Consider the following 576716-nt stretch of genomic DNA (forward strand, 5'->3'; position numbering starts at 1 on the left):
GGACACAGTGAGAAGCCAGGAAGAGGGCTCTCACCAGAACCTAACCATTCTGGCACCCTCATCTCAGACTTCCAACTTCCAGAAGTGTGAGAAAACAAACTTCTGCTGGTTAAGCCACCCACTCCATGGTATTTTATGGCATACTGACATAAACAGACAGGAATGGCGTGGAGAGGACAAATGTCAGCAAGACACTATGAAAATGGAATCAACAGGATTTGACAACTAATCCACTTTGGGATATGAGAGACAAATTTCATCGGAGGCGCTGAGTCTAAGCCAGTGACTAGAAGGTGTTATGATGCTATTTACAGATACAGAGAACAGAGGAGGAAGAACAATTCTAAAGGGACTGAGCTTAATTTTTTGTTTCTGATAAGTTTGGTAATTGAATTCGGGGTGTTGGCAACATAGCCATGAAGAGGCTTCCAGCAGGTAAGTGGAATTGTGAGTTTGGTGGTTAAGAGAGATGACTAAATTAAAAGTCTAAATCATTTTAGCAGCCTGGCCGGCATGGCTTAGTAGAGAGGTTGATGTTAACCTATGAACCAGGAGGTCACGGTTCCATTCCTGGTCAGGGCACATGATGTTTCTATCTCTCACTCTCTCCCTCTCTGAAATCAATAAAAAATATTTTAAAAAATAAAAATTTAAAAAATTTTAAAAGTCTAAATCATTTTAGAGTCATCTAAGAGGAGTAACACCAAGGACTGCTCATAGACGAACAAAAACATTCACGCACCAAAAGATCTAAATGCCCCCTGAGTCTACCTAAAATGATACCTATCTCTATTTGCTAAGTGTGACCCGCTTACATGTGCTTTTACAAATTCTAGGACTTGTGCAGTAAAAAAGGTGAAAAAATGCAGAAAATTTACCTTTAAAATGGTAACTAAAATGTCGTTTAAATACTCCAAGTATCCCCTTCTGCTTTGATACATGTGTAATTTGTTTCTGTTGGCAAGGAAAAGAGCAAACAGAATTTACTAGACCACAGAGTTCAACAAAAGACACTATGACCGTGAGGCAGGGTAAAGGGTAAACTGTTCTTCAAATAAAGCACACATTAGCGCTAAGAGGACTGAACGCAAAAATGGAACATTCTATCCCACTGGGATGATGACTGACAAGAGAATTCTACACCTGGGAATCTTGGTTCTTGAATTTCACACGAGACAATGAAGTAACGAAATTGGAGAAAGAAAACAAGGAGCAAAAAAAGGAAGTTACTGATAGAACAAGATATTATAAAACACAGAAAAATTTCATAAACATTAAACTAAGTGGTACAATAAATGGAATCTTTATGAATAATACTCTGTAAAATGTGGCTACCTGTCCTAAGAATAGCTGATTTCTAAAATTTATAGAACCTGAAGATACAGGCTTGGGATGTCCCACCAGAGGTTTAACCCACTAAATAGGGGCTAGAAAATCTCAGCTATATGGTCCCCTGAACCCAGAAATAAAGGAAAGAGTTGTATGAAATGTGGAGATCCCTGTATCTGAGTACCTGCTATAGAAATTCATACTCCTCAGTTTAACAAAGTAATATGAGTATTGCGTTCCCATTTCCCAGATAGAACTACTTTCAATTATTTACGCTATTTATTTTGCTATTTAATGACATGTTTCTAAATAATATGTATGCTACTATTACTTGATCCTCCATTTCAGACATTTCTATTGATTTCCTGTTATGGAATATTCAGGATATGATGTTCTTATTCCATGCTTCCAAAACATAGACACAGAAACACAAGCAGATTCACACTCTTCTCTTTCTCTTTTTCTGCCCTATATAATCATACCACACTTCTGAATTGTACTGGTGTTTTGAGTGTTATGACCTCATAAATATTGCTTATGGCTAAGCCACATAGTGTTCTTTGATTTTATTTCTTTTCTAATTCAACCTTCTGTTTTCCCTGGAGTGGACTGTGCTATTTTCTTCAATTATCTAGTTTTCTCTGAAACTATCTTTTATTCATTTCCCAACCCTCTGCCAGAGGTGTAGTTTTCCACAATACAATCAAACGAATTACACAATTTATCAGTGCCTTTCTTTTTCCTGGGGGATGTCCTTCTGTATGCCTTTGATTTCCTGCTTCGGTTGGACCTTGATGATCTCTGAACCTGCTGAACAGCGATCCCAGACCTTTCACCATTATCCTAATTCCCTTAGCCTTTTTTAAGCATGCATCCCCCCATCCTTCTTTCTTTTCCCCTTCCTTCCACTTTTTTTACTCAATACTTATTGAGTGTCACTATGTTCTAGGCATTGTTCTAGGGACTGTGGATAGAGCAGAACTAGTAATAGAGAGTTGAACAGGGTAAACAGGGTGAGTCTCTTAGACATCTCAAGGCAGTTGAATATAAAAATACTAGAGGCCCAGTGCACGAATTCATGCACCTTGAAAGGAACTGTGGGCCACGAGGCTGCGGTAGGCACAGGGGCAGGTCTCGGCCCATCCTCCATGCCCCCGCCCGGCCCTTCCCTCTGCAGCCCCCAGTCCTCTGTCTGCTGGCAGTCCCGCTCCTGCCGCCACTCCCACACGCTGATGGGACAGAGCAATCGGGGTCAGTACCAGCAGCGGGTGCAAGTGGGGCCAGTGCTGTCAGCGGGTGCGAGCAGCGGCTGCTGCCCCAATTACCCCTCAGGAGCAGGGGGAGGTGGAGAAGCCCTCAGGGGCAATCAGGCCAGCAGCCACCGCTCACACTCGTTAATGGCGCCGATCAATTGGGACCAGCGCCAGGCACTGGCAGCGGGTCTGAGCAGTGGCTCCGGCGCTGGCTGCAGGTGCAAGCGGGGCCAGTGCCAGCAGCAGTTGCACGTGCTGGGCAGGACCACAGTGCACAGGAGCAAAGAATTTTCAGTAACCACCAGAGGCTCCACCCGATGACAGCAACAGGCGCCCTGCCTGGTTGTTTGGTTGTTCCACCATTCGGTCTATTTGCATATTAGCCTTTTATTATATAAGATTGAGTTCAACCCAGACAGCATGGCTCAACGGTTGAGTGTTGATCTATGAACTAGGAGGTCACGGTTCAATTCCTGGTCAGGGCATATGCCCGGTTTGTGGGCTTAATCACCCGTGTGGGCCATGCAGGAGGCAGCAAATCAATGATTCTCTCCCATCATTGATGTTTCTATCTCTCTCTCTCCCTCTCTTTTCCTCTCTGAAATAAATAAAAATAAATTTTTTAAGTATTGAGTTCAGAGGTAGATCTGGAGGTATAAATTTGAGAATCATTTATGTATTAATGTTTTTTAAAAGCACTGGACTTGATGTGCTTCAATATTTAGAGGTCAAGAGGATAAGACATTTTTACTATCCAGAAAAAAAAATTTTAAAAGATGTGGACAGGGAGGTAAGAGGAGAACCAAGAAAAAGTGGTGTCCTGGAAACAGCTCAAGTGCCACCAATCAGTAGATGACTGGATTAAAAAACTGTGGTGCATTTATATGATGGAATACTATGCAGCTGTAAAAAAGATGGATCTCTTACCCTTTGGGACAGCATGGAGGGACCTGGAGAGTATTATGCTAAGTGCAATAAGCCAGTCAGAGAAAGACAGGTATCACATGGATCTCACTTATATGTGGAATCTAATAACAAAATATAAGCTAATGAACAAAAAAGGTCCAGAGACATTGAAACATGGATCACACTGGCATATTTCAGAGGGAAGGGAGAGGGGAGCAGGAAGAGTTTAGGCAATGAATTTATATGCATATATGCAAAGCCCATGGATAGACAACGCAGGGAAGGCCTGAGGAGGGGAAGAGAGCAGGGTGGAGGAGGTTAGTGGGAAGGGGGCGGGGGGTTGCGGGGAAAGGGACATCTGTAATACTCTAAACAATACAGATAACTTTTTTAAAAAGTGATGTCCTGAAAACTAAGTGAAAAAGGCATTTCACATGGGCTTCCTCAACAGGGCTGCTTACTTCATAAGTCAGCAAGGAGACTTTTTCCCCTCAGGGAGGCTTGAAGAGTTTTCAGCTGATTAAGTCAAGCCCTGGATAGACTCATTTTGTATTAACTCAGAATAAATTGCTTTAGGACCTTAACCATCTGCAAAATATCTTCACTTTTGCCACATTTTATTGGCTAGAAGGAAGGAACAAGGACTACTTACACTCAGGGAGGAGATTCTACAAGCCCTGAATTCGAGGGGGCATGAGTCCGTGGTCCCCTAGAGTCTGTGTGCTACCGGGTGGTTCGGTTGAAAGGAAAACAGTGACAAAAGAAAGAGATGGCAAGTGCAGAGCAATTTCCCTGAGTAGGTCAGAGGGAACAGGGTAGAGCACAGGTAGACAGAACATGGACGTCCGAATTCACAGGCAGAAGTACAGGTATGTGAGCACAGGCACAAGTAAGCTGGTTGATATGTCAGTTCTCTTCTGCTTACTGGATCCTATATATTCCCATATATTTCTCAGTTTATTTCCTTGTTTTGATAACACGCAGATTCTTGAGAAAAGGTCATCGAAGTTTGTTTTATTTAAAATGACATATCTGAAACTATCTTTATTCCACCTTTATTTTGCTGGATACTAACTTAGCAGACTAGATTGCTGGAGAATTCTGGGTTGGAAGTAATTTTTCTTCCGCATTTTGAAGATATTGTTCCAATCTTCTAGCTTCTGGTGCTATTGCTAAGAAGTCTGATGATATTCAGACTTCTTAGCAATAGCACCAGACCTCCCCTGCCAGCCCAGTCACCCCCAACTGCCCTCCCCTACTGGCCTGGTCACCCCCAACTGCCCTCCCCTGCTGGCCAGGTCGCCTCTAACTGCCCTCCCCTGCCAGCCCAGTCGCCCCCAACTGCCCTCCCCTGTTGGCCTGGTCACCCCCAACTGCCCTCCCCTACTGGCCTGGTCACTCCTAACTGCCCTCCTCTGCAGGCCTGAGCTTTTATACTCTTCTGCTTACGTTAGTGTTCTGACATTTCAGTATTACAGTCTTGGTGAAGGTATATTTATTTATTGTTCCAAGGGCCTGTCCATGGGCCCCTCCAATCTAGAAATCCATATCCTTAAATTTTGGGGGAAAAATTCCTGTATGATTTTTTTTTTTAATTTTTCTCCATTTAACATTGTTTTTGTGTGTGTTTTTTCCTTGAACTTATATTGAGGGTGTTTTTTTTTTGGTTACTTTTTCTCTGCCATTTTCTAGATTTAGATTTTTAAATTCTATTTTCTGATAAATTTCCTCAGCTTTTATCTTGAACCCTTTTATAGATATTTATATAATCACTAGAAACCCGGTGCATGAAATTCGTGCACTGAGGGGGGGGGGTGTCCCTCAGCCCAGCCTGCACCCTTTCCAATCTGGGACCCCTCAGGGATGTCCAACTGCTGGTTTAGGTCCGATCCCCAGCAGTCCTCTCACAATCCGGGACTGCTGGCTCCCAACCGCTTGCCTGCCTGCCTGCCTGCCTGATTGCCCCTAACCGCTTCTGCCTGCCAACCTGATCACCCCCTAACCACTCCCCTGCCAGCCTGATCAACGCCTAACTGTTCCCCTGCTGGCCCGATTGCCCCCAACTGCCCTCCCCTGCTGGCCTGACCACCCCCAACTGCCCTCCCCTGCCAGCCCAGTCACCCCCAACTGCCCTCCCCTACTGGCCTGGTCCCCCCCAACTGCCCTCCCCTGCTGGCCAGGTCGCCTCTAACTGCCCTCCCCTGCCAGCCCAGTCGCCCCCAACTGCCCTCCCCTACTGGCCTGGACACCCCCAACTGCCCTCCCCTACTGGCCTGGTTACCCCCAACTGCCCTCCCCTACTGGCCTGGTCACCCCTAACTGCCCTCCCCTGCAGGCCTGATCGCCCACAACTGCCCTCTCCTGCCAGCCATCTTGTGGAGGCCATCTTGTGACCACATGGGGGCATCCATCTTGTGCAAGGGCATGACAGTCAATTTGCATATTACCTCTTTATTATATAGGATAGTTTAAATTTCTGTGTTATTTCTTATTACTTCCAAATATAGAATAGTGGCTATAGAGCCAAACTGCCTGAGATCCCACCCCAGTACTATTTGTGAGCTGTGTGATCTTAGATAAGTTATTTAACCTCTCTATGCCTTGGTTTATTAATATTTAGTGTAATAATATATATACATCACATAGGGTTCTTGTGAACATTAAATGAGGTAATAGATATAAAGTGCTCTGGACAGTATCTGATAAATAAATGTTAACCATTATTATTTTATTTTATTCTTGTATATCTGAGGATATTAAAGTGTTTTTTTTAATATATTTTTCCTGTTCACTGAGGTACTTTTGTTTTGGTTCATTTATTTTGGTCCCAGTCCTTCATACTAAAAGTTTTTACTGGACATCTGGTGATTCTTACCTGAATTCACGTTTATGAAGTTATGTGGAGGAGGTGGTAGTAGTTATTGACTGGTGAACTTCAAAATGGGGCGAAAAGACAGAAAGCTGGGTTTTTCAAACTCAAATATCAGCATCTGTACTTCTTGTCTCTTGGGCTGGTTAGTTCCCTAAAGAGGAATCCCTTGATTTTCTGCCTGGGAGAGTATAAATCTGGTTCTCAGAAATTTGGGAGTTCAGTGGAGGAGGAAGGCCACTGATACGTAGTTCACCAAATCAGAATCAATGCCCTTCTTTTTAGTACAGTACCTTATCCCCACAACCAGCTGCACAAACCTCTGCATAAAGTCAACTCCTCCATCTCCTGCTGGGAATGCAGGAAGCAGGTGCTGGTCTATGTAGGACAGCGAGGGGCCACAGGGTGGACAGACTTATCAGCCCCCTAATGAAATTAATAAACATTTCATTAATCCTCACTCCTTATCCACTTTCAGAGGCACCCAGTATCCCCAGTGTCTCCAGATGTTGTGCTCCTCACTCTGTGATGCAGATGTGATCTTGCATCTTGCTGGCTTCCTCTCACTGACCCCTCACCCAAGCTTAGGTTCCAGCATTCTCTAGTTTGCTAAGTTAGTTCCAAAATTGTAGTAGATAATACTTATCTGCTCTTGTCTCTTCTCCTATTCTTTTTCTTTTGTAATTAAAAAAAAAACTTTTAAATTTAAATTATGGAAAAATACATATAACAAAGTTTCCCATTATAATCAGTTTTAAGTCTATAGTTCAATGGTGTTAAGTATATTCACACTGTTTTGCAACAAACCTCAGGATTCTTTTATCTTGCAAAACTGAAACTCTTTACCCATTAAACAATTCTTCATTCCTCCCTCCCCTCAGCTCCTGGCAACCACCATTCAACTTTCTGTTTCTAAAAATTTTGACTACTCTAGATACCTCATATAAGTGGAATCATAGAGTATTTGTCTTTTTTTTTAAACTGGCTCATTTTACTTAGCATAATGTCCTTAAATTTTATCCATGTTATAGCATGTATCAGAATTTCCTTCCTTTATAAGGCTGAATAATTTAAAATTTTTATTATTTTTTTAAAATTTCATTATGGTTCTCTTGTTCTTTTGTCCTTATGAGCTTACAGTTTTATTTTCCCCATTCCTTTAGCCATTAGTTAAGTGTAATTTCAGGAAGCAGAGATAAGCTTGTGAGTCCAATCTAGTCCTTAATAGGAAACCCATATTCTATTTATGAAATATACCATTTAAGGTTATATTCTCTGTTGCTTTTGAGAACCTCTTTAACTTCGCAAGGCCCATTAAGGAAGAACAGAATAATGAAGCTGCACTTAGTTTTCATTTAGCCAAATAAGAATTATGCTTTGATGTTAAGCAAAAATGTTACTTCAAGCAGCTATTTTTTAGTTGATTATAAACTCTTCCTTGGGAAATCTAGTCTAGTGGATCTCAAAGTGTGGTCCCCAGACCCGCAGCATAAGCATCACCTGGGTGTTTTACAAAAACACAAATTCCCAGGCCCCACCTCAGAGCTACTGAATCTGGAAATCGGGGGGGGGGGGGGGGCGGGGGAACCAACAACTGGGTTTAAGCCAGGCAAGTGCTCCTCAGGCTTGCTAAAGTTTGAGAAGTGGGTCTGCCAGAGGCAACCTTTTGCAAAGCCGCCTCTAGAGATTAAACTTTCTATTTAGTCTTAGTCCAAATGTGTACTAGATTTTCAGGTTATGAGGTGACCATCTTCTAACAGGTAAGTTGTGAGGTGCCTGTACCACTTGCAATGCCCATGTTTTGCACTTCTCTCTCTGCTGAAGAGCCTGGCTTGTCATATACTAACTGACCACTTCCTTATCCTGCACCGCACTGCCCACACTGACCTAACCAGGAGAGAACTTCTCACTCAAGACCAGCCAATCCATTGGATGGTCAAGACCGACTAACCGGATTCTTTCTCTTGAAAACAGGAACAAGACCCAAAACTGTAGTCAATGCTAAACTGCTAAAGTACGTAAAACTGACAGTGATGGCCACAGTGGACTCTGTGCAAGCGCAGCTCCTGTGTCCTTTCAATTTGCCTATCTTTTTCCCTTGAGTGGGTATATATTTCTTCCATCAAAGACACTTGATCATGACATATCTTAAATATAGATAAGAGATGCTGTGTGATTGATTGGTCATAGTTATTATCATCCACTGTGAAACCTGCCCAAACTATTGACTTGTCCATACTATTATCCTGTTTTGGCAGCTGCATATAAACAAATTTATGTCTGTGTTCAATATTTTTTTTAATTTCCCAGGTGTAAAGACAAATTTGGTAGCACTCTTATTTTATTCCAATGCTGAACACTTGGAGTTTTTTTGCAATTGCTTCTGATTCCCCAAGAAACTAGTGCAAATTGCTTTGTAAATCAACAACCAAAGAATCAATACCAGTGATGTTCTTTTAAAGAATTCAAAGATAAATAGTCCCCATAAGCCACTGTCACTGTATTCTAAGGTTCAAAAGGAAATATTCTGAAAATGAAAGCAAAGGAAATCATACATTACCAAAATGTTTATGTGATAGTGAATAAAAGCCAGAATATGATTTGAAACGTGAACATTTGTTCTGAGAATAATATTAACATAATAGGAAGGTCATGATCGAGCTTTACTTTTCCAGGTCATGGTTACTGATTTAAGAATTGATGCAAATAAATATTGTTATAAGAGAGCTGTTTGCAAAGATGTTTTAAATCCAACATGTCTTCTTTTAATGTTATACAACTGTACAATATAACCGTATGAGAGAGACTACATAGGTCATCTAACCAATTGTGCACTTCATGCTTGACTCCCTTCCATCTCCCTAAAGAAATGACAGCCACATGACCTTGGCAGTAAATCCACAAAGAAGACTAAATGCATTTTGAAACACCAGGTAGGATGCTACTTTGAAATATGACTATTGTAAATGTTTGGGAAAAGGAGTGCTTTTTTTCCCTACCATTTCTGAGGGAAAGGGTATTAAGCATTGTGACAGACATTGATTATTATTCCCAGAGTCCATTTCCCTTAATCTCTAAATGTTTACTTGGCACACGACTACCCATAATGAAGATTACATTCTCAAGCTTTCCTTACAGCCAGGTGTTTCAGTTAATATTGCTGTGTAACAAATTACCCTGAAACTTGGAGGCTTAAAACAACCTTTTTATTATGCTCACAGATTCTGTGGGTCAGGATTTCAGCCAGGGAATGACAGGACTGTCTGTTCCTGTCACACTGGGAGAACTTCTGTCAAAGTAGTCACACTCCCATCCCAATTCAGAGGAGGGGAAATAAGACTTCAACTATTGATAGGGGAGTGGCAGTCACACTGTAGAAGAGCACATGGCACAGGAGATAGATATTTTTTGCTGCCATTTTTGGAAAATGCAATTTGTCGCACCCTAGATGTGCCCATCTTGACTAAGTTCTTTGGGGTGTGTGTGGGATCGAGGGCAAGTTCCCTTCTCTTTTCCAGTTTCCTCTTGGCTGAAATGTGGATGAGATGACTGAAAATGGAGCAGTAATTTTGGACCACAAACTGAGAATTACAGCGTAGGGGGCTGGAAAGAGCCTGGGTGCCTGTTGATCATGGAACCATAACATTCCTGAACAGCTCCCATTTTACATTATAGAGTAAGCTTCTCTCTTGTTTAAGCCACTGTACTTTGCGTTTTCTGCCATGTACAAACAATGCTAATCTTAATAAAAACATCATAAACACAGATAATGCAAATTTGTCTTAAATTACTACATGTATAAATAATGCTTATATGGTTAGAGTTTGATTAATATTGTAGGCCATGCAAGTGATGTCATGGTATTTAATAAAAGCTTGCCTCTTAAAATGCTTAACACTCACAAGTAAAAGTACGTTACCATATTTAAAAACATATGAGGTTGAAAAGAAATGAAAATAGAGAAAACATTCACTTATGGAGTGAATTCACGTTGGATTACTAAAAAAGGTTAGTGTCAAGATATATTTTTATAAAAGTGACTATTTTGTTACATCTCAATTTTTAGTCTCTGAATTTCCTGAGTCTTGTATTTAATCTTTTTTGTGGATAGGAAGATAACTCAGAATAACTAAGTGAGCTTGCCCTTGAAATACTTTATCCTATATAATAAAAGCCTAATATGCAAATTGACCAAATGATGGAACGACCAGTGGAACAACCGGTCACTATGATGCACACTGACCACCAGAGGACAGACGCTCAACGCAGGAGCTGCCCCCAGCCCACAGGCCCCAGGCCAGCCAAGGCGGGTGCCAGCAGCCACCTCCCCTCCCCCATCACCTCACTGGTCGCCCTACAGATCGGCCCTGATTGCCAGCCAGGTCTAGGGACCCTACCCATGCAGGAATTTCGTGCACGAGGCCTCTAGTTTACAATATGATGGTCATTGTGGAAAATGAACTATGTGTTTTTAAATAGCATTTAACTGGTAAAAGACAATTGTGTAATTCAACATTTGCAGAACTAGCCTCATTTCAAAATCAAGATTTCTACTTTGAAAACACACATCTCTAACTCTATTCTCCTTATATTGAAGCATTCTCATTTTGGGAGATACCATTCAAAATCAGTCAAGGCCTAAGGGAAAGTCTTAAAATGAGCAATAAGAGTCTAGTCAAGCAAAGTTTTCCTTGCTTTAGGACCATCTGTCCTAACTATGACATTTTATTCTAGTTTCTGCACCATCGTATTTGAAGGGTATGAACTAACTTTGATAAGTGCCTCACAATAAATGGTGCATTTGTTTCAATAAATAGTAGTAAATGAATAGGGTGGAAAATGGAATAGTATCATGAAAGCAAAACATAATAAGACAAAATGGATGGAGAAAGACTGAATAAAATGTGGTGGGGGGGAAAAAGAAGGTGTAACAAAGATGGGGGTGGGGGAAATATTTCTTTGTCCACCAGAGAACCAGTACCACTCTATGACTTTAAACAAAAGACATTACCAACACTTATCAATGCAACTAGATTCTCGGAAGAAAATAAAACGCCGCCACCGAGGCGGAGACTGAAGTTTCCGGGCAAACCGCGTAGCACCAGCTCTGCGTGGGCGCCCGCGGTGAGCTCCGCGTGGGAATTTGGCCCTGCGGCCCGCCCGCTCCGGGGCGCGCGGACAGGTGGACGGCGAGGCGCCGCTGGTTGGAGTGGGAGGGACGGGCACCACCCCGGGGAGCGCCGGGTGGGGGACCCACGCCTCGGCCGCGCGCCCAGAGCAGGGTTTCCAGCAAACCCGCCCGCGCCTGCCAGCGTCCGCAGCCCCGAAGCCGCCCGACTGGTGGACGCGCGGCGCCCGCCGGCGGGGTTGCCATGGTTTCCGGGGGTCACGTGGGCGCTCTCGGGAGCTCCCGGCTGCGCGCCGAGGAGGGCCGGGGGCGGGGCGGCCGGGGCGGGGGAGAGGAGCGGCGGCGGCGGGAGCGGGAGGAGCCGGAGATGCTGCCAGCCCTCCTCGGGCCGCGCTCGCTCAGCTGCCGCCGCTGCACCGAGGAGACGCGCGCCGGGCCAGCCGGGCCGCCGGGCCCACTGCGCCGCGCCTGCAGCCGGTAGCGCCTCCGGCACCGTCCGCGCTCGCTCGGCGGCCGCAGGGCCGGAGGCCTGTCCGGGGAGGGGGCGAGGGCGGCGCGCAGGCGCCCGCCGCCCGTCAGGCAGGATGAGCATCGAGATCCCGGCGGGGCTGACGGAGCTGCTGCAGGGCTTCACGGTGGAGGTGCTGAGGCACCAGCCCCCGGACCTGCTGGAGTTCGCGCTGCAGCACTTCACGCGCCTGCAGCAGGAGAACGAGCGCAAAGGCTCCGCGCGCTCCGGCCATGAGGGCAAAGCCTGGGCGGACGCGGGCGCCGCCGCCGGGGGCGGCACCCCCAGCAAGGGCGTCAACTTCGCCGAGGAGCCCATGCACACCGACTCCGAGAACGGGGAGCCGGAGGAGGAGGAGGAGGAGGCCGCCGCGGATACGGTGGCGTTCAACGGTGAGGACCGCGACCCCTGGCGCGCCCCCTCTCCCTCCCTCCCGCCTCCCTCCCCTGTGCTCCGACTCCGCAGCTTTCAGCACCCACCGCTGCCCGCCTTCTCCACCTTCCTTCCCATCTCGCCCACCCCCTCAGCATCCATTTCTGTCTTTCCCCTTCGCCCACCTTGCTACTCCGCTCTCCTGTCATGCCTTTCCCCTCCGTCCCCTCCTCCGGAGGTGGGGGCTGAAAGCTACGAATTCTCTGCCCGCCTGCCCCCCTCTGGTCCCGGGCTGAGAGACCGAGGACGGCCGGTTTGGGGTGGGCATCTATCTGCAAGGCAACTTTCACGGTGCTTGGAGGACGGGTACCCTTATGCATAAAGGAGACGGGTCCGCTCAGCGTCCTCTTTCAGCCCTTGTGTTCATTCATGGAGTGTGTCCAGAGCGAAAGGCGAGGGGTGTTCAATGGAATCGGCTTTATTGTCAGGGGAGCACATTCTCTGAAAGGAGCGTGAAATTGGAGAACAAAAATGTATGGTAATAGCTTTGACATTGTTGGAAACAGAGTAATCTATTATTTTCCAATTTGCCAATACCGAAGCGTTGTGTTAATATTGGACACACCACAAAGGATCCCTTTTTAGCCTGGGACACTCCGGGTCTGTGGAATGAGGAAACCGGCTAATAGGTTGGGTCTTTGTATAAAACAAATATTGAATGATTCGGTGCCTTAGGAAAAAAAAAAAGTGTGTGGAAACACGGTAGGAAGTTTTTGGGAGCTTGTTAAGTTGTCTTCAGAATGGAAAGCCAATGAGTAATTTGTAAGGACTGTGCCAGGCATTGAGTCTAGAAAGAATGAATGGGAAAGAAAAAGGAATTTTCTCAAGTAGCTGCTCCTGTCAAGTGCCACCCCTCCTGCTTACAACCCTCTTTTCCTAACACACACACACACACACACACACACATTTGCAATCTCCTGCCTGTGTTTACACAAACGCCTCATACCCACCTTCATGGCATCCCAAGCTGAAACAACATGGTGAGCACTGTGCAGGGGTTTCTCTTTGTGGTGGAAGGCAGACGTGCGTCCGGCATCGCACCAGCTTGTATTTATTTACGCTGCTTGTGGTGTGTGCCTGCAGCACATCTCAGGTAATGAAAACATGTTCAAGTGTAATTTTCTTGTGTCTGTACCTAGGAAGGTGTTTCTTGTCTTTGCAAAATTGTTGAAATATATTATAAAATGAATATATCTTGAGCTTGTTCAAAACAGTCACTGAAATCCCTGGAAATTAGTGCTTTGTGAAGATAAAGGGAAAGATTGTTACTTAAAAAAATTTTTTTTAATCAGTTTTAATTGTTCTTTTTGCACAAGAATTTAATCAAACGCTTTATTTACCAGGAACAAGAAAAGGATAAAAGAATACATATTATAAACAGATGCGAAGGAGAAGCCATTAGTGGGTGACACAAAGGGCAGAGAGGCATCTCATACTTTTTTTATGCTTCCAGCGCACACATGCACACATGTGTCCATACATATGCACATGCACACACACAAAGGAAAAAGGGTCTAGTTTCCAAGGTTGGAGGAAATTAGGAACCAAGGCATTTGTTAAAGAACCTGTATATGGCCAATACAGTATGTTGTTAATATAACTAAAATATTTTGTTTGTGTAATGCTTTTGAAGTACTTGGCATTGATGATTTCATTTTTTCCTTACAGTAATGTATGTTATACACAGAGCAGATTCCATTTCTATTTTGGAATGAAAAAAATTGCCTATTAACTTCTAAACAGCAGGAATCATTTTATATGGTTTTGTATTCTCCAATGAGCCTTTATTGTAAAAAGTACTCAGTGTGAGTTTTAATACATACTTGTTAACCAATTGCCCTTTTTAACCCCAGACCTAACCCTGAGGACTTAAAACCTTTGATTGCAACCAAATACAATTTGATCATTATCCAACACACACACACACACACACACACACACACACACACCATCAGAAACTTCAGCAATGGTACTTCCCTCTACTAGGTGCAGTAGAAAATATCTAATATTTTCTATTATACTCAGTTCTCTCTTTTTTTTTTTTAAAGTAAATTGTTTTGAGACCTGGAGTCTATAAACAATTACAGGTGCCCTGGCCAGGTGGCTTAGTTGATTAGAGTGTCATCCCATGCACCAAAAGGGTTGTGGGCTCGATTCCTGGTCAGGGCACATATCTAGGTTGTGGGTTTGATCCCCAGCCAGGGTGCGTACAGGAGGCAACCGATTGATGTTTCTCTTTCTCTCTCTCCCCCGTCCCCTTCCTCTCTCTCTAAAATCAATTTCTAAAAAAGCACACACACATATCCTTAGGTAATGATTTAAAAATAATAATAATTACAGGTTACTAAGGGACTGGCAAACTTTTTTGTAAAGGTTCAAGCAGTAAATACTTTAGACTTTGTGAGCAACATTTGGTCTCTATCACATTCTTCTTCTTTTCATGTTATTTTATTTCTGTGAATCCTCACCTGAGGATATTCTTTCCATTGCTTTTCAGAGAGTGAAAGGGAGAGGGCAGGGGAGAAAGAGACACACTTCGATTGGCCCACATGTGCCCCGGGGGTGGGGAGTGAACCCGCAACCCAGGTACATGCCCTTGACCAGGAATTGAACCCTTGACGTTCTAACCACTTAGAACACAGGCCAGGCATATTCTTTTTTTTTTTTTTAAACAACCCTTTGAACACATATTGCCTCTGGAGGTTGGTCACGGACCAAGGCCATAGTGTGCCAACTTCTGATCAGAGAGGGGGGAAAAAGTCAAAGTAGTGCCATTGGGAAACAAAGCGGAGTGAGCCTGTCAATTTCATGTCTAGGTCCAAAACAGTGCCAAAATATATATTTTTAAAAATACTGGATAATTCTACTAGCATGGTAAAGAATAAGTGCTAGAAGGTAAGTCTTAATTTACTATGACACACACACAAGACCAGCTGGATCAGTAATTCTTAAATTTTAGTATGCATCTCAAGGAAGTTTGATTCAGAAGTCAGTATTACCAGGTACCGTTCTTAGAGAGCTTTCTTGGGCTGGGACATGGGATCCCCCTGCCCCCCACAGACATGCCTGATCTTTCTGATATTCATAGTTCCCTGACCACACTTTGAGAAACATTGATCAGCAAACAGTGGTGATGATAATATCTTTCTCATATTAACAGTTAAAAAATAGCTGCCATTTATTGACATTCAGTGTGTAGTAGGCACTAGCTAAATGCTGCAACTCATTATCCCAGCCTTAGACGAAAGATAAGACTGTCACTTGCCCAGTATTTCACAGCTAGTATGCTGCAAAACCAGGATGGGAACACAGGTAGACTTGGCTCCATCCCTGTACTGTTAACTCAGCTTTTATCTCTGTAAGGGGGTGGGGCTGGCATCATCTGAGCTTTTTTTTTTTTTTTTTTTTTTTTAATGTCAAGCTCTACCTTAATGTGGTTTATCTTTAAAGCTCCGAAAAATTAACTCATCCATGGTCACACACAGAGGGCTAGTAAGTAGCAGAGCCTGGTTTCTTACATCTCTCTGATCCAAGCCTATTGGAGTTATTCCTAAATTAAATTTATACCATAGGTTAACTCACAGGTCAGGTTTTCCTGGTTATTTTTCCACTAATGGTGATAAAATTGCATTGATTGGTCCATCTCCATTCTCATGAATCGCTTTAGGAATGGGCAAATAGGCAAGTTCTTGACCGTGAAACTGGTACCCATTGACTCCCATAGGGCAGTGGTCGGCACACTCATTAGTCAACAGAGCCACATATCAACAGTACAACGATTGAAATTTCTTTTGAGAGCCACATTTTTTAAACTTAAACTTCTTCTAACGCCACTTCTTCAAAATAGACTCGCCCAGGCCGTGTTATTTTGTGGAAGAGCCACACTCAAGGGGCCAAAGAGCCGCATGTGGCTCGCGAGCCGCAGTTTGCCGACCACGGCCAAAGGGGATCAAGCATATGACAATGACCTCTCAGTGTGGAGGTTGACTCAAACAAGCCAGTGTGTCTGTTGGCATGGACATCGATGGCACCGGGTCAAACAGAGGGTGAAGGTGGTCTTTACTTTTCCGCTGGTCGCTTTCCCATACCGCTCCAATTTTGTTCTAATTTTATCACTTCTAATTTCTATTTTCAGTTTGCTATCAATTCTGTTTAAAAGGACAATTTTAGGTGTTAGAATAATAGCATATGGAGATCCCCCTTTTAGGGAACTGTTGGAGTCCTAAAAAAAAAGCTATAATGGAGACTCTGCCTCCCTCTGTCCCAGTGTAGAAAGTGAGTAGAGCTTGACCTGTCACTTCTGAAAGGGTAGTGTCCCCAGACTTAGAATTTATTAGAAGGGCTTTGAGCTTACAGGCCAAAGAGTTGGATTAGCATCAGTTTGTAGAGGAATCTATGGTAATTACAGGTTCCCCCCATCCGAAAGTAGAGTGTTCCTATGAAATCTTTTGAAAAGTGAAGAAGCAATTACAGTTGAGCCTGGAACAACAGGAAGGGGGGGCGGTTAGGGGTGCCAACCTCCCATGCAGTCGGAAATCCATGTATAATTTTTGAGTACCTCCCCAGAACTTAACTACGGATAGCCTTCTGTTGAAGGGGAGTGTTATAAATGTGTGTGTTATAAACTGGTAACATAAACAGTTTATAACACACACATTTTGTATTTTATGTGTGTTATATACTGTATCCTTACAATAAAATAAGCTACAGAAAAGAAATTTATTAAGGAAATCATAAGGAAGAGAAAATACTTTTACAGTACTTATGGGGGGGAAAATCTGCATAGAAGTAGACTCACGCAATTTAAACCTGTGGTGTTCAAGAGTTAACTGTACCATTAATTTATATGGAAAATGTGTTGACCCAAAAAATAACCTACCAAATCATGCCAAATAGCACATAAAACATAAAATAACACTAACATATAATGAAAGCAGTGCTACTCTTGCTACTCAGCGTGTGCACTACCTCTATAATGGCTTGCTGAACTGTTTTTGCTTTTTTTTCATAAAAACAAAAATCCTCTTTGTATTTTTTTCAGTTAGTGAAAACAGGTATGAACTAAATGCAGGTGTTTTGTAAAAGCAAAGTGGCGTTAACATGAACTTTTGAAAAGAAGAGAATACCTGTAGTGGTTTTATATAGGCATCATTGTAAGATATTGTGTTGCTCAATAATTTCTTTTTTTAAAAATATATTTTATTGATTTTTTACAGAGAGGAAGGGAGAGGGATAGAGAGTTAGAAACATCGATGAGAGAGAAATATCAATCAGCTGCCTCCTGTACACCTCCCACTGGGGATGTGCCCGCAACCAAGGTACATGTCCTTGACCGGAATCGAACCTGGAACCCTTCAGTCCGCAGGCCGACGCTCTATCCACTGAGCCAAACCGGTTAGGGCTGCTCAATAATTTCTTCAGTGAAATTGCTGAAATCATAAAAATTAAATAAAATTTGAAAATACTTTAATAAATTGACAAGTGGCCAGAACATAATGAATAATATATGGGTATATGAAAAGCAATCAACCTGGAAGAAAACTAAACAAATATAAGATATGGAAGTAATTTCCTATATCATGGAAGAAAAAGAGCTAGAATTCAAAGTGGATACACAAGCAAAAAAAATATAGAACCATACCTAAGAAGCAAAGTATATGAATAGAATTTTACCATGTAAAACCTATGACTCTGACCTATGTCAAATATTTGTTGGAGAATCTTATTTTTAATTTTTTATGGTTTAAGGGATCCTCAGAATCATGCAAAATATTGGAAAGTTGGAGCTTGTGGTGGTGGTGGTTGTGGAGGAGGGAGACTAAGAAAACATTTATTATGAGAAGTCATGGTTGAAGGCGAGTTGAGAAGAATGGTCATGTGTCCGAAAAAGTTTTCTTAGATGATTATGAGCAAATACCTGTTAGATACAGACTTAGAAGAACTAAAGCTTCGTTGTAACCTGAAGAATAAAAGCCAAATTCATCTGTTGAAATGGTTTATGTGGTCTTCTTAAAATGAGCTGATGGCAAAGCAGTAAGGACAGTAGACAGATTGACTTCCCAAGAATCTGCCGTGGAAATATTCTTAACCGTGCTCATACTAGGAGTAAGAAGCATGTTTATTTGTTGAGTTCATGGCCTAACTGGTAGCAGGAAATTGTAGAGAGCAATCATAGCTCTAAATAATTGTTGCTTTGGCTGATTTATTAGCTTCACTTCTCTGTGCCCTTATATAAGAACTTGCTCTCTCTGTGGTGACTAGAGATTATTAAAAGACAAAGCAACCAATCATCAGCTCTTGCCTCCTGCTACATGTAGCTGCCAACATACGACTAAAGAAATTTTAGTAGTTGTAGTTACCTTAAGCAACTAACTGAAAGTTAAAATATCTTACATCATCAACCTCTTAAATACATTTAACTGGTTTGAAAAATGTTCATGAAAGTCAGCTTTTTTGGATTAGCTTTCAATTCAGGCAACATTTATTTTCTTTTATGTATGAAGTGCTGTGCTAGGCATGTTGACATGTTATTTTACTAATAGTACTTACCTCATAAAGTTGTTACAAGGATAAATAGATTAATATTTGTAAGGCTCGTAAGGCTCATAGCAAACATTTCAGTTCACACAGCAAACATTGGTTGCATGTTAAACAAATTATCTCATTAACATGAAATCTTACAGAAGTGTAAGCTTTTCTTGCAGAACAGCAATTTGGTGGAAATTAATCTGGCATTTGCACTTTTTAGAAAGATGAAGAAGGAAATGAGTTTATGTGCAGTTCTACTTAGGATTTAATGTACAGTTATGTTGCACAGTTAAAAAACCCACATCCTTGCAACTCATAATTTGTAGCTAAGAGCCTGGGATTTTGTATGAATGAGACTTAATTGTCTTTGGCTGTTAGAAATTTATGTGGCAGTTTTAAATCCTTCTGAAATAGATTACATCATTCATGACAAATGGCTAAAATATTGAAGCCATTATTTTACTTATGAGCATAAAACAATAATATTAGAGATTTAAAAATATTTTTAGCTATAGATGGTAATTGTGATTTTCAGAGTAGATAGTTAAGACCATTTTCAATTGATTGTAGGGAGAGAAGGGGAGAGAGAGAAGAGAGAGAGAGAGAGAGAGAGAGAGAGAGAGAAGAAAAGAAAAAAAGAAACCTCAGTGTGAGAGAAAAACATTGATCAGCTGCCTCCTATACGCGCCCTGACCGGGATCAAACTCGCAACCTGGGTATGTGCCCTGACCAGGAATCAAACCCGCCACCTTTTGGTGTATGGAATGACACTCCAACCAACTGAGCCACACTGGCCAGGGCAAGAACATTATTAATCCTGCTATTAGTATTAAGTTAATTGCTTTAGTATTGATACTAGAAAATCAAAGGACTTAAAACTGCCCTTTCTCAAACTCTTATCCATCTTTTATTTTAGGCTTTAGGAAAAGGGAGGAGTGAGGTAAAGGGAGAAAGGCAAGGAGAGGGAGGGATGGAGGAACTAGAAGAGAGAGAGGGAAGAAGAGTGAGGAGTAAAATCAGTTAGGACTTGTGAAGGGTTCTTTGAGTGAATTATACTCTGTCTGAAGACAGGGCGTGGAATGAAAACACCTAAACAAAAATTGAAGCATTGGGTGCTGGCATGTGTCTACTTAAGAATCAAACTGTGTAGCCATTACTTAATGTGATAGTTACAAGCTTTCCATTTGAGGTTGCACATAAAGTAATGGACTATGTCTGGGTGGGACTGGAGTAAATATTTAATGATTATTTATTATTGCAAATCTCATTTCATAGATCTCAGTAAATTTCCAGCTTTCAAGATTTTGTTCATAATTGTGTCAAACAACAAATGTGTTTCTTTTTAAACTGTAAATACTAGCAAGAGACCGTGGAATTGATCAATGAGGAGTTTATTTGTATCCCATTAAATAATTTAATAAGAGTAGCAGCAATAGAGAAGGCCTGTGGTGGAAGGTGGGATTGATAAACTATTTGAGACTGAAGAGTTCAGTTAAGGAGATTGAGTAACTGACTGCAGGGTCTACTTTTTTAGTGTCTAGAGTCACATGATCCCAGAAAGGGGCTGAGACCTGAAGAAGGAATATGTGAAAGTTGGAAGGTAGGATGCCATGCTGATTCACTCATTGACTCACTGCAGAAATTTTTGAGAGTCAATGCCTCTTTTTTTTTTTAAGAAAAAAATTATTATTCTCTTAAGCTTTCCATCTTTAGACTTCTAAAGAATCAGAGTTTTTGTTAGAGACTGTCTCATAGATAGTATATGTAATCTATTTTATTTAACAGGTAGAGCAGCTGGGAGCCAGAGAAGTTTCTCATTCAAATTTAGTTGGTTTTGGGTTTCTTCTACATAGAACTGTCACTTATACTTTGACTGCTATTTATATTAACTTATATGTTTCAAATTATTTCTGCCTTCCATCAAGGTGATAAATAAGGTTTAAAAGACTAGGCCAGCGATTTTCAACCGGTGTGCCGTAAGAATTTTTAAAACATGCAATACCTGACTATTTAGTCAGGGGCACTGACCTCTTTTTCCTTAAATTGTCAAAAAAATAACAACATCCACACAATAGCCATCCAGTGTGAAAGAATCAAAATTTATACCCTTTTTTTTTTTTTCAGGTCGGCCAAAAATATGTTCTTTTGGTGTGCCATAGAATTTTAGTAATTAATTTTATGTGTGTCATGAGATGAAAAAGCTTGAAAATTACTGGGCGAGGCTAATAAGAAGTACTTTTGTACTTTTGCCTTCAGAATTAACTTTTTTCTCTCATTGATTTTTTAATTGCAGTGAAATCTCATATTAGGCTTTATTTTTGTATTGCTTAAGAAGAGACAATTGAAAAGAAAAAGAATGCAGAGATTTTTCTGAGTTGGATGAATTATTGTCATCGTGCTCTTGGCCCTGTTCTTATTGTCCTTCCACTCATCCATGCCATTAAGGTATGGTTGGGATAGTCCCACAACCCTATAGAAAAATCTCAGTATGATGCTAATCATTATCTTTATTTTATGGGGGGCTAGTTTTGTGTTTCAGAAATTCAAAATGACTCAAACTGTTCCATTATGTAATTATTTTGTGGAAAGAATTTGATATAAAATTTGTAGGTCATGGCTTACATGAAAACAAAACAATCTTTAAAAAAATCAGATATATAAACACAGTTGGTGTAACATTTATAAATGTTTTAGTGATAGCCTCTGCCATGTGTAGCTTAATATGTTTGGAAACTAAAATAAAATTCATTCCAGTTGCTGCTGTTTTAAAATGTTTCTGTGATTTTAAAAAAAGACAAAAGGTCAAAATATAAACACATGTTCCACATAAAAGTGGAGCCAAGAAGATATACTGTATACAGTTATTCCTGTATCCGTTTGGCTAGGGACTGACATTGTTTAGTTTACATTAGCTGTTCCAAGACAAAATAGTTCATGGCAGTGATATTGAGGGGATTTTTTTGGATTAAAAAGAAGGAAAAAAACTTGCATTTGTTTAAGTATATTTCAGACCCAAAAAGCATCATTCCAAAAGATTATCTAAATTAAAACATGACTCAGCTGTTTCATTTCAGTTACTATAGAAAGCTAAAGTTTGTTAAATGATATTTTTAAATTTAATAATTGCTAACATTTTGGCTGCTTAACTACCAGACATTGAAAAAAGCTGCTTATACATCTTTAGCCCTCCCCAAAGTAAGCGGTGGAGTCAGGATTTGAACCCGACAGTCTGAGTTCAGAGCCTCTCTCCTTAACCATGGTACATATACTTCATTTTCAGTAATTCTTACAGCAGTAACGTGGTTGAAAAGAACCACATATGAAAAATTAAGCTACCTACTTTTCCTTCTAGAAATGTGCAGTCTAGTCCAGCATTGATCTGTCCCATTTACAATTTTTCTGTCTATTCCATTCAAATTAGCACTTCGTATGCTTTAAAAACTCAATCAAAACTGATTATGTACCCTCATTAGCAAAATGCAAAGAACCTGGGTACATAGGCTTGTCTTGCTGGTAAGGAGTTCACCTTCTTGTGACCTACTTAAATTTCCCATGTTACTGCTTCTGCTTATATGAGCCTCATGCCAAATCCAAAACTGGTATGTTGCCATGAACCTGCTTCTACCACCGTGAGTGCAGGCTGCCTTCCTCCCTTTATTGTGTGAATCCTGCCCACCCCTCCAGGCTCACTGGCTCTTGGGAGCCCTCCCGTTTTCCTCTCGCTCCAGCACAGACCGCCCCTTTCTTTAAAATTCAGATGAACACATCTGCCTGCTTACCAACCACCTTTCCTATGTTCTTCGGGAGCCTAAGGACAATTTTGTCTTAAACTGAATGTGTTATCTTCTGCCGCAGTTGTAATTCATTCTTGTACACACATATCTCACCACCACCACCACCACCACCCCTGCCACAGTCCACTAATTTGATAAACATAATCAGTTAAAGCCTCTTTCCTCTGCCTCATACTTCTTAAACCTGTTGTTTAAGGAAAACAAACAAACATATTGCTTTTAGTTGCTGAAATTTTAGAGTAATGACAGCCCACCAGAAGGTCGAGGGTTCGGTTCCCAGTCAGGCACATACCTAGGTTGCCTGGGCATGTGTGGGAAGCAGCTGATCATTGTTTCTCTCTCTCTCTCTCTCTGTCTCTCTCGCTCGCTCTCGCTCTCATACACACACACTTCCTTCCTATCTAAAAAAGAAAAAGAAAGTGATGACAAAAAGTTAGAAACAGAGGAAACTTAAAAAAAATTGTCTTCACTTTGGCATGGACTCTGGGTTTGAATTCTGGCTCTGACGTTTATAACATGTGGAATCTTGAGCAAGTTACTTTACCATTTGTGCCTGAATTTCCTCATCTATGAAATGGGAATAATGATAATACCTACCTCAGGAGGTTGCCATAAGAATTGAATGAGTTAACACTGTCTGGCATATGCTCATTGTTATGAGTTTCATAAGGAAGGAAGAGAGGAAGGAAGGGAGGAAAAGGGGAAAGAAAAGGAAGAGTAAGTTTTAAATGTCAGTGAGAACATGACAGTGTTTAAAAACGAAGTTTGATTGGAAATATAAGAAACAAGAGGTTGCTTTCAAGGCAGTTGTAATAGTAACTTAAAAAACAACAACCATGCTCCTTTAAATCTCAAGCCCTCCTTTAATTGCACTTGAAATGCAGGGCAAATAGTCTGACTTCTTTTTTTAAAGCAATGGGGTAAAGTTTTGCTTCATTTGCACAACATCCCCTATCTTGAGAATCAGTGTTTAACTGATAGAATAAATAAACTTGTGTGTGCAAAATCTCCAAGTTTATGATTTTATTTAAGTTTTAACAAATTATCTTAAAGCACCTTGGGAAATGGTAAGTAGGGATATTCAAAATCGTCACTTTATTTAAATGAGGCAGATGTTTATAGCAAAAGCATTAATATGTGTCTGAAATAGAAATTAATTGGAAAAAATTAGTTGCATTAAATTGACTGCTTGTTACCATTTTCTCATGTCATAATATTTATGAAAGTAAGCTCAGGGTAGGACAAATTTATACTTAGGTTTTACATTAGAATGTAGTTTTATTTCAAAAACCCATAATTCTGTACTTGCTCCACTACAAATTGCTAGCTTAATAGAGTTTTAGAAGGGAAAAAAGGCAGTCCTTTTGAATAACTGTTTTTATGGAGTTATTCACAGGTCTTTAATTTATTTTTATTTTTTATTTATTGATTTTAAAGAGAGAGGTGGTGGGGGGATCAAACCTGTAATCTTGGCATATTGGAATTATGCTCTTGTCAACTGAGAGCTACCTGGCCAAGGCTTTGATTTCTTATTTTACTGTCATAAATAGCAGTTTAACAGCTAAATAATAATAGGACTTTTGATTCATAATAATTCCTTAATATAATTTCCTTAAAAATAATCCAAAGTATTTCAGTATTTGAATTTTAACATTCATTTGTAAAAAGGATATTTTGTAAAAAATATTTTAGCAACATATTTATAATTAAAAGGGTACAAAGTTTACCCTGGCCAATAGGGCCCAGTTGTTTGGGTCTTGTCCAGTCACCAAAAGGTTCCTGGTTTGAATCCCAGTCAGGGCACATGCCTGGGTTACAGGCTCGATCCCTGGTAAGGGGCATGCAGGAGGCAGCTGATAGATGTTTCATTATCACGTAGGTGTTTCTCTCTCCCTCTCCCTTCTTCTCTCCAGAAAAATCAAGAAAAAAAATCTTTTTTTTTTTTTTTAAAAAAAAGGTACAAAGTTTCAGCTAATGCAGATGAATGAGTTCTGTAGTTCTAATGTATACCTTGGAGATGAAAGTTACCAATACTGTATTATATACTAGAAATTTCCTAAGAGGATAGATCTTAAATTAAATCTTCTCTCTCTCTCTCTCTCTCTCTCTCTCTCTCTCTCTCTCTCTCTCTCTCTCTCTCACACACACACACACACACACAATGGTAGCTAAGTAGAGGTGATATATAAGTTATTTAACAAAGGAAACCATCAACAAAAATGAAAAGACAACCCACTGAATAGGAGAACATATTTGCCAATACATCTGATAAGGGCTTAATATCCAAAATTTATAAGGAACTTATAAAACTCAACACGAGAAAACCCAAACAACCTAATTAATAAATTGGCAAAGGATCCGAATGGACACTTCTCCAAAGAGGATATACAGATGGCCAATAGACATATGAAATGATGCTCAATGTCACTAATCATGAGAAATGCAAATTAAAACCACAATGAGGCATCACCTCGACCTGTCAGAATGGCTATCATCAATAAATCAACAAACAACAAGTGTTGGAGAGGATGTGGTGAAAAGGAAGCACTAGTTCATTGATAGTGGGAATGCAGATTGGTGCAGCCACTATGAAAAACAATATGGAATTTCCTCAAAAAATTAAAAATGGAACTGTTTTATGACCCAGTGACTCCATTTCTAGGAATATATCTGAAACACTAATTTGAAAGAATGTATGCACCCCTATGTTCATTACTGCGTTATTTGTAACAGCCAAGATTTCTTTCTTTTTAAATGTTCTGATTCCTAATCTTTTGTTGTAATATGCATTGAAAAATTTTTTCTCACAGTCTTAAACTTTTTTTGTTTTTGTGACTTTGAGTAGAATTTCTTAATTTTGAAGTAGCTAACATTTGTCCTTTTCCTTGCACTTACGCTTCTTCGGCCTTAAGGAATCCATCTATCCTCAATTTTTTAATGTCTTCATTTTTTAATAAATATTAAAGTCTTGAGTTCCAGACTCAAGGTTGTAGTCCATCTATAGCAGTGGTTCTCAAACTTTCTAATGCCACGACCCTTTAATACAGTTCCTCATGTTGTGGTGACCCCCAACCATAAAATTATTTTCATTGCTACTTCATAACTGTAATTTTGCTACTGTTAATGAATCATAATGTAAATATCTGTGTTTTCCGATGGTCTTAGGCAACCCTGCTAGCGGTTCTCAACCTGGGGGTCGCGACCCACAGGTTGAGAACCGCTGCTGTAGAGCCTAAGACCATCGGAAAACACATTATATATATATATATATATATATATATATTAAATTATATATATAATTTTTTTTTACAGAGGCTTTATTCAAAATAACCCAAACTAGAAACAACCCAAATGTCCATCAACAGGAGAATAGATAAGCAAATTGTGGTTTACTCATACAATGGAATACTATTTAACAATAAAAAAGAACAGATTATTGATCCTCTCAGTAGCAAGAATGAATCTGACATTTATATGAAAATCGAAGACAGGTAAAATTAAACTATGGTGGTAGAAATGCTAACAGTGATTGCCTATGGCATAGTGGGCATTGGCTGTATGGGGGCTCATGGAACCTTTCCAGAGTAACAAAAATGTTTTATATTTTGATTGGAGTGTTGGTTACATAGGTGTATATGTTTGTCAAAACTTACTGAGTTGTGCATTTCATTGTATGTCAATTTTTCACCTTGATTTTTAAAAATGGAAACATGGCTGTCCTTGAAATCCCCTTTTCCATATTTTAATATAAAAGTTTCATTGCTTTCTGCACTAATTATTTTTGTTGGACACTAACATCTGGGTTACATTTTCATAATTATGGGACATAAATGGGATTGCTTTTTGCTACTTGTACAAAAAGTCAAAGGCAAGTCAAGCTCTACTGCTTTTAATTTCATTTTATGTTTCCAGTCAGTACTGTGTTTTAATTTATGAGTTCTCACTCATTTTGTACCTGTATAAATATCACTTGCATTTGTCCACATAATCTTTAGATGTCAGAGTGAACAACCCCTGTTGTATTAATTTTTCATTAGCACTATTCATTTCAGCATTTGTCAAACCTAATATTTTATATCAAGTGGTGTTCTAGGCCCTGGAGATAGAATAGTGAAGCAGACAGACAAGGAAGGGCCCTGCCCTCACAGAGATTGCAGTCTAGTGTGGGAGGAAAATAAGGATAATAGCCTAGAGGACCGGTGCATGAAATTCATGCATTCAGGGGAGGGGGGGTTCCCTCAGCCCAGCCTGTGCCCTCTCACAGTCCAGGAGCCCCCGGGGGATGTCTGACTGACAGCTTAGGCCCGCTTCCCACGGGGAGCATCGGACATCCTTAGCACTGCCATGGAGGTGGGAGAGGCTGTGAGCCGGTCATTCTGTTGTTCAGTCGATTTGCATATTAGCCTTTTATTATATAGGATACCTTTAGATAGCACTGGTCAGTGTGAAGAAAATGAGACAGGTGGCTGCATGGACGCGGGCATGGAGGCAGGTTGGGACACCCCGAGGCATCCTCTGGCTTTGTGTATGAAAATTAGAGTAAACTGAACAGAGGGTGGTTATACATTATTTCATTTAGAAAATATATAAATTGGTTTTGTTTTGAAGGTAGGTGTTAAACTGGAATAGCTATTATACCCACAGAGAATGGGGCTGTTAACACCCTTCCCTTGATATTCCTTTGTTATTGAATGTTATAGAATCTTAATTTTTTTAATCCTGAGAGATTGAACATAGCCTTGTTAAGAACACAAAAATTAAACTGTAACAAAAATTTTAAAACAAAGTTTTAAAAAATTTTAAAAAAGCAATAAAATAAGTGGGGCAAGGAGCTTGCTCTGTTCGCTTCCCAGAGTGTGTTGATTCGTGGCACAGGTATTTACTCGGCCTCTGCTCTGCCAGGCACTGCCCAGGCCTTGGGCACAGAGAGGTGGGAAGATCAGCAGGTCCTCTGGCACCAGAGGAGTCACAGGTGTGGGAGGCTCTGGGAGTAGAGAGGCTCATTCAGTTTACCCCAAGTCATGGAGGGTTTTTCTTGTAAGGATGCCTCAGGGATAAAGAAGACTTGAATCAGTTACACTTCTGGGTCTCCTGGGAGCAAAGGACTTGAGACTAGTCCAGTGGAATATGGTTTGGGAGCTGAGGGGGTTTCTGGTTAGACAAGAGGGAAGATATTCATAGAAACACGGGACTCTCAGTATTCCACTGGATTGGCATTTGGGAGAAAGTCAAAACTATATGAATATTTCTGCATTTTTCCTCGAGGATTCACTAAGATTTTAGCTGTATCTCTTTAAACTGTTAGCAGTTTAGTTTATTCTTAAGTCATATTTCATGTTTCTCCAGGCAGATAATACGTTTTCTACTAGTACTGGTTTTTGTTTTCTGTTTTGTTGTTGTTGTGTGTGTTGGGGGTTTATGTGTATAAATACATTCACAGAATATTTATAGATAGGAAATACTCAAGGTGGAAATCAAGAGTCTGAGAAAACTTAATTTGACTTATCCCATTTTAAAACCATCTGTTGCCCTGGCCAGGTGGCTCAGTGGGTTGGAGCATTGTCATACACACCAAAATGTGGCGGGTTCAATTCCCAGTCAGGGCACATACCCAGGTTGCAGGTTCGATCCCCGGTTGGGGCATGTACAGGAGGCAACCCACCATTGTTTCTCATCTCACGTCAGTGTTTCTCTCTCCCTTTCACTCTCTCTGACGTCAATAAAAACATGTACTCGGGTGAGGATTTAAATAAACGACAACATCATCTGTTAACCTTTGTGAATTTGTACTGCTCTTTACTTTGTATATGTTAAAGTGGTAATATTAAAATTGGTAACATTAGCTCACAGTAAATAAACACCAATCTTTTACATTTGAATCGTTTACAGACACTTTCAGAGGTGTTTATATTTTTTCTTCATAAAATCCCCCTTGAAAGAAGGAAGGCAGATTTTAACTTCTCATGTTTTATAAGTTGAGAATTTAAGTCAAAGTGACATGATTCATCCAAGGTTTCACAGAAGGTAACAGGGCCATTAGTGGATGGAGCCTAAGCTACCCCTGGTAGCTAGACTAAAAAATCTAGAAAAATTGTGAAGGTTCCCATTAGTTTGCCAAAAGGTTTTGCAGGAAATGTGTGTTTCATCCTTGCAAGGTGGGTATTGAGGAATGTGGATGTGAGGGATTGGACTTTTGCTAATTGTCAAAATCCCGTGTTTACGTTGTCTACTGCATATCACTTGCCTGGTGCAACCATCTTCTTAACTGCCTGATCCTGTGTCCCATTTCCTATCGGGAAATGGAAATCATTCTTATAACCTGTCTACCCACAATTTAAAAATTGATATAATTTCTAGCAAAAATATAAAGGAAAGCAATTTGCAGTAAGTAAAATGTATTTTGGTAGGTGTGTGCATCAATATGTACATAGGAAGACATATTGTGGTTAGATTTTCCCACTTAACGTGGAAAATCACTAAGAGTATGAAGTAATCACTAAGAGTATGAAGTAGCATTTGAGCAGTGACATGATTTTTTGAAATGAACATCTTTTAGTAAAATTCCAAACAAAACAGAACACAACACCCCCACCCCAGATTCCTTTAATTTGTGTTGTAGTTGTGTTGTGGAAAATTTGATGTATATTAAAACTGTATAAAATAATCATGTCTACATAACACAGTGTTCAGATCTAGGCTCAGATGGTTATAAACAGACTTTTTGGCCAACATGAATGTCCAGTGAGATATTTGAAAGTAGAAAAGGACAACAGTTGTGGGATTCAGAACAGTTCTTTGTTGTACAAGTCTGTCCTGTATGTTGTCTTCCAAATGCCAAGGATGTTTTCTGTGTTACTGAGACAATGAAAAATTACCCCCACAAATAACTTCTAGGTGGCCGTGCCACTGTGTTGAAAATCTCCGCCTTAAACACTTCAGAAAGACACAGAAACCTAAGGGACCCAACATTTCAAACCAGAAGCTTATAGTGCTGTGATGTCATTGTCCAGAGAGGCTAGAGAGGCAGGAGGAAAAAGTCTACTCTATTTTCCCCCAAGGCTAAGATATGCTTTTTTGCCTTCCCTTTACCTTTATCAGCCTACGGTATTCCTGTCCTGCATTCCTGTGGTTGAAACTGTGTGCATCCCCTCAATCCCCTGTCCTTGTAGCTTTCTGGGGAGGCTTTCTTTAGACTAGGTTCTGAAGGAAATGTGAAAAATGGGTTTGAAAGTATGCAAGAAAACTGATGGAAGTGTAAATATACATAACATACAGTCTACCCAATGAAAGGATTTTATGTAAGTAAAGTGTGACTTTGTAAATATATGGCTAAATTATTTTGGTATGTAAATTATGAGACTATTATCTCCTGATTAATGTGGAGAATAAAATTTTGCTATAAGCTATAATATTTTTAAAATTGGGTTTGTGAATTATTTCACAAAGTTAATCTTTAATAACAGTGGAAATCAATATGGAAGGAAATACTTAACTGTTATTGTGATTTCAGAAGTCATTATTTTTGCTTTCTGTTTTTTGTGAGGCAGCATTTTTAATATTTTTTAATGTTGACATTATTACAGATGTCCCCCTTTCCCCCTCCCTTGCCCCCTTCTACCTAGTTCATGCCTCACCCAGGCTTTCACCACACTATTGTCTGTGTTCATGGGCTATGCATATATATACTAGAGGCCCGTTGCATGAAATTTGTGCACAGGTAGGGTTCCTAGGCCTGGCTGGCGATCAGAGCTGGCCAGGGCCTTCCTTTCTCTGGCTGCTGACTGCCGGCCGGGGCCTTCCTTCGTTCCGCGCTGCCCCCTCGTGGTCAGTGCATGTCATAGCGAGCAGTCGGAACTCCCAATTGGTCAAACTCCCAAGGGGACAATTTGCATATTAGCCTTTTATTATATAGGAGGATGTGCTCTTTGGTTAATCTCTTCCCGTCCTTCACCCCCATTCCTCCCTCGTGAGATCTGTCAGTCTATACCATGCATCCATGCCTCTGGACCTACTTTGTTTGTCAGTTTATTTTGTTGTTTGATTCCACATATAAGTGAGATCATGTGATATTTGTCTTCCTCTGACTGGCTTATTTTGCTTAGCATAATATTCTCCAGGTCCATCCATGCTGTCACAAAGCATAAGAGATCCTTCTTTTTTACAACTGTATAGTATTCCATTGTATAAATGTCACAGCGTTTTTATCCTTTCATCTACTGATGGGCACTTGGGCTGTTTCCAGATCTTATCTGTTGTAAATAATGCTGTTCTGAACAAAGGAGTGCATATATTCTTTCTGATTGGTGTTTTTGGATTCTTAGGATATATTCCCAGAAGTGGAATCACTGGGTCAAATGGCAGTTTCATTTTTAATTTTTGAGGAAACTCCATACTGTTTTCCATAGTGGCTGCACCAGTCTGCATTCCCACCTGCAGTGTGCTAGCATTCCCTTTTATCCACATCCTCGCCAACACTTGTTGAATGGTAGCCATTCTGGCAAGTGTGAGGGATACCTCATTGCAGTTTTTATTTGCATCTCTCTGATGGTTTGTGACATTGAGCATGTTTTCATATGTCTATTGGCCATTCATATGTCCTCTTAGAGAAGGGTCTATTCAGGTCCTATGCCCTTTTTTTAATTGGATTTTTTTTTGTCTTCCTTTTGTTGAGTTGTATGAGTTCTTCATATATTTTTGAAATTAACCTCTTATCAGATGTATCATTGGCAAATATGTTCTTCCATACAATAGGTTTCCCGTTTCAATATTGATGCTGGTTTCTTTTGCTGCGCAGAAACTTTTTCGTTCAATGTAGTCCCGTTTGTTTATTTTTCCTTTGTTTCTCTTATCCTGGGAGATGTATTTGTGAAAATGCTGCCAGAGATGTCTGAGATTTTGCTGTCCATGTTTTCTTCTAGGATTTGATGGTTTTGTGACTTACATTTAAGTCTTTTATCCATTTTGAATTTATTCTTGGGTATGGCATAAGTTGGAGGTCTAGTTTCATCTTTTTGCATGTACCTGTCCAATTTCCCAGCACCACTTATTTATTCCATTTTATGTTTTTGCCTCCTTTGTCAGATACTAATTGACCGTATGGCATGGGTCGATTTCTGGGGTCTCTGTTCTGTTCCATTGATCTATATGCCTGTTCTTGTGCCAGTACCAGGCTGTTTTGATTACCAAGGCTTTGTAGTATAGTTTGATATCCGATATTGTGACGCCTCCAACTTTGTTCTTCTTTCTCAGGATTGCTGCAGCTATTCGGGGTCTTTTTTGGTTCCATATAAATTTTTGGAATTTTTGTTTTAGGTCTGTGAAATATGCCTTTGATATTTAATAGGGATTGTGTTGAATCTATAGATTGCTTTGGGTAGTATGGACATTGTAATGATGTTAATGCTTCCAATCCATGAACACAGTATATGTTTCCACTTGTTTGTATCTTCCTCTATTTCTTTTTTTCAATGTCCTAGTTTTCCAAGTATAGGTCTTTTACTTCCTTGGTTAAGTTTATAGCTAGGTACCTTATTTTGTTGTTGTTATTGTTGCAATGGTAAATGGGATTTTTATTTGTTTGTTTGTTTCTTTTTCTGAGAGTTCATTATGAGGCAGCATTTTAGTACTAAATGACCTAGGTTCAAATTCTCCAGCTCTGTCATAGGGGGCTGTGTGATCTAAAGCAAATTAATCGATATCTCTGAGTCTCATCAGTAATATTGCATGGTTGCAAGGACTAATGTAAAACATCTGACACAGTTTTCTCCTCATACTTGTTCCTATGCATACAGATTTTTCATGCAGTATAACCATACGGCTGGTAAAATGTTTAAGTCTTACTTTTACTTGATATATTTCCATAATGTAAATAATTTTTATAATTACTGTTTTGAAAATATTGAAGTATTAAAAAGTAATAGGCCCATGACATTCTGCCACTAAATATACTGTGTACTGCATGATGTCCTGTATGTAAATAATATGGACAGTAAACTTATTGCTGCTTCTCTCAAGAAATAAAGTTTTTAAAAACCTCACTTCTTGAGAGAACTAAAATCAAAACCAAGAAGAAACAACAGAGCTGAGGTGAGTCGGGGAGTGGGCCCATACTAGGATTACTGGTTGAGTGGTACACTCCCATACACCAGCCTGAAATTGCAGCTCACAATATACAGATTTGTATGTCTTGGACCTTGGGGTTACACAAAAATTGTCAAAACCACATATCATACAATTGAGAATATCAAGGATATGTTGTCCTTTACCTACTAATGACTTCAGTATACATGGGCATTTTAAATTTCGTTTCCTAATTTTTTTTTCATTGTAAAAATTATGCTGCTGAAGTTATATTCATACATTGTTTTTTCTTTCTCTAGTGGTATTTCTTTAGGATAAATCTTTTAAAATAGAATTGCTCTATTAAAGGGCACAAACCTTTAATGGCACTTGATGTAATTGCCAACTTATTTATAAAAATATTCTATAGATTTACACTGTCTTCAGTTAAGTAGATTAAAATGTCTATTACTAGGGTTTTTTTTATTTAAAGTGTTTAAACTGATTGAACAGGTGAAATATTTTAATTTGTATTTCTTTGGCTACGAGTAAATTTAAACATTTAATTTTCATTAAATTTAAACGTTAAATTTTAATTTGTGGTATTTCCTCTTGATTATTTATTCACTTATTTTTTCATATTGAACTTAATAGGATCACTTAACAATTCAGTTTCTTTTCATGGCTGTGGCTAAAATTAGATTTTTATCTAATATTATTCTGCCTTTTTTTTTTCTTTTAGCTGCAGTAATAAACCGGTTCACGAGGCGTGCCTCAGGTAAGTCTGACTGAATTATGGATTTTGCTTTCTAATGGTGACATTTTTCAAATGATTGCAGTATTGGAGAAGGTATGAAAAGAATAGTTGCTATAGAGCAGCGATTTTCAACCAGTGTGCTGCAAGAATTTTAAACCATGCAATACCTGACTATTTAGTCAAGGGCACTGAGCCCTTTTCCCTTAGATTGTCAAATTTAAAAAATGACAGCAGCCAACACAACAAAGCCATCCAGTGTGAATGAATCAAATTATACCTATTTTTTTTGGTCAGATTGGCAAAAAATATTTAGTTTTTCTGTGCCGTGAGTTGAAAAAGGTTGAAAATTGCTGCTATAGTCCGGCTGGTGTAGCTCAGGAGGTTCAATTCCGGCCAGGGCACATGCCAGGCCAGCGGGCTCTATTCCCAGTGTGGCACGTGCAGGAGGCAGCTGATCAATGATTCTCTCTCATCATTGATGTTTCTCTCTCTCTCTCTCTCCACCCTCCCCCTTTCCCTTCCTCTCTGAAATCAACAAAAATATATTTAAAAAAGAAAATTCCTGCTATAAAGTAGTATTTTATTTGTCATTTGCCCAGAAAAACATAACCTGTGATATGCAATAACTAGGAAATCATTGGAAATATTCTCCGATTGGCTAAAACTTAAAATCGTACTGTGCACTGAGGCTAATGTACCTTTTTAAATGGAGACTCGCACCCTAATTTGTTTATTCCTGCTCTTGACCAGTGATTATCTGCATGGTTATCTGATTGAGGAGCCACAGTTTAGAAGCAGTGATTTAGAAGATTGGGTAAAGGACACTACAAATAGTGTTTGATGATAGTTTTTTTTTTTAATATTTTTATTGAGGTATTATATGTGTACATATCTTACTATTACCCCCCCACCCCACACCCACACATGCCCTCCCCCCCAAAGTTTTGCGTCCATTGTTTATGCTTATATGCATGCATACAAGTCCTTCGTTTGATTTCATAACTCCCCCACCTTTCCCAAACTTTCCCCCTGTAATTTGAAAGTCTGTTTGATGCTTTACTGTCTCTGTATCTATCTTTTTGTTCACCACTTTATAATGTTCTTTAGATGATAGTTTTTAATAAAGGACAGGAAAACTTAAAATGCAGTTACCGTAAGAACTTGTCATCATGGGCCATTTAGAATCAGAGCAAATTGTTTTACATTAGTTAATACCCCTGTGGTTATTGCTGTCTTAAAGATACCACAGTAACCTAATGCATATTCACAGTGATAGACCTTCACATATTAATGAGTGCTTAAATTAGGTTCACTACCTACACTGGTAGGGAGTACAGGATACAGTTGTGAGAGCATTTCTATCCAAAATGAAAAAGAAATATTCTACTTTTGTTCTTTTTAAACCCATTTCTACTCTTAGTAAAGACTTCTTCTCTATATGTATATCTTTTTCAATACACAGAAGTCATACACAATCTATTTTAGAATTTGTATGTAATTAACATTGAAAGTTTGGGGTTTAATTTTTCTTTAAGCTTATTGTAGGCTTTCTGTTTTGGAAGGTGATTCTTTTTGGTGGAAAAAATAGAACTATACCACTTACTGTTGTAATTATGAAAAATGAGCTGTGGTGGTAGATGTAGTCTCTCCATAAAACCCTGAGAGTAAAACCAAGCAAACAACAATCTTGTTTCATTGGTCATCTAGTATGCCGTGTGGGAAAGACCCTCGCCTTGTGAAGTTACACACACTTGAGTTCAAACCACCCATTTACTCTGTGAATTTGCATGTGCATTCTTTACCTCATTGAGTTTTACTTTCTTATTTTCATTTTCTTTCAGTTTGGGATCATACCAGCTACAACCATACTTGTTGTGATGGTTAAGTTAGATGGTTTTTATAAAGCAGAATGTCTAGGCTCTCAAATATGTTAGTGGTTCTCTAGAACATTGTTTAAAACAAAAGAAAACAGTAAAATCCTCAGCTCTGTGCCTTAGCCTGTTATTTAAAAAGCTTTAAAGAATTATATATTTGATAGTCATCCTTTAATATAGGCATCTCTTTTCACTATTTGTACTTCATTATTTTTAAGAATATTATAATGGTTTTTCTCTATGGTTCCCCCCCCCCCCCCCGAATTAAAAAAAAAAAATGTCTAGAAGTGTCCCATTAATCTTGAAACAGTGCCTTGCAGCATGAGGTCACACCTCTCTCTGAATTTTTTTAACCCCAGGGTTTTATTTTGAAAAAAAAGTCAAGTTTATAGGAAAGTATAAAGAATAATTCAGTGATCACCTTTATCTAAATTTCTCAGTTGTTAATATTTTGCCACATTTGCACACTCTTTTCCTTCCTTCCTTACACATGCATGTACCCACACTTGTTTTTTTACTGAACCTTTTAGGAATCCTAAATCCTTCATGGATATCTCCTAAGAACAAGGGCATTCTTCTACATAATATAACACAAGGAATTTAATCTTGATAAATGCTATTAACCAATATACAGTCTAGAGTTCCATTTTCTCAGTTGTCCTCTCTCTCTCTCTCCTCTCTCCTCTCTCTCTCTCTCTCTTTTTTTTTGTATTCAAGCTCATTCAAGGCTTTTATATTGCAACTCTGCATTTCTTATCTTTCATAAATTGACTCCCTGAGATATTTGCAGTCTGCTCTTTTAGAGTTCCGAAGGTTATCCCTAACAATGAAACAGTTCACGGTATCGCCTGTTATGAATTCTTAGATTGCGTGGGCATATCCACTGTCTGGTCATTATGCCCCATTGCTATTCATGAAATCTTTGTATTGACATTTAGTGTTGCTTTCATGAACTAGTGTTGAGCATTACTTGCTCTAATACATAATTACTTCTTATAATAGAAGTGAAAATCTAATTCCAAATTATGAATTTGCTGATTTTCTCTTCTCATGTGGATAATGAACCACATCTAGATTTTTAACCATAACATGAGCATTGAATTATACAGTATATTTTTGGCAGAGCTAAAATTTCATGTTTTTTCCTAAACGAGCATTTAGAATAATTCAGAGGTGAAATTAAGTTCTTAAGTCTCACAACCCACTGTGTAAAATGACATATTAAAAATTCCGTGAAATCACCCCAAACAGAAAACGATTTGTTTCAAAGAAAAGTGGTGAAATAGCAGAAGTTCAGATCTTGTCTTGAATCTGATTCAGGGAACATATGCTTCCTTTTGTTTTGTTTTGAAAATATGTTGTAGCCGTGGTGTTCATTGTTTTTATTCTGAAGTTATTTGATGAAATATTTAACCCCCCAATGATTTTTCCAGGGATCATACTCCAATTGTCAAACTATTTTCCTGATATGATTATATTGACATTTATATTATGTTTTTGAAATGAGCATTTTAGAAGTTTATTTCAAGCTTTGTAATCACCAACACTAGATGGATAATGCACATTGGGAGAATACCTCTTTAATTAATTGATTCATTCAGTAAACATTTACTGAGTCCCTACTATGTGCCAGATACAGTGGTAGGGATGCAAGAAGAGTCAGATACAGCCCTTGGGAAGTTCATAGTCGAGCAGGGAAGTGGACTGTGACTCAGTGTGGTAAATACCACAATATACACAAAGAGAAAAGGAGAAAACATATAGTTCTTTCAGGGTGTGGCTCACAGATAGGTGCCATTTGAGCTGATTTTTAAATTAAGGCTCATAAAATGGGTTTGAATAGGAAAGTAAAAGGAACGTTTGTGTTTTATTACTAACAACTAGCTATTTTATTATAAATAGTCTGTTTTCATAGAACTCTGCTCTGCACTCTCCTCTGCCATCAAGCACCTGTGGCATGGAGTCAGCAGATGCCCATGGCCATGGCCAGCAGGGGCTTAAGGCCAGGAGTTACTTCTGCCTTTAACTTACCGTTGTTTTAAAATGTGAGTGTCTCGCCCTAGCCAGTTTGGCTCAGTGGATGGAGTGTCGGACTGCAGACTGAAGGGTCCCAGGTTCAATTCTGGTCAAGGGCACATGCCCAGGTTGCGGGCTCGATCCCCAGTAGGGGGGCATGCAGGAGGTAGCCAATCACTGATTCTCTATCATCATTGATGTCTCTCTCTCTAACTCTCTCCCCCCCCAACCCCGCCTTCCTCTTTGAAATCAAGAAAAATATATTTAAAAAATAAAATGTAACTGTCTCTTACCAGAGTTGGCAGTCTGGGCTCTGGGTTCAGATAGACCTGGGTTGGAGTACTGCTTCTGCTACTCACATATCCCATGTCCACTTATTGTGTGTGTGTGTGTGTGTGTGTGTGTGTGTGCGCGCGCGCGCGCACGCGTGCACACTCTAGGGTGTGTGCAACTTTAGTCACCTTTCTGACACTCCATTTCTCCAAGTAGAAAATGGGGATAGTACTCAACTCACAAGATTATTGTAGTGTTTGAACAGTAGCTAATCCATGAAAAATGCTTAACACAGTATTGTCTCCAGTTTGGTTTCACAGTATCAGACTGTTCTCCAAATGTGTCCCTTGGATAGGCAGGGGCTTCCAGGGTCTCAGACTGGATGTTGAAGTGGGTCAGAAATAGCTTGTGGACGGCAAAGATTGACCTGAAGAATCTGTTAAAAGGATGATACCCAGGGTGAGGCTGAAATCAAGACTCAGTTCAACCGAGGCAACAGAATGAAAGCAGAGGTGCCAGCACTGGGCCTGGGAGGTACGAGGAGAGAGTGGAGGGGGGCCTAGAGAGGTTCTCTGAGATGCCAAAGCACAGTCTCCGGGGCTCTTTGTCCAGGCTTCTCCTTCAGATGTAGTGCAAGTAACTGAACCACGCCACGCTCCTGTCATCTGTCTGTGCCCAGGCTGATATGGGTACAGATAAAACCAAATGGACACTCATCCCTAGCCTCTTCCCTCTCTTCCTTCCTCTTCTAGCAGTGCTCATTTACTGCTGCTTTTTAAGCACACTGTGTTCTTGCAGGCCTTACCCTGCTCGGGAATTAGATTCCAGTGGAATCTATGGGAAGTGTTGAGTCTGGTTCTTTTTTGTTAGGCCCAGGAATGCTGATAAACTATCTTAAGGCCAGTGAGAAATTCAATTATCTCTTGAATTTAACTATATTTTCTCCAGAGTTGTCTTCAAGTCCTCTAGGGAAGAGAGAAAGAAATGCAACAGTAAAAACATGATAAACAGTTCAGGGCAAGGCAGGGTGGGGTGTCTCCTGCTCCTGTGTCCTCAGATTCTTCACACCAGCAGACTCAGGGGGATTTAGGTGACATGGGAAGCCTGTGTAGCTCCCTTAGCCCCTTGTGTGTCCTGGTTACTGGCACTGCCTATAAAACAGACAAGAGTAGATAGGATGGACATTGGAACTTATCATAACCACTAGAGGCCTGGTGCACAAATTTGTGCACCAGTGGGATCCCTCGGCCTGCAGGATTGGGCCGAAACCAGCTCTCTGACATCCCCCGAGGGGTCCTGGATTGCGAGAGGGTGCAGACCAGACCAAGGGACCCCACTGGTGCATGATCGGGGCCAGGGAGGGACCGCAGGAGGGTTCCGGGGCATGTCCAGCCCGTCTTGCTCAGTCCCAATCAGCCGGACCGCAGCAGCAAGCTAACCTACCAGTTGGAGCATCTCCCCCCTGGTGGTCAGTGCACGTCATAGTGACTGGTCGACTGTCTGCCCCTGGTGGTCAGTGCACATCATAGTGAGCAGTTAAACAGCCTTAGCATATCATTAGCATATTATGCTTTGATTGGTTGAATGGCCGACCGGACAACTGGACACTTAGCATATTAGGCTTTTATTATATAGGATTCTCTAATTATGATCAGAGTTTAGGTCACTGCTCCATAAATTTTTTGTATGAAGGGCCAGTTCCCCCCCCCCCCCCCCCCCCCCGCCCCAACCCATTGCTGACCAGTACTTTTGTAAAATGTAATAAAATTGCCATGGCAGAATCAAATCGCTATAATAGTTCCTGCACACTTGCACACTCTGTGCTTATATCATCATGGGCCATTGTAGTTTGGGCAACATGACCTTGGTATATGCTCTGTATGAGATACGAAAGTTCTCATAAAAAGCTTTTATAAGGGAAAATCGCTCATTTATCTAAAAGAACTGCTTAGTAAAACAAAAACAAAACTTTACCCCTTTGGCATTTTGTGAGGACAGACTGCAGTGTGAACATGCCCCACAGTGTGGTGCAAGGATGGAATGCAGCAACCCTGTTCCAGGCCCATGGTTCACAGATTGTTACTGCTGCTGCCTGGCATGTGCCTGTTCCTATTCGGAACATTCCACAGACTTTGCTTGTGTAGCCTTCCTGCAGTTCACACACAGCCCCAAGCAGGCTCCTTCCCCCTCACTGTTCTTTCTTTCTGGATGCCATCTGTATAGAGAGTACACCCTCCTGCTGCTGTTACTATTGCACATCCTTCGATATTGTAGTTTGTTGGTGTGTCTCTTTTCCTCTGCTAAACTGCGCATCATGACAAATATCTACATTTGTCAAAGAAAAACACAGAAGTGAGAGTCCTGGAAGGATGGGAAGATTTGGCCAGACGTGTAATGAGGTTTAAGATTATTAAAGTCAGGACCAGCATGTATGTAGTTACAGAGTGAGACTGCTAAAGCAGATGAAGTTTTTTATTGGTGTCAAGGAAGCAAACACAATTTGAGGTTGGGCTTGGACATTGAAGTCTTTTGTGATGATGGCAAAATTGAGGAGGGAAAAAATTGAGTCAGGTACCAATCAGGAGGGGTGCCTGAATGCTCTGAATCTCAGAGGAGCACAGGTGTTTGCATAGGAGGACCAAGTAGTGGTCTGGATGCCAGTGTGAGGAGCCATGAGAGTCCCTCACTACCTTTTGGACCCCACTGTGTGCAGAGAGTAGGTCTTTCTAAGAGAAGTGGTGTTCTTGGAAAAGAACCAGGTTCCAGCTAAGAGAGAGAAATGTTGGAAATGTTACATAAAAGCACTTGAGGGTGTGGGGAAAGTGTTGGGAAGGAGGGTAGTAATGTACATGAGGAATCCACAGGTCAGCAATTCAACCAGAAGATCATGGTTCGATTCCCGGTCAGGGCACATGCCTGGGTTGTGGGCTCGATACCTGGTCAGGGGGGCATGCAGGAGGCAGCTGATCGGTGATTCTGTCATCGTTGATGTTTCTATCTCTCCCTCTCCTTTCCTCTCTGAAATCAATAAAAATATATTTTTTAAAAGAAGGAAAAAATAATATTCTCATTTGATTATACTTATTAATATCTACATTTGTTCCATTAGAAACATTTTTAATATTTAGTAACTTAGTGTAATATGATAATTAGACTTTATTGTACTACTAGAGGCCCAGTGTATGAAATTTGTGCATGGGGGGGGAGTCCCTCAGCCCATCCTGCACTCTCTCCAATACGGAACCCCTTGACTGCCGGTTTAGATAAACCGGCAGTTGGACATCCCTCTCACAATCTGTGACTGCTGGATCCTAACTGCTCTCCTGCCTGCCTGATTGCCCCTAACTGCCCCCCCCCCATCCCCGCCAGCCTGAACATCCCTAACTGTTTCTGCCTGCTGGCCTGATTGCCCCCAACTGCTCCCCTGTCAGCCTGGTCGCCCCTCAGCTGGCCTGGTCACCCCTAACTGCCTCCCCCGCTGGCCTGGTCGCCCCCAACTGTCCCCCCCACCAGTCTTGTCACCCCTCACTGCCCCCTTCTGCTGGCCTGGTTGCCCCTCATGGCCCCCCTGCTGGCCTGGTCGCCCCTAAATGCCCCCACTGCTGGCCGGGCCAACCCTCATTGCCCCCCCCCCCCCCGCCAGCCTGGTTGCCCCTCACTGCCCCCTCTGCCGGCCTGGTTGCTGCCAACTGCCCCCCCCCCCCCCCAGCCGGCTTGGTCACCCCACGCAGCCTGCTGTTCAGTTGTTTGGTTGCCCCTCACTGCCTCCCCTGCTGGCCTGGTCGCCCCATGCAGCCTGCTGTTCGGTCATTACTGTGAGGGCATCCTGACCAATTTGCATATTACCCTTTTTTTTTTTTTTAGTATAGATTCCATAAGAACAACTATAAACCTACTTTTACCCTGTATTCTGTTACCCCTAACAAAATCCTTGCCATCCAATCAAGCTGTGGCTACCTACTGTATTCTGAACATTTTGTTGTTGTTGTTGTTAATCCTCACCTGAGGATATTTTTCCATTGATTTTTAGGGAAAATGGAAATGAGAGGGAAAGACAGAGAGAAACATCGATGTGAGAGAAACCCATCGATTGGTTGCCTCCTGCATAATCCCTGACCAGGGCCTGGGCCAGGGAGGAGCCTACAACCAAGATACGTGCCCTTGACTGGAATTGAACCCAGGACCCTTTGGTCCACAGGCCAATGCTCTATCCCCTGAGCAAAACCAGTTAGGGCTAAACATTCTTTAATTTCAAATATATCATGTAATAGAACAAAGTACTATTATTATCCCCATTTTATAGATAAAACTGAGGCACATAGAAGTTAAATAACTGGTCCAAGGTCCCTGAGCTTGTCAAAGTTTGTTTCCACCAGATGTGGGCTTTTTGCACAGCCTTTCTTTGGGGCTAAAGTCTTACTCAGGTGTCATCTTGAATGAGGATCTGTGGGGTGACTCAGTTCTTCAGTGAGTGACACATGATACCTACTATTTACTAGTACATGGCGGAGAATGCCTCTCCCAGAAACTCATGTTTCAGCCAAGATCTGGGAATAAGTGGGTGGCAGGGTTTCGGGTGGGGGCAGCATTCCAGGGGATTCTATGTGCAAAGGCCTGGTGCTTACTCTCATTCATGGGCAAGTATGAATGTGTGCTTATTCTACTTCATCATTATGTGTTTGAGCTTATGCCACAAATATCAATCTGTTTTTTAAGGTTTATTCCTCATGTGATTCCTATACAGCTGGCATCTATTTATTTAATCATAATAACTCAGTGAGGTAGTTCATAATAGCCACACTTTACATATGAAAAAATTGAGATTCATAATGCTTAGTAATGTACAAAGGTCACGCAGTTAATAAGTGGCAGGATAAAAAATGGCAGAGCTGAGATATGCCTCACTCTATCTGAATCCTGTGCTCTTTCCCCACACTGTATATCAGTCACTCTCTATTTAACCACAGATAATAATTTATACTACTGCCTGAACAGATGAATTAATCTCCCTAAGCAGCTTGTAAGTTAGCAGAGTGCAGAGACCCTATTTAGTGCCTAGTACTTGCATCTGTCATAACACCAAGCACAGTTTTACAAATAGTAAGAGTTGTTTCCATGTGTTGGTTTCACTAAAACTGGAGGCATTTTGCATATGATGAAATAAAGTTTTATTCCTTTACAAATGAGTTGTTTGCAGGGTGCATGTGTCATTTTTCATAAAAAACAGTAAAAGCTATTTTTTAAAATATCGGTCAGTAGTTCTGAAGTCCATGGAGCATAAAAACTAAGTTGAAGACCTAAGCTCATGATTATTGGTTCTGCAAGATAGCAAAATTTGGTGGCAGAGAATACTTTCAGTTTTGTTGACTACCTTTATCATTTACATTCCCTGGTATCATAGATGAACAACTGTGGGTACTGCTGTCAGAACCACACATGGTCCCTGAATTATATATCATCCACTTTTGCTGTTAGAATTTCATTGACTAGTCCCTAGAGTTTGCACTTATTATTTTGCAAATACCACTTCCTTGTCAATGACTGCTCTGTGGTTTTATTCTTAGTTATTTTTGGTAACTGAGTGAAACCTTTATTATATTGTTTTCCTTTTGGTCCTGATCTTTTTGAACCAGTGTTGCCCTTAATTTCTGATGTCTCCTTCCTTGTGAGCTACTGAAACATACTGAATTTAGTTAAATGAAAAATGTATTGAAATGTTGGGGGTGGAGGGCAGGAGTGCAGCTGGGCTTGGGCTCTGAAACACTGTTAGGGATCTCTCCATCTCTTGCCTCTACTTCTCTCTCTTGTGGGGGGCTGCTTTCTCCGTATGGTGGGGGACGTGGCCACCACAACTCCACACTTGACAGTAGCCACCAGAACGCGACTGACCTGACGTTCCCTCTAATTCAAGCCCCCCATAATCTCAGGAAATCCAGTCATCCTGGATTGACCTGGACGTTGTCTCCTTTGTCCATCTGGAGTCTGCTGTGACACAGGGCTCAGAAATCCGACCTCCTCTGGCACTAATTTTAATTGATCCGTTTTGGATGATTGGAGTCATGTCTGCTAGCTGATTCTTAGTTTAGGTCAGCTGCCCTGAAGAAGCCCTCTGTCTCTCTTTGTGGAAGGCAGCGTCTCTGTTGGGCCACTGAGTTTCCTTTCCGGCCCCCGGGGGGGCATCTGCAGTGTCCTCGGCACATTGGCAAATCAGAGACAGCTGACAAGCCCTGAGCTCTGTGCATGAGGGAAACTCGGGTAACTTGTTTTACCACCTGCCTGTGCCACTGCAGGTGACTCATTTGGATGAGTCTCTTTCTATTGAGGAAAAATTACTATTTTATGGTAGAATAATGCTTCACACGTAGAATGACAATAAATACCAGACAAATGTTGCTTCTCTTCAAAAGAATGAAACTATTACCTTGCATATCAATTCATCTAGCTACTAAAGGAAAAAGCCCCAAAGGGAAAGGATACTTTACATTCATCCCACAAATTTTTCAAAGAGATAAAGTGGAAGACTAAAGGTCACTGTAATTTTCTTCTTACAAACTCTTTTTTGTGTGTTATTTCTTCAGAACATTAAGAGCAGCCAACTGCCCTGAGCAGTGGTTGAACATCAACCTATGAACCAGCAGGTCATGGTTCGAATTCCCGGTCAGGGCACATACCTGGGTTTCGGGCTCAATCCCCAGTAGGGTGTGTGCAGGAGGCTGCTGATCAATGACTTATCATTGATGTTTCTCTCTCCCTCTTCCTTCCTCTCTGAAATCAATATATATATATATATATATATATATATATATATATGTACACATATATATATACACATATATATATATACACACACATATATATGTATATATATATATCTCCTCTCTAATAAAATGGTAATATGCAAATTAACCATCACTCCGCTACATAAGCCCACGCCCACCAGCCAATCAGGGTGAGTATGCAAATTAACCCCAATCCAAGATGGCTACAGCCACAGAGAGCAAGGTTTCCTAGGTAACAGAGGAAGCCAAGCTTTCCATAGCCGTTGCAGGCCTAAGCCTCCACTCAAGCTACAAAGTTTCAATTATAGAAGGTAAACAAATTCAAACAAATGGTGGCAGAATGGAGCTTGAGAGAGCAGGCCAGGGTTGCCGGCGGCAACAGGGGAAGCAAAGCTTTCCGCACACCATGGCCGGGCTCACCCGCTTAAGGCTACAAAGTTTCAATTGTAGAAGGTGAATTAACTGCCACAGAAATGGCTGCCACCCCAGAGGGAGCAGCAGGCTTGGTTCCGCCCCAGGCTACAAAATTTCAATTGTAGAAGGAAAATAAATTCCAGATACCAGGGCCTCCGCTTGGGTTGCCAGGGGGCGTGGCCGGCCTGCAAACCACCACAGGCCCCTCGCTCAGGCCGCCCCACACCCCAAGGGAACCCCCACCCTTATCTGTGACACCCTTCAGGGCAAACCAGCTGGCCCCCACCCGTGCACCAGGCCTCTATCCTATCTAATAAAAGAGTGATATACAGATTGATCATCACTGCAACACACAATATAGCTGCCCCCATGTGGTCAAAGATCCTGCCCCCATGTGGACACAAGATGGCCATCACAAGATGGCCAGCAGGAGAGGGCAGTTGGGAGGCACCCTGCCTGCAAGGGAGGGCAGTTGTGAGAGACCAGGCCTGCAAAGGAGGGCAGTTGAGAGGGACCAGGTTTGCAAGGGAGGGCAGTTGGAGGTGATCAACCCTGCAGGAGAGGGCAGTTAGAGGTGACCAGGCTGACAGAGGAGGGAAGTTGGGGGCAAACAGGCTGGCAGGGGAGCAGTTAAGCATCAACCAGGCTGGCAGCAGAGTGGTTAGGGGGTGATCAGGCTGGCAGGCAGAAGCGGTTAGGGGCAATCAGGAAGGCAGGCAGGCAAGCAGTTGGGAGCCAGCAGTCCTGGATTGTGAGAGGGATGTCCGACTGCCCGTTTAGGCCCGATCCTGGTGGGATCGGGCCTAAACGGGCAGTCGGACATCCCTCCAGGAGTCCCAGATTGGAGAGGGTACAGGCTGGGCTGAGGGACAACCCCCCGCCGTGCATGAATTTCGTGCACCGGGCTTCTAGTATACTGGGCTTCTAGTATGTGTGTGTGTATATATATATATATTTTTTTTTAAAGCAACCAACCACCTGGTTCTCTCTTACTATGCAAAATTACTGCATTTTAAAATCAGATTGGATGTTTTTTTCTAGACTTACAAGTGTTTTTAATTTGTAAGAGAACTTTTTTTGTGCAAAAATGTTGGTTTTAGGAATGCTTATTCTCTGATAACTGTAAAAGAGATGGCTTTATATCTGTTTGGTTATACTATCACTTCAGTTAAATTAAAGAAGATTTATCATTAACTCACTATTTGCAAGACTGTTCTGTGCATACTGTGAGATTGCTAAAGATGAGGAAGGTGTAGCTTGTGCCCAGGTCCCTGGAACAGCTGGCAGTACCCAGACAGTGGTAGGACAGCACCGCAGAGTTGGGTCATGGTCAGTGCCACCCCCTCTGGTTCCACAGTACACATTCTACAGAGAGCCTGAGTGCACAGGAGCAGAGAGACATTCCACTCAGCGAGTTTGTGCTCTCAGAGGGTGAGGCGGGGAGGTGAAGCTACCATTCCTGCTGGCCTGCTTGCAGTGCCTGCATGCCTCTCAGAGTATGAGCACTTCTCGAGTTTAAAGGTATCCATTTTCCACACATGTGGCTTCCAAAGGTAAGCCAGCATCTAGTTTCCACAGAAGAAAAATCAGTCATTCTTACTGCCGGAGGGAAAAACCATTGTTGTGGACTTATTGTGGGGCCTTAGGACCATGTTGAGCAACGGCTTCCTATGAGATTTTCAAGAATAGCATTGACTATTGGAGATTTTTGCCTCCTATATTGTATTTAGAATTTACCCCCACATAATATGTGATTATACTGAAGTAAAGGTACAAATGAGGTACATTCTGTGTTCCTACATAGAAGGAAGCTTTAAACTAACTTTTGTGCTTGGGGAAAGTGTCAGGGAGGGTGTGGCATTTGCGCAGAGCTTTGGGGGAAGAGTCAGATTTTGATAGCTGGGAAGGGGGAGCAGAAGGGATAAGTATCCCATTGAGCAAACCACATGAACTATTGTGTTGAGGGACTAGTGAGTAGTCTAATAAGTCTAGAATTGTATGGATTTTATTATAGTAGGAGGAATGTATCAAAAAACAGGTTTGAATCAGGTCATGAGAGACCCTTGAAAGTCTCGATATGAGTGTGGATTTTATTCTGTATGGTGTGGGAAGCATTAAAAATTTTTGCCAGACATGTACCATGACTAGGAATGGTCTGTATGGAATCCCTGTTATTCTCCACACCTCGTTCACCTTGATCACTACCCAGGAACAACCTGAGAAGAGGTGATCTCTTTCTGGGCATAGCTACATGTAACCATCCCGCCTTACTAACGTGTGTAGAGTTAGGAGGAATTGAGGGAGGTAGAGTTAGGCTGTCAGCCCACTGTGCTGTTACTAACATATGTATTATATGTGTTATACACCCAACAGTTTAGTGTTATAAGTATTGCTTTATGCCGTCTTGTCTTAAAGTTAAGAGAAAAGGTATGTGTTTATATAGTCTTATATTTACTCAAATATTTACCTTTTCCAGTGCTCTTCATTTCTTTCTGCCAGATTGAGTTAGCATCTAGTGGCATTTCCTGTTAGCCTGAAGAACTTCCTTTAGTATTGCTTATAGGGCACATCTGCTTGCAACAAATTCTCTCAGTCTTTGTTTATCTGAAAATAAATTCATTTCACTTTCATTTTCAAAGGGTCATTTTTGTTGGATATAGAATTCTTAAGAAACATTTTTCTTTTTCTTTCAGGAATTTTAATATGCCATTACTGATCTCTGTTGTTTCTTTTTCCTTTTTTTTCTTTTTTAATCTTCACCCGAGGATATTTTTCCATTGATTTTTAGAGAGAGCAGAAGAGAGAGGGAAAGACAGAGAGAAATATCCATGTGAGAGAAACACATCGATTGGTTGCCTCCTGCACGCGCCCTGACCAGGATGCAGGTGGGGGAGGAGCCTACAACCACGGTGTCCTTGATTGGAATAGAACCTGGGACCCTTTGGTCTGCAGGCCTGTGCCTAATGCACTGAGCCAAGCCAGCTAGGGCAGTTATTGTTTCTGACGAGACGTTAACCATTAATTGTTTTTTGTTCCCTTGTATAATCTTTTTCTTTTTGTTTTGATGATTTTCTTTGCTTTTGACTTTTAATAGTTTGACTAAAATGTACCTAAGTATTTCTTTGTGTTTATTCTAGGCTAAGCTTCATTGAGCTTCTTGGATCTGTAAATTGATGTTTTTCATAAAAATTTGTAATATTTTAACCATTATTTCTTCCCATTTCCCCAGTTCTTGGTACAGAGCTCCTGAAACCTTATAATTTTCTAAGTGAAAAGAGTACTAGTGTTATCATCATAATTAGCTAGTTAATATTAATAAAGGGAAGAAAGCAAAGGAAGGCCAGACATTATAAGCGTGGTCATCTGGGCAGCTTTACCCTCTTGGGAAGCTGTTAGTTTTTTGATCAAAGGATCAGACTTCCTTTTTTATTTCTCTTTGCTATTACTAATTTCTAAAAACCCATAACCATCAAACATAATGCTCAAAAATCTTTATTAGACCCTTTTCCGCAAAGCACGATATAATTTCTATTACATGTCCTCTAGTACAGGCAATCCACTTCCTGACTGCTACTTAATAGTTCTAGAGAATATCATTGAGGAATTGTAGTGATTAGTAGCAAACATACTTGGGGTTTAAAATATTAATAGTCGTTCAAATATATTATCAGAATTAGTCTTCAGGCTCTTTGATTTGTACCTACTTATCTTACTCTGGGTCATTTGTAAATTTTTATACTTTCTCTTAAAGAAAATTTACTTGAAAGAGTTTATTTGAAAAAATAGCCTACATGCTCTTGCCCTGTCTTAGGTCTGGCACATTGTTAATTTTCTTATATCCTTACTGATGAAAGGAACATTAGTAGCTATGGGAACCACTGTTCCATGTGAGAGAGGGTGAGGGCTCATGGTGCTTCTTCCAGTCTCTGAATCCCACAGGCTCCGCATAGTGTATGAACAGTAGAAGTATATAGAGTGTGTGAGCCTATCGAGTTCTGGGTTCATTCTCACAGGTACGTTCTGTATTGACATGATTCTTTTTATAAATCTGTTGAATGGTTTGTCCTCTAAATTGTGCCATACTTCTTATAAATGAATTAATTATTAAAAGAGGTGGTGGATGCCGAAACCGGTTTGGCTCAATGGATAGAGCGTCGGTCTGCAGACTGAAAGGTCCCAGGTTCGATTCCGGTCAAGGGCATGTACATTGGCTGCGGGCACATCCCTGGTAGGGGGTGTGCAGGAGGCAGCTGGTCGATGATTCTCTCTCATTGATGTTTCTAGCTCTCTATCCCTCTCCCTTCCTCTCTGTAAAACTCTGTAAAAAATCAATAAAATATATTTAAAAAAAAAAAAAAAAGAGGTGGTGGATATTTAAAGACTAAATGCGTATGTTGTCTTGTAGTGGAAAGAAAGTGAATTGGGGATAGATGCAATGATTGAGTCCACATGCTTCATAGCTAAAGTTTTTAAATACTTTGGATTCCAAGTATAGAAAACTAACATAGTTAGATGTGGGATCCCTTGTCACGTCCCGCGTGTTTCAGGGTTCCCGTTCAGGTCCGGTTTCTGGAGAAGGCCGCAATCAAAATGAAGAGAAGCTAGAAAAGAATCAATTTGGGTAAATGGGGGGCCAGGCAGGAGCCCACCTCTAGTGGGAGGACTACTCCTGCTCTGGCCTTTGCTATCCCTTTTATTGGGGTTCTGAGATACACCCATTGCCCTTAGGCAGGTAATTCCAGTAACAGACAGATTATCTTATCAATAAGGATTTACGTGATTATTTGGTGGGGAAGTTGCCTCAGTTACCATTGTCTCAATTAGATAGGGAGTGGTTTGCTCTGACCTTTAGCTTCAAGGTTGACCAGCCTTCCCGGGTTCCCTTTTCACATAACTACCAAGTGACAATGTTCAGTTTCCGGCAGTTAGGGCTTTCTCCCCCCCCCCCCCCCGTTTGGAGGAGGTTTTGAAGAAAAATTCACACATTTTTTGAAACAGATTAAATTGTTTTATTTTCTGTAGCTTTAATAATAGGAAAATAACAAATAAAGAAATTCTCATTTGTCTGAAGCCCTCTGTTGCTGCTTATTTATGTGTCTTGGGGACACTGATCCAAAGGTATCTTGAGCATGAGGGTTTATTTGTGAGGTATGAATGGTTCTTGATTATACAGTCACTTAAAGAGGAGTGGTAGACAGGTGGAAGAAACTTGTTTTTAGAAATATAAAAACACAGAAAGGAATTGGCAAATTATGCAGTCTTATTGAAAATACCTCTTTTGTTAAAGTACAACAAGAATAATGGTTTTGTAATGAATCAGGGCAGTTTAGTGAACTGTTTGATACAGTACATCTGAAATACTTATGAGACAATAGAATGTTTTATAAGGAAAGCAGCAGGAAAAAATTTATAGGTATTTTTTAGGATTGGTAATTATATGTCTGGGATGATTTAGGAACCTACCTGAATGAAATTTAAAACATAATTTTATATAACCAGAGGTGGTTTATGAAGAGCTGATTCTTAAAGCCCCATTGATAACCCTGGGGAGAGGTAGAACAAACTAGATTAAGTGGAAAAGGTGTTCCTATCATTTGACCAAGATAGGGTTATACAGTCTTAACTAAAATCCTTTTAATAAAATTCTGCTGCCATGAACATACTGATCGGGTCATTAAATATTCACTTAAGTACTGTTTAATGAAGTCTGCCAACATTTCTGCAAGATAAGTACAGGATGTGTGTGTATACACACACACACACACACACACATATACATATACTAGAGGCCCGGTGCACGAAATTCGTGTATGGGGTGTGTGTCCCTCAGCCCAGCCTGCACCCTCTCCAATCTGGGACCCCTCGAGGGATGTCTGACTGCCCGTTTAGGGATCGGGCCTAAACGGGCAGTCGGACATCCCTCTCACAATCCAGGACTGCTGGCTCCCAACTGCTCACCTGCCTGCCTTCCTGATTGCCCCTAACCGCTTCGCCTGCCAGCCTGATCACCCCCTAACCACTCCCCTGACAGCCTGATTGATGCCTAACTACTCCCCTGCCAGCCTGATTGCCCCTAACTGCCCTCCCCTGTAGGCCTGGTCACCCCCAACTGCCCTCCCCTGCAGGCCTGGTCCCCCCCCAACTACCCTCCCCTGCAGGTCCGGTCGCCCCCAACTTCCCTCCTCTGCCAGCTTGGTCACCCCTAACTGCCCTCCTCTTCAGGCTTGATCGCCCCCAACTGCCCTCCGTTGCAGGCCTGATCCCTCCCAACTGCCCTCCCCTACTGGCCATCTTGTGGTGGCCATCTTGTGTCCACATGGGGGCAGCAATCTTTGACCACATGGGGGCAGCCATCTTGTGTGTTGGAGTGATGGTCAATTTGCATATTACTCTTTTATTAGATAGGGTTGCTCTTTTTGTAGCTGCAATACATGCAGCAACATGGTGGGTCATCATATTGAATAGTTTGATGCAGAAATATATTAAGTTACATAGTTAATCATTAAATATTAAGTTGTTATTTGAAAAAAGTTTTAAGGAAATTGTAATGATTCTGTTCCGATTTTATATACCTTACTCTGTTAGATTTTTAATTTAAGGAACTTTTTTCTTTTTCTTTTAAGTAAGCTGTGAGGTTGATTTTAGTACCCCCTCTATTCCCCTTCTAGGCCTCAGAGAGAGGGAGAGGGGGGGAGAGGGAGAGAGAGAGGAAGAGAGAGAGACAGAGAGAGAGAGAGGAAATTTTGGGTTTAGGGCCATCAGATTGTCTCTTTGGTCATTAGGGCTCTTCACAATATCCTGGTTTTCTCTTCTCTTAGCACACAGTAAAATTATACTTCCCTGTCTCCTTGAAGTTAGGAATGGCCATGTCACTTGTCCTATGAAATTTTTATACATAAAAGGCTAAGTGACCAACTGTCCGACCATCCAACAGACCAACTGGCTGATACATATGACACGCACTGGCAATTTAAAAATAAACATTGACTCACACATGTGCGATACATATAAAGCTCTCACTGGCACCAATCGCACGCATGTTTCAATCTGTCGTTGTCGATCGTGTATTTGGTTGACACTTCTATTATAGAGAAAGGGCAAATAGTGATATTAAAATACTTCTTCTAATTAATTTCCTTTCAATGTGCACGAATTCGTGCACCGGGCCACTAGTGTGATATATATTCCTTCTTAGCAGAAGTGACATGTATCACTTCCAGGCGGAAGCTTTAGGAATGTAGGGGAGGAAAAATTCTCCCGTACCTTCTTTGGGTCTCTAGCTGGGCCTAAGTATTAAAGTGACATAAGATTAACAGGAGAAAAGCATACAGATTTTGTTGATTTTTTTTTTATATTTATATGGGAGCCTTCACAAGAAAGAACTGAAAGAAATTTCTTCTAGCAATATGTTTTTTCTGATATACCTCCTTGGGCAAGGGAAACAAAAGGAAAAATAAACAAATGGAAGTATATCAAACTAAAAAGTTTTGCACAGCAAAGGAAACCATCAACAAAATGAAAAGACAACCCACTGAATAGGAAAACATTCGCTTATACATCTAATTAGGGGTTAATATAAAAAATTTATAAAGAACTTGTAAAACTCAACACATAAAATACAAAAAAATCCAATTTTAAAAATGGGCAAAGGACCTAAATAGACACTTCTCCAAAGAGAATAATATACAGATGGCCAATAAACATGAAAAGATGTTCAGTGTCACTAATCATCAGAGAAATGCAAATTAAAACCATAATGAGATATCACCTCATACCTGTCACAATGGCTGAGCATTAATCAACAAACAACAGTGTTGGCGATGATGTGGAAAAAGGAAGACCCTGGTGCGTGTTGGTGGAAATGCAAATTGGTGCAGACACTGTGGAAAGCAATATAGATTTATCTCAAAAAAATAAAAATGGTTGTGGGTTCGATTTCTGGTCAAGGGTACTTATCTGGGTTGCAGGTCCCATCCCCACCCTCAGTAGGGGCCTGTATGGAAGGCAACCAATCAATGTGTCTCTCTCACATTGATGTTTCTCTCTCCTCTCTTTCTCTGTCCGCCTCCCTCCCTCCTCCCTTCCACTCTCTAAAAAAATCAATGGAAAAAATAACCTCACTCCTTGAGTGAGGAGTCAAAATAAAACAAAATTAAAAATGGAACTGCCTCATGACCCAATTCCACTTTTGGGAAATTATATGAAGAAACCTAAGACACAAATTCAAAAGAATATATGCACTCCTATGTTCATTGCAGCGTTAGTTAAAATAGTCAAGATTTGCAAGCAGCCCAAGTGTTCATCAATAGATGAGTGGATAAAACAGCTATGGTACATTTACACAATGGAATATTAGTTGACCATAAAATACAATAAAATTTTACCTTTTGCAACAACATGGATGAACCTGGATAACATTATGCTAAGTAAAATAAGTCAGTCAGAGAAAGATAAATACCATATGATTTCACTCATATGTGGAATCTCATGAACAAACTAAGCTAACAAGCAAACCCAAGACAGACTCATAGATAGAGAGTGGGCTGACAGCTCTCTGCTGAGTGGTGGGGCCAAGAGCAGGGAGGCAGGGGCCATGGAGGAAAAAAAGAGAGAAAGAACTCATGGACTAGGTCAACAGTGTGGTGACTGTGTGGGGCGGGGGGGGGGGGGGGGGTGAGTGAGGATATGGGGGGATAAATGGTGATGGAAAATTTTTCAATTTAATTTTTAAAAAATAATAACTCTGGCCTACATATATAGAGCAATGCCTAGAGAAAAGAAAGCTAATGTCAGGTTTTAGAATAATAATGGTAATAACAGTACTAATGATGATAATATTCTTGATGCCATTTGAGGCCCTTGGAAAGACATTTCTCAGCCTTTTACCTATTCTCTGTTCTTTAAATTTCTATATCTATGGCAGAATTAAGTTCATATGGGTTAAAGGTTAAATGTAAAGAGATCTACTTAAAAAAAAATAAACCTGAAAGAGAAGTAACAGACTTGTAAATAAAAAAGGAATTTCCAAGCTCAGAACCAATGGTATTTTGTGATGTTTAACATTTTAATTTAAATCATACTGGGGAATTTTCTTCCTTGGTTCAATACATTAAAAATAAATAAATGTGTAATCTGTAAAAACTTTAATTATAGTTAAAAGACAAACTGGATAAAGTGCTTGTGTTAAATATGACAAAGTGGTATTAAGAAAGTTGTACAAGTCAAAAAGAATACCAAATACGTACATAAATTTCTCATACATAAAGAGAAAGGGGAAAATATAGTCAGTTTATAAACATTTGAAAATTATTCAAATTCAATAATAATTTTCAAAAATTTAAATCCTTTTTTCAGCTAAGTTGCAAAGATTTTAAGCATCAATATCCAACTCTGTGGTACAGTTTAGAGGAGTCTTCTTACATATAAACTTTGTAGAACAGTAAATGGATGCAATCTCCCTGGAAAGAAATTGGTTGATAAGTATGTCTTAAAAATTCCCATATCTTTTAACAACACCCATCTCCCCAAATTACATTTGGGGAATAATTCCTACAGCATAATCTGAAATGTAGACAAATATTTCTGCATGAAGATATTTATTGCAAGGTTGTTTGAATAGAAGTCAGTTAAGTGTCTAGCATTAGGGGAGTGGTTAATTATAGCTCATGATGAATATCAGCAATATTTATAAAATGTATCTAATGGCATGTAAAATTATTAAAGAAGGTTTTAAAATTGCATATGCAGTATGAACTCAATCCAGAATAAAGACTGGATAAGAATATGCAAAATGTTATAGTATTTGTTCCTGGAAGATTGAGTTACTTCTAACTATATAATTAAATTGATCATTTCATAGCAGACTTAGACTTGTTTTGCTGTTTAGGTAATTTTTAAATTTTATGCATTACTATAGCTTAGAAATGAAGGTGAAAGAGGATAAGCTATGTTTCTCTGAAAAAGAGAAAACAAAAAGCAATTGTCAGGTTCTGGCCAGTCTGGCTATGTGGTTAGAACATCAGCCCATGCACCAAAGGGTCACGGCTTCAATTTCCAGTCAAGGGCCAGTACCTGGGTTGCAGTTTCCATCCCGCATGTGGGAAGCAATCAATCAATGTGTCTCTCTCCCCTCCCTCCCTCCCTCCCTCCCTCCCTCCCTCCCTCCCTCCTTTTCACTCTCAAAAAAATCAATGGAAAAAATATCCTCAACAACAACAAAGCAGTTGCCAGTGTCTTAAAGTGTAGCTCTGTTATTATATACATTTCATATATATTACAAGAGGAAACTGGTTTGGCATATACTGCTTGCCCTGGATGAGGTGAATTAATTAGACCACCATGGTACTCTTCCTGTTTATTAATTTTTTAAGAGTATTTATTCTAGTATGTTTCTTGATAAAGGAATCTTTAAAATGTCCATTTTTATTTGTTATAGTATGTGCAGAAGCTTATAATCCTGATGAAGAAGATGATGATACAGAGTCCAGGGTATGTAATTTACTGAATAAATTAATTTTAAATTACTCCTGTATTTGGGTAAGGAAAATAATAATAATAGGAAAGATGTTAACAAACATAATGGAATTATTTTGACTGTTTCTTTTCCTAGTCTTATCTCTATAGCTTACTTCTCATTCAACTTCTATAGAATTACTTTAATCCAAAGATTCTCTTTGGCTAAAGGAAAGGTGAATATAAAAAATCACTGCAGTTGTGGTTTTATTTCTTTTGTAAAAATACAACTTTTTCATAGTGATTCCTCCAACTTTTTTCTTCTTTCTCAAGATTGCTGTGGCTATGTGGGGTCTCCTGTGTTTTTATATAATGTTTTGGAATTTTTGTTCTAGTTCTGTGAAATACACCATTGGTATCTTGATAGAAATGTTGAATCTATATACTGCTTTGGGTTTACTGTGGGGTTTTTTGGTTTCAGAGTAAGCGTCTGTTATTATAAATTAGCAGGAATAGAAGTCTCATCCCAGTATTTTTCTTTACTAGAAATACTAAGAAAAAAAATTATCGCTGTGGAAGGAGTCTTGACTTGGGGTGGTGAACACATAATACAGTGTACAGATGATGTCTTGTGGAATTGTGCACCTGAAACCTGTATAATTTTTTAACCAGCATTACCCCAATAAATTCAACAAAAAGGAAATACAGGAAAATGATACAATAATTACTAAATAATAATACAAGAACAAAAAAATCAGAGTAAAATAACATCTAAAGTGTCAGTATAGCAGTTGTTATTCTTTTTAAGTCTATGAGTCTTTATAGTTTGCTCAGAAACTGATTTCTTGGAGGTCCTAATGTTTTTGTAAAAATTTGTTCATTTTGGTTTGAAGCAAATTTTTAAGCTGTGTTCTTTAGCTTTGTTTTTCTATTATTTATTTAGTAAAAAGTAAGCTAAATTAGAGATTACACTGCCTGGAAAATGGAAGTAATAATTTACCTTTTTGTGTGTGTGTGTCATGCTTTACAAAAGTCCTCCTTTTTAATTTGGCCTTTAAAAATATAAACAAAACTCTATTTCTGTAGCTCTCAAAAATACTTCAATAAGATTGAGTTTTAATATAGAAAAGCAGATACTGCATCCCTAAGTCATAGCATCAGTAAGCTTCCTGAAATATATGTAAAATCCAGTGGTAGCCAAGATAAGGAGACTTATGTGACCAGCAGATTTTCAAGGAACTCCCATTTCACTCCTTAATGTGGCAATTCCGGCACCAGGAGGGTTGGGGAGAAAGGTAGAGAATGAATAAGGAACAAGGACATTGATGTAGAGACCAGAGTTGGCTTAGCTTTCAGGGATTGGTGACTGGATATGTCACATTTCTGGTAAAGTAGAGCATTTACAAGTACACAAAAGTTATCCAAGTTTTGGTTTGCCAACATGGCGCCCAGCATGTTGGACCTAGAAAGTTAGTTCAACAATGGTCACATGGTATCCCCAACTTTTTCTCTCTGAGGATAGGAGTTTCTCATTGGCAAACATGTAAGATTGGTCTCAATGCATTTCATGAAGCACGAAATAACTTTTTAATTTGTGTTACTAGTTAACCTTCCTTAAAGTAGAGAGGAGTGAATTTTGGTTGGCATGATTTGGTTAATACCCACATTTTTAAAGTTTCTTGTATACAGTGAGTTAGTAGTCACCAAATCTGGGTGTATTTTTTTTTTCTGTGTTTATGTGTCACCTTAGAATGTAGTTTGAGATGAATATTAATTAGTGAACAAAAGTTTGCATATATTATATCCCTATAGGAAAAAATGCAGTGACTGCCTCTCTCACTGGCTAATAGTCTTTTGCGCACACAAATAGGATGTATATATATGTACACAAAAATAGGATATATATATATATATATATATATATATACTGTAAATTTCCTCAATTCTTATTGGGCCTATGATTTTCATTAATGTTTAGCCATCTGAGATGGGCTTGAAGTGCTGATTTTCATTTCCCATTGTAAGTTCTAATATGTCCATGTGCATAAAACACACCACTGCCTGAGTCTGAACTTGCTAACCTGGGGGACCACTCCTTTGAAAAACATTCAGGTGCTGTCCAAAACACTAATTTGAAAAGAGACATGCACCGCTGTGTTCATTACTTACAACAGCTAAGGGATGGAAGCAACCTAAGTGCCCATCAATAGACGATTGGATAAAGATGACGTGGAACATGCAGGGTGGGGCAAAAGTAGGCTAACATGTGTGAATGTGGGAAACAGTGTATTCCTGTATTATGATTTATTATGTTATTTTCCATATGAACAACTATTAACCTACTTTTGCCCCACCCTGTATGTACAACAGAATATTACTCGGCCATAAAAAGAATGAACTCTCGCCACTTGTGATAACATGGATGGACCTAGAGGATATTACACTAAATGAAATAAGTCAGAGAAAGACAAATGCCACTTGCTATTACTTATATGTGGACTCTAAAGAAGGAAGTAAATGAACAAAACAGAAAAAGACTCAGATACAGAAAACTAACGGATGGTTGCCAGATGGGAGAGGAGCTGGGGGACTTGGTGAAAAAGTGAAGGGATTAAGAAGTACAAAGTAGATTCAGAATAGACATGGAGATGTAAAGTACAGCATAGAGAATATAGTTAATAATATTGTAATAACTATTGTGTCAGATGGGTACTAGACTTAGAGGGGGGATCACTTCATAAATTATATAAATGTCTAACCACTGTATTGTACACCTGAAACTAATACAATATTGAATGTCAGCTGTAATTGAAAAATTAAAAAAAGAAAAACATTCAAGTGCATTAATCAATGTGCAACCCCTCCCTGAGACAAATTGTATTCTTTTCCCCTACTTAGTGGGCTGATAGGTGTCCAGTCACCGAAATAAACCTCAGCACTCACAAATCTTCCTTCTAACATCCTACTAGGAAATTTTGTTCCTCACAGGTAAGAAGAGGAGACTAATTGTTTGTTTATTTAATTTTTTTTTAGATTATATATCCAAAAACTGATGATCAAAGAAATAGATTGCAAGAGGCTTGTAAAGACATCCTGCTATTTAAGAACCTGGATCCGGTAAGATAAATCTCAGTAATAGAAACGGTTTTTTTCAGTATCTGTGTGAAGAACTGTGCAGCGTCTTGGATTTCACTGTCTTTACAAGCTAACACCACCCGGGCGAAGTAAAGGCCCCACCGTGGGTGCCTGCACACCAGTGGGTTGCATGAGGAACACTTGTGTTGAGCTTGGGAGGTCCACGCTGTTGGAACAGGGAGTAAGCAGACCTGCTGTTTGTCTGGGGGAAGACATTATCTCCTCCCTCAAAGTTACAAGCTATAAACAAAGCCCTGAGAAATGGCCCAGCTGAAGAGAAGTTAGGACCTTGCGTTCTTGGTACACCCAACTGGAACATGCAGGGATGTGCAGGGCCCAGCTGGTAATAGTAACTATATTCTAATCTATAACTTACACATGTTTTCAAAATAACATTTGACTTGGTCTTCAAGGTAGGGATATTTTTTAGTTCTTTGTAAGGAGTTTGAAATTTCTAGACTTTGGTTTTGGGTGTGTTCCTAGAATACCCTCTCTCAGTGTGAATGAGCATGCTGCTCAGATTTTGCCCTGTTTTACGTCCACCATCACAGAAGATGCTCATTCACTGCCATACAGTCATTTGGGAAAGAGTCGCTGCTGCCGTGTTCCAACGGTGAACAGAGTCAACTTTGATGACTTACCTCACCTTTTTTTTTTTTTTTTTTGGTCAAACATTGTCAGTGTCTTAGTTTTCAGATTGATGGCCTAGAGAAGAAGGCGTTACATCTAGACCCACTCTTTTTAAGGTGAGGTTTACTTTAAAAGGCCATTTTTATAAAGAGGAAGGTACTGCATTATGCCAAGTCTACACTGGGTCTTATTACAAACATATTTTTAAAAGCTCTTGTTTCTAATACCATTTATGTTTATATCATGCTCTTCAGGAACTTGGATTACATTTTGTGACTTTGGAGATCTTGTTTTGGGGCCACACATTATAATTTTTGACCAGTTTGACCCAGGTCCTCCAAAATTATCCCTTAGCTTGCAAAACTAGGAGCTAAAAAGTATGGGGTTGCTGGTTATTCTACCTAGTAATAGAAGACTAAAAAATGGAATTAAGATAGAAAATTTTAAGAATCTAGTGTAGCCCTTGTTGGGTGGTTGAGTATCTTTGCTTAAAGTGATTATTTTTATAAACATGGGAATTTTTTTAGACATTTTTTGCTACTTGGTTGAAAGTCTTCAATATATATATTTAAAGGTCTTCATTATACCAGTATATATTTTTTAGCATAGAAAAAGCTAGTTCATGAAACTACTAATTAATGAATTATCATTATTGAATGTTTTATAGGTAAAAAGCAAATATTATTTACATAGTTGTTTCCAAGAGATCTTTTATGGAGTGCGAGCTCAAACCATTTTGACTTATTTCCCCCAAATACCTCACTTTCCCTTCTAGGAAAGATACAGAATATAAATAAGTAAAAGTTAATTCTACTCAGCAAATTACCACCTATAATAAGAAACTTATCCTCAAACTTGGCAGATTGAAGGCTTTAAGTTAAGCTCTTATTTCAAGTAGCTTTCTAGTTTTTTATGGTATAATTTTTTTTACAATAACCCAGTGCATTTATTTGAATTACATGTTCAGTGTCTATAATCTGCTTATAATGCAGCAACTTCTTTCAGTTCAATTCCTTGACTACCCACTATGCCCCAAGGCCTGTCTAGAGTGTTGAAGGCCATAGAAATACTTAGACGTGGTATTGTCCTCTTGGAACGAAAATTGAAGAGGGATTCAAATACGCATACAGAGAAACTGGGGTAAAACATGATAAATGCTGTACTATGGTCAGGGCACTAAGAGAGGATGAGGGTCTCTTAGCCTCACCCGAGGACTCAGGAGGCTGGAGAAGCCACCTCAGAAAATGAGTAGGAGGCTGCCGGGTGAGAAAAGTACAGAGTGTCAGCACTAGAGCCTCAAGTGGAAGACATCCAGAGGTGGAGCTCAGACGTGTGTTCTGTGGCCATTCCTGAATGCCCCGCTGTCACATGGGACACGTACTGGACGCTGTGGGCAGGCACAACTGAACGTTTTAAGCAGAGGATGTGACAATCAGATGTGTCTAAGGTCATGGCTGGTGGCAGCCGAGAGGGTTGAGTTAAAGACAGGAGAGTGACAGGGCAAGGACACAGAAATGGAGCTCGGTGGGGAAACAGTGCCATGATCCAGGGAAAAGAAATGGGCCCAACGAGGGAAGGGGACAGGGAGGGTTTCACAGAATATTCAGGATTAGCAGGAGCTGGTACTTGCTGATGGAATAAATTGGGACCTGACTGGAAGAGTCTGGGATGACGCCCAGTGTCTAGCTGGAATGATGTGAAGAAAACTCCACGGAGGAACAGGAAGCCGTCATTATGGACTAGCAAGAACAACAATCTTGGCTTCGTGTCTACTATCTCATTTGAATTTCCTGAAGTCATTGTTTATCCTGAAAATCTTGCACCTCCTAGGCCTCAGAACATTCTTCCTTGGAGTGCTTTATATTCATACGCTAAGCACAGCATTTATAATTATTAGTCTCTTTGAAGATATTCTTTTCATGAATATTTTAAGGCTCAACTCAGTAGGCCATTTTTCTTCTGAAATATTTCTAATATGAGGCAAACTGAAACAATTTTCCTAAGCTATAGGATAGTCTCTTTCATTAATGGAGAGTAAATTGTTATTTTTAAAAATATATATTTTTATTAATATCAGAGAGGAAGGAGAGGGAGAGAGAGATAGAAACATCAGTGATGAGAGAGAACCATTGATCGGCTGCCTACTGCATGCCCCACACTGGGGATGGAGCCCGCAACCCAGGCATGTGCCCTGACTGGTAATTGAACCGTGACTTCCTGGTTCATAGGTCGATGCTCAACCACTGACTGAGCCATGTCAGCCGCGCTAAATTGTTATTTTTAAGTGAGTCGGAGCCCTTTTACTGAGCTCAGCCTTGAAATTGCATTCTGTTGGAGAATAATATGTGGATTTCCTACAGTAGTTGTCAGTCATTGTGATAAGCCTCTGCATATTAACTGTTTCCTACGTTCTTTCCAGTCTGTGCATAATTATGGGGAAATTATATTTTGATTGACTAGAACAGACACCTGTCACATAGAGAAGTTCTAGAATTCATTGTGCTGTATTTTTTCAGGAATTACTTTTTTATATATCCATATATGCATTCTTAAGCTTTATAATGTTTTAAAATGCAGCTAATTCAAAGATAGCAAAAATCCTTACTATAGCCGTGTTTTTCAGCTGTGTCTCCATTTGACATTTACAGCCAGAGCTAATCAATAAAAGTAATATTACCCCTCTATCTGCCCTAAAAGAGTTGAAATACAAACAGTAAGGGAAACAGAATATTAGTAAACCACTTAATCAAACTTCATAATTTTGATAGGCGGCCATATGTTGCCTGGCCCGTGAACGCACCTGGGTAAAAGGGCCCCTGTGGGGTCCATTAGCACCACAGTAAGGAAGCACCGTTTTACTGCCGTCTTGGCATCCTCTCAGCCCTGGCTGCTGTTTCACAAAGAGGTGCCAGCGCTCACACCGAGACCCAGGGCCGGGGAGGAAACCACTTCCTGTACCATCACCATGGTCCTCCCAACAGTTTTTCTTAGCTCACATGAAGATGCAATGTTACGTTCTCTGTTTAAATGGAGAATTTGGTTTTTTAAGGAATTAAAAATGTTAAATCAGTATACATATACAATTTACAAAGATTCAAAAAGAACAAAGGAGTAAAAATTCTAAAACAAAGAGTAGTCAGTGAAAGGAACTCTCCCAGCAGCCTGTCATCCCTGTCTCCCAGCAGCCCATTTTCAAAGGAGCCAAGTTCTTTTAGCTTTATCATATGTATTTTTCCAGGGTTGTGCTATGTATATGTAAGTATAACCTTTTAAACATATTGGTGGCAGCAAATTCTACACAGTGTTCTGCCCAGATCCTTTTTTTTTTTTTTACTTAGTAATATGTCTTAGTATTTGTAGAGATTCCATAATCTTTTTAAAAAGTATTTTATTAGCATTAATTTATTTATAAAAGCTAAAATTGGTAAGATGTGTTATGAAGCTAAATCATGAAAATATTAACATTTTGTTGTTGTCTAATGTATTAAAATTGTGTATATAACAAGAGGGCCTCAATGGCAAAATAATATTGAAAAAGAAGAACAGGTTAGAAGATACTCATTTTCTATTACTAAGTAAAAAAAAATACACATGAAACTTGCCAGTTTCAAAACTTTTATTACAAAGCTACAGTAATCAAAACAATGTGTTACTACTGCCCTAGTTCGTTTGGCTCAACGGATGGAGCATCAGCATGCGGACTGAAGGGTCCCAGGTTCACTTCCAGTCAAGGGCACATGCCCGGGTTGTGGGCCCGATCCCCAGTAGGGGGTGTGCAGGAGATAGCCGACCAATGATTCTCTCTCATCATTGATGTTTCTCTCTCTCTCTCTCCCTCCCTCTCCTTCCTCTTTGAAATCAATAAAAATATATTTAAAAAAACACACAAGAAAACATTAAAAAACAATGTGTTACTGGCATAGGGATAGACATATAGAACAATGGGATAATGGAGAGTCTAGAGATAAACCTTATACATCTATGACTATTTGATTTCAACAAGAATTTGAAGACCACTCAATAAGGGAAAAATAGTCTCTTCAACAAATGGATATCCACACATAAAAGAACAAAGCTTACCTCCTACTTCATTCCATATATAAAAATTATCTCAAAGTGGATCAAAGACCTAAATGTAAGCTCTAAAACTATAAAACTCTTAGACGAGAACACAGAGGTTTTCTTCATGACCTTGGATCTAGTAGTGGATTCTTAGATGCCAAAAAACAGGAGTAAGAAAAGAAAAAAAGATAAATTGGATTTCATTAAAAAAAAATTGTGTATCAAAGGACATTATTTTTAAAAAGTGAAAAGACAACTTACATAATGGGAGAAAATATTTGCAAATCATATGTATGATAAGGGCTTGGTATCCAGAATATATAAAGAACTCGTACAATTCAGCAACAAAAAGAGAAATAACTCCACTCAAAAATGGGCAAAATATAGGCATTGATATTTCTCCAAAGAATATACACTGAGTGGCCAGATTATTCTGATCTCTGAACGCATAATAATCTGGCCACTCTGTATATCCTATATAATAAAAGGCTTATATGCAAATTGTCCCCTCGACCAGGAGTTCCACCAGCAGGCAGGCCGGCCAACCGCCCATGTCCCCTCCCCCTGGCCAGGCTGGCTGAACCCCACCCATGCACGAATTCATGCACCGGGCCTCATACACACACACACACACACACACACACACACACACACACACACACACACACACTGAGTGGCCAGGTTATTATGTGTTCAGAGATCATAATAATCTGGCCACTCATTGTATACACAAATGACCAATAAGCACATGAAAAAATTTCAACATGGTTAGTCGTTAGGGAAATGCAAATCAAAACCAGTTCACCCATAATAAATGGCTACAACAAACAACAACAACAAAAAGGAAACTAGCTGGTTTGGCTCAGTGGATAGAGCATTGGCTGATCTTCCCCCTGGCCGGGATGTGTGCAACCATTCAATGTGTCTCTCTCACATTGATGTTTCTGTCTCTGTGTCTCTCCCCCTCCCTTCCTCTCTCTCTAAAAATCAATGGGGGGGAAAATAAATGGAAAAATATTCTCCAGTGAGGATTAACAAAACAAACAAACAAAAAAAGGAAATTAAGTGTTGGTGAATCAGTCCACTTGTTTTCAGCTGTGTCTCAGTCCCATCCTGACTGAGCCAGCTGTTTTCCAGCCTGATGGTGCCCTGAGAGTTGGTCGAACACTTCACGCTGCAGGCCCATCTGCCCTACTTTGGGCTGTGCCCTCTCTCTGCCACCTGCCATGTAGCTCACCTGTGCTATAGAAATCTCACCTCCATCAATTTCCCCTTCCCGTACTCTATATTGTGTGTATTCATACCTTCATATTGCCTATGAAATGTTCAAAAAGAAGGGAGTCTCATGTGGTCTATTCGTGTTTTTCATCCAGAGCATCTTGTTTCTTCAGTCTGTTTTCCACTTGTATCCCTCTCCCCGCCCCCAACCCAATCTTAACTTCAGCTCCTTAACTTATAATAATAACAAGCTGCCCGGTGCACAAATTCGTGCACCAGTGGGGTCCCTCAGCCTGGCCTGTGGGATTGAGCTGAAACTGGCTCTCCGACATCCCCCGAGGGGTCCTGGATTGCAAGAGGGCACAGGCCAGGCCAAGGGATACCACTGGTGCATGATCAGGGATGGGGAGGGATGTGGGAGGTTGGGAGGGCTCCAGGGTATGTCCAACCCACCTCGCTCAGTCTCGATTAGCTGGACCCCAGCAGCAAGCTAATCTGGTCGGAGGTCTGCCCCCTAGTGGTCAGTGCACGTCATAGCAAGCGGTTGAGCAGCCTTAGCATATCCTTCCTATATAATAAAGAACTAATATGCTAATTAGACCGAACAGCAGAACAACCATCCAGACAACCTTCCAGACGAAGCCAGGGCTGCGAGGGCCGGCCAGGGCAGCCGGGGCTGCAAGGGCCAAGCCCCTTGTAAGAATTTCGTGCGTCGGGCCTCTAGTCATTAGCATATTACCCTTTGATTGGTTGAATGGCCAACCGGTTGACCGGACACTTAGCATATTAGGCTCTTATTACATAGGATTGATTTTTGCCTGGTGGGCAAGTTAGTGTTGTACCCTTTTAATACCCATAGAGAGTTACTTGATCAAGTGTTCAAAGCTAATAAGTGATAAAACAAATAATCCTTTTAAGTCTTTTGACTTTTCTGTTACTGTGCATCATACTATGTTTCCATATCCATTTGTTTTGTCTATTTGAAGCCCTTTGAATGGTTTCTGTGTTTGTTCTAAGGATTTCTTTTACCTCTTACTATTCTCACTACCTGAAGTCTATCCTTAATCCTTGTTAAGGACAGCTTTTGGTTAATAGATTTGATGTTTCTGGCTTCAGTTTTAATAAGCCTTCTCTAGGGTGGTAAATGGTTGCTTCTTGAAGAGAATATTAGTGACAAAGAATAGTGATAGAATATTCACCACAATCATTTTTGGTTTTTGCTTTTGTTTTTTAATAAGTATATGTATTTTTAAATATATCTTTTTATTGATTTCAGAGAGGAAGGGAGAGTGAGAGAGAGAGAAACATCAATGATGAGAGAGAATCATTGATTGTCTGCCTTCTGCATATCCCCCACTGGGGATCGAGCCCACAAGCTGGGTATGTTCTCTGATCAGAAATTGAACTGTGGCCGAAACCGGTTTGGCTCAGTGGATAGAGCGTCGGCCTGCGGACTCAAGGGTCCCGGGTTCGATTCCGGTCAAGGGCATGTGCCTTGGTTGCAGGCGCATCCCCAGTGGGGTGTGTGTGCAGGAGGCAGCTGATCAAAGTTTCTCTCTCATCGATGTTTCTAACTCTCTATCCCTCTCTCTTCTTCTCTGTAAAAAATCAATAAAATGTATTTAAAAAAAAAAAAAGAAAAAAAGAAATTGAACTGTGACCTCCCAGTTCATAGGTTGACACTCAACCACTGAGCCATACCGGCTGGGCTGTTTTTCTTTTTCTTTTCTTTTTTTTTTTTTTCTTTTTCTTTTCAGTTTTTGATGCTAGACCAAAAAGGACTGGAGTCAGGATTTAAATTTACTAAGTAATTGCACTTATATGCATAACCCATGGACACAGGCAATAGGGTAGTGAAGACCTGGGGTGTGGGTGGGAGAAGGACTGGGAAGGGGGTGGGGAAAGTGAGGAATAGGAGATATCTGTAATACTATTAACAATAAAAAATATATAAAAAATAAAAAAGATGTAATTGAAAGAAATTACAAATGTAAATTCACTAAGTATTTAGGTAATCTTCATATAAATTCTAGTGATGACTAATATAGGGAAGTTTTAAAAACAGATTTTTTAAAAGATATTTGCAGTAGTTCTTTGCTTAACCTGGTCATTTTAGTTGCTAAAAGTTTATGTGGTTTGGTGGTTGATTTTTCGTGTTAAAGTGGTGATAATTGCAAATATTCTGAAATAGACTAATTATAATTACTTTCATTTAGATATTGAATATGAGAGTAAATATTTAATCATATTTGTATGTGATCAGAAAAACTGCTGTGTTTCTTTTTTGACATGACTTAATAGCAGTGGTGATATTTCCAATTCTTTGCACTTGTTCACAGAAATGTAAAGCTAATTATGATTACTTAAGAAAACCTGTTCTAGATAAACATAAAGATTATATCTTTTCTTTTTTAAAAAATAGGAGCAGATGTCTCAAGTATTAGATGCCATGTTTGAGAAATTGGTCAAAGAAGGGGAACATGTAATTGATCAAGGTGATGATGGTGACAACTTCTACGTAATCGATAGGTAAGTTTTGCGTAACTTCCCTACTGAAATGTAACGAACCTTTCGTGTAAAATTTCAATTGTTATAATGATAGCAAACTAATACATAGTTGCTTTTGCCTCTTTACTCTTATTATTACCTAATAGCACCGTAAGCCCGCTCTGAATGCTTTTAGGGGTAATTAGGTAAGAGTTCTAAAATGTAATAGAGAGCAGTCTGAACTGAGTCTTTATTTCTTCACTTTTGTAAAGTGATGATGACGTAGTTATGAGACCGTTGGTGTCCCCAGCCCTTCTCGCTTTGTGTGGGACACAGATCGTCTCCAGCCTGATTTATTGCATCACGTTTGCTTCTCTGGGTACAACTGTGTTCAACTGAGAAGTCTTAAGGAAAATTATTCACCATCTATCAGCTTAGTCCTTATTCCTTGATCTTGACTCTGGGTGCTTCCTTTCATGGGTGGGTTCCAGCCAGCCTGGCCAGGGGGAGGGTACATGGGTGGTTGGCCGGTCTGCCTGCTGGTCGAACTCCTGGTCAAGGGGACAATTTGCATATTAGCCTTTTATTGTATAGGATATACACTGAGTGGCCAGATTATTACGCGTTCAGAGATCACAATAATCTGGCCACTCAGTGTGTGTATATACACTAGTATATACATATATATAGTTACTTGCTTCTGATCTCAAAAGTAATACATGTTCACTTTAGAAACAGAAACTTTTAATTAGATAGTTAATGTCCCCGGAATCTTTCACTATTCCTATGCTTACAGATAACTATAGTCAGCATTTTCATATACATTCTTATAGCAGTCTGTGCATATACTGCTTGGTTGCTCTTAGTTATATTTTTATCATTTATTTCATTACCTCAAATTTGTATTGTTTTGCCTCATTTTCCCCAGCAGGCACAAGTATGGTCCTCACCCTCGTCTAGTTGAGGGTTCCTTCATGCTTGTCTGGACCAGATGGTGTCCCTGGCATATGTTAATAACCTTTTACTGCTTGTTGCCATCAGAGGGGAAAGGGAGGCTGGGAATGAGATTTTATTGCACAGGGCTTTTCTCTCAAATCAGGTTTTATTGGAATGAGGTTTTACCTGAATTACTTTTGCCTCTTATTTTCCCTATGTCCACAGAGGAACATTCGATATTTATGTGAAATGTGATGGTGTTGGAAGATGTGTTGGTAACTATGATAATCGTGGGAGCTTTGGAGAACTGGCCTTAATGTACAACACACCCAGAGCAGCTACAATCACTGCTACCTCTCCTGGCGCTCTGTGGGGTTTGGTGAGTGACATATTTCTTTGAGCTCAGTGTTATTTGTAAAAAGCATTATGACAACAACCAGGTAGAGACAGTATTTTATTTAACATGTTACGTGCCCAGCCTATTTTGTCTTCCGATGGAAAGTATAGTGTCATTCACCGGTGACTGACTGGGCGCTTAACGTGTTAAATAGGTGGATTTATTTGAGATCACCAGGCACCAGGGGATTTTACTAAGCAGCTACTGGATGCTGAAATGTTGGGCACTAAGACCGGGCTGAGTGAAATCTTCATGTCCTTTTCCCCCGTCAAGTCAGGTGCTCAGTGTACTCGTCCTGGAAAAAGACACTCAGATCCAAAATGATCCTCCTTTATTCCCTTCTAACCAGCCAGCCACACAAGAAACAACCAAAGCCTTCCGTGCTGTTTCTTGACATAGCGTTCTGTGTAAGTACAATGGAACCTCAGTTCTCAAACTTAATTTGCTCAGACGGCCGTTCGAGAAGTGCTTTGTTTGAAAACCGAATCATTTTTTTCTCATTAGAGAAACAATGTAAATTGAAATAATCCATTCCAGACCCCCAAATGATTCCCTGTTTTAACCTTTCTTATATGCAGTACATGTCTAATGTACTGTTTAATCTACAAATAAAAACTTCTTAAGTATAAAGAACCATCCCCTGCTAGCCTTAAACAAATTTTTAATATATCACTGCCTCCGAAATGCTGTCACTGGTTAACTGCTTTTCATTTATCCAAACAACAGATTTTCTACCTATCCAATTGCCTGTGATTATTGTTTTGTGAGCACTTTCACACCCTTAGCAACATGATGTTTTAAAATTGTGCTAATCATTGATATCGCCAGCAAAAAAAGCATCTCTCCTTGATTGCCTGAGAGATGCTTTTTGTGATGCTGAGGTATCAGCCTGAAAAGGTTGTCAGGTCAAAAACTGTAAGTTTTGGTCGACAACTGAGACATTTTTGTGAACCTCTTAGTCGAGAACCAAATTGTTCTAGGTGGGAGACATTCGAGAAACAAGGTTTGACTGTATTGTAATCTGTGGGCAGAACATAGGCAGTAGCTGACCTTGGCCTGCACTTCCCCGGAGGCCCCAGAGCCAGTGCACCCAGAGGACATCAGAGCACCACCCAACCACCTCTACAAGTGGCACACTCAGGGGGCAGACTCAGCAGGCACCAGAACCCCACTGAATTAAGTCCTGCTCTGTGAGGTAGGCGCCCGCACAGCTGATCCTCCATGGTGGTCAGTCGTCAGTGGTCGTAGTCAGTCCTGGCAGCCAATAAGCCTGGGGGTAAATCCCTCCCATTGACATGCCAATAGCAATCAAGGCTCAACTACAATAGGAAGGTATACACAGCCCACCCACATGGGGACAGGAGGGTGCACCCGGAGTGCCCAGCTTGGGTGATTGAGGAAAGCTGTGCCACTGGACCCTATGGAACTTCTACCACATTAGGCCACCAAGCCTGAGAGACGTAGCAGCTCTACCTAATTGATAGAAACAAACACAAGGAAGCTGCCAAAATGAGAATACAAAGAAACACCTCCCAAATGAAGGAAGAAAACAAAGCTCCTTAAAAAAAGAACCGAACAAAAGAGAGACAAACAATCTACTAGATGCAGAGTTAAAAACGCTGTTTATAAGGATGCTCAGTGAACTTAGTGAGTACTTCATCAGCATAAAAGAGGACATGCAAACCATAAAAAAAAAAAAAAAGTCAGAAATGAAGGATACCCTAACTGAAATGAAGAATAATTTACAGGTAATCAACAGTAGAGTAGTTGAAGCCGAGCATCAAATCAGTAATTTGGAATATAAGGAGGCAAAAAACACTCAATCAGAACAGCAAACGGAGCAGGGGTGGGGGGTGGGAATGTGCATAGGGTAAGGAACCTCTCTGACAACTTCAAGCATACCAATATTCGCATCATGGGGAGTACTGGAAGGAGAACAGAGAGGGCAAGAAACTGAAAATCTGTTTGAAAAAATAGTGACAGAAAACTTCCCTAACCTAGTGAAGGAAGTAGACATACAATTCCAGGAAGTGCAGAAAGTCCCAAATAAGATGAACCCAAAGAGGCACAACATAATTAAAATGCAAAATGTTAAAGACAGAGAATCTTAAAAGCAGTAAGAGAAAAGCAGTTAGTTACCTACAAGAGAGTTCCCATAAGACTGTCAGGTGATTTCTCAAATGAAACTTTACAGGCCAGAAGGGAATGGCAAGAAATATTCAAGGTAATGAAAAACAAGGACCTACAACCAAGATTACTCTACCTACCAAAGTTATCATTTAGAATCAAAGGTAATACAAAGAGCTTTCCAGACAAGAAAAAGCTAAAGGAATTCATCACTACCAAAGCAGTATTACATGAAATGTTAAAGGGTCTTCTTCAAGATGGAGGGGGCGGGATATATATGAACAGCCCTGGCTGGTGTGTCTCAGTTGGTGGGGCATCGTCTTGTGGACCAAAAGGTTGCCAGTTCGATTCCCAGTCAGGGCACATGCCCAGGTTGCATGCTCGATCCCCCATAAGGGGTGTGCAGGAGGCAGCCAATCGATGTTATGTTCTCATATCGATGTTTCTCTCCCTCTTCCTCTCTCTAAAAAAAAAAAAAAAAAAAATCAACATCTTTTTTAATGTTTAAAAAATGTGAATAAAATGGCAATTAAGGCAATACATATATATCTATCAACAACTGAATCTAAAAAACAAAGTAAGCAAACAAGCAGAGCAGAAACAGACTCATAAATAGAGAACATTTGACAGTTGCCATATGGGAGGGGTACTGGAGGACAGGAGAAAAAGACGAAGGGATTAAGAAAATTGGTTGTTACAGAATAGTCATGGGGATGTAAAGTGTGGCAAAGAGAATATAATATTCTAGTCAATAATATTCTAGTAACTATGTATGGTGTTAGATGGGTACCAGATTTATCGGGATGATCACTTAGTAAATTATATAATGCAGCGGTCGCCAAGCTTTCAGACCTCACAGACCTCCGAGGACCACTGGTTGGTGACTACTGATTATAATGTCTAATGAGAAAAATAAAAAATTATTTAAAATTTTATTTAAAATAATAAAAGAAGAAAGTTGCTACAGGAGTAGATTTTTGAAGTTCTCATCACAAAGAAAAAGGTTTTTTTTTAACTATGTAAAGTGACGGATATTAACTAAGCTTATTGTGGTGATCATTTTGCAATATATACAAATATTGAATCATTATGTTTTACACCTGAAACTCATGTTATATGTCAATTATACCTCAATAAAAATATGCTGTCATGCTGGACAGTGTTGCTAAGTGGTTAGAAGTGTTGGCCAGTGCACTGAAGTGTTGTGGATTTGATTCCTGGTCAAGGGCACATACCTGGGTTTCAGGTTCAATCCCCAGCCCTGGTCTGGACACCGTGGGGGCAACCAAGGGATGTCTCTCTCACATCCATGTTTCTCTCTATCCTTCTCCCTCTCCTTCCCTCCCTTCTACTCTCTCTAAAAATCAATGGAGAAAATATCCTCAGGTGCGGATTAATAAATGGAAAAAAAATGCTGGTCGTGTCTTCTTGAATTGATTGTGTAATGCTGTAGGCTATTACCTATGGTAAAAGAACTGAGTGCTAGTGCAAACTCATAGAAACTGAGTGCAGTGGTGGTTGCCAGGGGCTGAGGGTGGGGAAAATGGGGAGATATTGGTCAAAGGGTACAAAATTCCAATTATCAGATTAATAAATTCTGGGATCTAATATACAGCATGATGATTTATAGTTAACAGTATTGTATTATATATTTGAAAGTTGCTAAAAGTGAATCTTAAATGTTCTTACTACAAAGGAGAAATGTTAATTATGTGAGGTGATAAAGGCTTTTAACTAACTCTACTGCGGTAGTCATGTCAGTGTATAAGTGTATCAAATCAATACTTTGTATACTTTTAAGTTAATTATATCTCAAAGTTGAGGTGGGAAAAAGAACACGGTGCTTGAATCTAGTTTTGTAAATGGTGCAACAGTGCCACCTTGTGGGGTTAGCCTAATTACATGATGGTAAATCTCTGAATAAAATAAACTGATACTTCGTTAAAAAACTGAAAATAATATTTTATATGGCTTTATATTTTATGCTTAAAGAAATAAAAATCTTAACATTAAAAGTATAATAATATTTTATATTCTGCCTTTAGGACAGGGTAACCTTCAGGAGAATAATTGTAAAAAATAATGCCAAAAAGAGAAAAATGTATGAAAATTTTATCGAGTCACTGCCATTCCTTAAATCTTTGGAAGTAAGTATATGTTTTTATTTTGTTTTAAAAGCTTTTGTTTCCTTAGGAATGTTTATTTCTATACAAAAGTTTCTTTGAATAAAAATCCGTATTTTCATTGAAAGATTAAATTATGGTTTTTGTATAGCTCAGTATTTCTTTTACTATCTATAACTGCATTTGTCTTATTGTTTATAAGTAATAGATTCCTGCGAGCATCTATAGCAGAGGTATAGGTGGTCCCTTTCTAGAAGCAGACTTAAAATAACCATGTAAATGTCAGCAGTAGCTACTAGTAATACCTTTATAGGGAGAGGTGATCTAAATACACAGTGCCAATATTAACTCAATGTAGTGAATATCTATTATAAACATATCAGGGAAAAGAAACAAAAAATAGAACAAAATTCTCTCCCTCACCAAAAAATAAATCCTTCCAGTTAAAAAAAAAAAGCCCTCATGTCCTCACTGGCCTCTTCTCAGTCATCTTTGCTACTTTATTCAGGCTACTCTTACTCACTTGGTGAACTTGTCAGATCCCCTGGCTTTAAACACTGTGTGTTCATGTCTTTTAAAATTGACATCATCGGACAAGGTCCCTCCCTAGAATGCCAGACTTACTTACCTAATTGGGTATTTAACGTTTCCTCTCAGACACCTAATAGACATCTCAGATCTCACATCCTAAATCTACTCTGCCCCTCTCCCGTCTTGGCGGCTGGCAACGTCATCCTTCCAGCATCTGGGCCAAATACTTTGTAGTTAGTACTGACTCATCTACTGAAGTATCTTTGTTGTATTGTCAGTATATGCCTGGCAGAAATTTTGGCCACGTTACAGAATGCATAATAGGCAGCTGATCTTCTCTAGCAGCATCTCTTTAAATAAAAATACATCAGGGTTTGGAAATCCAAATGCACTCAGAGCTAGGCAAGTAACATAAAAAAGAAAAACCAAGCCACGAGGATGGGATTTTGGTAAACTGGAAAACATGTGCTCCATCTAAAGAAACAGCTGCTATTTCACCGTAGTTTATTGTTGCCAGGTGAAAATGCAGGCTGAATGTTGCTGGCTCTCCTGATTTTTCAAGAGCAGCTGGAAATTCAAATTTTTGTGAGAAATTTATTTTAAAATACTGGCTATTAATATAATACACACAAACCCACATGCTGCTCGGTTTATTTGGCTTTTAGGCTACCAATTTTTAAACCTCTGAAATAGGTAAGATTTCCCAGTTAATCTATTTAATAGTCTTCTTTTTTCCTTGGTAGGTTTCTGAACGCCTGAAAGTGGTAGATGTGATAGGCACCAAAGTATACAACGATGGAGAACAAATCATTGCTCAGGTATAATCCTTTTTACAATATAGTTTAAGGTTCTATCCCAAAAGGTTCTTATATGTTGTATATCTTGATGAATTTTAGCATGTAGTGATGGGTAAAATGTATAATATTTTTACCAATGACCAGTTAAAAATGGTCTAATTTATAGCCATTAAGCTCTTTGAATACTTTTATTTATATAACTAGGGGCCCAGTGCACGAATTCGTGCACCTTGAAAGGACTGTGGGCTGCGAAGCTGCAGTGGGCACGGGGTGGGTCTCAGCCCATCCTCGGCGCCCCTGCCCGGTGCCCTCTCTGCCGGCAGCCCTGCTCCCGCTTCCGCCGCTCCCACGCGCTGACAGTGCCAACCCTGCTTGCACCCGCTGACGGCGCGGAGCGATTGGGACCGGCGCCAGCAGTGGGTGTGAGTGGAGCCGGCGCCATCAGTGGGTGCTGTGGCAGCTGCTGCCCAGATCGCCCCTCAGGAGCACGGGGAGGTGGAAAAGCCCTCAGGAGCGATCAGGGCTGGCAGCCATTGCTCGCACCCGCTGATGGCGCCAAGCAATGGGGACCGGCGCCGGGTGCCGGCAGTGGGTGTGAGTGGGGCCAGCGCCGGCAGCAGGTGAAAGCGCCAAGCGGGACTGCAGCACGCAGGAGCAAAGACTTTTCAGTAACCACCAGAGGCTCACCCCAATGACAGTGACTGGCGCCCTGTCTTGGTCTGGCACCCCCACTCACCTGCTCCACCATCCCACCGCGGCCAATGCCCACCATGTTCCACGCACTCCCCCTGGTGGTCAGCGCACGTCATAGCGACCGGTTGTTCGGTTGTTCCAGTTGTTCCGCCATTCAGTCTATTTGCATATTAGCCTTTTATTGTATAGGATTAACTCCTAATGAATATATCTTAAATCATCAAATGCATTTCTGCATAATTTTATATTTGTACACAACGTGCATATAAAGAATAATAAGATGCCATTTATAAGAGGAAAAAAACAGGTGAAATTAATAAGGACTCAGAAGGTACATTGGAAGATAATAGAATTTGTATGATCAATTCACAATGACACCTGAGGCTGCTCCCTGAAAAAATTAACCGAGAAGGGAACACACTGTGCTGTATACTGTGTTGGCTTCCAGATACTAAATAAGGGCTAACATGCTATTTAACCAACAAATCTTTTCTAAGATCCAGTTGGAGTCAGTAGTAGTAATACATGCCTTGGTTAGAATAGGGCTGCTAAGAAGTAGGATTTATGAAGACAGTTGAAGTTCAGAAATAAAGCTTGTGGATAGTACCTTATTCCTAGTTATATTTTTGGAGTATTGAGCAAATGATTTAAACAGATTTTTAATAGATTCTGTAATTTTTTAAAATATACTTTCATTGATTTCAGAGAGGAAGAGAGAAGGGGAGAGAGATAGAAACATAAATGATGAGAGAGAATCATTGATTAGCTGCCTCCTGCAGGCCTCCCACTAGGGACTGAGCCCACAACCCAGGCATGTGCCCTTGACCGGAATCAAACCTTGGACCCTTCAGTCTGCAGGCTAACACTCCATCCACTGAGCCAAACTGGCTAGGGCTAGATTCTGTAATTTTTATCATATATTATGTTGTGTTGTACTATTTATCTAAAATATTCTTTATTGCCCTGGCTGTTTTTTCTCAGTGGTTAGAGGACGGGTCCTCAAACTTTTTAAACAGGGGGCCAGTTCACTGTACCTCAGACCGTTGGAGGGCCATACTATAGTTTAAAAAAAACTATGAACAAATTCCTATGCACACTGCACATATCTTATTTTGAAGTAAAAAAACAAAACGGCAAAAACACCGCATGTGGCCTGCGGGCTGTAGTTTGAGGACGCCTGGGTTAGAGCATTGCCCACTGACTGAAGGGTCATGGGCTGAAGTCCCAGTCAAAAGGGCACATACCTTGGTTGCAGGTTCCATCCCCGGCCCATCTGGGCTTATTTGAGAGCCAACCAAATCGGTCTCCCTTCCTCTCTCTTTCTTTCTCTCTCCCCCCCACCCCCCCATCACTCCCTTCTACTCTGTCTAAAAATCAATGGAAAAAATATCCTCAGGTGAGGATTAAAAAAAATTAAATATTGTGTCTTCTTTGGGTATATGTGAAAAAAGATTCAAAGTCTGTGAGACAGAGGAAGGAATAATTGTTTTAGAAGGCAAATAAGTAAATCAGTTTCTGTCCCTCCACCCCACACACTTACAGATTAGAGCAGTGACGGGTTGGGAAAAAGTAGAATCAAATTAGAAAACAGGGCTAAGATTCTACTATATAAATTGATTAAAAAAAAAAAACTATAGAGCTCTTTTGAAATGATTTTATTGAAGCCTTTTGCTTTGACACTAGAGGCCTGATGCACGAAATTCATGCAAGGGACTCGGCCCTCGCAGCCATGGTGGCTTGCTTGGCCCGATGCAAGCTCGGCAGCTGCCTGGGCCCTCCCAGCCCCAGCTTCATCCAGAAGGATGGCCAGAAGGACGGCCAGAAGGATGTCTGGTCCAAATTAGCATACTACACTTAGATTATTATAGATAATTATAGCTTCACAGGAAGTTGCAAATATAGTACAGAGAAGTCCCATGCACTCTTCACCCAGTTTCTCCCAGTGCATCTTGCATCAATGTAGCACAGCATCAAAACTAGGAAACTGAGCCCTGACCGGTTTGGCTCAGTGGATAGAGCGTCGGCCTGCGGACTCAGGGGTCCCAGGTTCGATTCCAGTCAAGGGCATGTACCTTGGTTGCGGGCACATCCCCAGTGGGGGGTGTGCAGGAGGCAGCTGATCGATGTTTCTCTCTCATCGATGTTTCTGGCTCTATCCCTCTCCCTTCCTCTCTGTAAAAAAAAAGAAAAAAAAAAGAAAAAAAAAAAACTAGGAAACTGACATTGGTCATAGACCTTACTCAGATTTCACCAGTTTTACATGGACTTAGAGCATGTTTTGAAAACTAAATTACACAGCAGTTGATAGACCTACTATGATTCAAAACACTTGAAAAGTTAACATGAAGTGCTTATGAAAACCTGATGTAAAGATAAGGGAAAGGAGATATGTACACTTTACTTGGAGTTTATTAAAGATATTTTGAGGTATTAGTTGTCTATTAAGCATTTATAAGCATACATATCTATACTATCTATACTAATAAAAGGGTAATATGCTAATTAGACCGGGTCGACCGGACATCTTCTGGATGTCCGACTTCCTTCCGGACAAAGCCACGGTGGCGGGGGCCAAGGCAGAGATAATTAGGGGTGATCAGGCCAGCAGGGGAGCAAGCAGTTAGGGGCAAAATCAGGCCAGCAGGGGAAAGCAGTTAGGGGGTGATCAGGCCAGCAGGGGAGGGCAGTTGGGAGTGATCAGGCCAGCAGGGGAGGGCAGTTGGGGGCGATCAGGCTGGCAGGGGCGCAATTAGGGGGCGATCAGGTCAACAGACAGAGGCGGTTAGGGGCAATCAGGCAGGCAGGCAGGCAAGCAAGCAGTTAGGAGCCAGTGGTCCCAGATTGTGAGAGGGATGTCCGAGGGGTCCCAGATTAGACAGGGTGCAGGCTGGGCTGAGGGACACACACACCCCTGCACAAATTTTGTGAACTGGGCCTCTAGTATAATATAAATCTTGACTCAATATTTTGTGATATAATCTGATAATGTATTTCTAGAATTGTAGTACTAAAGAGTTTTGAAGTATCTAAATTTCTTCAAAATCACTTTGAGAGGCTCAGTCAGTATCTACTGTCTTCTATATTATACTATTTAATTCAGAAGGCAGCATTGGAAATCAGAGTTTATTCAAAAACACCACCAAGCCCCGCTGGCGTGGCTCAGTGGTTGAGCATTGACCTTCCAACCAGGAGGTCATGGTTTGATTCCTGGTCAGGGTACATGCCTGGGTTGAGGGCTCAATCCCCAGTGTGGGACATGCAGGAAGCAGCCAATCAATGATTCTCTCTCATCATTGATGTTTCTCTCTCTCTCTCTCTCTCTCTCTCTCTCTCTCTCTCTCTCTCTCTCTCTCCCTCTCCTTCTCCCTCTCCCTCCCTCTCCCTTCCTCTCTGAAATAAAAAAAATATATTTAACAAAAAAATAAACCACCACCAAGAAAAAATGGATATGCAGTTAGAAATGACACTTTCTCTCTCTCTTTTTTAAGGGTTTTATTTTTTTTGTTTGTTCTTTTCGCTTAATCCCTTCACCTTTTTCACCCAGCTCCCAAAGCCCCCAGTGTTTTTGAGGCCTGGAGGTGGATTGTCAGTAAACTGGCATCTTTCGTCCCTAACTGCAGTCAAAACATCAGGACCCATATCTACAGTTTCCAAATAAGTCTCTTTGTGTATTCTCTTTGAAAGTCGATGGCTTATCTTGGGCTGCCATGCTAATACTTGTTACATTAGGACAACACAGCATGCACAGCACCTACTGCCATTCCTGCTGACTGAGCAGGTGCTGCTGGGAATGGTGCTGCCTTTTCCAACATCTGTGCCGTTATCCAGGCTGATATTTGGGTGGAATTCTTACCCACCGTTATTTGCCATATTTTCTTGACTCAGAAATGCTATGGTAGAGAGTATATTATTTCAGATAATTTTACAAATGAAATCATTACCATGTGATTGTCTATTGTAACCTCTATTTAGGAAGATAAATAAAGCCTGTTCCCCATGGGGATTCACTTTTCCAGGCAAATCATCTGTACATTGGGGTTGGATTGACTTCAGGGTTTTGAAAGGCAAGAGGATTTTTGTCAACTAAATTTGCATTTTCACTCTCTGTTTTTGTTTTATTCTTATAGGGAGATTTGGCTGATTCTTTTTTCATTGTAGAATCCGGAGAAGTGAAAATTACTATGAAAAGGAAGGTGAGTTTTTAAAAATCCATATATTAGCTAGGAACATAATCAATTTTCTTTTTGATGTTTAGACTAAGGTTAACTTTTGTTTTTTCAACATGCAGAGTCAAAGCTGATGCTTTTAATTCCCTTGTCAGGGTAAAGCCGAAGTGGAAGAGAACGGTGCGGTGGAAATCGCTCGGTGTTCTCGGGGACAGTACTTTGGAGAACTTGCTCTGGTAACCAACAAACCTCGAGCAGCCTCTGCACACGCCATTGGGACCGTCAAATGTTTAGGTAGGACTCACCGCGGTGGGCATGCTTCTCCCGGTTGATGTTGTGTCTGCATTTTATGTATCCATGTTGTACAGATTATTGTATAGGGTCCACAGGTTTTATGGTCCCCAACATAACAAAGGAAGCATTCATTGCTTTATAAAATCAGTGTGTGGAAGCCATTTTTTTAAAAAAACAATTTCACATAACCCAGCCGGAGTGGCTCAGTGATTGAGCATCAACCTATGAACCAGGTTACGGTTCGATTCCCAGTCAGGGCACATGCCAGGGTTGTGGGCTCAGTCCCTGGTGGGAGGTGTGCAGGAGGCGGCCAATCTAGGATTCTCTCTCATCATTGATGTTTCTATCTCTCCCTCTCCCTTCCTCTCTGAAATCAATAATAATAATAATAATAATAATAATAATTTCACGTACATATATATTGTATCCTTTTTTCTAGGCATGAGATAACATTTTAATACTAGAGGCCTGGTGCATGAGAAATCGTGCACTCGGGGGGGGGGGGGTCCCTCAGCTTAGCCTGCACCCTCTCGCAGTCTGGGAGCCCTTGGGGGATGTCCAACTGATGGCTTAGGCTCTCCCAAGCCAGCAGTCGGACATCCTTAGCCCTGCCGCGGAGGTGAGAAAGCCTCCCGCCACCGCCGCTGCGCTCGCCAGCCGTGAGCAGCTCTTTTCATTCATTATAACTTAGGCATATTCTCACTTTATTACATCAAATTGTAACATTCTGTTAGGGTAATATGCACATTATAAACTATTCAGTGTCCCGCCCAGTGTCCCCTCCTCCCCCACCCCCTCCCCTACACACACACTGGTAAATATTTTGAGGGTTTTGGCTCCATTTGGAGGGAGGGCCTCTTTTTGGTGTGTATAGACTACTTTTCCATACATAGGATTTTCCCTTAGAAATTGTTTTAGAAGTGGGTTTTCTTTTTGTAGCTTTTGATATATTGTATATTGCCAAGTCACTTTTATTTGTACCAATTTACATGCTACCAGCAGTGCAAGAATGGCCATTCTATTTTTGTAAGCCTTGCCTTTTTACCTTTTTGAAAGGCAAAAAAAAAGTGAATTCTAATTTGTGGTTAGTTTGTGTTTAGTTCTGTGGTGAAGACTGATCATATTTTCCATGTGTGTATATAAATTTAGTTTTTAGAAATGCATGAGACAGGCAGGTAAAGTGACTTATATAGTTATAGAAGTGGACAAAAGCATTATTTTGGTTGCCATTTTTAAGTGATTAGACAATGGTATGAGTGTAAAAATTATAGAAGGTAACATTTGGTCTTCCAAACATGGCATTGTACACCCTGAGAGGAACAGAACACACTCCTTGCCATATCTGAGGATTCTATATGTACCCAGGTGTTGACATCACTAATTTTTTTTTATTTCAAGGCCTTGCCTTTAACAGTCCCTCATTCTTTTCCCAACCTGGATCAGGAACCTCCCACCAACCTTGCATTACACATCATATTGCCCAGGGACTCTACTTCCTTTGGAAGTCGAACATTTTTATCTTTACGCCTTTTTCTTGTATGTTTATCTAATAATTGCATTATTGACATAGGCAGAATATCATAAATGACTCAGAAATTCTGTCGATTTTCAAAGAATGTTATTCATGTTTCTTTTATTCTCCCCTTTTCTTAGCCATGGATGTGCAAGCATTTGAAAGGCTTTTGGGACCTTGCATGGAAATTATGAAAAGGAACATCACCACCTATGAAGAACAATTAGTTGCCCTGTTTGGAACAAACATGGATATTGTTGAACCCACTGCATGAAGCAAACGTATGGAGCAAGAAGACCTATAGTGACAAAATTACACAGTAGTGGTTAGTCCACTGAGAATGTGTTTGTGTAGATGCCAAGCATTTTCTGTGATTTCCAGTTTTTTCCTTTTTTTACATTTACAATGTATCAGTAAACAGAGTAGTGATTTAATAGGCAATAGGCTTTAACATCACTTTCTAAAGAATAGATCATAAAAAATATCGACATACTGATAAAATGATTTTCTACTCCACAAAATAGACTGAAAGGTTTATTCAAATGATTGTAATATACTGCAAGTATCTGTTTAAGAAGATAATTAAAGGATGTTATCACAGGCGATCTGTGTTTGTTTTGACTTACTCAGAATGATATGTCAGTGACTGTGCCCATGTAAGAGGGAACTCGGCAATGAATCATGCTATACAGCATGGCATCACATTCTTTTTACAACTCGTTATATATATATATAGTAAGTACCATTTTAATCATTTTTCTTTTAAAGTTTTTCTGGCTTGAAAAGTTATATGCTGGCCTTGGCCTATTGGTGAAATGGTATAAAACAGCATATGCAATTTAAAAACCTTTTATATTTTTGCAATAAAGTACATTTTGACTTCTTTGGCATAATGTCAGTAACCAATGGTTTTAAGGACAGGCAATTGAGTCACTGTAATAGGGAAGAATCTTTTTTAAGTGAGAGATCATTAACACTTTTTCCCTCTGCTTCCTTTTTCATTTGCAATTCTCTGTGTTCTTTATCTTTAAAAATTTGAGTTTGACATATAATGTCACAAAGTTTTTTTGGAAAGCTATTTAAATTTACTTGTTGTCTTCTAAAAGTCTAAGATCTTATATATATACTACAAAAAAAAAATCTTTACTAAAAATAATTTGGGGTCCTTAACATGCCCACAGAATATTTTTGTGCTTCATTTGTATCCATAGTAGCTTTCTTTCAGACATCTGCTCCCATAGGGTTCCTCCAAGGTGGTAATACATTTTTAGAAACAAAATCATATGCAAAGATAAAAGGAATTTCTGCCCAAGCCAAATGTACCATTAGGCTTTGCCAGTTGCTGTAGTGCAGAATGAACTCAACCAGAACAGATTTTCATCGATAATTTATAGACTTACTTTTGGCTGCGTAAGATGAATTATAGTCAACCAAAGCAATATAGCCTTACATTTCTAGCCTACATGACCCCAGTGTCTAGAGAGATTAATTCTAACCACTTGACTTTTAACCAATCAATTCCATTTGAGAAACATGTTTTAAAGAAATATACACACAAGTAAAATTATTCTGTGGCTAGTGTGGTCTTATTAGAGAATGTTTATGGTCTTACTGGTATAATGAAAATGTGGTTTAAAATGTGAACCAGATAATATATATATATATACACATGAAGTTGTAAAGCATAACTTCAGCCACATTTTAGAACACTTGAACAATTTTGCAAACTTTTTTGTAGGAAGAGAACTTACTACATGAAGATGACTTGTTTTTTTTTTTTTTTTTCTTTTCTTTTTTTGTAGACTGGGAGGTAAATGAATAGAGCAATGTTTTCTATGAGTTCATCTCCCCTAGCCTATATTGCAATGTCCCAAAGTTTAATTAACAGAACAGGGAAGCTGCCCTGAAATTAGTTCAATACTTTGGATAACATGACTTGTTTTCTGTTTGATTTTATTTTAAAAGCCATGTTAATAAAAACACACAGAACTCCAGATTTCTGGTTTATCATTCTGTATTCTTTATTCACTATTTTGTTACATAAGCTCATTGCTAACTATTCATGGAATAGCAAAAAATGCCTGTTTAATAAAGAACTCTGAGGCTGTAAGTGCCAGTTACATTATTTTCAGTATTGGTTATATTTAAATTTTCCTTATTAATAAAGCACACTTTTATAATATACTATGTTAATTGTGTTTAATGAAATTTTTTTTGGCCTTTTAAAAATATTCTCTCCTGACAGTATTTTTTTTTTAATTGATTTGAGAGAGGGAGGAAGGGAAAGAGAGAGAGAGAAACATGAATGTGAAACATAGGTTGCTTCCCATACATGCCCAGACCAGGGATTGAACCCACAATTTAGGTATGTTCCCTGACCTGGAATCGAACCTGCAACCTACCAGTGCACAGAACAATGCTCCAAGTCACACCGGCCAGGGCCTGAGGATATGTTTTCATTGACTTTTTTTTTTTTAGAGAGGAAGAGGATAATAAATAGACATCAATTTGAGAGAGCTACATCAATTGGTTGCCTCCCATATACACTGCAACCAGGAATCGAACTCACAACCTAGATATGTGCCCTGACCAGAAATCAAACCCACCACCTTTTGGTGCATGGGACGACACTCTAACAGAGCCATCCGGCCAGGGCTGGCTTGTTTTCTAATATGACTTCCATAGTGCATACTGCACCATGTGGAAAGCCTGAGAGAGAGAGCATATGTGAAAACTTAACAACCTGAGCATAATGTGGCAAGAAAGTGTGGTTTTGCCGAAGCCGGTTTGGCTCAGTGGATAGAGCGTTGGTCTGCGGACTGAAGGGTCCCAGGTTCGATTCCGGTCAAGGGCATGTACATTGGTTGCGGGCACATCCCCGGTAGGGGGTGTGCAGGAGGCAGCTGGTTGATGTTTCTAGCTCTCTATCCCTCTCCCTTCCTCTCTGTAAAAAATCAATAAAATATATTAAAAAAAAAAAAAGAAAGTGTGGTTCTGAATGGCAATAGTTTTTTTGTGTGTTTTTTTTTAAATATATTTTATTGATTTTTTACAGAGAGGAAGGGAGAGGGATAGAGAGTCAGAAACATCGATGAGAGAGAAACATCGATCAGCTGCCTCTTGCACACCTCCCACTGGGGATGTGCCCGCAACCAAGGTACATGCCCTTGACCGGAATCGAACCTGGGACCCTTCAGTCCCCAGGCCGACGCTCTATCCACTGAGCCAAACCGGTTAGGGCTGAATGGCAATAGAGTTTTTAAAAATTTATTCATATAATTGTGATATGTTTATATAATTATATTAGATTACCAAATAATCTGGCTAAGGAATTTATGTAAAAGTATCTAAAATGCCTCATTTGACTTGTGGATGTTATTAATCACTAAGAATCCTTACCACTATCTGGAAATTCTCTGTTGAAGTTTCATTCAAGGATGTATTATGTGTGGCTAAGAATTCTCAGAGGCTGTGGCCAGGTAGCTCATTTAGTAAGTCGCCCCAAAACACCAAGGTTGCGGGTTTGATCCCGTCAGGGGACATACAATAATCAACCAATGAATGCATGAAACAAATCCATGTTTCTCTTTCTTCCTTCCTGCCTCTAAAATCAATTTTTGAAAAAAAAAAGAATGATTCAGAGAACGCTCTTTTAACATAAAGGTTTTCCCCCTTTATTATTATTATCATTATTATTATTTTGTTGTTAATCCTCACCCAAGGATATTTTTCCCATTGACTTTTTTTTTTTTTTTATTTTTTTAGAGAGCATGGAAGAGAGGGGGAGGAGTAAAGAAAGAGGGAGAGAGAGAAAAACATCAATGTGAGAGAGAGACATCGATTGGTTGCCTCCCGCATGTGCTCTAACTGGGGCAGGGGATTGAACCTGCAACCCAGGTATGTGCCCTTGACCAGGATTCGAACCTGCGACCCTTTGGTGGGTGGGCCAACGCTCTAACCACTGAGCACACTAGGCAGGTCACCACTTAATTATTTTAAATAACTATAAAGAGTGTGTATATGCTTCCTGCATATCCATATGAACTAGGGCTTGGTGCATATATTTTAACGCAAATAAATACAACCTGTGACATAAGTTGTATTTGATTTACTGTTACACATTTATAGGTAGCAGACCATTTACTATGCTCAAAAATGCTGCCAGTGAAACATGGTGCATGAAACAAGGGACTATGCATTTTACTGAAATATGTAAGATTAAGTGCTGAGTCCTTTTCCTTTCTAAAGCATCTTTAAAATAGTGATATAATTTTCCCTACTTTTCTCAAGAAATGTTATGTCTCTGGCAAGGATTAGATGACCTTTGGCATTCTTAAAGAAAATTAATAATGTGTAAGCCTAGAGGAGTAAGTAATACATCTGGATAAGCCAAGGCTTTGTTAAATAACTGAAGAATGGATTCTGATATTTGTCTATGTTAATGCCTACAATGATTAATACATGATGGAGAAATAGAATTATGGATTTCAAGATGGTGGTGAAGTCGGTGGAAGCTATACTCACCTCCCAAGACCAAACTGGATTACAACTAAATTAAAGAACAATTATCCTGAATAACTAGCTGACGACTAGCTGAAGAAAGTCCTATAACCAAGGATTTACAGAAGCCACCTCGAGACTGGTAGAAAGGGTGGAGATGTGAAAAGGGCTGGCCCTGTTCCCAAGGACAGGAGTTGAGATTCTGGAGGGATATCTTAACTGTGTGCGTGGTTCCCCCTAAGAAGTGTGGGGTCTCAACCACATACTCCGCAGTCCAGAGCACCACAGCCAGGAAGAGATGCCCACATAATATCTGGTGTGAAGAGAAGCAGGGTTTCTGTCCATGGGGGAGAGACAGTCCACTGGAGACACAGGCATCTCTTAAAGTGCCAACACAAAATTTCATTCACAGTCACCCAGGGCTCTAGCAGAGGGAGGACAGAGTGCACTAGAGTCGTCTGAGGAGTCGGGGGTTTGTGGCGCTAGGGCAGGAGCTAAGGTGACATTGGCCAGGATCCCTGTGCTGAGTCATTCACCCATATCATGGATTCCATCTTTTTTGGGTGGGGCACTCTAGTCCCTGTGGCATCTGCCAGGGGAAAGCAATAGCTCCTCACTCTGGAAGCCCACTTGCCCCACCCTGGGGAGTTTAGGCCCTGCTGAGGAGTCAGCAGCATTGGCCAGTGGGTAGAGTTCTGGGCAGACTTAGGGGGTGTCAGTGACAGCTATGTGGCTTTGAGGTGGGGGCCATTCCACCCACTTTTCCTTGAACCTGACTGACACTTCTCCTTCAAGGGAGATCCATTCGTGCCCTCATCCCAACTCTGCCAGAGGCTCTTTCAGTGACTGAGCCTAACAGCCAGCCAGCAGGTGGAGGCGAGCAAAGACAGATCTTGTCGGGGTGCCTGGGGACTTTCGCTGAACTGCCCCCAGCGGGTAAAAGCTGACCTTATTGCTCAGCTTGGTCCTTCCTGCCTGCATCCAAGCCTAGCTATCAGTGGCCCCACTCTCTTGACTCTTGGTGGCTCCACCCTACTGAAGTCTAGGCAGAATCTAGGACAGTCTGAGTTGTGTGGCTCTGGGGTAGGGGCCACACACCCCAACTTCCCCCAAACCTGACAGGTACCTCCCACTCTCTTGACTCCAAGTAGCCCCTCCCTGCTGAGATCAGGCTACTGATAGAATCTGGAACAGGGATTGAGCTGCTTGGCTCTCAGATGGGAAATTTTCCTGTCACATGCCCGACCGGTACAAAGCTTTCCCTTCACAAGGTCAAATCTTGGTCTCCTTAGGCCTGATAAACTCTGTTAGCCGCACCTTGATGACTCCCTGAGATCCTGCCATACCACACAGGGGTGTGAGCACCTAGCAGGAGGCAGCTAGACTTGGTATATACCCTGGGACATTTGGGCCTTAGACCCCGCCCTGGAACCAAGACTGAACCCATATATTTCTGGAGAATACCTCTCACCCTACTTAGTCATTCACTGAGAACCTATTGCATGCAACGTGAGTACTGCCAGAGGCTCTTTCAGTGACTGACCTAACAGGCAGCTGGCAGGCAGAGAGAGGGGGAGGCAGGCCTCAGGGTTCCTAGGGACCTTTGCTGACCTGCCCCCAGGTACAGTGCTGCTAAAAGCAAACCTGGATGCGCAGCTGGATCCTTCTTGCGCACACCAAGGCCCATCAGAAGCCGCCACAAACTGGATTGCTTTGTAGCTCCAAACAAGTTTCCCCAGGGCCAGTCACAGGCAGTGTCTGACGCTAACCTGCACCAGAGATGGCCCTCCCAATACGCCCCCAAACCAGCACACCCAGTGGACAGCGTCAGACACTATCAGAGCAGCATCCAATGAGCTTCACAAGCAGCAAATCTAAATAGAGACCTTGGCAGGCACCAGACACTTCTTTTATGAGTAGACTAAAGTGTAATTCTATAGAAATAAAGCTTTCTACTGTATCTCATCCTCCTGAGGGGGCCTCTAGAAATGCTTATTTCAGCGGTACCCCAAGGACCCCACTTCCACAAGCAACGAGGGGAGACACAAGCCCCTCTCCAATAACAGTCCTAATAGTACAGCGGTTGCCAACCCTGGAATACTTTTTCCCATTGATTTTTAGAGAAAAATGGAAGTGGGTGGGGGGAGAGAGAGAGAGAGGAGAGAAACATAGTCCAGTTGTTACCAGAAAGGGGACCTGGCCCGTGGTGGGTCTGCCTAGGGCCAGCTTTTGTGTGTGGGTTCTTGACTTTGTGCAGGAAAAATTTCACAACAGGAGTCCAGGTGAATTTTATTTTATTTTTTAAATATTTTTATTGATTTCAGAGAGAAAGGGAGAGGGAGAGAGAGATAGAAACATCAACGATGAGAGAAGCATAGATCGGCTGCCTCCTGATGCCCCCCCACTGGGGATCGAGCCTGCAACCCAGGCATGTGCCCGGACCGGGAATCGAACCTGTGACCTCCTGGTTCATAGGTCGACGCTCAATCACTGAGCCACGCCGGCCGGGCCAGGTGAATTTTAGAGGACGTTTCTTAAAGCTGGGGACAGAGAAACAAGGAAGGGCTGGGAAATGAGCCCACGCTGGTCTGCTTTGGCTCGCTAAGAAGTCAGAGAAAAGGGGGCCATGGAAACAGGTTCAGAGGGTTTGTCTGGGACCAACTGCTCCCATTGCTGCCCTGGTTGCCAGCCTCATGGGGTTCTTTGGAGTTTAGGAGATGCATGCCTACCGGGGAAGACAGGGGTGGAGGAGGTGTGGTGCGCTGGGTTCTTCGTCTTGAGGTTCTTTACCCTAGAATATTTTTCCCCATTGATTTTTAGAGAAAAATGGAAGGGGGAGGGGAGAGAGAGAGAGGAGAGATACACTGATGTGAAAGACACACATTGATTGGTTGTCTCCCACACACGCCCCAACCAGGGATTAAATCTCAAATCTGCAACCCAGGTACATGCCCTTGATCCTGCAACCCAGGTACATGCCCTTGACCCTGCAACCTAGGTATGTGCCCTTGACCAGGAATTGAAACCGGGACCCCCTGCCAACGCTCAAATGACTGAGCCATGCCGGCCTGGCCTGGCTCAGAGAGAATTCTAATGCTGATATTTAATCAGTTGTGTCTGAACTATCAGAATTTTGCTCTTATATTCAATGACTTGGAAAAAAATGAAAGTATGTGAAAACACCTTTGTATCCTTATCAATTAGCAAAGTGGTCAACAAATAATGGGAACTAAATAAATATTTTTGAATGAATGAATAGGAACTTTATAGTGCTATTGAAATATAAACTATTACTTATAATAATATATAATATCTTGATCTGAGGTTAAAGTTATGCTTCCTAAGACAGGCCAGTAAGCCAGGACAAGTAGAATAGGGAAACTGAGACAAATAGCTGCACAAACTGGTCACCTCCCTAGAGATAACATCTAGGCCTCAGCTGCATTTCAGCTCCAGACCCAGAAAAGCAACAAAACCATGTGGGCTACCCCAGGACCAGCTGCAATGACCATGACCCTCTGCCCTGACAGTGAGCAATCAGGGAAGACCACGGCCCTGGAGAAGCACACTTAGAAAACAGATGACTATTCGGCTAACCCTTCCCTGAGACCTCCCCCAGGATTCCCGCTACAAGAGAGAAATCAAAGCCTCAAGACAAAGGACCCAGTGGGTGCTCTCCCTCTGGGAAGCAGTCCCTGCCATTCCCTTTCCCCCCTTCCCCCCACAGGCATGCACCTCCTAAACGCTAAGGGACCCCACGAGACATGCAACCTGGGGAGCAATGGGCAGCAGCAGCTGGTCACAGGCGAGTCCCCTGAACCTGTTCCCAAGGCCCACTTTTCTGTGACTTCTTGGAGAGCGAGGGCAGCCCAGCTTAGGCTGTCCTGTTGTTTCTTCTATGCTCAGCGCTTTTGTGTTTTACATCCCCAGCTTTAATAAATGTTCCCTCATAGTCGTCAGGACTCATTGTGAAATTTTTCCTGCACGAATTCAAGAACTCACACACTACAGGCTGGCCCTTGCAGACCAGCCAAAGGTCCCCTTTCCAGTGACATTCCCATCACAGTACCTATCAATAAGAATATCTCCATTAAGGCTGCTACAGGCTCTCGGTTTGTGTGCCCCGTGCTTCTAAGATAAGGCCAATATTCAATACATCAGAATCTGGAGTAAGGGAGCTCAAGAAGATGGGAGAACCAATACTCAAATCCATCTTAAGAGAGCTCAAAATTCAGGCTTCTTATATATCAAGGGAAGAGTGGATATCTATAGCTGGAGCTTTTAGCCTGAAGGCCACACACAGAGAGAGGAAGTACTTCACCCTCTTACAAAGCTTTCAGTAAAACTTACAAGTAGAAAAAACTTTTAAAGTAAGGTTTAGTCAAAAGCAGACCTCACAGTTTATGCCCAGAAGAGGGGAAAGGAGTGGCTCAAGCTATTTTGAGAACTCATTTTTGGGGGGAGGGGAAGGTTTTTAATTTCATGGAGGGAGTTAGACATAAATATCTCAGGTTTTAATTTTAAATGGTGAGGTGAATTATATGGGTTTTTCTTTTTATCAAGAAATTTAACATTGGAGTTTATATTTTCTTTTTTAAAATATGTTTTTATTGATTTCAGAGAGGAAGGGAGAGGGAGAGATAGAAACATCAATGATGACAGAGAATCACTGATTGGTTGCCTCCTGCACGCCCCCTATTGGGGATTGAGCCGGTAACCCAGGCATGTGCCCTTGATGGGAATCGAACCTGGGACACTTCAGTCCTCAGGCCAACACTCTAACCATTGAGCCAAACCAGCTAGGGCTGGAGTTTATATTTTCAATTCTAAAGCACAATGAACTTCTACTGAAAAAACTAGAAGAGGAAGAAAATAAGGATATACAGAATTGCATGGTCGAGTTCTTTTTTTGGTTCACTCTTATTAATCTCTGAATGATGATACATTTGAATCCTGTCCTTTTTCCTCAGGGAAAAAGTCTGGCATTTTGTTGGCCATCTGGATTATTTTCAGAAAAATATATGTTTGACTACTATTTGTGAATACAGAAAATAAACCTTTGATCACATGGTAGGAAGGACTATTTTATAAATAATTCACTTTAAGAATTCAAACAGGTGTCAATGTAAAATAAGTCCAAACCTTTAAGAATTTTCATGTGTTTATTTGTGCCAAACTGATGACAACTGCTGGGAAGCAAAATCTCAAGGGACTGAGAAAATGCTCCAGAGAATGAACCTTATTTTACATACTATAATCACAGGAGGAGGCGAGAGGGGGGGTCACAAGAAATTACTAGTAATTGGTGATAGATGAGGGTGGTGGGAGAAAACAAAGGAGATGGGTGTGTAGGGGAATCTCTGAAATTGGATAAAAGGTAAAAAAAATAACCCGGCTGGCATGGATCTATGGTTGAGCATTGCCCTATGAAGCAGGAGGTCACAGTTCGATTCCCGGTCAGGGCACATGCCAGGGTTGCTGGCTTGATCCCCAGTGGGGGGCATGCAGGAGGCAGCCCATCAATGGTTCTCTGTCATCATTGATGTTTTCTATCTCTCTCTCCCTCCCTCTCCCTTCCTCTCTGAAATCGAGAAAAAAAAATATTTTTTTTAAAAAAAAAGGTAAAACGAATAGACATCTTCTTTTAGATGGGTGGATATAAAATAGCTAACAGTCAACAATCACCATGAAGAGATTTGTGGTCTCTGCTCTGGTGGTTGTGCCCTGAGGGGTAGGGGCTGGGGGTGGGGTGGAGAGAGGAAATTACTCAGTCTTTCCAAAGGTATATTTTCTTAGATGTGAGAAGACAATAGAGAGGTTTAGATAATGTAAAGATTGACCTTTATCAGTTAAGATGAGGGTCTAGGACGTGCCTACCTTCCAAGACCTGCTTTTTGCCAGAAAGTTTTCATTTCAGCCCATCCTATGTGGTCACTTTAGATCTCGGAGTTGGTAAGGCCTGCCATGCTGGCCTCCCCTGAGCTTGTCAGGTTTAGTATGTGGCCTTTTTGGTCCACACCAGGAATCCCTAAAAGAATTTGAAAACTCTTTTCAACATATGAGTGTAATTTTGGATTTCTTGATTTGTTATGTGGCTTTCAGGCAGATCTAAAATTTCAAGAAATGTAATTAATTAATAAAGAAATAATTAGCTATGATTTCAGGTTTTTTTCCAAAGTTTGACTTTACTGATTTCTTACTGTTAAATTTTCCTCCTCTTAAACTTTAGGCATACATACAATGATCTAAAGATATAAAACCTATACTTACCTGGCAGGGGAGATACCATGATCACGAAGGTGGTTTTCCCAGGGCGAGGCTTATCCATTGCACTCCGGATGTGCTGACCCCTGCGATTTCCCCAAATGTGGGAAACTCGACTGCATAATTTGTGGTAGTGGGGTAAATACAAATATTATAAAAAAAAATAAAATAAAGATATAAAACCTAAAGCACAGCTTAAACGATTAAACACTAAAGGTTCAGAGGGAAAAGGCTTTATAGTGGCTTTATAATGTGAATGGTAAACAACATCAATTATATACTAGATGGGCTGTGATGGATAGCCATGTTTGAAGTGAAGGTTACTGTAAAGCAGAGAAGCCATCCTCTGGTGAGTCAGACAGAGCATTAGTAATTTAAGGAGGAATTCCTAGTGGAAAGACATTCTTTCAACAATGGGAAGCCATAGAAAGGGGGGGGGGGGAGAATGGTTACCAAAAACTCACCAGAGAAACTTAGATAATGATTTACAAATTATATCAGTGTAAGTCACATTATACCCCTCTGCGTTATCGTAACCAATGAGCAAGCTGGTCAATATGGAAAACGCCGATTTGACTTCCCTCAATTTCAAAGCAAATAGTAATCGCCCTCACCCCCCACCCCTTTTACAGCTTTGTAAATTCTCTAGACCCTAAGCTTCTCTCTCAACCGCCCATTCTCAAGTCTCTCAGTGCCTGGCATATAGCCGCAACAAACCTTGGGTGTACTACTACTGAGTTGGCAAAGAAATCTTAAGTTACTGTCTTGGGAGTGATGAAGAAAGGCTCAGAATAAAGAAAATCTAGTTTGTTTGTTTTATTCCACGGGAGCCTAGCACCACCTTTATAGTCCTCATTATGACTGGGACCGAGATTTGTGGGTGACTAGGTCCTCCCTGAGGCTGCACTGCTTCCGCTGGTGTGTAGTCATCTCCTTCCCCTAGCACTGAAACAATACCTTGGCCAGCTGCCAAACTCTGAGCAAGGAGACGCTTTGGCTGTTTACGGCCGGGAACGGGTGCTGCGAGAGGCTAGAGCCCTTCAGAGTGCTAGGACGGGACCCGAGAAAGAGAAGGGGCCAAACCTTTAAAACACTCCCTTCCTCCGCCTCCTCCCTTTTGTCCCAGACACCAAAACAAACCAGCTGATACACGTGTCCCTATGACTCTTGTTTACTATCAAGACTGCGCTGTACACGCACCTCTGGGATATGTAGTCCAACCGGTTCCTCCGGCGTGCTGTTTCCCAGAGGTACGAAGCCAAGGCTGAGACTACAAACCCAAAATCCATTTCGGGTGCAAAGTTTGGCGTTGGTCCCCGGAGTCTCAGCAGCAATCCAATCCGAAGCGCTCATTCTAGTGACTGACATGCCGTTTCCTCCAGTAAACACAACACAAAAGTCAATACAAGCCCGCCCCCCGAGGCAGGCCAAGGTATCACCCAATGGGAAAGGGGAAAGATTGAACGGCAGTTCTGCAGACCAGTAAGAGGGCGAAAGAGCTGGGCGGAGGCTCAACCCCCAGGGGGTTGAGGGGAGGGGGAAGACGAAGCTTGAAAGACTTGGTAATGGCGACGGGTTTGGTAAGTAGGAAAGTTTCGGTTGAGGAGTAAGAGCGGTGGCGGGAGCAGTCATGTACGCCGGGAGGCAGGCGTCAGTTGGAGAGGGGTTACGCGAGCTGCTGGTGGTGTTGTCGCGGCCAGGAGCGCCCTGCCCGGGCTGCCCGCACTCCGCGGCGGGTTTGTTGTCTTTCACTTCGGGAAAGGGTGGGGGTGGGGAAGGGAGGGGCAGGATCCCGAGGGGAACGGCCGGCCGGGAGAGCTCGGGTCCGCGTTCCTTGACTTCGAGAGGCTGCCCTCACGGAGGAGACGATTAACCATCCAGTTAACTGCCCGTTAAAAACCCACGGGACCCGCGTCCCCCGCGAGCTCACCTGGGCTTCGCGGCAGCGCGGCTCGGGGGGTCTCGGGGGCGGGGGCGGGGGCGGGGAAGAGTCGGTGAGGACTTTGCTCCGAGCCAGGGTAGCGCTGTGGGTGGCCCGACCTGGTGCGGAGATGGGGCGGACCTGGGCCGGTGAACCGGCCGACGGCGGCGCAGGGGCTGCTCAGGAAAGTTTGACTTCAACTCCCCGAGTGTGGGCGGAGGGGTCGGGGGTTGGCCCGTGGTGGGGACCGGCCGGGGATGGGGGACCCCAGTGAGGCGCAGCCTCCTTCGGGTGCGAGGGCGGCGCGATCCGAGCTGGGGAGCTCGCGGAGCCGCGGGGCCCCCGGGCTCATTGTTACGCAGTTCGAATGAATGGGCTCCGAGGCGCCTGCGCGTTGGGGCTGAGCGGAGGGGAAAAACAAGCCTCTCGTCCTGGCTGCGGTCACATGATGGGGGAGGGGAGGGGAACGCGATGAATGGCGAAAGAGGGTGGGGGATGGACTTGGCGTGAACCTGCGGGCGCTGCCTCTGTGTGACCGAGTACCGAGACTTGGCAGGCGACTCCAGTCTCCGCCTTCCAACCTATGCTGCTGCCCCGGGCCGATTAAAACAACAAAAAAGAATCCTGGCGAAGTCGGCCGTGGGGGCCCGGTTTTTGTAACTTGTTTGAACGCTGCATTGCTGTCTGACTCGAGGGGATTTCACTCGCTTCTGTGCATTATATAATGCGTGTTTAGAATTCATTCTTAGGAAGTTTTCAGGAAGAATCGTTTTTAAAAGGAGCACTGACAGCAGGGCAGTACTCAAAGAGTTTTTAGCTGAGGGTGCCACCGATGGGTAAAAAAACAGGGGGGGGGGGGGAAGCTGTGTATACTAGGAGTAATTGTTGGAGTCCTGCCAGTAATGCCAACGAAGTGCCATCTGAGTAAGCTGTAACAGTTGACTCCAAACTGGTTTTGAAATTAAAGTTAACTTCTGAGAATAAGGATAATTTTAACATTGTGAATACATTTCTATTCTTTATTAATCATTTACATTTGTAATGTATTCCTAGAACTTTTGGTCTTTGCCTTTTTTTCTTCTTCTTCTTCCTATTTTGTTTTACTTCTCTAACCAAGAGTGGTGAAGGGATTAGCCAAAGGACATATGGCCAGAGGGAAGGGGGGTGCCGGGGCTAGGGGTGGAGGAGGGCAAGTGAGGGGAGGATGGGGACACAGTAATAGTGCCAACAATAGAAATAAGGTTAAAAAAATAAATAAAATGTTGATGCTCAAAAAAAAAAAAAGTGTTAGGATCTTCTGTTCAGTTTCCTTGAGTAAACTACCCAGTTATTGCTGGGTTGGCAATATTTGGCACGTTTTAAGGAAATTTGAGTTATATTCAAAAGAATTAAATCCACTCAAGTTTTGAGGTACTTTATACTTTTGAGGAAGCCACTTCACAGCAAAATATTGCTGTTTATTCTAACTTGACTAATACATTTTATAGAATGAAAATTTGATTTCACTTTCTAGTCCATGCCCATTACCTTTTCTTTCTGCCTGGAAAATCCTTCTTCCCCTTTGTTCACTTCTCAGACTTTGTTCATTTCTACATACATTAAAAGGTTACCTTCTGCTGGGATTTCCCTGCACATGTCTCCATAATCTTCCATGCTTCACAGTTGCCTACCTCTCAGACTTCAAACATGGTACTTTCACTTTAAAGAATGGTCTCCTCCACTGTATTTTCATTTCTTTGGACTCTTGTCACTGACCAAGTGCTCAGTAGAGGAGGCAGATATAGCTTGGGCTTAATGAATGAATAAACTGCTAGGCACTGAAGATTTCCTGGAGGGGAGAATTGCAAGCTGGTGTCTTATATTTATTTCTGTTTGAAATGAAGATATCAGTATGTTTTTTTCCTGTCATAAATTATAAGATACTACCATGATAATGAGATGTATTTTGCATGTATTTTAAGTATGAAAGTAAATATTTATGTAGAATGAAAATATAAATCACAATAAATTTAAAAATTTTAAAGCTGACAGATACCTTATATATTACAAAGTTCAGGAAAAATGATATTCTTGTTAACTGTCTGACACATTAGTAATATTCCTTTCGTATTTTGCTATGCATGTACTTTGGTGGTTCATATCATAATTTATACTATCATTTTCCATAGAAAGTAGAAAAATAATTTCCTAATGTAGTTGTAAATTTTTTAGTTATTGATAGTTGCTTAGAAAATATTCTTTCACAAGTTGTTACAGGTAATGTAAAATGTTTTAAGGTTACAATCAAGTTTAGGAAAACAAGTTTCAAATATGAAATTTTTATTTCAATTGACAGTCCTCTTTTAAACAGGTTTGTGTGTGGCTTCTTGTAGTGGTGTATTATGGTTTTCTGTTATCTTCACCAATATCAGCATTTCATGTCAGATCAGCTCAGAATTCATAAGAATTTGTATAGATGTCATTTGGTACTGTCCAGCAAAGGGCAGGAGTCAGTCTGGATATCAGTGACTGATGAGGTACAAGAGTGCATATGGGATGCAGTATCTTTTATACCTACAGTAATTATAATAGGCAGACAGGTACTGGTCCCATCTATCTACTATATATATAAAAGCCCAGTGACCCAATGGTGGAACTACCAGAACGACCGGTCGACCAGTCACTATGACGCACACTGACCACCAGGGGGCAGACGCTCAAAGCAGGAGCTGCCCCTGGTGGTCAGTGTGCTCCCACAGTGGGAGTGCCGCTCGGCTGACTGGGATGAGCGCTGCTCCTGCAGCGGGAGCAGCCGCTAGCAGGCCCAGGGTGAGGCTGAGTCTCTGCACCTGTCACATACCGGAGACAATCCAGACTCTGGCCTGAACCCACCAGCTGATGCAGGCCCTCTAAGGTGTGTTCTAGAACAGTGGTCGCCAACCTTTTGGACCTCACGGACCACCAGTGGTCTGCGGACCACTGGTTGGCAACCGCTGCTCCTAGAAAGAGCGCGGGGAACTGGCATAAGTGGGTGGCAAGAGGGGATGTGACTGTGGACCCCCTGGGAGGCTGTCCTGATGGCTGAGGATCCTGGAGCACAGCTGCCCTGAACATCCCCAATGGTGTCACCAACCTGGCATCACATATCAAGGACATTCACCAAGTGCCTTTGGGGTGCAAAGCTCTCGGCCAGGTTCCTCCAGGCAGAGAACACACCTTTACCTAAGACGTTACCCCGAAATATCAGCTCAGACTAATTTCCTCGTTCAGCAGCTGCTCAGAGGGCGGGTCTACAGTTACTTGGCTGAGCAGCGCTCCCACAGCAGCCGGTCCCCACAGGCCACGCCCCCCACCAGTGCATGAATCCGTGCACCGGGCCTCTAGTTTACAAATAAGAAAACTGAGGCATAGGTTCAATTCTTCAGTCATATAGGTAGTAAGTGATACTCTGTAGTAGTAATTTTACCCACTGTTGGGTTATGGTCCCTCCTTTTTTTCCTTAGCACAATGGCAAACAAGTTGTAGAAACATTTCTTTGAAATCTTTTGTTTAAAGTTTCATGGAAGATATTCTAGAAGAACTGCATTAAGGCCTCCAACTACTTTTGGTGTGGAAAGTTGCACTTAATATAGTTTGTTATGGAGGCTCATTTTATTTATTTATTTTTGTACCTCAAAATATAGTTTGTTATGGAGGCTCGTTTTATTTATATTTTTATTGATTTCAGAGAGAGGAAGGGAAAGAAACATCAATGGAGAGAGGATCATTGATGGGCTGCCTCCTTCATGCTCCCTAGTGGGGATTGAGGCTGGAACCTATGCATGTGCCCTGACGAGGTATCAAACCCTGACCTCAAGCACTGAGCCACACCTGCAGGGTTGGAGGATCATTTTAGCTTGAAATTATGCAATTCACTTCAAATACCTCAGTTCTCATGTTAGTGATATAAATTCATTGCAAATTATCTTCTCTTCATCCTTTGCTCCAAACAATTTGAGTTTGGTATAGAGTTCTTCAGGATTAAGGGAGGGCATATAGGAGCTCCTTTCTGTGAAATCCATAGTAAGGATGGAAAGGTAAGGATTCAGGGAAGAATAGGCGCTTGAAAGTAGCAGTCCAACTTGTGTTGGTCTATATCTTTTGTCATTTTTCTCATATCTTTTAAAAAAGAATATGGTCTCATTTAGTCAGTCTATATTAGATCAGATAAATTGTGGAAATGCTCTGCAGGGAGTAGGTAGGCATTTGGTAAAACTTATTTCCTTCTTTTTCATTTACTGAGACTTAGTTATTTCATTTTTTAAAAATTGATTTCAAAGAGGAAGGGAGAGGGAGAGAGATAAAAACATCAATGATGAAAGAATCCTTGATGAGAAGGCAGCCTCCTGCATGCCCTCTACTGGGGATCGAGCCTGCAACCTGGGCATATGCCCTGACCGGGAATTGAACCATAACCTGGTTCGTAGATCAACACTCAGCCACTGAGCCACGCCAGGTGAGCTAGACTTGATTATCTAGTCCTCCTTTCCTTGCCTCTTATCTAAGTTTTTGTGGATATGTACTTCTGAAAACAAAAACAGTAGGGTCTTCCCAGTCCCACCCAGTAAAAATTTGTAATACTGAAAATGACATTTCAAAGTACAGCTGCTGGAGAGCTTTACTCTTCCCTTTTGAGAATCAGTGATCTAATGAAGAGATGACATGTGAATCCTGTAATACTAAAGAGTATGCAAAAGTATGAATGAACAATAGGACTAGCTCTACCAGGAAGTATTTGAAAGAGGAGCTTGTTAATCAGAATGAATGTCTAATTGGTACAATGTATGTGAGGGAGTATTTTTGAGTATGGACTCTGGATATTCCTTTACTGTTTCAAGGGCCTTGTTTTTCCCAAATAGTTTGACAAAAATAATGAAAGCCAAAAACTTACATTTGCGTTCATGTATTTAATTATCACACTAGGCCTGTGAGAGAAGTAGAGGTACTGCAAATCCAAGGTTAAGTGACCTACCTAAGGTGACAAAGCCTAAAAGAGTGAAACTCAAGTCTATTGATTAAGTCTAGGCTCCCAGTTACTATACAGGAGGTTTACAGTAGCAAAACCTCCATTATTCAAGATCAACTTTTCATAGCCAGTAACCATGAGGCACAAACACATAGAACTCAAGTTCCACAAGTATTTATTTGGTCCCTTTTATTATTTGTAGGTAGCTCTGTTTTGAAATTAAATTTTTTTTTTCAACTTCAAAGAATATTGTGATGGGATATTGGTAGATAACTAAGGCTGGGTGCTGAAGAAATGATAGTTGCAAGGAGGTAGTATTGATGTATTGTATGTACATGGTGAATGGTGGACACTGCAGGACCTGCAGATAGGAGAAAATCTAGCTGGGAAGAATGAGAAAATCAGCTCTGCAGAGCGAGGGGGAAGGCAGACAAACTGCAACACTGCTTCTGTGGACTCCAAGAACAGCACTGTTTCCTACAGTTAAGGATAGCTCTAAGGAGATATATATGTGTAGGACAACATCCGAATTTCATTTACAGGTAAAAAGAGAAAAATTTCAAGTTTAAGATTAAAGGTAGGGCTGACTGTATGTATGTAAAGAACTCTTAGAATGATTAGTTCCTCTCAGGCCTTAGGCATTACTAATTACCAATTACCTTTTTAAAAAATATTTTTATTGATATCAGAAAAGAAGGGAGAGGGAGAGAGAGAGAGAAACATCAATAATGAGAGAGAATCACTGATCGGCTGCCTCCTGCATGCCCCTCACTGGGGATTGAGCCCACAACCCCGGCGTGTGCCCTTGACTGGAATCGAACCCGGGAGCCTTCAGTCCTCAGGCTGACACTATCCACTGAGCCAAACCAGCTAGGGCTAAAACAAGATTTTTAAAGAAGGAAGTCATTTCACTTTATTTTCACTCGATTTGTTTCAGTTCATTCTTACAAATACTTTAAGGGGAAAGATGGGCAGGTCTCATTAACCCTATTTTACATTGAGTTATTGAGAAGCTCACTTAGGTCATATTTAGTAAGTGCTCAAGCTGGAATCAAAACCCGTGTTTTCTTACACCTAACCCAGTGCCCTTTTCACTACTCCATAGTACATCAGACAGTTGGTATTGAGTAAGGCTCTAAAGCAATGCCCAGGATATGGGTCATTTGTGAGGCATGCAGGCAGAAAGCATCCAAAATAGCATATTAGAAAATAAAGGCAATATGAAGTTTGGTTATATATGTCAATAACCTTAGGAAGATTTTTAGTTGCCAGCCACCAATATAGGAATCTAAAGAAATAAGCAGATATAAGCAAAAACTTAAAAAAAAAAAGAATGTAAATACAATGTTATTTAGAAGAGTGAAGAAATTGGGAACAACATGTTCAGTAATAGGAGGAATAAGTTAATTTTGGTACATGGTGAATGATGTATGTTATTGTTTTTAAAATAGGTGTTTGAAAAAAGTAGATGACACAGGAAAATGCTTATGAACTTGTGTTAAGGAAAAGGTATATGAAGAAATATTTGATCTTGGGTCTCTGCTTGTAAAAGATATGTCAGATAATACACCAACATTTTAACAGTATCTAAGTCTGGTTTGTAGAATTGGAACTAATTATTTTACTTTTTTAAAAAAATGCTTTTAAATTTTTGTATATAGTCAGAAAAACATATTTCATAATTTAAAAGATTGTGAAAAAGTCTTTGTAGAAAATATTTGTCAGTATTGCCAGTGATTTTTGGTGAGTATGTCATGACTTAGAAAACTCTGATCTAAATGTTAAACATTTAACATCTTTTCACTGCATTTTTTGATTAGCTGACCTGGGGTACTTTTATTGACTTTTAACAGCAATTTTTTAAAATTTATTTTGAGGAAAAATTTTTTTTTGCGTATTTCTTATTAGCTCAGAACTTTTTTAAAGAAATGATTTGGAGTAGAGCCTGAGAAATCAGGAAATCTTCCTGCTACTGTCACTCATCTTAACTAATTTGATCATGTCTAAAGGTTACTTTCATAACAAAATGTAGTTGGTGGACTTCCTTGAGAAATTATTTAGGTGTGTTATCCTATATTATTTTCTTCCTTGTAATAACTTTGTGGCCTTGAGATAAAGGTAGATTTACTATGAATTTACCTAAATCTGACATGATTAGCATTCATTTTTTTTAGAAATAATAGCCTATTCAGAAGGATAGGTATCTTTTATTATGGCTAGGTCCCAAATTCACATTAAGAAGACGTAAGAACTTTTTGTTTGTTTAATTCTCACTGAGGATATTTTTTTCATTCATTTTTAAAGAGAGTGGAAGGGACGGGGAGAGACAGAGAAATACTGATGTGAGAGACAGACATTGATTGGTTGCCTCTCCTGTACATGCCCTTGACCGGAATAGAACCTGGGGACCCTTCAGTCCAAGGGTGAGAACCTGGGGACCCTTCAGTCCAAGGGTGAGAACATTTTTTATGAGACTTAAAATATATGGCCATTTTAAGAAATACACCTTAAATGCTCTTTAGACAATATAATTTTATGTTAAACTTATTTACTTTTAGAAGATGTGAAAAAATAATGAATACGGTAAATAGAGAAATTAAAATAGAATCTTTAAAATAAAAGTTCTTTTAGTCTTTTTGAATTTAACAGAGGAAAGTGTGTTAATTTTATTTTACATTTGAAGATACAAGTTTATAAAGGCTTTGTTGGTCTCAATATTGGTGTCTGAAAGAGATACTTGATATAAAAACTGCTTTTATTCTTTGGAAGAAAGGACTTTTATATATTTAATATGTTATTAATCCTTTGGGATTTGGGTATAATTTAGTGCTAACTATATGGATGTATGGCAAGATATGGAGTCATGTTGGTCTAAAGGATTTGATAGTGATACAAATAGCAATGTATAGATTAAGTTAAAGATACAACATGTCATGTCTCTGATTTTCTACTATGTAATTTCCATATCACATGATTTGACATTTTTTCCTTGCATTATTTTTATTTTGAAGTCGGAGCACCATAACATGGTGTGGGAAGTGAAGACAAATCAGATGCCTAATGCAGTACAGAAACTCCTGTTGGTAATGGATAAGAGAGCTTCAGGAATGAATGACTCATTGGAGTTGCTGCAGTGTAAAGAAAATTTGCCATCCTCACCCGGCTATAACTCCTGTGATGAGCACATGGAGCTTGGTAAACAAAATTAAAAAGTTTTTTAGGGATATCACTGAAATTTAGATTAATTTTCATGTTTTAATCTACCTGGAACTGCTAAAAAGTATGTGAAATTTTGTACATTAGTTTTCAGTGTTCTCTTGTTATTGAAAGAGTGATCTACCTAAGTCACTCTTAAGTCATTTTTAAGTAATATTGCTTAAAAATATTACTTAAAATGAACATAAATTTGAGCTATTTATGGTTATCATAGAGACTAATTTACAAATTACTATACTATCCTGCCTTGCTTTGTGGATAAAGATTGGGCTATTAAACACCTTAGGAAAACTCTGCTCTGTGGCTTTTCAAAAGGTATTTTAAAACATCCCAATGAGCTCAGTAAATTATGCTTGGCCACTCTTCATGGCTGGATTATTAGTATGATGAGGACATCACAGAGGATCCTTGAAGCTTGAGGGTCTGACATTTGTGGTTTTCAGTACTGCTGAGCTATTGAAATGTATGTGACCTGTAGAAATGTGTAGGTTTGTTGAGGTATGATTTTGAATTACATTGTTTTGAAGTGTTGAAGAGTAAACAGTTAATGAGTAACCTTGGCTTGCTGCCCAGCTTTTCAGCTTGGCTTTGTCCCCATTTAATATGTAGTTTTCCTTAATATTCACAAAAACCGCAAGAAGATGTGATTATTCTCATTTTACAAAAGATGAAATAGAGGAGATTATATGCTGGAATGCTGTGTGGGAATTTGGAGATTCTGAAGGACTTGGGACATAACCAGTTTGAATACCAAGAATTTGCTAATATTATTTGAGTAGTGGTTACTGTTGAGCAAAGACTATTATAATCAGGTAATTGAATTCTCCACCATCACATTTTATTTATTATTTAAAGACTTTAAATTTATTTTTAGAGAGAGAGAAAGGAGAGTGAGAGAGACAGAAAAATCGATGTGAAAGGAAACATCAATCAGCTGCCTCCTGCATACCCCCTACTGGGGATTGAGCCTGCAATCTGGGCATGTGCCCTGCCCAGGAATAATACCTGCGACCCTTCAGTGTGTGGACCGATGCTCTAACCACTGAGAAACACTGTCCAGGGCAGAAATTAACTCTTATATAGTGAGAAGTGATGGTCAAAGAAGGATGTTGGCAATGAGGGAAGGGAAGTGGCTATACCAGAATGAGAATTATAGGGTGGGGTTATCTCAAATTGATATGATATTTTGGCTGCTTCTAAAGTTATTTCCGTTTTAGTAGACTATCTGGGGTATTTGCCTGGATAGGAGCTATGTGTAGAAACATTTATAGTGACAGTTTAGGAAAACTTCCAAGACTAGAAGAGTTTCATGACATATATTGAAGGGAACCAATAGATCTATGTAGTGTGTAGGTGTGTATTTAATAGAGACTTTTTAAGGCCTGCATGGTGCTTTTTCTCCATATTATACATTTTTTACTGAATATTTTAGAATTACATCTTTTTAGAATTTCTTATAATGTTCATAGCCTTGGTGTGTACATGAATATTACTTAGGTAGTATTTCTAGTCTTCTTTCTTAGGGAGTGAAAATATCATGAAGTACCTTTGGGGAACACAGTTACAGGAAAAATAAATAAATATTACTGAGTTCAGAATTGCTCAGTAAAAAAAAAAATAATAATTTGGCCTATATAAAATTAAGTAAGTAGTACCTAAAAATTTATATGATTTTTGTCTTTAAAAATTATTTTCACTATTGCAGTAATCTTGTATAACAGGTTAATAAAAGTATGTGAACAGTAAGTACATATATACACACATAAAATGCCTTTTTCCTCAATGTGTTCATATGAAAGTGTGTCAATAGAATATAGATTACTCCTCAGTGAAGTATAAAAAATTGAGGGGAAAAATCAGGATTTCCGCATAAACCTTATTTTTCCAGTCTATGAACAGTTATAATTACATGGTTCAGGTAGTGAAGTTATTACATTGGCATTCACTTTGGATTCACTTTTCTATTAAGCTCTGTTAACCCTTAATGTACTTGGTGTCATTTTTAAAAATTGAAACTTGTTTTATACAAAAAAAACACATTTTGAACTTATACTTTTCTTCACAAAATTAATAAGTTAAATTGAGGACTTCTCTTCCAACTGTAACTATAGTATTGCCCGGTATTAGTAATTTCCTTTTTATAATTTTGATTGTGTGTTTGCAGATGACCTTCCTGAACTTCAGGCTGTTCAAAGTGATCCTACCCAATCTGCCATATACCAGCTAAATTCAGATGTTTCACATCAAGAATATCCAAGACCATCTTGGAACCAAAATACCTCAGACATATCAGAAAGTACTTACCGTGAAAATGAGGTGGATTGGCTAACAGAATTAGCAAATATCGCCACCAGTCCACAAAGTCCACTTATGCAGTGCTCATTTTACAACAGGTAAGAATGCTGTATTTGTATTGAAAACTTCTATCATTACAAATGTGGCTATTAATTATTTTTTTCTAGTTTTAAAAGTAATGCTATTAATCATTTAATGAATGGTTTGCTTAAATTAGGATTTAGGTAAAGTCATTAGAATTAAGCTTCTTGTCTTATAAAGATCAAAGAGCTATTTTACTCAATAATATTTTACATTCTGAGAATTAGATAAAAGTGATGAAAACAGCAGAGTGAAGAATATTTGCAAGTATTTTAAAGTCACTAGAAAATAAATCAGACCAAGAAGTACTTTTATTATGCTATATTTCTACTTATTGGAATGAAAATTGTAGTTGTCCAAAGAACCATAATTATAATAAATACTAGAGGCCCGGTGCATGAATTCTTGCATGGGTGGGGTCTAGCCGGCCCACCCTGATGGGGGCCAGCTGAGGGGAGGGGCTGCAGGCGGTTGGCCAGCCAGCCCTGCCTCCTGGTTGAACTCCCAGTCGAGGGGACAATTTGCATATTAGGCTTTTATTATATAGGATTATATTTTAAAGCTTTTATCAACTTTGAGGTCAGTTCCTTTTTTGTTGACGTTTATTTTCTTCCAGGGTATGTAGCCTTATGTGATTTATCTGTTTTCTAATAATAAAACTAGCTAATCTTAAAATCTTCAACTTATAAAAGTGGGCTCCCAATTGGTGAAAACCACTGTTTCATATACCCAGACTAGGATTTAAGAAAATGAGTTGTGCTATGAAATTATGGAAGCTTTTAAGCAATATTCCTTGTTCTAGAGGCCTAAGTGGATAATATTTTATTATCCCTAAAATCGTAAATTATCTATGTAAAAAGACACAGAAAATAAGATAGATTATAGAGGGGAGAAATGCCCAAATTTGCACTCATGTGGGTGGATAGACTGCAGTTCATATTAGGTGATGTTGAAATAACTCAATTTTGGTAAGTGCTCTTAAGTTAGTATAATTATTGCTAAAGAATAAACTTTATAGGTGTGAAACCTGTTTTATTTTACAACCCATTAAATTATGCTGCTTTTCTTCTATGTCAGGATGCTAGTCTTGATTAGAGTAAATTCATTTTAACTTTGGTTTAACTCCATGAAAATTTCCATAAGAAAGAAAACTTGCCTTTTAGAGTATTCTTTTATAGTCTCAGTTTTCATTATAATTTTAATAGTCAAAAAGCAAAAAATTATTTTACATTTAAAAAACAAACCCTGACTTAGCATTTGACTTTCTTTTTCCTCTATTGTTTAAAGCTAATACTTTTCATTTTTCGCCACAAATTCATGAAGATTAATAATATAGTTCATTCAAAGTTGAGTAAACCCTTCAGAAGGAAATCAATATAAATAAAAGCATAAGTAAAGGAGTATCTCCCTGAAGATGTAAATTTATTCTCTGCATCATTTTCTATGCCTCCTTTCTTCCTAGGGAACAAGACGCAACAGTTGTGCTCTGCTGTCTTGCCTGCCTTCTAACAGATAGTGGCAACTTCTTGTAGAGTGTTAAACTATGTTAGTTATTGAGCTTTTGATGTCTAAAGTCGTAACTGTACAGTATCAAGGGGTTGAGGACAGGTAAAATTTATATTATTCCTGATAGAAAGAGGGATGAAGGGACCAATGGTATTAGAATTTTAGACATTTTTAGCCTGTTAATTTTTACAGAACATCCAGGCCATTATACATTTTAGAACACTGCATTATTACTTAAGTGGTTAAACAAAAGAATTGACTAAACTTATATTTTATTAGTGATGAAGACAGGAATGGGCTGAAGGAATTTTTAGCAGTTTGGTCATTCTATAATATTTTGTAAAGTTCTAAATGTATAATAAAAGGAAGGAATGTATAATAAAAGGAAGAAATTTCAAAGATGAAACTTTTAGTGTTTGTATTTTGAAGTAGAAAGTTGATTGGAGAATATGATAAAATGCATAGAAATTGGTGGGTTTTTTATTTAATAAGTGATACCAACATGAAAGCAAAGTATAGTTTCATAGATCCTTATTTTAAAACTAGAAGTCTGGAATGGGGGAGGGTGGAAAAGCAAAGTATAGTTTCATAGATCCTTATTTTAAAGGGAAAGCAAAGTATATTTTAAAGGGAAAGCAAAGTATAGTTTCATAGATCCTTATTTTAAAACTAGAAGTCCGGGGAGGGAGGAGGGTGGGTCCCTCAGCCCGGCCTGCACCCTCTCCAATCTGGGATCCCTCTCACAATCCAGGACCACTGGCTCCTAACCGCTTACCTGCCTGCCTGCCTGATCACCCCTAACCGCCTCGGCCTGCCTACTTAATTGCCCCTAACCCCTCTGCCTGCCTGCCTGCCTGATTGCCTCTAACCCCTCTGCCTGCCTGTATGATGCTCCTAACTGCTTTCCCCTGCCTGCCTGATTGTCCCTAACCACTCTCCCCTGCTAGCCTGATCACCCCTAACCGCCTCTGCCTCGGCCCCCGCCACCGTGGCTTTGCCCAGAAGGACATCCGGAAGATGTCTGGTCTATCTGGTCTAATTAGCATATTGCCTTTTTATTAGTATAGACTAGAGGCCCAGTGCATGAAATTCGTGCACAGGGGCGGGGGTGTCCCTCAGCCCAGCCTGCACCCTCTCCAATCTGGGATCCCTCTCACAATCCAGGACTGCTGGCTCCCAACTGCTCGCCTGCCTGCCTTCCTGATTGCCTCTGACCGCTTCTGCCTGCCAGCCTGATCACCCCCTAACCACTCCCCTGCCAGCCTGATTGATGCCTAACTGCTCCCCTGCCAGCCTGTTTTCCCCTAACAGCCCTCCCCTGCAGGCCTGGTTCCCCCCAACTGCTCTCCCCTGCAGGCCTGGGTCCCTTCCAACTGCCCTTCCCTGCAGGCCTGGTCGCCCTCAACTTCCCTCCTCTGCCGGCTTGGTCACCCCTAACTGCCCTCCCCTGCAGGCTTGATCGCCCCCAACTGCCCTCCCTTGCAGGCCTGGTCCCTCCACTGCTGACCTGATCGCCCACAACTGCCCTCCCTTGCAGGTCTGCTCCCTCCCAACTGCCCTCCCCTGCTGGCCCTCTTGTGGTGGCCACCTTGTGTCCACATGGGGGCAGCCATCTTGTGTGTTGGAGTGATGGTCAATTTGCATGTTACTCTTTTATTAGATAGGATAGAGGCCTGGTGCATGGGTGGGGGCCAGTTGGTTTGCCCTGAAGGGTGTCCCGGATCAGGGTGGGGGTTCCCTTGGGGCGTGGGGTGGCTTGGGCGAGGGGCCTGTGGTGGTTTGCAGGCTGGCCACGCCCCCCCGGCGACCCAAGCAGAGGCCCTGGTATCTGGGGTTTATTTATCTTCTACAATTGAAACTTGGTAGCCTGGAGCGGAGCCAAGCCTTCTGCTTGCTCTGTGGCGGCAGCCATTTCTGTTGGGGTTTATGTATCTTCTATAATTACAACTTTGTAGCCTTAAGCGGAGGCCTGGGCTGGCCAGGGTGTGCAGAAAGCTTGGCTTCCTCTATCGCCAGGGGCAACCCTAGCCTCCTGCTCTTTCTAGCTCCGTGGCTGCCGCCATTTCTCTTTGGATTTATGTAACTTCTATCATTGAAACTTTGTAGCCTTGAGTGGAGGCCTAGGCCAGCAAGGGCAGGCGGAAAGCTTGGCTTCCTCCATTGCCAGGGAAACCCAAGCCTCCCTTCTGCTCTCTGTGGCCGTAGTCATCTTGGTTTGGGTTTATTTGCATATTCACTCCTGATTGGCTGGTGGGCATGGCTTGTGGGTGTAGCGGAGTGATGGTTAATTTGCATATTACTCTTTTATTAGGATAATTTCAGCAAAGGTAAAATGAAAAAAGGTTAATGAGGATAAAATTAAAATGGAGGGCTAATAAAATTTCTCAGGGAAAGGGACAAATTGGAAACTAAGATGTCCCTTCTCCCCTTTTTGAAAAGGGGTTTAGTATAGATATGCATTAATTTTTTTCTGTTAAGGACCAAATCCCTATTTGGCATCTTAGAGAATTGTTCTGATTTGGGAGTTTCAGACAGATCTACTCCCTTGTCTTCCTCTCTACTGCTTTCCAAACTCCTGTGTTAGTATGTACACATTACTGGTCATCCTTTATGGGTTTGCTTCTTACTGTCACCCTTCCTGTGAATAGTTGATCTGTTTGTGGGGAAAGGATTTTAGTATGTTCTTGTGAGCGCAAGTACTCTAAAAGGAGCAGTGCCTGTTAAAGAGACTTTTGAGGGGAAAACTGGGGAAGGGGTTGTTTTTTAAAACGTGATCCTGTGGGAAAATAATTAGCCCTTATACGTAGATGCTCTTTAACAAATTTGTATTAGAAAACAAAAAATAGTGTCCACGTACAAGAAGTTGCAAATAGGCTGCTTTCTGCTACAAGAAGTTTAAACATTTAGGGTAAGGTGGTTCATTGTATCTGCCCAGTGATAGGTGATTGGTAAAGAGTTCAGTGTTAAGCATAGATTCACTCACTTTAAGACTTACTATATCAAAGTAGAAGAAAGAAATGGATAAGGCGCCCTGCACAGGGGTTATTATTCATGAATGAAAATGTTCACATTTATATGTACTTGTTGATACAAAATTAATGAAATGGCAATTTGGAACTTAAAATACATTGTCAAATATAAAAAAAAAAAACCTGTTTAAAATGTGTGAGGAGGGCTTGGGTAAGCAAGTTAAAGGACAATCTACACTAATAAAAGAGAAAGATGCAAATTGACTGTACCTCCGTGACGCCCACCAGCCAATCAGGAGTGAGTATGCAAATTAACCTAACAAAGATGGCGGGTTAATTTGCATACGCAGGCACTGAGCGAAGACTGAAGGCTCCACTGTGGCCGGAGCCAAGCCTGAAGGCTGAAGGTTTGGCTCTGCTGCGGCCCGGGTCCCGAGTGCTGGAGGAAAACCGGTGTCGGCAGCCAGGGGAAGGAAGGCCTGTTGCACGAATCTTCATGCAACAGGCCTCTAGTTTACTATAAATGTAATCTTGATGTCTCTACTAGTGTTTTGTGTATATACTAATGTTGGCAATTTGAATATAAAATTTTTTCATCAAAAGGAAAGATTGACTTTAAGGACCTATGCTTTATGGTTAAAACTGCTTCTTTATTTTAGATCATCTCCTGTACACATCATAGCTACTAGCAAAAGTTTACATTCCTATGCACGCCCTCCACCAGTGTCCTCTTCTTCTAAGAGCGAGCCAGCCTTCCCTCACCACTGGAAGGAGGAAACACCAGTCAGACATGAAAGGGTGAGTTTATTCATGAGATTAAACTTTTACAAAGTTTGCACAACAGTTATAATATATTAACTTTCCCTCTCTAAAAAAGTCTTTTGAAGCACATACAGATGGAAAATAGCATGTCTCATTGTTCTAGTGATCTGGGTTTGATTTTATGTACAGCTCTATTAATTGGTAGGAAAGTTTGTTGCAAGTGGGAATATATATTTAACTAAAACTTTCAAAAACTTCAGTTTTCAAAGGTATATTTTTGCCCCAAGCTTAGAATGATTAAGTTATCCCCTAGTCAGGAGAGAACCTGAACTCTTGAGCTAGAGACAGATGGTAATAAGGTACATTTAAAAATAAACAGTTTATAATGTTTTTCTTCACAGGCAAATAGTGAGTCAGAATCTGGCATTTTCTGCATGTCCTCCCTCTCAGATGATGATGATTTGGGATGGTGCAATTCCTGGCCTTCAACTGCTTGGCACTGTTTTTTGAAAGGTAAAAAAAAAAAAAATACTTGAATTTGTTTACAGCTTACTTGTGTAGCATACTATCATATCACATAACTAATACTTGTTTTTACTTAAACTTTAGGCACACGACTATGCTTTCATAAGGGAAGCAATAAGGAATGGCAGGATGTTGAAGATTTTGCTAGAGCTGAAAGCTGTGATAATGAGGAAGATCTCCAAATGGGCACTCACAAGGTTGATTTAAAATTCCTAAAAAAAAAAAAAGAACTTTCAAAATGAAACATAATGTTTATTCTTGTTCTACAGGCGTATCCTTCATTTACTTTCATATTTAAGTGATCTTAAATTGTAGGTAGTGGTTTTGTGACTACTTATTGTTGCTTAGCTTGATGGAGAGGCTTTAGGTTTACCTTTGTAATTATGTTTTCTTAGATGGGAAAATCAAACTGGCATTAAAAATAAATGAGCCCTGCCCAGTCGGCGTGGCTCAGTGATTGAGCTTCAACCTATGAACCAGGAGGTCATGGTTCCATTCCCAGTCAGGGCACATGCCTGGGTTGTGGACTCGATCCCCAGTGTGGGAGGTGCAGGAGGCAACCAATCAATGATTCTCTCTCATCATTGATGTTTCTGTCTCTCACTCCCATTCCCTTTCCCTTCTCTGAAATAAAAAAAGTATATATTAAAAAAACAAAAACAGATAAATGAGCCCTGGCCAGTGTGGCTCAGTCACTTGGAGTGTGGTCTAGTATACCGAAAGGTTGCAGGTTCAGTTCCCAGTCGGGGCATTATGGAAGGCAATCCAGTCAGTCAATGTTCTCTTTCACATCTATGTTTCCTGACACCCCCTCCCTCTAAAATCAATAAATATATCCTTGGGTAAGGATTAAAAATAAATAAATGAATAAACAAACCAAAACTTTATCTTTGGTAATCTTACAAGGTGGTTAATTCTCCTATGGGTAATTAAAAGTTGATTATATTGTTACTTTTAAATGGGGACCGATGGCCCCCAACTGCCCCTCCCCCCCGGCCGGCCTGCTCACCCCCATCTGCCCTCCCCCCACCAGCCTGATCGCCCCCAACTGCCCCCCCCCTGCCTGCCTGATTGCCCCCAACTGCCCTTTCCTTCTGGCCTGATTGCCTCTAACCACCTCTACCTTGGCCCCGCGACCATGGCTTTGTCTGGAAGGACGTCCGGAAGGTCTCCCAGAAGGTCTCCCGGTCGAATTAGCATATTACCCTTTTATTAGTATAGATTAGTGTCGTTCAGATGTCCTGGAAAGTATACCTCATCAGATTGGAGACTTGCAAATATTTTCTCCCATGCATAGGTTGTATTTTCACTTTTATTTTGATGAAGTGTAATTTATTTGTTTCTTTGGTTACTTGTGCTTTAGGTGTCATACATAGGACACTGTTGCCTAATTCAGGGTCATGAAGATACACACCTATGTTTTCTCCTAAGAGTTTTTATAGCTGTAGATCTGACATTTAGGATTTTGATCTGTTTTGATAATATATGTATACTAGAGGCCCGATGCACGAAATTTGTGCATGGGGGGGAGGTCCCTCAGCCCAGCCCCTGCACCCTCTCACAATCTGGGACTGCTGGCTCCTAACTACTTGCCTGCCTGTCAGCCTGATTGCCTCCTAACCATTCCCCTGCCAGCCTGATGGCCCCCAACTGCACTCCCCTGCCGGCCTGATGGCCCCCAACTGCCCTCCCCAGGTGGCCTGATCGCCCTTAACCACCTCTGCCTCGGCCCCCACCACCGTGGCTTTGTCCGGAAGGAAGTCAGATGTCCGGATGATGTCCAGTCACCCTGTCTAATTATCATATTACCCTTTTATGAGTATAGATGGTGTTCGGTAATGGTCAAAAGTCAAACCTTTTTTTTTTGCATGTAGATATATGATGTCCCAGCATAATATGTTGAAAAGACATTTTTTTCCTCAATTAAAATTTTTTGTCACCTAGTTGAAAATAAAAAAACACTGGCATTTTCTAAGTTGATAAGCAAAACAATAAGATAAATATTTGTTGACACCTTTGTCTTTGAAACCTTTAATTTCTCCATCTCCACTGTAGGTAGAAAAATTGGGCATGTGAATGAAGTGCTTCTTTAAAATTCCTGTTAGTTATCCCCTGATGATGAGTTTCTTAGAAAATCAGTCCCCACACGGCTGCCTTCAGTTCTCCCTCTTCATTGTAGTGGTTTGTTGTGGTCTGACTTTGGCCTATACCACTCGCCTACGGTTTCAGAGGTTATTAGCTGGATTCTGATTACTAGAGAGGCTTCTGCTTGTTCTGTTTGACATCCCTTCAACATCGGACAGAGTGGATGAGTTCCTAACATTGTTTTGTTTTGTGTGGCACTGCAGTGCCCTGATTTTTGAGTGGTGGTTTGTCTGCCCATAATGTTGAATGTAAGCAAGTTTCTCTTCGCTTTCACTCTCTTAATCAATTCTTCTTTGCTGATAATGTCAGCGTCACCTCCTTGTGGCCTGTGGAAAGCACTGTGGAATTGGAGTAGGAAACCTGGGCTACCTTTCCAGCTCTTCCAGTAACTATTTTTGTGAGTGACCTGGGGCAAATAATTAACCCTAGTAGGCACTGGCTTCCTGATCTGTAAAATGGGACTGGATTCGTTTTAAAGTTTTGTAGCCCCAAGAATTAGAAGATTCTGTAATTCAGTTTTTTGCAAATACATGTCTATAGCCTTTACCTGAATGTTTCCAACTGCATGTTAGACCTATTTGTACATGAATATCAGTCAGTTATTCAAACTTGGCTTATTAGTATAATCAAATCTGGATTCACCTTTTTAAATTCCCATTCCTGGCCTACTTTCAACTCTGTTCTTTTGAAGGTATTGTTATCCCTGATTACCAGATTCAAAACTAGGATGTTGGCTATTCCCTTTCCTCCCTTCATATTTAGTTATCAGTTCTATTTCCTTAAAGATTTTTACAGTCATCCTTCTCTCCCATTCTTTACTTTGTTTTGTTTTTAAATATATTTTTATTGAGTTCAGAGAGGAAAGGAGAGAGAGGTAGAAACATCAATGATGAGAGAATCATTGATCAGCTGCCTCCTGCACATCCTCTCCCCCTCCACCCTCCCACCCCCAACTGTGGATTGAGCCTGCAACTCAGGCATGTGCCCTTGACTGGAATCGAACCTGGGACCCTTCAGTCTGTAGGTCCACACTCTATCCACAGAGCCAAACCAGCTGGGCCCCATTCTTTACTTTGTTCATGCACTAGATGTAATAATAATTGGATATTATAGCTAGGTGTTGGCATGTCTTTCTCGTTTTTCTGTGAATTTAAGGGTAGGGATTGTGTGTTGTTGATTATCTTTTCAGAGTCTAGTACGTGGCATGTCCTAAATGCTTAATAAATATTTGTTGAATTTAAATTTAGCCTGGTTCTACCACTACTGTACTTGTCAATTCAAGACTGATGGGCTTCTCTCATTATATTTTGAAATAAATTGAATATTAGAGGTAACTTTTATTCTGAAGTCATTTATCATCTTAAAATGAACAATCATATTAATAAAAATACTTTTATTGACTTCCCAATACCCTCACAAAGGAAAATTGGCGCACTTTGCCTGTCTCTAAGGCTCTTTACTTACTAACTGGTGTGGCTCCTCCTTTTCAGTACTTGTCCCAACTTTGAATTCATCTTGTATTTTTAGAAAATACTCAGCACTACCCAAAGCAGTTGTTTATTATAACTATTCCTGGTGTAAGGCATGTTCTTCTACCTTTCTAAATTTCATTCTTGTTTTAAATCCCAGTTCAAAGGGGAATCGAAAGCCTCCCTGATACACCTCCCTCTCTCTCTCTCTCTCTCTCTCTCGGATTTAATTAAATTGTATTAGCATTATTTATACTTGAACTAAAATGTTTATTCCACTCTGCCTTATGTTGTAGTGATTTATATATGTGCCTTTGTTCACTACTGGGTCAAAAGCTCCATAAAGACAGGGATCCTTTTTGTTTATTTTTACCTTTTCTACAAAATCTTAACTGTAGTAGGAACTTCACTATGTGTTAAATTGAATGTTGCCAATTCATTTAATATATGCATGTATTTTCAGGGCTATGGTTCCGATGGTCTAAAGCTGTTATCACATGAAGAAAGTGTATCATTTGGCGAGTCTGTACTGAAGTTAACTTTTGATCCTGGTACAGTAGAAGATGGTTTACTAACTGTAGAGTGTAAGCTGGACCACCCTTTCTATGTTAAAAATAAAGGTAGGGCTTCAATTTGAATTTGTAGTAACTTTTAAAAGAAATCTTAAATGTATAATATGTCTTGTGGCATAATTCTTTGGTGGTTAAGAAAAAGAATTTGAAGGGAAAATTCCAAACTAAATAAAACTATCTTAGGAAATGCCTTATGATGCTTAAATGTCTTAGTGGTAGTCACTGAGCTCTACTTCCTGTGGCTATCAAAAACTTCAATTCATGTAGCATGAATATCTTGGTATATAGTGTGGAGTATGGAGTATTTTAGTAATTGCATTTTGGTTTAGGATTACTAATCCTAGTAATACGCTGTATACCCAAAGCACTTCAGAGCCTTACTGCAATACCACCATGTTACACATAATGCTTCAAGAGTATTTCATAGTCTCACTTATCTTCATTTATGCTGATTGATAGAACCTATTAATAAAATGCTAAATTAAACTACATTTTGGAGTGTTAGTGCATTGCTTAAAGTAAATACTTGTAGTTGACTTTATGGCAAATATAAATTACTTGTATTTGAAAAATCTCGACTTAAATTTTTAAGACTCAGAAATGATATGTCTCTCTTATAATAAATAATTTGGGTGCTTTCTGTCAATCAATCCCCATCCTTGATGCAACTATTGTTTGATTTAACTTTAGGTTGGTCATCGTTTTATCCAAGTTTGACTGTGGTACAGCATGGCATTCCATGTTGTGAAATTCATATTGGTGATGTATGTCTACCTCCTGGACACCCCGATGCCATTAATTTTGATGATTCAGGTGTTTTTGATACATTTAAAAGGTAATACTGCACTAATTATCTTTTTTTCTGTTAAAAGTTTACCCTAAACCTCCCTAATGATTGCTAAGTCAAATATTTAAGAGGTTAAATCTTTAAAACTTTCAGAATTTTAAAAGAACTTTTAAAAGGACAATTGTCCAACCTCCCAGGAGGTATCCAGAGAAAGTTTGTATGTAGATAGATATCTGGGATTTTAAGACTCATTCTTTCTTTAACCTAATTATCAAATCTAGAGGTTTTAGGTAGAGAATTCTCAAGAGTTCCTGCCTGCTATCTTACAGATTTTATTTCACTCAATTTAATGTAATAATAAAATATAAGGTAAATATATTTGTTTATCAAAAGAATAAGGAAGCCCTAGCTTATTTGGCTTCAGTGGATCGAGCATTGGCCTGCAAACTGAAAGGTCCTGGGTTCGATTCTGGTCAAGGGCATATGCCCAGGTTGCAGGCTCGATCCCCAGTGTGGGGTGTACAGGAGGCGGCTGATCAATGATTCTCTTTCATCATTAATGTTTCTCTCCCTCTCCTTTTCCTCTCTGAAATCAATAAAATATACTTAAAAGGAAAAAAAAAGAATTAGTAAGACTATTTTAAAAAGCACAGGCCATATGCTCAATAACATCTGTAAGATTGGAGTCTAAATGCCATTTGATTACATCCTCATCTACACCCTTTGAAAAACTAAAAAATGAGACAGTACTTTAAGGTCTGATACTCTTAATTTTTAACATGTAGATTAGTGATAACTCTTACGTTTTGGTGAGAGTGTAAGTAAAATTTTGGAAGATAATTTGGCTTTGTTTTATAACACCGAATATCAGTAATCCCATTCCTCTGTAGAGGAATAAACTAGAGAAATAAACTCTTGTAGACATGTGCTATAGGAGATGTATAAATAAGTTCATAGCTGTATTACTCATGATAGCAAAACTTGGAAACAATATCACTATTGGCTGGGGAGTAAATATATAAATTGTGATATAATCGTACAACGGAATTCTATGTCAGTGGAATATTAATGAACCTTAGCTATACATTTTAAAACCTGGATCAGTTTTAGAAATAATATTAAGTAAAAATTAGTCTCAGAAATATACAGTATGGATCTATTGTTTTATGGAATCAGATGTTCTTTGAAAATATATATAGCCCTAACCAGTTTTCTCAGTGGTTAGAGCATCTGCCCTCGAATTGAGGGGTCACAGGCTCGATTTCAGTCAAGGGCATGTTACCCCGGCAGGCTTGATCCCCGGCCTGGGTCCGGGTGCATGTGGGAGGCAACCAATTGATGTGTCTCTCTCACATGGATGTTTCTCTTTATCTCTCCCCCTCCCTTCCATTCTCCGTAAAAATCAGTGCGGGGGTGGGGGGGAAGAAAGAAGAAAATACATGCAGTAAAATTATAAATGTAATTACGTTTGTATTATACTAGAGGCCTGGTGCACTGGGGGAGGGGATGGTTCCCTCAGTCCAGCCTGCGCCCTCTCGCAGTCCGGGACCCCTTGCTCCTTACTGCTCGCCAGCTGTGAACCTGGCTTCAGGAGTGCACTGACCATCAGGGGACAGCTCCTGCATTGAGCATCTAGCCCCTGGTGGTCAGTGCGCATCATAGCGGCCGGTTGTTCTGGTCGTTCTGCCATAACAGTCACTTAGGCTTTTATTATATAGACTAGAGGTCCAGTGCATGAAATTCGTGTACTCGGGGGGAGGTCCCTCAGCCTGACCTGTGCCCTCTCACCCTTGGGTAGTGTGACTAAGCCGGCAGGGGGACATCCTTAGCACTGCCGTGGAGGGAGGAGAGGCTCCCCACCACCACCGCTGCGCTTGCCAGTGAGCCCAGCTTCTGGTTGAGCACCTGCCCCCTGGTGGTCAGTGCACGTCATAGTGACCAGTTGTTCCACCATTCGGTCGATTTGCATATTATCTATCCTTTTATTACATAGGAGGATAATATTTATATAGTATATGTAATACATATACAATTATGCTGGAGGTTTTCAAGACCACCCCTGGGTTTGATGAGTCACTAGGACTCACAGGATTCAGCATATAGTCATATGGCTCTGATTTCTTACAGTGAAAGGATACAAAGCAAAACTGGGGGAAAATGAAAGGCATGGGGTGAAATCTGGGAGAAGCCGGGCTCCCAGGAGTCCTTCCCCAGTGGACTCATACAAGACATGCTTATTTCTTGTCAGCAGTGAGTTGTGACATGCATGAAATGTTATCTGTCAGGGAATCTTGTTAGACACTCAGCAGGGTTTTTTGTTTGTTTGTTTTTTTTTTCCATTGATTTTAGAGAGAGTAGAAGGGGGAGAGGGGAGAGAGAGAAACAGAAACATTGATGTGAGATGTGAGAGACATTGATTGGTTGCCTCCCGCCTGTGCCCCAACGAGGCCAGAGAGCGAACCTTTAAACCAGGTATGTGCCCCGACTGGAAATTGAACCCTCAACCCTTCAGAGCATGGACCAACACTCTAACCCAGTGGTTGGCAAACTGCGGCTCTGTTGACTAATGAGTTTGCCGACCACTGCGTAAGGCATTACCCTTACCCAGAAGTTTTGACTTCAGTTTTAAAGACATTAGTACATTATTAAAATGTCTTTTAAGTGTTTTTCCCTAAGGCAGTGGTCAGCAAACTCATTAGTCAACAGAGTGGCAAACCGCGGCTCACGAGCTGCATGTGGCTCGCAAGCCTCAGTTTGCTGACCACTGCTCTAACCATTTAGCAACACTGACCTCGGCATCAGGTATTTGTTGTTGTTGTTTTTTCAGAGAGGAAGGAAGAGGGAGAGAAAAAGAGAAACATCAGTCATGAGAGAATCATTGATTGACTGCCTCCTGCATGCTCCACACTGGGCATGAGGCATGTGCCCTTGAATCAAACCCAGGACCCTTCAGTCCGCAGGCCAACACTCTATCCACTGAGCCAAACCAGCTAGGGCTATTTGGGAGCTGATAATGTAGGCCGCCTCAGGATGGTACATACCACAGTTTCAAACTTCCAAAAGGGAAGCAGGTTTTTGGGGTGAACCATATTGTTTGTGCACACAGTTTAGACACAGTGAGCCACTCCTCTCAGTTGTGGGAATGATGGGAACCTTCCCGAAATCCAGGTTAATCAAGGGCCAACCTTCTAAGTAAATCTTTGAAAGGATAGCAATTAGGCCTGCTATTTTAAGTCTTTCTGCAAAACAAAATATTATGTATTATTATATAATATTATCTATAATAATAAAAGTGTAATATGCTAATTAGACCAGACAGCCGAACGACCTTCTGAACGAAGCCGCGGTTGGGGAGGCTGAGGCAGAGGCGGTTAGGGGCGATCAGGCAGGCAAGCAGAGTGGTTAGGGGCGATCAGGCAGGCAGGCAAGCGGTTAGGGGCGATCAGGCAGGCAGGCAAGCCGTTAGGAGCCAGCGGTCCTGGATTGCAAGAGGGATGTCTGACAGACAGTTTAGGCCTGATCCCGCAGGGATAACTGGGATTAGGCCTAAATCGACAGTTGGACATCCCTGAGGGGTCCCAGATTGTGAGAGGGTGCAGGCCAGGCTGAGGGACCACCCCCTGCACCCCGTGCAGGAATTTAGTGCACTGGGCCTCTAGTATGTGTGTGTATATATATATATATATATATATATATAAAATTATTATCTACACTTTAATAAAAGAGGAAGATGCAAATTGACCATACCTTCACAATGCCCACCAGCCAATCAAGTGAGTATGCAAATTAACCCAACAAAGATGGCAGGTTAATTTGCATACATAGGCTCCCAGCGGCCAGGGCGGGGCGGGATGCAGGCATTCTGCACCACCCCAGCAGCTCCAGGCCTCTGGGCAGCGTGGGAAGGCGGAAAGGCAGCTCCAGCTAGAGCGAAGGCGGTGCTGGCAGCCAGGGGAAGGAAGGCCCATTCTTGCACAAATCTTTGTGCATCGGGCCTCTAGTATATAATAAATTAACATTAACATAATTACTGCTGTTTTAGTATTTTTTGTTCATATAAATGAGTAATGCACTATTTTTACAATCAAGTTATCAAAAAGGGAATGATAATCCATGGTTTTATCTCTGGATGGTGGCAGATATGGAACTTGGGTGATATTAGAAATATTTTCTTAATTCGTTTTGCATTATTTTTATGCTTCATAACATATATCAAATATTGCATAGTGCAAGACTTCATTTTTTTAAGCAAAAAGGGACATTTGGCTACCTAATTTGTTTTTCCAGGATGGCAAGTTTTTTTTTTGTTTTTTTTAATATATTTTATTGATTTTTTTACAGAGAGGAAGGGGGAAGGATAGAGAGTTAGAAACATTGATGAGAGAGAAACATCAATCAGCTGCCTCCTGCACACCTCCTACTGGGTTTGTGCCTGCAACTAAGGTACATTCCCTTGACCAGAATCGAACCTGGGACCTTCCAGTCTGCAGGCTGACGCTCTGTCCACTGAGCCAAACCAGTTAGGGCAGGATGGCAAGTTCTTACCGCTGGGTCCCACCGTGTAGCAGTCACACATTAGTTTTATTTTCTCTGGAGTGACAGCAACACCCGTTTCCTCCTCCCTATAAGGCAGTTTGATCTAGGAGAAACCATGAAAAAGTTGAGAACTATGAACCTGACTATATTTTCACTGTGGATTGGATTGACTTTTGGTGGGCGGGTTTGGGAGTGGGTGTTAAAGGAGATGTTGCCTGGTACAAGGAAGGCCAGAAGGGAAAGAAAGGCAGAAATAAGAAACGGTCTGCGAGGAAACCAGGAACCCCAGAATCAATTTCCAGGTCCCACTTGGAGACTTGGGGCAAGTCCGGAGTCATGCTCTTCAGGGAAGGCATTTGAGTAGATTCTAGCTTAGTAAGGAACAGAAGTCAGCAAGAAGTTGGTAAGTTCTTAAACACAATTGTGTGAAAGGAAGTTTTTAAGTGAGAGCATGATTTGAAGAAGCCCATTCGAGACATTGAGAATTGAGGCCAGTCTCCTAGGCATCAGGCAGGTTTAAAACAATTACTCTGTGAAGTTGACATTTCTGCTCAAGTAATATGACTAAACGAGCACCATGCATATGTTAGCTTATTTAATTTTCACTATCCCGTTAGTAGATTATATTCTCATTTTACAGAGGGAACTAAAGCTGAGAGAGGGAAAAAGAATATTCCCCTAAGATAGCCAGTTAGTATCAGAACTAGGATTCAAGCCAGTAACTTATAAAGATTCCAGGTTTAGTATGCAATAATAGATGCCTCCATTGAGTACCTATTAAATTATTAGAATATGTTATAATATAGAGTGGCTTTTGGGGAAGATTGATGTATGACTAAACAAATGACACAGATTACTATGCATTTTAAAGTTCTTTTAGCTGCATTTAACTGTAGTCTTTAGACCTTGTATATGCTTTCCACTCTGTTAATTTTCTAATTTTAGGCTTCTGTAGGCCAAGAAATTAGATTATAAAATTTGTCAAAAAGTGAATTCTAGCCCGGCTGGTGTGCTCAGTGGTTGAGCATCTTATCCATGAACCAAAAGGTCACCAGTTTGATTCCCGGTCAGGACACATACCTGTTTACCTGTTTTTTGTGCTCGATCCCTATTAGGGGGCCTGCAGATCCCTATTAGGGGGCCTGCAGGAGGCAGTTCATTGATGTTTCTACCTCTCTATCCCTCTCCCTTCATCTCTCTCTCTCAAAAAAAGAAATAAAAAAAATACTGTTTTTAAAAAATGGATCTAAAGTAAGAATAAATGGGTGTCTGGGATCTGAAAGAGAGACTAGCTATGAATAAAGTATGTGGAGTCAGTGTATACATCAGTTTTCATTTTATAAGTAACTACCAATGGTGAAGTTGTTAGTGCTGGTGACATACGGGGAAATACATTGAAATTCCCAATTAGATGCTAAAGGTTTTTAAGTCGAATTAAAACCATTGTTTTATTTTTTTAGCTATGACTTCACACCTATGGATTCTTCTGCAGTCTATGTGCTAAGTAGTATGGCTCGTCAGCGTCGTGCATCTCTGTCATGTGGAGGACCTGGAGGTCAAGACTTTGCAAGATCTGGATTCAGTAAAAACTGTGGCTCACCTGGATCATCACAGCTCTCTTCCAGTTCTTTGTATGCTAAAGCTGTCAAAAATCACAGCTCAGGGACTGTGAGTGCCACTTCTCCTAACAAGTGCAAAAGACCAATGAATGCCTTCATGCTTTTTGCCAAAAAATACAGAGTTGAATATACTCAGATGTATCCAGGGAAAGATAACAGGTAAACATAGTGATTATTCTAATAATTGGATAACACTTCAATGTAGTTCACAGGAACTAGTGCAGTTAAACTTATTCTTCAATAGCTTTTATTATTGAATTCTTTGTTTTCTTAGGTTGACTTCAAAGTAAAAGTTTTAAGTGGAATTTTTAGGGTTATAATCCTATATAATAAAAGGCTAATATACAAATTGTCCCCTTGCCTGGGAGTTCGACCAGGAGTTTGACCAGGAGGTGGGGCCAGCTGGCCAACTGCCAGTGGCCCCTCCCCTGGGGCCGGCCCCACTCCCAATTGCCCCCCCACACTGATCGGGTGTGGGGCTGGTCTGCCAACTGCCTGCAGACCCTCCCCCTGGCTGGCCCAGCCCTATTGGCCCCAACCAGGGTGGGCCGGCTGGACCCCACCCGTGCACAAATTCGTGCACTGGGCCTCTAGTTATTTTATTATAGCTAGGCATTATAAATTTTATACATAATGCCTAGGTATTAGGCACTGAGTGGTGAGGACCTGCTTTCTAAAGTAGTAGTAAATATCATTCACCTGTTAAAGGACTGAGGTTTAACAACTGACAATTCCGTCCTTATTGAAAAACTTTGTAGAAATGACTGGCACTTTCTTGCATCAGATCTTTTTATTTAACAATTGTGTCAGAGTATGGAATGTGCAGGAATTGGCAATGATTTGTCAAAACTAAACCTAAAAGTATCCTCAGTAGAGCTCTGGAATAAAAATTAATTCTTGTCCTTCCTATTCTGTTTGCTATACACTTACCTCATCTCTTAGAATCCTCTCCAGCTCACTCCCTCTCAAACCGTCCAAGTTCTGCATGGGTGAAAATATCTTCTTCCATCTTCCTAGTTTCCTGACAATCAAAAACTACCATTTCCTTTACCCATGATATCATGAGAAGTCAAATGATTATCCACATCAAATAATCAGGGTTGAATGTTTCATAAGCTAGAGGCCTGGTGCATGACATCTGTGCACTTGCGGGGAGGGGATGTCTCTCAGCCCGGCCTGCACCCTCTTGCAGTGCAGGACCCCTCGGGGGATGTCCGCCGAGGGGTCCTTAGCGCTGCTGTGGAGGCGGGAGAGGCTCCTGCCGCTGCGCTCCCCAGCCATGAGCCCGGCTTTTGGCTGAGCGGTGCTCCCCCTGTGGGAGTGCACTGACCACCAGGGGACAGCTCCTGCATTGAGCGTCTGCCCCCTGGTGGTCAGTGTGCATCATAGCGACCTGTTATTCTGCCTTTCGGTCTATTTGCATATTAGCCTTTTATTATATGGGATTTGAGATGTAATTGATATCTATATATATATAAAAAGCCCAACAACTGGAACAGTAGAACGAGCGGTGGCTATGACGCGCACTGTGGCAGCCAACTAACCTGATCACCCAGATGGGCCCCCAACACCCCAATTGGAGGCAGGGCCTGCTGGCCAACCACCCGCGGCCCCTCCCCCCCCCCCCCACCCCACCAGCCTGGCCCAATGGGCCTCCATCCAGGTGGGCCAGCTGGACCCCACCCGTGCACAAATTCGTGCACCAGGCCTCTAATAGCATTATATTAGTTTGAGGTGTATAAATGATTCAATATATATATATATATATAGCCAGAGACCAATGGCCATAAGGACCATAATGACTGGTTGCTATGACGTCCACTGTGGCCAGCAAACCAGCCCGATCAGGAGGGTGGGGCCGGCCGGCCAACTTTCGCGGCCCCTCCCCCTTGCCAGCCTGCCCCTAATTGGACTTTCCCACCCCAATCAAGAGCTGGCCGCCGGCCAAACACACCCTCCCTTCACCCCCACTAGCCCTGCCCCTGATCAGCCTGCCCCACCACAATAGGCCCACAGCCCCTCCCTCCTGGCCGGCCTGCCCCTGATCGCACACCCCTCCCACTCCATAGGGGGTGGGGCTGGGCTGCCAACCTCCTGCAGATCGGTCCCCCGACCCCATCAGGGGCAGGGCCAGCTGGCCAACAGCCCATGGGCCCTCTCCCAGGCTGCTGGCCCCCGAATGGCACCCTCCATCCCCCAGCTGGCCCACCGCCCCTCCCCATATCCGGCCCTGCCCCAATCACCCCCCAACCCCAATTGGGGGTGGGGCCCACCGGCCAATCACCTGCAGTCCCTTCCCCCAGCCAGCCCAGCCCTGATTGGCCACAATTGGGGCGGGCCGGCAGGCCAACCTTACACCATCTCCTCCCAACAGGCCCAGCCCCGATCCACCCGGACCCCACCTGTGCACAAATTTGTGCACTGGGCCTCTAATATATATATAAAAGCCTAAGTGACTTATGACCGGTTGCTATGACGTGCACTGACCACCAGGAGGCAGACACTTGATGCAGGAACTGCCCCCTGGTGGTCAGTGCACTCCCACAGCCAACCTCCTGTGGCTGGCCAACCTCCTGTGGTCCCTCCCCCCGGCATGAATTCATGCACCGGGCCTCTAATATTTGTATATCTTGCAAAATGATCACTACAATAAATCTAGTAAACATCCATCACCACACTAATTTTTTTTCCTTGTAATGAGGATTTTTAAGATCCACTCTCTTAGCAACTTTCAAATAAGCAATACAGTACAGTAAGTCACTCTGTTGTACATTGCATCCCCAGGACTTTGTAACTATGGAAGTTTGTACCCTTGGACCATCTTTACCTATTTTGTCCCTGAATCTAGTAACCACCAATCTGTTTTCATGAACTTAATTTTAAAAGAGAACCTTCCTACATCAAATGCATTTCTGATTTAAGAATTGATACATATTTGAATATTTCTTATTGGTTTAACTGTTAAATGTATCAACCATTATGTGGTACCTTTAACCTAGAGACTATAAAAACTGGCTTTTATTTTAATAAAGGGGGATGCAGCAGTGTTTGATTGGATTAAAGTTTTTGCTGCACATTTACTTTTTTTAGCAGTGTTTCTATAGTTACTGTTTCTCTAAAGTTCAGATGTGGATCTCTAGCTTCCCTGTCAATTAATGTAGAATCATTTGTATATACTTCCTGCAGTCATTCCAGGACTTTGTTTTCTATGAGTGTCATGAAATTTATAGTTCAAAGCTCTTCATAAAAGGAAAATGGTTTATGTCTACTCCTGAATGAGACTATTTTAGTAGGTTTGGGAGCAGATTAACAAATACAGATTCTAGCTTTAAATTTCTATCATAATGTCTTACCAGTTTGACTTCTTTCCCCTTGGAGTTTATCCAGTTTTCTCAAGTGATAAATACAAATATTGCCTAAGGTTTATTTGGTCTTGTCTAAGAAGGTAAACAGTAATGTGTACATAGTTACTGCCACATTTTCACTGTGGTTGCATGAATGAAAAAGACTTTTGTTTTAATCATCATCATTTGACAGGTTATGGGCACAAAGTAAGAATAGCTTTTAATATAAGATGAATAATTTATGCTGCTGATACTGAATACTGTCTGCCTTGATATCCTAAACATCTTTTAAAAACCAGTGTACCAGGATAGATCCAACAGTAATTTAAACCATTTCTGTGAAATATTTAACTTTTTTCTTTAAATCTGAGCTTGGTAGAACATCCATTTTTTAAGCCATTTTACATGTCCTTTGACAATTGGAAATGTTGGCACTATTCCAGGAGGCTTTAATTGCCAAGATTATGATGAACGGACCATATAACTTGAGATTTTACTGGAAATGACTACTGTAGTTTTGACCTTTTCCCTCCTCTGTGTTGGATGATTTTTGTCTTCTTTTCTTTTTTCTTTATATTTCTTCCTGAAGTAGCAGCACTTGAGTTTTGTGAAAAATTCTTATCTTCAGCATGGTGTAAATATTTATTTTTACAGAGCCATAAGTGTGATCCTTGGTGACAGGTGGAAGAAAATGAAGAATGAAGAGAGAAGGATGTATACGTTAGAAGCAAAGGCTTTGGCTGAAGAACAAAAACGTTTAAATCCTGACTGTTGGAAAAGGAAAAGAACCAATTCAGTATGTTTCAACAAGTAGTTGCTTAACATTATCTTCACTCTTCCCCCAGAATTGTTCTGGCATGTTGGAGCAGTTGTTATAACCTTTAAAAGGTGTTGGTGCTGTTTCTCAGCCTTTTTGTACTTCAAAACCTAGTAATATTTTTATACCATCCTATCAGGCAGCCTGCCTTTTCATCACTCAGTGCCACTTACTCTTTGAGCATGGAAGGTAGAAATGTCAGACATGCTTAAGAAGAATGCTTGTCCGGAAATGTTGAGGTATAAAAATAATTTTGGAATGTAGTATTTATTTCTAGTTGGGTTGAAAAATGGGTGTTAATTAACTCAGTGTCATTAGTAGGATTTTTTTCTAAGTTGGAGATGGTATGTCTCAACAGCCTTTTGTTTTTCTTAATTGGTGAGTGATAGAGGTGTTGGAGGTGTAGGGTACATTACCCAACCTTCATGGGACTTCTGACATATGTATATAATTTCTAGATTAAAAACCCCAGGAAAGAAGAAATAAAAAAACCTGGAAAGAGTGGTAAAAAGTTTGCATTATAATAATGCTACCTTGATAGACCTGATTCTTAGAACTTTTCCATTACTAGACTGGCATCTTTTAAGTGTTTTAGATTAATTACAAGAAAATGTAACATGATAGAACAGAACAAGTTCAATTTGAAATACCTAAAAACGAAGGGAAGACATCAGTTTGCAACAGGAGGGCTATGTTTCTGTCTGTTTCTTTACAGTAGCTTACAGTTCACAGATGTTGAAAGTTTTCAAGAATTTATCTTAAGGAAGTAGTGATCAGATTCCAATATTAAAGGGTAGCTGAACTGGATTTTTGAAGTTCTTGATTTCCTTAGAACTCCATGCAGGGTGTAGGGCTCTACCTACATCCCTTTTTCTGCACATCCTAGTTCATTTCTCTCTTCATTTTCATAAATTTTTTGATGCTTGAGCAATCAGATATTAGTGAACTAACTTAAAATGCCCACCTCTGAGAAAGTGATTTTTAAAAAGTAAGCTTATAAACATTATTCATCTTAGCTTTCATTTGTAGAATTACTGATTTGTAAACATTCACGGAATTTTCATTTTATCTCCACAGGGCTCACAGCAACATTAAACCAGGATGCTTATATTAAGTCTGCATTTGCATAAACATAGACTGTTGATGGGAAGACTTAAGAGGACGTGGTCTCACCATTTGTCCGGAATTCGTGTGACCATAAGATACTGATAGCATTGGTCTTGAAATGATTTAATAATAAGAGTGAGGATTTGCTTTCTCCATTAGAGCATTAAGTAAGCTAAAACTATCAACATTGTAAACCAAATTGCCTTATTTTTCTTCCAAATTTCACATGTCTATCAGGTAATATAGGCTTGAAAATTTAAATCCTGTGGTGCTAAAGTACAGTAGAAAGAGGAGAAGTGTATACATGTTTTATTTTAAATTGTACAAAAGGGGAATTTAAAAATATGTAACTGCTGTTTATACATTGGCTCCTTACTGCTTATTAATCTGTATTGTATACATAATGGAATGAAACAGAAGCTGGGAGTTGGCCTTTCTGAGCAACCACCACGTGGCTCAGCATCTGTGCCAAACACAGGAGCCCCTCCTCTGGCCAGTGCCAAGAGGCTAGCAGAACGTGTGGCAGGCAGGCGGCTGGTGTCAGCCTCCCAGCGAAGGGCCACCTGCTGCAGTTACCCGAGCATGCTGAGTGTCTGCACCAGGTGGCAGCACCCATCCATTCTTTCCAGTGGAGACCTAGCCCAGGCCAAGGTGAAGTTAATAGCATTGAGATATAGTCACTGTAATGGTGCTATTAACAGTTGATACCATTGTATTTTTAAACTTTGTGTTCTGTATCTCCTCAGCTACATATCTTAAATATGTTATTTTGTCATCATATCTTTATGGTGGGGGCAGACTTTGCACTTACTGCAGTGCAACACTTGCACTTTACTTTCCTCCAACTGTCTGAAATTAGAGCAAATACATTGGCAATACAGCTGCTTTTGCTCTGAGCTACAATCATGGCTTTTCATGTTACTTACCAAGTGGTGTTTCTGGTTAGGAATCACAGCTGTAAAATTGATTTCAGTTCATTACACTTCATGATGTTGCCCCTAAATTTTGCACACTATATTCTTGTATATTATTTCAAATAAAATGAAAAAAAATTGTTTATCTCTGACTTCTGCTGATTGATTTTGACTGAACATTTATGTATGAGATGCCAGACTATCAGGCTCCGGGATGGAAAATAAGTTGATGAGGTTTTAAGCATTAAGTTAAAAGTAAAATGTTAACAGGACAAGGGCAATAGAAAAATAATGACCTAGATTATGTACTATCGGAACCTTTGTAAAACAAAAATTGTTTTTATTTATAACTTGGCATCTCTGTTACAAAGTTTAACAGCTGCAAAAGTCTGCTTTTAATAAAATGACAGTGTAAAGACAGCTTGCTCTAGCTTTATTACAGATACAGTATGACATACAGTATTTAAACATTTAGCTCTACATCTTTGCTTTTAGGATATGCCAGTGGTTCCCAAACTTTATTGCATATTGGAAACACTTGGAAATGTTTTTTAAAAATACTAATACCTGGCTCCTACCCCAAATGTGTTAATATGGGGTACAAATCAATTAATATTAAGCTTTTTAAGAGCTTCCCTCACTGGTTCTAATATGCAGACGTGGAAACCACTGGCTATATACCTAGTGAGGAAGAAAGTAGGTTGGGGGAAGCAGGGTACTTACTGTTTATTACCTGGCCATATACCTTAAAAAGCAGTGGGTGCTCAGTTATGTGATGGGAAAGGAATTTTAGCTAGCTTTGTAGAAAAGTCTGAAAGGAGAGAAAAGAGTTGGAAAATCTTTCTGGAAAATCAGGCCCCTAGTGTTTGAAGGTGATGGTGATTTTTGACATTTTATGCTACTTAATTAGAAGGGCTGAAGAGATCAACAGAAAAAGACCAATAGAGAATACAGAAAAGTTGGTTACATTCTTAAAACAGTGAATACTAGCTGTCTTTGGGTTAGCAACGAATGGAGATTAAGAAATACTTCACATTATTACTGAAGAGCAGACATAGCTTTCTGAAGCAGTTGAACCATTATGGGATACACTGGTGCAAATTCTTTGCCTTCTCTACTTCTTACTGACTGAACATAAGCCTCCAGGGCTCCCCTGAAAACCAAAATGAAAACAATGTCAAAATTATACAAATAAAACAGGTTAGAGGGTGTCAATATACAAAAGAAAGCAGCCCATTTCTGGAATTGCTCTGCCCAGTTCCCTAAGCTGAGTGACCAACAGCCTTCAAACATTCATTGGTAGTGTTACTATGGTTAAGGTGCAAAACGAAACCATTTTTCAGTCTGCATTGTATGTAGTGGTCTAATTGTACAATCGGGCTCTGACCTCTGAGGTGGTTTTCAGTCTCCCTGTACTCTATTTCTCTATTAGACTTCTGAAAAGCCATATGCAGGTTGGGCCTACTGAGAGCTCACACCGTAGGAAGACATGTTCAGGAGGGGGCCCTAGCGTGTGCACTGTATTATTATTAGATGAACCTGCAAGGAAAATTGCTCTTGGGCTCAAACTTTTGAATTCAGTCAAGGGTATGTGGTACCAGCAAGTTTTTTAAGATTATAATGTTCTCATGAATTAGATCAGGGGGTTAGCCAACCACCCACAGGCCAAATCCCGTTCTATGCATGTTCACTTATGTATTGTCTGTGGTAGCTTTGACACTACACTGAGTAGGCAGAGGCCATATGGCCTGCAAAGCCTAAAATATTTAGTATGTGGCCTTATGGAAAAAGTTTTCAAACCCTGAACCAGATGTTCTAAGTGTTAGATCATGTTTAAGTGGAGCTAAAAAAATGGTTAACGGATTTTTTTATTATTGGTCTACTTAAGTCCCAGGTAAAACAAATTTTTATCATTGTTAAAAAGTTTCATAGCTCTGAGATTACAAAATTTCTACGAAGATGTAAGTTAATACCATTAGCTCACATAATCTCAACTCCCATCTAGTATTTCTCAACTGCTTGTTTTGCTCCCAAACACTGAAAATATTAATCCCTGGTCAGGTTTGTTCATTATTTTCACTTAACTGTGGGGAATGTACTTACCCGGAGTCTGCCAGCTCCACACTCACTCTGCAGTGCCCCTCCCACTCCACTATCCACTTTCACAGTCTCAGCCACTACATACATAATTAAATCTCCAGTCGCTTATTTCTGGCCCGGACCTCCCTCCTGATTTCTGTTACTACCTGCATTCTGGATATTTTGGCCTTTTTCCCCTAAGTATCCCTCAAACTCACCTGTCAGAAGCCTAGGGCAGTACAAACCTACAGAATGAATGTCAGCACCATGGTGGACCCTAGTGTAAACTGTGGGCTTTGTTTGGGTGATAGTGATGTGTCTGTGGGTTCACTGTTATGAACAGACCACTCTGATGGGGGATGGGGATAATTCGGGAGGCTATGTATATATGGGAGCAGAGGAGGTATGGGAAATCTCTGTACTTTCTCAAATCTTCTGTGAACTAAATTTGCTCTAAAAAATGAAGTCATCAAAGAAAAAAAAAAAAAAAACCTGGGGAGGGGGACGACACCCCCTAGGGAAGTATTCTGCCCACCTTTCCCTATTTCAACAAAAGGCACCATCACCTCCCAAGGGCCTCTATTTAAAGCTCTCCTTCAGTGCTGCACATAATCAGTTACCAAGTGCTATTAATCTGTCTTATGTTTTTCCGCATCTAGTCCCTCCTCTTCCCTTTGCTGCAGTTTGAGTCCCGCCATTTTGAGTCCTAATCACTGCTGTAGCATTGTAGATGATGGTCAACCCAGTGCTGTCTCCGCCCTGGGCTAGACCTCCCACACTAGAGTAAGTCTCTGTCTGCAGTCCATCACTGGCCATGCCCTACACCCAATAGGAGAGTGTAAACTCACTTCCCAAACCCTGTCTGTGCTACTACTGGGTTCTAGAGTTTGCTGTGGCATAAAAGGACCCTCCATTAGTTCCCATTGTTTATGTTACCAACACACATTGCAGAGCAGCTTCACCCCCCTTGTGACTCCAAGTCCTACCCCAATGCCACCCCGGGAGAGATCAGGGGTGTGTGTGCAAACAGGACTACACAAAGACGTCTGTGCCTAGCAAAAGGGCTACAAAAGGGCCTGTTTCTCTTCGACCGCTCTCCTAGGCCTTTCTCATGATCTTCCTTATCCTTAGAATGCTCCTCCCCTTCCTTGCCTTCTTCCTTACAGAGCTCTTTACTTAGCACCCCGCTCAAATGCCCTCTTTTTGAGGAAGCCTTTCCTACTCCATCCAGGCAGCACAAAAGAACTGCAGCCACCCTGTCGATGCACCTTCTGCATCAGCAGCCCTGGCTGTTTGGGATCCTTCACGGCTGGCTCCGTGCTCTGCTCAGGGTATGATCACATGACGAGGAGGGCAGGCCACCCTTATTTAAGCAGCCAGGCTGCTGTATCGGGCTCTGGCCCACTACCCACCCAGCTGTATGATCTGGGCTGCATTTGAGCTGACTTGCACATCTACATGATACAGTTATGAGAATGCAAAGATTTTACTCTGACTTAGCTCTCTTTCAGGTCTTACATGCATCTATAAAGCACTTAAATACTGTTCTCCCCACCACACTTTTAGAAGACCTCAGATTCTCCGTGTAATTGAGCAAGACGTCTACACTTGTACCACATTAGAGTGTACCTGCTCGTTGGTCAGTTTCCCTCTTACGATGTAACTTCACTTTGAGGGTTGGGGCTGTATTATTCATTTATGTAACCCAGGACCCAGTGCTTAACAAACATATAATGAGTGAATAAAAAACAAATTAGAAATACAGGCAGATAAGTCAATGGAACAGAACAGAGAACCGAGAAATCAACCCAAGCCATTATGGTCAATTAATATTTGACAAAGGATGCAAGAGCACACAATGGAGTAAGGATGGTCTCTTCAATAAATGGTGCTGAGAAAATTGGACAGATACGTGCAAAACAATGAAACTAGACCACCAACTTAGACCATATAGAAGAATAAACTGAAAATGGATAAAAGACTTAAATGTAAGTCATGAAACCATGAAAATCATAGAAGAAGCTATAGGCAGCAAAATTGTAGACATCTCTCATAGTAATATGTTTACTGATAGATCTCTGAGGGCAAAGGAAACTTAGGAGAAAATAAACAAATGGGACTACATCTAAATAAAAAGCTTCTGCACAGCAAAAAGAAACCATAAAAAAAAAATGACAAGAGAGGCCACTGCATGGGAGGACATATTTGCCAATGACATATCCGACAAGAGGTTAATTTCCAAAATAAACAGGGAATTCATACAACTTAACAAAAAAAAAGAAGATAAATAATCCAATTTAAAAATGGGCAAAAGACCTAAATATAAACTTCTCCAAAGTGGACATACAGATGGCCAAAAGACATATGAAAAAATGATTAAAGTCACTAATTATCTGAGAGATGCAAATCAGAATAACAATGAGGTATCACCTCACACCTGTCAGAAATGGCTACCATCAACAAATCAACAAATGACAACTATTGGCTAGGAGGTGGAGAAAAGAGAACCCTAGTAACTGCTGGTGGGAATGCAGACTGGTGCAGCCATTATGGAAAAAAGTATGGAGTTTTCTCAAAAAATTAAATATGGAACTTCCATTTGACCCAGTGATCTCACTTATAGAAATATAGCCTAAGAAATCAGAGACACCAATCTGAAAGAAGATGCACCCCTATGTTCATAGCAGCACAACTTACAATAGCTAAGATTTGGAAACAGCCCTAGTGCCCATCAGCAGATGAGTGGATAAAAAAGCTGTGGTACATTTATGCAATGGAATACTACACAGCATTAAAAAAGAATGAACTCTAACCATTTGCAACAGCATGGATGGACCTGGAGAGCATTATGCTAAGCAAAATAAGCCAGTCAGAGAAAGATAAATATCACATGATCTCACTCATGTGGAATCTAATGAACAAAATAACTGATGAACAAAACAGATCCAGAGACATAGAAGCAAGGAACAGATTGTGGAATATCAGAGGGAAGGCAGGGGAGGGTGGAGGGGAAGAGATCAACCAAAGAACTAGTATGCATATATGCACATTGACAATAGGTGGTGAAGGCTTGGGGCTGGGAGCAGGCTAGAAGGGGTCAATGGGGGGATATATGAAGTACTTTCAATAATTAAGATTTAAAATAAAAAAAGAAATACAGGCAGATAGAACTTTAATGAAAAGGAAAGCAAAAGTGCAGGAGAAAGTAGAGGAGAAACATGATTGTTGGAGTCCTCGAAAGAAGCAAAGGCATGCAAAATGGAATGGAATGCTCCAAGAGAATAATCTTTTGTGAGATGCCTAGCTCATGTCAGAGCTGGGCTTTAATGAAGCTATTTCTTTATGGGGGGAAAAAAGTTACTTCTTCTAGTAACTCTTCAGGTTGCTATGGCCCTCCCAAAATTTAGTCCCTGGAGATTTATGCACAGTGGAAAAATCCCAACGGCCCCAACTGTCTGAGACAATAATGTGGGTGTGGGTGTGTTTGTATACAGGGTATCCAAAAAAGTGTATACACACTTCAATAGTTGACAGTTGCAGATTCTACTACAGTTTGAAAATGAAATGCATTATGCCTTTATAATTATTCAAAGTGTGTACACATTTTGGGGGGACACCCTGTAGACATCAATCTAAGAAATTGGCGCACTGAAATTCTCAGAAATATCAATGTTCTGAAGTGAATGGATTATATATGTTTTAATACAATACAAAAATCAATTTAGCAGTTTCATTTGCATTCAAAAGGATAAGGCCTATGAACTACATAATATGTAGAAGAAAGTTCAGAAATGAGCTTGGTTAGTTTTTTTGGTATTCGTCAAAAACACCATCAGAACTATGAAAAGAAAAACAGATTAAAGCCGCCCTCCCACATAAAATCAGAGTGAGATTTCAAGCAATTATTAAATTACTTCACTTGCTTGAGCAAAACATCAGCTTTCTTGAAAGTAAGAACCAGTCCTAACTCTGGTTTGTAACCAAAAAGGATTATTAGCACCCTTATTGAAAAAAAAAATTAGTACAGGAATTGTGCCAACAAGTAGTAGAGGAATAGTCTGTCACATGGTAACACTGCTCTGTGGAGGCTTTTATGGAACGAACACAAGATTGACTTTGTCAGGCACTAAGTGTCAGTGTACTTAGTACTCAAATACATAAATGACTCCAAGATCCACCACGAGCTTTCATAGGCAGGTAAGCCCTCGCTTTCCCTGGCTCTCTCCTCCCTTTTGGTCTCATCTCAGGCACCCAGTTTCCAGAAATGGTAGGTATCTAGTGACACAGGGACATCAGGAGGAGAGACCAATCGTTACCCTCCATCTACAGGGATTTGAGGAAATGGTTCCTATCTGTGGGCCCTGGACCAGGGCAGGAGGGCAGGGTCCAGGGACGCACCTGCACTGAGAATGGTATGATAACTGTATCTATAAGAAGTACCAATAGGCAAATAAAGTCTGTAAACATTTTTGACATCATAAATGTGTTCTTCTACTTAGGCTAAGGAAATGCAAAGGACAAGAAGGTCACAATAAGAAGAGTTGCTGCTCCGTTACAAACATCAAGAATAAACGGGCTTGAGGCCAATACTAACACTTCTGCAAAGATTTAGAAATCTTTTCATCAAAAACTCAGTCTTCATCTTTACTGAGAACACATTCAACAGTTACAGATCCACAGTCTTCCCTGGGGGGGCAGCCTTATACCGGTACCGGAGGGCACGCACGTCTGGAGGACCTGACTGGTGGGAGCTGAGTAGGTGCCACTTGGCCCCAGGAGTCAGTAGTTACTCTAATTTTAAAATCAACTTGACCAGTATCCACTCAAGCTCTAACGAAACATCTGGTGTCAGGAGGAAACAGACAGGAAGGCAGAAGAGAGTTCATCATTTGCTATTCATTCAGCAGCAGCAGTCCCACGATCCTCAATTTGTCCTAGTTTATGACAACCTAGCATACTGTGCTGGGAGGAACAGAGAGTATATAACAAGGTTTGCCCCAGAAGCTAAACTAAATTTACTGACATTTAAAGAGCAATGCTCACCCCGGGTTTATCTCCAGGGGAAAGAACACATCAGCGGTGCTCTGGATGCAGGGACAAAGGCAGCTCGCAGTAGCAGACAGGAGGGAACATGCCCAAGGACAGAGCTCCCTGCCTGGCCGACCGCTGGGCGGCAGCAGGAGCCGCTGCTCAGAGCATGAAGATTCTGCTATCAGACGCTTGGAGAGATGGATAGACCTTATTTAAAAAGCATGACATTATTTCTTAGCATGATTTTCAGTTGCTAAATATAGGCTTAGCAACAGCATTGCTGATGAAATCACCCAGGAGACATTTTTAAAAAGAAGAAAAATGATTTGTGATGTGTCCACAGCAGGACAACTATTGTGAACTAATTCCAACTTGTTAAGAAAACAAAAATGAACTGTATTCAATGAACTAAATTCTAAATACTCTTCTAGTACCAAGGGGGTGGCAGCAGAGTGAGTCTTTGCGACTCAGAACAAAAAATCCACAAATAGCCCTAACCGGTTTGGCTCAGTCGATTCGAAAGCTCAGTGCCTCTCTCTGAGGCTGGGCTGATGCTCCTCAAGGACCTCTCACAGCCTCCCTCCGGGGTGCAGTCTTTCACCTGACACCAGTCTTTTCACCTGTGCTGCAGAGCTGCCTGGGCAGCTATAAGAAATCCTAGGCCAGGTCCCAGCTTCAGAGATTCTCAGGTAGTCAAGGCTGTGGCCTGAACGCCGCATTTTTGAGAGCTCTGTAAATGATTCAGGGTGCAACTATCGCCTGCACTTAGGCTCAAGAAAGCCTTGCTCGGAGCTGTGGCCCCCATCAACATCATCAGGACCCTCTGGGAGAACTGAAAATGGTTTCAAGAGCTATTGAAGAGGTACAGCTGATGGATTTGGAGGGTGAGGGTGATGAGGAGCTGAATGATGACTTAAAGGTTCTAGCTTGCTGGGTAAGTGATGGTGCCACTTTATCCAAAACATGGAGTCTAGGACATTGAGCAGAGTTGAGAGGAAAGATTATTTATTTTTAACATTTTTGGGTGAGATGTCTGTGTCACTTTGAGTGGTGACATATGACAGCAAGTTTGCTGGCCTAAGGCCTCAGGCAGTCAAGGCAAATTGCAGACCTGGCAGCCACTGGACAGAAGAGACCACCAGAGTCATGCGTCTGGATGAGCTCACGTGGGAACCAAAGTACAGGGAGAATGTGAAGGAAAGTGAGCCAAGAGCAAACTGGGAAACGACGGCACTTAAGGAGTGGACAGAGTCAACTCAGCCAATGAGACGGAGGAAAATAATGGCCAGAAAGGTGATGTCGTGGAAGCTCCTAGACGGCAGGGCTGTGTCTCCGTTTGCTCTCTGTCCTCAGGGCCTGGCACATAGTGAGCATCAAGGAAATGTGTTCTATCAGTGAGTGGAGGAGGAGTTTCAAGAAGGAAGCAGTGGTCAACTCCAGCTAAAGCTGCACCGTGTAGGAACAGAAATGCCTAGGTTTGGTGGCTAAGAGGTCTCTGGAGATCATGGAGAGAACAATTTCAGAGGAGAATGCTGATGGAAGAGAGATGCTTACTAAGTTATATGTGACCATTAAAACCTCCCGCCCTGGGCGTGGCTGCGTGGAAGGGGTGTGTCTGTGTGTCTGTGCACATGGGTACACACATAGATTCATTTGTGGGCACTACAGGAGGGCACGTGGTATCTAAATAGCTGCTGGGTTGTCCTCGTTTTCTACTAATAACTTCATCATGCTCGAGTATTTTCAAAAGTTTATTCATATCTGTGCTCCACTAAATCAGTAACTGCAACCCATAAAAATTAAGCAGAAAATGAGGAGCCAAGACAATGAGGAGCCTTTTCATAGCTGAAGCTGGTTTTCAAAACCAGAAGTGCATAGTTCTCAGGGCTGCATCAGGCATGGGGCAGCACAAAGGGATGTGAAGATGTGGAAGTGAAGGAACCGGAAAGCAAAAATGTTGTGCCCAACGGTTCTGTCGGGTGCTCCAGCGCGTGTGCCCGTGCAGTGAGGTGCCTGACGCGAGGAGGTGCCACCACGTGTACACACCCACCCAGGCACTGTTCCCTCCTCTCCCCTGCGTCTCCTCCTCTCCCCGGGCTTCTAGAAGAGACAGGTACTCGTGGAACACAAGGCTTTACCTGATGAGGAGGAGTCTGTCCTTTTCAGATGGGTGGTCATCCAGCCACTGGGAGAAGCGTGCATGGGACCACTCTGCCCTCTGAAGGTTGAAACACAGTTAGGGAAGAGCACACACATTCTTCAGTGAATGGCACAGGTGCTGGTTCAAAAAGCGCCCTCCAGGATTCCCAAGGTGAAATCACCTCCTACCCCTGCCTGAGGGAAGGTGGCTCAGCCCTTGGGGCACCTTCCTAACTCCCAAGGAGCCCTGTGGATTTGCCAATTGAAGGTGGATCAGCAAAAGAAATAGGGTCTCTATCAAAAAAGCTTTACGAACATAAATGACTTGTCATTATTATTTAAAGGGCTAATTCTGTATTCATCAGGTACTTCTGACACTGCAGAGCAATGGGAATTTTCCTTCCTTAGTGATTCACTGCTAAGACAGAAATCCATGACTAAAAAGGACAAAGAGAAGGCCAGAAATGCCTTCAGTGAATAGGGCACTGTATTCATAAAGAGGGAAACTCTTAACAGGATTGTGGCTTTCCTTCATTACCTGGAAGGGGGATTTCAGCTCAGTGGGTGCTCTGGTGAACAAAAACTGAATAATGATGCTGAATGGAATAGTGTCCCCCAGAGCAGGACTACTGGCCACGTGCTCACTTGTCTGGAAGAGCAGCGGTCTGCAAGAGGAAAACATGGATGTTACTTCATGCGTTCAACACTGAAAGAGGTGATTTGGTGGAAAAGTCATAATAGCATATTAATACAGGACAGAACAGCATAGGAGTATAACAGTGTAATAAAAGAAGGAATAATAGCATTCTTTCTAAACTGGTCAATTATTAACCATTTTTTAACCCCACATTCCACATGGATACACACGTGCATCACACACTCTGGCAGGCTAACCTGTCCTTCAACTTGTCCTCTCTCAGGCACTTCCAAGCCTAGCACAAGTAGCAGTCATTTGCAGATCACTCTGTATTTCATGCTGGGTGTCCCGGGCAGGACACAGGTGGTGGATGACCTTGGCCTGCAATTCCCAGGAGGCTCCAGAGCAACATACTAGGAGGTCAACTTTAGACCACATTGAAGCACCTCCTCCATAAGTCACATCCTCCAGGGGCAGACTCATCAGGCACCAGAGCCCTGCTGAAGCAAGTCCTGTGCTGTGGTGTCAGCCTCTGAACAGCACATCCACCACTCTAGTCATGGCCAGTCCTCACAGCCCACTGGCCTGGAAATAAATCACTCCCAATGACGTGTCAACAGCAATCAAGGCCCAACTACAACAGGAGAGTGCACACAGCACAAACAGGGGTAGGGGGTGTGCACCTGAAACACCCAGCACAGCTGAGGAGGCTGTGCCACTGAGCCCTACAGGACACCTGCTACATAAGACCACTCAACTAAGACTGGGAGATATAGTAGCTCTACCTAATACATAAAAATTAACACTGGGAGACTGCCAAAATGAGGAGATAAGGAAACTTGTCCCAAATGAAAGAATTGAACAAAACTTTATAAAAAGAACTAAATAAAAAAGAGAGAGAGAGAGAAGTACAAATAGGTTGTTACAGAACAGTCATGGATGTAAAATGCAGCATAGGAAATATAACCAATAATATTCTATGGGTACCAGATTTATCAGGGTGATCACTTCATAAGTTATATAAATGTCTAATCACTGAGTTGTACACCTGAAATTAATATAATACTGTATGTCAACATAATATAACACTGTATGACCTTGGCCTGCAATATTTAATTGAAAAATAAAAAATTATTTTTAAAAAAGAACCTGAAAAAAATGTTTACAGGATACCATTTGAAGCCCATGAAATTTTTATCTCTTTAGGTACCCCAAATTCTCTCTTTGGGTCAAAGTAGACTCCAGTTACCTACATACTTGAACCATATCCTCAGCCTCTCTTGGAATTATTTTTACTTGGCATGACCCAAATTCCTGGGGGCACCAAGGGGTGCTGTCTTAAAGGTCTCTGGAGGCTGACTCTGGTTGGAATGAGGATGAGGCTGCATCCCAGTTCCACTTTCCACAGAATGGCGACCTCTGTCCCAGCAGGGGAAGCTGAAAGTTCACGCAGCCCAAGGTCCCTGCATGCTCAGCAGCAGGCATTATTCCCAGGTGGCTCCCTGGAACTGCAGATGGAGCATGTGGCCCACCAGTCTGCTTACTACACCACTGACAAGATGCTCCCACATCTGAGCTGTAAAAAGGGGAAGAAGCAGTGGGGACAAGGTCCCTCCACTGGGTCACAGGCTCATACCGCAGGCTGGCAGGCCACTCTGAGGGTGTAGGGAGACAGGGGAGCTCATGCCGTCACTTCCCTCCCTGCTGTCCCTGGTTCTGTGGTCTTCCCCTGTCCCCAGAAAAGCCCACTCTTGCCTGTGCCACATGTAGGGTAGGATTCACCTTGGTCCTAGTTCATGGCTTAAGGAGACCTGGGAGGTCAGTCCTGCCTGACGGTCTCGGACTTACTGAAGGACAGCCCTATGGAATCCTTTCTGCCTCAACAACAGGAAGATAATCAAGAATTTCAGTCCCCATCTCTCTTGGTGCTCCCTAAATGAAGTCCCATGTAAAAAGGCTTCCAAATTAAGTACTAAGGAACACTGACCTTCCTCGTAGGAATAGATATATTTCCTTCCTTCTGAAAATGAGAATTACATAGCTGATTCTGTTTCTCTTTTAGCCTTGGCTTCGGGAACTTTATAGTCAAATTGGAAACTTACCTATAGCAATTAAATTAGTTTTATGGTTTGAATATTTGTGTTTTCCTTCAGTATATTCTTGATGCAAACTGCAATGATACAATGGACAAAAAGAAGGGAAGGAGGGAGGGAGACGGGGGAAAGGAACAGTCTGCAATATGCCACCTAGCAGGCCGACGGATATGAGGTTGCTGGCTGGGAGGCCTGCAGAAGCCAGGCCTGGTAACACCCAGCTCACTTTAAAATGGGATCTTTTAGTCAATCACCTGTCCCTTTGGAGCTCTGAGTCACAGTAGTTATTTTTCTGCCAAGACCAAATCTTCGCCCCTGCCACTCACAGGACTGCCAAACAGCCATAGAAAGCAAAACTAAATCTTATTCGAGATTATGCATCACTGACATGATTAACTGTAAACATCAAATGCAGACATTTCTGGTGCTTTTTAAATAGTCTGACAGACACAGCATGAAAACCTCCCTTCTCCCTGAATCCAAGTGGAATCTGAAATACCATCAATTTAAAAAATAAATTACCATCTGAGATAATATAAGGAACAAAAGAAGATTAATTACGGTGTTACAAAACGCTGGTACCCCGAATGCCGCAATATCATTCTTAGAGAAAAAGAAATATAGCAGCACTTTCAAGGTTAAACTTTATAGCCAGCAGGTAGTCTTAACTAATCAAGTATTGGGTCCCATTAGAAAAAGCTGCATTTCTAGTAGAGGATCTCCACAGTCAAGTGACTCATAACTATGTAGCTATAAGTCTTCTGTTAAGGACAATTACAAAGTGAAGAAAGACAAAAGTCCTGCTGCTCCTATGTGCATACTCAACATTAGCGGTGGCCCATTCCACCTGCCACCACCCCCAGTGCAACACTTTTGTGAAGGGCCTGGGAAGGTAGCAGGACCACTGAGGCTGTGCACTGAGACCTGGAACCGGCACAGAAAGGAGAGGTAGTAGAGGAAACACAATTCCCCCACGCCCAGGACAACTGAAGGCCTTCTGAGAGAAGGGAGGGGTGGAGGCCCAAGAGGGGCCATGTGCATCCCAGAAGAGAGAGAATCAGGGGGGCTATTGACTGGGGGTGAGGCAGGGCTGGAAGTAGAGAGGTTAGAGGACTGCCAGGTTCCTTTCTTAGGTCCAGACTGTCAATCCAGCAGACCAGGTTGAAGCGGAGGTGAGGGTTTCAGGCCAACTTTCTATAGTACACTGGGCTCGAGGTTCCTGATGCATCTCTGGAAGCCTGTATGTGGCCTGAGACAGTGAGATGGGGCATTTCATAGAGAAGGTTCCCACGGGGGGAGGGTGTGTGTGTGTGTGTGTGTGATTCTCTTTTAAATTTTCTGACATTTTCCTGGATGGTTTGTGGAAGCACTCAAATGCGGCTCTACGACCAGAATACAAACACTGGGAGCTTCTGGAATAAGGAGCGGTGGTTACAAGCACAGCTTTGGGATCAGGCAGCCCTGCTGCTGCGATTCAGACGTGCTGCCCTGGCAACGTACCTCCTCTCAGCCTCAGCGGCCTCAAGGGGGTCATAGCTGACTCACAAGTGTTGTGAGGGTGAAATGAGAAAATATCAGTACCACAGTGAGCACAGGATTAGCATAACGTAAATGATTAAAAGTGATTTCTAGAATTAAAATGATAATAAACTAAAAATCCACTCCTGCCTGTTGACTGGGTGCTCTCACACTGCCCAGAGAATTGACAAACAACAAACCAAGCCCCAGATGCGCTGCCTTCTGGTTACGATGCTGACATCTAACCTTGGAGTTAAGAACCTAAAAACCTTGGGAAATAGCTATTTCGGGGGATGGGTTGACCAGTCCCAGATTCAAAAGTGGAAAGAAAGGACAGAACACATTTGGGGGTCCTCATGCTAAAAGTGCTAAAAATGGCAGCTGCCGGGATGGCTGCCTTTCAGCTCTCAAACACGCAGCACGGAGGGCTGGGATTTCAAGCAGCAGATGGTCAGCAATACCAACTGTAGACACAAGAAACCCTCAGCATGCCCACAACTAAAAACAGTTGACATGAACATTCTAGAGTTACTGATGGTTTCCTTCTTCCCAAGACCTCATGCTAACACCCATCACAACAGCCCATATCGCCTGTGGCTTTCCCTGCTCTTCCATCAAACCTAACAAAGCTTCTAGCAGAGCGGCTGGGGACAAAATGTAGGGGCAAAGCTGATCCCTCCAGAGGAAAGATGGTGGTGGCTGCCTGAAGGCAGGCCTGGTCCCCAGCGGCTGAAAAGCACACAGTCCCTGTTCTGCCCTTTGCCTCACAAAGATCTGCACTGCAAAGGTCTAGGGTCAGAGTTCTCCAGCCCCTGGCCAGGTGGAGCTCTGCTTCTCTGGAGTAGAAATAGAAATCAGCCAGGGCAAATCCCTGTGGGCAGCTTTCTGAGGCAGCAGAAAATAATATATGCCACGTTCATGTGCTCCCTGGGACCCTAATGGAGACAGTAAAATGCAAATGTATGCAAGAAGCTTGCTGGCTGAATTAAATAGTCCACTAATATCACTGTCAAGAAGAAAGAGCCCTACGACAGATGGCTGCATGATGGGGGAGGGGCACCTGCTGAAGCCTTCGTGTGTGCGTGCATGCGTGCGAGAGAGACAGAGAGAGAGAGAGACAGAGAGAGAGAGAGAGAGAGACAGAGAGAGAGAGAGTGAGAGAGAGAGAGAGAGAGAGAGAGGCCCTGGGGTCTGCTCCCCAGGCTCTCTGGCTGACACTGTCACACTCCCTTGCAAAGGACCCACTATCGTCTCCTGCAGCCACTGCCACTAACTCAGACCAAGGCCCAACCTGCTGAGTGTGGATGGTACGGCTGCCCATTATTCTTGCCTCCCAGCCTTATACACATTGCATAATGGTTTAGTGTATTTATATTATTTTTTTAGCTCCCTTATTATTTTAAAATGGGGACAAATGCAAGAATGATTTTAACATATATTGACTTTTCTGACTACAACTATAAAACAACCAAGACAGAAAATTTGAAAAGTATAAAAAAACCTTTAAAGGAAAAATCACTAGTGATGATCCTACTATCTGAAGATATCGTTTTGATGTTTATCATTCTTGGCTTTTCCTCTACACACACACACACACACACACACACACACACACACACACACACACACACACACTATTTAAAAACAAGTGACCCGGTGCACGGATTTGTGCACATTGAAAGGAAATTAACTAGAAGAAATATTTTAATATTGCTATTCATCCTTTCTCTATAATAGAAGTGTCAACCTAACTCACGATCGACAATGACAGATTGAAACACATACATATGATTGGCGCCAGTGAGTCAACTTAGCCTTTTATATACCAGTATATAGAATAAACTTGCTTAATTAGACCTGCTTTCTGATGTAGCTAAACTTTTTCCAGCCCAGTGAAGCACCCCAACTTCTCTTTCAGGTAATTGTCAGCAACACAGCAGTAAATATCACCACGAAGCAGATTATTATTGTAGATCACGCAGGGAGAACTAAGGGTCAAATATTTAACGGCAGCAGTGTTTGACTACATTCTGTGCAGTGAGAAAACCTGAAGTCATTTCAAGGTCCACCATTTCTTACTTCTTTTCAATTGGGTCAAGTTTCTAAGTTTTCTAAATCTCTGTTTTCCAGCTAATGAAAAGAAAATAGGATTCTACCGAGTCTCCTATCCACCTACTCCAGGACTTCTGTGAGGATCAAATGAGATGAGGCACGGGAAAACGCTTCACAGACATTTGGTTAAGTGTAAATGTTTGCACCTGGCTATAAAGCAAGTCGTGTTCCTGGGCTGAAGAAACTGTAAGGAGGCTAGTCGCTCCAGAGAGGCAGCGGGGCGTTGCTACGTGACATCATTACCCGGCACCCACAGCTACCGTTTTCCGGGCAGAGCTGTGGGACATATTTTGAGCTATGGGGCCTTGGCAGCCTGGCTGCGATTTGGTGGGGTGTCACTCTGGGTGGTGGCGGGGCCTGTGTCCCACTTGGGGGAAGCCAAGTGTTGGTTTGTTGGCGCGGGTCCGTGGTGCCATTTATTTTTAAATGGCCAGTGCACGTCAAGGCAGCTCCTGCATTGAGCGTCTGCCCCCTGGTGGTCAGTGCGCATCATAGCTACCAGCTGGTCGTCTGGTCACTTAGGCTTTTGTATATATAGATAGTAGGAATCGTATCACATATACTGTTTAGTAATCTATTTATTCATTTCATGATGCATTAGGAAATATTTTTCATATTATTAGTTGTTAACTAACAATACAAATTGCTTATTGTTGCATGTATTTGATCCACTGAACATGGCATACAGTATATTATTTGGCCAATCTCCTACCGACTGCCATTCAGCTGATTCAGAACGTTTGGGGAAGAGAGATTCTGAACAAGAGCCAAGCCAATTCTATACATGGCACTGGATGATGCCTATTCCCTGTCACAACTCACAGCACAGATGGGAAGATTAACAAGAGTGGGCCCTTTCATTGCAACTGCTCAGAACTAATTCTGAATTAGAAACAGATCTCTAACAAGTTTTTGCAGGCAGGCAAAGAGAGGGCCTAGAATTGTGTTACTGGAATGAAGGTTACTCTGTACTGATTTATTCCACTCTAGGAAGGGATTCTGTAGACCCCTTCAAACAGGTAAGCGTCCGTAAGTCAATTCTCTTCATGTGACAACTGTGGAGAAGCCTGCAGCGGGGCCAAGGGCTTTTCCAACATTTATAGGCAGAGGCAGTGGTGCATACTGACATCTCTCAAAAGATGGGACCTAAAACATTCTTTGCAGACTATTACTAGATTTTATCTCAGAATACAGTATGTTTTCATTTTATTTCCTGATCTGGTTAATCCTAAAACCTTTATCAAATGATTGTCCAAGTCCTATCAGTTGAAAAAATGCTAATATCTATTGAATACATTTCTGCTGATTTAATATGACTGTAGAAATATACTGGCAGATAGAAACCTCTGTTAGAATTTTTCACTGAATTCAAGTTCCAGAGAATGCTCCATAGGTAAGATACAATCTACACTAATAAAAGAGAAACATGCAAATTGACCATCCCTCCGCTACGCCCACCAGCCAATCAGGAGCGAGTATGCAAAGTAACCCAACACAGATGGCAGCGGCCACAGAGCTGGAGCAAGAGGCATGGGTTGGCCCCGGCGATGGAGGAAGCCAAGCTTCCTGCCCGCCCTGGCCACCGCTCAAGGAGTGGCTGGGGCCTGGGTCGCCGGGGGGTGTGGCCAGACTGAAAATGGCCCTCAGCCACTTACCCAGGCTGGCCACACCCCCATGGAGTAAGAGTCCCCGCTGGGGGGCTTGGCCAGCCTGCAAACAGCCATCAGCCCCTCACCCAGGCTGGCCAGGCACCCTAGCAGGGAACCCCAACCTGAAGGGGGTGTGGCCAGCTTGAAAACAGCCCTCAGCCCCTCACCCAGGCTGGCCACAACCCCCAGCGGGGACCCTCACCCCATGGGGGCGTGGCCGGCCTGCAAACCACCACAGGCCCCTCTCCCAGGCCGCACCACACCCCAAGGGAACCCCCACCCTGATCTGGGACACTCTTCAGGGCAAACCAGCCGGCCCCCACCTGTGCATCAGGCCTCTAACTATACTAATAAAAGGGTAATATGCTAATTAGACTGGGAGACCTTCCAGGAGACCTTCTGGACATTCTTCTGGACAAAATCATGGTGGCGGGGCCGAGGTAGAGGCAGTTAGAGGCCAAGGGGGGAGGGAAGTTGTGGGTGATCAGGCCAGTGAGGGGGGCCATTGCGGGTGATCAGGCTGGCAGGGGGGGCAGTTGGGGGTGAGCAGGCCATCAGTGGGGGTCAGTAGGAGGTGATCAGGACAGTGGGGGGGAGTTTGGAGTGAGCAGGCCAGCAGGGGGACAGTTGGGGGGGAGTAGGCCAGTGGGAGGGGAGGTGGGGGCAAGCAGGCCAGCGGGGGGGCAGTTGGGGGTGAGCAGGCCAGCAGGGGGAGCAGTTGGGGGCGAGCACACTGGCACGGGGGGCAGTTGGGGGTGATCAGGCTGGCGGGGGGGGCATTTGGGGGCGAGCAGGCCGGCAATGGGGGGCAATTGGGGGCGAGCAGGCCAGCAGGCAGAGTGGTTAGGGGCAATCACACAGGCAGGCAGGTGAGCAGTTAGGAGCCAGCAGTCCTGGACTGTGAGAGGGATGTCCGGCTGCCGGTTTAGGCCTGATCCCTGTAAACTGGCCGTAGAACATCCTTCGAGGGGTCCCAGATTGGAGAGGGTGCAGGCCGGGCTGACGGACCCCCGCCTCCATGCATGAATTTCGTGCACTGGGCCACTAGTTTATATATATATATATAAAAGGCTAATATGCTAAGTGTCCCTCCCACCGTCAGACCGGTCGCTATGATGCGCACTGACCACAAGGGGGCAGACGCTCAACGCAGGAGCTGCCGAGCTGCAGTGACTTGGCAGTGGCGGTTCTTGGGTGACGCACCCCAGAACCAGAGAGGAGGGAGCCTGATTCCTCACGGGGCTGTGTGATTCCACCTTCGCTGTGGGTTATGTTGTTGCTGGGGCACTGTCTTCCCCAAATCTGGTTACGGCACACTTGCGTTTGCGTTCCACTCCTTGTACAACAGTAACTTTGCAGAGTGCCCTCTTGCACTCCGGGACCCCTCAGGGGATGCTGGAGAGCCGGTTTCAGCCCAATCCCCACAGGCCAGGCTGAGGGACCCCACCTGCCAGAGGGATCCCGCTCACTCCAGAGACGCTGGGAGGGACCATGGGAGGTTGGCTCCAGGATGTGTCCGGCCCATCTTGCCCAGTCCCGCCCCGCCAGCCACCTTCTAATTAATTTCCTTTCAATGTGCACGAATCCGTGCACTAGGTCATTAGTTAGTATATAAGTGCTGAGGAAGCTCAGGTACACCAGAATCCCAGGAGAAGAGGGCATAAGTCTTTATAGTTGTAGAAAGAAACAAACCCTACTGCTGTTACTAGAGCAGCTGAAGTGTAAGTGCTAAGGGTCCCGTGAGAAAGGTGAGAAACTGCTGGATGCAAACCATTAGTGAGTCATGAAAGCATTTAGTGGGTTAAAATAATAAAACAAAAAAGAAATGTCAGAGCATATTACACGTAAGAATAATTACTGCTTCATGACACACGAGTGGGCATGTGTAGCATGTGTGGGTTTGAGTATGCCTGCATGTTTGCATGCAAATCTATGCCAGACTGTGATACAGAATAACTCTTACTGTAAGTCATGGTCAAAAGTCTGAAACCCATTTAGATTGACTATTGTTCCACAAGAGGAGCTAGATATAAAAAAACAGGGTTTTTTTTATTATACATTGATCAATTATTAATTTTTTGTATAAATAGGTACTAGAAGGTGTCACTATTCAAACTAAAATGATCCTTCAAAGTCCTCTTCTCATGTGAGAATTGGAAGGCTAACAGAAAATTCCCATCTTAAGTGACTGTTTTAACAGAATTGGTCTTATGTAAAATCCTTATATCACCATACTGTGACACAATTTTTTTTTTTCTTAAACTGATTTTTAGAGATAGGAGGAGAGGGAGAGAAAGAAACATTGATGTGAGAGCAAAACACCAATCAGCTCCCTCCAGCACACTCCCTACTGGGGATTGAGCCCCACAACACAGGCATGTGCCTTGACCGAGGATCGAACAGGACTCCCTTTTCAATCAACAACCTTAGGTTCTTATATCTCAAGTGACATTACACCTGAATTTCCTATTACCAAAAGCTTGGATGAAATAAGAGAGAAGAGTGATTATTTAAAGAACTCATTGCTTATTGATTACTCTAGTTTCCAGTACTGAGTCCATTTTTAGAAAGCCACATGACTAGACTCTCCTTTTTTATTTTTAATGTATTTTCTAAAAAAATATTTTTCTTTGTGACTGGACTCTCTTATCTTCATAGAAATACATTCAAAGACCATTGTATAGGGTGGGGCAAAAGTAAGTTTACAGTTTTTCATATGGAAAATAATATAATTAATAAATAATGCAAGAATAAATTCTGTGTTTTGCATACTCAGAGCTATAAACCTACTTTGGCCCCACCCTGTATGCTGTGGGACATTATGGATAGTTTATATGAAGGCTTCTCATCTGGTATGCCGTGGCCACAAAATGGTGATAAATATTATGCTGATCCCCTCAGCCCTCACAGATGGTAAGATACTATCTGATTGTACACATTTTCTCTGTGTGCCATGATGTGAAAAGGGAAGTGGTGGCTTACTGAACAAATAGCCACAGAAACATCTTATCCTATATTATAAAGAGGTAATATGCAAATTGACCGCCACGCCATCACATGATGGCAGCGCTCACAGTGGGGGCGGGCCGGCCCCACCGAAGGCCTCGGGTCCTCCTGCACGCCCCCCCCAACTGACTGAGAGCTCACCCAGGCTCCTCCAACGAGCTGCCCATCCCTTTCTTCCTCCCTCCTGCAAAGCTGAAGCCAGACTGTGGTGTCCAACAAATTGTTATAACGCATGTTGTTGAGAGAATCCTCCCTTCCTCAGCTGGGGCCGGCCGCTCCACGCTCCTGCCACTGGAGTCCCCTCAGCCCCGCCAGGGGCCTCGGGTCCTCCTGCACCCACCCCTCCCCCGCACTGACTGAGGCTCAGGCAAGCAGGGCCGGCCCGAGGCTCAGGTAACCAGGGCTGGCCGAGGCTTGCGCTGCCGGCAGTGGCAGCAGCAGAGGTGTGATGGGGCATCACCTTCCCCTGATCGCTGGGTTGCCTCCTGCCCCTGAGGGCGCCCGGACTCTGAGAGGGGGCAGGCCGGGCTGAGGGATGGGCCTTTCATGCACTGGGCCTCTATTCTTCTAAAATCTGTGATTGAAGACACTAGTCATCAAGCAACTCAAAATTCCTTAAAATCTAAGTTGGTAAAAAACCTATCTAAGCATTCAGCACTGAAAAGGATTTTCCCTTAAATTGGTATGTTCTTACATCATGAGTATGAATTAACTCGCTGTTTTTCTTTTGAACTGATTTTTAGGAAGCTCAATTCTAAATTTTGTGCTCAACTATACTAGCCATCTTCAGTTTAACTACATTTCATCACTAAACACTTATTTTAATATTCTATTCAATAGTTTTATGCAAGGTAAACTATGACCTATTTATAGAAGTAGATTGGATTGAGAATGATAAATGAATAAATTAAAATTTCAGAAAAAGATGTCTATATAATTATGAACTGTCTGGTATTATTGTTCAATATACTTCTGTAAAAATGGAATTAAAAAATTCCCCTAGAAAGAACATAATCAAATTTGCCAGCTCAATCTTTTGAATTGTAACTCAAAAATAACACACACACACACACACACACACACACACACACACACACACACACATTAGTCATTGCATATAATTCTATACAGGTTTCTGATTTGCATAACTTTTGAGATGAACCATAGGAAACTGCCATTGTTGTAGTTCACAAAAGGGTTAAATGTTGGCAATTTCATACAGTTAAAAAGGATATATCTGCTAATAGATATGGATTTATTAACAGCAATAATAGGGTTATGCCTCACCTAAATGACCTCAGCATTCGATAGGACTTTCCTAAATCAGATACTCTTCTGCAGAATGGACCCACAGCCATCTCCATCTGAAATATAAGAAGATAACATTCATAGCTTTTAATGTCAGAATCCTAAGGTGAACTGGAGATACACCTGGATCATAGAAAGTTGTAGCTTGCACTAAATTTATCTTGACTATGAGGCAAGTTTTAAAAGCCAATCAAATTTATTAAAAGATAAGAACTTAGATAACTTTTGTGCTTATTTGATAAAGGGCATAAAATGAGACAATTCCTTCAAGAGAATACAAAAATATTTTTGGTTATGTAAGAGAAAAAAGTTTAGACCTTTTCTCCATTAAAAGAGTCAGAAAAAGGAAGGTGTGAAGACTGACTTTGTGCCTATACTTTAAGTAAGTTTAACAAGCTCTTTTATATTAAATATAACAATGACGATTTTTACCAGGCTGGCTCCAGTGATTAAATGCACGGATTCTGGAGGTAGCACATCTGTGTAAGAATTCCAATTTGCAATGACTAGTGTGTGGCCCTGAACTTAAACTCTTTAAGTTCCAGGTTTCTCATCTTTCAAGCAGAGATAATACCTACTTCATAGAATTATGCAAATAAATAGATAATTCCACAAAGCACTGTGTGCATGGCATATTTAGTAAGTCTCTTTAAATATTGGCAATTATTATCAGTATTTTTAAAAGTTTCCCTCATTTATATGATTAGTAAATTTGCATTCAGACAATAATTTAGCAAATATTGGTTTTACTTCTCTTTATTTTCCTCCTTTGATTGGAAATTTTACTTGGCAGTAATTGGAGCTTTAGGCTACCTGCTCCTTACCTACCAATTGCATATGCAAAGTGTTTGCATATGTGGCACTCAGAGGATGCTGTCTCTCCACTCCTACTATAAAGAGGACCCTAAAGGATGGTTTAGTTTAGAAAACAGCTGAATAAAAGGCTGCTCCCTGGTAATGCAGCATCTTTCTTCAAGAAAAACGTACAAAAGGAAAGTGGGGGCTTCCATCCTGCTGGCCATCCTTCTGAAAAACTGTTCAAATCTCCTTGCCATTGGAAGACCATGGAGACCTAAACAATCACTCTTTTGAGAAAAATTTTTGACTCGCAATCCATTGCAGGCACCAAGCCAGACATGGGGATGAGAAGATGAATGACTGTCTTGCTCTCTCAAATTTAGCTAAGGGGATATATATTTGGTGTGTGTGTGTGTGTGTGTGTGTGTGTGTGTGTGTGTGTGTGTGTGTATACTAGAGGCCCAGTGCACAAAATTCGTGCACGGAGGGGGGTTGTCCCTCAGCCCAGCCTGTACCCTCTCCAATCTGGGACCCCTCAAGGGATGTCCGACTGCCCGTTTAGGCCCGATCCCACTGGGATCGGGCCTAAACGGGCAGTCGGACATCCCTCTCACAATCCAGGACTGCTGGCTCCCAAATGCTTGCCTGCCTGACTTCCTGATTGTCCCTAACCACTTCTGCCTGCCAGCCTGATCACCCCCTAACCACTCTGCTCCAGCCTGTTTGCCCCTAACTTCCCTCCTCTGCCAGCCTTGTTACCCCTAACTGCCCTCTCCTACAGGGTTGATCACCTCCAACTGCCCTCCCTTGCAGGCCAGGTGCCTCCCAACTGCCCTCTCCTGCTGGCCATCTTGTGGTGGCCAACTTGTGTCCACATGGGAGCAGGATCTTTGACCACATGGGGGCAGCTATATTGTGTGTTGCAGTGATGATCAATCTGCATAGTACTCTTTTATTAGATAGGATAGAGGCCTGGTACAGGGGTGGGGGCCAGCTGGTTTGCCCTGAAGGGTGTCCCTGATCAGGGTGGGGTTCCCTTGGGGCGTGGGGCGGCCTGAGCGAGGGGCCTGTGGTGGTTTGCAGGCCGGCCACGCTCCCTGGCAACGCAAGCGGAGGCCCAGGTATCTGGAATTTATTTTCCTTCTATAATTGAAACTTTGTAGCCTGGAGCAGAGCCAAGCCTGGGGCTCCCTCCGAGGCCCGCAGCCATTTGTGTTGGGGTTATAATTGAAACTTTGTAGCCTTAAGCGGGTGGGCCTGGCCAGGGTGTGCGGAAAGCTTTGCTTCCCCTGTTGCCGGCGGCAACCCTGGCCTGCTCTCTCAAGCTCCATTCTGCCGCCATTTGTTTGAATTTGTTTACCTTCTATAATTGAAACTTTGTAGCTTGAGTGGAGGCTTAGGCCTGCAACGGCTGGCAGAAAGCTTGGCTTCCTCTGTTACCTAGGAAACCTTGCTCTCTGTGGCTGTAGCCATCTTGGTTTGGGTTAATTTGCATACTTGCTCTGATTGGATGGTGGGCGTGGCTTGTGGGTGTGTCGGAGGTATTGTCAATTTGCACATTTGTCTATTATTAGATAGGATATATATATATTTATCTAAATGATATAATCAATACTCAAAAATCCTAAGAAAGATGTGTGTGTACACATATATGCACAAACATACATACATATGCATACATTGATGATTATTCAGCAAAATGACATGTGGTATCAAATGTATGAACTGAGTGTCAGGGAAGAACTGGAGTGTCCTTCAGAGGGTCGTGAGGGTGACTTCTGAGCAGGTGAATTTCTCTCTTTTGTTTTTTGGTTAATCCTCACCTGAGGATATTTTTCCATTGATTTTTAGAGAGAGTGGAAGGGATAGAGACAGAGAGAGAGAAACATCGAAGTGAGCGAGACATCAATTGGTTGCCTTTGTACACGCCCCAACCAGGGCCACGGATCAAGCCTGCAACCAAGGTACATGTCCTTGACTGGAATCAAACCCGGGACCCTTCAGTCCCCAGGCCCATGCTCTTTCCACTGAGCCAAACTAGCTAGGGCTGAATTTCTTTCTTAACACAGACACAGAGTATATACTAGGGGAAAACTCCGTTTTGAAAAACTTGCTAAAATAGAGAAGAATAAATACAGATTTGTGCCAACAATGTAAAACAGAGCAGCTTTGAGCTGGTGCTCAAATCAGAGGACAGTGGGTGGTGGGCTGTTCGTGGGGCCTGTGTGTCTATTCTCTGTGGGAGTTCCTGGTTTTCTTCAGAATGTGTCATTTACTTTACACTGAGCAGAAAGGAAAAGTGTGATTATCATATATCTGAGTTGGTAATTCCAGTCATGTACCTGTGTGTGTGTTTGTGTGTGCACGCACATGCACGCATGTGCATATGTAATAGTTTTTTACACACTGAAATTATGTGAAGTATTTTTCATAAAAGCAAATAAGTGGCTGCAGGGAAAAATTACAATATAAAAGAATATGACCTCGAATGGCTGTGTAATCTATGATGATGCAGGAGATTTCTATGCCATAGGACAATTTCAAAAGGTTAAGTGCTTAAAATTAATTTCTCATCCATAACCATTTTCTTCTGCCAGAATTCCATTAAATAATAAAGGCCATGTTTCTAAAGGGCAGGAGTGCTACTCTGAGAGGAGGTGACCCTGCAATTAGCTGTGAATACAAAAATGGCATGTGCAACTGCCTCTCTTCAGCTCCCATTTGGAGGGAATGAACGGTCAGCTGCAGGCCCGGAGAACTAATTACATAGCTGCTCCTTCCCCACCGCAGACATTTGGTTAACCACAGGGCATCTCTGGATGCTCCCAGGACACACCTGACCTGACACTGTTCATGAGAAATGGCAATAGGAATTAGAAGAAAAATTAGAATCTTGATTATCTTGTTTTCTTTTCTCAGTTTGTATTTCTAGGCAAAAAGTGAAATGTAGATATAAATGTATACTTCAAGGACACCAGAAGACCTATAAATAGAAACTGCTAGAAGTACCCCTAAGTACATAATTTAATGGTAACACCAGCAGTCACCCATTCCCTCAAGGCAGAAACGTAACAGAGAAACAGAGGGAGTGGTGCTTCAGAGGACACTGTGGACAAGTCCCTGAAGGGATTCGGAATCAGCAGAGCCCCGTGGCCTTGGACAAGTTAGTGCTTTCCACTGTGTGTGTTGGGTGTAGACAGAGAGACCATGTGGTCACAGTAAGGAATTAATTATCTGTAGGAAACCACCTTGTGCTGTGACCTGATTCCTAAGGGGCTGTGTGTTGGGTACTTCCTCTCCATGAACCCTCCCAATGGCATTTGCAACCACTTTCTCTTTCACCTGTGCAATGGTGTTGGTGGGGAGAAGTTGGGATTCCTAAAGAAATCTTTAAAATATATCAATATCTATCTTTGCAACTGAACTTTATGCCAAATAATCAGTATTCACAAACATACTCCAGTGGTCTCTTCTTGAGCAATTTCTTTTTCTGTCATTTATGCCTGAATAGCAGGCACTTTTCTCACAAGAACTATTTTCAAACCCACAAAGGATTTGTGTATTCCTGATTCCAGTGGCCTCAATGGCTTTGTTTAATTTTGAATACAGTTTCAATAATGAGGCAGTCTACGGTTTTCTAGTCTCTAGTTGATGCCTGTCATTAATATAAATGTCAGGGTGATGCTATTTAAGTGTTTTCACTGACCCCAGAAAAATATTTCCACCCAAGTACGATTCTGAAAGCTGAGGTACAAAAACACATAATTGCAGTTGTGGTAAGACAGCAAATCAATACTCCAAATTCACTTTAATTTTTAAAATATGGGCGGGGCGGGGGAGTAACAGCTGCATAATATTTGCCGAAATTACTGGTCACAAATATGATTGTAGTTCGTCTACCTGTCTTTCCTGTGCCCACTGCCCACCGCCAGGAAGCCATTCCTCAGGCAAATGGAGGGATGTTCGGAAACTGGGCACACTGTCCAGGAGTGAACAAAGCAATCAGTACCACACAGGCTGCGGCAACCAATGTCATTACAGGACTGGAACATGTACTATTAACACTGAGGAAATGCTGTGTTGTAAATGCCTTTTCTCTCTATATTTAAGAAATGAAAAACAAAGGATGCCTTAGAGCATATACGAGTTTCATTTACATAAACGGAAGGGACCTCGGGAAAGGTCTGGTATACTGGGCAACATGTTTTTAAAAAAGAAGGAATGCCAAATAAAATTCTTAATGATGAAGTTTTAGGAAGGTGGGGGCTCAGCCCTGCCATTGGATGCTATGCATTTTGAGCAGGTGCTTGCTACAGTAGGCAGGGTTAAAAGACAACACTTTCCATCCTTCAAGACTCTTGGGAACATATTAAAATGAGAAGCAAACACAAAAAGCGCCTTCGTCCTACAGCACTCTCGCTCTGGCCATCTCTGCTGCCACTCTAATTGGACTTGAAGTGCTGCCTCCAGGAAAGTGACTCAAGAACCAGCTGGAGCAGAATGCAAATAAACTGGAGGGGGAGGGAGCCCAGGGGAGAGGAGAGGATAGGAAAAGAAGGAACAAAATTAAGAAGGAAAGGGCAAAAGAAGAACAGACACTCATTTGCGTATAGCTCATAACATTTATAATAAACTAGAGGCCCGGTGCACGAAATTCGTGCACTGGGGGGGTGAGGGGATGTGCCCCTCAGCCCAATCTGCACCCTCTTCAATCTGGGACCCCTCAGGGGATGTCCAACTTCCAGCAGTTGGACATCCCTCTCACAATCCGGAACCACTGGCTCCTAACCACTCACCTGCCTGCCTGCCTGATTGTCCCTAACCCCACTGCCTGCCTGCCTGCTCGCCCCTACCTTGATCTCCTGCCAGCCTGATTGCCCCTACCTTGCACTCCCCTATCAGCCTGATCACCCCAAACTGCCTGTGCCTTGGCCCCCCGTCTGGCCTCCCTCTGGAGGCACCACCCCCATAACCCCAATGCTGCTGCCACTGCAGCTGGTTATGGCTGCCTGAGCCTTGGCCTTTGTAGCCACTGCGGCTTTGTCTGGAAAGATGTCCGGAAGACAACCACTCTAATTAGCATATTACCCTTTTATTAGTATAGATTTGGGGACCATTACAACCACGCAGAACTTGAAGAAAACACATGGCCCTGGTCAGTTTGGCTTAATGGAGAGAGCATCGGCCTGTGGACTGAAGAGTCCAGGTTTGATTCTGATCAGGGGCACACATGCCTGGGTTTCGGGCTCAATCCCCAGTAGGGGGCCTGGGGCGGCAGCTGATCAGTGATTCTTTTTTTTTTTAAAATATATTTTATTGATTTTTCACAGAGAGGAAGGGAGAGGGATAGAGAGCTAGAAACATCGATGAGAGAGAAACATCGACCAGCTGCTTCCTGCACACCCCCCACCGGGATATGTGCCAGCAACCAATGTACATGCCCTTAACCGGAATCGAACCTGGGACCTTCCAGTCCGCAGACCGACGCTCTATCCACTGAGCCAAACCGGTTTCGGTTGATCAGTGATTCTTATCATTGATGTTTCTATCTCTCTCTCCCTCTCCCTTTCTGAAATTTTAAAAATATATATTTTTTTAAAGAAAACACATCATCTTCACTTTGGGCTTTGTCATCTTACAATATCCTTTGTGCAGTGTTTTAACTTCCCTCAACTTTCCTTTACCCACCTTTAAAGTGCAATCTATTTTGGGGAAGATGATCAGGAAAGTGATTCCAATGGGTAGAAGTTTTTTTTGGAGGGGATGGGTCATGAAGATATTTAAAAATTGAGCATGGTGATGGTTGTACCACTCTGAATTTACTTTAAAAAACCAGTTCATTGTACACTTTAGGTGACATGTACAGTATATGGGTTATATCTCAACAAAGCTGTTCTTTTATTTCTTTTTAAATAAAGACCAGTCTTATAATCAGTTGCAGATGTTTTCAGAGGCCCCTCAAGATTTGCTCACCATGTCCCAAATCACGGCTGTGATTCCCAGTTGCCTCCACTCCTGGTGGATCTGGATGGTGTGGTTTGCAAAGGAGAAGGTGGCAAGAGGCTTATGGAATTTCGGCAACCCCATTCCCCCGGTCTCCTCATAGGGCACCAGGGCCATTCCCACTGGGCCAGCTCTGCTCCCTTTAACCTGTTGGGCAAAAGAATCCTGCGTGCTCTGGCCAGAAAGTGCATTCTTTCTTAGGTGGCCCGGATGCTTTTTTTAAGGTCGTTTTATGGATTCAAAAGAATAAACAGAGATGTGGAAAGCTTTTGTCAAAATCCTTTCACATGGTTCTTCCAATCTCATGGGAAATGAGATGTGGCTCTGAATTCATCCCAAAGTGTGTCTTTGGGCAAAAGCACTCAGAACGGTACAACTCCTGCAGAATGCCCCACACACTTTGCTGTCAGGACTCAGGGGGGCTTGAGGGTGAGCGAGGCGGCAGTGCCAGCACAGGACCTGGGAGAAGGTAGCGCTTTCTACACTGCCCAGGCCACGTGGACTACAGCAGTACCTGCCCAGGTGGGCAGGGTGTTTCTGCTGTTTTGTTTTGGTCTGCCCTCCACCCCGTCAGCCATGGACCTGTGCCTGCACTGCGACTGAATGGTTTGATGGCCCTACTTTTTGGTGGACAGTGGATGCACTCCCAGAGACTGGCAGTTAGACTCTGGTGGCTTCTGAGTCCCTTGCGGGGAGAGCCCGGCCCTAGGTCAAGAACAGACTCAGGCGTCCTCGGCCAGGAGGCCTCCTTGGGCTAGGGGCCGCCACAGTTTGAAGGCTGGCCATGACCCCAATCCTGGCAGGGGTCTCCTCTGGGGTGCTGGCAGGCCTGGTCTAGGGCTGAGGGCGGTTTAGAGGCTGGTCATGCCCCCGATCCTGGTGGGGATCTCCTCTGGGGCGCTGGCAGGCCTGGGTTAGGGTCACTGGCGGTTTGGAGGCCGGTCACGCCCCCGATCCTGGTGGGGGTCTCCTCTGGGGCGCTGGCAGGCCTGGGCTCTGGCGCCTCAAAGGGAGAGGTTCCTGAACCTGCTTCCCACACACCTAGGCTAGGATCCATCTTGTAGGAGGCGGCTTCAATGCCCGGGGTCGGTGACCAGGTCCTCCTGAGCCTCGCTTTCTGGGCTGCAGTCCCACGTCTCCCAGTGCCCCAGCCACGGATGCGCCCACGCAGTTGCCCCCACCACCAGCCACCTCAGCGCAGGCCACAGCAGCTGAAGCCAGCCTCTTGGAAGCCAGGCCACCACACCCACCACCCCTAGTAGCTCTCTGCTGCTTGCTCTGTGCCCTGTCCACTGGGGTCGGGGAGTGCTCCCAGCCCAGAGGCCCTCCCTCCCTCCGCAGCCTGGCTTGGGAAGCTGGCCTCATGCTGGGGCTACTATGCCAGCATGCCCACTCGGCTACTATGGGTGCGACACGGGCCCCACGGAGGCCAACCTGGAGAACGTGGACCCGAACTCTGCATCCAGCTGCTGCAGATGGCCTCGGTGGTCAACTACCACCTGCTCCTTCCATTGGCCCCATTGATCCCTCTCAGCACCAGCCATTTAGGCGAGGGTGGCGATCGCCGGGGACCCCGCCCCGGGAGGCTGCTGGCCGGGCCCGGCCACGCCCCCCCGGGTCTTGATGCAGCCCTGGACCCCTGGGAGGCTGCTGGCCGTGCCCGGCCACGCCCCCCCGGGTCGCGATGGGTCCCGGGACCCCAGGGAGGCTGCTGGCCGTGCCCGGCCACGCCCCCCCGGGTCGCGATGGGTCCCGGGACCCCAGGGAGGCTGCTGGCCGTGCCCGGCCACGCCCCCCCGGGTCGCGATGGGTCCCGGGACCCGCGGGAGGCTGCTGGCCGTGCCCGGCCAAGCCCCCCCGGATCGCGATGCAGCCCTGGACCAAGGGGAGGCTGCTGGCCGTGCCCGTCCACGCCCCCCCGGGTCGCGATGGGTCCCAGGACCCCAGGGAGGCTGCTGGCCATGCCCGGCCACGCCCCCCCCCGGTCTCGATGCAGCCCTGGACCCCGGGGAGGCTGCTGGCCGTGCCCGGCCACGCCCCCCCGGGTCGCGATGGGTCCCGGGACCCGCGGGAGGCTGCTGGCCGTGCCCGGCCAAGCCCCCCCGGATCGCGATGCAGCCCTGGACCCCGGGGAGGCTGCTGGCCGTGCCCGGCCACGCCCCCCCGGGTCGCGATGGGTCCCGGGACCCCAGGGAGGCTGCTGGCCGTGCCCGGCCACGCCCCCCCCCCCCCCCCCCCGTCTCGATGCAGCCCTGGACCCCGGGGAGGCTGCTGGCCGTGCCCGGCCACGCCCCCCCGGGTCGCGATGGGTCCCGGGACTCGCGGGAGGCTGCTGGCCGTGCCCGGCCAAGCCCCCCTGGATCGCGATGCAGCCCTGGACCCCGGGGAGGCTGCTGGCCGTGCCCGGCCACGCCCCCCCGGGTCGCGATGGGTCCCGGGACCCCCGGGAGGCTGCTGGCCGTGCCCGGCCACGCCCCCCCGGGTCTCGATGCAGCCCTGGACCCCGGGGAGGCTGCTGGCCGTGCCCGGCCACGCCCCCCCGGGTCGCGATGGGTCCCGGGACCCCGGGGAGGCTGCTGGCCGTGCCCGGCCACGCCCCCCCGGGTCGCGATGCAGCCATGGACCCCGGGGAGGCTGCTGGCCGTGCCCGGCCACGCCCCCCCGGGTCGCGATGGGTCCCGGGACCCGCGGGAGGCTGCTGGCCATGCCCGGCCAAGCCCCCCCGGGTCGCGATGCAGCCCTGGACCCCGGGGAGGCTGCTGGCCGTGCCCGGCCACGCCCCCCCGGGTCGCGATGGGTCCCGGGACCCCAGGGAGGCTGCTGGCCGTGCCCGGCCACGCCCCCCCCCCCCCCCCCCCCGTCTCGATGCAGCCCTGGACCCCGGGGAGGCTGCTGGCCGTGCCCGGCCACGCCCCCCCGGGTCGCGATGGGTCCCGGGACTCGCGGGAGGCTGCTGGCCGTGCCCGGCCAAGCCCCCCTGGATCGCGATGCAGCCCTGGACCCCGGGGAGGCTGCTGGCCGTGCCCGGCCACGCCCCCCCGGGTCGCGATGGGTCCCGGGACCCCCGGGAGGCTGCTGGCCGTGCCCGGCCACGCCCCCCCGGGTCTCGATGCAGCCCTGGACCCCGGGGAGGCTGCTGGCCGTGCCCGGCCACGCCCCCCCGGGTCGCGATGGGTCCCGGGACCCCGGGGAGGCTGCTGGCCGTGCCCGGCCACGCACCCCCGGGTCGCGATGCAGCCATGGACCCCTGGGAGGCTGCTGGCCGTGCCCGGCCACGCCCCCCCGGGTCGCGATGGGTCCCGGGACCCCCGGAGGCTGCTGGCCGTTCCCGGCCACGCCCCTCCGGGTCCCGATGCAGCCATGGACCCCGGGGAGGCTGCTGGCCGTGCCCGGCCACGCCCCCCCGGGTCGCGATGGGTCCCGGGACCCCCGGAGGCTGCTGGCCGTTCCCGGCCACGCCCCTCCGGGTCGCGATGGGTCCCGGGACCCCAGGGAGGCTGCTGGCCGTGCCCGGCCACGCCCCCCCCCCCCCCCCCCCCCCCGGTCTCGATGCAGCCCTGGACCCCGGGGAGGCTGCTGGCCGTGCCCGGCCACGCCCCCCCGGGTCGCGATGGGTCCCGGGACTCGCGGGAGGCTGCTGGCCGTGCCCGGCCAAGCCCCCCCGGATCGCGATGCAGCCCTGGACCCCGGGGAGGCTGCTGGCCGTGCCCGGCCACGCCCCCCCGGGTCGCGATGGGTCCCGGGACCCCCGGGAGGCTGCTGGCCGTGCCCGGCCACGCCCCCCCCCGGGTCTCGATGCAGCCCTGGACCCCGGGGAGGCTGCTGGCCGTGCCCGGCCACGCCCCCCCGGGTCGCGATGGGTCCCGGGACCCCCGGGAGGCTGCTGGCCGTGCCCGGCCACGCCCCCCCGGGTCTCGATGCAGCCCTGGACCCCGGGGAGGCTGCTGGCCGTGCCCGGCCACGCCCCCCCGGGTCGCGATGGGTCCCGGGACCCCCGGGAGGCTGCTGGCCGTGCCTGGCCACGCACCCCCGGGTCGCGATGCAGCCATGGACCCCGGGGAGGCTGCTGGCCGTTCCCGGCCACGCCCCTCCGGGTCGCGATGCAGCCCGGGACCCCCGGGAGGCTGCTGGCCGTGCCCGGCCACGCCCCCCCGGGTCTCGATGCAGCCCTGGACCCCGGGGAGGCTCCTGGCCGAGCCCGACCACGCCCCCCCGGGTCGCGATGGGTCCCGGGACCCGCGGGAGGCTGCTGGCCGTGCCCGGCCACGCCCCCCCGGTCGCGATGCAGCCCTGGACCCCGGGGAGGCTGCTGGCCGTGCCCGACCACGCCCCCCCGGTCGCGATGGGTCCCGGGACCCCCGGGAGGCTGCTGGCCGTGCCCGGCCACGCCCCCCCCGGGTCGCGATGGGTCCCGGGACCCCAGGGAGGCTGCTGGCCGTGCCCGGCCACGCCCCCCCGGGTCGCGATGGGTCCCGCGACCCACGGGAGGCTGCTGGCCTTGCCCGGCCACGCCCCCCCGGGTCGCGATGCAGCCCTGGACCCCGGGGAGGCTGCTGGCCTTGCCCGGCCACGCCCCCCCGGGTCGCGATGCAGCCCTGGACCCCGGGGAGGCTGCTGGCCGTGCCCGGCCACGCCCCCCCCATCTCAATCCAGCCGGGGACCCAGGGAGGCTTCTGGCTTTTCCCTACCACACCCCTCTAGGGTTGCCATCGCTCCCAGGACCCGGGGAACTAAGAGGATTTGGCGGCCGCCATCTTGGTTTTCTCAACGGCCATATAGGCACCCGGAGTCCCGCCCCCTGCCTCTCGCAGGTCCAATCATGGGCATAGCGGAGGTGCGGTCAATTTGCATGTTTCTCTATTATAAAGTAAGATAAGAGCAGGTCTTGGTACGTCACTGTGTCTTCAGTTCAATAACAGACTGTAAGCCCAGTAAGGGACAAGTAAGACACTATTATATATAATTCTCTTTAACCTGAAGTTTGCCTGTAATAACAAAGCAAAATGTGCAGGTGTCTGAGAATGAAGCTTATAAAAATGGGAAAGGTTAAAGGAGCCACGTTAATGGTAACATTAATTTCTATTTTCATGCTAAGGCTACCAAAGGCACATTTCCCACAGGACGGCTCTTTGCCGTGGTCTACTGGTCTCAGGCGCATCACTGGGGATGATAATGACTTATTTCTAGAGGAACTGATATGCAATGAGCATTCTATTATGTACTTGGTTCCTTTTGGTGGCCTTCTCAGGTAGGAGGGAGCACCGGCCAACCACCACCCTCATATAAGCAGCCTGCCACATCCTTTCCTCCGTGCAGGAAGAATAAACCAAGACTTGCCCATAGATACACACAGGAATACTTAGGGACATTAAATTTTGTCTGTCTTTATAAGCAAGGGGAGGGGGGGAGGTCTGGGAAACCACTATGAATAATCCATTTGAATAACTATTTAGACTAGTAAAGCTAACAGCTTTGAAAGGATTAAAAATGATTTCACCTTTGACATGCTACATGTATGCAAATTATCTGTTTCTAAATCTTTTAATAAAAGTGTACGTTTCAGATGTTTCTCTTTGCCTCTGATACTATTAAAAGGCTTAAAAATATGTCTTAAAGGACAAAGAAAAAAGCCCTTTTTATAAAAGCTGATTATGGTTCTGTTATTTTAATGGCATTTTACCTCATCCACATGACATAGCTTGGAATTTCAAGCTGGTCATATACAAAAAGGGTACTCTAATTAATACAGGGGCCCAAATACTCAGACGCTGTCTCCCCACCCACTGTGCATCTACAGGCATTAAAACACTGTCTCGGTGGTGAGCTGGCACCAGAGGGTTAGAGGTGTGCTGGAGCTCCTTCTCTTTACAGGACAACAGACGGCCTTTTTAAAGTGTTTTAAAGATAACTTTCATTGTCTGCATTATTTCCTAGCAATTCCTCTTATCAATACTGCCCTGCCCTGGTAGGACAGTGAAACAGTGAGAAAGCTCCACATTATATAAAGGTAGGAAATGTTGCCTTACTGTGGAATGAGTGACTTCACCTTAACCATGAAGAATCAAAGGTGAGTGATGACTTTTGTTAAAGAAAAAAATATCCGCTATGAAAGTACCATTAAACTTTTAAAATTATTATTACCAATTAGGTTTAATTATTTTTTTCAACTCTTTAAACTACTGAAGAAGACATATTTAGTCTTTTACTTAACAGACAATATTGAGGCTGAAATGTTTTCCCCTTTGTATCAGTTGTGCATCAATTTACCTGTGCAAAATCAGCAGCAAGTCGCATTTTCCCGCCTTCACCGAGAGGTCTTATGAGACTGGCATTGCGGATAAAAAGTTCAATTGCTCTTTGGGCAATAGCTTCAGTGTTGTCAAAGACAAAATCCAAGCACTCGAAGTGTTTGAAGTAGTCACTCATAACCCTGGCAATGAAACCTTGGAGCTCCTTCATGTACAGAGAACAAGGGACATCAGGCCTCCCCGAGCTGGGTAATGACCTGCAAAAGAAAAAGACAGCCAATGCACTAAAGGGACTATCTGACTTTTGTTCTCCCCTCTGCCCATCAATCCTAAGCATTTTTCCCCTTATGGTGCTTATTTTTATTTTTGCTAAGAGTTAAAGGGCATATAACAATGCTTAAATTATATCCTAAAGGTTGTTTTAAGATGTTAGGAATATTACTGAAAGAATCATAGAAACCATTTACCTAAAGATTTTTTTTTTTGGGGGGGGAGATTTTATTTATTGACTGATTTGAGAGCAAGAGAAAAACATCAATTTGTTGTTCCACTTATTAATAAATGCATTGTTCTTCCATGTATGTGCCTTGACTGGCGATCAAACTCAAAGCCTTGGTGTATTGGGACGATGATCTAACCAACTGAACTACCTGGCGAGGGCAGCTAAAGAATATTAAAAATGAAATGGACAACCACCTATCTTAGATAATGCATGTGAGTGCCTTACGTACTCTGACCTCTAATGACTCTTCCAGATTTATAACTCTTCATTTACTCGTATATTTTACCTGGTTAGTGAATAAATGAATAGTGGATCCTGAAATAGCATTTTACACTTTATAAATGCTGCCTTTCCCAAACAAATTCTTGGCAAAGATGATTCTGCTATGGTCCTATTTAATCTGATCTGTCCAACAGTAGAATTCTGACTGTGGAACTGGTTATGTCACAATACATATCATATGCAATTTCTCCTCCCAGTTGATGAGGTTTGAAAAGGCTTTAATTGGGTCAATAGATGATGCCAGCTGATGCTCCATGAAATACTATTTATAAGTGTTTATAATTGCTCTTTGAAGAATATATTAAAAGAATGTGAAATATTTATAGGAAAGAAGAGTTAAATCAAAATTAGAATTCACCTGATATTAATTAACTAGCCAGTGAGATCACTGGCTACATGATACTGAATCGTTTTAAAAAAATAAGTTAAGTGTTTCCACATTCTGAGAGTGACGTAAAGAAACTGGCAATGGTCTAGAGAAAAACGGACTCAAATGCAAAAGAATGAGGTGAGCTTGTTTTCAAATACAGCAATCGTTATTACGAGTAGGATGCTTCCAGAAACAGATAGGAATAGAGTAAGTAGTTAGAAATTCCATTCAAGTTCAGGGACTGCCAGAGACCCACAGGGAAAGAGTGAGTTGTGTGGATTTAGGGAGAGGGCTTTTTCCTCCTGCGCCCGACCTGTGCCACCATGCCTGTGTTGGTCCCCATGCCCTAACACACGGCATTAGTCTGAAGTACTGCACTAGCTGCCCTACTGACTCCGAGGCCTCTCCCTGCCCAGCTGGCACATGGCTGTGGGCTCTGCTGGTGGTGACCAGCTGAGCCTGTGCTGCAGTATTTCTTGAAAAACTCTTGGGGAGTTCTGGGTGGGCTATGGGGGTGACAGAGACAAGGGAGAGGCTTAGTGCTGTACAGGCTTTACGGTGAAGGCCTTCTTCCTGCATGCCTGATGGCTATCACCTTTCCTCCACCTGGTCCAATCTTAATCTGCTTTTGCCTGATGAACTCTATTTTGCCTGATGAACTCTACTGGCTCAACCCTGATGGCTCTTGAAACTCCATGCCACCACCACCAACAATCCCCAGGCAGATGGCGGCCAGCCTCGGTATACCCAGGGACTTCTGCTGAGTGGCCTCAGACCTGGCACTGGTGCTGAGTTTCAATCTGCATTAACCTGGTAGCCCTCTGGTACCTCCCTGAGAACCTAACTCACACAATCATAGATTACCTATGGCTCTTTCAGTGGCTGAGCCTATCAAGCAGCAGCAGGTCGCCAAGTGCACTGGGCCTTTTGCTGACGTGCCCCAGGACTGGGACTGGTAGCAGCAGGCACTGGTACATAGTTTGGCCCATTCCATGTGCATTCGGGCAAAGCACAGGCAACTACTAACTGTGGATCACTTTGTAACTCCTAACAGGTAGCCAAGGGCAGGTCACAGGCAGCTTCTGACATTGACCTACATAGGAACCAGCATACCAGTGGCTCCCTTCAGACCAAACAGAGCATGACCTCATTAGCTCCACAAGAGGCACACCCAAAGGGAATTCTCGACCTTGCTGGGATGAATTCTGTTCCTGGGGTCAGCCCCTACACAGCAGCTCATAAACTGTGGTCATGGCCAATCATCACAGACAGACAATCTGAGTGTCAACCACACCCATGGACATGCCAATAGCAATTGAGGCTCAACTACAATACGAGGACTCACTTAACGCACACAAGAGACATTCCTGGAGCACCCAGCTCAGGTGGTCAGGGAGACTGTGCCACTGGGCCCTATAGGTCACCTACTACATAAAGCCACCCGACCAAGACTGGGAGACATAGCAGATCTACCTAACACATAGAAACAAACACAGAGAGGCAGCCAAGATGGAGAGATACAGAAACATGCCCAAATAAAAGAACAGAAGAAATTTCCAGAAAAATAACCATATGAAATAGAGGCAAGCAATTTACCAAACATAAAGTTCAAAAAAATAGTTATAAAGATGCTCAAGAAACTTAGTGAGAACTTCAACAACATAAAAAGGACTAGAAATCATAAAACAGGACCAGTTACAAAAAAAGAATAAAATAACACAAATGAAGAATACACTAGAAGGAATCAAAATCAGATTAGATGAAGCAGATGATCCAATCAGCGATTTGGAAGACAAGGTAGTAGAAAATACCCAATCAGAGCAGCAAAAATAATAATAATAATTTTTAACACAAGAATAGTTTAAGGAACCTATGGTACAATATCAAACATAACAACACCTGCATCATAGGGGGTACCAGAAGGAGAAACGAGAGAGCAAGAAATTTAAGAACCTATTTGAAGATAATGACTGAAAACTTCCCTACTGATGAAGAAAAAAGACACACAAGTCCAGGAAGCACAAAGTCCTAAACAAGATGAACTCAAAGAGGCCCACATCAGGACACAATATAATTACAATGGCAAAGGTTAAAGACAAAGAGAGAATCTTAAAAGCAGCAAGAAAAGACAGTTCTCTATAAGGGAGTTCCCATAACACTGTCAGCTGATTTCTCAACAGAAACTTTTCAGGCCAGAAGGGACTGGCATGAAATATTTAGTGATGAAAAGCAAAGACCTACAACCAAGACTACTCTACCCAGCAAGACTATCATTTAAATTGAAAGAGAAATAAAGAGCTTTCAGACAAGAGGATAATAAAGTAGTTCTTCATCACCAACACAGTATTACAGGAACATTAAAAGGCCCTAACTAGGTGGCTCAGTTGGTTGGATCGTCATCCTGTACACCTAAAGGTTGTGAGTTTGATTCCCGGTCAGGGAACATGCCTGGGTTGCGGATTTAATCCCCAGGATTAGCAGTAAGTTGTGCAGAAATTTAAGGGTCTTCACAATGAGAACCTACATACAGGAGTTGAAGATAGCCCTGGCCAGGTAGCTCAGTTGGTTAGAGCATCATCCTGATGCACCAAGGTTGTGGGTTCAATCCCCATTCAGGGCACATACAACAATCAACCAATTAATGCATAAATAAGTGGAACAACAAACTGATCTTTCTCTCTTTCTAAAATCAATTTTAGAAATAAAGAAGTTGAAGACAGACTACAAATGCACACCTGAGAAATGCTAGATGACCATCTTCCCATCACCAATTTTTTTAGTGGGTGTGTGTGACTCTCCCTTCCTCATAGGTGCTCATCTATCACTTCAAGGATCTAGGGTCCTCCTACTTTTACTGTCTCCCTCCCCCACTCAAGTTATTAAACTTGAGTCATTTTATATTAAATAAAAGAATTTCAATGAATGTGCTATGTCAATCAGACATTTACATTTTAATCTCTATCTAATTTTGAAAAAACACATACACAAAAACAAAAAAACACACTGGTCCTATTAAATAGATTTCAAATACCAGGAAACCATGTTGAGAATTACTTGTTCAACAGCAAGGAATTCTGTAACCACATTATAGATGAGGTTGGGGTTGGCCTAGTACCATGTTCGGCAAATTGCAGCTCGCGAGCCACATGCAGCTCTTTGGCCCCTTGAGTATGGCTCTTCCAGAAAATACCACGGCCTGGGCAAGTCTATTTTGAAGAAGTGGCGTTAGAAGAAGTTTAAGTTTAAAAAATTTGGCTCTCAAAAGAAATTTCAATCGTTGTACTGTTGATATTTGGCTCTGTTGACTAATGAGTTTGCTGACCACTGGCCTAGAAGATAAACCTGATTTATTCCTTTTACCCAGAAGTGCAGAGGACTGGGGAGGGCAGGTGTTCACTTTTGTTTTTCCAAGTGTGTTCCTTGGAGGCTATCCCTACTGTAAAAGTGGTGCCCACTTCTTGAATAGTTTAAGCCAACTTTACCTTATGTTTCATGTAAGCCATACATAAGACATGACATATCAGAATTACTAATAACAATATTCTAGAAAGGGGGGAAATTATTGCTTTGCTATAGGAACAATACTTTAAATACACTATAAAGCAACAGTGATCCACAGTTCTATACTTCCATGTACGGAAAATGACTATCAGTAGAATCTCAAGTATCTGCTGCACATGAATAAGCTGAAATGGAACCATCAAAGGCCATTTGGGGGAAAAATATGGATGTTATACACCTTAAAATAATACTTCAAATTCATAATAACCCTACAGTTAAAGAAACAATCTGGATCATTAGTATTTAGGCAAACTAGTAAGAGCATACCTATTTGGGAAACCGTATTTTAATGTCTAATGTGTTACCCGTAGGCACTAGTTTGGCTCATCAATATAATTATTGAAGTATCTCACCACTCATAAAATAAGCCTTTAAAAATCTCTTCATTTTTGCTTACTTTTCAGAGGCACAGATGATTTGCCTAACTGGAACCTTTCAGTTCACATTTGAACAAAGTTCATTTCTTCCCAAACAGTGGTATCAGCAATTTTATATTCTTTACTAGAGGCCCGGTGAATGAATTCGTGCACAGGTGGGGTCCCTCGGCCTGGCTGGCAATTGGGGCCAATTGGGGCTGATGGGGTCCGCCGGCCAGCCAGGAAGGAACTGCCGGAGGTTGGCCAGCTGGCTGGGGAGGGACTGCAGGAGGGCTCCAGGGCGTGTACAGCCCTCTCGCCCAGTCCCAATTGGCCGGAAGCAAGCTAACCTACAGGTCAGAGTGTCTGCCCTCTGGTAGTCAGTGCACATCATAGCAATTGGTCGAGCGGACACTTAGCATATTACACTTTTATTATATTCTTATATGCAAATATTATAGCATTTTTGTGTATAATCACTTTACCCTTTGGTGCTTCCTTACCATTATTAAAAATAGAGACTGACCTTTTACCCTCCAAAAAATATTTTATAAATGAAATGATAAATGATTTTAAAAATTAAAGGACAGTGTAATAACCACACAATTTTTCCACAAACAGACTAGTGGCTGGAAATTTAATAAAGTAGATATTCTTTTAAACAACATGAACATAAAGAAAACAGGACAGTTCAAAATAGTAACTAAACATGAAATGTTATTCTTGGGAACATTTTTTTTCAGTTTGTTGAGATCTTGCTTCTAGGTATATCATCTGTTTGGCACAAATCAATTTTTATAAAAGTTCTCTACAGGTTTGGACATTTCTTACATTGACAATAACTATTCCAAATTCTCCATAAAAGGTTTTCTAAATATTGAGGCAAAACCATTTTACTCTACTTAAAAAGACTGCAGTAAACACTGGTTTAGGAACTATGATTCTTATTCTCAGGATAATATGATATGGATATGCATATGAAACAACTATGAAACAACTAGAAGCCCGGTGCACGGAATTCGTGCACGGAGGGGGGTTGTCCCTCAGCCCAGCCTGTACCCTCTCCAATTTGGGACTCCTTGAGGGATGTCCGACTGCCCGTTTAGGCCCGATCCCAGTGGGATCGGGCCTAAACAGGCAGTCGGACATCCCTCTCACAATCCAGGACTGCTGGCTCCCAACTGCTTGCCTGCCTGCCTTCCTGATTGTCCCTAACCGCTTCTGCCTGCCAGCCTGATCACCCCCTAACCACTCCGCTGCCAGCCTGTTTGCCCCCAACTTCCCTCCTCTGCTGGCCTGGTCACCCCTAACTGCCCTCTCCTGCAGGGTTGATCCCCTCCAACTGCCCTCCCTTGAGGCCTGGTCCCTCACAACTGTCCTCCCTTGCAGGCCTGGTGCCTCCCAACTGCCCTCCCCTGCTGGCCATCTTGTAGTGGCCATCTTGTGTCCACATGGGGGCAGGATCTTTGACCACATGGGGGCAGACATATTGTGTGTTGGAGTGATGGTCAATCTGCATATTACTCTTTTATTAGATAGAATAGAGGCCTGGTACAGGGGTGGGGTCAAGCTGGTTTGCCCTGAAGGGTGTCCTGGATCAGGGTGGGGTTCCCTTGGGGCATGGGGCGGCCTGAGCGAGGGGCCTGTGGTGGTTTGCAGGCCGGCCACACCCCCTGGCAACCCAAGCGGAGGCCCTGGTATCTGGAATTTATTTTCCTTCTACAATTGAAACTTTGTAGCCTGGAGCGGAGCCAAGCCTGCTGCTCCCTTCAGGGCGGCAGCCATTTCTGTGGCAGTTAATTCACTTTCTACAATTGAAACTTTGTAGCCTTAAGTGGGTGAGCCCTGCCAGGGTGTGCGGAAAGCTTTGCTTCCTCTGTTGCCGCCGGCAACCCTGGCCTAGTCTCTCAAGCTCCGTTCTGCCGCCATTTCTGTTTGAATTTGTTTAGCTTCTATAATTGAAACTTTGTAGCTTGAGTGGAGCTTAGGCCTGCAACAGCTATCAGAAAGCTTGGCTTGCTCTGTTACCTGGGAAACCTTGCTCTCTGTGGCTGTAGCCATCTTGGCTAGGGTTAATTTGCATACTTGCCCTGATTGGCTGGTGGGTGTGGCTTATGTAGTGGAGTGATGGTTAATTTGCATATTACCATTTTATTAGAGAGGATATCAAAATGTTTGTGGTGATATGACTAGATTACAGGTAACACATTAGACATTAAAAGTTGGTTTCCCAAATGTTTAGTGTGATATGACTAGATTAGATTGCCACAAAACTCTGAAAGAGAAAAATCCTTCTGGGACGGGTTGGCGGAGCCTGCCCTCAAAGCTGGAGCAGGATTTGGATTTGACACGAGGAATACCATGCCTATACAAGAACTCAAGTACATGGTATTTGTGAAAAGTAAAGAAAAAGATAAAATTGGAAAGGGAAGATGGTACAGACTACCAAAAGTCCTGAATTGCCAAGCTGAGTCCTGTAGATGTTAATGATTCTATGCTTCAATGACAGGAGAGAAATGATGAAAACAAGAACTGAAAAAACTTCTTCTGCTAAAGGTGCTCATCTTATCTAATAAAAGCCTAATATGGTGACTGGTCATCTGTTCAACCAATCAAAACGTAATATGCTAATGATATGCTAAGGCTGCTCAACCACTCGCTATGACATGCACTGACCACCAGGGGGCAGACAATCGACCAGTCAGCCAGTTGCTATGACCTGCACTGACCACCAGGGGGTAGACGCTCCGACTGGTAGGTTAGCTTGCTGCTGGGGTCCGGCCGATTGGGACTGAGATGGGCCAGACATGCCCTGGAGTCCTCCCGTGGTCCCTCCCCAGCTGGCCAACCTCCAGCATCCCTCCCTGGCCCCAATCATGCACTGGTGGGGTCCCTCGGCCTGGCCTGCGCCCTCTTGCAATCTGGGACCCCCCTCGGGGGATGTCGGAGAGCCAGTTTTGGCCCGATCCCACAGGCCAGGCCGAGGGACCCCACTGTTGCACGAATTCGTGCCCTGGGCCTCTAGTAATGAATAAAGTAGGATAATGTTGGAGACCAACCCTGTCTGTCACAAGAAGAACTAACCCTAGATATGAGGAGATTTTTAGGGGATCAGGGTGGAGGGGGGAATGAAAAACAAATACAAAGGCTAGTGAAAACTTTGGTTTAAAGTTATTACCCAGAAAAATCTTCTTGGTGCATAGTGATGATTATGGCCTCTATCGCATCTCCCACTGAAGTCAGTAAGGGTTGCACAGCATTTCCCATAAGAACATGGATTGTCTGAAAAGAAGAAAAAAGGGAGGAAACACAAAATTAAAGACTAACACAAAGAAATCTGACATGAGAAGCATTCTGACTAAAAGTTTTCCTATTTTATCAAATTAGTTATAGTAACTCAACAGAAGTCTGCTCCTCTCCCTAACTGCCGTCAGAAATGATTTTTAAAGCTTAATAGTTGTAGAACATGGCACTGAAAAATCTCAACTCCTCCACACCGCTCATTTTAGAAAAAGAGAGGAGTAGTGCAACTATGAAAATGATGAACTGAACACACCTTTTCAAATTTCTGAAAAGAGTGAGGCAAGACCAAAACTGATTCTTCAAAACTGGAATGACATCATATGCTTGTAACCAGAGTGAATGTAATAAATATACTGGTGACTCTTATAGGGCATAATTGTTAGGTATTTCATGAGTTAGGTTTCTATTTAGAATTTTATAATAGTGATTCTCAACTGGGGCAATTTTGCTCCCTCATCTGAAAATGTTTGGAGACATTGTTTCATTGTTACAACTGGGTGAGCCAAGGTTTTGCTGCTGGCATCTAGTGGGCAGAAGATGGAGATGTTGCTAAACATCCTAAAGGACAGTCTCCAACAACAAGGAACTAATATGTCAATAGTGCTAAGACTAAGGAATTGTTCTATACTGAGATATAACCATTGATTAGGTTGTGCAAGATGGTAGACCTTAGTTACAGGCTTTTAGTGTAAAAATATTGACTGGACTTCAATACTTTTACACTAAAATCTGAACACTCAAAATAAAAAATTTAAGAACATTATATATGTGATGATTATACACAGAATAAAGATGGATGGCTTTGGCTCAGACAAATGATTTCAACCAATGAGAAAAGTGTAAATAGGACCCTTATTCAATAAATGCCTAAATGTCAGGTCCAGCCCTCAAGGAGCTTGCCATCTAGTGACAACAGGTAAGTTATAGTGATATCAGTGCTCTCGGAGTGCTAGGGGATCACGAGAGAGACCAACTCATACTGAGAGGGTCTGAAATCCAAAAAGCATTGCTGGAACTGCATTTCAAAGAACAAATAGGTAAGAACCACTTGACACAGGATAGGGCTAGGGGGCTTATATTAAAGGCAGAAGAGCCTGGGAAAGCTGATGCATTGGGGGAACTGCAAGCATTCAATACAGATGGTGTGAGGTGCCTGCCTAAGTAGGAGAGCCAGGCAGCAGGTGTACTCTGCGTAGGGGGCTAAGGAGTTGGGAGTTTATCCCGAAGGGACTGGGAAATCAATGATGGGTTTTAAGCCATGCAAAAATGTGGTTAAAAGTTTGAATTTGGGAAAAATCATGTTGGATAACAGACTGCATAAATCAGACTAACGGCAGGAGGACACACTAGATGGTGAAAATGGTGAGCACCTGAACCAATTCAGGCAGCACAAATAGATATGAGGAGATAAGATGAAGATACTTTAAAAAGAGAACCAAATTTTCATTTCAAAAAGGTTTTTATTGAATTTATAGAGAGGAAGAGCGAGGGAGAGAAACATCAATCAGCTGCCTCCTGTACACCCTTTACTAGGGATGGAGCCTGCAAGCAGGAAATGACAGGAAATTGAACCAGGGACCTCTCAGTGCATGGGACAAACACTCAACTGAGCCATACTGGCCAGTGCTCATTTGTGTGCTTTTTTCACATTTTAAATTATTACAATAAGATTTCCTATTATTTTATTTATTTTAGCATTTTTTTCTTTACCTCACTAAAGTTCTTGCCTGATAATTGTAGACTCTGGGTCATCTCAAGGTTGGCAGATGCTGACCTTTCCCTTGAGAATAACAACATTTTCTAGCTTTTTGTATATGTAGTAATTTTTAATATACCCTGGATACTGTGAATGTTATATTGCATTATATTGTGTAGACTTCGTATTTTTAAATATTGCTCCTAAGAGTGTTGTGTTTCTTTTTAGCAATTAATTAGCTTGGTTAGACTCAATCTGTACACTGGCATTCCTACAGTTGGCCATACAGATCTCAGTTCAGTTCCGTAAGCCTTACTTGCAAAAACCACTTTTAGTTTGCTCTGTACCTGCATGGTTGGTAAGTCAAACAAAGACTAGTGCAGAGTTGGAACAGAGAATTGGGCATCCTTCTTCCCCGCCTCTCTCCGTTCTGAGGTTGCCTCTCACTTTCCAGCAGCCCTGGTTGAACCGGGCTCTTCCCCTGGTTCCTTTGGCCTGAAGGCCTGCAGGTTTCGTTTTGTTTTATTTTTCTCTGATTTTTAGCCACCCAGACTCGCCTGAGGCATGACTGTAGTCACCACTTTTAGAGCAAAGTCACACAAAATGAAAAACTCTCTTCCTGTTGTTTGCTCTAGATTTCCACATCCTGCTTTTTTCCCATCTCCAAAACCCTCCAGTAGGTTTTTTGTTTCATTTGTTTTTGGTATTTTCCCATAATTATTTGTAGCAGGATGTGTAGTTAGACACTCATCCTTTTATATCAGAGTAGGAAACCAACCCTATGCAGTTATACTAGTAAACTTTCTACAAAGAAAACTACAGGCCTGGATGGCCTAATTGGTGAATTCTACTAAGCATTTAAAGAAGAAAACAGTACAAATTCTATACAAATTCTGCCAGAAAATAGAAGAGGATGAAACATTTCCAAACCTAATTGGTGAGGTAAGTATGAACTTTATATAAAAACCAAGCAAAGAATACAAGAAACTATATACCAATATCCCTGATGATTACAGATACAAACATTTTTAACAAACATTAGGTGAATCAAATCCAGGAATACATAAAAAGGGTAATAAATCATAACCAAAGTCAGTCTGATATTTGAAAATAAATTCCTATAAAGTATTTTATTAACAGAACAAAGGAGTAAAACTATGATCATATCAATAGATTCAGAAAAAGCCATTTGATGAAACAATACCATTTATTATAATAAAAAGTTTCCATAAACTAAAATTAGAAGGGAACTTTCTTAAGCTCATAAAGGCCATCTTAAAAAAAACACACACAAAAAGCATGAACAGGCAGGCATAAAGGTCAGAAAGCAAGAAATAAAACTGTCTCTATTTGCATATGAGATGATGGTGTACACAGAAAACTTAATAGCTGATGAAGTTTCCCACTTAGGGACAATATAAAACAGGAAGAGAAGAGAGCATCTTGGGGAATGCCTTCAAGGATGGGTAGAGTATTAACAACTATCAGAGGAAACGGAGAAAGGATATTAAATTATATTTCATAAGCTCTTTGCAAAAAAACAAAAAGCAAGGAATTCTGTCATACATTTTAAAAAGATTTACTTAAAATAACTAAGATTACAAAAATATTGAAGCATTAGCAATCGGGAATATTCATTCATACAGAACATCAAAACTTCACAATAAGGGGGAAATGAAAAATTGTCATATATAAACTTAGCAATACAATCACTATCTGTACCATTCAATCACAGTAATAAATGAAACAGAATTACTGGGCCAAGATGTTTAAATGGTATTTAGAGCTGAGGTGGTTACAATGAAATGACTTGAAATTAAGAGTAATTATGCCATTCATGACAAACTAGATAATGTTTGTAACAAGAGATTTTGAACTTCAAGCCTAAATAAATAACATTTTAGATAAAATTTTAAATAAAAGGCTATTATGTGTCTTTACCTATATTTTCAGTAGATAAAAAAAGTATGTTTAATATCTTCTCTATCAACTATTAAAAACATAGATTTTTGGTCCTTGGGCTGCAGACATGTATGTATAATTAACATTCTATCCCTAATTCAAAGTGAGGTGTTAAGTTTCATATAATGTTATGAAACAGAATTTTATGAGTCTTTTCTTCAAGTCAGAGGGTTTTATTAGTGTTTTCCTTAATGTGTCATAATGATTTTGAGAAGAATGAACTAAAAAGCAAGGTCAAACTGTTACACTGAGTTCTGTTAACATACGCAATTAAGTCTCTAATTGGCATGGCCACTGCAAGATGCCCTTGAACTGATTGCTAATTTCTCAAGGGCGAAGTTGGCAATGTTTCAGTAAAGTGCAATGCCCAGCTACGTGAGATACTGGTTCTGGTGGGCAAACCTCAGAGTGAGGGCTATAGCCCAAGATGAAGGCAACTTTCCCTGCACCGACCTCAACTCCCAGCCCAAAGTGACTGATAGGAATAACCTTTGTTGTATGTTAAAATACAGATTCAGAGAATCCACCCTATATGAATTATAGTCTCCAAAGATTTATGTTTTTAACTTATCCAGAAAGTTTTTATTATCAGGAAAAGTGTAGGCACTCTATCTTATAGAATGAACTTTCTCAAACATCAATTTAGTGGATCATTATCAGGATGTTTTAAAAAATAATATATGAGTATAGAAAACAGAGTGCATCACAAAAATAAGGAAAAGTATTGTTTTGTGAAACCTCTGTTTTAAGTATGGAAATGTATATAGACATATCATATATATATACATACATATATATATACACACATATATATATATGTGTGTGTAATATATATATATATATATATATATATATATATATATATATATATATATATATACTAGAGGCCCGGTGCACGAAATTCGTGCACGGAGGGGGGTTGTCCCTCAGCCCAGCCTGTACCCTCTCCAATCTGGGACCCCTCAAGGGATGTCCGACTGCCCGTTTAGGCCCGATCCCTGGGATCGGGCCTAAACGGGCAGTCGGACATCCCTCTCACAATCCAGGACTGCTGGCTCCCAACTGCTTGCCTGCCTGCCTTCCTGATTGCCCCTAACCGCTTCTCCCTGCCAGCCTGATCACCCCCTAACCACTCTGCTGCCAGCCTGTTTGCCCCCAACTTCCCTCCTCTGCCGGCCTGGTTACCCCTAACTGCCCTCTCCTGCAGGGTTGATCACCTCCAACTGCCCTCCCTTGCAGGCCGGGTGCCTCCCAACTGCCCTCTCCTGCTGGCCATCTTGTGTCCACATGGGGGCAGGATCTTTGACCACATGGGGGCAGCTATATTGTGTGTTGCAGTGATGATCAATCTGCATAGTACTCTTTTATTAGATAGGATAGAGGCCTGGTACAGGGGTGGGGGCCAGCTGGTTTGCCCAGAAGGGTGTCCCTGATCAGGGTGGGGTTCCCTTGGGGCATGGGGCGGCCTGAGCGAGGGGCCTATGGTGGTTTGCAGGCAGGCCATGCCCCCTGGCAATGCAAGCAGAGGCCTTGGTATCTGGAATTTATTTTCCTTCTACAATTGAAACTTTGTAGCCTTGAGCAGAGCCAAGCCTGGGGCTCCCTCCGAGGCCCGAAGCCATTTGTGTTGGGGTTATAATTGAAACTTTGTTGCCTTAAGCGGGTGGGCCTGGCCAGGGTGTGCAGAAAGTTTTGCTTCCCCTGTTGCCGGCGGCAACCCTGGCCTGCTCTCTCAAGCTCCATTCTGCCGCCATTTGTTTGAATTTGTTTACCTTCTATAATTGAAACTTTGTAGCTTGAGTGGAGGCTTAGGCCTGCAACGGCTGGCAGAAAGCTTGGCTTCCTCTGTTACCTAGGAAACCTTGCTCTCTGTGGCTGTAGCCATCTTGGTTTGGGTTAATTTGCATACTCGCTCTGATTGGGTGGTGGGCGTGGCTTGTGGGTGTGTCGGAGGTATGGTCAATTTGCATATTTGTCTATTATTAGATTAGATTACACACACACACACACACACACACACATGCATGCAATTGTATATGCGTATATATTTGTAAGTGCTTATGTATTATGTATGGGGTGCCAAAGTAAAATGTATTTCTTATCTTGGGTAGTGATCAAAAAATGTTTGACAGTACTGCTAGAATATAAGGAAAAGATGTGGAACTACAGAAAAGAAAACTACATGTATTTCCTGCTTAGGAGCAAGAAAATTAAGACCGTTTGATTTGTCATACTGACCTGATTTTATACTGATTTTATGATCAGTAATAAACTGGTCAACTCTTACTAAAAACAATTATTTTATTATGGCAGCTTTAATAATATTTCATGATAATGAGATGAGCACTCTGAATCTCACATCAACATTATTTTCCACTTAACTTCCTTAGTAGCTAGAAAGGGGGTATATTTACTAGTATGTTTTGAGTATATTTTAAAAGGTAATTTACTCTAGTTTCAAACCTTAGAGACACACTTTACAGTTTCTTAACCTTGGCATTATTGACATTTTGAGCTCTATAATTTTTTTTTTTAATCCTCACCTGAGGATATTTTTCCATTGATTTTTAGAGAGAGTGGAAGAGAGAGGGAAAGACAGAGAGAAACATCAATGTGAGAGAGACACATCGATTGGTTGCCTCCTGCGCACTCCCCGACCAGGGCCCGGGCAGGGGAGAAAGCCTACAACCAAGGTACGTGCCCTTGACTGGAATCAAACCCGGGACCCTTTGATCCCCAGGCCGATGCTCACTGAGCCAAACCAGCTGGGCTCTATAATTCTTTTTGTGGAGAGCTGTCCTATGTATTGCAGGTTTAACACCATCGCTGGTACTAGATGAACCCCTTTCCCAGCTGTGACAATCAAAATGTCTTCAGATATTGTTAAATGTCTGTAGGGGACAAAATCAACCTGGTGAAGAACCACTACTTTAACAGGGCAATGCTTGCCTGTATTACCTTAAGACACAGTGAATACTTGTAAGACTCTTGCTTCTCTTGCTTGTGATACAATTATCTTAAGGAGAACAAAATCTGTAGATACCAATAGAGTATACATATTTTTAAATTCTAGAAAATATAAACACACATGTATCCTCTCTCTTTAGGATAACTATAAACATGCTACTTTTGGTATATGTAGAGAATTCAGAATTAGTTTTAAAATGTGACATCTCCCACTCATTCAAACAAATAATTCTAAAACCCACTTTGATCTACAGAGTCAAAGATTCCATTAAATTATTTTACCTTTAGGGCTGAAATTATAGTTTGCTCAGCTGCTGGTGGAAATGAGCTCTGACTGGAAACCACCTAAAACAAAGTTTTGATCCAGTTAAACTTTTGTTTAAGCCATTTTAAAAAGATATGTTTTTATTGATTTCAGAGAGAGGAAAGGGAGAGGGAGAGAGAGAGAGAATCATCAATGAGAGAGAAACATCAATTGGCTGCTTCCTTCATGCCCCCCGACCAGGGATCCAGTCCACAACATGGGCATGTGCCCTGACTTGGAAATTGAACCAGCAACCTGTTGGGATAATGCCCAACAGAGCCACACACCAACCAGGGCAAAACAGGATCATTACTTTAGAGTAATGTCTCACAAATGTTTTAAAAATGGATTAGCATTGTTCTGGCCGGGCGGTTCAGTTGGTTGGAGCTCAAACTAGGATGAAAAAACTTTCCTGTATAAAGCAAATATATACTTCAAATAATCAAACCTTAAAAGGAGCTAGCTTTCTATTACTCACTCTACATAGATTTTAATGATAAAGTTATAACTTGAAAAGGCCAGTCTACTAAAGCCATATTTATGTATTTCTTTAAAAATTTTCACTTTTCTAGGTTGACTGTAACTTTAAACAGTCTTTAAAATACAAATGTCAGGCCGAAACCGGTTTGGCTCAGTGGATAGAGCGTCGGTCTGCGGACTGAAAGGTCCCAGGTTCGATTCCGGTCAAGGGCATGTACCTTGGTTGCGGGCACATCCCCGGTGGGGGTTGTGCAGGAGGCAGCTGGTCGATGTTTCTCTCTCATTGATGTTTCTAGCTCTCTATCCCTCTCCCTTCCTCTCTGTAAAAAATCAATAAAATATATTTATAAAAAAAAAAATAAAATAAAATAAAATAAAATACAAATGTCAGAGCAATTGAGATTTTGCTTCCTATCAATGCTGTCAGTTTGGCTCATATAAACTCTTGTAAAATTTTTTAAAAAGAATAATGAAAATAAAATACAAACGTCACACATTTTTCTTTTTACAAATCAATGCAAACATAAAAATTCTAAAAGTCTCAATAAAAGCATTTAAATCAGGCTAAATAAATACACAACACTTCATTGCTTGTAGAGCTTTAGAGTAATAATTACAGAAAATGGAAAATACATCATTTATTCTTTTTTTTATTCTTTATTGTTGAAAATATTACAGATGTCCCCCTTTTTTCCCCATCGACCCCTCATAGCCCACATCCTCCCTCTGCCCAGGCCTTTACCATACTGTTGTCTGTGTCCATGGGTTATGCATACATGCATACAAGTCCTTTGGTTAATCTCTTCCAGCCCACCCTTGCCATGGATTCTTTTATTATTATTATTATTATTTTGTCTAAAGTTTTACATATGTCTTGCCATGTATTCTTTTTATTTATTTTTTAAATATTTTTTAATTGATTTCAGAGAGGAAGGGAGAGGGAGAGAGAGAGAGAGAAACATCTATGATGAGAGAGGATCACTGATCAGCTGCCTCTTGCACGCCCCCTACTGAGGATCGAGCCTGCAACCTGGGCATGTGCCCTTGACCAGAATCGAACCCGGGACCTTTCAGTCCACTGAGCCAAACAAGCTGGGGCTATTCTTTTTATTTAGTTTTATTATTTACTTTTCTGAGATTCACCTGATAACCCTTTAAAAAATATTTTGCTTAATGTGTGAAATATACATTTTTAGAAACCCCTACTTGATAAAAGGACTTGTTAAAAAGTTTAGTAAGTGAATAATAGTTACACAATTATTCTAAAATACAACCTAGTATATGAAAGGTCAAGTTTTAAAGAACATCACCTAATCTTTAGCATCCTTCAGGCTTCTAAACACTTATCTCCCTACCTACTGAACACTTTGAAGATGATTTATATAGAGCAAACACAAGTGACTCAAAGTCAAAGATGGGATGAAAAGTGCTTTCCTAAGTAATTATAAATATAGTTCAGAATATCTATGAAGGCACAAAAGTTAAAGTTCAGTCATTTTTTAAAAAATGGCAAAAAGAATATATATAGTCATCAGTGATTATATCATAAAAATTCAGTTTCCATGCAGCTCCTTCTCCCTTTTTGTGAAAAATTAGAACCTTTTGACAAGGAGGGATGAGAGTTCTTACTCTGTCATTAGCTTTGCTGTAAGTTACTACCACCCACAGGATATCATCTTATGCTTCTTAATAGGTATGGAACGGATAATTTATCCTTAAATTATTTGTGCAATAAACTGGATTATAACAACCAAACTTGAGAATCTACAGTTCATGTGTTTTAAATTAAATGTATAGATAAAAATCACACAAATAAAGGCAAAGGTAAAAGACTGTATAAAAAGAGTTAATTCCTCAGTTTACTTTACAATCATCATGTTTTCATTGTATTCTTTTGCAAAAAAAAAAATTAAATAATTCATAAACTGTCTAACTTTGAGGCAGGAAGAAAGAAAAACTTGAAATTAAGTCAAAAGCATAGAGATAAAGGTTACCTTTGTTACTGATTGGTGCAATTTGAACAGTGAATTCACTACTGCCACATTTCTCCTCTGCCCTTCAGTAAGAGGCCCAATCACCTGACTTGCATCTCCTTGTGTGGAAAGCTGTAAGAATTCAACACAAAAAGAAGTTACCATAATGGTGGAGGTGAGGATGGGGGGTGGGATTAATGCCCCTCTGACAGAATGGTAACTGGAAATATTCAGGTCAAGCTTTGGACTTTCAGCACAGCAGGAACCTTTGTATAGATAACACCATGGATATGGAGGTAACCTTGCACAAGAGAAACAGCCTACATCAATACATCACAGCTGATGGGACTCCTGAGGGGGTGTGACCCAAAAGTCTAGTATGTGCTGTTATTTTGATACATCAGCATATACTCCTGGGGAATACTTTCTGGTGACTATCAAGGAAAGAAGGGAGGAAGAAATAAAGGAAGAGAGGGAGGAATAAAAAATAAACTTATATACTATGTACATTTGACAGTCATCATAATATTCCAATGAAATGAGTGGTGAAAAGAGGTCTTACTCTTATTTTTTATAGATTAAAAAATAATTTTAAAGGAAGCTGCCTAAGATTATAATGGTATGAAAGATCAGTAGAATTGGTATTAGAACTTTCTCCTTCTGACCTTTAACTTCTAAATGAATGAGTTTTAGGGAACAGGACATGGAATGCTTTATGGATCAATCTAAAACTATTATAATTCAAGTTAAGAAAAAAATCCACATATAAATCATTCTCATATTGATATTTTAATCCATTCCTCTATAACAATTATTATTTAAAGGTAAATTAAACCTGATCAGGACAAATAAAATATGGTGCAAGTAGCTCTATGAATGTGGATGCAGAACTCAAACATATGAAAAATTGGCCTTTTAGGAGAGTTCCTAATAGTGAGCCAAATAAAATGTGAGAGAAATACCTTTTTTTTCCTTTTGTCTTTCCTTTTATATACACATATATTTCCAAAATGAAACTCAATTCTCACTTGATAAATTTCTACTTGTGGTAATAAAATACAATTTTAAAAAACATTAAAAAATGACAATTAAAATAAAGGGAATAATCCTTTGTTGAAGTTACCACCCATGATAATGGCTATTAAGTCAACATAAGGTTTTTTGACATCAGGTTAAATAACTCTTAATTTATTTTGCCTTATCTTATGGACAATCACCAACTTGCAATCAGGTTGTGTTCTAAAACAACCATTTGGAGTAGATGGGCCAAAAAAAGCCATAGTTTTCTTACATTAATTATGTGAAAAATTAATGGTTAGAATCTCAGAAGAGCCTACAAAATCCAGTTTAATCCATAAATGGTAAACTATTACTAATAAAAGCTCTGACCTCCCATGAAACAGCAGGTGATGTGGGCTCTGTGCTACGATGAAGGTGGGGAAAGGCTCCCGAATAAGCCACTTGAGAAATTAAAGCGGCAATGGCTAGTGGTATCAGTGGTTACGACGTATGTTCACTAGTGTTACAATGACCAGTGCTTTTGGTGCTATTACCTACTTTGTTTTAAAAGCGACTCAGAGCTAAGATCCTTGATGGGGGAATGTGGTAGGCAGTTAGACAGACATGGACAGAGCAAGGACCATGGGCCAGGTACAGAAGGCCACCAGGGAAGAAAGCCCCAGGTGCTTAGCAAAGGGTAAAACAGATAACAAGGACCTCACCCCCAGGTAACCTTTCCTTCTCTAGCATATGTTGGTCATGTGATTTGTTCCCCCCACCCCCCCACTTCACTTTCCATGTCGCTGGTCATGTGGTTCTGACCCTCCCCTGACCTTTCCTCGCCTGGCCTGTTGCTAGTCATGTGGTAGATACCTTTAGAGGAGGAACAAGGGGCAGAATAGCCTCATAAGACCCCCATACAAACCCCTGGCAGGACCACTTCCTTAAGCATTAATCCCAGGGATAACATCTAGGCCTCAGTTGTGTTTCAGCTCCAGGCTTAGAAAAGCAGCAAAACCAGAGGAGCGATGCCATGGCTGACCTCAGGGCCAGTGACGCCCTGCTCTGGTGCCAACCTATCAGTGGAGACCACGACCCTGAAAGGACCCACCTGGAAAGCTGCTGAATATTCTATTGAGATCCTCCCTTGGGACTTCCCCTAAAATCCACCCCCTTAAAAGCCCTTAGGACTGAGGAGCCAGCAGCTCTTCCCACACCTTTCTAGTCCCTCTCCTTTCCCCTTCTCTCTCCTAAGCTCCAAGGGCCCCTTCTTTTGCCTCTGTAACTTGTTTCCTGAGCCCATTTCTTCTGCCACTCACTTCTTTCATCTCTGTGACTTTCTAAATAAACTTTCTCTTAATAACAAAAAAGTGACTTTATCAGAACCCAGTAGGGTATATATGGCTGCCTGCCCCTGCCCTCATCTCTTTGGAAACCCTGAGTTTCCTTTTTCTTTAAATTTTGGTGATGCTACGAGCCTTCGTACATTGCTAAGGTATCAGTTTTCTCTTTTTGATCTTCTCATCTCCCCTTATCTTGGTCTAATGTGCTTTAAAGTAAGAACTAGAGAACTAATCACACAAATGCTGGGAGACTTTCCTATGAAATAAGGGTATACTTTAGTGCATGGACATTGTGACATCAATTCTGGCAGTTCCGAGGATGCTTTTTTTTATTTTATTATATTTTTATTGATTTCAGAGAGGAAGAGAGAGGGAGAAAGAGATGGCAACATCAATGCTGAGAATCATTGATTGGCTGCCTCCTGCACGCCCCCCCTACTGGGGATCGAGCCCACAACCCTGGCATGTGCCCTTGACCAGAATCGAACCCGGGACCCTTTAGTCCGCAGGCTGCTGCTCTATCCACTGAGTCAAACCATCTAGGGCCCCGAGGATGCTTTTATTTCCTTCTTGGTTCTTATTTATACTTCAGACTGTTGAATTTGTCAAATATTTGACTACTGATTAAAAAAAAAAAAAAGGAAAGGTTTCACTACATATCCTATCTAATAAAAGAGTAAAATGCAAATTGACCATCACACCAAGACGCAAGATAGCTGCCCCCATGTGGTCAAAGATGGCTGCATCCATGTGGACACAATATGGCCACCAAAAGATGGCCGCCACAAGATAGCCTGCAGGGGAGGGCAGTGGTGGGAAGTTAGGGGAGACCAGGCCAGAAGAGGAGGGCATGGGGGGGGGGGGACCAGGCCTGCAGGGGAGGGTAGTTGTGGGTGATCAGGCAAGCCAGGAGGGCAGTTGAAGGGGATCAGGACTGCAGGGGAGGTCAGTTGGGGGGGTGCCAGGCCTGCAGGGGAGAGCAGTTGGGGGGGGGGACCAGGTCTGCAGTGGAGGGCAGTTAGGGGGGGGGAGACACCAGGCCTGCAGTGGAGAGCAGTTGTGGGGGACTAGGCCTGCAGTGGAGGACAGTTGGGGGGGACCCAGGCCTGCAGGGGAGGGCAGTTGGGGGGAACCAGGCCTGCAGGGGAGGGCAGTTGGGGGGAACCAGGCCAGCAGGGGAGGACAGTAGAGGGGACCAGGCCTGCAGGAGAGGGCAGTTGGGGGTACCAGGCATGCAGGGTAGGGCAGATGGGGGCGATCAGGCCAGCAGGGAGGGCAGTTAGGAGTGACCAGGCCAGCAGAGGAGGGCAGTTGGGGGAGACCAGGCCAGCAGGGAGGGCAGTTGTGGGTGATCAGGCCATCAGGGAGGGCAGTTAGGGGTGATTGGGCCAGCAGAGGAGGGCAATTGGGGGCAACCAGGCCATCAGGGAGGGCAGTTAGGGGTGATCGGGCCAGCAGAGGAGGGCAATTGGGGGCAACCAGGCCTTCAGGGGAGGGCAGTTGAGGGGGACTGGGCCTGCAGGGGAGGGCAGTTGGGGGGGACCAGGCCTGCAGGGGAGAGAAGTTGGGGGGGGGGACCAGGCCTGCAGGGGAGGGCAGTTGGGGGGACCAGGCCTGCAGGGAGGGCAGTTGCGGGGGACCAGGCCAGCAGGGGAGGGCAGTTGGGAGCCAGCAGTCCTGGATTGTGAGAAGGATGTCCGATCATCCGTTTAGGCCCGATTCCAGTGGGATCAGGCCTAAACAGGCGGTCAGACATCCCTCAAGGGGGAGAGGGTGCAGGCTGGGCTGAGGGACACCCCACCCCCCTCCGTGCATGAATTTCATGCACTGGGCCTCTAGTTTATGTATATAAAAACAAGAACAGGTTCATTCAATCACTAAGCAGATTCAGTGGTGATATTACATCTTGATATCAGACCAAACCTTCACAATTTAAAATCTGTTATCAAAGAGAAGACAACTTGAGATGGGTTCCCTTTTGAATAGTTAACATATTACCAAAAAGCTGGAAACAAAATCAAATCTTGTTTATACATGAGAGATGAGCAAGACCAGCACTCAGGAATAAAATATAGCTTTGTAATTCAACGCTGTATTGCTCAGAACCTTGTATTTCTGTTACAAAGACCTTTTATCAACCTACCTTCCTCATTAATCTCCTTACATCTCTATGCTCCTGTCCTTTAAGTCAAAATCTCCACCTGGCTCATGGGGTTTGGTAACCACAAGGGGTGATGAAGGCAAACACAATTTGCCAAGAAAGAATCACAGAGCTTTTACTTTATTTTTCTTCAAGGGCCTTATGCTTTTGAACAGATGGAATTTCCACCTACCCACAACCAATCACCAGCTCCTAAACACTGACCTGTTAATTAAATTTAGAGTCACAAGTCTGCATATTTTTAATTCGTTGATGAAGAACTATTATTCACTGTCAGGTAAAATGAGCTTTTCCATTTTTCAATAATGAATGCTATAATTTATTAATCAAAGAAAAACACTTCACATACAAGCATTTTAGAATGCTTCAAAATTCATTATCTGTTCTCCACTCTAAACTTTAATGTGGACTTGTATTTTAGTTCTATCTTGTTTGTATGTCCCAAATCAGTCACTATTATTATGTTTTGCAATTAAGGCTTAGATTTATGTCTACCAATTATTTGTGTTTACTACTACTTCTTGTTATTCAATCCTTCCTTTTAAGTTAGATTTCCTCCTTCTTTGTTACACCCACCAATAAATGGCTTCCCTCTCACCCAGAGTGAAGGCCTAAGCCCTTTCTATATCTTGCAATGGCTGGAATGATGTAGAGTTATGGTCACAAGCTCACGAATATTAGATTGGATCACAGGAATTCTAGGAAAGAAAAAGCAATGAGTTTACGAATCTAGGCATACTAGTATAAGCAAAGTTGCAGAAACAGTCCTGAGAACGAGAGGCTTTGGGCTGAAGGTACTACTTTATGATGGTGTAAATCAAAGTCCAGAGCACAGATTACTTTAACAGCTACCAGAATTCTGTTGAAAGCCACTTGCACCTGCCTCCTCCTTAAAAGCCACTTGGTACCTGCCTACTCAGCCCTATTCAGTGTGATCAGTCTCTTTGAGTGCTATTTATTCTGTTAAAAACTTGCATATGGTAAAAACTGAAATATAACTAACTGAATTCAAGGCATAAATGAAAAACAAAAGTTTTCTCTCCCCATCCTTAGACCTAACTTCCACATTTATACACTAATGGTGTCTTGTGACATTCCAGAAAAAAAAAGAAAAAGCATGAAACCTTTATTTACATATCTATTTTTTACTTACAGGTGGGACAATGACATGCACTATTTTCACCTTCTTTTTTTAACCTAATAATATATCTTAGAGACTTTTCCAAATGAGCACATAGAAATGTTTACAAGACTATAAAGTATTTCGCGCACTAATCTGTAACCAAGATTCCAAATTATCATTATTTCTTGAATCATTTTCTGTGGAGGCTTGAGAAGGAAAAGAAGGGGATCTGAATTCGTCAGGGCTCAATATTCCTTGCTACTACTGTCAATCTTTGAAGGCAATTAGAATGATTAGTTACAAATTAAATTTCCTGCCCTGGCTGGGTAGCTCAGTTAGTTAGAGCACCATCCCAATACGCCAAGGTACAGGTTCATTCCCTGGTGAGGGCACATACAAGAATCAACCAATCCTATATAATAAAAGCCTAATATGCAAATCGACTGAACAGCGGAATGACTGGTCAGCGGGGGGCAGGGCCAGCGAGTGGGCAGCGCCAGACCAGCCAAGGTGGGTGCCAGCGGGCAGAGGGAGGAGATGGCAATCGGGAGCCGGCGGCAACTGGCGGTGGCGGGCAATAGGGACAGGGACAGCAGTCAGACATCCCCTGAGGGCTCCTGGACTGCGAGAGGGCACAGGCCGAGCTGAGGGACTGCCCCCCCACCCGAGTGCACGAATTTTCATGCACCGGGCGTCTAGTGAATGTATAAATAAGTGGAACAGCCCCAGCTGGTTGGAGCATTGTCCCATATACCGAAAAGGTTGCAGGTTAGATTTCCGGTCAGAGCACATACCTAGGTGGTGGTTCAATCCCCCCCTCCCTCAGGGAATGTATGAGAGGCAGCTTTTCAATGTTTCTGTGTCTGTCTGTCTCTCTCTTTCTCCCTCTCTAAAATAAATGAACATAGACTCGGGTGAGGATAAAAAATAAATAAGTGGAACAACTGGACGTTTCTCTCTTTCTCCCTTCCTGTCTCTCTAAAATCAATAGATTAAAATATATTAAAAAAAGAAATTAAATTTCCCAACTAAATAGGGTTCTCAGCAAAGACAGTGCTCACATATGTTATGAATTAACAAAAGTAAAAACAATAAATCTACATCCAAGAAAATATGTCCTATATACACAAACACACACATATTCTTTTATTTCCTCTAAATTTCCAAAATATATAGCATATTATAGTTAGTTTTGGTTAGTTCATTTTAAGAAGTTCTTAGATGTTTAAACAGGGGAGATATGGGTGGTTGCTGAACTAAGGATATGGAACCCTTGTGCACTCTTGGTGGGAATGCAAATTGTTGCAGCTACCATAGAAAAGAGTATAAAGGTAACTGCTTTTTGACCCAGCTATTACACTTCTGGGAATATATCTGAAGAAGCCCAAAACACTAATTTGAAAGAACATATGCATACCTATGTTCATTATAGCATTATTTACAACAGCCAATATTTGGAAACAGCCTAAGTACCCATCAGTAGATGAGTGTATTAAAAAGCTGTGGTACATTTACACAACAGAATACTATTCTGCTATAAAAAATAAAGAAATCTTATCTTTTTCAACAGTATGGATGGACTTGGAGAATATTATGGTAAGTGAAATAAGCCAATCAGAGAAAGACAATTATCATATGATCTCACTTATATGTAGAATTAATGAACAAAATAATTTAACAAATAAAGTAGAAACAGAAGCAAAGACACATAGAACAGGCTGATAGCTATTAAAGGGGAAGGGGATTGAGGGACTGATTAAAAAAAAAAGGTGAAGAGATTAAGAAAAAAACCACACACACACACACACACACACACACACACACACACACACTAGTATGGTGACAGCCAGAGGGAAAGGCGTGGGGGAAGGTGGAAGAGGGGGATCAATGGTGGTGGAAAGAGGCTTTAATTTGACCGCTAGGTGCATGATGCAGTATGTAGAGGATGTTCTTTTGAATTGTACATTTGAAATCTGTATGGTTTTGTTAACCAATGTCATCACAATAAAATCACCTAAAAAAATATGCTGCTTTGGTATACTGATTATTTTGAGCAGAAAGTACTTGAAAAACAGCAAATACAGGGAGAGGTTTTCTGTGAATTCATCTCTCTACCTAAAGGCAGATCCTCCAAAAGGAACTCAATTGTAAATCTTCCCAGGAGGAGTTTCACCAGGAAAGATTGACTCATATCACAGGAAAGAAAACTAGAAGTAAACATCACACCCATACAAACTATCACATTTTCCATCTATTTTTCTAAGAGTCCATTCATCCTTTCTAAAAACAATATACTCTCCCCTAAGTAGCCTATGTTCCATCATCTCTTCTACGCCCCCTGTGAAGATGGTAGATAGCCCAGGCCAGGTGGCTCAGTTGGTTGGAGTGTTGTCCCATACACCAAAACGGCTGTGAGGTTTCAGTTGGAATGTGTACGGGAGGGAGGCAATTGATCAATGTTTCTCTCTCACATCGATGTTTCTTCTCTCTCTCTCTCTCTCTCTCTCTCTCTCTCTCTCTCTCTCTCTCTCCCTCCCTCCCTCTCACTCTCTTCCTCTCTCTTTAAAATCAATAAATATATACTCGGGTGAGGTCTTTTGTTAATTGTTTTTTAAAAAGTGGTATATAAACTCTTAAATCTCATTCCTTTATTGAGTATTCACTTTCCCGCCCCCCCTGTGATGCCTTCATACATGTACTATTAAAAAAATAATCCTGGCCGTAGGCCATTTGGGTCAGTGGATAGATCGTTGGCCTGCAGAATGAAGGGTCCAGGGTTTGATTTTGGTAAAAGGCACAAGCCTCAGTAGCAGGCTCAATCCCCACTAGGGGGTGTGCAGGAGGCAGCCGATCCATGATTCTCTCTCATAAATGATGTTTCTATCTCTCTCGCTCTCCCTTCCTCTCTGAAATCAATAAAAATATGTGTGTGTGTTTTAAAAGAAAAAGAAAAAAAAGTTTAAGGAGCATTTTTTAAAATTTTTATTTATTGATTTTAGAGACAGTAAGGAAGGGGAGAGGGAGAGAGAGAAGCATCAATTTGTTGTTCCACTTTTTTTGATTGGTGTATGTACCCTCACCGGGGATCAAACCCACAATGTTGGTGTATGAGGATGATACTCTAAACAACTGAGCTACCTGGCCTGGGCCACTTAAAATTTTTTTTAAGTCAACAAGTTTCTGTTAACCTTTAGCACAGTAGGTTTGGTAGCTATGAGTAATTTGGGGTCACAGATTATTTAACCAACAGTATAAATTTAATCAGATATTTGTCGATATATTTTTATTTTGTCAATTCTTTTTGCCATTACTGCCTTAACTGAAGTCGCAAGTTACCATTACCACTGCCTCCTCCTGCTGCAAAAAATGTAAAATATTTCCTATTAATGCTGGCTCTTCCTTCTAATGTTGTTCTTAGATGGGATCATCTCATAAGGATTATCTTTCTCACATTTTCAATAATTACCCTAAACTCTATTAGATATAGTACTGAATTTCATTTATAGAAATAAACCAAGCAATAAACATCATAATAAAGCTTCTATTAAAAAAAAACCCTTGAGAGAAAAATTAGTCATCGAATTACCTAAAAAGAGTTTTGATTATCTCTATAGGGCCAGTTTCCAAGAAACAAAGTTTAGAAAAAAGAGGCTTCTAATTAATTTGCCAAGACTACAAGAACAATTGAAAGGAAAATAATACTATATTAATATGCAAACAAAATCTGGCCATCCTAATAAAAGTAGGAAGCCTCATGGTATGACTGTTATCATCAAGGATCATTTCATACAAATTCCTTCAGTTCAATTTGTTACCAACCTACCTAAAAATTATTCCAGCACCAACTGGAACTACTAGGACATAGGTAAAACCAGATTACTTTATTTTCTGACATTTCAATTGGGAGCAGACAGAGAGGCTAAAAGATATGGTTGACTATCCTATAAAGACAGTAGAGATGTCAGATTTTGGCACATTCTCTAAAATTAGTTCATAAATGACAGTTAAATATATACTAAAGCCTTAGTGTTTGGATTTCAGTGAGGATCCATATATACCAGTTAAATGTGTGCCTAACTTTAAAAGATTAATGTATAGAATTAAGATTATGACTCCATTACATAGCTATTGTTTTAAATACATTAAACAGCTGAAAGTCTAACAATGGTGGAAGAGCCATTTTTTAATAAATGCAACCTTTTTTCTGGTTTAAATTCACCAGAAAGTTTCAAAAGTTCACTAAAGTAAATAAATCTTCAGTCAATTAAATATTTATTATTAGTCCAATATTATATAATTAGTAATTTTAAACAAAATCATGAAAGTTTATAGAAGGGATATCACTTACTAGCTGTTCTGATTTTACACCATATAACTGGATGGTCTTGGCCACGTTTTTTGACACAGCTAATGTGAGGTTTGCATCAACAGCAGCTACATTTAGTTCACTGGAAAAAACAAGAGCAGACTTTATTAGCAGCACTGTTCATGAGCAAAGTAAAGAACAACATATAAACCTAAAACCAACAAGTGATATGGTAATTCTTTTTACAGATTTCATTGATTGCAAGAATTAATTGCATTGTTTTATTTTTCCCTCCTAAATTCAGCATTAGAAAAAAAGTGCTTTGAGATGGCTTGGTTAATGACCAGTTTCTCATTAATGAAAGCATACCACTGTGGGTTTAGGCTGTGATTATGAGAGTAAATTGTGTACAGATTTTATAAGTAGCACTCTTGTGAATACTGATAAGTGCAATTAGACACACTGCGTATCACAGACATCTGCAAGGGAAGGACAGCTCTTGAATGGAAATGACGACCTTGGAAGGACATGGGCTAAAAGTATATATTACAGGAGATACATTATGATACTCAGTTTCTAGAAATTTTGCCAATTCATGCTATTTTGTATAGCTTTGTAATTATATCAAAAGCATAGCAAGAATTTAGTTTGGAATTTTGAATTATTAAAGTATGTTTATTTTCAACTTTAACATTGAATTAATTGGGACATTTGAGCTATCAACCAAAAAAAAAAAAAAAAAAAAAAGTGAAAGAATACCAGGAGCTAAAAATTGTATGAAAACCCATATAGAGGTGGAAACCAGGAGAAGTAATTATTGTCTCTGAAATAGCAGAATAAATTTGGCACTTACCAGATTCTCTATATAAAGAAAATGAAGGACTTTGAAACAACACCAGTACATACTATGTGTGATAAAAATGTCTTTTCATACAACAGTGAGACATAATTTCTTTAATGTTCTCTTTTAAACAATGGCATAAGTATGCTTCTGTGAGCTCCACATTATATTTGATTACAGCATTGTCAAATTGCATAGAGGAAGGGGAGAGATGCTCCTTTAATATTTCCATAAGCAGGTCAAAGAGAACAAGCAGAATCCAGGACTGTTTTTGTCACTACCATGTCACTACACAGATAACAAATACAAATACATTAGGGTAAAAAAACCTAGAGTCAGGACTTTGGAAAGTCATGGTAATTGTGGAGAGATTTGGGATAAAAATGCTAGGCAATTTAGATACTTTATAGGTATATTTGTACCTGGAGAGATGCTTATGTAAATTATACCTGTGGCTTTTTAGTCTTATTCTCACATGCCTCAGAATCACCGTCATCAAACTTGTAGTGTAAAAGAATCTAGACATTTCTATACTGTTGTCCTATATTGGCTAACTACTATTTTTACTCCTCAAAGTGTTCATCTATAAAATGTACAAACCTACTGTTATGATAATTTGTTAGCTATTAGGGGAACTGAGATAGTTGCAGTTGCAAATTAATCTGGGTCAACTGTAAATTTCTGAAGGCAACATTATAATTACTGTCTGCTAGCATTCAGATGGCACCTCTGCTAGGCTACCTTCCCTTTTGGGAATTTTAAAAGCTGACACATTCATTCAGAAAGCTTAAAACAGCAAACACAAGCAGGCTAGTGAGGATTATAATCCTGTGTATGCCATGAAGTACTTTGTGAATTTAAGAAAAGAAACATTAATCTCTATGGTTTAGCTTCTCAATTTATAAAATTATTCCTATACTTTCCTGTGTAATAGTAGAAATTTACTATAGCATAAAGAATTTGCATCATTGACAAGATACAGAATAATTAGAATAGACTATTTTTAGACTGTATTTAAAAAATGGTTTCATTAATTGGAATCTTAACCTTTTGCACTCGGATGTCGAGTGTGACTTGACACAGTTAGCATCGGTAGCAGCTCGTATGTCGAATTGTATTGAATGTACCAATAATTTGAAATATAAAAAAAATCCAAATAAATAAGTTTGTATGAAAAGAAACTCGTTTTTTATTCTACTGCCGCGATTTGTAAAATCTGGGGTATTTAAAAAATTAAATCCCGAGTAGAATAAAGGAATCGAGAAAAAAGCGAGTGCAAAGGGTTAAGTACTTTATGTGCACTCGTTTACTACAAAACTCTTAACCTTTTGCACTCGGATGTCGAGTGTGACTCAACACGGTTAGCATTAGAATAAAGGAATCGAGAAAAAAGCAAGCGAGTGCAAAGGGTTAATATAACTGCAGGACTAGTCTATGTATATAAAAGGCTAAGTGACTGTCTGTCCATCCCTCCGACTGGCTGGTACATATGACGCGCACTGGCAATTTAAAAATAAACGCTGACTCGCAATACATATAAAGCTCTTGCTGGTGCCAATCGAATGCGTGTGTTTCGATCTGTCATCGTCGATCATGAATTTGGTCGACACTTCTATTATAGAGAAAGGGCGAATAGCAATATTAAAATATTTCTTCTAATTAATTTCCTTTCAATGTGCACAAATCCGTGCACTGGGCCACTAGTTACTTAAATAATTTAAGATAAATTAAAATATACTGCTTTCATACATGACTAACAAACATGGCATTTTAATAACATGCCATTATATTAAAAATACATACCTTGCTATAGTTTTAATAATACCTTCCAGTTCATCTGAAGAAGGAGGATTACGACCACCAGGGGGGAAAACCAAGTTGATAGGATCAAAGAGTCGAGATAAGGACTTGGATAGATAAGCAGCCTCATAGGGTTGTATTGAGTCTTTTAAAGCCTTTTCTGGACTGTGGAAACAAAATGTATTAAAAATGAACTTAGGCTGCAAGTGCCTTACTTAAAAAACAAATGTAAATAAAATGTAACTCTACATGCAGAAAAAGAAAAAAAAATTTTTTAATATAAATAGAAATACATCTAATAATTAAGCAATTATTAAGGACTAAATATTTTAACTTATATATAAATCTTAGGTATAAATGTAATATAACACACACCAATACCTACTGAAGTAAGTTTGTCACTTGAAACTCAAAGACTAACACTGTAAAATCTTAATTTCTAATGGGGCTATGCCTTTACTTAGCAAATCCTGTCTTTATACAGTATCAAATCTGCAGAGACCTGTTCCACTAGCTATGATTTTCAACCTTTTTCTTCTCATGGCACACATGAACTAATTACTAAAATTCTGCAGCACACCAAAATATATATTTTTTGCTAATCTAACAAAAATAATAGGTATAACTTTTATTGATTTATAAAAAAGAAGAAGAATCACCTGCACTTTTTGTTCCAACGTGACTTTTTTAAAAAAAAAATCAGATGCCTATACTTATATATAAGGATTTCTGGTACCAAAAACTAACCAATCAGATGCAACCTTATTATGCGACATGACCAATAAGATGCAACTCTATTACATGACATATATTTATGGTTCAAGACAGGGCATTCACACTGGACAGATATTTTGTGTGAGCTGTTGTCAATTTTTTTATTTGACAATCTAAGGGAAAAGAGGTAAGTGTTCTCTTAATAAATAGTCAGGAATTGTATGTTTTAAAAAGTCTTGCAGTTGCCCTGGCTGGGTACTCAGTGGTTAGTGTGATTCAATACGTCAAAGTTGCAGGTTTGATCCCAGGTCAGGGAACATACAGGAATCAACCAATGAATGCATAAATAAGTGGAACAACAAGTCAATCTCAATCTCTCTCTCTCCCCCTTCCTCTCTCTCTAAAATCAATCAGTAAGTAAAACTTAAAGAAAAGTAAAAGACTATAAAAGTTTCCTTAAAAAAATTAAAAAATCTTGCGGTACACTGGTTGAAAATTGCTGCACTTGCTCAACCCTTTCCACCCATAGCTGGCACCTCCCATAAAGCTCACTGACTGGCAGAGAAGTATACATACAGGTCTAGGTTTTTATCTGCCTTCCCATGCCCAAACTGTTACTAATAAGAATGAGGAGAAAATAAAAAGCATTTGTTAACGTCCTACAATCACATAAATACTCCCCACTGGAGTTCTAAGCTAATTTGTTTTACAATATTCTTCACAAATGAAAATGTAACCTACTAAACACTTCTTTTCCTCTGCATTCTTCATATGTCTTCAATTATTTGTGTTGATTTTCATTTAGCAGTCCAGTTATTGGGTCTTAAAGTTTTCCTCTCACAATTACTATCAAATGTTTATAACCATTATTTCCGTCTGTTTTCTTACTCCTCTATAATTTATTCCTTAACTTCTCACATCATCCCTGTTTATGATCCTTTTACCAGCCCTACCATTCTCTTTTGCCCTGCCACTATTTTTCTTAACTTAATCCCCCTTCATCCTAAATATTAACCTTGAAAACATATGACCAGCTACTTCATGTATACAAAACCTGGCTTTCTCCTTTCCCACCCTTTCTGATCAATTGATAAGACCTAGGTGTCAGAATGCTCTTGGCTCTGTGTCATAATTCCATGGTTATCACTTGATACTTTCTCATTCAATAAGTATTTCACTCGACACATATTTCCTGGGAATACTGTGTACCAGGCCCTGTTTAAGTGCTGGGAAGATACAGATTTAAAATGCTTAACACTCTAGTAAAGAAATATGCAGGCTGCCCTGACCAGTGTTGCTTACTGGTTGGAGGTGCCCTCCACACCAAAGGGTCGAAGGTTCGATTCCTGGTCAAGGGCACATACCGGTTGCAATTCGCTCCCAACACCTGATCAGGGTGTGTGCAGGAGGCAACCAGTTGATGTTTCTCTTTCACAGTGATCTTTCTCTCTCTCTCTCCCTAACACACCCTTCAACTCTTTCTGAAAAGCAATGGAAAAAATATCCTCAGGTAAGGAAAAAAAAAAAAAAAAAAGGAAAAGAAAAATGCAGGTAAAGTATAACACATGAAGACAGAAAGACCACAATGGGAAAAGTGAAGAACCAGTGCCTAAATCTGTTAGAAGTAATCCTCTACTGAAGTCTATGACCTCTCTTTAAACATCTTCTCTATTTTTTCTCCTGACATTTATTAACCTTAAGAAACTTCTTCCCCAACACAATACAATATATAACATACAAGATGAAGTACTGTATTGTAGAACTGTACACCCAAAGCCTATAATTCTATTAACCAAAGTCAACCCAATTAAAAAAAAAAAAAAAGCATCTTCCCTCTTCCACAGAAATGTTAGTACTAACACTCTTCCTGTTCTCCAATGCTGTAAGGATCCTTGGTGGCTACAGAAATAAGTGAGAAAAGTTATCAAAACAGGTAACTTTTCTCACTTATTTCTGTCCCGTGCCAGGAATCCATCCACCTTTATTTTATCTCTACTATATCGCTTCTCGGCCTTTTGGCTAAGATCAAGTGTAGTATTTTATCTCTACTATGGAGTTTCCATATATCTGAACCAACATTTTGAACTGCTCCAACTCTAAGATCTCTAAGCTTGAGAACTTTTCCACACTCCTACTCTCTTCTATTTCCCTCCCTCCTACAAATACTATTAAGTCTTCACAATTTGTCAGGTACTTCCTAAACGTAGGAAATGTAGCTGTGAAGTTGGTTACACAAATTCTCTGTCCTCAAAGTTTACATGCTAATGAAAATGATACTAAATAAATAAATAAAATCTAAATGAGTTAAGTATGGAATAAATATTTCTATTTGTGGTCTTTCTGAGTTAATCCTACTTGGAGTTTATAGAGCTTCCTAGATGTGTAGATTGTTGTTTTCAATAAAATCTGTAACTGCACAGAAACTCCATTTCTTTAACATGACTCTTTCTTTCTATCCATCCACTCCCTTAACCATTAAGCCCTTAAGACATCAGATTCTGGACAGCATTAAACTGTCTTAATAAAAAGCCTCAGGTAACACCTTACTCTAGGAACTTAGTGAAGCAGGGAAGCAGCCCAAGGTACTCTTAGCTTCCATTTCCTGGCATGAACCATTATTTCAAAAGCCAGGGGAAGGTTTATTAAGACTCCAGTATTTTCAGGGAACCACAATAAGGTAAAGATGCCACTCCTGGAGTGGTGCTATGGAGTACCCACTCCTTGATCTCATTTGCCTGAATCTGCCTCAGCTATGGGAAGCTGTGGGCAGGATGAGCCTTCCAAATGGGAGGTGGGGGCTGTAGATAAAAAATAAAATAAAATAAAAAAGACTTCTATGGAAAGTAACCTCACAGAGTACTCTGATCATAAATTCCTAATTGGGCTGGTCATGGTGAGTAGTCATGCCTTAGGCCTATAATTTCTTTGGGGAAACATTTTAAACCAGCCCTGTCCATTTTTCTAGGTTAACACATTTCTGAAATACCAGAAGTAGTATCCCTCAAGAGGAGGTATCAACCCTCAAGATAGCACATAATCTCATTAACTATCCTGTAATCTAATGCCCACCCTACTTTCTCCAGTCTTCCTTACATCCCCTCAATTTCAAATGCATAAAAGAAACTGCCAATCTGTTATTCTCCAGAGTATTTGAGATCTTGTTTCCTGGCATATGTTATCAATTTCGCTCAAATAAACTCTTATAAAAATTCTCTAAAGATCTGGAAGTTTATCAACTTGACAGGGCAAAGGGAGCCTTTTGTTCTTTGTTGCAGTCTGAAGTAGAGCGTATGCCTTGCTGAGATGGGAGAATGGAGGGAAGAAACAGTCTTAGCTCAAATATCACAGGCTCTTAAAGAAATTCTTTCTTACTGAATTTTCATAGATTTCAAGTAAATGATTTGTCATTTGCAGTTTGCTTTTAGGACCATTTCCAGAGGCTTTAAATTGTTATTTTTAGTCCTAACCAGTTTCACTGTAGAGTGGGTCAGTGGAGTACTAACCACCCAGAAGTCGATATTTTTCCTATTGTTCAAGCATATCCCTGATTCCTTTCCTCTCAAATCTAACCTATTGGCTTGCCCTCTAAACTGTATCTTTTTGTTATTGTTGTTAATCCTCACCCGAAGATTTTCTTCCAACTGATTTTTAGAGTGGGAGGGAGGGAAAGTGGAAGGAAAGAGAGAGGGAGAGAAACATTGATGTGAGAGGGTCACATCAATTGGTTGCCTGCATGCACACCAACTGGAACTGGGGATCAAACCTGGACCCAGTTATGTGCCTCTGACCAAGATATAATTCAACCATAAGTATTTATTTATTTATTTATTTATTTATTTAAAATCTTTATTGTTCAGATTATTACAGTTGTTCCTCTTTTTTCCCCCCATAGCTCCCCTCCACTTGGTTCCCACCCCACCCCATGCCCTTACCCCCCTGCCCACTGTCCTGATCCATAGGTGTATGATCTTTGTCCAGTCTCTTCCCACACCCCCCACACCCTTTTCCCCCTGAAAATTGTCAGTTTACTCCCTTTCTATGCCCCTGATTCTATTATATTCACCGGATTATTCTGTTCATCAGATTTTTTATTCACTTGATTTTTAGATTCACTTGTTGATAGATATGTATTGGTTGTTCATAATTTGTACCTTTACCTTTTTCTTCTTCTTCTTAAAGAATACCTTTCAGCATTTCATATAATACTGGTTTGGTGGTGATGGACTCCTTTAGCTTTTTCTTATCTGTGAAGTTCTTTATCTGCCCTTCAATTCTGAATGATAGCTTTGCTAGGTAGAGTAATCCTGGTTGTAGGTTCTTGCTATTCATCACTTTGAATATTTCTTGCCACTCCCTTCTGGCCAGCATAGTTTCTGTTGAGAAATCAGCTGATAGTCATACGGGTACTCCCTTGTAGGTAACTAACTGATTTTCTCTTGCTGCTTTTAAGATTCTCTCTTGGTCTTTTGCTCTTGGCATTTTAATTATGATGTATGTGTCTTGGTGTGGTCCTCTTTGGATTCCTTTTGTTTGGGGTTCTCTGTGCTTCCTGGACTTGTAAGTCTATTTCTTTCACCAGGTGGGGGAAGTTTTCTGTCATTATTTCTTCAAATAGGTTTTCAATATCTTGCTCTTTCCCTTCTTCTAGCACCCCCATAATTCAGATGTTGTTACGCTTGAAGTTGCCCCAGAGGCTCCTTACACTATCTTCATATTTTTGGATTCTTTTTTCTTTTGGCTTTTCCAGTTGGATGCTTTTTGCTTCTTTGTATATCAAATCTTTGACTTGATTCTTGCGATCCTCTAGTCTGCTGTTGGGTCTCTGTATATTATTCTTTATTTCAGTCAGTGTATTAATTAATTTCTGATTGGTCCTTTTTTATATCCTCGAGTGTCTCACTAAATTTATCGGCCTTTTCTAGAAAATTCTTGAAAAACCTTATAACCGTGGCTTTGAACTCTATATTTAGTAGTTTGCTTTCTTCCATTTCTTTCATTTGTGACCCATTTCTTTGTCTCCGCATTTTGGCTGCTTCCATGAGTTAATAGAGTAGCTTTGTGTGCTAGGTGTCGTATAAGGCCCAGTGGCTCAGCCTCCCCAGTTACCTGAGGTGGACACTCTTGGTGCACCCCTTTGTGGGCTGTGTGCACAGTCTTGTTGTAGTTAAGCCTTGATTGTTGTTGGTATCACTGAGAGGAATTGACCTCCAGGACAATTGGCTGTGAGGATCAGCTGTGTCTATGATGGGAGGACTTCTGTGCTAGAGATACCCTTATGAGGCAAGACTTGCTTCAGTGGGGCTTTGGTGCTCACTGAGTCTGCCCCCTGAGTCTGTCCCTTATGGATCTGAGGAGTTGTAATCTGGATGGTCCTACTCTGACCACTGGGTACACTGGCTCTTGGATCTCCAAGGAGGTGCTAATTTAGCCTCTGCCTGAGGCCACCCAGCAGGAGCTACGGAGAGATCTGCAGGTTCCTCTTCTTTGTTTGGGTTTTGGAGGTGCGCAGATGAAGCCCAGCTGTGAAGCAATGCAGGCTGCTGTGGGACCTTGGGCCTTCTTTTGGATGTTCTGGGTCTCTCTGACTCAGCTGCAGTTTGTGAGGTAAGTTTAGATTTCAAAGGACCAGGCCATACTTATGAAAAAGCCTCTGTGCACAGCTTGGATGGGGTGGAGTCTCAGGGCGGAGCAAACAGCAATGGCTTCCCATCAGCCCTGCCCTAATAGGCCCCCGAGTCTCAGTGTCCCTTGGTAATCGCTGCAAGCACCACTGAGAGAAAGCCCCCTTGAGTTCCGCCCACTGTCAGACAGTCCAGTTTCTCCCCATATGAGTCTGCGTCCCCAGAGTCTCGCCCGGAATTAAAGTTTAGAGCAGTCGGGAGCTTTTGTCTCCCTTCCAATTGAGAAAGCCAGCCGTGTCCTCAGTTGCCAGCCCTCTCCGCGCCCTGGCCTCCATACCTCTGCCTTTACTTCCTCAGCTCCTCTGAGTCTCAGTGTGCTTTTCTCTTCCTTTCTAGTTGTAGAATTTCCACTCAGCCAGCCTTCCTATGGTTCTGGATGATGTCCGTTTTATCTTTTAGTTGTAGTTTTTAAGTGGTTGTGCTAGGCAGCAAGTTCAGGTGTTTACCTATGCCGCCATCTTGGTTTCTCTACCATAAGTATTTAAGTGAAAGAAACAAACATTTAAAATCACCCATGAAAAACCCAACATTTTTCTTACATGGTAGGTGATAACAATCTGTTATCTGAGTCAGCCTTTTCACTACAAATATGATTCTAGTGTTTAAAGGTATGCACATTAATTTATTTGGTATGCAAATAAAAATTTTAAAATAATACTCTTTTTCAATATAGGAGGAAAAGGTGGCTGCTTTAAACTCGAGCATGGATGGAACTGGAGAGCATTATGCTAAGTGAAATAAGTCAGTCAAAGAAAGATAAGTATCACATGATCTCACTCATTTATGGAATATAATGAACAACATAAACTGATGAACAAAAACAGATCCAGAGACAGAGAAGCATTGACAGTCAAACCTCAGAGGGAAGGTAGGGGAGGGTGGGGGTAAGGGGAAGAGATCAACCAAAGGACTTGTATGCATGCACATAAGCCTAACCAATGGACACAGACAACGGGGGGGTGAGGGCATGAGTGGGGAAGGGGGGGTTGGGGGGGAATGGGGAATGAGGACACATATGTAATACCTTAATCAATAAAGAAATTTAAAAAAATAAATGAGATGTATGTTGTTTTCCAATGTGGCTCCTAAACATGAGTAATTTAAGAGATTTTCAGGTTTAATTTTGCATATATTCAATTTTTTCCCTACCAGAGAACTTATTCCAGCATAAGATTAAGACAAAATATTAACATGCCAACAAATAGGTTTGATTAAACAAACATACTCATAATCTGGCTTTTTTGGTATGAATATGTCTTGTGTATCATCTTCCATGTGTTGTAGGTCAACACAGAGGTCCGTGGTTCCACTTGCATTAAATTTTCCTTGAATATTTTGGCTGTACTGTTGAAGACGCTTCCATAAGTCATTATAAAGACGCAATAGTTTAGGGTATTCTCCTTCAAATGCCTGTTTCAAAAACATAGATGCTGCCAAGCAAAACAATAAATACATTAGATAAATGATAAAACAATGAAATGTAGCTGGAAGTTTCTTTTGTATATGAAGATGATGGGACAAAGAGCCTACATTACAGGTCAAATCAAAGGTGTATTCCAATGAGGCCACTTAAAATAATGCTGGTATAATTTTATTAACCAATGTAACCCCAATAAATGCAATTTAAAATGAATAATAAAATAATGCTACCCTGGCTGACTTGGCTCAGTGATTAGAGCATCAGCCTGTGGACCAAAGGGTCATGGGTTCAATTCTTAGTCAAGGGCACCTACTTTGTTTGCAGGCTTGATCCCAGGCCCAGGTTAGGGCCCATGTGGGAGACAAACAATTGATGTGTCTCTCTCATCAATGTTTTTCTCTCTCCTCCCGCTCGTCCACTCTATCTAAAATTCAATAGAAAAATATCCTTGGGTCAGGATTTTTAAGAAAATTCAGCAAATCTAGTCCATGAATATATAAAAAGAATAATACATTATGACCAAGAGGGATTTATCCTAAGAACTCTAAAATCAATGTGATTCTGTAACAGGGAATAAAAAGTTTATACAACTCTGACAAACCATGAAATGGAATTAGAATAAAATGTACTAAAAAAAAACACAACACAGATAAAAGGAACTGACATATACTGAAAGTATATTGCAGGCAACAGCAGTTCCAATTTCTGCTTGTATAAGAAATGGCCTACACCATGACTTCAGTTGACAGAGGTTGCCCAACTGCAGGAATTTGGCTAGAACTCACCAGTTCAAGCATGCTGACACTAAAGATCCATATCTGGACCAGCAAGGATACTGCCTGCCTATCCACAGCCCCTGCTTCTGATCTTTGTTCTGCTTTCCCTCTCCCTCGCTATAAAAACCCCTGCTTGAACTGAGATGCTAAGATGGGCTTTGGACAAGAGTCTCCCATCATCTCAAAATGCCAGCACTCCAATAAACCCCTTTCCTTTTTCACCAGCATTTGTGTCACGAGTTTGGTTTTCGTGGTGGCAGGCAGTCAAACCTTGGTTCTGGTTACAATTCATCATAGTACCAAACTAAGATGAAAAGCATGTGAGCATAATAAATAGATGCATAAAAAGCATCAGGTTGGTGAACAAATATTATTATCTGGAAATTACGACAGAAAACCAACAGACACAAAACTTAAAAATCATCTTGGAAATAACTATCACCCAAAGATAATTAAAGCAGCAGATTTCCTATACAGGGAATATTTTGAATCTTCATTGTGATAGGTTCAGGCCCCTCATCTTTTGAATAAAGTACATTCATTTTTTGTCAATTCCCTGGATAATATTTTATTATATCTAGTAGATCTTCTTTTTCTAAGCATGAACATTTATAATCAGAAAGAACATGTTCCTAGCTAGAAAAATTTCCCTTTAGGTATTTTCTGCCAAAATACTACTTACTTAGACAATCTGTTACATTGTATAGACTCTTCAACTCTGCAGATGGTTGAATTTCCTTAATACTTTGTGTCTATAATTTTAAGTACTATAATACACATCAGGGACTGTATGTGCTATATAAATGGCAGGTGCTTTACAAACAACTTAATTTTGGAGTTCTCCCAAAGGTAGTTACTGAAATAATAATGCTATTAGTAGTAACAGACCACTCAAAATGTGAAATATCAATGAGATTTTTGCTTAAAAATATTATACTTCTTCTTAGTAGTTTCTTTGACTACACAAGCCATATAGGTCCCATAAGGTAAGAACTGGAAAGCATCCGCTGGATTTGGTAATTAAGAGGTAGGTCATTGCTTACTTTAATGAGGACAATTTCAATAGAATGGTAGAAGATAACTATAGTACACCTACTTGAGAAATAAACAGTATGAAAATGAAGATGAAGTTTGGATAAAAAGAGGAGAGATTAAATAGTAACTAAAGAGAAAATCTCTAGTTTTGTTTCCAGTTTTATTAAAGCAACTAGAGGCCCGCTGCACGAAGATTCATGCAATAGCCCTTCCTTCCCCTGGCTGCCAGCACCGGCTTTCCTCCGGCACCCGGGACCCAGGCCTTCACTCAGGCCACCACCTTCTGTCTTTGCCCTGGCTGGAGCCTTCAGTCTTCTCCGCTCCGGCCGGAGCACCACTCCTGTAGCTCCCTCCGACCCCCAACCTCCCCCTCATAGCAGGCGCCCACCCCGCTGCTCCATGCCTGCATATGCAAATTAACCAGCCATCTTTGTTGGGTTAATTTGAATACTCGCTCCTGATGGACTGGTGGGCATTGTAGAGGTATGGTCAATTTGCATATTTCTCTTTTATTAGTGTAGATTTGAATAGGTTTCTATCTCAGAGGAAAAATTTTTTAAAAAAGGAGAAATGGCCGAAACCGGTTTGGCTCAGTGGATAGAGCGTCAGCCTGTGGACTCCAGGGTCCCAGGTTCGATTCCGGTCAAGGGCATGTACCTTGGTTGCGGGCACATCCCCAGTAGGGGGTGTGCAGGAGGCAGCTGATCGGTGTTTCTCTCTCATCGATGTTTCTGACTCTCTATCCCTCTCTCTTCCTCTCTGTAAAAAATCAATAAAATATATTTAAAAAAAAAAAAAAAAAAAAAAAAAAAGGAGAAATGCAAGCCTCGCCAGCATGGCTCAGTGGTTGAGTGTTGACCTATGAAACAGGAAGTCAAAATTAGATTCCCAGTCAGGGTACATGCCCGGATTGCAGGCTTGATCCCCAGTGTGGGGCGTGGAGGAGGCAGCCAATCAATGATTCTCTCTCATCACTGATGTTTCTATCTCTCCCTCTCTGAAATAAATAAAAATATATATATTTTTTTTTTCAAAAAAGGACAAATGCAAGCTAGAAAAAAGTAAAGTTCAGTTAGTTAGAGCATCATTCCGATACACCAAGGTGGGTTCGGTCTTGGGTCGGGGCACATACAAGAAGCAACCAATGAATGTATAAATAAGTGGAACAAAAAATCAATGTTTCTTTCCTTCTCTTTCTCCCTCTCACACACATTCCTTGTTCTCTCTAAAATCAATGAGTAAAAAAAATAAATAAATAAAAAGGGAAGTATGAAGGATGTTGCTGAGACAATGGGGTAAACAGCCGCAGAACCAGCCAGCTCCAGATTGCTGGAAGCAGAACCTCTCCTCCCCCTTTTGACCCTCTGGAAAACTTGTCTTCATTGAATTACTAAAAATCAGGCAGGGGTTGGGGGGTGAGGAGAAGATGCACACTGCTAGGCACAATTGGTGCCATGTGCAAACCAAGCCTTCAGGACTGTGCATACCCCAACTTTTCCTAGAAGTTGTCACCGCTCTTCTAAGAACTCTCCACCCTTATCATTGCCCTTGATCCCACTTACCTACTCTGAACCCCTTACAGGCTCCCAAACCTCCCCAATTCAGGGAGAAGGTGCTTTTAGAGCAGTGGTTCTCAACCTTTCCAATGCCGTGACCCTTTAATACAGTACCTCATGTTGTCGTGACCCCCAACCATAAAACTATTTTCGTTGCTACTTCATAACTGTAATTTTGCTACTGTTAATGAATCGTAATGTAAATATCTGTGTTTTCCAATGGTCTTAGGCTCTACAGCAGCGGTTCTCAACCTGTGGGTCGCAACCCACAAGTTGAGAACTGCTAGCAGGGTAGCCTAAGACCATCGGAAAACACAGACATTTACATTACGATTAATTAACAGTAACAAAATTACAGTTATGAAGTAGCAACGAAAATAATTTTATGGTTGGGGGTCACGACAACATGAGGAACTGTATTAAAGGGTCGCGGCATTAGAAAGGTTGAGAACCACTGTTTTAGAGCAAGAGTTCACCCTTTTCCATCCTTGATTCACTTTACCAAACTCCATCTCATTCTATTGGTGCGAGAGGCACTGAGCAGAAGGACCTTGGTTTGGGTCCCAGACCAGGAGGGATCAGTTACATTTTTAATCACTGTTCTTAAAACTTCTGTTTCGGGTCAAGATGGAGTAACAGGGACCAGAATTACCCTTCTATCTAAAACAATCAAAACCCAAAACACACTTAACATCATACAATAAAGACAGTGTTCCTTTAGAGACAAAAACAAAGGAGGTGCACCCTACAATCACCACAGCTAATTTCCTAGCAGGAGTGGCTGGCTATGGCACAGGAAGGGAAAGAGACCCATCTACCCTTACTGGCAAGGAGACCAGGAAGACAGAAGCCACTAGAGAACACAGGACATAATAGCAGAGAACAGAGAGCTGCATGAAGAGAACTGCAGAAACTTGCAAGTGGTTCCCTTTGAGAGTATCCAGTTAAATATAGTAATCAGCATATTCATGTGAGAAAATTTCCAGAGTCTGGGAGAAAAAAACTCTGCAAAGTTTAGAGAGACTATACCGGTTACACAAAACTTCGAAGAGTACCTGTTCCCAAAAGCCAGGCTGGAAAATCTCAAATTCAGCATTTGGTAAAATACCAAGAAGAGTCTTGCCTCAGCAGTGAGAAATAATTAGCCCTAGACCAAACACGGCTAAGGTTTTGCTAATAAATCATAAAAGCAAGACTCAAATGGATCAAAATGTTTCTCAGTAACTTGCCAGTATTCAGAATAAGAATATTTACAGGGAGATAAAAGTATTCAGTATCAAAGTAGAATTCAATCAAAAACTTTAGTCAAAATTATTAGTCATGCAGAAAAGTAGGAAAATATTCTATATAATAAAGAGGTAATATGCAAATTGACCGTCACTCCAACACACAAGATGGCCACACCATGTGGTCAAAGATGGCCGCCCTCATGTGGACACAAGATGGCCACAACAAGATGGCCAGCAGGGGAGCGCAGTTGTGGGAAATCAGGCCAGCAGGGGAGGGCAGTTGGGAGGGACCAGGCCTGCAAGGGAGGGCAGTTGGAGGTGATCAGGCCTGCAGGGGAGGGCAGTTAGGGGGGACTGGGCCAGCAGGGGAGGGCAGTTGGGGGCAACCAGGCCTGTAGGGGAGGACACACACACACACACACACACACACACACACACACACACCTGTGCAAGAATTTTGTGCACCAGGCCTTTAGTATAGCTATAATGAGAAGAAAATCTAATCGACCAGACCTAGAACTGACATAGGTGATCAAATTAGCAGGTAAGTGCATTTCTGTTCTAGTTTCACTCCCTAGAGTTACATTTTCTTAATATATGTACAACTTGTTGGAATGAAGTTTATATTATACAATTTCTACTAAAAAATGTGATAGGTCAAATATGCTAAATAAACAAAACTGGAAGGTGTAATGGTTAAAGGTTTAACATTTTCAAGTATGCTAAAGGCTATTTTTTGGTACATTCCTGTCTCACTGAGAGAAGAGATATTCAAAGTACAAATTAAATTTAATTCAAGAAATAAAATATTGACTATAACAGCTCAAAGATTTTAAAAAGGTTTTTAAAGTGATAAAATACATTTTTTATATATTTTATTGATTTTTTACAGAGAGGAAAGGAGAGGGATAGAGAGTTATAAACATCGATGAGAGAAACATCGATTCAGCTGCCTCTTGCACACTCCCTACTGGGGATGTGCCTGCAACCAAGGTACATGTACCTGACCGGAATCAAACCTGGGACCCTTGAGTCCGCAGGCCAACGCTCTATCCACTGAGCCAAACCAGTTAGGGCGATAAAATACATTTTTAATGAATGCCTGAGAACAGATACACTGCAACAGCCATAAATGGACTTTTACATTTGCGTTCTTTTATTCTAAAAACTGAGGTTTTATTAAATTTTATAATAATGCTTACATATTTTGTAGGCATATTTACTCTTGTATTTTCTTACTGGCTTATTAGTAACCAGCTTACAGTGTGAAAAAAACTTCATGATGATAACTGTTCTCATGAAAACCCATTACTTTCATAATGAAGTTAGGAACTGGTAAAAATATATTTATACTAGAGGCCCAGTGCACGAATTCGTGCATGGGTAGGGTCCAGCCAGCCCGGCCCCAATTGGGGCGGATCAGGGCCAGGCCTGCAGGGAGGAAGAGATGGCGGGAAGTTGGCTGGCCAGCCCTCCCTGATTGGGGCCAATCAGGGCTGGGCCGGCTGGGGGGGGGGGGCCATGGGCAATTGGCGGGCAGGCCATGCCCCCAATTGGGGGGGGGGGGCTGACTGGGGGCGGGTCTGGCCGTGGGGAGGGGCTTTGGAGGTGGGCCAGCCGGTCTCGCCCCAAAATGGTCACCCCCAGCTGCCCTCCCCTGAAGGCCTGGTCACCCCTAACAGCCCTCCCCTGCAGGCCTGGTTACTCCCAACTGCCTTCCCCTGTAGGTGTGGTCACCCCTAACTGCCCTACCCTGCTGGCTTGGTTGCCCCTAACTGCCCTCCCCTGCAGGCCTGGTACCCCCCAACTGTCCGCCCCTGCTGGCCTGGTCCCCCGCAACTGCCCTCCCCTGCAGGCCTGGGTCCTCCCTCAACTGCCCTCCTCTGCCAGCCCAGTCACCCCTAACTGCCCTCTCCTACAGGCCTGATCGCCCCCAACTGCCTTCCCTTGCAGGCCTGGTCCCTCCCAACTGCCCTCCCTTGCTGGCCTGATCTCCCACAACTGCCCTCTCCTGCTGGCCATCTTGTGGTGGCCATCTTGTGTCCACATGGGGGTGGCCATTTTGTGTGTTGGAGTGATGGTCAATTTGCATATTACCTCCTTATGTAAATAGGATAGCTGCCAGAAGCTAAAATGTGGGAGTAGGAGATTAACTACAAAAGTACATGAGAAAAATTTCAGAAGTGATGAAAGTGTTCTATATTCAATTGTGATGGAGGTAATAAGGATATAAACAGGTGTCAAAACTCATAGAATTTTCTTCTTAAAATTGGTGACTTTTACTGTATTGAATTATTATCTCAGAAGACGCTGACCAAAACAGATACCTAATGTAAGGAGATGTAAAGTATCTCTGAATAGTGTGATTTATAGAAATGAAATAAATCTGCCCTAAATAAATTATCTGCGTAAGTTTTGTTTGGCCACACGTTAATGGAAACCTCTTGTATAGATACAGCCTTGTTGCATATTTCCTTAGAAATAGAAGTAGGGAGGTGGGTAATGAGATTTGTTCAACCTCATGTTGCCAGTGACTAGGTAATACAGGGTGTCCCCCCAAAATGTATACACACTATCAGCTGATAGCTCAATTGATGTTTCTTTCTTTTTCTTTTTCTTCAGATTTAACCCATTGTAATTCATAATGGGTTAAAAGTGTATATAGGATTTTTGGGGGACACCCTATATTTTTATGTACTAGGTACTTTCAGTCAAAAGTTTGTGAATAAAAATTTAACTATACACACATTCTCAAAACGCTTAAAAAAGCCTAGGTTCATTCAATATTATTACATTCAGTAATTAGACAATAACATTCATAAGGTAGTAGCTAGTTTGTATATTTCATTGTTTAGAACTACCCTGTGCAATTATTTCACGGCAAAAACGAATTAAGAGAGTTTTGTGGATCACATTTGGACAAGCAAATTTTAATTCATGATAGAGGTATTTTATCAGTTAATTCATTCAATCTTTTGCTTTTTTTTTTTTTTTTTTTGGTTAATCCTCACCCCAGGATACTTTTTCTATTGATTTTTAGAGAGAGTGAAGGGAGGGAGGGAGGGAGGGAAGGAGGGAGGGAGGAGAGACAGAGAAACACTGATGTGAGAGAAACACATTGATTGGCTGCTTCCCTGCAGGCACCCCAACCAGGGCTGGGATAGAACCTGCAACCCAGGTGCTGCCCACCGCCCACCGCCCACCGCCCCCCGCCCTTTAATATATTTTTATTGATTTCAGAGAGGAAGGGAGAGGGAGAGAGAGATTCCTTGATTTGGAATTGAACCTAAGATCCTTCGTTGCAGAGGCCAATGCTCCAACCACTGAGCAAGGGCAAATGTTTTTTGTGTGTTTTTTAAATATATTTTATTGATTTTTTACAGAGAAGAAGGGAGAGGGATAGAGAGTTAGAAATATCAATGAGAGAGAAACATCAATCAGTTGCCTCCTGCACACCCCCTAGGTACATGCCCTTGACTGGAATCGAACCTGGGACCCTTCAGTCCACAGGCCGATGCTCTAGCCACTGAGCCAAACCGGTTAGGGCTAAATGTGTGTTTTTTTTCAACAATAAGGAAAAGGCTACAGTCTCTCATTTTAATATTTTTTAGTTAGGAAAATAATTCTACAAGCATTAATTAAATTCTTCAACATCAATTGCTTTACACCCTTTACACAGAGAAAAAATTAAGACAGAATTCCTCTATGCTTGAATTATGGAGAATTAACTTATTCTTTGAAGAATTTTTTTCAAGATAATAATTATGAAAAAATGTAAAAAAGTTATTTGCTGCTTATAACTGAATATATGGCTAACTTAAGAAATAGCAATAAGTTTTATAAACCAACTAGAGGCCTGGTGTACGAAATTTGTGCACGGCGGGGGGGGTGGGGGGTCCCCTCAGCCCAGCCTGCACCCTCTCCAATCCAGGACCCGTCGGGGGATGTCTGACTGATGGATCTCTCTCACAATCTGGGACCACTGGCTCCTAACTGCTCACCTGCCTGCCTGCCTGATTGCCCCTAACTGCCACCCCCGCCGGCCTAGTCGCCCCCAACAGCCCCCACCCCCGCCAGCCTGGTCGCCTCAACAGCCCCCGCCCCAGCCTAGTCACCCCTAACTGCCCCCCTCTGCCAGCCTGACTGCCCCTCACTGCCCCCCACACCGGCCTGGTCGCCCCACGCAGCCTGCTGCTCAGTCGTTTGGTCGCCCCTCACTAACTCCCCTGCCAGCCTGGTCAACCAATGCAGCCTGTTGCTCAGTCGTTTGGTTGTCCCTCACTAACCCCCCTGCTGGCCTGGTCACCCCCAACTTCCCCCCCTGCGGGTCTGGTCACCCCATGCAGTCTGCTGCTCGGTCATTTGGTTGTGCCTCACTAACCCCCTGCTGGCCTGAGCACCCCACGTAATCTGCTACTTGGTCGTTTGGTCGCCCCTAACTAACCCCCCTGCCGGCCTGATCGCCCCACACAGCTTGCTGCTCAGTCATTTGGTTGTCCCTCACTAACCCCCCTGCCAGCCTAGTCGCCCCACGAAGCCTATTCGGTCATCTGTTCAGTTGCGATGGCTTTTATTATTATATCGCCCCACGAAGCCTATTCGGTCATCTGTTCAGTTGCGATGGCTTTTATTATTATAGATAGAGGAAAACTTCTTGACATTAAATTTTAAAGTAACTAAACAATTTTGAAATAAATTTACATTGTGGAATTGTGTACCTGAAACCTGTATAATTTGGTTAACCAATATCACCCCAATAAATTCAATAAAAAGAGAAAATATAAATGAATTTGCAAAATAAATAGTATACTTACAATTTGTTGCCACTTGAAATTGAGAATAAAGTGCTTGAGTAACTGAATTCCAAAATGTGTATAAAATTTCAGACTGTCCATCCTGTGACTCCAAAAAAGAGATATATTCATTAATTTTTAAAGACTATCCTATATAATAAGAGAGGAATATGATAATTATCCATTACGCCCTGAGGCATAATGACCGGATCACAGATCTGCAGGAGGGTGGGGCAGTGACTACAAGCGGGCCAAGGAGACCTACAGGAGGGGCAGGGCAGCAAGCTATGGGGGGGGGGGAGAAAGGAGGGGGGCAAGGGGGAGCTACAGGAGGGCGGGGCAGCGGGCAGAGAGCTACAGGAGGGCAGCAGCGACCTACTGGCACATGGATTTGTGTGCAGGACTACTAGTAATGGATAAGATGTAATGTGAAAATGTATTGAAATGAAAAAATTTTTTTTTTTGAAATGAAAATTTCTAAGACAACTATCAAACAATACAATTATTAACTAACAAAGCAGAACACAGATCGTATCTCAAGTTTAGGTAAACAATCATCATCCTGCTCTACTTACTAGATTTGTGAGTTTGGGCAAGTTGCTTACTCATTCTGTGCCCCCTTTCCATCTGTAAAATGGAGATGATAATAGTACCTGCATTGCAGGATTTTTTGTTGTTGTTATTTTTGTCCTTTCTTTCCTCTTTATTTATTTTCACTGCAGGATTATGATGAAGATTTAAGAAGGCTGTAAAAGTTAAGTCTCGGGACAGTTCCTGACATATAATAAACCCTCAATGAATGTTAGTTATTACAATTATTATCATCAACTTTTGATATAAAAAAGGCAACTTCTGTGACCATAACAAAATGATGGACAAAGCATGCTCAGACTAAGAAGAACCATCGGATATAATTCGCCAATTATAAAAGAGAACCGCCTTAAACATAGATACAATTTTATTTTGTTTGCTTTAAGTCACTGGAATTACTACTACTTAGCTGAGCACACTATTTTTTCATTCAACTTGGGATATATGTTTTAGAAAGTAACTAAAAAATATAATATTAGTTCAAGTATCATTTGTTAAATCAAGACAAAGTACTTTGAGATTGTTAAAACAGAATCACACTTCCAGAAATTTTACCTAGTACTTTAAAAAAAAATCCAACATCCATTCCTGATAAAAACTTTCAGCAAACTAGGAATAGAAAGCTTTCTCAACCCGCTAAAAGGCCTTTATGAACAATGAAATGGTAAAATCATGCGTAATGGAGGAGACTGAGTGCTTCACCCCTAAAATTAGAGAAAAAACAATGATTTCTTTCTGCTCTCACTCATTCTATTAATATTCAATGAACAAGAAAATGGCTTCCAGCTAGTACAACGAATAAGAAAAAGACTTCAGTTTGAAAAGGGAAAATGGTCTTTATTTACAGGTGACTTGATCATCTATGTAAATAATTTGATGGAATCTACAAGAAAGTGACCTGAACTAATAAGTGATATTTTGCAAGATTACAGAATACAAGATCAATATACAAAAATCAGATGTATTTTTACATATGATTAGTAATGTGTAATTGAGAATTGAAATTTATTAAGTCCATATACAGTAACATCAAAAAATGTTACTGTATGATGCTTCTAGTGCATCACCAAACTTGAAGGTAGTTTTGGAAATCCCCAACATGATATAGAAAATATTTAAAATTTTAAACTATGAAGGTAACTACGTATACCATAACACTGGAACCTTAAGAGAAATTTTTTCTTTGGAGCCCCAGGAATTAATATTTAATGGTGAATAATCAGTTATTCTATTAATTATTATAAAAAACATGCCAAGCCCTAACCGGTTTGGCTCAATGGATAGAGCATCAGCCTGCGGACTGAAGGATCCCGGGTTCGATTCCGGTCAAGGGCATGTACCTTGGTTGCGGGCACATCCCCAGTAAGGGGTGTGCAGGAGGCAGCTGATTGATGTTTCTCTCTCATCAATATTTCTAACTCTTTCTCCCTTTCCCTTCCTCTCTGTAAAAAATCAAAAAAAATATAAATAATATATATATATATATATATATATATATTAAAAAAAAAAAAACATGACAAAAGGAATGAATAAAATGTAGAGTCAGGGTCTCCTATGCCCAGAAAGAATTCTTACTGCTCATCCAACCAGCAGATCCGTGGATGACAGGAGAGTGATTTCAGAATTTGGAAAACGAATATAGCAATGTGCTATTTATGAAAAATTAGCAACTGAATGGATCCTACTATCTTTAGTGGAGATTTTATAAGACACTATAATAACCACTAATTAAATCTCTTATTTACCAAAAAGTTTGATCTTATTCTCTAGTAGAACTTTAAAGGACATTTATAATGAATTATTTACATAAAAATGGGAAATTACTATATGCATTTCAAAAATGAAAGAGTATTGCTTCTAGAAACTACTCAATAAACAAACCTGTTTAATAAACATATATTGCAAAAAATTTGTGGTTGTCAAGAAATATACCTATAGCTATTTGACATGTAGCCTCTCTGTAAGATATAAACACAGATAACACTAACTCGTTATCTTCTTGCATTTTTCAATAAAGAGACAAAATATTTTCATTTAAACATACCTTAACTATTTCATCAATGAAACAAATGTGAGAAACAGGATCTCTCTTCTTGGCTAGTATTTTTTGTAGATGTTGTACCTAAAAAGGGGAAGAGAGGAAGATGTATACAACTGGGTATTTTCAAAAGAAACAAGTATGCAAAGTAGGTACCAGAAAAAGCAAGGGAAGGGAAATGGCATTTTGGCAGAGCCTTTCCATACATGATAATTAGCTAATATAGTTATTTTGAATACTCAGAGATTCAAAGAAACATTCCCAAGGTCACATAACTTGAAATAACCAGGAATTAATCCATAATTAATGTTCTTTTCACTCTCAAAAATATTTACCTGTCCACAAACAGTACAAATATGATCCACAAGTTTCTCCATATTGGTCCAGAGGGAAGCACGAAAAGCTGCAGTGTTTCCTGGGGTTGGCATGGTAGATCGTCCGGGTCCCCCTGTTTATATGAGTGACAAAGAAATATAAAAAATCAAATGTTCTAATTATAACAACTACATATTATTATAAAAAGCATACACAGCCAGGTAGCTCAGCTGGCTGGAGCGTCATTCCGATACATCAAGGTTGTAGGTTTGATCCATGGTCAGGACAACATATAAGAATCAACCAATGAATGCATAAATAAGAGAAACAAAATAATACTCATCATAATGGATTATAAAAATTGATTTATAATTCATGAGTTCATAGTGAAAAATCATGCTTAGGACGTGCTGTTTACAGAAGAGTGTCAGGTAATAAATGCAGATGAAATGACAGAACTAGAAAAAAACTGCCATTTTGAAACGACTAGCAAAGTAATTAATTGAGAGAAAGATTATTGGATACAAAAACATTAGGAGAAATGTTACAGGAAACAGGATATTCACATGGTCTCAAAGTATGTGCCACAATTACTAATTACAAAGAAAAGAGTATTTCTGCAAGGAACAATCCGGCATACACCACAGTAACAAAGTGATTTCATTTAGCATCAGCCATTATGAGAGAGACTAACATAATTTTGGTGCTTCCTGACATGATGTAATGGGGAATACACATCACCACCTTACCAGTTTTGTTTACCCTGAATGTAATTATTAAGAAACAGTCAGTTAAATCCAGACAAATCCAGATTGTGGGGCTCTCCAAACATGTTAATACCATAAAAGACAAAAAAGGCAATGAAGTTGTTTCTGATTAAAAGAAGAGTTAGACAAGATAACCAACAGAAAAGCATAATACCTCACTGGTTCAAGTTGGTGGCACTATAAATATTTTTGAGAACAACGGAAAAATGTTGAATATAAATTACATATTAAATGCTAGTAACATTAGTTATCTGTTAAATTTCTTGAGATTGATATGTAAGAATGTAGTATGTATACTACACACACACAGCTATTTGTACAGGTTTAAAATGTTCCAACATAAAAAGAAGAAATTTTAATCTCCAATTGAAAAGTATAAATTTCAGTCCAAACTAAGCTTTAAAAAAAGGAGCTCATCAGTGATTAGTCTATCCTACATTTACAGAGGGCAAAATAAAAAAAAAAAAAAACAAAACAAAAAAACACAGGGTTGTGTTTGTAGGCTGCTTTACAAAAACAATAGCTTTTAAACAATTCTGTTTAGAAAAGAATTACATGTACCTTTAGTAAGGAGATGCTTTGATAATTTCTACTCTGATCATTGAAAAGTAATAAAAAAGAGAAACATGTAGAAAAGAGATATTGGCTTAAAAATAAAAGTCCTGTTTGAAATCTAGGTCTAATTAATTTTTAAAATCATTTGCACTGTTTTGCAAAGAATATTAAGGAAAAACATACAAGGAATAGAGAGATAATACTGAAACAATCTGTCTCATGTTACATATAGTATAAACTTGTAATGGTGAGGAAAAGCTATGTAGTAAGTATCTTTGTGAAAATGAAAACTACTAATCAAATTCCTGGGCTATGTACAACTTGGTTTTATTATAAAGAAATATGGGTTGCATCAACCCATTACTCTCAAAATAAATACCAGCAGAAATACAAGAAGATACTATTTTCTGCTCATAATTTACTTTGGAAAAACAAATACAGAAAAACAAGCTCACAGTCACAGGCCTGATTACTTCTAGAGACTTTATTTTTCTTACTTATAACTTAGTACTTACTTATTTATAACATGATTTTTATTCTCATAAGCTAAATACATCTAGTTGAATATACAAATATGATAGAAATAATCAATGAACATAGGACAGCCATGCAGAAGAAGAAAGAATAATTAAAAAAAAAACAGATGCCATTATTAGTTAGCTTGGGGGGGACTCATGAAACCAAATAAATAGTGTCATAAACTAAGTTTTATTAAAGTGGTAGGAGAGAGAAACTGAGAATTTCTCAAAGAAACAACATGTAAGAGTGATTTCAGTTATAGTGTAATAAAATCATTTTCCTATTCACATCCCTTGAAACACAATGAAAATAAGAACACAAAGTCAACTTCAAAAAAAACCGAAAACCACCCAAAACAACAACGAACTAAAATTTCAACCTTGAGATTATGAAGCATGTATCCCAAATGCTATAGGTCAGTGGTCGGCAAACCGCGGCTCGTGAGCCACATGCGGCTCTTTGGCCCCTTGAGTGTTCTAAAGCCACTTCTTCAAAATAGACTCGCCCAGGCTGAAAACCGACTTCTGCGCATGGGCCACGAAGTTTCAATCGCACTGTACGTGCGCACCCGCATGTGGTATTTTGTGGAAGAGCCACACTCAAGGGGCCAAAGAGCCGCATGTGGCTCGTGAGCCGCGGTTTGCCAACCACTGCTATAGGTAAATCATAATGAACAAGATAGCTGACATCTGAGGCCATTAACAAAGAACAAATTGTTCTTAAAATCAATTGTAAGAATTTTGAATCCAATGACCCAGGGAAGAAGTTAGTAATGTGTTCATGTTGCAGAGTGGCAAAGAAGGAAAAGCTGAAAGAGAAATTATAATAAAATGAAAATGACATTGTATAAGAATTAGCTCTCTAGCTTGGGGAGACTATTAGAGGTAAAATGAGGTGAAAAAAGAAAGAAGCCCTAGCCAGTTTGGCTCAGTGGCTAGAGCATCAGCTGGCAGACTGAAGGGACCTGGGTTCGATTCCTGTCAAGGGCACGTACCTCAGTTGCAAGCTCGATCCCCGGCCTGATCGGGGTATATGTGGGAGACAACCAACCAATATGTCTCTCTCACATCGATGTTTTTCTCTCTCTCTCTCTCTCTCTCTCTCTCTCTCTCTCTCTCTGTCTCTATCCCTCCCTTTCACTCTTTCTAAAAATCAAGGAAAAAATATCCCTGAGGAAAAGAAAGAGAGAGAGAGAGAGAGAGAGAGAGAGAGAGAGAGAGAGAGAGAGAGAGAGAGAGAGAGAAAGGCAGGAAGGCAGGAAGGAAGGAAGGAAGGAAGGAAGGAAGGAAGGAAGGAAGGAAGGAAGGAAGGAAAGAAGGAAGAAAAGCAGAGAATATGAGATTGAACCAGGAGGTCACAGTTTGATTCCCAATCAGGACATGCCTGGGTTGAGGGCTAGATCCCCAGTGTGAGGTGTGCAGGAAGCAGTCGATCAATGATTCTCATCATTGATATTTCTATTTCTCCCTCTCCCTTCCTCTCTATAAAAATAAAAATATATTTTTATAAATAGTAAAATCAATAAAAATATATTTTAAAAAATAGTCAGGAGGCTATTAAGGAAGTGGGGCCTAGGCACATCTTGTGCTTCAGTACTTAAGAGCTGCTAGTAAGTTGCTAAACATGTTGCTAAACTCAGCTCAAGATGGAGTCACAAACATTCTGAATAACAACTGCCCTAGGACCTTATATCAGGGATTCTCAACTGCTGTGCAGCAAGAGGCATGCTGGTGTGCCGAGAGGATTTTTAAGACGTGCAATAACCACACTATTCAGTCACGGCCAGTGACCTCATTTCCCTTAAACTGTCCAATAAAAATATGACGACAGCCAACACAACAGCCATCTGGTGTGAATGAATCAAAATTATACTGTTTTTTGTCAGATCAGCAAAAAATATATTTTTTTAGTGTGCCACAGAATTTTAGAAACTAGATTATGTGTGCTATGAGGTGAAAAAGTGGAAAATCGCTGCTGTATATGGATTTTACTTCCTTCCTTGTAGTTTTTGCCTCCCTTGTTTGCATATTGAAACTAACCAATTCCCTTTAACCTAGCCAGCAACCCTTCATTTGCATAAATTATATTTTGTGGTGTTTGTCTTTATAATAGGAATAAACACCTTTCTTTGTTCCCTCCGGAGCACAGTGTGGATTGCTACCTAAACCTGCATCTCTGGGGTTTAAATCCTTTAACACCCCAAATAGACTTTTAATTTGTTTTACAGCCTCCAATTTTTACTGGTTAATACTAGACAACAAACCTAATTCAGTTATAGCCTGTCCCAGGCCTCTCCCTACAACCATACCCATACTCTTCTTCAAGGAACAAGCAGTGCCTTCCAAGGATGAACAGTAATTAGAAACAAAGCGACATGAAACATAACACATATATTGGGGTGGGGGAAGGGCAGAGGAAATAAATAAAGGAAAAAGTGATGATTAACATAGGTTACAAAGAAACAAAAACAAAAATACCTTCAAAGGAAACAACAGGAAAGGTTACTTAGTTTTCCACTGTCTCAAAGTAATTAGGGAAAACATTCGCAGTGTGAATATAGAACAAAGGTTAAGACCACATTAGAAAAAAAATTATAATGATCAAGTGTGAAAACACAATCAGACATGGGAAATAGGCAGGAGGAAATCATACAAAATTAAATAAAATACGAAGACATAAAATATAATTAAGAAGAAGATACTAAAAATGGAAAATAAGATATGATCCTATCTAATAAAAGAGTAATATGCAAATTGACCTTCACTCCAAGTCACAAGATGGCTGTCCCCATGTGGTCAAAGATGGCCACCACAAGATGGCTGGCAGGGGAGGGCAGTAGTGGGCAGTTCGGGGTGACCAGGCTGGCAGAGGAGGGCAGTTGGGGAAAACCAGGCCAGCAAGGGAGGGCAGTTGGGGGGAACAGGATTGCAGGGGAGGGCAGTTGGGGGGACTAGGCCTGCAGGGGAGGGCAGTTGTGGGCTATCAGACCAGCAGGGAGGGCAGTTAGGGGAAACCAGGTCTACAAGGGAGGGCAGTTGTGGGAGACCAGGCCAGCAGGGGAGGGCAGTTGGGGGGGGGAGGGGAGACCATGACTGCAGGGGAGGGCAGTTTAGGGTGACCGGGCCAGCAGGAAAGGGCAGTTGGGGGCCACCAGGCCTGCAGGGGAGGACAGTTAGGGGTGACCAGACTGGCAGGGGAGGGCAGTTAGGGGTGACCAGGCCGGCAGGGGAGGGCAGTTAGGGACAATCAGGCCAGCAGGGGAGCATTTAGGCGTTGATCAGGCTGGCAGTAGAGTGGTTAGGGGGTGATCAGGCTGGCAGGCAGAAGCGGTTAGGGGCAATCAGGCAGAGGCAGGTGAGCAGTTGGGAGTCAGCAGTCCTGGATTGTGAGAGGGATGTCTGACCGCCCGTTTAGGCCGGGATCAGGCCTAAACGGGTGGTTGGACATCCCTCAAGGGGTACCATATTGGAGAGGGTGCAGGCTGGGCTGAGGGACAACCTCCCCCACCCCCCCCGCCCCGGTGCACAAATTTCGTGCACCGGGCCTCTAGTATGTACATAAAGTTCCTAAAAAGAAGAACAATGTGAAATGTACAGCTGAGGTAAATTTTCTATAAAAGATAAAATATTCAAACTCAGAAAAAATAGATATAACATTCAATCTCAAAATATATCCTAAAAAAATGACTGAACATTAAAGGTAAAGAAAGAACCATTCAGACATCAAAGAAAAAGTAAGTAAGCTATGTGAGCCGTAAAAATCTGATTAGCAATTCCATTTCTGGTTCCACATGTAGGAGCATGGAACTTATCACTCTGTCCTAACAACAAAGAAAAAGCTGAACTCACTGAAAAATCAACAACTCTTCTTGGAGCCATAAGAGAGGGAGGTCATATGGCAAACCACTGTCCCCCAAATTAGGAAGACCTATAAGCAAATACAGGCAGTTGCTGCTTACCAGGGCAGAGCCTCCCCAGCAGAAACCGCTGAGGGAACCAGTACCATGGCAGGAAAACCAGAATGCTAACTGATGAATTGCTAGAGGCTCAGGGTGGACAATTCTGAGAGTTATAAACTCCAGAGGGATCCTACAGTATTGAGGTTTACCTTCAGGAGCCTGAGTAGGTTTCCACAGTAAATAGTGGAGAAAAATATCCTTATGCTTCCAGAGGAGGAAAGGAAAAAGAATAATTTTGAAATGTGCCAGAGCAGTCTGTTCTTAACAAGGCCTGCTCTCAGGAGAAACTAATTAACTAGAGCCTTATCTGCTGGAATATTACCAGAGCCTAACTGACCTGGGGAACGGAAATACCCACCCAAAGGAGAAAACAATGTGTGTAAAACTCTTGTGAAGTTCGCAGAAGAAAGGTATAGGCTCACTAAAAGAGTGGGGCCTAATAATAGCTCTATAGAATGCTTTCCCTCCCCACATATCTTACCACCACGTTAAAGGCCTATTTACAGCAATTACTTTAACCAAGAAAAAATTACAAGGCATTTTAAAAGGCAAAAAACACAATCTGAAGAAACAGAGCAAGCATCAGAACCAGATATGGCAGGGATGTTGGAATTATCAGACCAAGCATGAATAAACTCAGGGCTCTAATGGACAAAGACAGCATGCAAGAACAGATGAGCAATTTAAGTAAGCAGATGAAAATGCTAAGAAAAAATGCTAAGAAACGCTAGAGATAAAATACACTGTAACAGAAATGAAACATGTCTTTGATGGGCTTATTGGTAGAATAGAGACAGCTGAGGAAAGAATCTTTGAGGTGAGGATACAGCAATAAAATCCTCAAAAACTATAAAGGAAAGAGAATAAACACTGAAAAACAAACAAACAAAGAACAGAACAGAACAACCAAGGACAGTGAGACAACTACAAATGGTATAATATACCAGAAGAAGAAACAGAGAAAGGAACAGAAGAAATAATTGATATAACAGTGACTAAGAATTTCCCTGCTCAGCCCACATGGCTCAATGGTTGAGTGTCAACCAATGAACCAAGAGGTCGCATTTCGATTCCAGGTCAGGGCACATGCCCAAGTTGTGGGCTCAATGCCCAGTAAGGGGTATGCAGGAGGCAGCCAAAACTTGGAAGCAACCAAGATGTCCTTCAGTAGGTGGATGGACATCTTAGTACCTTCTTACAATGAAATATTCATCAGCACTAAAAACAAACAAACCAAAAAAAAAAAAGAGCTATCAATCCATGACTAGACATGTAAGAATCTTAAATATATATTACTATGTGGAAGAAGCCAATATGAAATGGCTGTATACTAGTACTATATACTATATAATTCCAACTATATGATTTCTGGGAAAGGCAAAACTATGGAAACAATAAAAAGATCAGTGGTTGCCAGGGATGAGAGTGGTGGAGATGAACAAAGGGTTTCTTATGGCTGTGAAAATATTCTATGTGACATTATAATAGAGATATGACATTATACATTTGTCCAAACTCATAGAACAGGGGTCCTCAAACTTTTTAAACAGGGGGCCAGTTCACTGTCCCTCAGACCATTGGAGGGCTGGACTATAGTTTAAAAAAAACTATGAACAAATTCCTATGCACACTGCACATATCTTATTTTGAAGTAAAAAAACAAAACGGCAAAAACACCCGCATGTGGCCCGCGGGCCGTAGTTTGAGGATGCCTGTCATAGAATGTACACAACCATGAGTGTACCCTACTGTAAACTATGGAGTTTGAGTAATTTTGATGTGTCAATATTATTTCATCCTTGGTAACAAAGAGACCATCCTAGTGGGGGATGTTGATAACAGGGTATCCTATCTAATAAAAGAGTAATATGCAAATTGACCGCCACTCCAACAAACAGGATGGCTGCCCCCATGTGGACACAAGACGGCCTGCAGGGGATTGGGGGGAAGCAGGCCAGCAGGGGAGGGCAGTTGGGGTGACCAGGCCAGCAGGGGAGGGCAGTTGGGGGGGACTGGGCCTGCAGGGGAGGACAGTTGGGGGCAACCAAGCCTGCAGGAGAGGGCAGTTGGGGAGAACCAGCCTTGCAGGGGAGGGCAGTTGGGGAGAACCAGCCCTGCAGGAGAAGGCAGTTGGGAGAAATCAGGCCTGCAGGGAGGGCAGTTGGGGGGAACCAGGCCTGCAGGGGAGGGCAGTTTGCGGGGACCAGGCCTATAGGGGAGGGCCATTGGGAGTGACCAGGCCAGCAGAGGAGGGAAGTTAGGAGTGACCAGGCCTGCAGGGGAGGACAGTTGGGGGTGACTAGGCCTGCAGGGGAGGACAGTAAGGGGCGACCAGGCCTGCAGGGGAGGGCAGTTGGGGGGGACCAGGCCTGCAGGGGAGGGCAGTTTGGAGGGACCAGACCAGCAGGGGAGGACAGTTAGGGGCGACCAGGCCTGCAGGGAAGGGCAGTTGGGGGTGATCAGGCTGGCAGGGAAGGGCAGTTGGGGGCGACCAGGCTGGCAAGGGAGAGCAGTTAGGAATTACTGGATCAGTGGGGGGGAGGGGGCAGTTGGGGGCGACCAGGCCTGCAGGGGAGGACAGTTAGAGGCAACCAGGCTGACAGGGGAGGGCAGTTATGCGTGACCAGGCCGAAAGGGTAGGGCAGTTAGGGACAATCGGGCCGGCAGGGGAGAAGTTTGTGTCAATCAAGCTAGCAGGAGAGTGGTTAGGGGTTGATCAGGCTGGCAGGCAGAAGCGGTTAGGGGCAATCAGGCAGGAAGGCAGGCTAGTGGTTTGGAGCCAGCAGTCTTGGATTGTGAGAGGGATGTGCAACTGCCCGTTTAGGCTTGATCCCACTGGGATAGGGCCTAAATGGGCAGTCGGACATCCGTCAAGGGGTCCCAGATTGGAGAGGGTGCAGACTGGGCTGAGGGACACACACCCCTGTGCACGAATTTCATGCACCGGGCCTCTAGTGCATGTATAAAGATAGTGGTATATGGAAAATCTCTGTTACCTCCTTCTTAATTTTGCTCTAACCTAAGACTGTTCTAAAAAAAATAAAGTCTTAAAAAGTAAAATGTTAAGGATTAAAAAGGAATCTATAATAATAAAAGGGTAATATGCTAATTAGACCAGACGTCTTTCTGGACGTCCTCCCAGATGACCTTCCAGACAAAGCCAGGGCTATAAGGGAAGCCTGGGTCCCGGGTGCCAGAGGGAAGCCGGTGCCAGCAGCCGGGGGAAGGAAGGACTACTCTTGCACAAATTCGTGCACCGGGCCTCTAGTGAATAAATAAAGTTCCCTGTATGTCCCTCCCTTCCTGGTCATTTTCCCTGCTCTCTCCTCAGAGCTAATGCTATTCTGAATTTGATGACTATTATTACAAAGCATACATTTATACTTTTATTACATACTAGAGGCCCGGTGCATGACATTCACCAAACCTCTAGTATTTAATAAACGTATAAAGCGTGGGGGGGTGGGGGAGGAGGGGAAGAAGGTCCCTCAGCCCAGCCTGTGCCCTCTTGCAGACAGGGAGCTCTGGGGAGGGGGGGGGGGGTCCGGGAGCCCTCAGGGAATGTCTGACTGACAGCTTAGGCCCGCTCCAGCTTCTGGCTGAACGGCACTCCCCCCGTGGGAGCGCAATGACCACCAGGGGGCAGCTCTTGCATTGAGCATCTACACCCTGGTGGTCACTGCGTGTCATAGTGACTGGTGACCGGTGGTTTCGCCGTTTGGTCGATTTGCATATTAGCCTTTTATTATATAAGATTTACATATATAAAACAATATATAGATAGCATAGTCTATTATGTTCTTAGGCTTTAAATATCTTCATACTATATATCTCTTCCGGTAACTTGTTCTTTATGTAATGTTTTTGAGTATTATCTATATTGGGAAATTTATTAGCGTAAATATCACATAGTAGTCTACTTAATAAATAAACCAGTTTATTCATTTTTCTATTGAAGGAAAGTTGTTTTTACTATTTCACTATTGTTATTCACAATAGTGTAATAAAAATTCTTGGCCCAGACTGGGTAGCTCAGTTGGTTAGAGCATCATCCTGATACACCAAGGTTGCAGGTTCAATCCCCAGGCCGGGCACATACAAGAATCAACCAATGAATGCATAAATAAGTGGAACAACAAATCAATATTTTTCCCTCTCTCCCCCTTCCTCTCTCTCTAAAATCAATAAATAAAAATAAATTATTTAACATATATACTAGAGTTTCTCCAGGGTATGATCTTATAAGAGAAATAATAAAATCATAAGGTATACACTTTTAAATCTTATAGATCAATTTCATACAATTGAGTAAAGTGGTTGAACCATTTCATTCTCCTACAATTAGAGTACAAGAATTTGTGAGCTCATCCAACACTTAGTTCTGTCTTAGATTTCGCCAATCTCATGACTGAGACATAGTATCTTATTTAATTTGTATTTCCCCAATAATTATTTCATCCTCCAAAAAGAGACTGAACATCTTTTTACATCTATCACATCTATTAGATACGTTCTTCTTTAAATTGCCTATTCATAGTCTTTATCTGTTTTTCCATTTGAGTTGTTTATCTTATTCTTATTAAATTATACTTTTCAATACCTCACAGGTAACATTTCCCCCTTAAGTTGTATTAATGTTATATTTAATTTTGAAAACAATCTTAACCCTTTGCACTCGCTTGCTTTTCTCGATTTCTATATTCTAATGCTAACCGTGTCGAGTCACACTTGACATCCGAGTGCAAAAGGTTAAACCTATAGAAAATTTAGAAAACATAGTAAAAAGAAATGTTTTCTCTGAATCATTTGTGAATAACATATTGACATGATGCCCAACACCTTTGAATGCAATGCTTTAATGCAATGCATTTCCAAAACACAAGAACATTCTAATACGTAATATTAATATCAGAAATAAGATCAGGGAATTAATATTAATATTGCTAATGTTACATTTTTAAAAATAATAGTGATTATTCTTTTTAAAAATAATAAAGAATTGATGCTTAAGGTTTCTACATTAAATCACAGTATTCACTATTTAACAGAAGATAATAAGGGTTTAAAACTCTTTATTCTTCTAACAAAAGGGCGTACATTAGGATTGACAGTATGTGAATAACTGCTTTTATTTCCTCCTCTATTTTTTTACAACACAATAGGAATGAGATTAAACTACTCCTGAAAATTTAAACATTAGATCAACCTTTCTGAGAATAATTGCTGGGAAAAAATGAGTGAAATCTTCTTTGGCAATTTCTGTTCAAAGCTCTCCTAAAATAGTCTTAATACAGACCTATTCAGAGGCTAGCGCTAACCTTTAAAAACCCATTTAAGATATAAAATTTTTTCTCTTTGTATCTAGTGTAATTATTTATGAGGTTATGTTTATAGCAAATATAAAAATAAAAATGGCTGCCAATAACAATATTTTACTGTTAGCCATGTTTCAAGAATTCTGTTATTAATTTTACATGTTATTCTTTAGGACAACTCTAGTAGTTTATTCAATAGAAAAAGAAAAACTGGAGAGAGTACATATAGACACCACTTTGGGAGACTTTTCTGTAGTCTGAGGAAATGGAGTAGTAAAGCTTAAGAAACAGAGTCAAGATAGATTTGTTTGATGGTCATTAAGCAGAAGATATACTAGCATGATTATGTGTGATGGAAAAGACATGTACAAAAGGAAAAACTGATAAAGTGGCAAAGAGAAGAGATCAACTAAAGCAATGCCCTTGGATGATGGGATCTAATGCAAAAGTGGAGTACTTGGTCTTTGCTAGGAGCAGACAGTTCATCCATATCAATAGGAGAGAAGAAGGAATATAAGGGGAAAAATGCAGAGTTGGGGTTACTTAGATCAGTGAGAGGTACGCATAACATGTCTCTCCTATCTATGAAGTGTGCTATATAGATGAATGTCATTATCAGGGGCAATGTAGTGCTACTCCTCTCCACCTTGAGTCTCCCTAGCTTTAGTTTTCTTTAGATTCTGTTCCTAGTTGTAATATTCCCAAAAGTTTGTGTGTTTTTTTTATCAGTTTCTATCTTCACCATTATTGCTCCTGAATACCAGAATTATCATAAGGAAAAGCCTAAAAAGCTAAGGTAGAGATGGCATTTCCTTAAAAAACTATTTTCTGTCTCAATAAGAAGTACATGTGAGGATAGGGATTTTAGAGAAAAAAAAAATGTTCCTTTTTTGTTCTTGCATCTGCTTCCTCTGAACTAAATGAAGTCACAGTTTATAGATTTTTATCTAGAAGTTCTGAATATACCAATTGGCCAGTTCAACTCAAAACTGATTACACAAAAATGTTATAAATAAATTCTGAAACATAATTTCTCTCATTTTCTGTCTACTAAAAAATGAGTCATTAAATTACTTTGAAACTTGAGTATTTCATATACTATTCAAAGGACTTCTTGGTTATAAATAAATAAAGAAGTTAAATATAAACCAAATCCTTACCTCTCACAGCTGACTGGGAAGGCTGAGTCAAAACTTTGATGTCTAACGCACTATTGATACTTTCTTCTATAGAGGCACAATATCCATCCATGACACTGGTAATGGTATTCTTCAAAGTTCCAAGATTATGGAAAACCTGAAGAGCTGTTCCGACTTGGGTTGGATTCTTTTAAAAGGTGGGGGGTGGGTAGAGTGGAAGTGGATATATAAATAGAAAAACGAACAAAAAAGATATAAATCTACAACTTTTAGAGGTACGTGAGCAGTTACTACAATATTTTCCAATTATCAAAGACAAGCACAAAGACAATGCATTTGGAACAAATATTATTTTTAGTTATTATTTATTTCATAAAAGACAAAGTTAAATATTCTTTATATTAGGTCAACCCTTTTGCTTTTCCTCCTCCTTTAAAGGATAAGATCAGAAGTTTGTTATATTATTAGATCATATTTAAAATTTATCATCAACCCCTATGCAGAGAGCCATCTGGAAGTAACAATTCATCATGATACACCTGACATTAAAACATCTCCAGATACAGCAAGTTTTGTACATGGGAAATATTCTCTGACAATTGTAATAGATCTCAAAGCAGACAGACTAAACACATTTGAAAAATACCATGCTAGAAAGAGCTATACTTCTACTGAAAAGGCAGCAATGTTTCCAGACAATATCTTCTCTTTAAGTGAGGCAGTCAATATTCTAAGAATAATTTTTCTACAAATTGTCACTGTGACCTTCAACAAATATTTAACCTTACAGGAAATTACCCAGCTTCATAAATTGTAATATAAAGTGCAATGAAGACCATGTAATAAGAATAGAAAGGATAATTTCATCAGTAGATCAAGACAGACTTCTGCTTCAAAGCATTTCAGAAGATGTCACAACTTTATTTATTAAACTAAAATTATTTCACCTGCTTTGGAAATAAATATGATGTGATTTTTTCTTTTTCAATGCCGTGGTAACATTACAGAGAGGAAAATAAAATCCCACAAGAACATACTCAGAAAAGAAGCATAGTTGTTTAAGATCCCTAAAAAAGCTTGCCAAAACAGGAACACTGTAACCAAAGCAACAGCTGGCACTGAGCTAATGGAACAGATATATCTGTAGACTACTGTAAAGATTGATCCAAGAAACAGCAAGCAACATTCCAGCATTGACTAGGCTATAGGCTAAAATGAAATTACCTTTGTGAGCATAAATACATCATTAAGTCAAAAGTTTGGCAGGATTTTAAAGAGCTTAACATCACTGAAATTAGAAATGCAGAGACAGAATTTGACTTCATTGGAAATAAAATGCAAAAATTATATAAATGTACAAGACCAGGATTCCACTGTGGATGATATATTAAAAGTCTGAGACCTGGCTGGGATGGCTCAGTTGACTGGAGCATCGTCCATGCACCGAAGGATCACGGGTTTGATTCCCAGTCAGGGCACATTCCTGGGTTGTGGGTTCAGTCCCAGGTCAGGGTGAGTGCAGGAGGCAACTGATAGATGTTTCTCTTTCACATTGATGTTGCTCTCTCTCTCTCTCTCTCTCTCCCTCTCCTTTCCTCTCTCTCTAAAATCAATTAAAAAGAAAACAAAAATATATCCTTGGGTGAGGATTAAAAAAGAATTCTGAAAGGATTGTATAATCCTTGTTCACAAAGACTAACAATCACATTTTACTTTTTCTCCTAAAAAAATATTTCTTCAGCAGTTAAATTACTTTTCTCTAGGTTTCATATATCAGAAAAGAAATACATGCTGAGGAAAGGAAAATGACAAATATATAATATAAATTTTGCTGATGCTATTCTGCTGTTATACTCCATGCAACATTCCACAAAATGACTTGGTTTACAAAGCTTTATGCACTAATATAAAGTCTGAGTTGATTCCAAATGATTTTAACTGGAAAGGCCTGCAAAGATTAAGAAATTTTACTTCCAAAACAATGTATTTATTACTTCCAAAACAAAATACTACAATATTTCCTAAAAGTTTGCTGCCACTTCATATTCAATTAAAACAAACAATAAGGAACTCTAGAGTCAAATAAAATAGATGGGGGACATGGGGAAGGAGAGGCAGAAATTATCAACAGGTCCCCACTTGGCTTCCCCCAAGACAGAGGTATTATAGTGAGAAAGATGCAAAGTCACTAAGCAAAAATTCAAAGAACAGTTATCTCTCACTATTTAGATAATCCTTACTGCTAAAAAGAAAGAAAAAGAAAGCATAGGAAGGAAACAGATCTTTAACAAAAAGCAGGTTAATTCTTTAAACCACTCTCAGTAGAATACATCCTATCTAATAATAGAGTAATATGCAAATTGACCATCACTCCAACCAACACAAGATGGCTGCCCCCATGTGGTAAAAGATGGCTGCCCCCATGTGGACACAAGATGGCTGCCCACAAGATGGCCAGCAGGGGAGGGCAATTGGAGGGACCAGGTCTGCATGGGAGGGCAGTTGTGGGCAATCAGGCCAGCAGGGGAGGGCAGATGGGAGGGACCAGGCCTACAAGGGAGGGAAGTTGGGGGTGATCAAGCCTGCAGGGGAGGGCAGTTAGGGGTGACCAGGCCAGCAGAGGAGGGAAGTTGGGTGCAACTGGGCCTGCAGGGAAGGGCAGTTGTGGGTGATCAAGCCTACAGAGGAGGGCAGTTAGGGGTGACCAGGCCTGCAGGGGAGGGCAGTTAGGGGCAATCAGGCTGGCAGAGGAGCAGTTAGGCATCAATCAGGCTGGCAGGGGAGTGGTTAGGGGGTGATCAGGCTGGCAGGCAGAAGCGGTTAGGGGCAATCAGGAAGGCAGGCAGGCGAGCAGTTGGGAGCCAGCAGTCCTGGATTGTGAGAGGGATGTCTGACTGCCCATTTAGGCCCGATCCCATCGAGATCGGGCCTAAATGGGCAGTCCGACATCCCTCGAGCAGTCCCAGATTGGAGAGGGTACAGGCTGGCCTGAGGGACACACACCCCCATGCACAAATTTCGTGTACTGGGCCTCTAGTATTAAATAAAATTAGGCTGATTTTCAGGTGAATTTTAAGACTAAAAAGTACAGTCCCTAATGATGCACAATAATTGAGAAAGTTTAAAATCCAAATATTTTATTTATCAAGAGTGGTATTAATAAACTCACAAGACCTTATATATAACAGGCATACATCAGGACAAAATATTTAAGGCTATTTATAATATCTGTGTGCATACATCACAACATGATACATATAGGAGAGGCCTAAAACAGTGAAAACTTAATGGAGCTGCATGGGAGATTACATGTAAAGGAAGAAAGAATCACATTAAATAATGTAATTTAAAATCAAGAATTATATTAGCTACCTTGGTTTCGATTCAGAGCTCACCAGTGCCTTTTCTGATTCAGGAACATGAAGCTATTAATGCTTGATGTGTACTTCTCAGCTAACCTAATGTGATTATTTCAGAACCTGTTAACAATCAGCAGTCAACAGTACATAACCCAAATGAAATTAAGAGACTAAGCAGGATATTTAATAGCATAATATGATCTTATCAACCAAAAATCAGCTTTATTCTAGCTAGTTTTAAAGAGAAGCAGAAAAAAATGAAGAGCTGTAGTAAGGCTAGGAGAAAAGGAGAGAGAAAAAAGGAAGAAGAGGATAAATAAGAAAGTGAAAATGGTTTGGAAGAAGAAGGGTCTACAGAAAAGAAGTGATAACACAGAGAGATCCTAAGAAAAAGGAGAAGAGAGCAAAGGAATAATCAATATAGAGGGGGAGGGAGATTATTAACTTCCAAATTTTTTTTTTTAAATCCTCACCTTAGGATATGGTGGTTTTTTTCCAATTGATTTTTAGAGAGAGGATGGGGGCTGGGGGTGGAGACAGGGAGAGAGGGAGGGAGGGAGAGAGAGAGAGGAAGAGAGAGAAAAACATTGATGTGAGAGAAAAACATCAATTGGTTGCCTCCCATACTCATCCAAACCGGGGATTGAACCTGAAACCTAGGTATGTGCCCTTACCTGAAATTGAACCCTCAACCTTTTGTTGGATGGGATCTCATCATATTGGATAATATTAGGTAATATTTCAAGAACACCAAAATGTGTTCAATAATAAAATGAAATTTAGAGGACAATGAAACTAATCATGAAAGATTAAGAGTCAAGCCCCAAATCTTAATCTTTTAATATAAAATTTTAAGTTAAATATATACACATGTCTTATTTTTTAAATTCTAGTCATTCCATGCTTTACCAAAAATATTATGGCAAGAATAACTAGTTAATCCCCTCTTGTTTTTTATTAGTAAAAACCTAATTTTCTTCAGGGGTGAAAATGTGCACTGCCCCAGGCTCATGAATAGCCTAAGCCAGTGGTCAGCAAACTCATTAGTCAACAGAGCCAAATATCAACAGTACAACGAATGAAACTTCTTTTGAGAGCCAAATTTTTTAAACTTAAACTTCTTCTAATGCCACTTCTTCAAAATAGACTCACCCAGGCCGTGGTATTTTGTGGAAGAGCCACACTCAAGGGGCCAAAGAGCCGCATGTGGCTCTCGAGCCGCAGTTTGCCCACCACGGGCGGGCCTAAGCCAATGTTGACAATTCTGCTCATCTTTGCTACATACTTGCTTTCACAGTGCTCCTGACAACTGGGGTGACACTATGACCCACATATGGCCAATAAGACATAAGGACAGGTCTGTTGACAATTTTAGAAAAGGATTTTGTAACACTGCCTTTTGGCTGGCCGTTGGCACAACCCCATCTCCACACCTTGAATATGAACGTAATATCTAGGGGTGTGACTGTTATCTTGTAACTATGACATGACAAGTTAAGAGGACACTCAAGATGACAGAGTGGAAAGGAAGACACGAATCCTTGTTGCATAGCTGGAACAATGTTGCCACCACCCACATCTAAATATCTACTTGGTTAAGCCACTGTTAGTCTAGCTTCTTGCTACAACTCTAGCAGTCTCATCTAGCACCAAATTGATTGAAATACAATATATAAAAATTCATGAGTCTATAATACTTTAAAAAAATGAAAGAAAAAAAAAAGAGAAAAAATAATGCCTTATTTGCTACTACTGGATGTGACTATCATATCAACTCATTACTCTGTAAATTGGTAATTAAAGTGCGAAATTTATTTACTTATACTTATTTTTCAATCACCATTTATCCTCTCTATGCCCTCTTCTACCTCCACCCATCCCTCTCCTCCACTCAATTACCACATTGTTGTACATGTCCATGAGTTCTCTTTTTTTCCCCCCCTCAATACCTCCATTATCCCCCCAACACCCCTCCCCACAAACAGAACTGTCTGCGTGTTCTCTAACTATGGGTCTGTCTCTATTTTGCTTGGTAGTTCAGTTTGTTTATTAAATTCCACATATGAATGAAATCATATGGTATTTGGCTTTCTCTGACTGGCTTATTTCACTTAGCATATGTTCTCCAGGTGCATCCATGCCATCACAAAGGGTAAAATTTTCCTCCTTTTAATGGCAGTGTAGTATTTCATTCTATAAATGTACCACAGCTTTTTTATCCAGTCATCTACTGATGGATACTTGGGCTGCTTCCAAATCTTGACTATTATAAATTATTTAAACTCTCAAGAAACCAAGATGGCAGCATAGTTAATCACCTATACTTGCTGCCTCTCACAACCATATCAAAACACAACTAAACGGCAGAACAACTAGCACCCAGAACCGCGGGAAAGCTGGCTGAGTGGAAGCTCACAACTAGAGAGGTGAAGAAAGTGCACTGAGACAGGTAAGAGGTGCGGAGGCACGGAAAGTGCTGGCACCTGGATGTGCTGCTCTTTAAACTGGGAGGGAGATACAAGCTCCCGCTTGCTCTGAACTCCATTTCCAGGCAAGGCTCTGGGGGACCCAGGCACATACGGGGTGAAACTGGACTGTCTGGCATCGGGACAGGAACATGAGGGCAGCTTACTCTTAGAGGTGCTCGCAGCGATCACTGTTCCTCCTTGGAGAACTGGGACTTCTCCAGTTCAGGGCAGCCATTGCTGTTTGCTCCACCCTGGTGATTCCCAGAGACCACGCCCCATCCAATTTACAACCCCACCCAAGCTGTGTGCATCTGCTTTTGCTTAAAACAAACTGCAGCTGGGTCAGAGAGCCCCAAAGATTCCAAAAGAAGGCCCACTGCCTGGCAGCAGCAGCAGCCTTGCTTCACAGCTGGGCCTCGTCTGGGCACTTCCAAACCTCATACAAAGAGGAGGAATCTGCAGATCTCTCTGTAGCTCCTTCTGGGCGGCCCCAGAGAGTGGCTGACCTTGCACCTCCTTGGGGATCCAAGAGCCAGTGTACCCAGTGGTCAGAGTGAGACCATACCGGATTAAAACTCTTCAGATCCATAAGAGACACACTCAAGGGGCAGACTCAGTGAGCACCAAAGCCCTACTGAAGCAAGTCCTGCCCCATAAAGGTGTCTCCTGAACAACAGATCTTCCAGTGTAGACACAGCTGGTCATCACAGCCAATTGGTCTGGAGGTCAATTCCTTCCAGTGATACCAACAGCAATCAAGGGTTAACTACAATAAGACTGTGCAAACAGCCCACAAAGGGGTGCACCAAGAGCATCCACCTCAGGTGACTGGGGAGGCTGAGGCCGCTGGGCCCTATAGAACACCTACCACACAAGGCCAATCTATCAACTCAAGGAGACTTAGCAACTACCCACCCAGTACATAGAAACAAACACAGGGAAGAAGCCAAAATGTGGAGACAAAGAAACAAGTCACAAATGAAAGAAACGGATGAAAGCAAAATACTGGATATAGAGTTCAAAACCACGGTTATAAGGTTACTCAAGAATCTTTTAGAAACCTCCGAAAAATTTAGTGAGACCCTCAAGGATATGGAAAAGGACCAACTAGAAATTAAGCATACTCTGACTGATATAAAGAATAATATACAGAGAACCAACAGCAGACTAGAGGATCCCAAGAATCAAGTCAAAGATTTGAAATACAAAGAAGCAAAAAAACACCCAACCGGAAAAGCAAAAAGAAAAAAGAACCCAAAAATATGAAGACAGTGTAAGGAGCCTCTGGGACAACTTCAAGTGTACCAACATCCGAATTATGGGGGTGCCAAAAGAAGAGAGCAAGATATTGAAAACCTATTTGAAGAAATAATGACAGAAAACTTCCCCTACCTGATGAAAGAAATAGACTTACAAGTCCAGGAAGTGCAGAGAACCCCAAACAAGAGGAATCTAAAGAGGACCACACCAAGACACATCATAATTAAAATGCCAAGAGCAAAAGACAAAGAGAGAATATTAACCTTTTGCACTCGGATGTCGAGTGTGACTCGACACGGTTAGCATTAGAATAAAGGAATTGAGAAAAAAGCAAGCGAGTGCAAAGGGTTAAAAGCAGCAAGAGAAAAAGTTAGTTACCTACAAGGGAGCACCCACATGATTGTCAGCTGATTTCTCAACAGAAACTATGCAGGCCAGAAGGGAGTGGCAAGAAATATACAAAGTGATGAATAGGAAGAACTTACAACTAAGATTACTCTACCTAGCAAAGCTATCATTCATAATTGAAGGTCAGATAAAGAGCTTCACAGATAAGAAAAAACTAAAGGAGTTCATCACCACCAAACCAGTATTATATGAAATGCTGAAGGGTATTCTCTAAGAAGAGGAAGAAAAAGGTAAAGATAAAAATTATGAACAACAAAGTGACAACAAATACATATCTATCAACAAGTGAATCTAAAAATCAAGTGAATAAAAAATCTGATGAGCCGAAACCGGTCTGGCTCAGTGGATAGAGCGTCGGCCTGCGGACTGAAAGGTCCCAGGTTCGGTTCCGGTCAAGGGCATGTACATTGGTTGCGGGCACATCCCCAATAGGGGGTGTGCAAGAGGCAGCTGGTCGATGTTTCTCTCTCATCGATGTTTCTAACTCTCTATCCCTCTCTCTTCCTCACTGTAATAAATCAATAAATTATATTTTTTTTAAAAAAAAATCTGATGAGCAGAATAAACTGGTGAATATAATGGAATCAGGGGCATAGAAAGGGAGTGGACTGACAATTCTCAGGGGAAAGGGGTGTGGGGGATGCGGGAAGAGATTGGATAAAAATCTTACACCTATGGACAAGGGCAGTGAGGGGATGGGGGTTAAGGGCATGGGGTGGGAACCAGGTGGAGGGGAGCTATGGGGGGGAAAAGAGGAACTGTAATAATCTGAACAATAAGGATTTATTCAAAAAATTTATTTAAGCTCTCATTTTTTATATCCTTAATATATAAAAACCCTGGGTCGAAATAACCAGTAAGGACCAGAGGCTGACCAACCAGAAGTCAGTGCTGGCCCCGTGCCCAAGCAAGTGGTAAGGGGCAATCAGGCAGGCAGGCAGAGGGGTTAGGGGTGATCAGGTAGGCAGACCAGTGGTTAGGGATGATCAGGTAGGCAGATGGCCCCTCGCCAGGCTGGCCCCGCCCCCAAGCAAGCCAATAGGGGCAATCAGGCAGGCAGGCAGGCAGAGTGGTTAGGGGTGATCAGGTAGGCAGACCAGTGGTTAGGGGTGATCAGGTAGTCAGGAAAGTGGTTAGGGGATATCAGGTAGGCAGGCCAGCAGTTAGGGGTGATCATGTAGGCAGATGGCCCCTCGCAGGGCTGGCACCATCCCCCAGCAAAGAAAGCGGGAGGCCTAGGCCAGCCAAGCCATTGCACCCCAGCCTGTCGTCTACAGAGGGAGGACACCAGTGGCAGGGGAGGAGGTCAGCACTGCACAGATGGCAAGCAGTGGCAGCGGCGGGGGGTGGGGCCAGCTGCCTGCAGCCCGGGGAAGGAAAGCCCTGATAGGCCCTGATCTCAGGTCAGGCCTAGGGACCCTACCTGAGGGATCCTGGATTGTGAGAGGGTTCAGACCGGGCTGAGGCCCCACCCCCACCCCACCCCCAAGTGCATGAATTTTCGTGCACTGGGCCTCTAGTAGAAATAATAATAATGGCAATGAACACAGAGGTACATGCATTCTTTTGAATTAGTGTTTATTAGAGTTTATTTCTGGGCTCTCTATTCTGTTCCATTGATCTATATGTCTGTTTTTATGCCAGTACCATGCTGTTTTGATTATTATGTCCTTGTAGTATAGTTTGATATGATTCCTCCAACTTTGTTCTTTCTCAAGATCCCTATTGCTATTTGGGATCTTTTATGGTCCCAAAATTTTGAAATAATTGTTCTAATTCTGTGTAATACAGCATTGGTATCTTGATAGGAATTGCATTTACTCTATAGATTGCTTTGGGTAGTATAGATATTTTATTTATTTATTTATTTTTTTAAATATATTTTATTGATTTTTTACAGAGAGGAAGAGAGAGGGATAGAGAGTTAGAAACATCGAAGAGAGAGAAACATCGATCAGCTGCCTCTTGCACACCCTCTACTGGGGATGCGCCCGCAACCAAGGTAGATGCCCCTGACCGGAATCAAACCTGGGACCCTTGAGTCCGCAGGTCGACGCTCTATCCACTGAGCCAAACCGGTTTCGGTGCTAGTATAGATCTTACCTTATAATAGACAAATATGCAAATTGACCGCACCTTCGCTACACCCAAGCCACGCCCACCAACCAAGCCACGCCCATCAACCACGCCCACCAGGAAACCGTTGCAGGGGCGCTGGGTGCAGCCTTGGGCACCAGCGCCGATCGCAGGAGACCACTGGGGGTCGGCTCCTGCTATCGGTCGCAGGGACGCTGGGTGCGGCCGAGCCCAAGGCCACCGCCCGGGGCCAAGCCCGGACCCTGAAAGAAGGCAGAAGGCGGTGGCCACAGCCAAGGCCTGGGTCCCCGGTGCTGGCAGAAAACTGGTGCAGGCAGCCAGGTGAATGACGGTCTATTGCACGAATCTTCGTGCAAACGGGCTACTAGTATTTTAATAAAAGTGCAAATTTTAATATTTATCCATAATTTTTTAAAAACTGCAGTTCAGGGTAACCAAGTATCCTTAGTTGATGAGTGAAAGTTACTTTTTACAAAAGAATCACAGCTAATGATTAGAGGAATAATAAAAATTGAAAAATCATTCTTTTTATGATCTCTGATAAAAAATAAAGTAAAATAAAATAGATGGATGAAAAAGGAGAAAGGGTTAAGAAGTACAAATTGATAGATAACACAACTGACATGGAGATGTAAAGTACAGCCTAGGGAATATAGTCAATAATATTTTAATAAGCCGAGACCGGTTTGGCTCAGTGGATGGAGCGTCGGCTTGCGGACTGAAGGGTCCCAGGGTTCGATTCCAGTCAAGGGCATGTACCTTGGTTGCGGGCACATCCCCGGTCGGGGGTGTGCAGGAGGCAGCTGATTGATGTTTCTCTCTCATTGATGTTTCTGGCTCTCTATCCCTCTCCCTTCCTCTCTGTGGAAAATCAATAAAATATATTTAAAAATAATAATAATAATAATATTTTAATAAGTATGTATGAAGTCAGATGGGTAGTAGATTTATTGGGGAGATCTACTTTGTAAGTTATATAGATGTCTAATCATTGGGTTGTACACCTGAAACTAATATTGTACATCAACTCTAATTTAAAAAATAAAAAATAAGTAAAATGGGAAAAAATTATTTAAACTCTCAGCAACCTCATTTTTGATATAGAAATAATAGTAACAGCAACCTTATTGGGCTGCTGAAAGGCTGAAATGAATAGCAGTGCTTTGAACAAAGCAAGCATATTCCTTTGTGTGTGTTTTTTTGTTTGTTTTTTTAATTGATTTTTTACAGAGAGGAAGAACGAGGAATAGAGAGTTAGAAACATCGATGAGAAACATCAATCAGCTGCCTCCTGCACACTCCCTACTGGAGATGTGCCTGCAACCAAGGTACATGCCCTTGACCGGAATCGAACCTGGGACCTTTCAGTCTGCAGGCCGACGCTCTATCCACTTAGCCAAACCAGTTAGGGCCATATTCCTTTGTTGAACCCTCCCCAACACAGCCTCCAGAAGTAGGTTGTTGCCATATCTGAGTTTCCATTAACCTCCTAACACCTCTCAACCCAGATATTAACTATCCATTTACATATACACATTACATAAAAATATTCTTTAAACTAGAGGCCCAGGGTGCCTAGCAGCTGCTGGCTACTGGCTGGGTACTCCCTCTCTTCCCCAGGCCCTGCCCCCTGGTCGAACTCCTGGTCGAGGGGGACAATTTGCATACTATACTTTTATTATGTAGGATTACATACATTTTATGTCATAAATCTTAGAGAATCAATTTTTAGAATTAAATAATTATACTAAATAACTTTCCCTATCCTATTCTCCAATTCAAATTATAGTTCTTCAGTGATAAAATGAAAACATATTACTTTTGTAATCTCAAAGTTAAATGTTAATCTGTATTATGACATATTTTCCACATTAAGAAGGCGATAGATATTTTTATTACCTGAGTCTCCACACCCTGCTCCAGGAGGCGCTTAGCTTGATTTTCCACTTCAAGTCGAGCTCTTGCAATAAAAAGTAGATCATTTTCTATTACTTCAATTCCAGAAAGATCTATTCCTTGAGAAAGATAATCTATTTAAAAAAACACACACACATTTAAATATTTCAGTGTCAGATACATATCAAGATATCAAAGCTTCATGTCTAACTTGTTCTAAGTATTATGAATTTGCTGCTGCATAATACTCCATTTCAAAATCTGTATTCTAGAAAATATGTATTTTTAAAAATACCCAAACCTTTTCTACTCAATAAATAACTTTATTCCAGAGCCAAAGGTTCCAAATAAGAGAGTTAGTAAAGCAAGAGTAGAAATTACGATTATCATAAATTCAAAGTAATGTGAACAGATTATATAAAAAGTAGTATCAAATTTATTTTTATGCAAATAAATAACCTGATAATCTTAAAATTTTTTCAACTTACAAGACTGCTTTTAAAAAGTACTCTATAATAAGATAGCATTTGAAATAAATGTCCAACATTTGGAGAATGATTAATAAATTATGAAAAAAACTTAGCATGCTTCCAGTTTACAGGATTCGTGTAGTTCTAATAGTTACTTATACTAAAAAACTTTCATGATATTACTGAGTGAAAAAAATTACAAAGAGAACTTAATGCTATATAATTATATATAGTTTATAATCCTATAAACTTTATTTATAGTATATATACAAAGCAAGAAGTGTAAAAATATATATACCAAAATGTTTATAAAAATTGTCTCTGCATATTTAGAATTTGAAATTTTTATTATTAAATTTTTTGGCTTAATCTTAGACATATGTAAGGTAAATAAAATGCTATAAATAAAGGTCAAGGTTTCATTAAATATCTTAGACACCATTCTAAAATTCTTATTTTCTATTTTATTAAGATAAATTATTTATAATAAAATTAACTTAGATGACTTTGTTTTCTAGGTACTCAATAAAATATCAAATGTGTTTTTCACTGCATTCTCTTAATTAGAATTTTTAAATTTTAAGTCTTATTAAAATAATCCCTAACTCTTCTATATTATAATCCAATCTTATTTAAACTGGGTCACAAGTACTACCTAGGTGAAACTACATTAAAGAATCCAGTATAATACAAACCGCTTAGCAGCACTCGAATGTCTGCTGATTGAACACCTTATAGTTAGTTCTACCCAAGAGGACAAAAGGAAATGACATAGTGGTTATTGTTAACTGTACTTTAACCATGCCAATTTTTTTTGAAAAAATGTATATATCTAAAGGGACATGTGCCTTACCACGGTCGAAAAAAAATACCTATAAATCATTTGGGTTCATAATTTACTCTCTAGGTGATCATAGTTAAGTGATATAGTTTCATTTGGCCTCATTTTAAAAATCTATATAGTGCGCCAATAATTTACAAATCATGCCCTACACAGGCACTGAATATTGAATGTCAACTATAATTGAAAAATAAAATAAAAAAATTTTAAAATAAAAGTTATGCCCTACATAACTCTTAAGACTATCATCAGAATCAAATTAATGAATGCCAAAATATTTTATATACATATCTACTAAGTAAATGTGGGGTGGATTATAATCCATGGGAAAATTTTTAAATCTGATATTTAAAATTTTATTTTTCAGAGAATTTTGAGAACATTCTATTAGGCCACAGTGTGGTAATGATCACTGAGGGAATGCTATGTATACCCTGAAAACACTTACTAAAACACATAGAACCAAACTGGACATACAGTCTATAGAAAATACTATTTTTTGAAGCTGGTTATAAACTTGTTTCTTTTCTATTTGTTTCCTATAGAAGAAAAATATCACAATTAAGTAAAAAAATAAAAAGAAAGGAAAGCACCATGAGTAAGAAATAGAGCTGGTTTCTAATTTTACCTCTACCATATGTTTCTGAATGTATAAGTCTTGCAATCTTTGGTACCAGTTACTTTATTTGAAAATTAAAGATCCATAATACTTAAACCCTAAGATATTTTCCAGTTATAAATTTATAGAGATAAGTAAAGCCAAAAGTTGCTTTATTCTTATGAATGCTGACCTATAACTCTGAAGACAGTTTAAATCATTCATTCAACCCATTTATTGAGTGTCAATCATTTATAAGTCACAAACACACAGAAATAAATAGGACATAAATCTGACCACAAGTAGAAAATCTAAAACAGAAAGAAAAAGCACAAAGTTAACTTTGAAAGATACATTGAAAAATACAATAAAATGTGTATTATTTCAGGTGCTATGGCAACAAAAAGAAAAAGTAAATGCTATTAATGTCTTCACAGGGTTTACAATCCAACAGGGGAGAAACAAATATAAATGATTAATCCCAATACTTTTTAAAAATAAAAATGGCACATATCATATGATCTAACCACTTCCCTCTCCCACTTCCTTCCCCCTGCTTATCAACACTATATTTTTAACCATTCACTCTAAGAAATAACCTAAAGACAAGCTAGATTTAGAGTACCAAGGGTTCTGGAGGGGGCGGGGGGGGGGAAGAGTCATATTATTTTCCTTATTGATTATCCCACAAACCTGCTTTTCAATAAAAGAGATAAATAAAAATGGGGGAAAGCAAGAGGGAAAAAAATGTAGCAACACCACCTTATCCTCCCAAGGGGAATGGAGGGATAAAACTCAATTTTCCCCTCCTGTTTATCTGTGCATACAATCACCATCAGTGTTCAAGTTTTTTTACATCTGCTCTTGCTCTCTGGAAACACATCTAGGGACTGGAGCCAATAACTTCAGATGATAATGGTGATTCCAATTAACAAAAACTATACTTTTTGAAGACCTGGCATGTGGAAGGCATTAAATTAGGCACAAAATGTGTATTTTATATTTTAATGTATAAATCTATTATTTATGGTATTTTAAACAACCTTGCTAGAAATATTAACAAATTATGAACAAATTCACCTAACCAGCAAAGCAGAATTTAGATCCAGGGCTGTCTACCTTCAATCTTTTCAGTAGACCATCCCAGACCAATTAGCCTCAGAAAGAAAAAGGACTAATTTTTAGAAAAATATATATAGCAAGAGGTTACTAATATTAACTTTAAGGCATGTAATTCTTTAGGGACACATACAAAGCATTATTCACAATAGCCAAGAGATGGAATCAACCCAAATGTCCACTGACAGATGAATAGATAAGGAAAATGTGGTGTATTCATAGAATAGAATATTATTCAGTCGTAAAAAAGGAAATCCTATCACATGCTACAACGTGGAAGTAACTTGAAAACATTATGCTAAGTGAAATAAGCCAGTCACAAAATGACAAATACTGTATAATTTCACTTATATAAGGTATCTAAAGTGTCAAACTCATAAAAACACACAGTGGTTGCCAGGCACTGGAGAAGATGAAAACGAGAAGTTGTTGTTCATTTGAGTACAGAGTTTCAGTTTTGTACAATCCTGTAAACACAGAGAACACTATGAAACTATAAACTTAAAAATGGATAAGATCGTAACTGTTATGTATGTTTTTACCACAACTTTAAAAAAAGTGCTGAAAAGAATATGGAAAAACTGGAACCCTTGTGCATTGCTGGTGGAACTATAAAATGGGGCAGCATCTGTGGAAAACAGTTTGGCAGTTCCTCAAAAGATTAAACATAGAATTACCATGTGATTCACCAAATTTTAATCTAGTATATACCCAAAAGATTTGAAAGCAGGAACCTGAACAGATATTTGTGCACTGATGTTCATAGTAGCATTATTCACAATAAAGGATGGAAGCAACCCATGTGTTCATCAAAAGATTAATGGATAAAGAAAATGTGGTTTAAATGTATAATGGACTATTATTCAGCCTTAAAAAGGAAATTCTGACATATGCTTCAAGGTGGATGAACCATGAAGACATTATACTAAGTTGAATAAGCCAGTCACAAAAGGACAAGTATTATATAATTCCACACATATTCAGTACCGGGGGTAGTCAAATTCATAGAGACAGAAAGTAAAGTGGTGGTTTCCACTGAGTGGGGGAGGAAGGAGCAGGGAGAACTGACAGTGTTCAATGGGTACAGAGTTTCAAGCTGAGATGAAGAGTGATGGTGGTAATGGTTAACTATGTAAAGGTACTTAATGCCATAAGTGCTAAATGCAAGAACAATGAGTAAGGGAGCAAAATCAAGATAAGGACTTAAGAAAGGATATTTTATCAAGCCAGCTCCATTGTAGGTGACTAGAACTGAATCTCCCAGAGGCACTTAGGGAAACAGTGCAGAGCCCATACCTGAGTTACCCCACCAAGGATCAAGGGAGTTGGGGTATGTATACCCCAATACCTGTCAGTCATTGGTGAGGACTGCTCCCTGGCACTTGTGTCCGACTGCTCAAAGGCACAGTGGTCTTCCCACAGCTAAAGTCAGTTAATGGAAGGCCTAGCTGGGGATGTGTGCTGGGTACTGGCAATGTCTGCTACTTGCAGAAATCAGCCTGCAGTGCTCCAGAAGGAAAGTCAGTGAGAGTGGCATATAAAACCTGTGGGGACATGATGGTAGAAAATGACATCTGAGAGGAAGAGAGGGACCCACATTTTTATATTTTAAAGTTAATATTAAACTTGTATTGCTTAAGCTTTTAAATATTGTTTATTTTTGTTTGCAAAGGTTGGATGAGGGTACAATGAAAATGGGTTGTACTTTACCAGAATCTGAAAAACTGGGCATAAGAGAAAATACTATGCCAAAATGATATTTTAAAAATAAGATAGGCTGGGGAAAAGGAGGAGATGACAAGAAGAGAAGGAAGAGCAGAAGGAAGAGGAGGAGGAGAGCCAGTATCCAAGTTTGGTAAAGTGAACTGCAAAGGGAGAGGTTATGGACAAGGGACAAGGAAAGAGGCCTATGTGTTTGCTGGGAAAGAGCTGTTTCTACCTCTTTGACCTCAAATTTATATTCTCAACCTCCCCCATGAGTTCCATAACTCATATATCATCTCCTCTTGGATAGCTTAACAGGCATCTCAGACCCAGATGGCTTGGCTCAGTAGATAGAGCATCAGCCTGCGGACTGAAGGGCCCCAGGTTTGATTCTGGTCAAGGGCACATGCCTGGGTTTCAGGCTCGATCCCCAGTAGGGGGTGTGCAGTAGGTAGCCAATGATTCTCTCTCATCATTGATGTTTATCTCTCTCCCTCTCCCTTCTTCTCTGAAATCAATTTTTAAAAAAGTATCTCAAATTTAAGATATCCAAAAGTAATTATTTCCTGCATAAACATTCTCCTCCCTCAGTATTGTTCATATTAGTAAACAGTACCATATATGTATTTATTTGTCAAACTACACCATAAAATGTTCTTATAATCTCCTTGAGAACAGAAACTTGGCTATTTTATCGCTAATGCTTAGTGCAATATCTAGGACATAGGAGAACATCTATAAATACTTGTTTGAAATAATTACCAGAAGATTAAATCTGTCTTAATTCTAACCTTTTCTGCTGAAATCAGTAAGAGAATTAAAACTTCTAACAGCTATAAACAATCTAGTTTTAGTCCTTCCTCCTGGTGAAGAAAAAAAAAAAAAAAGCAAAGATGAGTATGTATATACGTGTACTCCGTATGGAGCAGAAAGAATAAAAGGGTAGAAAGATAGGGAAGAAAACAGTAGTTTTCTTTATTAATTACACACACACACACACACACACACACACACACACACACACAATAAGAAAATTTATTTGTGGCCATTATCATGATAGACTAGTGACCTGGTGCACGGATTTGTGCACAGTGAAAGGAAATTAATTAGAAGGTGGCTGGCGGGGTGGGATGGGCAAGACGGGCTGGACACACCCTGGAGCTTCCCGTGGTCCCTCCCTGGCCGACCGCACCTGGGGTGGTGCTGTGGATCAAAGGGCATCTTTGGAGTGGGCAGGGTCCCTCCAACAGGTGGGGTCCCTTGGCCTGGCCTGCGGGAATTGGGCCAAAACTGGCTACCCAACATCCTCCAAGGGAGCCCCGAGGGGGAGAGGGAACTCTGCAAAGTTGCTGTCGTATACGGTGTAGAACGCAAATGCAAGTGTGCAGTAAACCAGATTCGGGGCTGACAGTGCCCCAGCAACAACATAACCCACGGTCAAAGATGGAATCGCGCAGCCCCGTGAGGAATTGGGCTCCCTCCTGATTCCAGGGCGCGTCACCCGAGAACCGCCACTGCCAAGTCACTGCAGCTCGGCAGCTCCTGCGTTGAACATCTGCCCCCTTCTGGTCAGTGCATGTCATAGCTACCGGTTGGACAAACACTTAGCATATTAGACTTTTATATCTATCTCTATCTCTATCTATATCTATACTAGAGGCCCGGTGCACGAAATTCATGCACGGGAGGGGGGGTGTCCCTCAGCCCAGCCTGCACCCTCTCCAATCTGGGATCCCTCTCACAATCCAGGACTGCTGGCTCCCAACTGCTCGCCTGCCTGTCTTCCTGATTGCCCCTAACCGCCTCTGCCTGCCAGCTTGATCACCCCTAAAGACTCCCCTGACACCCTGATTGATGCCTAACTGCCCTCCCCTGCAGGCCTGGTCACCCCTAACTGCCCTCCCCTGCAGGCCTCCCCTCCCCCCAACTGCTCTCCCCTACAGGCCTTGGTCCCCCCCAACTGCCCTTCCCTGCAGACCCGGTTGCCCCCAACTTCCCTCCTCTGCCGGCCTGATCACCCCTAACTGCCCTCCCCTGCAGGCTTGATCGCCCACAACTGCCCTCCCTTGCAGGCCTGGTCCCTCTCAACTGCCCTCCCCTGCTGGCCTGATCGCCCACAACTGCCCTCCCCTGCAGGCCTGATCCCTCCACACTGTGGCCATCTTGTGTCCACATGGAGGCAGCCACCTTTGACCACATGGGGGCAACCATCTTGTGTGTTGGAGTGATGTTTAATTTGCATATTACTCTTTTATTAGATAGGATAGAGGCCTGGTGCATGGGTGGGGCCAGCTGGTTTGCCCTGAAGGGTGTCCCGGATCAGGGTGGGGGTTCCCTTGGGGTGTGGGGAGGCCTGGGCGAGGAGCCTGTGGTGGTTTGCAGGCTGGCCACGCCCCCCGGTGACCCAAGCAGAGGCCCTGGTAACTGGGATTTATTTATCTTCTATAATTGAAACTTTGTAGCCTTGAGTGGAGGCCAAGGCAGGCCAGGGCTGCAGAAGCTTGGCTTCCTCCATCGCTAGGGCCAACTCAAGCTTCCTGCTCTCTCCAGCTCCGTGGCCACAGCCATTTTTGTTGGGATTTATTTATCTTCTATAATTGAAACTTTGTAGCCTTGAGTGAAGGCCTGGGCTGGCCAGGGTGTGTGGAAAGCTTGGCTTCCTCCATTGCCAGGGAAACCCAAGCCTCCTGCTCGCTCCGTGGCCACAGCCATCTTGGTTGGGTTAATTTGCATACCCGCTCCTGATTGGCTGGTGGGCGTGGCTTGTGGGTGTAGCAGTGATGGTTAATTTGCATATTACTCTTTTATTAGATAGGATGTATAATAGAGAAGTATGCTAATTAACCGGGACACCACAATGGGTCGACCGGACAGGAGGAGGTTACACACACAGCGTTGGGAGCGAGGTGGCAGGGGTCTCCATGCACCTGCGCTGGGGGAGGGCCTGATCAGCAGCAGCCACGGCTGCTGCGGGACCCAGGGAGTGAGGCAGGGCCGGACCAGTGACTTGAGGGTGGGAGGCGCCACACAATTTCGAATCGTGCGCTGGGCTCCTAGTCTATAATAAAAGTGTAATATGCTAATTAGACCAGACATCCTTCCAGATGACCTTCAGGTCTGCGAGGGAAGCCCGAGTCCCGGGTAGCAGAGGGAAGGCAGTGCCGGCAGCCAGAGGAAGAAAGGCCTACTCTTGCATGAATTTCCTGCATCGGGCCTCTAGTATACAGATAAGTCTAGAACTGCTTTAACAATATTATAGTCTTAACCTTTTGCACTCAGATGTCGAGTGTGACTCAACACGGTTAGCATCGGTAGCAGCTCAAGAAAAAAGCAAGCGAGTGCAAAGGGTTAAAACACACAATTAGAGAGGAGACTCACCATGCAAACACTTCATACAAAGCAGATTCTGAGAAGCAGAAGAGAAAACTCAGGATTAAAACTGAGAGGGTTTTGCCATTAAGGAGAAAACATTTACCCACAGGAAATTAAAGAGTGCCAAAATGTTTCCTCATTTTCTTCTTTCTTCTTGAAATTTAGAGCAACCATCTATTTCACAATTTTTCCTGGTCTGTCCTGATAATCTTCAACTGACCAAGTGAATGGATATTAGGGAGTTGTTTTCTTGCTGGTAAAAAGAGTATTGCCACTCAACACACCTATTTTCCAGCACCAAACTGTTTTTCTCACAGTTCTAAGTGACAGCTTATAAGAAATTCAATGCATCCCCTTCATTTTACTACCATTCTTTATCCCATCTTCAAGAGCCTGTGACGCTTCCAGCTCTGAGCCTTTCCAGAATTCCATGGGGTGACATGCTTCATCCTGGCTTCTTCCTTTGCAGGTATTTCTGTTTCCACTGTCTACTCTTTAATAAAGCAATTATCCCTCATCAATCTGCTTTCCATATTCTAAAATTCTGCTAATTTCTCTTCTGCTATATCTCTTTTGCAATCTTTGTCATTGTGGATTTATACCTTTTTATGTTTTTACTGTCATTTTACTGAATTTCAAGCAGGTGCAGAAATAAAGGTGTGCATTCAATCCACTGCATCTAACCAGTAATCCAGAGCTTAAATTTTGGTCAAACTAAAATATTATGACCCCAACCCTAAATGCTTGCACCTTTCCAATTTCCAAACATCCCAATAAAATCCTATTTTTAGTGCTAACTACACCCGTAGCATCTTTCCTACTCTCCCAAACTGTAAATAATTTATCTTTCTCCTGAATTTTCACAGCATGTTGCTTGTATTTCTTCTGGCATTTACTTAGACCATATGTGCTAAATTTTAATGACTAATGTTCAAAAATCTCCTGCACTGCCCAAAGTTATTCACTTCACTAAAAACACTTTAAATTCTATCAATCAGGGATTTATTTAGTAAAATTAGTGAACTTTAGAAATACAAAAATACTCCTCAAAATGATAAGCCTACCATGTTAGTTTAATAAGAATTTTTCCTTTCTATACCAAATTATGAACCATGAACTGAGTAAATGTGATATCTGATAAAGAAAGGAAATCTTGCACAATTTAAAGTACTAGGAATCTGGCTCTGAACAAGAAATAATCAGGATATGGATGGAGGTGTGATGAATAATATGCAGGTGTTTAAAAAATAAAACCTCTAAAACAAACAAACAAACAAAAAAATAAAATATATATATGTATATATATATATATATATATATATATATATATATATATATATATATTTTTTTTTTTTCTCAAGGTAAACATCAAGCCAAAAGCATATCAACAATGTTCTCTGTCTATTTCACATATATGCCTCAGGCTACATTTTACCATCTAGAAATATGGTCTTGCCTGCTATTTAAACCAATTTCATCTAAAAAGAAAAAGAGAAATATGGAAAGAGAAAGTTATGGCATGAATTCTGTCACCAAGAGAGAGATAATTTAAGAGTTGCACACCATTTGGGTAGATAGTAGATCCAATAATCTATAATAATAAAAGCAAAATATGCTCATTAGACCGGACAGCCAGATGTCCTTCTGGACATCCTTCCAGACAAAGCTGCAGCGGCTGTGAGGGCCAAGGGCAGGCAACCATGGCAGCTGGCAGTGGCAGCAGCAGCAGCAGCAGCAGCAGGGTGATGGGTGCGGCGCCTTCCCTGATCGGCCCGATCACCTCCCACAGACTGCAGCTTAGGCCCGCTCCTCATTGGGAGCGGACCTAAGCTGTCAGTAGGACACTGCCTGAGAGCTTTCAGACTGTAAGAGGGGGCAGGCTGGGCTGAGGCACCCCGACCCCCAGTGCATGAATTTTCGTTCACTGGGCCTCTAGTCTATATATATATATGTATGCCTAAGGGACCGGCCAGTAGCTATGATGCACACTGAACACCAGGGGGCAGACGCTCAACGCAGGAGCGGAAACCACAGGCATGAAAACATGGAACAGATTGATGAATCTCAGAGGGAAAGGGGAAGGGGAGATGGGGAAGGGAAGGGAGAGATTAACCAAAGATCTTATATGCATACTAGAGGCCCAGTGCACAGATTCGTGCACTGGTGGGTTCCCTTGGCCTGGCCTGTGGGGATCGGACTGAAACCAGCTCTCAGACATCCCCTGAGGGGTCCTGGATTGCGAGAGGGCGCAGGCCAGGCCAAGGGACCCCACCAGTGCATGAACCAGGCCTCTAGTATATTATAACAGAGGTACTTCAAAGAACACAGGTGTTATATTTGAAGTACCTCAGGTGTAGTAAGATTTCGAAAGCTGGAAAAAGGAACACCAGAAAAAGAGAACAGGATCCAAACACAGAGTCTAGAGAATCTATATTAATAAAAGGGTAATATGCTAATAAACCAGGAGACCTTCCGGACGTCCTTCTGGACAAAGCCATGGTGGCAGGGCCGAGGCAGAGGCAGTTAGAGGAGATCAGGCCAGGAGGGGAGGGCAGTTGGGGGTGATCAGGCCAGCGAGGGGGCAGTTAGGGGCGATCAGGCCAACGGGGGGAGCAGTTGGGGGTGAGCAGGCTGGCAGGGGGGGCAGTTGGGGGTGAGCAGGCTGGCAGGGTGGGAGCAGTTGGGGCGATCAGGCCAACGGGGGGGAGGGCAGTTGGGGACAAGCAGACTGGCGGGGGGGGCAGTTGAGGGCAAGCAGGCCAGCGGGGGGGGGGAGCAATTGGGGCGATCAGGCTGGCAAGGGGGGCAGTTGAGAGAGAGAAGGTCGGTGGGGGGGGCAGTTGGGGGCGAGCAGGCCAGCAGGCAGAGTGGTTAGGGGTGATCAGGCAGGCAGGCAGGTGAGCAGTTAGGATCCCTGTGGGATCGGGCCTAAACCGGCAGTCGACATCCCTCAAGGGGTCTCAGATTGGAGAGGGTGCAGGCTAGGCTGAGGGACACCCCTCTCCCCCATGCACAAATTCCGTGCACCGGACCACTAGTATTATAATAAAATAGTTGATCTTGCACTATACTTCTCAGTTCCTTAATTCATACTTCCTAATCTTTCCAAGTTTCTAAGGATAATATCCTTAAAAGATGTAGTATCCCTGGGGGTCAACAGAGGTGGGGCACAGACCCTCACCGCCCAACTTTGCAGGGGCCTGAACACTCATCCCTTCTGAAGGAAGTCTCCTGCCCCCAGGGCGGCTTAACGTCCCAAGCCCAGCTCAAATCGGGACCCGGGTAACAGACAGAGACTTGGCCGACAGCAGCTGCCCTCTCACTCCAACAAGAATTGTTCAAGTTGTCTTGTACCCATGGTGTGGGGAAGTGGGTTTATGATATCTAAATCCAGCCTACCACCAGGAATGCTCAGGACCTACTCAAGAAGGCAAATAATCCTTTCCACTAATATTGACAGGGTAAAATAAGATTGTTGTTAGAGTAATAAATTTGACAGTAAAATAGTAGTCAAGTTTTCAGGCAAATTTAAATTGGCTAGTTGAAACAAGCAAATATTCTAGAAAAATTAATTGTACTGGACAAAAAGGTGTTCCTAAAGTGTTAATTAAAATTTTTATTGGTAGTTCATCTCATGATAAAATTGCGCACCATGTAATGAACCTAAAACAGTAATATTATAGTGCAAAAAATTAAAATTTAAAATCCATCAAGACTACCTTATAAAATTTTCAAAAGCCTCCTAATATTTAAATCAAAAAAGGGGGGGATAGAAGAATATCATGTAAGGAAAAATATTCTGTAAGTAAATTACATCTAGAAAATTAATACTTTAGAAAATTAATTGTAAGGCTAAAAGCAAGACACCCATGAAAAACACACAAGGTGTCAAAACAAGCCAGTGGAAAATCATTTGGGCAAAAAATGAAATATGATCCCAAGTCAAATTTATAGGAAATATTCCTTTATTAACTTTTGGTCGAGAATATGTTTGTATATTTTTAGAAAACAACTCCGAGACCATGTGGATTCCAGCAACAGAGAGGAATCGACAGGACTACTCCAGCCATGAAGACAGAAGAGAAGCAGTCCAGAGATGGAAGACGCCGACGTAGCCTTGCCATAGTAGCAGTTAGCAGCTGTGCGTCACTGCAGGTTGCCCAGGACCAAACCAGAGGGAGTCGGACCTGCATTACCACCATTTGTCCACCATCCAGAACTGAAAAGTCAGTGCCGACATGTACACATAAGGAACTGTTTGACATTGAAATTGGGTCTCAAAAGAACTGTTGGCCCAGAAAGAAACTCACTACACACTGATTCATTTGCCTGTCAGCATAACCATTATTGCTTTTCTCATTCTCAGTTCTTATAAGTGTATTTCTAATAGCACATGATCTCACTCATCTAGGGGAAATAATGAACAACATAGACTGATAAACAAGAACAGACCCAGAAACAAGGAGGCATGGATCAGACTGTCGGGCCTCAGAGGGAGGGGAGGAAAGGGTGGGGGTAAAGGGGAGCGATCAACCAAAGGACTTGTGTGTATGCATATGAATATGAGCCTAACCAGCAGTTAAGGACAACAGGGGGGTGGGGGCATGTGTGGGGAGGGGTTTGGGATGGGAATGGGGGGATGAGGACAAATATGTGATACCTTAATCAATAAAGAAATTAATTTTTATTTTTTAAAAAGATGTAGTATCAGGGTTTTCCTTTCCTGCAGGTCCATTAAAAGGTGATAAGTTATATTTCTCAAATTGTATTAGCTTTATTAAAAACACACACAAAAAAACAAATCTCAGAAAAGAAAATCTACACTATCGAGAAAACATTTGCAGAAATAACTCAAATGTCTAGCAGATGATAATAAATAAAATTTGGTACATTCATAGATGGACTATATTTTGGCAATAGAGAATAAAATACTGACACATGCTACATGGGTGAGTCTTAAAAACATATACTAAGTGAAAGTGCTAATCACAAAGGATATACTATATCATTCTATTTATATGAAATATCCAGAATAGGTGAATCTATGAAAACAGAAAGCAGAATAGTGGTTGCCTAGTGCTGCATGATTTGTGGGGATAATGGAAACTAATGGAGATAGAGTTTCTTTGGGGGAGAGTAGTTGCAATTGCATAACTCATAATATACTGAAAAACATTGAATTGAACATTTTAAGTGGGCAAATTATATGGCATGTTAATTATATGTTAATAAGGCTGTTAAAAAAATTACCTCTGGACAAAATGGTATCTCTAATACTACAATGAATTGCAAGCATTGAGGACAGACCTAAAATGTATCTTGCTAATAAAAAGTAAAAATGTAAATTGATTTTGCTGATAGTTCAAAAATATTTTTTTGTTTGTTAAAAATCCTAGTCTTATTTTGTGGTAGATTAAATCTCCCCATTTTTCAGGATAGTTTAAAATTCCTCCTAATGTATATGGGGCCTGAAAAACTTAAACCAATTGGCATAATTATGTTCCTAGCCATCTCATTCACCATCTCTGCTACAGCCAAACTAACATTATTATTTTTTTTTTTTACCATCTTCTAGTTGTGAAATATAAACGGGATCTCTAATAAAGGGGTAGGAAGCAGAGAAAACATTGGACTGCAAATTTTGTAAAATGTAAATATTTTAAATTTAGTTACCTTAACAAAAATGAGTTAAGAGGTATGTTTCAAACAATCCTAACAGACTAATTTTATAAGACATTCACCTCTGTAAATATCTGTAGAAAAACAGGCAACTCATTTATCTCTCTGGTCTTGATTCTTAATCTTCAAAATGAGCATGATAAATTACTGATCTCCAGTGTCCCTTCCAGTTCGGTTAGCCTGTGAATTCTATACCATCCTATAATCTAGTCAATGCTACCACAATCCTACTATTTTTAGTATACTGGTTAGTTGCATGCTAGAGCAATAAATTAATCATAAGATTTATATTTAAAATAAGAGTTTAAATTATTTAGGCTTATTTTCAATAGAGTTTAAATTATTTAAGTCCATCTCATCACCACTTCCAGCAATAATAAGTAAAAGTAAAAAGTTAGCCATGTAAAGTAGCCAAGACCAAATAGTTTAGGATTTTTTTTTTTTTACAGACTACAGATATTTTATTTGTACATAAGCAAAGCAGTACTAAAAGCATATTTATGTGTCCACAATTAGTGAACATGGTGATTTTCTGTTTAAAGCTGCAGCAACTCAAATCCTTCTGGGGTCAATAAAGAAAGACAGGCTGAGAAATACTAGTACATTTAGGGCTATCACCGTGTCTGGCTGTAAACCTGTTTTTTAATCTTTCATACACATACACACACACACACACACACACACACATACATACACATACACACACACATACACACAGACACATATATACATACACACATACATACACACACACACACACTTTATTGCCTTTATATTTCTGCTGGTTTAATATAATTAGTATACTAAATAGTTATCTGCATTTATTTGGTTTCTAAAAATATATAAAAATGCATTGGAATAGAGCTCCTGCAGCTTCAGTGATGACTGGGGGAATTAAATGGGTAACTTCTATTAATATCAAGCGAAGTCTCACATAAACCTACAAGCTCAAAGATTAAATCACTCAGATGTCCGCATCTTTACCACACTGTTTTCTCCACTCACTCCAACCCTACTTTTCAAAATTATACCTATTCTTACACTCCCACCCAATTTCATTAAACTTTTTCAGGTTCTTCACAATAGATGGTCTCTTTTCAACCTTAATAGCACATTAATTCCTCTTTTAAAATACTCACCACATTAAAATTATTTTTATATTTCTCTTAGATTCACTCATCCCAAATATTAAAATGTCATATTATAAACTCTCAGACAGCAAAGACTATGCCTCCCCTGTAATACTAGAACTAGCAATTTCCACATAGAAAATACTTAGTAAAACTGAACTGAATTAAATAAAATGACTCTTCTGGACAACTGAAAATTTAGAAAAGTAACAATAACAAAGAGTATTTCTTTTTTTCTTTTGACATTCATATACTAAAAGTTACTTATATGCCTTACACTAATGAGCATAAATATAGCTAACAAATATTTTAGATTAAAAAATACTCGGTAGGTCTATAATTGTTAAATTTTGTATTTAAAGCCATATACAGTATATTTAACTGAAACAATAGCATGATTCCTCAAGATATTTTTATATACTAACCACAAAATACTTGAGATTTTAAACTTTTTACATTTACAGTGAGCTTACACAAACTGAACACAATTCTCCAATGCACAACTGCTATTTGTAAATTGGTTTACTGTTAATTCCATGTTGGATTTAGCTGTTCAAAGATGTGTTGAAAAATTATCTTAAAATAAATCAAATTGCCCAACAAGTAATTTTACTTTTATTTATCCCATTGTTTTACAAATTGCCCTAGTTATTCTTTATTACAAATAGAAGCTTCTTCGTGTCACAATATGAGAGGTAAAATTAACAACATTACTTATGAAGACTAAAAAGAATGGTATATACTTGAAAAGCATTCAAGTATTTGAATAGTAGTCATATTGCCACATTACCATGGACTCATTCATCCATCCAACAGATATTTACTTGGCAATTACTATGTGCTAGGCATTATGCTACAAGGCATATCAATGAATAAGAGAGATATACCTATGGGAATAAGTCCTAAAATTGTCAAGAATACATAAACACAGAGCCACTGTGTACAGCTGTGCAAATTGTCCACTGTACAAGTTAATATTAACTACATGACAATAGTACCCCTTGCAGTTGTGGTGCCACTCAGCAACCCTTCTAGGAACCCTTCTCACACATGTAATTGCAGAGGGAGAAATTATATTCCTATGATGTGACCAAACCTGGTTGGTTTAAGAATTTTCATGTAAACCAAGATAAACCAGTCATAGTGTTACTGAACTCAAAGGGTTCACTGCTTGGAGTATTCTATTCATGTCTGGTTCTTGTTAGGTAGTTTTATTTACTTGCAGCAAGTAGTAAAGGAGACAGGGGATTCGCTTCCAAAGCTCTGTCTCCTGGAAGGAAAGCTAAGCCACTGCTTATATACCCTATTTGGTTAATTACATGCTGATTTCTTCTTTTAACACTAAACTTACTTTCCCATCAAGCTCATCAGGTGACAGCTGCATCTGCAAACTAACTGCTCCATTTTAACATATGGCAAGAATAGCATTTAGTAAAAACAGTCCAGACCTTGAGATTCTTGTCCTAGCTAACAATAGTCTTCTATCTTCAACCATTCCTTGAATTTCTAAAAAAAATAAAATAAATAAAAAAATTCCTCAGGATCCTTAATCTAAAAACAGCACTCAAAAATAGTACCTTTCAGAATACCTAGTTTGCTTAAAGTAGCTTAAGTTGATTTCTAGTGTTGACATATAAAACTAATTTTAATTTCAAATGAATAACCAGTTTTTGAGAGGCTAAATATCTTGCACAATAAAATTACATTGCAGAAAACTAAAACAAACTCATAAATACAGGGAACAGATTGGTGGTTAGAGAGGAAGAAGGTTGGGAGGTAGGCAAAATAGGTGAAGGGGGTCTACTTTGGGGGTGAGCACTTTGTACTGTATACCAATGTTAAATTAGTAATCAGAAATATATTGTTTTATATAAGGTTCTCAATATATCACATATGTATATAGACCAGCAATTTTCAACCTTTTTCATCTCATGGCACACATAAACTAATTACTAAAATTCTGAGGCACACCAAAAAAATGTATTTTTTTGATCTGACAAAATAGGCATACTTTAGACTGATTTATATGAAAAAAAAGTAGTAATTACCTACCCTTTTTGCTCCAAAGTTACTTTTTTAAAAAATTTGATTTTAGAGAGGGTGGGAGAGGGAGGGGAGAGGATAGGGGAGAGAGAGAGAAACATCGATGTGAGAGAGATACATCTATTGGTTGCCTCCCATATGCACCCTGACTGGGAATCAAACCCATAACCCAGGCGTCCTCAAACTACGGCCCGCGGGCCACATGCGGGTGTTTTTGCCGTTTTGTTTTTTTAACTTCAAAGTAAGATATGTGCAGTGTGCATAGAAATTTGTTCATAGTTTTTTTTAAACTATAGTCCGGTCCCCCAAATGTCTGAGAGACAGTGAACTGGCCCCCTGTTTAAAAAGTTTGAGGACCCCTGCCATAACCTTTTGGTTCCCAGGAGAATGCTCCAACCAACTGAGCCACACTAGCCAGAGTCAAAGTAACTTGTCAAAAAATCAGGTGCCTATACTTGTATAAAAGGATTTCTGGTACCAAGAATTAACCAATTAGATGCAACCTTATTATGTGACGTGACCAATAAGATGCAACTCTATTATATGTCCTATATACTAGTATTTATGGTTCAAGACAGGGCATTCACACTAGACAGCTATTGCCATGTTAGCTGTTGTCATTTTCTTTTTAATTTGACAATCTAAGAAAAATGAGGTCAGTGCTCCCAACTAAATAGTCAAGTATTGCGTGTTTTAAAAATTCTTGTGTCCCTCTGGTTGAAGGTCACTAATGCAGACACATACAACCTGTCAGGCATTATACCAAACATTTTTCATAAATTATCTCTAAATTCTTAAATTCTATCAATAAACACTATCATTAGCCACAAAATGAAACTCCTAGTAACTGACAGAGTTAAGATTAAATCCCAGTTATTTCAAATCAAAGCTATATTTATGACACCTATTTTTCTTTTATAATCTAAAGTTCCAAGTTACAACACTTCAAGAATCAGACTTTTATTCTAATTTAAAAGTTTTCAAAAATAATTTTCAACAAATTTTATTCTTACTGACACTCCTTCCCCCACAGAAACATGGAATGCTGTATAACTGCACTTGACAACTGAAATTGCTTCTCACTGAAAAGGGTCATACGGAAAATGTGCTCATAACAGTGTTCACTGGATCTCAGTGCCTGTGCTTGCTGAGGTCAGCAACTACTTCGTCAAACCTCAAGGAAGGTAGGGGACGGTTGGGGTAAAGGGAGAGATTAACCAAAGGACTTATATGCATGCATATAAACCTAATCAATGGACACAGACAACAGGGGGGTGGGGGCATAAAATGGGGGTGGGAGGTAATGGGGGAATAAGGACACATATGTAATACCTTAATCAATAAAGAAACTTTTTAAAAATGTAAATTCTAAGGCTACTTTTCAATCTTATTTGAAGTCTCAGCAACATCTAACAATGTTGACTACTGTAGCCTTAAAACACTATCCTTTCTTAGCCGCCATCCTAGCAAACCCTCTCTAGTTATTGCCTTTCAGTCATCTCTATGGTCTTGTCTTCCTATGCCCATCCCTTACATATTACAGTTTCTTAGGTGTCATTCCTATTTCCACCCCCTTTGGGGGTCCAACTTCATATCTCTTCATATTCGATTGCCATCTATGTGTGGCAACTCTCAGATCTGTACTTTCTGCCCCCTTTTTTTCTGTTAGAATCTCTCCTCAAATCCACATATACAGTTCTCCATTACATACCTACACTTGCGTGTCCAACAAGCACCTCAAATTCAACACATTCCAACATACACTTAGAATCACCCCACACAATACCATTCCTCCTAAGAGTAGCCCTATCAGCTACTGAATTGGTCAAGATAGCCCTATTCCTCTCACCAAATCTCACTGCTTCTATATCTCCTTAAAATGGGTCTTACTACTTTGTTTCATCCTCAATATTCCAATAATTCTTACCATGATCAACTCTTGCCTAATATACTAGGTTTCTGTGTCTCTAACTATGCTCCCAACTTTCTAATCCATCTGACATTGCTGCCAAAGTGATCTTTCTAAAATGCAAGTGATCGCATTGCTCTCTTACTTAAGGGCTGTACTGGAGTCATCATTGCCCTCCAGTAAAAATTCAAATTCTCTGACATGGCTTGCATGACCATTGGCCCTATCTCTCAATAATTCCCTTTCCTCTTCCCTTGTCTTCTGTACCTCAAACTCGTTCTAGGGAGGGCTATTTCTTTTGTCTGGTATACTAGTACTTTCATCAATCTGGACCAACACCCATCCCCTTGATCTGGCTAATATCTGAGTATCATTCATATCTCAGGTTGTCTACTTCCTCTGAAAGCTTTCCCTAATCACTTCTGTCCAGATTACTGCCCTTATGATTTCATAGCTCCTCATATTTGACCCTTAGTACTGCACTTACTCTACCATCAATGAGGTATTTCTCACTAAACTAAAAACTTGTTATTTATAATTTTCACTAGCACCTTAGCTACTATCTGACACACAGAATTACTGAATAAATATTTGTTAAATGACTAACCGAGTCATCAGACTTTCCTATGGTGAGTTTAATATTATTTAAAATAACCTTCTGAATAATAGTCATGTCTTCACAACATAAAAGTGAGTAAGAATTACAGCTAAAAGCACAAGAGTCAAATCTCCCATACAATACAGTACATTCAAAAGATATAAATGACAGTAACTTTAAGATTTCCATAGTTTTTAAATAGTACTCTTATGAGAATTTCTTTGTGTAAGAATCATTAATGAAAATCTGAAAAATAATAGAGAATTAACCAGGATGAGACTGGGAAAGTGGGTAGGCTAGGTTACATATTAGCAAAATGACTCCCTGAACATCAGCAACACCATGTGTTTCATACTCTGTCTCAGCAAATACATCACTATACGGTAAATCAAAGAATTTTCCAAGACAAATGAAACAGAGTCAAAACCTAACATGTTAAATTTAATGTTTTCCCAGAGCAATTTCTCAGGTAACAAGTCGTGATAACACTTCTACTGTTCTCCTTTATAAAGCTAGTGAAAACAATTGTATTTTTATCTTATCTGAAGCACCTTCATTACATCACATGCTCAAAAAAAAAAAAAAAAGATCATAATAGCACAGTACAAATTTTGATTCTAACAGTTGTAAGATTTCATATGATTCAACAAATTTAAATATTCAACATAGCTATAATGATACTGACACAGTTTCTTTATTCTAGGCTCAAATACTCTAAAATTCAAGTGTAATGATTTCAAACATGCATTTAAGAACATTAAATTATTGTATTCTGAATCCTTCCAGGTCATTCAGAGCACCTTTCTCCAATTTTGAAAATTTTTGAGTTATATTGTACATATCTAAACCATCCAATTCAGAACTAATTTTAGAAATTTACTCAAATAAATAGAATACTCATTAATGATGCCATTGAGTGTCCATCAAAAGGAGGGAAAGGAAAATTCAAGAGTATAAGACCATTATAAAACTAATTAAATGAGACAAAAGCAAGCAATTAAAATACAAGATACAAAGCACTGCCAACTTGTAGTAAAAGTGATTGCAAAAGAATAATCAAAGAATAATTGTGCCTAACAAAATATGTAGTCTTAACACAGAGTATAAATAACTATGATATAGCCACTTAAGAGAACAACCTAACATAAATACAGTCTTTGAAAGCTTAAAATGACTTCAAATATGAATTTAACACAGAAAATTACATGAAATCTGAAAAATAAAATCTACAGATGGAAGTCTAGTACTGTGTGTTTTACCTCTGGGAGTTGCAGGCTGCACCATGATTCTATTCTTACATTATAAATCTGTTGTGTGGGGAGCGGGGGAGGAATAACTGTGTTACAGAGGAAAAAGAAAAAGGATAGAACAAATTGCTGTAAGAACATGTAGTTTTTTTAATGTGTCTTAATCTTCACAAGTAACCTTATTCTTTACAGTTTCTTATTTATATAAATGGACTCATCTATATTTAAAACGCCGAATGCCCTTCGTGTTTCTTAGTATAAGAATGATCCAGAGAAGGCACTGCTACTTAATTCACATTATTGCTTTTTTGAAACCCATAATATCATAAGAAAAATGAGGAAGGGATTCTTTTGTATTTTTGCCTTCCCCATCATAAACCAAAACACCAATGCAAAGCATAAACCACTATATCAAGGAGAAGAGAGGAGAGGGACTGTTGGGACAGCAGCTGTGTTGAAGCTCAGAAAGGACATGCGTTGGCAGATTTGTGAGGCGATGCCTGCAACACAATGTGCCTAGAGATACTCTGACTCCTAAATTTTAAAAAGAGTCTGTACTTGATGCTTTGCTTTTTAGAGAACTACATCTCTCCCTGCCACAGAATATTTTTGATTGAGATGTCCCAATTCATCAGTCTTAGTATGTTGCCACTGGGTGGAGGGTTGTTAATTTATGAAGAAAAACATGGTCAAGATTAACTCAGTAATGAGTAGATATCATAAAAACACCTCATACCTATGTACTTTACTTCAGTTTAAAGCATTCTTTTCATTTAGAATTTAAACTCAACTGAAAGTACTTAACAGTTGTAAATGAATGTTGAAGAGTACAAGAGCAGGAATCCACATAGCAGGCTTAGACTTAAATGAAACAATATGTATACATCTACACTTGACACAGAATGAAAGGTGGACAAATACTGAAGATCTAGATAGGCTTTTGGAGGGGATACATAGGAAGCAAAAACCTGACAAAGTACAAGCCTCTATTTTTTTCTTTTTTTCCTATATTTTTAACATTTATAATTAACTCCTTTTTAATTATAATTGACATGGTTTATTTTCATGTGTACAACATAGTGATTCAACATTAATAGACCTTACAAAGTGAATACCACAATAAGTCTAGTAACCATCTATCACCATAGAAAGTTACTATGTTATTTACTTTACTAGAGGCCCGGAGCATGAAATTCATGCACTCAGGGGTCCCTCAGCCCCGCCTGTGCCCTCTCGCATTCCGGGAGCCCTCGGGGGACATCTTTAGCACTGCCACAGAGGCGGGAGAGGCTCCCGCCACCATGAGCCCAGCTCAGGGCTTCTGGCTGCGCAGCGCTCCCGGGAAGCACATTGACCACCAGGGGGCATCTCCTGCGTTGAGCACCTGGCCCCTGGTGGTTAGTGCACATCATAGAGACCGGTTGTTCCACCGTTTGGTCGATTTGCATATTAGCCTTTTATTATATAGGATTCCTTATGCTGTACATTATATCCCCAGGACTTATAACTGGAAGTTTGTACTTCTCAATTTTTATACCTTTTGTTTTTTTTCAATGAAGTAAAAAGTAAGGTCTTCTGGTAAAAGTAAGAGAGGGGAAGATTCATTGAACAAAGTAGTGTTGAAGTTAATTAAACTAAGGCCCATGGGCCAAAGATTCAATCTAAGAATGATTTTTATATTTGTAAAGAGTCAGAAAATAAAACAAAGAAGAGTATGTGACACAGACTCTCTGTGGCCCATAAAGTCTAAACATTTACTATCTCACCATTTATAGAAAAGGGTTGCCAATCCTTGGTCTATATAATAAAAGATGGAGAAATGACTAGAGGCTAGAAGACATAAATTTGCCAAGGCATCAATATGCATAGCTGTATAATCTTTTCTTCAGCAGTTTTTTTTTCCTCCAAAAGGAAAAAAATAATGGAGGCACTTACAAAAATAAATTATCCACAGCAAAGATTTTAAAAGCAAAGAAACTTAATTACATGATACAAACTACTACCAGCCTACTAGACTGTAACATAAGAAATAAGGCATAGAAAGTAAAACAAAGATTTTTTAATAATTTTAAGACATCAGTAAAAGAAATGTCACAAAATAGTTCATAATTAATTGCTGAAAGAAATTCCATAACTAGTTTGTTTGTTTTTTAATTTGAAACTTCTACTTCTAACCTAATGAAGTAATTGCTACAGGACTTAACCTAGCAACTAGAAAACTGGACAAAATTTATGGAACTACTATTTTCAGATACTGGACAACAGGAAGTACAAGCAAGGCTGTGATCCCAGGAAAACAAATTAAGTGAGCTCTATGATTATTTAGACGTTCTGCCTAAATACACTAGAGAAAACCCCATCAGTGAGTATATAATGGTCTAGATAAAGTTGAAGGGTCAAATTTGAGTTAAGGGAGGCTGAAGCAGCTGGGAGCTAATGTACATCAAAATAACAGAAAAAAGTAAGCTAAGCAGAAGATAGTTTCAGAAATTTCTATACAAGGTTTCTTGAATTTTCAAAGAAATATTAAATTATGAATGCATATGAGACTAAAAGAGGCCAGGCAACTTTGTTAACTCTCAGAGCACGCAGAGAAAGTACTGCAAGATATTCCAGCCTGGAAAGCCAAAATGAAAGACATCATTGAATATCAGGATATTTGGTATAGATCTCTGAAGAATTATGCCTTAATGCTAGCGTTATAATAGTTTTAGAGTAAAGGTTCTAAAGCTGCTTCAATATAGCTTAAAAATAAACCTTAAGAAGATCACCTTGATCCACAAGTAACTTGACTGCCTGGCTGAACAAAGCATAGCATTCATTAAAGGAAGATAACAAAATTTACTTACAGTGTTCAAACACATGGCCAGTATCCAATTAAAAATTATTAGAAATAAACAAGATGTAAAAAGGTAATGGAATTAAGACATAAAGATCTTAAAATATCTATTATAACTGTGTCCATAGTTTTACTGAAAAATATGAATACAATGAAGAACATAATGAAAACTATAAAAATTGATCAAATAAAACTTATAGAGTTGAAAAATATCCTATTTGAACTGAAAAAATTCACTGGAAGGACTCACACACATCAATACACTACAAAAGAGAATGATGAATCTGAAACAATAGTGAACAAAACTATCCAAACTAAAGATACATAAAAACAAAAACAAAACAAAAAATACACCAACAACAAATGAACAGAACCTCAGTGATATGGAAGACAATATTAAGAGTCTAAAATGCATATTATCAAAGTCCCACGGAAGAAGAAAGGTGTGAAAAAGAACTGGAAAAAAAGAATGGATGATTATTTTTTCCAAATTTGATTAAAAATACAAAAAATAGCAGCAAAAGCAATAACAACAAAGATCCCAGAATACAGTGAACCCCAAGCAAAGAAGGAAGATAAACACAAAGAAAGCACACCAAAACACATTATAATGAAACTATGGAAAAAAGAAAATCTTAAAAGGGCCAGATAGAACAAAGACACATCACTTGGCAAGGAACAAAGATAAGAATGCTCACAGATTTCTCAGAAGCTGTGAATGTAAGAAAACAACAAATAATGTCTAAATTATACAAATGTCAACATATTTACCCTGACCAGATAGCTCAGTTAGTTTGAGTGTTGCCCTGATATGCCAAGGTTGTGGGTCTGATCCCTGGTCAGGGCACATACAAGAATCAACCAATGAATGCATAAATAAGTGAAAGAACAAATTTCTCTCTGTCTCTCCCTAAAATCAATTTTAAAAAAGTTTAATGTCAACATATTTTTATATATCAAGTGAAAATAAGTCAAAGATAAAGACACACGAAACACTTTTTTTACAAAAGCAAATAGAATTTGTTGCCAGTAAGCCTGAAATACAAGAAAAAGTCAAATCTCTTCAGGTTGAAAAATAATCTCTGATGTACAAAAAGAAATGAAATGTCAGAAAGAGTAAGTATGTGCATAAATATAAAATTTTTATCTTCAAAATGTATTTAAAAGATGACTGGCTATTTAAAACAAAAATAGTAATGATCTATTATTACCTTTATAACAAATACAAGAAACTTTAAAAAAGAAGTACACCATTTGTTGAAGAGACTGTCTCTGTCCCATTGTATGTTCTTTCCTCTTCTGTCAGATATTAATTGACCATAAATGCATGGGTTTATTTCTGTGCTCTCTATTCTGTTTCATTGATCTATATGCCTGTTCTTATGTCAATACGATGCTGTTTTGATAACTTGTTGTATAATTTGTTATCAGGTAGTGTGGCAACTCCAACTTTGTCTTTCTTTCTCAAGATTGCTAAGGCTATGTGGGGTCCTTTGTATTTACATATAAATTTTTGAAATATTTGTTCTAGATCTGTGAGATATGCAATTGGTATTTTAAGAGGAATTGCACTGCATCTATAGATTGCTTTGGTAGTGTGGACATTTTAATGATGATAATTTTCCCTATCCATGAACATGGTACGTGCTTCCACTTATTTATATCTCCCTTAATTTCTTTCTTCAGTATCTTATAGTTTTCCGAGTACTGGTCTTTAATCTCCTTGGTGAAATTAATCCCTATATACATACCTTAATTATTTTTGTTGAAATAGTAAAAGGGATTGTTTCTTTATTTCTCTTTCTGATAGTTTATTACTGGTGTATAAAAATACCACCAAGTTCAGACTATTAATTTTGTAACCTACTACTTTGCTGAATTCATTTATTAGACATAATAGTTTTATGGTGGAGTCTTTAGGGTTTTCCATATATAGTATCATCTGCAAATAACAGTTTTACTTCCTCCTTTCCAATTTGGATGCCTTTTATTTTTGTTCTTCTCTATTGCTGTGGCTAATACTACCATGTTGAATAAAAATAGTGAAAGTGAACATCCCTGTCCTGTTTCTGAATTAAGGGAAACAGATTTTACCCCTCGAGTATGATTTGGTGGTGGGTTTGTCATGTATGGCCTTTATTATGTTGAGTTATGAGCCCTATATTCTTACTTTACTGAGAGTTATCATAAATGGGTGCTGAATGTTATCAATGCTTTTTCTGCATCTTTTGATATGGTCATGTGATTTACGTATATCCTTCAGACAGTCTCTTCAATAAATGGTGTTGGGAAAACTGGGCAGAGATAGATGGAAAAAGATGAAACTAGGCCACCAACTTACACCATACACAAGAATAAACTCAAAATAGATTAAAGACTTAAAATGTAAGTAGTAAAAACATAAAAATCCTAAAAGAAAACATAGGCACTAAAATTTCAGACGTTTCTCATGGCAATATTTTGCCAATATATCTCTTCAGGTAAGGGAATCAAAGGAAAAAATAAACAAATGGGACTACATCAAACAAAAACTTTTGCACAGCAAAAGAAACTAGCAACAAAATGAAAAGGGAACCCACTGAATGGTAGAACTTATTTGACAATGATACACTGATAAGGGGTTAATTTCTAAAATATATAAAGAACTTACACAACTCAGCACCAGGAAGACAAACAACCTAATTAAGAAATGGGCAGCTGGTGTTGCTCAGTGGTTGAGCGTCGACCTAGGAACCAGAAGGTCAGGGTTCAATTCCCAGTCAGGGCACATACCTGGATTGTGGGCTCAATCCCCAGTGTGGAGCATGCAGGAGGCAGCCAATTAATGATTCTCATCATTGATGTTTCTATCGCTCCCTCTCCCTTCCTCTCTGAAATCAATAAAAATGTATTTTAAAAAAATAAAAAATTTTAAAAGTCTTAGAAAATAAATAAGCAAACAAACAAAAAACAAGGAACTATAAAAATAACATTTGCTTCACAGTTACTGATAATTTTTCAAAACTATAAATGCTCTGCAGTCCAATTAAAAGACAGAAATCAGGCCCTAACTGGTTTGGCTCAATGGATAGAGCGTAGGCCTGCGGACTCAAGGGTCCCAGGTTTGATTCTGGTCAAGGGCATGTACCTTGGTTGCAGGCACATCTCCAGCAGGGCGGTGTGCAGGAGGCAGCTGATTGATGTTTCTCTCTTATCAATGTTTCTAACTCTCTATCCCTCTCCCTTCCTCTCTGTAAAAAATCAATAAAATATATTTTAAAAAAATAAATAAAAATAAAAGACAGAAATCAGAATGGAAAAAAAGCAAAACAAACTACTGCTATATACAGAACACACACCTTAAAAATAAAGACAAAAGAATTTAAAATAAAATATTGACAAAATATGTAAGATGTAAACCACGTCAAAAAGAAAACAAAACCTGGAATACCTACATTGATACCAAACAAAGCAGACATCAAAAAATGAAATATTATCAGGAATAAAGACATACATTTCATAACATACTGAAATGTGCATGAATCCAATATTAATGCATGGTGCAAAAACTGGAAAAAAATTAAGGGTAGACAAATTCAGAATTATAGTTGAGAACCTCACAACTCCTATTTCAGTAAAAAGTTACCTTCAATAAAAAGCTAAAACAAGTAAATGAAAAATCAGTAAGGTGAGAAAAGATTTGAATAATACTATCAATCAATTTGACCAATTTAATATTTATTTATAGAACACTATGCACAACAATGGGGGAAAAACCATTTGTAAAAGTACATGGAACATTTACCATGACAGACCATATTTTGAACTATGAGACAAACCTAAACAAGTTTTAAAACAAGCGACTGGACATAGAGTTCAAAACCACGGTATAAGGTTTTTCAGAATTTCATGGAAAAGGCCAATAAATTCAATGAGGACCAACTAGAAATTAAACATACACTGACTGAGATAAAAAATATTATACAGAGACCCAAAAGCAGACTAGAGGATTGCAAGAATCAACTCAAAGACTTGGAATACAAAGAGGCCAAGGACACTCCTCCAGAGAAGCATGAAGAGAAGAGAATTCAGAAAGTTGAAGATAGTGTAAGAAGCCTCTGGGACAACTTCAAGCGAACCAACATCAGAATTATGGGGGTACCAGAAGAAGAGAGAGAGCAAGATGCTGAAAACCTATTTGAAGAAATAATGACAGAAAACTTCCCCCACCTGATGAAAGAAATAGACTACAAGTCCAGGAAGCACACAGAACCCCAAACAAGAGGAATTCAAAGTAAAACCTGAAATTGTATAAAGCATGTACTGTACCATATGGAATTTAATTTGAAATCAATAACAAAAAAATTAGAAAAACCACCAAATATTTTGAAGTTGAAAAGCACACTTTTAAATAACCCATGTATAAGCAAAGAAATACAAGAGAAATCAGAGAACATATTGAACTGAGAAATATACAATAAAATAATCAAATTTGTGTGAGGTGGGTAAAGCCATACTAAGCATATACTAGATAGAAAGAGATTAAAAGACATTAAAGACAGTTTCACCAGAGTAATAGGAGGAAGGAAACACTAAAGGTAAGAGAAGAATCAATAAGATTTTTTTTTAAAAAAAGAACATTGTTCACTAAGAAGACTGAAACCTAAAGCTGGTTATTTGAAAAGAGGAGTAAAAATGACAAACCTCTAGACAAAATGACCCCCACAAAAATACAATTTTCAATATCAGCGAAATTGAGACAGGAGAGGCAGTCAAGGAAAGGGGACATGGGAGAGGAATGCATACGTGATGGACAGAGACAGCTCCAAGCCTCCAGACTATTTATAAGAATGTTACAGGATAAGGGGAAGAAGAGGAGGGAGGCACCAGATGAGCTTTGAAACTTTGAAACTGATACCACGCAGGGGAAAAGGGGGAAAGTGGGGACATAAAATAAGGAAGGGTACAATTAGCAAGTGGAATGAACAGACAAAGAAGCTATGAGCATTTATAAACCCGTAGACAAAGAGACTCAAAGGACTGTTTTTTGTTTGTTTTTTCCCATTTAGAGAGAGCAGGTTTTTCCCATTTTGGGGACCCCTCCCAAGGTGGTTTCTCTTTGGGGATCCTTCCTCAGAGGGGAGTTTGTATACAGTTGCAATAAACATCCACACTTTTGCTTAAAATCTTTTAGTCCGTGAATTTTATTCTTCAAACTTCATAGGAGAAGAACCCACAAAGAGAGTCCCAGCTTGCCATTCGGGGTATCATTAGTAATAAAAAGTAAAGATATCAGTACTGATTCGATATATATCCTATATAGTAAAAGCCTAGGTGGCATCACGTGACATCGTCACAAGATGGCTGCTGCAATGCCGCCACAAGGTGGCCGCCACAAAGATGGCCACCCTCACTCCATCACAAGATGGCCGCCACAAGATGGCTGCCACAAGATGGTCACCACAAGATGGCCAGCAGGGGAGGGCAGTTGGGAGTGACCAGGCCTGCAGGACAGGGCAGTTGGGGGCAGTCAGGCCAGCAGGGGAGGGCAGCTGAGGGCAATCAGGCCAGCAGGGGAGGGCAGTTGGGGGCGACCAGGCCGGCAGGGGAGGGCAGTTGGGGTGACCAGGCCGGCAGGGGAGGGCATTTGGGGGCAACCAGGCCGGCAGGGGAGGGAAGTTGGGGGCAACCAGGCCTGCAGGGAGGGCAGTTGGGGGCGAACAGGCCGGCAGGGGAGGGCAGTTGGGGGTGATCAGGCCGGCAGGGGAGGGCAGTTGGGGATGATCAGGCCGGCAGGGGAGCAATTAGGCATCAATCAGGCTGGCAGGCATAAGCGGTTAGGGGCAATCAGGCAGGCAGGCAGGCGAGTGGTTAGGAGCCAGCAGTCTCAAATTGTGAGGGATGTCTGACTGCCAGTTTAGGTTCTCTAGAGGACATCCCCCAAGGGGTCCTAGATTGGAGAGGGTGCAGGCCGGGCTGAGGGACACCCTCCGCATGCACGAATTTTGTGCACCAGGCCTCTAGTCTATAATAATAAAAGCATAATATGCTAATTAGACTGGATGACCTTCCTGACGAAGCCGCGGCAGTGGGCGCCAAGCCCCTTGCACAAATTTTGTGCATCAGGCTTCTAGTTAAAATATAATGATAATGTTAAAAAAACAACTAGATGCCAGTAAATTTGGCAAATTAAATGACAAAAACAAATTATTTCAAAGATATTTATCACCAAAACAAACAGAAAAAATATAAAATTTGAATCTATTAAATTTTTAGAATTTAAAACTTCAAACAACATAAATCCTCCTGGCTCAAATGTCTTCTCTTTTGAATGTTATCAAACATTTAACAAAATAAACTGTTTTAAAACTAGATATAGGAGAAATATTTTTCAATTAATTTTATGAATCCAGCATTGCTCTGATTCTAAAACTAGGCAAAAATATTAGAATAAAAGAAAATGACAGACCAATAAAAGACTTTACCAAAATAACTATAAAAAAATCATACAATATCGAAAAGAGTTATCAATCATGACCAAGTAGGGTCATAAAATTATTCTATTAACATGGTAAATAGCTGCAAAGAGAGCTGAGGTTATAGGGCAGGTAACCAACCCAAACTATAATGAAAAATAGGTGCCTTAAGGGACAAATAGGACATGAGCACATGAGTACCTGGGAAGACAATAATGGATACCAGTAAGAATAATTCAGCTAAAACCATTCATGATTTTCTGAAGACTGAACGTGTACTAGGGAGAAAATATAGAACTCATGGAGGCCACAAACACAAAGGGAAGGCATGCCCATTCACAGGTTCTTCACAGACCCACCAGATAAGCACAAAAAAGACTATGAGCAGAATGAGAGGCCTGAGAAAGCATCCCTCATCATGTGGGCTTGGGGAGGAGAAAACAGCCACTGAGAAAAAGGCATGAAGTCCAGCCTGGATCCTTTCTACTATTTCTAATACAAGGGGGGAGGAGATAAAACCACTGAGGGAAATGCACACTCTATCACTCTAGACAAGTTGAAAATAAACCCATTTAGAGCAAGGAGAGAGAGAGAGAGAGAGAGAGAGAGAGAGAGAGAGAGAGAGAGAGAGAGGAAAACAAACAAACAAAAAAAACAAGCAAAAAAAACCTAGATGTCTCGGGGCGGAAAAGGGATTTGTCCAACAAATCGAAGTGGGGGAGGGGCATTGAGAAGTCCCCTTTCCCAAAACCCAGGCTACAATGGCTGCCCAGTATATTAAGTGGACATGTTGCTATATCCCTTACAATAATGAATCCAGGTAGAAATCGCAGCAATCTGAGTACAAGTTCAAGTGACCAAACAGCTGCAATTTGTTTCCATGGTTTGCAGCCCCAAAGAGAGATGTTTTTAATCTGAGGATCTTCCAAGTGGCACACTCAAAGGCTAGGCTACTCGCAACAGCCCAAACGTCAGTAAAATGCACCAACCTTAATGAACGGGAGCATTGGTCAGAGCTATGAGAATGGAGTAGAGTGGTCACTTCCACTCTTAGTTTTCTGCAGCTGGCCCTGAGGTCTAAAGGTAGCCACACAATGGATATAGTCAGTCTTTACCTTGGCTGAACCATCAAGTATTTACAGGAACTTCTGTGAATCGAAAGCCCCATTAAGCCAGTGATTGCTTTGGGTGAAGAAGATAAGGCTTCCACCAAAAGGGCTCCTTTCCACCCCTTCATTCAAAACCACAATGACATTAAGGCCAGGCAAGATGGCCCCTTGAATAAACCATTTTCTTTTGATCAATGAAGACTATTGGGCCATTTCCTTATTAGCAGTCAAGTACAAGTTAACCTAGCCCAAAATGGTGACATCAGGTTTGAGAATCACAAGGCATCTATGGATCAGGTGTTTCTGTGTGTTTCTCTGTGTGTTTCTCTGTGTGTTTCTGTGTGTGTGTGTGTGTGTGTGTGTGTGTGTGTGTGTGTGTGTTTAAGGTGTCTAACATGCTAGCAGTAGACTTTGAAGAGGTGCACTTGGAAGCTGGGTCAGGCAGATGGCACTGCTGTACTAAGAAATAACCTAAGTGTTTTTGCAGCCACAGAATCACAACTAAAACTATGATTTTCTTTTCTTTCCTCCTGGGATGATACACTGTGTGTGCTGGATGATGTGAAGAGAGGACATGAAACAGCCTATGAATGGGAGACTCTCCTGCAAACTTATAAGCATTCACAGGACAAGTATGTTAAAAATGTCAACACCAAACATACACATTTGGCAGAGGAAGCCAGAACAATAGTACACTAAATAGGCTCCGGGAGACTCCACCCACACCTTAGCTTTTCTTGAATTTAAGTGTTTTTCCCTCTGCAGAAACACACATCCAAAAGGACTATAGCCATAGCTCCCAGGAGATGACCTTATTTTCTGACTAGGAACATTGGGAGTGCAGGAGAGTGCAGGAAGAATGAGGAGGTAGGGGTCTTTTCTTCTAACAGGTCCTCACTGTGCCACTTCCTCCTCCTCAGCTCTGAGCTCCTGCAAGCACCTAGGTCCAGGGGCCCTTAATTTGCCCTTGTACAGCCTGCTACAGCTCCACCCTGCAGTCTGAGCTTGCCCCTTATGTGTTTTCTCCCCACAGGACCCGGTAAGATGGTGCTTGGGCACCTCTATCCAACAGAGCTATAAAAGTCTGAATCCCTCTCCCCCCTGAGGCTCCCTACCCTACTTGGCTTTATTCCTAAGCAGCTGAGGTTAGAGTAGAGGGAGAGAAGAGTTAGAGTGCACAGAAGGAAAGAGGAGCTCTACACCAATAAGCCAGACTTCGCTTTGTATTTACTTTCAATTTCAAGTGGCTGCCTACTTGGATTCAATAAATGAACTTACAGTGTATTCAGTCTCACCAAACCTCCGTATATTCTCTTTGCTGACACCTTTTATTTGAGCTCTGGGGAGCCCTTGATTCAGGAGCCATAGCCATACTTACTGCTGTCTGCTTAGGACCCAGAGGCTTCTGCCTCACTGACGGAATAACATTCTTTCCTTCTCTAGCCTAGAGAGTGAGCAATGATCTAAAGCACCGTTCAACCAGCTTCATTTAATTTACCTCTCACTGCTTAACCTCTAAAAAGTCAGTATGGAATCTACTACCCACCACTTAAACAAGACCATTTGCTACTGAATCTCAAATTCCCTAAACTGGCCCACAAGAACTCTTGTCTTTTCTCTTACAGAAAGCCATGTTTCTGTCAACATTACATCCTTGTTTCCAAAACTGTCAAAAATTGTGAAGGGTCTAGGAACTTACGCTACTTGCAAGCTACATTGCTATGATGTTTCTATCGTAAATGCTGACAAGGCATAAAATGCTTGGGTTAGAGGCAAAGAACTTTATTACCCATGACACAGCAAGCAGCAGAGGATCAGGTCAGTGACCTGGTAGAGGGGCCTAGGTGGATACTCTGTGTACAGTAAGTTTGCATCACAGCTGAACAATACTGAGCTTAGAACATTTACTATTTTTTATAATAAGCAGAAGCAAGTCTGCTCTTTGCCTGGGAAGGCAGTACTGCATCTCTCAAGGTTGCTAGCTTCAAACACAACCCTGAGAAATGGATCGGATAAAGAACAGAAGGTCTTTGCATTCTTAGCATACCCAACAATACCCAGCATGCCCTGGGACACTCAGGGATGCTCAGGGCCCATGGCAGTTTGCTTCTCCCCACTCACTCATATCAATTCTAATACCAAAGGTCTTAGACAGCACAATAAGGCAAGTAAATAAAAGTCACAGATGGTTAAAGAAGTTAATGGTCTCTATTTGCAGATGGCATTATCTAGATAGAAAACACTATGAAATTCATAAAAAAAAGTCCCCAAGACTAATATATGAGTTTAGTAAAGTTGCAGGAGACTAGGTCAAAATATAAAAAGTAAAATTTGTATCTATCTCTATATGGTAAAAATAAGCAATTGGAATTTTGTTTTTTAAAAAAATAAGTGCTATTTCAAATAGCACTAAAGAAATGCTAACCAAATATGTGCAGGATCTAAAAGCTAAATGCTATAAAATAAATCAAAAAAGACCTAAAAATAATTGAGATATTGTATCTATAAATTGGAAGAATCAATACTGTTAAGATGTCACTTCTCAAATTGGTCCATAAATCCTCTGCAATACTAATAAAAATCACAGTGCTTTTTTTTTGGAAAGTACAAAATTAGTATTTATTGAATCTTCACTATGTGCTATTTTACAAATATGGTCATGATTCTTTTGAGATATTTCTTTTATTTCTTTTTATCAGGACACTGAGGCCCATGAAGTTAAAAATCATGCTCAGATTCCACAGAGTGGAGAACTCTACTCCACAGGCAATCCAGTACTTACTCCCAAGGGACTAGCTGAGGCTGGGTTTCTTTGTCACACAAAATCAGACAAAAATCACAGTACTTTTTCAAGATACTACAGCAAAACTTTTTGTAGATAGTATATCTCTAAATGGGGACTAGAAGGTAGCGGTAACTGAAGATATACTGCTGTATTTTGCTTGCAGAAAGTCACCAGTGAGCATAGCCTTTAACTATTATTAGTAAGTGCTTTACTATTATTAGTAAATTAGTAATATTATTAGTAAATACATTTCCCAAATGAATGCCCCAAGTAGTACTGTGGAAATTACTAAATCTATAGCACTCTACCATTCTCTGGATCTACACATCAAGGATAGCAGCCTTTTTATAAAGGTATTATGTATCTAACTAATTTCAGTAACAGACCACTAGTTCATAGACAGCCATTCAGCTACATCTCCTACCAGAGCACAGAAGAAGGGATTTGACTTAGCTTTGTTAAATATATATTCTACTTCATCAACTGACTTGATTTCAGGACAAAGAAGTGAATTGAATTCTGTAAAATAACCTATAATAGAAGAATTATGCAAAGAAAATGAAACAACAGAAAACAAAGAGAAACCAATGTGAAAAAGAAGCACAAATATGACTATGTAATTCTTTGATGAAAATATAAGAGAAAAACATTAACAAAATCCATAATATTTAAGGATACAAAGAGGGATATTAAGCAGTCAAAATAGTAAGCCAGAAAATTGGGGGCAGAAGTGGTAATAATTTGGACAAGGAGTCAAAGATAACAGTAAGACAACAGACGGAGATTTGAAAATAATAACAGCCCTGGCTCAGTTGGTCAGAGCATTGCCCCATACAACCAAAGATTGCGGGTTCACTTCCCAGTCAGGGCGCATACCTAGGTTATGGTTTTTGTATGAGAGGCAACTGATCAATGTTTCTCTCTCACACAGATATTTCTCTCTTTCTCTTCCAATCCCTGTCCTTCTCCCTCTTTGCCTTCCTCTCTTTCTAAAATCAATAAGCTTATCTCAGGTCGGAATAAAATAAATAGTAATAGACACAGAGTCCAAAATCTAGGTTGGATGAGAAAATGGAAAGAAATGCCATGTTTTATTTTTATAATGTATGTGATGCTAGCTAGCCAATTACTTACAAATACATAGTATAAAAAAATAAAAAATAAATAAAAATGCCATAAACTTAGGTGAGGTATGAAAGGATGGGGGAAAATGCTTTGTGTCAGCGGTTAAGGACAACAGGGGGGTGGGGGGATGTATGGGGAGGGGTGTGGTATGGGAATGGGGGGATGAGGACAAATATGTGATACCTTAATCAATAAAGAAATTATTTTTTAAAAAAAGAGTATAGAATCTGCCCAGCCAGCATGGCTCAGTGGTTGAGTGTCAACCTATGAACTAGGAGGTTATGGTTCCATTCCCAGTCAGGGCACATGTCCTGGTTGTGGGCTCAATCCCCAGTGTAAGGCATGCAGGAGGCAGCCAATTAATAATTCTCTTTTGTCATTGATATTTCTATCTCTCTCTCCCTCTCCATTCCTCTCTGAAATCAATAAAAATAAGTTTTTTAAAAAGAGAATAGAATTTTACCCAGAAAGGCCACAGGAATATTGAGAAAGAAGAACAAAGTTAGATGAATAACACTACCTGATATCAAATTATACTACAAGGCCATAGTAATCAAAACAGCATGGTACAGGCATAAAAACAGACATATAGATCAATGGAACAGAAAAGAGAGCCCAGAAATAAACCCACATCTTTATAATAAATTATCATATGACAAAGCAGGCAAGAACATACAATGGAGTAAAGATAGTCTATTCGATAAATGGTGTGGAGAAAATTGGACAGATGCACACAAAAAATGAAACTAGACTATCTTCTTACACTGCACACAAGAATAAACTCAAAATGGATTAAAGACTTAAATGCTAGACTCAAAAGCCATAAAAATACTAAAAGAAAACATAGGCAGTAAAATCTCAGACATTTCTTGTAGCAATATTTTTGCCAATATATCTCCTTAGACAAGGAAAAGAAAACAAAAATAAATAAACAAACAAATGGGACTACATTAAACTAAAAAGTTTTTGCACAACAAAGGTAACTATCAACAAAATGAAAAGACAACCCACTGAATGGGAGAACATATTAGCCAATGATTCATCTGGTAAGGGGTTAATATCCAAGCTTCATAAAGAACTTATAAAACTCAACACAAAAGAAACAAATAATCAATTTAAAAAATGGGCAAAGGACCTGAACAGACACTTCTCCAAGAGGACATACAAATGGCCAACAGACATATGAAATGATGCTCAATGTCACTAATCATTACAGAGATGCAAATTAAAACTACAAGGAGATATCATCTCACACCTGTCAGAATGACTTTCATCAATAAATCAACAAACAACAGTGTTGGTGAGGATGTGGACAAAAGGAACCCTTGTGCACTCTTGGTGAGAATGCAGTTTGGTGCAGCTGCTGTGGAAAGCAATATAGAGTTACCTCAAAAAATTAAAAATGGAGCTGCCTTATGACCCAGCAATTCCACTTCAGGAAATTTACCCGAAGAAGCCCAAAACACTAACTCAAAAGAACATATGTACACCTAAATACAATTTAAAAAGTGACTTTTCAGCAATTAGAAACAGCTTTTGCATATATACTTCGTAAATAGTTTCAAAGTACTTTCAATTATGGTTCATTCCAATATTTTGTAAAGTTTTTTTACATACAAACTCTGAATCATAAAAAATGTAGCATCAGAACTACAGGGGTCTGATATAAACAGTGCAATGTAAGTGTAAACAATAAACTCTCATACTCCCATTGTCCAAATTTAAGGGGGAAAATGTATAAAATTAAATTTTAAAGGCTCCCATAACAGGAAGCTTAAAAATTAAAATTCCTATGCAATCAAACTATAACTAAAAAGATAAAAATAACTTGTGAAAAGGGACTTTAATAGAGATATTTAGGGTTAGATTCATATATGTTGTTCAGTTATCATTAGAAAAGTGAAGGTTGTTAAAATAACTAATTAATAATCTACAGATATTTCATAACAAAATTTGGCTTTAAATCACCAATTGTAGCATTTTGCAAAATTAGTACCCTACATGAATAAAAAATATGTTAAATGTACAAGTATGAAAATTTGTTACTATGGAAATAAGAATGTTTATAAATTCTGATATATGTAATTTGATATTAATTTTTTCATGAAATAATACCATCTGACTTTCAATACAAAGGTATAGATATTTTCATCTTTGTTAAAGACAAAGGAAGCTAGGGTTATCCTGCTGAGAAATCAGAAAACTGTGTAATCACAAAACCAATTTGTGGTGTTTAAAAGAAAACCATACTAAACATTGTACATAATAAAAAAATTTGTTGTTTGTAATATATTGTGTATCTTTAACAACAAATCACTTGCACATGGGATAGAGCAATTTTCAGACTTGAGCTTTTACGCTGCCATTATTTTTTTATATATATTTTTATTGATTTCAGAGAGGAAGGGAGAGGGAGAGAGAGATAGAAACATCAATGATGAAAGAGAATCATTGATCGGCTGCCTCCTGCACGCCCCCTACTGGGGATCGAGCCCGCAACCCAGTATGTGCCCTTAACTGGAATCGAACCTGGGACCCTTCAGTCTGCAGGCCAACACTCTATCCACTGAGCCAAACCAGCTAGGGATCTGCTGCCATTGTTTTTTACAGAGATCCCATAATTTGTTTTTTCAAAATAGTCTCAATTTAACTTGGAAATACTGCCTCACAGAGAGTCAAAGCACAGAAATATATTCAACAAAAAAAATCAAAGTTATATTGTGGACCAGAAAATGTTTGACTGGCCAAAAATCATGTAGCTAACTAATAAAAATTAAAATTCCTATGCATCAAACATTTAAAATAAGTAGTGTGTAAACCCAGATCACCCAAAACTAAGTCCCAAGTACCTTCAGAATTTTCTAAAGAGAGAAGACCAACTACAGGTAGAGGGGAGTTTGCTGAGTTCTAACACTAGTTCTGCTACTTTCAAGTCATTAAACTTCTCTGTGTCTTGGTTTCCCCAATTTCGTAGGATTATTTTAATGAAATATACAGGCAAATACTTGAACTCTGACACACTAATAATTTCTCATCCCCACCACAAGTGTCAACTGATGCTAATACCTTTTCTCTGGTTTTAGTTTTATCAGGTGTACCGGTTAATAATTCAGATTTTTTTTTAATAGATGGAGTTACACATATGTTGATATATATGCAATTTGATATGATGCTATTTTGTTGTATTGACAGCAAGCTTCAAAACTTCATATGTCAAATTTGCTGAAGATGTTAACATCATAGATATTTTTACACTTAAAAATGTGGAATTTCATGCCAAAAAAAAAGAACATTTGCGGGAAGTTTTAATTCATTATTTTAAAATGCTGACAGTTATCATATACTTTGGGACGCTTATGGTGAACATGCTCCATCTCAAGATACTTGTGAACACTGGTTTAAACACTTTAAAAGTGATGATTTCTATGTGAAAGACAAAGAACTTCCAGGTCAACTGAAAAAGTTTGAAGACCAACAATTACAAGCATTATTGGATGAAGATGCGTGTCAAACTCAAAAACAACTTGCAGAAAGATTAAAGGTTGCTCAGCAAACAATTTCCAATCATTTATAAGCAATGGGAAAGATTTTAAAGAAAGGAAAATGGGTGCCGCATCAACTGAACGAAAGACAAATGGAAAACCAAAAAGTCATCAGTGAAATATTGCTTCAACGGCTTTTTTGCATCAAATTGTAACTGGCGATGAAAAGTGGATTTATTTTGAGAATCCCAAATGCACAAAATCATGGGTTGATCCAGGTCAACCATCAACATCAACTGCAAGGCCAAATCGCTTCGGAAAGAAGACAATGCTCTTCGTTTGGTGGGATCAGGAAGGTGTGGTGTGTTATGAGCTTCTAAAACCAGGTGAAACCATTAATACTGATCACTACCAATAACAAATAACCAATTTGAACCACGCTTTGATCGTGAAACAACCAGAATGGGCCAGAAGACACGGCAAAGTAATTTTGCTTCATGATAACGCACCATCACACACTTCAAAACCAGTTAAAGACACATTAAAAGATCTTGCCTGGGCAGTATTTACCCACCCGCCGTATTCACCAGACCTTGCTCCTTCAGATTACCACTTTCTGAGCAGCACTTCAAAACGTACGAAGAAGTGGAAAATTGGGTCTCTGAATGGTTTGCCTCAAAACAAGAAAAGTTCTATTGGGACAGTATCCACAAATTACCTGAAAGATGGGGGAAATGTGTAGCTAGCGATGGACATTACTTTGAATAAAGCACTTCTGATGTTTCTCTTGAAATTACTGTGTTTTCTTTGATTACAAAATCTGCATTATTAACCGGGACATCTGGTAAGCTTCAAATAATGAGTCTGTGCACATGCACACACTATCTTTCAACATGGATAACATCTTAACAAGATCTTTTGCTCTAACTTTCAAAATGCATGAAAAGTGGCACAACATTTAAATTTTTTAGCATTACCAAAGCCTTGCCACAGAAGGCTATGCAAAAAGTTTTAGAAATTCACAAAAAATTTTTCCACTACATTACTCTCAACTTCTACTGAAATGCAATTCAAAACTCACATACTATTCAGCCAGCCCCCTGCTATACATATGAACACAGTTCAAGCCCAATAAAACTGACCAATCAAAATTAGCTTTAACTCTACCAACAAATTATAAAAATGTACACTGCTTTTCAAAATCATAAAGTAACAATTCTAATTACATATTTAAAATTTAGTATACACTTTAATAAATGATCACTAATATTCCTAAAATAATGGAAATAGATGATATCAATATCCTAATAATCCAATCAATTTGCATTATGTGTTCTATTTTGTTAACAGATAGAAGACAGCTATTATATATACTCAAGTCTAAAAAAATACTCCTCAATGTTGAGAATAGAAAATTATTTATAGGTGAACAAAGTTAATAGAAATCTGACTTCAAAGTAATATTTTACATTAATTACATATTATACCATTTGTTCTTTTGAAAGCATATCTATCTCAAAACAATTTAGCTTTATAATTTCTGAAGACTTGTAACTAACTCCCTTTTTTTCTTACCAAAATATTCACCCAATAACATTAGCATATAGCTATATATAATAGTTAGGACACTGCTATACACTAAAATAGAAGTAGCCAATTGAAATAAAATATTATGGTGAATGATCAGTATAACGCTACTAATTAAAGGTTTAGTAAAGGTGAAGACTGAATAGTAATCTCAAAAGTAATGCACATGATTAAATCTTTATACACAGAATATACTAATAGAAATGGATCTTTTTAAAAAACGTTTAGCAACTTGAGATGTTCTCAATTTGGAATACGCAGAGAAGATGACTTGAATACAAACAAACTAGTTGAAATTCAATGTGGTTCACAGTAAAGATGCAATGGCTTTCTATTTGTACAACAAAGAATCTCAACCAAAAACATATATGACTAAAATATTCTCAAGTGCAATTTTCTGGGCTTTTAAAAGAATACATACTCTTACAAAGTGAATTCTTTTGTGACACCACCCCCCCCCCCGCCTCCCTGCATTTTAATGTTTGGCATAAATAAACAATAAACCAGAATGTATATTTTTAAAGGACTAATTTACTCATGTTCTATTTAAGAGAAACATACAACCACTTATAAATATAGCCTTTTAAAAAAGCATCCTTATATAAAAACAGTGTGTGTGTTGTGGGGGGGAGCCCTGCTATACATATGAACACAGTTCAAGCCCAATACAACTGACCAATCAAAATTAGTGAATGCACTGCATCTCTCTGCAGTGGAGAGCAGCGACAAGGTAGGCTGTCATTCTGCAAAAGCTGCCCAGAACAGGCTTTCCTCTGAAAAGCAGTGCCGTTCCTTTTTAGAATATGTTGTCTCTGGAGACAAGAAGACTTCAGCATGTTAAATTACTTTCATTATGTATTTTCAGACGCTTATTGATTCCACAGGAGGAAGAGTGAGAGACTGCAGCAGCCTCTAAGCAGCACTACATGTTCCATACATTGGCAGTACTGCTGAAACAATGGCACAGTACAGACACATATTTTCATTAAGGTCTTTCCGAAGAGATGTTTATGACTCTCTTCCCAAGTCCTCTCCTAGCAAGTGAACAAAATGAATCAATCAAAACTGGAAACGCTTCAACTACATCAGGAATTTATCAAATCTTTAGCGGAGGTAAGATTCCTTATTATAGTATGCAGCTGCTTTTGAACTGGCATTGAGGGGTAAAATTACTTTGAAAAATAGCCTGAATTTTAAGAGTTTATTTGCTTAATATTACTTATTGTTAAACATGTATCTTTTAGATTTATTTATTTTAAGACATGAAATATTTTATATGTAATTTTAAGATGCTATGTTAAATACAAAAATATTCTTTGTTAATTCACTACGAAGACATCAGCTTTTAAGTCACTTCAAATATACTAAATAATCTTAGAGTCATCAACACAGTTTTTCTTAAGAAATGCTTATTTTTCTTAAAAGAACCAGGTTTACTATTTAGCTATTATTTATTACTCAATTTTTGGTTCAGTTTATCATTGGGCATGGTCATTGAAAATTATTTAATTTGCAGTTACATTTTGCAGTTTACCTTTTATATTTCAATTACATAAATAATTCTTCAATGGAAATTTATAACTTACCATAAAATCTGTTTTAATCAATTAAATTCAAACCATGTGCTATAATGTAGCAAGTTACAATATTTTACAGCAGGAAATATTGTTCAATTTATTATAAAGACATGAGGGAATGACAGTATTTTTAATATAAGCTAATTGCTCATAATCTTTGAAAATACAGTTAGCTTAAAAAGTGAGAGCAGAAATTAGTTAGCTTTAAAAAACTACAGCTTTTCTTTCATGGTTATATGTGTGATGTTAATTCTGTTATTAAATAATTTACAATCCTTGTTTGGGAAAGAGAATATTGTAATTAAAGAAACCATTAAATTTGTGTATAAGCTGTGGCTATACAAATACAGTTTTGCTTACTGTGATAACAAATGCTATATGTAGTGTTAAAATAAACAAAACTAAAGTAACTTTCAATTAATCTGAAATTATTAGGAAGCCCTATTTCTTAACCTTTTCTTTTCTTTTGCACAAGGGCCCACAGCAGCTAATTCAGTACTTACAACTGAAAATATGAAGAATGCATCCGACCGAGCATCTATCTACCTAGCTGTCTGAACTATAAACTGCAGGATATTCTTGTAACATATTATTTTAAGTTACTAAGGAGTTAAAACCAGAGAGTATAGGTCTACATTACTGCTGGGATGTAACATATCAACAGTAATCATCGACAGAAGATGCTATATAAAATAACCACAAAAAGAAAAACAATATAATTGTAAAATCCTGAAGACAAAATGGTGAGCACTTTAAAGAGGGTGTTTATACTTTAATATACCAGAATTGTGGAGCTACTGATTCTTAAAGAAACAATGAAACATGGATTACCAAAATAAGAATGCCAAATATTACCAGCAAGCTAAATGAAGCTTTAGCAAGTATTTTCTGCACTAAATATTCAGATATTTGTATTAATTGATATTACTAAAGGATTTTTTCCATTGGAGTTTTATGACCAATTATATATCCTCTTTTAATGAAAACAAACCAGATTAAATAGCAGATGGTGTTTATCAAAAGAACATGGACTGGATTTATAATATAAAACAAGTTATGTGATCTAGAAATCATTTCAAAATAATCAAGACTGCTATAGAAACAGTGTGTAACAAAAGGATGGCTAAATACATTTTAGGAGCTAGAAACCTTTTTTGTTTTCACATGTTCTGGAAAATAAAAAGACTCTATCATATATTTCTATAAAGGGAATCATAATTCCTATCATTTGAAGAAGTTTTGCTTGGTCGTGACTTTTTAAGACAAAACAAACAAAAATATTGTTTACTGGTCTTTAGAAATCCATCAGCCAACTAAATCTCACAATTCATGCATTTGAAGTATTGGAGAGAAAATGAAAGAATGCCTACAAGACATGAAATAAAACACAGCTACTTCACTGCTGTCAGGTAAAAATTCATGTCAAAATTTGTCAATGACATCATGCATCAATTTGTGAAAAACTGCTATAGTGAGCCAAAAGGCCTATAAGGCAACAGCGAACAGGTAGGTCAGAAGATGCATGCTCCCCATCACATGGTTTAACATTTACAAAAGAAAAGAATCTTGCTCTAGAGGAGATGCATTTTTCTTCATTATTACCTAACTTGACATTTCTGCTTTATTTACTTATAAATCTAACTGATGTGACATGATGTTTAATCTGTCAGTTCAGAAAATTTGAAAACTTGACACACTTAAAATTTTCCATTTTTATAGGATTTCAATGTTAGCTAAGACCTTCACTAACTTGAATATGTGCCTCTGGTAATATTTTATACCAAGTTCAAAAGAAATATTGCTATCATTTATTTGTGCTTCTGAAATATTACTCCGAAAATAATATGCATAGATAAAATTGTATTCTAGAACTTATAAAAGGTTACATCAAGAGGTTAACCTAAGTTCTTAAAATTACTAGCCTTTTAATTTATGCTTATGATTTTGCAATCAAAATTCTGTACTCAAAATGTGAAATATAGTTGGTTGGATGATTTTATATTTTAACTGAATATACTACTGGTTACTGATAGTTTGCCCAGAAAATCAGACATTAGTTTTATGAATTACCCTAAATCTCTATATATTAAAATATAGATTTGCATGAATTAGCAAGAGGTTGTTTTTTTAAAAGTTTCCTCAAAATTATACACAGGGTGATTTATATAAAAGGTTCTAGAGAGATGTGTAACTTTAAAAGATTCCTCAGAAAATGGGCTTCGATTCTCCCTTTTCCCTAAAATTTCATTTTTTATTTACTTTAAAAATTCTGCTTATATAAAATCAACTGATATAGTATTTAAAACCACTTCAAAAATGGCTACTTCTTAATATGATATTAAATTTCAATTTTCTCCTTCCACAAGATACAAGAGGGTGTGGTCACAAAATAAATCATTCATAGGAGTGATTATTGTTCCAAGCTTTGTGACGTTTTACTTTAACATATGTCCTTTTCTTCCAATTTTTATAATATAAGTTTGCTCACTATAAAGTTCAGTGAGCATTTTCATGATTAAATGTGAAATATCTATCCTTTCTCTAATTCTATAGGGAAAAAACTCCAAATATCCCTAAATCACACTGTTGACTTGTGAATATGAATTACAATCAAGAACATGAACAAAATAATTTAAAGCAAACTGGTACTCTATACCATTTACTTCCTAAATGAACACTTGTCTTGGTCATTTGAAATCTCAGGGGAATAATTATACCTACACTAATTATACTGGAACAAATTAAAACAATGTTTATTTCCCACCTACTCACAACACTTTAAAATGAAATCTTAAAACATTGGGCTAAAAGCAGTTTTGCATAATGGGTAGTTTTATTATACAAAAAATATACTATGTCTCAAATAATAAGCTTGAAAAACCCACATGAGTAGAATGTTTTCAGTGTATGCAATAATTTTGAACTCTATAAAAGTAAACCCCATATAGTTATTTCTTCAAAAGGAGAACCCAATTTCCTTTTACATCAAAATAATGCAACCTTGCTATTTCCTAATTCTGCTTTCCATTAATAGTTTACAAACTTAAAAATTAAACTAAGTACACAATAAAAAAGGTGTGTTTTTTTCCACAAAGAACATGTCATTTAAATTGCCAAATAATCAAATAGTTTTTCTATTTCACTTTCTAGGGAAAAAAATCAACTGCTCCAAAAGAATGTGTTTTTCTCCCATTCTGGAAATCAACATGCAGTCTGAATCTAACATTACAGTTCGAGATGACATTGATGACATCAATACCAAAATGTACCAACCACTATCATATCCATTAAGCTTTCAAGCGTCTCTCACCGGATTTCTCATGTTAGAAATCGTGTTGGGACTTGGCAGCAACCTCACCGTACTGGTACTTTACTGCATGAAATCCAACTTAATCAACTCTGTCAGTAACATTATTACAATGAATCTTCATGTACTTGATGTAATAATTTGTGTGGGATGTATTCCTCTAACTATAGTTATCCTTCTGCTTTCACTGGAAAGTAACACTGCTCTTATCTGCTGTTTCCATGAAGCCTGTGTATCTTTTGCAAGTGTCTCAACAGCGATCAACGTTTTTGCTATCACGCTGGACAGATATGACATCTCTGTAAAACCTGCAAACCGAATTCTGACAATGGGCAGAGCTATAATGTTAATGATATCCATTTGGATTTTTTCATTTTTCTCTTTCCTGATTCCCTTTATTGAGGTAAATTTTTTCAGTCTTCGAAGTGGAAATACATGGGAAAATAAGACACTTTTGTGTGTCAGTACAAATGAATACTACACTGAACTGGGGATGTATTACCACCTGCTTGTACAGATTCCAATATTCTTTTTCACTGTCATAGTAATGTTAATCACATACACCAAAATACTTCAGGCTCTTAATATTCGAATAGGTACCAGATTTTCAACAGGACAGAAGAAGAAAGCAAGAAAAAAAAAGACTATTTCTCTAACCACGCAACATGAGACTACAGACATGTCACAAAGTAGTGGTGGGAGAAATGTAGTCTTTGGTGTAAGAACTTCAGTCTCTGTAATAATTGCCCTCCGGCGAGCTGTGAAACGACACCGTGAACGAAGAGAAAGGCAAAAAAGAGTCTTCAAAATGTCTTTATTGATTATTTCTACATTTCTTCTCTGCTGGACACCAATTTCTGTTTTAAATACCACCATTTTATGTTTAGGCCCAAGTGACCTTTTAGTAAAATTAAGGCTGTGTTTTCTAGTCATGGCTTATGGAACAACTATATTTCACCCTCTATTATATGCATTCACAAGACAAAAATTTCAAAAGGTCTTGAAAAGTAAAATGAAAAAGCGAGTTGTTTCCATAGTAGAAGCTGATCCCATGCCTAATAATGCTGTAATTCACAACTCTTGGATAGACCCTAAAAGAAATAAAATTACTTTTGAAGACAGTGAAATAAGAGAAAAATGTTTAGTACCTCAGGTTGTCACCGACTAAGGAAAAGTCCAAGTTTTACCAAATTCACATTCAGAAGTTTTAAATTTAAATTGTAAAAAGTAAAATTACTGCCAAATATAAGAAAAAACATTTTAAGTATTGGTTATGTTGTAAATTTTCAATGTAAATGTCAAGATTAGATTAGGTCATATATATTCAATTTCTTCATAACTTAATGTATTTGTTGCATGGCAGTTTGTTAAAGTAATATCATATGTATATTTTGTCAATATTATGTCCATCAGAAGATATTCATGTAAGTCATATTTTCTAAATAATAAATACATAGCCTTAAAATAGTCTATAACTTAAAAATATAACTGACACAGGTATCCTTGTTTTTTTCTTTTTATAAAGTATATTGTTTCTAAGCCACAAACTATAGATATATTTCTATGACAAATAGAATAGCATTTTAACATAAGAACCAAAATTACAGCTCCAAATAATCAAAACAATCCAGAATTTTCTGTACCACTATATTGTTTTCTGAAATAGTCAACTTGCTATAATATTTGATGCACCAAAAATAATGAACCATGTATAAAACTTTATCCTTTTTTTAAATGTAGAAATTGTAGGGTTTATCAGGATTTTAATATTCAAGAACAAAAAACAAATAACCTATATTGCACACCAAGATAGGGAAACTTTTTAAAGTTTATTATGAAAAAGAATTTGACATTCTAAAAACAAGGGCATTATGTCTATACTATACAAATGAACTGATAATAAAGAGAAGGAAGAAAACTAAAGCACCAGCATCATTCTTCCTTTTCTTACTTTGCTTCAGTCTAAGCCAAATGCTTGGAATTAATACAGTCTGCTGGCAAAAACAGTGTAGTAAAATAAATTATTCAAGTTGGTCTTTTTGTGTAATAGAAATTAACTAATAAAATCTGAATATCAGGGAGAAAGAAAGGACTATATTATTGTAGAAAAGCTTAACAAAGTCAACTATTTTTAATTTTAGATATATAGCAACTTTAGAGTAATACAATTTATACAATGTTACTACCCTACCTGTAACTCCCAAATGTTTCAAAATACAGTTCTATTTCCACTCTGAAAATCATTAAAGTGGCAATAAACCTTGTCAATTTGTTTTACTCTACACCACTTAATTTAAGCATTTTTGACTCCAATCCTCAACTCATGTTGGAAAATTATGAAATTACTAATCCTAACTATAGATATCAGGTTTGGGAATTCTTATCAAATATTTTTCAACTGTAATAATCTAATAATCTATTCATGAGTGCTAAGTATAACTGTATCAGAAAAACAGCAATAAATTACTTAAAGTGGGCAAATACTTGCTACCTTATCATTTGATTAACTAGATAATTTTATTCTATTTTTAACACTATATTCACTAAATAAAGTAGCAACTCATTTTTAATTAAATTTTCTATTGAACAACTGAATAACATATTACTTTTATGTAAATAAATGAAATTCATTCAGTCAAGTTTACTGAATACCCTAATCCTTGGGAAAATGAGCATCATGCAATAACTTGAATTCCCTGAGGTTACACAACAAATTTATTTACTTCCGATAATAATGCTAACAATGTCAAATCTTGGCAAAGCTGAAATTAATTTCTTCCTACTTATTTTCTACTCTTTTATAAAATTAAAGAAATGCTGCTATTTGACAAAATATACTGTAGGACTTATTTTTTGAAACCTGGAAGACAAATTAAGAATTCATAAACAAAGATATTAGGAAAATTTTCATTTGATAAGTATATTTGGCATAAAATGTCTGCTAATATATTAATTTAAAAAATTTAAACTTATTGTATAGTTGAACTTCCAAGCGTAAAGTAAAATTTTAATATTTAGTTTTATAATCTTAATAAAAATTCAACTATTTTTAGAGTTTTCATATTAAGAGAAAACCCTTTGTGTTTTAAGTATTTTTAACCCTCAAGTCTATATACATGCCAAAGGACTCAGTTAAAAAACACTTTTCTAATATATTTGCCTAAACTGCTTTCAAGCCCTCTTGTTCTCTGTAATAAGTAATCTATCAAAATAATAAATAAATGGCAAATATTATAATGTTGCCCTCTAACTGTTATTATTTCTACACTTGACATTGAAACAGACAATTAACAAGCATCTTTGCCCACCTGTAATGATCTTTCAGGTAAACAAAAGCATACCCACTGACTTACCATAAAGAAAAAGCATACATACCAGACAATTTCTAATAGCTTTTTAATGTTAAATAATATATCAATCAAAATTATATTTATAAGTTTAGCTTTTAAAAAAAGACACACATGTTTGCAATTACCTCAGCTTAAATGAGAGGAGAGATAGAACAATGTTTTTGTTAAATGTTCTATGAAAAGGTGAAAATTTTTTTACCTATGACAACTTTCACCACCATGTATAAATTTTTCAATTTCAAATAACTTTAACCAAAAAAGCATTAATGGTAATTTTTCATGTTAGAATGAATTTTTTTAATGCAAAGGAAACAGAAGTAAAAGTAAATTTAATGTGTGAATCCTTCTTAAAATTATGTTTTTCTATCCATATGTCACAAACTACAAGCAAAGTTATCAATTTCAATTAGTTAACTGGGTTAGTTCTTTAAAACTATAAAAATAAGAAGTATTATTGTAAAAACTAACTGAAGATGAGCTTAACAAAATATGAAACTGTCATTTTCTCTTTTGTTTGATTTGTTACTTTAAGGAGGTTATTATTCTACCAACTATCCCCAACAGATGGTCAACCTATTATGAAAATTGAATTATTTATAATTACGCTTTTTTAAAAATGGCATTCATAATAGTTCTGTACTTCTCACTCATCATAAGTCAGTTTTTAGGTAGGTGATCTATTTTTTAATACTCCAAATAAAATTATAGCAAAATCTCAGTTCTTTGGACACTAAAAATCAAAATCCTCATTTAACTGAGATTAGACTTAAAAGTGAAAACCTAAAAAGTGAAAGAAAATAGGTCCTTATTAGCTCTTTAGTCAGCATTGTAATTTCAAGACTACTTTCTAAAGTCAATAAAACCTTTGGTTTTCTTACATTTTATGACTGCACATTTAAATAACTTTGTAATGCAATTATCACTTTAATTCTTACAATGTAGAAGGCATTACAGCAAATACTCATATTCATATGGAATTGAGTCATTACCCTCAGAGCTTAAAATCTAGAATCAAGGTAATAAAAAGTATAGCAGTATCTATTAAAAAGGTAGAATGTGATAAATGCTACGAAAAGAATAAAGTTAATAGACTTAAGAAAAAGAAATTATGTTGGATTTAAAAATAATATATAAACAATCCTGGCTGTTGTGGCTCAGTTTGTTGGGCATCATCCTGTGCACTGAAAAGTTGCTGGTTCGATACCCAGTCAGGGCACATGCCTAGTTTCGGGCTCAATCCCTAGTGGGGGATGTGCAGTAGGCAGCCAATTGATGTCACACTTATATTGATATTTTTCTCTCTCTCCCTTCATCTCTCTTTAAAAATCAATAAGCTATTCTTTTTTGTTAAATATATTTTTTATTGATTTTTTTTGGGGGGGGGGAGGAAGAAGGGAGAGGGAGAGACAGAAACATCAATAGTGAGAGAGAATCATTGATTGGCTGCCTCCTGCACGCCCCCTACCGGGATCAAGCCCACAACCTGGGCAAGTGCCCTTGACTGGTATTGAACCTTGGGACCCTTCAATCCACAGGCCGACGCTCTGTTCACTGAGCCAAGCCAGCTACGGCAGTGGTCGGCAAACTCATTAGTCAACAGAGCCAAATATCAACAGTACAACGATTGAAATTTCTTCTGAGAGCCAAAAACCGACTTCTGCGCATGGGCCACGAAGTTTCAATTGCACTGTATGTGCACGCCCGCATGTGGTATTTTGTGGAAGAGCCACACTCAAGGGGCCAAAGAGCCGCATGTGGCTTGCGAGCCGCAGTTTGCCGACCACTGAGCTAGGGCAATAAGCTATTCTCTTATTAAAAACACACACACACACACACACACACACACACACACACACACACACAATATAAACAAAAGCATTGCTGAGGGAAGCTACTGAAACATATTCTGGAAATGGTCAATTGTTTTCTTTAGAAGTAATACAGTTGTGAGAAGTTCAGCTGGTAAGTTAAATTGGGGCAAAAGGCAGAAGGCCTTTAATGCCAGCAGAGAAATCGGAGGAGGGGAATAAAACAATTAGAAATGAGCTACATAAATAATAATAATAAACAGCAATATGTAGAAAAGTTGATTGGGTTAAACAGTAATGGGAAGCTGAGAAACAAAACTGTTGCTGGGTAAAACACAGAAGATGGGAAACTGTTGCCATCACCTGGATACGTAATGAAGGTCTGGTAGTAGCTTTGCAAAGGAGCACATACATGTGACAGGCAATGTGAAGGCAGAATCAATAGGGAATGCCAACTGACTAGAAAGACAACTGGGATAAGAGATTGAAGAATTTTAGATGGCCATAAAAAGAACCATAAGAAACAAGATTAGCCTCAATGAACTAAGAAATTTTAAATTATATTTTGTATAAAGTACATAGATAAAAAGGGCAAAAACAAAAAAGCATTTCTGGCAAAGCAGCAAATTCAACTAAATAAAATCAATAATATTATTCAAGAATGTTCGTTATTAAAAACTATTCAAAATAAAAATTTCAAATTGATGTTTTAAAGTACTATAATTTTATATATTAGTTTATTCAGTTTTTCCATTAAATATATTTTCTTCTTCAGTAATCTTTTAATTATAAAAAATTATAAATGAAAAAATGTCAAGGTATATAAAGTACAAAATGTAAATATCCTTTGCTTTTTAAAAATAATTATATTCATCTAACTCATTATACACATATCCCCTTCATTACTTAATAGCTTTATAAAAATAATTTTAGAATATTAAAAAACATACAGCAATAGTTCTAAAAATTAATATTGATAAAATATCAAATACCTAAACCTTTTTCTGTTAAAATAAATAGCTTCAAGCTACAGCCCAGATCATCTTATTAAAGGTAAGAAAGGTGACCTGACAAACTGTGAAGCACATTACTTTTCTAAATGGTGGGAAGAAGCAAAGGGAAAAGTGTAAAATAATTTATTTCTTTTCTCCCTTTCCACTAAATAAGATGAAAAATAAAAACTAAAGGAAATTTTTAGAGCCTATTTTCTTTACATCTCAGAGATAGCTAATTATATGCACTCCTTCTAAATCTAAGCCCCTTATGGAACTGCAGTAAACTCAAAGAAAGCTAACCATGAGATAATAATAAATTACAATAAATGTTATGGGGAAAGGAGCTCAGATACCATTATAAAAGAGAAAATTAAACCTAGATAAGGCAGGAAAAAAGATCTAAAACACTCAGGGCCCTAACCGGTTTGGCTCAGTGGATAGAGCGCCAGCCTGTGGACTGAAAGGTCCCAGGTTCGATTCCGGTCAAGGGCATGTACCTTGGTTGCGGGCACATCCTCAGTGGGAGGTGTGCAGGAGGCAGCTGATTGATGTTTCTCTCTCATTGATGTTTCTAACTCTCTATCCCTCTCCCTTCCTCTCTATAAAAAAATCAATAAAGTATATATATTTTTAAAAATAAAATAAAATACTCAGAGATGATCAGCTCTTAGAGAAATGCAAAGAGAACACAGAATTGTAGGTTAAAGTTTACAGAAGAAAACTAATTTGAAGACTGACTTTTTATGAAAAGACTAGAGGCCCGATGCACGAAGATTCGTGCAAGAATGGGCCTTCCTTCCCCTGGCTGCCTGCACCGCCTTCAGTCCAGCGGGAGTCGCCTTTTTGCTCCGGCCCAGAGCCGCCTTTCTGCCTTCCCCACGCTGCCCAGAGGCCTGGAGCAGCTGGGGCGGTGCAGAACGCCAGTGTCGTCGCCATGGCAACGACACAAGCGTCCAGCCCCAGCCACTTGGCGCCTACATATGCAAATTAACCTGCCATCTTTGTTGGGTTAATTTGCATACTCACTCCTGATTGTCTGGTGGGCATCGCGAAGGTACGGTCAATTTGCATCTTACTCTTTTATTAGTGTAGATGCTCAACGTCACTAATCATCAAAGAAATGCAAATTCAAACCACAATGAGATATCCCCTCACACCTGTCTGTGGCGAGCCAGCACAGCCATGGCATACTCAGCCCCAGGGCACCTTATGTGCCACGTCAGCTCAGCCAGGTTCAGTGACCCTGAGAGGGGGCGGTGAAGGATTGAGAAAAGACAGACAAGAGAATAAAAGCTGGGTCTGGCTGGGACGCTGCACCCGGATGGAGAGACAGTGCCACGGACTACAAGCCATGTCTTTATTTTATAGCCAGATGCCACGAGGCAAGGTAAGGGCGTGGTCAAGATGTTTAGAACATTCTGGTGGGTTTCGATCCTACTCAATTACATGCACTTGAACTCTATCAAGCCCACATCACTCAGGCACGTGGGGCCACGTGTTCGGACCATAGGTTAAGCTTACAACTATAGCTGTTGGCTATAATTGTTCTGGGAGGGCTCTGCCCTCCAACCTGGGACTTGCACGTGGCCATGAGAGGACTGTGCCCTCTCATTAGTCCGAGGCTTGAACCTGTCCAAACCCTGTGGCCACTCTCCACACCTGTCAGGGTGGCTATCATCAATAAATCAACAACAACAAAAAAGTGTTGGCAAAGATATAGAGAAAAGGAAACCTGCTGGTGGGAATGCAGACTGGTACAACCAATATACAAAACAGTATGGAGTTTCCTAAAAAAATTAAAAATGGAACTGCCTTATGACCCAGCAATTCCCATTCTGGGAATATATCCAAAGAAACACAAAACACTAATTCGAAAGAATACATACACCCCTATGTCCAATGCAATGTTATTTACAACTTAGAGGCCCAGAGACAAATGCATGCATGGGTAGGGTCCAGCAGGCCAGCCCCGATCAGGGCCAATGGGGGTCGGCTGGGGGGAGGGGACACAGGAAGTTGACAGCCCCACCCCCAAATGGGCCTGATTGAGGCCAGGCCGGCGATGGGGAGGGAAGGGCCGCAGGAGGTTGGCCGGTCAGTGTTGCCCCCGATCAGGTTGGGGCGGGGGGGTTGATTGGGGGCGGGGCAAGCCAGGGGAAGGGGCCGCAGGAGGTTGGCTGGCCGGCCCCCCATCACTGGGCCGGTCACAATGCACGTCATAGCGACCGGTCATTCTGGTCACTTGGCTTTTATATATATAGATAGCCAAGACTTGGTATCAACCAATGTGACCATCAGCAGATGAGTGGATAAAAAAGCTATGGTACATTGACACAATGGAATACTACATGGTCATAAAAAGAAGGAAATTTTACCTTTTGCAACAGCATAGAAAGACCTGAAGAATATTTTTCTAAGTGAAATAAGCCAGAAAAAGACAAATACCATATGATTTTCCTTGTATGTGGAATCTAACAAATAAACTAACAAACAAAATAAAAGCTGAATCATAAATACAAAGACCAGAGACTTGACTTTAGGTGGTGAGCATATGATGCAGTAAATAGACGATGTGTTATAGAGCTGTACACTTGAAACCTGTATGATTTATTAACCAATGTCACCTCAATAAATTCAATTAAAAATAAATAAATATTTTTAATGGGGGGGGAAAACATTCAAAACATGAAAAGAATTTTTTTTAAAAAAAGAAATCACAACTGACAGACTGGAAAATTAAACAGCTGATAGCTTAATTTTGAAAATGAAATGTATTTTAATAAACACTGCCTTTATAATTATTCAAAGTGTATGTATACATTTTTGGGACACCCTACATATAATAACATCTATTGTACCATAAGAAGTAGACTATTAGAATATTACAACTCACAAACATTTGGAAGACAGTGGCACTGAGATATAAAAACAAATGGGAAACTAGGCTCATCACTAATACGAAAACTATCACCTTTGAAAGAATATCCATATTTGCGGGAGAAAAAGAGCTATGCAAACTAAGACAATATTTCTCCCCTTGATAATATTTCTCCTCGTGATAAAATAAAATGTAAAATAATCCTATGTATCTACCCTTCTATTCACACAATTGTTTTTACAGACCTCTATAAGATGTATCCAACCATGACAGCTTTGTACTTCCATCAGCAAGTGGTAAAAAGTGCTGTCATTCCTGTCACTGCCACCTATATTAGCTGCATACCACTACCAAACCCTGAAGCATCAAGGAAGATAAAGGAAAAGAGCTTAGGCTGTCTGGCTTTGAAGTAATTTTCCTCATCCTGATTCCATGAAAGAGACACACCATATATTTCTGAGAAGCATTAAGTAAGGCAGACTACCAAAGCACATCACCAATTTTTTAGATTGAAAACAAAAAGGAGCAAGAGAATATGGGGAACTGCTTTCTGTTCATACAGTTATGGACATACAATACTATTAGTATACTAGTAGTATAGATGCCAAATGAAAAAAAAATTTAATTCAACATAAAAATTTTTAAATGTTAATGTTAACAAATGAGTTGTATACTTGAAACCTGTATGATTTTATTAATATCTATAATAAGAAAAGCATAATATGCTAATTAGACTGGACATCCTTCTGGACGAAGCCAGGGCTGTGAGGAAAGCCCAGGTCCCAGGTGCCTGCTGGCTGCCGGAGGGAACAAGACCTACACTTGTGGGAATTTCATGCATCAGGCCTCTAGAGAGAGAGAGAGAGAGAGAGAGAGAGAAGTAGATAATAGACACCTAGATACACACACACACACACACACACACACACACACACTCGAGGCCCAGCGCATGAAATCGTGCGGGTGGGGTCCCTAGGCCTAGCCTCCTGCGATCAGGGCCATCTTCTGCCTGTTCACCAGTCCCCAGGCCAAATGCTGCCTCTGCCGCCAGGCTGTCAGGCATTGGGATCACCAGCTCATCCCCGGCTGCTCGGGGGCTCAGGCCTGCAGGAAAGCATGTGCCGGCAACTTCACCTCCATGCGCATGTGAGTGTTCCCCACTCGGGGCCACTGCCGCTGCTGCCACTGCTGCTGCTGCTGGGGCTTGAGGCACTGATGGAAGCTGTGGGGCGCACCCGCGACCTACCCAACCCAGCGTGAGTAGCCCCAAGCGGGCAGCGCGTTCCATCAGCGGCCGGCCTGGCACACACAAATGGAGGTGAAGTCGCCTGCGCCTGCTTTCCCACAGGCCTGAGCCCCGGAGCAGCCAGGGATGAGCTGGTGATCCCAACAGCCTGACAGCCAGGCCAGTCCTCCTACCACCACCCGATTCCCCCATTCACCGTCGCTGATCCATCGGAGCCTGCAGGCCAGGGGCAGAGACCAAGATGTCAGCCGTTCAGCTCGCTCACCAGTCCCCAGTCCCTCCCCGCCGCCACTCATGGGCCAGGGGGTAGGGACCAAGAGGTGGTCAATGCCACCTCATGGTGACTGGACCAGCGGTCATTCCGGTTGTGACGCTTATGGCCTCTGGCTTTTTATTATATAGATACATACACACACACACACACACACACACACACACACACACACACACACACATATACATACACACACGTATATGTCATTAATATTATACACAATTCCATATGTCATATACTGAATATTGGGTATGTTTTATATTGAGTGAGTAGAAAAGAACCAAAGATATACATTTCACTCTAATATTGTTAATGCCTTAGGACAGCTTGAAATGAAAAAATCAAATCTATTCAAATCTACAGAGCCAACACTTTATTTTCCTCCAATTCTAAAAAACTGTCTTTCTTTTAATGTTGAATTTTTTTCCAACTACCGCTTCTTATAAACAAAAAAATGGCAACATATTTAGCTACTAATTTTATTTTATTTTAAAAAATATATATATTTTTACTTCAGAGAGGAAGGGAGAGAGAGAGAGAGAGAGAGAGAGAGAGAGAGAGAGAGAGAGAGAGAGAGAGAAACATCAATGATGAAAGAGAATCATTGATTAGCTGCCTCCTGCACTCCCCACACTGGGGATCGAGCCTGCAACCCGGGCATATGCCCTGACTGGGAATGAAATCGAAATTGAACCGTGACCTCCTGGTTCATAGGTTGACATTCAACCACTGAGCCACGCCAGTCGGGCAGCTATCTAATTTTATAAAAACATCTTTAACCCACACAATAATAGTCTGTAATATTAATGTAAGCTTTAATAATGCTTCCTCAAAAGTGCCTGATATATACTAACAATCAGTAAATACTAGTGAAATTGAAATGAACAATTTTTAAACTTCTGACGGACCCTACTGTATCTTGTTTAGGCGAATGTTTCTCAAAATGTACCCCACCTATATTAGAATCCTCTGTGGTGCTTGTTTGAAATTCCAATTTCTGGACCCTACCTTAAACTTAATGAATCAGAATCTTTGTAGTTGCAGCCCTGAATAATAGTTTTAATAAGTACTCTCAGGTAATTTGAGTGCAAAGCTTAAGAATCACTACTTTATATATTAGAAGATAGATTATGTACCAAAGTGACAGACATTCAAGTAACTAATAAATGAAAAGGTATACAGCTCTGAGCTCAATTCAGGCTATAGTGTCTTCTCGAATACAAAATTTTTAAGCTTATTTCACTTTAACTAATAAAATCTTATTTGGATTATCTATACTATAATCCAGCAGGACACTGGCTTGCTAAGGACTAAAAGTTTAGTTTTTTAAAAGAAGTTATCTAGCTAAAAAGTTTCCTTTAAAAATCATACACTCAGAAGGCAAAAAGCTACTAAGCATGACACATGACACCAGAAGGTATTATTTGCTTTTACTTCATTCAGCCAAGTAACTCAGCTAATTATAAAATTTCATAACTTACTCTGATCAAAAGGTAAGTACAATACTGGAACATTTTGCTCATTTCAATATAAAACTTTTATTAAAGCAAAATACTATACATAGAGATAAGGAATACTTCTAAAATAAATTTTCAGTGAAAACACTAGCCTATATTTTGCATATCTTTTGAATAGATGTCACTGAAGTTAGGTAGATGGTCTGAGTCAAACATTTTCCCTTCGTTATTTTAATTTCCTTTGTACATCAACACAATTTAGTGAATATTCAGCTACTCTTGATAATTTATGACAACTTTAATTTCCTATTCAGTTGTATAACAGTTTAAGTAACACTTATATTCAATAAATAATTCAAATGTACTGAATAAACACTACCTACCCTGGGGACATTTCTTATTAACCCTTTCACTAAGAATTTTTTCCAATAATACTGATATTATCATCTTTGGCTATAACTCTTCCTTTTAGCATTTTCATTCATTGAATAATAGAACCAAATTATAACAAGCTAGTATTATTGAAAATGGGCTCCAAGGGAATACAATTTAAACATATAAAGATAACAGTTCAGGTGATTGGCTATTGTCACCTTATAGAAAAACATTTACCAAATAATATATTCCAGATAAACAATGACTTTGGCATTGGCTTTCTTGGAGTCTCATAAGTGTCCTGAAATTGTGTGCAAAATTTCATGGGTATGTGTTTTTTTCCTCAGGAACAAACATCTACAGATCAATAAGATCCTCAAAAGAGTGTGTAACCCAAACTAAAACTAAAACTATTCTTAGTCTTAAGAAAAAAGTAAGAAAGTAAAATTAGTAAATGTTACTTATAATTTTATTTACTCATATTCTGCCTTATTCAAAAGATAAGACAACTTTTAAATGCCCATAATTTTAGATACAATTAAATGAGAAAATAAGTAATAAAGTTAGAACAAGAAGGTTGAAAAAATGAAAAAAAAAATTAACTCTGGTATGAAATGAAAATGCAAAATGCTTACTTATCATTAAGTCCTACATTCTTGTAAAAAGTGAGTCAAAACTGTACCTATGTTTTCTATTAGGTAATATAAAGAGAGAAAAGGGGTTGATTACAGGACTCTTAGCATCAATAAAATAAAAATCCTCTAGCTGTTCGGTAGAAGTACAAAATATTCTTAATACTGAAACCAGAGACCATTGTCTTTCATGGATCTTCTAAAAAAGTATATAATGTGTAAACAATGTTTCTACAACTTGTTTCTTATGTGCTTCAACATACAAAAATGGCCACAACAACTTTACAGAAAAGGCAACAAGAAATCTTTATATGATTACAATTTTCCTCACTGTACAATTATGCTAAATTGAAGGGAAATTTAATAAAAATAATTATATGGAAATGAATAACATAATGTCCAGGTACAAAACCCTATTCTGATTTACTCCAAGGACAGATTCTAGAACAGTAGATCTCAATCATTTTGTACACATCTAAGGGGTTGATCAGACTCCTTGGAAGAGAGATGTGACACTTCCAACTGAAGACAAGTGTTCTTAAAATCAAACAAACAAGGCCCCCTGGTAATTCTGATGGACTAACTCACCACCACCCCACACTCCCCAACCTGCAGAGATGCAGTAGTCAAGAGAAATGGATGGATTAATTAGCCTTCAAAAATATCTTCCATAAATATTCTGTCTCAATAAAATTCTGGGAAAAAAACAATTGCCAGGGAAATGGTTAAGTGCAAACCATAAACTTGAATAGCCACCTGAACTGAGGGAAAGACTAACATTTGCAGATTGACACTCCACTCTTGCACAAAGGAAGCTGTTAGCAAGTGCTAAAATGACAACTTAAAAGCCTGAATTTTCATCAACCAATTTTCAATAATCTACTTTGCCTGATATTTCTGATCCTCATTAAAACATCTTCCTACTGATGATTCAAAGATACAGTTAGAATAGATACAATAAGAGCTAACAGAACTGTGCTTTCAACTACATGGTAAAAGACACCATATAAATATTTTATCACTGTTGTAAATACAAAAAATAAGATACAAGAAGCTTTTACTTTTAAATATGGTACTCTATCATACCATTTATATTAACAAATATGCCTACTAGTTCTATAACACATAAATGTTTCTAAAAACTTAATGAATAACATATGTCACAGGATCTAGTAGGCAGATACAAAAAACATCCAGACAAAATTGTCAAGGAGCAATAACCATAAAAATCCTAGTTACTATCATAAACAAGTCTGTTATCTTATAAGCACTTAAAAAAATCATAAAAGCACTTTTAAATGGCCCATTATAATAGCACTTAGCCCTCACTTGCCCAAATTTGAACATTACATAAAAGGGTAGGGTTGCATGCACTTACAGAAGCGGTGGCAATAAGACAAATATGTCAACATCGATATCACAAGGCAAAGTACAGCTACCATTAAGAGTACAAATGAAGAGCAACAGGGCTGAAAGGAAAAGGAGCACATGTACCTGGAAAAGCTGCAGAAAGGAAACAGCAACTGAAAGGAACTTAAACTGAGGGATGAGATGGCTGATGCCACCTAGGCAACAACAGCATATCAGGCAGAGACACAATCATGAGCAATTACACAGAAGAAAACGAAGTCTCCAGACCAGGGAACAATCCAATTTGGCTGGTGCACAGACTATGAATATGGAAGCAGGGAGACATCACGCTGGAAAATAGGTTATAATCCTGTCAGGCTAAAAAAGTTTTAATTTAAACCCAAGCCCAGTGAAAGTCTTTCTAGATTTGAGGGCTTCTAAAATATATATACTTACACTTTATTTCTATCATCATAGTTTAAGCCCCTAATACCTAGACCATTATATTAGCCTCTGACCTGGTCTCTCCATCTCAATCTCTCAATTTCCATTTTCCACTTCTAAAGTACAGTTCTGCTCATTTTCATCCCCTGATCACAGCAGATGTCCCATCAGATACGTTTCATCGAGACTTAAAATACAACATAATATTTATTAGAAATTAAAATCCAAAACTAGTAGTAGTAACATCTCTATGTTTTCCAAATGTAGAATTAGAGATAACCCAAAAGTTATACAAAGACACAGCCTTGAGAAAATGTCATTAAAAAATGAATGTCTAATTCTATTTTCCTATTAAAAACAATAAGAATGGAAATACGGGAAAAATCTAGATGTAAATAGTAAGTAAAAAATAATTAAATGCAACAACAACAAAAATACTTAACTTCAAGATTTAAAAAGGAAAATAAGAATAGTCAACTGAGATATAACAGAAAACCCATTAAAAAATCAAGCAAATAAAGGAATGTACTGTGAAATAATGAAATAATTAAAATATGAGATGAAGTGATATATTATTCATTATGTGGTACTGAGGAAATAACTAAACATGGCAAAATAAAGTCAACTGCTTACTACCCTCAAGGTCAGTGAATACCACTGCCTGGTGTTGTGAAATGTGGTGATTATATGTGTTTAAGTTATACCAAAATAAGCTGCAGATGGATAACAATAAAAACATAAAAATATTTTAAAAGTATGTAAGTGAATATTTTTGTAATATTATGGTGAGGAACCAAAGTAATCCATTAAGTAAAAGATTAACAAATATAACTATAAAACTTTAAAAGGTATACATAAAATATCAAATAAGATAAATCTGCCTGGGAAACAAAGTTACAGTTTATATAGTAATGCAAATGTACCTCTATTATGTAAAGAATATTTATAAATCAACACAGCAATAGCAAAATGGGCCAAGAACAAAAACAGGTAGCCCCTCCCCCATGAAAAACAAACACAAAACTGTTCAACCACAGACAGCAAAAAACAAATGAAAATTAGAATAAGTTATAAAACAAATTAATATACAATTTTTCACATAATTAATTAGCAAATAATTTTTAAAATGCTAATGTCTACTAATTATGACTAAGCTGTGGTGTGCTCTTTCACATTGGTACTGGAAATACATTTCATTTTGAAATATTAAACAAAATCTTAAATATAACCTTTGACCAAGAAATTCAACTTCCAAAATGTATCCTAAGAAAACAAATAATTTTGCAAAAATGTAGTCAAGTATGGTCATCAAAGGATAGTTACACTAGTGAAAAAAAAAAAAAAAGACCAAATTGTTAAAATAGTAGACTATTTACATTAAATTACCAGAAAGTTTTCAACTGTCTAGCAGCGGGCGGAACTCAAGGGCGGCTTTCTCTCAGAGGTGCTTGCAGCGATTACCACGGGACACTGAGACACAGGGGCCTCTTAGGACAGGGCAGACGGGAAGCCATTGCTGTCTGCTCCGCCCTGAGACTCCACCCCATCCAAGCTGAGAACAGAGGCTTTTGCAAGTCTTGTCTCATAAGGGTGTCTCCAGCACAGAAGTTCTCCCATCGTAGACACAGCTGATCCTCACAGCCAACTGGCCTGGAGGTAAATTCCTCCCAGTGATACCAACAACAATCAAGGCTTAACCACAATAAGACTGTGCACACAGCCCACAAAGGGGTGCACCAAGAGTGTCCACCTTAGGTAATTGGGGAGGCTGAGCCACTGGGCCCTACAGGACACCTAGCACACAAAGCCACTCTATCAACACAGGGAAGCAGCCAGAATGTGGAGACAAAGAAACAGGTCACAAATGAAAGAAATAGATGAAAGCAAACTACTGGATATAGTGTTCAAAACCACAGTTACAAGGTTTTCCAAGAAGTTTCTAGAAACCGCCGATAAATTTGGTGAGTCCCTCGAGGATATGAAAAAGGACTAACTAGAACTTAAGCATACACTGACTGAAATAAAGAATAATATACAGAGATCCAACAGCAGACTAGAGGATGGCAAGAATCAAGTCAAAGATTGGAAATACAAAGAAGCAAAAAACACCCAACCGGAAAAGAAAAAAGAAAAAAGAATCCAAAAATATGAAGATAGTGTAAGGAGCCTCTGGGACAACTTCAAGCGTACCAATATCCAAATTATGGGGGTGCCAGAAGAAGAGAGAGAGCAAGATACTGAAAACCTATTGGAAGAAATAATGACAGAAAACTTCCCCCACCTGGTGAAAGAATTAGACTTATAAGTCCAGGAAGCGCAGAGAACCCCAAACAAAAGGAATCCAAAGAGGACCACACAAAGACACATTATAATTAAAATGCCAAGAGCAAAAGACAGAGAGAATATTAAAAGCAGCAAGAGAAAAACAGTTAGTTACCTACAAGGGAGCACCCATACGATTATCAGCTGATTTCTCAACAGAAAAAGGGAGTGGCAAGAAATATTCAAAGTGATGAACAGCAAGAACCTACAACCAAGATTACTCTACCCAGCAAAGCTATCATTCAGAACTGAAGGTCAGATAAAGAGCTTCACAAATAAGAAAAAGCTAAAGGAGTTCATCACCACCAAACCAGTATTATATGAAATGCTGAAGGGTATTCTTTAAGAAGAGAAGAAGTAGTAAAAGGTAAAGATAAAAATTATGAACAACAAATACATATCTATCTATCAACAAGTGAATCTAAAAATCAAGTGAATAAAAAATCTGATGAACAGAATAATCTGGTGAATATAATAGAATCAGGGGCATAGAAAGTGAGTGGACTGACAATTCTCGGGGAGAAGGGGGTGTGGACGGGTGCGGGAAGAGACTGGACAAAAATCATACACCTATAGATGAGGACAGTGGGGAGGGGGGTGGAGGGAAGATATGGGGGGGGAAGAGGAACAACTGTAATAATCTAAACAATAAAGATTTATTTTAAAAAAAGAAGAAACAGAAAATCATCTTTATAGTAATACTTTAATATTTTATCACCGAAAAAAATGAGTGAGAAATGTACATTATATGATGTGATTTCTGCACAAGAGAACACATGACTACAAATTATGTGTAAACAACATGACCTTCAAAATATAAATTCACTCTTTACATCTATTTCTAAAAAAAGAAGTATAAAAAGAAAACATTATTTGAGCTCTTATATGCTAGGCCAGGTCAAAAGCAATCTAGAAACATGATGTCATTAAATCTACCCAACAGCGCTTTGAAATCTGAGAGAGAATTTAACTTGTTGAAATTCACAGTTAGCAAGAGGAAAGAAAATTGTATTTAAAATCAAGGTCTAGATTGTTTCAAAGCCCATGCTCTCCTTTCTCTTAATTACAAAGCACAAAGCAGAAGAAACAATTATGATATTTTATGTTATAATCTTATGATGTTTTACAGTCTCTAAAGTGTTAGTAAAGTGAGCATTACTTTGATGAGAGAAGTTTATGAAAGCTGTGTTGTTCTGGTTGTTACATTAAAATAACTAGCCTATGTGTGCCCATTCAACGAGATTTATTCATAAGTCATTTACCCTTCGTATAAGTTTTTCCAACTACTTCTTTTTTCAGTTTTTATTTTCATTGCCATAGTTTAACTCACTCTAAAATGTCAATTTTAGCCCCAGCTAGTTTGGCTCAGTGGATAGAGCATTGGCCTGTAGACTGAAGGGTCCCGGGTTCGATTCAGGTCAAGGGTACATGCCCGGGTTGTGGGCTCGATCCCCAGTAGGGGGCGTGCAGGAGGCAGCTGATCAATGATTCTCTCTCACCATTGATGTTTCTCTCTCTTCCTCTCCCTTCCTCTCTGAAATCAAAAAAATATATGAAAATAAAATAACAATATTATTACTTAGTTTTAGGTGGAAAGTCTCTTTTAGGTGGCTATTGCTAAGTATCCCCACACCTTATAAAAAAATAAACTACTTGCCGAAACCGGTTTGGCTCAGTAGACAGAGCGTCGGTCTGCGGACTGGAAGGTCCTGGGTTCGATTCCGGTCGAGGGCATGTACATTGGTTGCGGGCACATCCCCAGTAGGGGGCGTGCAGGAGGCAGCTGGTCGATGTTTCTCTCTCATTGATGTTTCTAGCTCTCTATTCCTCTCCCTTCCTCTCTGTGAAAAATCAATAAAATATATTTTTAAAAAAATAATAAAAATAAATAAATAAACTACCTTCTCTCTTACCTCGCCCTCTATCATGCAACTAACACACCTCAATATTTATGGAGAAAACCAAGCAGAGGTTACTTCTCTCCTTTATTTTCCTAAGAAGAGATCATCATCTTGGGTAGTCTTCCATTCCGGAAGAGTAACTGAACCAAACTGGAGGATCTAGGTTATGACACAGCACTAAAACACTTTTTTTTTAATGTATTAATTTACTTTGTGTTTTTTGTTTTTCTTCCTTTATAGTGAATTTATTGGGGTGACACTGGTTAATAAAATTATACAGGTTTCAGCCCAGCTAGTGTGGTTCAGTGGCTGAGTGTCGACTTATGAACCAAGAGGTCATGATTCAATTCCAGGTCAGAACATATGCCCAGGTTGGGGCTCAATCCCCACAAGGGGATGTGCAGGAGGCAACTGATCAATGATTCTCTCTCATCATTGATATTTCTATCTCTCCCTAAAGTACAGACTTGAGTATGAAAATCAGGTCAGAATAAAAAGCACTTTTCTTTAATTCTCAAATTATTTACCTGTAAGCGCTATTAATGGGGCTTAAGGTCATTATTTATTTCTTGAAAGCAACAGAAAAACGGTAATATCAGGATACTTTATAAGCAGTATTTCATTATAGCTATTTACTTTTACTTTGAAACCATCAGTTAACATTTTGTATCTGAGTATAAAAAATGTATCTAGTTCCTTACCAATCTCATTTAACTTTGACACTTTCTTACTCTGTGAGAAGAGGCAGGACATTAAAACATATGATGTGTGTGTGTGTGTGTGTGTGTGTGTGTGTGTGTGTGTATGTGTGTGTGTGTGTGTGTGTTATTTTGTTTGACTCTAATGTCTTCCTAGGGCAAATCTTTAAAAAATTAGTCATTCTCTTTCTTCCTAAACAAATAATCCTCCTTTCAGATAGCTGATACGGTACAGAAAATGCCATATGTATTAGTAGTTTCTTACTTGCTGCCATAAGAAATTACCACAAACTTAAAGACTTGAAAACTACAAATTTATTACCTTACAATTCTGGAGGTTAGAAGTCCAAAATGGGTCCCAACGGGCTAAAAATCGAGGTGATGGCATGGCTGGATTCCTTTCTGGAGGGTCTAAGGGACAATCTGTTTCCTAACTGAGGTGCTAGGGGAGAATCTGTTTCTAACTCATTGAAGGTGCTGGTAGAATTTAGTTCTTTGTGGTTGTAGGACTGAGGTCCCCATTTCCTTGTTAGCAGTCAGTTGAGGACAGTTCCCAGCTTCTAGGATATCTGCATGCCTTGGCTTGCTGACCCTTTCTTTCATCTTCAAAGCCATCTACCAATGGCAGGTTAAGTACTTCATATTTCAAACCTTTTCTGCCTCTTCTATCATTGCATCTCTCTGATCCACTCCTTTGCCTTCCTCTTCCTCTTTTAATAACTCACCTTTTTTGCAGTTTTTTTCTTTATTTTTATTGTTGACACTATTACAGATGACCCCATTTTCCACCCCCCTTTGCCCATCTCCATGCACCCCTATCCCCCTTTCGCTCTGGCCATCACCACATTGTTTTCTGTGTCTATGGGCTATGCATACTAGTATTTGTTCTTTGGCTATTCCTTTCACCATCTTTCATCCATACCCACCCCCCATAGCTATAAGTCTGCTCTATCTACCCATGCCTCTGTTTCTATTTTGAAGAACTCATATTTAGAATAATCTACCCAGATATTGGAGAAAATCTCCGCATCTCAAGTTTCATTACCATAATCACATCTGCAAAATCTCTTTTGCCATGTATAGTAACACATTCATAGGTTCCAGGCACTAGGTTGTGAACTGTGTATGTGTGTGTGGAGGGGGGGAAGAGCGGGGGCAGGGGGTGAACTGTGAGTGGTGGGGAGGCATGCATTACTGTGCCTACCACACAATACTTGCTGACCTGCACTGACTTGAAGTCAGGAACAAAACCACAGAGAGTGTTGTCGGAAGCCGCCCATTGTCCTCACTAGGAGAGAGGTGTGGACAAGGAAACCAGAAGGCTGGTCAATCTTGAAGCTCTGAAAGGTCAGAGCCAACCACCCACTGTCTAGTTGAGACAATGATAGCTAAAGCAACCTCCACCTATGTAAACCCTTGCTGATTGGCTATTACTGGAATTGCCTGCCTAGAGCTATGGGTGGATCCCATAGTCTTAATAAAAGGGATCTCTAGGCCGGAGCAAAGTGAAGTCCTTCCCCTTGAGCTGGGCTCCCGCCTGGCCCCCAATATTTCCAAATTAATATTTTCTAGTCTCTTTCATTTGTGTGTGGCCTCCTCCAGATCCCGAACCCTGAACCACACGGGACGTGGGGGGGGGGGGGGACACTCGCAAGTGTCATTGTCCTTTGGTTAAAATTAAAAAAGTTGTTAGACTCAAACACATTAGAGTTCAAAACACAGAGCAATTTTCATTAAATACTATCACCATCAAGGAATCCATTAAATTACTTATCATTAAATCTTTACCTCTTCTAAAATGGAAGAATATCTAAATATATGAACAGAACTTATTCAAAGCTGAGTAAACTAAATTTATCACTAGTTTCTACATTTAGGCTTTTCTCTCTCTGTTCATTCCCTCAACGTCCCACAAATCTTTATCTAAAAGCAATCTTCCCACAAAGCTAAAGTCACACTGGAAGACACACAGGCTTAGATAAGGTTTTTTTAAAAAACACAACACTTTTTATATCATAGAAAACAGAACCAATTTGTTAAAATGGTGATAAGACCCATGAGTGCAAGACACATCATAAAGAATCTTAGAATCCCCATATTAAATATATCCAAAGACTAAAGAAAGGATGTTGTTGCTTTAAACTAGATTAGGCAAAGAGAAATAATAACTTCTATAAGCATAGTTTTTCTGCTGCTCTTCTAAGTAAAAATTTGCCTTAGAAAAATTTGCCTTAGATTACTAAATAGTTACGAAAATGATCCAAAGAAATGGATTTATTTTAAAACATATCTTTTTAACTTTTTTTTTTGAGGTATTATATGTGTACACATCTTACCATTGCCCCCCTCCACCCCACACCCATACATGCCCTCACTCCCCAGAGTTTTGTGTCCATTGGTTATGCTTATATGCATGCATACAAGTCCTTCGTTTGATTTCTTATCTCCCCCACCTCTCCCTAACCTTCCCCCTATAATTTGACAGTCTGTTTGATGCTTTACTGTCTCTGTATCTATCTTTTTGTTCATCAGTTTATAATGTTCTTTATTATCCATAAATGAGTGAGGTCATGTGGTATTTTTCTTTCATTGACTGGCTTATTTCACTTAGCATAATGTTCTCCAATTCCATCCAGGCTGCTGCAAATGATGAGAATTCCTTCTTTTTTATGGCAGCATAGTATTCCATTGTGTAGATGTACCACAGTTTTCTGATCCAGTCATCTGCTGACGGACACCTAGGCTGTTTCCAAATCTTAGCTATTGTAAATTGTGCTGCTATGAACATAGGGGTGCATATATCCTTTCTGATTGGTGTTTCTAGTTTTTTCAGATATATTCCCAGGAGTGGGATTACTGGGTCAAATGGGAGTTCCATTTTCAGTTTTTTGAGGAAACTCCATACTGTTCTCCACAGTGGCTGCACCAGTCTGCATTCCTACCAGCAGTGCACGAGGGTTCCTTCTTTTCCGCATCCTCGCCAACACTTGTCGTTTGTTGATTTGTTGATGATAGCCATTCTGACAGGTGTGAGATGGTACCGCATTGTTGTTTTGATTTGCTTCTCTCGGATAATAAGTGACTTTGAGCATGTTTTCATGTGTCTCTTGGCCTTCCTTCTGTCTTCTTTTGAAAATATTCTGTTTAGGTCCGTTGCCCATTTTTTTATTGGATCATTTATCTTCCTTTTATTAAGTTGCATAAGCTGCCTGTAGATGTTGGAGATTAAACCTTTATCAGTGATAGCATTTGCAAATATGTTCTCCCATAGAGTGGGCTTTCTTGTTGTTTTGTTGATGGTTTCTTTTGCTGTAAAAAAGCTTTTTATTTTGATGTAGTCCCATTTGTTAATTTTCTCTTTAGCTTCCATTGCCCTAGGGGCAGTGTCAGTGAATGCACTCCCCATCAAAATACCAACAGCATATTTCACAGACCTAGAAAGAACTCTCCAAAAATTCATCTGGAATAAAAAAAGACCCCGAATAGCCACAGCAATCCTGAGAAAGAAGAATAAAGTAGGAGGGATCTCAATACCAGATTTCAAGCTGTATTACAAAGCCACTGTTCTCAAATCAGCCTGGTACTGGCACAAGAACAGACATATAGATCAATGGAACAGAATAGAGAATCCAGATATCGACCCAAACCACTATGCTCAATTAATATTTGACAAAGGAAGCATGAACATACAATGGAGTCAAGACAGTCTCTTCAATAAATGGTGTTGGGAAAATTGGACAGATACATGCAAAAAAATGAAACTAGATCACCAACTTACACCATACACAAAAATAAACTCAAAATGGATACAGGACTTAAACATAAGACGGGAAACCATAAACATACTAGAGGAATCCACAGGCAACAAAATCTTTTTAACTTCTGAAGCGTAAAATTTATTTTAATTTTTAAAGTTTATTTATTAAATTTATTGGAGTGACAGTGGTTAATAAAATTATATAGGTTTCAGGTTACAATTCTATAATACATCACCTGTATATTGTAATGTATGTTCACCACCCCAAGTCAAGTCTCCTTCCATCACCATTTATCCCCCTTCACCCCGCACCCGCTTAATCCTTTTCTAGTCTCCCCCAACCCCTTTTCCCTCTGGTAATGACCAAACTGTTATCTGTCATCTTTTCAAAACAAAGTACCGTATTTTCCGGTGTATAAGACGACTGGGCGTATAAGACGACCCCCAACTTTTCCAGTTAAAATATAGAGTTTGGGATATACCCCCCCTATAAGATGACACCTGGCGTATAAGATGACCCCCGACTTTTGAGAAGATTTTCCTGGGTTAAAAAGTTGTCTTATACGCCGGAAAATACAGTAATAAACTTTGAATAATAGTAGCTTCCAAAAGGCAAAGTAATGATAAAATTATTTGGCAACCTTATTGTCCTAAATTTGTAATTATTTAGACTCTATGAAACATTCTTGTTTGCATTTATTCTTTGGAAATACAGATTTCACATACATAAAATGTAAGTCTGCATTTAACAATACCTCTAATTATATTTTAAATACTACATAGTTTTTTATGAAATTTATAATGCTCACTCAATTTTATGGACTTTTAGTGCATAAGAGAAACACAAGCAAATACAAATTAATTTAGTCTTGCTTCCACTAATGGCAGAATGAATTGGTCAGGTACAGTTGCCCACAGATAATTTCTAAATTTAGATAAATCATTTTTAAAACCCCACTATTTGAAGGTACTGGAAAGTTACCTTTGAAATACAAATACTGCAATGAGTAAGAATTGCAAGTTTGGGCTTTTTGCTTGAGGGGACTCATTACCACCACTCCTACCAACACCACCATCCAATATCCACAATTCTTGCAAACAGAAAAATAGTTTTTTGATCTAGTGACAACATAGAACAGAACTCAGGGCAGACAGATTAGCTATAAGTTTAGGGGAAGAAATGCTAAAAACAACAGAGCTACAGAAGGAGCAGGACCCAAATCCTTGGATTACCATTAAAATTCACATGCAGGAGGGATATGAAAGGATTCAGAGTAAAGCAAGCAAAAATCAGATGGGAGTATGCCCTTAAAAGACTGTTAAGATATGTATGTTTACTGCTTTTTCAGACTGATGGCATTTCCCAAACAGTGCATAGTTCAAACAGCAGAAAGCTAGGGCCTTACTAATTTGAGGTGTCAGAGGACAGGGCTCATGGGTGAGAGAGCAGCTGCAAATTTAGAAAGGAAACTCTGAATGAAAAAAAAAATGTACTGAGATGTGAGGCCCATAATCTTAGTATCAACTCTGCCCAAATTCTTAGTGACAGCTAACTACAGAGATACAGGGAAGATCCTTCAAGCACTAGCTTACAAAAGCAACAACGGTAAGCTGAAAGAACTGAGCAGAGACAAAGACTACAAGAAACAGAAGAAAAAATGTGTAGTTTGAGACCAGACAAGTTAACTGCCACTAGAACAACAACAAAGCTATTCTTATCTACCTAATAAGAGTAACATGCTAATTGAGTGTACCTTCAAGACGCCCACCAGCCAATCGAGTGGGTATGCAAATTAACCCAACAAAGATGGTGGGTTAATTTGCATAAGCAGGCGCCCGAGCGGCCGGGAACGGGGCAGGACGCTTGCATCAAAGGTGGTGCCGGCAGCCAAGGGAACAAAGGCCCATTCTTGCATGAATCTTCATTCGTGCAGCAGACTACTAGTCCTATATAATAAAAGCCTAATATGCTAAGTGTCCTGTTGTTGGGTTGGCCATTCAACCAATCAAAGCATAATATGCTAATGATATGCTAAGGCCACTCAACCGCTCGCTATTATATGCACTGACCACCAGGGGGAAGACGCTTCGATCAGCAGGTGAGCTTGCTGCTGGGGTCCAGCCGATCTGGACTGAACGAGAAGGGCCAGACATGCCCTGGAGCCCTCCTGCAGTCCCTCCCCAGCTGGCCAACCTCCTATATCCCTCCCTGGCCCTGACCATGCACCGGTGGGGTCCCTTGACCTTGCCTGCACCCTCTTGCAAACAGAGACCCATCGGGGGACGTCAGAGAGCCAGTTTTGGCCCAATCCCACATGCCAGGCTGAGGGACCCCACTGGTGCACAACTCATGCACCAGGCCTCTAGTAGAACATAACAGAATCTAAAAAGACTAAAATGCAATGCAAGCACAAATAGACAAAACAAAATGAAATATACAAAAGTATCTGATTAACACAAAAGAAAGTACAAATTCCAGCAAAGAAAAGCCCAAAACCAGATAGCTTCACTGGTGAATTTTTCCAACATTTAAAGAAGAATTAATATCAAATTTTTTTACTCTTCCAAAAAAATGAAAAAGAGGCAACACTTCCTAACTCATTCTATTAGGTCAACATTAACCTGATACCAAAGCCAGACAAAGAAACACCACAGGAAAAGAAAACAATAGGCCAATGTCCACTATAACTATAGATGCAAAAATCTTCAGCAATATACTAGCAAACTGAAGCCAGCAGTGCACTAAGAACTAGGACTAAGGGGGATTTATCCCAGAATGCAAGGATGGTTCAACACACAGAAATCAACCAATAATATATACCACATTAACATAATGAAGAGGGAGGATAAACACATGATCGTCTCAATTGATGAAAAACCAATAAAGTTAATCACCTGGAAAAATTAAAAAAGAAAAAAAGAAAAACCATTTGACAAAATTCAACACTCCTTCATGATAAAAACAATAAATTAGAAATAGAAGTGAACTTCCTCAGCATAATAAAGACCATACATAAAAAACACACAGCTAATATCATACTCAATGATAAATGTGGTTATTTTAGTTTTAATAAAATTAATATGGAAATAATATAGATCATCACCACTGACCAATGAATACATTCCTACTGTGATAATAAAATTATATCATCAGCATTGTTTTCCATTTGGATGTGGTAGGAAAACATACTTCTGATTCATTGAAGTAAAATAAATGAAAAGAAATTAAAATGTAACTGTATCCTATTTTACTAATAAACACGTCTCTCAGAAGACCATGCCTGCCAGTCTACATGCCCTGTTGTTTACAGGGTATTAAAATGTAAAATTCTATATGTATACTTCTAATCATCCTATATAATAAAAGCCTAATATGCAAATCGACCGAACAGTGGAACGAACGGAGGAATGACCAGTTGCTATGATGCGCACTGATCACTAGGGGGCAGACGCTCAACGCAGGAGCTGCACCCTGGTGTAACTGCGCTCCCACAGGCGCAGCACGGCTCAGCCAGAAGCCAGGCTCATGGCTGGTGAGCGCAGTGGCAGTGGCAGTGGCAGGAGACTCTCCCACCTCCGCGGCAGCGCTAAGGAGCAGCAAGCCGAGCCTTAAGGAGTAGCAAGCAGGCAGGTGGTAAGGAGTGAGGGGTCCCAGACTGTGAGAGGGCATGGTGCAGGCCGGGCTGAGGGGACGCCCCCCCCCACTCCCGCCCCAGTGCATGAAATTTCGTGACTGGGCCTTTAATAATCATATATTTGCATTGAATCCTTTTAACTTAGACTATAGCTAATTTCAATTTACCAAACCAATGACTGATAAAAACTGTTTTAATAGTTCTAGACTTTTTTTTACATAAAGCAATCAAGTATAACGATGAAAAGTAGAATGGCCCACCTAATCTTCCGATGTAATATTAGACTTGGAGACCCAAAGCTTCAATTCACTAAGAAGTAGGCTGATACCAATAGTAAAAAAAAGTCAATAAAACAATCAACAAAAAGGAACAGTAAATATAATAATAAGCCTAGTATTTCAGAGGTACTACTTACGTTAATTTAAGATACGTTTTCATTATTACAACTGAACATATTAATATTAGAACAGAAAAGAGGTTGAGAACTATAGACTTAAGCAACCAAATGGAAAAGAAAAACCTTTAGGACCAAGAAATGAAAATTTTTATTTTCATTACTAGCTTACAGAATCTTATCAGAGTTTGAGAACACTAATAAATATTCCAGTAAGGTAACATAAAAAGCTTCCATAGCATTAAATGACCATGCGTAATAACACATATACCTAGAAATACTACCAAATTTCGAAGTGTGTGAAAAAGAAAATACTAAAGTTTACAAAAAGCAAGCTGTTTTTGTTTTTGTCTGGATGTTATCCTGGTTTTGTTTCTTAACACTGTGTGATTAAAGATAAAACCAATAAAATAGTATCATAAATGGTGTGTGGATATCATCTGTTAAATATAAATTTTAGTAACATTAAATTCAATTAGTTAAAAGAAAAAGGCTTTTGTGTGTGAGTAATTTTAATAAGTTTATCTTTACAACAGACAAACCCATACCTAAGCATAAGCCCATTATTCAGAACATTTAGATTTGAGCACAGCATTACCCCCACCTGGTGGTAGCTGAATCTAGTCACATATGTAAGTAATTTGGAGACCACCTAAATCAAATATACTTACTGAAAATGTATATCATCGTATGTGATTCCAGTGTAAGTTCAAACATGCATATTGAATTTTCTATGTTAAAGTTGTCACAAAAAACCTAAGCATATATTAAATACATTTAAGAAGTCACCTTGGACCTAATTTAACACTGTAATGTGGCATTTAAAATTTTTTTCCTATCAATAATTTTCAAAAGCTTAAAATAATAAACCTTTCTAAAATTTTCACTAACTACATCAACTTGTAGACATCTCAAGCAAAACACTCATTAATTCATTAATTATTGGTAACCTATTTTGAGGCAAATTATATAAATCATACTTTCTTTCACTTGTACACAAATCAGAAATGTTTGCCTAAAGTATCATTTTATCAGATTAAGAAAATACCACAGTTACAATAAGAATATTAGTGGATGAAACAAACTTAGACTATCTCTTCCTCCTATAATAAATATTTCATAAAATGCTTCCATGGGATGAAACAAACTTAGACTATCTCTTCCTCCTATAATAAATATTTCATAAAATGCTTCCATGGCAAATTTTGTTTTAAGAATATTTTCTCATGATACATGGTATTAATATATTGCAGCTTAGCAACACAATTATAAAACTCAGAAAACAGATCATGAAAAATAAAAATTACCAGTGGAAATACTTTTTATCATATCCAACTACTATAATTTACTTCTTGATTATACTTTTTTAAAAATGATTTTTAGCTCTAGCTGGTTTGGCTCAGAGGACAGAATGTCGGCCTGTGGACTGAAGCGTCCCGGGTTCGATTACGGTCAAAGCCACATGCCTGGATTGAGGGCTCGATCCCCAGTAGGGGGCGTGCAGGAGGCAGCCGATCAATGATTCTCTCTCATCATTGATGTTTCTATCTCTCTCCCTTCCTTCCTCTCTGAAATCAATAAAAATAAAAATATTTTTAAATGATCTTTAAATAATAATTCAATAAAGCTTTGATATAGAATGTTAAGTCACTGACAACAGTCAGCCCAAAATCACAACATAAAACACATTCACTTTACAAACATGGTATATCTTAAATGTAATATTTTTATCCTTTACATAAGGATCTGGGAGATCTACCAATGGCAACAATGCCTTTTACGAAGCAATTAAATGGTGCCACAGAGTTTAAGAAAAGGAGTACAGCATTGGTAGTTAAGAGCTCAAACTTTGGAAACAGATTTTGATAGATATGCCAGGTATGTCGCTTTAGGACCCACTCTACTAGAATATAAACTCCATAAAAGGCAAAGGGGTTTCCATTCTATCCAGTGATATATTTTCAATATCTGGAATAACACATAGCACATGCAGTAGGCATTCAAAAAATACTGGTTGAATGAATATGGTAAGACCTTGATATAACGGACTAATGTGGCAAGAGGGTGTTCGTTAAAGCCAAAAGTTCATTATATAAATAAAGTAGATTTTCCAAATGTGTATGTTAAAAAGTTGACAAATTAGTTTACCTGTTCTTACTTATGCAGACACATCTGTGCATTTAAAGTTAAGTCTTCATTAAAACTTTGATTTCACAGAAAAGTTTTTATATGTATTACTGTAATTTTTAATTTATACTGAATAGTTCTAGTAAATGCATGCATTCACTAGTCACTATGAGTAAACAAAAGCACATGGCGTGGCTTAGTGCACATCCGAGGACATTGGCCAGCAAGCATTAAACTGTTGCAGAGTCCAGCCAGTGTGGTCAGTGGTTGATCTTTGACCCATGAACCAAGAGGTCATTGGTTTGATTCCCGGTCAGGGCACATGCACGGATTGCAGAGTCGATCCCTAGCAGGGGGCATGCAGGGGGCATTCTTTCTCATCGACGTTTCTCTCCTCAATCTCTCTCTCTCTCTCAACATATTAAAAAAAACTGCAGAAAGTCATGCCATGTGACAACAGAATCAATTACCTTGTGCGATGCAGTGTGATCACATGCTAATCATTGCCTGAACATTGTTTATGAGCGGTGACTCTTGAATTTAAATCTGTAGACTATATAGTTGTAGATATGTAATATTTATTTATGTCAGCGAAATTACTAGTGTTTTTTCCAACATGTGGCCTATTCACTAAAATTTGTTAAAAATAAGTGAATTCATAACAAAAAAAAAAATAACCTGATAATTTAAATGTAAGCAAATCTTGGTTAAAAGCATTTCAAAATTAAAAGGGTATTAATTTTCACATATGACTTATGGACCAGAAATTTTATCCCTTAAATCCAAAGTCCAGAAAATTGGGAGGAGAAACCAAGATGGTGACATAGGTAAACACCTGAACCTGCTGCTTTGCACAGCCACTTTAAAACTACAACTAGAAGACAAAATGGACATCATCCAGAACCACAGGAAGGCTGGGTAAGTGGAAATTCTACAACTAGAAAGGAAGAGAAAAGCATACTGAGACTCAGAGGAGCCGCGGAAGTAAAGGCAGAGGTATGGAGGCGCATGCGCGGAGAGGGCTGGCAACTGAGGACGCGGCTGGCTTTCTCAATCGGGAGGGAGACAAAAGCTCCCGACTGCTCTGAACTCCAGTTTCGGGCGAGACTCTGGGGACCCAGACTCATACAGGGAGAAACTGGACTGTCTGACAGCTGGTGGAACTCGAGGGTGGCTTTCTCTCAGAGGTGCTTGCAGCGATTATCAAGGGACACTGAGACCCAGGGGCCTCTTAGGGCAGGGCTGATGGGAAGCCATTGCTGTTTGCTCTGCCCTGAGACTCCGCCCCACCCAAGCTGTGTGCATATGAATGGCCTGGTCCTTTGAAATCTAAACTTACCTCACAAACTGCAGCTGAGTCAGAGAGACCCAGAACATCCAAAAGAAGGCCCAAGGCTCCACAGCAGCCTGCATTGCTTCACAGCTGGGCCTCATCTGCGCACCTCCAAAACCCAAACAAAGAACAGGAATCTGCAGATCTCTCCATAGCTCCTGCTGGGTGGCCTCAGGCAGAGGCTAAATTAGCACCTCCTTGGAGATACAAGAGCCAGTGTACCCAGTGGTCAGAATAGGACCATCCAGATTACAACCCCTCAGATCCATAAGGGACACACTCAGGAGGCAGACTCAGTGAGCACCAAAGCCCCACTGAAGCAAGTCTTGCCTCATAAGGCTGTCTCCAACAGAGAAGTCCTCTCATCGTAGACACAGCTGATCCTCACAGCCAACTGGCCTGGAGGTAAATTCCTCCCAGTGATACCAACAACAATCAAGGCTTAACTACAACAAGGCTGTGCACACAGCCCACAAAGGGGTGCACCAAGAGTGTCCACCTCAGGTAACTGGGGAGGCTCAGCCACTGGGCCCTATAGGACACCTAGCACACAAAGCCACTCTATCAACTCAGGGATGCAGCCAAAATGCGGAGACAAAGAAACAGGTCACAAATGAAAGAAATGGATGAAAGCAAAGTACTGGATATAGAGTTCAAAACCACAGTTATAAGGTTTTTCTTTTCTTTTTTTTTTTTCCTTTTTAAGCAGAGGATATTTCTTTTTTAAAAAATATATATATTTCTTTATTGATTTCAGAGAGGGAGAAGGAGAGAGAGATAGAAACATCAATGATGAGAGAGAATCACTGACCAGCTGTCTCCTGCACACCCCTTACTGGGGATCGAGCCCACAACCCAGGCATGTGCCCTTGGCCGGAATTGAACCTGGGACCCTTCAGTCTGCAGGCTGACGCTCTATCCACTGAGCCAAGCCGGCTAGGGCAGGATTTTCAAGAATTTTCTAGAAAAGGCCGATAAATTTAGTGAGACCCTCAAGGATATGAAAAAGGACCAACTAGAAATTAAACATACACTGACTGAAATAAAAAATAATATACAGAGATCCAACAGCAGACTAGAAGATCGCAAGAATCAAGTCAAAGATTTGAAATACAAAGAAGCAAAAAACACCCAACCGGAAAAGCAAAAAGAAAAAAGAATCCAAAAATATGAAGATAGTGTAAGGAGCCTCTGGGATAACTTCAAGCGTACCAACATCCGAATTATGGGGGTGCCAGATGAAGAGAGAGAGCAAGATACTGAAAACCTATTGGAAGAAATAATGACAGAAAACTTCCCCCACCTGGTGAAAGAAATAGATTTACAAGTCCAGGAAGCGCACAGAACCCCAAACAAAAGGAATCCAAAGAGGACCACACAAAGGCACATCATAATTAAAATGCCAAGAGCAAAAGACAAAGAGAGAATATTAAAAGCAGCACGAGAAAAACACTTAGTTACCTACAAGTGAGCACCCATACGATTGTCAGCTGATTTCTCAACAGAAACTATGCAGGCCAGAAGGGAGTGGCAAGAAATATTCAAAGTAATGAAGAGCAAGAACCTACAACCAAGATTACTCTACCCAGCAAAGCTATCATTCAGAATTGAAGGGCAGATAAAGAGCTTCACAGATAAGAAAAAGCTAAAGGAGTTCATCACCGCCAAACCAGTATTATATGAAATGCTGAAGGGTATTCTTTAAAAAGAGGAAGAAGAAGAAAAAGGTAAAGATAAAAATTATGAACAACAAATACATATCTATCAACAAGTGAATCTAAAAATCAAGTGAATAAAAAATCTGATGAACAGAATAATCTGGTGAATATAATAGAATCAGGGGCATAGAAAGGGAGTGGACTGACAATCCTCGGGGGGAAAGGGGTGTGGGGGGTGCGGGAAGAGACTGGACAAAAATCATACACCTATGGATGAGGACAGTAAGTGGGGGAGGCGTAAGGGCATGTGGTGGGGTGGGACCGGGTGGAGGGGAGCTATGGGGGGGGGAAAGAGGAACAACTGTAATAATCTGAACAATAAAGATTTTAAAAAATAAATTAATAAATAATAAAAGGTTTAAAAAAAAATCCGAAGTCCATTAAATCAAAGTCAGCAAAATCCAGGGTTTACTGTAAATTTATTTAAGTCTTCTGGTAAGAGAATAGTGAGGATTTTTCTTACTATTTTATGAAAAATGCAGATGAGCCAAAACAAGAAAGCTGAGAGGAGACTAGTTTCTCTTAAGGATGATCATGATGATCATCATCACCGTCATCAGTTTTACCCTTAGTTCTAACAATTTTTATAAAATATATTTTGACTGATTTCAGAGAGAAAGGTAGAGGGAGAGAGAGATAGAAACATCAATGATGAGAATCATTGATCGTCTGCCTCCTACAAGCCTGCAACCTAGCATGCGCCCTGACTGGAAATCAAATTGTGCCCCTCTGGTTGATACATCGACACTGAACCACTGAGCCACATCAGCCAGGTTATGCTTAGTTTTAGAAAAGAATGTACCTTAAACTTATCAAACACAAAACTACATCTCATTCACTAATTTTTATGTGAGGTTTCTAACAAACTGCAAGTCTTAATGCATATTGCAACCTAATGGTTTGGTAAATTTAATTATAAGTAATAGATTTTATTAAACATAAGTCTACATATGTTATTTTTAAAAACTATAAAACTTCAAAAATATAAAAGTAGACTGGCAGAAATGAAGAGATTTGCTTCTGTTTAGAAAATATCATTATTATAAAAAGATACAAAATTTATCATATTAACCTATAAATAGGAAGTATCCAAAACTAACAAGTTTGGGTCAAGATGGCAGAAGAGGTAAATGTGGTACTCCCATCCTCCCACAACCACATCAAAATTATAACTAAACTACAGAACAACCATCATTCAGATCTGCCTAACGTCTAACTGAATGGAAACTGTACAGCTAGCAATTAAAAGAAACCACGTGGAGACTGGTAGGAAGGGAGAAGATGGGGGGGAATGGGCTGATCCCACACCGACATGTGAGAGGGATATCTCAGCTGCAGAGGTCCCCGCTGAGGAGCAAGGAAAACATGCCAGGAAAACAAGTCTCCATAATTTCTGTCTATAAAAACCAACAGGGATTGTGGCTAATGAAAAGGAGACTGATGGAGTTCCAGGCAGTTTCTCCTAAAAGGGCCTTGCTTGGATTCAGTCCCTCTGAGCTCCAGTGCTGGGACAGCAGCTTAAACAGCATTACGGACTTATATGGAGAGGAACTGAATCAACTGGAATCAGGGCCAGACCTGGGGGGCAGCTTTCTACCAGACAAAAGTGTTAGCAGAGACCACTGTTTCTTTTCTGAGCACTTCCTCCAACAAAGCCATATCTGAGTCTCCATCAACCAGGCTCACACTGTTTGTTCTGCCCTGGTGATTCTCTGAGACCCTGCCTTACCCAACATGCTGGCCACCCCGAGCAGTTTCCAATGGCTTTCCCATACAAATTGCTTGTCCTTGCTCACACTTCAAATATTCGTAATAACTCAACAAGCAGCATCTGGCCTCACAGTAACCTATACCTCTTGCTAAGTGGCCCCAGGCCCAACACTAGCAGCAGCAGGCCTTGGTTCACAGTTTGGCCTTGCCTGGGCACCTCCAAGTACAGCACAAGTAGCAGCCATGTGCAGCTCACTTTGTACTTCATGCCAAGTGGCCCAAGGCAGAACACAGGTGGTGGCGGGCTTCAGCTTGTACTTTCCAGGAGGACCCAGAGTCAGCACACCCAGTAGACAGTTTCAGATCACGTCAAAGCATCACCCAACCGCCTCCACAAGCTACACACTCAAGGGCGGACTCAGCAGGCAACCAGAGCCCTTTTGAAGTAAGTTCTGCTCTGTGGGTGGGCCCCTACACAGATGATCCTCCATGGTGGAAGCCAGTCCTTGCAGCTTTAAAAATTTTAAAAAGTTAGCCCTAATTGGTTTGGCTCAGTGGCTAGAGCGTCGGCCTGCGGACTGAAGGGTCCCAGGTTCGATTCTGGTCAAGGGCATATACCCTGGTTGCGGGCACGTCCCCAGTCGGGGGTGTGCAGGAGGCAGTCGATCGATGTTTCTGACTCTCCCTCTCCCTTCCTCTCTGTAAAAAATCAATAAAATATATATATTTTTTTAAAATTTAAAAAGTTAAATTAATACAATCCATTTTGAGATAAACCCACCACAAACTATACTTTCTCAACAACCTCTCATCATCATTTATAGTAATAAAAGCGTAATATGCTAATTAGACCGGACAGCCAAACGACCTTCCGGATGAAGCTGGGACTGTGAGGACAAGCCAAGCCGCTGCAGCTGTGAGGGCCAAGCCCCTTGCATGAATTTCGTGCATCGGGCCTCTAGTAATATTTATAAAACTATGGGTAATCATGGAAGGATAGTGGGTTTATACTCTGCACTGCACAAACTCAAAGCATTATAATTGATATTTGTGTCTGATCTTTTAAAAGTTAAAAGCAAAAAATAACTTCTGATACTAGGATTTTTATACTCCTAAATTTAGCACAGTCTGAAAAAAGCAATCATTACTCACTGCTAAAAACTTAACTTTTTATACAATATCTTCCCAACATTACAAATCACAAGTTGGATATATTCCTAATGATGTGCCTAAGCAATGTATTAAGCATTATAAATTGAAATGTGTTGAAGCATGATTTGTGAAGGATATTACATTTCTTAGTAAAAAATATGAAATAATCTTTACTATGTAATTGAAATATCAAACAGAAAATTTCAAAAAAACATGTAATACACATCTTTCAGATATTATTTTGCCGTAACTACTTTCACAGCACACCACCAAGACTAAATAGAATCTTGATATTTGAGATGAATATAAAGACCTTTTGAACCTACAAAGTTACAAATACTACTAAACACATCCACTTCAGAAAAATTACTGTGTGCCTATTTGGAAAAAAACACAAATCCTCATTAAAATGCAGGTGCTAGGTAATTCTATGCCCACTCATAGATATTCAAAGTTTTGCCTGAAAAATTATCAACTGCTTCATCACAGACCTTGCAGCTTTTTAACAGTCAAAAACATGAATGTTAAACTCTTGAATGTCAAGAGTCTAAATGTTTCAGGAACAAATGAAGAAATGAATTCAATAATCTTCTAGGCATAATGTCAACATGAGATTTGTCACCTAAAAAACAGCATTTCTCCTAGATATTTATCCTAGGGAAATAAAAACTTGTACACAAATGTTTATAGTAGTTCTATTCATAATCACCAAAAACTGAAAATGCAAATTTCCTTCAATCAGTAAATCAAAAAACAAATAGTGATACAACAACACAATGGTATTCCAACAAACACAAAGTAACAAACTACGGTATATACAAAAACTTAGATAATTTTCAAAGGTATTATGCTGAGTACAAGAAATCAGTCTCAAAAGGTTACATATAATGCCATTTATATGACATTCTCCAAAAGACAAAACAACAGTAATGCAGAACCAATTGGGTGGTTGCCAGGGTTAGGAGTAGGGGAGGGGAGGTGGGTATGCATTATTATAGAAGGAGATCATGAGGGTGATGAAGCTATTCTGTACCATGACTGTGCTGGAGGTTACATGAATCTATACATAGGTTAAAATTCACAGGCCTATATTTTAAAAAGGCCAATTATACTATATGATAATTTTAAATATAAACAGCATTTCTAAGAAATCAACTAATTTTACTCACCCATTTTGAAAAGTGACAATGTTGTAAACAATCAATTATTAAATAAGTTTGCTCAATAATATTTGTTAATGGTGATAAGGTAACAAAAGACAACAAAATCAAGTGACTGAAAAACCTTTAAAACTCTACTAACTCCGTAATCAAAAGGACTTACCAAGTTCATTGAGACTCTGGGCAGCTTTTGTTATCTCTCTACTACCCCCTTGCAGTTGTCCTTGGAGTCTCTTACTGAGATGCAAGATGCGAATTATCCTCCGAAGCAAATCACAGGCAACCTGTACAAATATCATAATGTTCAATAAGTATGTAAATCTGGCTCTAGCTGGTATGGGTCAGTGGATAGAGCACTGGCCCTCGGACTAAAGGGTCCCTGGTTTGTTTCTGGTCAAGGGCATATATGTACCTTAGCTGCATGCTCGATTCCAGCCCCATTTGGGGCTCATGTGGGAGGCAACCAATCAATGTGTCTCTCTCACAGAGATATTTCTCTCTGTCTCTCCTCCTCCCTCTACTCTCTCTAAAAAATATCTCCAGGTGAGGATTAACAACAACAACAAAAAATACGTAAACCTGTCCATTATTTCCAAATGCTACTGATTCATTGTCTTTTTTGTTTTTCTACCACTCAGTAACCTAAATAATCACAACTTTTAAAAATCATCATTTCAAAAACTCCAATTTATCCCCAATGGAGAGAACTTGGGATTGAGGTGCAATGAAATTCAGGGACTCTTCTCTATGCCAGTGGTCCTCACTCTTGACTTCATATTAAATTCAAGTGGGTAGGTTCAAAACGTTCCAATACCCAGGCCATAGCCCTGACCAATTAAATCAGAACCTCTAGCCGTGGGAACTAAGCATATATTTTTTTAATATCCTAAATGGTGCCAGTGTGCAGCCAAAGCTGACAACCACTGTCTAGGACTGCCCAGCTTCCTACTATGGCCTCTTATTGTTTCCAATCCTGGTTTCTCTTTTCTAGGTCCCTTGGGGAACAGACTTAAAACTTCTCCCAATTTTTCTAGACCTTAAAGAATAAGTATGCCCTACTTGAATTTTCCTAATTTTTTATCACTAATAATTATCCAAGAAAAAGTTACGGTATTTTTTAAAAACTTTACATTATCAGATCCAACACTGGTTCTTTACCTATCCAAAAGACTATGACATGAAATAAAGACTGATGTCTTTCAGGGTATTTTACTACAGAAGCAGGACCCAGGACCCAGGACAATTGCCTGGGGGAGAGTGGGGAGAAAAGAGACTGCTGAAATAATATATAGTAGTATGTAATGACCTTCAGCGTCAGCAGTGATAATGAAGAAAAGAGAGACAGTCTATGCTGCTGCTGCATTACCACCATCTTTGAATGGCCCTGAAGCTGGTTGAAAAGCAAGGACATCTCCCATCTAAAGAGGAAAATCCTAACTGGTGGCAATGAAAATTAAAAGCACTGAGAGCACAGGGTCCCTGAGGCTCCAGCTATAAACATTTTGTTTTTCTGAGTGAAATACACACATACCAGAGCCACACAGCCACATTCATGCACCCGTAACATACACACACACACAACATATACAAACCTAAAATCAAATATGCATTTATAAACATATATAAGTCAAAGGCAACAAGGTATTAAACATGTTTGCCTGACTGCATTTATGAGTAACTATAGTCTGAAGTGCATAAAATAATAAAGTCAATGACAAATAAGAATTTCCCCCCTAGAAGATTTGGGCATCTTTATCTTTTAATTATTACATTTTATTTACTTTCTGAATAGATAATATAAGCCTATGATTCAAAAGATAATGTCACCCTCATATTTCTATGTCCCAAATATGAACTTGCCCAAAATAACCACTATTATCAGTTTCTTGCTTGTCAGACTGAATTTTTAGATGGACCATTTGGCAAGTAGAATCCCTAGCAATCACTCCTCTGGGATTCTAAATACATTATGAGAAATACAGATCTTACTTTAGTCTAATCAGAATTATCCTGCCAGAATTCCCCATTACCTACCCAATAAAGGATATAGCCTCAAACATTAAATCTTTGAGCTTATTTCTAATGCTTTTACTTTTAACCATATTAATCTGTCACCAAGTCTTACTGACGATTTTTCTGATGCATAATAGTTGCTTTACTTCTATTCCTACTAGCATCACCCTAATCCAAATCTTTATCACCTTTACCTTAATACTGTGGTCTCCTAGCCAGCTTTCTGAAATCCATCCTGCCAGATTTATTGTCTTAGAAACAGTTTTCAGCACTCCAGCCCCATTTTTAATAAACTTCACTGGCTTATTATGTTGAATATTCTCAGAATAGCATTTAATAAAATCCTCAGTCAACAAGTCTTAGATAATCTGTAATGCATCACCTTTCACCATTTCCTAATATAGTTGCCTCCACTCCAATCAATTTATTTTCCTTCCTCATTTTTTATTTTAGAACTTATTATCAAATAGAATACAAACATATTATTCAGCACTAAAAATAAATGAGCTACCAAGCTATGAAAAGACATAGAGGAACCTTAAATGCATATTACTAAGTGAAAGAAGCCAATCTGAAAAGGCTACATACTCTATGATTCCAACTATATGACATTCTAAAAAGCCAAAACAATGGAAACAGTAAAAAGATCAGGGGTTGAAAAATGAATAAGCAGAGGACAGAGGTTTTAGGGCACTGAAAATACTCTGTATGACACTATAATGATTAATACATGTCATTATACAGTTGTTCAACCCCATAGAATGTACACCAAGAGTGAACCCTAATGTAAACTATGGGTTTTAAGTGATTCATCAATTGTAACAAAGGTACCACTCTAGTGGGGGGATGTTGATTAAGGAGGCTATGCATGATGGTTGCAAGGGATATATGGGAATTCTCTGTATTTTCCTCTCAAGTTTACTGTGAACCTAAAATTAGTCTTAAAAAATAGTCTTTAAAAATATATAGATAGATATAAATACTACATACAGAAATCACAGCTAAATAAACTTGGAACCACCACGCAGATCAGTAGAAAGAACCATGTCAGCCACTACAGAAGGCCTCCAAGTAACCCTCTGCCAATCACAGAACCCTCCATCCATTCCCCTCTACTCCTCATCCCAACCGAAAGAAACCACTATACTGCCTTTTGTGGTAATCACTTCCTTACTTTTATTTATTATTTTATTACTGAAATGTATATACATAAACGCTATGGGTTAATTTTCCTTTTTAAATGTATATAAGTTCCCTAGCCATCTTTTTTTTCTCTTTGCAATCTATTGAATATGTTGGATCATTTGTCCTATACAGTTTCCTACAGACTGAATTTTCTTGATAGCATCCCCATAGTGTAGTGTAACATGTTCCACTATCTTCTATACTTCCTATACATTAGTAGTTGGATGTAGGCAGTTTCATTAGGTTCAGGTTTAATATTTTTGGTAAGATCATTCATTAGGTGGTAGAGTACTTATAACACATGTATAATTTTCTCTCTTTTAGTGCTGTTAGCAACACTGAAACAATGTCAAAATCCAATAAACTGATGATTGTAAAATGCTGATACTGCAATTCTATAATTTTGTCTTTATTTGATAGCATACAAAATTTCTCTACTAAAAAAAACACACAACTTTACTCCATCTACTATTTGTTTAGCCAGTGGTAATAATCATACAGAAAAGTAAGAATAAATACTTGATTCTTGCATAGTTTAAGTACTAAGAATGAATACTTAATACTTGCATGGTTTACCAGTTTTCAAAATTAAAAACTGCTTTCCTTACATCCACCAAAGGTGAACAATTAGTTGGTTTTGTTTCGGCTATCATTATGAACTCGTAGATTTAAGCATAATAAAGAATGCCAACCCACTGTAGCTCTTATCCTTATAGATGCTCACACTGTCCCACTTTTGGCCAATTTGAGCCCCTGAAGGTGATCAAATGTACAGATCTGTGGGAGAATGAGAGGTTTCCTGGGACAGAGAAATTTCAATTCTAAAATTTGGAGAGTTGGTCATCCTAGAGCAGAGGTGGGAAACATCCGGCCCAAAATCATTTGGTCTGGCCCTGCCAAGGCATTAGGGGTGAGTTAATTAAATGACTGACCAAATACAGCAGGCTAATTTTTAAGTTGATAATTTTGTATGGCCTCGAATGATGTTAAAAGTATCCAAATGGCCCTTGGCAGAAAAAAAGATTCCCCACCCCTGCCCTAGAGCCTCGTCAAGTTGGCTGTTGAATCCTCTTTTTTTTTTTTTTTTTTTTCTGAATTGGGATTCTTTTTTTTTTTTCTTTTTTTTAAGAGAGAGGAGGGAGGGAGAGGGAGAAATATCGATGTGAGAGCACAAAATTGATGGGCTGCCTCCTGTATGCCCCCGACCAGGGACTGAGCCCGCAACCTGGACATGTGCCCTGACCAGGAATCCAACCAGCAACTTTTCGGTCCATGGGAAGACGCCCAACCAACTGAGCCACACTGGCCAGGGTGGCTGCTGAATCCTTTTGTCATGACCTCTAGTTAGTAGTTGTTGGTGGTATAAAAATATTCCAGAATCATTTTATATAGTCCACTAAAGGCCCGTTGCAGGAATATTTCCTGCAAGACTTCTGGCGGGCTTCCCTCCCACCCCACCACCTCTCCCGCCCACCCAACCCAGCCCGCCTCATCCCGCACTCCCGACCCTCTGCGCCCGCTGATGCAGCTGCCTCTGATCACCCTGACCCGCCGCGCACGCTGCCGCTGCCTCCTCAGCCCCGCGTGCTGCTGCTGCACGCCCCACCCGCCCACCCGCCCCACCACGCGCCACCCGCCTAGCCATGCCCCGCCCGCAGCCACCACCGCCTCCAAGGCCACCGCGGCCTCGCACACCGCCTGCCATGCCCCGCCTGCCGCCTCCACTGCGCGCCCCGCCCACCGCTGCAGCCGCCACCGCTGTGGCCGCTCACACTGCCCGCCACCGCCTCAGAGGCCACCATGGCCGCGTGCTCCACAGCTGCGCCACCGCCCACCCGCCATGCTTTCTGCTTTCTTCACTCCTCCCTCCCTCAGCATATTCAAATTAACCGCCATCTTGTTCGCTCTGATTTGCTGTGGGCATAGCAAAGGTACGGTCAATTTGCATATTACTGTTTTATTAGATAGGCTGTCCCAGACCTGGAATGAATGATTTATCAAAGGAGCCCTGGTTCCTTTTAGAAATCAACAGCATGTCAAGACCACATTCTGAGAATATAGGTTTTCATTCCTGGGACTTTTCAGTAGATATAAATAGGAAATGTTAGAATTAAAATATTACATCAATATTCATTTTCTTTATTCCGCAATACACATAAAAATTCTCAGATTAACATTATACATATACATTTGTACAAAAATATACACATCTATAATGTACATATCATTTTAAGATAAAATGAGTTCATACTGATACGTTTGATTAAAAATCAAGAACACAGGGTATTTAAATTTTTTTTTTTTTTTTTTACAGAGAGGAAGGGAGAGGGATAGAGAGCTAAAAACATCGATGAGAGAGAAACATCGACCAGCTGCCTCCTGCACACCCCCCACTGGGGATGTGCCCGCAACCAAGGCACATGCCCTTGATCGGAATCGAACCTGGGACCCTTCAGTCCGCAGACCGACGCTCTATCTACGAGCCAAACCGGTTTCGGCTAGGTATTTAATCTTCTAACTTATTTCTTCCACACAGGGACTCCTGACTCTCAAGACATAGGAAATAACAGAATTAGAATAATTTAAAATTATTCCTTAGCTTTGCTTCACAATGCACAGAAAACATTATCTTAATACAAAGCCAACACTACAAAAATATAATTGCTGAAGATAGTTTTTAAAAATTGTTTTGTGCCCTGGCCGGGTAGCTCAGTTGGTTAGAGCAGCAGTTGCCAACCGGTGGTCCACAGACCACTGGTAGTCTGTGAGGTCCAAAAGGTTGTCGACCACTGGGTTAGAGCATCGTCCCCCATATGCTAAGGTTCCGAGTCCGATTCCAGGTTAGGGCACATACAAGAATCAACCAAAGAATGGATAAATAAGTGAAACAACAAATTGATGTTCCTTTTTCTCTCTCTTCCTCTCGCTCTCTATAAAAATTGTTTTGCACATGCTCTTCCACATTTTTCTAAAATTAAATTTTATTTCTTTGCCAAAATATACAGCTAATTAAGTCAGAGAAAGACAAATACTATAAAATTTCACTTATATGTGGAATCTAAACAGCCATATAAATGAACAAACAAAACAGAAACAGACTCACAGAGAATAGACTGATAGTTGCCAGAGGAAAGTGGGCTGGAGGACTGGGTGAAAGGTGAATGGATTAAGAAGTACAAACTGCTAATTACAAAATAAAATACAGCACAGAGAATATAGTCAATAATATTGTAATAACTATGTATGGTGCTAAGTGGGTAGAGGGGAACACTTTGTAAAGTAGATGGTTGTCTAATTACTATGCTGTACACCTGAAACTAATACAAAATAATATTGAATGTAAACTGTAATTTAAAAATAAAATTTTAAATAATACAGCTATTACATACTATACTCTCCTATACTAACAGTCACTTAATCTAACTCTAATGTGCATCACTAGTCTTACTTTGATGTTTCTCTAGTCATTTTGGTTCTCAAGTCATTAACAGATTCCAAGGAAAAGCTCATGGGAACCACCCACATATAGGAACCTGCATCCTTATATATGGATAGCAATCTCTATATTTGAAAATCAGTTTGGTTGGTATACCAATTTCTATTGCTGCACAAGAAACCAACCCAAACTTAGTGGCTTAAAATGACTTGTTATTTCTCACAATTCTGTAAGCCAGGTATTTAGGCAGGGTGAATTGCTCCATGTGGTATGACCTGGGATTACTCACTATGCCACACTCAGTTAACAAGGCTCATCTGGATGGAACAAGAAGGCTTCACTCATAGGTCTGGTGCCTCAGTGCTTCTCTCCCTGTCATCGCCATGTGGCTAGCTTGGGCTTCCTCACAGCATAATGGTGTCAAGGTATTCAGACTTCTTACATGGACAGTGGCCTTTTCAAAACTGAAACAAAAGTTGCTGTGCTCCTTGAAGAGTAGGCCGAAAAACTAGCACCGCATCACTTTCACCAACATGAGTTCCTTGGTTCTATCTTAGTAGCTCTATATGTTTTACAGTGTTTGGGGACAGTGGCATTTTATGCTGCTACTGTCACCCTCCCTCTTTATTCCTTCCTAGAATATTCACTTGTTTGGTGGATAGTTATAAAGCCAGTATAATGAGTCATCATTCCATATTAATAATACAGACAAAATTATTTGATATCATGTCAACTGAAAACTAAAAACACTCCTACAAAAATATAAAATGAAAACCATTTACATATAAAACATATCAAAAAGAAAAAAGGTTTTATGGATGATTTTCTCCTTCATTCCAACATTTTCTTAAACATTCTTACTTATATAATTTCAAAGTTAAAAAACTAAATAAAAAACTTTTAATTGAAAAGCTAATGTATATTTATAACTTAAAATATTAAGAGATGAAATGTAAAGTTAAAAAAATAAGTTAAAATGATTAAAAAAAACTTATATAATAGGTATGTAAATTATCTCAATAAAGCCGCTATATTTTTTAAAACATGATTAAAAAATATTTAAAACATGATTAAAAGTATTTAAAAACTTACAAGATATTTATCCTCAGGTGAGGATTAAAGAAAAAAAACAAGATTTGAAGTTAAAAACTCATTTTCTTATATAATTTTAAGATAAAAAATTTAAATATCCTATGTAAGGAATAATAGACTTCTCAAAACTTCTTTCTGAAAGAATGTTACTAAAATGAGCTAAGAGAGAGCTAAGACAGAGATGATTCTTAGGGTGATAATTAAATTCAACTCATGTATTCATATACATAGATGAACTCAGAAGCTTCTACTTGAAGAAAGAGTGAAATGGTAATAAAAAGCAAAAAGAATTAAGTTTAAATGTACTTTCTTCCAATTGAGGGTATAATCATAGAGATTTTAAGTTCAAGGCAAAAATAACTTCGTAGCTATTTCTTGCTTTCAAATACCACATGTATTTAAATGAAATAGAAGCTCAAAGAATAAAAAGATTAAACAGGAACATTAAAGTTTCCCAGACAAAGTGAACAGAATAAAAATGGTTAAGTAAGCTTTCAAAGAGGCCTCAGACTTCAAAAATGTTTGAAGGGCAACAAATTTCTAAGATAAACATCCTCCCTAAGGTAAGAGTGTATATGAGTCAATACAGGAAGAATTAAATACTGGATATAAGAGTACCAAAAAGTATCTAGGCATATTTCTTTTTCCTTTAATTCTCTTCTCTCTTCCTTCCTTTATAATAATTTGACCAAATTCAACTTGATTGTCCCTATAGTGTAATATTTTTTAGAGTAAGAGCATGGAATTAGGGCTAATAGTTAATAACAATAATAAAAATAAAAAGTGCTTATCTTAATCACAATCTTAACCTCTTATGCTTGCATCACCATAAAAAAATAAAAACATCCATAAAAGAAACTCTCTCAGTTTCACAGAATCATAGCATTTTAGAGCTAGAAGAAAATTCACAAATCCAACCCACACTTTCATTGTAAAAATATACTATACCACCACCACTACAAAATGATAATTATGTGAGGTAAAGAATGTTTTAACTAACCGTATTGTTAAATCATTTCACAATATATCCACATATCAGATCATCAAGTTATACACCTTAAACTTATACAATCTTACATGTCAATTATATCTCAATAAAGATGGGGATAGAAAGACACTAAAGTTCGTTCATCATCATGCAACTAGTGATAAAGTGTACCAGTCAGAGCTCATAACTCCTAACCTGTGCTCTTCATCTATACTTTATGAACCCATACCTGTTGGTTTTTTTGGTGTTGTGTTTTTTTTAATTTCTTTATAGATTTTTAGAGGGAGAGGGATAGAAAGAAACATCAGTAAGACAGAAACATAAATCAGCTGCTGCCTGCGTGTTCCCTATGGGGGATAGAGCTTGCAACTTGGCATGTGCTCTGATGTGAATCAGACCTTGACTTCCTGATTCATAGGTTGATGCCCAACCACTAAGCAACACTTGACAGGCATAGGAGTGTTTTTTTATTAGCAGAACTATCCAGCACTGTTAGTCCTATGTGCATCATAGAATATTGTTTTGATTATAGTTTAATTTTAGGCAATGAATTAAAATTTAGTTAGTTAAATTAAAATTTTAATTTCTGTTCACTTCTCTGCTTTCAACTCCAGATCTTAAACATGTCGGAATCATGTTTCTTTTTTTCTCCCTTGTTCAACGCAGTCTTTTGAAAGTAAGTTTGAAGAATCTTATTTTTGTCACCTACCTAGGTATTAGTGATAAAAAAAATTTTATGTTTATGCAGGACTTAATAATGTAAGAAAAATTTCAAGTATTCTAAATCATTCAATTTTTATAATAATTACTAGGGGCCCAGTGCATGAATTAGTGCACCTTGAAAGGAACTGTGGGCCACGAGGCGGCAGTGGGCACAGGGGCAGGTCTCGGCCTGGCCTTCACGCCCTGGCTTGGGCCCTCCCGCCGCAGCCCCCCAGTCCCATCTGCTGGCAGCCCTGCTCCCATTGTTGTCGCTCCCACACATTGACGGCATGGAGCGATTGGGGTCCGTGCCATCAGCGGGTGTGAGTGGAGGCTTCTGCCCTGATTGCCTCTCAGGAGCAGAGGGAGGTGGAGAAGCCCTCAGGGGTGGCCGGGGATGGCATCTGCTGCTAGCACCCGCTGACAGCGCTGAGCAATCAGGACCGGCACCGAGTGCCGGCAATGGGTGCGAGCGGCGGCTCCGGCACCAGCTGCGGGTGTAAGTGGGGCCGTCGCCAGCATGGGTGCGAGAGGCGGCTGGCAGCCCCAATTGCCCCTCAGGAGCAGGGGGAGGTGGAGAAGCCCTGAGGGGCAATCGGGGTGGGCAGCCGCCACTCGCACCCACTGCTGGCACCGAGCAATTGCAGTCAGTGTGGGCGCTGGCAGCGGGTGCAAGCAGTGGCTCCGGCATCAGCAGCAGGTGCGAGTCGCCCAGCTAGATCGTGGCACGCGGGAGCAAAGAATTTTCTGTAACCACCAGAGGCTGGCCTTGGTCTGGCACCCCCACTCACCTGCTCTACCATCCCGCCACAGCGAATGCCCACCATGTTCCACACTCTGCTGCCTGCTGCTGAAGCCCACCATGTTCCGCATGCGCCCCATGGTGGTCAGCGCACGTCATAGCAACCGGTTGTTCCACAGTTCAGTCTGTTTGCATATTAGGTTTTTATATATATAGATGTTTAGAGGCTACAAAGCTCATCATTTTATGGGTGAATAAACCAAGGTTCTTAAGTTCATATAGCCAATATGCAGCAGCATTAAGACTGTGAAACAGATTTCTTTCTCTAAATTTAGTATTCTTTGCTTTTGATTCTGTGGAATACGTAAAAAAGTAAAAAATATAGTTTCTGTTTTTCAGAAGCTTTTTGTAGGTAAAAAATACACAAAACAAATCTGGCCCAGCAGTATGATTCAGCGGTTGAGTGTCTACCCCCAGTAGCGGGATTGCAGGAGGCAGCCAATCAATTATTCTCTCTCATCACTGAAGTTTCTCTCTCTCTCCCTCTCCCTTCCTCTCTGAAAACAATAAAAATATATTAGAAGAGACATGAAAAGTGAAAACTTACCTGAAGTCTTGCTAGTTGTGCAGTACGGGCTACTATTTTATTATATGGCTCAAAAATTTTTGCTTTCATCCTAAAGGAAAAATGAAGAGAGGAGTGATAATAAAATCATCTTCAAAATATCAACAGGTGATAATCCTTCCATTCCAATTATTTACAAAATGAGTAACAGTACCTATCAACAGCTCCCTGTAATGCTCCAATTCTTGTCTGCATCATCTGAAGAACACCTAGAAAAACATAACAGCTTACATTACTTTACAAATTTACAAGGGCTCAACTTGGGTAAAAAATTAAATTAAAAGAAATATATATACATATATACATATATAGAGAAAATTTCAAGTTTTTCTGCCACCACTGTAATCTAAGCAACCAATACCTTCTACCTGCTTTTACTATTGTAAAAGTCTCTATCTCCCCCCTCCAATCCTTGTCCTGTTGTAGGCAATTAGACAGACATGAGCACAGCAAGGACAATAGCCAGATACAGAAGGGAAGGCTCCAGGTGCCTACCAAGGTACAATCAATTGTAGGGTGAGAACTCACCCCAGGGTGACTTTTCCTCCCCTTAGCATATCACTGGTCATGATATTTGGACTCCCTAACCTCTCCTCCCGAGAGATAACATCTAGGCCTCAATTGTATTTCAGTTCCAGGCCCAAATAAGCAACAAAACCAGCCTTGTACCAGATGCATGGAATAATGACCCCCTGCCCTGATTGGTGCTGGCCAATCAATCAGTGGAGACAACAACCCTGAAAGGACACACCTGGAAAACTGCTGAATATTCTATTGAGACCTTGTCCTGGAAGCACCCCTAAAATCTTCACCCTTAAAACCCTAGGACAGAGGACCCAGTGCACTCTCCCTTCTGGAAGCACACGCCTTTCCCTTCCCCTTTCCCCTCCCTGCCCCAGGCACTTTACCATTAGCTTCCTCACTCCCAAGCTCCAAGGGCCCTCCCTTCCTTTACCTACATAACTCGTTTCCTAAGCCTATTTCTTCTAGGAATTACTTCTTCTACCTCTGTGATTTACCAACTAAATGTTCTCATACAGTTTGGGTCTTGGTTCTGAATTCTTTCCCAGCCAGAACCCAAGAACCAAGGTTGCTGAACCTGGAATCTAGCAAATTCTCAATTAATATTAAAATGAATAAATGAACAAAAAATAAACAGGGGGTAACTTTTAATAAAATAGGTTTGATAAATACATCTCCAAACTACTTATATGGCAAATATTAAAGTATATCAGAAAAGACATGGGAGAAAAAGCAGATGAAGTAAATTTGGGGTAATACTCTTTTTCAAATACATATCACACTTTTCAGCATCCTATATAATAAAGCAGTAATATGCAAATTGACCCTCACACCCTCACATCACAAAATGGCCACCCCAATGTCGTCACAAGATGGCCACTCCATGTCGTCACAAGATGGCCAGCAGGGGAGGGCAGTTGGGGGGGACCAGGCCTGCAGGGGAGGGCAGTTGGGGGGGACCAGGCCTGCAGGGGAGGGCAGTTGGGGGCGACCAGGCCTACAGGGGAGGGCAGTTGGGGGCGACCAGGCCTGTAGGGGAGGGCAGTTGGAGGTGATCGGGCTGGCAGGGGAGGACAGTTGGGGGCAACCGGGCCTGCAGGGGAGGACAGTTGGGGGGGACCAAGCCTGCAGGGAAGGGCAGTTGGGGGTGATTGGGCTGGCAAGGGAGCAGTTAGGTATCTATCATGTGGGTAGGGGAGCGGTTAGGTATCAATCAGGCCAGCAGGGAAGCAGTTAGGGGGCTATCAGGCTGGCAGGCAGAGTGGTTAGGGGCAATCAGGCAGCCAGGGAGGTGAGTGGTTAGGAGCCAGCAGTCTCAGATTATGAAAGGAATTCCCAACTGCTGGTTTAGGCCTGATCCAACCCGGCAGTCGGACATTCCCCAAGGAGTCCCAGATTGGAGAGGGTGCAGGCTGGGCTGAGGGAACACACACACACACACACACACACACACACACACACACACACACCAGTGCACGAATTTCGTGCACCGGGCCTCTAGTCTCAAAATATCCTAAAAGGGGTCAGAATACGCATCATGCTAAAATGAATACTATCTAATTCATACTTTGACTTTTTATGTTCAAATAATCTGGAGAATATTCTTAAGTAATAATAGGAATTTAGAGAAGCCAGCCTTTGTACTCTATACAACAGGGTAGGAACAACCAGTCTGAGGGCTGCATAAGGCCCGTGGTATCATTTGATCCTGCCAAGGCATTAGGGGTAAGTTAATTAAATGTTTGACCAAATATAGAAGACTAATTTTTAAGTTGATAATTTTGTATGGCCCACAAATAATGTTATAAATATTCAAATGGCCCTTGGCAGAACAAAGTTCCCCACCCCTGCTATACAATCATGGAACAAACAGCTATTCTAACTCAATCCAACAGTATATTTTAAATATTGTCATCAGTGAAAAGCATTCTGGGAAAAACAAGCACATTACAGTGCTAAACACATATAAGAAAACCACAATTTTTGTTGTGATAATTCATATATACACATATACAGTCATATATGCACTCAGAATCAATGTACTACCATCCCATCCTTATGGATCTTACAGATGAGAAAATCATTTAACGTTTGTTTTAAAAAATTACTATTAAAACAGGATATTATTTACTTGCTTCCAGAAACACATACTAAAATTTAGAGATTAAAAAAAACATAATTAATCTCCATTAGTAAGTCAGTACTTAGAGCCTAGTATTTATAACCATGGTCTGATATACATCCTTAATATTAAAATAGCAGTCAAACTATTATTTCTGAAAATACTAAGTTCTTCATCAAGATGTCTTAGAAACAGTGTACAAACTTAGAAACAGTGTACAAACGTAAGAAACACTGGGGGAAGCATTAAAGAATATGGCATCACAATAAGCAATATCATTCCTCAAGAATTTCATCAACAGAAAAAGATCACTTAGCTTTCTTTTGATGTGCAATAATTAATAATAGTAATCACAACACAAGCAATAATGACACAATATTAACATTTCATATTTATGATATAGTTTAATCAAGAGGGAACAAAAATTCATAAATATTAGCCAAACAAAAATAAGAAGATTCATAAAAATAAAAACTCAATGTATTGTTATTCTACTATACTTTCATTGAAAAGCGTTTCAAAGAAAGCCAAAAATAAGAAAAAATTCAAGCTTACTTCCACTACAAACCACTCTTTGCTGCTGATGTTTTAGTTGTTTCAATTAATTAACAGTTAATAGAAGTACTAAATACGTTCCAGGAATTGTTCTAAGCATTTTGCTAACTCATTTAATCCTCAGAATAACACCATGTTCATACATATTAATACTTTCTCCCGCCGAAACCGGTTTGGCTCAGTGGATAGAGCGTCGGCCTGCGGACTCAAGGGTCCCAGGTTCGATTCCGGTCAAGGGCATGTACCTTGGTTGCGGGCACATCCCCAGTAGGGGGTGTGCAAGAGGCAGCTGATCGATGTTTCTCACTCATCGATGTTTCTAACTCTCTATCCCTCTCTCTTCCTCTCTGTAAAAAATCAATAAAATATATTTAAAAAAAAAATACTTTCTCCTTTACAGATAAAACTGAGGCACAGAAACATTAAGTAACTTGTCTAAAGTCACACATCTAGTAAATGGCAAAGCAAGAATTTGAACCCAGATAGTTAGCTCAGGGTTCAGCAAAGCTTTATTAAAGAGTTATTAGAGCATAGCCAGACACATTCATTTGTATATTTTCTGGCTCCTTTCACTTTGCAATGGCAATTTAGTAGTTGCAACAGAGACAGTAGTTGCAAAGTCTAAAATATTGACTACCTGACCCTTAACAGAAAAAGGTTGCCAATCCCTGGTCTAGCTCTATATAATCTGTAATAGTTCATGGAAATATACCTTCCAAAGACTCAATCCCAGTTGCTTGTGCCAGTAAATCTTCATGTCTTGCAACAACCTGAAAATCAAAAATGAATAATCAGCATATGCTCTAAGTATAAGATATTTTTCATTGTGATCGCCATGTAACCATATAGAAATGGCGCAAACATTAACATGAAAAAAAATACAGGTGCTTAAGATGCATAATTAGCAGGAGCACAAACACACTTATAGTTCAACATAGAGGGGAAAAAAAAAAATACAGCCTTTTCACTAACCCCTCACTTTCCCAATGGGATATGCAGGTGGAGTTGTGCCAAAACTGAAAAATAAAAAACAGCTAATTCTTGCCATGCTAATATATGCTTTCACTTTTAAGAATGTTTTCAAACATCAGATTCTCATAGTTCTTGAACTTAATTCGGCATAATCAAGACCACATAATTCGTCAAACCACTGTAGCTCAGTGGTTGAGTGTCGACCTATGAACCAGGAGGTCATGGTTCAATTCCAAGTCAGGGCACATGCCTGGGTTGCTGGCTCAATTCCCAGTAGGGGGCGTGCAGGAGGCAGCAAATGAATGATTCTCTCATTATTGATGTTTCTCTCTCTCTCTCCCTTCCTCTCTGAAATCAATAAAAACATATTTTAAAACATAAATTTTATAGAATTGTAGTAGAGACAGGAACCTTCAAGATTTTCTACTACAATCTCCTCTCCCTTATTCACTCTCCACTTTATAGATTTTTTTTTTAAGCAAGAATCAAAGGCATTAAATGATATCAATGGCAACAGCACAGCTGAGATTAGGAACCATCTCCTAAGTCCCTATATTGTGTTCTATCCACCACAAATTGATCAGCTTTCTATAATTTCACCAATTGTTATACTTTGTGCTCATAATGTATGAACTGCCAATGTGAACATCCCAATTTTTCTTATTCACAATGTTCTACTTTCAAATTCCATTTTCTATTATCTTTATAAAAGTCATCTTATTCTTTGCCCACCTATATTACCGGCACATCAGTTAAGGTGGTGAAAACAAAGTATGAATAATATATTTTGAAAAGATCAGTATATTAGTTTTTCAACTAACAAAAAGTAGTTTACAGAAAACTTTGCCAAAGTATACTTTGAAAAGTAATCCACACTAATAATTATACATTTGTTTTGTAAATATTCATTTAGGATAAATAATAAAAGGATTATAAAAATTATAAATTATCACTTTGGGCCGAATAATCTGCATAATACAGAAGATTGGAATTACCTGTAGGTGTAGTTCTTTATCCAACTGACTGATTCCTTGGGCAAGTTTTGCTAGTTGTTCAGCAATTACAGCTTGATGAATAGATTGGGAAGTATAAGTCTTTACATCAAAGTCTTCATTTAAAAAATCGCTATAACACTCTGAAAAAAAAAGTCTTTTTTAAGTACACTGTACTAAACCGCAGATATTAAACAACAGAACAATTACAATCATACTTAACATTTTTTGAGGTCTTTCTAAAACTGCTGTAAATACTTTCTTTTTAAAAAAATTTATATTTTTATTGATTTCAGAGAGGAAGGGAGAGGGAGAGAGACAGAAACATCAATGATGGGAGAAAGAATCATTGATTGGCTGCCTCCTATACGTACCACACTGAGATTGAACCCTGGTTCATAGGTCAATGCTCAACCACTGAGCTATGCCGGCCAGGCTGTAAATACTTTATGTTGTAAATAAGGAGGAGGCAACAGCAGAAGAGAGTGATAATATTCACTGACAGCTTACTATGTGCCAGGCATTGATCTAAGCACTTTACAATTATTAACTCAATCAATCTCACAATCCTGTTTGAACTATCATTTTCCCCATTTCACAGATAAAGAGACAGGCACACACAACAGTAAGCAACTTGTCTAACCTGTCTGAGATTTAAACCCAGGCAGTCTAGCCCACACTCTGAACCACTATGCTAAAAGCTTACTTTTATCAGTGAGCCAAAAAGAAAATTGAGTAAAATATTAACTACTCACCATCCCCTTCATCGCATTAAAACAAGGTCACTGACAATGACAATAGAAAATTTAACTATATTTTATATTTATGGTCTCTGATATCTCTAGATCAGTGGTTCCCAACCTTTTTTGGCCATGCCCCACCTAAGCATCTCTAAAATACTGATTCTCGCCCTGTGACATATAATTCTTATTATTCAAAAAGTGAACTCCTATTCATGTGGAGGAAGCCTAAAAGGCCATTAACTTGGTCTAAACAAGCTTCCAAAGAACATGGCACCTATGAAAGAGAAAAATAAAAAGAACGAAAGGACAGTTGAAGTACTGAGGAAGAAATCACTAAGAAATTGTTAAAAAATAATAATAATAATATAAAGTGAAATGCAAAAAATTCACTATTAATAACTCATTCTTGAACTGACCCCCTTAAAAATCAAATGCTGAGAACCACTGCTCTAGATCAATGTACAAATACTGTTATAATACAGTGAATCTGGAATTTTAATAGAAATAGGCAAACACAAACTTATAGTTATTACTAAAATTTGGGATTTATGGCTGAAAGATTAAATGGAAAAAGAAACTGCAATGTAAAACCTTAATAGACAAGAAAAAAGTGATGCTAGCTGTTAACATATCTTTCTATATAGAAATCCCCAAACCTGTCAATGAAAGAAAAAAATGGAGAATTATGAGTTAAAAATGGATACATAGAAATGAGCTCAATGTAGGTATAAACCACTATATCCTAATCATATTACAGCTATAGGTAAGTCTGCCCTGCCAGACTATGAGATAAGCAAAATATAGTACTTATGAAAACACTTCAATTGTCTATATCCACTATATGTGTGTGTGTGTGTTGCCCTCATAAAGACCATGAGGGCAAGGTCTTTATTTACTATCACATCCCTAGAGCCTGAACAATGCCTGACACATGTCAGGTACTCAATATTGGTTGAATGAATTAATTCATTAATCAGCTGGAAGTATCATTCTGCATTCTTGACTACTTTCAAAGTACAGTGGAGTAAAAGAAGGAGACTTCTACTTTGGTCTTAATTCTGAGACACATTTCCTTCCAGTTTGTCAAGTAGTTCTCACAATTAAGAGTGTGCCATGCAGACAAGTGGAGAAGGCCATTCCAAGAAGAGGGAAGGTTTAGAGGGCAGCACATACCATGGCATATTTTCAGAAACAAGGGGAATACTGACTTCAGTATGTCTAGACCACAGTGTGTGTGTTGGCCAGAAAATATCCTATACAATAAAGAGCTAATATGCAAATGGTCATCACATCCTCACCCTGTCAAGGCTCAGACACTCAACACCAGGGAGAGAGGAATGGGGACCAGCCAGGAACAAATGAGCTCAAGAGAGAGGAATGGGGACCAGCTAGGCACAAATGAGCTCACGAGAGAGGAATGGAGACCAGTCAGGCTGTGGCCCAGGAGAGGGACAAGCCACATGCCCTGTGGTCCCAGGTGTCAGCAGCTGTGCCTGCAGCCCGGGAGAGGGACAAGCCACCCGCCCCACAGTCCTGGGCACCAGCGGATGGGGCTGCAGCCTGGGAGAGGGACAAGCCATCCACCCCGCGGTCCCAAGCACCTATGGCTGTGGTCCGGGCAAAGCCGCCCGCCCACAGTCCCCTGTGGCTATAGCTGGCCCAGGAGAAGCCAACCCAGGTCCTGGGTTCCTGCGGCCGGCCAGAGGAAGGGAAGCCCGGGTCCCGGGTGCCTGCGACGAGCCGGAGGAGGGAATTCTGGGTCCTGGGCAAAGCAGAGACGGTTAGGGGTGATAAGGCCAGCAGGGGAGCAGTTAGGGGTGATCAGGCGGTAGGAGAGCTGTTAGGGGCAATCAGGCAGGCAGGCAGAGGTGGTTAGGGGCGATCAGGCAGGCAGGCAGGTGAGCGGTTAGGAGCCAGAGGCAGTCGGACATCCCCAAGAGAGGGTGCAGGCCAGGCTGAGGGATCCTCCCCTGCCCCTCTCCCCCCCATGCACGAATTTTGTGCACCGGGCCTCTAGTTAATAATAATAGAGTTGAGGTTCCAAAGGAAGGTTGGGGGCGGGAGGGCAGTTTAAAAAGAGGTTAGTAAGACATCCAAATGTTCAAAACATATCCCATTTAAGGTTTTAAAGCCAATAGAGAGCACTATCAGGTTTGTTTTAAGAATAGTTTCTAGCCCGGCCAGTGTGGTACAGTGGTTGAGCATCAACCTACGAACCAGGAGGTCGTGGTTCGATTCCCACTCAGGCATGTGTCCAGTTGCGGGCTCAACCTCAATAGGGGGCCTGCAGGAGGCAACGGATCAATTATTCTATTTCATCATTGATGTTTCTCTCTCTCTCTTCTTCTCCCTTCCTCTCTTAAATCCATAAAATATTTTTTAAGAATAATCCTACCCAATAAAAGAGTAATATGCAAATTGACCGTCACTCCAAGACACAAGATGGCTGCCCCCATGTGGACACAAGATGGCCACCACAAGATGGCTGGCAGGAGAGGGCAGTTGTGGGCAGTTGGGGGTGACCAGGCTGGCAGAGGAGGGCAGTTGGGGGAGACCAGGCCAGCAAGGGAGGGCAGTTAGTGGGGGGGGAACCAGGCCTGCAGGGGAGGACAGTTGGGGGTACCAAGGCCTGCAGAGGAGGGCAGTTGGGGGAGACCAGGCCTGCGGGGGAGGACATTTAGGGGAGACCAGACTGGCAGGGGAGGGCAGTTAGGGGTGACCAGGCTGGCAGGGGAGGGCAGTTAGGGGCAATCAGGCTGGCCACGGAACAGTTAGGCGTTAATCAGGCTGGCAGTGGAGTGATTAGGGGGTGATCGGGCTGGCAGGCAGAAGCGTTTAGGGGCAATCAGGCAGAGGCAGGCGAGCTGTTGGGAGCCAGCAGTCCTGGATTGTGAGAGGGATGTCCCATATTGGAGAGGGTGCAGGCTGGGCTGAGGAACACCGCCTCCCCTGCACGAATTTCTTGCACTGGGCCTCTAGCAAATAAATAAATAAATAAATAAATAAATAAATAAATAAATAAGAATAGTTCTAGGAGCAGTATAGAGGATGAGTGAAAAGGAATTAGTCACACAGTGGTGTTTTGCAGCTGGCTCATAGTGGCTCCTGAGAGTTAACTGTTAAATTTTCAGGAATTGTGTGAGCCAGTTGACATCACATGCATCTTAAAATTGACCACGGTGAGAGGATTTACATCATCGAAACTGGCATACCCTACAATATCAGGGCTTTTCTTATTTCCCAGAAAGCTGATTTATCAGCACACTCATGGAACAGAGCCAATAGAGGCCAGTAAGGTGCTAATTAACAGCCCAAGTGGCATGATGAAGACCTAAGGCAGTGGCACTAAGAATATCAAAGAAATGACAAATTTGACAAATATTCAGACATTGTAATGTGTAGGACTTAGAATCAAGCTGAAAATGGATGATTAGGTAGAGCAAGGATGATTTCTAAGTTCTTTGATTAAGTAACTGACATAGGGAATTCAACTTTGCATTAAGCCAGATCACTAAGCATCCTATATAATAAAAGCCTAATATGCTAAGTGTCCAGTTAACTGGTTGGCCCTTCAACCAATCAAAGTGTAATATGCTAATAATATGCTAAGGCCACTCTATTGCTCACTATGACATGCACTGACCACCAGGGGGCAGATGCGCCAACTGGTAGGTTAGCTTGCTTCTGGGGTCCGGCTGATCAGGACTGAGCAAGATAGGCCGGACACCCCCTGGAGCCCTCCCGCGATCCTTCCCCAGCTGGCCAACCTCCTGTGTCTCTCCCCAGCTCTGACTCTGCACCAGTGGGTCCCTTGACCTGGCCTGCGCCCTCTCACAATCCAGGACCCCTTGGGGGATGTCGGAGAGGCGGTTTCGGTCCAATCCCACAGGGGGAGCCGGGCTCAGGGCTGGTGAGCGCAGAAGCAGTGGCGGGAGCCTCTCCCGCCTTCGCGGCAGCACTAAGGACGTCCGACTAACGGCTTAGGCCCGCTCACTTAAGTCATCAGTTGGACATCCCCCAAGGGTTCCCGGACTGCGAGAGGGTGCAGGCCCAGCTGAGGGGACCTCCCCCACTTCAAGTACACAAATTTTGTGCACTGGGCCTTTACTCTTTAAATAAAGATGAACATGAACATACTTCAAGGATAATGCTTATTAACATTCAAGAATTATTTTAAAATTTGTGTATGACACATCATGTTTCTCTCTAAGTATGACCTCAGGTGCAGATTAGAAAAAAAAAGTGTACATTTAAAAAAAATTTTTTTAATCTATTGGGATGACACTGCTCAATAAAACCATACAGGTTTCAAATGTATAACTCTATAACATATCATCTGCATACTGTATCATGCACTTACTTCCCAAAGTAAAGTCTCTAACTGCCACCATTTATCCCTCTTTGCTCTCTTCCACCTCCCCCCACCTCCTTTTCCCTCTGACAATCACCATACTGTTGTCTGTATCTATGTGGGTTTTTTTCCTTCTCAATCTCATCACCTTTTTCACCCAGCCCTCAATCCCCCTCCCCTCAGACAGCTGTCAGGCTGTTCTGTGTTATCTATTATTCTGTTTCTAGTTTGTTTGTTAGTTTATTTTGTTAATTAGATTCCACATGTAAGTGAAATCATAAGGTGTTTTCTGACTGGCTTATTTCACTTAGCATAATATCCTCCAGGTCTATCCACGCTGTCACAAAAGATACGATCTCCCTGTTTTTTCATAGCTGAGTAGTATTCGATTGTGTAACTGTACCATAGCTTTTTTAAAAAATTATTTTTATTGATTTTTAGAGAGAGAAAAAAAGAGAAACATCAATGTGAGAAACATCCATCCGTTGCTTCCCACACATGCCCCAATCAGGGATTGAACCCACAACCTGGGCATGTGCCCTGACAGGGAATCAAACCAGCAACCTTTCGGTGCACGGGACTATGCCCAACCAACTGAACCCCACCAGCCAGGGCTCACAGCTTTTTTATCCACTCATCTATTGATGGGTACTTGGGCTACTTCCAGATCTTGGCTACTGTAAATAACGCTGTGTCCATTTGATTTATCCACAAGGGACTCATTGGAGACCTGGGTAAAGCGATTTCAAAGGCATAGCATGAGGGTGACTGGGTCCTAGAGAAGACAAAAAGAAAATCCAGAGTACAAGAGGAGGGCAGTCCTTAGGAAGGAGCAGAGACTTCACTTCTGTTATAATTGAAAGTATGAGAGGAAAGGGAAGAAAAGATGGCTGCAGGTTCAGGTTTAGCTTATAGGTTTGATGGCAAGAAGTGGAGAAAGCTCACATCTGGTAGATTCCTTCTCTCTCTCTCTCTCTCTCTCTCTCTCTTTTTTTTTTTTTACAACTCACCTGAGGATATGTTGAGAGAGAGAGAGAGAGAAATGTGAGAGAGAAGCATGGATCGGTTACCTCCTGTACAAGCCCCAACCTAGATATGTGGTCTGACCAGGAAACAAACCCGTACCTTTTGGTGTATCGGACGATGCTCCAACCAAATGACCCACCCAGCCATGGCTATTTTTTTTAAAGGGAAGTTGAAAGTCATTTGTTAAGTTTGAAGGGAGAGGTTTGAAAAGAGTAAAGAAGATTTAAATAACCACTGTGGAAGATGGGAACTAAACAGGAAAATATAAAAGGCATAAGTGAGTAATATTTAACCTCCAAAAACTGATTACAGTTCCTGGAATGCATCCTACTGAAATATATACCTATGTCTGACATGTGTTGTTTTTTCCACTTCTTCTGGGGAGTTCTATTTACACTTAAAAAACCAACTCTATCTAGACTTTCCTGACACTCCCCTAACCACTCCCTGTTACCATCCTCCTCTGTACATATTAATGTTTTACTTTGTACACAATTTACTACTACCCTTACAATCCTATTACAGTGCCTGTCTTTATAACTCTATAAGACTATTTCCCCTACTAAAATGGTGAGCTACTTGAGGATGGGAACTGCCCATATATAAGAAACTCAAAATTTCACTCAACTGAATTTAAATTAAGATACAAAGATACATTAGACAGAATCTAACCTACAGATCTAACAAAATCTAGTTCAGAAAACACCACCATTAGCGTTGGCTGGTGTGGCTCAGTTGGTTGAGCACCATTCTGTGCACCAAAGGGTCACCAGTTGGATTCCCGATCCAGGGCATAAGCCCAGGCTATGGGTTCCATCTCAGGTCGGGGTATATGTGGCAGGCAACCGATCTATGTTTTTTCTCTTACATGGATGTTTCTCTCTCTTTCGCTCTCCCTTCCTCTTTCTAAAAATCAATCAGAACAGTTGTTTTTTTTTCATGACTTTATTTTTTTTAATATATTTTATTGATTTTTTACAGACAGGAAAGGAGAGGGACAGAGAGCTAGAAACATCAATGAGAGAGAAACATCGACCAGCTGCCTCCTGCACACCCCCTACCGGGGATGTGCCCGCAACCAATGTACATGCCCTTGACCGGAATCGAACCCGGGACCTTTCAGTCCGCAGACCGACGCTCTATCCACTGAGCCAAACCGGTTTCAGCCAGAACATTTAAAAAAAAAAAAAAAAAAGGAAAACACCACCATTAGTTAAGTTTTGACAAAAGTATGTATGTTATGAGAAGCCAAGTAATTGCCCTAGCTGGTTTGGCTCAGTGGACAGAGCGTAAGCCTGCGGACTGAAGGGTCTGGGTTCGATTACGGTCAAGGGCACTTGCCTGATTTTCGGGCTTCATCCCCAGTAGGGGGCATGCAGAAGGCAGCCCATCAATGATTCCCTCTCATCACTGATGTTTCTATCTCTCTCTCACTCTCCCTTTCTCTCTGAAATCAATAAAAATAAGCCAAGTAATTAAGGGCAATAATAACATATACAACAGTCAGAGAAAACTGTCAGATGTAAGAAATACCCAAACCCTGTAAGAATTTTCATGTGTTTATTTGAGCCAAACTGATGACAATGCCAGGAAGCAAAATCTCAATGGATTGAGAAAAATGCTCCAGAGAAGACGTAAGGAGTTACAGGAAATCCATTGGTGGTAGATTAGGGAGTCGGAAGAAAGCAAAGCTAGGAAATCTCTAAGATTGGATAAAGAGTAAAATGAAAAGACAAATACTTCTTTTACATTGGTGGGTACTGGGTAGTTAACAATTAACACAGCAAATAGATGTAGGAGAACAAGATAACAATGAGACCCTAACCGGTTTGGCTCAGTGGATAGAGCTTCAGCCTGTGAACTGAAAGGTCCCAGGTTCAATTCCGGTCAAGAGCATGTACCTTGGTTGCGGGCACATCCCCAGTAGGGGTGTGTGCAAGAGGCAGTTGATCAATGTATCTCTCTCATCGATGTTTCTAACTCTCTATCCCTCTCCCTTCCTCTCTGTAAAAAAATCAATAAAATACATTTTTTTAAAAAGATAACAATAAGGGGGTTCTGTGGTCTGGTGTTCTGGTGGGAGATTGTGCCCTGAAGGGTATGGCAAAAGGGAGTTACTCTGACATTCCAAAGATATGTTATTGTAGATGCAAAAAGACAGTAGACAGGCTCAGTTAAACATTGAGCTTTGTGAAGAAAGACACCAGCCTAGGACATGACTAACCATCCCAATTCGTTTTCAGTTAGTACATTTTAATTTCAAACCATCCTATGTGGTTACTTTAGGTCTCTGAGTTTGTATGGCTTACCAGGCAGGCCTCCCCTGAGCTTGTCAGGTTTAGTATGTGGCCCCTTTTTCATCCATAGAACTTTCATTTATAATCTACTATGGTCTCCAAATGTTTGCATATGATTCTTGCTGTGATGTTCAATTAAAAAAAAAAAAGTATGCTGCACCTACTATATACAAGGTGATGTTATTAACAAACACTGTGGAATATAACTAGTGGTTTTACAACGAAGTAGAAAAGATTAAATTATCAAATTATTTTAATACATGGTCGAATGTGATGACAATTCGGGAAGAAAATGAACAGATTAGAAGGGTCTTAGAAATTTGAACTTTATTCTGAAGAATAAGAGATTTGGGGCATGTTAGCTGAAGTAATACAATTTAACGTGCTTCTCAAATGCATTCTGTTTAGCTTGTCTTCTAATATCTAGCAATTTCTATCCAAAACTGTCCATAAGCCTATCATACAGTATTCAATTAATATAGTTAAATCCCAGCCTGAACGAATGCTCCAAACCCTCTCCCTCCCATGGTTGTGGATAAACGCCTCTAAAGAAACACACGAACCTGCAGGAGATGCCACCTGTGCAGTCCAAGAATTTAACAGAGGGGACGCCCCGTTCCCCACTGTACTTAAAAATAAGTCCCTCTTTCATCGAGCGTCTGTCATCTGCTCCGGTCTTACACTTTGCATGGGCTGAAACGCTTCCCCCCTGGGTCAAGAACTGCGGCACCGGCCGCCGGGTCCCAGGACTTCAGGGAAGCCCCAGGCGCGGGGAGGGTCGAGTTGAAATGAGGAGCAACCAGAAACCAGGTGTCCCAGGAAGTGAGTTGGCCAGGCCAGTCCCCGGACGCCAGGGGGCCGGGTGGAGGGGAGTGCTCACGTCGAGACCGGAAAACTTTCTGCAGAGCTACGGGTTAAGTCCACCACGGGGCCCGGTGCGGAGCAGGACAGTCCCTCAGCCCCACGACCCGACCCATCCGGCCTCCTTACCGTCCTGCAGGAGCTCCCGGACTGTCGCTGCAGCCGCCCGAGAGCCCAGAGCTCCGTGTCCAGCCCCAGCGTCGCCGCCGCCGCCGCCCTCACCTTCCATGTTGTCAGGTCCCGCGGTGATGACGTCAGCGGGGGCCTGCCAGCCCCAGCGGTGACGCAAACTCCCGGCGCCACCCGCTCCGCCCCGCCCCGCCCACGGCTCCGGATCTGCCGGGTGAGTGGGCTTCCTCGGCCGCAGCTGGCCAGGTCCTGTCCCGGGAGCCTGCGGGTCCCAGCGCAACGGGGAGGCTGGAGCCGGGGGCCCGGCGGAAAGCGCCGTCCGTCGCCGCGCCGCCCGCGAGGGCTGGTGTGGTTCCCGGGCCGCAGAGGAGAAGGTGCGCGCCGGAACGTGGCCGCAGCGCTTATCGCGAAAGCAAGTATTTCACCTAAGAAGGGAGGCCCCGTGGAGGCCGGAGAGGAGAACGGCGTTTGTGGGAGCTCTGCTTGCCTTCCGCGGGCTCAGCTGGCGGGAGTGAGTAGTTACCCAGCTTCCTCTGTCCCACGCCCCGATTCTCAATCCTGAGCTAAAGGCAGACGGGAACAGCCTGGGAAGGAAAGCGGCCGGGGGTGGGTAGTGAGAATTCGGGAGAGCCGAGAGCCGGTGAGGAAGGAAGGCTGAACCGGGAAAGAACGAGTGGACTCGGTCTCGGTCCTCTCTCCCACGAGATCAGGACCCGCTCTTCCACTTCCTCTCAGTTTCAGCCGCGTGCTTTGAGGGATGCCAAGCTTGTTCATATTACAAACGGATGGGCTTTCCGTATCTCAGCCAAAAGGCTGTAAAATCAAGTTAGTTCTCTTGCCCTGGCCGGTTCGGCCCAGTGGATAGAGTGTCGGCCTGCGGACTCAAGAGTCCCGGGTTCGATTCTGGTGAGGGGCGCATGCCCGGGTTGCGGGCTAGATCCCCAGTGGGGGGCGTGCCGGTGGCGGCCAGTGGGTGGTTCTCTCACATTGATGCTTCTATCGCTCCCTCTCCCTCTCTGAAATTCAATAAAAATATATTTTTTTAAAAAATCAAGTTCTTGTCATCTCCACTGCTACATCTGCATTAGTCATTCACCTAGATTTCTCCCAAGATAAATGCTGATAAATTAACAGATCAATCACGTATGTAAGAAGGTTAATTTAAACATTTCTTTATATTTAAAAAAATGTAATACAACTTTATATACACACAGGGAGCTATTTTTCCCCTAATTCAGAGTTAGGTGGTTTTCTTAGTACTGCTAAGAGTATTTCAAGAAGTTGCAATAATGGTAATTACTCTGTGCTATACGCTTTTCTAAGTACTTTATAAATCTAAATGCATTTAATACTTAAACAGCTCAGGTGAGCAAGTCTCATGGTACACCGCATTGTGTTTTCTCTCTTTTTTTTTTTTTAAACTATGTTTTTATTGATATTAGAGGAAGGGAGAGAAACATTGATCGGCTCCCTCCTGGGGTTCGAACCCGAAACCCAGGCCTGTGCCCTGACCTGAATAGAACCAGTGAACGAACTCTAGGAGCTTGGGACTAGCCAAACCCGCGAGGGCTTGCTTTCCCTGTCTCAGGTGTTTCCTAATATTTGTTTGATCTCAATCATGATAGGCTTACTGGTTTTGAATAGAGGTCAAATGCATTATCAAGGGCAGTGTGCTCAGGCTCAGGTTTCATTATCTGAAATACTGTCTTTAATGTTAATAGCATTATCTTTGAAATATGAAGTTCGTTTTTCTTTGCTTGGCCTTTACATTGGATGGTACCCACAATCCAGATATGTGCCTTGACTGGGAATTGAACCAACAGCCTTTCAGCATAGCTACACTGGCCAGAGAGCTGTGCTGCAAGAATTTTAAAAACACGCAATTTAGTCAGAGGCACTGACCCTCTTCTCCAAGATTGTCAAATAAAAAGATAGCAGCAGCCAACACAACAATAGCCGTCTGGTGTGAGTGAAGCAAAATGATACCTGCTCTGGCCTGGTAGCTCAGTTGGTTACAGCATCATCCCAATATGCCAAGGTTGTGAGTTCGATCCCTGGTCAGGGCACATACAAGGATCAACCAATCCTATATAATAAAAGGTTAACATGCAAATTGTCCCCAGACCCCACCTGTGCCCGAATTCGTGCACCGGGCCTCTAGTAAATTCATAAGTAAGTGGAACAAATCGATGTTTTTCACCTTTCCTCTCTCTCTAAAATCAATAAATTAAAAATATATATTTTAAGTCACAAAAGTAAACTTTAAAAATTATACCTATTTTTTTTTGTCAGATCGGCAAAATATATATTTTTTGGTGTGCTGCAGAATTTTAGTAATTAGAGTATGTGTGCCATGAGATGAAAAATGTTGAAATCACAGCTCTGTGTTATAAACTCTAAAAGAATCTTAACTGGTATATAAGGCCCATGCCAGTCTAGGCCCTCTCACTGTTCAGTTCAGTTAGAACTCAGACAACACTAAATTACTAATGGTTCACTGAAAACATCAAGCATTTTCAAGCATCTGGTTTTATACTGTTGTCTGTAGCTAGACACTCCCCCATCTCCCATGTAGTGTCAGCTGAAGCTTTCCTTCCTCCACTGTTGACTCCCCTCACTTCTCTGGACAGTTATTTCCACAGTGGCTAAATTGTGTGTGTGTGTGTGTGTGTGTGTGTGTGTGTGTGTGTGTGTGTTGGAGCTATTGTGTATGTCTAATATGTTTTTAAGGATATAAGAAATATATTTTCATCTCTTCCCAACATTCAACTTAATATTTGTTGAATGAGTAAATACATGTTCATGCCTTCAAAAACACATGAAGAGACTGATATATGTTATACTCTAGAAAAGTAATTGAAAATTGCACATAATAACATAACAGGAATGGGTGTAGTCGGTAAATAAGATCAACTCTATTTGGGATTCAGAAAAGGCTGTCAGGATGGGGGATTATGAGTATGTACAGAAACTGGGACAATGAAGATATGCTCAAGATTTAATTAAAGGTACCACTTGGTTGACACACTTAGGAGAGATGGAGAAGTAGAGGGAACCCTAGGTTTCTGACTTGAGTGAGTAGAGGAGGATGGTGATGGCATAATTAAGATATGAAATGCGAGAGAAGAAACTGGTTTAACTTGTGAAAAGAACTACTGTTTTGTTGCTTATACTTCATATACGTGGCTTACGTCATTCTAATGAATTTTTATTAAAAAAATAAGATGCTAATAACTTTGAATTCTTAAGTCAGGCTAATTGAACAGTGATTAGTAAAACTAGTTTTTTTATATTCCAACTGTACATACTACCTAAGGAAATTGAAATAATTGGTTTATATTTAGGTTATATCAGTACTTTCAGGATTAGCCAAATAAAAAATTGCATGTTGAGCAAGTCAACCTTCCTAAAGTTGGTCCATATCTGTTTCAAACTTCCTAAGGGCAAATATTGACATATGAAAAGCAGCTAACAGTATGAAATTACAGAATTTTAAGTATAGGAACTATAAAATACTATGAATTGCTGAATTTAATCATTTGTTCCTCTTTCAGTATAAAAGTGATTTACTATGCAGTTATATATTTATATAATTGAAATTTTCACTAGATAATAGCACATTTAAGTTTTTAAAATAATAAAAGTTGGTGGGGTCTTTTGCTTTCTGATTCAGGTACAAAGAATATGATTTGAGAATAAGAATAAATAGTAAACATACTAGTCTATCTTTTGAAATGCTAACTACTACTTAAAGTTGTTCAATTAATGCCATTTAACTTTCCTGGATAAAACTTTAAAAGTGCCAGTCATACACCGATGATCAATGGAATTATTTTAATCAAATTTCCTGATTTATCATTGCCAAAAATTAAAAAGTAACATGAAAAGTTATAACCTGATATACCATAAAAAAGATTTTGTAATTTTCAACATCTTGATTATTTTTTAATTTGGACAGAAAATGTTACTATAATGAGTTAAGTATAGAATTGGAAACTGTTAGTGTTTGACATGAATAAGCATAATCTGTACAGAACATAAATATCATAATTTCCCAAAGTGCTAAAACTATCAGTGACTTATAAATAGAGGCAGAATTTTGTAATATCCTATTTGATACTATGAAAAGAAGCTAAAAAGACTTCGAAGCCCACTGGCCTGATGAAAAATGTGTGTTTCTGGCAATTGAAATTGTTAGAATGATAGGAATTCATCTAATGAAAGTACCTTTTCTCTATGTAAACTGATTATGGTTTTCTGTTGTGTGTGTGTTTGTTTTTTATGTGTTTTTTTTTCAGATTGGAAACAAATCTGTGTTCGTGAAGAATGACTGCATACAAACCACAATATGTCAAGAAAGAAAAAAGATCCAATAGAACTGTTTCAATCTGGGCAGCTGGTAAAAGTCTCCGCCCCAATGGTTCGATATTCAAAGTAAGTATTGTTAAATGGTGATTTCCTTTTTATGCTCTGACTTTTTAAAAGTAAGACCACTTCACCACATGGCATCTTCCAACACTTAGATTTTGGATCATGATCAAGGCTTGAGTCCTGGTGTTACCACTTGCCTCATATGTGTGTGGCCCTGAGTAAACAGTTAACCTCTCCAAGCTCCTACTGGCTGGGGCGTTGCTCAGTTGATTGAGTGCCCTCCCATGCACCAAGAGGTTGCTTGGTTCCATTCCAGTCAGGGCACATGCCCAGGTTTCGGGCTTGACCCCCAGTAGGAGGCGTGCAGGAGGCAGCCAATGTTTCTCTGTCTTATCCATGTTTCTCTCTCCCTTCCTCTCTCAATAAAAACATTTTTTTTAAAACAATAGTGCTTATAACTCCTACCTATAACAATATAATGGGTATTAAATAAATATACCCATTTATATTTCTGCACAAGTTTTTGTGTGAACGTAAGTTTTTATTTATCTAGGACAATAGATATGGTAGTTATATGTTTAATTTCTTTAAGAAACTGCCAAACTTTTCTAGAGTGGCTATATTGTTTTATGCTCCCACCAACAATGTATGAGGGACCTGGTTTCTCCTCCTCCTCCTCCTCACCAACTTTTACTTCAGCACCATTTATTGAAAAGGCTGTTTTTCCACTATTGAATTACTTTTACACTTTGTCAAAAATTTGTTGGGAGTATTTGTATGGCTCTTTATCTGGATTCTTTATTCTGTTCCATTAATCTATGTGTCTATTCCTCCACCAATACCATACTATAGCTAGCTATATAATAAATCTTGAAGTCCAGTAGACTGAGTCTTCTACTTTATTTTTATTTTTAAAAATTGTTTTAGCTATTCTAAGTCATTTGCTGTCCTAAGTAAATTTTATGATGATGTTCTCTGTATATACAAAATATCTTGCTGAATTTTCACAAGAATTACATTAAATATTCATATCAACTTTGAGAGAATCAAGTTCCTTATTGTGCTAAGTTACCCAACTTATGAACACAGTTTGTCAAGAATTATTTAGATCTTATTTGATTTCTTTCATCACTTTTGTGTAGTTTTCAGCATGTAAGTTCTATTTGCGTCTTGTTAAATTTACACCCAATTATTTCTCTCTTTTTGAGTGATTGTAAATAGTATACTTTTAATTTCGGTGTTCATGTGTTTATTGCTTCTATATAGATATAAAATTGATTTTGTATGTTAATCTTCTATCCTGCAACTTGAACTCACTTTTTGTTCTAGGAGGGTTTTTTGATAAATTCTTTGGGATTATCTATGTAAACAATTACGTCATCTGCAAATAGGGACAGTTTTCTTTCTTCCTTTCTATCATATGCCTTTGATCATGCCTTATTACAGTGACTAGAAGTTCCAGCACTGTATTAAATAAGAATGATGAAAGCAGACATCTTTGCCTTGTTCTTAATCTAGGGGGAAAGTAATCTATCTTTTACCTGTTAGTATAATGTTAGCTGTAGGACTTTTTGTGGGTGCTCTTTATCAAGTTAAAAAGGATCCCCTCTTTTCCTATTTTTCTGAGTTCTTTTTATCATGAATGAGTATTATTTTGTCAAATGCTTTCTCTGCATTGATTAACATAATCATGATTTTTTTTCTTTAGCCTATTAATATGGTAGATTATATTGATTCTGAGTATTGAACCTTCTGTTTTAACTGTTGTTTTTTCTGACACCACTACAGCAGGAGAAAGATGAGGCACCACCTCATTACAATCAGGTGGAGGTAGAAGTCCGGGTTCCCCATTTAGTCTCCTTTGACACTCTGAGGGCAAAGGGCTCCTCATTACTGCTGAGCAGGGGGAGAGTTCCAGGTCCGCCTGGAGTGGGTGACCTGGTAGCTACTGGGCAGTGATGAAAGTCCTGGTTCTGCTCTAAGCATGCTCTGATACTAGCCCTGTGGGGAGGGAGGAGGGTGCCTCCCTACTGCTGGTAGGTGTGGAAGTCCAGACTCCCCATGAGGTCTCCGCTGAAGGCACCTTGTTACTTGCCAGCAAGGATTAAAGTCCCAGCTCCCTACCTGGCCTTTTCTGATACTACCTTGGAGCGGTGTTGGAGAACCTTGTCACAGCCTTGGAAAGGTAGAAACCGAGGCTCCCCACTCAACCTTTGTGGAGGGGAAACCACAGTTGTTTTTTCTTGGTGTTTGGCTGGAGTTGAGCTGCTATTATGTACAGTTTTCTGCCTTGCGAGGCTGTCCCTTTCCCGGCTGTTTGGCTCGGGAGAGCAGACTTTTGTTAAGGCTCTTTTGTTTGCACATGTTGGTATTTCCAAGTTTCCAGCTTCTTCAGCTCCTAGTGTGAGATATTTGAGGTAAAAAGAAAACCTAAGAAACTCACCATTGTTATTCCTCAGGTCCTGAGGTCACTAGCCTGTCTGTTTTCTTCTCTCCACCTTTGAAAAATTTTCTTTTTTTTTTTTTTTTTTTTTTTTACATATAAAATCCAGGGTTTTTAGTTATACTAAGCAGGAAGTCCAGGGGAAAGTACATCTCCATCTTCCAATACATAGACCTTTCCTCTAATAAATATTTAATAGTTAACTAAATTAAACTTGGAAGTACATATGATTGGGGTGATTTCTAAATACCTAATTAAAGTTTTTTCCCTTTACAGGTTAGCTTTTAGAACACTAGTAAGAAAGTACAATTGTGATCTGTGCTACACACCAATGATAGTGGCTGCTGATTTTGTCAGATCTGAAAAAGCCAGAGACAGTGAATTTACCACAAACCAAGGTATGTGAAATTCAGAGTTTGTTGACTTGGTAAAGCTTAAAAATCCCAATTCAGAGATTTTATTTTTGAATTTTTTAGTATTTAATGTCTCTTAAGTCTTTGTAAAATATGTTTTTACTGAGTGTCTTCAAACTGGATGGTATACAAAATACTAAGCCTTCCTTAGGGCCCGTGTTCTCTCACCTAGACTATTAAATTAGATTCCTATCTCACTGCCCCCACTCTTATCCCAATCTAAACTATCCTCCAAACAACCCAAAGTGACCTTTCTAAAATGTAAATTTGATCACTTCTCTTAGACCTCTTTTTGCCTAAAGCAGTGATTCCCAGAGTATGATTCCCCAGACCAGCAAGGTAAGCTACATCTGGAAACTTATTAGAAATGAAAATTCACAGCCTCCACTCCAGGCCTACTGAATCAGAAACTCTGGGTATGTGGTCCAGACCCGTTTTAAAAAGCCTTCTAGATGATTCTAAGCTTGCTAAAGATTGAGAACCACTGGCCCAAAGAGTAAAATTATAGCATCTGTGAATAATATGTAACATTCTTCATGATCTAGCCTCTGAATACATCCTCAGCTTTGTCTTCTATTAGTTTTTTTCCAGAGCCCACTGACTTTATTACTCACAAATGCGAAGTTATTTTAAAGCCCATGCGCTATTTCTCTCATACTTCTCTACCTAGATTCTCCTTCCCAGCCATGCTTATCCCTTATATCCCTATTTCTCTGGCAAACAACAGTTTATGCTTCTGAATCTAGTTCTGGGGTTTTGTGGCTAAGGTACTTTCCTAATCACCCTCCACTTGTATTATTTCTTTGAAGCACAGTCTTTAAATGTTGCACTTAATCCTGCTGTGTTATAATTTCCTCTTCAAATACCTGTATCTCCTCCTGGACTGTGGGCTCCCTGAGACCTGGAACTATTTCTTACTGATTCGTATCCTCAGTTTTTAGCACAGTGTTGAAAATATATTAGACCCATAAATAAATGTTAAACTGAAATTCTATAACTCTCTTGAGTTACAAAGGGGAAAGCACCCTACATCCTCAGGAAAAGGCAAATGTTCTGATCCCAGGATAATAGTGTAAATTAGTGGAACTAGGGTAATACCCAGAAATCTGCATTTTTGGCAAACACCCAGCAAATCTCACACAGGTAGTCCTCAAAGAGTCTTTAGAAAAATTAAAATACATCTATCCAGAGTTTTAACACTAACCCAAAGATGAAAAAAAAAATGTGTCCTTTAAAACCTAGGAAAGTTCTGATATATTTAACTGTATTAAAATTTAAACTTTTATATGTAAGAAAATAGCACAAATATACTCAAAAAAACAAACTAAAATTGGGAAAATGTTTATGATCCTATCTAATAAAGAGGGAATATGCTAATTGACCCTCACACTGTTGCAAAGATGGTGGCACCCACAGCCAATAAGGAGGGAATATGCTAATCCACTGCCACACCCTCAAAGATGGTGGCGCCCAATCCCCTCAGCCCCGCTGAGGTGGCAGGCCCGCAGCAATGCCCGGCACGCCCCACGTGCCTGCCTCCGGAGTCCCCCAGTCCCCTCAATCCGCCAGCCGCCCTGGGCCAGCCTGAGGCGCAGGCAAGCCTCAGATGGCTGCTGCCCAGCCAATACCCAAGGCGCAGACAAGCCTCAGATGTTGGCTTCCCAGCCGCCCAGGGCCGCCCGAGACTCAGGTAACCAGGGCCGGCCGAGGCTTGTGCTGCTGGCAGTGGTGGCAGCAGAGGTGTGATGGGGCATCGCCTTCCCCTGATCACCGGGTCGCCTTCCGCCCCTGAGGGCTCCCGGACTGTGAAAGGGGGCAGGCTGGGCTGAGGGACCTCACCTCCAGTGCATGAATTTTCATGCACCGGGCCTCTAGTATTTTTATATTTATGATAGAGCTAATTTCATTGTCTTATAAAAAGTTAAATAATAAAAAGGAATAACTAAAAGAAAAATTGTGCATATAAAAATGTGCCAAGAATATGGAAAGCCCAGAAAGAAAAATATACACACTATTGGATATACAACATAGGATAAGTTACAAGAAAACAAGAATTTAATCCATATTAGTATGTATCTATGTTGCTGTTGGAACTCAGTTCCTTCATCCTGTTCCACTATGCCAAATGTTGGGTCCAAGCCCCTCTGCCAGGGCTGGACCCCCTTGATCACCAGGTATTCGGTGACAGAGAAGCCATGAGAAGTTGTGGGTATATATGAGAGTCTTTATTGTGGGAGCCAGTGGCCAAGTAGCCATTGCTAACAAGGAGCCACTAAACAAAACAGTTCTTCAAAGCAAAGTCCCATACAGTAGCCGCACACCAGCTAAGTAACAATACATCTTTCCCACACAGCAGCAGCAGACTCTGTACCTACAGTCATTATCTGAGCAGCTGCACACTGCCTGCTGGTCATTAACATGTTATACTACTTAGACAAAAGAGGCTTCTTGCCAAATAGTGACCTTAGTCTTTTGAGTTATGGAAGGGCACACTTGTGAATTATCCATACAGATTACTGTGGCCTTGCTCTTGCACCTGTGTATAGCATCTTAGCCTTGAACACTTAAGATTTCCACACTCAGAATGGCCTTGAACATCTGGTGTACTCTGAATAGGCCCACCACACTCTAATTGACCTTGAGCATCTGAATAGGGTCCCCACAGTTGGTAAATTGTTTTGAAAGAAATTTTTGTAATGTCTATCAAATGTTAGATGCTTGTCCAGAAGTTACACACCTAGGAATTTACCCTTTTAATGTACTAACAAAAGCATGTGAGGGTATCCTCATCACATTGTTTGCAATAGCCACAAACGAAAAACAATCTAGAAGTACACTATGTGGTTCATCTATACACAGTAGAATATGCCACTGAAAAGAAAATAAGTCTGAGTACAGCTCTCAGACACATCAGGTTAAAAAAAAATGTATTATAGCAATGTACATAGATTGCTCACTTTGGTTAAAAATTTACAGGTACACATAAAATTGTTCTGGAATACAATAACTAATTCTCACCTTTGGAAAGGGGTCTGTTTGTCAACAGTGTTGTACTTTTCATTTTATCAAACCTTACATTTGAATTTGAACTAAATGTGAATTTCTTTTTATTTAAAATGTTTAAAGTTATTTTAATGCTTTCTTGTTTGAACAGATACTTCTTAGGCTAAAAGTAGTTATTTTATATTGGTATATCGTGTGTGTGTGTGTGTGTGTGTGTGTGTGTGTGTGTGTGTGTGTTTTTGTGAATTTTAATGTTGAGCTATTCGTTTTATCAGGTGATTGCCCATTGATTGTTCAGTTTGCTGCTAATGATGCAAGACTTTTATCTGATGCTGCTCGTATAGTCTGTCCTTATGCGAATGGAATAGACATTAACTGTGGTTGCCCTCAGAGGTAAAGCTCAAAAGAAGTTGGAAGAATTTTCAAAAAGATTAGAAAAAAACTATGTGAACATGGTAAACTATCTTTCTAGTTTTCCAATAATTAAAAAGTAAGGAAAATAGAGTTAAAGCACTTGGGCTCTAACTAAGAATTAAAAATAAGAAAAGATTATTTAGAAACATACATGCAGAGATATTTTCTGATGTATAGACCCTTGACAACAATGTATAGACCCTTGACAACTGTTTTATCTTACCTCACCACTAGAATTTTTTTAAAGTATGGATCTGTCTTGAACCTCATCCATAAGTAGTTATGAGACACTGATGTTTATAGCAAATTCTAAAATGTATTTTTACTGTCATGTCAGACATACGTGCTCTAGAAACTGATTCTATGATTTGGGAGCTCACCACTTATTTTCTCCTAATTAATTTTCTTTATAAGAATACCTTCTTATAATTACCTTTCTTTCCCTTATACCACAATTATTTGGTTGATTCTAAATAACTGTGTATTTGTAGGATGTACTTAATTTGACAATATCCCTGTGATTCTGACACTGTACTAGATTATCTGACAATAATTCAAAATGTGTCCAAATAATAAAATCAAGGTTTTAAATACAGCATAATCCAAATCAGATTAGACATATTTGTATACTCATTAGGAGAGTTAAATAAGCTATTTAGTCATGTTGGAATGCTATAAGCCAAACTTATCTCTCTACTATTAAGACTAATAAAACCTCTTATTATGTATAATAAACATCAAATTTGGAATTTAAAAAATCTGAAATAATTGAAATTAATTACAAGTACTTAAACTGTTTTGGTTGAATGGGTAGTAATTTAATTTTATGACTTGCCAATGAAAACCATTTCCTCTAAGTACTTTTTGATCTGGGAATCTGTTTTCCTAATTTTAAATTGGTCCACTTAGAAATGTTGGGTCTGCCCTAACCGGTTTGGCTCAGTGGATAGAGCATCAGCCTGCGGACTGAAGGGTCCCAGGTTTGATTCCAGTCAAGGGCATGTACCTTGGTTGCAGGCACATCCCCAGTAGGAGGTGTGCAGGAAGCAGCTGATCGATGTTTCTCTCTCATCGATGTTTCTACCTCTCTAGCCCTCTCCCTTTCTCTCTGTAAAAAAATCAATAAAATATATTAAAAAGAAAGAAATGTTGGGTCTATGAATTGTAAAAATCTGATTCCATTCAAGATTGCTAGATAGAGAAATATAGATGCACTTATAGTGCCTTTAGAAATGTATCGTCTTTTTCAACTACAGTTTATTTGTTGTTGTGTTTGCTTCATAAAGGTGGGCAATGGCTGATGGTTATGGAGCTTGCTTAATAAACAAACCAGAGCTTGTTCAAGATATGGTGAAACAAGTAAGAAATCAAGTGGAAAATCCCAGATTTTCAGTATCTATTAAAATAAGGTAAAAATATTTTAACCTGTTGATAGATAGTTCTTTACTTAGGAAATAAAAGAATATTCCTTCTGTTTGGGGATGCAGGGTTATCTATCCTTAACTTGCAGGTAGTGTATAGAAATGTTGAAACAAGATATTTAGTAAATGGATATATATAGTATTATTTTTTATAATCCAGAGCAATTTCCTCTTTGTATTGTTTAACAGAAATGAAAACATCCCTTTATTATTAAATACTTTTATCCAAGCCTGGCCAGTGTGGCTCAGTTGGTTGAGCGTCATCCCAGGCACCAGGAGTTCACCAATTCAATTCCTGGTCAGGGACATGCTCAGGTTTTGGGCTTGATCCCCGGTGTGGGGCATGCAGGAGGCAGCTGGTTGATGTTTCTCTCTCATCAATGTTTCTCTCTCTCCCTTTTTTAAAATCAATTTTGTAAAAAAAAAACTTTAAAACTCTCCTCAAAAAGAAACCCTTAACTTTTTCTATGTACTACTTAATTAATGCTAAGATACATTCCTGGTACCAAGAATAGAAAATAGGAATGGTATTTGCACTAAAATTTCACAATGAAAATAAAATAAACCAGGAATCAGTTTTTTGGTGACAGGTTAAAAACATATTTCAAGATAAATGAGTATTATATTCTCCCACTTGGGGAATGGGCATACACAAGCAAATATTAGGATAGCATCTTTCAATTCATGTGTGGAGTATTTGGATGACATTTTCAGTTTTGTAAGCCAAAGGGGAGGAGCACTAGATAAGATAAAACTTGTCATCCTATTGTTGCCAATAGTGAAATAGCTACATTTGAAATCTTAAATTGGAACTGATCCCTGAGCAAAAAACCTTACTGATAGTGGCATATAGTGATAAGATGATATAGAAAAACTACATAAGTTTTTTATATGAAATATTATTGTATTTAGTTATTAATTTTAGCTTTGATTTGTGTGCTATAAAAAGATGGCTATAATTCTAAAATTACAGGATCCATGATGACCTTGCAAGAACTGTGGATCTTTGTCGAAAGGCTGAAGCAACAGGAGTTTCCTGGATTACAGTCCATGGAAGAACCGTTGAAGAAAGACATCAGCCAGTTCACTATGAAGCCATTAAAATAATTAAGGAAAATATGTCTATACCTATTATTGCTAATGGAGACATCAGAAGCTTAAAAGAAGCAGAAAATGTGTGCCATATTACTGGTACAGATGGTAAGAAATAAGTACTTGAATTTTTGTCTTTTAACTAGCAAAAAAAGTGGGGGTGGGAGAATAATGTTAATGTTTTCATTATTTTTCTTTAAATTGGAACTATATTTTCCTCTTGTGTTGGTTTAAACTAAGCAACTTATTTAAATATGTTAACTCTTCTACTTAGAAACAGTAGATTAGTTGAGGTAAATTCATTCTTTTTACTGCCACCATCATATCCAGTGAAAGACTAGTTAAGAATCTTACAGATAGCCTATTAGTAATAGAAAGAAAATAGAACACGTAGACTAGAATTGAGAGTGAGCGAACACAAGAGTAGTCATAGGAACCAAAAGAACCCCATACTTCTATGCAGTTTCCTTATCCCCTTAAATTACTGGCAGACCAAGCCCTGTGATACCTATTGCTAGGCGGGAGAATGCAGATAAAACTTAACTTCAAGCAAGCCCAATTTATGACAATTTGGATTTACCTTTAACAGCCTAAAGATTAATTGCTTAATGTAGAAGTCTTAATAAAATAAAAAAATATCTGTAACTACCTTTAAACTTACAAAAAGAACTATAAAAATTGTATTATAATTGAATTACACAGACTAATATCAGGGTATTGTGAAACCTTGTAATATACTTTATTTTTTAATATTCTCAGTTTGTTTGAGTGTGACCTTGTAACTATGAGTTCTTAATATGTGGATAAATGTTCTATGCTTTAATTTGTAGGTGTGATGGTTGCAAGAGGACTCTTAGCAAACCCAGCCATGTTTGCTGGATATGAGGAAACCCCCCTAAAATGTATCTGGGATTGGGTTGACCTTGCTCTTGAACTTGGAACTCCTTATATGTGTTTCCATCAACATTTAATGTACATGATGGAAAAGATAACTTCAAGGCAAGAAAAAAGAGTATTTAATGCTTTGTCAAGCACATCAGCAGTCTTAGATTACCTTACAGACCATTATGGGATTTGATTGGACTTCCTAAATTGTTTTAATATGTACTTTAAAGGAATTGTGTTTTTAACATTTTTAAATAAACTTTTTATTTTAATACTAAAAGTATGACTCATATAGTATCTGTAAGTTAACATGAAGTATGTTTTTAATGAGAAAAAGTGCAGAGAAATGACAAAACAAATGCCAACCTCTGTAAAATGAAAAGGAACAAGACATTCTGTATAGAATTGCATTCAGGGCTTAGATTAAAAGTTCAAATTGAAAAATCAAAGTGCTACTTCCTAATTCATGCATTACACACCTCAAGGTATTTGTTTTAAATAGTATATGGCTGAATTTAATTAGATGTTGTTTCTATAATTTAACACTTAAGTTTCCATTAAATTCTTTCAATGACACCCAATCATAACAGCAAAAAGAAAAAAGAGCCCCCTAAAAATGAGGATAGTGTAAGGAGCCTCTGGGACATCTTCAAGCATACCAACATTTATATAATGGGGGCGCCAAAAAGGAGAGAGCAAGAAATTGAAAACCTATTTGAAAAAATAATGACAGAAAACTTCCCTTACCTGGTGAAGGAAATAGACATATAAGTCCAGAAAGTATAGAGTCCCAAACAAGATGAACCCAAAAAGGCCCACACCAAGACACATCATAATTGAAATGCAAAAGGTTAAAGACAAAGATAATCTTAAAAGCAGCAAGAGAAAAGCAGTTATCTACAAGGGAGCTCCCATAAGAATGTCTCAATGGAAACTGCAGGTCAGAAGAGATTGGCAAGAAATATTCAAAATAACTTAAAGCAAGGACCTACAACCAAGATTACCCAGCAAAGTTATTATTCAGACTCAAAGGACAGATAAAGAATTTCTCAGACACGAAAAAGCTAAAGAGAGTTTATCACCACCAAACCAGTATTACATGAAATGTTAAAGTGTCTTTAAGAAGAAGAAAAAATACAGCGTGTCCCCCCAAAAAAATGTATACACACTTTTAACAACTGATAGCTCAATTTTGAAAATGAAATTAATTTTAATATACACTGCTTTATAGTTATTCCAAGTGTGTGGGATACCTTATATATATCAGTTATATATATGAATAATAAAATGGCAATAAATACATATGTATCAACAATTGAATCTAAAAACAAACAAGTAGAACTTAGACTCAAAAGATACAGAGAACAATTTGATGGTTGTTAGATGGGAGGGGGGTTGCAGGGATCAGTTACAAAGATGAAGGGGTCAAGAAGTACAAATTGTTACTGAATAGGCATTAGGATGTAAAGTTCAGCATAGAGAATATCCTATCTAATAATAGACAAATATGCAAATTGACCGTACCTTCGCTATGCCCACGATTGGCCAGGAGGCGTGGGGGGGCGGGACTCGGGGTGGCCGATTGGGCCGGCGGGACGCTGAGCTCGCGTCACCAGTGGCGGCTCGAGCTCAGCATCTGCGCCATGGCTGTGCTGCAGCACAGAAGGGGCCTCTGGGGCAGCGAGCTCACATCCCACCACGGACCATCAAAAGCGGGGGAGCTGGGTGCCTGTCCGCTGGTGCACCAGGCCTTTCAGAAGCCTCCGCCCCACCGGAGGCTTCTGAAAGGCCTGGTGCACCAGCGGACAGGCACCCAGCTCCCCCACGATCGAAAGCAAAAGTGTGGGAGCTGAGTGCCTGTCCACTCAGGCACCAGGCCTTTCAGAAGCCTCCGCCCCACCGGAGGCTTCTGAAAGGCCTGGTGTACCAGCGATCAAAAGCAAAAGTGTGGGAGCTGAGTGCCTGTCCACTCAGGCACCAGCGGACAGGCACCCAGCTCCCCAGTGATCGAAAGCGAAAGTGTGTAGGGGACCCTACACGTGCATGATTCAATCATGCACTGGGCCTCTAGTAGTAATAATATTTTAATATCTACGTATGGTGTCAGATTAGTGAGATTTATCTGCATGATCACATTTAATGTCTAATCATGGGTGTACACTAGAAACTAATACAATACTGTATGTCCACTGTAACTGAAAAAATTTTTAATGTAATAAATACATAACATTTTAAAATACAAGTATAATGTAACCCTGGGAAATGGTAATAGAAATAAAATACCCATGCCTACATTGTCTCCCTTTCCTAACAGTCTCCAAGCACCCTAAAGTTGATTGCCTCTTCCCAGCGCATGGACAAGCGCAGTAAACACACACAGTATGTTTTCACTGTACTGTTCCGCAGTCTCAGAATTAACAAAATGTTGCTCAACTACCCAATCCTGACCCTTCTATTTAACTACAGTTCATTTCTGGACAGTGAAACCGGTTCTATCATAAAGAGCCTGAGTAGAAAAGGAGTCCGTTTCAAACGTGTTCACAGAATTTGTACCACCCTATCTTATCCTCCCCTCCCGCTGGGCCCCCGAAGCTCTATCAGAAAACGTCGCTTAAGGACCCCTGCCCCCAAACCACACTTTTAGACATTGGAAGTCGGCACTTGGGAGCCCGAAGCACCGGTCGAAAAGTCTGAGTCTTCCTCTAACTCCATCACCAATCAGAAAGCAAAGATTGCTAATCTTCGTATTCGCGCCCGGAACGCCCGCGGGGACCCGCACCCTGGGCGGGAGCTTGAGGCCCAGACGGAGCGGGCCCGGCTGCGCGCGGGGTGGGGCGTGCGCCCCTCGCGCCTCGCGCCCCGCCCCTCCGCCCCCCGCGCGCCCCTCCCTCCCCCGCGCGGCGTCTGACGTCGGCCGCGTCGGCGCCCACGGGCAGCGCGCGGAGCCGGCGGCCGCAGGCGGGGTAAGGCCGGGCGGGGACCGGGGGCCGCGGTCCTCCAGGCGGCGTGGGCGCCAGGCCGGCGGGGCGCGGGGGCGCGGCGGTTGGGCCTGGGGAGCTGGCCCTGCCCCCGGCCCGTCGATCCAGCGCCCGGGGCGGGTCCGCCGAGCGCAGGTCCCCAGCGCGGGCCGTGGTGGAGGCTGGCGTTAGGCAGGTGTCGCCGCGAAGGTGGAGGGAAAACACGTCTCGGGCGCCTGGCGGGCCGCCTGGCACCGACTCCCGGCCCCCCTTACCCTTCGCTTCCCTCCCGCCCGGGCTCACACCGGCCGCCTCCAGTTAGGGGAGCGTCGGACACCGTCCACTCCCCGGACGGAAGCATTGCGCCCTGGGGGCCGTTCACCCCATTTTCGCGGAAAGGCAGCAAAGTAAAATGAGTGCTTCTCTATTTAGGTGTGAAGAGAAAAAAATGACCCTCCAGTGGACGGCCGTTGCAACCTTTCTTTATGCTGAAATAGGACTCATTTTGCTCTTCTGTCTACCTTTCATTCCTCCTCAGAGGTAGGAAACCTCTACCTTGTTCCAATAATAAATATATATGAGTGGCCCCCTTCGGCTGTGTAGTGTGATACGGAAACATTTTTTCTTAAGATTTAAGAGTTTTGAGTGCTGATTATATAAAAGGTGTACTTCAAAATAAACTCTAAAGGAACAAGTTATAAATCTATAATGGCAATATTAAAATATCACTATATGGAACTTTTTGTTAAACGTTCAAATGAATTCACTGTCTCACCTCCCTTCTAAAAGGAAAAGGGCAAGTCCTTTGGTTTCTGTTGATTACAGATATAATAAAAGGTTATGCTTTTAACACCTGTCTTGTCCCCAGGTGCCACCCTTGTTTTATGGCCCAGAATTGGAAGAGGGACCTGAATGGAGGCAGATGCGTGAAAGGTGTCTCACGTGGGTGCGGAAGTGACCCACTGGGGCAGTCAAATGACAATGGAGAAACTTGAGCCAATAAGTGATTCTTAGTTTTGGCCTGTGTAACCAATGAGTAGTTTCCTTAATGCTTAATTGTAATTTCACTACTTTTCCCCCCAACACACAGAATTGACGAGTATATGTTAAAAGTGCTGGTTATGAAAAGTATCCGAGCCATACGTTAGCCTTAGTTCCTTAGGAAAGGACCTTCGGAGGTGTTTAAGTACTGACTGTTTTCATTGAGGCATTGCCTCACTTTACCCTGTGATAACCCATTTGTTGGGAGTTTAGTTTTATTTTATTTTTTATTTTTTTACAGAGAGGAAGAGAGAGGGATAGAGAGTTAGAAAAATCGATGAGAGAGAAACATCAATCAGCTGCCTCCTGCACACCTCCCACTGAGGATGTGCCCGCAACCAAGGTACATGCCCTTGACCGGAATCGAACCTGGGACCTTTCAGTCTGCAGGCTGATGCTCTATCCACTGAGCCAAACCGGTTTCGGGGGGAGTTTAGTTTTAGATCCAGAAACTTGCTAGTATGAATGGTGAAATATACTTGTAATAAAAATGTTACAACACATTTGTTCGTACGCATGGCATAAAAGAAAATCTTGCATAAATGAAATCCTAGAGATGACCCACTGAAGTTTTTAGTAAGATCCCATGACTGGGAGAGACGTAAGCAAGTTTTTACCTTAGCTTAGGGTTCAGGTAGTCTTTTCACAACTCTTACCTTGTTTCTTACCTACCTGGATTTCTTCTCACTTCAGTCTTTGCCAGTGATACCATCACTTTTTTCTTATTAAAGAAAAGAGGTTGAATCATACTGTAGGAAAAGGCCTTAGGGATAATTGTATCCAACCCAATTATCTATAAGGAAGGTGGTCTAGCTGATCCATGGAAGATTCCAGACAAAAATCTAGCTTTCAGTCTAGTGCTCTTTCTACTCCATCCTACCTACCTGCCATCATCTTGATTAGGTTTCTTTCTTTCTGTTTTTTATGAAGTTTTATTGATTTCAGAGAGAAAGAGAGAGAGAGAAAAACATCAATGATGAAAGAGAATCATTGATCAGCTGCCTCCTGCATGCCCCGTATAGGGGATGGAGCCTGCAACCCAGGCATGTGCCCTGGCTGGGAATGGAACTGTGACCTTCTGGGTCATAGGTTGATGCTCAACCACTGAGCCATGCAGGCGGGGCTTGATTTGGTTTCTAATCCTCAGTAACATCCTGTTGAGCTTTTTTGCTAATACTAGCAAGGACTTGCAAAAAAAAATTTTTTTGTCAGTTTATCTTTTCTCCATCAAAATGACCATAAATTATGGATCTTTTTCTTCCTGCCAAGTATAATTTTTTCCCATCCTGATCAAGTAGCTATTTTATAGATGTGTGAATATATGCACACATTACATAAATATACCCTCTTATACATGAGAAAATATGGTATATTTGTGCACATACCATTTATGATATGTCCTTATTGTGTGTATATCTATCTTTTTATCTTTTATATGTGTATCACCATAATCTCTTTTTAAAGATTTTTATTGACTTTTAGAAAGAGAGAGGAAGAGAGAGAGAGAAACAATGATGTGAGAGTGACACATCATTGGCTGCCTCCTGCATGTGCCCTTACCAGGAATCTAAACGGCAACCGCTTGGTACATGGGACGATGCCCAACCAACTGAGCCACACTGTCCAGGGCTCACCATAATCTTCAAAGGCTTCAATCTTTATTTCATTTGGCTCTCTATTCTTTTCTCATATAACCCACTAGTTAGACATATACTCAAAGGTCAGAGTGCTTGGGTTTATATCCCAACTCTGCAAGTTATTCCATGATCTTGGGCAAGTGATTTACCATCTCTAGTCAGTTTCCCCATTTGTAAAATGGAGGTAATACTGGTATCCACCTTATATAGTGGTTGTGACTATAAAATTAGCTAAAACATGTAAAAATGCTTAGAACCATAGTATAGCAAGGACTCAATATATGGTAGCTATTATTAACTGTTCCTTGAATTCAGTGTTAATATAAACTGCTATTTGTTACCTGTAGGGGGTGTTTTATGTATTTCCTTTTAACACTGGCCCTTGAAATGTGAATTTACATTTGGACCTTGACCAATGTATTGCCACTTAGGTTCTCCTTCTAAAAATATAAACTTTTTATCACGTAAAATTTAAATAGCATCCTTGGAATTGAAAGCACAGAGACAAAACACGTTAACTTATATCAGTCTTCCTCTCCCCACCAACTTCAAGTTATTTCTTAGAGTTGTTTTCAAAACTCAATAACTTGTCATAACTTTAAAGTAAAACTTTTTAAAAATTGTGTTTTAAGTTTATTTAGGTGTTTATTATATATACACTAGGGGCCTGGTGCACGAATTCGTGCACAGGTGGGGGTCCCTCGGCCTGGCCGGCAATCGGGGCCTATCAGGGCCAGCTGGCCAGGGGGAGGGACCGCGGGAGGTTGGCTGTGGGAGCACACTGATCACCAGGGGGCAGCTCCAGCATTGAGCGTCTGCCCCCTGGTGGTCAGTGTGCATCAGAGCCACCGGTCGACCAGTCGTTCGGTTGACCGGTCATAATGGTCACTTAGGCGTATATACTTGGAATCAATAAATGTGTTATTCATTTTAAATGCCTTGTGCAAAGTTTGTTACCTTTTCAATTTGTGATGTTACTTTATCACTCTTTGTCATTTATAATCCATACATTCTTACCTCTATGTCTTTGTTTATACCTTTTAATTCATCCATTCTAGACTATTTATAACCCCATTTTATTTCCTCTATGTGTAAATCTTGATTGTGGTAACTACATGGGTGTATACATATATATGTACTAGAAGCCCGATGCACAATGATTCATGCAAGAATGGGCCTTCCTTTCCCCGGCTGCTGGCACCACCTTCCCGCTCCGGCCCCGGAGCCTCCTCTTTCCGCTCTGGCCCCGCCTTCCCATGCTGCCCGAGGCCCTGAGCAGCTGGGGCGGTGTGGAACGCCTGCGTTGTCGCCATGGCGATGACACAAGCATCCCGCCCCGCCCCGGTTGCTCAGGGCCTGCATATGCAAATTAACCTGCCATCTTTGTTGGGTTAATTTGCATACTCACTCCTGATTGGCTGGTGGGCATTGCGAAGGTATGGTCAATTTGCATCTTTCTCTTTTATTAGTGTGGGTGTATAGATTCGTTGAGCCATATATTTAAGACTGGAGACCCGGTGCATGAAATTCGTGCACTGGAGGGGTGTCCCTCAGCCCAGCCTGCACCCTCTCCAATCTGGGACCCCTCGGGGGATGTCAGCTGCTGGCAGTCAGACATCCTTCTCACAATCCAGGACTGCTGGCTCCTAACCACTCACCTGCCTGGCTGCCTGCTTGCCCCTAACTGCTCCCCTGCTAGCCTGATCACCCCTAACCACTCTCCTACCGGCATGATTGACACCTCACTGCTCCCCTGCCAGCCCAATCACCCCCAACTGCCCTCCCCTGCAGGCCTGGTTGCCCCCAACTGCCCTCCCCTGCCGGCCATCTTGTGACAATGTGGGTCGACCATCTTGTGACGACATTGGGGGGTGGCCATCTTGTGACGATGCAAGGGCGCCCATCTTGTGGTGACCATCTTGTGATGACGCAGGGCAGCCATCTTGTGGTGGCCATCTTGTGATGTGAGGGTGTGAGGGTCAATTTACATATTACCTCTTTATTATATAGGATTTTTGCACTTTGCTATGTATATGTAATACCTCAATGATTATTGAAATTCCTGGTAAAAGTAGGGAAAGTCTTTTACTTGGGATAAATGTTAAATTGTACTCTATAAAAATAGTCTAAAAAAATAAATAGGTTAGAGAGTTGGACCCCTCACACTTCAAATGTTGCTAATTGTTGGACCAATATTTGTTATTTCCAAGTTATTACCCTGATTAGGGAAAAAGATACAAAGTGGTAGCTTCTATCGGCAATATAACATTTTACTATAATAATTTCTTTTTGAGATTTTAATCATGTGTCTTGCCTTTAAGTTATTTTCACTGTACAATATTTAAGCTACCAGACAGAAGATAATCAAATGTCAGGTTATTTTAAATTTGGAAGAAGTTCTTTATTTTATGAGATGTTCTTATGAATTAATAATGCTCTGGTATGACATAAAAATAAATTTCTGTTATACTTTTTACTTACTACATAATTACCAAAATGTCAATTCAGTATTCAGAAAATATTTCAAAACATTCTTTTGATATTTTTTATACCTAATGTAATTGTATTGCTTTACAGATGGCAGAAGATTTTTTCATTTACTGTCTGGGGTAAAATTGCAACTTTTTGGAACAAGGCTTTTCTTTCTATTATAGTCCTATTGATTGTTCTGTTTCTAGGTAAGTACTAGATTCCTCCTTTGAATAAGCTTACTCTAATTTTTATTAATGAATTCATTGTTTTTTAATTATTTAAGATGGTGTTGCTATTGATACACAGTTGACTTTGTATAGTATATCAATAACATAATAGAGCAGATATTGATATTTGTATATAGACAGTTAATAGATATTACTATTATATATGCAGAACCATAAATTTCAACAGAGTACAGTGGTTCTTGGCCTTTATTAAGTTGTTTGGAGATTTAAGTATACCAATGTATAGCCCACTTTTCAGAGATAGCAGCTATAAAACCCTTTCTAACTGTGCTGTCCTAGGCACCAGGGGCTTAGCTGTAAGGGAGGCATAGAGGAATAGAATCATTAGTCCCTCAAAAGAAGTCTTAGATGCAGATTGTGAATCTTGATGGGATCCTGGTTAAAAAACAACTACAACACAGACATTTGAGGACTACTGCAAAAATTTGAATATAGACTGATTGTTAGAGAATATTGGGGAATTTTTGTTAACCTTATTGTGATACCAGTGTTGTTATATAGCATAAGTCAGTAACCTATAGTCTGCAGAACAAATGCCAATTTTGGAAATTAAAGTTTTAGTGGATTATAACCGTGCCCATTTGTTTAAGTATTGTCTATGCATGTTTCCATGGACAGCTACAGAGTGCAGTAGTTGCAGCAGACACAGCATATGGCCAAAAACATTCACTCTCTGCCCCTTTACAGAAGTTTACCAACACCTGTTATAGGAATATGTCCTTATTTATAGAAGCTATATGCTAAAATATTACAAGTGTCATGATATTTTCAACTTAATTTCAAATGGTTAAAAAATTAAGACAGATAAAGCAAATATGGGAAAAAGCAATTATTGAATCTAGGTGGTGGAAATATGGGTGTTTATTATACCAGTGTTTCAACATGTTTGAAATTTTCATGATAACAGGTATCTTAGATATTAGTTGTAAACCCTTAAGATTCTTGTCAAACCAGAAATTCCATGAGTCTAAATAATTATATTTTGTAGAAGTAGTAGCTGAGTTTAGAGGATTAAGTAACTTGTCTGACCACCCAGTTACTTCTTGGCACTTCAGCTTTTTTTAAAAAAATGTATAGACTAATTAGAGAGAGAGAGAGAAATCGATTTGTTGTTCCACTTATTTATGCATTCATAGGTTGCTTCTTACATGTGCCCTGACCAGGGATCAAACCCACAATCTTGGCTTATTGGGATGATGCTCTAACCAAATGAGCTACCCAGCCAGGGCTGGCACTTCAGCTTTTAATACACACTGCAGAGTGAGTTTTCCCTCAGAATTCCCAATTCATGTTAAGTTTTACAAGGGCCAACCTGAAACCATAACCACCATGTTTGTCACTATTTTGTGAGAAAATGTTTTCTACATGCCATAACACCAGCCTCTGAAATGGAATCCTTTTAATAGGCCTGGGACCAACTAAGAGGGTATGACTAGGTAATTGTATCAGGGTGTGAAAGGATTTCTGCCTCATTCAAAATGTCAGTATTTGTCTCATGGTACATTATTGTTAATGTTATCGATTTAATCTCCAGAGCAACACTAAGTGAGTAAACAATAAGGAAAACAGGTCCCACTTTGCCACCAGCTAACTAAATGTCCTTTGGAATGGCATTTCCTCTGAATTTGGTTTATCTATTTGCAACGTAAAAGGAGAGAAGAAGATGGTCTCTGCAGCTTTTACTAGCTCTAAAGTGTTTTGAGATCTAACTCTAAAATTATCACAAGAATTTCTACTGAGAACTGCCACATACCCGTATAAGGAAGGGGAGCTTTAGTCATGGTTCTTTTGGATGCTTTTATCAGAAACCAATTTCAACTCCCTTGAGCAAGAAGGGGGACTTGGTAATAAAATACGGGGTTCTTTCAGAGCAAGCCAGGGAAGGGAGGAAGCCAAATTCCAAGTAGGAACTGGTAGGTACTGAAGTGTCCTTGTTGTGTCCCTGTGCTTCTCCCTGGGTCTGCTTCATTTTTCCTCATCTCCAAGGACTATTCCCAAAGCAGGAAATGGCCACAACATAACTGCCAAGTGTTAATCACTTGGCAGCCGTTTCTGAATCCCAAATCATGACTGTTGGCTATAGCTCACATCTGTGGGGAGAGTGCGAAATTCCCAGAGAATAAGGAAACCATGGATGGCAAAGGCAGGCAGATAGGGACTTACTTTTAAGCCTCAGCGTTTACATCTGAGAATAGGGTAATAACATTTACTTCCCTGAAGGGTTGGAAGGTTTAAATGCGGTAACATAAGTAAAGTACATCATCCAGTGTTCTTGTCACTAGAATGACAGTGGGGTAAATAATGCAAAACTAGTTACTCAAGCTTAATTTATATTTTACTTTGGAATTTATTTCATTTTTCTTGTTGCTTGTCTTCAGTAAGGTAATCATTACAAGATGTTTATTTATATTCCTAGAGCCAATACCAACTCAAAAGTGTATGTGCATCTGTGTGTTTCACAGTTGAGAATAGGCAGAAGGGAAGCAAAAAGCCCAGGAGTATGTTTAGTGTCAGTAGAAATTCATCCCAGGAATTTGCAAGTTTCCACGAGTGACCCAAAAAAGACTATGTCCACATGGTTTATAGAAAATTGACTATACGCCACAACCTCACCTTATTGTGGCCCCCATTCTACTTTTCAGACGTAGTCTCCTAGTTATTATACAGGTGATTCATTCTATGGGTGGCTTTATATGACCATTCACATTTATAAACTTCTTTGACTTTATTCGTTAATTTTCAGCATTTCTGTGTAATGAATCCAGGAGTATTGCTTCCATTTAATTCTGAAGGAAGCTGGATCACAAGCATAATGGCCCTTGAAGTACTATTTGGTTCCTCTGGCCTGCTCAGAATAATTCATAATTACTATTTTGTTTGTGTTTTTAGTTATATTGTAGTGGTTAGAATGCTCTTACTATATTGTTGAGGCAATCTGAGAAATGACAAAAGGGAAATAACAATTAAAACCAAGGAAATTTTTGAAAGATAATTTAAAACTACCTTATATACTTATATGCAAACAAATGGAAAACGTAAATAAAATGGGTAATTTCGCAGAAAAATATAATTTACCAAATGAATCCTAATAGATCTAGAAAATTTAAGATCAGTTTTCATAGAATTATAGAAACTTTTAAAAAAGCTACCCCCTCCCAGCCGGTGTAGCTCAGTGGTTGAACATCGGTTGACCCATGGTTTGATTGGATGTCACGGTTTGATTCCCGGTCAGAGCACATGCCAGGGTTTCAGGCTCTATCCCCAGTAGGGACATGCAGGAGGCAGCACATCAATGTTTCTCTCTCATTGATATTTCTATCTCTCCCTCTCCCTTCCTCTCTCTCTAAAAGTCAATCCTATCTAATAATAGACAAATATGCAAATTGACCATACCTCTGACACGCCCACAAGCCACGCCCACCATCCAATCAGAGCGAGTATGCAAATTAACCCAAACCAAGATGGCTACAGCCACAGAGAGCAAGGTTTCCTAGGTAACAGGAAGCCAAGCTTTCCGCCTGCCCTTGCCAGGCCTAAGCCTCCACTCAAACTACAAAGTTTCAATTATAGAAGGTAAACAAATTGAAACAAATGGCAGCAGGATGGAGCTTGAGAGAGCAGGCCAGGGTTGCTGCCGGCAACAGGGGAAGCAAAGCTTTCCGCACACCCTGGCCGGGCCCACCCGCTTAAGGCAACAAAGTTTCAATTATAACCCCAACACAAATAGCTGCCGGCCTCGGAGGGAGCCCCAGGCTTGGCTCCGCTCCAGGCTACAAAGTTTCAATTGTAGAAGGAAAATAAATTCCAGATACCAGGGCCTCTGCTTGGGTTGCCAGGGGGCGTGGCCGGCCTGCAAACCACCACAGGCCCCTCCCTCAGGCCGCCCACACCCCAAGGGAACCCCCACCTGATCCGGGACGCCCTTCAGGGCAAACCAGCTGGTCCCCACCCCTTTACCAGGCCTCTATCCTATCTAATAAAAGAGTAATATGCAGATTGATCATCACTGCAACACACAATATAGCTGCCCCATGTGGTCAAAGATCCTGCCCCCATGTGGACACAAGATGGCCAGCAGGAGAGGGCAGTTGGGAGGCACCAGGCCTGCCAGGGAGGGCAGTTGAGAGGGACCAGGCCTGCCAGGGAGGGCAGTTGGAGGTGATCAATCCTGAAGGAGAGGGCAGTTAGGAGTGACCAGGCCGGCAGAGGAGGGAAGTTGGGGGCAAACAGGCTGGCAGCGGAGTGGTTAGGGGGTGATCAGGCTGGCAGGCAAAAGCGGTTAGGGGCAATCAGGAAGGCAGGCAGGCAAGCAGTTGGGAGCCAGCAGTCCTGGATTGTATCCAGTCCACTGGGATCGGGCCTAAATGGGCAGTCGGACATCCCTCGAGTGGTCCCAGATTGGAGAGGGTACAGGCCGGGCTGAGGGACAACCCCCCTCCATGCACGAATTTTGTGTACCGGGCCTCTAGTAAAAACATATTTTAAAAAATGTTAAACATTAAAAAAGAAAACCTGATGACTTCACACAAAAAAAAACTGTTGGAACTAAAATGAATTCAGTAAAATTGCCAGAAACAACATCAATATGCAGAAATTTACATTTCTGTGCACTAATAACGAACTATCAGAGAATTTAAGGAAACCTCATTTATGCCAAGCTGGTGTGACTCAGTGGGTTAGAGCCTCATCCCATGCACTAGAAGGTCTCGGGTTTGATTCCTGGTCAATGTACCTGGGTTGCAGAAGGCAGCCAATTGATGTTTCTCTCTCTCGCGCGCGCGCTCTCTCTCTCTCTCTCCCCTTCTTTTCCCTTCCCTTTCCCCTCTGCCTTCCTCCCTCCCCCACTCTCCCCTCCTCCCTTCCATTCTCTCTGAAATCAATGGGGGGCGGAGGGAGGAATATCCTTGGGTGAGAATAAAGAAAAAAAGCCTCATTTATAATTGCATCAAAGAGAAAATACCTAGGAATAAATTTAACAAAAAAGATGGAAGACCTGTACACTGAAAACTATAAAACATTGATGAAAAAAAAAAGAATAAATAAATGAAAAGATTCCGTGCTCGTAAGTTGTAAAATTAATATCCTCTCTAATAAAATGGTAATATGCAAATTAACCATCACTCTGCTACATAAGCCACACCCACCAGCCAAGCCACGCCCACCAGCCAATCAGGGCGAATATGCAAATTAACCCCATCCAAGATGGCTACAGCCACAGAGAGCAAGGTTTCCCAGGTAACAGAGGAAGCCAAGCTTTCCATAGCCGTTGCAGGCCTAAGCCTCCACTCAAGCTACAAAGTTTCAATTATAGTAGGTAAACAAATTCAAACAAATGGCGGCAGAATGGAGCTTGAGAGGGCAGGCCAGGGTTGCCAGCGGAAACAGGGGAAGCAAAGCTTTCCGCACACCCTGGCCGGGCTAACCCGCTTAAGGCAACAAAGTTTCAATTGTAGAAGGTGAATTAACTGCCACAGAAATGGCTGACGCCCCGGAGGGAGCAGCAGGCTTGGCTCCGCTCCAGGTTACAAAGTTTCAATTGTAGAAGGAAAATAAATTCCAGATACCAGGGCCTCCGCTTGGGTTGCCAGGGGGCGTGGCCGGCCTGCAAACCACCACAGGCCCCTCACTCAGACCTCCCCATGCCCCAAGGGAACCCCACCCTGATCTGGGACACTCTTCAGGGCAAACCAGCTGGCCCCCACCCATGCACCAGGCCTCTATCCTATCTAATAAAAGAGTAATATACAGATTGATCATCACTGCAACACATTATAGCTGCCCCCATGTGGTCAAAGATCCTGCCCCCATATGGACACAAGATGGCCACTACAAGATGGCCAGCAGGAGAGGGCAGTTGGGAGGCACCCAGCCTGCAAGAGAGGGCAGTTGAGAGGGACCAGGCTTGCAAGGAAGGGCAGTTGGAGGTGATCAACCCTGCAGGAGAGGGCAGTTAGGGGTGACCAGGCTGGCAGAGGAGGGAAGTTGGGGGCAAACAGGCTGGCAGGGGAGCAGTTAAGCATCAACCAGGCTGGCAGCAGAGTGGTTAGGGGGTGATCAGGCTGGCAGGCAGAAGCGGTTAGGGGCAATCAGGAAGGCAGGCAGGCAAGCAGTTGGGAGCCAGCAGTCCTGGATTGTGAGAGGGATGTCCGACTGCCCGTTTAGGCCCGATCCCACCAGGATCGGGCCTAAACGGGCAGTCGGACATCCCTCCAGGAGTCCCAGATTGGAGAGGGTACAGGCTGGGCTGAGGGACAACACCCCGCCGTGCACGAATTTCGTGCACCGGGCTTCTAGTTATTAAATGTTCATACTACCCAAGGTAATTTTCAGATTCAGTACAATCCCTACCAAAATCCCAATGGCATTTTTTACAGAAATGGGACAAACAATCCTAAAATTTGTTTGGAACTACAAAAGACCCCAAATAGCCAAACAAATCTTGAGAAAGAACAAAGCTGGAGCCATCATGTCCCTGGCTGGATAGCTCAGTTGGTTAGACCATCATCCTGGTACGCCAAGGTTGTGGATTCAATCCCTCGTCAGGACATATACAAGAATGCATAAATAAGTGGAATAACAAATCAATGTTTCTCTCTCTCTCTCTCTCTCTCTCTCTCTCTCTCTCTCAAATAAATAAAAAATAAATTAAAAAGCATTATGCTCCCTGATTTCAAACTATATTACAAAGCTATAGTAATAATCAAAACATTATGGTGTTGGCATAAAAACAGAACATAGATCAATGAAACAGAACAGAGAGCCCAAAAATAAACCCACACATATATGTTCAATTAATTTATGACAAAAGAGCCAAGAATATGCAATGGGGAAAGGCCAATCTCTTCAATAAATGATGTTGGGAAAACTGGACCACTCTCTTACACCATATGGAAATTAGTTTAATGTACACCTGAAACTAATACAAAATAATATTAAAAGTAACCTGTAATTGAAAAATAAAAATTTAAAAATTAACTCAAAATGTATTAAAGACTTGGACTTAGGACCTAAGACCATGAAAGTCCTAGAAGAAAGAATAGGTGGTATCTTGGCAATGATTTTTTGGATTTGACACCAAGAGCAAAGGCAACAAAAAGTGGGACTACATGAAACTAAAAAGCTTCTGCACAGCAAAGGAAACTATCAACAAAATGACAGATATCATAAAATGCTAGTACAGTAAGAGAACTAGGATGGTCTCAGATTGTAGTGGGATATGACCTATATGTTATTGTCAATAGATTAAAATTTAGTGAACCATTAGGGATAGAAAGAAGAAAGGATAATAGTTTTCAGTGTAGCTAGACATGAGAGATGGTACAATGATGATGAGTCCTAGATGAATAGTAAAAAACAAAAATGCTGTTACATTCAAGGTTTACCACTAATATCCACGTACAGATCATCTGTTTTGAGCATGGTACCCTCTCCAAGTATGTAGAGGAAAAGACAAAACAGCCCCTACCTAAAGTCCATCATTTAAAAGTTAGGTTAGTTATTCTAAAACTGCTTCCCATTTTTATTATAATTTTATATTCCTTTATTTTTTTAATATGTTTTATTGAATTTTTTATTTTTTTTTAGAGAGAGAGAGGAAGGGAGAGGGAGAGAAACATAGATTGGTGGCAGACTCCTGCGCACCTCCTACTGGGGATCGAGCCTGCAACCCAGGCATGTGCCCTGACTGGGAATCGCACTAGTGATCTCTCAGTGCATGGGATGACACTCAGCCAACTGAGTCACATCGGCAAAGGTTAATTTTATATTGTTAAAGTAATGTTTTCTCTGTCTCTCTAATAGATGCTGTGAGAGAAGTAAGGAAATACTCCTCTACTGCTGTCATTGAAAAGAGCTCATCCAGCAGACCTGGTGCCCATGAACATACCCAGATGAAACTTTTTAGGTCTCAAAGAAATCTTTACATTTCTGGATTTTCATTATTTTTTTGGCTGTGAGTAAAAAAAACACACATACAATTTAAAAACATAATTTATGTTTCTCATTTTTTAACCAACACTATAGATTTTTCCTATAATATTTAGTATACTAACATCTTCATAAAAGAACTAAACTATATACCCAAATAAATAACAAGCAATATGTAGTTATAGCTTGTAGGTTTGAAAGGTTAATAAGCCCCTTATGATCTGGCCCCTCTCCTCTCTGGAGCCTTGTCTCATACTGTTCTCTGACATGTACACCACATTCCTCCCACACTGACCTCCAGTGTTCATTCATTCATTCTTGCAAGGAATATTTATTGAGTTACTAATAATGTCCCCAGCTCCTTCCTACTTCAGGGTCTTCACACCTGTTTTTTCTTTTTCTCTTCCCTCTTTCCCTGGCTAACTTTTCATCCTTCAGTCTCTTTCTAAAGGAAGCCACTGTGACCATCACTTCCCCCAAAGTAAGTAGGTCTCCTCTTGCACACTCCCATAGAATGTATATATACTTTTCTTTTGAGTATCATTCATTCTTGTCATTTTAACTCTTGCCTCTCCAAATAGAACCTAAACTTTTGAGAGCAGGGACTTTGTCTCGGTTCTTGCTATGTTCCCAGGGCCTAAAACAGTGCTTAACACTTAGCAGTTCCTGAGGAAATGTCTGTTGAATGAATAATTGAAGATATTAGTTACTACTTCTAACAATGGGAGTTACCCATAAATGTGAATGAGCAGTTTGGGGGCATGACCAGTCTCGTTCAGTGCTCTTTAAATAGCAAATTTTGAACTGGGGTGGGAGGCGGGGGGGAAGACTTCTTACTGGCCCTGCCACACTGTCTGAAATGCTGTTTCTGCTCCTCCTGCCTAGAGGCCTCTACAAAGAAAATTATTAAATTAGTAAGTACCATTGAATCTATATTCCAAATGCTAGTCTTCTAACAAAGATTCTAAATGAATGAGACACAGGCGTGTTTTGACTGGAAGACTTGGAATTTTTTTTTTAAATACTAGTATGTCCTCTCTAACCATCATCTCTCTCCACTACCATACCTAAATGAGAGTTGTTTGACCAAGACTGTGTGTTTTAACATTTTTATTTTCATTTTCTTAGAGTATTGAGACGTCTGGTTACCCTTATTACTCAGCTGGCAAATGAACTGTCAAACAAAGGAGTACTTAAAAATCAAGCAGAAAGTACTAACGAGGATGCCAGAAAATTAATGAAAGAGAATGAAAAACTAAAACAGGTATTTAAGTTTTCTTTTTAAAAATTTGTATAAATGTTAATATTCCCAAGGGGTGGTATATTGTTTTTTAAAAGGAGCATTTGCTTGCCCTGGCCGGTGTTTCCCAGTAGTTAGAGCATTGCCTGCGGACTGAAGGGTTCCAGGTTCAATTCCGGTCAAGGGCACATGCCTGAGATGCAGGCTCGATCCCCAGTAGGGGGCATGCAGGAGGCAGCCAATCAATGATTCTCTCTCATCATTGATGTTTCTATCTCTCCCTCTCTTTTCCTCTCCGAAATCAATAAAAGTGTTTTTTGTTTTTTTTAAAGAACCATTTAGATGGGAAGGGAGAACATCTCCATGTCCAGGGCCCCTGAACACACCCTCTGAGGCCAAAGAGCTTGTGGGTAGGGGATGTGGAAGGAGAAAAAGAACAAATGGAAAAAAGGAAAGATACAAAATTACTTGGGGCATTTTTTTTTCTTAAGTTTAAAATTTAGAACTCAGATCTCATACATAAGTGGTTTTCAGTTCAGATTAAGCCCCATGTTTTGCTAATTCTGCTTTTCAGTAAAAAGAATCAGTGGAACCAATCAGATGCAAAACAGAAAGAAAGAAAGAATTCCTAAAATAATGCAATAAGATTATTTCCTTATTGTAGATTAATGAAATGCAAACAATCAATTATATGTTAGACCAAGTTGTAGTTATGTAAAAAGTCTAACAGTAGAGAATTCAAATCCTTATCCAAGTCCTAAAGCCTAGCCTCTTGTAGAAAGAACTATAAGCACCACCCTTCATCAAATCTAAGTGAGTTCGGTATTGCAGAGTACAATATGAAGCTTTCTAAAACCTATTAAATAAGTCAAAACTCATTTCAGAAAATTCTGCTTGGTGCTGCAGTATCATGGTCACCTACTCAAAACCCTCTTTTACATTTGTTGATGTCTACCTTATTTCACTACAACAGAAAGGTATATATTTTTTAAGTTTTTTTTAATTGATTTTTTTGAGAGAGAGAGAGATAGGTGTGAGAGTAAAATATCAATTGGTTGCCTCCTGCACACACCCCAACTGGGGACTGAATCCAAAACCTTGGTTTGTACCCTGACTGGGAATCAAACTCACAACCTTTTGGTGTATGGCAGTGGTTGGCAAACTGCGGCTCGTGAGCCACATGTGGCTCTTTGGCCCCTTGAGTGTGGCTCTTCCACAAAATACCACGTGCGGGCGCACACGTACATTGCGATTGAAACTTCATGGCCCATGCGCAGAAGTCGGTTTTCGGCTCTCAAAAGAAATTTCAATCGTTGTACTGTTGATATTTGGCTCTGTTGACTAATGAGTTTGCCGACCACTGGTGTATGGGAAGACACTCCAACCAATTGAGCCACACCAACCAGGGTCAAAAAGGTATTTTTATAGAAATAGAATTAAAAAATGTTTCTAAGATTGTACTCAGCATCTTTTAAGGAAACTTTTAGAGAATAAGCATCAGTTTATTTTTTACTCTGTTTTGTTCTGTTTTAAAAGGCATTGATTCACAGATGTCATGTAAATTTCCCTTTGTAGTAAATATAGGTCTGGGAAGTCAAGCTGTTGATATTGCTGAATATAAAAGCAAGCTATCGGTTATTTTTGCCTTTTTGGGACTGTTTCAGCAACAGAATGAGCCTCATTTTGTACCTTATTATTATTTGCTTTATTTTCTATCATTTGATCTTATTTCCCAGTGGTAAAAAGAAAACAAAATCATCAAAGCTTTAATTAATATGAAGGCTAACCTCACAGTACACAGCCTTGTCTTTGTAGTCTAACCGTGTGCCTATCTTGATTTAACATTATGCCCATCATGTCAGATTGATGAGTTGTAATTACTACTATTATGCTTTAGTTATTTTCTTCCTACTCTTCAGCTCTAAGGAAATGTAAATTGTTTTTGTAAAGTTTTGGTACTATTATTTTTCTTATATACATCATAATTAATGTACTTAAATTAGTCTTGTCCTTCAAAGAAAGCATCTTCTTCAAAACATTTTTGGAATTGTTTTCAGACCCAGTTACTATTGCAAGGAAGATTTATTTTATGACTACTGATTCTTTGATCCCCCACAATTTCTTTCTTTTGTTGTTTTTCTTCCTTTTGGTTCCATGCTGTCCTGATTCCCTGCTTCCTACATATCTCTGACCCAATCAGTGGCCTTAGATCATTAGAGATATACAGGTATGCTGGGCTAAAATCAGTACATAGTGGAGAGAAAGTCTGTGAGCTGGACATAAACTCTGTCATTGCCCAAAGTGCATCTAAGTGACCAAGAAAGGCCTTAGGTCAGAATGTCAAAGATGACTTTTATTTCAAGATATTTCCTTCATGTAGGTTTTTAAATACTAGTGAAAGAAAGATAAAATTGCTAAAACACCTCTTCATTCTCTATCAGAGACACATTACCTAATGGAAAGTATATTACCCTGGGATCCTATGTACTTGTCCCAACTCCACCAATAATGAGCATTGTTACTTAGGGCAAGTCACCTCATGTGTGTGGGCCTCAAGGTCATAAATAATAGCTAACAGGTGCCAGGTATCGCTTCAAATGCTTCACAGTGAGGTATTAACTCTTAATTTGTGCAATAACCCCATGAGGTTGATACTGTTGTTATGTGCATTTTATACACGAGGAAGTAGAGGCACAAAAATGTTAAATGGCTTGCACAAAAATCATTCCACTAAGTGATAAAACTAAGAATCCACTCTTAACCATGTTGTTTTGTCCCTTCGCTTCTATGCTAGCCTATTATGACTTGCAGATTGTGCCTGGGACCCTTTTGTGTTATGATATTCAATTAATTAAATGAAATTATTATGAAAGACCAATTAATTTTTAATTGCTTCAAGTAACAACAGTGATGGAGCTTTACTTCTGGCTAGTTTTTTTTCCCAGTCCCTTACCAAGATGGGATAAGGTATGTAGGACAGTGAACACATGCATTATTGCAGCTGGTAGCTGTTGAATTTCATATTTCAATTTCTCCAGCATCAAGTCACACATAATAAATTTGAACAAGTTTACAGGTGCAGTAATGAAAGCTTATTTACAAGACCAGCGCAAATCCAACTTTTCCAAGTAAATGGCATAATAATTTAAGCAGTCAGTGTAATAAACATTCCTACAACTCCATGGTTCCCTTCCAATTACTGGAGACTCTGTGACCTAAAGGCAGTGAAGCAACAATGAGGATTGTTTAGAATTTTAATATGGGCAACAAATTCATAGAGATTTGAAGAAAAAATTTTTGGTCTTATTTTTGCTCTTTAAAAAAATTTTTTTAATTTTGAAAGTAAAAGTCTTCTTCAGTTGTAGTGTGTATTTCAGTCTTCTTATTGCCTAAAAACAATTTCCTGGGCTTATATAATATACTTAGTAGAGCTTTAATTCATCCTGAGCTGCCTAATCTCTCTCATAACACAAAAGTACTGTATTTGATCTTGTGCTACAATATGCTCTTGTCTCATCCTTTTCACTAAATTGAAGTTACCTGAGAGCAGGGATCATATTTCTTTTACATTTTTATCCTTTATAGCCCTACTATTGTAAAAATTTGCATGTAGTCAGTGCTCAGTAGAACATTTTGTTCCTTGAATATACCAGCTTACATTAGAAAAGGAACCATCTGCAATAGAAATTCTTTTCTATGTCAGTCTGTTTCAAATTGTCCTTTGTTGCCTTTTCACCTATGGACACTGTCAGTATCAGGTTGCTGCACTTTAGTCAAATAATCTTTGACAGTGTGTACATATTTTATTTTTCAAATATTAATTTCCCCTCTTGGTAACTTAAATTTCTTAAAATTTCTTTACAGTGTCAACTTCTTAGTCTATTAACAATGTTGGTTTCCATCCAGACATACAGATCATGAAATTTTTACTCCATTATGTTTTTATTTTATTTATTTTTTAAGGTTTTTAAATTTTTATATTTATCTTTATTGTTGAGAGTATTACAGATATTCCCCATTTCCCCCAATTATCCCCCACTACCTGGTTCTCACCCCACTCCAGGCCTTCACCACAATTACGTTTTTATTTTAGTCAGATATTTTACTGTACTATTCAGATTTTAATTTTTCCTGCCTAGAAAGGATAAGCTAGAAACATAAAATAAACATTTTAAAAGCCAGAATAGATTTTAAAATATGAAGAGCATCATAAAGGATTAACTGAATAAAATTAATTTGGAGACAGGTCAATGAAAATTAGAATTTTCCAAGCGTAGGGATAGCCTTTTCATTTCCTACTTATCCACATCCCCCTGACAACATTATATTCTTCTCTTACAAATCCACCTTTATAAAAATAGTCTGAGCCTGGGGTGTGGGGCAGGACAGGCTAGAAGGGGCCAATGGGGGGAAAAAGGGAGACATATGTAATACTTTCAACAATAAAGATTTTTTGAAAATAGTCTGAGTAGACAGCTCTGTAACTGGAATATAACGATCTCCCAATTAATAGCCTTAGAACTGTGGTTTTTAAACTTAGATTTTCATTACATTTAATTGATAAAAAGATATTCACGTTATTTACCTAAATACTTTTGAAAATATAATTTTAATCATAGCTCAACCAGAACCTCTTATTTTCATTTCAGAGATTTTAACCATTGTAAGGAGAAATTTATTTGTGTTTGCCAAATATTAAGTTAATGTTAGCAGAATTCCATTGTAGAAAATTATAAAATACTAAAAAGACAAAGACTAAAATAAAGATCAATAATTTTAAATATATTACTCAGACCATTTCCTGGAAGAATGTCTGGCTATTGCAATCTAAGCTAATTTCTATAACTCTCTTTTTGATAGCTCTTGAAAAGCTATAACAAGGAAGAGCAACACGTTTTGGAAGCAGAAAATAAAAAACTGGTAGAAGACAAGGAAAAACTGAAAACTGAATTAAAGAAAACTTCAGATGGTAACTTTGTGTGCATGTGCCAAAGCAGAAAGAGCATGATATTTTATGCTGTTACACTTCACTGTTTTTCCTAAAACAAAGTTAATGGCTAAATAGTTCTTCTGACTGAAATACCACGAGCGACCTATTTATAAATTCTGCTCAAATATGAAGATAAAACATTGTTTCAGCCAAGAGAAACATGCTGTGTTATACAGAAAAACATGTAGGTGTTTCAGATCTGTGTTGTAAATACAGATGTTCTTACCTTAGCAAAAGAGCTATGTTCCTAAAAAGTTGCTTGTAAACACATTATTGGAAAATAAATCACATTCTTCCATCATAGTACATTGCTCCTTTAAAAGAAGTGATCGCAGGTGGACAGTTTTGGTTATAAGAAAGTATGTTGCTGCCCTGGTTCCGGGTGGCTCAGTTGGTTGGAGTGTCACCCTGTACACCAAAAAGTTGCAAGTTTGATTCTTGGTCAGGGCACATACCCAGGTTGCAGTTTGATCCTAGTCCGGGCGTGTACAAGAAGCAACTGATCAGTGTTTCTCACATTGATAGTTCTCTCTCTCTTTCTCTCTCTAAAAATTAATAAAAACACATCCTTGGGTGAGGATTAAAAAAAATTTTTTTAAAGAAAGTATATTGCTAATCTCAAGCCCTAATATTTCCTGCCTGCCAGATATAAGGAAAGCATTCCTTGAAAAAGATGGGTTGGCATAGAGTAAGAAAAATCAGGATGTCAGCTGAGAATTTGAATGTTTCATTTCAAAATACATTGCAATGAGGACTTGGGTAGAGCATCCTAACTTCATTTTCCTGAAGGCAGCTATTTCTTTTACATTGTTTTGTCTTATAGTAAATATTTTTTTATTGATTTTTAGAGAGGAAGGGAGAGGTAGAGAGAGATAGAAACATCGATGTATCGACATGGACCAACTGCCTCCTGCATGTCCCCTGCTGGGGATTGAGCCTGAAACCCAAGCATGTGCCCTGACTGGAAATTGAACCTGTGACCTCTTGGTGCATGGGTCAATGCTCAACCACTGAGCCACATGGCTGGGGCCATTTTTGTTGTTGTTGTTGTTTTTTAATAGTTTCAATAGTATTTTCTTCTTTTTAGTCAAACAAATTATTATTGCCTGCAACCACATAGCACAGAAAACTGGATACCCCGAGTCCAATGTCATACCAGGAAAGTTTGTGGCTTGATCCCAGTGAACATTTCTGCTAAAACAGTTATTTCTTGATGTTGTCCAGGCACTAGGGAACCTCTCAGTCAGTCAGAGTTAAAGTAATGATCAATGTATAGACCTTCTCCAATTTTAAGTCTCTTCCATTACTTTATGTTGGAGATAAATTGGAAAATGTTCAGTGACTGAATCAAGGACCTACTTTATGCCATTTGTAAATTTCGATTTTTAAAATAGGCCTCAGGCCCTAACCGGTTTGGCTCAGTGGATAGAGCGTCGGCCTGCAGACTGAAGGTTCCCAGGTTCGATTCCAGTCAAGGCCATGTACCTTGGTTGCGGGCACATCCCCAGTAGGAGGTGTGCAGAAGGCAGCTGATCGATGTTTCTCTCTCATCAGTGTTTTTCTCTATCCCTCTCCCTTTCTCTCTGTAAAAAAAAATAAATAAATAATATATATATAAATATATAAATAAAATATAAAATAGGCCTCAGTATAATAGAAGTTCTCTGTAATATAACTTGCAAATTGATTATGCATTTACATTCTTTGGGTAGAGTTTTCTTCAAGATATTTTGTGTTTTTTTAAACATATATATGTATTTTTATTTCAGAGAGGAAGAGAGAGATAGAAACATCAATGAGAGAGAATCATCAATTGGCTGCCTCCTGCATGCCCCCTACTGGGATCAAGCCCACAACCTGGGCATGTGCCCTGACCAAGAATTGAACTGTGACCTCCGGGTCAATCACTGAGCCATACCCGCGGGGCCTTTGAATTTGAGATGGAAAAATCTGAAGGTAAAAGCTAATTCCATTAAAAAAAAATCAATAGGATATTTAATACAATATTAAAAATTTAATCACTTTTCTACTTCTTAAAGTTAAGAACGTATATCAGAAAATTCTTTAGAGGCAGTAAGTTAAAAAATAAGTTACTCCTCTGGTCAAAGTGGTATAATATATGGTAGGGAAAGTGTAGCCCTAATTTAAAAATATTGTCATAGTTGGTACTGTTGGCTCTTCTGCAATTCCAAAAGATTTGGAACATGATCAAGAAGTTTTAATATTTGTATAAAAATAAATTTAATAATCACCTACCCTCTATGTTAGATATTTCAGAACAGAAACCGTGTTCTTTTTTAACCCAACACAAAATATTGGCGCTAATCCTTCTGAAGAATGCAAAGGACTATTTTCAAAATATCTTTTATTAGTTAAAAAATTATTTTAAAATCTTGCTTTCCTTTTTCACATCTGCCAGCGATCCTTTTTCTTATGTTGTTAGCAGGATAGTATAAAAATAAAAGACAGACAGGAATAGGTTGTGTGCCCTGCTACCCCTCTCAACCCTGAGCTTAACTTCACAAGTCTGAAATGTAACTCTCTAAACTCAGTATTATTTTAGGTTAACATAAACACAATATTTCTTTAAGAGACATTTCAGATGTTTGGAGAAAATTAACTCTCTGGTAATATAGGCATTGTGTTTATAATCTGGTAACAAGAGATTCCAGCTCCTGTGTTTGAAGTGTAGACTGCACAGCTATTTTCAATGTGAATCAGTGTTGAGGTAAAAGCAGATTTTACCTGTTTGAGTATGTCCTATTTGGTTCCTGCAAGGTGTGTAGTATTTTATGAATACATTTTATTTACCCAAAGTTATTATTTTAGATAACATTACTAATGACCTTGAGAAGATCAAAGTTTCATTTTTAAATGAGTTAAATCCTTGGCTATGTTCTCTTGACCTAAACCAGTCAAATTTATTAAGGCAAGAATTAAGAAATTACATAAACAAATAGTACAAGATTTGGATGAATTTAGAAGCACCATTCTTTAGACGTAGTAGCATTCAAAAATATTCACTGATTTCTAAAGATTGAGGATATAAAGGTTGGCAGTGTTTAACAAATGTTTCAGAAAGTTCTTTTATATTTGACAATTGAGTAGGAAAGTAACGTGGTTTATTACTTTTTTAAATATATGTTTATTGATTTCAGAGAGGAAGGGAGAGGAAGAGAGAGAGAAACATCAATGATGAGAGAGAAGCATCAGTCAGTTCTCTCCTGCATGCCCCCTACTGGGGATCAAGCCCGCAACCCTGGCATGCGCTATGACCAGGAATCAAACTGTGACCTCCTGGTTCATAGGTCGACACTCAGCCACTAAGCCACACCAGCTAGGCTTGTTTATTTTTTAATAGGAGTAAAATGATTTGTCTTACCCTTGGTATTTCTTTAATCTAAGTAAAAAATTTTCACCAAAGTGTATTAGTAGAAATAAAGCATAGATATAAATGTTTATTTAAGCTGGTCCGCCCCAAATTGGAAAACTAGCATTCCAAAAACAGGTATTAAGAACACTCTGTAGTACCAATTGAGTTTTTGCCCAGAGTTAGTAAATTACTTGTGCTTCAGTGAAGTAATATGACCCTAGTGTGTACATGTCCCAAAACACCTAATTTACTAAGTTAGTCAGGTGTAAGAACCTGCCTCATCAGTCAATTTTAATGATCTGCTTAACAATAAAGCTGATGTCCCAGTGTGTGGAGTAATTGGGGAAGGGCACTACCATGCAAAATGAGAACTTAAGCTTTGAAGATTTGCAAAGCTCACAAGCTTTCATAATAAAAATAAATCTTGTATGTAATGGAAAACCTGATGTTCAAGGACATTGACTTCAAAGGAGTCTTTTAGGATAGCTACAGTATTTATTCTTATAAATAAATACCTCCTCAGTATTCTTATTATGGGAAGATATATGTACCATTTAATCATTGCATGTATCAGGCAGTGGTAAAAGTAAATATGATTTTAAAAGTGATTGTACTACATGTGGAATTGTCTCCTCCCCATTCCTTTAGGAGCAGGAATATGTCCATAACATGCTACATTAACAGAGTTCTAGGACTGCTATTTTAGTAGAGGTTGAGCAGTAGTATATTTCTCCTACAAAAAGGGAAAAGAAAAAGAAGACAAAAAAGTGATTAGGGCAAATTCCTTGACCCTGCCTTTATTCTTTCTCTCTTTCTCCTTTCCTTCCTCCTACCCTCACCCTCCCTTCCTTTACTTCCTTTCCTTACTTCCCTTTCTTCCCTCTTACCCACCTTCCCTTCCTTCCTTCTTCTTTCCTTCATTTTTGTCTGTTTCTATCAATAGTTTTTTAAAGAACTTTTCAAATTATTTATTGCAAGATTTCTTTAAAAGGTTTTTTATTGACATTTAGATAGAGAGAAAGGGAGAAGAGAAGAGAGAAACAACGGTGCTAGAGCGAAACATCGATCTGCCGCCTCCTGCACGCCCTGCACCAGGGTTCAAGCTCCCAACCCAGTCAACCTGGGCATGTGCCTTGACTGGGAATCAAACCAGCAACCTTTCAGTGCACTGCACAAGACCCAACCAGCTGAGCCATACCGGCCAGGGCTATTGCAAGATTAGTTAACATGGAACATAACTAAAACTGTTCTTGAAAAGCATGCCTGTAAAGGATAAAGCAAATTTTTAATGTAGAAACTGAATGTAAACGCCTATTTTATGTACCTGAGTATTGACAGAATTTAACAAGGACCTTAGATTTGGACCAGAAAACAACCTTCTTGTCCTTTTTAATCTTGTTTTTGATAATTCAACTCTCTTCCTAGGTAAATGCTTCCATATCACCATGGCTTACCTTGAAAAGAACTAACATTTCCTTTTATAGACCAACTTCACTACCTTGGAAGATGTCAGAGTAAAATAAAATATAGTCATTATCCTTTAATGCCAGTAAAAAGTCATACTAACATAGGACCAGGGAGTGAAAATGTTGAAGCGCTTTTTAGGAGAAATTGAAGGTCAAGACAAGAGAGAAAATTATAGGGAAATTGCTATTCACTGTACCAGTAACCCTAACTGAATTCCTGCCTCTTGAGTCTTAAGTCTCAAGAAAAGGATATAATTTAAAACTTGGAGATTTTCCAATTCCTTACAGAGGAACAGTGTGAGCCATCTATCTATCTAAAAATAAATTCTCAAAGTCCAACCTAAGCATGTTTTACAGTTGTACTAGTAAATTCTCCTGGGCATGAACTGAACTATCTTTTACTTGCTGTTATTTCAAAGCCATCATCTTACTTTAAAATTGTTAATGCTTTTTAAAATGTGGTAGTTTTGGTCATACTATATTTTTACTTTTATTTCCTTCTAATGAGTTTTTATTATTTGAATTAAAAAATACATGTTTTTCACCCTACCTGGTTTGGCTCAGTGGATAGAACATCGGCCTACGGTGAAACCAAGTTTCCTGGGTTTGATTCCTGGTCAAGGGCACATGCCTGGGTTGAGGGCTCGAATCCCAGTAGGGGGCGAGTAGGAGGCAGCCAATCAATGATTTTCTCTCATCATTGATGTTTCTTTCTATCTCACCTTCTCCCTTCCTCTCTGAAATCAATAAAAAATGTATTTTTTTAAAAAAAGTAAGGCACGGGTTGATAAGCCAAAATAAAGGTCTAGTACAAAGGGCTATGGTAGCACAAAGGAGAGAGTGATTGTTACTACTGGCAGAGTCTAGGAAAATATCATGGGGATGGTATCACTTGAGCTGAGGCTCAGGGATGAGAGGGATTTTGGAAGCTGAAATGGGAGAGTCCTTCCCTAGCCTCAGGAAGGCACACAGACCAATGATGAAAGGCCATGATGACTAGATTATGGTTTATGTATGGCAGGGTAGAGTGGGAAGCCAAGATAAGAGCTGGAGACTCATGAGTACCATGCTTAGAGGTCCAAAATTTATTCTAAAGTAAATACAGAGGCAGCAGTAGATTTTTAGCAAGAAAAAATATAGAACCAAAAAACAATCTTTTGTCACATAATTTGTGGACAGGGATTTAGATTCAAGAAGAAAGAATAAAACAACTGAAATGTTTCAATCTATTTAAGAATTCTCTTTATTTGTTTAAAGGTACTGTGAAAATATCTAACTAGCATTTGGGAGTGTGAAATTTAGTCACTCAGATTTGGTTTAAGACTGGCTTTCACTTTGTGGAAGTTAAACTATAGCTCTTCACAGAATAGTTGTATACACAAATGGCCCAGTGCATTGTCTATGTTAAAAATTAATAATTTACTAGATATTATTGTTACTTCTATCAAAAATACTTTACAAGTTAAATAGGGAATGACTGAAAGAAGAAAAAAATTTTTTTTCATTTAGATTTTAACTATCAACCTAAAAAAATATTGTCAAAAATCATTTAAAACATTTTTTTTCAAGTTTAGGGATGACTTTTCTGACACTACTTTCCAAATCAATTTGTCTTTTTTGTATGTCATAATAAAAAGTTGTCAAATAAGCTTCTAAATTGAAAAAGATAAAAATACCTCTCAAAGCCTGATCAACGGTAAACTATGCAGTGTTAGATGTTTGATATGTTCATTTGTTAATTAAATCTGAGGTTGATTTATAAAACCATCCTAAAGCCAGGGGCCGTCACGACTGAAACAACTGGACAGACAACCGAACAGCAGGCTGCATGGGGCGACAAGGCTGGCAGGGGGTTAGTGAGGGATGACCAAATGACTGAACATTAGGCTGCGTGGGGCAACCAGGCCGGCAAGGGGGTTAGTGAGGGACAACCAAACGACTGAACAGCAGGCTGTGTGGGGCGACAAGGCTGGCAGGGGGTTAGTGAGGGATGACCAAATGACTGAACATTAGGCTGCGTGGGGCAACCAGGCCGGCAAGGGGGTTAGTGAGGGACAACCAAACGACTGAACAGCAGTCTGTGTGGGGTGACCAGGCTGGCGGGGGGTGGCGGGGGGGGCAGTTGGAGGTTACCAGGGGAGCAGTTGGGGGTGACCCGGCCGGCAAGGGGGCAGTTAGGGGTGACCATGCCAGCAGAGGGAGGCAGTTGGGGGTGACCAGGCTGGCAGGGGAGCAGTAAGGGGCAACCAGGCTGGCACGGGGGCGGGGGAGACAGTTGGGGGCGACCAGGCCAGCAGGGGCAGCGGTTGGGGGCAACCAGGCAGACAGGGGGGCAGTTGGGGACAACCAGGCTGGTTGGGGGGGGGCAGTTAGGGGCAACCAGGCCAACAGAGGGGAGCAGTTGGGGGCAACCAGGCTGGCAGTGGGGGCAGTAAGGGGCGACCAGGCCTGTAGGGGAGGGGGCAACCAGGTCAGCAAGGCAGAGGTGGTTAGAGGTGATCAGGTTGGCATGCGGGGCAGTTGGGGGCGATCAGGCCGGCAGAGGGGGCAGTTGGGGCGATCAGGCCGGCAGGGGGGGCAGTTGGGGGCGATCAGGCCAGCAGGGGGGGCAGTTGGGGGCAACCAGGCTGGCAGGGGGGGGCAATTAGGGACAACCAGGCCAGCAGGCAGAGGCAGTTAGGGGTGATCAGGCTGGCAGGGGGGGGGGGGCAGTTAGGGGCAATCAGGCAGGCAGGCAAGTGAGCAGTTAGGAGCCAGCAGTCCTGGATTGTGAGAGGGATATCCCCAGGCCAAAACCGGCAGTCAGACATCCCCCAAGAGGTCCCAGATTGGAGAGGGTGCAGGCTGGGCTAAGGGGACTCCCTCCCATGCACAAATTTCATGCACCGGGCCTCTAGTTGCATAATAATAGCACTGTTCTTTTCTATGGGTGACTTGGAAGTGTTTAACCTTTTGCACTCGGATGTCGAGTGTGACTCGACATGGTTAGCATTAGAATAAAGGAATAGAGAAAAAAGCAAGCGAGTGCAAAGGGTTAAAAATGCTAAACACCAATGAGATGAATCAGTTTTGGTTTAAAGACTGAAGCATGAATTTTTGCTTTAGAGGTTGCCTGATGGGGCATTTCCATGAAAATTCAACCAGTCTCAGTTCAACTTATCCAAAATTGAACTTACCATCTTCATGTTCAAATTGTCCCTGCTTGGTACCTGACTCAGTCACTTTTGAAATGAATAGAAAGCAATCAGCTAGGAAAATGAGCAGGAAACTTAAGAAAGAAAAACTTCTTTTTTTTTTTTTCCTAAAACTAAATCTCATTGCAACATCCCCTATCTGTGTAGATTTTGTTCTTTCTATAAGGAAAATTGATAGAGCTAAAATAGGAAACTTTTTAGGAGGTTCCTTGAAATTTTCAGTACAATTTGGATTCTCTTCTCATGTTCTGATACTTTATTATTTAGTTGTTTTCAATAAATTTATAACTTAAGAGAAACTGGTAAAACTTACAAGTGCTAGAACAGGGGTCAGCAAAGTATGACCATAGGCCAAGTCCAGCCTTCTGCCTTGTTTTTAAAAATTAAATTTTATTGGGACAAAGCCACAATCATTCGTTTACATGTTTTCTGTGACTGCAGAGTTGAATAGACTGTACAGAATCTGCATGGCACAGAAAGCTAAAAACATTTACTATCTGGTCCTTTACAGAAAGTTTACTGACCTCTATTTAGGGTTTTCAAATAAAGAAGAGTATCTTTTTCAGTATAAATGAGAATAGTGAAAATATTTTTTCTGCTATTGTTAAAAATTTGCTGTGCACCTGTGCTTCTTGATCAGATAATTTAAGAAATTTCATAGTAAAATTAGTTCTTTGTTTATAGTCTATGTAAATTGGCTCCTTCAATTCTCACATATGATGGGTTGGTAATTCTAGATTCCATTTGTTGCTTTTGCTTACACATGAATTTGCTTTATAAAGCATACCCTTTTCAAATCAATCTGTTATAATCTATACTTACTCAGTGCTTTGCCTGAAACATACATCTGATTTTTTTTCATACATCTGATTTTTAAGTGCAAAGCTAGCTTATTAATATAATTTATAATTATTCTTCAGTAAGTACAGAACCAAAATTGTTTTTTTAAAATACATTACTTAGCAACCTAACTAAGATTAATGAAGGAAGTCTTTATGCAAGTATTGATATTTCCTATGCCAATAGCATTCACAGTGGGGCTCATTTTATTTATTAAATTAGAAAGCGTATTTATCAGTTCCCTGGCCCTGAGTACCAGTAATCGCTATAAATATAAGCATTCTTTAAATCCATGTGTTTTCTAAACCCAAAAGCACTTTACCCATAAATCTCATTCATATTGCTAGTACCCTAGAAGGTATGGGCAGGCACTAGTATACCTAGTGATGGGTAGAGAAACTGAGATACCCTCCCCAAAAAAAACATTAATTTTTTTCTTTGTTCTTTGCATGTGAAAAAGCTGTTTTTGGTTTTACTCAATGTTTACTCTGTATTACGTTACTTGTGCAGCTTTATTTCCACTCCAAAAATTCTTGCTGCTCCTCTTGCAAAGCAAGCAGTCCCCTAAAGCATGTCCCACTTTAATCTCTCTGCTTCTTCACATTGCCCCCAGAGCAGTTTTCAACACCATGTCTCTGACTGTGCCTCTGTACTATTTCAAAGTCTTTATTGATTTCCGTCACCTTTGCAGCTTTTCAAGATGGCACCTGGGCCTCACCGTCATCTCTAGCTTTATCTCCCACCCTTGTCCAATATAAGTTTTGTACTCCTACTTTATTAAATATTGTAGTTTGTAGTTCTAACAATAGTGTTTCATTACGTTGTGCCTTTGCCCAGGACTGTAATGTCCTTTTTCCTTCGCTCTTCTTTATAGACCATGCTCAACTTTCAGCTTCAGTGTGGCCACATCTAGGAAGCCTCCCTGAAACTGTCTCCCTTCATGCTTGGTTAAGTGGCCTGACTGGGGATTGAACCCGCAACCTTGGCATATCGGGACGATGCTCTAACCACCTGAGCTACCCGGTCAGGGCTGGACTTACTGCTTTTTCATAATAAACTTTTTTTTTCTCTTTTTTTCTTTTTTTTTTAATAAATCTTTATTGTTCAGATTATTACAATTGTTTCTCCTTTTTCCCCCCCATATCTCCCCATCACCCGGTTTTCTCCCCCCCCATTGTCCTTATCCATAGGTGTATGATTTTTGTCCAGTCTCTTCCCATACCCCCCACACAGACACCCCTTCCCCCTGAGAATTATCAATCCACTCCCATTCTATGCCTCTGATTCTATTATGTTCACCAGTTTATTCTGTTCCTCAGATTTTTAATTCACTTGATTTTTAGAATCACTTGTTGATAGATATGTATTTGTTGTTCATAATTTTTATCTTTACTTTTTTCTTCTTTTTCCTCTTTTTAAAGAATACCTTTCAGCATTTCATATAATACTGGTTTGGTGGTGATGAACTCCTTTAGCTTTTTCTTATCTGTGAAGCTCTTTATCTGCCCTTCAATTCTGAATGATAACTTTGCTGGGTAGAGTAGTCTTGGTTGTAGGTTCTTGCTATTCATCACTTTGAATATTTCTTGCCATTCCCATCTGGCCTGCATAGTTTCTGTTGAGAAATCAGCTGACAGTCCCATACGACTGTCATAATAAACTTTTTATGTTAGGTCAGTTTCAGTTTATAGAAAAATAAGCAAGATAGAACAGCAAATTCCCATATGTCCCGTACTGTTACTTTTCTTTTTTTTAATAATGCCTTACATTAATTTGGTACATTTATACAATTGATGAATCAATAAGGAGACATTATTATTGACTAAGGTTTATAGTTTATTAAGATTTCCTTAGTTTTCACCTGGCTTTTTTTTCTGTTTCAGGATCTTATGCAGCACACCGCATTACTTTTAGTATTCTTGTCTCCTTAGGCTCCTCTTGGCTATCATAATTTTTCAGACTTTCCTTATTTTTTATAACCTTGACAATTTTGAGAAGTATTGGTTAGATATTTTGTGAAATGTTTCTCTATTGGAATTCATCACATAACATCAAGAGTACATACTAACATGATTTATTATTGTTGATGTTGACCTGGCTGAAGTAGTATTTGTCAGGTTTCTGTATGATAATGTTACTTTTTTTACTCCTCTTTGGAAGGAAGTCACTATTCAAAGCGCATACTTAAGAAGTGAGGAATTAGGTTCCACCTCCCGAGGGTCGAGTATCTACGTAAATTATTTGGAACTTCACAGATTTGTCTATTCTCCTCTACATATTTATTTACTCATTTATGTGTATCAATATGGATTCATGGGTGTTCATTTTGAACTTTGAGTTATAATTTAATACTAATTTATTTTGTTGCTCAAGTTATCCAAGCTTTGGCTATTGGGAATCTTTTAGTTGGCTCCTGTGTCCCTTTGACGTATCCCCATCATTGGGGGGTTGTTTTGTTGTTGTTTTTTGGCTTTATCTTTATTTTTTTTAGTACTTTCCTTTTTTCTTACTTGTCTTGCATATATCTCGCCCCAGTCCTAGAATGACTGTTTTATGTGTTTTTTATTTTATTTTATTGAACTGTATTCTGTGATACTATTTGGTTTTTGTTTGTAATTCTGAATTAGCATGAGGTATTTTGTAATATGATTATATTTTTATCAAAATATCTCAAGAATGGTCTGTTTGCTTTGTGACTGTCCAGTTATCCTGAATATTTTGTTTTTTGATTAAAGATATAACTGTTTTTGATATAAATCTTTTTCACAAGATTCCTATCAGGTGACTAAAGTGACACCTCATTATTTACCTGACACTTTATTTTTAGGAAATGAACTGGTTTTACACAGGTTAATTTTTTAGGTGCCTAAAGCGTAAACTTTTTATGTATCCATTCCTTTTTTCTTTCAAGGAACATATTTAAGCACCTACCATGTGCTAGGCATAGTGCTGAGTGCTCAAGGCAGATACAACTCTGTTTCTTGAGTAGACCATAGTTTAGTGGGAACATGGTTATACTTCAGCATGGTAAGTGCTGTAATAAAGGTTAGCTCAAGATGAAGTAGAAGCCAACAGCAGAGATCCAGGACAATCTGTTGACATTTTGAAGGTTGAATTTTAATTAGCCATATTAAAAGAGGGAGAATGAGAGAAGCAGAGAGGTTAAGGGAGATGGGCAAGAATGTTTTCACAAAATGAACAGCATGTAACTGAAAGAGCATGGCATTTTCAAAGTACCACAAGGAGCTCATAATGTTACTGGAACATAAAGTGGAGGCAGTGGTGAGAGTTGAGCAGTAAGCCTAAAATCCATCATGAAGGGCCTCATATGCCTTATTTATATGCTAACATTCTGGGGGAAAGGGGACACTGTTAGAGAGTTTTTAGGAGAGGAGCAATCACTTTGATGATAATGTGGACAATGAATTATAGTAACCAGAAAACTAGGTGAGGAATCCATTTCAGTAATCTAAACTGGAGATGAGGACAGAGGTAACAGAGATGGAGTAGATTGATTGGTGAGATATAATGGAAATATGGATGTGAGGTTAAAAGGTGACTGAAGTGATGTCTAAAACAGACCTCATCTACATGTACCTGATAATATAGGCCTGGGCAAAAATAACTACAGTGAAAAACACAATTTATGTTTCTTACTTAACAAAGGTCTGTGAGTCTACTTTCCAAGTCAGTATCTTGGAAGCAGTACTGTAGATTAATGGTCTAGTACTTGATCACTGATAAAGGAATAGTACATGTAAGGATTAAGTACTGAATAGCTCCGGTATATCACACTCTCAAGCTCTCAAAAATAGAAGTAAATAAACTGAAAAGAAACCAACACTAGATGTATAGAAATTTATCTAGAAACTAGAGGCCCGGTGCATGAAATTCATGCACGGGTAGGGTCCCTAGGCCTGGCTGGCAATCAGGGCCGATCTGTGGGGTGACTGGCGGGGTGATCGGGGGGCCCCCACTGGCACCTGCCTTGGAGGTGACCAGTGGGGCGGTCGGGGGATGGTGCCAGCCCGCTTGCCAGCTGTTCCCACCCCTCCCTCCTCCGCTGCTCTTGCCGCTGGTCGCCTCCCTTTGTGGGGTGACCAGTGGGGCAATCAGAGGGCCCCTGCTGGCACCCGCCTTGGCTGGCCTGGGGCCTGCGGTCTGGGGGCAGCTCCTGCATTGAGCATCTGCCCCCTGGTGGTCAGTGCATGTCATAGCAACCAGTCATTCCACAGGTGGTTCCACCATTTGGTCAATTGGCATATTAGGCTTTTATTATATAGGATGTTTCCTCTGGCACAGTCCTTACAGCTCTTATACCATAGCCAACTTTAGCTGTCATGCCAGTGCCTTCAAAATATTTTCCATTTCCTGTTAAAGCTTAGCCAGTAGTGTCTGTTATCTCAGATAGAAATTATAGTGACACAATGTATTTACACAGTGTGTTAGTTTAACCCACTCCTCCCACTGTGCAAATAGCTCCATTAATGTAAGTTTGGCACTTTGAAAACCACAAATATTTTTGGCCTGCTTGCATGTCATTGTACACAAACATTTTGGCATACTGTGTGTCACTATAACATTAGTTGGGATTACTCTCTATATTAATAAATGATGCATGTGCCCCCAAAAGTGACTAGAACATAACCTAGTTTTTATTTGAATCTGGCCAGTGTTGTCATGAAATATCTCAGCGTTTCCATAAAGCCACTGTCAAGTGATAGCAACTCATATTTGCAGATGAGAAAATTGAAAGTGAGTTTGATGTATCATCTCAAGCCTCCTTGTCTAATAATGTCTTCCATATATAAGCTGTTTCCAAAATAATATGGTTCAAAATAAAACAAGCATATTAAAATGTCAGATAACAAGTTTATATAATCCCTTAGTCACAAAGGCAGTTCCGGAAGGAGGTAGAAGGCATACAAAACAGGATATTGTAATTCTTGTAAAAAGAGAAATAGATAAAGGACTGGAAAGCAATCCAAAATGCTCCTAGGCCAGTGGTCGGCAAGCTCATTAGTCAACAGAGCCAAATATCAACAGTACAATGATTGAAATTTCTTTTGAGAGCCAAATTTTTTAAACTTAAACTATATAGGTAGGTACATTGTTATTAACTTAAGTAGGGTACATGGTATTTTGTGGAAGAGCCACACTCAAGGGGCCAAAGAGCTGCATGTGGCTTGCGAGCCGCAGTTTGCCGACCACGGTCTTAGGCAATAACAGCCTTTTCTTATTGGAGTATGTTCAATAAGATAGTAATCGTTAGGTTTCTTAATATTCACTGAAATACAAAACAAAATAAACACAGTTTATACCTTAGCTTGATAAGTGCCCCAAAACAGGATTATCCTATAGTTGTTTCATTATAGATTCATTCTAGAAGTGATCAGAAAAAAACTTCTGAATAAGTAGTATAAGAGGTTCTCTAGCTTTTTTAAAAATTAAATTTATTGGGGTGATATTGGTTAATAAAATATGGGGTTCAAGTGTACATCATCTGTACATTGCATTGTTTACCACCCAATCTCAATTCTCCTTCCATCACCGTATCTTTGACCCTCTTTACCACTTCCCCAACCCCTTCCTTGTGGTAATCACCATACTGTTGTTTGTGTCTGTGCGTGTTTGTATGTCTTTTTTGTTCATTTATTGTTTTCAGTTTTATATCCCACATATGAGTGAAATCATATGGTTCTTGACTTTTTCTGTCTCCCTTATTACACTTAGCAAGATATTCTCAACATCCATCCTTATCACAAATGGCAGTATTTCATCTTTTCTTATGGCTGAGTGGTATTCCATTGTATATATGTACCATATCTTTATCCAATCAACCATCGAAGAACACTTCCATTGTTTCCATGTCTTGGCCATTATGAATAATGCTGCAATGAACATAGGGGTGCATATATCTTTGCAAATAAAAATTTTCAAATTTTGGGCGTTGATGGCTCAGACTGAGTAGCTCATTTGGTTAGAGCATTGTCCTGATATGCCAAGGTTTCAGGTTCGATCCCTAGTCAGGGCTCATACAGGAAGAAACTAATGAGTGAACAACTAAATGGAACAACAAATCAATGTTTCTCTCTCTCTCTCTCTCTCTCTCTCTATCTCTATCTCTATCTCTATCTCTATCTCTTTCTCTCATTGGAGGTTGATAATCATGGAAGGAGTTACTAGGTTATATGATAACTCTGTTCTAACTTTTTGGAGGAACCTCCATACTGTTTTCCATAGTGGTTGTACCAGTCTACATTCCCACCAGCAGTGAATGAGGGTTCCTTTTTCTCCACAACCTCTTCAACACTTGTTACTACTTGTTTTGTTGATGATAGCCATTCTAACTGGTATGAGGTGGTACCTCATTGTAATTTTGATTTGCATTTCTCTAATAGATAGGGAAGTTGAGCATCTTTTCATATATCTGTTGGCTATTTGTATGTCTTCTTGGAAGAAGTGTCTCTTCAGGTCCTCTGCCCATTTTTCAGTTGGGTTGTTTGTTGAGTTTCTTTTGTTGTGCATAAGTCTTTTAGTTTGATATAGTGCCCTTCATTTATTTTTGCTTTTACTTCACTGGCCTTTGAGGTTAAATTCATAAAGTCCTTCTTAAAACCAAGATCCATAAGTTTGCTACCTATGTTTTCTTCTATGCAGTTGTTTTAGGTCTTATGTTTAGGTCTTGGATCCATTTTGAGTTAATTTTTGTGTATGGTGACAAACAGCAGTCTAGTTATATTCTTTTACATGTGGCTTTCCAATTTACCCAGCATCATTTATTGAAGAGGCTTTCTTTTCTCTTTTGTATGTTTTTGGCTCCTTTGTAAAAAAAATTTTTTTTTGCCCATAAACATGTGGGTTTATTTCTGGGCTCTCAATTCTGTTCTGTTAATCTGTGTGTGTTTTCATGCCAGTACCATACTGTTTTGATTGTGGTTGCTCTGTAGTATAATTTGAAATCAGAGAGTTTGCTACCTCCAGCTTCTTTCTTTTTTTATCAGGATTCATTTGCTATTTGGGGTCTTTTGTGATTCTATACAAATCTGATGATTTCTTCTTCTATTTCTCTAAAAAATGCCATTGGGGTTTTTATGGGGATTGCATTAAATCTGTATATTGCTTTGGTAATATGCCCATTTTAACTATGTTGATTCTTCCAATCCATGAACATGGAATTTCTTCCTATATCTTTATGTCTTACAGTTTTCAGTCCTTTGTTCTTCACATCCTTTGTTAAATTTATTTATAAGTATTTTATTCTTTTGCAAAAGGAATTGTTTTTTTGTTGTTTTAATTTCTTTTTCTGAAGTTTCACTGTTAGGATACAGGAATGCAGTTGATTTTTGTACATTGATTTTGTAATTTGCAACTTTACTATATTTATTTACTGTTTCTAATATGTTTTTGGTAGAGTTTTTAGGGTTTTCTATTTAAAGAGTTACGTTGTCTGCAAAAATTGACAATTTTATTTCTTCATCCCCAATTTGAATGCCTTTTATTTATTTTTCTTGCCTGATTGCTCTGGCTAGGACTTCCAATACTATGTTGAATAACAGCGGCGAGAGTGGGTATCCTGGTCTTGTTCCTGATTTGAAAGGAAAAGCTTTTAGTGTTTTACCATTGAGTATGATACTAGCTGAGGGTTTGTCATATATGCCCTTTATTATGTTGAGGTACTTTTCTTCTATACCCATTTTATTGTTTTATTCATAAATGAATATTAGCAAGTTGAATACAACAATACATTAAAGAGATAATACATCAGGATCAAGTGGCATTCATTCTAGGGGCACAAGGATGGTTCAGCATATGCAAATTGACCAGTGTGATATACCACATTAACAAAACAAAGGATAAAAATCATATCAGTTGATGCAGAAAAAGTATTTGACAATATAAAACACCCATTTATAATTAAAACTCTTGCTGCTTTTACAGATTAATAAGACCACCCAACTCATTCTCTCACCTAACAATTCATGGGAAAATGTTATCTTTTAATCAGGTACTAATGAGTTGATAGCTAAGATTTATGATATTTCCTAAGTAATTTATTCATGCCAGTAATTTAAATGTAAATCATTCTTAACATTAAGATCAACCTCTGTTTAATACAAGCTCCTGACCAGTATTTTTAAAACCACCTTTATAGACTAGTCAGACATTATTGGGTGTAGAATCTTCTTAGCTTTTTATATGCCAGAAATCTAGGCTCTTAAACATTTTTAGTAAGATCCTGAAGAGAACAGCATGTTTCACATTTTCATATATCCTCTAGGAAATGCTCTGTAGAACCCAAATTAGAAATGAATGTATAACTCTTTATGTTGTGGCTGTGGTTCCAACGAAATCTAACCACTATCAAAAGTCTTTCTTCCATGCCTAACCCATACGTTTACCAAATGACACATTGAACTTGTCAAATTCAATCTATAATATCTAATTTAGACTTATGGATCTATAGAAGTAATGTAGAAGAAATTGTAAAGCTGTGCTATCTATTTTAATCAAACTTTAAATTAATTAAAAGTAAATAAAATTTAAGATTCAGTCCTTCAATTGCAACAGCCACATTTAAAGTACTTAGTAGTCACATGTAGCTAGTGGCTACCATATTGGACAACACAGATGTAGAACATTTATTGGACAATGCAGATATAGAACAGTGCAGAAAGTTTAATTCAATAACATTGTTTAGAGAGCACTGACACAAAAGGCACTTTAGTTGATAGTGACATATACTTATATACAAAAATGCCCATGTGATGACTTCTCAAGAGGAAAAGCAACCAGATTGTTTATAAATAGGCTCTATAATTTCATTTATTGTCCCCCAAAAGTGCCTTTTGAATTTATAAATTCCACTTTCTTTCCTCAAACTCTTACCCTAGCCCGGTCAGCATGGCTCAGTGGTTGAGCGTTGAACTATGAACCAGGAGGTCACGGTTTAATTCCTGGTGAGGGCATGGTCTTAATCCCCAGTGGGTGCATGCCGGAGGCAGCTGATAAATGATTCTCTCTCATCATTGATGTTTCTAGCTCTCTCTTCCTCTCTGAAATCAATAAAAATATACATTTTTAAAAATAGCCCCTTAAAAAGAAAGGAAGGCTCTTCTTTATAGTAGAGTGCTTACTGATAAATGTGGATGGATTGGTGAAGCTGGAAAATCACCATATCCCAACCATAATGATAAAGATTGGTTTAGGCAAGAATTATCAGTGGATGCTAAAAATAAGGGCAAAGTTTATCAAGGAACAGGATGCTTACATCGTTTAATTGTCTTCTCACATACTGCTTGCTTCTAAGTTATAAGGAGGAAAATAACTATAAAATGGAAAGCCATTGAGAGGCTGATGGGCCTCTGGATGTGATACCTTGAAAGACATTCAATATCACAAATACGAAATAAACTAGAGGCCCATTGCACGAATTCATGCATGGATGGGGTCCCTCGGCCTGGACAGCGATCTGTCAGGGCTATGGGTGCCGCAGGAGGCTGGCCAGCTGGGGGGAGGGGCCGTGGGAGGTTGGCTGTGGGAGTGTACTGACCACCAGGGGGCAGCTCCTATGTTGAGCGTCTGCCCCCTGGTGGTCATTATGCATCATAGCAACCAGTTGTTAGGTCCCTTAGGCTTTTATATAGAGAGAGATATGTGTATGTAAGTGGGAGGCATAAGCTGAATTTAATCAAGAGGAAACATCAGACAAAACCAAAATGAAAAACATTCTATTTTTAAAGTGACCTGCATTTTTAAAAATTTCAGTGTCACAAAAAATGAGGGAGAAAAGGGCAGGCAAGACTGAAGAACTAGCCGGGCTAGTCTGGCTCAGTTGTTAAGGGTTAGCCAATGAACCAGGCTGTCACCGTTCAATTCCTAGTAGGGCACATGCCCAGGTTGCTCAATCCCTGGTAGAGGGCATGCAGGAGGCAGCCGATCAATGATTCTCAATATTGATGTTTCGACTCTTTCTCCCTCTCCATCCTCTCTGAAATTAATAAAAACATATTTTTTTAAAAGATTGAAGAACTATTCCAGATTAAAGGAAACTACAGATGTGACAACTTAATGCAAAAGTTGATCTATAACTGGAACCTGAACTAGAGGTGAAAAAATAATAATAAAAAGGAAATAATTGAGACATTTGCCATGATTGGGATATGAATAGTAGACTAGAAAAAGTATTATATTGATGTTAAATTTCCTAAATTTGGTAACTATACTATGATTATGTCAGAGAATACCTTTGTTCTTAGGAAATACACCATGAAGTATTAAGGAGTAAAGGGGCATGATGCCTGTAACTTATTCTCACATGGTTCAAGAAAATAATTGTGTGTGTGTAGAGAGGAAGAATACAGTAACAAATGTACTACATCATTAAGATTGGTGAATTTGCATAAAGGCTACAAAGGAGCCCTCTATTCAAGTCTTACAAATTTTTTGTAAATTTGAAATTACTTTAAAATAAAAATCTTAAATTCTATTCAATGTTTTCTAGCCCTTTTAAAGGCACAAAATGACATGATGGCAATGAAGATGCAATCAGAGAGTCTTTCAAAAGAATATGACCTACTCCTAAAAGAACACTCAGAACTTCAGGTGGGTGACATCCATGTTATAGGCTTAAATTTTTTGAAATTGTAATTAATTACTAGTAAGTCAACTATTTGTGTTATTTGCTCTTCCCAAATCAAGTTGGTTGTACTTAATCACGGTTTTGTTAAGTGATTAAGGAACCCAGAATTTACCTAGAGGGTGAAGATTAGGACATTGCATGAAAATACAAGATAATCACATTCACCTTCCAAATCCTACTTGAGAATCAAAAGATTGCTGTAGACCAGTGGTTCTCAACCTTTCTAATGCCGCGACCCTTTAATACAGTTCCTCATGTTGTGGTGACCCCCAACCATAAAATTATTTTCGTTGCTACTTCATAACTGTAATTTTGCTACTATTATGAATCGTAATGTAAATATCTGTGTTTTCCGATGGTCTTAGGTGACCCTGCTAGTGGTTCTCAACCTGTGGGTCGTGACTGCTGCTGTAGAGCCTAAGACCATTGGAAAACACAGATATTTACATTACAATTCATTAACAGTAGCAACATTATAGTTATGAAGTAGCAACGAAAATAATTTTATGGTTGGGGGTCACCACAACATGAGGAATTGTATTAAAGGGTCCCGGCATTAGAAAGGTTGAGAACCACTGCTGTAGACCATCTACAGTAAAAAGCTATATCTAATTGTCCTTTATGGATTTCACTTCTGTTGTCAAACCAACCTTAAAAATTGCATTATATCCTAAAGTTCTTTGGGAAACTTAACTTTCTCAATTTTACATAGTTGATTTACTTTAAATAAAATTATCAGAAAATAAGGGACTATAAAATATTAAGGAAACAAAGGTGGGAGAGGGGAAAGCTGATTTCCTTACCATAAACAAATCCTACTTTGCAGCCTTTAAACCCATTTGGATTTCCCCATCTGGTCCCCTTCCTGTTATAGTTACTAAATAAATATTAGAAAACAGTCCCTTTAAAATATGTAGTCTTTGCCTTTCCTTGTTTGCACTTGTGCTCTTCTAGAAAAGAAAAAATAGAACTAACCAAGGGTCATTAGCAGTACAAAAGCATGAGCACCTGCCGGTTTGTAACTTTCACTTTGGAAAATCACCCTTTACTTAAGGGACTTGTCCAGAATAACAGCTCCATTCAAGCTGTGATTTTTGTCTAAAGTGGTAAGATATACACTGAGTGGCCAGATTATTATGTGTTCAGAGATCATAATAATCTGGCCACTCAGTGTATATAACCTATCTTCTCTAATCCTGTCTTCTGATTGGTTGCTTAAAGTTAATGTTATTAAAGTTATTCTGAAAGCATCAACACTCAGCCTGAATAAGCTTTTGATGAACTTCCTGTGTATAAGCAATAACACTACAACTCCATTTTATGAAATTATTTCCCTCAGGGTAGACTTTTACCTTCTTGGAACAAGATCTCTTAAGATTAATTCTACCCCATTTTCTTCCAATTTTAAATGATATGTTATAGTCATCTTTTAACATGATCAGTAAAGAGTATAATTTGAGAAGCTAGTTCTATTTGGCAAATATCTGAAGAACAACAAAAAAGGCCACCCCATCTGGGTTTTGTGGTTCCCTTCATTCTTTCTCTGCCAAAGGGGAATAGAAATTTTGTTTCCTTATATAACTGTGAAGCTAAAGCAAAATAGATTAAGGTAGGAGGATAAAAAGAACTTACCAAGAGTTTTATTTTCCCCTCTAGACATCTTTTCTAGTAAAACCCACCAATTTTGTAGTTTTTAAAATTTGAGACCTTCTTAATCCATATTTCACTGTTGATTACTCTTATAATTAATAACTATATGCAGAAAAGAGAATTTTTTTAAGTTCATGTCTTATCTATGAATCTGTTTCTCACTCTTTGCTATAACTACTTAAGTCCATTTTTTCTTGCAGGATCATTTACCAAAAGACAACAAGAAAAGCCTGTGAACTGTGAGGAAGAAGATCATGGCATACCATGTCAGGATGATAAATTTGCTATCACATTAGTCTCTCAGAAATTTAAAATTCAGTTCAGAAAAATGTACTGTGACTGGCCAATACTTTTTAAAATGCCATACATAAGCTGTTATTATAATGGCATTATCATAATATTTGATGATGTTTCACATATATTGTAAAGTCTATATTCTGGCTCTTAAGTAAAATATAAGCATGTTAAAAACATTTAGATATTCATAGTAACAGTGGTGTATGGTGGCTATTTACCAATAGAAAGAAAAATTCATTTTCCAGTTACTTCCAAAATTAGATTTTTAAGTTGCATGAAACCATTAATAGCCTTTAAAAGCTTTGATGAGTTTCTACTAATAATAATCTATTTAATCAGATGATAATAATTATGTATTTGAATATAGTATCCATTATCAGCAAATTTGTTCATGGGGAGATTAAATAAGGATAAATGATCAGAATTTGCCACTATATTAATAGGGAAGAGTCAGAGCAAAAAATAAAAACAGTGACCTGAAAGCCTGATGACACATAGTATGGTTTACTCTCATAAGACAACTGTTTTAATAATTATATTTTTGTTACTGTCCACCTATTGGACTGTTTTTGTTGACATTTGTGTCAATGACACGTAATTAGTAAGTGGTCAACCTTTTTAAAGTCCATCTAGCAGTGGAGTTTACATCTATTTGCACAACTGTCACAGCACTGAGCTAAAATTATTTTGCAACAATTTGGAATTCTTGACTCGGAGAGCAAGTATTTCCCATTGCTGTGAGAATTATATAATTGTAATACAAATATTACCTCCAATATACATACACTGGTATCATAGTTCCTCAGAGATGTTTATGTAATCTTAAAGCTAAATATTAAATACTGTTTTTCCATTCAAATATTCATTTAGCATTTCCTTTAGAAAATGATAATGATTATAGCATTAATATGATTTAGGTTGTTCCCAGTGTTTAGACATGGAAATTATCTTTCTTGTCTCATAAAAACCTAAATATAAAAGAAAATGGAAAATAATTACTAGAGTTTTTATTTTCTTCATATTTGTTTTATCCTTTGTTGTTTATTATCCTTTTGGCATCAACTTCACACATGTTTAATTTTTTTCATTGTAAAATGGATGAAATGAGCAAGTATGTAAGACTTTTTTTTTTCAGATAAAAGTCAAGAGTTACTGCTAGAAAACAGACACATAGGAGACATTTAACAGGAGTAAGAAATGGGAGTTAGACCATCTGGACTGACAGCACCATAAATAACAAGAAGAGGGAGGGAGTGCTGAAACAAGACAGAACTCCAAGTATCAACTGAAAAATATCCAAGTTAGAGCTACATGGGTAATACCTAGTGAGTGAGTGAGTGTGATTTTGGCCTGCTATACAGAAATCAAGTCTAATACAGAATAACATAGAGAAAATTAGGAAATACACACCTTTAGGATTGGCAGATTTTAAATCTAATCCCAGCCTCACAATAATTTAGCCATGTGATTTAAACAAATTTTTTAACCCTCTAGACTTCCATTTCCTCATCTTCAAAATGAGAGCAATAACGTTTAGATCAGGATTACTTTATATACTAAGATAATACTGTGATTCTCAAAGTTGTTCAGACTGTATGGCAAAGAGAAAGTCTGGGTGCTCTTTGAAGAGCACGAGGATTTAAAGACTTCTCAAGATCACTTTAAAGCGTACATTTAAGTACTCTTCAATCTCAACCTTCAGTTTTACAGATGGGCAACCTGAGGCCTCAAACCTCTGAGCCGTTTTCTCAAGGTAACATGATATTAGATGGATTCAGGGCCAGAATCTGAAATAGAATTCAGGTGTTCAGATATTACTCTAGTCTTTATAAACACAAACTAACTATAATTTGCTGAACAAAATATTGCCATGATTTATCCAAGGTTTGAACGAGGAACTTTTGCTTCAGAATCTGTGTACTTTGCCACAATACCAAATTACCCCTGAAACTATACTTGTTATGCTCTCCTTGCCAATGATGGAGTTTAGCAAAAAATAAACATGTATTCTGGATTTGGTTACATTGCGTATTGTTTCTTTCTATTGTCAGTAATGACTTCTTTATGTTTTAAAAGAACATAAAGGCTGTATTACATATTTAAACACAGGAGTGCCATTCTTGTCCTTTTCTATCAGAATTACATAAAGTTTTGTCACACTCTCTCCCCACTTACAAATCTACCTTGAGGTCCTGGACTCTAGGAAGGAACATTTAAGAAGTTTACCCAAGTACTCTAGGATTTGATAAGAGTCACCCCCATTGCTTATCGTGGGCCCCAGTACTGGTAAATAGAGTACCCTGAACCCCCAATCTAGAGCTTGGAGCTTAACTATTTCCTATGATACAATCCTGATGTCACCATCCTGCCATGATCTCTAATTAAATATCCATGCTTGTTCTGATGCTGGGTCTCTGCTTGCCTGCAGTGACATCCCTGCTTCCTCCTTGGGCCTCCCAACCAGAGCCACTTGGATGTATCTCTCCTGTTTTACTCTACTTCTGTAGGTTAGCCTGGCCCTGCACCCCCATTCCATTGTTTACCGCCTTCTCACTACCCCTCCCATCCATGTCCCACCACAGCTGAACAGCCCATGCCCAGCCCTGCTGACACGTGATACACCTTATTTTTGAGTGCCCACTACGCAATGTGTAAGGATAGTCCTTTTAAGCATGGACTTTTAACATCAAGAATGATATGTCTAAAGCCCATGAGGCCCTTCTGAATGTTTTTGTCTTTCAGCCTACTTTTCCCAGTATTCCTGAAAACCCACTTAACAAAGGTTCAGTTTTCTTTTGTTAACATTTCTTTCTCTAATCAATTTACTAAACGGCATTATTAACTTCTTAGTGTTGCTTTCCACCTGGATCTCTAAGCAAACATTACTCTTTCCTTCTATAGCCAAAAGTGATCTCAACACTGTAGAATTGAATAACAACCCCCCAAAAGATAGCCATATCCTAATCCTGGGAATATTCTCTTCTGTGGCAAGAGTGAGTATTAACTTTATATGGTAAACGACATGACTAAATTAAGGATCTTGAGATGGAGAGATTATCCTGGATAATCTGGGTGGGCCCTAAATGCAAAGGAAGGTAATTACCATATAGAAGAGGAGATGGCACTGTGGCATGGAGGCAGAGATTGGAGTGTCATATCTGCCGGAGCTGAAGAGGCAAGAACAGATTCTTCCCTAGCGCCTGCTGAGGGAGAATGACCCTGTGGACACCAGTGAAACTTGACTTTGGACTTGTGGACTTCAGAACCATGAGACAATACATTTGTTGTTTTAAATCACCAAGTTTGTGATAATTTGTTAGCAGCACTAGGAAAGTAATGCAGGAACATACAGGTGATAGTGTGGACTGAATTTCACAATGTGTGGAAGCAGATTCCCTATCTTAGTTCTTTTTCTCCACTCCTATCTTTAGTTCTTCTTCTCCTTCAATGTTATTTCCATTCCCACTGCTACTATCAAACCAAGCCATCATTTCTTTTTTTTATAATCTTTATTTGGAGAGTATTTCCCCCTATTGCCTCCCTCCACCCGGTTCCTGCCCTGCCACAGGCCTTTACCACCTTATTGTCTGTGTCCATAGCTAATGCATATGTGCATATAAGATCTTTGGTTAATTTCTTCCTGTCCTCCTCACCCCCCTTCCCTCTGAGATTCGTCCATCTATTCATGTTTCCATGCCTCTGGTTCTATTTTACTCATCAGTTTATTTTGTTAATTAGATTTCTAGTTTGTTTATTTTGATTTTTAGATTCAATTATTGATAGATATGTATTGCCATTTTATTGTTCATATTTTTTCTTCTCTCCCCTCCTCCTCCTTTTTCTTTTTCTTCCTCCACCTCCTCCTGCTCCTCCTCCTCCTCTTCTTCTTCTTCCTCTTCCTCTTCTTAAAGAATATCCTTCAACATTTCATGTAATACTGGTTTGGTGGTAATGAACTCCCTTAGCTTTTTCTTGTCTGTGAAGCTCTTTATCTGACCTTCAGTTCTAAATGATACCTTGGCTGGGTAGAGTAATCTTGGTTGTAGGTCCTTGCCATTCATCACTTTGAATATTTCTTGCCACTCCCTTCTGGCTTGAATAGTTTCTGTTGAGAAATCAGCTGACAATCTTATGGATGCTCTCTTGTAGATAACTAACTTCTTTTTCTCTTGCTGCTTTTAAAATTCTTCCTCTGCCTTTAATCCTTTGCATTTAAATATAATGTGTACTTCTTTGGGTTCCTCTTGTTTGGAACTCTCTGTACTTCCTGGACTTGTAAGTCTATTTCTTTCACCAGGTAGGGGAAGTTTTCTGTCATTGTTTCTTCAAATAGGTTTTCAATATCTTTCTTCTCCTCTGGCACCCCCATAATGTGAATGTTGGTATGCTTGAAGTTGTCCCAGAAGCTCCTTACACTATCTTCATATTTTTGGATTCTTTTTTCTTCTTTCTACTCTGGGTGATTTTTGTTTCCTCATATTCTAAATCTTTGATTGTATTCTTGGAGTCCTCTACTCTACTATTGATTCCCTTTATTCTTTATTTCATTAACTGTATCCTTCATTTCTGGCTGGACCTTTTTCATGTCTTTGAAATTCTCACTAAGATCCTTGAAAGTCTCACTAAGTCCCTTGAAGCTCTCATTAAGATCATTGAGTAACCTTATAACCATTGTTTTGAACTCAGTGTCCAGTAGTTTGCTTGCTTCCAATTCATTTACGTCTTTTCTGGAGATTTCTTCTTTCATTTGATATGTTTCTTTGTCTGCACATTTTGGCTGCTTCCCTGTGTTTCTGTGCATTAGGTAGAGCTGCTATGTCTCCTGGAATTGGTAGAGTGGCCTTGTGTACTAAGTGTCCTGTAGGGCCCAGTGACTCAGCCTCCCCAGTCACCTGAGCTGTACACTTTAGGTACACTCCTGTGTAGGCTATGTGCACTTTCTTGTTGTAGTTGAGCCTTGATTGCTGCGGAATTGACCCCAAGGCCAACTGGCTGTGAGGACCAGCTATGACTACAGTGGAAGAGCTGCTGTGCAGGAAACACTCCTATGGAGCAGAACTTACATCAGTGGGGCTTTGGTGCTCACTGAATCTGCCCCTTGAGTGTGTCACTTGTGGATGTGTACAATTGTAATCTGGTATGGTCTGAAACTGTACACTGGATGCACTGGCTCTGGGGCCACCCAGGTGGTGCAAAGTCAGCCACTACCTGGGACTACCTAGCAGGAGCTACAGAGCTCTCTGCAGATGGATGCTAGTTGTATTGGGCTTGGAAGTGCCCAGGTGAAGCCATGCTGTAAAGCAAGGCAGGCTGGTGCTAGTGCTGGGTCTTGGGCCTCTTATTAATAGTTATGGGACACACTGATGCCAGCTGCTGCTTGTTTGAGAGATTTTTAGGAATGTCTGAAGCCTGAGCCAGGACAGGCCATTCATATGGAAAAGCTACTGCCAACAGTTTGGGTGGGGCTGCAAATTGGGTACGGCATGGTCTCAGGGAAACTCCAGGGTGGAGCCAACAGTGTGAGTCGGGTGATGAAAATTCAGATATGGCTACCAGTCAGCTCTGACTGGGGAGGTCTCAGCATAGGAACAATGACTCCTGCGAGCACCCTGATCTGGGAGAAAACCACCCCCAGTAATTGTTCAGGGTGTTCTGCGAGCACCCTGGTCTGGGAGAAAACCACCCCCAGTAATTGCCAGACAATCCAGTTCCTCCTCATATTTCCCTGAATCCCCCATGAGCCATTGCCCCAGCACTGGAGCCCAGAAGAACAAGTGCGAGTAGGCCCGTGGGCCGGCCCTTTAAGAGAAACACCTGGGTCTCTGTGTCACTCAGCCATAATCCCTCCTGGCTTTTACAGCCCAAAATTACAGGGACTTCCCTTCCCAGCTCTGGAACCCTGGGCTGGAGGTCTGGTGTGGGGCTGGGACCCCTTTACTCCTCATGGGAGGCCTCTGCAGTAGAGATATCCCTCCCAATTAAAAACATGCCACACATGGGTGTTGGACCAGCTCTTTCTGCACTTCCACCCCTCCTACCATCTCGATGTACTTTCTTCTTTCTCTAGTTGTAGAACTTCCATTCAGCCAGCTTTGTGGCGCTGCTGAAGGATGGTTATTCTGTACTTTAGTTGTCATTTTGATGTGGTTGTAAGGAGGAGGCAAGTACTGGTGTTTTCCTACACTTCCATCTTGGTTCTCAAGCCATCATCATTTCTCACTGGACTACCATGACAACTTCTTACTGGTCTCCTGCTTACTCTCTCATTCCTCCCCTATGTACATGCTGTCATAAATCATGTGATCCCCTGCTTGAAGCCTTCCAACTATTTCCCATTGCACTTAACATCAAACACCCCAAACCTCACCAGGCTCCCACCTCCTCTACAGCCTCATCTCAGTCCACTTTGCCTGCCAAACACACCTGTAGTCAGATTTCTCCTAGAACAAGCCAAGTCCTTTCCCCTCTTAGGGCTTTTGCATACATAGTACATCCTGCACCCTATCTTTCTGAATCACTGTCACTGTCCAAAATTATCTCACTTATGGTTTGGTTGTTTCCTGTCCAGTGACTATGCAGTTTCTGTACACAGACGTTTCTCAACAGGGAGTGGGGAACATATTCCTGAGAGACATTTAGCAATGTCTAGAGATGTTTTTTTGGTTGTCACTACTAAGGGGATGCTTTTGGTGGGTAAAGGCCAGGGGTGGTGCTAAACTTACTCTACAATGCACAGAATGTACCCCAAAATTATCTGACCCTAAATGTCAGTATTGCCAAGGTTGAGATACTCTGGAGTAGATGCTTGTGATACAGGGTACTAGTTGTCCCCCAATATCCATTCTTTCATCTGTGGTGATAGACACCCTGATATTTTTATACCCAGCTGGCAAGCATAAAGACAATATTTTCCAACTTCATTACAGGCAGAAACGAAGGAATGTCACGTGTTGGTACTTGCTTTTTTTTTTTTTCATTCTGCTGCTTGAAACACAAACACTGCTGTCTTAGATCATGAGATTGAGACCATAAAAGCTAAAGCAACTAGATAGAATGATATATCCCTGACACTGCAGAATACAATACCTCTTCTGAATTGCTTCTCAGTAAACAGTTGAATAAATGAATGACACCAGATATCCTTAATGCATCATTTCTCTTAATGGCCTACACGTGAATAAAAAGCCAAAAACATGTTTGTCCTATATAGCACAAAACCATCAGCCTCCCCCCTTCCTACTTATAGTAGTATCTCATCTTCCCTCGTTTTGTTTTGTTTTGTTTTGTTTTGTTTTGCTAATCCTCACCTGAGGATATTTTCCTATTGATTTTTAGAGAGAGTGGAAGGGAGGGAGAAAGAGAGAGAGAGAAACATCAATGTGAGAGAGACACATCGATTGTTTGCCTCCCGAACACGGTTCAACCTGGGCAGGGGATTGAACCTGCAACCCAGCTACGTACCCTTGATGGGGAATCAAAGTCTCAACCCTTTGGTGTCCAGGCTGACACTCTAACCACTGAGCAACCCCAGCCAAGGCCTTCCCTGCTTTTATGTTAGAATCATGATTGTAAATTATATCCCCTACTTTCTCTGCACTTTCAGCTTTTATATCTGCAACATGCAGTGTGCCCATCTATATATATTTCATACCATTAGAGTTGGTCAGAGAAGACCCCTGATGTCTTCTCCTTCCTTAGCTTTACTGTGACTTTTGCCACAAGAACAAACACAAGAGCCTTTGTTTATATCATGAATACACACATAGTGCATGAGAGCTTGAGGTGTACTTGTGACAAAATTAGGAAAAGTACGTTCTTAAGGGTTTTGCTCTCAGTGATCACCACTTTCCTTAAATTTGAGCAAAGACTATAATTGACGTTTTGGTTTGCTCCCACAAACCGATGCCTTCCTGGTCAGCCAGGTTTCTCTAGAGATTTTATTGCTCCTTCAGAAATCTTGGTTCTCTCGGAAGCATGAGCAATGGTAAAGAACTTCATTCTCATTCTTCCACGGGCTGACAATTTCCCGAAACACAAATGACTTCTAGACGTCCACTTATCAGCCAAGGGCTTCCTGAAATAACCCTCCATGGGGATTTACTTCCTGAGAAGCATGGGGTGGTTTTTTTGTGTGTCTTGAAACAAAATTGATATGTAGATGATTTAGAAGTTACAGAAAAAATTTGAAGTTTGCAGTGTGGTTAATGTTCTTATACACGTAGAAATATTTACAAAAATGGGATCATATAATAAATATACATAGCATTCTGCTTTTATTCTCCTCACATCAATAAATATTGTAGCCCGGCTGGCACGGCTCAGTGGTTGAGCATTGACTTATGAACCAGGAGGTCACGGTTTGATTCCCGGTCAGGGCACATGTCTGGGTTGCGGGCTCGTTCCCCAATGTGGGGCGTGCAGGATGCAGCTGATTGATGATTCTTTCTCATCATTAATGTTTTTCTCTCTCTGTCCCTCTCCATTCCTCTCGGAAATCAACAAAAATATTTTTTAAAATCACTCCATAGGCCTTTTGAAGTGAGAGAGAGGCAACAAGCATTTACTGAGGTCAGTAAGAATTGCTATTTTGGAAGCACTGATTCAGGCAGAAGCCCAAATAATGTTCCAATTAGCAGGCAAAGGCAGTGGGCATTTATGAGAAGGGGAAGGGGAACAATTACATCCGTAGAAGTGAGGTATTTCAATTGGTACAGATAGCACAGTGATGTTAATTCTAAATAATGTTTTAAATTTTCAGTCCAGTAGTTATCAGTCTGGTAGTCATAATGACTGCTTTCTTGTTATCTTTGCAAACAGTTCTTGTATTAGTGTTTACAACATAAAGAACTTTTTCTGGTGCTAAGTTACTTGAACAGTCTACAAAAACTGGTACCACCCTGGCCAGTGTGGCTCAGTTGGTTGAGCGTCATCCTGTGCACCAAAGGGTTGTAGGTTTGATTCCCAGTCAGGGCACATACCTAGGCTGTGAGTCGATCCCTGGGGAGGCAACCAATCCATGTTTCTCTCACATTGTTTCTCTCTCTTTCTACCTCCCCTTTCTTCTCTCTGTCTCTATAATCAATTTCCTCCTGTGAAGATTAAAAACAAAAGCAAACTGGTACCCAATTGTAACTTGCCCCCATTTTTAAAAAAGATAATTGGAAAGTAGATTTTATAAATACATTTTAAAAGTTGGCCACCTAGCCCCTGCCGGGTGGCTCAGTTGGTTGGAGCATCATCCTGTGCACCAAAAGGGTTTCGGATTCAATTCCCGGTCATGGCACATACCTAGGTTATGGGTCAGTCCTGGTCCAGACTCATATGGGAGGCAACCAATCCACGTTTCTCTCTCATATCAATGTTTCTCTCTCTCCCTCTCTCCCACTTCCTCTCTCTCTAAAATCAATAAACATCCTCTGGTGAGGATTTTTTTTTACGTGGGCCACCTAGTTCTATGTAATGGAAATGCACTGTGGGGCAGTTTAGGATGACTTTCCTAACAATTATGTGCAGCCATTCCCCTGCCACCACCATCCCCTCCCCTTGTCCCCCGCCCCCCCCCCCCCCCATACACACACACTCCAGACAAAGCACAGTGACTGATTTATTTAGGAATGCAATAAGTGTTTGCTTATTTGGATTGATTTCAATTCAGTTCTAATGCATCAGGTTCTCATCAGATGACTCTTCCTATTCCTGGCCTTTAGAGTGTATCCTATTGTTTTAAGATTATGACAGGATCAGCTAAAGTTTGCCCACCTTTCTTTAAAAATTAATTAATGTCTCTTTTCCTAGATATTAATGTATTTCCCTTCAAATCCCAGTGACAGATTTGATGTTGGGGAAGGGCCTGACTCTGGGAAGTTGTAGAAGCCACTTAAACATTAACTACAACTCTTTTACTTTTACTTTCCCAATAAGTGTGTGTGTGTGTGTGTGTGTGTGTGTGTGTGTGTGTGTGTGTGTGTGCCTGATGCTTAAAAAAGAAAAGGGCAAAGGCAGGGTGGATCTAGGGTTATTTTCAGCCTAGACCAGATACAATTTGGAGAGTTCTCTGTAAGAAAAAGAAGATAATTTATTTAGAATGAAAAGGGAAATTTCTTGAAGCTTGAAGATCCATATCCCTCTCTTCTGAGATCTCTTCGGGCAATTTATCAGGAATGCTTCCTGGTTGGAACACTCTACAACCCCAGTACTCCAACAGTACCTGTACACTGGAAAGGCCTGAACTTTAAACTTCATTAATTCCATAGAAATCTGCCTCTAAGTGTGAAATGGGAGGGTAAAGTGAATGTAATCAACTTGCTGAAAACTTCAAAATTTAAAGGAATATAAATGACTTTTAAAATTTATAGTATGTTTCTTTTAAAAAATATTTTCATTGACTTCAGACAGGAAGGGAGGGGGAGAGAGAGAGAGAGAGAGAGAGAGAGAGAGAGAGAGAGAGAGAGAGAGAGAGAGAGAACATCAATGATGAGAATCATTGATCAGCTGCCTCCTGTACGCCCCACACTGGGGATCGAGCCTGCAACCCAGGCATGTGCCCTGAGAGAGAACTGAACCGTGACCTTCTAGTTCATAGGTCGATGCACAACCACTGAGCCATGCTGGCCAGGCAGTATGTTACTTTCTTATTGCTGATGTAATGTATTACCACACATTTTGTGGCTTACAACACCACAAATTTATCCTCTTACAATTGTGGAGGTTAGAAGTCTGAAACGAGTGTTTTGAGACTAAAATAAAAATGTTAGAAGGGTCTTCTGGAGACTCTAGAGGGGAATCTGTTTCCTTGCCTTTTCCAGCTTTGCATTCTTTTGCTGCCTACATTCCTTTGCTGTTGGCCCCATTCCACCTTCAGAGCCAACAATGGCCTGTCCAGTCTCTCTCACATCACGTCTCTGACATTGCTCTTTTGCTTCACTCATACATTTAAGGACCACTGTCATTACCTTGAGTTCACCCACATAATCCAGGATAATCCCTTTATTTCAGAGTCACTTGATTTGATACTTTAATTCCATTTGTTACTTTAGGCCATGTAATTTAATAAATTTACAGTTTCTGGGGATTAGAATATGGTCATTTTAGGGAGACCATTATTCTGTCCACCACAGTGAATAAATGATTTGAATACCAAGTACTTTGAAAATGCTTTTTGCAATCAGATTTCCATGACTTTGTATAGGTTCTGAACTTGGAGATTTTTTAATTAAACAATCTGTGAGTGAAGCCAAGTACCTTTGTACATTTTAGAATTGAGAGGGAGCAGGGACCAAGCTCAGCATGCCCAGAGCCTGCTGCCTTTTTTTTTTTTTTTTTCTAATTAAAGGCAGCTGCAAAACTCTCCAAACACTGGGAAATATCAGACATAGGATTTTCACTTTAAGAAAACAGAATTGTAAAAGACAGCTGATTGGACACACACTTTTTATTCTCTCCTAAACTGTACTAAAACCATAGTAAAAGGGGTTTAAAGGCATAAACCTACAAGGGTAAAGTATACATGAGAAGAGACAGCATCTACTTTTTGGAAGCTGTGAAATGGAAGAACAAGTGGTACTGACTTAGTAGAACTGATGAAGAATGATTTCTATTTCCTCAGTGGGGAAAGTCAAAAGCAAAGTCAATTTAAACCGCCAAGTAATCATGGCTCAGGAATGAGTGGCACCAGCTCCTTCTGGTGGCAAAGGGGGGTGGGTACGAGTTCACGTAAGAAGAGTTGGTTGAAAACTGTTTGAGAAGCAGTTAGATTCCTAGATGATCCTCTCTTTCTCCAGACTGCTGAGTAATGCCCTTCCTCACCCCAGCAGAAAACAGTTTCCTCTTTGAAAAGAATAAAGCAGAGGGTCTGTTTAATAAACAGAGGAGTTAAGTAAATGATTTGTGCATACTAATTGCAGAACTTCTTCCTCAACCCAAAATGACAACAGCCAGTCCCTTACTTCCAGGCAGAAGACTAGACAAGTCTTTTTCTACGGAGACTCAAGACACTGACATGGTGTTGACATCGGAGGTTCCCCAACAGATTTCCTGACAACTCGCCCTACAGCCAGGATATCTCACTCACTCACTCACTCACTCACTCACTCACTCACTCAGAGCTTCCAGGCAGCTCTCGAGGCCCCCACTTTTAAACATGAGCAGGCAAGCAAACATGGGGATATGAAAAAATAGAGACCAAAAAACAATCGGGAAAAACTGTGGTGCAAACAGAAAGTATGCAGGAAGTAGAAAGTACATTAAAAAATAACGGCAACTAAACTCTTAATGTCTTCAGAGAAGTCATGGATTCTTATTTTATTCAATATACCTGTGAAATCAGAAATCAAAGTAAAAATTTTCCCAGAAAATAAGAAGTCCTTAGGAAACATTGAAGGCGGGGCACCAAATGCCTAGTACAATGCCTTAAAATAGACCCTCAACAATGAACTGGGTTCGAAAAGAAGGTTCTACAAGTTTCCAGAGAGAACACACAACACAGAAAGGTTAAGGGATCCAAATGAATTCAGATTTCTCAAAAGGAGATAGAAGACAATGGAGAATACTTTCAAATTTATGAGGGGAAAATGTTTGCAAACAGGAAATCTATGCTCCCTCAAATTATAAACCAAGTATGCCTGAAGAATAGACATTTTCAGACTTGCAAGTTTTCAAAAAACGTTACTGCCCTACACCCGTCCTTACGGAGCTAGTAGATGGAGGATGTGCTCCACCTGAAGGGTGAGTAAGCCAGAAAGAGGAAGAAGGACCCAGGATAGAGGAGATCTGCCCAGGGGAGAGACGGGAATCCACAGGATGAGGTAAAGGGAAACTTCTCACTGTGAAGCAACTCAGACAACGCTGGGAGAGGCATTTTCAAGACGATGAAGCTAACATGTAAATGAACATATTATACAAAATGAAAGTATTGAAAGGGGACTTTGATGATGCTGGAGGAGGGTTTGTACTTAAATAGTGATAAATATCAGTGGTCATAGAAAACTATGCAAATAGCACAAGGTAAACAAACCAACAAAAAAGACAAGACTCAAGAGAACACCCCCCCCACATATACATACACAACACACACACACACACACACACACACACACACACACACACACACACACAAGTCCAGGAAATAAAAAGTAATAGTAACCACATAGCTCCCTTCTGAATAGAAAACAGAATTATAATAATGTGAATGCTCATTATTTATCTAACCAAAATGATTACCCTGTATCAGGAGATGGAGAAATGGGGAGTGTGCAGAGGTGCTGCAGTGGTGGGAACACAGAAAAGAGAACTAAATCCTCATCTCACATAATAAGAAAACGGAAACATGAAACAGAACTGCATGAACACCGTTTAGAGATATGGGCATGCGTATCAGAGAATCATTTGAAAGCGGTTGCTCTTGGGACAGGGAAACACAGGAAGGGGCTTACGACAGCTACGAATTTATTCGCCCACATGGAACTAGTTGATTCCTTAAATTATAACAGGGATATAATGAAAATTTTAAAAAAAGAAAGCAATATGGCTGAGTTAGGTATTTTATCTTATTTTTCTGGTAATACTGATCACATTAAAGAGCTGTTTATAATACATTATGAGCTTTTTGAAAGGGACTAAAAAGCCATGTTTAGATTTCTTTATATTGGTCCTCAGCTCATGTTAGCATTCCAATTTGTTCCTAATGTAATCATGTTAACATTATGTTAACATATGACTTTGCCTTTTCCAGACTCTAATTAAGATTTTCAGTAAGTATGCTGGTGGGAATATCTCATTCACCCTTGTTAAACACCTTCCCTATTTGATTATAATTCCACTTATTAATTCCTTCTGGCTTTTGTCTTCCAAACAATTCTTGATTTCTATTACATGAATGAAGTTTGAACTGCTCCAGCAAATGGTTTACAAGGTCCAGGTGTAAGATAAATTGGCAAGCTAAATAGAAAAGAAGACAACCATTGGGTAGAAAACAGTGATCAAGGTTACCTTCGCAGATCTGTTTATTAGAAGGACTAGGCTATGAATTTTCTCCCCATTTATTTTAAGTATTTTTAGGCACCCACTCCACACTAAGCAGTATGATAATAACAGCCAACAGTCCAGTACTCACTGTGTGCAAGGTCCTAATTGTTTCACCCACTCCTCATTTAATTATTGCAGAATGCTATGAGGTAAATACCCCCAATTTGCAGACAAGGAAAATGAGGCATGGAGAAAATAACTATTTCCTGAATTTCTTGGGAAAGGGCGGAACATAAAATGAAACCTATGGAGGAGATTACAAAAGCAAAGAAGAGAAAGAAAGAAATGAATTGGTGAGGACTTTTCTATTGTCTAGAAAGTTCTGTCATTGTATTTGGTTATCACAACAATGTCATGCATGATTACTGCTTCCTTGTACGTATAAGAGAGGTTAGGAGACTTGCAACAGAATTACAGAGATAAGAATCAAGAAACGTATTTCTCCGGGGAGTTAACATGAGCAACAGGAACTGACAACTACAGATGATATCAAAGGAGTAGTAGAAGTAACAGTTTAGTAAGATCTCCAAGGGAGGAACATTCATGCTAAGAGAGATGCTGGTGAGACTTCCCAGGCTAGATGCGTCACAAAGAGGAGAGGTGAGCAGCATTGTTCCTGGTTATTGTTCTTGGCTGTACATGTAATTTTTTTCTCTTTTTGTAAATGTTTATTATTTTACAAAATATTGGCTTTCCTGTTCACACACACACACACACACACACACACACACACACATCATTTCTATATTCCCCTCTTTTTATAGAAATGTCAAAGCAGGGACAAATGCCTAAGCTTAGAAAAGACATGTGGATGGAAAAGCAGAATATGGGAACTCAAGAGCAGGGAGGTTGTCCTTTCAAGGTTAGACTCATGGTCAAGGCACATGCCCAGGTTGTGGGCTTGACCCCCAGTGTGGGTTGTGCAGGAGGCAGTCAATCAATGAGATTCTCTTTTATTATTGATGTTTCTAACTCTCCCTCTCCCTTTCTCTTTAAATTTTTAAAAATTTAAAGACTGAGCCAGACTGGCCAGCAGGGAAGAAAATTTAGAGTTTAGAAAAGAAAGTGAAATTCTTTGATGGGAGTCTATTTTCAGAGAGGACTTGGGTTTCAAGACTTTGTGGTCCAGCCCACTGACCTATATGGTCTTGGTGAGATTTTCATAAATAAGATACTGCTGACACTCTTTTTTAAAATAATGATTTCAGAGGTGTAGGTGAGAAGAAAGGTTTCTCTCAGCAAAGACTTTTTAAAATAGTAATTTAAATATATATATATATATTTATATTTATATATATATATATTTAAATTACTATTTATATAAAAATATATATATATATATATTTAAATTACTATTTATATAAAAATATATATATATTTAAATTACTATTTATATATAAATTACTATATATATAAAAACATATATATATATATATATATATATATATATATATATATATGTGTTTTTATTGATTTTAGAGAGAGAGGAAGGGAGAGAAACATTGAAACCACCAATCCCTTCAACTGGCTGCCTCCTGCATGCCCCTTACTGGAGATGAAGTCTGCAGCAGAGGCATGTGCCCTGACCAGGATCAAACCAGTGACCTTTTGATGTGAAGGACAACACTCAGCCAACTGAGCCACATCGGCCAGGGCTCAGCCGACCAAGACTTCCGCAGTTCCTTCAACTCAGTGGCACATTATCTCAGACTAAGGAAGTATTGCTACTGCTCAGCACCTGGGATTAAGTCAATGGTGATAGCAACACAGGTTCCATCTACTTGAAAATAATTGCCTTTACATCTTCTGACATCTTCCATGGACTCTGCAGTGAAAATCAATTATAATCCCTTTTGGTGGGAGAAACTAAATTAGAAAGAAGAATGATTAGAAACAGAAGGCAGCTTGACGCTTGTGTTGCCAGATTTGTTCAACATGTGATTCAAAAGCCGTGGATAAGTTTTCCTGGCCGTTCTCCCAACTAACAACCTTTAGCTTACTTAAAAACCAAAATCCGTGACTCAAAAGAGCGTGCTAGAAAGAAACTTTTGACAGATAAAATTAGCTACTTCTGGCAGAATCGAATAACATATATACATACACTCGTGTACCTTTTTTTGAAATGAAGCTCAAAATATATCAAGATCTAACTCAAACTCCTCCCCAATGCTCCAAAACTCAACCATAATAGCTAACTTTGTTTTTTTAGCTGACATTTTTCAAATGCTTACTACGTGCCAGGCATTACATTTAAATCTAGCACCAGTAATATGAGTTAGGTACTTATTATCACATACGCTTCATTTTTGTAAATGATGACATTGGATCAAAGGGAAGCTAAATAGCTTCCCAAGGTCAAAAAGATAGAAAATGACAGAGCCAGGGCTGAAACTCAGACAGGATGACTACTACACTCTTGATAAAGTCCTTACCCTCAAGGAGTCTATAACCTAATAGTGGATTCAGACAAGTACCCTTCAGGTTGGTAAGTATACATAGTAAAAGGGCTAAGGACCTATGTAGGAAGACCATCTAACCTTGCTTTGGCTGTTAAGGTCAATGAAAGGGATAGCTAAACCGAGACAGAAGCTAGGGATGGGGAAAGGGGGGAAGAGTTCCAGCGATAAAAGGGAGCTGGGTCCCATGGGTGCATGGAAGGAGAGGACCAATGCCATGGAGAGCCATTTTGGAAGATTTTAAGCTAAGGATGGACCTGATTTGCATTTCTAAAACTGATTTCGGCTGGTTTGGAGAATGGCTTGTGAATTAAGTAAAAAAAGAAGCAGGGACATTTGTTAAGAGGCGATTGCCTTGGGCATAGGGTGAAAACCAAGGCAGCAGCAGTGGAAATGGACAGGAGCAGAGGAACTGGAGAGTTATTCACAAAGCAGGCTTGGCAGAAGGATCAAAGGCAACAAAGAAGTCAGAATCAAGGATGGATTCTACATTTCTGCCTTGGGCAACTGGATGGATGAGATGCCATTCACCAAGAGGGGAAATCCAGGAAACAGGTTCAAGAATGTAATTGAGCCCTAGCTGGTTGTTCAGTGGTTAGAGCATTGGTCTTCAGACTGAAGGGTCAAGAGTTTGATTCCTATCAAGGGCATGTACCTTGGTTGCAGGTTCAATCAATCGGGCATGTGCAAGGAGGCAACCAATCAATGTGTCTCTCTCACATTCATGTTTCTCTGTCTCTCCCCCTCCCTTCCACTCTCTCTAAAAAGCAATGGAAAAAATATACTTGGGTGAGGATTAACAACAACAACAAAAATGCAAAAAAAACACCCCAAAATAATGTAATTGAAAGAACATAATTCCATTTTTACTGTATTGAGATACTTATGCAACACATAAATACATACGGGGGTCATTCTTTACTTTATAAAAGAATAACTCGTGTGAGTTATTTTAATCAACTAGTTCTCCTAATATATTTTTAAAAGCTTGATTCATAAAATTTTTCCAATAGAACTTTTTTTTGCCTCTAGTTATCCACAACTATCAGGACATACATATACACATTTTATTTTTATCACTAGGACATTTTTAAATAATTGAAAAACTAACATGTGATGAAAATGCCTCTGTGCTGTCCCTCCCAGAAACCCATAACGCTAGTTTAACTATGAGTAAAACCAGACACATTCTAATAAAGAAACATCCTAAGAAATATTTGGCCAGTACTTCTCAAAACTGTCATGATCATCAAAACAAAGGAAGTCTGAGAAATTGTCACAGCCAAGAGGAACCTAAGAACATATGACAACTAAACTTAAGGCGGTATCCTGGAACGGAGAAGTGACATCAGGTAAAAACTAAGGAAATCGGAACAAACTGTTGGCTTTCGTTAATAATCATGTATCACTATTGTTGTTTTTTAAATTGTGGCAAATATATCATACAAGTTTAAGATGCTCCTTGGTGGAGGAAACTGGGTATGAGATATATGTGAACGCTTTGTACTATCTTCTCAATTTTTCTATAAAACTGTTCTAAAATTAAAATGTGTTGTTTTTTTTTTTAATTCTCTTGTTTCCAGCAGAACCCAGTGTCTTGTGAATCTTTCCAGAAATACTTTATCTGTGGAGATAGTCTCCATTCAGCCCTTCCTTCTCTCTCTGCTCTGTACCTGAAGACTGACTTTATGGGCAAGCAAGCTCCTTTGCTCCCAGGCTTCTTCCTGTGTGGAATTTGGGCAATGGAGAATGGGAAAGTACCTACCCGCAGATTAGAGGTTGGAGGAAGAAAGCAGGGATATTTGTTTTCTCAGCTCCTTCCTGGAATTACCAGTGGTTCCATCCTTCTACGGAAGGGCACAGTTCCTCCTGGGCAGCCTTCCCCATCAGCACTCTGGGTTCTGGTAACAGCTCCCTCCCCCTGCCCCTCCCGCTAAGATTGCTGACAGCCCTCTTCTCTGATGGGAGGTGACTAGACCGCTGAAAGCTCCCTGCAGCTAGCCCTGAGGTGCTCCACCATGCCTTGTTGGTTTTCTTTGACCCTTTCCACGCTTTTATAAAGAGTCCCTTCATTAACTTTATCTTGGTGTGTTATCTGTGGCTTGCTAGGACTCTGATTAGTATAAGACACAAATGCATATTCCTTTCTTTACAAATATGAGCATATTAAACTATTATACACATTGTTTTGCACCTTACTATTTTTTCATCTATAACAGACTTGGGTTTCTTTCCATGTCCATATATGTGTTGTTTTTTTTTAAATATATTTTATTGATTTTTTACAGAGAGGAAGGGAGAGGCATAGAATTAGAAATGTCGATGAGAGAGAAAAACATTGATCAGCTGCCTTCTGCACACCCCCCAATGGGGATGTGCCCACAACCAAGGTACATGCCCTTGACCGGAATCAAACCTGGGACCTTTCAGTCCTCAGGCCGACGCTCTATCCACTGAGCCAAACCGGTTTTGGCCCATGTCCATATATGTTGATCCACTTTGTTAGTATCCCATTTTCTGTGGATATTATGTTTTCATGTATTATATAGAAAGAGAATTAAAAGCTAAACTTAGCAGAGGGACCCTGAGGCCTGGGTAATAAGTAATAAGATAACCCATGAGTAATAAGACTGACTAGAAGTTCTGATATAGTGGTGAGGTGAACTGAGGTTGCTAAAACCCCAGATAGTTTTGCAGAAGTTAAGAGAATGGGCTTTGTAATCAAACTGCTTGGGTTCATATTCCAGCTCAGCCCTACTCTGTGACCTTGGGCAAGTTACTTAACCTTTCTGTGTGTATGTCCTCATCTGTAGAATGGGAATAACAATATTCATTTCAAGGTAATACTTGTGCTCAAAAGCAGTTTAGTTTTCAAGTCAACTTTCAAGTCAGACCCCACTGGGCAACATGGTACATCCCAGTGGATATGCTATGAGCCTCCATCCGGGTCTCTCTCCCCATTCCTGATCCTTCAGTTCTTTCTCCTGAGTCCCCCTCAGCTTCTTCTTTTACTCTTTCTTCTCTGCTCATCTCACCAATCTGTCCCATTGTGCATGATAGGTTTTTTTCTCTATTGAGATTTAAGATTTATTTTTAAATGAAGAATTAGACAGTAGATTCTAGGGGTAATTGTGTTTTTACTAATGTGTAGCTCAATAGAAGAGGTATGGATGAATTTTAAAAACATATTTTTAAAGCCAGGTAATTGTTAGTCAGCCAAAAAGAGAAAGACAAACTGCCTCGGATGACATGCTGCTGCCTTCTACCAAAAGTACTTAGTTTTCTTGCCTGAGCCAACTTCTGCTCAGGTCCCCATGAGTCACCTTGACTGAGGAGAACTTTCTGAGTGTCTGACACCCCGAGTATCAGAAAAATAAAGTTACTAGTTACCCATGCAATAGTTAGAAACTATTGAATAAATTCTAAATATTAAGAATTTTATTTTACATGTGTCATTAAAAAGCATACTGTCCAAAATTTTTATTCAGAGGATAAATTGTTCTTGAAAGAGTTTAAAGTATTTTTTATTTTTTCTCTTCATGTGAGTTCAAGGATTTTACAGAGGAAAAGAAGCCCCTTATCGTCGTCCTCCTATGATGTCTCAAGGGCTAGCTGCTGGCCTTTATTTTTTTATTTATTTTTTTATTTTTATTGATCTCAGAGAGGAAGGGAGAGGGAGAGAGAGATAGAAACATCAATGATGAGAGAGAATCATTGATTGGCTGCCTCTTGCACGCCCCCTGCTGGGGATCGAGCCCGCAACCCCGGCATGTGCCCTTGACTGGAATCGAACCCGGGACTTTTCAGTCCGCAGGCTGATGCTCTCTCCACTGAGCCAAATCAGCTAGGGCAGCTGCTGGCCTTTTTAAGTTCTCCTGCTTCCACTCCCTAAATGCTTGGTTTTATTATTTTTTAAGTATATAAGCACCTTCATTATAATTCATAAATATATTAGAAACGGATCTTAAAAACAACATCTAGGTTCTCATGGACTTCTGTTTTCTGTTCAGCTATGCAATTAGAAAACCAACTCGGAGGGTGAAAAAGGCTAAGTATAATCTTAGTTTCATTTTTTTTGGTCTCATACACTCAAACATTCTCTGGGCCTTCTAGGCCCAAGGACCATACTGTCTTAACAGACCTGCCCATGCTCAGGGCCTTCGGTAATTATTTTGACAAAAAGATGAGGCAGCTCCTCTTCTTTCTCCAAATCAAGTTATTTGGAATCTTGACTGAAAGCAAACACCAGGTACGCTGAGCAAAGGTCTGGCCCTAAAAGCTAAATGCCTGGTTTTAATGGCCACGTAGCTCCTGCGGCCTCCATGTTCGTTATCCCTAGATCTGATTTACCTGGATTTCAACCACCCTGCTTTCCTTTTGGTTTTTCAAGCCCATCAAGCTCTGTCCTGACTCAAAGTTTTTGCCTTTGCTGTTTTGTGTTCCAGGCAGGCCTTCTCCTACGGGTACTTCGAATCTCTCTGCAAATGTGACCTTCTTGGAAAGAGAGAGGCTTTCCCTAACCACCCCATTGCAAGCAGACCACCCTCTTCCCGTGCTGTGCATTGCCCCCCTCAGTCATTCTACATATCATTCTGCTTATTTCTCTCATAGCTTGTATTATAACAGAATATTATCTGATTTATTTATGTGCTTAGAGTTACTGTCCCCCACTAGACTATAGTCCTTTGAGGGCAGAACTATGTCAAGCTTGTTCACTGCTGTATCCCCAACGCAAAGATGGTGTCTGACAGAAGCAAAGGCTCAATAAATACTCACTAAGTAAATAAATGTATGGATGAGTGAATGAATGAATGAATGAAATAGTTAAACATGCAACTCAGGATAATACAGCACATCACTATTTACTTGAAGCATTCCTCAAGTGTCCCTCTTCTCCCTTGATGAACAAACCATAGAGTTCCTGGGATAAAGTATGCAAGGACAACTTTAAAAATTTAATATATTTAAATAATAAGAAACTTATTATTTAAGTTTCAGACCCTCAAATTATTCTTTTAGAAAACGATGCCATTATTTCATGCTAGTAAGTAACAAATTTACTAAACCATATATCAAATTTGGATTAATATTAAAGATTGTGGTATTCCCTCTACTATCTGAGACATTTATTGAATTATAGTAAATAAAAATAAATCTGTATTAACACGGAAAGTTTCTTTAAAGTTGGAATAGATTGCCACATAGGTTTAGAAAGAATTCTCTTGTTTAGTGTTTGTTTTTTTTTAAAGAATGGATTCTCATCTTTTTAAACTAGTTTCCTAAAATAAATAAACAAATAAACTAGTTTTCTGTCTACTCAATGATTTCTTAAGATCTCATCATTAAATGATCAATCAATCGATAATTTAACAAGTATCTTTCTAGTATCTATTACATTGTCATAATTTGCCAAGGTATACTGGCAAGGTATTCTGGAGAGAAACAAAAGAAGACTTGTAATTTTACTTACTTGAAATTCTTCTGATTAGATAACTTTTTAAATTATATTTTTTTTAAAAAGGAAAAAAAAGAAAGTAAAAATCTGCTCTTTAGACCAGAAAAAAGTAGCAAGACTGACTACTTGCTCTAAATTTAAATTAACACAGGACTCAATTAAATTATTCTTGTGGCACAAAGTCACTCAAAAATATAGATACACTTATGATCTTATACATACATACATATCCACAATTTATCAGTTCTAATATGCCATTAATTGTAAAACTCACAATTATTTTATGAACCACTAAGAAAAAAAAACCACACTGCCAATTGAACCATAGCATACCATGAATTATAAGATGAGTCCTGATAAAATGTGAAAAATGTGTATTTTAGAATCAGTGAGATAGGGCATAGATTTTGTGACCATTTGATGAATGTTTGTTGCACCCATATATATGAGACCATGGTCTATGCTTCCTTTGTTCATTATTATACCATGGCCAGAACTAATAAACTCTTAATAAATCCTGGAATGAATGTGTAGATCTAATAGTGAAGTTTGCCTTACACACAAAGTGCCTAAGTGGTAAATTAGAAAACACATTTAAAATCAGCACTAACTGCTAAGTATGTGCTGGAAAGTAACAATTTATTTTGAAGTGATATATATCTCCTTGAAAAGAAGTCCTGGAAATGATTAAATTATCATTAAAAAAAAAAAGAAGAAGAAGAACTGCCCACCTCCATGGGAAACAGGTGAAACTTGATTTGTAAAGCCTAAGTGAGTAACTTGAGGTGTTTGATATAACAAGCAAATCGGGTGGGGAGAGCAAGCTGTGTTCACCTCCTACTCTTCTCTGTTTTTAGAAGACAGCCAAATTCAGATCTAGGAGAAAAGCAGCTCTATACTTTTATAGAAACTTGTGAGGGAGATGTCATTCTGTCCAGGCATTTAACAGAAGAAAGCAGAATCTTCATCTAAGTCCATGCAGGACTTATTATTATAGTGTGGTAATTATGAAATAGAATTTTCATATAGAACGATGCTGTTCAAAGAAGAATTCTGCCTATTCTTCAAGGGAAGTTACACGCTTGTCTCCTGGTGTTATTTGAAAGCCTGTTCTTTCCTCTGTCTTCTGACATCTCTACCACACTCCTTATTCCTTGGAATCACCGTCACCACCATCAAATCATCACCCAGTTCTGGTCCAAAGTGGTCCACAGAACCGACTGGACCAGACCCAAAGTGTCAAAGTAGGAGTAACAGGGAGCAAAAATGGCTATCAGAATGGGATAAGGGTTATATTTATATTTGCACAGGATGCCTCTTAATGAACTCAAGGAAGCATTGTGAGTCCTCTAGGTAAGTTACTGTGTAACTCAGTATGAATGGGTTAATAGTATTAGGTCCCAGGCAGCTATTGACAAAGTTAACAACATTCATATGAACTCACCTAGACAGATATTTGTGACATACCCTTAATTTTTTAAAAAAGTTGTACACCAATATGTATTGTATTTTTAGTTTTTTATAAAGAATCTGTGGGCTCATCCTGGCCAGTGAGGCTCAGGTGCTTGGGCTTCCTCCAGTGTACTGAAAGGTTGCTGGTTGGATGCCAGGTCAGGGTGCATGCCCTGACCAGATTTGGCTGGATCAGATTCACTCTGCATGGATGTTTCTCACTCTACTTTCCTCTCTCTGTAAAAATCAATAAATTATTTTTAAAAAATCTTTGGGCTATGAATCTATCTGTTAGGAAACATTAATGGTTGAAAGGAGTCCAAGTGTTTGTCCTCAAGAAGGAATCGTCTAGTGAGGGAGATAAGACTTGTATGTTAATAAAATTATGATACTAAGATGGATAGTAAAAGACATTTTAAGAGAGTATCAGCTCTCTTCCTCTCTCTCTCTTTCTCTTTCTCTCCTCTCTCCCTTATCCCCCCTCTTCCCTCTCCCCTCTCTTCTACTCTCTCTGATAAGCAATGGAAAAAAAATGTCCTCAGGTGAGGATTAACAACAACAACAAAGAGAGGATCAGATAAGGTACCAAGAGAACCCAGAAAAGAAATTAAATTTAGTCTGACTGAAAGCATCAAGGAATGTTCATGAAGGAGACAGTGACTTAACTGGACCGTAAAGATGTATGTGAGGGTTTACAGAGTGGGTACAATCAGAATCCACTTTAAAAAAAAAAAATCATTTCCTCACCCTAGCTGGTTTGGCTCAGTTGATAGAGTGTTGGCCTGTGGACTGAAGGGTCTGGGTTTGATTCTGGTTAAGGGCACATGCCCAGGTTGTGGGCTTGATCCCCAGTAGGGGGCGTGCAGGAGGCAACCCATCAGTGATTCTTTCTCATCATTGATGTTTCTCTTTTCCTCTCCCTTCCTCTCTGATATCGATAAAAATATTTTTAAACAAATCCTTTCCTCTATTTCAGTGTAGTTGAGTTTCACATCCAACAATAATGTGCTTATAGAAATGCATGCACACTATGGATAGCTGTGTACTATATATGGCTCCATATTCTCTATATAATAAAAGGGTAATATGCAAATCAACCGAATGGCAGAACAACTGGTCGCTATGATGCGCACTTACCACCAGGGGGCAGATGCTCAATGCAGGAGCTGCCCCCTGGTGGTCAGTGTGCTCCCACAGGGGGAGCGCCACTCAGCCAGAAGCCCTGAGCCAGGCTCACAGCTGGCAAGCACAGCAGCCGTGGCAGGAGCCTCTCCTGCCTCCACGGCAGTGCTCCTGAGGGCTCCCGGACTGTAAGAGGGCCCAGGCTGGGCTGACAGCCCCCCGCCCCCCCCCCCCCGCCCCGCCCGGCCTCAAGTGCACGAATCCTGTGCACCAGGCCTCTAGTGTGTGTGTGTGTGTGTGTGTGTGTGTGTGTGTGTGTGTGTGTGTATGTATATGTGTGTATATATATATATATGCATGTTTAGTGTCACATATCAATTTATTAATAAATGTACTTTAAAAAAATCCTCACTGAGGATATTTTTTCCATTGATTTTTAGAGAGAGTGGAAGGGAGAGGGAGAGACAGAGAGAGAAACATGGATGTGAGAGAGACACATCAATTGGTTGCCTCCCACTCTTGCACTCCTACCAAGGCCATGGATCTAGCCTGCAACTAAGGAATGTGCCCTTGACTGGAATCGAATCCTGGACCCTTCAGTCCGAGGGCCGACACTCAATCCACTGAGCCAACCGGCTAGGGCTAAACGTACATTTTTAATAACTTACAGAATCTTAAAGGGACTGCAAACTCCATCATAGGATGTTAGTAGCACTCCTGGCCTCGATCCACTAGCTCTCGGTAACACTCCCCGCCCCCCCCCCCCCCGCAGGGGTGACAACCCAAAATGTCTCTGGACATTGCCAAATGTCTCCTGGGGGACAAAATAGGCCTCAGTTACAAACCATTCGTTCTTAATTCTCATCCAGCAAGAACTCTAAAGTTCGTGATGTGGACTTTCTTTTTAGGTCCCTTCTTCAAGGTTTGTAACCTTATTGGGTCAAGAAAGCTTTGGAAGATCTGTTGAAAGCTTTTGGCTCGTTCGTTCCTCAGAAAAAAGCTCCTTTGCGCATCATGTCGAGCACAATGTCAGGACTTTCCACTCGGGTTGTGTTTCTGGGCCCTTCCGGAACCGCCTGGTCTGTGTTTCCCAGCCGGGTGGGCACCCGAAGGCTGGTGTCCAGAGCCTCTCTGTGTTTACTTCAGACCCCTGATGATCAGGAGACAATCATCCTGTTCACCCAACTCGCTCTCCCTTCGTTTTAACCTGCACGTCAGTTTTAGCAAGAGTCTTCCCAGAAGAAAACACAACACTGATGAGGTAGGATAGATGCGACTTCCCCTCACTCTCTCTTGGTCTAGATTCCTGTCTAGTCCAGCATATTCCCTCCTGGATGGTCTAGATAAATGAGAAGATGGAACCAAAGAGTCAGTCAGGTAGGAAAGGGGCCACCTGGACACCTGATTTTGATTGTGAAATGTAAGAGAGAGAGAGAGAGAGAGAGAGAGAGAGAGAGCGCGAGCAAACTATGTATCTTAAATTTATGAATAAATTATAAATTCTCTATAGCCACCACTCACTGGGTACTTCTAAAGAAAGACTTTCTAGAAATCCAAAGCCTGTATTTCTAGAAATACAAACCCAGCCACTGCCCCTTCCGTCCTCCCCACCTAGCGTGAGAGCTGTGCGTCAGACTGTGGAGTTCCAGATTCGCACAACCCGGGCAAGGCCAGCGATCGCGGGCATCTACGTGGGGCCCCGCTCTGCCACAAGTACCCGGGGCTGCCTGGCCCCTGGCTCCCCAGTCTCCTTTAGTGAGCATCCGGGTGGCCCCGCGAGTGTCGGCCGGGAAGACTCTGGACAGAGAAAGAATGCGGGAGGGGTAGGATTTGTTTCCCGGCAGGACAGATGGGGAAAGACAGATGCCTGTGTGTCCCTCTCTTCGACTTAGGTGTCTCTATTGCTCCATAAATAAAACGTGTCCCTGCCTTCTGCGAGCTCTATAAAGGCAGCGAAACGGCCGTGCCCGGGGCATTCCGGGCGGGGCACGAGCGGAGCCGCAACAGGTGAGATCGCCGCTGCAGGTGTGGCCCTCGCCACCCAGCCCGGGCTTGACTCCTGGGAAGCCGTCGCTGGTTGGAGACGGGACCCGTGTGGGGGCCTGGAGCGGGCGGGCAGGGGCAGGACAGCTTTCTTGCTGGGAAGCTGAGAGTGAGAAGGAAGCTGGGAAACAGGCCGGAGAAGAGATCTGCCCCACCCGCCCGAAGCTCTGTCCCCAGGGGAGCGGCGACCTGCACCTGGCGTCTGCCTGCAGCGCGCACAGCCGCGGGCCCGGGCGCGTGGCCGGAGGGTCCCACGACTGGCGCGGGGCTGTGCTTCTCTCTGGCGCGCGCCTGAGGCTGTGCCCCAGCTCAGGTGCGGGGGGGGGGGCGAGGCGGGAGGGACGCTCCCGAGGTCCCGTTCCAGCCTTGCCCTGGCCCGGGTTCCAGCCCGCGTTTGGGGAGATTTCAGAACGCGGACAGTGCCCTGGCTGCCAACTCCAACTCCCCGAAGCTCCCAACGCGGGGCTCACTCCTTTCAGAGTCGGGGCGCCCCGGGAAACAGGTGCAGGCTACGGAAACGGAGGTCTGCGCGTGGCCCCCTGCAGGTGGCGGTGCGCCCCGGGCGCCGGGCGCTGAGCGCCCAGGGTGGCTGCGCGCCCCGGCGGTCCAGGCTCTCCAGGACCCGCTGCCACAGGCGGGGCCCGGAGGCGGCTGACCGCAGGTCGCCTCTCCCTGGCCCGTCCTCTTCACCGTTTCTTCTCCTTCCCGGCTCCATCGCCTCCTTCCCCGTCCTCCTCCTCCTTCTCCTCCTCTTCCTCGAAGGTCATGGAAGCGCCCGGCCGCAGGTCGGAGCCGCCGCCGCTCCCCGAGTACAGCGGCAGCTACGTGGTGTCCAGGCCGGTGTACAGCGAGCTCGCCTTCCAGCAGCGGTGCGAGCGGCGCCTGCAGGAGCGCAGGACGCTGCGGGAGCGACTGGCCCAGAGCTGCAGGTCAGCCGGCGGGCGCGGCGGGACGCCCGGGCTCCCGCCACCCGAAGCCCGCCTCGGGCTCTGCGGTCCGCGGTGCGTCCTTCCCGGTGGGAGGAAGGCTCCGTCGTTCTCCTTTCGAAGTTGACTCCGGTCTCAGAACTTGTCTTCGGGGAGAGGGTGTCCCGGGAGTCCTGTCTCTCGTTCTCTTTGGGGGACCCCTGGAGCGCTCCTTGGGGATCTAGCGGGTCCCGGCTGCTTTCTGGAGATGGCCAGGCTGGGGAGAGCGGGGGAGAACGGGGCTCGATGAAAAAGAGATGATGGGTAAAGTCATCACCTGACCAGGAGGAGTCCTAGAAAGCCCAAGCTGCTTCAGGCAGGATGCCACCCAGAGACGGGGAGGGACAGCCAGACGCGGGAGAGCGCGGGGCTCCGCGCGCGGCCTTCACATCAGGCAGGGGACCCCGGGGGCAGCCTCCCTCCGTCTCCACACCCAAACCCGCCGCCTGTTATTAGACATCACAAACACAGAATGAGAGAACCGGCGATTGCTGCCGGGTTTTCTCTTTAAAAACACTTTTTAAAAAAATAGAACATTTAAAATACATACAAAAGTAAATAGTAGTATAATGAACCTCGTCTCCATGTTTTTACCCATCACCCAGCTTCAATGATGATCTACTCAAAGTTAATCTTCTTTCATCTATTGCCACCCACTTGCCCCCCTGCCCCAACCCTGTTTCTCTCTCTCTCTCTCTCTCTCTCCATATATATGTTTGGGCAAAAGTAGGTTTACAGTTGTTTGTATGGAAAGTAATACAATAATTAATGGATAATAATACAAGAATGAACTTTGTGTTTCTCATACTCACAACTGTAAACCTCCTTTTGCCCCAGTCTCCTGTGTGTGTGTGTGTGTGTGTGTGTGTGTGTGTGTGTGTGTGTGTACTTTTGCCATATATATAATATGTCTCTAGGGAGTCTTAAAAATATATATCCAGTACATGTAAGTACTTAAAAAATATATGTAATCACAATTCCATTATCAGGAGTCAAAGAATGTTCACTTACTGTTAATATTGTTTTTCTTTTATCTATTGGTTGTTGAGTTTAAAAAAATACTAAATAGCAAGGTACAGCAAGGTGTGCATTTATCATGCTAAGAGTTTTGCAAAACTGGTTCCAAGCCTGTATTGCCAAAATATACAGAGCATGTTTATTTTTCTTAAAAGAAAAAGAGAAGTAGAAGAAGGCGCCTGGGGATAGAAGTCTGAAAATTAATCTCCACTTAGAGACTCCCCATTGATCAATGTATGGCTGGACCAGAAAATGGGTTCTTGTGTAGGGCTATTTGCTCAGAGGATTAACAAGGTGGGGGTGGGGGACACTTAATCCTGTGTTTCCTACCACGGTGCGTTTAAAAGGGTAGATAGAGTTCTTGGCAAAAGCATGGTCAGTACTTCAGTGTTGATATTTGCAATTCTCATCCTCTTTCTAAATAGTTGTAAACGTTAGAAAACATGAAGGGTTCAGTTCAGAACTTTGTGATTGCTTGCGGCTGAGATTGGATTGGAAACCCAGGTTTCTTGCTTTTTGACAGCTGTTCAAGAAAAAGAGCTGTTGGTGTGCTGAAGACTCTCTTGCCCGTCTTGGACTGGCTCCCCAAATACCGAGTCAAGGAATGGCTGCTCAGTGACATCATTTCGGGAGTTAGCACTGGGCTAGTGGGTACGCTGCAAGGTAAGGTGTTGGTGGATTGGCCCCAGGTGGTAGTGAATCAGCCTCCAGAAGCAGTTCATAACTTCCCCCAGGCTCCCATGGGGCTGTACCAAGAGCTTCTCACCTTTGAAGGCGTCATCTTTCCTCTCTAGAGCCTCTTAGTGGGGAAAGTTGCATCCTTCTTCCTCCTCTTCCTCTTCCTTAGAGTTCTCTTTCTGGGAAACCGTGCTGTTTCTCTCAGGGGTGGGGAACCTTTTTTCTGCCAAGGGCCATTTGGATATTTATAACATCATTCCCGGGCCATACAAAATTATCATCTTAAAAATTAGCCTGCTATATTTGGTCAAACAGTTCATGAACTCACCCCTCATGCCGTGGCAGGGCCAGACCAAATGATTTCTCAGGATGTTCCCCACCCTGCATGGCCCAACTACAGCCCTGTTACCTAAGCAGTGGCTTCCCAACTTTTATTGACCATAATTCACAGTAAGAAATATGTATTACATCACAATCTGTGCACATATAGCTCATTTTGTTAAATAATATTTACCTCACTGCAAGTGATGCACGCTGATATTTTCTATTGTCTTGTTTTATTATGCTTACATATATTTTTTAAATGATAATTACAGCCCATAAAGTTGCTTTACATCTCACACATGGTCTTGACCTGCCCTTTGAAACTGGCTTAAAGGAAAGTGGAGGAAGTATTTTAGCCTGAACTACACATAAGTGTTTTTTCTGTTCCCCTCCCCCTCCTTTTTAATCCATCCCCTTATTTTAATCTCTGGCAAAATGTCCCAGCATAAGTGGTTATTACTTTTTTTTTTTTTAAACTGGCTTTATATAACATTTCCATGAGCATCTTGCAAATCCATTGCCTAGTTGGTGAATAACATTCTCCTCTGCCCCCCAACCCCAATCTTGCTTCTGCCCTCCCCCCAATTCTACAAAGCCCCTGGATCATGAAAACAGAAATCTCATTTATTTATTATAATTTTATGGAGCATCTACTATGTGCCAGGTACTAGGTATGCCGGCATGAATAAAATACACTACTTGCTTACAAGGAGCTCACAGTTCAGTGGAAAAATAGATAACAATTAGGTGTAAAGGCTGTGGTACCAGGATAAGTAACATTGCCTGCTAAGGGAGTGCACACAGGTGCACTCAACCCAGCCTGTAGGTTGAATTGTCGGAGCTGAATTTCCCTAAAGGTTAAGTCTGAGTTAGCTGCATGAGTGAAGTGGGGTGGGGTGGGGAAGAATGTCGAAAGATGGCTTGGTAATAGACTGTTTCAGAAATTAGAAATAGTTGTTGAGCAATTCATGAGCCAAAATTTGCTTGTGGAGCTCTTAAGATTACTCAGAGCAGGACAGGTAGATTCCCACAGAGAAGGAGTATGTTTTGTGGTCCCAGTGTGGAGTATCAGTCTGGTCAACCATGGTTTTTTGGTTTTGGCTTTTTATTAATTTGAAGAAGAGGGAGAGAGAAACATCAATTTGTTGTTCCACTTATTTATGCATTCATTGGTTGATTTTTTAAAGCTGATTTTTAGAGAGGGAGGGAGGGAGAGAAGGAGAGAGAAAGAGAAACATCTATGTGGGAGCAGAACATCGATGGGCTTCCTCCTGCTCATTCCTTACCAGGGATCGAGCCCACAACCCAGGCATGTGCCCTGACCAGTGTTGGGGGTAATGCACAACCATTGAGCCACACTGGCAAGGGCATTGGTTAATTATTTTTTTAAAAAATATATTTTTTATTGATTTCAGAGAGGAAGGGAGAGGGAGAGCGAGATAGAAACATCAATGATGAGAGAGAATCATTGATCGGCTACTTCCTGCACGCCCCTTACTGGGAGTTGAGCCCACAATCCAGGCATGTGCCCTTGACCGGAATGGAACCTGGGACCCTTCAGTCCGCAGGCTGATGCTCTATCCACTGAGCCAAACTAGCTAGGGCATTGGCTGATTCTTGTTTGTGCCTTGCCTGGGGATCAAACGTGGAATCTTGGCTTATCAGGATAATGTTCTAACCAGCTGAGCTGCCCGGTCAGGCCTGGTCAACCATATTTTAAATCACAGAGGTGGATGGGAAGCTGGGATGGGGCTGTGCATTTCCTAAGTTAAATGAAGACAAGTTCTTGTGTGCACAGTGGACTCTCATAGGTGTGACATGGCCACATCCTTTGACTCCTGGGGGACAGGAAGCATGTACCCTGATCAAGAATTGAACCGGCAACCTCTTGGTGCATGAGTGGATGCTCAACCACTGAACCACCCGAGTTGGGATTACCAAATCCTTTTATAATAAAGACTAGAGGCCCGGTGCATGAATTCGTGCACGGGTGGGGTCCCTTGGGTTGGCCTTCGGGGATCGGGCCGAAACTCGCAGTACAATGCCTCCTGCAGCTCCTACCTGCCACTCCCACTCCTCCTGGCCCCACTGCTTACTGCAGTCTCGTGCCTAATCAGTCCTGATTGGGAGAGGCTTGAGCCACCGCTGCAGCAGAGCTTGCCAGCCGAACCTTGTGGGATCGGGCCGAAACTGGCTCTCCGACATCCCCCGAGGGGTCCCTGATTGCAAAGGGGCACAGGCCAGGCCAAGGGACCCCACCGGTGCATGATTGGGGCTCGGGAGGGACCTCAGGAGGCCTCCAGGGCATGTCTGGCCCATCTTGCTCAGTCCTGATCGGCTGGACCCCAGCAGCAAGCTAACATACGGAGCATCTTCCCCCTGGTGGTCAGTGCACATCATAGCGAGCGGTTGAGCAGCCTTAGGGTATCATTAGCATATTACACTTTGATTGCTTGAACAGTCGACTGGTCACAGGACGACTGGACACTTAGCATATTAGGTTTTTATTATATAGGATGAATAGGGTATATTTAGGTAGCAGTTGTGCCTAAGTAGGACACTATATGAAAACTGAAAGAGTTCCCCTTTTCAGGCCTGTAAGAACAGCAGAGCCAAGTTTTGGGAAATGGAAGTTTAAGAAGGACTTAGCCACCTGGCTTGGGCCATATTATTTTTATGCATACAATGTGCATGCTTATTTTTACAAAAGTGGGAGCATATATACGTACTACCTTGAATTCTACTTTTTCTCTTTTTTTGTACTTTACATATGTCCATGTAAATGTATTTCTATACATCACATCAATTTTATTTCATTGAATAATAGTTTATAAAGTATAATTTAGTTAACTACTTCCTTATTTTGAGGCACTCATTCAAAAAATAATTTTGAGGCACCTATGGGCCAGAATATTTAGGTTGTAGCCACACTTTTTTTTCTTACTCTTTTTTATACATATTTTATTTTTTTATTTTTTAAAAATATATTTTATTGATTTTTTACAGAGAGGAAGGGAGAGGGATAGAGAGTTAGAAACATCGATCAGCTGCCTCCTGCACACCTGCTACTGGGGATGTGCCCGCAACCAAGGTATATGCCCTTGACCAGAATCGAACCTGGGACCTTTCAGTCTGCAGGCCAACACTCTATCACTGAGCCAAGCTGGTTTCGGCTTTTCTTACTCTTATAAAGGGCTTTATTTTTTTTTCTCACTTTAAGTGAATGAAATATGGGATGGTAATATGGACTAAAATGTGCTGACTATGTAAGAAATATTTAACCAAGGAAAAGAGCACATCATTCTCACCTTCCACCCCTCATGTACATGGATAGGTTGAGATTTCTTCAGACCAGATGACATTCATGCACCCACAACTGCTTGGGTTAGTGTAGTGGAGAAGTTGATGTCTGAGGCGAGCCCAGGGGCGTTGTCTTGCCTGCCTCTTTGTACAATTGTCATTTTTTTTTCTTTGTTTGAATCTAATTTCTGTTCCCCAACAAGATAGGGCAGAGCAACAATGACTGTGTCCCTCAGAACACAGAGAAACACTGAGTTCAGGTGAAACTGCCTAAATGCACAACTGGTAGTATACTTGGACTGAATTGAGGAACTTTTTCATCAACAACTGACTTGATTCCTTTTTCCACTCCTGTGAGCAGTGAGTGATCCAATTACTGATCTGTTGAGTCAGTTCTTTAGAGCCGTTGATTTGTGTAGATGCAATCATTATCCCAGCAGATTTGAATCATGTTCTGCAAACTAGCCTAGCTACGGACTCCAGGCACAATAAGGGAATGCTCAGGACACTGCAAATTGGGGAATCTCTATGAAAAGGCCTTTCTTTGTACAGTAGAAATATACCGTCACTTTTGTTTGTGAATTCAATCCCTTTGGATATACTTTCAGGCATGGCGTATGCTTTACTAGCTGCGGTTCCTGTTGGATATGGTCTCTACTCTGCTTTTTTCCCTATCCTGACGTACTTTATTTTCGGGACATCAAGACACATCTCAGTTGGTAATTATAAGCATATACTACAATTTGTATTCCTGTTTAATATGTTTGGGCCATATTGTGTGTATTTTGCTTCCATATCTTTGTTAATGTTTTCCAAAGAAATAGGGCTTTAGTGCTCTGCCTGCTTTTTCTATTCAGAGATGCAAATGGTTCTAAGCTTTCAAAATACTTTGCCTTCAGTTTGCTTTATAGTTAACTCTTTTTTCATGAAGCGGAGAAATTGAAAAAATTGTTAAAATTACAGCCTACCTTCATATTTTTGGCATGGTTTAGTGTGTGTTTTTTTTTTTATTATTATTATAATAAACTAGAGGCCCGGTGCATGAAATTCATGCATGGGTAGAGTCCCTAGGTCTGGCCAGTGATCAGGGCCAATCATAGCCTTCCAGCTGCCAGCCAGGGCCTTCCTTCATTCCATGCCGCCCCCTGGTGGTCAGCATACGTCATAGTGAGCAGTTGAACTCCTGGTTGGTCAAACTCCCGAGGGGACAATTTGCATATTAGCCTTTTATTATATAGGATTTGACTCCATATTTCAAAAGCGTTCTCTTCCATGACAAAAAAATGACCATAAAAATCTTCAAGAGGTCTTTGAACTTACTGTTTTACCAGACTGGCTTAGCATTTACTAAATTATGTTCATCAAATACATATTCATTATTTCATTAAAGAGCATACTTATTTTTAAGTCAGTAAGATTGGAAGACTGGCAGAATCGTGCCAAAACAATTTAGAAACTAAGCTTGGCTTTCCTTCTTAAATAGGTTTAAAATAGGTTTATTTCCTGCAGTATCTAAAATTTGAATTTTCTTTTGCTAGAATGTTCTATTAAGTAAATGTTTTAATGTTACTCTGCTACTTTGATGTTTACACTTGAGGTAATTTTGCTCATCCATCCATTCGCTGACTAGACATGTATACCTGGGCAATCCTCTTGAAACAAAGACAGCTGTCCACTATATCCCCAACCCATATCCTTGTCCTTAGTTATATGTCCCCCCCGTATCTGGCATATTTCTTTGTCCCTGGAAGGAGGTCAGGAAGAGGTTTTATTGATTGAAAGAACTTCCTCACCTGGGAGAATTGATCAATACCAAATGCTTGATGAGGTAAGAAACATAGAAGCTGATTTTTTTCTCTCTGGTATTCTACCCATGTAGACATTCCAGGTTACTGGATTTTGGTACTGAGCCCTCCCAGTTGTTAAAGCCTTCCACGAGGAAAGGGTAGGGTCATCATCATCATCATGGACAAACCTATCAGCAGTAAGTGGAGAAGCTGCTGGAAGAAAAGGAGTACTTTTTAAACATAGACTCTTACAGACTGGCATTTGATATATGAAAAAAAATAATTTGTCTTGAAAAGAGAAAAAGAGAAACTATACATTTCCTGTACTGTGTCTTTATTCTAACTTGAACCCTGTGGTATTGATCAAGGCACTCAGCTCCACAGAGTAGAACACTGAATGCTCTAGGAATAAAAGTAAGATGGAACAAGTAAAGACTCAGCTTGTATGCCACCTCTGCCAGGAAACTCTACCTGACAACTCTCCCCCCTCCGACCCCCGCCACCACCAATGGAGATCACACAAAGATAGGTTAGAACCATGGTCGGCAAACTGTGGCTCACGAGCCACATGCGGCTCTTTGGCCCCTTGAGTGTGGCTCTTCCACAAAATACCACAGCCTGGGAGAGTCTATTTTGAAGAAGTGGCATTAGAAGAAGTTTAAGTTTACAAAATTGGGCTCTCAAAAGAAATTTCAATCATTGTACTGTTGATATTTGGCTCTGTTGACTAATGAGTTTGCCAACCACTGGTTAGACACCCTTTCTGTATATGTAGAAAGCATCCTGAATGCTGTATTGTAATTATCTACCTACATGTCTCTCTCTTACTCATTTCTGGATCCTGAATGCCTTAAAACATTTGCTTTTTTAGCTTCTTTTATGAACAAACAATATAGATTTTCCCAATCACAGCTAATTATCTCACACATCTTTCTAATCCTATGTAGGCATGACATGTTGAACCTAAAACACTTGTGATTAATAATTTTTAATTGATAGAGACTTTCTCTCCCAGGACCTTTCCCAGTGGTCAGTTTAATGGTGGGATCTGTTGTTCTGAGCCTGGCCCCGGACGAAAAATTTCTCATACCCAGCAGTAATGGAACTATATCAAATGCTACCATGATAGACAACGGGGCTAGAGATGCAGCAAGAATATTGATTGCGAGCACCCTTACTCTTTTGGTTGGAATCATACAGGTAATGGACTTACAAGTAAAATATAGATTGGTATGATTTTTATTTGAAGTAACTAACTGTTGACCTAAAAATAAAAGGCCCTTCAAAGTGAGAGGCAACAATCATTTATGGAGATCAATAAGAATAGCTATTCCAAACGCATTGATTCAGGCAGAAGCCCAATTAATGTTCCAATTAGGAGATAAAAGCAATGGGTATTTATAAAAAGGGGAGGAGACCAGTTATATCAATAGAAGGAAGGCATTCCTAATGGTGCAGATAATATAACATAGTGGTGTTCATTCTAAACAATGCTTTTAATTTTCAGTCCAGTAGTCAGAATAACTCATTTCTTGTTATCTTTGCAAAAGATCACAGGAATAGGTGCATATTTTTTGCTCTTCTTAGTACGTATCTAGAAATACCTCAAGGTTAATATTGCCCACTTTTTTCACATTTTAGAGTGATGGAGGGCAGAGGTGGAGCATTAAGAAATTCAGATTTGTTTCCTACAAATATTTTTGTTACAGGAAGGTTACCAGAGTTAAAATTGGTGTTAAGTTTAATGTGTTAATAGTTCAAGCGAGCAGGTTCTTCTCCCAGGCAAACACTTAATTCGTCCTTCCTTTTCTTATTCTAGTTGGTGTTTGGGGGTTTGCAGATTGGATTCATAGTGAGGTACTTGGCTGATCCTTTGATTGGCGGATTCACAACAGCTGCTGCCTTCCAAGTGTTGGTCTCGCAGCTAAAGATCATTCTCAACGTTTCAACCAAGAACTATAATGGAGTTCTCTCCATTATCTATGTAAGTGTTTCTTCTTACTCCAGGGATGGCTCACTGAGAATGTGTTCTTTTCCTCTTTAACGTGAGTCTGTAGAGCCTGTGTCCCTCCATGCCATACTTTGGGAGTCACTGAAAGCATTCTTGTCTGAAAAAAGCAATAAAATCATGAATAACATCAAAAAAGGCAGATTTTGCAAATCATTATTCTCAGTTGGTCAAAATGGTTTCAGAAGTGTCACTGCACTTAAAAATACTGATGAAAACGAAGTGGTATAGTGAAGCTAGGACTGCTCGGGGCGGGGGGGGGGGGGGGGCAACAGACTTGAGTTCCAGTCTCATCTTTGCCTCTGACAAGCTAAGTGACCTCTGGTACATAATGTAGGATAATGGCTGATAGTACCTACCAACTAAGTTAAATAAACAGATGAGGAGCATTTTGGCCCAGAGGCCGGCACAGAACAAGTACTCGATAAAAGTACTTTGAAATTATTATTTCACATCTCAAGGCTCTTTTATTTTTTATTTGTAAAATGAAACAATTAGACATGCATCTTTAAAGCCCTTTTTAACTCTGAGAGTCCATGAAATGTATAATGTAAATGTCTGAGCAATTATAGATGAAGAGGAACATTAGATTCAGAGATGATTCAACATGCAAAAGAGATGCAAAAGAAGGATGTAGAGCACACTAATTAGATTGAAAAGTTCTTGTATCTAAATATATGTTCTATGCAAGGCATGTTTTTGATGCTTGAAAGTGATGATAATAGTAACATGATGTCACTCTGGCTTGGAGGGAATGATATGCAAAAATAACATGTCAACATTAAGAATGGAGTCCTTTAGCGATCCATGTATTAGCTTCTAAAACAATGTAAGGCCATGCATATATATCTAAAAACTAGTGAGGTGGTCAGGAATTTGCTCAATTTCACAACAGTGCCATCATCCCACATTACTCCATCCATTAAACAAATATTATTCAGTGCCTATTATGGTCAGTTACTATGCTAAGCAGTGATAGAGGAGGGAGTATAACAGTAGTTAAGATCATGGATGTTGAACTTCAATAAGCCAGGGTTGTAGTCTTGGTTCTACCACCTGTTATTCATGTAAGTTTGGGCATGTTATATTTCTCTAAGCCTCAGTGTCCTCTATTGTAAAATGGGAATAATAATAGTACTTACTAGAGTTGTGAGGATTAAAAAAGAAAAATTGTGTATAGCACTTAGCACAATATCTGGCACATAGTAAAAACTCATAGTAATATTATTTTCGTTATCATGATGAACAGACCTCATTGAGCTTACTGTCCACTCCCCAGGCTTTCAGTCTATTAGAACACTTTAGCACAGGCTGTTTTTTGATTCAGGATTATTTTTGTCATTGTTGCTTTTTTTCCTACCAAGTCCTTGGTTTGATTTGAAGCCTTCTGACAGGCTCTCTCACTTTTGCAGTCCCTGAGACAGCCTGCTATTTCTTGCTATCACATTTTCTCCATCAACCATTCACTTATTCTTTCTTTGTCATTAATTCAATCAGTAAGTATTTATTGACTACCTACCATATGCCAGGCATTGTTCATTCCCTATGCAAACCCACTGAATCCACCCAGATACCCCTTACTGAGTGTACTCACTGCCTTGTGTGAACATTGCTAGGTCTGTATCCACACAGATCACAGGAGGCCTAGGCCAGTGGTTAACCCTGGCCATGCTGGACCTCTGTAGACAGGGAACTGAAATGGTTCTTCTGGTCTCCTAGGACTATGTTTAAGATGAAGCTTGATGCCAAGGATCCCACTATCAACAGGGACAAAAGTAATCAGGAAGCACTAGAACAAGGCCAAAAGAGTTTTCAAACCAACCACAATCATTATTTGACATGTCCTTTTGAACACTATTTTTGAAGTCTCAGGTTACAACCTGTCATAGAATTTTGCAAGAGTCCCTCCCAGGTCAGCCAAATTGGATGAAGATATTTCAAACATTCCTGTGTGATGGTGAATATAAGCTTCCTCTTTTGATAAGAAAGCATGAGTATGTCGGGAAATGATTGCATAAGGGTTGAATGAGCCTCTCAGAACGTGAACAGAGACTTTTGCTTATGACATTACCAATTACAATCATTCATGAAAGAATCCTTCCACAAATGCAGAGTGGTAGTAGAATCCTCCAAGAAAGACTAAGATTGTTGAAGATGCTTTCCTTAGAATGTAGTTAACAGTCCTTTTGTTATAAGGTTGTATTTTGGATTGACACACACACACACACACACACACACACCAAAACAAAAACAAAACACAAAAAACACAAACCCACATACCAGGAAATAATGAATACAAAAAAAATGGAGGATGAAATATTGGGAAAGAAAACAATATATATAAACATTAATTCACAAATGCCAAGATGCTGAAAAGAGTATTCAGAATAGGGTATCGGATGCAGAAAAACTATTCAGAATCAGTAATACTCTTCATGCTACCACGTAGCTACTCAATTATCTGAGTAAATCAGTCTATTTAAGAGAGACTGTGTTTTCCTACCATCCACTTTGAATGGTTTGTCTTAATCGACAAAGGAAGACTGTCTTTACGCTTACTAAATTGCTGCTACCCGCCCCGTTTTCCTCCTAACAAGGAGGAAGAACACATTGATAAACTTTGCCTAGATGGTGAGAGTTTTGATTTGTTGTTTTTTTTTTTTAAATAGATTTTATTGATTTTTTTACAGAGAGGAAGGGAGAGGGACAGAAAGCTAGAAACATCGATGAGAGAGAAACATCGACCAGCTGCCTCCTGCACCCCCCCCACCGGGGATGTGCCCGCAACCAAGGTACATGCCCTTGACCGGAACCAAACCCGGGACCCTTCAGTCCGCAGGCCGACGCTCTATCTACTGAGCCAAACCGGTTTTGGAGAGTTTTGAAAGCCACCCCTAAGCTTGATCAGATTCATTACTTTGAATCTATTTAAGTATGTAAAATTTAAGACATTATAATAAAAAGAAGGTAACACTTTAAAGGTTGATATATATACACAAGTTCTGATAGCAAGAAATTCCTGATGGCAAGGGGTGATTATGAAAGGTCTGTGATATTTATAGAAATAAATTTGGCTCCAAAAGTTAACTAAAAAAATTTCCTCATATGTAATATTAGGTATAATTTTTTTATTACTTCATACACCCAGGTAATGCTAGGTAAGAACTTATCTAAATGAAATGGTCCTAAAATTCTCCAAGCATTGTAGAAAATGTGGTAAAATATTATCCATTACTGAAAAGCTCATTTTCATTATTTGAATTATTTAGAATACTAGGTAGGATATGGAATTATATGTGTATCCATATTTAAACATATTTTAGAAAGTATTTTAATAGCCAACTAAATTAGATTTAATTTTCAATGCTTTCCTTTGTTGTTGTTGTTTTTTTAAATCCTCACTGGAGGATATTTTTTCTTTCGATTTTTAGAGAGTGGAAGGGAGGGAGGAAGGGGGAGAGAGTGAGTGAGAAAGAGAAACTTTGATGTGAAAGAGACACACTAATTGGTTACCTCCTGCACACACCCCAGTGCCCAGGTACGTGCCCTTGACTGGGAATCAAAACCAAGACCTTTCCTTTCATGGGCCAACACTCTAACCACTGAGCACCCTGCACTCTAGTTCAAGCACTTGGTGGAAGGTATTTTGCTTCTACTACAACTTCTCCCCTTGTTGCTTTACTCTCTCCTTTTTTTAAAAATCATTTTTTATTTTCAATTACAGTTGACATACATCATTATATTAGTTTCAGGTGTACAACCCAGTGACCAGACATTACATAACTTAATAAGCGACCACCCCAGAAACCCTGCACTCACCTGCACCTCCCCTAGTCTTCAGAATATTATTGACTATAGTCTCTATGCTTTATATCCCCATGACTGTTCTGTGACAGCCAGTTCCTTTACTCTTGTTTTGGTTGTTGTTAATCTTCACTGGAGGACATTTTTCCATTGATTTTTTTTTTTTTTTTTTTTTTAGAGAGAGTGAAAGAGAGAAGGAAGGGAGAGAAAGAGAGAGAGAAAAACATCTCTCTCACATTGATTGGTTGCCTCCCACATGCACTCTGACTGGGATGGGATTGAACCCAGAACCCAGGTATGTGCCCTTGACAGGGAATCAAACCTGGGACCCATTGGTGTCTGAGGCGGTGTTCTAACCACTGAACAATACCAGCTAGTGCTCCTTTACTCTTGAATGTATTCCAGAGAGTTGAAGTTGCCAGCAAAATGACTCCTAGATTACTTAATGTTCATAATAGGTAATTGCTGTCAGATTGTCATTATAATTCTTTTAAGTATAGTTCACCTATAAAAATAAATAAGGTACATGTTATAAACTATGAGATGTTCCATCCCTTTATCTTCACAGGAAGATTATTTGTCTCAAAGAATTGATGAATGCCTTTTTAAGTCAAGCCTCCTTCAGGACTGAAGTTGCTGTAACAAAGATATTAGTGTTCTTTCCTGGGATTCTTCCTTGCTAACATTCCTCTATTCCCAGAAACCTTCTATTTACAAAGCAAAACTAGTTTTTCTTGAGCTAGCTTATCTCTCCACTTGGAAAGAGTTACTTTTATTTAAGTCATCTTAAAGTTTGAACTAAATATCAAATTAATTTCCAAAATTTTATACTTGACCTATATATCAGTTCGATGATTTTCTTGGCCATAATGAATAGGTCAGTCCATATGTAATTACATATAAAGTATTTTAGGCATTTTATTATCACCTGTATCATTCAGGTTTAGGAAAAAGCTTTACCTAAAATACTGGCTAATTGGGACTGTTTGATTTATCAGTCATTAGTTTCAACAGTACCATATCAACATGGTAAAAATTAGGCCAGTTAATAGCAACTGCAAAACCACTTTAAGATGCAAACTTTTAAAGTTTTCCTGCAAGTAAAAGACATTTTTTTTCTTTTAAGAGATCTCATTTTATTATAAAAAACACAGATAGCAAAAAATAAGAAAGTAGAAATCATCCATAGCTTTATTATTCCAAGTAAACCATCATTAATAACTTGAGATATATTTCATGGTCTTTGTATTAGTCAACATATTTTTATGATTTTACATAATTTTAAGTGCTATTTGATATCATAATTTTTTCATAAGAGAACTCTAAAATCATTTTTTTACAGACTCTGGTTGACACTTTTCAAAATATTGGTAACACCAATCTTGCTGATTTCATTGCTGGATTACTCACCATTATCATCTGTATGGCAGTTAAGGAATTAAATGATCGATTTAAACACAAAATCCCGATCCCTATTCCTATTGAAGTAATTGTGGTAAGTAGAATATGTAATTAGAAAATTCAGCATTAGTTGGTTTGACAAGAAAGGAATTGCTAAAACAAATGGATTTTTAAAAACCTCTTTTGTTTTATTTCAGACAATAATTGCTACTGCCATTTCATATGGAGCCAACCTGGAAAAAAATTACAATGCTGGCATTGTTAAATCCATCCCAAGGGGGTGAGTATGGCATTCCTCTTAGGCAATGCTAATTTATTAAGGCAGTACTTTCTATTTAAATGAAACCTTTTATTACAAGCTTCATTTCATTGGTGCTCCTCCAATAGCCCTATTTGTGTATGATATTAAAGAAATACCCATTTGTGCAAACTATCAGATAAACAGTATAGATAGATAGATAGATAGATAGATATAGATATAGATATAGATAAAGTTCAGTTCATTTGTTTAAAAGCAGCCTGAATTATGATCTCTCTTTGTCCTTCATATTCTTAAAAAGTGGCAAGACGTGTACAGTTTCCACCAGACTCCTGATTTAAACTCATATGTATAATTACAGTATAATATAAGTAGGATCAAGAATAGTAACATTCTATTTTTTTGCACTGAGGACAGTCTGCTTAAGGAATCAGGGACATCTGATCTAAATTCTCTGCCATTTCATTTAATCAATTTTAGGTGATATTTATGTCATTTGGTCCTCTCAATAAAATGCATACTCTGCAAAGGAAGTTTTATATGTGTTTGGTGAATTAGAAAAGTAAAGAACTAAGGTCTTTTGTCCATCTCTGACACCAACTAGTTCCGTGGCCCTGGGGGTGTGGAGGGGAAGTGTTCTCCTATAAAACAAGGGTAATGACAACTACTGAAACTTCAGCTCCAGCTTGTTGTGAAATGCTAATGAGATCTCTCATAAAATTCGAAGAGTGGACCAAGTGCCCTTCACTATAATTTTATCATATGGCATTTTAAAAAAGAAGCCCACATGTTTATTAGACTTGTAACATTAACTTACAGCATTTGTGACTAGGCTTCCCCTTATATAACCACTAAGTACTAGTCCCCTGAGTACTAGCTGAGGGTCCTTGTACCAATCTTTGTAGAGTCTCCATGCTCTTAATAGAAAGTTCCCGGGCTAGCCGAGTCCCAGTGCTTGTTCCACAGGGAACTGCTGCCTTTTCATTTGATCAATCTCATTTTCCTTCTAATATCTGTTTAAAAAAATATTTGAAAAATTACAACTGGCTACAATGGGCTTAATTAACATATTCTCCATGCTAATGTTTCTCAGACTTACCTTTTTTGTGAGAATCACATGAGATCCTTGTTAACAAAGATTCCTGGTTCCCACCCCATACTTATTAAATCAGGCTTTCCAGAGAAGGGGCCTCAGAATTGATATTTCTCAAAGGCATTTCCAGTGATTCTTATGACCAACTATATTTGGGAAGCGCTACCTTCGAGTATCAACATTTTGATAGTAAATCCTAGCGCTGAACGGAATGAAATAGGAGATACAGTGTGGCTACTTGAGTTAGAGCATTTTCACCAGAACAATTAGATTATTTCAGTAGTTAAAAACAACTACATAAACATATATTATAGATCCCTTTTGTCGGATTTCCCAAGATGAAACCCTTAGAGGGCGTCCACAGAAAATGCCTCGTCCCATAAATCCACGTTTCATGAATTGATATGGGGAACTCATTTCTGCTGCCCTAAGTCAGCCTTTCCTACCCTATCCAGAGCTTTCCTTGCTGCTCTCCCCCTGAAAATGGATCTCTACTCTCTTGCTCTTGGGTTTAGTCATGATGAGGCCTCTGACAGACCACGTGGAGTGATTGGTTAGGTAACCCAACCTGGCTGGCCCCAGGGACTACAGGCTCCTCCTCAAGGCAGCTCTGTCTTCCTAGCACAGTACCTATCTCATAGTAGGATCCCAGAAAATATTTGTTAAAGGAATAAAATACCCAAGCCTATGCCATTATGAACAAGCCACCAGAAAGGACTTTGTTGCCTGATCTAATGGGATTGCACAGAAAGAAGTCTAAAGACATTAACAAAACTGAAAAAGAAAGGGTGGAGTGAAGAGATTGGAAAAGAGCAAAAAAAGTAGAGTGTTAAAGATGAGTACGATGACAGCAAAAAGAAAGGTCAGGCGAACCCACCTTGTTACTCCGGCCCCTTCAATCCTCCAAAAAGGGAGTAAAAGTGAGGCTTCTGTCGGCAGTTTCCTTTTATCCTGTGGAGGATCAATACCATATGTTAGGACCGCTTGGTCCCCAATAAATCCATAGAAGAACCTTATGTCTACGAGAATCTTATTTTTACTTTACCACATCCCTCTAATTATAGAGGAATTATTAAAGGAACTTCAGGCATAGTGAGATAGGTAGGGGAGATTTTTCTTTCTAGGATCTTTGGAATTATACCACGTGAACAGTCATCAAGATATAGGTCCATGAAGGTCATCACCCAAATTTTCATATTTGGAAACAACCACGTGGTTATAAACTTGTGGGCTTTTTTCTTTATATAATTTGTAGAAAAGCTCTGGTTTTGTAAAACAGTAGTCATTTGACCCCACCACGATCACTGGGATAGGTTAGTCATTGTGACTAGGAAGCATTCTGATAATGACATAAATTTACTCTTTTTTGAATTCAAGATTTTAAATACCTTAAGATATGGATTTTCCACTTTATTCTTATGTTCTTTATTTCTTTAATGAACACCCCTTCATACAGGGTAAATCTCATTTCATGGCTAGTATATATTGTTGAAATGCAAAGATCTTTAAGGTGAAATTGTGTAAGGAGAAACACTAATGTGTGTTTAGGATTGTATGATATTAAAGAACCAACAATGACAGGTTTACTCATATCAGAGGTACAGATAAGGTGGCAGTTGTAGACTCTCAATTGGGGACAAAGAAATCAGCCAATGAGATGACATCAACTTCTGACTAAAAATTATAAAAGTGGGTGCTACGACTTATGCTCATGTGCTTTTGCCCTCTTGGATCAACTACTTTCTTGTCTAGTTTGTGGCTGGGGTGATTAGCATTTGTCGAGGTGGGAAGAAAGAATTACAGTCAAATATTCACCTCACTTTTTCACTAGGTTCTTGCCTCCTGCACTGCCACCTGTGAACTTGTTTTCTGAGATGCTGGCTGCATCGTTTTCCATCGCTGTGGTGGCTTACGCTATTGCAGTGTCTGTAGGAAAAGTATATGCCATCAAGTATGATTACACCATCGATGGGAACCAGGTATGGTCACCCTTTTGCTGAACTGGTTATATATATAATTGATTTCAGAGAGGAAGGGAGAGGGAGAGAGAGAGAGAAACATCATTGATGAGAGAGAATCATTGATCAGCTGCCTTCTGCACGCCCCCTACTGGAGATCGAGCCTGCAACCCCAGGCATGTGCCCTGAATGGGAATAGAACCTTGACCTACTGGTTCATAGGTTGATGCTCAACCACTGAACCACACTGGCCAGGCCTGAATTGGTTTTCTAGGGCTGAAAATAAGAAAAATAAATAAATGGGGAAGATTTTGTTGTCTGCTAAAGAAGAGATTGGTTTCTTCTACCCGTCTTATATTGAGTTGGATTCCCTCTTGGGTGTGCTAATTTGAAATTATTTTAAAAATATGCACACTGCATCACGTTAGTTTTAAGAAATCAGTTGAAGTAATCAGAATTCTAAAAGAGTTAATTCTGTTAGGTCCTAAATATCATTAAAAGTTAACATATTAGGTCAGAATAAGAATTCTTCATGTAGTCCCACATTTCCTGGTAATATTTTTTTATTGGTGGCAAAAAGTGCAACAAACACTTTTAATAATAGCTGTGGTCACTTTAAATTTAGATGGTTCACTGTTAATTAATGTACACAGGACAATTTTTGTAGGCATCTGAGACATTGCCAGGTGAGCTCACAAATCCTCAGTTATGGTATGTTCCTGAAAACACAGCATAGCAATTACAGCAGTTAAAAGATTAGTAATCAAGCAGCATAATAGCTCTCCTTGTCATAATATGCTTCATAGCAAATATTCATCCACAGAAATAACACTTTATGTGAGAGCAGAAAAATGTTTTCTGTGAGAGTTATAGCAGATATGCCACTCACCAGGAAGTGAAATAAGCATTTTAGCGATACATCAGTTACTACTCTTCATCAGCCTTAAAAATGATGAGAGCAGTGAGGCCTCTTTTAGGCTCTAAGGACCCAGAACTCCTGATGCTTTTCCGGGCCCTAAGCACCTTCCATGACAAAAATTAAATTGGGACTATCAGGCAGGATGGGTTTGCAAATTTGCTTTCTTAATCTTCTTCCTTAAATGGCTTGGGGCTTAAAAAAGATTATATCTGCGGCATCGCTGTCATCTGTTCTTTCCCTTAGGAATTCATTGCCTTTGGGATTAGCAACATCTTCTCCGGGTTCTTCTCGTGTTTTGTGGCTACCACCGCCCTGTCCCGCACAGCTGTCCAGGAGAGCACGGGAGGAAAGACACAGGTAGGGAAGAGCAGCGTGGAAATAGCCACCCACCGCAAAGAATGCGTTGGAACGGCGGCTCAGAACGGCTTGCACAAGAACTGAGCTGGACAATTAGCCTTTGAGAGGAGAGAGGCAGCGCTTCCTGATCTGATTTCGCGGGGCTGCCTGTTTCACCCCCTCACCAAAACCCCTTTCAACAACAGCCTCTGTGGTTTTGTGAGGCAGCAGTTCCCCCATCTCTCCGTGTCAGTGCGGAGCTGGCAGGTGGTTACACTTACCCGCTTTTCAATAACAACTGACAAAGGACCAGTAAGGAAGAATGCTGGTTCTTATCGACGTGCTATCTGGAGATAGAGAAGGCCTAGTAAAAGCACATTCGTGGCTTAGGGAGTTATTATATTTTCAGAAAAAAATTAGAAGTGTTTATTTACCTTTCCTCCACAAGGATCAGGAACTTCCTCCAGAGGCCTTTGGTCCCGAGGAATGACAGGTTGACAGCCAAGAATATTTTTGCTGAAACGTTTTGACATTTCTTCCTGCGTAAGATGTTCTTCCCTGAAGTTCTTTGAATGTGGATTTAATCTTGCCTTTTATATGTGTTCTTAAGCTGTTGGCCTTCACAAGGTGACCCCAAAACCTGCACCCCAGTTCATCTCTGGACACCCCCTCCTTTAATTGTCCAGAAGACTGAGGAGCCATTCTCAAAGGCCATCCCTTCCAGCCAAACATGGAGTCAGAGATGCCAAATCCGGTGGTTGGGGGCCAGGGCCAGGCTCAGGAATTGTGCTTCTGTTGTGCCTGGAGGGTTTTCGCCCCCCAGCACAGAAAGCGCTCTCATTTAACCTTTTGCACTCGGATGTCATGTCGAGTGTGACTCGACATGGTTAGCATTAGAATAAAGGAATCGAGAAAAAAGCAAGCGAGTGCAAAGGGTTAAGAGTGAAGAGTACATTGGGACTGTAAAGGAGAACAACAAATCCAAAGTGAATGGTACACACACAGACGCACTCACACGCACCCACCCGCAGAGCCTTCACCTGGGGTTTTATTAAGGCAGAGACACTACAAATAAGCATGAAAGAGAATAACTGGTAAAGCGAATGGCTCCCCCAGTGGCTTGCCCAGGGAGAGCGTCTACTGTCCCCCAAGGTGCCCGTGATGCCCCTTTCCCATTTATAATGGGCCGTGGTGACAGGGTTGGAAGAATGGGCCTCTTCCAATGTCTTGGCTCCTGTTGAACAATTTTAATTTTTATAATTTTCTTTGTAAAATTGAGTTGACATTTCCCCCCCCCCCCCAAACATTTCTAGTTATGAGGAAGCAAGTAAAACAAGACAGCTCCTACCAGGGGTATAGCCAGAGGGGAAGAGGTCAGAGGTGATTTCCAAAGCTACACTCATGTCCAGCGGGTAGCTGTCAGCAGCAAGAGCCTCTGCTGCCTTCATTTGAGATGGGGCGTTGACAAGCTCTCCAGTCACATGGCTGTAAGCAGGTATAGGCAGATCCCCAACTGCTGATGTCCACTGTCCTGCCGTTACCTCCAGGTTCAGATGAGATACAGGCCGGCTGCCCAGTAAGAATGCCCATGTAAAATGACTCCTTGGCAGAGGGTTTGGGGATAATGGTGTTTTGGTAAGCTAATACCCCCCTGTCACACATGGGTGTGTATTACATTTAGAAGAAAAGGATGCCAGGATTTCAGTATTGAAGAATGAAACAAGCATAGAAATGTCTTGATGTTTAATTACTGAAATGTAAGCTAAGTTCTGGGGTTAAAAGTCTAAGTGCCTGGACTGAAACCCAGGGACTCATGACCAAATACTCCAGCAAGTCTTCCTTCGTGTGGCTTCTCATGTTTTCTTTTACATTGGAGCCTCTATACAATGGGTATAGTTTCAGCATCTATACAATGGGCATAATTATTTTATCTACTACGTAGGGATGTTGTAAGGATTAAATGGGAAAATGTTTGAAGAGTCCTGGCACATATGTACTTGGTTCCAGTCATTAACTCCTCAAGATAAGAACAGTGTTTTAGTACCTATGATACATATTATTATCCTGTCACAGAAGAAGCTCCCAGCATATATTTGCTGAATGAATGAACAGAAGAATGAATGTTAGTGGACATTAACTGTTCCCATACATCTACAGATTGCAGAAGAGCTCAACATTGCAACCTGTTCTTTCTGTCGTCCCCCTCTGCATCCTACTGATTCAAAAAAAAAGGAATGCTAATTACAAACTGTTCTCTAGTTCTGACTACCCTCTCACTTAACAGAATAATGAATTTTCTAATAATCGAATTTGCTCATAGATACAAAATCTACATTTCCCACAAAACAGCGTCAAGTAATGGGTCCCCTCGCAGATTTTAATATAGTAATCAAATTAGTCTTGATCCCCATAATTAGGGGCTTATTATTACATATACCTGGTGAGTAGGTGGGCACCCACCTGGCATTAGTTGGGCAGCTGGCTGTAGTCCCTGTCCCCCAACCTCCGTATCTCTCACCAATTCACAGAACCCTACATCCACAGTGAGATGCAAATTGCTCATGATAAGACAATAAATATTGATTAAGTAATTGCATGGAAAAAGGGAAGAAAGAAAGGGAGGGATGGAGGATATTAGCTCCTCTGCTTAGATAGGAGATAGGAAATCTCACCAAGGTATTGGGAATCTGGAGGCGTGATTAGTACATCATATACGTAATATTGCCTCAGGCTGACCTATCTATATGAATGATCAATTTGCTAGGTGATATGAATAAGTATGACTGTGAAATTTCCTTAAGTTTTGTATCTTTCTCCTTTAACTCAAACATCTTACACTAGGCAGTACTTGTGCCCAACACAACCTTTCCTGTTGCTTCCTCTCTGATTGCTTTGCTTTCTGGTTTCCTGTCTCCTTTTCTCCTTTGTTTCAGAGCTTCTAGTCTTCACCTTGGCCATGCCCCAGCTGAACAGAGAATTCATTGGTCATCTGATCAAACCAGAGAATAGGTCCCACCCCCTCATCCTCTCTCCTAACTATTTATGGATCTTAGGAGAGCTATTTTTGCCAGCGAAGGTAAAGTTTCTGAAGCTTTCTTTACCCCTGCTATTGCCCGTCATCACTCTGGCTACTGGGATGCAAAGTTCTGAGCCTACATCTGCAGAACTGTTAGAGAAAGCAGGAGACATGGTCCCTCCTCTCAGTAGGCTCATGTGGCATTAAAAAATAAATTAATTAAAACATATATATATGTGTGTGTGTGTGTGTGTATATATACACACACACACACACACACACATATATATATACACACACATATATATGTATATACACATATATATATATATACACACACACATACATATATATATGTGTGTGTGTATATATAATTTATTTCAAAGAGGAAGGGAGAGGGAGAGCAAGAGATAGAAACATCAATGATGAGAGAAAATAATATGCCTTGACTGGGAATCGAACTGTGACCTCCTGGTTCATAGGTCGATGCTCAACCACTGAGCCACACTGGCTGGGCTCATGTTGCATTTTTGAGATTGCAATAAGACAGACAAATTTATCTTGTCTGGAACTTTGGTGGCAAAGATGTGCTACAAGTACAGTGTTAACAGAATTTTTATTATGGCTGCTGATTCAATAATACAGAAGAATCAGTAAATTCCCTGAGAATTTACTTCCCCAAAACATTACCATATTCTATTGTTGGGAAGGAGAACGGTGCATGTTTCCTGAGAGGGCAAATAATTAGAAGTTTGGCCTCCTGAACTGACCCTAAACCTAGAGGTCTAATATATCCAGATGAAATCCAGGTCAAACTGGCTTTATTTAGTAGACTCAGTCTCCACAGTTTCTTTCATTTCTCTGCCATAGCTGCTATATATATATGGTTTCCATTTTTCTTCAGTCTTGTAGAGTTTTAGCAAATAATTCTTATTTCTCTCAATAGTATGAGCAGGAGGAGGAGGAGGTCAGGGAGCACCAAGTGCACCTGGGAATGGGCTCTGTGATGCACACAGCCAGCGCGCTGGGAGACAGGGGGAGAAGGGAGAACTCTGTTGATGGGAGCTGTGTGTCTTTCAGGTTGCTGGCATCATCTCGGCTGGGGTTGTGATGATCGCCATCGTTGCCTTGGGGAAGCTGCTGGAACCCTTGCAGAAGGTATAACCCTGCTTCTCCGTACACTGATTGCATAATTTCTCTGCTCTGCCACCAGATAAATCACAGGAGATTTATAAATCATCACATGGAAAACTATTCCCCTGAATAACACAGCCTTCTCTGTCTCTCTTGGCAGTCGGTCTTGGCAGCTGTTGTAATTGCCAACCTGAAAGGGATGTTTATGCAAGTGTGTGATGTTCCTCGTCTATGGAGGCAGAACAAGATTGATGCTGTAAGTCACCCACTTTTCTCTGAAATAAGATTTGGTTCTTTAAAAAAAAAAAAGATTTGGTTCTTATTTGCTTCCTGCCATATCATTATGTCCCCTTATCTCCTAAGTCTTGCATTTGGGGAGCCCCAGGGCAGTAATTAAAATTGGGTAGATAACCAAAGCTTTGAAGTCTTCCACCTGAACTGTGTTTTTTAAGGTCCTGTATCTGTGGGAAGATCCATTTCCAGCAAGAATCCCATTCATATACAGTTTGCCTTCTAAAGCCCAAAACAAACCAAACAAACAACAAACCCTCTAATTTAGAAGGACAAACAAAACAAAACATGAAGCAAAGCAAAAACAAAGAAAAATTACAAAAACCCATGTGGATAATAATTCTGACCAAAGTAACCTTCACAACTGTTCTGAGGAATGAGAAAAATCAGAAACGAAATCCTTTAAGAGTTATGCTCTAATTTAAACCAGAACAGATGAAAGGAATGAGAAAACTCCCTATATATAAATATGGAAAGATCTCCAAAGCAAATTGTTAAGTGAAAAAAATGACCAGTGCAGAATAGAAGAGTGTGTATAACACGCTAAAAGATGGAAAAATAAAACATGCTTTGTAGTCATATTTACTTGTATTTTCAAAAGGACATGCTGGTGAAAAGTGTGCATGTGTGTTGTACATGCCCAGACACTGAGAGAGAGAAATAAAAGAGAATACAAACAGGGAGGGAGGATGGACATGGGTGGAGAGGGGAGATGTGTGCAAATAAGATTTTTTTATTGCATTCCCTTTATATTAATGCCATTTTGAACATGTTAATATATTACCTATTCTAAAATGAAATTAAAAAATTTAAATAGGAGAGTTGGTCTATATGCTAATTTCAATTTCTACTTCCACTTAAATATGAAATGAAATCAGAATATCAAAAAAAAGCTGTACAGTTGACCCTTGAACAATGTGGGGTTTGGAGCACTGACCCCCTGCATAGTCAAAATTCCACATATAACTTTAATATATATTCATGTACATTTTATTGATTTCAGAGAGGAAGGGAGAGGGAGAGAGAGACAGAAACATCAATAATAAGAGAGAATCATTGATTGGCTGCCCCCCCGCACACCCCTACTGGGGATCGAGCCCACAAGCCGGGCATGAGCCCTGACCGGGAAGTGAACCATGACTTCCTGTTCATAGGTTGATGCTCAACCACTGAGCCATGCCAGCCGGGCTCCACATATAACTTTTGGCCCCTCCCCCCAAACTTAACTACTAATAGCTCACTGTTGACCAGCATTACCAATAACATAAACAGTTGATTAACACAAAGTTTATATGCTATATGTATTACATATGTACTCTGACAATAAAGTAAGCTAGAGAAAAGAAAATGTTATGAATAAAAGCATAAGAAAAATACATGTATAGGTCTTACTGAAAAACAAAACAAAACAACACACAACAACAACCCATGTATAAGTGGACCCACGCAGTTCAAAACTGTGTTGTTTAAGGGTCAACTATAATTTGATCTTATTATTTTTACATGTAATCCCTCACCTGATGGTACATGATAAATTAATATAGTCCTTTTCATTTCTATTTTTTTCTAGGTTATCTGGGTGTTTACATGCATAGTGTCCATCATTCTGGGGCTGGACCTCGGTTTACTAGCTGGCCTTATATTTGGATTACTGACGGTGGTCCTGAGAATTCAGTTGTGAGTAATATACGACCCAGGTTACCTATATAAAGAACAACCCACCCTGAGATTTCTTATACCATTTTGATAAATATAGTAAAAATATTATTATTATATTAATCTTCAAAAAAGCCCTGTGAGTAGGTTATGTGATTTTCATCCTACAGGTAAGAAAATTGAAGCTCAGCAGGGTTAAGAACCTTCCTTAAGATCTCATAGATAGTAAGAGGCAGAACCAGGATTTGAGCCCGGGTGGATCTCACCCCATAATCCATACACTTAGTCACAAGCTCTAATGCTGGTGCTCTCCTGTTAGTCATGGTAAGACCAAAAGATAGTAGATTCAGCAAAAGACTGAGGTTGCTTTGCAGTTTCTTTTTAAAATGAGATGAAGCCTGTGAGGCACTGGGCTCAGGCTCAGGACAGGATAGCTGCTACATACACTTTAATTTGTTGCTTTTGAAGCTAGTAACCCAGAGTTATGTAACCCAGAACAGGAGACTTTAAAACAGTTCATTGCAGCCAAAATGCACTCAAATCTGTACCCAATAAGCCACACAATTATAGGAAGAAAACATAATTAGATCATCTTCAGAGTGATAGCGGCAAAGACGCAGTTTAATGGGAAATCACATGGGAGGCCACCTCAAGGGGCATGATTTTTGTTGGTTTTGTTTTGACTCTTGAGAGGCATTCCGTGTGAGCGCTCCTGGGTCTATGAAATCGTCGGAACAGAGCGGGAAACAGCTTCTCTCCCTCCTCCGACTTGATCTTTCTAGACTTCTGGCCCCTTCTCTGCCTGTGCTTGGGTGGCCAAGGAATAAAAAAAAAAACCTGGAAAACCATCATCACAGACGTTTTCCGTTTAGCCGACGTCCACTTTCCTGTGCCACCAACCAGCTCTCTCCCTTCTTCCTCCGCTGGCATGTTGGAACCTGCAGAAGGCTGCCTCCTGCCTCGGTGCCCTTAAATGGTGCCCAAGGGCCCCCAAGAGTTCAAAGCCCCCAAAGTGCCCCGCTGGCTTCTGCCTAGGAAGTCAGGAGCGGCCCTTCCCACAGGCTCCTCTCCTCTGTAGCCTCGGCGTTCACCTCTCCTGGGTGGCTGTGGGCGGGGAGAGGGTTTTGTGGAGAGAGCCTGTGTCATGTATGAGCTTGACGTTAGAACTGAGCACGGCGCACTAGGCCGAGGAGAAATGGGTGGCACATTTTAGCTGCCGAGTTGGTTTGTCTAGGCTTCCAGCCAACAGAATGCAGTGTCCTCCACAGTATTTAATTTCCAGTAATTATAAGGCTGGTCCGGAGAGCACATTGCTGAAAGTACCCCAAGCAGATACTCTTTCTCCAGGCATTATCTGTGTAGCACATGTCCCCAGTCGCACTTGGAGATTCATGGAGTCGATCTGATGGCAGCAGGAACAGGAAATGGGAAGGGCTGGTTTCTGGTCCTCCCAGGCTCCTGTTTGTACAAAACGAGGCTAATTTGATCACGGCAGACTCTCCAGGCTTCCTCGGGAAGCAGGGTTGACTGACAAGTCAGTTCCAGGCCCTGGCACTGTTGCAGGCGCTGAAGACCAATGGGGTAAAGCTCGCGGCTGGGCTGCTCCTGCCTTCGGGGCCTTTTCGAACTTCTCCGAGTCTCAGTTTACTCACCGATGAGAGCGAGGATAATACTGCTGACCTTTCAGCGTTCTGGTGGGACTTCAATAAGATAGGAGAGGCGTGAAAGCGCTTTGCTTATCCTTTAAAATGTGAGTGTGAGGCTCATTATTTCTCTCAGCCTCAGACAAGAGTCAGGGTTCCCCCTCCGCCTCCAATGGCACACGAACACCAGCTGTTCACGTCAGCGTTGCCTACAGGAACGTGTCATCTGTCCCAAAGCATCAGAATGATGGGCTCTTCAGTAGCTGTTATTTCTTCTAACCTTTTATTCCAAAATATGCCCATTTCCCCCTCCTCCCCCCCCAAAAAAAAAAAAATAAAAAAAATCCTGACCTTAATTTTTCTTTTAGTCCCTCCTGGAGCGGTCTTGGAAACATCCCCAGCACAGACATCTACAAGAGTACCAAGGACTACAAAAATGTGAGTGCCTGTGTGAGACATTTGCTGGACTTGGTTTGCCAGCCTGGATCTCCGGGGTTGCAGATTTCTCTCCTAGTATGTTAGGGACAAGGTCGACACAGGTGGGGGGCTCTGTCAGGAAATTCCACAAGTCCACTGGGTGTCATGAAAACTTCTTACTCAATGTGCCCTCTGACATCCATGGTTTACATGAATTTCATCCAGGCTAGTTGAAGGTCATTTGAATGTCAAACCATGATAAGAAGAATCCTACCTTATAAAAGAGAAACATGCAAATTGACCGCACCTTCACTACGCCCACAGCCAATCAGAGCGAACAAGATGGCGGTTAATTTGCATATGTGGGCGCTGAGCCGCCTGGGTCCAGGAAACATCCTCCAGACCCAGGCTGCTCCTAGCCTGTAGGCCTGTGCTTAGGTCCTGAGTGGCAGGGGTCCCAGAACGCCCCCTGGCCACTCGAAGCCTATGGGTGTAGGTGCCAAGCCACCTGGCGGGGCAGGAACATCCCCGCGTTGCTATAGTGACACGGGGATGTTCCCGCCCCAGCCCCAGCCCCAGCCCCAGCCCCAGCGGCTTGCAAAGGCTCCCTCGAGAAGCGGCGGTTTGGGGCCACGCCCCCAGCCAGGCGCCCAGGACCAGGGGCTGCTGCTGGCCTCCTGGGTTTGCCGAGACCGTGGCGGCCACTGCTGCGTGCTGCCCAGGGTCCCTGCAAGCCTCGAGCCTGGGGCCCATGGTGGGGCTGGCTGCTGGCCTTGGGGCATTTGGAGACGGGGATGTTCCCGCCCCTCCCCAGAGGCTTTCCAAGCTCCAGCACCAAGTGGCAGTTTGTGTCCACGCCCCCAGCCTAGTGCCCTCCACAGGGGGATGGCTGCTGGCCTCTGGGGTGTGCGGAGACCCCGGCAGCCACCACTGGGTGGCAGGGACACGCCCCTAGCCCAGTGGACACAAACCAGGGGCTGCATGAGCTGCAGAGGATACACCTTTTTTAAAAAAATTTTATTGATTTTTTTTTTACAGAGAAGAGGGGAGAGGGATAGACAGTCGGAAATATCAATGAGAGAGAAACATCCATTAGCTGCCTCCTGCACACTCCCCACTGGAGATGTGCCTCCAACCAAGGTACATGCCCTTAACAGGAATCAAACCTGGGACCCTTCAGTCTGCAGGCCCTTGGTCTATCCACTGAGCCAAACCAGTTTGAGAGTAAATACCTTTTCTGACAACTCATCTTACTGATGGGCTTATGATTCCTGCATATAAGGTTGCTTAGTGACCAGCAGGGAAAACAAAGATGAAAAAGCACAGAAAGAAAATGAAGAAAACACTAATTTAGAAAAAAAAAATTTTTTTTTAATTAAAAAATGTGAACCTTAGGATGTTATAGTCTAATTTTTAAAAAATATGTTTTTATTCATTTGGAAGAGAGAGAAAGGGAGGGAGAGAGAAACATCGATGTGAGAGAGAAACGCCCATAGGCCGCCTCCTGCACACACCCCTGACTGGGGATCACGCCCATAACCTGGGCATGTGCCCTGACCAGGAATTGAGCCGGTGACCTTTCAGGGCACAAGATGATGCCCAACCGACTGAGCCACACTGTCCAGGGCTGTCTAGTTTTACTTTAACATTAAAAAAAAAAAAAAAAAGGCTGGACACTGAATCTGGAGCTCCAGTAGCTGCTACTCAATTTATTTCCACAATCTTCCTCAGTTATATTGAGCCAGGTGCCATTAAGAGCTAAAAATGATTCTAGAGAATCTCTTGGCTTTGGGTTCTGAGTTCTGAATTGTAGGCTCCAGCTTCTAGAGACCTTGCCCGAGTCACTCAGCCTCTCAGGGCATCTGTTTTCTTCTTTGATGCGGTTGGACTAAAATTGTTATGATTCCTAAAGACTACACAGCCTGTAATTCTGTGGGTTTTACTTTTCACCTGGCCACTCTGTGTCAGGGTAAGAACAAGCAAATAACAGCATAACCCCGGCTGGGTGGTTCAGTTGGTTGGAGTGTCGTCCTGTACACCAAAAGGTTGCGGGTTCAATTCCCAGTCAGGGCACATATGCAGGTTGCAGGCTTGATCCCTGGTTGGGGTGCATATGGGAGGCAACAATTGATGTTACTCTTTCACATCGATGTTTCTGTCTCTCTCCCCCACCTTCCCTTCTCTCTTAAAAAAAAAAAATCAGTGAACATATCCTCAGGTGAGGATTATTAAAAAAGAAAAAAAAAGAAAGACATCGTAAGCCTCAGCTTGTGCAGATCCCCTTGATCTTGCTATTTTTTTTTTTCTATTTTAAAAGAATTTGGGGGAAAAAAGAAGGCAGTGGCATGAACTTGAGGCAACTCATGTCATTGTTCTGAGCTTGTTTTTTTCATCCGGAAATCAGAGGGTTGAATAATTGCTTTCTAAGGCCCTTTAGCATGACCTTCTGTGGGACTACGGAGGTTCAGAAGTTTGGGTAACCTATTGCCTCCCAACTGTGATGAGGCCCCTTCTTAAGGATAGTTGAGTGATGCTACCCAGCCCCTCTCAGCAATTGTAACTCAGCTACTAGCTGAATAGCCAGAAATTTAATTGAATATTTGAGGCCTAAAATTATTTAATCTCAGATAATTTTTTTTTTTTTAATGCTAGGTTGAAGAACCGGAAGGAATGAAGATTCTTAGGTTTTCTAGTCCTATTTTTTATGGCAACGTCGATGGTTTTAAAAAATGTATCAAGTCTACAGTAAGTATTTTATCCCTAGAAATTTGGTTGCTAACTTCCTTTAAGACTTCATTCATTCTACAGGTATTTATTGGGCTCAAACTGGGCAGAAGGCCCTATACTCTGTCCCCTTTGGGTATGACATTAAGAATTATAACATCCTTGCCTTAAAAAAACTAAAGCTCTAATCGGGATAGGGAAAAACAACAATGAGAACATATATCTTAAAATCCCGGTAGCAGTAACTATGCTGGACAAAAACACCAGAGTTGTCTCCAGGCAGAACTGGAGTAAGTTCTAAATGAATAATATAGATGTACATGCTAAGAGTTCATAGAAGGGAGTGGTCCTGTTAGTTGGAACTTACCAGGCTTTGTGTGGTGGTGGGCAGGAGGAAGGAGATTATATCAGGTGTTTGGAAACTCTGAGAACTGAGAGGAAAAGGTGGGAACATTTCGGGGAGGGCTGCCCAGTTGGAGTAAAGGGTTAGAAAGTATAGAATATGGAAGCAGGAAATTCTGGTCTTGAATTCCATGCTATGCTTCAAAGTTAGGTTTTATCTTTAGATCAGTGTTTTACTACGTGAGTTCTGGGGTGAACTGCTGGTTCAGAGGAACATACATAGATTTTGCAATAATAAAAGGGCTCTTTAATGTCAAGGAAATTTGTAAAACACAGATTTAAAGCTAAAGAAGTTATTTTTTGCTGTTTTGTTTCCTATTGTCTTGGAGTCTTTAATATGCTACTGAGTCTCTCGGTGGGTGGCATAGATGGCCTAGTAGTGGAAACCATGGAAACCTCAGGAATTTCTATTTGGCAGAATGTCTCAAGTCATAATACCACTCGAGAAATAACCTTTCCAGATAACAATTGCCATTAATGAGCATTAGAAACCAGATGTTTTAAGTAACTTGACTTTTATTTTCAAAGGTTGGATTTGATGCCATTAGAGTGTACAATAAAAGGCTGAAAGCATTGAGGAAAATACAGAAACTCATCAAAAAAGGGCAATTAAGAGCAACAAAGGTGAGGCAACATCGTCCTTTCCCCTCTTAAATTCTTTTATTTCTCAGTGAAAATGAAAGCAATTAGATTGTTAAATCTATCCCCTTTGGTGCCCAGATGTGTACATCCATATGTCAGACAACAGCTGTGTTGTTCTTGTAGGCAAGAGGGCATGGGAGGAAATAAAATTAAATCAGCAAGAAAAAACATGGGGTATGAGTTCTTTTTCCATTGTGAAATTAAACCTTATTTTTACTGAAAGGAACAAAATAATTCAATTCAATGCCATAAAATTATAATAGAAGGCAATAAGTTCATTAACTTGTAGAGCTCTTCCTTTTTATTGTCCTGCCAATGTATCTCTCGGCCAATTCCAGTCTTCCAGAATCAAGTTTCCGGGCTCTTCTGCTTTTCCACTTTTCTTCCTAGAGAACATCAACATTTAGACTAAGGTGAACTTCATTTTTTTTTAAATCTTTTAAATACATTTTTATTGATCTCAGAGAGAAAGGGAGAGGGAGAGATAGAAACATCAATGATGACAGGGAATCATTGATTGGCTGCCTCTTGTACGTCCCCCACTGGGGATAGAGCCCGCAACCCGGGCATGTGCCCTTGACCAGAATCGCACCCAGGACCCTTCAGTCCGCAGGCTGACGCTCTATTCACTGATCCAAACCAGCTACGGCGAACCTCATTTCTTAAGAGTTCACTCCCTCCATGTTTTGCTTACCAAGGAACAATGTGTAGGATTTTTAATTCATTTGAAATAATTGGTTGAAAAAATATCCCAAATCATCGGCAATTAAGTTGTCAGTATTTTCTTTGTTTAGAATGGCATTATAAGTGGTGCTGGTTCATCAAATGATGCTTTTGAGCCTGATGAAGATATTGAAGACCCAGAAGAACTTGATATCCCAACCAAGGAAATAGAGATTCAAGTGGATTGGAATTCTGAGATTCCAGTGAAAGTGAATGTTCCCAAAGTGCCAATCCATAGCCTCGTGCTTGATTGTGGAGCTGTATCCTTCTTGGATGTCGTTGGAGTGAGGTCATTGCGAGTGGTAAGGTTCTAAGCGTTTTGAATTATAGATTAGGAGCTTTGGCGACAGTAAAACCGTATGGGTTGCCCATTCTTACAAAAGGACGATTGATTGTATGGGCTCTGTACTTGTTCTAGAGGAATGCTTTTGCAATAGTGTAGTATTTTTTAAAAAAATATATATTTTATTGATTTTTTACAGAGAGGAAGAGAGAGGGATAGAGAGTTAGAAACATCGATGAGAGAGAAACATCGATCAGCTACCTCTTGCACACCCCCTACTGGGGATGTGCCCACAACCAAGGTACATGCCCTTGACCGGAATAGAACCTGGGACCCTTGAGTCCGCAGGCCGACGCTCTATCCACTGAGCCAAACCGGTTTCGGCAGTATTTTAAAGCACAGGCTATGGGGCCAGACTACCTGGGGTTGAATCCTGGCTCTACCACTTGCTGCAGTTAGTGCAGTTATAGGCAAGTTGCTTAATCTGTCTGCACCTCAGTTATGAGGATAATGACAGCACCTATTTCATATGGTTTTTATGAAAATTAAATAAGCATATATATGGTTATTTATGGTTTAGAACAGTATCTGGCATATAGCCACCCCTTAGCAAATATTAACATTTATTATGTTTTCTGAGAATACATAGGAAAAGGGATATGAAAAGAAGGACATTTATGTTAAGTATTACGTTTTTACTTGTTACGTGAACAGCAGTAGAGTGGGGGATGCGGGGTACATGGCAGGACTGGAGAAGCGAGGCATTATTAAGAGGTTCGTACAGGAAGCAGGTCAGGCATCTAGGAAGTCAAAGGGCTGAGGAACACGTAGGACAGGAACATTCATGATATCAGACACCATTTATGCAAGGTCGAGTTCATTCTTTCAACAAATAGATGTGAAGTGACTAATATGTGCCAGGCACGAGAGACAAATGATGAAGTAGTCATAGTCCCTGTCCTCACAGGACTGAGCAGGCTAGAGGGGAAGTCAAACATGAAGTAACCTTTTAAATAACAACTGTACTAAGTGTTCCAAAGCAGACAAACTGGGGTCTCAACTTGATCAGGGGTGTCAAGTTCAAGTAAAGTTTCAGGTAGGTATCAGACAAGTCAGGCAGAAAAGTAAGCAGGTTAAAGACACCAACAATCAGATGTAATAATATGAAACTGACCCTCAGTGAGCTTTATCTTTGCTGGGGCTTCTTGGCTACTTCTGCAAGGCTAGGAAATTATTCCAGGGTGCAGGTACCAGGCAGGAAGGTAGAAAACTGATTATACTTGACCAAAAAAAAAAAAAAGTGAGAAAATGCTGACAGCTTCTCTTCCAGTTCTCTTAGCAGACCTGATCATTAGCTCATTTGAGAGCATTTTACTCTAGGCACTGGCTCAAGTGCATTGTAGAAATTGTGTTGGCCAAAAGGGTTTAAGGAATTACTTTGGGGAAGAGTCTTTATTTAATGCCAGAATATTTTACACACCTAACAAGTAATTGCTTTCAAATGCTATAAAGACAATTGTGAAAAATCCAAACTGTGTTCTTGTTCTTCTCCCCAGAAACTTCATGTTCCATTTTACTATTGCCCATAGGTTTTGCATCTTAATTTTTTAATTAAGCTTTACATTTTGAGAGAATTGCAGATTCCCATAAAGTTGTAAGAAATTATACGGAGAGATCCTTTGTACCCCTTACCCAGTTTCTCCCAGTGCTAACATCTTGTAAAACTATTGTCTAAAATCACAATCAGGATACTAAGACTGACACCGTCAAAATACAGAGCCCTTGGTTTCTAGGTCAGTTTTTACATTTAGACTCTGGTGGCCGTGTTTCTATACCCGTATATCTTCCACTCAAAGACATAAACTCATGCTCATGTCTCCCATCTGCAGGGGCTGTATTAGGAAGCCTCCTGTACTCCCTTCTTTTCTTCCTTCCACAAATATTTATTAAGCACATCCGCTGTCAAGTGCTGTGCTGTTGAGCACTGGATGTTGCCACCTCCTGAGACAGGTCTTGTCATCCCTAATCATATCGTCGCTGTAGGTTGAAAACCTCTGTGGCTTCCCAATAATGAGCTTTCCTCAAAGTCCTGTTTAACCATGAAAGTATTGAAGTTTCTCCTGAGCAAGTGACTGAATGCTACTGAAGTATGGGCAGGTAAAATTACTCAAATTCTCCTTTTTAAAATTTTAGGTTGTCAAAGAATTCCAAAGAATTGATGTAAATGTGTACTTTGCATCGCTTCAAGGTAAATGCATATACAGTACATATCTATCTATAAGACTTCCTCCTATCTTGGAACGTGGATACATCATGACCAAAGGCCTTAAAAATGATTTTTTATTGTGATAAAAAATGTATAACAACATTTGCTATTTTAGTCACATTCAAGTGGCATTTAATTCAGTGGCATTAAGTACATTTACAATGTTGTGCAACCATCGCAACTATCTATTTCCAAAACTTCTCATCACCGTGAACTGAAACTCTACCCATTAAGCACTCACACCGAGGGCCTTTTTCAACCGAGGGAGGTATTACTTCCAATGTGTGCCATAGAGCTGGAATGCAAGGAAACCGATGTCCTCATAGCAGTGCCAGATCACCGTGGAAACGCAGTCCTAGGAAGAGCAGAGCTGGAGATGACTTAGGTCCCTTAAAACTAGAGGACCCTCCAGGGTATGATTCTGTCTGTGAACGTAAGAGAGTATGTGTGTAGGAAGATACTGATGCTTAGGCTGAGTTCTCTAGAAACAGAGACTGAGGTAAGGATTCTTGCACAAGTGATTTCCTGAGATAGTACACCCTGGAAAAATTCATGAAGGAATGAGAGGAGCGGGTTAGGGCAGGAGAAGAAGCTGGACAAAGATATGGTTGCAAAAGTCTACCTTACATGAAAGGACCTGGAGAGTATTATGCTACATGAAATAAGCCAGTCAAAGAAAGACAAGTATCACATGATCTTGCTCAAATGTGGAATCTAATGAACAAAATAAACTAGTGAACAAATAGATCCAGAGACATAGAAGCATAGATTAGATTGCAGAACCTCAGAGGGAAGGCGGGGGAGGGTGGGTGGGAGGGAAGAGATCAACCAAAGAACTTGTATGCATATATGCATAACCCATGGACACAGACAATAGGGTGGTGAAGGCCTGGGGTGGGCTAGAAGGGGCTAATGGGGGGGGGGGGCACATAGGTAATACTTTCAACAATAAAGATTAAAAAAAATTTTAAAAGTCTTCCTTAGCTTAATTTCACAAGGAGCACCCAGCAGGAAAAGCACCCGAGGGCTATTCCTCCTTGAGGCCAGAGAGCCGGCCTTTTAACCCCCCACCCCCATGTCAGTCTGTCAGTGGCTGCAGGCCATGCAAGGATGGAGGTGTAACCTCCCAGGCCTTTTCAGGCCAGACGGTTCCCATGGGCCCAGGAAAGGTCTCCAGAGAAGGCCACAGCTGTGAACTAGTAGCGGCCAGAATCACAGCAGCTGGAGGATGGGGACACTGGCAAAGGGGACCTGGCCAGGAACCAAGGCCATCGACTACATACCACCAGTTGTGGTACAGCCATGCCATGTGCTACTGGAAAAGAAACTTGGCGTAGAGCAGTGTCACATTTTGGAAATGAGAAGGAGGAATTAACAGGAGGAGCTGCCAAAGCTTAGTATTGGTTAAAGTTATAAAATATCTTAGAGATTAACTAAACATTCTTTCTTTCTTTTGAAGATCACGTAATAGAAAAGCTGGAGAAATGTGGTTTCTTTAATGATAACAGAAAGGACATATTCTTTTTGACTGTCCATGATGCTGTCCTCCACGTTCAGAACCGGGTTAAATCTCGAGAAATTCAAGATTCCATTTTAGAAACGGTAAACATGTCACCTTTCTACATTTTTATCTTTTCTGAACTGTCATGATTTCTATAAATGGCAAAAAATTCCACAAATTTAGCTTTGAGTCTCAGTCTAGTAGGATGTTAAGCCATCTGGTTACTTCTCAGAGCCTCAATTTTCTCACCAGTAAAATGGGAGTAAAAACATTTACTTTGCTGGGCAGATATGAAGACTGAATATGGTAGTTTACAGGAAAGCACCTGGGAGCACCTCAAACATATTAGCTCTATAATGTGCAGGTTTACTAATAAAGGTAGACTTTAGCTGTAGTGCCTTTTTAGAATATGGGCAATGAATCTCGGAGCTTCTGGGACTTGTATATACAAATGCAGTTTCAATTCTCAGCAATCTAGAAACTCTTGATGATAAATGTCTTTAAATAGGATCCATTAGGTCTTAGGTGATCTTTGAAAAGGAAAAAAAATTAAAAGCCATGAATTAGCTCCATGAAATAGAATAAACCCCCATTTCCTGGGGACTCCTTACTTTGTCGTCCTCTTATCCAATACCTGGGAGAGCTGGTGGGCATTCTGGTACAAGAACCTCTTCTCTCACAGACCCTCCCACAGTGAATTTGGAAAACAAAAACAATATCTATAAAAATAACAATCATAATTATTCCAGTGATACAGTCTACTATATTTTACATTGCTTCTCTCCTCCCCCCCCCCCTAAAATTAAGGTAGATTCTTACTGTAAACTGGAAGTTAATATCTGAAGTGAAAAAACTAATTTAGAAAATAATAGCATATTATTCTTTTAAGATATAGTTAGTGGAGAGATTGCTCTGCTTAATGCTGCTGGAGAAAATACTAGTCCTAAATTCCAAGATCTGGACATTGAATACAAAAAAGGTAGCAAAACCACAAATCTAAAAAAAAGCTACATGCAAAATGCTCATCTTTGAAAACTCATAAGCCTTTTTCTAACTTAGAATTTTCTAACCCACGGGTAAAAACAACAAAGTGGGATCATGTAAAGTAGCTAAAAAAGGTCCCTCATTAAAAGTAAAATAGAATTGCCCTGGCCAGGTGGCTCAGTTTGTTGGAGCATTGTCCTGTACACCAAAAGGCTGCGGTTTGATCCTGGGTTGGGGCTGTACCAGAGGTAACCGATTAAAGTTTCTCTGTCTCTCTCTCTCTCACTTCCTCTCTCTCTCTCTCTCTCTCTCTCTCTCTCTCTCTCTCTCTCTCTCATCAATAAAAGTATATCCTTGGGTGAGGATTAATTTTTAAACTTTCAATTTCTTTCTCAACAGGAAAGTTATTTTGTTATTTGTTTACACCCTGTTCTTACCCAAGATCTCAGATCCGATGAATGTCACAAAAGCCACTAACCAGCCGTGCCCCCCAGTGTTAGGCTCAAGATTGCTTGTAATCAGGGAGGCACTGTGAGTGGCTGGGATGGATTTTTTGACCCTGAACAAATGTCAGACTGAGTATAACTGGGTGCTTACGTACTTACTGGTTCACTGGATAACGGGCTGAGCCCTGGTAGCTTCTCAGGTCAGGAACTTATACTGTGTACCCTCAGTATCTAGCACAAAGCCCTGGATATGGCAGATGGATAGTAATGATAAACCCTGCCCGTGGCACTTTCCTTTTCTTCAGGAAGGATAATTTGTATTTTAGGGATATTGTGGATGCAGTGATATGACCCGCTCCCTATCCCTTCATATGACAAACACCAGGATTATCCCAAGAGTGTCCAATTTGTAGTTACACCTGTCCTCTAACCCTCCCATTATGCCTGACCATCTGCACAGGGACTGAAGTCTCTAACTCATTTCCACACTAGCAAAGAGAATTGAATTATTGATTTATGAGATGAAAAGTAGCTAAAAGTGAAATGTCACTCTTATCTTGATAAACATCTGGAATTGCTTTGGGAATATCCTTTATGCATAAGACAAAGTTCAAACTGTTATTGGTGTCCTCTGTTATTGATTACTGCTAAGAAGCAGAACGTTCCTGAACAACCAACTTGGTCCATAGATGTTGGCTTCCATCTCCAATGAAATTAATACCCATCCAATTTAATTTGGGACTGTTTATTGTCGTCAGTCACGAGCCCATTCAGTGCGTGCTCAATGCTGTACTAAGTGCTCTTAGTTTAGCCCTTGAAATAAAGACACGATTGACTGCTGAATCACTCAGGCAGGCTGGCCGACTCCTAAGAGGCATGCACTTCAGAGGCTGGGAAGAGAGTGGAAAAGGAGGTTAACAATGGAGAACTATGCCAGTTTACACTTGAATGTGAAAACATGGTACAGGGAAAATGTGAAGTGAGAAATACAAAAGCACAAGAAAGCTGGAAAAGATTTTGAAATACTAGTATGTAGATTATTATAAATGAGAAGCACCAGCAGCATTTCAGGTCATTTTCAGTGGAGTATCAGGTGGATTTATATTTATATAAATATTTATATTCCATATATATTCTCTGTGTTCTCTTTGTCAAGATCTCCCTCATCCAGGACCATAAAGATCCTCTTGAATTAATGGAAGCAGAGCTGATTGAAGAAGAACTTAATGTCGAGGATGAGGTATGAGCATTATTTCCTTTCAAAGAAAATAATTTGGATTAAATCTTGAATAGAGTAATGCATATAGTGACTATGTCTGATACAAACTAGAGAAAACATTTTTTAAAACAAGACCCAAAGGGAGGGGAAAAAGACCCAAAGGATGGCTTATGAGAATGGGGAAAATGGAAAACAAGAATTTTCCCTTGAAGACATTAAGAACTTGGGGACCTTCTGCCCCCAGGCATATAGGATCAGCAACTGGAAGCAGCCGACCTACTGGTCCTGATTTTATGCCTAAGCCTCCGAATAGTTTTTCTTCCAAAGACTTCAGGAGTAGAGGAAAGGTGATTAGAGTGAATTTCTAACCCAGGAGTTTCATAAGCTTCAGAGAGAGTATGTGAGGAACAGGAACCTCATGACGTTTCTTCAGCTGATAATGACTTAGAATTCTAAGACTGAGTCTATGTATCTCTGATGCCCTTGGGGGCATCAGTCAATTCCTAGGAAACCCGACTGAAACTTGTTATCTGAGTGAACATTGTGGCTCCACCACTAGGACTAACAAAAGATCAGAGAAATTGAAAATTGAAAATGTCTTAGAAATCAAGTACTGCTCACACAGAAATCCCTCTACACCATGTCTAAGGATGTTCACTCAGCTTTTGTGTGAACATTTCTAGACAATGGAAACTAGTAGCTTTTTAAAAAATATATATTTTTTATTGATTTCAGAGAGGAAAGGAGAGAGAGATAGAAACATCAGTGATGAAAGAGATCATTGATTGGCTGCCTCCTGCACGCCCCACACTGGGGATCATTGAGTCCACATCCCGGGCATGTGCCCTGACCAGGAATTGAACCATGACCTCCTGGTTCACAGGTCAAAGCTCAACACTGACTGGGCAGCAACTAATAGCTTTCCAGGGAATTTGTTACATGGTTGGAAATCTCCAAGTGTTCGTTGTGCTTACAAAACTAGATTTGGCCTTTCTCTAATAACTGGTGGCTGAGAACTGCCTTCTCTAGCGATACAAACCCTCCCATGAACAGCCCTTAAATATTTGAGAGTATCTTCGAGGTCTCCACCAGACTCTGCTCCAGGTGGGACTCCTCCAGTTCCCTTTACCATTCCTCATAGACACACAATTTGGCATGGCTTCTCTGGCAAAGAAGTGGACACAAAACCCTAGATCCGGTTAGGCCAATGTGGAGATTATGCAACCATGACTTACCTTGGTCTCATCAAGATATTTCTATTACTGTGACTTAAAAAGTGTGTTTATTTTCATAATAGCTACATCAAAATCCTTGGCTTTTGTTGAGCAGGGGTCAACTAAAGACTTCGGCATTTTCACATAAATTGTCATCCAGCTGGGTTCCCCATTTATATTTATGTAATTGGTTTTTGACCCCCTAGTGAAGGACTACACATTTCTGATAGATTATATCTTGTCTGTTCCATTTAAGGACATCCTTTTGAATGCTGAATCTATCATCCAGCATATTAATTATGCACCCCCACTGGTGTCATATAAAAATCTGATAAGCATGCCTTCTCTGCCTTATTCCAGGTCCTGATAAAAATGTTGAGAAGCATAATATTCAAACCCCTATGGTAAAATCAGGCAGTGAGGATGACAGGCTGAGAAGGCTTTTGTGGAGGAAATACACTGCTAGGGTGAAAACTGGAGGTCCTGCATCTTAGCCCATCAGCTTAGTGAGCCCAGGAACATCATCTCTGAGCTGTGCAGTAGTTTATGACTATGGATATAGGGCCAACTTAGTTGAGTACAAACTCATATATCAAAACTGGTACTTAAAAAAATTCCACATTATATAGAAGTATTTTTAAAAATTTATCTTTATTGTTGAAAGTAGTACAGATGTCTCCTTTTTCCCCCCATTGACCTCTCCCACCTCCCCTCCCCCTGACCTTCCCCACACTATTGTATGTGTCCATGGGTTATGCATATATGCATACAGTTCTTTGGTTAATCTCTTCTGGCCCCCCTCCTCACTTCCCTCTGAGATTCATCAGTACGTTCCATGCTTAGAAGTATTTTTGATTGCCATGTAACAAGATCATTCAGGTAGGACTCCTGTAGTTAGTGAGGCAGTATGCAGAGTGGGTTTAAGGACATGGACTTTAGAACCAGATGGATTTGAATGCAAACCTTGATTCTGCTACTTACTGGCTATGTAGCCCAGGACAAAATAGAAATAATAATAACCTCAAAGAATTGTGGAAATTAAAGGATACGTATTAAGTGCTCAATAATTAGTAATTATTGCTTTTAAATAAATCTAATTAAATGATGATGAGTTATAAAATTAAGTTTTTACCCTATTTTTATTATGACAATATATAACTAAGATGAGCAAATGCAAGCAACCAACACTAACATTTACATATTTGTAAAAAGACTTAAGGAGAATTCAGTTGTATTAACACTTTGTTTCCCCTTTGTTTCCACAGGCTATGCGTAGCCTTGCTTCCTGAAAGTGGGCTCAGGAGGCCACTATAAGCAAGGACTGCAAGGCAAAGTTTAACCACCAATGTAATTCTTCTATGCAAGCATTTTTTGCATTGACTACTTCTTTGGACTTGAAACACTCATTCTTTTTCCATTAGATTTTAAAAATATACATATTTTTATTGATTTCAGAGAGGTAGAGAGATAGAAACATAAATGATGAGAGAGAATCATCGATTAGCTGCCCCACACTGGGGATCGAGCCCGCAACCTGGGCATGTGCCCCAACTGGGAATTGAACCGAGACCTCCGGTTCATAAGTCAGTGCTCAACCACTGAGCCACACCAGTTGGGCCCATTAGATTTTTTTTTAACCTTTAATTTTTTTAAAAACATCTTAACCCTTGAAAGAAAGAGATTTAAAATTGTTTCTAGGCTTTATTTATAAAATAAATAGCTTACCTCTAAAATGTGTAAAATGGTGAGGAGAATTCCCCTGGCAATTTAACAATGTAGCTAGGATCTGCTTATGTCATGCTGCTGTACCTCTGACATGTTGGCTAACACTGTTCATGTGGGTATTGGGTACCTCTGTTCAGTCGGAATAAGTGTGACTGAAAAGCCTCTGTGGGCAGTTGAGTCAGGAATGATTATCATTAAAACATTCAATTTCTGACTGGCCTGGATCCCCATGAGCTGCACTGAACCACAGGGTGAGGGCCCAATGAGTAAATGCTGATATAGAATTGTTAATGCATTTATCAATAAAGGCCTTCAAAAATCACTTTTGGTAAACATGGCAAAGAAGTTTTTAAAATGCAAATTTGGTTAGTACTTAATCATGAATGTTATAGTGACCATATATGTAACCAGAATTCAGAATCACGGTCCACTTCAAAGCTTCAGAACTAGGCAGATATATTTTAAAAGCATTGATTTAGAGAGGTGAAGCAATAAGAAGATGATTGTGGTTTATCAAAATCACCTTTTGATATGATAATCATGGATCACAATTAGGATCAAATAAAATATATGAAAGACTATCTGTGCCTTAAAAATGCAATAGAAATAATCACTGTGTAGAGTTACATAGCGGTATGGTCTATTTAAAATCTAGTACAAAAATTGTGTCATTTTGAACAAAAACAATTTTGATATGTTTGTAAGACTGTGGTGATTAAAATAAGTTTATGTTTTTCTCTAAAATTTAGCAGTATGTAAAGAACTGATCTTTAACTGAATTCTGACCACCTTTCAAAAAAAATCTAAAAGTAAATAATTTGGATATAAATCTATGTTTAAAACGAGTTTTTTAAGACAGAACAGTCCCCGTGAACTCAATAGCAAAAGAAAAAATGGTTTGGAATATTTACATCGAAAATGTTTAGGTTTTTAAAAATCCATATTTTGAGCCAGAAAATATGCTTTTAGTTTTACTTCATCTTTTCTGACTGCCAATGATTTTCTAGGTATTATATATAATACATAGGCTGTGGTCCCAGGGACTATTCCCATATACAGGGTGTCCCCCCAAAAATGTATACACACTTTAACAGCTGATAGTTCAATTTTGAAAATGAAATGTATTTTAATAAACACTGCCTTTATAATAATTCAAAGTGTGTGTATATATTTTGGGGGGACACCCTACATTTTATGCTCAAGTAAATGAAGTTGTACTTCATTTCTAGGGAAAAATAAACACTCAGGTCCCCAAACGGACACAATGTCTTGCCTGGTTGATAATTATATTCTACCTTTGGCACAGATGTAGGAAATTCCCAAATCCAAAGGCAGCATGTCTTACCTCTGCTTTTTCTTATATATAATGAGAAACAAGGTCTCTACTTCTGAAGGATTATCATCAGTGATCATTCCAAATTGGTTAAAAGAATCATCATTGCCATCCCCACCCCCATTCTGCACATTGGAATTTGAGTGAGTTGTAATGGATTTTGATGTTACAATCTTCTTTCATGCTCATGGGTTATTCTGTCTTTAATTGACTTAGAACAGATTTCTCCCCATGCTGGGCACAGTATAACCAGGATTATAATGTTATCTCATTTTCACAGTAACACCTGCTTGTAATGGCAATAAATCATATCTCTAAAGAGTGAATATAAAAGTCTTGCAGAAAATGGATGAATACCTCTGTTCAATAGAGGAAATATGCACTGCTTATTTTTTTATTAGTTGAAGGAAATAACCAAAATAATCCTTTACAATAAGGCTAGAGTTTTGTGAAATCCTGGTTCCATTTGTGATTATATAAGACCAGGGTATTTGACTAGTTTCCCAAGCAATAGAAATACTGTCTCTTCCATGCATTTTTAAATAATATACATATTTTTACCTTTTGCACTCAGATGTCGAGTGTGACTCGACACGGTTAACATCGGTAGCAGCTCTTTTTATACTCTTTGAATGTATCAATAATTTGAAATATAAAAAAATCCAAATAAATAAGTTTGTATGAAAAGAAACTTCAGTTTTTTATTCTACTGCCGCGCTTTGTAAAATCTGGGGTATTTAAAAAATTAAATCCCGAGTAGAATAAAGGAATCGAGAAAAAAGCAAGCGAGTGCAAAGGGTTAACTCTGTATTGCCAATGGAAATTTTACTTGAAATTAAAATTGTTTTTTGTTATGTTTTTAACCTATAAAGAGTCCAGTGTTGTATATGAATTTCAATAAATAAAGATATCAAATTGTACATTTGGAAATTACTGCACATATTTTTTAAGTTAAATGTAAAGTTATCTTTTAAATACTCTACTGTGTCCCTTCTGAACAAAACTATCCTACCTAATAATAGAGTAATATGCAAATTGACCACACCTTTGCTACACCTAAGCCACGCCCACCAGCCAAGCCACACCCACCAGCCAATCAGGAGCAAATATGCAAATAACCCAATCAAGATGGCTACAGCCACTGAGAGCGGGAGGGTTTCCGTGGTAACAAAAGAAGCCAAGCTTTCTGCGCCTCCTGTTGCCGGCCTAAGTCTCCACTCAAGGCTACAAAGTTTCAATTATAGAAGGTGAATTAACTCCTACAGAAATCGCTGCTGGCTGTAGGCGAGCAGCAGGCTTGGCTTTGCTCCAGGCTACAAAGTTTCAATTGTAGAAGGTAAATAAATTCCAGATATCAGGGCCTCCTCTTGGGTCATCAGGGGGCATGGCTAGCCTGCAAACCACCACAGGCCCCTCACTCAGGCCGCCCCATGCCCCAAGGGAACCCCCACCCTTCAGGGCAAACCAGTCAGCTCCCACCCATGCACCAGGCCTCTATCCTATCTAATAAAAGAGTAATATGCAGATTGACCATCACTGCAACACACAATATAGCTGCCCCCATGTGGTCAAAGATCCTGCCCCCATGTGGACACAAGATGGCCACTACAAGATGGCCAGCAGGAGAGGGCAGTTGGGAGGCACCAGGCCTGCAAGGGAGGGCAGTTGGAGGCGATCAACCCTGCAGGGGAGGGCAGTTAGGGGTGACCAGGCCGGCAGAGGAGGGAAGTTGGAGGCAAACAGGCTGGCTGGGGAGCAGTTAGGCATCAATCAGGCTGGCAGCAGAGTGGTTAGGGGGTGATCAGGCTGGCAGGCAGAAGCGGTTAGGGGCAATCAGGAAGGCAGGCAGGTGATCAGTTGGGAGCCAGCAGTCCTGGATCGGGCCTAAATGGGCAGTCGGACATCCCTCGAGGGGTCCCAGATTGGAGAGGGTGCAGGCTGGGCTGAGGGACACGCCCCCCTCTCCGTGCACGAATTTCGTGCACTGGGCCTCTAGTTAAATATAATTAAAAATGCTAAATTTTAAATTTGCAATTACTCTTATCACTCAGGTAAAAAAAACACACCACTGACAGCATTAAGAAAGGGAGAGAAATAAAAAAGGAATTAATTGAAGAAACAGAAAAAAGGAAGGTTAAAATAAAAGACGGAGAGAAGAAATCAGGAAGAAATAGGAATAATAGAATTTGGTAGTGGGCAAAGAAATTCAAATACAGGATAAATTTCAATACAATCATTTAAGAACTCAGATAATTTAGCAACATTCCTCCCATACTACCTTCTGATTCTTGGTCCCCTTTACCTGGCTCTATTTTCTTCCCACATAATAGTTATCACCTGCTAGAATGCTCTAGAATTCACTTATTACCGTTTACTTTTTTTCTCGGCCTCCTCCCCTATGCTAGAACATAGGCTTCACTAGGGCAGGATTCTTTGTTTTATTCTTGGACATATACCAAGCACTAGAAGAGTGAAGAGTGCCAGGCACACAGTAGGTGCTTAATAAATACTGTTGGAAGATCGAAATAAGCTGCAGTGATGCTAAATAAGGCCAACATAGTTAGTGGATGGCAGTCACCTGAGCATATAAGACATTCAGAGTTTCCTGGGCTTCTCAGGCCTACTCTAGCACTCCCAGACTCTATTCATTATGAATCTGCTAAGTTGCCCACTTCATTCTTTTCTTCAGGAACATCTTTGGACCCAGACACAGAGGAACAGGATCTTCTAGCTTCAAGGCCATCTCTAATTCACTATTTTATATCTTAGATCAAGTACTCCAGTATTCTGAGTCCCTCCCCCCTTAAAAAAACTTTATATTTTAAAATACAGATTCACAGGAATTTGCAAAGAACTGTACAGCAAGATTCCCATGCACCCTTCACCCAGCCTCCCCCAGTGTTAACATCTAGCATAACTGCAGTGAAACATAAAACCCAGGAAACTGGCATTGGTACACACCATAGATCTTATTCATATTTCACCAGTTACACATATACTCGTGTGTGTGTGTGTGTGTGTGTGTGTGTCTATGCAATTTTATGCCAACTATAGTTTCATGTAAACACCACCACAATCAAGATGCTTAACTGTACCATCAGCACAAGGCTCCTTCTGAGGGCCCTTTTGAAAAAGCACTGCAAGGGCAGATGCACCTGTTCACACCCCAGCATCCCAGCCTTGTGGCTGGAGCTGGGGGAGCACCTCTCAGATTATACTTCCTATGGCCAGGACAAGTTGACCACCTCCTACTCTATTTTAGAATTTGTTTGTGATTTGCATTTGTATTCATTACCAGCCCAGTCATGGAGGGGGCTCTAGGCCATTCAGGAGGAGCATCTGAAGGTCACTCTTTAGAGAGAAAGAATGGCACAAGCCCTTGACAACCAGCCCTGCAAGTTGGTGGACTCTTTGGAAGGGAGACCAGGCATGGCTTTTGCCTTAGTTCACGCTGCTGTAACACATTACCAAAGACTGGGGGCTGAAACAACACACATTTATTCCTCTCAGTGCTGGAGCCTAGAAGTGAGCTCTTGGTGAGTGCCCTCCTCCGGGTTTGAGAGGGCTGTGGTCTCACATAGCTGGCTCTCTGGCCTCTTCTTATAAGAGCACTAATCCCATCATGAGGGCTCCACTCTCCTGATCACCCCACCTCCAAACACCATCACTTTGGGATTATGACTCTGACATAGAAATTTTGGAGGGGGACACATTTGGGTCATTGCTGCTCTCTTCAAGACGCCTGTGATCTAGGTGGCACTGCCACACATGAGGACAGACTCTGATCTCTGCGAGTTGATCAAAGTAGTCAACCTTATCCCTTCCAGATGAACTCACTTCCCAGCTCATCAATTTGTGGTAAATCTAGCACATCAGGATCCTGTACCCATTCCCCCACGTCTATACCATACACAAAGGAGGCCTGGTCATCCTTCTATCCCCTGCAGAGAACTACTGAGGTGAATAGGAGAGTCTGGACCATTCGAACACACTGGGAGCTCATGACCTTTCTCTAGTAAGCTCCTCATTAAGTGGGTAAGGGAAGGAAGTGGTGAGAAATGAGGCTGGGAGTGGACTGGAGCCAGATTATGAGGGGCCTTGTATACCACATTAAGGATCTTGAATTTTATCCTCAACTCTGGTAAGAGATAAGGGCAAAATGGCTGGGTTACATTACTTAGCTAATCCAGTCAACTGACCTGGATACCTAGAAATAAATTCAGAAGGTGTAATTAAAGTAGAAATGAATGAAGCTTTTGTTGTTTAGTTTCCAAGGAGAGAGTAACAGATGGACATGGACAAAAAACAAGCCTATTCCATGGATGTGATTTTATTTCCCTAGTTTTATCCTTTTAAATACAATTTTAATATTCTATTATCTATAATGATATGAGGCATTACTTTCATAATTAGAAAAATATGTGCTATATTAAAGCACTTAGGGCAGAAACAGATACTGATTTGAGATTGTAGAGTTAATATTTCCTTATAAACATGCTGTTTCTGTAGTAAGAGTCATTGTCTTCTCTGGTTTTACTTGCTTGTAAACAAAAAGAATTTTTGGTTCCAAAAACAAAGGAAGAAGTGATTGCTTAATATTTCTGTTTAAACCAGTTATTAAATGTCTGTGACAAAATACAAGGTCTGGCAAAGGAAAGCTCTGTGCTTGCTGTCACTTTCTCCCAAAGAATTCAAGGTCTTGAACCCTTGGGAGTGACGCTCCGCTCTTATTTACTGCAGTTCCTCCTCTCTGCAGTCAGTGGTTGGCCTAAACAGAGACAGTCAGCCACACAGTGTGAGGAAGCTCAGGATAAAAACCTGTACTCAGAGGAGAAACCACATGAAGGCCAAATTGCCTGCTTAAATAGCTGAGGCTAGTTTCTCTCTCTAAAAACATTTTTTTTAAATTGATTTCAGACGAGAAGGGAGAGGGAGAGATAAAAATGATGAGAGAGGATCATTGATCGGCTGCCTCCTGCACATCCTACATTGGGGATGGAGCCTGCAACCCAGGCATGTGCTCAGATTGGGAATCGAACCATGACCTCCTGGGTCACAGGTCAACGCTCAATCACTGAGCCATGCCAGCTGGGCTAGTTTCTTTTTAGTATCATTTGCACACACACCCCTTTTTAGGACATAAGTTTTCTCATCAGTTCCTTATTCATTCATTGTTAACAGTGCACCTATTTTGTGATAGGCACAGAACTAAGAGCTGGCTATACAATGAGTGGTAAACAAAACAGACAATCTCTGTTCTCATGAAACGTATGGGAGATGGTAATAAAACATCCCCCAAAATAAACGACAACTCCTTGTGGTAGGGGCTTCAAAGTAACAAACGGAGGGCCCTCTGTTACAGTTAATCACACGGTGGAAAGGCTCTGCTCTCTATGAGGTAGTATTTAAGGAAAGAATTAGCCAGCTCAGACCTGGGGGAGAATTGTCCAAGCAGAGGGAACAGCATAGTAAAAGCCCCAAGATAGCCAAGATCTCAGCTGAAAAGGGGGTTGTCTGCAATGGAAAGATCAGCAGGACTGGGAGGTTGCCAACACAAGGTCCTAAAACTCAAGCGTTTGTAATGGGAAGGTGTTGAAAGGCTTTAGGGTGGGGAAAAATATGGCCAGTTTTGTGTTTTGGGAAGATTACTCTGAAAGAGACCTACATCTGTTTGTGTCTATCTGCAGAGTAGCTCTAGAGGGATATGTAAGCATCTGGTCATTTGAGCTGCCTATAGGAAAAGGAACTCGGTGGCTGGGATGGGTGGGAGGGAGAAGTTTTCCTGGAGACTCTTTATGGACCTGATTTTGAAGGCATTATGTATATTCCAAGACTGGAAGCAGGAACAAGAAGAAGGCTATTGCGTATGTCCAGGACAAATCTGAGACATACTCAGGAAAACTTGGTGATCAGATTGTGGGAGTGAGCAAGAGGGAGGAATTAAGATAATCCCTCCCCTAGCCGGTTTGGCTCAGTGGATAGAGCATCGTTCTATGGACTGAAGGGTCCTGGGTTCAATTTTGGTCAAGGGCACGTGCCTCAGTTGCAGTCTTTTTTTTTTTTTAAAATATATTTTATTGATTTTTTACAGAGAGGAAGGGAGAGGGATAGAAAGCTAGAAACATCGATGAGAGAAAAACATCGACCAGCTGCCTCCTGCATGCCCCCTACCGGGGATGTGCCCGCAACCAATGTACACGCTCTTGACCGGAATCGAACCTGGGACCTTTCAGTCCACAGACCGATGCTCTATCCACAGAGCCAAACCGGTTTTGGCTCAGGTGCAGTCTTGATCGCTGGCAGGGCCACATGTGGAAGGCAACCAATTGATGTGTCTCTCCCCCTCCCTTCCACTCTCTCAAAAAATCGATGTGTCTCTCCCCATCCCTTCCACTCTCAATGGAAAAATATCCTCAGGTGAGATTAACAAAACAACAAAAAAGATGATCCGTTTTTGGATTCATGATTGAGCAACTAAGTGAAGGGTGATGAGAACTGAAATTGGGGAGATTTGAAGAGGGACTGTTTGGGGGTCCTGGCAGCTCCAGAATTTCTCTTTAGTTGATGCTTAGAGGTGACCAGCTACTTGGAAGTAAGAGCTGGGAGAGATTTGTCTTAAGTATCTAATTGCATAGCGTTTGATTACACTACACTAACCAAAAATACACACACCTGAAAACTAAAAAAAGCAAAGCCTCAGTGACTTATAAAACAAAGCTCTTTTTCTTCTATTTTCTTCCTTGCTCAGAGTTTGCTGTGGGTCTAAATGACTCTCTGGGCAGTTTTCTTCCACATGATGGCTCAGCATTCCAGGCTCTTTTATCTTAGACATCTACACCTCAACAAATGATCACCTGGAACAAAGTTAAAAAAAAAAAAAAAAAAAGGTAACAAGGAGAATTGTGTGCCTTCTCTTAGATATTTCCATCCAGATGCAAAATGTGTAACTTTCACTCACATTTCAGAAGCCAAAGTAAGTGCCATAACCATGCCTGACTTCAAGAATGTGGACAAAGTCCTCTCAAATGTCCAGGTCAGAAAGGAGTGCTGAAAGTACTGGTGAGCTCCAATGTTTACAATGCTATTTTACAGAAGAATAAAAAACGTCATGCGCTCACCCCCCTACTGTCTGTGTCCACTGTTATGCTTATATGCATGCATACAAGTCCTTTGGTTGCTCTCTTACCTGCCCTGCCAGCCTCACCCTCAGCTGCCTTCCCTCTGAGGTTTGACTGGTCTGTTCAATGTTTCTATGTCTCTGGATCTATTTTTGTTCATCAGTTTAGGTTGCTCATTATATTCCACAAATGAGTGAGATCACGTGATACTTATCCTTCTCTGACTGGCTTATTTCGCTTAGCATAATGCTCTCCAGGTCCATCCATGCTGTTTCGAATGGTAAGAGTTCCTTTTTTTTTTTTATAGCAGCGTAGTATTCCATTGTGTAGATGTACCACAGTATTTTAATCCACTCATCTGCTGATGGGCACTTAGGCTGTTTCCAAATCTTAGCTATTGTAAATTGTGCCGCTATGAACATAGGGGTGCATATATCCTTTCTGATTGGTGTTTCTGATTTCTTGGTATATATTCCTAGAAGTGGGATTACTGGGTCAAATGGCAGTTCAATTTTTAGTTTTTTGAGGAACGTCATACTGTTTTCCACAGTGGCTACACCCGTCTGCATTCCCACCAGCAGTGCACGAGGGTTCCTTTTTTCCCACATCCTCACCAGTACTTGTTGTTTGGTGATTTGTTGATGATAGCCATTCTGACAGGTGTGGGGGGTAGGAGTGGCTGGGGAGAGGTCAATGGGGGAAAAGGGAGACATATGTAATACTTTCAACAATAAAGAACTTAGATTTAAAAAAAAACAAAAAAACTTCAGTACTGGCTGGTATGGCTCAGTTGGTTGGTGTGCTGTTCCATACACCAAAAGGTTGCAAGTGTGGGAGTCAACCCATCCATGTTTCTCTCTCACGTTGATGTTTCTCTCTCCCTCTCTCTGTCTCTGTCTCTCTCCCTCCCTCTCTAAAATCAATTAAAAAAAATAAAACATAAAAAAACTTCAAGTCTGTATCAAAGAATGGGGCAGAAGTTATGAACAGAAGTGGAACTTGGGCCACCAATAAGCAAACCCCTCTCCCTGCCCTGCTTCCATTCATGTTGTGTTTTGTATGTTGGGGGAGGTGGAGTTAAAAAATCCCAAATTCAGACATGTCAAAGTCAAGATACTTCCATCTAAGTGGAGTGTCAAATAAGTAGTTAAATCAGAAGGTCAGAGGACAGGCCTGGGCTGGAGATTTAATCTGAGAGACTAACATGCATATCTACAGTTGGATATGAGAGTGTGAAGCCCAAGAGAGTGGCCCAGCCTGGTGGTTAGGGGTAAGAAAATGTGGAGAGGATAATTAGAAGGCAGATGTGGACAGAACCCTGCTGACAACCAAAATGAAGGGGCGGGGTTCTGAAAAGGAGACTGAAGAGGAACAGAGAGGAAGGGGGAGAATTAAGAGAGAGTGACATTGTTAAAACTGAGGGAAAAGAGCTTTAAACGGTATGTGTGTTTCTGCTCTTATCAGAGCAAACCTCTGTACTTGTGCTCTGGATCCTGCCCCTTTTGTGTTTCAGCTCCTCTCTCTTGGGTGGCCTTTCTAACCACTGTCATATTACACAGCGGTAGGCACACGGGGGTCCTTTCATGACTGCAACATCCCAAGTCCTTCAGTGCCTTTGCACTTACTCTTCCTTCTGCCTGGCAGGCTTTCCCCCAAGTTTTTCTAACAGTTATCTCTTTCAAGTCTCAGCTTAAAAGTCATCTTCCCAAAGAGGCCTTCTTTGATCAATCTATGTAAAGCCCTTCTCCATCCCCACCTGGTGCCACGGGTGCTTGTCTTAGTCCATTCAGGCTGCTAGAACAAAAATGCCATAAGCTCAGTGGCTTATAAACAACAAACATTTATTTCTCACAGTTATGGGGGCTGGAAAGTCAGACTATGGCTCTGACAGATTGGGTATCTGGTGGGGATCTACTTTCTGGTTGACAGAAGATGCATTTTCACTGTGTCTTTACATGGTGGAAGGGGGCAAGGGATCTGTGAGAGGTCCCTTACGTGTACACTGTGAGTCTCCTCCCGACTACAAAGAAAGCTACAAGAGGACAGAAGGAAAGCTTAATTGGAGGAGAGGTGGAGTTTAGGAGCGTAAGGAGTGGTCATTTCCTCCTAAAGTATTACATTTTCAGCAATTGTAAGATAGTATGTTGATAGCAGAGTTGTTAATAATATGATGTAACATTTGAGCAAGCAGTCTGAAATTCAGTTGCAATGCAAGCAGGGAAGCTAATCAAAGGTTGGATTTTTATAAGTGCTTGCTGCCCCCACCCCCCAAAGTTGTGGGGATCAACATCCCCCTTGCTCTGGCTCCGGGCCAGATAACTCTGATGTCATAACCTGGCTACACTTTTGAAGCAGGACCTCATCTATCTATATGTCACAGTGCCTAGAATAGTGTCAAACACATAGTAGGTACTCAATAATTATTTTGAATAAACATTAACGATTGCACATGCTGCAGAGAGCTTAGATTCAGGCTGAAAAATCACACAATTTTAACATGAAGAAGTTCACTGGTAACCTCAGTGGGGCCATTTGCAGTTGGGTATTGGCAAAATGGCCAGAGTGCAGGGAGGGAATAGGAAGAGAAGAGAGGCAGTGAAGCCAGGGAGACTGCTCTGTATAGAAGCTTGGTTGCAAAGGGAAAAAAGAACAGGACAGTAATTACAAGATGCAAGATGACAAGAGAGAGTTTTGTTTGGTTTAAAAGGTAGCAACTTCAACTTTTTAAAAATATTTCATGAGAATAGAACCAGTAATAAAGAATGGAAGATGTATGGGAGGGAATAGATAACTGATGGTGTGTAGACAACAGCAAAGTTAGCACATATAAGACAAAGAATTCCCTTTCCTCTGGGATAGCAAAGAAGTAAGGATAGGTTGGGGTGAGGGGTAGGAAGCTGAAGGAATGGGATTGCCACTGGCCTTTATTTTCTTTCTAAACAGAAAGCGCAGAAACCCGACCTCAGAAATAATTGTTCTTTTCAATTTCTCCTCTTAACCAACTTAATTCTGCTCCACATTTGTTCCATCTCCGCTTCACTTTTGCCTCGTTATGCTTTGTCTGTCAACTCCTCCCTGTTCTGGATCCACCTGCAGCCCTAGACCTTCTCTGGACTAGAGTATTAACATGGCCAGTCTTCTGGAACTACCCTGTCCTCTGATACCAAATGACAGTCTTCCATCCTGTGAAACTGTAGGATTTCCAGGCTTTTATCTGATTTTTCTAAGTATTAATGAGGATTCCCATAGAATCTTCTCACATTTCACACACTTCATCACCTTACTTCTGTAATTTGGTTCCAATTGGTGTAATAATCCAGCCCAAAGATGGAAACAAACTTCTCCTGTAACTCCCTAAAATAGAACATATTTAAACAAGATTTTAAAAAAATATTTTTTTTGTTGATTTTAGAAAGGGAGAGGGAGAGAGAGATAAAAACATCAATGATTAGGGATAATCATTGATCAGCTGCCTTCTGCATGCTCCACAGTGGGGATCGAGCCCACAACCCAGGCATGTGCCCTGACCGGGAATCAAACCGTGACCTCCTGGTTCATAGGTTGATGCTCAACCACTGAACCATGCTGGCTGGGCTAAACAAGATTTTATTTGAAGATTTAGGGTTAATAGAAAGGGATGACAAGAAAACAAAAGTTAAAAAAGTATTGAAATGTCCAGCCCGTTTTGTTCCTGCTCTATCTTAAGATCATTTTCTCAGATGTCAGAAAAGCATATTTAATAGCAAACACACTATTGATTTTCCTTACCACATAAAAAAATTGCTAAAACTCCTCCCTATCTGAACTTTTCTGCACTTCCAACCAAGTTTCTGTCCCTATGTCAGCTGCCTGTTTCTTAGTCCATCCCTGCAAAAGTTTCGTCCCACAGTACACAAAAATCTCTAGCCTTCCGCAGGGCCCTTCTCCAAGTCACACCCTGCTCAGCACAACAAAGCTGGAGGAACACATTTCTGGAAAACAAAAGCCCCAGTTGTTAGTCAAACCTGACCAAGCATTACGCCACCACACCCCAATGCAAAACAGGAGGGCTTCTCAAAGTCTCTCTGCAGATAAACCTCCTCTGATCTGAGAATCAAACCAGAACACGTTTGACTGGTAATTGTTTTAGATATGCTTTTGGTAATAATTATGGATCAAATACTTAGTTTGTGGGTCACAATATATTTATATCTATATATGCACATTGTCTTGTTACCACTGCAGTTCTATTTCTGCCTTTTCATATGACTTCCAAACATTTGGTGGAATACAGCATACCGTATTAGGTGGGAGCTGGTGCCACCTAGTGGGCATAATTTCCTAAACAGCGTTGAGTTCAGGATTTTCTCTCTGCTCGTGATTAAAGATGAAGATGACTAACATTCATTAAGTGCTTATTATTTATTAGACATTGTATTAGATGTCATGTTAATCTATTTAAGTTCATTGTCTAACTTAACTTCCAAAACAACACTGGGAGGTGGGAACAACTATCCCTATTTTGCAGAATATGTTGAGTGAGACAAGGAAACCTTGAGTTGCCTAAGGTCACTCAGAAATAAGTGGCAGAGCTAAAATTCCAGAGCCCTTAATTAATATAAAACACTGAGTCAATTCTATTGATGATTTAGTACAATGCTCTATGATAGATGCTATTTTAATTTAAATATTCTAATTTTAATTCATTTTACTTGAATATGATACAACAAAAGAACAAGAGGTAAAAACATTTTTCTTTAATATGAGGAATATTACTTTGTAAGAGCTCTTTCTAGGTTAAGAAATTATGAAAACCTTTCAGGAGTTATTATTAATATTTTAAACTACTTTTTAATTTTAGACATTAAAGATAGACAACCCATGAAAAATTAATACTCACATGCTTTCTGTCACCTGTCCACACTGTTTCGTTGCATATGTATTTTCAGGTTTATATCGTTCACATTTTGTTCTGTAACCATAATTGTTCAGTACTGGTAAAGTTATATATCTAAGCCAGTTATATTTCATTAGAATGTAAGTTTCACAGAGGCAAGATGGGTTATTTGCTCTGTTCATTGATATATTAAAATGACTAGAAGAGTATTTGGCACTAATAAGTACTTGTTGAATCAATTATTTACCACGGTTATTCACTCTTATTTTAAAATTTTAATTTCTCTTCTAATAGGCTGGGTTTCACTGTTGCATATGTGTATATGTATCAACAAACACACACTATAGGGTTTTTTTCTCCCTCAAGAAAAGCTCAGACTTGCTATGCTGATTGAGTTCCTTCTGTTTGAAGACGTGGACTATTATCTTCTGGCATTAGATATTCTTTTCTCGTTTTATCAGTGAACTCTGAATATTAGTGTAATAAATGGTCACTAATTCTTTATAATCCTAGTGGTCAGTGCCCTCCTATCATAAGTAGCTTTAAAAAAATGATTTTAGTGAGAGGAATTGGGGAAGAGAGAGAGAAAGATTGATGTGAGAAACAATGATTGTCTGCCTCCCACTTGCACCCAACTACGTGCCCTGATCAGGAATTGAACCTGCCACCTTTCAGTTTATGGGACAATGCTCCAAACAACTGAGCCACACCAGCCAGGGCTAATTAGCTATTTTTTTAAAACATACTTTTATTGACTAGAGAGAGGAAGGGAGAGAGAGAGAGAGATAGAAACATCATTGATCCACTACATCCTATACACCCCACACTGGTGATAGAGCTCGCAACCCAGGGATATGCCCTGACCAGGAATCGAACCATGACCTCCTGGCTCATAGGTCAACACTCAACCACTAAGCCATGCCAGTGGGCTAATTAGCTATTTTTTATTGTGAGCTTTTATTCATTTGTTTGCCACATTTATTTGTAAAAGTTAAATTTTTATTTTGATAGGCCATATTACTAGTATCTCTGATGATATTCTTCAGTAAGTCAACAAGTATTTTGTGAGCACCTTCTGCTGAAAAGTGTGTATTATATAAATACTAGAGGCCTGGTACACAAATTTGTACAAGGCAGGGGTGGATCCCTCAGCCTGGCCTGTGCCCTCTAGCAATCTGGGACCCCTTGGGGGATGTCCAACTTCCAGTTTAGGCCCGATCCCTGCGGGCCTAAAACAACAGTTGGACATCCCCTGAGGGATATAGCAATGTGCCAAGCAACAGGCGGCCAGGGAGGAGCCCAAGTGGGGGCTGGGCGCTGCTTGTGCTCATCCTGGCTGCTGTGCCTGCTGCCGCTGCGCTCGCAGGCCATGAGCCCAGCTTCTGGCTGAGCGGTGCTCCCCCTGTGGGAGCGCACTGACCACCAGGGGGCAGCTCCCGCATTGAGCGTTTGCCCCCTGGTGGTCAGTGCACATTGACCAGTCGTAACGGTCACTTAGGCTTTTATACATTATAGATGGATGGCCAATGAACCCTATCCTCAAGGAGCCTGTCTTGTATAGTACATAGAATAAGTATGTTGCTACAATATGAAGTAGAATGTGATGTTTTAAAAGAAACAGTGCCTAGATGTTCTGAATGAGCAATAATTACTAAGAAGAATGAAGCAAATAAACATTTATTAAAAGCCTGTTATTTGGCAAGCAATAAAGAGCTTTCACAGACATTATTGCCTTTGATCATCAGGACAACTTTGTAAGTAAAGTTATCATTATCCCCATTTTATTGATACAAAAATTAAGCTTAAGTAATTGACAAATTATCACATAGAAAAAGTTGACATTTGAACCCAGTTCTGCCTAATTCCAAAGCTCTTTCTCTACTATATATTACCTCTTGCAAGAATGAGTTAGAGAGCCCTAGCCGGTTTGGGTCGGTGGATAGAGCATCAGCCTGCATACTGAAGGGTCCCAGGTTCGATTCTGGTCAAGGGCACATGCCCAGGTTGCGGGCTCGATCCCTAGTGGGGGGCGTGCAGGAGGCAGCCAATCAATGATTCTCTCATCACTGATGTTTCTATCTCTCTCTCCCTCTTCCTTCCTCTCTGAAATGAATTTAAAAAAAAGAATGAGTCAGAGAAGGCTTGATGGAGAAAGTGGCATATGAACAAGTGTCTTGTTAGATAGGTAGGTTTTAGATGGGAATCACAAATCCATGCCTGGTATTTTCCTCAACTGAAGGACTGGTAGGTATTAAACCTACTATCAAGAAATCGTTTTGGGGAGAATCCAAGATGGCTGCAGAATAGGTGGAAGCTACACTCACCTGCTCCAGTTCCAAACTGGATTTACAGCTAAATTATAGAGCAATCAACTTGAATAACCAACTGAAAGCTAGCTGAAATGAAATTATAAGGATTTACAGAAGAAGCCACATAGACACTGGTAAGAAGGGTGGAGATGCAGAAAGGACTGGCCCCAGAACCCACATGTGGCAGGTGAGAAGCTCGAGGGATATCTCGGCTACAAAACCCTTCCTCTCTGAAATCAATAAAAATATATATTTTTAAAAAGTACCAATATTCACATCACAGGGGTATCAGAAGAAGAAGAAAGTAAGCAAGGCACAGAGTACCTGTTGGCTGAAAACAGTATCATAATGGCTGAAAACTTCCCTAAACTGGTGAAGGAAAAAGGCACATAAATTCAGGAAGCATAGAGAGTCCATATCAAGAAGACACCCACACCAAGACACATAATAATTAAAATACCAAAGGTTAAAGACAAAGAGAGAATCTTAAGGCCATGACAAGAGATAGAAAAGGTCACTACATAATAATAAAGGGATTGATCCAACAAGAGGCTATGACTCTTCTACACATATGCACCCAACATAGGAGTGCTAAATATATGAAGAAAATATTCATGGACATATGGACATTGAGAGATCACAACAATATAATCATAGTAGGGGATTTTAACACTCCATTGATATCAATGGAGAGATCTTTCAGACAAAAAAATCTACAGGGAACAGCAACCTTAAACACTACACTGAATCAGATTAATATAACTGATATTTACAGAACATTTCATCCCAAAGGAGCAGAATGTACATTCTTCTCAAGCACACATGGAACATTATCGAATATAAACCACATTTGTTAGGACACAATATAAGTCTTAATAAATTTCTGAAGACTGAAATCATATCAAGCATCTTCTCTGATCACATTTGTCTGAAACTATAAATCAACTACAATTAAAAAATTGAAAAACATTCCAACACCTGGAGGCTAAATAGCACGTTATTAAACAACTAGTAGCCTTGTGCATGAATAAGTGCACCAGTAGCTTGCTGCTGCCCTCCAGTAGCTCTCCGCCCATTGCCTCGCCCTCCTGTAGCTTCCTCTACCCCCCTATGCCTGCCCCCCCCCCTGCTCATAGCTTGCTACCCTGCCCCCTCCTGTAGCTCTCTGCCACCCACTTGTAGCTCGAAGCCCCAACCTCCTGCTGATCCGTGATCTGGTCATTACGCTGTCGGTCGTTATGAATCAAGGCGTAACGACCATTTGCATATTACATCTTTATTATATAGGATGAATGGGTTAACAATGAGATCAATGAAGAAATAAAAACTTCTTGGAAACAAATTAAAATGAGCACAAAAGAACCCAAAATCTATTGGGCACAGTACATGGAGTCCTGAGAAGGAAGTTCATAGCATTAAAGACCTACCTCAAGAAACAAGAAAAATCTCAAATAAACAATCTAACCCTACAACTAAAAGAATTAGAAAGGGAACAACGAGAAAAGCCCAGAGTTAAGTAGACGGAAGGAATTAATAAAGATCAGAGCAGAAATAAATGACATAGAGACTAAAAGAACAATATAAAAGATCAATGATGAACCTTCAACCACACACTAAGAAACAAAGAGAGAAGACCCATATAAATAAAATCAGGAATGAAAGAGAAGTAACAATTGATGTCACAGAAATACAAAGGATTGTAAGAAAATACTATGAACAACTATATGACAGCAAATTGGACAACATGGGTGAAATGGACAAATTCCTTGAAACAAACAATCTTCTACTACTCAATCAAGAAGAATCAGAAAACCTGAATAGGCTGATAACAACTAATGAAATGAAAGCAGAAATCAAAAGACTCCCAGCAAACAAACAAAAGTCCTGGACCAAATAGCTTTTACAGGTGAGTTTTATCAAATATTCAAAGAAGGACTAATACCTATCCTTCTCAAACTATTACAAAAATTCAAGAGGCGGGAAGATTTACAAGGCCTTTTTACAAGCCAGCGTTATTCTAATTCCAAAATCAGGCAAAGAAACTACAAAGAAAGTTACAGGCCTGATGAGCATAGATGCTAAAATCCTCAACAAAATATTAGCAAATCAGACCCAGCAATACATTAAAGAGATCATATACCATGGCCAAGTGGGATTTATTCCAGGATGCAAGGCTAGTATAATATCTGCAAATCAATAAATGTGATACATTACATAAACAAAATGAAAGGAACTCTGGCTTTTAGTCAATTGTTTTTCTCTTACATGTAACAGTATTAATTCACACCCCCCCCATTTAAGATTTGCTCATTGCTTTTTAATATATCACTCTAAATTACATCATTTATATATCATGCTAGATTTTGTTCATATGTTCCATAACTGTTACTTTGAAAACTTACTCTTCAAGGTTCTTTACAATTATATCTTCTATTTTTCAGTACTTAAAAGCATGGATCAACAGTACAACTCAAGCTGATCGATGTCCTCTCTAGAAGCTATAACGACTTTCATGTCTGTGCTGTTCCTCTTTCCTGTTTGAGATGCCTCTTTCATTGCTCTCCTCTTTAAATCCTGCCTGTTAATGAAGGCTCAGCTTAAATCCCCCCAGAAAGCTTACTTAACTATGCTCAGTCCTACTGCTCATTATTTTCTCTGAATGTAGGTAGCACTGCATTCCCTCAAAACACACAGAATTTAATTATATGTTTTTAATTATTTCTACAAATGCTAGCCTGTGTGGTACTTGAGTTAGGGACTATTATTTATACAGTTCTTACTTTCTGCAGTCTTAGGCACTACGGAGTGACACAACTGAAAGAGCATGAAGGAGATGAAGGTTAATGTCCAGCCCGTGTATTGAGGAGTTTTGAACAAGTTCTTGGGAAAACAAGCTCTCTGATACCATCCTGTATTTCTCATGGCATAAACAGTGCTATGTAAATGGAAAGCTAGCAAAACATCTTGAAGAACATTGGCTTGTAATTCATGAGAGAGCAGGTGTGTCACTAAGATGAAAATATGCACCTCAGTGCTTCAGATTGTCTCTCATGATGATGTTTTGTTTTTATAAAGCTTAGGACAGTACCATGCTATAAAATAAATGTGAATGTCAACTTTCTTTTTTTTTTTTTTAAACATATTTTATTGATTTTTCACAGAGAGGAAGGGAGAGGGATAGAAAGCTAGAAACATCGATGAGAGAGAAACATCGACCAGCTGCCTCCTGCACACCCCCTACCGGGGATGTGCCCGCAACCAATGTACATGCCCTTGACCGGAATCGAACCTGGGACCTTTCAGTCCGCAGGCCGACGCTCTATCCACTGAGCCAAACCGGTTTTGGCCTGAATGTCAACTTTCAATAAAGCAACTGGGACTGATTATAGCATGCAGGTCATCAACAACAGCTACCAGAGTGTGGTAGTAAAATATAAGTCTGTGTATAGTTTCACTTATCAATTTAGGTAAAGAGAATAATTTGTCACACTATTACTGCACTGGTAAGTGAGGCAACTAGGATTAAGGGAGAAATGAATATAAAGCACAGATGCTAAAGCAATGCATGAAAACAACAGATGCCAAATCAAATAAGTCAACAAATGTTTATCTAACATTTTATCTACAGGGAATCTAAAATAAGTGAGTCTTCTCTCAGTAAATTTTCATAACTTAATGGACCATACAACGCTGACAAAACTTCTGATTTACTGATTATGTAAAATGCAGTTTGAAGGTTCTTTTTCATTGTAATTCTTTAAATAGTAGCATCAGCGGACATTGCTATTATTCAGAACCTGGATTTGCATCAATCTGAAGCATGGCCCATAGGCTAAAATTGAGAATAGGAAAAATAAAAAGAGCTCTTCAGGGTGAAAACTACCTTCTTTCATACCCCAAATTGGTGAAATGTCTGGTCACATCAGTACTGTATAACCTCCAAAACAAAAAAGCAAGCCCAGCAATTGAAAGCATCTTGTAAACCACGTAGTAATTCAGAAATTTACATTTTAAAAGTTACCTCGAGGCAGAGGTAACTTTGATTCATAATTGCCCTTCGTGTGAATGTACTGAATAACTTGTTTATAAAGCTGCAGACAGAATGGGCGTGTCTTTTAAAAGATCCCAGTGAAACCGAGTAACAAACAGAACACGGATAGTACTGATGATCGTATTATTATTGAAGGCTGTTACTGAGTTACCTACACAGACAGAGCACACGGCTGCCCATACGCTATTCGGAATTCTCTGCCACGAAAAACATTTCTGTGAAGGGGTCAATATAATCTCTCATTTCTCCGGGAGGTCTGGCACCGAAAGCGTGAACCACCCAGGAATGATGTCGTCACCCAGGGAGGACAAGAATAGAACCCAAATCCCTGGACTCCCCAGCTAGTGTTTTCCACTCATTGTGCTCCTTTCTGTTCATTCAAGGGCATCGAGTGTAAAGGGTCGGAGAAGGGAGTGGGCACAAGTGAGCCAGGTCCGCGAGGTGGAGGCTGCGCTGAAGTTCCCGGGGAGCCACCACTCTTTGGCACTTCCCTTTGTTTTGGGCCGAGAGAAAGATGAAAGCAGCAGCAGCCATACACCCCTGGGACCGAGAACTGGAACTAGGTACTACCAGTTGTGGTAACTCTCTCTTCCTCATTTTTTAGGCCTTTCCCTTTTTTTAACCTCTCCCTTCCCGCCAGCCCTAAGCGCTCCCCCCACTCACCCGGCGTCTGTCCGCCCCGCCAGCCCCTCCGAGCACTGACGGCGGGGGGTCCCCTTTGGCCCCGGCCTGCGTCCAGCCCTTGGGAGACGCGCGCTGGGGCTTCCTAGCGGCGCGAGCGTTTTTCCCGCTGGAAAATGAACGCTAGGCGAGCGTTATCAATGGGCTGCAATGGTTAGAAACTTAAGAGGTGGGAACCGGGCCTGTGCAGCTTCTCCCGACAAAGCGACCTTTAGACAGTAAGCCTGGAGCCCTGCTCCCTAAGCTGGGCGCCCCACACAGCTCAGCCATCCTCCGGGCAACGGCCTCCCCACGGAGGACGCCTTCCCAGGCGCGCGTGTTTACACTTTCCCTGGACCTGGGGGAGGAGCCGGGCGCTCAGCGACCCTGGGGGATTCCAAACCGTTGCTCCGCCCGCGGGGTGGGGCCAGCCCAACGGCCGAGCCTGCGCAGTGGGCCTGGCTGGCTCAAGGGGCTCCGCGTACTCGAAGTCCCAGAATGCAACGCACCGCGGAGGCGGGCTTCCGCCTTACCTGCCGCGAGCGCCTTTCACCGGCTACTCCCGCTCTCCCCCTTCCCCTGTTCCCGTCGGCCTCCTCCCCACAGTTTAAAGGCTACTTTCCCTCGAAGCACGTGAGCAGGAGCCCTAGCAACCTCAACCTCGGAGCTCTTCGCGTACTCCGCTCGCCTGAACTATGCCTGACTCCCTCACCGGAGTTGGGTAGCGTACGCGAGAGAACGTAGCCCTCGGAAGCCGAGGCCGGGGCAACCAGGTCGCACTTCCGCCTCCCGGGCTCCGGAAGGTAGAGCGCACGCGCTCCCTGCGACTCCGGCGCAGTTGACTTCCGCTCCCACTGTGCTCTGCGAGCCGAATCATGGATCACACTGGTAAGGAGGCGGAGGCAGTGAGGGGTCCCGGTACCAAGCCCCCTTGGCCGGCCTGGGACTGGTCGCCTAGCGGGCACAGGGGCGTTGTGCTCGCCCTACAGCCCTGGGGTGTGGCGGTGAGAAGGGAATCTCACAGAACCCTCCCCGTGCCCGGCAAGCGCCTGCTGCTTCCCGGCCTACTCTCCGGTGTGGTACCCACAGCCTCGGTGCCGGCAGTAGCCGCCTCTGGTCTGGTTCTGCTGAGCTCCGAGCCCGAAGTGCGGGCGGCGCGGGCCCTGTGGGGAGGAGAGAGCGCTGCGTGCTCTGCCTTGCATTATGGGGACTGGCGGGTAGATTCCAATCTCGGAGTCGGGGAAGCCTGGGTCTGCCGGGGAGCCGATGCGCGAGAGGGTTGCAGACTTCCTGCTGTCTCGGTCCGCTTTGGGCGGCTGCTCCCGTGGTCTCCGCCTGTCGTTAACTGCATCTCCGGGCCTTCGTGGACTAGAGGTGGGAGAAGGGAATGAGATGTGGCTTTCGGAACGATCCTCGGATCAGCTTTTCCACCTAAACCCAAAGCACGCTCCGTGCGTCGGCTGTGGTCCTTACTCATCATTTGGGCACATTTACAAAGGAGAGCTTAAAATCAAGACATTCACATCCCTTTCTCTAAGTACTGGTTCCACTCTTCGTTATGTGTGTTTTTTTGGCTTGTGCTTCCTTGTGGCTTTTGGTTTGGAGTTAAAAAGTGCTCCATATAGTTGTGTCAGCCATATGGCAAGGAGGGAAAATGGGCTTTTCCCTGTACTAAGTGTTGGTTGGGATGTCTTCAATGACCAAACAAATATATTTATATGCCAGATACCTGTAGGCCTGGGGATGGGATGATAGAATGGTAAACAAGACGGAGTAAGTTATTGCTGTCATAGAGATTACATTCTATTGGGGGAGACACAAATTTTAAAGATCCCCAATTTACAGATCATAAGTTCTTTGAAGACAATAAACGGATGCAGTAGTAAAGACTAACTGGGAAGGCCCTTCAGACAGGGTGGTCAGGGAAGGTCTTTTCTGTAAGGGTTACATTTATAATTTCAGATCTGAGGGGTGAGACGAAGCCAGCTGTGGAATAAATCTGTGGAGGAAAGTAAGTACAAAGACAAATAGGAAAAAATAGAGACGACCAGTTGGCTGCAGCTTAGCTATTAGCAAGAGGGAAAGAGTTCTAGGCTGAGATTGGAAAGGAGGGGAGGAGTCAGGCTGTGCAAGACTTAGAAGGCCATTGCAAAGATTTGAATTTTAAGTGCAATATGAAGCCATTGAACAGAAGTGAGGAGAAACATAATCTTTTAAAAATATAATAGGCTCCATGGAGAATGGTATAAGAGAGGGGGGTAAGAATAATAGAAGATAGACAAGTTAGTTGATTGCAGCAAACTAGAAGGGAGGCTTGGTTTAGTAAAGGTGGCTCTGTTTAGTAAAAATGGAAATGGGTAGATTCAATAAATATTTCGGTGATAGTACTTAAACACGTACTGATGGATTGGTTTGGATATATGTGAGAGAAAGGAGAGATACCTATGTTTTTGGTTTGAGTTGGGAAAAACTTGGGAGAAAAACAAACTTTTTTAAGGGGTAGAGGTGATTCATGGGAATTTGGGAACAAGATTTTGGACTGCTAAATAAGAGATATACATTGAGAGTCATGCAAGGGGAGATGTAAAGAAAGATTTGAGCTGAAAAGCACATATTTGGGACTTATACTGCATAGTTGATATTTTAAGATATGAGGATGGACAAGATTACTTAAGGAAAGAGAATACAGAAGAGACGAGGTCCTAGACCCCAGGCTCTAAGGAACTCTCATACTAGTTTGGAAATATAGAATTGAAAGTCTGGAATCTTGATGTTAGAGTAGTAAACATCTAATGTTAGCAAAATATTTCTCATTTGAGCCTATTACTAGAAATGGAAGTCAAACCCCATCCACAGTTTAGAGAATATTGTGTTAAGTTATAATATGGGTGGGTGTGTACTGATTATTTGTATCCTAATTCTCATAAATGAAAAAGTTGCCTAAGAAAGTGAATGTCATCCTAACACGAAAATATTCACCGATGAGCTGACCACTTAAAAAAATTAATTCCTACTAGATAATCCCTGCTGCTTAACACTAGCTTCTTTTCTATTCCTTTAGTTTATATTGTTATATCCTTGATGTTTCATATCAGGCAGCAGTATCAAATGCTTGTATAGATTGTGATTACAAAGCTTACAAAAGAATCAGATTTTCATGAAATTCATAAATTTTGAGTTACAAATAAAATCATTGGCAAGTGAGGAAATGCCTGTTAGCCAATTAATTGAAGACATTATGATATGATAGACATCTCAGAAGAATGATTTTAATAATAAAGGATTGAGAGATGCCCTTGAAATGGATGAAACCCTCGAATGTTATACAGAAATGAGATTTTTATGATCACGCTAAAAAAGTCAAACATAATGAAGGCTACCCTGTGGTGCCCTAATAGAATTTTGCTGGAAAAATTACTCTAAGAAACTTGTAGTTAACACTTGATTCATTCTTTGCTCATTCTAAGAATTAGCACTTAGTTGTAAGTGTAGCCTAAATTTTGTGAAATATTTCTTGGTCCCTTTAAAATTCTAAATATACTTAAAAACCTATATAATATAAAATTGTTATTCTTTGTTAAAGTAGATTTACCTTAAATGGCCAGTTATATCCTTAGTTCTCACTTTCTTTGTAATATCCAAAGACTTTTGCTGTTATGGGCTTTGTGTTTTTAGTTATATTCAAAAGGAAATTGTGCTGTATGTTCTGATTCTTAATAAACCAAAAAACCCAAAACAGATCCAGAATGAGCAGGCAGTGATATATTAAAGAGGCAGCAGGCTCTTGAAAGTATTGGTAGACTAAGCAAGTATCAGTAGTGACTTCAAGTGTTCAGGGTGATTATGTAAAAAGGACTTGGAATGTTGGTATTTTGATCATTCACCAAGGTAAAACCATTAAGAGTTCTTTTAATATCTGAAGGGAAAATTTGAACAGTTAACTCTCTGTCTACAACTTGCTTTTTAATTATTGGAAAATTAGGAATACCTTTGAGCAAAAAAAAAAAAAAATTTCATCTGTCTTTTGGCTATTGCATTGCTTGTAGGTAGTTATATTTAAATAAGCAACTAGTGTGAAAGCAGATGAAATACATTATTCAACTCAAATACATTTAGTGAAGTGTTGAAAGTTGGGTTTATCTGAACTCAAGATTTTAGCTGTCCATGTAATTCCTTTTCCATGAATTTTGTAAGTAATAGTAGAAAGGAGAATGAAAGATATTTAAATTATTAAGAACCCCTTTCATTTCCTACTTTGTGGTATTTCCCTTCCTGTCTTTAATAGGTAGAGGTAATTTTTGTATTGTAATATCTTGTCATAGACTTGAAAAGGTGACTTTCAAGCTTCCAAATGGAGTCAGTTCTATGAAATAATGCTACTGTTATTCATGGGATGAGTTAATTTATTTCTTAGTCAATAACAAGAAGGCACTTAGAAAGTGTCAGCTGTTTAGATGTAGTTGAAGTGCAGAAACCTTGCATCTTCCTAATTTTCCATTACAATGCTGATTAAGAATAAGAGTCATATGTGAACATATAGAAATGTTACAGTGGGGATACATTATTGCATCTTTCTACTAGTAAATGGTATGACAATTTTTACTATGTTTCCAAATGTGTTTTAGAAAAACTATTTTACACTTAAGGTAGTAATCATCTTCCTTAAACTAAACTTCAATTTAATGCATTATTTACTTTTACCATTGTCAGTGTTAGTTTTGTGATTTCAGTTTTATTGATATTTGTTTACTAAATTTATTGAGTGCCTACTTTGCATGCTTGATGGAGATGGGGACGCTTTTCTTTCTATTTCTCCTTCTCCTTCCTCTTACTTTTTCTTTTAAAATATCTCTTATAGTTACTTTAAGACAGAAGTTCTTACCTTGGGCTTATGGAGAGTTTTATGTTTCTATAAACTCCTCTGGAATTATATGAAAAACTTTATTGTCTACATTTTTAGGGAGAGTTCTATAACTTTTGTCAACTTTTTGAAAGGTTCCATGTCTCAAAAAGCATTTCATTAAGGGTTTATCCAAAATAGAGAAAATTAGCATTTAAACTTATATAACAAAATATTTAAAATCTGAACCCAGATATTCAAACCTTGATAATGTTGGATATGCTGCTTTAATACCTGTAATAGGATAATCTTCAAAAAGAAAAACTAACAGAAATTACAACTTTTTCCCCCCTAACATAGACAATGAGTTACAAGGCACTAATAGTTCTGGATCATTGGGTGGTCTTGATGTTCGAAGAAGAATTCCTATAAAACTCATCTCCAAACAGGGGAACAAAGCCAAAGCTGCACCTCGCACGCCAAGGACTATAAACAGAATGCCTGCAAAGGCTCCACCTGGTGATGAAGGTAATTTGGACTAAGAAGTCTTTTTGTTGTATCCATTTCCACCAAATAATTCACATGATTTTGCTTGTTTATACATACCCTTTAAAAATCTTACATACTCTCTTCACTCCTCAGTCTTACTGATGTCTCATTGTGGCATGTTGTATTTTTCTGTCCCTTTATAAATACAGGTGGGCAAAAGTAAGTCTATGATGGTTCGTATGGAAAATAATGCAATAATTAATAAGTAATAATACAATAAAAATAAAAGTAAAATAATATTAAAAGTAAAATTGTCCCTCTCTCCCCCCCACAACTAGTCTCTCCCATTACTTGTCTCCCCCAAACTGATCTGCTATAACATTTTTATATTTACTTTTTTCATGTAGAACTGCCCCTTTTTTCACATTATTTTGCCTTCTTAGTACATACAGATATACCTCATTTAACAAAATAGGTTTAGATATTTCATTTATCAATAACTTATTTAACAATTTTTCCAAATTTTTGCTGTTAAAAACAGTGTTGCCGTAATTATCCTTGTACATATACCTTAGTATATATACTTTGTAGAATTTAAACTTTGCATGATTTGGGCATTTTAGAACTTGATGGATACTGTGCATTTTAGAACTTGACATATATTTTCAAGTGGCTTTTCAAAAACAGTACATCATTTTATACTTTCACACACCAATATTAGTACATACTATTAACCTTTCAAAAATTTTGTTTTTTTATGCATTTTTAAAATTATGAGTGGGATTGTATATCTCTTCATAGTATTGGTCATTTCTTTTACCTAGGAGATTTACCTGTTTATATCCTTTTCCAATTTTATTTTCTGTTTGGTTGCCTTTCTCTTGATTTTTATGAGTTCATTGTAAATTAATAAAATTGGCCCTTTGTCTATATTACGTATATTCCCCATCTGTCTTGAATTTTATATATAAAACTAGAAGCCTGGTGCACGGATTCCTGCACATTGAAAGTAAATTAATTCGAAGGTGGCGGGGCGGGACTGGGCGAGATGGGCCGGGCTGGTGGCACTTGGGACGGTGCCGGGACTCGAAGGGCATCTACAGAGTGAGGGGAGTCCCTCCAGCAGGTGGGGTCCCTCGGCCAGGCCTGCGGGGATTGTGCCAAAACAGCAGTCTGACATCCCCTGAGGGGTCCTGGAGTGCGAGTATTCTCAAAGTTGCTGTCGTTCAGCAGCTCCTGCGTTGAGCATCTGCCCCCCGGTGGTCATTGCACATCATAGCTACCGGTAGGACAGTTGCTGAGGCTTTTATATATATATATATATATATATATATATATATATATATATATATATATATATATTTTTTTTTGTTATAGTAGGTAGCAGATATCTAGTCTTTTCTGTTATGACTTCTAGGTTTTATGACTTTCTTAGAAAGGCTTTTCCCATATTCCATGAATATAAAACAGTTTTCCCATTTTACCCTTATACAGGGTCAGCAAACTATGGCCTGTGGGCCAAATAAAGTTTTATTGGAACATAGCCAAGCCCATTCATTTAAGTATTGTTTACGGCTGCTTTCACAGTATATTGGCATAGCTGAGTACTTGCATAAATAAGTGTTTACTTATATGGAATTTTACAGAAAGTTTGTTGACCCCTGCTTTGGAATATTATGGATGATATGTATTTTGTTACTTAAAATAAAAAAGTGGAACCTGGGTTTATTTATTTTCTCTATAAAACAGCCAGCTATGTGTCCCAACTATTAAAAAATCTGTCTTGTTGAATTGGAATCCAACTGTTACCATAGTATGTTAAATTTCTATTAGTATTTGTATCTATTTCTAGATTTTCTATTCTAGACATCTGTCTATATACCTTTTTTAGAATCAAATTGTTTTAATTGTGCCTTATATTATGGTTCCCTTTATTATAGAATTTCTCTCCTTATCTGAAAAAGTATTTGAAGTCAAATGTTATAAATCGTGGTAGTAGAACTTAGGGCTGCTGCTACATTATCAGTAACTAGATTCTTCCCCTTTGGCCTTTTTGTTTTTTTAAAAACTACACAGTAATGTACATATCTTGTAATCCAAACAATACAAAAAAGCTAAAATCATCCTTCTACACTTTTCCTCTCAGGTATCCCTTCATCTTTCCCTCTCCACCCAAGCCCACATCCCTTTTTAGGGGGAACTACCATTACCAGTCTCTCTCTTAATAGAGCAAACTGAGGCTGAAGATAATTTTTGGATACATTCGATTCACCTATTTGGGGTAAAATTGTTCATTGGCGCCCCTTCCCCCCCCCCCCCCACACGCCCTCTCAGGCATTGTTCAAAATATGGAGTTTTGGGTGCCAGTATGGTACAAATATGCAAATATATATATGATTTAATGATAGATGGCAGTGTCGGTTAAACTACTCTGAAAAATGATAATGTACTCCTAATTTCATTGGCTGTTGTTCTCAATAATTTTTTGAGTTTTAGATAATAAGAAAAATTGATTTTTTTTATTTTGAGTTTTAGATGACACTGGTTTTTATAAGGCATAAATGAGCCATATAAGAGCCTAAGTTTACTCAGTTGTAACTTTCAGGGACACTCTTTGAACTTTACATTTGGTTGGAAATAATTAGATAGCAGTACACTGGAGTGTCTATATTAGCTTTAAAAATTTTTTGCATCGCTCTGTGTCCATCTGTCTGTCCTATCCTGGTTTGTCCTTGTGTGTTTGTATACAGGTGCTGTAATTTAGCCATATGGGTAAAGTTAAAAACTTGTGTTTCTCTCTGTATTTACCAGTTCTAGGGCCAAAAGAGTTGTGAGAAGCCTAGCACTTTGGAGGGATAGATTTGTCTTCTTAGTTTTACTTTAGTTAATTGGATTCTACCTAGAATCCCTATCATACTGTTCATTTGGTTCTTCTGTATGAGATGAGAGGATTACCATCAACTTTTTCATTAGGTCAGAAAAATTGAATTCATGCAATCTTCATATTGCTATGCAGTATTGGAGAGTATACTTGTGAATAGATATGATATGGCTTTTTCTGTTTGAGTGATTAAGGAGTGGTTTTAATTTGAAGGATGAGGTATCAATATGTTGATGTTTCTAAAATCAGGCTCAGTTTAAGGCTGAAGAAGAAGATACCTAATTTACTAAGTCATAAGAAGGAAATTTGCAGAATTTTTTGTGTTTCATTATATCCTTTTATCCTCTTGTAGCATGATACTTTTGTAGTAGATCAAAGTAAATGATATACTAGTATATCTTGAAAATTTGTGTGATAAACATGATGACAGTAATTAGTAAAGTTTTATACTAGAAATAGTTGGATCAGTAGTAAGAGCACTTGAATGGGAATGAAGAGATCTGAGGTCTGTTCCTAGCTCTGCCACTTACCTTCTCTGTGTTATTACAGTCCCCTTAATACAATATTTTCTATTATGAAGTAAGAGAGTTGGACTGCATGATCACTAAGATAATTTCTAGCGGATGTTGAAACTAGTCTTGATTATCTTGTTCATAGAAGAGCTTTGAAAAGAATCAGGGAACAGGCCTATTTTACCTTGTAATGAAATTTTTTGATATGAAAAGTTAATAAATAACCCTTTCTTTCCTCAGAAGGATTTGATTATAATGAAAAAGAACGGTATGACTGTAAAGGGGGTGAACTATTTGGAAATCAACGAAGATTTCCTGGACACCTTTTTTGGGACTTTCAGGTATGACCAAAATAAAAGCATTTATTAGAGCAATAAGATACTTTAACTATTTTATTAGCGCAATGGAGGATACATAAAGAATGGCATGAACTTTTATTATAGCTGTGTCTTTCAGCACACACAATTTATTTATTAATGTACTATTTCCACCATTTCCAAAAATAATTTGAAACATTTTTTACTAAAGTCAAGTAAAATAAAAAACACACACATTAACACTAAGAAAAAAGAAACAACAAAAAACTGGTAGCACAGCCATTAGTGCGGAATATGTGAGGAAATCAAGAAACTTTTATTTCTAATTGTCTTAACAACATTTATAAAATTTCAATTCATTGTGTAAATTATAGGTATGATTTTTTAAGAAATGCTTAAAAAGGAAATTGTAATTATATCATTTCAACAGATAAACATCCTAGGTGAAAAGGATGATACCCCAGTTCATTTCTGTGACAAATGTGGATTGCCTATTAAGATCTATGGGCGAATGGTAAGTATAATTAAATTGAATTCTATTTTATAAATGTGAACATTTTTATAGAGGTAAGATTCTGAAATTTAAGTAGATCGGTTTTTCGCTGTTTAATAACACGTTTGTAACATTTAAAATAAATGTGAGGTTCTGGCTGGGTAGCTCAGTTGGTTATAGCATTGTCCTGATACGCCAAGGTTGTGGGTTCGATACCCAGTCTGGTCAGGGCACATACAAGAAACAACCAATGAATGCATAAATAAGTGGAACAACAAATCGATATTTTTCTCTCTCTTCTTCCTCCTCTTTCTTTCTCCCCCCTGCCTCACGCCCCCTCCCACTACCTCCTTTTCTTTTCCTCACTCTCTAAAATCAATAAAATAAAATAATTTTTTAAAAAGTGATATAGCTAAGGGAAATTTTGGGATAATAATGCATTTTAATATAATTACCTTGACCAACTCTAGAATTGCTTGTAAAGTACTAACTAAGGGAACTAACTTCTGAAAATGAAATAATTTTTTTGGCCTGTTTGATACCTGTTAGTTTATATTTATTCTGTTTATTAAGGAAAAATGCTTTTATTTTTCTTGGTACAATAAAATCAGTTACTTATTTTGGAAGGCTATAATTTTTAATGTAAAACTGAGTCAATTATATTTTTATTTCTGAGAATTTAATTCTAATAATTCAAATAAGTTATAACCCTGATTGTAATTTTATAGTATTTTTGGCATATTCTCCTTTTTAAAAAGGTAGTTTTACATTTGTGTTCAGGAAAAGAAAAATTGAATTCAATAATATATTTGTGATGGTAGAGAGCATTGATTGTGAACTGTTGCTTTGCTGTATGACATAGCTAAATAACCATAATGGGCTGTGAGTTTTAAAATGGCCTAACATTGTTTTTCTACATCCTGATTTATTTTTAGATTTTTATAAGTTTACTAGAGGCCTGATGCACAAAAATTCGTGCAAGAATAGGCCTTCCTTCCCCCGGCTGCTGGCACCGGCTTCCCTCCGGCACCTGGGACCCAGGCTGGCTTCCCTCCAGCCAGGCTTTGTTAGGAATGACGAATGACGTCCGGTCTAATTAGCATATTACCCTTTTATTATAGATTATAGTAAGGCTAACAGGAAAAACTGCTGCTTATGTTAAATGTAGGAGATATTTGTTATCTTAGTGCTTTGGAATAGTTTCAGGAGGAATAGGATAAGATAAAACATGGTTACATTACTTTTCAGGAGCTTTTAACCCATAGGGACCATGATGAAATTTAGAAGGTTTATACCTTCAGGAAGTTTAACCCTTTGCACTCGCTTGCTTTTTTCTCGATTCCTTTATTCTAATGCTAACCGTGTCGAGTCACACTCGACATCCGAGTGCAAAAGGATAAGTGAATGTGCATGTATACATTTATTGGGCCAGAGTTTTCATCACATTCTCAAAGGACTTGTGACTGAAAATGGCTATTGCTTTTGTATAATTAGTACTTAATAAATGCTCATTTTAACAAACAGTTCTCAAATGTCTATGTTTAGGTTACTGTTCTTACTGTTATTTTAAAAAATATTTTAATTTGTTCTAAAATGTGTCACTTTATCTCTGTTTACAGATTCCATGCAAGCATGTTTTTTGCTATGACTGTGCTATTTTACATGAAAAAAAGGGAGATAAGATGTGTCCAGGGTAAGATCATCATTAAATTTTTAAATAATACAGCTTGTGCTGTAAATTTATAATCTTAATTAAAGGTCAGCGGCAGCATGTCAGTTGGCTACTCTTTCTCTGTGAGCTCAGAGTTGGCCTTAGCCTTCTCCTTAGGATAGGGCTAGGTAGCTGTTATCAATTAATTCAGATTGGCCAAAATGACAAAATAGATTTGTCATCACAAAATTTGTTATAAGCCAAAAATAGTTATTTTATTGTTTTGATGGGACACTAGAGAGGTAATATTGCATAGTAGCAATTGAGAGTAGCAAAGACTTTGGAATTAGAATTCTTGGGTTCAAATTCCTTTTCTACCTTTTGTTAGCTATGTGATATAGACTGTTTCTTTATCTATATAATAGAGCTAATAATAGTACTTGCATCCTTGGATTATTATTAGAAGTGAGTATATATATGGTACCTAGCATATAGTAAGTACATATGTAAATATAAGCTCTTATTTATTACTTTCAAATCTGCTTATTTTGTCTTGAGTGTATCTTAGAACACCATCATGACATAGACTCAGATCGAAGTTATGAAGAGCTAGAGGTATTGGTTCATACTGATCTATATTGGAATGGTGTTGAAGGATCCAGATTAAATTGGGAATTTGATATTAATATGGAATCCTGATAGAAGGCTTTGAGGAATTGAGGAAAGCTTTGAGAGAAACTTCTTTGTCCTAGATTCCTTCTAAATGTGTCAGAAGCTGTCCTAAGAGTTACACTTTTTTTGGTTGATAGCAAAGCCCTGGACAGTTGTAAGGGATGATTTCCTTTTGTGGTGTAGGAAGTTTGGCATCACTGAGAGAGAAAGGATGATTCATTGACAAGTCATTAAAACTGATTTTCTTGGCATGTTTTTATTTAGCTCTTTAAAGTCACAGATTGTGAATCTGTAATATGAGTGTAAAGAATATTTCTTCCCTAGAATTATAATTCAGAAGAATTATACAATTAAAAGTGCATAATGTAACTCCAGTAAGCTCCTCACCGGTTGATCCTTTGCTACTTAGAACATAAGCCTATCTAGATTAACAGACCCAGATCTGAGAAGTGTGTCAAAAGACCATTAAAAGGAAGCCTATTAGTTTCAAGAAGGAGTGCTAGCCTTACAGCAAGTATGGAAATACAGACTCAACTCAAAAATCAAGAATATAAAGCCATTTAATAGAGTGTCAAATTACCTGGCATACATATTCAATGATAATACCTTATAGTTATACATATATAGTGTTCAATGATTAAATACTGTCATTTTCATTGTTCCATTGATCTTAAGGATATCTCAGACTAAGTAGATATAAAAACATTGAGTCAGGTAGAATAGATGCTTTAACCCAGTGGTCGGCAAACTCATTAGTCAACAGAGCCGCAGTTTGCCGACCACTGCTTTAACCCATTTTATAGATGAAGAAACAGACATTAAATGACTTCTCCAAAATTACAGAGCCATTACCAGATCCTAATTCTTCTGATTCCTAGTTTAGTCCTCTCTCCACTATTTCAGAAGACACTAAAGGCAAGAGTGGGTTAAATATAGAGAATGAAGAATAGTTATAATTTTGACCCTGAGTTGTTAAAATATTGAGTTTAAATTAGTGCTTACAATTTAGAAAGGCAGGAGTATGTAATAACTTTTTAGTAGTAAATTTGACCATCCAGAAAGATCCCTTCCTTAAGAGACTTGATAGCCAGGGTTTGAATTTAAATTTTGTGTTGTTTAATGTTAAGAACCCAGATAATTAAGATGATCTTACCTGTTTTTGTAGTCCTTGTAGCATCTCCTATTTAGTGTCTTCCACTTAGTATTATTTCCTCAGCAAATTCTTGTTGCTCAGTAAATATAGTACAAGTTTGAATCCATGATTATGACATTTGGTTGTTTTTTTTTTTTTTTTGGTAAGTGGATAGAAAGCATAGACTTGTTAGAGAAAATCAGGTAAATTCTAGGTCTTGGGCAGAATAAGGTCTTTTCTTAAAACATTCTATTTGATACACTTTCAGTTTTTTCTTGTATTGAGAGTTCTGAAGTTGATAGAAATGCTGATGCTTAATAGTGAACAAAAAACAAAGTGGGAAAGGTTAAAGGTTCACTTACAGTATAATTTTTAATTGTGAACTTTTGCAAGTTTCCCATAAATTTAAAAAATAAAGCATGTCTTTGAAATTAAGTGCATTATTTTTAAAGTCTGTTTTAGTAAATCAGTTTTTTTCTTCTTCTAATTTAGGTGTAGTGATCCTGTGCAGCGAATTGAGCAGTGTACACGTGGTTCTCTCTTCATGTGTAGCATTGTTCAAGGGTGCAAGAGAACGTATTTGTCTCAGAGAGACTTACAGGCTCATATCAACCACCGCCATATGAGAGCTGGAAAACCTGTTACCCGAGCTTCACTTGAAAATGTTCATCCTCCTATTGCCCCACCACCGGCTGAAATCCCTGATCGTTTTATAATGCCGCCAGACAAGCACCATAGTATGAGCCATATTCCGCCAAAGCAGCACATCATGATGCCACCACCTCCTTTGCAACATGTTTCACATGAGCACTATAATCAGCCACATGAGGATATTCGTGCTCCTCCAGCAGAATTGTCCATGGCTCCACCTCCACCTCGTTCGGTCAGTCAGGAAACCTTTCGTATTTCAACAAGAAAACACAGCAATTTAATAACTGTCCCTATTCAGGATGACTCAAATTCAGGTGCTAGAGAACCACCACCTCCTGCCCCAGCACCTGCTCACCATCATCCTGAATATCAGGGTCAACCAGTGGTATCGCACCCTCATCATATTATGCCTCCACAGCAACATTATGCACCACCCCCACCTCCTCCACCACCAATAAGCCATCCAATGCCACATCCTCCCCAGGCTGCAGGTACTCCTCACTTGGTTTATAGCCAAGCTCCTCCTCCTCCAATGACCTCTGCTCCACCACCAATCACCCCTCCCCCTGGACATATCATTGCCCAGATGCCACCTTATATGAATCATCCTCCTCCAGGACCTCCCCCACCTCAACATGGTGGTCCACCTGTTACTGCACCCCCCCCTCCTCATCATTATAATCCTAACTCTTTACCCCAGTTCACTGAAGATCAAGGAACTCTGAGCCCTCCATTTACACAACCAGGAGGAATGAGTCCTGGTATATGGCCTGCACCAAGAGGGCCACCTCCTCCTCCACGAATGCAGGGTCCACCTTCTCAAACCCCACTTCCTGGACCACATCATCCAGATCAGACAAGATATAGACCATATTATCAATGATAAGAGTATTTTGAACTGAAGATCTGAAAAAATGTGTAGTCAATCTTTTAATTAAACTTTGACTGTTCTGGGAAGGAAAAACACCTCTTACTGAGGTGGCTATAAAACACTTAGGGTCTTATCTCTTAAAATGGTTTTAAATCTTCACCTTAGGATTGATTTCAAGTACTATACTGTAGTGCAGATAAGTGGCTCAGTGGAGCACAGCTATATTTTAACAACTTTGTTCCCCTAGTGTGGTAAATAGACCCACAGGTGACCATTTGTAAAAAAAATGGAAAATTTTTATTCCACTTTAAAAGGTGTTGGTTTTGTTAAACCCAGTTTCGTTTTTCTTGTGACACATTTTGTTAACCTGTGTAAAAGGATTAAATTTCAATATGGTTGTAAAAATGCTATTTTTATGTGAATTTAAGTGCAACCACATACTGTTTTTTAAAACCATATGTTTTACCACTAATTTCCCAAAGTTACAATAAAATCCTAAAAGTAAAAATCTACTAGAATTTACTGTAAGGCAGACTGTTAAATGATAGAGAATTGCTTCACATTTTAGGCACTGAAATTTTGAGGTTTATTAAGTATATAATGCACTTCACTTGGATGCCTTTTCATTTTAGGCAGGTCAGGAGCTCCAAAATATGTTGAAATTCCAGTATTGAGATATATTTATGTTTGAAATATTAAAGGCATTACTAATTATTTGGAAAGATATGGCCAAAGTAACTGACTACAGTCTCCAAACTGTTAGGGGATTCTGTTATTCATTAATGCTTTTTACTGAATGGTTGGAATCACATAATTCACCACACTTTTTAATCTTGAGTAACATTATATAACTGTTTAAATGGTATTGTTTAGATGAAGGGTGTTCTACTCTGCTCATTGTCTTTAAATATTTAGGGTTGAATAGGCTTTATGTAATTCCTCAGTTCATGATAGTTTGATCCTGTGCTTAAGTGTGGTCTTGTTTATTGGGGTTTCAATCACAATTTGAATGCCATGGAGGAATTTGAATACTGTATTAATGAAGGACATTCTTGTAGTTACAAACTTGCATTGCTCAGGTTTCATTACTGTGTGATAAGATTTCTTTCTCTAACTTGAAATTTAAAAACTATTAATGATTTCCTTTTTCTTTTATTGATTAAGTGGTCTAAAACTTGGGATATTTTAGCATGGAGTCAACAGTGAAGACTACCAGATGATTTTTTATTGGAGAAAAAGAAGAACTAAATTGTGAATTTCAGTGCTTTATAAGGTGCCTTTAGAGTCAGCCTTTGCATTTTAGGGGCTTGTTATAGTCCAGCTAAGATAACCACTCAGTTTCTACAGAACTCATGTACACTTCATTATTCTTAGGATATATCATTATATATCCTTTGAGTAAACCCCTGTGAAGTATTTCCTTCCCCCTAAAATGGTGCATAATATAAACATGAAATATGTAGTGTGCAGATATCATTTATTGAATAGTTTGTAGTATATACATTTAGAACATTTCTTTTTGACAAAGGGTGAACTGATTGCTATTTACCACTTAATTCTGTCAGATACAGGCAAAACAGTTTCTCATTTTGGATAATCAGATGCAAAGTCATCTATGAACTTAAGAGTTAAAGTTAGAAATAATACAAATGGCCATTTCAACCATGACCAGTTGAAAATTATGAATACACTTTCTTTTAACTGACTTCCCACACCTATCAATTAGAGAATCCAATGTTAATGTAATATTTCTAGTGAGAAAATTTTGTTATTAGAAGCATGGGAGTGAAATAGTGTGAAAAGTTGGTGGGAAGTGCTTCTATCATATTACTGTAGGTACTTGGACTGGTGCAAACTTGATTCCCTTTCATGCCTCTATTTACTAGCCGTTAAAGATCCTATACTATTTGTTTCATGTAATAAGAGAATATCCAAATTTTTGAGAGCTCAATTATTTATGAAGAATTCTTCTGTTTTTATTGAAATTCGCTAGAGTTGAATGTGGTTTATGAAACCACTTAGCCTATGTACTGGACAAAAAAATTAGTATCATGATAAAAGTACACATGTTAAGAATTCTCATAGGCATTTAAAAGTGATTTATTTTCAGTTAGGTTTAAGAAATATGTTATGCAGGGAGGCAGATCAGATGAATGTGTCCTAGCAGACAAATTTTAAATGTGTTAGACTTGAATTCATCCAGTTATTGTTTGAACGGGGGGGTTGGGGGAGGGGGTAGTAGAAGGATAACAAAATTACTGTTAGTATTTCTTTCCTTAAAGAAAAAAGATGTGAATTCCAGCTTTATTTCAGGGAAGCCTTTGAAACTATAATGGACATAGTTCTAAATTAAATGTATGTATGTTTCATTATATTGCTCTTAAGACTACTGAGGTGGCAGTTTAATTCTTAAAAACAATAAAATGGAAGCATAAATACTATTTTGCCTAAATGAGTTTTTACCTAATGATGACACATTTGGGAGAATGCAGAATTTTTCATGTTTTTCTTGATAGAACTTTTACAGTAAAATTATATTCACTTTTGGAGATTAAAACCAGCAAGTTGAATATTAAATTTCTTCAGTGGCATGTTTGTTCAGAATATTATCTAGTATTTGGGGAAGTAGTTGCAAAGGCCATAAAAAAACAAAACAAAAAACCTTTATATCCGTTTTGCCCTGTAAAAACCACTGGCTCAAAATTATTGTGTAAATACTAGCTAGGTAACACTGAAATATAAATGGAAAAGATATTCGCACATATTTTTAAACTCACATAGGGAACTTACCATGTGAAGTATAGTATACAGAGCTGCTTTAGGCTTTGTACTAGAAGAGTGTCTTTCATATACCTTTTTGGAAAAGCTCTGTAGTCCTATCTCATAAAAATTTCGTGAAAGTCCTGTAAGTACATGGGAACAACTCACAAATATCTAAAACAAAAGGATGCATTCTAATGATTAGATAAGCCATCAAATTGATATATTGATGTTCAAGTGTGACATAATCATATTCAAACATTTCCTGAAGTGGATGAGTTTTTCACTGGCTTGTAAGTATAATCTCTCATGGCCTTGAATCTAAGCAGAATTTACTTATTGCAGTTTATGCACAATCTAATAAAGCAGTATTGGATATCTTAGACTTAAGGGGAGAGGGAGGTAAGCCAGTTAAAATACTTGGTAGTGATACTAATAACATTTGGATTTTGTTTTTATTTATGCTCCTTTTAATTTCCCAGCATTGAGGGAAAGAGTGTTAAAGGAACAATTTAGTGTTAAAGTTTCGTTGTCGATAAGAATTTTTAGGCATTATTGGATCACAGGATTGAAATGAACAATGATAGGTCATGGGTTTAGCTCTCAATTGGACAGGACCATGTCTTTTTAAAAATCTAATGTTTTGAAATGTTAATCTATTAACCCCAGAATACCCCATTTCTATTTTAAGTCGTTGTAGGCACCAAGTCTCATATTGCATTTTTAAATCCATTTCTTATTAATCTACTTTGTAAAAATTGTTCTCCCTTTGCCTTCAGATTGAAAAATCCTGCTCTCTTTTCTTGCTGTTACTTTCAAAACCTCTAATTGTTTTAAAATTTGTACTCACTTCACCCTAGCTGTTTTAGCTATGGATAAAGCGTCAGCCTGTGGACTGAGGGTCCTGGGTTCGATTCCAGTCAAGGGCGCATGCCTGGGTTGCAGGTTTGATCCCCAGTAGGGGCCGCACAGGAGCCAGCTGATCAATGATTCTCATCATTGATGTTTCTATTTCTCCCTCTCCCTTCCTCTCTGAAAACAATAAAAATATTTTTAGAAAATAAATAAAATTTGTACTTGTTTAAATTACATGAGTGATGCATCTTTGGGGGAAAATAAAGCTAAAAAACCCCTTTACCACTGATACAATGAACATTTCCCTTCCAGAGATAAGTACTACTATAACTTAAGTGTCTACCTAGCTAATAATTTTAGTTATAGAGCTGACATCTAAATAGGCTCCATGCTCTGGTTAAGCATCCTAATCCATGGTAAATGTAGTATTTCATGATCTCTATTCAATAAATATATACTGAGCACCTACTGTCTGGGATATAAAGATTAATTCATCTTTCAGGTATTTATATGCTAGATGCTATTCTACACTTGGGTTGCACGAGTCTCTAGAGACAGACGACTAACAAATATATAAGTATGGTAAAATCCTATGGGATAAAATAAAAGTCAAGATAATTTGGTGGTAGATTTGCAACTTTATATATTAGCATGGTTTGGGTAGAACTCAAAATAAATTTGGGCAAAGATATAAGTAGGTGAGAACCATGCACATAACATGGGGCATAACTTTCCAGCATGTAAGGGTCTTACTAGTAAAAGGGGGATTGCACTGACATATTTGAGGAGCAGTAAGGAGATTGGAGTGGGATGGGTGAGATGAGTGGTAGGAGGTCAGAGAGATAATAATAGAATGGGGAGATCATAGGCTTTCTAGGTCATGGTAGGACTTGGACCTTCCTCTAATATGGGAAGACATTGTGAGGTTCTGATCAAAGGAGTGAAATATCTGGCTCTTTTAAAAGAATTATTTTGGGTCCAGCTGGCATGGCTCAGTGGTTGAGCATCAACCTATGATCCAGGAGGTCATGGTTCGATTCCTGGTTGGAGCACATGCCTGGGTTGCGGGCTCGATCCCCAGTGTGAGGCATGCAGGAGGCAGCCGATCAATGATTCTCATCATTAATGTTTATCTCTCTCCCTCTCTCTCTGAAATCAATAAAAATATTTTTTTAAAAAATAAAAGTATTTTGTCTTTGGTTGAGAAAAGATGATGGAGACAAAGATAGGTCAGTCAAAAGTTTGCTTTAACAATTTACACAAGATTAGCATCTGTAGGTATCAAGAAGTGGGTGACTGGTGGAAGGATGTATATGTATACATACACATGTATAATCTATCCTTTATAATAAAGTGGCAATATGCAAATTGACCCTCACACCATAATGCCGTCACAAGATAGTGCGCACAGTGGGGGCGGGGCAGCGGGGATGGGGCCGACGGCTGCTCAGCATGGCTTCCACCAGGGTTCCTGCAGCCCGTGGGGGCAGGGCCCGGCCCAGAGGCGGGGCATCAGGGCAGCACTCCAGGTCTCGGGGCCATCCTGCAGCGCGCCAGCCACATGGGGTGGGACTCTGGGACTTGGGGCGGTCCCATGGCATGGGGGGGGGGGGGCGGGGAAGAGGGGTCCCAGGTCTCGCGCAATTTTGCGCAACAGGTCACTAGTATATATATATACATATAAAAGCCTAAGCAACCGATATGACCAGTTGACCAGAACAACCGGTCACTATGACGTGCACTGACCACCAGGGGGCAGACGGTCAATGCAGGAGGTTCCCTGGTGGTCAGTGCGCTCCCACAGTGGGAGTGCTGCTCAGCCAGAAGCCAGGCTCATGGCTGGCGAGCGCAGCTGCGGCGGCAAGAGCCTCTCCCACCTCTACAGCAATGTTACTGAGTGGCGGCAGCAGTAGGCGGCAGCGGCGGCAGGCGTAGCGGGGAGCGGGAGCGGTGGGGTGCCTGGCCCTGGCTCGGGTTTCTCCCTGGCCGCCTGCCACTTCGGCATTGCTACATCCCTTGGGGATTGGGCCAAAATCAGCAGTCCAACATCCCCTGAGGGGTCCCAGGTTGCAAGAGGGTGCAGGCCAGGCCGAGGGACCCCACCCATGCACGAATCAGTGCATTGGGCCTCTAGTATATATATGAATTGTATAAATATATAAGAAAATATGTGAAATGTAAATTATATATATACTAGAGGCCCAGTGCACGAATTCGAGCACAGGTGGGGTCCCTCGGCCTGGCTGGTGATTGGGGCTGATTGGGGCCATTTTGCTCAATCCCGATCAGCGGGGGGAGGGGGGACGGGGGGGGGGAGAATGACTGTGGGAAGTTGGCCGGCTGTGAGAGGTTGGCTGTGGGAGTGCACTAACAACCAGGGCGCAGCTCCTACATTGAGTGTCTGCCCCCTGGTGGTCAGTGCATGTCATAGCTACTGGCCGGTCATCTGGTCAAAACAGTTGCTTAGGCTTTTATATATATATATGTTAGACATGGATATATAATGATGAACAAAATAGGTATAGTCCCTGCTCTTTAGGAGCTTACATTCTTACTTATGTAGGAATTATTTGTGATAGTCATCCCTAAATTTCCTTAAAAATTTTTTTATATTCTTTTTCAAAGTATAGTAGCCAGGAAAAAATATTTTTAAAATGTATTACCAAAACACACACACACACACACACACACACACACACACACACTATAATGAGAGGAAAATATTAATTAATTCTGGGCATTAATATATTTCCTAATAGCTTTTCTGGGTACACTTACTTGTACAATGCTAAATTAGTGACTTTGGAACAAATCTGTAGAATGCACCTATATTGTTCCTGAGTTTAGTCCTGCCTTGTACTAGGTCAGTTTTAGTCAGATTTTAATATCTTTTTCTTTTTTAGGCAAGTTTTAATTTCTTTTGGGAGGTAATGTTTCCAATGGTTCAGAGCCTGGGCTCTGGAGTTGGACTGTCTAGACTGAATTCTGGCTCTAATATCTGTAACTACATAACTTAAACTAATTACTTCTCCTCTTTGAGGCTTGATTCATTTTGCTTTTCTAAAAAGTGAGGATAAACATAGTACCCATCTTATGGGGCCTATTTTGAGAATCAAATGAATTGATTCTAGATATCTTTAAAGGTGGGGTCAGTAGAATTTCCTGACAGAATTCTTAACCTGAGCATCTGGAAGGATGGATTTGGCACTAACTGAGGTGGAAAAGGCACTGGCAGGGCAGGTTAGGGGAGAAGAGCAGTAGGTCACTTTTGACATGTAGATGTCCAGATGAAGATGGCAGATAAATGAATGAAATATTCCACTTCTCTGTTCTTGTTTACTAGCATGCAGTGTAAAGCCAGGCTTGCATTTAAAACACTTCATTTACATTTCTGTGGGAAGTTATGTGCTTAAACAAGATATCAAATGCTTAAATTATTAGAAAATTATATTATTTTTTAAAGTGTTATTTTCCACTTTAATTCATGTTATTTTTTATTTTCATACTATAGGCCCAGTGCATGAAAATTCATGCACTGGATGGGGGGGGGGGTCCCTCAGCCCGGCCTGCCCCCTCTCACAGTCCAAGAGCCCTCAGGAGCAGGAGGCGACCTGGTGATCAGGGGAAGGCGATGCCCTATCACACCTCTGCTGCTGTCACTGCCGGCAGTGCAAGCCTCGGCCGGCCCTGGTTACCTGAGCCTCGGGTGGCCCTGGGTGGCTGGGCAGCCGCCATCCAAGGCTTGCCTGTGCCTTGGGCTGGCCCTGGGCGGTTGGGGGGCTAAGGGGACTGGGGGACTCTGGAGGCAGGCGCGCGGAGCGGCCAGGCCCACCTGGGGGCGGGCCCAGCCATGCTGCGCACCTGCCGCCCTGACAGGACTGAGGGGACTGGGCACCGCCATTTTGTGGCTGTGGGCGCCGCCATCTTTGAGGGCGGGGCATTCAATTAGCATATTCCCTTCTTATTGGCTGTGGGCGCCGCCATCTTTGGGGGCGGGGCATTCAATTAGCATAATCTTTCCCTATTGGCTGCGGGAGTGGCCATCTTTGCGATGGCATGAGGCTCAATTAGCATATTCCCTCTATTAGATATGGTGTTCAGTAAATAAACTGAAAATGTACATAAATTCGAGGTTAAAATATTTAGAGAAAATTATTTTAAAGATAAACTGCTTAACATGTATTAGCTTCAAACTTTCTTAATTTCAGTAATGTGTCTGTCTCTTCACAAGCTTTTCTGTCTCCTCGTTGAATTACTGGATCTCCTCTCCCCTTCCATCTTGCTCTGGGTTATGTACATTTCATTTTTTTTATCTTTCAACATTGGCCTCTTCCTAAATCAGAGATCAGATTTTTATACTAGTCAAAATCCCCCCCCCCCCCCGCCCCTAATATTTGCTCTGAGCCAGGCAAGTAGAGGCTCGGTCCCATGTATTTCCATTACTCAATGCATATCCATTTCAGAGGCCTCACACAAAAAAACATGTAAGGGTGAGGATAAGTGAAGGTTGTTGAGGTTGAATGGCCTGTGATGGGAGCATGCTCATGGGAGTGCTTGTTCCAGCTCTATGATATTTTATTTGGCAATAAGAGTACAGAGGGCACCTTTGCTTGGGAAGATGCAGGCATCAGTGACAGTCCTATATAAATAAGGCTTTTGCCCCATTCCCTAGCCCAGTGGTTTTCAAACTGCGGCTCGCGAGCCACACGCGGCTCTTTGGCCCCTTGAGTGTGGCTCTTCCACAAAATACCACGTGCGGGCGCTCATGTACAGTGCGATTGAAACTTCGTGGCCCATGCGCAGAAGTCGGTTTTCGGCTCTCAAAAGAAATTTCAATCGTTGTACTGATGATATTTGCCTCTGTTGACTAATGAGTTTGCCGACCACTGCCCTAGCCAAATGATCAAGTACATAGGCCCATGCTTTTATTTTTATTCCCGCCTTCTATAAAGAAAGAGCTCTTGGCCTGAGAGTCATTGGACATTACATATAAATGTATATGTGTATGTATATCTTTTTTCCTAAAGCCCGAAGGGTGCATGAGGCTCTAAAAGGTGTCCATGACTCAAAATTTAAGAAACGTTGTTATAAAAAGTGTCGATATTCCAGTTTTTAAAGAGTAGCTATGTAAATAAACCTTTGTTTTACCTTTCTGTAATTGGTTTTAAAGTCCAATAGACCAGCCTGGGCAGTAAAGACACAATAAAGGATACGAGGTTCTTTGAGAACAAATATTTAAAGGCGAGATCTAAAACCGCTGAGACAGCATCTCCCATTGACAAAGTGGTTTGATGTTGAACAGAGGGCACTGAATCTTCTTTCTGTTGGTGCTGATGTTTAATTTCTCACGGTGACATAAATATTGTTGGCACCAAGAACAGTGCCAGTGAAGAAGAGAAGTATGTGTGTGCTGACTCATTCACCAGCTACACGGAGCTGCAGAGCTGCTATTCTGCCCTGTGAGCTGCAAAAAAATGACCAGCAGTGAAGGGAGAGTCAGACTTTTCCTCTGCTATCTTTTCTTTCCTCCCAGGAAGACCAGGAAGGCGGGGCTACCCATCAAGTTTTCTCTTTCCTTTTTACCTTCTTGCCTTTCCAGTGTTTATCTTCCATTAGCTGACACAATTTTCATATTAAGAGGTGGAGAAAAAAAAAATAAGGATTTGCTTCAAAGGCTAGTTATGAAGAGGTTGTGTCTAAATCTGGATAGGAGGCTGGATGCTTTAAAAAGCTACAGTGATAATCATAAAATCTGGACAAAGAAGTTTCATTACAGGGGGTTTAGAAGATTCTCATGTAGCAAGCTTCCAGCCAGACCATTATAAAGGGGGCTCGCAGCAAGGGTATTTCAGAAAGCAAACAAGAAATTTAATAAAACGGCACACCTACTGTACAAATGGATTTTTTTAAAGTGGAGCTGTATTAATTACATACTGTATGAACAGTATAAATTACAAGATTCAAAGCAGTGGTGTAATAAAACATGCATGAAAGTAGTGATTTGGATAGAAATCTGTCAGTGCTACAAAAATACATATAAACACAAAAATTTTCTTCCTTTGATAAATCTACAAGCTTATAAAATTAAGAGTATTTACATAATTTTATACTACATATGTGAAAAATATACCAAGGTAGAACAATCTTGTTCCAAAGTTTGAAACATAATAGTGTCAAATAACAATATTCTTCATACAATGTATGAATACATCAATAACTTTCTGGGTATAAAGTTGTTCTGTGTGTGACGGTCAGATGAGTAGCCCTCTGGATCATATTTTGATTAGAATTTCGTTTCAACTGGTACCTGGAAGAAGACAGAAAGTTCTTGTTTTTGTTTTTGTTTTTTGTTTTTAAAACTTAAGTTCTATACCTTTCAATAATCAGGTCTTGTATTTAAAATGTAGTCAATCTGATAAAATTAGGGTTAGGATTAGAGCTAGAATTTGACAGAATCATCACATTTTTTGTCTTGAATTTTAATAACCTTTCATTGCTACTTGGTTAACATAAAAAAACATGTGACACCAGGTTGTAACGTAAGTATCTTTCAAAGGCCTGATGTAACTTAAAGTAACAATACAACTTGTAAATGTATTTCTTCACATTTGTTTCAGGGGACACACAAACTCCAAGGGGCTATGTGTGTTTGTTGGCCAAGCACACTCAGCTTTTACATAAATCACCCCTGGAGGCCAACCCCTGTCTATAATGCAGGGAGCTGACGTTGGTTCTAAAGCTTTGATCAGGCCTCAGGTTTAAATTCTGTTCCTATACTTTACCCTCGAAAACTTGGTGTCAATTCTCAATCCAGCTACTGGGCAGAGGGTTGCTGGTGAGGCTCTCTGATTGGTTAGACAAACGTCAAATTCACCAAGAGCTGGTACCTGATTGAAATTAAACTTTGAAGTACTGTAATCCTTTTTCATCAAAATATGCAAAACAGCATCATGGATTGTTAAGAAGAATATTGAGTCCTTGACTTCATCATCAAAAAACTCACACCGTACAAGCTTCTCAATGAAATCATCTGAAGAGAGAGAAGAAAGAATAATTTTAAATTTTAGTGTAAATTAATTTTAAACTTTACTTACATTTCATAGGTGTTTGGTTAAGTGTTTGGGGTTTGCATTGGTATGATGCCAGCGTACCATCAGTACAGTGTCTTCTGGAACTAGAGGATACCTCTCTAATAAAAGTATATATTTAATGCCCTAAGGTAAGAAGACTGAAGGAAAAGGTTCAAATGAGTAAAACTGCCCTAGCCGGTTTTTCTCAGTGGTTAGAACGTCAGCCTATGGACTGAAGGGTCACAGGTTCGATTCTGGTCTCGGTTGCAGGCTCAATTGATGTGTCTCTCTCACATTGATGTTCCTCTCTCTCTCTCTCTCCCCCTCCCTTTCACTCTCTCTAAAAATCAATGGGGGAAAAAAATCCTAGGGTGAGAATTAACAACAACAACAACAAATTAGAAAAACTTTTAGTAGTTCTTTGAAGAAAATTAATCCACTTTCTTTTAGGCAGGAGCCTAGTGAGTTAATCTTCCCAGTAAATGATTGATGCATCAAGTGTGGCTTATTTTTACAAATTGGGATTCTGCTAAAATAGAGCATCTGCTTACGGACCAATGATATTCTTTAGTTCGGATGGCCAGACCTATTACTTACCAGTTACTTGCTATAGCCCATTTTCCCAAAGCCGCTGGGTTCCATCAGAAAACATCTTTTCTGATCACCCCACATCACCTCCTCATATGCACTGGGGATCAACCTGCAACCCAGGTACGTGCCCTTGACTGGAAATCAAACCCATGACCCTTCATGTGCCGGTCAATGCTCTAACCACTGAGCAATGTCGGCCAGGGCCTGAGGGATAAATTCTTTGTTGTTGTTAATCCTCACTGGAGGATATTTTTCCATTGATTTTTAGAGAGAGTGGAAGGAAGGGAGAGGGAAAGACAGAGAGAGATAAACATCAATGTGAGAGAGACATATCGATTGGTTGCCTTCTGCATGCACCCCAACCAGGGCTGGGAATGGAGCCTACAACCAACATACATGTCCTTGACCAGAATCAAACCCAGGACCCTTCAGTTTGAAGGCCAATGCTCTATCCACTGAGCCAAACAGGCTAGGGCCATGAAAGAGCTTTCTAGTCAGAAAATGGGGTAGGAGAATGTTTTAGAGACAGGACACTAGCTAGAAACTTCTTTCCTAGGGCCTATATGAGAAATGATAGAGGTGTGGACTGAGGTTGTGGAAGTGGAAAGCAAGAGACTGGTTCAAGAGGAGTTACCTACAGGTGATTCACTGAATGCAGAGGGAAGGGGAGGAGGAGAAATTAAAGGTGGATCCAGGGAGTGACTGAGATAGGAAGAGAAGGAGTGGTTTTGGGAAGGAGGATAATGTATTTAGTTTTGCACAATTGCATACATGGATCTGTAGCTCAGAAGAAAGGTCTGGGCTGGAAGTCTAGTTTGGGAATTCATTAACAAGATACACTTGCAGTCATAGCATGTAAAAGATTGACCTGAAAGAGTTCATGGAATTAGACTATAGGGTTAAGGGTGAAGCCTGGGAAAGACTGGCTGTCAAGAGTGGGAGAGGAGCCAGTGTCAGACACTGAGGCCCTCTGAGAGTGGTGAGAAGTGAATCAGGAGAAGGGTCTTGCAGAAGTCATGGACAGAGTTTCAAAGACAAATGCTGCCCGGCCGGCATGGCTCAGTGGTTGAGCATCGATCTATGAACCAGGAAGTCATGGTTTGATTCCGCCAGGGTACATGCTCAGGTTGCGGGTTTGATCCCCAGTGTGGGGTGTGCAGGAGGCAGCTGATAATGATTCTCTCTCATCATTGATGTTTCTAGCTCTCCCTCATCCTCTTCTTTCCTCTCTGAAATCAAGTTAAAAAAAGAAAAGAAAAGACAAATGCTAAAGAAAGGGCCAAATGCTAAAGTAAACTCCATGAGAATGAAGCTAGGAGGGAGGCAGTTGATCTTGACAACCTGGATTACTGATGACCTCATCAGTGAGGTGAAGCAGAAACCAGGTTATTATGGGCTGTGGAATCAAGGGAGGCAAGAAAAGAGAAAACAAATCTACTTTTCAAGGAAGAGTAGAGTAAAAAATGGTTACATAGCCACTTCTTTGTTTTGTTTGTTTTTTTTTTTTTTTGCTGCCTATTAAACTAAGATTCAAATTGCAAAGTTAATTACATATTGACAGACCTGAAACGTAAAGATGCTATTTCCAGAGGGATTTCTATAGGCTCAGCTAAAAATTAGACTTCCTTCTTGGTGATCACAAAAAAATAGCTGTTCTTGGAGAGATCGAGAGTTGGCAATGAACCTGAAGTGATTGTCGGAATTTAAAAATAAAACAACTTACCATCAGCTCCAACAATATACACATCTACCTTGATCCTGATGAAATCTTGCAAAATCTGTTAAAAAGAAAATAGATCTTCCTTGGGGAACAGTTTCACTTGTCAGAAATGTAAAGAAAACTGTCATAATTATAGTGTATGGGTGACATAATGCTTTCAGAACCTGTTACATTTTGAAAAGAGAGAATAGTGTCAAGAGACACTCAAGTTCAAAACAAGGTTCTGTGACAGAAAGAGATAAATCCCAAAGGAAAGAATTCTCCCCAGAAGGAGGAAGTTAAAAGTGATCATTCTTCTGGGAAGTGTGATGGGGAACTGTTCTGCTTTAACTCACCAGGTAAACTCTGATTTAATTTTAAATTTAGGGAGAAACAAAGGAGTCTTTTCAATACACCACGATGCTGATGTCATTCCCTAATTTTAAAAGTTTTCTTTTTTTCTATGAGATGGTATCAGCTAGAGCTTTCTATATAACACACATAAGAAAGCCCTGGGACTCATAAGTTGTTCATTATTCCTGTCCACAGTGACTAGATGTGCCCAGCACCAACAATCTTTACTCAATTTCTTGGTCTCTAGGCTAAGAGCAAATACCAGTAGAGATATCATTAAGATCATATAAGGCGAGAGAAGTAGCGTATACGGTTGATCTATGAGACACTGAGCTAAAAAGTTGGGCTTTAATGAAATGTAAGGCAGAGTTCCTGTCCTTTGTGCCATCCTAAAAAAAAAAAAAAAAATCAATATGCTAGGATAAAAAAAAAATCAATATGATGTGTGCGTATTTTTTCCTCCAAAGCTGACACAAACAAACACACACACAAAAAGAAAACAAAAAGCAAGCAGTCTGAAGACTTAAGATTTTTTTAAGAAAAGTTTGAACAAAATGAAATTTTCCTATTTTCTAATTTTTCTGCAGTTCACCCTCCTTAATAGAGCTTAGCTCTGTTCTTATGTAGGCAGATTTTTGTGAAAAATCACGCAAAAGAAGAGGGAAATGTGGAATTTCTTAAATTTTCTTTACCTATTTCTGCAATTCTGTTAGAAACTAACTTATTTTAGAAATGCCCACAAAACAGTGGAAAGAAAACAGAGAGCAACCTGATGGTTCCAGTCCCGCTTTTAAATCCCAAATCACTTGCCATATTTATTCTTTCACTTATCTCCTTTTTAAAAAACAGATTGCTATTCAGCCAAGTGAAATTCCACCAGCTTATAACGAATGCAGATCAATACCAACGGAGCCCCTATCTCATTTGTTCCCAAGAACTTTTCAAATCTTCTGTATTTTAGGACAATTTAGATCCAATGTCCATAAGGATTGGAAGGTGCCACAGGCCTGAAATTTCATAGGTGTGAGAGCAGAGTCGTCTCCTAGCAGGTTCAACATAGATTAGAAATGTAGGTTTGGTTGACTTCAAAATGTTATGCCAGTCTCATGGGACATGCACTCTTAAAGAGTTCACTGAACGTGCCCCACCCTCCATCCCACTCCCTCCATGAATGTTCTAAGATTATAATTTACTTCTATTTAATGTGTAAGTCTAAAGGAGCATCCTTCCACAAATACAATTTTTCACCTTAAGTCACTGATTGGTTATTTCCATTAAGAAAAAAGAAATTACCGCTTTGAGACCCCTCATTGAAGAAACATCAAGAAATGACACCGCTGAAAAATCCAGGATGAGGCTATGCAGTTCAATTTTAGGGACCGCAATGTTGAGAGGAAGATTAGCATTCCAGTCTATCTGGAAGGGCAGGTCTGTGGTATTGATTGGCTGGTTCAGTTCTTCTACTTGGTTGTTGTCCAGCTCCTCATCGGAATCTTTCAAGCCATCAACAGTGCATATAAATCCTTTCTGCAAGAGAGGATAGTAATATGCATGGAAATTCTGACCAAGAAATACATTCTGTGTGTCAAAGATAGCCAGGGACTTGCTGAAGCACAGATTTAAAGTTGGGTCAAGCAAATGAGATTGTAAACTCTTTTCTTTGAATAATAAAAATTGTCCTAGGAGAATAAAATTTTAAGTAGAGCCTCAAAGATACTATTACCACATTAATTGACACATGAAATACCTTGTTTATCTGGCATTTTATGTAAAAAAAATGGAACCGACATCTTGACCTATATTTTACTGAGCTTTTAGCTATAATACACAGAAATGCGGTCAAGAAACTTACTGGTGTCACTTGTAGCAGGCCTTGCTTCTGCAGTTTTCGGATTTTCTTCAAAGCTTTATTGCGCTTGCGTAGAATTCGAAGTGGACTAAAGCCAACCTGAAAAACCCATTGTCGTATTACAACAGTATTGAATATTTTGCTACTTATATAGCATATTTCTAATGATTTTAAGTAGGGTAGGTTAAGGAATTGAGACATATATTATTAATAAAATGTAAGTGGTTCAAACAACATCAGTGAGAGCATTGTGTCAGACTGATGGTCTGCTCAGCCTGTATGCAATGATTAATGTTTAAAAACCTGTGTACCATCCAGGATATGTCCATAAATGATCCATGAATGGGTCTAAACTCTAATTTGAATCTGTATTTTTGGTCCACACAACACTTAAAGGATTTTTTTTTTTAATTTTCTATTTATTGAATATGGGTGGCATCTAACTAGTATTCTACTTCTATATAATTTATTCTATTAAAATGTATATGCCCTAACTGGATAGAGCACCAGACTGAGGACTGAAGAGTCCCAGGTTCGATTCCAGTCAAGGGCATGTACCTTGGTTGTGGGCACATCCCCAGTAGGGTGTGTGCAGGAAGCAGCTGATCGATGTTTCTCTCTCATTGATGTTTCTAACTCTCTATCCCTCTCCCTTCCTCTCTGTAAAAAATCAATAAAATATATTTTTAAAAGTATATGATTACATTTTATAATATCTATTATTATGAAATTTTATAATTTATTTATCTTATAATTTTATTATTTTATAATAACCAGAGGATAACCTCCATTTTCCCCTTTTCAAAACAAATGTGTTTTTATTGTGGCAACATATAGCTCCAGAGAATAGTTAAGGAGAGTCAAATTATGTAATTTTAAAAAAAGTTGACAAAAAATGTAGTTAGATGGGAAGATATTAGATTAAATGAAAAGGACAGTATATAAAGCCATATACACAATATGATCCAGTATTGTAAAAAATGTGTAGAAAAATATTTGATGCGCACCAATCTATAATAATAAAAGGGTAATATGCTAATTAGACTGGACGTCCTTCCAGGGCTACTGCTGTGGGGGCCGGGGCAGCAGCTGGGGCTGCTGCCTCAGCCCTTGGAGCCCCTTGCACGAATTTCGTGCATCAGGCCTCTAGTTTAGTAATAATTGTGAGGGCCAAGGCAGAAACTCTATGCAAAGTACAGAGTAGATCAAAAGGCAGGTTCAAGAGTAAATGCTGAGCTTTTGTTTCTTAACCTTAAAGACTGCTTCTTTGTCATCTTCTCTCCAGGCCACCAGGGATACTCAGCTGTTATATCATGTTAAATATTCATTTATGTTATATTTATTAATTTCATTTATATTATAAATATTTGTTTGTTATTCTGAATCTCTTTATTGATACAGCCAAATACTAAATATCACTCTTTTTCTCTTTCTGAAGTTGTTTCCTCAGGAAAGTCTGTAGGACAATATCTATGAAAAACCAGTAGCCCCAAATCTCATTGTGATCTTTTTACTCTACATCAGAATTTAATAAAAGGTGACTGTATATTGGAAGTTGTTCAAAGAATCTTATTTTCCAACATATTAATAGGCCCTTTACAAGGCAGTTTTCCACTTGCTCTAAGACATGGGATACAAAAACACTAACAAAACCCAGCCTCAACATAGGTGAAGTCAATGACCTTCTCTTGTTACAAAACAAACATTTCATTTCTAGATATTTGGTGGAATTACAAAAAAATTAATAACCCCTAAACTTACAGCATCAATAAGTTTCTGCTTAAAGAAATTAATGTTTGCAAAGTAAATAGGAGATGGACATCTGAAAATTTTCACTCCTTCTGGTTCATAAATCTGTAAGGCAGAGAAGTAATATTAGATGGTGCCCAGTGGATTCATAGTAATATAATTTAGCAAATCAAAGTAAAAAAATGAATCTTCCTTACATCAGAGTAATCTTTCTTATTCTTGTAGATGTTGCTCCTTCCAACACTAGCCAGTGTGCTGCATTTCGGACTGTAGGGAAAATGAATACCACATACATCATGCATACATATTTGGGAGGCCGAGAAGGCTAACATTGATGTTTTGCTAGCATACCAAAGCATGCTCATTTTAAAAATGTAAAAGATTCACTTTTCCCTTAGAGACCATGGAGAGCCAACACCTTGTTTTCCTTATTCTGCCGCGCTACTAAGACAGTACCTCCCACCTACCATATTCCAGTTTACAAAGAGCTTCTATTTGTGTTTGCTGTTTTTGATTCTGAATATCACAGTTATTTGGTGAAAAAGACAGATATGTTTACCCAGTTGTATAATGTGGACATGGGGAAGTAGGATGATTTGCTTATGACCACTCAGTTTGTCTCTATGTTTGCTGAGTCCCCAAGAAATGAATGAAAATATAAATGAGTCAATGAATGCAGGAACATTGCAATATAAATGCATTCCATCAGTCAAGGATTAACTTTAACTATGATAACACTGTGATCTAGAACTCCTTAGCTGCTAAGAAGTCTTATATCTCTGTCACCATATAATCCAACTTAGGCTGAGTGGAATAAAAAAGATGTTTGGACTGGATGACCCTTAAGAATCAATCATTCAAAGTGTTGTTGTTTTTGTGGAATTCTAGGATGAGCGGGGCCTTTCAGAAATTCTCTTAGTTCAGCTCCATGTTTTTCAGGTGGGAGTACAATCTAACAGCCGTTCTATTGCCCTTTGGGGTGAGCAACCTGAGGAAGAACAGACTGGCCAGTCTTGATAGATTTGCACACCTATCCATTAAACCACTTTCCCTTTAATCAGCGACAAATGTTTTTTTCTTCCGACACTGTCAGGCCAAAGTCTGCAAGGATCCAGAGTGTGGCAATCACTCACAATTGGGTCCTGAACACGATGGTCAGAAGCTGAAACGCCACACTAGCTGCCAGGCCTAACGCAAGTCCCAGGACAGTGACAAAGATGAAGGTCACGATCCAAATGAGCTGCAAAAGGAAGGCAACATGTACACCATACACTACAATGGACTCTGATTCAAGTACAATGTTGTTAGGTCAGGGGTCGGCAAACCACGGCTCGCGAGCCACATGCGGCTCTTTGGCTCCTTGAGTTTTTAGCAATAGGAGTACCCTAATTAAGTTAATAACAATGTACCTACCTATATAGTTTAAGTTTAAAAAATTTGGCTCTCAAAAGAAATTTCAATCGTTGTACTGTTGATATTTGGCTCTGTTGACTAATGAGTTTGCCGACCACTGTGTGAGGTTCATTGCTATGAGAAAGCATGAACTTCCAGGGAACACAGAAGAAGCTGGAAGTATACAGGAGAAGGGACCTGCCTCCAGAGGTCATGTCTACTGGCTCAGGTTCTGAGCCACAGAAACACAAGCAGATATTTTTTAAAAAATCCAAAGAGAGTGTATCCGTTGCTAATCCCATCCCTGGCCTGGTCAAGGAAGTGACTGAGTCTATCAGTCACAGCTAAAATTCCAGAACCAGCGGCTGTTCCTTAAAATTAGCAGATTACTGGGTATATTATACTTTTGGTCTGCTGATTTTATTAATAGTGATGATCTCTCCAAGAATCTCAGTATGGCCCAGCTGGCGTGGCTCAGTGGTTGAGCGTCGACCTATGAACCAGGAGATCACGGTTCGATTCCCTGTCAGGGCACAAGCCCAAGTTGTGGGCTCGATCCCTAGTGTGGGGTGTGCAGGAGGCAGCGGACCAATTATTCTCTCTCATCATTGATGTTTTTATCTCTCTCTCCCTTCCTCTCTTAAATCAATAAAGAAAAAAAAAAAAAAGAATCAGTATGCCAAAGGGCTGTGAAAATCCCCAACAATTATCTAGCCGGAACAAAAGTACACCAAGTGTAGTGCTTGCTTCGTTAGCACATATACTAAAATTGGAACGATACAGAGGAGATCAGCTAAAAAAAAAAAAAAAAAAAAAAAAAAGTAAACCAGGTGTAGTTTATTACTTCTTGCTTGTAAAGTGCTACAGGATATGTTAAGCGTTCTTGTGCCACAGACTTTGACCCTGATAGAATTATGGACTCTGCTTCTCACAACAAGGCGTGCCGAGAGCAAGGGGAGCTTTTATCGAGCGCTTCCCAAAGGAATGTTCAGAATTTAAGTGTTTCACGATCCTCTGGTAACTAACATATGATGTGACGAGGCACAAAAGCAATGCGTACCCTGAATTTCGGAGAGTTTTTGTGGCATGTGGGAGGACTGCAGGGGTTTTTAGGGCAGATCGGAGGAAGTTATCTACTAGTGTTCCCTGGAGCATTTCCTACCTGCAAGAAGCTCATCCTTTTAAATTAAAATCCCAGAGAATGATCACTAGAGGAGGCTGTTCAAAGATAGCAAATAAAGCAAACTGAAGTCATTGTAACAGGTCTATAGGAACACAGTTTCTCAGAGTTTACAATGTAAATGGGCATTTTACATCAGCGTCAAGCGCCATCCTGATTTTCCTCTCAAGTGCCGTTGTTGCCTCTACTCACACAATCATACTTATCCTTTCGCCACAGTCTTCGTATTTCTGTAAACTGCATCAGCATCCCCTTTAAGTTTCCAAGTGCCAGAGCTGCCAGGACAGACTGTGAGAGACATAAACTGCAGATGTACTTTCAGATAACTAAATCAGCCACACAGAAGCAAAGGTGAAGGCTGTAGATAAGTGAGTCCTTTAGAGGGCCTCAAAGCAACGTGTACACCCTTGTCCTGTGTGCAGTGCCATGCAAGACACACCAGACCTCCCCCGCCACAGTGACAGTGGTATCGATGACCTGACAGCACCTCCTGGCCTATTCCTTGGCACAGAGAAAGGCAGGGCCTAAGACCTATGACGGATATAAATTCTTCTCCATCAGAGAGAGGCGACTGTGTGTCTATTTATGGAAGGTGGGACAGGGGGTGGCTCTCTGTTTAAAAACAAGTTTGGGGAGCTTGAGGTCCTGGGATAAGAATTCGCAACTTTGACGATGCTCAGCAATCATGCCATTTTGAAATAGGAAGCTGAAGGTTGCAGAGGTGAACAACTCTTTGAGGCAGACTCTCTGGAACAGCGTGTGCCACATCTCTCATGTTCCCTGCTGTATCCCCAGAACCGACCATGGTGAATATATCCAGGAGAGGCTTCATAATTACTCAGTGAGCGAGCGGATGAGCTAATGAATTACTATTTCCAAAGCCAGTACTAACCACCCAGGAGCACAGCCTCTTTAAACAGTCCTGATGTAGATACCACTGAATAGTAGATTTGCTAAGAGATCTGGGTAGAAAACTCAGCTCTGCTACAGCAGCCCTTCAGGCTCCTGATTCTTCCTTCACATGCCCGAGTGAGATCACTCGTCTTAGGGGGAATGATGCCAGTTAAGGTGAAAAATGCTGACTAGCCAAGTTTGCTCCCTTTCTTATTTAGATTTTTCTTTACATATATTTTATTGATTTCAGAGAGGAAGGGAGAGAGATATAGAAATATCTATGATGAGAGAGAATCATTGCTCAGCTGCCTCCTGCACCCCCCCCACTGGGGATTGAGCCTGCAACCCGGGCATGTGCCCTGATCGGGAATCGAACCGTGACCTCCTGGTTCATAGGTCGACGACGCTCAACCACTGAGCCATGCTGGTCGGACTCTTATTTACATTTTAACACAATGGTAGATGTGTGCCCCTAGTCCTCACCCCCAATCCAAGCTGTTCCATTCCGAATGGGCTATGGAATTTGCATGCTGACGTCGACCTACCAACCAGGAGGTCATGGTTTGATTCCCGGTTAGGACACATGCCTGAGTTGTGGGCTTGAGCTCCTGTGTGGGGCGTGCAGGAGGCAGCCAATCAATGGTTCTCTCTCATCATTGATGTTTCTATCTCTCCTTCTCCCTTCCTCTCTGAAATCAATAAAGATATATTTAAGGAAAAAAAGATGTCATCACCATCGTAGCTGGGGGAGGGCTCCATAAGACTCTCTATAATAAGCTTCATGCTTTTTTTGGGGCGGGGGCGGGGGGGACTTTAGCATTAAGCATGTCCAGTGCCACCTGCAGAAGTTTTCTATTCATTAGGCATTATTTCCCACCTGGACAGAATTCCAAGGAAAAACCATCTGAAATGAATTACACCCACAATAGAGCCCTTAAATAATAAAGCCTGCAGAGCATTGAGGAGCTGTAGAGGGAAATTTTATCTGGTATCCACAGTGTAATTGGTAAAAACAGATCCAGAGACAGAGAAACATCGATCAGACCGTCAAACCTCAGAGGGAAGGTAGGGTAAAGGGCGGGGTAAGGGGGAGAGATCAACCAAAGGACTTTTATGCATGCATATAAGCCTAACCAATGGACACAGACAACAGGGGGGTGAGGGCATGAGTGGGGAGGATGGGGGGTAATGGGGGAATAAGGACACATATGTAACACCTTAATAATTAAAGCAAAAAAAAAAAAAAACAAAAAAAATAAATAAAAAATTTGAAAGTTGGTTTATTTTCTAATTTTGTTAATCAACTTAATGTTTTACTTTTCTGTACAGAGAATAAATCCAGAGAAAAACACTATGTCTGCCCTTTGGAATGATTGAGATAGTCTTTTTTGTTAACCTAATCTGTAGTCAAATTTTATAGCTGCTTATGGAGATTAGATATCAGAAATGTAGTTTTAATATTAATAAGGTAATTACAATAAAACTTTACCTATGTGAACTGATATAATTCAAATTACAACCATTCATACCTTAACATTTTTCATTATTAAACCAGAAAGGATGACAGTGCTGACTCATATCTCCAACTAAAGAAATAAATTCTAAGAAAAGTCAAAAACATGTACCCAAGAAATTCATATATCAGTGGATTAAAATACAAATAAAATACATAGAATTTCCAGAAAAAAAAAGGATGAAATACATGTAAAATGCATAAAAATTCTGCCGATACTTAGTAAGCACCCAAGAAATATTGATTATTAGCTGTCACTGTGGGTTCTTTTGTCCTCCTGTGATACAAAGAAGCAAAGCAGCTACTCGGGTGAAACAAGGACATTACAGACACGATGGTCTAAGAACTTGCCACGTGAATCCTTGATAGCAGGAGTTTTGATTAATCCTGGACAATGTCTTTGGGCATTGTGTATTCGCTGGAGAGCTATGATTTTATGTGGCAATTGTTTCTTTAATCCTCCGAGTTGATGTGGGTGAGGGAGAGCCCAAGAACGCACCCGGAAGAAGCACCGCAGGGCAGAATTCTCTATGCAGGGGGCTGTGTGTGCATTTATTTATTTATTCATTTAGCATTTTTGTTAATCCTCACACGAGGATATTTTTGGGGGAACTTGAGGTTGAGAGAAGTTAAGTAATTTGCCCCAAAGCACACAGACAACAAGTGGCCGAGCCAGGATTAGAAGCAGGTCTACAGGACTCGAGAGCCAGTGCGCCATACTCTCCCTCAGAACCCATCCACACCATAAAGAGCTGCGTATTTACCACTGTCTGGCCTCCTAGAGAGCCCATGCTTTCCGGAGTCGGCCGTTAAGTTTTCCATCTGGGCGCTGCAGTAGTTTACAAAGCCTCCAGCGAAAGCCTCAAAAATTACAGTTCAGGAGAGCTGGGCAGAGGAGCGTGAGGCACACGCCCCAGTGCATTTGGCTGTTTGCTCCCAACCTGCAATCTGACTGCGTTGGTCTTGGAGTCAAACCAAACCCTGGGAGCTGCAGGGCGGATGCCTAAGAACAGGTGGTGTGGCTGGCAGCACCATTCTCTGACTTAGATCGACGCCCTGATTACCTCAGCCTTTAAGAAAACCTTCACCTCAGTCAATTCCTATTGAAGCTGCTGTGCCAGGGTGTCTTTCTGTCTAAACATCAAGTATATTCCGGGCTACGAACATGGGAAGAGGAGAGGAGATAGGGTGTCTTGGGCATGTGCATTCCTAGCATTCGCAAAATGCTACCAGGGGAAAAAGAAACATTTATGGCCCGCAGAGTATTGGCTGAGAAGAGTGCTTGAGAGTTTGCAGTTACTCGTTTTCCCGTTTGGTTTATGTTTCTAGAGTTTAGGAACCAGGGTCCTTGATCCATCACCCAAAGGAGAGAGATAGCATCCAAGGAGGGAGGGTTGGTACCTTTTGTAGTGGCGCCAGAAGAAATCCCAGGTTTTCAATGAAAATCAGCACGATGAGAGCAGAGAGAATCCCAGCAATCTGTGTAGATGAAAACATTCCCACCACGAAATCAACTTTTTCCCCCCCGGTCCGGCATTCCCCGGGGACTAAGCTAGGATGGCCTTCCACGCAAAGGTCCAGAAATACCTGCGTTTTGCCTCCAGTACTTTCTTGAATTGCAGATCTGGAGAGGGCGGTACTTGCGGCAAATCCTTTGAATGATCCAGTGAATATGTTACTCACTCCCAAGGCTATTAACTCCTGACGAGAGAACGAGAAGGGATCTTCATCAGGAGCAGCGCCATGGATATTGCGAACATGAAACATTGTTTAAAGATGCTGAATTAGACCCAGCATCGGCTGTAAACTTACCTGATTGCCATCAATCGCATAATCGTGTTTGAGGGAATAAACGCTGGCAACCGAAAAGGCCACTGCGAAGCCAACGATTGCAATGCTGAAGCTGTCGCCGATGGTTCCTTTGATAATCTCCAAGTCATACGTGATAGGTGGCTCAAATCTGAAATCGAAGTAAACAAGTCTGAAGGTCACCAACCTGCTAAGACATCTTCAATGGCATCCATTTGTGCTCAGAAAAAAGTCTAAATTTCTTAGCAAGGCCCCTTGTCTACCCCCTCCCTCCATTCCTGCTCAATCGCTACAATTTCCCAGAATTTATGCTCCACCCATACCCAGCTTTTTTGTTTGTTTGTTTGTTTCTCAAAGGGACCACCCATTCTCTCACCTTGGAAGCCTCTCATTTGCTGTTCCCTGTGCCTGAACCATTCCCCTCATCCCTGTCCTTCTAGCACAAGCATGTCAAACTCTCGGCCCATGGCCCCATGTGGCCCACAACAATTATTTTTGTGGCCCAGCCAATATAATGTTACGTAAGAAACATCCAAAAAAATTGTAATAAAAATTTCGTAACTTAATTTTTACAATATCCTGTTATACATAATCCTATAAAATAAAAGCCCAATATGCAAATCGACCGAACAATGGAACAACCGGTCACTATGATGCACAATGACCACCAGGGGGCAGATGCTCAATGCAGGAGCTGCCCCCAGCCCGCAGGCCCCAGGCCAGCCAAGGGACCCCACAATCGCCCCGCCAGTAGCCCCACAGATCGGCCCTGATTGCCGACCAGGCCTAGGGACCCTACTTGTGCATGAATTTTGTGCACCAGGCCTCTAGTTATTAATAACAAACTACAACATTCGATAATGACTGATTACTATAATCGTGTTGCATACATTTCCCTTACGCGCCTTACATGCAGGCACACCATTTCTCTCCACTAATACCAGCAGCGAATATTTTAGCAGCCGATTGCCACGTCATCAGTCTTGGACTGACTTGTTTGGTGTGCGCAACAGGAAACATTTCGCTTTCAGAGAACAGGAAAAATAGGTTTATTTGTGTTATGCTTATTAATTTGTGCAGTTATTCAGTGTCTGGTAAGTTAATGTTCAAGAAAACAATATTAATTTTTATTCAAATGTTCTATTTTATGTTAATAATTACCCATTTATGTCAACCCTTTTTATTCAGCATGTCTCTATTGAAATAAGTCTACGTTTCTATGAAAATTGAAGCTTTTGTTTTTTGGTGGCCCACAGAAACTTACACCTTGTTTATTTGGCCCGTGTTAGCCTTTGAGTTTGACATGCTTGCTCTAGCACGTCTGCCCTCACTATCAAGGGTTAGGAGAGCGTCCCTGTGTTTCCCTGACTCTTGATACCTCCCCACCCCCAGCCAACGCCCCACCCCAGATACTGAGCAGACACTGTGACTGATCCACTATTCTGTGATCAGAACTGACCAGTCTTCATGGCATAGCTCAGGTGGTCCATAATTTTGGGGCCAATGAATGAATAAATGCAATCTAGGATGAATCGTGCCTCACTTTGGAGCATGACTAGCAAGAATTTAGTATCGCTGCCAACTTTGGAATCTGTTATATTATTGTTGAAAAGCAATGCTGCTTGAATTTGATACAAGATTGTAAATACAGCCTAATGGCAGTGGTACATCTGATATGATTTTGCTAGTATAAGCACAACATAATGTATAGTTATATCCCCATAAGCTTCATGCAAAATATCTCAGATCCCACTTGCATTGTTGCAAAGGTGCAAAGCATCACCTACAATGCTTCCACTAGTTATCCATGGGTAGAGGCTTTTGAGGAAACACAATTCTGAGGCAAGGCCAGTAAGAAAGTCTTCTTTCCATTGATAACATAGCCTTTCATGGAAAACCCTTCGCAAACAGATGGGCCTTGGACTCTGCCCGGGCTCCACAGAACTGCTAGAGCCAACTGTGGCCCCTGGAGCAGACAGAGGGTTTCCATTTAGAGTGATGTTGTGCCAGGGAAACGTTCAACTCACGGAGGATACTTTTGTGCTTCTGCCGCATGAACTTAGAGCAGTTAAATCATATTTACTAATTGTATTCTAAACAGTACAAGTATCTCAAACACAACAGCAATTGACTCCAATGTCCAGCTCCTATAAACATCTAAAACTTATTGGCAGTGGGTTAGGTAGGTTCCATTCAACTCTTTCTTAATGATTTGTGAATATCCATCTTAAAATTATTTTTCAGCTCTAATTTGAAGAAGTACTATTATCTCACATTCTGCAGCTATCATGAATCAGAAAGTTATCTTGGAATATTATTTATTTATTAAATATATCTAAAATCAGTGATAAAATTAAAATTTGCAGTGTATAGCCTAAACCGGTTTGGCTCAGTGAATAGAGCGTCGGCCTGCGGACTCAAGGGTCCCAGGTTCGATTCCGGTCAGGGGCATGTACCTTGGTTGCGGGTACATCCCCAGTAGGGGGTGTGCAAGAGGCAGCTGATCGATGTTTCTCTCTCATCGATGTTTCTAACTCTCTATCCCTCTCCCTTCCTCTCTGTAGAAAATCAATGAAATATATTTAAAAAAAATAAAAAATAAATAAAATTTGCAGTGTATAACAAAATAACCAGAAGTCAGTTATTAATCTTTTGTTCTAGCCTCTAAGCACCACAGACAGAGTGGTCCGAAGACTTAAGTTCATTTCTTGGCTCTGTTATTTACTTAGCTCCCTGAGCCCAAGGCCACACTAAGTGAGTCAGGACGAAACCCCAGGCACTGTGCCTCTAGAACACCTGAGCTTGCCTACTGAGCTACACTGCCTCACTGTAGAATGTAACAATTAGTAAATGTGAATTCCTCCCTTCCCCACCCCACACACACTGAGGAGAAAGGTCCATTGACATCAGAAATATAGTCACAAAGTCAAGTCTCTAAGATTGCAACTCAGTGATGTTAAGTTTATCTCTTATTTCTAAAACCCTCTGACAAGATCTTTAATGTATTAAAATTTAATAACTTGAAAACTGCAGAGTGGAGAGAAACCATATATATATACACTTTTAAAAGAAGTTGGCTGTTTTTAAGTCAGCAATGCATATAAATGCTGATTCCTGGAATTCTCAAGTACACCTTAAGCATGGTTTTTTGTTTTTTGTTTTTATACAGGAATACAACCTATCATTGTAAGCAAGTTGAAAGAAATTGCTGTTATGGCCAGAGGGCAGCAAAAGGAAAGGGAGCACAAATTTGGATCTCTCTTCTCAATCCAATAAATCCAAGGAGATGGATTTTCAAATTCCTCATACGAATTGGACCTCCCATCCTTTAGCAGCGGCGGGAGTTGCTCTGGCCTTGTTTTGGATTTGATCACGAGAAAGGACAGGGTGTGCCTAACTGGATTGCTCAAGCAGTGTGCCAGGTATTCCTTCAGTGTCTCTTTTGAACTGTCGGCTCTTGGCTCCAGTAACACAAACAAAGCACTACATATTGTTTGTAGTAATTTATGGACAAGGAAATCTGGTTTCATTTGGTTTTCTTTCTTTCTTTTTTTTTTTTTTTTTATGAGAAGCAGGTTTAAGTGCCTGTTTTTCTACTTTTACTACTTCATTTTTACTTGTGTTTGAGTCCCTGTTCGTCTGGTTTGGGAGTTCTTCCGCAAGGAGACATTTCCTGATATTAAGGACTGCAGACCCATATGTCCTTTGTGGCTCCTTCCTAGAAGGAGAGCAGGGAGTCTTCCTCATAAATGCCACATGCAGAGAGGATTCTGGCCTGGATTAATGCACTTCAGCTGGTTGTCTTTAGTAACTTCTGCTTACTCTCTAATGCAGGCGTCCTCAAACTACGGCCCGCAGGCCATATGCGGGTGTTTTTGCCGTTTTGTTTTTTTACTTCAAAATAAGATATGTGCAGTGTGCATAGGAATTTGTTCATAGTTTTTTTTAAACTATAGTCCGGCCCTCCAACCGTCTGAGGGACAGTGAACTGGCCCCCTGTTTAAAAAGTTTGAGGACCCCTGCTGAGTGCTTGGAGAGGTCATCCTAAAAGACACACTTACCCATTTGGCATTTGCCCAATCACAGTCACATTAAACCTTCCTTGGAAATCAAAGCCATAGGATACCCCTGTTGCGATCACAGTCTGCAAAGTTGCAAATTGCCCAAGTTAGAAATGTGAGACATACCTAAGAGTCTTGCTTTACAAAAAATGCCAAAAACCATCCCTTGACCCCTTAAATACGAATCTCAAGCCCAGGCTTTGCTACTTTTTAAGAAGTCCTGAGGCAATTCTAATGTCCCACCAGAGTTGAGGCATTAATTCAAATGGATCTATCAACTTCCTAGAGATCTTGCCCTCCGCACCAGCCATGTCTTAAATGGACAGAATAAACCCAAAACCATAAGAGGAAATTCTTAATTCTGAATCAAAGATAAAACTGTACTAAACATTAGGCCCAGAAACTGCAGAGATGGCATCTGCCCCACTAAATCCTCCTGATCTACAGATGGTGAAGGGCTTTCAACAAACAGCTGTGAGACTCGTGAGTTATGAGAGAAAGTCTTAAGGTGATCAATTACCATGATGAGTTCAATTGGGATGGGCACTGGAAGTTTGGCTTTGTAGCGCTGATTTATCTCTTTAACCACAAATAAAATGAAGAGGATAATCAAGGATGTCACAAGGTCTGCAATATTAGTCTTCTCTATTTGTGTGAATATGGAATTTAGTATCTAAAATTATAAAAACAAAAACATCCAAGTACTATATTAATGTATAATTTGATTACGACACTCCATTATTTCCAAATACATAAAAATAAGCATTGAAGCAAAAGAACTAACATAGATTGATAGCGAGTGAAAGAGATACATTGCTTGGTTGCCTCCCACATGCACCCTGACTGGGGCCAGGGATCAAACCTGCACCCCATATCAGATACATGCCCTTGACGGGGAATCTAACCTGCGACCCTTCGGTGTGCAGGCCGACGCTCTAAACACTGAGCACACCAGCCAGGGCAGTACCATACTGTTTTGATTAGTATGCCCCTGTAGTATAGTTTGATATCAGGTAGCATGATTCCTTCAACCTTGTTTTTCTTTCTCAACACTGCTGTTGCTATTCCAGGTCTTTTGTGGTTTCATATAAATTTTTGGAATATTTGTTCTACTGTGAAATACAAAATTGGTATCTTGATAGGAATTGCATTGAATTTGCAGATTGTTTTGGGTAGTATGAACATTTTAATGATGTTAAATTCTTCCTATCCATTAACATGGTATATACTTCCACTAATTTGTATCTTCTTCAATTTCTTTCTTCAGTGTCTTGTAATTTTCCCAGCACAGGTCTTTTACATCCTTGGTTAAGTTTATTCCTAGGTATTTCATTCTTTTTGAAGCAATTGTGAATGGGATTTTTTTTAGTTTCCCTTTCTGGTAGTTCATTATTGGTGTATAAAAATGCAATTGATTTCTGGATATTTATTTTGTATCCTATTCCTTTACTGAATTCATTTATCAGTTCTAGTAGTTTTTTTAAGGAATCTTTACTGTTCTCTATATTGAACAGAATAGAGTGCCCAGAAATAAACCCACGTCTTTATATTTGACAAAGGAGGCAAAAACATACAATGGGCTAAATATAGTCTATTCAGTAAATGGTTTGGGGAAAATTTGACAGATATGTGCAAAAAAAATGAAACTAGACCACTTTCTTAAATTGCACAAAAGAATAAGCTCAAAATAGATTAAAGACTTAAATGTTAGACTTGAAACCATAAAAATCCTAGAAAAAAAAGCATAGGAAGTAAAATCTCAGCATTTCTTGTGGCAGTATTTTTTTTGCTATATCTCCTCAGGGAAGGGAAACAAAAGAAAAAATAAACGGGATTACATCAAATTAAAAAGTTTTGGCACAGCAAAGGAAACCATCAACAAAATGAAAAGACAAACACATTGGATGGGAGAAATATTCACCAATACATCAGATAAGAGGATAATTATTATCAAGAATTTATACAACTCAACACCCAAACAACAACACCACCACCAAACAATCCAATTAAAAAATGGGCCAAAGACCTGAATAGAAACTTCTCAAAAGAGGACATACAGATGGCCAGTAGACATATGAAAAGATGCTCAACATCACTAATCATCAGAGAAATGCAAATTAAAACCAATTAGATATCACCTCACACATGTCAGAATAGAATGGCTAGCATCAATAAATCAACAAATATTGGTGAGGTTGTGGAGTAAAGAGAACCCTTGTGCACTGTTGGTGGGAATGCAGATTGGTATAGTCACTGTTGGAAAATAGTATGAAACTACTTCAAAAAAAAAAAAAAATGGAACTGCCTTATGACCAGGAATTCTACTTCTGGAATTTATCCAAAGAGACCCAAAACACTAATTTGAAAGGGTAAATGCACCCCTATGTTCATTGTAGCATTATTTACAACTAGAGGCCCAGTACATGAAAATTCGTGCACTCAGGGGTCCCTCAGCCCAGCCTGCATCCTTTCGCAGTCTGGGACCCCTCGGGGGATGTCCACCAGCCAGCTTAGGCCAGCTCCCTGGGGGTTCAGGCCTAAACTGGCAGTCAGACATCCTTCTGGCAGCCCGGGAGTCCTCGGGGGATGTCCGACTGGGCCCGCTCCCCTGTGGCCGCCTCTGCAGAAGGCGCAGTGCCAGGACCAGGCCTGCGCCACCACCTCTCTTGCCGCCTCTGTGGAAGGGGGGGTGCTGGAACCACCATGGCTGGCCTGGCAGCGCAGGCTTGCTGGCCCCACCCCCTGCCCACTGGTCTAATTAGCATATTAGCTCTTTATTATATAGGATAGCCAAGATTTGGAAGCAGCCCAATTGCCCATCAGTAGATGAATGGATAGAACAGATATGGTACATTTACACAATGGTATACTACTTGGCTGTAAAAAGAAAGAAAATTTTACCCTTTTCAACCCTTTGAATGGACCTGGAGATCATTATACTAAGTGAAATAAGCCAGTCAGACAAAGACAAGTACCATATGATTTCACTCCTATGTGGAATCTAATGAACAAATTGAGTTACCAAGCAAAATAGAAAGAGACTCATAGATAGAGAGCAGGTAGACAACTGTGAATGGAGGTGGGGGAGGATGAAGGTGGGTGGAGGGATTGAGCAAAATAAGAAAAAAAAAGAGGAGGAACTCATGGACACTAACAACAGTGCAGTGATTATGGGAGGGAGGGACATGGGTGGAGGTTGAAGAGGGTATAAGGGAATAAATGGTGATGGGAAAAAATTAAAAAACAAAAAAGAATATTGTTTTATAGTACAACCTCTGTAGGAGGAAGAACCACTGTCTTATTTACATATTGGCCAATTTCCTTTTGCTTTATAAACAGAGAAGCATAAAAGAGTAAGAAGAACTTCAACTCTAAAAGCATGAGACCTGCCTTTTAGAAATGGGGAAGCATTTTCACTCAATTAGCACATTTCTTTCAAAATAAGATTTTGAGAAATTTTTAAAAATTTGGGACAAAATATTAAAGCTTTTAATAATGTATGTAGATTTTTTTCTTTTTAATAATACTTAACAGTCAAATATAAGAGAAGTGGCACTTTATTTCTGTTGTTCCCATTAGCTGTACAGTAGGTGTGGTTAGTTTTCAATGTTGTTCTCATTGTCACTAACTTTTTCTTAATGTGAATAAATTTCACAGCCCATTTGTTTCTTGGATGTTGTAGGCAAGACCCTCGGCATTAAAGCGGAGCTCTCCCAGAAACACGATAGTGAATTACATGTATTTAAACATTTTTTAAGCAAAAGTAATACTTACTTTGAAAAGTGAAAAAGGATCAGTGTGTGATGGGACACTCAATTGTAGCATAAATTTGAGTTGGGAAACCAGAACGTGAACAGCAGCAGCTGTGGTGAAGCCACTGATGAGGGATTCAGATAGATATATCACCAGGAACCCGACCTGCAGAACCCCCAGGAGCAACTGGAAGGAGAAGGGCAAAGGCCTTTGTTAGTGCAGATCAGGAGTACCCCTCAGCAACCTGAGGGATCAGCGGCTGAAATGATCAAAATGTAAAGGTTCAGCCTGTACTTATAAGCCTTAAAGTAGCATGAGTCCCTCCCTCCTGGAACACCTCCCCTTTCCCCACCCCACACCCCAAGGTGGAATGTTACATGCTGTTCAAATAGCATGCAAGTCTAGTTCACTCCAAAAGTAACAGGCTTATCTACCCCCCTTTTTAAAGGTGCAGTATCTATCTATCTATCTATCTATCTATCTATCTATCTATCTATCATCTATCATCTATCTATCTATCTATCTATCTATCTATCTATCTATCTATCTTGATTTCAGAGAGGAAGGGAGAGGGAGAGAGAGATAGAAACATTAATGATGAGAGAGAATCATTGATCAACTGCCTCCTGCATGCCCCACACTGGGTATAGAGCCCACAACCCAGGCACGTGCCCTTGACCAGAATCGAACCTGGGACCCTTCAGTCCGAAGGCTGACGCTCTATCCACTGAGCCAAACCAGCTATGGCAAGGTGCAGTGTCTTTAGAAGATACACCTATAATCCTTTCATAGCAGAATCTTATCTAGCATCAGCCTTCATCAATTTTCTTATGCAATTTTAAGAATGCTACACATTCTAGCTGCTGTAGCATGCATAGATGAGCATCCATTCATAATCCCTCAAACAAGTTGCTTGACTTTTGTAGGAATTACATAACTGTGTATGGGACATATGAATTGCTTGGTTTTAACTGGGGCAAAATGGTAAATTGCCCCAAAGCACCAGCATTTTGCAATCAGGTGAATGGATGGATTTTCCTTCCCTTGGATACTTGGCCTGCCTTTCCATTCATGTCCCTGGAATGGAGCCAGAGCTGTGGACACACAGAGGCACTAGGTTCAGAAATGTCTTAGAAAGACCTGACCAAGCTGTTTGTCAGTGGGACACACCACTTACGTGTTTGTATACATTGACTCTTTCTTTAAAAAAAAAAGGATTTTAACCAATGGTATCACTAGTCACAAACTTAGGCAGTTCATGACATTTTTACTTGGGAGAGAGGCTTTTGGCCCCTCCATTAACCTCTTCAGCTTTTCCCAAAACTTTGAAATGGACAATTCAAAGTCTGAAACCACAAACCCTTCCAACTAGATTATAGTCCCTGAAGAATCATAAAGAAAAAAGTTCCAAAGCTCCCAGTTTCACTATTGATTGCATGTAGTTATGTTTAATGACTATATTGTATTGAATTCAGCATTTCACTCCTCACCCCTTCCTGTTCCCAATTTTCTTTCTCTCTAGACCCACGTTCGCTCATCTTTGCAATGTGGATCTGCCTCTCCACTCTGTTTGTGGTGAGTGGCCCTTTTAAAATTATTTCCTATAGGCTATGGAAGGAGGGCTACAAATCAAATGGAAAAGTGGGGAGGGGTGGCAAGAAGGAGGAAAATCAGAAAAACGTGTACAGGTCAGGACAAGCAGATTGGGAGGGTAGCTTATATGAGAAAGTGCTCACCTGGATGATTCCAGAAAGAACTGTGACTGTGGCGGCCACCATCACCTTATAGGCATCTAGTGATGAGTTACTACTCATTGAGCTATTATAAGAATCCATAGCATCTGAATTGTCCATTGAGCTTAGTCTCATAACTGTTGCTCCCACCATGATACTCAGAACTGGAAATGGACCTAATTAACAGAGGGTGAATTGTGGTGAATAAATGTCTCCCTAAAGCACAATTGTCTTTCAGTCCTAATTCTTACAAGAAACTGATTTTTCTTCTGAATTATGCACAATTTGAAATGGATAGTATGTGGCTAATGAAATTCATAAAGGGAAGGCAGTGGAGCATTAATTAGCCCAGAAATTCACTTACCCACAGCTATGTGTCTAGAAGTGCCCAAGAAAAAGTAGGTTATGATTGGGAAAAAGGCTGCATATAACCCATAGCTTGGAGGGATGTTGACCAGTAGAGCATATGCTAAACCTGTAAATACACAAACATCAGGGTTTACATTTCATGCAAGGGGAATCACAGAAGTTCTCATTAGAGTCTTTAAATATTTAAATGTGGACCCTAAATATAAGTTACTTTACTAACTCAAATGTATCAAAGATGTAAGTATAAGAGCTAAAACTATAAAACTCAGGAAAAACCCTAATTGTAAACCTTTGTGATCTTGGATTAGGCAATGGTTTCTTAGAAATGACACTGACAGCATAAGCAATCAAATTAAAAACAGATAAAATGGGCTTTATCAAAAATTTTAAGTGTGTGCTTCAAAGAAAATGAAATGACAACCAATAAAATGGGAGAAATTATCTGCAAATCATATCTTGAATAAGGGCTTAGTATCTAGAATATACAAATGACCCTTGTAACTCAACAATAAAAAGACAACCTAATTCTAAAATGTGCAAAAGATTTAAATAGATATCTCACAAAAGAGATACATACAAGTCTCCAATAAGCACGTGAAAAGATGTTCAACCACTGTTAGTCACTTAGTAAATACAAACCAAAACCACAATGAGATACCATTTAATTTAAAAATATATTTTTATTTCAGAGAGGAAGGGAAAGGGAGAGAGAGATAGAAACATCAATGATGAGAGAGAATCATTGATTGGCTGCCTCCTGCACGCCTCCTACTGGGAATTGAGCCCACAACCTGGGCATGTGCCTAACTGGGAATTGAACCGTAACCTCCTGGTTCATAGGTCAATGCTTAACCACTGAGCTACACCAGCTGGGCTAAGATACCATTTTATACTCATTAGGACAGTTAAAATAAAAAAGGCAGACAATTACCAGTGTTCACAAGGATATGAAGAAATTTGAACCCTCATATATTGCTAGTGTTTTACCATATGACACAGCGGTTATACGCCCAAGAGAATTGTTTCTACAAAACCTTGTACACAGTGATCATTCCTAATAGCCACAAAGTAGAAACAAGAACAACCCAAATGTTCATCAACCCATGAGTGCATAAATAAAATGTGGTTTTTCCATACAATAGAATATTATTCATCCACTAAAAGGAATGAAATGCCGTACATGCTGAAACATGGATGAATCTTGAGAACATTATGCGAAGTGAAAGAAACCAGATACAGAAGAATCTATTTATAGGAAATGCCCAGAACAGGCAAATCCATAGAGATAGAAAGTTGTTGCAAAGGGGATGGATGGAGGGGGGAATGGGAAGTGACTGCTAATGAGCAAGAGATTTTTGGGGTGGTGGTGAAAATATTCTGGAATTAGACATGGTGGTTGCATGACCTTGTGAATATACCAAGAAACACTGAATTGTACACATTAAAAGAATGGATTTTGTGATAGATGAATTACATCTCAAAAAAAAATTTACCTTGTAGTACACACACTAGCCCTGTGCTGATTCCAGAAACAATGTCACTGAGTAGCCATTCCTTTATCCGGTATGCTGGTAACCAAGATGCTATGGGGAGTAAAGAGAGGGCAATTCTCTTGGCCTTTTGTGTGGAACAGCTGAAAAAGTTGAAAGCCACAGGTCAGTTAAAATCAAACTTTAAGTTCAGTACCTCATTGTAGGTGGAACATTGGTAAAGGCGATAATATCTTAAAGGAGAAACTAGTACTTTCACTAACTTTCCCACAAACAGTCACCTCCTTGCCCGTATCAACTGCCCCTGGGCCACCACCAAAGGATTTTTAAGAAGAAAAATGCTGCTTTTCTTTAGCCGTAATAGAGCTTATTTGTCATCCTCAGCTTGAATTGTCCTACATTTCAATGGAGAATGTGCCTCTGTCCTCATCTATTAGTCCTCTGATATGGAAAGACTGTGTTGAGAGCTGAGACGGTGTTCATTTCAGAGTCGACCTTTCCAGCTCTGGCAGGGAAGTTTGGAAACCAAAGATAAGAAGACTCTGAAAGTTCTGGGCTAGAGCCAGAAAGGAGAGAATGAAAGTCTGAAAATTTAGGAGGAAGCGTTTCCTTTATTTCTAATGCCAGTATCTTTAAAAATATCTTACCTACAGCACACTTTGAGATGATCCAGAAATGTCTTATGATATCTGTGTTTCTTCTTATGGTCTTCCTTAAAGGCATTTGCAGAATACACCGGCCTGTTCTCAATGTACCGATTCCCAATGTGTTCGATCATTTTGCTTCCTCTGAAGGCTGTGGTTAGTGGGAGACCTTTGGAACGATGTGGCAAACCCTCTCCTTGCCTTTAACAGGTTAAAATGCCAGAAACCAAACGGAGCTTGCTTCTTAAATAACTTGGAGATAATGTGATGCAATTTACAGATGAGTGAGCTCTGGACTGAATGTTACCACCTTTTGAGATCAAAAGAAGCAGGATTAAGGGACCTGGATTGTGTTTTGCGACAGTGATATTCCAATGAGTTGGACACGGCTTCTTTGGGTAAGTAAACAAGATCTCTTGTTTATTTATTTTTAAAAGACCACCAAAAAGCAATAGAATTGACTCAGTTTACTAATCAGTGAGTGCATTTTATACTTGTAAAGTAAGATCTCCTCAAGAAAAGGAATTTTATTTTATTTTTTTTCATAGAAAGGTTGCCAAAGTTACGGTTTTGGATTACTGGGACAGATTAGATTTAAAGTCTACTCATAGCCCCTAACTCCAGTCAAGGCTGCTCCATTTTACCATCCAGAATTTTTGTAATTCCTTAGAAGATGCGTTTAATGTGTGAAATTCAAGAATATTGCCCATTCAAGTTATTTTTCTATTGTTTCTGGAGGTTAAATAGAGTTCTACAATTTATAGTTGTACACTGGCACAAAGTATTACTTGGTTACTTAGTTCACCCGTGATGAGATATTTTTAAGGAAAGATCTTGGGCAATTTACCAAACCTCTCCAAGTCTTAGCTGTGTAGTTGGGATAATAAAACTCAAGTTTCAGGGAGATTTTTGAATATTGAATGAGAATGTTTTTAAAGCGTCTAGCTTGTTCCTAGCACACAATAGACACTTACTAAATGAAAGTAATTATTCTAACTATTTGCATTTTCTGCACAAGATGTTTAATTTTTTTTGTTCTTATCTCAATCTATTATATTCAATTTAAAAGATCAATTTTGCAAAACCTTTCAACGCATATCACCTAGTTAGCCCTCACAATTCTATGAGGCACTTACAATTATTATTATTGTTCTTCTCTTCTTGCAAATGAAAGAATAATAGCATACTCCTCCCCACAAAAATCTAAGTGCTTTTTCTCAGGCCTTACAGCTGGTAGTGTCAAAATGTGGCTTCTGTTTTCAGACTTCTTTGCTATTTCTTCTTCAACAGGCAGCTTCTCTACTGTCTAACGTGAACATAATTAAAGAACTTTCTCATGAACTCTTCACATTCCCCCCCCCCTCCCTCTTATTTTGGTTATCTATTACTACCCAGAATTTTCTTCCCTGACATGATCACAATTATTAATTTAATTATCTCAAATTATTATTATTTTTTAAATATATTTTAATTGATTTCAGAAAGGAAGGGAGAGGGAGAAAGGGATAGAAACATCAATGATGAGAGAGAATCACTGATCAGCTGCTTCCTGCACACCCTCTCCTGGGAACGGAGGCCCCAACCTGAGCATGTGCCCTGACTGGGAATGGAACCATGACCTCCTCCTGATTCATAGGTTGACGCTCAACTGCTGAGCCACACTGGCTGGGAGAATGGTCTCAAATCAGACTGTAGCTTGTTACACGGCGCTCTCTCACAGCTCGGGGATTTTCGGCATGTTTGCAGAGCTCAAGTTATAACCAGGAATCAGATGCTAGCCTCAACTTCTGGCCACAACGGACTTCTTTTTGACCACCCATTTCTCTCCCCCACCCCATTCCCTAGCCTCCTTTAAAGTCCTCTGTACTGACCTTCTCTGACCACAATGTAGACCTTCTAGCTCACCCTCTGGCTTGACTTGCAGAACGTGAGTCCCTTTGAGCTTTGTTATGACTGTTCAGCTCCCTTACCTATTCTTTCTGACCCTCCTCCCACCCCACGCTGCTTGTTCTCCCTGCTTCTTATCTCTATCTCCTCTCCCATCTTTTCAAGCTCTCTTGAAAGGTTGTCTGGAGTGTCTTTCAAGAACAGCTTTAATCTTCTGAGGTATCCAACCTAGACAACCTTAAGATGACGAAAACTCAGGTACTGTGCATTATATTTCTGTCAGATGCCGCCATGAACAGAAAAAAAAAAAGAAGTGCTTCCTCTATTTTGTTGCTTTACTCATATTTTCACCAAGTTTATGAAAATGAGTTCTCTTCCTTAAGAAAGACCCTGAACGTACTTCTTTTGCTGCTGCATGTTTTCTCTCTTCTAAGTCATGGTCTAATTGTTTTGCCAATGACAATGATGGCAGAAGCAACTTCATTTCTATTAAGCTTCCTTCCCTGAGGATGACTGTAGTGGGCTCCATCATACCTCCAGCTGGGCATCCTGCCACAGACTGAAAAATGCCTCCTCCTCACACCAAGAGCTGAATAACAGAGTGCTCAGAACAGGAATCAGGGCAGCTTCCAAAATCTTTTCAGAAATGAGAGAGAGAGAGAGAGAGAGAGAGAGAGAGAGAGCACTTAATGGCCACATTCCAGTCTTGTGGATTTCCCCCCTGTTGCCAATCTTGTTCCCCAAAGCTGCTGCCTCATATTCCACATGTAATCGACATTCTGAGCTACGGAATTAACCACCCAATGGTGTCCCTGCTGAGAGAACTGCAGGAAGTCACAAATTAATGTCATTCTCCATTTCATCATTTCAAGGATTCTTGAGAATGACCTACATTACTTAGGAATTAAAAAATGAATTTATTTTTTTAAAAAAATATGTTTTTATTGATTTCAGAGAGAGGAAGGGAGAGAGAAAGTTAGATAGAAATAATGATGATGAGTGAGAATCATTGATCTGTTGCCTCCTGCATGCCCCCTACTGGGGATCAAACCTGCAACCCAGGCATGTGCCCTGACCAGGAATCGAACCGTGACCTTCTGGTTCACAGGTTGACACTCAACCACTGAGCCACACAAATCAGGCAAAAAAATGAATTTCTTAACTTAAAAAAAAAACAAACCTGAACAAGTTACCTTTTCCCCATAAATTCTTGAAAAACTTTTCCTTGGTTCCTAGAATCACAATTCCAGTTTCAAATATCACACCCATATTAATGTATACCTTTTCATGTTCTCTTTTATCTTTGTGCCTCAAATTTCTCTCTGGGTTCCTTTCAGTGTCAGTGGCTTTTGGGGGATTGAAACTCATCCTCAGGGACTTTTCCTTCTAATAATTTTAGAATTCTAAGCTTTGTTTGTATAGATTTCCACTATTATTTCCTTTCCTATCTGTCTTCTTTTTAAATTTTTTGCCTTGATTTTATATAATCTTGGTCCTGGGGCTTAGTCATACAGTTATTTATATTTATATTTATATTTATATTTATATTTATATTTATATATTTTTTCTGAACAAAAATTGAATCCTGGGATTAGTTTCTGAAGTTCAGATTTTATGAATAAGTTGATATTTCCAGCAATTAAGATGGTCATGTGCAGTTCCACCCATCTCCAACCTGCAGGCCAACTAGTAGGCGAACACTGCCTGGCTTCAAGTTACCTCCGCTCTGCTGCCCCACTCCACTGAGAAGCATCTTTTGGCCCTGACCTGTCCACCGCTCAGCATTGATCTGCTCAGTGTTCTAGTCTTGCAGAAGCCTTCCCTTTCCGCTGGAGAACCACTTTGAGCCAACGTGCTCAGAAGCGGTGCTGGCAGTTTTCTTTCACTCGTGGTGACTTGAAACCAGGGGGCAAGCAGGTGTTTCCCAGCCCATCCCCAGTCACACGAGCAACCTCCACCACTCTCACTTAGTTACCTCTCTCACTCAGTTACCACTCTCACTTAGTTCCCCCACCCCTCAGTAGGATCTAAAAATTCCCCCATGCCAGTCAGTGGAAAACCAGAAGGAAGCCAGCCTTATTTCATGAGTTGGTCCTTGGGGAATGGAAAATATATCAATGTTGTTTTTAAGACATCACATTTTATTTTACTTTTTAATCTTTATTGTTGAAAGTATTACACAAGTCCCCTCTTTCACCCCATTGACCTCTTCCAGCCCGCTTTCAACCCCCCTCACTCCCCCAGGCCCCCATCACCCTATTGTCTGTGTCTATAGGTTATGCATATATGCATACACGTTCATTGGTTAATCTCTTTCCACCCACCCTCCCTGCCTTACCTCTGAGTTTCCACAGACTGTTCATGCTTCTATGCCTCTGGTTCTATTTTTGTTCATCCGTTTATTTTGTACATTAGATTCCACATATGAGTGAGATCATGTGATTCTTGTCTTTCTCTGACTGGCTTATTTTGCGTAGCTTAATACTCTCCAGGTCCCTCCATGCTGTCTTGCTAGCTATACTTGGAGGAGAGGTAGGAGGATAAGCAGAGTAACTGCTCCAGTGAGCACCTTGAGAGGAACCCCAGTCGGCAGCTGATGGGGAGCCAGGAATCAAGGGCACATAAATGCCACGTTCTGGTTGGTGCCCAGCAGGATGGAAGCAGAGGAAGCAAAACTGGAGAGGGCCAGGTGGTGATGAGGAGTAACTGGGCTAGGGTGGGGTGGGTGAAAAGGATATCAGCGTAGATGTGGATGACGAGAGGTCAGAAGGGGTCAGGGCTGGGGCAGGCAATACGTTCTTAATTAAATCCTGTGATTCCAGTGTGCCTCAGTCACTTTTGAAACACAGCAGGGTAAGTAATTAATTAAGCTATGTTATAGATGTAAACCTGAACTGAGTAACTATTTTCTTGGGAGAAATTAATTGTCATTTAGAACATAAAAAACATGCTGTTTTTCCCTATCCTTTAGTGATGATCCTTTGAAAACAATCATCATCGCACAAACCCTTCCAGGTGGTTTCTGAAGAAAGGGGAGAAGCTGACATGGAAGGTGATTAAAGGTGATGGGACTGAGGTGAGGATCCTGAGGGTGAACAGGCAGTTCCCCCAGAGAGTCCCAAGGCAGGATAACCAAAGGAAAAGGTTTGGATTTTTTAAGACCAAAATCATATGGGTAATTCACACAACTCTAGTTCAGTGTTCATAGTGGGCAAGAACGTGACATGTGTCTTGCATTGCTTATTCAAGAAGTCTATTTATGTGACTTAATTTGTAATGGTCTTATAACATCTATTAGAAACTTAGTTTTAGCTTTATCCTAGTTCAGACACTAAACTTATTATTATTGTCAATTTTTAAAAATTGATTTCAGAGAGGAAGAGAGAGGGAAAGAGAGATAGAAACATCAATGATGAGAGACAATCATTGATCAGCTGCCTCCTGCATGCCCCCTACAGGGGTTTGAGCCCACAACCTGGTCATGTGCCCTGACTAGGAATCGAGCGTGATCTCCCGGTTCATAGGTCAATGCTCAACCACTGAGCCACACCAGCCAGGCAACAATTTTTTTTATTGGCAATTATTATTATTGGCCATGCTGCTGAAAAACTAGTCATACCTAATTTACTTAGGAGGTACAGCAGAAAAGACTGAGAATATGGCAGCTAAGTAGACCTGGCTTCACATCCTTGCTTTGCCATTGCCTAACTGTGTTGCTGTGGGCAAGTACTTCAAACTTTAGTTTATCTAATGGTAAAAGGAGATGCCATTACCTACTTAGCTTTAATTTCATCCTGATGATGATTTGTTCCTTCAACAAGCATTTATTGGACTATTGTTTGTCAGGAATTCTTTCCTAATATCCTACATAATAAAAGGCTAATATGCAAATCGACCAAATGGTGGAACGACCGGTCGCTATGATGTGCACTGGCCACCAGGGGGCAGATGCTCAATGCAGGAGCTTCCCCCTGGTGGTCAGTGCACTCCCACAGGGGGAGTGCCGTTCAGCCAGAAGCTGGTCTCACGGCTGGCGAGTGCAGCAGTGGTGGCGGAAGCCTCTCCTGCCTCCATGACAGAGCTAAGGATGTTCGACTGAGCACGCCTAAGCCATCAGTCAGACATCCCCCAAGGGCTCCTGGACTATGAGAGGGTGCAGGCCAGGCTGAGGGATGCCCCAGCCCAGTGCAAGAATTTTGTGCACCAGGCCTCTAATAGTTGTATAAGATAAAAAGATGCTATGAAGTCTTTGTGGGATCCTTCAAGAAGAGTTAACTATATTTTTCTTATGCGTATCTTGGACTGTCATGCACCACATAACAACGTTTAGGTCAGTGATGGAATGCATGTACAATGATGGTCCCATCTATATATATAAAAGCCTAAGCGACCATCTGACCGTTCGACCGGTAGCTATGACACACAATGACCACCAGGGAGCAGATGCTCAATGCAGGAGCTGCTGAGCTGCAGTGACTTCTCAGCTGCAGTTCTCAGGTGATGCACCCGGAACCAGAAAGGAGGGAGCCTGATTCCAGGGTGCATCACCTGAGAACTGAGACCCGCCCTCTTGCAATCCAGGACCCTTGGAGGATGTTGGAGAGTTGGTTTCGGCCCAATCCCCACAGGCCAGGCAGGCCGAGGCACCCCACCGGTGCATGAATCTGTGCACTGGGCCTCTAGTGAGATTATAATAGACCTGAAAAATTCCTATCATCTAGTGATGTCATGGCCTTAATGTTGTAGCACAGTGCATTGACTCACGTGTTTGTGGTGATGCTGGTATAAACAAACCTTCTGCCCACTGTATAAAAGTATTTATGTACAGTACATAATACTTGATAATGCTGATCATACTGGTTTATATATTCACTATACTATACTTTCTTTTAAATCCTCACTTGAGCATATGTTTTTATTTATTTTTTAGAGAAAGAGAAAGGGAGGGAGAGAGAGACATCAATGTGAGAGAGAAACATCAATCAGTTGCCTCCTGTACACCCCCCAACTGGGAATTGATCAAACTAGGTATGTGCCCTGACTGAGAATCAAACCTGCAACATTTTGGTTTATGGGATGACACTCCCACCAACTGAGCCACCTGGCTAGGGCACTAAACTATACTTTTTATTATTATTTTAGAATGTATTCTTTCTACTTATAAAAAAAAGTTTGCTTCCCTGGCCAGTGTTCTCAGTGGTTAGATCATTGGCCCACTAATTAAGGGTCCAGAGTTTGATTCCCTGTCAAGGGCACTTACCCGGGTTGCAGGTTCTATTCCTGGCCCCAGTCAGGGCATGTGCAATAGACAGAGAAGGTAGGCATTGTTATCTCAACTTACAGATGAAGAAATTGAGATCAGAAATGACAAATACCTTTCCCAAGTTGCACAGCTAGCAAGGGACAGAACTGGGACAATGAGCTAGTTCTTGTGAATGATTCTCTCCAATATACACTCTTTTCTGCCATGTCAATGTGTGTGTGTGTGTGTGTGTGTGTGTGTGTGTGTGTGTGTGTATTAGCCCTAATCTGATCCCAAGAGAGACAAGGCAAGAGAACAGAACTCCAGTGAGGCACCTCAGTGCCCTTGCCCTTGAGCATAAGAGCCCGCCCCCCATGCCCCTACTAGTCACATCCCATGAACAAAATGTGAGCGTGGGTAGCCTGGAGCTCAGTCTTCTTGAAGTACAAGAGCTCATTGTCCCCTTTGGTCCCTAACAAAGTGAAACAGAGGCTGGATGAGGCTCTTCTTTTTTCTTTAGAGAACCAAAGACTTCCACTATGAAGAGAAGCTGGACTAAGTATTACTTAGTTATTATAGTAATTTAAAAATATCCATTCTCATTTTTTAATTGCTTTGTTTCCTACCTGACTAGGAGTTAGTTAGTAGATATTGATACATTTGTTCATTTATTTATATACTTATTCATTTATCCAGATGAAGCAGGCAAAGCATTTATTAACCCACTGTAAACTACCTTTTTCTGAAATCAAATAATTGCTTCTTAATTTCTTAGTAGAAATTATCTTTATGTGTCCAACGTTCACTACACTGTTTCTCTGAATGACAAATTTACTTTGGGGGGAAAATAATGATTTACTCCAATGATTTAATAATTTTTTTCTCTCACTTTCACATTAAAAGTATGTTGTGTGATCTTTTCCTGACATTTGAAAGAATGAAATACATTTCATCTTATTAGGACTGGTAATCTGTGGGATAAATACCTCTGCAGGATATATAGTTGACTCTTGAACAACATGAAGGTTAAGGGCATCAAATCTGTGTGTAACTTTGGTTCCCCAAAACTTACCTACTAATACACTACTGTTGATCAGGAGCCTTACCAATAACATAAAGTCAATTAACACATATTTTGTGAGTGTATGATAAACTATATTCTTATAATAAAGTAAGCTAGAGAAAGAAAAATATTATTATGAGAATAATAAGAAAAAGAAAATACATGTACAGTATTTATTAAAAAAATTTGCATAGAAAGTGGACCTATACAATTCAAACCTGTATTATTCAAGGGTCAACTGTAATATTACTCATGGCATGTGGCACTCAGCTACTTTCCAATGACATTTTTTTCTATGTTTCTCTTCTTTTTCACTGTCTATCCTACTTGCTTCTATTCCCTTTTCTCCTACTCTTTTCTTCCTTGGACTTTTTGGGGTGTCTGGCAGATAAATCCCTCACTTCTGGACCAAAAGGCTCTTCTCAATACCTTCTAACAGATTATCTACTGGAAAAACCTTTTCCTAAAAGTTTGGTCTATTTGCCAGGCCTCGGAACAAATGGTCTACTATAAAGTCAGATTTGGGTGCAGAATTAAAGAAATTACATAAACACTTAAGGCACAAACCTCTGCTATCTTTGAAAAAAGCTATTAAAGCCTTAACAATACATATAATCATTTACTTGGTCAAATCAAATTCTACTCAAATATTTGCTTCACGTTGCTAAGGTTTTATACATACATTTTTAGCCTATTGTTCTAAATGGGTTCTGATCAGAAAATACACCATTTTCAAGAAACAGAAAACCAGTTTGAGTAAGATTGTCATAAATTTGGTTCCTACCTGATACACAGTCAGCGAAGCATTTTAGCAACAGTGGACCATTTCTGAGTTAAAGTAACCCCACTCCAAGGGCGAGTGTCCATTCACTTAGATCTATAGCCTTCGAATGCATCCATATGTACGAGGGTGTCTATATATAGAATATGTAAGTGAGTGGGGAATTACCTTTCTGTCAGCTTTAATAACTAACTTTCATTAACTTTTACAACAATGGAACGACTCCAGTGTGGTCTTGACCTTTGAGACTATGATCAGCAGCAGGGATGATAACAGCTTCCTCAAGTTCCTTGTGAGGTTTATACCACTCACTGCATGTGTGTGTTTCATTGGTTTGCAGAGATTTGTACAGCAGGTGTGCATGTAGAAGTAAAAAGCTGATCTTTCTGACATTTTACCTACTAGTTTAGGAGGGATTTCAGAGATGTTGCTTCTTGGCTGGATAACTCCATGATACTCTCTCGAGCTGCGCGAGGATGCTGTGCAGGCTAACACCGGGAATGATAAAGGCCCTTGTTAGGAAGCTCTCCCAACTCCAGGCAACAAGCCTCTGTTTGGACTCTAATTCCTGCCCCTCTGCTCTCCACTATTCCCTCGAAGAGCAGTAAACCTTTTGCTACCGAAGCCAATGAACACTTTGCATCCCCATCTTACTTACCCTCTTAGCATTTAACCTGCTGAAGACACTTGGAAATATTTTTTAAATGTTTAAAATTTTTTTGACACACTTCTCTTTATTTTTCACCTCGTGCTTCTCCACCAACTCTTCCTCTATCCAAACCTGGACTCCGTTCTCTCCTCTCTTTCTATAGGTAGGAGTCCATTGGTTCCCAGTGACCTTCAAGTCTCTAACTCCAGAGGCATCTCAATCTTGACACATCCAAATCTGAACTCTTGATCTTTCGCCCCAAATGTGTGTCAGTTCTAGTTGTTGTCATTCTGGTACAAAATGCCGGACTCTAGGCATGTCAGAGATCTGGGAATCATCCTTGCACTTCCTCTTATGTACACTCTGCCCACCCCAGCCAATCCATCATCACCAAGTCCTGCTGAATCTACTTCCAAAACATATTACAAAGCCACTGTTTTTCATCTCCACTCTTGCCTCCCTAGCCTGAGCCACCACCAGCTCTCACAATAGCCTCTTGCCGCACTTCCTGCTTCCTCTTTTAACCCTTCCAGTCTCTTCACCCTCTAATAGTCTGAATGCTCTTTTCATGCTAGCCCTCTTCAAGGAGCCAATGCTAATCCTTACAATACAAGGCCTCCAAAGTCGTGCATGAGATCCCCCTGCCCAACTCTCCTACCTCATCTGGCCCCTTCCTCCCCATTGTTTTCTCTGCTCCAGCCCCTGAGCTGCTTTGGAGCCCTCTGACTTTGCCAGCTCTGTTCAGGCAGTGTGTCCTCTACTGAAATGCTCTCCTCCTTCCCTCTCTTTCTGGCTATTACTTAGTTTCAGTGTCACTTTCTTCGATCCCCAAATCTAAATGAGCTCCTCTTGTGGTATTCCCTCATAACACCCTGTACTTTTCTAACGTAGCATCATAATTTCAAAAGAAACTATTATTTTTTAACTAATTGTTTAATGGTTGGCTCCCTTATTAGAGTGAAAGCTTTGGATAAGCAGGGACCTTGCTTTTCTTATTCGATCCTGTATGCCCAGTACCTAGAATGAATCTATTACGGAACTGGTCGAATGACAGTTACATGAATGAATCACATCCGATATAATACAATCCCAAAAGAATTTAGACAAGACATTAGTTTTTTCTAAAATAATCTAACCTGTATTATTAAATTCGGCTGCAACTTAAACCACGTGTGTGATTGAATTAGCTGTGGCATCATTTAAAGCATAGAATATTGCTTTTAATTATTTTAACAAATGTACAACACTCATTCAGAACTACTGTGCATTGTGATCAAATTGTGTTTTTCGGTTTGGTTGCCGAAAACACTGGAAAATAATGCATAGAAGATAGAATCTCAGACTCACTCATCAGATTAAAAGTGATTTATTTTAGGACACGTAAGAGAGTTTTGCAAAGTTAATAGAATACAAGAGAAACAAAGACAAATCAAAAGCATTCCTATATACTAACAATAACCAAATGGAAAATGTAATAGAAGAAAAGATAGCATTGGGAATAGCAACAAAACCTCCAAAGGTAAGTAGGAATAAATCTTTTCCAAAGACATACTAGAACTTTATGGAGAAAACTGCAAAATATCATTAAGGATAAAAAGGAAAACATACAGTCATACATCTTCATGGATGTGAGGGCTCAATATCATAAAGACATGTCCCTCAAATTAATCTAATATATTAAACTAGGGGCCCAGTGCATGAATTCGTGCACCTTGAAAGGAACTGTGGGCCGGAGGCTGTGGTGGGCATAGGGACAGGTCTCTGTCCATCCTCCGCGCCCCTGCCCAGCCCCTCCCACCACAGCCCCTGGTCCCCTGCCTGCTGGCAGCTCTGCTCCCGCTGCCACCGTTCCCACGCGCTGACAGCGCTGGCCCTGCTCGCACCTACTGATAGCGTGGAACAATTGGAGCCAGTGTCAGCAGTGAGTGCTAGCAGCAGCTGCTGCCCCGATCACCCCTCAGGAGCAGGGGGAGGTAGAGAAGCCCTCAGGGGCAATCGGGGCCAGCAGCTGCCGCTCACACCTGCTGATGGTGCCGAGCTATTGGGACCAGCGCCAGGTGGCGGCAGTGGGTGTGAGTGGCAGCTCCAGTGCCAGCAGTGGGTGCGAGTGGGGCCGGTGCCAGCAGTGGGTGCGAGAGGCGGCTGCCATACCCGATTGCCTCTCAGGAGCAGGGGGCGTGGAGAAGCCCTGAGGGGTGATTGGGGCTGGCAGCCGCTGCTTGCACCCACTGATGGTGCCGAGCAATCGAGGCTGGCGTCGGCTGCCAGCAGCAGGTGTGAGTACCAGGCGGGACCACAGCGTGCAGGAGCAAAGAATTTTCAGTAACCACCAGAGGCTTGCCCCGATGACAGTGACCCGCACCCCACCTTGATCTGGTGGCCCCACTTACCTGCTCCACCATCCCACCGTGGCCGACGCCCGCTGTGTTCCACACTCTGCTGCCTGTTGCCGATGCCTGCCATGTTCCACACATGCCCCCTACTGGTCAGTGTACATCATAGTGACCAGTTGTTCGGTTGTTCTGCCATTCGGTCTATTTGCATATTAGCCTTTTATTATATAGGATGCTATTGCAATGAAAACCTAAAAATGGGGAGACTTATTCTGTCAGGTATAAAGACTTATTACAAAGCTTTAGTAATTAGGACAGTGCTCTATCTGTGCTACATTACAGTAGAGAAAGGATGAACTAACTATTCAGTAAATGGTGCTGAGACAACTGGCTAGCCACATGGAACAAATAAAATTTAGATCCCAACTTCACATCATACACACAAATTTTTTTCAAGTTGCCTAGAGACCTAAATGTAAAAAGCAAAAATTTAAAACTTTTAGAAGAAAAAAGAATTCCATTATAGCCTTGGAATAGCAGTATTTCTTATATAAATCACAAAAACGGGCATATCATAAAAGGACATTTAAATGATCTTGTCCAGACTGGGCAAGATATTTGCCCCAAGTAAGAGCCTCTGGATAAAATTTCCATGAGTCAAATTTAATTTAAATGTAACAGAAGTGCCTATCTGGGTGCCAAGAATCTGTGGTTAGAAATCAGGGACTCTATTAAAGCTCTGCAAAAATGTGTGTGTGTGTGTGTGTGTGTGTGTGTGTGTGTGTGTGTGTGTGAGAGAGAGAGAGAGAGAGAGAGAGAGAGAGAGAGAGAGAGAGAGAGAGAGAAAGAGAGAGTGCAAGTGTGAAATTTTCAGGAAAGATGGTCCATAGTTTCCATCAGATTTTCAAAAATCAAGAAATAGGAAAAATTATAGAGTAAACAGATTTAATATTTTGGCTCCCCTGATTTGTCAGTGATGTCAATTTGTGTATAACAATTACGGGACTCGTTTAAAGAATTAACTTGATTTTTCTTCTTCTGAGTTGACCTTTCAAGTGTTTGGTTGAAAAGATCAAAACAAATTTCCTGGCATAATGCAGGTGCATCCCCAGACTTCATTCACAAAATTGGCAGGAATTACACCAGGACGCAAATTTCTTGTCATGGAGAGAAAAACAAAACTTCACCTCCTCTAGATTTATTGTTATGTCTAGACTTAAAATCACACTGATTTTTCTACTAGAGCCCAGGCTGCCTTTTCAAAGGCTCAATTTGCCCACACAGAGTATCTTTTTCTGTTTCCTTAAGGAGTTAGGAAATGAGGCAGTTATTCTTTTGTACTTCATAAAGGCTGACCCCAAAAGGATTCCAAGCCATCAAAGAAGATAATTCCCAGTTTAATATGAGTTTCAATTAATCCCTCTTAGTGTCAAGATGAGATCAGACACCACTTTTCTCTCAGAATGGAGAGAAAAGAGTAAAACCAACCAGTAATCACCAATCCAAAGCAAATTAAACTTTCTGATGTCTTTTATTTTGATCAAACTTGAAACGATTTAGAAAAGAGCAGAAAAGGAAAAAGAAGAAACGATCTAGAGAATATAATCTAAGAGAAACTCTTGGATTAGAGTGATCTAGTGGAGTCAAAGTCATCCTAAGATATATCTGGGGGTGAGGGGTAGTTGAGGAAGGGAGTGGATGGTGCTGAAACATTTACAGGAAGTACACTTTGTACAAACTTGAAAACAGTCACCTGGGGCTCATGACTCTTGTTCCAAACATAAATTACATTTCTTTTATTGCCTATTTTTTTTGTTTGTTTTATTGTATGTGGTTGTATGATAAAACTTCTGATAGCCCTGGCCAGTTTTCTCAGTTGTTAGAGAGTCAGCTGAGGACCAAAGGGTTGTGAGTTGGATTCCCAGTCAAGGGCACGTACCTTGGTTCAGGCTGGATCCCCAGCCCCAGTTGGGGCATGTGTGTGAGGCAACCAATTGATGTGTCTCTCTCACATTGATGTTTCTCTCGCTCTCTCTCCCCCTCTTCCCTTCCCTCTACTCCCTCTAAAAAAAAACAAAAAACAAACAAACAAACAAAAAAACAACCAAAAAACAAACAAAAAAACAAAAAAACCTCAATGGAAAAATTATCCTCTGGTGAGGATTTAAAAAACAAAACCCAAAAAACCTCCCTACAGCAACATTGAAGAATTGCATTTTTAAAAATATATATATTTTATTGATTTTTTTACAGAGAGGAAGGGAGAGGGATAGAGAGTCAGAAACATCAATGAGAGAGAAACATCGACCAGCCGCCTCCTGCACACCTCCCACTGGGGATGTGCCTGCAACCAAGGTACATGCCCTTGACTGGAATCAAACCCGGGACCCTTCAGTCCGCACGCCAACGCTCTATCCACTGAGCCAAACCAGTCAGGGCAAGAATTGCATTTTATATTTAAATTTAACATTATAATCTTTGGTCCTCATCATTCCTGGCATCCCTCCCATTGCTAGTCTTCATTTTAGATTTAGAACTCCCAGTAAAATCATGGGTGTGCCAGTACTTTGGGGTGGGATGGCCAGACTGGTCATTTGAAACTACCTTTCACTTTATTGCCAACATTACTTAATATTTTGGAAGTGAGTCAAATCCATATTTGAGGGAGTTTAAAGAGCTGGCTGGGTTTTGCACCAGCCTTATCATGGTAGAATTTTCTAGCAAACAGTAAAGGTTTCCAACATAGATATTGTCCACACAAGAGTTCTAACATCTGGATAATAATAAGACTGAATTAATCCATGTTTATATCTCTGCCAAACCAAAGGGTCTCTGTTGGCCATTTTTATAGTTCTTACTGCAACATGTTACACTTTTTACTTCCTTCCTGAAACTCTCATTCTTTGCTGTCTATAATTTTAATTGACTATTTTTGATTCTTGGTCTTTTATCAGTCTCCCTATAGCAGGTTCTTCTTTTTGCCATCACTTCTGTCCCAAGGGCTCAGTTTTGTTCTTCTGCTTTTCTACTTCAACATTCACTCTTTGAGAGAACTTGCTTCTCTCTATGGTCATGATTCCAAAATCAGCATCTCTACTCCTTCCCTTCATTCAAATGCAGACCTTATGCTTTTAATGGCCCACAAGAATGCTCCCTTTAAGCTACCCTGGGGCTCCTCAAACTCAGAATGTCTAAAATTTCATGCATCAACTTAAAATTGTAATACAGTAACATTATCCATCTGTCAATCTTGCGAGATGAGACAGTTTGAAAATATTTGTTCTAATGAGAGGGTCCCTTGTGTTCTGTGAGTACAGGTGTTTACTAGTATATATTATTTATTTGGCAATATTTATCAACATTTAAAAGACATTTATTAAAATTTAACAACACTCGCCCTAACCGGTTTGGCTCAATGGATAGAGCGTCGGCCTGTGGACTGAAGGGTCCCAGGTTCAATTACGGTCAAGGGCATGTACCTTGGTTGTGGGCTCATCCCTGGTAGGGGGTGTGTAGGAGGCAGCTGATTAATGTTTCTCTTTCATCAATGTTTCTAGCTCTCTATCCCTCTCCCTTCCTCTCTGTACTGTAAATATAAAATATATTTTATATTTTATTTAATAATATATATATTTTAAAAATTTAATAACACTATTTGGCCTAATCTTCTACTTCTCTAAGAATTTATATTAGAGATACATGTTCACAAATATGTAAAAATATGCATACAAGAATTTGCAATGCAGCAATGTTTTTAAAAAACATTTTTTTCCTTTTAAATTACAGTCGACATAAAATATTATATTATTTTTAGGTGTACAACCCCTTGATTAGACATTTATATAACTTACGAAGTGATTGCCTTGATAAATCTAGTACCTATCTGACACCATACATAGTTATTAGAATACTAGAGGCCCGATGCAGGAAATTCCTGCAAGAGCAGGCCTTCCTTCCCCCAGCTGCTGGCACCAGCTTCCCTCTGGCACCCGGACCCCAGCTTCCCTCGCAGCCCCAGCTTTGTCTGGAAAGTCATCTGGAAGGATGTCCGGGCTAATTAGCATAGTATTCTTTTATTATTATAGACTAGAGGCCCGATGCACGAAATTCGTGCATGGCACTTCGTCCAGAAGGTCATCTGGACAGTTGTTCTGTTGTTCAGTCTAATTAGCATATTAGCTCTTTATTATATAGGATTATTGACTATATTCCCTATGCTGTACTTTACATTCCCATGACTAGTCTGTAACTACCAATATGTACTTCCTTCCTTGTAATCCCTTCACCTTTTTCACCCATTCCTTAATCCCTCTCCCATCTGGCAACCATAAAAATATTCTCTGTATCTATGAGTCTACTGTTCTGCTTGTTTGTTTATTTTGTTTTTTAGATTCCACATATAAGTGAAATCATCTGGCATTTGTCTTTCTCTGTCTGACTTATATCACTTTGCATAATATTCCATAGGTCCATCCATGTTGTTGCGGATGGCAAGATTTCATTATTTTTTATGGTTGAATCATCTTCCATTGTATATATGCATCACTTCTTTTTTTTTAATTTTATTTTATTGATTTTTACAGAGAGGAAGAGAGAGGGATAGAGAGTTAGAAACATCGATGAGAGAGAAACATCGATCAGCTGCCTCCTGCACACCCCCTACTGGGGATGTGCCCACAACCAAGGTACATGCCCTTGACCGGAATCGAACCTGGGACCCCTGAGTCCGCAGGCCGACGCTCTATCCACTGAGCCAAACCGGTTTCGGCGCATCACTTCTTCTTTATCCATTCATGTATTTATGAACACTTAGGTTGCTTCCATATCTTGGCTATTGTAAATAATGCTGCAGTAAACATATGTATATGTATATAAGCATATGTATATATTTTTTTGATTTGGTGGCTTGGGTTTCTTCAGGTAAATACCCAGAAGCAGAGTTAGTTTTAAAGTCTTTTTTGTTTGCCACCTGAGGTTTTTGTTTTGTTTCCATTTTCATGAAATATATTTTTCATTCCTTTACTTTCAGCCTGTGTGTGTGTCTTTTGATCTGAAGTGAATCTTTTATAGACGGCATATATAAAGGTCTTGTTTTGTTATCCATCAGTCATTGTATGTCTTTTGATTGGAACATTAAGTCCATTTGTATTTAAAGTAATCATTGATAGATATGTATTTCTTGCCATTTTGTTTTTCATTCTTTTGATATTTTTTTCTTCTTAAAGAAGACCCTTCAACATTTTTTGTAATGCTTGTTTGGTGGCGATGAACTCCTTTAGCTTTTGTTCTTGTTGTCAGGGAATCTCTTTATCCGTGCTTTGATTCTAAATGATAGATTTACTGGGTAGTAATCTTGGTTGTAGGTCCTTGCTTTTCTTCACTTTTAATATTCCGTGCCAATTCCCTCTGGCCTGCAAAATGACTGCTGAGAAATCTGCTGACAGTCTTATGGGTAACTAACTGCTTTTCTCTTGCTACTTTTATGATTCTCTTTTTATCTTTAACCTTTTGCATTTTAATTATAATGTGTCTTGGTGTGGGCCTCTTTCTGTTCAACTTGCTTGGGATGCTGGGCTTCCTGGACTTGTATGTCTATTTCCTTCACCAGGTTAGGTAAAATTTCCAGCATTGTTTTTTCAAAGAGGTTTTCAATTCCTTGTTTACTCTCTTCTCTTTCCAGCACCCCCAGGATGCAAATGTTGGTACACTTGAAGTTGTCCCAGAGGCTCCTTACACTATCCTAAAATTTTTGGATATTTTTTTCTGTTCTGATTGGGTGTTTTTTGCTTCCTTGTATTCATAATCATGGATTTGATTCTATGCTTCATCTACTCTACTGTGATTTCCTGTAACTTATTCTTCATTTTGGTTAGTGTATCTTTCATTACTGACTGATTCTTTTTATGGTTTCTATGTCCTTTCTTATGCTGTTGAAGTTCTCACTAAGTGCCTTGAGCATCATAAACATTGTTTTGGGCTCTGTATCTGGTAGTTTGCTTGACTTCATTTCATTTAGTTCTTTTTCTGGAGATTTCTCCTATTCTTTCATTTGGGAACTATTTTTTTGGTCTCCTTATTTTAGCTGCTTCCCTGTGTTTGTTTCTATGTATTAGAGCTGTGATGTCTCCCAGATTTGGTAGCATGCCCTTAAGTAGTAAGTGTCCTGTAGGGCCCAGGGGCACAGCCTCCTGAGTCACCCAAGTTGGGCACTCCAGGTGCAACCCCTGTGTGGGTTGTGTGCACCCTCCTGTTGTAGTTGAGCCTTGATTGTTGTTGGCATATCACTGAGAGGGACTGATCTCCAGGCCCATCAGCTGCAAATACTGTCTGCAACTACAGCACAAGAGCTGCTGTGCAGAAGCAGACCCCACAGAGCAGGATTTGCTTCAGTGAAACTTTGGTGCCCACTGAGTCTGTCCCTTGATTATGTCACTCATGGAGGTCATTGGGCTGTAACTTTTGGCACAAACGTTACATATGCTTATTGGTGATGTCTGAAGCTGTCCACCCAGTACACTGGCTTTGGGGCCTCCCAGGAAGTGCAAGGTCAGCCACCACCTGTGACCTGCCTGGGGCCACTCGGCATGAGCTACAGAGTGATCTGCAGGTGGCTGCTACTTGTGCTGGGCTTGGAGGTGCCCAGGTGAGGCCAAACTGTGAACTAAGGCTGGCTACCATTAGTGCCAGGCCTAAGCCACTTAGCAAGAGGTTTGGGGTACACAGAGGCCAGATGCTGCTTGTTTGAGAGATTTTTATGAAAATCCACAGCATGAGCCAAGAGAGGCCATTTGTAAGGAAAAGCCATGAAAACAGCTGTAAGTTGGGTAGGGCAGGGTTTCAGGGAATCACCAGGGCAGGGCAAACAGTGTTAGCCAGGTTGATGGAGACTCAGATACGGTGCCTGCCTGCCAGCTCTGTGGGGTGAGGACTCAGAAAAGGAACAGTGAGTGCCCTCTGCCAGCACTTCTGTCTGAGAGAAAGCTGCCCCTCCCAGCCCTGTCCTGATGTCAGATAATTAAGTTCCTTCCCATTTGTCCCTGGTGCCTTTCAAGCTGCTGCCCCAGCGCTGTAGCTCAGAGGGAGGGAGTCCAACTAAGTCCATTGACTAAGTCCTTTGAAGAGGAACACCTGAAATTCTAGCAGCACTCCGCCTCCGCCACTATATCGGCTGGTTTTTAAAGGCAGAAGTTGTGGCACTGGAACCCTGGATTAGGGGTTTTGGTGTGCAGCCAGGACCCATTGCTCCTCAGGGGCACCTTTGTATTGGAGATATACCTCCGATATTTAATTGCCACACATGAGTGTGGAACCAGCTTGTTCTAAGTCTCGGCCACTCCTATCAGTCTCGATATGGCTTCTTCTTTACTAGCGTACCCTTCCTCAGAGGACTTCTGTTCAGCTAGTTGTCAGGCAGTTCTGAATGGTGGTTATTCTGGAATTTAGTTGTAATTTTGATGTGGTAGTGGGAGGTTCTGAGCACCATGTTTACCTATTTAGCCATCTTGACTGAACCCCTGCAGCAATGTTTTGTAATTGCAAACTATGGCAGCAACAACATCCAGGCTACCTTGTTCATATTCTATTTTTACTTCTTTTGGCACAAAAGTTATATATGCTTATTGTAAAAAAAAAAAAGTATTACATTTTATGGAAATATACAGAATAATAATGAAGTCCCCTTTTATTACCCCAATGTTACTTGTCAACACACAAGGCTAATCAATAAATAATTAAGATAAAAATTTTGGTTTTGTCAATAGATTTAGTTAGAAGAAAAACCACAGTAACCTTTTTACCATTTTGTATCTGTTTAAAAAACACTGGCCTTCGAAGATTTTTAAAGGTTTTGGTGGGAACAAGGTGACAATTCCATTTTTCTTCTGTATGTGCTCCTAGGATGGGCAGACACTGCTACTCCAATTGCCAAAAACAGAGAAACTAGAAGCAAATAGTAGTTTAAAATGAGCACAGCAGATACGCCTTGCATAAAAGGTTCCCAGGACCAACGAAAGCTTGGATAAAAGGAGATACCATCTGGTACCTCAGATTCTTGCTTCTTTCCTCATGACCAACCCTCAGGCCTTCCCCGTTCTGGTGTGTGATGCTGAATGGTGAGCTTTTCTTATCTCACTTGACAGAGATCATTTCCCAGGAACCACTCTGTCTCCTGAGCCCTGGGCACAATCATTTCTAGGAGTGCTCAACTGTTCCCTCAGTGCCTCACTGCTCATCTTGCCAAAATTCTCCATAGGCTCTTTTAAATAAATGCAATTCTTATACTTTGACCATTAGACTGCATTGCCAATTGATTTGTATACACATTAGAAAGTGTGTTATTGTATAGTAGGTAGGCATATAATTTAGAATTGGTTATGTGATGCTGTGGTCAGTTCTAGAAAGAAAAAGTATAGACCTGTTATTGCAGCATTGTTCCTATGAGAAAATCAGAGTTGATTCACAATCTTTTGATTTATTATACCTTTTTGAGTAAGTCAACCTATTGTAAGTTTAAGAACTCCTTGTACTAGTATTACTATTTGTAATCATCGGATCTTTGTTGAATTCATTATGAAGAGATTAGGTTAGTCCTGCCAACTTTAATACCATATAATCAAAATTGGAGGAACAGAATGGGGAGAACACGTAAGTCATGGGCAGCTGGGTATGAAAGGGAAAGAAAAATGACTCCCTTTCTGGAAAAAGGAGGAGCTTTCTTGACAGAATTCACTAAAACAAATTAATAATTGACTTTTAGGTATTTGCAGTTAGTGCTCCATTGCTCTATTAACACAAACAAACAAACAAAAGGAAACAGGATTGCCATTGACTGTTCTCTAAACTTCCAGTAACATTAAAAGATATTTTACTAGAACACCTGTCTGATCCAAGCTAACTCAGCAAGAAAAGGCAGCCAAGATCAGGTGACAGGCTATTGTGAATTCTACATACCTTAGGAACCTAATTGCTAGCTCAAAACTCATTATTTTAAATTTAATTAGATTACTTACCAACCCTACATGTTATCTTCTACTTCTTTGCACATTTATAGAGCTCTGAAAAATCTCCAAAGAGTGCTCCATCCAATGGCTTGTTTTTTCTTTCTCCCCTGTGGAACTTTTTTTTTTTAACACATGGCTTATATTACATCTTTAAAATATCACAAATAAGTCTGAGGAATCATCTGGCCTCTTGCTGTTTCTGTAGCTAGACAACTTAGATCTTATTCATCAGCCTGCTTACTGCTCCTTTTTTAGAAACATAGATACCCTCCAAAATTTTTCTGATAACCTCGTTTTCAACTGCCATGGCTTGCTGAATCAAAACAGCTGAATCCAAGTTCAATGTCATTTCCTTCAAGAATTAACTCATCTTTGTAGGCTTGATATACTGAATAGGCAATGCCTGACCTCATCCAAACCCTGCAGGTGCATTTTTCACCCAAGAAATTTCTGATTTCAACAAGAGAACAATTCTCCTGATAGGGAATGAGCACACACAGGCCTCATTTTGTAAGGAAGTCCAGTGTAACACCCTTGATCATGTTCTGTACATGACTACAGATGATGCGAATGGTAGCCGGTTCCTTGCTATTTTCCCACTGTTTGTCAATCTGGAGCATCTTCTTTTTCTTTCCAAGGAAACGGAGTTCTATGTTGATGTGATTGAAGTCCCTCCTCCGGGTGCCTCTGGGGCACTTCACAGTAACTGTGCTTCCCTCCAGAGTGAGATTGACATTTTCTGGAATGTCAACAGTCTGATTGCTGAAGATGGTCTTCATCCTCATAGTAGATGTGGCGGGCGGGGGGGGGGGGGGGCGGCGGGCGGGGCCAGGGGGAGTCCTGTGGGTCATTTTTAATATTTGCTCTCAGTTTCAGCAGCCTCTTGTCTTCTTGCCATCCATAAGGTTCTCAACCCTGGTGTGTGTGTGTGTGTGTGTGTGTGTGTGTGTGTGTGTGTGTGTGTGTAGGGGTAAAAGGGAAACTGCCTGTTTCTCTCAGCAAATCCCTGTTTCTAGCAAGAGGCAGCGAGGGCAAGAGCAGAGTAGGCCTGATTCTGCGGGTGGGGCAGGTGGGGCGGGTGGTGGTGGTGCGGCTCTAACATCCCCAGCTTCACACATTGGCTAGTCTTTTTGTTCACCAACCAAAGCAATGTTGTGGTAAATAGAGATGTGACTATACAGTTCCTCTTCCAAAGCATGCTATTAAGGTATTAGTAGACCAGCCTCAGCAATGTAGCCTAAGACCCCCTTGAACACCTGCTTGCAAGTGTTCAATTTTGTCCTTATCCTTTTTTTTTCTGTTAATTTGAAAAAAATCATTTCCTCACATTCAAGTTATTAGGTGTTTTTTCTGTGTCTGTAAAGGGAGAAATCTGACATCCAAGAGTGTGAATTGGAATTTCCCTATCTACTTGAAGTTTTAAGATAGTGATTGTAAGATCCCTGGTTCATATAACAGAAATCAGAATCTCACATTTTTTATGTGATTTTCTAAGAAATTTACTGGGATTTTTCTCTGGTCTATACATTCAACATTGGCTGCTAAAATGTGTGTCCACCTCAACTTTTCCCCACACCCTATGATAATTCAATGATTTATTTCATAGCTTTGGGAATAAAAGATTGTTTTAAAATTCAGTATAAACTATGTAAACAATTACCCTTGTTTCTCTTCTTTTTTCTTCTTTTTAGTAAAAACCCAAGGGATTAGTAATAGATTATTTTTCTCGATAAAAATTCATGCCCCTTAGAGGACCATGAAATGATCTTTCTTTCATTTTTTCCTGCTGAGGAGGCTTCAGATGCGGTGGCAAGTTATTTGGGATCATGTGGATACAGGCAACCACTCTAGGAAAAGCAGAACAAGATGGAAGGAGCCAAGGTTCCTGATACCATGAAGACTCTGTGCCAGTAAGACATTGTTAGTTTTGTGTTGAGTTATACCTAATGGCTTGTTGGACTCATTAATCCATAGTGTGCAAGGCTTCTAAAAGTTTTTTGGTGATTGAATTTTCAGTAATAAGGAGCTTGTATTAACACTAGTGACCATTTCCCCTTAATTTATTTGTCAGGGACCCAGTTTTAAATCATTCCCTGTATGCATATGAACTTGTAAAATCCAGTATTCTTACTTTTGGATTGTGGAAATACTGTATCATTACTGAACCAGATAGCTTTTGGCTGCAAGTAACTGAAACCCCAAATCAAATAGATTTTAATATTTTTAAAAAGGCTTTGAGTAAGATTTGGTCTGGCTTCATTCCTTTGAGAATTTCTTGGCTCTGCTGGCCTTAGTGATCTCTATCATCATGTTAGATTTTTTTAAAAAATGAGAACTGAGGTGAGACTACTCAATTCCAGAAGAATTTTTAGCTGAATCCATGATGGCCCAGCTAAAGTCTACCTTTCTAAGCACCCTTGCAGCTGGGTGTGACCACGTGACCAGATCTGGTCAATAGGATATGAGCAGGAGACATGAATGCAATTTCTGAGTCTTGTTCTTAGAAAGACGAGGCATGTGCTCCTTCCACCTTTTCCTTCTTCCCCTTGAATAGACTTGGGACATGGTAATTATACAGGTAAAGGCAACTCTTTTGAAGACAAACCCATCTCGAATCCTACAAATTAAGGCAGAACAAAGAGAAAGGATTCTGGGTCTCTGACACTGTGAAACTGCCATGGTAGCCTTGAACTGCTAATGCTTTAACTCTATATAGGAAAAAAAAAAAAAAAAAGACTCCTGGTTTGTTTAAACCACTATTATTCTGGATCTTTATAGAGCAGCTCACTAGAATCTCTGGGGTCCCCAAGACCCTTTTAATGGATTTCTGAGGTTAAGTCTATTTTTTATCCTCACCCAAGGATATCTTTATTAATTTTAGAGAGAGAGAGAGAGAGGAAAGGGGAGAGGGGACCTGATTGGTTGCCTCCCATACCCACCTTGTCTGGGGATTGAACCTGCAGCCTTGATATGTGCCCAGACTGTGAATTGAACCCAAAACCTTTTGGTGTATGGAATGATGCTCCAACCAACTGAGCCACAGGGCAAAGGCGGTCATTCTATTTTTATAATAATACTGTTGTAGGTTGGATAACAACCCACCAAAGATCTCCTTAAATTCCTATCGTGTCAAGGATAAAATTCAAAATCAATAATGTGATGACAAAATCTCATTATTTGCCCTGCCAGTACCCCTCCTAGGTCCCTTTGGATCATTACACTCCAGCTTCTCTGGACTCCTTTCGTTTCTTGAACTCGCTAATCTCTTTATTGCCTTATGGACTATGCATTTATTGTACCCTGGAATAATCCACCCACTCTTCATTTACCTGTAATTCATCCTTCAGCTCTCAGCTTACAATGTCACTCCCACACAGAGGCCTTTGCTGATCTCTACCCGTTTATTCTTTCTCATCGATCCTGGCACTTTCCTTTGCTGACCCTTATCACACTGTAGTTATACGTTTATTTATATGTGCCCTTTGTTATGTCTGATTCTCCCACTAAAATTCAAGTTCCATTAGGGCAGAGCTGTGTTTGTTTTGTTCTTGTACATCCTGTGACTAGTGCAGTTTCTGATACATAATAATGATCAATAAATGCTTGTGGAATGAATAAATAAACAATATCGCAAGATGAGCGTGTTTAATTCAATTTATTACCCAACCACCTATTAAACGTTTATTGAATACCTATTAGTGTTAAGTACTGGGAATAAAAATATGAACAAGACACATCTCATATGTCTTTGCAAATAAGATCTTGAGAAGGGGAGATTACTTGGATTATCCAGGTGAGCCATAAATGTCATTATATGTTTTCATTTTTTAAAAAAGTTTGGAGACCATTTTATTTAAATGCATGAACAACCAATGAGCTACTGCAATCCAAGAAAGCTCTTTACATTTAGAACCTTTTTGGAAGTTGTAGTAAGACTGTTGGTATTTAGCAGATTCCTCCTGCCCCCCCAGACTGAGACATAGAGACACAGATAAATGTTTATATAGTTAAAGAGCAGAGGCCCACGTAAAATTTCACACCCCAAGCTGGCTCCCCAACCCAAAAGTTACCATTGGCCCCTGAGAACACCCAAAGACTCCCCCTTCCAGGTTTCACACAATATCAACTGCAGAAACACGCACGGCAAAGTATAAGTTCTATGCATATCACAGCACACACACACACAAATCTTTCAGAGGGAATGCAAGTTGCCAGAGATCACAGCCCCATGTCTGGTGGTTTTGTGATGAGCAGCTTAGTAGCAAACACATCTCCCTGAGTTGTGAGCAGGCAAAATACATCGAGCTCATTTTGCTGTAATTCCATCTATTTTGCAATGTCTGCACAGTGTCTGTCCTTGACTGTTAACTTACTCATTCTTGACAGAACTCTGCTTTGAAGATTCCACATTTTAAAAAGTGCCAGAGGCATTTTCACACTTGTTAGCTTGACCACCACCACTAAGATATATGAGCAAGTTAAAGGGTGGGTGGAGGTAGGCAAAGGGGCAGGGGAATGGCCTTGAAAAGAGACTTTGCTTAGGGCAATGGGTGCACAATGTAGCATGCAGATGATTTTTTTTTTTTGTTTTTTTAAATTCTCACCTGAGGATATTTTTCCATTGATTTTTAGAGAGGGAGTAGAAGGAGATAGAAAGACAGAGAGAAATATTGATGTGAGAGAAATACATCCATTGGTTGCCTCCTGCATGCACCCCAACTGAGGTAGGTGCCCTTGACTGGAATTGAATCTGAGACCCTTCAGTCCGCAGGCCGATGCTCTATCCACTGAGCAAACCGGCTAGGGCACAGATGATGTTTTAATGAATTGTACACTTGAAACCTGTACCCTGATTAATTCAATTTGAAAAAAAAGGAGTAAGTGTTCTCTATGCCTTACTTGCTACAGTTTCCTTCTTTGGAGAGGATTCCCATAATGGTAACAGCGATGGGGGAAGCTGGTGCCAACGACACAAATACATTTCTGTGGTGGAAAGTCCGGCAACTCTCCTATCTCACTTGAGAAGGCTTTCTCCTTGGGATGGTGCTGGGTCCCCTCTGGGGAAGGGAGAGTCTTGGCAGGGTGTCCACTGAAGCCTAGGTCTTTTCTGTAGTTTCTTGCTCTTCAATTCACAAATTGTTTACAAACAATTTCAGATAAGGCATGGGAGAGTGCTTAGGAGTTTTGTTTTGACTTTGGGAAACTAAGAAGCCATTATACGTATTCTTATAAAAGGTAGCTTTTACAACACACAGAGAAGATAAGGTGATGTGACGATGGAGAACGATGTTGGAATGAGGTGGCTCGATGCCGGCAGCCACCAGAAGCTGGTAGAGGTGAGGAGCAGGGGCTCCCTAGAACTTCTGGAGGGGGAATGGCCTTGCTGACATTTCGATATGAGCCCAATGATGCTGACTTTGGACTTCTGGCCCCCAGATCTGTGAGAGAGTAAATTTCTATTGTTTTAAACCATCCAGTCTGTGGTAATTTGTTACAGCAGCCACTGGAAACGAATACAGACAATGACACAGTAAATAAGTCCTTGCAAAACAATATCGTACATGAAGATAAGAATTAAGGTGGTGTATTTGAAAGAGCTGTCTGGGAGGTGTTTGGGACAGTGTGCCAGAGGAGGAGACATTGGACTGGGTTTGAAAGATAAGCAACCATTTTCCAGACAAGGCACATCATTCTTGGCAGAAACAGCAGCACATGGAAAGGCCAGGGGACATACAGAGCATGGTGTGTTCAGGAAACCGAAACATCTGGTTTCAACTGGAGCACGAAGAAGAATGGTGGGAATGAGGAGGTAGAGAATTAAATTGTGGCCAAACTGTGAAGCGTTAATGTGCTACACCTTTGTTCTGTAAGTGATAGGGAACTATTGGAAATACAGGGATGGCTGATTTGCAGAGAATGAAGTTCTGCAGCGACATGAATAGTGGACAAAAGAGCAGTGAGACCAGCTCAGTTCTGCTCGTAACTGTATTGAAAGATGAATGAGACAGGTCATGCCCTTCGGTAGCTTAGAGACTAAGAGGGGGAAACAAAAATGGAGGCACATGTGTAATTTGTCCCAGAGGTTTGTTATAAGGCTGTGGCAATAATCCTGTAAGAGATGGTAGACTAAGGCAGTTGCAGGAGGGATAGAGAAATGAAGATATTTGGAAGATATCTCTAGGTATATACACTAACAGAACTTGGAGATCTACAATTATGGAGTGTAGTAGGAGAGGGAAGTCGCAAGGATGAATCAAGAATTTTATTAGCTTGTGTGGCTGAGAAATACCACTAACAGAATTGTATAGAGAAAGGTCTAGGGATATAGTTCTAATTGAATTTAAGATGCCTGAGGGATAACCAAGTAGAAACTTTGGGGAGATGTTGAAATATTGGTTGAGAGTCTAGAGACACAAATCTGGACATCATCGGCAAGAGATGGGACCTGAAGCTCTGAAAGACGATGAGCAGACAGAAAGATAAGAGAAGAGAATCAAGATCACAGCCGTGGACAGTACTGACAGTACTAGTGCTTGGATAGGAGAAGTACAAACTGTGCAGTGTACCAAAAGGGCTGTAGACATGAATAAGTATTCTGGTCTATGACTTCTGTAAATGCCTTTATTTGAAAGAATTTTGGATCTCTTAGAAACTCAAGTTGTCCCAAGCTAACAACTGGGAACTTGGTTGACGGCCTACACTTCTGTGCATGCTGGCTTGCTAGGATCCAGCCTAAGGATAAGGCCTTGTAATTTGGTTAACCTGAACACCCAAATCAATAGCCAAACCCTTGATCAAATCATTAAACAATTAATCTCGTGAGCACTTAATGATCCAATCTAATTGGTCAATAGGCTGACCGTAATGAAAATCAAAATGCCCCTTTGAAACAGTTGCACCAATTTATCATGTAGACATTTCTTGAGATAAGCATTTAATTTTTCAGTTATTAACAGGCTTCCTGTTAGATGGCAATGACTCTTAAGCTATGTAACTCACGATTAAATGAATGAGGTCAGCGCTCAGAAACCTCTAGCACTCTCATTGCCCTTTCTGAGGGTTTCTGACAGACTTGAGGCATGAGCAAAGGAGGAGAAAAGAAGGAAAGAAAACAGGAAAGAAAAGAAGACAGGAGAGGGAGAGAAAAGGGGAGAGGGAAGAAATGGAAAGAGAGAGAAGACAGAAAACAGAAAAGGAAGTTTACCTGAATTTGTTCCTGAAGAGTAGGGTGAAATATTTCAGCGATCATAAGATTAAGTGAGGTGAAGTAGGAAGCATGCATTTTGATGCCAGGCAAACCTGGGCTCTGAGCCCTGGCTCTGCCATTCTATTCATGTGACCTTGAGCCAGATAACCTCTCTGAGCCTCATGTCCCTCCTCCTGAGCGGTAGCTTAGTAGAGAGGTGAAGAACCATGTTTCTGGGGCTGGGTTTAAATCCTGATTCTGCCATATGCCAGCTGCATGATCTTGCAAAAGTTTGTTAACCCCTAATGACTCAGTTTCCTGATGTTTTAAGGTGGGTATAATAATAAAATCTGCTTTATCTAGATGTTGTGACTCTTGAATGAATTAATACTTGTAAAGCACTTATAAAATGTGCTTGATAATGTTAACTGTTAGCTATAAATCATAATAATTAGATTGTAAACTATTTGTAAAAGCTCTTAGCCCAGCCCTAGCCAGTTTGGCTCAGTGGATAGAGTGTTGGCCTGTGGACTGAAGGGTCCCAGGTTTGATTCTGATCAAGGGCACATGCCCAGGGTTTTGGGCTCGATCCCCAGTAGGGGGCGTGCAGCAGGCAGCCAATCAATGATTCTCTCTCTCATCATTGATGTTTCTATCTCTCTCCCTCTCCCTTCCTCTATGAAATCAATAAAAATATAATTTCTTTTAAAAAGCTCCTAGCCCAGCGCCTGGCCTGTGGAGACCCTCATCGACTGTGAACCACCTTCCCTTGTCTCAAATCCTCAGATGCCCCAGGTGGAGCCAAAGGTAGAAGAAACTTCTCCATCAGGCCACAACCAAGTCCACTTGGACCAACCCCCCATGCATAGCTTGGTCTCTTTGGGTTCTGGGACATACTGATGGAGCACCTCCTGGGAGGAAGATTTTAAAAGGTTGCTCTTTTCCAACGTCATCTTAAGAGTAGTTACAAATGGTCTTGCAATTTCAGGGTTAATTTTGCAACAGCTTCCAAAGCTCAAGACTTGTGGAGCATGGGTGTGGCATATGCATGGTATGCTGATTAAAACAACAAGAAAGAGAACTAAGAAGACAGAATACTGGTAAAGCTCAACAACTGGGAAGTCACTCAGTGTTCATCCTTTGGTGTGCAGAACATGAAGTAAAAGAGTGAGGCAAGTATTTTTGTCTTTCCTAAATAATGGTGGCATATACCACACACACACACACACACACACACACACACACACACATACACACACACATACACCCCACACTTCCTTTTCTTTTTCTAAACAAGAGGATTTATTTATTTTTGGTTAATCCTCACCCAAGGATATTTTCCCATTGATTTTTAGGGAGAGTGGAAGAGAGAGGGAAAGACATAGAGAAACATCCATGTGAGAGAAACACATTGATTGGTTGCCTCCTGCAAGAGCCCCGACCAGGGCCCAGGCTGGGGAGGAGCCTGCAACCATGGTAAGTGCCCTTGACTAAATTGTACCCAGGACCCTTTGGTCCATAGGCCAGTGCTCTATCCACTGAGCCAAACCGGTTGGGGCAAGAGGTTCTCTTTTTAAAAACAATTTTTTATTGCCTGGCCAGTGTGGCTCAGCTGCTGAGCCGTGAACCAAGAGGTCGCAGCTTTACTTCCCAGTCAGGGCACAAGCAGGCTTGATCCCCAGTAGGGGCTATGCAGGAGTCAGCCAATTGATGACATTCCTCTCGCATCAACGTTTCTATCTCTCTATCCTTCTCCTTCCTCTCGCTCTAAAAATTAGTAAAAACATAAATAAAAATGTTTATTGATTGATTTTACAGAAAGAGGGGAAGGGAGAGACAGAAACATCAATTTATTGTTCCACTTATTTATGCATTCATTGGCTGATTCTTGTATGTGCCCTGACTGGGGATCGCATCCACAAACTTGGCATTCTGGGAGGATGCTCTAACCAACTGAGCTAGCTGGCCAGAACACACTAATTTTTCACAGAATTCATTAAGCTGCATTACACCAAACTTATTATTTTTTAAAGCCATACTTTTCATATTTAGCACAATTCTTGCAACCCAAAAGTAAAAAAAAAATTGGACAGGAATAAATCCTGAATGGAGAAGCATCCATGAATGAATGTGGAGAGCTCTGCATGGAAACTTTATTCCTGCAATAAGGGGAGCACAAAAGATGTCCCTCTCCCACCCTACCCCCTACACCTTCTTCTCAGAGCCTCCAGATTACCTCTACTCCCCTGTGATTTTTCATTTGCTGTCTACTGCCCTGCTCAGAGGACTGTAAGAAACCATGACAGATCCCTTGTGGTGCCAGCAAATGTAGATGATGCAAAATAGTTTAAGGAGGATGAGCAGATGGATCTGGCATCAAAATATCTGAGTTTGATTCCCACACTCACCATTTATTAGAGTTATAAATTACACAAGTTTCATATCTTCTCCTTGCCTCATTTTCCTCATCCCTAAAAGAGAGATGGAGAGAGAACTGACCAACTAAGGGTGCTGTGAGGATCGAATCAGATGATTAGATGAGATAAAGTGATTGGCCCAGGCTGTGTCTCATGCTTAGCAGTCAATACATAGTTGCTACTGTTTTCAATAGCTCAAGGTTAAGGTCAAATACCAAGCCAACTGTGGAGAAAATCTTTTGCCCTCCCTGGAATGAATAAACAGGAGAAATCAAATTTGTCATAAATGCAGCAATGTGTTAATCACGTTGACTTTATCAGGATGAGGCTACCTTTATAAAGTGTTTACTGCGTTCTGCGTTATCCTTCATGAATTGCTGTCTAGGTCACTTGGCAATTGACTTAAAATTACTGATTAAACATTATTGCTAAATATTTGCCTCTTCCTCCTTATATGTGGAACCCTAAGCTGCCCAAGGGTGTGTGAGGAATCCTGACGAACGTACTCTGGAGATAAACTCCAGGGAGGAGGATTGCTAACACTTGCCAAGTGCAGACTTGGTGTGGGAGATGGCAGGGTGTTACGCAGTCACTCTTACATTTCTGCCACCCAGACGGGGAACATCTCCTCTCTCTGAAAGTTGGTTTCCGCTTCTCTCCTGGTGATATCCCACGGTCACGTGGAAGAAGAGAGGGAAGGATTATTATGTCTTTAGGGCTTTGATCTCAGCAAGGAACACCAACTTCTACATGTACTCCTGACGCCACAATTAAGAGATAAGATATAGTCAGAGAAAAATATATTTGTTGGAGGTGTGGAATGAGCAGAGGAGAGCAGAAAGGGGAAAATCCAGGCGATACATAGTGGCCTCCAGTACAGATCACTACTTTTGCACTTTTGGTTTAAATGGGATTAAATTGGAATTGAACTGATGAAGCAGCTTTATACATCAAAATGCCTCTCGTGCATCTCTCATATTTCTGTGCCCTGTATTCCTTCTTTATCTTTACCAAATCAATGAGTTAGCTTGAAAACTTTATTTGGAGGGAAGAGATCAATGTTGTCCTAAAAAAAATGGGGGTGAGGCTTCCTCTGTGTCTTATTATACTTGCCTTTGCCTAAAACAGTGATGGGCAACCTTTTGAGCTTGGTGTGTCAGACTTCGCCAAAAAACTGAGCATAACTCGGGTAGTGTGTCACTTTGAGGAAAAAACTAACTCCAAGACTCTAGTCGCAAATGTTTCATCCTCAGAAGCAGCAAATGTTTCATCCTCGGCATGCGGTCGCGTGTCATCAGAAATGGCTACGCATGTCAGTGCTGACACGCGTGTCATAGGTTCGCCATCACTGGCCTAAAAGCACTGGGAGGAAGTCAGTTGTGGTGGGGGGTTTGGAGAGCCTGCCTACACTGCCCCACCTGACCCTGTTCTGCCCACTCCAGCCACAACTCTCCCTGTCCTGGCCTTTATTCTGTCTCGTTCACTCAAATGTTGTTTGGTGTTTCCTGCAGCCGCTAGGGACCTTATCTGTAGGTGCATAGAAAGACCTCAATTAATTTTTGTTGAATGGATGAAAGAACTTGGCTTTTGAGGCTCTGTATATTAAGATTACATTTGTGAGTGTGTGTACCAGCCAGAAAGTCTGAATAGAGTGAGGTTTACAGCTAAAAGAAATTTTTTTCTCCCAAAGCAAAGTCTTAGAAGTCCAGAGAGGAGATAATTTTTTCCCCCTAAACCTTTCTCTCAGGAGAAGTCTTGGTAAATTTGGTCCTAACTAGTAGAGGATTAATAAAGCACAACTCACTCTTCCCAGCATAAATCAACCACCAACCTAGATTCAAACACATGAGGAGAAAAACACACAGTAGGAAAGAGGAATAACATAAAATATAAGAATGTTGAAGCTTGCCCTGGCTGGTTTGGGGCGGTAGATAGAGTGTCGGCCTGTGGACTTAAGGGTCCTGGGTTCAAATCCAGTCAAGGGCACATGCCCAGGTTTCCAGCTCAATCCCCAGTAGGAGGGGGGTGAGGAGGCAGCTGATCAATGATTCTCACCATTGATGTTTCTATCTCTCTCTCCCTCTTGAAATCAATAAAAATATCTATAATAATAAAAGCGTAATATGCTAATTAGACCAGACAGTCAAACAACCTTCCGGACATCCTTCCAGAGGAAGCTGCCGCAGCAGGGGCTGAGGCAGAGGGGTTAGGGATTATCAGGTAGGCAGGTGAGTGGTTAGGGATGATCAGGCAGGCAGGCAGGCAGGCGAGCAGTTAGGAGTCAGTGGTCCCAGATTGTGAGAGGGATGTCCGACTGCCGGTTTAGGCCCGATCTTGCTGCAGGATCGGGCCTAAACCGGCAGTCGGACATCCCCCAAGGGGTCCCAGATTGCAAGAGGGTGCAGGCCTGGCTGAGGGACCCCCCGCTCCATGCACGAATTTCATGCACCAGGCCTCTAGTATGTATATAAAAAGAATGTTGAAGCTTAAGCAAATTTTAGCCACTGTATCTTCAGATGTATGAGGATAGTAGTGACATTCCTCAGGATTGGAGATAGACTGTCTATCAATCTAAAGATCACGCTGAGGGTTTGCTGAGGGCAGGAAAGGGGTCTTCTCCCTAGGAGTCCTGTGATTTGCTACTTTTCAGCAGAAAACACTAGATTGTAAACCCTAGGACATGGCCCAAATGCATATGTATGGCTAAGGTAGGATAACTCGGCAAAGCCTTTTGTTCACAGAATCCCAGGTACATAAAGGTTCTTAGGATATGTTGTGAATTGCAGAATCCAGTAAATAATTCTCCAGAGTCTACAGCTACTGTTTTCTGGATCATGTTGAAGTCTAATCCAGGGTGTGCCCAAATGGTCCTAAAACACCACCCCTGCTCCCTATTTGAAAAATTTCCCTTTTTGGTTCAATCTGAAGTTTTTCTCCAGATTAAAGCCATGGACTTTAAAAAATAAAAGAATATATTTTTATTGATTTCTGAAAGGAAGGGCAAGGAAGAAAGAGATAGAAGCATCAATGATGAGACAATCATTGATCGGCTGCCTCCAGCACACCCCAAACTGGGGATCAAGCCTGCAACCTGGGTGTGTGCCCTGATCAGAATTGAACTCCTGGTTCATAGGTTGATGTTCAACCACTGAGCAACACTGGCTGGGCAAAGCCATGGACTTCTTTTTTAAAAAAATATATTTTATTGATTTTTTACAGAGAGGAAAGGAAGAGGGATAGAGAGCTAGAAACATCAATGAGAGAGAAACATCGACCAGCTGCCTCCGGCACACTCCCCACTGGGGATGTGACCGCAACCAAGGTACATGCCCTTGACCGGAATCGAATCGGGGACCCTTCAGTCTGCACGCCGATGCTCTATCCACTGAGTCAAACCGGTTAGGGCCCATGGACTTCTTAAAGCCTCCATTCAAAATAATTTTTAAAAATCTAGGTACATTATCCCATTAATACATTATCTTTGGTTATTTCATCAGATTTCTCCAATAGAATAGGGCCAAGAGGGTAAGGTAAGCAGTGAGTCATGGGAAGTGGGGGCGGGGAGGAGACGGTTTTCATTTCACCCACTTTAGTCTGATGAGGGAGGCAGAGCAAATAGTTGAGCCAATTGAGGCCCAGAGGTTAAGTGACTTGCCTGACACCACAGCTCCAGGACAGTGGTCTTTCCCTTACATAGCCTCCAGCTGAGACTTACTTTGTTTGTGCTGAGAATTCCAGAGAAACGCCTGGTGAGTGCCCATAGTTCAAGTTCACGAGAAATGTAAGATCCTCTTATGCCCTATGGCTTACAGCTCCTGAGTCAAGAACCCTCATGTGCCAATAACCTCCAACTGAGAAAACAAACATATACTGTTCACGAGGGAAATGGGATGTTAATACTATAAATTACATCAATCTATCTAATATTCATTTAACACATATTTATTGATCACCTACTATGTGTCAGGCACTATTCCAGACCCTGAACATATAATCCAATATAATAAAAGTGTAGTATGCAAATTGTCCCCTCCACCGGGAGTTTGTCCGGGAGTTTGGCCAGGGGGCGGGGCCAGCCAGGGGGAAGGGAGGGAGGCCCCGGCCGGCAGCCGGCAGCCGCTAGGAACCTTACCAGTGCACGAAATTCATGCACTGGGCCTCTAGTAGTAAATAAAAGAGTAACAATCTCTGTTCTTGTTGAGCTTATATTCTTGTAAGGAGAGACATGCAATAAATAAAACAAATAATATTTACAGAGTTGCGGGTAGAGATAAGTGTTCTGGAGAAAAGTTGAATGCAGAGTATGGGGTGGGGAGAATGATGGATATAATGTTAAATTGGGTGGTCAGGGATAAACCTATCGATATGGTGAACTTTGAGCCACCTACCTCCCTAGGGAGGTGAAGGAGTAAGCCATGAGTATATAGGGGAGGAGTGATCCAGGCAGAGGGAATAGCAGAGTCTGCTACAAAAAAATTAATGACATGGTTAGGAAAATCCTGAACAAGAAATGTTGTTTGGTGCTTCCTGCAGACAGTGGTTTTGATTAAGGAGGATTAATACTTAATTAATATAAGCCTGCAGTTTAAACTTTTGGCCTATAACTACCAGGGAAGAAATCAATATTTGAATCTTGGACTATGGTTTAAGTAAAAAAAAATTATCTTTTTAAATTGCATCCACATTAGGAAAAGCTTTAACTTACTAATTAATAATTTACAGTGAGAAGGTCTTGCATAATGTATTGATCAAACCTGATTCTTTCCTCTTTTAGAGGCGTTTTTGTTCACTTTGTGGCATTGCACAGGGCAAGGATATTGTGAGCACATACAGATCACCACTACATTCTAATGCACAATAGATACAACTTGGTTCCACTTAAACTTTATGGAAGGAGCCAACAGTCCCTGCTTCTGTCTCGGGCCATCCTCAAAGCTGGCCTGGTTTGTAGTAGGTATGGATGCCAGCCTGGCAGGTGATACCCTAGGCTGCTCCAGCTGCAGGGCTCAGGGTCAGACCAACTTGGATAAATCACACTGCCCAGAGACTGGAATTTGACATTATGGATCCTACATAAATACCCACGATTGGGGAGAAGATCCTGGGAGCTTCAGGACTCAGCTGTGCTGTTTGGGAGTCTCTAAAATGACCGTCATGTGGCTCTGGACACAAATGGAATGTCCTTCCCTGTCTTCTAAATTGTGCATCTGGAGTTGTCATCCAGTTTGAGGCATCCTTCTGATCAAATGGCCAGAACTATGATCCAACCTACCCTTCACTTAATGCTACATAAGCCAGCTTATCTGGGAAGGGTGAAATTGAACAGATACAATAGACATCAAATCTCCATGACTTGTCTGAGGGACTAAGTGGCACAGTGGTACATGGGTCATATTTTCTGAATCCCAAATAAGAAAATATAGTATGATAGAAGACTTGGGGAGACTCCTGTGTATTTTATTTTATCCACTATTTAAAGAAACATTAGAATTTCTGGGACATTTGGGTGACTTCTGAGGACAAGGAGACAAAATATTTAAAATTAGCAGTGTGTGCCCAGCAGGTGTGGCTCAGTGGTTGAGTGTCAACCTATGAACTAGGAAGTCACAGTTCAATTCCCAGTTGGGGCACAGTTCAATGCCCAGGTTGCGGGCTCGATCCCCAATAGGGGATGTGCAGGAGGCAGCCACTCAATGATTTTTCTCTGGTCATTGCTGTTTCTATCTCTCTTTCCCTCTCCCTTCCTCTCTGAAATCAATAAAAATATTTTTTAAAAAATAATAAATAAAATTAGCAGTGTGGTCCTAGAAAATCCAAGTGTATTGCTTGCCCTACAGACCAGTGTAGAGCCACTTGTCCTGCTACTTTCACAGCAAGGATGGGATTAGGAGAAATGGACAAAGTGCCAGAGTTATGACCAAGTTCTGGAGTTAGAGGAACTTGGGCCACAATCCTGGTTCTGTCCATCTCTAACAGTGTGATACTAGGTAAATTTTTTAACATTCTAAAGCCTCCGTTTCTTCATGGGGTTGATGTGAACATTAAATGAGATAATATTTGTAATGCTAAGTACACTGATGAAACAATCAAGACCTCAGTGAATTATAGTGATTATTATGATCATTTCCTTTCTTCTGTAGA

The 576716-nt window shown here is 40.4% G+C and overlaps 10 protein-coding genes, 3 non-coding genes and 2 pseudogenes across 27 annotated transcripts; 10 read left to right on the forward strand and 5 right to left on the reverse strand.

Moving 5' to 3' along the window:
* The first annotated feature begins 11862 nt into the window (after positions 1-11862).
* PRKAR2B (protein kinase cAMP-dependent type II regulatory subunit beta) lies at positions 11863-82590 on the forward strand. The gene is made up of 11 exons (XM_008150020.3): positions 11863-12385; positions 33549-33584; positions 55355-55407; positions 58405-58488; positions 66839-66945; positions 68065-68218; positions 72409-72510; positions 73761-73835; positions 78635-78700; positions 78829-78967; positions 80621-82590. The coding sequence occupies exons 1-11, from the start codon at positions 12070-12072 to the stop codon at positions 80752-80754; spliced, it is 1266 nt and encodes a 421-aa protein (XP_008148242.1). The 5' UTR covers positions 11863-12069; the 3' UTR covers positions 80755-82590.
* On the reverse strand, positions 67147-92876 carry LOC129151520 (uncharacterized). Of its 6 annotated transcripts, none has more exons than XR_008558178.1 (3): positions 92445-92832; positions 90858-91008; positions 67147-67454 (listed from the first exon to the last, which is right to left on the reverse strand). XR_008558178.1 is itself a non-coding variant. In XM_054726647.1 (3 exons), the coding sequence occupies exons 1-3, from the start codon at positions 92874-92876 to the stop codon at positions 87301-87303; spliced, it is 714 nt and encodes a 237-aa protein (XP_054582622.1). In that variant the 3' UTR covers positions 87274-87300. The 6 variants fall into 6 exon arrangements, 4 of the variants coding, with proteins under 4 accessions (XP_054582625.1, XP_054582622.1, XP_054582624.1 ...); XR_008558177.1 differs by lacking the exon at positions 67147-67454 and adding an exon at positions 87274-87771; XM_054726647.1 differs by lacking the exons at positions 67147-67454; positions 90858-91008 and adding exons at positions 87274-87520; positions 87710-87771 and having other exon boundaries at positions 92445-92876.
* LOC114235031 (small nucleolar RNA SNORA36 family) lies at positions 82275-82408 on the reverse strand. The gene has a single exon (XR_003621214.1). It is a non-coding gene; the product is annotated as a small nucleolar RNA SNORA36 family (small nucleolar RNA).
* On the forward strand, positions 91243-91400 carry LOC129151531 (U1 spliceosomal RNA). The gene has a single exon (XR_008558191.1). It is a non-coding gene; the product is annotated as a U1 spliceosomal RNA (small nuclear RNA).
* HBP1 (HMG-box transcription factor 1) lies at positions 92742-126958 on the forward strand. Of its 4 annotated transcripts, none has more exons than XM_008150028.3 (11): positions 92742-92824; positions 101161-101344; positions 103530-103758; positions 108876-109014; positions 109380-109491; positions 109588-109700; positions 113581-113737; positions 114380-114524; positions 120473-120790; positions 124630-124771; positions 125870-126958. In XM_008150028.3, the coding sequence occupies exons 1-11, from the start codon at positions 92810-92812 to the stop codon at positions 125885-125887; spliced, it is 1572 nt and encodes a 523-aa protein (XP_008148250.1). In that variant the 5' UTR covers positions 92742-92809; the 3' UTR covers positions 125888-126958. The 4 variants fall into 4 exon arrangements, with proteins under 4 accessions (XP_008148250.1, XP_054582616.1, XP_008148256.1 ...); XM_054726641.1 differs by lacking the exons at positions 92742-92824; positions 125870-126958 and adding exons at positions 92919-92980; positions 98508-98691 and having other exon boundaries at positions 124630-124804; XM_008150034.3 differs by lacking the exon at positions 92742-92824 and adding an exon at positions 92920-92980.
* A 171-nt stretch (positions 126959-127129) lies between these two features.
* Positions 127130-342844, reverse strand: COG5 (component of oligomeric golgi complex 5). Of its 2 annotated transcripts, XM_054726638.1 has the most exons (22): positions 342698-342844; positions 333294-333433; positions 332039-332096; positions 328282-328336; positions 328110-328179; positions 317508-317628; positions 235656-235786; positions 224186-224351; positions 211932-212044; positions 211603-211680; positions 208989-209070; positions 199384-199588; positions 191767-191928; positions 189165-189264; positions 179212-179322; positions 176716-176778; positions 169684-169787; positions 161454-161691; positions 148365-148441; positions 136601-136727; positions 136062-136141; positions 127130-127966 (listed from the first exon to the last, which is right to left on the reverse strand). In XM_054726638.1, exons 1-22 carry the CDS (start codon positions 342795-342797, stop codon positions 127852-127854), a joined length of 2496 nt encoding a protein of 831 aa, XP_054582613.1. In that variant the 5' UTR covers positions 342798-342844; the 3' UTR covers positions 127130-127851. The 2 variants fall into 2 exon arrangements, with proteins under 2 accessions (XP_054582613.1, XP_054582614.1); XM_054726639.1 differs by lacking the exon at positions 176716-176778.
* Positions 194477-194576, forward strand: LOC129151541 (U2 spliceosomal RNA; annotated as a pseudogene).
* On the forward strand, positions 278757-281796 carry GPR22 (G protein-coupled receptor 22). 2 transcript variants are annotated; one of them, XM_054726644.1, is made up of 3 exons: positions 278757-278827; positions 279214-279215; positions 280472-281796. In XM_054726644.1, exon 3 carries the CDS (start codon positions 280498-280500, stop codon positions 281794-281796), a length of 1299 nt encoding a protein of 432 aa, XP_054582619.1. In that variant the 5' UTR covers positions 278757-278827; positions 279214-279215; positions 280472-280497. The 2 variants fall into 2 exon arrangements, with proteins under 2 accessions (XP_054582619.1, XP_054582618.1); XM_054726643.1 differs by lacking the exon at positions 279214-279215 and having other exon boundaries at positions 278757-278826.
* A 4155-nt stretch (positions 342845-346999) lies between the features above and the next one.
* On the forward strand, positions 347000-357176 carry DUS4L (dihydrouridine synthase 4 like). Its single transcript, XM_008150060.3, has 6 exons — positions 347000-347131; positions 349788-349909; positions 353203-353320; positions 354628-354750; positions 355736-355962; positions 356685-357176. Exons 1-6 carry the CDS (start codon positions 347046-347048, stop codon positions 356930-356932), a joined length of 924 nt encoding a protein of 307 aa, XP_008148282.3. The 5' UTR covers positions 347000-347045; the 3' UTR covers positions 356933-357176.
* A 2457-nt stretch (positions 357177-359633) lies between these two features.
* LOC103293700 (B cell receptor associated protein 29) lies at positions 359634-400739 on the forward strand. Of its 2 annotated transcripts, none has more exons than XM_054726645.1 (8): positions 359634-359702; positions 360129-360236; positions 364952-365052; positions 372895-373045; positions 374149-374284; positions 379121-379229; positions 398628-398728; positions 400616-400739. In XM_054726645.1, exons 2-8 carry the CDS (start codon positions 360145-360147, stop codon positions 400649-400651), a joined length of 726 nt encoding a protein of 241 aa, XP_054582620.1. In that variant the 5' UTR covers positions 359634-359702; positions 360129-360144; the 3' UTR covers positions 400652-400739. The 2 variants fall into 2 exon arrangements, with proteins under 2 accessions (XP_054582620.1, XP_054582621.1); XM_054726646.1 differs by lacking the exon at positions 359634-359702 and adding an exon at positions 359755-359888.
* On the forward strand, positions 383237-383364 carry LOC114235055 (small nucleolar RNA U109). The gene has a single exon (XR_003621237.1). It is a non-coding gene; the product is annotated as a small nucleolar RNA U109 (small nucleolar RNA).
* A 26451-nt stretch (positions 400740-427190) lies between the features above and the next one.
* On the forward strand, positions 427191-471650 carry SLC26A4 (solute carrier family 26 member 4). Its single transcript, XM_008150073.3, has 21 exons — positions 427191-427226; positions 428025-428191; positions 429768-429907; positions 434155-434265; positions 436349-436533; positions 437153-437317; positions 442488-442640; positions 442744-442826; positions 445730-445877; positions 447019-447132; positions 451208-451285; positions 451422-451517; positions 453123-453229; positions 455220-455289; positions 457921-458013; positions 458923-459018; positions 459831-460061; positions 462236-462290; positions 463768-463910; positions 466396-466479; positions 468938-471650. Exons 2-21 carry the CDS (start codon positions 428028-428030, stop codon positions 468959-468961), a joined length of 2340 nt encoding a protein of 779 aa, XP_008148295.1. The 5' UTR covers positions 427191-427226; positions 428025-428027; the 3' UTR covers positions 468962-471650.
* A 17788-nt stretch (positions 471651-489438) lies between these two features.
* Positions 489439-508990, forward strand: CBLL1 (Cbl proto-oncogene like 1). Of its 4 annotated transcripts, none has more exons than XM_028159053.2 (6): positions 489439-489647; positions 494945-495112; positions 498707-498807; positions 499214-499297; positions 500896-500969; positions 503224-508990. In XM_028159053.2, exons 1-6 carry the CDS (start codon positions 489599-489601, stop codon positions 504263-504265), a joined length of 1518 nt encoding a protein of 505 aa, XP_028014854.1. In that variant the 5' UTR covers positions 489439-489598; the 3' UTR covers positions 504266-508990. The 4 variants fall into 4 exon arrangements, with proteins under 4 accessions (XP_028014854.1, XP_028014862.1, XP_008148308.1 ...); XM_028159061.2 differs by having other exon boundaries at positions 498710-498807; XM_008150086.3 differs by lacking the exon at positions 489439-489647 and adding an exon at positions 490284-490632.
* Positions 508991-513627: 4637 nt separating this feature from the next.
* On the reverse strand, positions 513628-540152 carry SLC26A3 (solute carrier family 26 member 3). The gene is made up of 19 exons (XM_008151380.3): positions 540022-540152; positions 539378-539517; positions 537880-537990; positions 537519-537691; positions 535804-535968; positions 532550-532702; positions 532030-532112; positions 527972-528119; positions 527747-527860; positions 527561-527638; positions 523945-524040; positions 522314-522420; positions 521378-521447; positions 521193-521285; positions 519435-519530; positions 518876-519109; positions 517253-517307; positions 514756-514898; positions 513628-514175 (listed from the first exon to the last, which is right to left on the reverse strand). The coding sequence occupies exons 1-19, from the start codon at positions 540150-540152 to the stop codon at positions 514152-514154; spliced, it is 2214 nt and encodes a 737-aa protein (XP_008149602.2). The 3' UTR covers positions 513628-514151.
* A 21034-nt stretch (positions 540153-561186) lies between these two features.
* On the reverse strand, positions 561187-561751 carry LOC103294983 (60S ribosomal protein L9-like; annotated as a pseudogene).
* Positions 561752-576716: the final 14965 nt, after the last annotated feature.

Source organism: Eptesicus fuscus, chromosome 14, assembly GCF_027574615.1.
Source record: "Eptesicus fuscus isolate TK198812 chromosome 14, DD_ASM_mEF_20220401, whole genome shotgun sequence".
Lineage (NCBI taxonomy): Eukaryota > Metazoa > Chordata > Mammalia > Chiroptera > Vespertilionidae > Eptesicus > Eptesicus fuscus.

What these genes read in the sequence shown, in the direction of transcription:
- GPR22 (XM_054726644.1), top strand. Translation starts at nt 280,498, where the DNA reads ATGTGTTTTTCTCCCATTCTGGAAATCAACATGCAGTCTGAATCTAAC.
- HBP1 (XM_054726641.1), top strand. Translation starts at nt 98,542, where the DNA reads ATGAGAAAATCAGCTCTGCAGAGCGAGGGGGAAGGCAGACAAACTGCA. An exon ending in TCCAAATGGGCACTCACAAG is followed by an intron (nt 109,701 to 113,580) that starts GTTGATTTAAAA and finishes ATGTATTTTCAG; the next exon opens with GGCTATGGTTCCGATGGTCT. An exon ending in GTTTTTGATACATTTAAAAG is followed by an intron (nt 114,525 to 120,472) that starts GTAATACTGCAC and finishes TTATTTTTTTAG; the next exon opens with CTATGACTTCACACCTATGG.
- SLC26A3 (XM_008151380.3), bottom strand. Translation starts at nt 540,152, where the DNA reads ATGATCGAACACATTGGGAATCGGTACATTGAGAACAGGCCGGTGTAT. An exon ending in TTCTTTCTGGAATCATCCAG is followed by an intron (nt 535,969 to 537,518) that starts GTGAGCACTTTC and finishes TTCTCCTTCCAG; the next exon opens with TTGCTCCTGGGGGTTCTGCA. An exon ending in ATTGGGCAAATGCCAAATGG is followed by an intron (nt 528,120 to 532,029) that starts GTAAGTGTGTCT and finishes CTTCGATTTCAG; the next exon opens with ATTTGAGCCACCTATCACGT.
- DUS4L (XM_008150060.3), top strand. Translation starts at nt 347,046, where the DNA reads ATGTCAAGAAAGAAAAAAGATCCAATAGAACTGTTTCAATCTGGGCAG. An exon ending in TCAGTATCTATTAAAATAAG is followed by an intron (nt 354,751 to 355,735) that starts GTAAAAATATTT and finishes CTAAAATTACAG; the next exon opens with GATCCATGATGACCTTGCAA. An exon ending in CCATATTACTGGTACAGATG is followed by an intron (nt 355,963 to 356,684) that starts GTAAGAAATAAG and finishes TTTAATTTGTAG; the next exon opens with GTGTGATGGTTGCAAGAGGA.
- SLC26A4 (XM_008150073.3), top strand. Translation starts at nt 428,028, where the DNA reads ATGGAAGCGCCCGGCCGCAGGTCGGAGCCGCCGCCGCTCCCCGAGTAC. An exon ending in TTTTGGTTGGAATCATACAG is followed by an intron (nt 436,534 to 437,152) that starts GTAATGGACTTA and finishes TTCTTATTCTAG; the next exon opens with TTGGTGTTTGGGGGTTTGCA. An exon ending in AAAAATGTATCAAGTCTACA is followed by an intron (nt 458,014 to 458,922) that starts GTAAGTATTTTA and finishes TTATTTTCAAAG; the next exon opens with GTTGGATTTGATGCCATTAG.
- COG5 (XM_054726638.1), bottom strand. Translation starts at nt 342,797, where the DNA reads ATGGAAGGTGAGGGCGGCGGCGGCGGCGACGCTGGGGCTGGACACGGA. An exon ending in AGCAGGGTGTGGAGACTCAG is followed by an intron (nt 224,352 to 235,655) that starts GTAATAAAAATA and finishes ACCTTTTAAAAG; the next exon opens with AATCCAACCCAAGTCGGAAC. An exon ending in GACAGACTCCTCCTCATCAG is followed by an intron (nt 127,967 to 136,061) that starts GTAAAGCCTTGT and finishes TTTGGTTTTCAG; the next exon opens with GGGAGCCCTGGAGGCTTATG.
- CBLL1 (XM_028159053.2), top strand. Translation starts at nt 489,599, where the DNA reads ATGAAAGCAGCAGCAGCCATACACCCCTGGGACCGAGAACTGGAACTA. An exon ending in GGCTCCACCTGGTGATGAAG is followed by an intron (nt 495,113 to 498,706) that starts GTAATTTGGACT and finishes TTCTTTCCTCAG; the next exon opens with AAGGATTTGATTATAATGAA. An exon ending in GGAGATAAGATGTGTCCAGG is followed by an intron (nt 500,970 to 503,223) that starts GTAAGATCATCA and finishes CTTCTAATTTAG; the next exon opens with GTGTAGTGATCCTGTGCAGC.
- LOC103293700 (XM_054726645.1), top strand. Translation starts at nt 360,145, where the DNA reads ATGACCCTCCAGTGGACGGCCGTTGCAACCTTTCTTTATGCTGAAATA. An exon ending in TTTTCATTATTTTTTTGGCT is followed by an intron (nt 373,046 to 374,148) that starts GTGAGTAAAAAA and finishes TCATTTTCTTAG; the next exon opens with AGTATTGAGACGTCTGGTTA. An exon ending in ATTAAAGAAAACTTCAGATG is followed by an intron (nt 379,230 to 398,627) that starts GTAACTTTGTGT and finishes AATGTTTTCTAG; the next exon opens with CCCTTTTAAAGGCACAAAAT.
- PRKAR2B (XM_008150020.3), top strand. Translation starts at nt 12,070, where the DNA reads ATGAGCATCGAGATCCCGGCGGGGCTGACGGAGCTGCTGCAGGGCTTC. An exon ending in AACTTCTACGTAATCGATAG is followed by an intron (nt 66,946 to 68,064) that starts GTAAGTTTTGCG and finishes CTATGTCCACAG; the next exon opens with AGGAACATTCGATATTTATG. An exon ending in GAGAACAAATCATTGCTCAG is followed by an intron (nt 73,836 to 78,634) that starts GTATAATCCTTT and finishes TTATTCTTATAG; the next exon opens with GGAGATTTGGCTGATTCTTT.
- LOC129151520 (XM_054726647.1), bottom strand. Translation starts at nt 92,876, where the DNA reads ATGACTGCTCCCGCCACCGCTCTTACTCCTCAACCGAAACTTTCCTAC. An exon ending in TTGGACTACATATCCCAGAG is followed by an intron (nt 87,772 to 92,444) that starts GTGCGTGTACAG and finishes AAAATATTCTAG; the next exon opens with GGTAAAGAACCTCAAGACGA. An exon ending in CTCCACCCCTGTCTTCCCCG is followed by an intron (nt 87,521 to 87,709) that starts GTAGGCATGCAT and finishes CTCTGTCCCCAG; the next exon opens with CTTTAAGAAACGTCCTCTAA.